At 38.8% G+C, this 576,716-nt stretch overlaps 2 protein-coding genes, 3 non-coding genes and 2 pseudogenes across 6 annotated transcripts in view; 3 read left to right on the forward strand and 4 right to left on the reverse strand.

The window, feature by feature from the left end:
• The window catches only part of MALRD1 (MAM and LDL receptor class A domain containing 1), a 597,781-nt gene extending 595,234 nt beyond the window's left edge, over positions 1-2,547 (forward strand). The window contains exon 41 of the mRNA XM_070426883.1: positions 2,297-2,547. Coding sequence (XP_070282984.1) covers positions 2,297-2,377 — 81 coding nt within the window. The 3' untranslated portion in view covers positions 2,378-2,547. The remainder of the gene's footprint in view (positions 1-2,296) is intronic.
• A 33,113-nt stretch (positions 2,548-35,660) lies between these two features.
• On the reverse strand, positions 35,661-35,763 carry LOC139000593 (U6 spliceosomal RNA). The gene has a single exon (XR_011469644.1). It is a non-coding gene; the product is annotated as a U6 spliceosomal RNA (small nuclear RNA).
• Positions 35,764-50,941: 15,178 nt separating this feature from the next.
• PLXDC2 (plexin domain containing 2) lies at positions 50,942-464,463 on the forward strand. Of its 2 annotated transcripts, XM_070432569.1 has the most exons (15): positions 50,942-51,008; positions 51,339-52,127; positions 225,344-225,555; positions 263,665-263,811; positions 282,602-282,671; positions 333,704-333,826; positions 344,700-344,818; positions 358,869-358,968; positions 373,390-373,485; positions 373,706-373,787; positions 409,315-409,375; positions 411,812-411,962; positions 413,374-413,412; positions 430,520-430,680; positions 454,513-464,463. In XM_070432569.1, exons 2-15 carry the CDS (start codon positions 52,016-52,018, stop codon positions 454,627-454,629), a joined length of 1,590 nt encoding a protein of 529 aa, XP_070288670.1. In that variant the 5' UTR covers positions 50,942-51,008; positions 51,339-52,015; the 3' UTR covers positions 454,630-464,463. The 2 variants fall into 2 exon arrangements, with proteins under 2 accessions (XP_070288670.1, XP_070288661.1); XM_070432560.1 differs by lacking the exon at positions 50,942-51,008 and having other exon boundaries at positions 51,138-52,127.
• Positions 60,426-91,984, reverse strand: LOC138998883 (phosphatidylinositol 3-kinase regulatory subunit beta-like; annotated as a pseudogene).
• Positions 464,464-529,055: 64,592 nt separating the features above from the next.
• On the reverse strand, positions 529,056-535,319 carry LOC139018294 (NEDD8-conjugating enzyme UBE2F-like; annotated as a pseudogene).
• Positions 535,320-542,074: 6,755 nt separating this feature from the next.
• Positions 542,075-542,238, forward strand: LOC139000347 (U1 spliceosomal RNA). The gene has a single exon (XR_011469561.1). It is a non-coding gene; the product is annotated as a U1 spliceosomal RNA (small nuclear RNA).
• Positions 542,239-544,425: 2,187 nt separating this feature from the next.
• On the reverse strand, positions 544,426-544,574 carry LOC139001307 (small nucleolar RNA SNORA57). The gene has a single exon (XR_011469944.1). It is a non-coding gene; the product is annotated as a small nucleolar RNA SNORA57 (small nucleolar RNA).
• Positions 544,575-576,716: the final 32,142 nt, after the last annotated feature.

Genomic DNA, 576,716 nt, shown 5'->3' on the forward strand with positions numbered 1-576,716 from the left:
TCACATCTGATTTTAGAGATGTTATATAAAATTTAATCTCCTGTCAAAGTGAGCATATAAAAGTTTTAATTTTCCTCCATTATTTTTTTTTATGAAAATAGGTCATGAACAGTTTGTTACTGTTCTTGAAAACAGTAGCAAAGGTATCAGGTCAGGTGGTTTCTGGTAATTTTGAGGCTTGGTTGGTGAGGCTAAAGTCAAACACAACCTGTGACTTTTTTTGTTTTCGTCAATGATGATGCCATCCACACTGTTAGTATTGTTTTGGAGGATTGAAAACAAGGAGTAAGACATTTCCCGGAGCACAGAGAGGATTAATTTGGGTGGTCTGTCAAGTCAATCAAGACATCAAGTAAACGTGAAATGTATTCCTACTTAATGGGTCATAAATAAATAAGTGCATGTTAAAGAAACCAAATGTATCTTTTTGACAAAGTAGGAAGTGTCCCCCAGAGTGTCAACCAAAAATGTATACACACTTTAACAGCTGGTAGCTCAATTTTGAAAATGAAATGGATTTTAATGAACACTGCCTTTATAATTATTCAAAGTGTGTGCATACATGTTTGGGAATATATATATATATATATATTTTTTTTTTTTCATTTTTACTAAAGAAAAGAAATTGTAATCTTTTAATCTTTAGCTTAGCTTTACTTTTAGTACCTGGAGGATAAAATTATATAAGAATTAAAATGTAGTGTTTTAAATATTAATATTTCATCAACTTAAAATAATTAACTGTATGCTGGGAAGGTGTTATGCGTCCTTTACTTCGTACTGAGAAGGTGGCTTCTCTGGTGCACAGGAGGAGGTCCATTTCAAAGACCCACCTTTCAACATGCTTTAAAGATGCTCTCTACTATGTGTACCTATGCAGGACGATTGATGACTCTAGCAAACCTCAGAAACAGTTCCTTTTTATTTTATTTTCTAATAAAAAACATTCCCCTTTCACATTCCTTTCTCCTTCCCTTACAAATGGCTAGAGAAAAAAATCCCATAATTGCTCTTGACCTCTATTGCTATTTTGATTTCTATTGTTTCAGAAACAAATGCCTTTGTATTAATTAAACTGTGTTTCTTCACTGACATTATAACAGAGAAATAGATTTCTCCAAAATACTCTTCCAAACACTCAGCGAAAATTCTCATATTCTGATAGAGAAATTGAGGTAATTGTATAATGAACCGGTATGTACCCTCCAGCCAAATTCAACAATTATCAACCCACTGTCATTCTTGATTCACTTCTACTGCCACCCATTTCCTCCACCCACCAGGGTGGTGGTGGCGTTTTTTAGATTTTATTTTCTTTGGAGCAGTTTTAGGTCCACAGCAAAATTGAGCATGCAGTACAGGGAGCTCCCATGTATTCCCTGCCCCCACACATGCATAGTCTCCTCCGTTGTCAACATCCCGCACCAGAGTGCTACATTGTTAACCTCTGATGAGCCTACTTATCATTAACTTATCATCATCACACAGAGTCCATAGTTTACAATAAGGTTCATTTTTGGTGTCAACCAGAATGTTTTTAAGCAAATTCCAATGTCATTTCATTTCACCTATAAAGACTCAGTTGCACATTTAAGGGATCTAACCACAGTATCTCACCTAAACATTTAACAATGTTCCTTGATACCATCAAATATTCATTCAGTGTTCAATCTCCCCCAATTGTCTCATAGATAATTAGGGGCATTTATATTTGTTATTGTTACTATATTTTTTTTAAAAAAAAAAGTCAGGATCAATATAAGATAATATGGATCCACATTGTTAGACATGTCTCTTAAGTCTCTTTTAATCTCTAGGTTCCATTTTCTCAGTCTTATATTTTTCTTGCAATTTATCTTTTAAAGAAATCAAGTTGTTTGTCCTATACAATGTCCCAAATTTTAGATTTTCTAATACGCTCTGCAAAATACAATTCACCCAAATAAAAGCTATTGGTGTTCCTTTTATTTAACATCTATAATAAAAACAGCAGACTTAGAAAACCAGCACCATAAAGAGTAGCAGTTAAGATACTGACAACTGCATACCCCCACCCCACCAGAGGTGAGGAAGCGGCAGTGGCTCCTATGCACAGAAGACAGGCGCACACACTGAGACTAGGCTGGTGCCAGAGGTACAGGCAGTGGAGCCGGGAGTGAGTGCTGGGGAATTGGGGATGTTCCACTTATTCCTCCAGGGGGAAATCATTAAAAACTTTCTGTATTCTTCATGATCTGGAAAGAAGTCTATTATTTTAATGCCTAAATCCTATTCTTTTCAATGTGTTTTTCTTTAGAGTTCTATATACTCCTTCTCAAATCCGTTATATGGCACAAATTCAGGAAGCCTGCAGGCCGTACCTCATCATCTCAAATAGTACCGTCAAGATCAAGTATCATCTAGTATGTGTAGTATATAGAAAATTCCAATCTGTCAAATGTGATAGAAACTCACGTTATGCAATAGTAAAAAATAAAAGGTATCCAGACTACTACTGTAATTATTACCTTTAAGAATAAATATTCTCACTGAATATATTAAATGGTTTCATGGAATTTGAATCAGAACCTTATCATCATTGTATATCTGAATATTTTAATAAAATGTTCTACTTAAGTTTCTTGTTTTTCTTTGATTTTATCACCATTATTTCTTAAAATAATGAATCAAATTGTTTCAGGTCCTGAATAATAGAAGTTTAAAAATGCTTGTTTATTTTCCATAGAGCTTAGAAACAAAAGTGAACTATCTCAGCATACAAACTAGCAGGAAGGGAAAATCATAGTAATCCTAATCAATGCAACTATGAGTAAAATTTATTTCTGACTTTGGGGAAACATGTTATAAAGTATTGTCCTAAACTTGACTTTATTTGAACACTCACTTAACACATCTTAATATATAGCAAATCATTATGTTATATATTTTAAACTGATACAATGTTATATGTTAATTACATCTCAGTAAGACTAGAAAAATATAATTCTTCACTATAAAATAATTTGTATTATTGAATGCTAAGAAATTTGAAAATCTGGATACAATTGAATAATTTTCTAGGGAAATGGCACTTATAAAAATTGATTTGAGATATGACAAAACATGGAGAAATCAAAAAGCATTGATGGCTTCAAAGGAAATGAGTTCAAATCTTATAGAAATAAATTTCTATGCTATTTAAACTGTTCTAAACCATCATGCCCTTTTCAATTATAATGCATGTATTGTACTGTTAATAAAACTAAAGTATGAATGTAACAAAGAAAAATATAATTTTGACTAATTTTTCTTATAAAAATTGATTCAAAAATCCCAGATTAAATTTTACTGACTCCCAGGTAGGCCAAGTTCTTTCTGATGGGAATTTACATCTTAAGCAAAGATACATGAGAATGGAAGATGGTTGGACTGAAGGCAAGAGAACCTGGAAATGCCTAGAAAGATAGCAACCCTACTCCTGTTACTACAATGTTCAAGGCAACTCTCCATTCAAAGTGTTCACACATTCTGGAGGTTCTGCTTTTTCTTTTCTTTCTTCTTTTTTTTTTAATGTTGTGAGCTCCCTAGTATCTTTCCAATATATTCTTTTGTTTTCCCTAAGTTGGTCAGGATCAATTTCTAGCAACCAAAGAAAGCCAACTGAAGCATAAATTGGGGTAAGCCTTAGTCAGCTGGTGCTGCAATAATAAAAATATTTTAGACTTGTGGCTTAAACAACAGAAATTTATTTCTTACAGTCTGGAGCTGTGAAGTCCAGGATCAAGATGCCAGCAATGTAAGTTCCAATTGGAAGCCTCGTCTCTTGGTGAATAGGCCAACTCACTGTGTGCTCACAGAACCTCTTCTTCCCTACATGAGGGGAAAGAGCTGGGGAAGGAAGCTCTTATCTGGTGTTTCTTTAGAGAAGGGCATTAATCCCATATTGTGCCTCCTCCCCCTTATGACCTCATCTAAACCAAATTACTTTCTAAATGCCCCATTTCCAAATACTATCACATTATGGTTAGGGCTTCAATATGTGAATTTTGAAGAATACAAACATTTCAGCCCTTAACAGTGTTATTCTACGGGACCTGCAATGGTTTCTTTTGACATTATTAATTCATAGATAACAATGGGTATGAGAATATATTAAGGCTGAGAATATAATAGAAAAAGAATGTAAACTTCAAGTCCTAATTTAGACAATGACCTGTGATTGTAGACCAAGAATGGATTAGGAAATTTATTCATTCAGGTGGTTAATAATTTCTTTACTCTTAACAGGTGCATTTTGCATATTTCTTACAGTCTGCACACCCCCTACTGGGAATTGAGCCTATAACCCAGGCATGTGCTTTTGACTAGAATTGAACACAGGAGCCTTTAGTAAGCAGGCTGATGCTCTATCCACTGACCCAAACTGGCTAGGGTGAAAGTTAAGTTCTTAAAAAATCATTAAATTAGTATAAAAATATCATTATTTTGAGAACCAAGATGGGGATGTAGGGAAATGCCTGTACTCGCCACCTGCCACAACCACATCAACATCACAACTAAAATATAGAACAACCATCATTCAGAACCACCTGAAAGCTAGGTGAATGGAAGACCTACAAGCAGAGAAGTAGTAAAGAAAGCACACAGAGACTGATAGGAGTGGTGGAGACACTGAATGGGCTTGACCTACACCCACATGTGCTGCTTTTTAATCTGGAGGGAGATCTTCTCTGTGGAGGCCACTCCTGAGGAGCAAAGGGTCCCAGCTATACACCAGACTTCCATCCCAGAGTTCCAGAGCTGGAAAGAGAAATTCCCCAAACTACCAGCTGTAAAAACCAGCAGGGATTGTGGCTGAGTGACACGGAGGCTGCTGGAGACTCAGGTGTTCCTCTTAAAGGGCCAACACACAAACTGTACTAACAAGGCCCCACTCCCTCTGAGCTCCAGTGCCAGGGTGAGGCTCTGGGGGACCTAGACACATATGAGGAGAAACTGGATTGTCTGACATTGGGGCAGGAACTTGGGGGCATCTTTCTCTCAGATGGAGGTGCTTGCAGGGGTCATTGTTCCTACGCTGGGACCTCCCTCATTAGTCATAGGACTGACTGGAAGCCATATCTGTTTGCTCTGCCCTAGTGATTCACTGAGACCTGGCCCCATCCAATTTGCAGCCCCACTTAATCTGTTTGCAGTGGCTATTGCATATGAATGGCCTGCCCTTGCTCAGGCTTCAGACTTTGCTAAAATCTCTCAAACAAGCTTCAGCTGGGTCAGCATGCTCCAAAACTATCAATAAAAAGCCTAAGACTCAAAACCCTGTACTAGCACAAGCCTGCCTTGCTTCAAAGCTGGGCCTCGACTGGGTGCCTCCAAGCCCAATATAAATAGCTCCTGCAGGGTGACCCCAGGTAGTGGTTGACTTTGCACTTCCCTGGAGGCACTAGAGCCACTGCACGCAGTGGACAGTTTCAGACCATAGCAGATTACAACTCTACACATTCATAAGCGACACACTCAAGGGGAAGACTCAGCAAGCACCAAAGCTCCACTGAAGCAAGTCCTGATCCATATGGGTGTTTCCTGCACATCAGCTCTCCCACTGTAGACACTGGTCCTCAAAGCCAATTGTCCTGGAGGTCAATTCCTCCCAGTGACACAAACAGCAATCAAGGCTCAACTATAAGACTATGTACAGTACACAGCCCACACTGGGATGCACCTAGAGTGCCCAGGTCAGGTGATTGTGGAGGCTGAGCCACTGGGCCCTATAGCACACTCTACCAATTCCAAGAGAAATAGCAGCTCTACCTAATACATAGAAACAAACACAAGGAAGCAACAAAAATGGAGAGACAAAGAAACATGTCATAAATGAAAGAAATGGAAGCAAGCGAAGTTTTGGAAACAGAGTTCAAAATCATGGTTATAAGGTTACTCAAGGATATTCATGAGACTTTCAAGGATCTTAGTGAGAAAATCAAAGACATGAAAAAGGACCAGTCAAAAATTAAGCATATACTAACTGAAATAAAGAATAATTTACAGGGATTCAACAGTAGAATAGAGGAGTCTGAGAATCAAATCAAGATGTGGAATATGAGGTAGCAAAAAACACCCAATCAGAAGACCAAAAAGAAAAAAGAATCCAAAAATATGAAGATAGTGTAAGGAGCCTCTGAGACAACTTCAAGCATACCAACAGTTGCCTTATCAGGGTGCCAGAGGAAAAGAGAGAGAGCAAGATATTGAAAACCTATTTGAAGAAATAATGACAGAAAACTTCCCTTACCTGGTAAAAGAAATAGACTTACATTTCCAGAAATCACAGAGAGTCTCAAACAAGAGGAACCCAAAGAGGACCACACCAAGACACATAATAATTAAAATGCTAAGGGCTAAAAACAAAAAGAGAATCTTAAAAGCAGCAAGAGAAAAGCAGTTAGTTACCTACAAGGGAGCACCCAAAGAACTGTTAGCTGATTTCTCAACGGAAACTTTGCAGGACAGAAGGGAGTGGCAAGAAATATTCAAAGTGAGGAATAGCAAGAACCTACTCTACCTAGCAAAGCTATCATTTAGATTTGAAAATCAGATAAGGAGTTTCACAAACAAGAGAAACCTAAAGGAGTTCATCACCACCAAACCAATATTATATGAAATGTTGAATGGTACTGAAAAAGAAGAAGAGGAAGAAAAAGAAGAAGGAAGAAGAAGAAGAAGGAGAAGGAGGAGGAGGAGGAGGAGGAGGAGGAGGAATTAAAAATATGAGCAATAAAATGGCAACCAATACATATCTATCAACAATTGAATCTAAAAATAAAAATAAACAAGAAATCTAATGAACAAAATAAACTGGTGAATAAAATAGAGTCAGAGGTATGGAAGCATGGAACAGACTGATGAATCTCAGAGGGAAGAGAGCAAGGGGTGGCAGGAAGATAGTAACCAAAGATCTTACCTATGGACACAGACAGTAGGGTGGTGAAGGCCTGGGGCAGTTTGGGAACCAGTTGGAAGGGGGCAATGAGGGAGAGAGGGGGACATTTGTAATATTCTCAATAAAGATTTTAATAATATATATCATTATTTTAATAGATTTTTATAAAGCATTCTGGCATGTATAAGAACAGACTGTTAGAGCAAGATGTATAAAAGCAACATTCATTAAAAACTTTTAATAATATAAACTCATAAAAGGTTAATTAACACTGAGTTTGTAAAGTTATTAAAAGTATTTTTTAAATGAAGCATGAAGAATCACAATAAATATTTATTTGCCAAAATTTCACAGATTTGATTTAATAGAATAAAATTTCACTTAACTTTGCCAAGTAGTGTTTGTTCCCTATAAACAATTCCACTTAATTTTGACTTGCCTAGTACACATTCTGTGATGAAGATTTGGAGATATGTTATTCCTCAGAAATCAATTTACAATGCTTTAGTTTTGTTTCAGGTGCAAATATGCAAGGTTTTGAACTATATTATAGACTTGGAAACTAAGTAAAATAAAAGTCTCAATATTATTCATTATTAATTTGCACAGTTTTCAAGAAATTAAGGTTATTTAATGCCAAATTAAAGCAGACTTTTAATAGGACTTGACATTATGATCATATTAATTTCAAGAATGATAATCATTTATGTCAGTATGCCATGAATTCATAGTAATTTTCCAGGTGCAGTTGCAGGAAATGTATCCTTTTAAATGACATTAATCCTGACTAGGTAGGTAAGTAGCACAATCAAGCCTATGAATAATTATATTCTATGTCTACACACAGGTATCACATTATAGGAGAGAAAGGAAATGTCTTTATGTCTAGACAATGTGCAATTCAATAGAGAGCTTTGTAGTGATGGTGCAAACAAACTATTAATACAAGTTGAGGATTCTCAAGAACAACATAGCAGTAGATACAGATGTAGATAAGATACGTATAGGTGTAGATGCAGATGTGGATATAGATGTATGTGTAGGTTGGTAAATAGATAGGTAGATGATAGGTTCAGAAAGAGGGAGAAAGATCATATCCTTCTGGTTTGGGTCAAATCTTGAGATTGAGGCCCAAATCCTTTCTTTGGATATCCTCTCTTCAGGCTTTCCAAATTGGATTAAGAGAGCTTCACCATGGCCACTTCTCCATACCTGCCCAGGTGAGCCAAGACAGGAAGTGATAAAATTCTTAGGTTGCCTCCTCTATGTCAGCACATTCTAGTGTGTAAGGAGCTCTGCTGCTCAAGAAGGACCCATTGTGACTGTCTAGTGATAGATCTTTTCCCTACAGGTAAAGAATATTAAGCATGGATGGAGAATCTTAAGAGCAATTTCTTGCAAGATTTTTTTCTTTTTAATCTAAAACTGGCTATTTTACATTCTTAATAATGTGCCTATTAGATAATCAAGCCCATTTTTAATAAACGTGTACCCATCTTCCTACAAAATGAATCCCCTGGAAATTTTTAATTAGAAAAAGACCTTGGGAATTCACTTTCTAAGGATATTTGATGAAATACACCATACTCATATTTTGTATTATAAAATGAAATATAATAAAAGACTTAACATTTTCATTTAAAATTATAAATGTTAGCAGAAGAAAGGCATGGAAAGTAGCCAGTGCCCTAAGTACGGAGACAAGGCAAACTAGGCATGTGTCACGTAGGGTTTTCATGATTTCTGAAAATGAACTTCAAGATTCTCAAGAGCTCTAGACATTTTGCTCTTAATGGACACCTCTTTGGCAGATAACCCGTTTGCAGTTCCCTGAAGCATTTGCATTTCTCCACACTTAAGGAGTTTGCCAGATATAAATATGAAAATAAGCAATCTCTAATTCCAAGGACTGCCAATTCAGCCCTTGGTATTATACATTTCAATGCTGGATCATTTACTATTGCCACAGAAACGAAAACCAATTCTTTGAAATTGAATTACTCATTTGCTGTGCCTTATGTTAACTGCAGAACCACCTACCACACTAAAAATGCATGTTCAAACAATAGAGCATATCTTTCCCAGGAAAGCCTTCCACAGCATGATTATGTCTATCTGCTATCACAGAAAAAGCTTCAACAATAGACACATATCACTTCTGTACAATCCAGCTCCAGTCCTTCTAGGATGGATGCATAATAGATACTATTGTGACTGTTCCAAACGTTCTTGTTCCTCTTCGTCACTTCGTATCACACCATGACAATGAGCACGTTGCTGCTTTTGAAAAGCTTTGATCTACTGCAGCATCTAGAGGCAGAACTGAAAATAAAGTAAGGGAGATGGAAAGAAATTTCAGAAAACCAGCTCAGTCACTGCTCATTCCCATGCAGAGCATAAAACCATCACCAAGCCAAAGATTAGACTGAATGTAGTTCAATTAATGCAGGAAAAATGGTCAGCATTTGATATGTTTCTATCAATTTTATTACAGCAACGATAATTTGGAAGTTAGAGGAAATCTTATATTAGGATTAAAAGCTCAACTTTTTAATGTTTTATTGGAACTGAATGTGTTTTATGACAACTAAATATAAACATTGTCTTTTCCCTATGTGTTTTGGATCCAAAATATCACTGTAAGAATTAAGTAAAAAGTATAAGAAACAAATAAACAGTATTCTTTCTTCCCCTTTAAAGTCCCTGTTATTGCCTGGGGTTCTTCATACTGTGTGTAGATTTTCAATGGTGTATTGGAAACATGATGCCCTGGAAGGTGATGGTATAATGCGAGATTGTCTTTGCTACCATAGTAAGGAATGGAAAGTAGAATACCTGAGCTATTGCTTGCTATTTAAAACAAAATGCTCTTAAGCTTTCACTTCTATGTTTGATAGTGCTAAGAGTATCTATAGTAGTAGAACAAAATATTGTCCACTAGATTCTTTACCATATTAATCATAGTTATTTTATATTTGAACTATAGGCCCATTTGCAGGAAGATTCCTGCAAGAATAGGGCTTCGCTTGAGTCTCTGCCATTCCTACCCCGCCCTTCTCTGCTGTTCCTACCCCACTGTCTCTGCCGCTACTACCCGCCCCCCTCTGCCGCTTCTCTCCCGCCCATCTCCGCTACTTCGGCTCCGTAGCTTGACTTCCTTCTATGGTGTCTTCAGTCTTCGCTCCCAGCCAATATATGCAAATTAGCCACCATCTTTGTTGGCTGTTAATTTGCATATCGCTCCGATTAGCCAATGGTGGTCATAGCGAAGGTACGGTCAATTTGCATCTTTGTCTATTATTAGATAAGATTTGTACAGAGACTACAGCATGAAAAAGATAAACTTTACTGGCTTTAAGATTAAAGATTTACATTTAAAATATTTTTGTATTTTCAATTTATAACAAATATTTTATAAGAAGAGAACATCATCTTCATTAATTAACAATATATTTTTAAAAGTATGGCACATTTGCCTGGCCAGCATTTCTCAGTGGTTGAGCATAGACCTACGAACCAGGAGGTCATGGTTCAATTCCTGATTCAATCCCAGGCATATGCCCGGGTTGCAGTGTGCAGGAGGCAGCCGATCAATAATTCTCTCTCATCATTGATGTTTCTATCTTTCTCTTCCTCTCTGAAATCAGTGTATATACATAAAATACATTTTTATTGATTTTTTTTACAGAGAGGAAGGGAAAGGGATAGAGAGTTAGAAACATCAACGAGAGAGAAACGCTGATCAGTGCCTCCTGCATGTCCCCGACTGGGGATTAAGCCCACAACCAAGATACATGCCCTTGACCAGAATTGAACCTGGGACCCTCCAGTCTGTGGGCTGACGCTCTAGCCACTGAGCCAAACCAGTCAGGGCTAAAAATATATTTTTTAAAAGTATGGCACATTTTATTCTAGAGATTTCCCATATTATATAGGTAAACTGTTATATTATTTTCAGTGCTTATTGTACAGTGTAGAGTATATATCAATTTATCAAAACATCAAATATCATTTCATACATAGTGTAAGAACCTTCCGTTTTCTCCCTCTTAATCCTACATGCTATTTTTGTCATGCTTTTTAACATCTATATATGTCAAAACTACAAAACACATTATCACTACTTCTGCATTATGTTTTAAAGCAACTAAAATTATGAAAACATCTACAATAATTTACCATTATTTTTATATTTAAAAATATAAATACACTACATTATTTATCTAGGTATGTCTCAATTTCTATCATATTTGTCTAACATTTTTTTGTAGCACAGGCCTTATGGTAATAAATTCTGTCAGCTTTTGTTTGCCTGAAAAAAAGTCTTTATTTTGCATTTATTTTTTAAGGATTTTTTTGCTAAGTATCAAAGTCTGTATTGAAAGATTTTTCTATAACTACTTTAAAGGAGCTCATTCCATTTTCTTCTGGGCTATATACTTTCTAATATGAAGTCTGGTGAAGTCATTGTCTTTGTTCCTCTCTATATAATTTTGCTTGTAATTTCTGGTTTCTTTCCATATTTTTCTTTTTATCATTAAATTTTAGTTTTGACTATATGTGTGTAGGTGTGATTTGGGGAATTAATCCTGCTTCATATTCTTTGGGATTCATGGATCTGTGGCTATTTTTTTTTCATAAATTTCAAAACATTTTCTGGCTACTACATCTTCATATTCTTATTGCCTTATGCTTTCTCTCTCCTTTTGAGATTAAAATTTCTTGTATGTTAGAACATTTGATAGAGTCCTGAAGGTCTTAGGTGCTCTTTTTTTGTTTCTTTTGGGTTATTTTTCCTCCAGGGTTTTTATCTTTTAGTCTGTTTGAATAATTTTCAAACATACTTACCCTCAAATTTTGTTATTTTTTTCTCAGCTGCATTTGTCTGCTGATGAGCCCATTGGAGGATATTTTTTTATTTTAGTGTTCTCACTTGACACTTAAAATATCATTTTTTTCCTGTCTGCTGGAATCCCACATCTGCTCATACATGTTGCTACTTTTTCTACAAGATCTTTATTGATTATAGCTATTATAATCAATTCTCTATCAGATCACTTCAACAATTGTGTCCCTTGAAAATGGGTCTTCTGATTAATGTGCCTCTTGATTAGGATTGTTTTTTCTTGCTTTTTTGTCTTATAATATTTTTTGAGTGCTGGATATCATATGTAGAAGAGTAGAAACTGAGGTAAATAGTGTTTGTTATGAAAATGAGCATACCCCTTTCTTTGTCATGCTTCTAGTCTAGTGTGTGTGTGGTGGTGGAGTTGGTGGTGGGGTGATTCCAATCAGGAGTTTGGCTTGTTGTAGGTTTTGTTGCTCCCCTCATAAGCTTCTGTTCCCCACTGACTTCAAATACCTATAGCAGTTGATTATTGTTACCTTATTCTTAGAGTGGGGCCTGGAGTTCACACAGGTTTGTTTGGTTTTTTTCCAGCCTCATGGTTTGTTCAGCAATATATGAATGATCTACAAATATTTCTGCCTTCTGGGGGTTGTCTTTTCACTTTCTAGATAGTTTCTTTAGAAGCATAAGTGTTTTTAAATTTGGTGAATTGAATTTAATTTTTTTGTTGTTGTTTCTGTTTTTGCTGACATACCTAAGAACCCATTGCCAAGTCCAAGGTAAAGAAGATTTACCTCTAAGTTTTCCTCTAAGAGTTTCATAGGTTTAGCTGTTACATTTGGGCATTTTTACTATTTTGTATAAATTATTGTATATAGATATCTAGTTGTCTCAGACATTTTTATTGAAAAAATGTTTGTTTTCCCATTGAATGGTTTTGTCACCCTCATTAAAAAGCAGTTGACCACAGATATGCAGATCTATATCTGGACTCTGAATCCTATTCCATTGAGCTATATGTCTGTCCTGTGCCAGTATTTTCTTGGTTGTTCAAGCTTTGTAGTATATTTTCAAATAAGGAAGTGTGAGTCTTCTAACTTTGTTTCTTTATTATTATTATTATTATTTAATTTTTTTGTCTATTCTGAATGCCTTGAAATTCTATATGAATTTTAGAATCAGCTTGTTAATTTCTATAAAGAGGTTGGATGGGCTTTTGATGGGCAGTGTGTTTCATCTGTATATCAGTTTGAAGAATATTGTCATTTTAAAAATATTAAGTATTTTGATCTATGAGCATGGAATTTTTTCCAATTATTAGACCTTCTTTAATTTCTTTAACCATTGCTCTGCTTTGTTGGTAATTATTTTTATTGCCTGCTTTTTCCCCACAAGTGTATGTCATACTTTCCTGTTGTTATTTTTTTGCATAGCTCAGAAATGCTTATTGTTGGAAACAGGACAGTTTATATAATATGTTGCAGTAACTTTGAGTACTTATTAATAATACAGCTTGTTAACAAGCACTCAGGGGCTTGCTATTATTATTTGCTTATTTACTTGTGCAGTGACCAACTGGATTACTTTAGTGAAGTCTATTCCCAACCCCCACCCGACTCTGATGCTCAGTGTCAGCCTCTGATGTTGTTCCTCAGGATGGTACAACTTTGGGTATATCCAGTCACTCTGGGATAACAGTAGTACTGGTACAAATTTTTAAATACCTTTTCCCTGACCACCCCCAGCTGTTAAAGTCTACCAATTACCAGCTAATTGCTCTATCATTTTTTAAATAATGCCTTGGTCATAAATTGTTCTGCAAGCTAATCCAATCAAATGTAATTTCCTTGAAGAGATTATTTCTCAGACAAGTGTTTGATTTTTGTTCTGATGTCAGGACTCCCCAGAGCTGTATTATTTCCTAGTTCTCCCCCTCAAAGCAGCTGACCTATAATTTATCCTATAACTTGAATCTCCTCCCAATCACCTTGATCGCAACCTCTATTCTATTATTCTTCAGAGTGCCTATAGACTGGGATTTGTAGTTATGTTTTTATTTTGTGCTCGTTTCTCTTCCCAGGCAAAATCTCTGAGCCAAGGTTCTGGAATTAGGGGTGCGGATAGTAGCAATCTTCTGTGAGTGGAACATTGGTCCAGGAACCCACTGCTGAAGGGGTAGGAGGCAGAAGCCTCTCCTAGCATGCCTCTTGGCTTGCCTCTTCTAGCATGGAAATTGGCTTCTCTCTCCTAGCATGGAACCACCACGTCACCAACTGGGGCAAGAGTGATCAGGCTGCCAGTATTTTCGCATGCTGCGGCCAAGGTAGAATCTCCTAAGTGAAGGCTGAGCACAAGAAGGAAATTCCAGTGTTTTAATTGTATTTACCCTGGACCTAAACTCAGTAATAGATGGGGGCAGAAATGAGACATGCAGGTGCCCTACTCCTCCTAGGCAGAAAGCCCTCCCTCCTCTAAGATCAGAGAGGCGAGGGACTCAGTGTTCTTGGAGGCAATAGTGTGGAATAGAGTTTCTGCCTCACTGAGCACATAGAGCAGGGGTCCTCAAACTTTTTAAACAGGGGGCCAGTTCACTGTCCCTCAGACCGTTGGAGGGCCGGACTATAGTTTAAAAAAAACTATGAGCAAATTCCTATGCACACTGCACATATCTTATTTTGAAGTAAAAGAACAAAACGGGAACAAATACAATATTTGTATTTGCATGTGGCCCGCGGGCCGTAGTTTGAGGACCCCTGGCATAGAGGATAGGAAGGGGCAGTCTTGGTTCAAATACTACAGACTCTCACCTTTATTACAAAACTAGTGACCCGGTGCACGGATTCGTGCACATTGAAAGGAAATTAATTAGAAGGTGGCCGGTGGGGCAGGACTGGGAGAGATAGGCCAGCCACACTCTGGAGCCAACATCCCGTGGTCCTTCCCCAGCAGCCACACCTGGGGTGATGTCGTGGCTTGAGGGGCACCTGTGGAGTGTGCGGGATCTTTCCATCAGGTGGGGTCCCTCAGCCTGGCCTGCAGGGATAGGGCCAAAACCAGCTCTCTAACATCCCCCGAGGTGTCCCGGAGTGCGAGAGGGCACTCTGCAAAGTTGCTGTTGTACAGGGTATGGAACACAAATGCAAGTGTGCAGTAAACCAGATTCAGGGCTGACAATGACCCAGCAACAACATAACCCACGGCCGAAGGTGGAAACAAGCTGCCCCGTGAGGAATCGGGCTCCCTCCCTTCTGGTCTCGGGTGTGCCACCCGAGAACCACCACTGCCAAGTCACTGCAAGCTCAGCAGCTCCTGCATTGAGTGTCTGCTCCCTGGTGGTCAGGACACTTAGCAATTAGCCTTTTATATATATTGACTAGAGGCCCAGTGTATGAAAATTCGTGCACTCAGGGGAGTCTCTTAGCCCAACCTGCATGCTCTCACAATCTGGGACCCCTCAGGTAGGATCCAGTCCCATCGCAGCATGGTTCTGGTTCTCCAGGCCTGCAGGCCAGGGGGTAGGGACCAAGAGGCCAGTCCGATCGCAGCATGGCTCCATTCCCACAGCTCCCTCCCACCACCTCACTGTGAGAGACCAAGGCCCACAACTCCCTCCTGCTGCCACGCTGCGGGCCGCCAGGACCCAGGACCAACTCCCACCTTGCAGCCAGGATCCAGGACCGACTTCCGCCGCTCCAGCCAGGACTGACTCCCACCATACCACCAGGACCCAGGACTGACTTCCGCCACGCCAGCCGGGACCCTAGCCTGGTGTTCAGTCATCCGTCTGGACGTTTCAGTTGTGACGGAACCTGGCTCTTTATATATTAGGATTTTCATAGAAGTTCTTGAATAGATTTTTTTTTTCATTTGTTATTTTCCCTTAGGATCATTTTCAGAGGTTTTAAATGTTTTATTTTGTTTTGTTTGTAATATAGTTTTCACCAGTTTTACTGGAGAACAAGGCAACATAGCGACTCATGTTGTCATTTGGAAGTCTACCACCTGATTTCCTCTTACCTGATTGCATAGTGGCTCTTTCTCCTGCATTTGGTCAAGTTGGAACAGTTGTTGTGTCCTCTTTGTCCTTTCAGAGACACCTAAGGAATTTAGTCAACTTACTTTATCTTACAGCCTCAGCTCTCCAATAGGCTCCAAAAAAAATCATAATTTTGTAGGTTGTCTGCTTTTTTTCATTGTTAGGTTGGGAGTGACCTATTCTTGATTTTCTACATCTTAAGCTATAATTTGTCTATTTTTTTCATATTAAATAGCAACTGTCTAAGTCTCCATCTACATTGTAGATGGTAAAACTACAATATGTGAAGTTCAGGAGACAGACTGTAAGAAAAGAAAATAACAAAATTGTCCTGAACTTTCTATATCTAAATAATATTATTGCATACAAATATACCCAGACTTTATTAAAATAGACAATTTTAGCTTTTGACCATCCTTTGAATTTCCAGTGTATTCAGAAATAGACTATTAATTCAATAATTTTTTTTTTAAATCTATTTTATTGATTTTTTTACAGAGAGGAAGGGAGAGAGATAGAGAGTTAGAAACATCGATGAGAGAGAAACATCGATCAGCTGCCTCCTGCACATCTCCTACTGGGGATGTGCCCGCAACCCAGGTACATGCCCTTGACCGGAATCGAACCTAGGACCTTTCAGTCCGCAGGCCAACGCTCTATCCACTGAGCCAAGCCGGTTTCGGCTAATTCAATAATTTATTTAGCAAAATTTACCAGACCCTTCTATATATGCTGCTCTACATTGTAGCTGGCAAGGAATAGGGGAATACATCTTCAGTGTTAGCTTCTAGGAGATTCTAGTCTACTAGAAGGAACACACATATAGACAGAGAACTAAAGAAAGACTTAATTAAAGAGATAGTATAATTACCAGTAAGTCTGAAGAACAAATGAGAGATTTTAAGGTAAGAATTTTGGGGAAAATCCAGTGAGGTAAAAGAACAAAAGCATAGATGTAGAGAAATGCTGGATAATTTCTGGAAGAGTTCAATTAAGGTGTGAGGCAGGAGATAGAAGATAATGGAGATAGGAAATAAGAATAGAAACATAAGTCAAGGCATATTAATAAAGGACAGTGGGTCATGATCAGAACTTTGGATTCTAGCCTGGGTTGACCAGAAAACACATGATTATTTTCGCAAGGAAGTGACAGGACCACACATTTTTATTATTAGTTTAGGAAAATAGCTATGCTTTCAATGTGATAGATTTGTTTCTGGATAAGGAATAAGTGATGGTAGTGAGGCCAATGTAAAGGCTTCCATAGGGACGAAACAGTTATTTGATTTGGACTAGAAATATGGCTGTGTGGGTAGAAAGACTTTGAGAACCACTTTTATGGTATAATTGGCAGTGTCTTGACTATTAGGCTACAGTGGGTTAGGGAAAAGGAGGAATCTAAAAAGATACTAGGTTTCTGGCTTAAGAAAATAAGCAGATATTGATAGAATTAACTAAAGTAGGGGTGCAAGACAGAGACACTGATCTGGGAAGAAAAATAATGAGTTTAGATTTAAACATGTTAAATTTAAGTAACCTAGTTATCCCAGTGAATATTCTAATAAATAGTAGGTAATACAGGTTTGCTGCTCCAGACCAATGTGAAGGGAAAAACTGAAAATTTACATCCTCGTTTTCTTTAATTTAATTTTTAATTGCAGATGATATTAACTACCTCACAGAGTTTTTAGTGGGCAAATATATGGGATGCACACAGCATCTCAATAAATGACAGCTCTGGGGCTATTTGTTTCTGAAGTTATTTGGATTAACAGAGATTAATTAAGTCAACCAAAGAGAGCATATAATATATTTGAAGTTAAATCCAAAGAAGTGCTTAGAGGTACATTTTTGTGGGTTAACAAAGTGCTTCAACGTTAGGGCAAGTGTGATACTTTGGATAGCAGAGCAGGACAAAATCCAGAGTTTGAGATTTGTGCAATTTGGCACTTTTCAGTGCCCTCCCAGGGATCGTTTTATCAAATTCATAAAGCCATCCTTTTAAGCAGCTATTACCATCAACTTTACAAGGTTCATGACTTGCCTGCCAATGGTCATTCTCAAAGTAGAGCGATGAAACTGACCTTGCAAGTCTGGCTTCTGACTCTCAGCATACAGCTCTGTCATATCAAATCTGCCACTCTGTGAGTTCAACATACACCCTTTTGCTGTGGAACTTACCTCAACAAAGCAGCTCCATGAAATACTGCATTTGAAAGGCAGCTATGGTGCACAATCTTTTTGACCTTGAAAGCACTTTAATAGTTTATCATCCCATTATAAACATGTCCAAGAGTAAGACAAAGGTTCAAACCCTATAATCAAATTAAGTTGTTAAGTGCAAAATTCAATGAAATAATTTAGAGATATAGGTATTATTGATTTTTTTTCAGAGTTCGTGTTGAAATTCTAACACTGTTATGGCATTAACCCAATAAAAATTTTAAAGTTCCTATTATCTCCAAAAGTTCAGCCACACATATTCAGTGCTGTCTTGATGAATAGTTACTGCTATAGAAAAATACATAGCATGTTAACTCTGTGCCAACAAGATCAAGTTTGAAATGAAGCAAAAAAAAATATGCGAAGCAAAATAAGCCAGTTGTAGAAGGATAAATATCACATAATCTCACTCATTTGTGGAATATAATAAACAACATAAACCGATGAACTAAAATAGATCCAGAGACAGAGAAGCATTGAATAGACCATCCAACCTCAGATGGAAGGCAGGGGAGGTGGGAGGAAGACGGGTGGAGAGATCAACCAAAGGACTTGTATGCATGCATATAAGCATAACACATAGATACAGACAGTAGAGGGGTAAGGGCATGTCCTGGGGCGAAATGACTATAGAAAGGTCAATGAGGGGAAAAGGACACGTTTATAATACTTTAAACAATAAAGAATTTATATATATACACACACACACACACACACACACACACACACACATATATACACTGAGTGGCCAGATTTTTATGACCACCTGATGTTTGTAGGCAAATTAGCTATAATTTTGCGCTGAAGTTGCTAGAGGGCCAGACCATTATAAATAGGGAAGCAGGTTGTTTACCACGACAGTAGAAGTGATTTTTTTCTGAAGATATGGGTAAAGAACGTGATTTAACAGCCTTTGAATGTGGGATATATATATATATATATATATATATATATACAGTATATACATACATATATATGTATATATGCTGTAATATTTTTTTAAAAAAATTTATCCCTTCAACACTAAAAGTTTTTTCTTGAGTTTAAAAGATGAGAATTTTTGCCATAGCCAGTTTGGCTCAGTGGATAGAGCATAGGCCTGTGGACTAAAGGGTCCCAGGTTTGATTCAGGTCAAGGGTATATGCCTGGGTTGCAGGCTCAATCCCCAATAGGGGGTGTGCAGGAGGCAGCCGATCAATGATTCTCTCTCATCATTGATGTTTATATCTCTCTTTCTCTCTGAAATCAATAAAAAATAAATAAAAAGAGATGAGAATTCTTTTTTTTTTAATGAAGAAAGTTGAAGTGTACGAATAGTGTTTTGTTATTAAGTCCATGATACAACATTTCTTGAAACCTACTCCTTTAGTGGCAGGTAGTATTCTCACTATCCTGTGAACAGTTTCACCATTTGTAAAATGGAGTTTACTTTTTACTACATAAGTTATTGTGGCATTTGGTAGTTTCCTGTCTTTCAGGAACTTCAAAGCATTCCCAAAGTGACACTTTTGTTATTATAGGAACAATTTCTCCACAAGCTAGGTTCTATTTCACTCTCATCTTCCATGAGATAATATTCCATGACACAGGATAATTGGAACTTAATTCTGTTCAGGCACATAACTGCTCCAGTCCATGGAAAATAACAGCAATAGATCTGGAATTCATCTAAAAGGTATAATTACACATTAAATGATCCAGTTTATTCTGGACATCTGCAGCATATCATTGTAATTAATCAAGAATGGGTAAGTGTAAAATATTAAGTATGAGAATAAGCATGCTCTGTCTCTATTTTTATTCCCTTCCACTAGAAGAAAAAACAAACATTCTGGAAGTATGAATACATTATGAAAAGATTTATAGGAAAGGAAATCTTAAATCTGAAGAGTTTTTTATATAAATAACTCTCAAGAAGTTTGATTCTTGGTAAAACCTTCATTGATAGGTCCAAAATAGGAGGGAAGAGAAAAAAAATACTTATGATGATCCAGAGAAGAAATAGAAAAAAGAGAATGAGGGGGAGAGGCGGGGGGGAGTCTTTAGCCATCATTCTTTGAGGAAAAGTTAAATGATCCAATGATTGTAATATTATGTAACTACTCAGTTTCAGGAAAAACTGTAAGAAATGCAAATATCCAAGGAAAACACTCCAATATAAGTCCCAAGATTATATACATTTTATGATGAGCACACACAGACCCCAAAACAAGTAGAATTTCTGATGCTCTCGCATCTGCACAGAAAATGAATTTAATTCAATAAACAGCTGTGAGGCACCTGCCATATTACCTGCAGTGTTATCAGTACTAGGAATACAGAGATGAGTAACTTGTGGTCCCTGCCTTTGATAAACTAAGAATCCAGACAGCATGTTAAAGCACACCAACTAACAAACCAACCAACACTCGAAAACTATAAAAAACTATCCCGATAGTAATACGAACAAGTTACCACAGAAAAATAAGAGCTTCCCTCTTTAACCTAGTGAAAGCAGAAGTGCAGAATACTAAACAGCCTTTCAGAGGAAGTGGCTCTTGAGCTGGCATGTGACAGATGAATAGCTGTTCCCAGTTAGACCAGGGGTGGAGGTCCTTCGTAAGCTCTAGACACTCTCTGAAGGGCTTAATATTGCATCAAACATGCTGAAAATGTGCCCATATCAGATATTAAATTATACTTTATAATTTATACACAATCATATAAGTTGGGATGCATTTGACAGGAAGCCATCATGCTAGTAGCTACATTGTGTAGACAATGAATTAAATGTTTATCAATTCCATTTTGTGATTTGTTTCATGAATTTAGTACAATATACTTAATAATCAGATCACCGGTTAGCCCTTTGGAGATGAACCCATGTCGGCATTTGCACACACCATTCTCTCTAGCCTGTGGTCAGGTGTCAGCAGCAAAGGGCCTGAGGGAGGGTCCACGCTGAGAAGTTATTTCCCTGTGACTCTGTGGTCATGGATGAGCCCGTTGGCCTCTCCAGCCTTGTTTCCCTATCCATTAAATAAGGCTGGCAGATAGCACTATAAATGTGATGTATGTGAGGCTTCATATGGAAGACTTTCTAGAGGTGGAAGGCATAATAGCAGCCAAAATAACTCAGTGCTTTTTATCGAGCACTTTTTTAAAAAAAAAATCAAGCACCAGAAATGACAAAAGTTCTTAAAATGTTTTCTTTACGTGAAAAGCAATATATAATATGAAGATGAGGACCCCCCCCCTTCTTTAAGGAAATATTGCAAGAGAGCTTTTGTTAAAAAGGAGGAAACTCCTTGAAAATGTTGATTTTCTTTGTGAATTAGCATATGTAAAATCACCGAGTGATGTATGGATCGTTTTGATTTTGAACACTTTATTTTTATGGTCCATCAAGGGCTCCTGTTTACTCATTTGGGTGGGTTTTTGAAACACAATGAAACTTTATAAAGTCCGGGGTGCCAGGAAAGCGAGCCTGCCCAGGGCAGAGAAGTGAAAGAAGCTTGAGAAACATTTGGCCTCGGGGTGCCCTCCATGCCCATTTGGCCCTGGCTGCTGGCCCAGAAGAGATGAGAACCTTGGAATGGGGCCAGGGTACTGCCCTGTCCTAAATTCTGGGCCATGTCCAGCTGTTTTCCACCTTTACAACATTGTGCAAAAATATCTGAGAATATCTCCACACGGGATCACGGAATAAGTTCTGCTTGGCAGTTTTGGGCCTAAGGAGCTTTGGGCGTAAGGAACTGGCCTGACCCTCCCTGCATGGCCTTCACTCAGTGTATCCTCCGCCACCCTCTTCAGGAAACAAAACCAGCTTTTCCTCCCTGCTGTGCAGTGTTTCCTTTGGCATCAGCTATTGAATTATGACTTCATGTAACAACATTGATAAACATCAGAAAAATACGATGAAGCCGAAAAAGTAAGATGCAAAAAAAACAACATAAAGATTAAGAATTTATTTAAATATAGATTACAACTTGCTGTGCTAATGGGAACCTTGTTTGGGGTGACCATTTTGATGAAACTGTAAAGAAAGTGAAGAGAGTAATAACATGTTCAGGATGGGGTTAACTCGGAGGGGTTAGGAAAGTGAAGTGGCCTGGAGGAGACTTTAAAAGTTCTTGTAAGTTCATTTTATCACGATTGTTTTCATACATTACTAGTCCTTAATAAACAGCAGTGTTGTTGAAGTGCCGACTCAGTGTTGAAGAAAAAATGTAAACAGTGATTGGCAAATTACCAGGAGCGGCTCTACACCTTTATTTTCAGTGAATCCTCATGGTTTCTAAACTCCTCTTTATCCTCTTCACTGTCTACCCCTTAGGATTCTCCTTAGTTCTTGTAGTTTCTTACATATTTAAGATGCTGTTTACTATACTTTGTCCAGCATTTTTAAGTTTTCTTTTGGGAGACTTTCCAAGATATGTTTTTGTCCACATTGCAGGAAACTAAAGCTTTCCATTCATGTCTTTTATTTCTCTCCAATCCAGGCTCCCTTCCCTCTTTCCCACCCCATTAAAACTGTTCTTGTCAGAGATAAAATGTTTTCCATGTTAGTCAACCTTAACAGACACTTTTCTTTTTGTACTCAATTCATTCAATTCAACGCTCTACTCAATTTCTTCAATATAATTGGCAGCTCCCTATGACTTCGTATATTTCCCTCTCCTTACTGCACTGAAACCATAATCTTTGAATTCTCGTACTACCTGCCTTTCTCAGCCTCACTTTCTGGGTCCTTCTCTTGTGCTGGTACCTAAATGTTGAGGTCCCCAGGGCTCAGTACTGGGCCCTTTTCTCTTTCCTACACACACTTCCTTCTTCCTACCTGATCTTATCAAATCTCATGGTTTAACTCTCTGAATATCTCCACATTTTCATCTTCAGGCCTGTTCTCCAATTCTAGACCCAGATTTGTATATCCAGTTGCTTACTTTACACTCCCATTTGCATGTTTAATAGGCATCTCAGAGTATCATTTCCAAATGTAGTTCTTGAAATTCAGTCCTCCTCCTCAAGCCAATGGTATCATTGCAGATTTAATGCAGCTGCAAGTAAAATAAAATATTAAAAAATAGTGGCTTGAAAATATAAATTTTATTTTTATCCTATATAAAGGAGGCCTGAATGTCAGCATTCATAGCTGCTATTTAAGCTCCTTGGCCATTCGGGATTTTTTTTTACATTTCTGATTTACCATCTTAGCAGTTGCTTCCATATTGAAAATCACTTCAGTATCCATGCTGGTCTTGGCACACCACCCATCGTATCCAGGGTTCACGAAGGAAGACAGAGGAAAGAAAAAAGTGTGAACAGGGCACGTCACTGTGCTTGAAATAACCTTCCCAGAAATGTCACAGAATATTTCCAATTACATGCTACTAGGGGCCCAGTGCACGAATTTGTGCACCTTGAAAGGAACTGTGGGCCGTGAGGCTGCAGTGGGCACAGGGGTAAGTCTCCACCCATCCTCCGTGCCCATGCCCGGCACCTCCTGCTATGGCCACCAGTTCCCTGTCTGCCTGCAGCCCGGCTCCCGTTGCCGCCACTCCCACATGCTGACTGTGCTAGGCCCACTCATACCTACTGATGGCGTGGAGCAATTGGGGCCAGTGCCAGCAGCAGGTATGAGCGTGTCTGGTGCCTGCAGTGGGTGTGAGAGGCAGTGCAGGCCTCGAGCACCCCTCAGGAGCAGGGGGAGCTGGAGAAGCCCTGAGGGTCGATCTGGGCCAGCAGCCACCGCTCGCACCAGCTGGCAGCGCCAAGCGATCAGGGCTGGCAGCAAGTGCAAGCAGCGACTCTGGTGCTGCCAGCAGGTGTGAGTGCCAGGCAAGACTGCGGCATGAGGGAGCAAAGAATTTTCAGTAACCACCAGAGACTCGCCTCTATGGCAGTGACTGGCACCCCACCTTGGTCTGGTGCCCCCACTCACCTGCTCCACCATCCCACCGCTGCTAACACCCACCATGTTCCATGCTCTGCAGCCTGCTGCTGACACCCGCCATGTTCCGGGTGCACCCCCTGGTGGTCAGCACACGTTGTTTGGTTGTTCTGCCGTTTGGTCTATTTGCATATTAAGGTTTTATATATACTAGAGGCCCAGTGCACAAATTTGTGCACGGGTGTGGTCCAGCGGGCCTGCCCCAATGAGGACCAATCAGTCTGGGTTGTCAGGAGGGAGGGGCTGCAGGAGGTGGGCCAGCCCTGCCCCCGATGGGGGGGTTGGAGGTGGGGCCAGGCAGGGGGAGGGGCCGCAGGAGGTTGGCTGGCTGGCCCCGCCCCTGATCAGACCAGTTGGCCTGTTGCAGTGAACATCAGAGCGACCAGTCATTCTGGTCATTCTGGTGTTCTGGTCACTGGCTTTTTATATGGATAGATATAAAAGGCTAATATGCTAAGTTTCCCTCCACCCATCCAACCAGTCACTATGATGCACACTGACCACCAGGGGGCAGATGCTCAACAGAGGAGTTGCCGAGCTACAGTGACTTGGCAGCGGCAGTTCTCAGGTGATGCACCCCGAATCCAGAGAGGAGGGAGCCCGATTCCTCACAAGGCCCGTGATTCCACCTTTGGCTGTGGGTTATGTTGTTGCTGGGGTACTGTCAGCCCTGAATCTGGCTTACTGCACACTTGCATTTGCGTTCCACACCTTGTATGACAGCAACTTTGCAGAGTGCCCTCTCGTACTCCGGGACCCCTCCGGGGATGTTGGAGAGCCGGTTTCAACCCAATCTCCCAGGCCAGGCAGAGGGACCTCGCTCACTCTGCAGGCACCATTTGAGCCATGGTGCTGCCCCAGGTATGGCTGCTGGGGAGGGACCATGGGAGGTTGGCTCCAGGGTGTGTCTGGCCTGTCTCACCCAGTCTCACCCCTCCAACCACCTTCTAATTAATTTCCTATCAATGTTCACAAATCCGTGCACTGGGTCACTAATAGTATATAAAGTGGAAATTCAGCTTCTTAACAGTGGCCTGCATGAGCATCTGCATATGCCGCTCTCACCCTCTGCTCACCTTTTCCAGCCTCAGAAGCTTCCTGCACATCATGTCCCTCCCCTTTAGGACGTTTGTGCCAGACCCCACTCCTCCCAGGTGTTTGAGTTGGTTTCTTTGAAGCATGTCTCCCACTGCAACCCAGGCTCTGTGAAGACAGGGGCTTATTGGAGTTCTTCACCTGGCCCTGGAGCAGTGGGCAGTGCTCAGTATTGGTGAATGAACACAGGCATCTCTTATTCATGAAGTTATGAGAAATGCTTATTTTTAATTATCACTTCCACTATATTCCATATATTCTATAACAGAAATGCATTGCTTTTTAATGTTAGAAAGGTTTATGTTAGTTAAATAATTTAGTCACTTTACTTAAATGAATTATAACATTCAATAATTTGTAGTGTATAATTATTGTCAGAAGTTAACTAATTACTAGTATTTTGTAGTAGCACTTATAATATGTAAGATGTGGGCTGGAATGTCAGGTAATGAACAAATGAAATACATTATCACCTCAAGGAGCTTACAATTCAGAAATGGGAGCTAAGAAATAAGTACATCTATCTATATTCTAACCCAGACTTGGGTAAGTACTAGAAAGATACATAAATTAGATGTGAGCACTGTTCTATAATCCCTTTGGTAAGTACTCAAAAGATACATAAGTTAGATGTGAGCACTGTTCTATAATCCCCTACCTCATGCAACTAGTACTATATTATATAAGCATGGCCTCCTGTGCAGCTGATATACAGACAAATTCAAGTTGCCTCTTGTTCCTACAGCAAAAACTTTCCTTTATCCTGACTTACATTTTTTTCATTATTAATTCCAAAAACAAATCTAAACAAAAATAATGAAAAACTAACAAAACAAGTAATTAAACAAAGAAATTCAGATTAATAAATTATAGAGTTGAGAATAATATTTTCATTTATAATTCTGAATACAGTGTTTTCTCAATATTATAGTAAAATAAATATGTATTAAAGACTTAAAATGTACCCAGCCAGAATTAGGTTTTATAAAGGATACTAGAGGCCCAGTGCATGAAAATTTGTGCACTCGGGGTGGGGGGAGGGGCCTTAGCCCGGCCTGCACCCTCTCGCAGTCTGGGACCCCTCAGGGGATGTCCACCTGCCAGCTTAGACCCACTCCCCAGAGGATAAGACCTAAGCTGGCAGACAGTCATCTCTCTGGCAGCCCGGGAGCCTAAGCCACAGTCAACAACCTTAGTGCTGCTGAGGAGTCGGAGAGGCCCCCGCCACCACCACTGCACTCGCAGCCATCAGCTCGGCTTGTGGCTAAGCAGACCTCCCCCTGTGGGAGCAACCTGACCACCAAGAGGAAGCTCCTGCGTTGAGCGTCTGCCTGGTTGTCAGTGCATGTCATAGCGTCTGGTCGTTCCCCATCATTCCTCCATTAGAGTCAATTTGCATATTATCTTTTTATTATATAAGACTAGGAGCACAAGGCGAGATTTGAAATCACGCGGTGCTGCCCACCCAACTGCAGCCCTGCCTTGACACCCAAACCTGTCCATGCAGAGCTCCAGCACACCTGGCCCAGCCCCCAAACCCTCTGGCCTTCTCTGGCTGCTTTAAGCCCTGCCCTCAATCCCTCGAGTCCTCTCGGGCTGGTCCCGCCTTCTCTGGGTGCCTCCTCACTTCTGCCCTGTCTCCAGAGCAATGCCCCAGCTAATATGCTAATGACCTGGTCGCTACTATTACAGAGTATTGACCATTAGCATATTAGCTCTTTATTAGTAAGATAGGAAAAATAAGATATTAAATATATTGTAATCTTTTCATAGCACTGTGTTTGCATAATAAATGATATCTATAATTATTATTAAGTACTTTATATCTAGAATTCTGAAGATGCCTTATACTGATGAAATTATAAGTAACTAGGTAAATAAAAGATGAATCATCAAAGTGAATTCAAAATAGCACTCTAACATTACTAAATTTTTCAGTGCTTAATATATATTAGTCTTGGTTCTTATAAATAAACAGCTTACTGAACATCTTTCAATAACATGAAGCATTTATACTTCAAGATAAACTAAGGTTATTAAATGTTTCCTCTTTTAATTCATTTATAGCTTATTTCCAGGGCACTTCAGTGACCTTAAAGTTTTTCTGCTTTGATTTTCTAATGGTGCCTTTCTTGCCCTGTGGCTGTTATTCAATAAAAAGGCAGATTAATCAGCATCTATCCAGCATGCTGCTCACTTTCTCTGAAGTAAGCTAAGTAGCATCCCTAAGTCAGGCCAAGTGCCGAAAAGGACTTTCCAAATACCTGGGCAGCATGCAGGTGCCCTGGAAACTTGAACCAAGGAGACAAGAGGTAGGTAATTATGGGTGGTTTCTGTTTTGGTTTTTATGTGTTTGTTTTCCATAGAAGTTTCATTTACAAATTACATATTGGTGTCCTCAAATAACCTTTATGGTTTTGAATTCAGATCTTTATAATTAGCTGACAATATTTCAAGCCGTCACAAAAAGGAACTCTTCCCAGGCTATATAGTTCAATTTAAGTAACACCATGTATGTACACCCGTTTTGTTAGTGCAGAGGGTCCCCGATTTGCCAGGGTTCAATTTAGAATTTTTTGACTTTGTGAGAGTATGAAAATGATAGGCATTCAGTAGAAATGAGCTAGGCTAAGCTAGGGTGTTTGGTGGTTAGGTGTATTAAATGCATTTCAACTTAATTTATTTTCAACTTACAATGGGTTTTTTCAGGATGTAACCCTGTGGTAAGTCAAAAAGCATCCGTATTTTAATTTCTTATTGTATTTTGTTCTTATCCCTTTCTGAAAATGTGAAAACTTGAAAACAAAATATGCTGAGTCAGCTGGCAAGAAGTTGGACTCATAAACCTAATACATAACAGTAGATAATAGTAGAAAATGTTTAAAGTTAAAAAAATTGTATCATCACCAGATTCTCATTAGATTTAAGGAAGTCAACTATGTATTTGATTGTCAAAGTAAAACAAATTTAGAAACATATGTATTTGGAATGTTGGAATTTTATCATTGAAGAGTAGGTTCAACAGAAAAAAGGTAGCTTATTTTTCCTTTTAAGTTCTCTGGGAAGAGAAACTCTTCCTATACAGTATTTGATATTATATGGCTACTGTATATGACTTTCACACACATTTCCAGAAACGCCTTAAATATGAAAGTAGACCCACAAATGGAGGTATCTGGTAGCCAGTTGATGGTGGTATTCTCACTCCTCATGGAAGGTATCTCTTTCCTTCATTTCTCTCTTTCTTTTGCTTTTCTTCTATCACCTTTCTTATTAGTCCATGCATTTTCTGCTCATACCTCAGGCCTGCTAGTGACACCTATAGGTACCCACAGGCATTGCACACCTTTAAATAGAGCTGGAGTGGGTTAACCTCTAGTGGGAATTTTAAATATTTGGAAGATTTGGAACCTATATATTTTTCTCTCCTATTTTAGAATGCTGCAGAGAATTTGAGGAGAATGTTAATCTTGACTAGCACATTATGGCAGAGTGGAAAATGTGTACGTGTGCTTGCACTGGATTTAAAATTTCGCTCTAATTGATCAGCTGCATAACCTTGAGTTCGTTACTTATCCTCTTAGAAAGTCAGTGTCCTCAGTAATAAATGTGTTTTAAAACACTGACAACTTGTTACTGTAAAGAGTATATATATATATATATATATATATATAAAACATCTGGCGTAGGGCAGGCATTCGATAAATGGTATTATTGCCATGATGCTAATTACATTGATTACTTTTTCTATTACATTGGAGTCAATTACTGTTATGTTTAAAACTTGGATACAGTTTAATTAAATTAAAGGTTCTCCCTTTAAAAAATCTTAAATATTGAAAGCAAAATTGACAGCCTCTTCATATTTTTATTTGATTTTTAAGGGCTAATCAATTTCTAAGTGTTTAATAATAGAGTCTTGAGAATCAGTGACAAATAATAAAATAATTAAGACGGTGAGTAAGTTCATTGTTAAAACAGACCTCGCTCTTAAAAATAAGGCAATGAACAAGATGTTAATTGATTTTCTTATAACACAGAAATGTCAAAATGGTACTGAATTTTGACCACCCTCATATCTTTACTTAGTAAAACAAGAAAATTTCCCAATAAGAGTGGAATTAAAAAAAATATATATATATATAAGGAAATGAAGCAAAAATCGGTATTGAATGTCTGCTTTTCCCACTTATCTCCACCTGTAAAGATCTTCAAATACTCCAGAGAGCACACAGGGTAGCCATTAAAACCGAGGAAAACCAACAGTCAAGGGAAGAATGTGAATCATTTTGTTTCTTTAATATACTAATTGCTTTCTTTAATATATTTCATTTTCTTCTTCCAAAATTATATTTTCCTCCTCAGTCCTAGATAGTGAGCTCTTTTCTCAACATCTCTAAGCTCTTTACTTTTCCTTTCTATTCCCCTCATGATTCTTTTCATTTGTAGTCTGCCTATTGATTCTACACTGTAAGGACTGTCTACACTACAAGGACAGTTTGAGAATGTGCTGAGCTCAGTAACAATATTAAGCAGATAAAATACGAGCTCTGCAAGTCATGGACATGAAAATTGTTGATCTTTTAAAAAACAGTGGGCATAAGGAGGAAAGATTACATTCTGTACTAGGGTTTCTTCCATATAGGTGATGGTTTAGATCTTCAATTTTGGATAGGATAAGAAGTGAGGATGTAATAAAGAGTTAGCTGTACAGGGTTAAGCAAGGGTAGGTTTACAGTTGTGAGTACACAAAGCACAGTTTATTCTTGTATTATTTATTTATTATTGTATTATATTATTTTCTATATGAATAACTATAAAACTACTTTTTCCCTACCCTGTACATTTTTGGTAAATGTAATGTCATGAGCAAATAAACAGAGACAGAAAAAAAAATACAGGTTTTGGTGCAAAGAACAAGCAATGGAGTTTCTGGGCCACTGAACAAAGAGCTGGAAAGATGGGCAATACTGAGGATAGCTTTGAAGGACACTGTGAGGAGCTGGACTCCAGTGAAGATTTCTGAGGAGGGCAAGAGCATAATCCAGGCTGAGGATTTTAGGCCCTGGTATATAAAATTTGTGAAGTAGAGAACAGTATTAGCGATAGATTGGAAAGAAGAGGAAATAAAAAATATTAGATCAGAAACACAAAAACTTCTCAAACTGGGGGCCTTGGAGAATGATATTGGCATTATTAGAAACTAGAGGCCCGGTGCACAAAATTTGTGCACTAGTCGGGGAGGTTTCCCTCAGCCCAGCCTGCACCCTCTCCAATCTGGGTCCCCTTAGGGGATGTCTGACTGCCGGTGTAGGCCCGATCCCACAGGGCAGTCGGACATCCCTCTCACAATCCGGGACTGCTGGTTCCTAACCACTCACCTGCCTGCCTGCCTGCCTGATTGCCCCTAACTGCTTTTGCCTGCCAGCCTGATCACTCCCTAACCGCTCCCCTGCCAGCCTGATTAACACTTAACTGCTCCCCTGCCGGCCTGTTCTCACCCCCAACTGCCCTCCCCTGCTGGCCTGATGGCCCCCAACTGTCCTCCCCTGCCAACCTGGTCACTCCCAACTGCCCTCCCCTGCTGGCCTAATCTCGCCCCCAATTACCCTCCCCTGCTGGCCTAATCTCGCCCCCAATTGCCCTCCCCTGCTGGCCTAATCTCGCCCCCAATTGCCCTCCCCTGCTGGCCTAATCTCGCCCCCAATTGCCCTCCTCTGCCCCTCCTCCTGGTCTTCACTACACTGTTGACTGTGTCCATGGGCTATTCATATATGTTCTTTAGCTAATCTCTTCACCTTCTTTCAGCCCCCATGGACCTCTGTTTTTTAAATAATTGTAGTAAAATATATATAAAATAAAAGTTACCATTTTCACCATTTTAGAATGTATAATTCAGTGGCATTAATTACAATAAAGACCATTATAAACTGATGAACAAAAATAGATGCAGAGGCAGAAGGCTGGGGGAGAATTGGGGGGGTTGGGCGGTAAGAGATCAACCAAAGGACTTGTACGCATGCATATAAGCATAACCAATGGACACAAGACACTGGGGGGTAGGGGAGGCCGGGGGAAGGTCAAGGGGAAAATAAAAGGAGACATATGTAATACTCTTTGTAATACTTTAAGCAATAAAACAAAATTAAAAAAATTACATTCGCAATGTTGTTTAGAACATTTTCACCACCCCAAGCAAAAATTCTTACACTGCCTCCTCCCTGATCCTGGTAACTAACCTCTAATCTACATTCTGTGTCTATAGAACTCAATAGGATCATACAATCACATAATAGAGTTGTTTTCTTTTACTTTATTGTGGTAAGAACATGTACCATGAGATCTGCCCTCTTAACAGATTTTAAGTGTGCAGTAGGATATTGTTGACTCTAGATATAATGCTGTACAACTGGTTCTGGAATGTATTCATCTTATGTAACTGAAACTATCCCGTAGATTAATAACTCCCCATTTGTTCCTTTAATCCTGGTTTTGATTTTATGAATTTGACTATTTTACATACATCATATAAGAGAAATCATGAAATACTTGTTATATGCGTCTCATGGCCCCGATTTTCTAAGGAAAGATAATATGGGAATAGGGGGAACATTTTAGTTACACCTAAGCTGAGGATACTTATTCAAGCACTTCCTATCTCCAATAGAAAATAATATTGTATCTCCAGTTGCTTTGGAGTTTACAACATGCTTCTATATTATTTCATTTTTTACAACCTCACTGTGAGGTAGGCCAAGAATTATTATCTACATAGCATAGACACAGTGAAGCTCATAGGTACTGGGTGGCTTGCTTCAGAACATATAACTAATAAGTCACACTTAGGTTTCAGGTTTTGTTGATTGAAGCTAGAAAAATAATACAACAATCAAACAATCACTAGTAGTTATTTAGAGGTATCAATCAGGCTAAAATATGTAAACTTTAACATTTCTGTCTTTAAATGCATGATAAAATTTCCAAGTAAAGCTATAAAATATTTCTAAGTAAAAAATAATTTATCTGATGTGTAGTTGAGTCATCAGAAAATGCCTAATAACACTCATGTTATTAACTTGGGAATATAATCAGAAATTATCTATATCTGAGTGTATTAAAACTGTCGTTGTTGGAATGAGCCAGAATTTACTGACATTTCCAAAATATAGATGCCATTCCAAATCTTTTACAATTTTTAAAAGTTCTCCAAATAATGGAAACTGGTTAATAGATTTTCACAGCACAAAAATACATAAAATAATGGATGCCCATTGAAATATTACATTGCTTTCAAGTTTTTGATGACTATTTGAGGAGAAATTGGGACTTATACATTTTCTATAAAATGTGAAGGGAAGAATCTTGGGTGAGTTTTAAATGAAGAGGACATGATTGGCTATAGTACTCATGTAGTTGGATTTCTTCAAATGCTGCTTTTTAATAAGTCTTTAAAACATAGTGTCTTTAATACTTACACTTGATGGTTTTGATAAAATGTGCATTGTGCCCTAACTCATTTGGCTCAGTGGATAGAGTGTTGGCCTGAGAACTAAAGGGTCATGGGTTCGATTCCACTCAAGGGCACATGCCTGGCCCTACCTGGTTTGGCTCAGTGGCTGGAGTATTGGCCTAGAGACTAAAGGATCCTCGGCTCCATTCTCGTCAGGGGTACATGCCTAGGTTGTGGTGTGCAGGAGGCAGCCGATCAATGATTCTCTCCCATCATTGATGTTTCTATCTCTCTCTCCCTTTCCTTCCTCTCTGACATCAGTAAAAATATATATTTAAAAATTTTTTTAAAAAGTGCATTGTAATAGAGGAAAGTAAAATTGGGTGGAATAGCACATTAAATTCTTTGGTCTTTGTTAAGCTCATCTGTGGGCAGCCTGAGGGTTGAGATCAGAAAGCTGAAATTGCATGTCAGCCATCTGCTGTGTTCTGGCCGTGTACTCTCCGGCTTTAGAAACAGTTCAAAAGGTGCAGCATCAGTGGTTTCTTTTCCAATTTAAGAGTACCTGGTATAAGAAAGGAAAAAGGAAGTATAAATCAGGAAGGTTAAAACTTTTGCTTATGAATAACTGATGTCCCTGCTTTGCTTAATTTTGTTTCCTCTGTTTTGTCCAGGAAAACAAGTGGAAAACTCCCAGCCCAACATCACCTGATAACTCTGTCAGGACTCCATGTAACATTCTGAAGGATGCATTTCAGACAGAGGTTTATACTTAAGCAGTTTTAAAATGATAGTCAATAAGCAAATAACTTTTGAAAAGGCTAATTGCTTTGTCGTCAATTCTACCCGAAGACGGGCATTTTCTTCTATGTGCGTGTGTAACGTGATTTAATGTTGAAAGGAACATTTTCATTCCCCACTGGTTTAGTCCCCGGCCCTTATTCAGATGGCCATGTTGTTTGTTGATGTTTCTCAGGGCACCCACAGTTAACAGCTACATGCATTTGAATTAATCTCCAAAACATCAGTAAAACAATTCCCTGTAATTGGGACAAGCGTATAGGAGTGGTGAGGGTGGGGATGGTTTGAAAGGAGAGCAAGGGTAATTAATAATTGCCAGTCTTTCTGCTTCTCATCTAGTGTTTTCTCTGTCAGCCAGCTGGGGACTTGGGTGGAGTAGATTTTGGCAGACAGGAGAACTTAAAATGAAGTTCCAACAAAGGAGAAACTATCAAGTTGACAGATGTGACGTCAGTGCCTAGGACAGAACCTGGCATGTAATGGGATCTCACTCACTTGTTCCTCAGCTACTTATTGAGCGCTTACAACATGCTATGACTATTCAAAGAAATGCAAATACATCGTTGGAACACAACATACAGCACTCATTGTCCACTGGGATTTATATTTCAGTGGGCGAGGGCAAATAACAAGCCTAATAAATAAAACTTTGGAATCATAAAAGGTGATGGGCTGTGGAAAAATAACAAAGCTGGGCAAGAGGGGATGGGAGCACAAAAATGATGGAACAGTTGAGATTTCAAAAGACGTGGCCAGGGTAGTGAGGTGAAATGTGAGCAAAGACGTAAAGAAATGGGGATTTGGCCCTAACAGGTTTGGCTCAGTGGATAGAGCATCGGCCTGCGGACTGAAGGGTCCCAGGTTCAATTCCGGTCAAGGGCATGTACCTTGGTTGAGGGCACATCCCCTGTAGGGGCTGTGCAGGAGGCAGCTGATTGATGTTTCTCTCTCATCAATGTTTCTAACTCTCCATCCCTCTCCCTTCCTCTCTGTAAAAAATCAATAAAATATATATTTTAAAATATTTTTAAAAAAGAAAGAAATGGGGATCTGAGGCACGTAAATATCTGGAAAAGAGTATTCCAGGCACAGGGAACAGCAAGTGAAGTGGGGAAAAGACTAAGCAGCAGTAAGGGGCCAGTGAAGCTTGTGCAGAATACAGGTGAAGGAGGTGGGTTTAAATAGGTCACGTTGGAGGGTGCACCTGGTTTAGGGCTGTGGAGGCCACCCATGGAGTTTGAGCTTTACTCTAGTGAATTTTTCATCAGCAGAAACACAAATATAATTTATGTTTTAAACAGATCACGCTTGCTGCTGTGCTGAACATGGAGGGTGGCAAGGAGAAAAGCAGGGAAGCCAGTGAGGAGACTATGGGAATTATTCAGGCAAAAGGTGATAGTGGCTTAGATCAGGCTGTGAAATGAGTTCACTTATTCACCTATTCATTTTACAGATCACAATTGAGGGTGTTTTTGTTTTTGTTTTTTTTTGTCAGGCAGGCACTGTTCTAAATACTTTAAATATTCACATACCCTTATTTGCATATATAACGTGGTAGACTGAGTAATGAGCCCCCTCCAAGATGTCCACATCCTAATCTCCAGACGCTGTGAATATGTTATTTACATGGTAGAAGGGACTTGGCAAATGTGATTAATCTAAGCATCTGGAAATGAGGAGATCCCACTGGGTTATTCTGGTAGGTATAGCGTAATCACAGGGTTCTTTATAAGAGGAAGGCAGGAGGGTCAGAGTCAGGTAGGAGATGTGAGGATGGAGGCAAAAGGTTGGAGTGATGTGAGGAAGAAAGGGTCAAGAGTCAGTCAATGAACGCAGTAGCCTCCAAAAGCTGAAGAAAGCAAGGAGAAGGTTTCTCCCCAAGTGAGACCCATTTAGATCTCCAGAACTTTAAGGTAATACATTTGTGTTGTTTTAAGCCACTAAGTTTGTGTTAATTTCTTACAGCAGCAACAGGAAACTAATTTGGAAATAAGATTTCCAAATAAATGCATAAGAATCATGATTATTCAAATTTTAGATTGTTTCCAATTTTTTTCTTGTTATAAATAATACTGGAGACTATCCTTATGAATAAATCTTGGCATGCACTTCTGATAATTTTTTTAGGTTTGGAAATGGGACAACTGTTATAGTAATTGATTTTTATACTTTAAAATACAGAGATATTACAGAGAATCATTCAACAAACACTATATTCACATAACAAGGTTAACTTTTACTAACACTAGATTTTGTATATAATAAATAAAATATAAATGGTAGAGGTTAAGTATCCTTTAATTTGCATTCCCGTTCTGCTTCCTTACCCCGTCTCTTCCAAGACATACACTATGACAAATATGGAAGGATTCACAAATGTGTGAGTCATCTTTGCACATTGGCTGTGTAATCTCTGTGTGGTTCCAATTTTAGTGTAACACATTGACAAGGCAAGTGCCAGGGTTATCTTTTTATCTTAAGAAAAACTTGAAGAAACATAGCCAACGTCATAAATTATAACTTCCTTATGACAATAATATGTTTAGACTCAAAAATATGAATCTTCATAGAAAGTAAAAAGCAAAAAAAAAAAACATTAAGAGAAAGAAGAGGAAAAAAGGTTAAAATAAATAATGAACTGATCATAACAACTTTTTTGTGAGTGTGCATTTGATCTCTGTTTATTTTATCTCACATTCAAAGTATTAATACAAGTTCAACTTATGAAATCTTTAAATTATGCACTTACAAGCCATTGCTAATTTTGTCACAGTTCCAAAGTTAGATCGGCCTGTGCTCTGAACTGGGAAGAAAAGAAGACTGTTTCCTTTACTGTAATCCTACTGTTCTATTAGGGTGTCATATAGGCTACTGTACAGTCTAGTTTGAGAATAGGTCCCTTTCACAAGCTTGGGCAAAATTTGAGCAAAACCTCTACTTAAGCAGAACACAACTCAGTTTTAAGGATGAAGATTCATTCCTATTACAAGATATCACAAAACTAGAATTTTGGCTTAATGAACTCACCAAATAAAAATGTCTAAAATATGAGGGTTTCTCAAGATATGTAACTTAAAATAGGATTTCAAGTTACATATATGACACTTTAAGTTTATATTGAAACAATGGAGTCATTTAGAAGAACACTTCTTTTACTCTGGTCAATCTAAATATTCCAACACAAATTTTTATATATTATACTTTATGTAAGAGCCACAAGATAGACATTATTACCATTGAAAAGGTACACTTTTTGAATTAACTCCTGTAAAATATCTTTAAAAAGCAAAAGCTTATAGGGCTAAAAACTAGTATTTGTGTAGTACTTAAAACACAAGGTATTTATTATATTTCTTAAATTTCACAAACAAACTATTATGTACTTTCTTCTCATATAAAGCTGTGAACAACAAGGTTTGTTTATTAGTTTGAATAAAAAAAATTAAAGAGTAGAAATGAATAATTAAATGATAGATGTCTGTCTGTATATTGCATTACACACACAATGAGAGACTGTATTTATATTAAAGGGCTAGTCTCTTTCCGAGATAGAAATTGTATCCCTTAAAAAACGTATGAATAATAAGCTGCTCCATATAAATTTTTTAAAATTATTTTGATTAATGAAACAAGAAGGGAGCAAAGTTCCCACAAACATTGTTAAAAAGACAAATAAGTTTCACTATTGTTTTAGAATCAAAAGGATTTGAGCTCTGACTGATAATAACTCGTAACCAAGGAGGAGCTATTTAATGAGATGGGCTTGTCCTCAACTTGGCTATTACTTTCTAAATTCTGAATGACAACACCTCATTATATAAATTGATTTAATCTTAGAGGAATGTGCTTTATATTCAGTTTTTAATTTATGCTTACTTTCTTTTCTGAGTAATAAGACTGAATACAGAAATTTAGATGCTAAAGAAGGTTATTTTTAAAATATCATGTATTATTTTATAGAGGCACCTTTTCTTTTCTTTTAAGCTTACTGTAATTTACCATGAAAAAATGAGGGATAGTAAAAAAAAATGCATTTATACACACATGTATAATGAATAGGATCTTTAATGTCATGCCTTTACACTAGGAAAGTGTTTTCCAAGTGTGGTGTTAGGATGACTTGCATCATGTAAGCACCCAAAGAACTGTTAAAAAATTAGTTTCCCACATTTCACCCCAACTTAGACTCATTGAATAGGAATCCTCAAGCAGGTGCATGAAGCAGAAGTATGCATACAAAGCAAGCATACTTGGGATATTGATGGAGACAGTTCAAGGAGTGAATTATCTTAAAGTTGTGCTTTGGGGGCTAATGTCACATTTTTCTAAGATTTGTTCTATAGGGCTCCATTAAAGCCACTTTAATATAATGCCAGACGTGTACCTATCATACATTTAGAAGGCTTATATTTGAACTGATGATTTATAACTGATTATGAATTTGGCAATAATTACATATTTTAAAATGTCACTAAATTAATCCAATTCCTGCTTTGATAGGAGGCCAGTCAAAACTACTCAGATGTTGCCCAGGATGGGTCCTTTGTTTGGTTGGGTTGGTGGCTAGTTTGATTCCTGGTCAGGACTCATACGTAGGTTGCAGGCTCCATCTCCAGGTGGGGTAAGTACAGCAGACAACTGATTCATGGTTCTCATGTTTCTCTCTCACATTGATGTTTCTCTCTCTCTCTCTCTCTTCTTTTCCTCTCTCTCCAAAACAATCAATAACCATATCCTCAGGTGAGCATTGGAAAAAAAACACCTATTCAGATGTTGACTGGTGCACACACTTGAGTGATAGCCTTGGATTAGGCATTATACCACAATGGCATTATTTTCTGTGTTATTTCATGTTGTCCTTTGATAAACATAAAAATCACAACCGTTTCTCATGAAGATTCTGATATGACCCCTGCCAGCACCTGCCAGCTGTGCCTCAGCCCCAGTTAAGGATCATAATATTTTTTTGCATTTCCATTAGTTCAGGTAGTATTTTTTTGTAGTTTGTACTTTATTTTTTTTTTATTTTTTATTTTTTTTGTATGTGTCCTCACTGGGAATCGAAACCACAACTTTGGCATATTGGGACAATGCTCTAACCAACTCAGCCAGGGCTAGAGTAATCCTATATAATAAAACCCTAATATGCAAATAGACCAAACGGCAGAACGACCAGCAGAATGACTGGTCTCTATGACATGCACTGACCACCAGGGGGCAGACAGGTGGTGCCAGGCCCCCAGCCAAGGCAGGTGCCAGGAGGGGCTCCTGATCGCCCCACCTGTCAGTCACCCCATAGATGGCCTTGATCACTGGCCAGGCCTAGGGACCTTGCCCTATATATTGGGAACAGTCTCTTAGTTTTAAAAATTAAAACCTGGCAAGGCTACTCTAACATGAAAAAACAGGATGATGCAGCAATGACATGCATGAACTCTGGCTTAAACATTTTGTGCTCAGCCCTGATTCTGACACTTACAACTGTGTGACAAAGCCAATTACTTAACTTCTCTCTGCTTCAGGTTTTCCACCCATAAGATGGAGAAGTGGTACTACTACCTGAGATGGATCATGTTATGTACTACTTTTTATAATCAGGGCAAAAAAATGTAGCTGCCCATACAACAGCAAGATGCCTTTCACCTGTATGAAAAGTATGGTCACTGGTGCATGCAGCGTCCCGGATTGTGAGAAGTATGTCCAACTGCTGGTTTAGGCCTAACTTCCCCCAAGGGGTCCCAGATTGCAAGAGGATGCAAGCCAGGCTGGGGGACACCTCATCCCCCCATCCTGCCCCCCACAAATTTCATGTACCAGGCCTCTAGTATCTTATAATCTCTCTGATTAGGTAAAGGAAAGCTTGATGTAGTATAACATTAGAGGCAGGCTTCATGAATTCCTTGTCATTTCTCAAGGGCTTGAGGATCCCTCCTTCTTAAGATAAAGTCTCTAATATCTATCAACATAAAAAATACCTCCACATTCTCAAATGAAAATCTTGAATACAAGAAAAATCTACTATGGATAAATGAATATTAAACTCAACAAGCTTTTTAAGTAGATAGTTATGGCTAATCATGAAATAGACACTGAGGACAGATTTAAAAACCCAGAAAATTATCCCCAAGTTGGTTTGAGATGCAACAGGTCATTCATAAAGGGAGAAGAAGAAGTGATTATAAAATATCGCAATCTGTTTCCAGTTCCCCTCAAAGATGAAAAAGTACAACCCGCAGATTGAGTCACTTGTTGTTCCAGGAAAAAGAAAACATTCTCCGTAGCTATACACAGAAAAATCAAGTTAAAGACCTCTTTGCTTCCTTGATCATCTCCAATATAGGCTCTCCTAATCACAGAATTGTCTTATCCTTTGGCAACCCTGTGTTCCATTATCTTTGCTTTTTTCCATTCCTCTGTTCCATATACATTTCGATATTGCTACTGGCAAACCTTTGAATGGTAGTAGCAAAGTCATAAAGGAGTAATACACCAAATAAAATAAAACAAAAATTGATAGGGAGAATGGCAAATTGGAGCAAAAGCTGAAATGTGGACAGGTTCAGGTCAAATGTGCAAAAAATTTTATAATATTTTAGTCTGGCCAGGGACTAATGCAAAACTAGCGATGGAGAAGATAATAACTAGAATTGATTGAATATCAAATCATATACTTTTAGACAAAGTGAATATTCTTCTGTTTTTGGCTTAAACTCTTTTTTAAAAGGCATGATTGGTGAACCAACAATTAGAACAAATCCCTTTCCAAGTAAGCAGCATTGGATTGCCCTTTTGAAAATTAGTGTTCATCCAAACAACTATATGCCAAAAAATTAGATAATAAGGAAGAAGTAAATTCCCAAAAACATACCATACAATCTTTCAAAACAGAATAAAAAAAGAAACAGAAAATATGAACAGACAAATTAAAACCAACAAAATTGAGCAGCAATTGCTTCACCTGGTTTGGCTCAATGGATAGAGTGTCAGCCTGTGAACTGAAGGGTCCCGGGTTCGATTCAAAGGACTTGTACCTCAGTTGCAGGCTGGGTTCCTGACCATGGTCAGAGCTCTTGTGGGAGGTAAAAAATTGATGTGTCTCTCACATAGATGTTTCCTTCTTTGTGTCTCTCCCCTCCCTTCTACTCTTTCTAAAAATCAATGGGAAAATATTCTCAGACGAGGATTTAAAACAACAACAAAAAATTGAAGCAAGAAACCAAGATGGCGGCATAGGTTAACGCCGAGCTTGCTGCCTCGAACAACCACTTCAAAAATACAACTAAAAGACGGAACGGACATCATCCAGAACCACAGGAAGGCAGGCTGAGTGGAAGTTCTACAACTAGGAGGAACCGAGAATCAGAGGAGGCGCAGTGCTGAAGTAAAATACTAAGGTGCGGAGTGCGCGCAGCGCGGGCTGGTGGCTGAGGGCGTCGTTGTCTGTTTCAATCCAGAGGGAGCCTCAGACTCTGAGCTCCAGATCCAGGCGAGTCTCTAGGGACCCAGACTCAAACGGGAGAAGCAGGACTGTCTGGCTACGGTCCCTCTGAGGTTTGCAGTGGTTGCTGGGACAGAGAGGCAGAGCCTGTAGTTTGTACTTTAAAATGTAGATTTTCTTTGTTTCTCAAATATCAAATTATAACATCATTTTTTGGGTCTACTCAGCCTGCTTTCCCCCCTAGCTCTGCAAGAAGTACCAACGTGCATCTTATTGAGAATCAAATTTATATATTGGGGTGGTGGAGGAAGGGATCAAAAAAAAAAAGAAAGAAAGAACTCACACAGACAACAGTGTGGCCATCGTGGGGGGAAGGAGGAGGTGGAAGAGGATATGTGGGTAAATGGTAATGAAAAAAAGTAAATAAAATAAAAAAAAATTTTCATGATTAAAGTGAAAATTTAGATATTGATTCAAGTTGCCATTATTAATCTTGGACCCAGTTTTACAGTTTACAAGATTGACTCCACAAGTCACATGGTTAGTGGATGAGGCTAGGACTCTGGGGTATCACCCGGGATGGAGAAAGAGATCATCCTTCGGTTATAACTGCTTGACTGTCCTTTGATGATGTTATCTCTGTATATCTCTCTGTCCTCTGTCTGAAATCATTCCTTGGTACTGTCTCCAGAAACTCACTCTGTATACTGCTTCATGTCAGTTATTCATGGCCATCATTTGCTAATAAACATCTCTATTTAGACCGTGCTCCATCCTCACAGCTTTTCAAAGATCTTTTGAGTCTTTAAAGTATAACCTCCTGAGTTTTATCTTTCAATACCATTTCCTCCACTCCAGTTTGGAGTTCCTTTGTTCTTCCTACCTACACACATTCTCTATCTCCATATTTAGACACCGCCAAGGAAACTATTGTATATGTCCTTCCTACTGTAATGCAAACATTTCTTGTATGGACCTTGATCTTGGTTGACCTTCACTAGGTAAATTCAAAAGTTAATCCTCGATCCTTAAATGTTTATCTCTTTCCTTTCCAGGCCTCACAAAAGAAAAAGTTTAAATAATCTTCTAAGGATGAATACAAAACACTTCATAGTTCATAAAACAAGGAAAATGTAAGTAGCTAATTATAATCTAAATCCAACACATCAGAACACTCTTTTCCCTGGATGTCACAGGATTTAGGGGTATAGAATATTTGCAAGCTATGTAATGACAATAGAGGGGTGAGGTTTCTATTTGGAGAGCTGCTTATTTATTGATGGGCCCAAATATGTATAGAAATCTAAATTTTCAAAGTTTAAGTTATATTTACTGATGGAAAGACTTAAAGCCTGAAGGAAAAGACATAGGAAAAGTTTTCATTTTCGCTAAAACTAAAGTGAAAATTAAAATGTTATTAGAAAATGTAATATAAGAAAGTCACTGAAATATTTTCAAAGTGACATATCAGCAAGAGAAAATAGCAAATAGCTCAAACTAGTAAGGCAGTACCAAAAACCAAGAAGGAGAAAAATCTTCCTAAAAATGATGGATGATTTAATCAGGACAACTAGAATCCAATCAGAAGAGAATACACACAGGTAGTAAAATATGTCAGACCAGATTTTGTAGAGCTAGAAAAAAATGGGTTATTGGATTCTTTAATAATAAATGGAATCCTCTAAGTATTAAAAGAAACTAGTCGACTTTTCCAGTTATGTGCAAATGGCATTCATTAACAGTAGCACATTAGAATTCATTAAATATTTTTGATGCTGTAAGAGATTCTAAAGCTTTCATGTGCCTTTGATTACACAAATTATACTGTTTTCTCTGTCATTTTAAGTAGGTCATAGAATATCCGAGTTTGAATATTCCTTTATTGTTAGCAGAATTTCAACAAATACTGCATATTTCAATGAGTTAATCACAATTAAATAATACTGATATTCTATCACAAAATACAATGGCAACAAAGTTCTATATATTTGAAAGCACTTACTCTGATAAAGTCAAGAGGAATCTGTAGGAAAGCACAAAGTAGATAATAGTATATTACTTGAAGGTCATTTTTGTTGCCCTCATGGTTTATAGTCATAGTATTACTTCTTAGATCGATATAATATTATCCCATGTATTCCATGAAATAGCCTTTACCCCCTTCTGTCTCTGGTTAATTAATAAGACATTTTTTAGATATGCACTCAATATATGATAGTATTGATTGTGTTTTTCTTTTGACAATCTGTTTTTTATTCTTAGAAATAAACACAATTTGAGTAGTGTTATGGATTAAAAAGGTATTTTAGACTGTCCTGGCAACTTATTATGGTATTAACATACCTCATAACATACATCACAATATATTTGCTATAGGAATATTGGTTCTAGATTAAAATTTTTAAATAGCAGATTTGGACCACTGAAACACAATGTCTTCTAACCAGGATTTTGCATCTTCCTCTTGAAAGATGCTGCTAGATCTGCCTGGTTTTTACACGTTTTGAAAGGAGTCATGTAGAACTTGACCACACAATCTCCATTAACCTTCTTTGAAAGCTATTTTAAACTTGTTTCTGGTTAAAATGGGGATTACTCATAGATTACTCTGAACTAATTTCCTACACATTTGTCTACTAATCTTCTTCTAGTATAATAGAACTTACCTACTATTTATTTAACAGAACAAGAAACAGAAATAGTTGTTAACTTTAGAAATATTAGTTCAGATATTCTGAGGATTACACGTGAAGAGAATATGATCTGCAAAATTTGGGGTTTATCTTTTCATTCTGCCAAAAAAGGAGGCATAGATAAGAATCTTCAAGATGGCTGTGGCTGACAGCCTGTTTATAGGGCTGTATAGAAACTTACTGGAGCCATCAGGTTTCAGCTGACTGAGTGTATAGCTGAAAGCGTCTCACCACACCCTTCTTGACTTCTCAAGCTTTTACACCACATTGCATGAGAAACCTTGCCTCTTGCATTTCTTGATTTTAATCATCCACAGCCCATGTGAGGTTTGGCCTTCACTCCTTAATAAAAGTTGCTGGAGTTTTGATAACCTATTACATTTCTCAAGTGTAAGTAGTGTATATTTGTGATTATTTTCATATTAATTTTCCTTCCTAGCAATAATAGATAATGTTTATAATAAATAAGCTCCATGGTATTTTTCTTATTGCAGAACAAAAGAAAAGACAAACTAGAGATAGAATTATGATCTCTAACAAGGAAAAAATTATAATATTTAAAGAAACAAAGGAGACTTTCAGGGAGGAACCAGATTGCCAGGGAAATTCAGAGACTAGTGACAAAAAAAGCCTTGGTTAGAATAAAGGATGAAACCAGACTAACTGGATACAAAACAAAACATGCTTATTGCAAAACTGGTGACATAAAGGTCATATTATCAAGTATTCATTAAGACTTTTGGTGTGTGTTATGCCTTATGATTCTCTTTTTAAAAAACATATTTTATTGTGTTTTTTTTTTTCAGAGAGGAAGGGAGAGGGATAGAGAGTTAGATACATCAATGAGAGAGAAACATCAATCAGCTGCCTCCTGCAGACTCCCTACTGGGGATGTGCCTGCAACCAAGGTACATGTCCTTGACTGGAATCAAAGCTGGGACCCTTCAGTCCGCAGGCCGACGCTCTATCCACTGAGCCAAACTGGTTAGGGCAAATGTTGAGAATAAATTAGAGATTTTTTACACAAAGTATATTAACATGAGACAAAAAAAAATCAGACAAAAGTTAAACATGAAACAAAATAAAACAGAAAAACATTAAATTATCAGCCAGCAATCCATACAGTATCCAGATCAACAGATGAAAAACTCAATTTTACCTACATGCTAGCCATGTAAATGTGGCACCATAATATATGCCACCATGTGTCTTGAAGGACTTTTATTTATTGTGGTTTCTTTTTCACTTGCTGAATCAAATCAAAACCACAAAATATCTCAAACATGTTAGAATGGCTATTATAAAAAGGTAAGTGAAAACAACAAATGGTAGTGAAGATGTGGAATAAATGGAGCCCTTGTTCATGGTTGACGGGAATGAAAATTGGTTCAGCCACTACAGAAAACAGTATGAGGGTCCTCAAAATGCTAAAAATGATCTGAAATCTCACTTATGAGTGATATCACTATCTCGAAGAGTTGTCTGTACCCCCACATTCATTGCAGCTATAGTCACAATAGCCAAGACATAGGCATAACTTAAATGTCCATGGATAAAACAAAATGTGATACAAATGAATTAATAAAGGAATGAATATTATTCATCCATATAAAAAGAAGCATTTGCAACAACATGGATGAAACTTGAGGACATTATGGTAAGTGAAACATCAAAGAATGACAATGTTTAAACCCACTTAGGTGTGTAATCTAAAATAAATGGAATTCATAGACCCTGAAAGTACATTGGGCATTGCCAGGGACTAAGGGATGGGGTGGGGGATAGGAAGAGATATTGGTCAATGGGCACAAACTCCCAGTTTAAAATAATACATTCTGGGGACCTGTGTGTGCGTTTGGACTATAGCTAACAATACTATATAGTATATTGAACGTCACTAATAGCTTAGATTTTAAATATTCCCACTATAACAATAACAACAAAATGATAAATATGGAAGGTGAAGGGTGCACTAATTAACCTTACTGTGGTAAACATTTCTTCTCAATATGTACTGTATCAAATTATCACATTGCACAGCTTAAACTTGCATGATGTTATAGGTCAATTATATATCAATAAAGTTGGAAAAAATATCTATAATCAATATCCTAACTTGTTTTAATCTTTCACTCTAAAAAATTAAAACAAGTTAAATCTAAAGCAAGCAGAATTAAGTAAATAACAAAGATTAGAGGGAAATACATGAAATAGAGAATTTAAAAAAGGGTAGAAAAAGTCAGCAAAACCAAAAGGTGGTTCTTTGAATAATCGAAATTGACACACCTTTAGCTCAATTGCTCAAGAATAAAAGAGAAAAGACTCAAGTTGGTAATATCAAGAATGAAAAAGTGATACTGCTATCACCCTCATTAACTAGTTAATATTACTAGTAAAGGAAAGAAAGCAAAGGGAAGCCGGACATTGTAAGCATGGCCACCTAGGAAGCTTCATCAGGAAGCTATGGCTTCACACAGCATATTCCTCCCAGGGGATTCACACCCCTCCCTTCTCCTACCTGGTGGTCCGGATTGTTGTGGGGAGAGTGGCACTTGCACAATAAAGTCAAAACGGTGCAGGGAAGGTGCTTGCCTGTCAGCCTAGCCTGGGAACAATGGGTTGGCTAGGGGTGGACGCCATCAGAAGCGTGGGGCATCTTGGAAAGTTAATTGGTTAGTCTGAATAAGGTCCTGGTGAAGATCCCCAGAGAGGTTTCCCTCTCTCTTGTTCTCTTGTTCTCAGTGGCTCCATGACCTGCATGTGTCCGTGTGTTCACTCATTCTCTCCCCACACCCACGTGGCCTATTGGCCATTCGGACTTTACACACAGGATGCTGGAGTGGACTTTAACATGGAACAGAAATTCTGGGCAGTGGCCTTTATTCTGGACCCGCCAAAGACAAGATTGTATTCTTCCATGCTGAGATGAACAGAGATGGGACCTTGGAGGGGGAATTCTTTAATTTTACATCATCAGTAAGCTTTCTACTAAACCCCATCCTCCCATGGGGCCTCAGGAAATTCATTTACTCCAGCCCCCCCACCCCCAAGAACTCCACTTCCACCCATAACATTACTACCAACCTTAAGGGAATATTATGGACAACAGTATGCCAACAAATTAGGTAAAAATGGACAAATTCTGAGAAAGATACAAAATGCCAAAACTGGCTCCAAAAGAAGTAGAACATCTGAATAGATTAATAACAAGTAAAAATATTGAGCATAATGAGTATCCGTTAGCCAAGTTTCAATTTAGGACAGATCTTTGGAAATACAGCAATGTGAATGTGGGCGGTGGGATGAAATGGGTAATTTCATAAGGATAAAACTGCATTTAGAATGTTTAAAAACCTCTCCGAAAGTTGGTGTAGATTGGGTTGCAAACAGGTTTCATATCTGCTAATGTCTGACTAACGTTCTACGTTGTTGAGAGTGATTCTGAAATACTATCTTAAGATCTTAAATGAGGGAATGTTCTGTGAATTCCACAACTTTGTCATACACAGAGAACTAAACTGGTACCGATACCACTGTAATTAGCTAGTTATTAGGAATAGGAAAAAAGCAAAGAGAAGGCCAGACATTATAAGATTGGTCATTTGGGCAGCTTCACCAGGAAGCTGCAACTTTACATTCCCCAGGGAACCACGGTCTATTCCCTGCAGATCACTGGGGAAAGGGCTGGACAAAGAGGAGGTGGGCACATGCACAGTGACGTTGGGGTGATGTAGAGAAAGTGTGTGCTGCCAGCCAAACCTCAGAACAGAAATCACTGGCCCGAGGGGGTGAGGGCCACTGCAAGCCATGAAAATTTGGGAATACATAATCCCCCAGACAAAGGAATTCTCTCTCTTGGTGCTCTTGGCTCTTATGTGGCTCTCTTGCACTGGCCTGTGTTCCCGCCATAGCCGTGCGGCCCTGAGGATCCCACAGGCCATGGACTGATAGACTGCACCTGGGAACACAAACGAAGCTCGCCTGATGCTGGACTGGACTGTGCCCAACATGGAGTGGAAACTCTGGACGCTGGCTTTGATCTTCGCCCTGCTGAAAATGAAATGGGACTTTTTCCTTGGTGGGACAAAGGGAAATGGGACCTTGGAAACTCAGGGGTTTGATCCCACAGAAATAGAGATTTCCGGGATATCTCATTGTCCCGCGTGGGTCTCCTAAAATTATTTTTTTCTTGTGATATCACAAGAAGCCCACTTCCACCTGCAACAGGTGGGGAAACAGAGAACTCCCCCACGGATAAACAGTACTCTTTTGTGAATTCTGATTTGTTTGTTCATTGAGAGGGTAACTAATATTAAACCACTGTGTGTTGGGAGGGAGTGGGGGGGGGGGGGGAAGAAAACAAAGAAAAACAAAACAGCAGTTTAGTTCTTATGACTACAGTAAGATGGAAGATTAAACCTTTTCCACAAAGAAATCCTAATTTCTCTCCATGAAATTGTAATAGACAATTCTGTGGTAAAATGTATATGGCAAACTTAAATCACTTAGGTCACAAGGAAGGTTTACCCTCTTTTAATTAGCCAGGATTATTTGAGTAATCAACTCAATTTCACTTTGAACATATTATCTTAAATATATTTTAATCATTGGCTGCTTGCTATAATGTAAAGAAAAAAATATATTTTTTACAAAAACGTATTGGTTGACATTTAAGGCAAAGCATCAAAGCCTAAGTTTATTATAATGACACTAGAGGCCCAGTGCACAAAATTTGTGCATGGTGGGGGGGGTCCCCTCAGCCCAGCCTGCATCCTCTCCAATCCGGGATCCCTCAGGGGATGTCCGACTGCTGGTTTAGGCCCAATCCCAGGGATCGGGCCTAAACCGGCAGTTGGACATCCCTCTCACAATCCAGGACGGCTGGCTCCTAACTGCTTCCCCTGCTGGCCAGGTCGACCCCAACTGCCCCCCCCCCCCCCCAGCCTGGTTGCCTCATGCAGCCTGCTGTTCAGTCTTTGGTTGTCCTTTACTAACCCCACTGCTGGCCTGGTCGCCCCATGCAGCCTGCTGTTCAGTCGTCCGTCCAGTTGTGTTGGTAGTGACGGCCCCTGGCTTTTTATATATTAGGATCTTTTTTCTTTCTTAGTCTGGGCACTAAATCATCATGCATGATTGACTTTTGCTTACCTTTATCTTCTCTCTATACTTACTTTCTATGAGGTCAGCTCTTCAGAGTAAGATTCAGATATGAGTAAAATGAAATAATGGAGCAGCACCAGTGAGATGGAGATGGATAAAATCCTCTCCGGACTCACTCTGAATTATTACTTGGTTCCCTTTCAATTTTGGGCATCAAATTTCCCCTGAAGGTATATAGTTTCATTCAGGAGGGCAAAGCATTGATGGCAACAAGTAAGGAAAATAAACACTGCTAATTTGCACATATAATAATAAAGGAAAAAAGAATACGATACCAGGGAGAGGTGGGGACTTGTTTCTTCTCAGAGAAACAGGAGACACCCATTTTTCTAATGTGAAAGTAAATGACTTCTAGGCTCCCCATAATTTTGTATATAATGAGAATTGGAGTTGCACAAAGTATCGCTTTAGGAAGGTTTCCACATAGATTCCTGACATAGTAACCTCACTAAGGATGCAGACAGAAAAAAATCAACATTAATTAATCAAATTTTGAAAATCAAATTTTGATAAGAATACTCAGTTGTCTAACTTAATGTTAGTGTCCCAGGTACACTAATTTATATGTAATGTTTCATAGAAGTTAAATATTCTTGGTGACCTACATATATTGAGAAGGAAGAAATGAACCTGCTGGGAGAGCAAGGATCTTGATCTCTATATATTTACATATAATTCTGAATATATATATATGTGTGTGTGTGTGGATATATATATATATTCTGAAAGAAAAAGCAAATTGAGTATTGACTTGGAGAAAACATGATTTCCTTCCTGATGTCCCTTTCACCAGCTAAGTGACGATGAGAGAGCCATTCATTTGGCATCAAATTAGCAGAGAAGTTTGTTTATTGGAATCCAATATTGTGACAAAATCAAAGTACTTATGGATGGCATCCATAAACACCTCAGAGCATGGAACAGAGTGGACAAGAAGAGACTAACGAGACCTTTTGCACTTAGAACACTGAACCAAAACCTTCATTTGATCTAGGACTCTCTCCTCCCCTCTCTTTCTTGCTCTTTTTTTTTTTTTTTTTTTAAATTAATGTTTGGGGAGTGACATTGGTAAACATGAACATATATTTCTTCTCTCTTAAAAAAATCCTTAGCCTAGGATGTGTTTTTATTGATTTTTTTTTCTAGAAAGAATAAGGGGGAGAAAGACAGAAACATCGATGTGAGAGCGAAATATGGATTGCTTGTCTCAGGTCCAGCCCCTGACTGGGGATCCAACCTGCAACCTAGGTATGTGTCCTCACTAAAACTGAACCCAAACCTTTTGATGTTTGGGAAGATGCTCCAACCAACTGAGACACCCCGCCAGAGTCTCTCTCTCTCTCTCTCTCTCTCTCTCTCATCTCTCGTAAAGTCATGTATTTTGAGCCAGGCACTGATCTCAGTTCTTTAAGTCTGCAGTATTAACTCATTTAATCCAATACAACACCTATAAGGGAGTCATTACAATTCTCTCCATTTGATGTCTGGCGAACTGAGGTACCAAGAGATTAAAGAAATTGCTGTCATATAACTGTTTAGTGGGGTAGGTGGCATTCCAGTCCAGTCTGGCGATAGAATCTGTACTTTTAACCAGTACGCTTTGCTTTCTTTCTTTGCATTTATCCCGTTAATAACATGATGTTAACTGCAAAATAAGATGTAAACTAATGAAAGGGGTGCGAAGGGTTAATGCTAAAGCACATCCGCAAGCAGGGAAAAAAGGACCCCCCCCCCCGCACCCCCGCACGCACACACACACACACACACACACACACACACACAAACCCGCAAACAAAAACAAACTAGCTAGCAAAGCCTGTTCCAGCCCCCGCAGGATCGTCAATGGGCCTCCTGTTTCTTTAAACTCTCGCTTTCGCCCTGGCTGACACTTTCCAAAGCAGCTGTGGCGGCTGGACCACGCGGCCCCGCGCCTCCTCCCTCCACCCGCCCCGGGGGGTCTGGGGTTTGAAGGGGCTTCTCGGGGTCACTAGGCATACCCGCTCTGGTTTGCTTTCCTCACACACCACCCCTGCCACACGAGCCCTCCCGGGACAGGGGAACTCTAATTAACCCTTTTGCGTCCAGAAAGAACCTCCTCCGCGGCCACGACCCCCCGCAGTCTGGCCCCCCGCCCTCTGGCGCGAAGGCGACCCGGGGGCCAGGCGGGTGCGGGCGCCACTGGCCCGAGGGCCAGCCAGGTGCAGGGATGGCGCCCCCGCGGCATGGAGGTGCCGCCCGCCCCTCCCCTCCTGGCTCGGCTTTCTCACCGCCTCTCCCAGCGCCCGGGGCCGCCAGCGGCGCGGGGCGAGCCGTGCCGGAGTTGCCCTCTGCCTCTCCCTTGCATGGCTCCCCGGGTTTAATCTCTCGGCGACTCTTCTGCCAGCTCCGAGGAAAGTGCAGCCATTGGACAGGTCGGTGCTAGCTGCCGGTTTCTCGGGGAGGAAGGTGGGAGAAGGCTGGAGGAGCGAGGGGGAGGGAAGTGGGAGGGGGGAGGAGGGTGCAGCGGCCGATCTGGCAAATTGCGAGCTGCCTTTCCTCCCCAAAGATTGGAGCCGGAGCGCTGGGGAGCGCGGCCACGGCGGCGTCTCCTCCGCCACCAAACTCCGGGGTTCGGTTGGGCTAGGGGCCACCTCCTCCTTAGACCGGAGGAACCCTCTCTCAATAGGTTCAGCCAGATTTTTTTTTTCCCCTACCTATTTCTTTGTTCTTCTTCCTTTTTTTTTTTTTTTTAAAAAAAACAGCATTTTCTCCCTGACTTTGGATCTAAGAGTGCTGCAGCCTGAGCCTTCCCAGGGCTCAGCTCTTTGGAGCTGCCCATCCCTCCGGCGGCGAGAAAGGACGCGCGCCCGGCGTCGGGCGAAGAAAAGAAGACAAACTTGTCGGAGGGGTTTCGCCAGTCCACAGTCACCCGCTCCCCGCAAACCCAAACCTCCCGCGGTGGCCAGCCCAAGATCGCGAAAAGTTCCTTCGGATCCGACTGCTCTCTGGTCTTTGGAGGAGGCACCCGCGCTGGCTGTGGAACTGGATCTGTTTTGAACCCAGTGGAGCGCATCACGGGGGCTCGGAAGGCACCCCGGTGGCGCTGCGGGTGCGGAAGCCGGAGTTGGCGAGCCCCGGCTGCGGCTGGTGGTCTTTCCTCCCCGCCGTTGCGGTTTGGTGTCTGGGGTGAGGGCGGCGAGCGTGGTGGCAAGTTGCGAAGAGAGACCGGAGGTCCGGAGAGGACTGCGCTCCCCCTGGTCCGCCCTTCCTCTTCCTGGCTCCGGGCTGTGAAATCCCAGCGAAATTTACAAAGGCCGCCCCGGACCGCGGAGAACCTTCCACGGCGTTAAGCTCCGACCTCCCCAGTCCCACCGAGAGCCCAGGGCGCCGGGGAAGGACTGGCGCGGAGGAAGAGGAGGAGGGGGGTCGCGGCGGCGGCATGGCGAGGTTCCCGAGGGCCGACCTGGCCGCTGCAGGAGTTGTGTTACTTTGCCACTTTCTAATGGACCGGTTTCAGTTCGCTGGAGGGGAGCCTGGGAACCAGATCAGCGGTAAGATCTGCTTTTCGAAAGCTTGTTGATTTTGTGTGCCGCTGAAGACCTCTCGGACACCCCCGTTCTCAACCCACCCCCACCTCATCTGTCTGCTCTTAGGAAAGTTATTGCAGTTGCTTTTGGGGTAAACTTGGGCTTCCCAAATGGGGAGAAGAGGGTTGGCTAGCGAAGGATGGAGGGGACTGTGGCTTTCGTGAGGGTTCGGGCTTGCTTCACCTGAGCGCCAGGGGGTGGCACTGACTCCCCCAAGTCGCTCCGAGAGGACTCTGGTGTGAGAGCCAACCTCCTTCTGTGGCTACCTCGCCCAGGAGCTGGCATCCCTGGGCTGTCTCTTCTCCGGCTCCCCCTCCTTCCCTGCTGCCCCGAGAAACTGAACGAACGCGTGATGGGGGCAGTGTGGGTGGAGGGCTTGATGGCAGCCGGGATTGCAAGGCTCCTGTCAGCTGGAGAAAATTACCAGTGGCTGCACCTTTCTACCTCCAGGCAATCTCCAGTTTAGCTCCCTTTCGCCGTCTGGGGCGCGGCGGGTGCCAGAAGTGGGCAGGGTAGGAGTGGCGGGGCGCCGAGGAGCGTGGGAGGTGGCAAATGTAGGGCGGGCACGCCTCTGGTGACCAACCCTTGGCCCCATTGTCCTCCGCCGGCTGGCTGTGCAGGCGGGCCTGAACGTGCGGGGTTCCTCCGAGCGCCGTGTCACTGCCCCCGCGCGCAGCCCCGGCCCCCGCAACTTCCCCGTGCAGCGCCTCCTGCTCCCTCCGCAGCTCCAACCAGGTGCGCGTCCAGCCGGGAGCCGCGCCCCGGGGCGGGTGCGGAGCCCGCGAAGCAGCCCAGTATCGGCTCCGCCGGCTCCTCCGGGCGAGGCGCTGAGCCTGGGGTCCGCCCGCCTCCTGGGACCCTGCCCGCTGCCCACCCGTGCTGTCCCCCGTTTCTGCCCCTCGGAAGGGAAGCGAGGAAACAGGCAGAGACAGACCTTGGCAGAAATTTGTGAACTCGGGGGGACTTCAAGAGTAGGTGAAATGAGAAAGAAAGAAAAAATAAATAAATAAAAACACCTGGAGAGGGAAAACAAGGAGACATTTCAGTTTACGATAATAAGATTTTGATTTGTTTTCATTCTGGGAGCGGAATTAAAGGGGACCGGGGAGAAGGATGGTAAGTGATTCCTCAGAAAGTACAAGAGTGTCCGAAAATGTCAGACATGAAAGTGGCAAAAGGAAGAAGGCCAGGGAGGGCACCTGGGGATTTCAGGTGAGTGAATCTTCAAGGAGGTACTTGAAGGAGATTTTATAAGCTGAAGCCTGGAAGACAGACAGCCAAAACACTGTGTCTGCCCCAGGTGCAAATTCTTAGAGAAAGTACAGATTCAGGATTGGAGGGTGTCTGTGCGTGTATAGAGAGGGCGGGGACAACATGATGATCACACTTTTAAAACTGAATAAAACGCAAATTTCCTGGAAGTTGACTTGTCTTTATCACATGCAGTTTCACTAGGTATTATTTAGATCACTATATCATGCCTTCTGTTTATTTTGATTAAAGAAGAAAAAAAAAAGACTTACCCTTCCAGGAATCAATACATTTATTTTAAAAGGTGCATCAGTAATTTTCATGGAATAAATAAATGCCTTTAAGCATATAAGCAATTTAATTCATCTCAAAGGAGGTCTCAGAGTGGTGTGTGTGCCAAAATGCATCTCAAGTTGTTTATTTGAAAACTTATTTGGCACTGGAAGTAAATAATGCATTTATAGTAAAAAATAAAAGAAAGCAAATGTTTATTTTTTTCTGAAAATTTTTCATTAAAAATATAATACTGAGAAAATAATATATACAATGAAGTTACTATTCTAAGTTGTTAAATTGAAGTTGAAATTCATTTCACTCTAAAATTGATCACATACTTAAAAGCCTTTGCTTTAAGAAATATAAAGTACTTAAATTGTTCAACATAAATGTGCAGGTGTGGTAAACCAGCCCAATATTTTCTGGTGGAAAACTACTCTGGAAACCCATATATTTATAGCTTGAGTAAAAAGGGAATAGTTTTAAATTTGATGACAAATTTATTTGGACACTTATTATAAACTGAAGTAGCTTATTTTCTGGATATCAATTTACATATAGTTTTATGAAATAATCCTGGAATAAAATAGCCTACCGAATATATAAAATACAGCAATGAAATGGGAGAAAAAAATACAGTTTCCTATTCCTATTAAAATACTCTAGCTAAACGTTCAACACAGTAAATAACAAAGAGTCCAACAGTCTTGAAATTTGGAATGTAGCAATCAGGATTTTTATTACAGACATTTTGGCATTGGGGTAAAATCTGATTTCATAACAGGGATATTTTATTATGCATTACTTGAGCAATGCTGTAGTTTATTTTATTGCCACCAGAGGGCAGAAAAACTGCTATTTTCTTATATCTCCATTCCCCAAATCTCTGATTAATGATCCTCAATATTTTGTTTTTCCTATGTGTAACATTTTTTGGTATTTCAGATTTTATAAATGAGTGACAATTTTCTATAATGAGAGCTTGTTATATTTTTTTGTTTTCATTGAAATTAACTAAATATAAATTCATTCAACCTCCTACATGTACAAAGACCTACACTTTGAATACATCCTTATGGTGTAATAAGTGTAGTGGGAAAAAAACAAATACCCTCTTTTGTTTTATTGCTGGAGATTGTTAAAAAATTACTGTAGAATTCCCAAGAATATAGTTTTAAAATACCTCTCATTAAAAGATCATTATTACATAATTAATTTAAGTTTAGGATTGAATATACTTTATGCTTATATGCACAGTCTTTGCTCATGCTAAGTAGTATATCTCAACACCAAGACTTAGAATAACTATTGGAATAATAAATCTCAAATCATCTTTATATGGTAATACATTCATTTTTGAAAAACAGTTTAGTAACAATGTCCAAGGAGAAAGATGTATTTCTATCTTGAAAATTTCTAAAATTTAAGTGAGAAAAAAGGCCTAAAATATGTAGTTAGATTTTTATTTGATTATTACTCTCAAATGTAACTTAATGCAGCAAGAAAGCTTATTATCACTATGCAGAGAGAGCAAAACTAGTTTAGGACCCAAGGGGATTTTAACTTTTTAAACTTTCTAATATTGTAATGTCCTAGGGACAAGTAGTTTATTTGTAGTAGAGTATTTACATTTATTTTCGTTGTTTCTCTAGTTGGGTATTTTATTTGTCTGTTTTCATTGGAATTACAAAACTTAGTGTGAAACATTACTGACTTGTGGAGTTTGTTATGGGAGTATCTCTGTTGAGACACGCTGTCACTAGTATACATTTTCCAACTGCAAAAGACATGGGTCAGGTAATCAGACAAATGACAGCCATTACGTGGGACTGCATACCAAAAAATTGTAAAATATGAAATGTGAGAGGCTTTGTCTTTAGAGAGTACATGCAAGTTGAAACCGGAGGTTGTACAAGTTTGGCCTGTGATGTCAGTGTGATCTAGAACATTTACGTCAGAGATAAGGTTTTAGTTCATGGATGTCTGCATAGAGATTTTGAGTTAGTATATTTATAAAGTTGAATGGATTGATCAACAACTGTGATCCTGAGACCCAAAGTCTTAGCCTTTTCCTTTAAATACAGTCTCTTCACTGTAGCTTTCAAGACCCTGTCATCTCAAACGACTTTTCCACCTTTTTCTTCTCTGTATGTTTTTTTAACACTCTAACCAAATGTGGCTTCTTGATGTTCCTTGAGCACATATCATGTGTTGCAATCTCTTTGCCATTCCTTCTGCTCTTCCTTCCCTATTCCACCTCCATCCATCCCTCTTCTACTTTTCCCGCTTCACAGAAGGATGTGATGTTTTAGATCCCACGGAGAACTCTATGCCTTGTCTAAGGCTCTTGTTTAACTCTGCTTGATATTGTAGGAGTATTTTTTCCTCCCTTTTCTGCATCTTTCATGCATTCTCAGAGAGCACATCACATGCTCTGAAAGTCACAGTCTACATTGTTCACTTCTGAATCCCCTGAGGCACCTGCCACCTAGACATGCAATAAGCAGTTGTTGAACTGAGTGGAATTATAGTTCAAGCTAGATGGACTGCTGACTTGAAGGTCACCTTGGAAGGCATTTTCTTACCTCTATCACTTTTTCCATCAATAAGATGGAAATGAATACATAGATGGGCTTTACAGAATAATAGTTTAAAATGAGAGAATAGGATGAAGAGGTCTGCTCAACTGTTATAATGCATCTAGCAGATGATATATATTTACACTAAACTTTCTATTAATATACAGAACTTTGAAAAAGTTTATTTTACCATCCTACTATACTTCTGGTTTCTGACTCAACTTTCTCTCATGTTCTTAATTTAATACCTTAAAGTATGGTGTGTACATGTGCGCATTTGTATATAAAATGTATATGTGTAAATGCATATATATATATATAATCAGTGATAGTCTAATTTCAGTGGAGATGAACACTATTAAATAATTGTAGTACCCAGTGAAATTACCTTTGAACGGAACTGGGCTTAGGCCTCATGCCATTAACATATACAGAAGGAGGCTTAAAAACATAGTTTCATAAACTTGTTACGGTAGTTGTTATGGGGGCATGGCGGGTGGTGTTTTGCAATGCTTAACGCAGGGTCTGCTTCCTGAGTGGCAGAGAGAGAGAGAGAGAGAGAGAGAGGGAGAAGGAGGGGCAGGGAGAGAGAGACAGGATCTTGTGTTTTACTAAGAGAAATAACAGATAATATACAGTTCTTCTGAACGGGTTTGTTTGTATTTGTTTGTGTCTTCTGGACATTATGAAGAGTGACCAGATGCGTTACTTTTTACATCTTGGTTTCTTGAAAGCTCAGAGCATAATTAGTGGCCCACCTCCAACAAGTATTTGAACCTTCTGGCCTACATTTTGTGTACTAGCTTCCCTGGGTTTTCATCTTATCTTTCTTTCTCTCATTTATCTTTATCCAGCTTTCCTCACTTAAAATCTTGTCTTGTATTTATACAAGAGATGGGAAAGAAGTAAGATGCCTTTAGGGTATTTAGGGATGAGAAATAAGTAAATAAAAGGTAATGGCTATAATACATGAAGTTATATATTACTAAATTGCTCCTCGGCTTTCCTTTACTCTAATTCCAGTCCTTGCCTTCCTTTCTGAGCACATGTTCTCAAAGTTTTAATGACCTCCTTGCAGTACTGCACTCCGAGAAGTCTTTTTTCTTCACTAAGGTTCACACAGGATGTTTTTCCTCACCATCCCAGACAATGATGCTGTTCATCTGAGGAAGTTTCGGCAGAATGACAGACTAAATGGTGATGCTTTTGTGAAGACAGTTTCTCTCACTATTTGCTGAGTCATATATTTCCTGGCCCAATTAACAGAATGAAATCTGAGGAAAGAATAGAATATATAATATTCTATGCTGTGTTGTAGCAAGACTTTGAACCCATTTCCTATTCTTTGGATTGTTTTTATTTTGCCCTCTTTAGTTAAAACGGTGGTGAGGTATGGACTGATGGTCCAGATTTGAGCATTTCAATAGAATTAGAAGTCTTGTCGGGCACCTGTTTGGAATTAGGTTAGCCTATTAAAGATTGCAGATCTGAACATGGGGTCAGAAACTGTGTGACCTTCCTTGAAATCCAGACTTTTAATCCCTTTCTCCAGAGGCCATCCAAAGGGATCTAAGCACCAGCAGCCCCTTTTCCCCTGAAAATTAGAATCAGCTGGCTTCATTGTTGCTGCTTCAGGCGTTGTGGTAGAGAGTGGCCTGTGATTTTGTCAAGGGAGGATCATAAAGGCCAGGATGCAGAATGACTTCCACTTGACTTTTCTGGACTCATTAATAAGTTCCTCCCTCTTCTCCACCTATTATTTTTTACTCCTTAATTGGAAATTTGTCCTAGAATCCATATTGCTTAAAATCTCATCCTGTAGATAAATTACCTAGCTCACAGAGGCTTGGAGAATAGAGAGAGAATATGAAGAATTTGTCCAGTAGATAAACTTCATAAGAATCAAATATTTAAAAGTGAATTTTCTACACATTCCTTGGAGTATTCAGTGATAGAAGTCTAAATAAAGGTGATATTTTTTACACATGATGTTTGGTAAGTAGCCCTGGTGTATTTAGATTAGGATAATGTATTCTTCGGTCCAGTTGGAATGTGGAATATTCAACATGCAATGATGGCTCTTCTTCTCACTGAAGCCATAATCTGACCTCCAATAAAATATTTATTCCCCTAAACCAGTGGTTCTCAACCTTCCTAATGCCTCGACCTTTTAATAGAGTTCCTCCTCATGTTGTGGTGACCCCCAACCATAAAATTATTTTCGTTGCTACTTCATAACTGTAATTTTGCTACTGTTATGAATCATAATGTAAATATCTGACATGCAGGATGTATTTTCATTGTTACAAATTGAACATAATTAAAGCATAGTGATTAATCACAAAAACAATATGTAATTATATATGTGTTTTCCGATGGTCTTAGGCAACCCCTGTGAAAGGGTCGTTCGACCCCCAAAGGGGCCGCGACCCACAGGTTGAGAACCGTTGCCTTAAACCCTAAAAAGGGAGTAAAGTAGGCAGGGTTTATAATTATAAGTGATGAGAGTCACAAATAATAATAATTTTCAAGATGTGAAGTAGTCTTGAAGGTCCATTTCAGGTATAGCTCATGCTGAATCTATTATATATGTTTGCTTAACTATCTCCAAGGTAAGAACTTAGACTGTAGCTACCACTGACCCAAGGAAACTGATGATTGAACTGGTGTATATTTTTTCATTTGTTTGGTCAAAAAAAGTCACTCATCCTTCTGTAGGCAGAGCTGGGAGCAAGTCCAATGTTGCATTGGACTTCTTTTAGCTGTCCCTCTCCTTTTTCTGCTGTTTACTTCAATGCATCGAGAAAGTCTATACACAAATTGCATTAATGTAATCTGCATTCTAAAATACTCATAAAAAGTGAGATGGTATTTAGTATACTGAATAACATTCCCAGTGACTATGGGATCTTGCATTTAAATCAATCCTGTCCTGAATTTTTGATTAAAAAATAATTAACCTCTTAATTATTTTGCTAGTCCATACTTGTGTTTAAAATTAGCTAAAATGTACAACATATGCATAATTGTTTCAAGAATTATATTATTTGATATTATCTATTTTAATTCTATTTAGTATTTGTATAGGTTATAGGAATATACACCTTTGAATATTTTTTTGGTAATTTAGCCATTTCAGTAGACAATCAACTTGTTATTAATCTTGTTACTAGTTGCTAATTTACATGATATTTTGGATCTATTTTTAGGATTTTGAATTGCAGTTATTTTCAGTGTGATAATATTCTAAGAAGCAAACACTGAACTAAAAGACATTATCGTTGTGTATTTGAATTTTTGTTCTTTGCTTCTTGTTTGGAGTGGGAATAGAAAGGGTCATTTGCTTTTTTTTGTCACACAACAAAAGTTCAAAGAATATTTAAACATCTATCTGAAAACTCTGGACACCCTGTAAAAGTAAAGTTGACTTGTAAGGGTAAAAACTGCCATTTTACATTTTAGTTTGATTGAAAGCATTCTTGCTATATTACAGGGATATCACTTGATGTTTTATATCATATGTTTAACATCATAGGATAGATAGTACATATCTTGCATAATGTACATGTCTGTGTTTTGATTCATAAGTTAGATTTTAGAATTTTACATCTTTTCAAAATGTTTTTCTTTTAATCAAATTAAATGAATTTTATGAAAACTTTTTATTTGACGTGAAGTATGTACAAAACTGTTTCCTGTGGCAGAATATTGTGGTAACATTTGTTAATATACCAAGAGTAGTAAAATACTGGTGAGTATGTTACAAAACAATTTTGATTGAGGCTGAGTTGTGTAATGTTCACATCCCTTGCTGTTTTGTACACATGTATTACATGTGCTTGTGTTGGCCCTACTTTTTTCACAGTTGGTTTATCCCACAATTGATTTATCCAACCTTCCATCAGTGAGCAATTAGTCCTGTTTTGCACACTGGTGCTATGCCTATTCTTGCATGTGTTTCTTCATATGCAGGGGTGACTCAGCTTCTATTTAGAGGTGGAATTCATAAGTTATTGGGCTTGTGGATGTTCTATAAAAGATAAATCCTGGGATAAGTCCTGCTAGATCTTCCAAGATTAACTACTTCAAAGATAAAGAGGGGGTGTTTAAAACCCTGATAATTATCATTATATGGATATCACAGTCTTACTTTGCTTCATGATAAGTCTTTATATCTGGTGGCAAACACTTCCTCCTTATTCTCGATCTTCAGAAGTGTCCTGGCTATTCTAGAAGGCTCTTTGCTTTTCTGTATCTCTTTTAGAATAAACTTTTCAGCTTTTGCTAAAAAATCTGTTGGACTTTCTATTGAAGTCACATTAAATCTCAGAGTCATTTGGTAAAGATTTCAATTTCCTAATGGAAACGATGTAGTTTTTTTCTACATTAGAACAAGTACCACAGTGCCTCTTAACAAATTGTCAATAGTGGCTATTTGGCAGTGACCTTTTTCAGTTGATACATGTTCCAAGATTGGGGGTTAGTGATGTTTTCCTGTTCATATCATGAAGCTAACCATACATCTAATTGTTTCTTATGAAATACAGGGAGAAATCATTGGTTAATTAAAAGGAACAACTCAGCTTCTTAGGAATTACCACAAATGAGGGGTGAGTCCCAGGCAAATACTACATGGAAACGATGACATTTTTTAGTTTCCCTTGACTAGCATTGCAGTTCGGAGCAAGACTAAGTTTGCTGCTTTATGAGAAATAGGCTGCTGAGAATGGCAAAATGCCCTGGATTTCGGATTCTTTCATGAGAGATTTACCTGAAAGAGCATACACTACATATTGTTACCATTTAGAGATAATAAATTCACAAATTTGTTTAGACTCCAGGCATTTATAAATTAGTGGTTTATAATTTGCTTGATTTGAAAATCCCGACTTCACACCCATCTCAGCACAGTTTATCACTGGCTGTTGCATGCTGATCTAGATATTTTTTTAATCGCGAGTAAATGGACAAGCCAGCCAGTCTGTTTTATTTCTTTATTATTTAGTCTTCATTATCTTTTAAACATCTGTTGTTCATTTCAGATATTTTTAAAAACAAGCACGATTCAAAGTCATTCTGCAGATGATAGTCTGGTCTGGACATTGCAAAACAGCTTTATGTGAGAAGCCAAATTTGTGCAATCTCCGTTTTGTCAAGCTGCTTTTAGAAGAGAGGTTTGTAAGACAGGCACAGCGAGTAAGAAGATGCTTTTCTAAAACCAAGCACTGATGTTTGACTTTAGACAGCTTTTCTCCATCCCCCAATTCCCCTCTCTCAGCTCTGGCAGGCCATCACCCTTTCTAACCTGGTTTACTCAGCAGCTTCTCACCTTGCCTCCAAAATTGTCCTGCTGGAATCCATTCTTCATTCCACTCCCTGAAAGATCTTTTGCAAATGCAAATAAGGCTGCTGTGTTATTCCAACTGCCCCTGCTTTACCTTTCTAGGTTTAAATTCCTCACATCATCCCTCTTACTCTCCCAAGTTTCCCACTCACTCTCTCCCGAAACTGCACAAGCCATTCGCTCTTCTTGGAGCACCCTTTCCTCTTTTTTTTTTTTTTTTTTTTTTTTTTTTTTGGCTATTTGCCCTTTAGGTCAAAGCTTCAACTAGATTTTTGGCACAATATGTCATTTCTTAGTGTTTCTCTGCCAGCTCCAAGTCTGAGATGAGTGCCTCACCAAAGCGCACGCTACACATCCGCATCGTATCACTTACCATCAATACTGTAATTAGTCATGTCTGTACTTGCAATTAGTCCTAATCTTCCCAGGGTTAGAGGCCATATGTGACTGATCATCATGTATCACTAGCTCCAAGTATAGGGTAACCCTTTTGAAAATTTGTTGAATGAAGAAGCAATATTGTTAGTGTTCGACTTGTATGATGCTGCTATATTTGCTCAGATTTGTTTGTACCTTATTTTTACGTATTTCGTAGTGTAAAATTCCAAATCATGATTTCTTTAACCTGACACCTCAGATTTTCACGTCAATGACAAGCAGGTTGACTTTCTGAGTAAGGGAATTTGTCATATGCATTTGTGAAGAATTCACTTTCAAATGATGGTTTAGAAATAATCAAGTCATTTATTAAGCTACCAAGAATAGAAAAAATGATACTTTAATGATTTATAATGCAGCAACTCAAATGGTCTGATAAAATATTAAAATTGCTTAATTTCTAGGGAGACTTCCATAGTTAATTTACCATTCATTTAATTAATGAATTAAGATTAATTTTCACTCTGGAGAGAATTCCATAATTTAAAAGGATATATGGATAAACAATCAACAAAATAGAAATTAGAGATAGAACCATAAAATTTGTGTAAACAGCTTTCTCAGTATCTCAAAGCTAAAGATGCAAACTTGGAAATATTCCTTAAGATTACATATTTAAAAGATTTCCAGACACAAATCATTGGGCAGCCTTTTAAGCCTACCCCCCCTCCACCCCCATAAGAGTCAAGAAGATCTCAATACTGCACTCAGTGATGTGCATTGACTCTTTTCAAGGTCTAAAATGTGATTCACTTGTTGAAGTTCACATCAGTTTTGGTCAGCCTCCTTTATGGACTCAACAACTTGTATTGGTAATTCTCCAAGCACATTTTCCTCACATTTGTTTTTCTTTATTGTTTTTCTGGAAACACTCTCCAAAGTTCTTCCTATATTCCATACTAATTGTATGGTGTGGACCTCTGATATTTTTCTGCCCAGTATCTCTGACCACCTTCTTCTGATAATAGCAATATTTTATCATTTTGGAATGCCCTCCCTCAGACTCTATGTTGTTCTCCTGGGCCTTTTATCACAGTGTTATGCTTCCCCAGACAGTTCAACTTGTGTCCCAAAGGGGGCTACTCATAATAACTCTTTGTCTCAGACCCCAGGCCAGTGAGTCCTTCCCCAAATGTTGCATATATATTCTAGAAGAGAAAGGGTGTTTGTTTTATTTTTTTAAGTTTTTCTAGGAGTTGCTGTATTAGGAAGATATAAATCTAAAGCCATCTATAGGCAGTCTTAGACTTCCTAATAGCATAAACCAGAAAATTCCAGTTTTGACTTGAGATTTATTACTTGCCACTGTAACACTCTTTTATACTTTGCCACTGTAAATACATCAACGTTTTAATTGTATTGCTATTTGAACAATTATTTGAGGATTATTTTCCCCAGGACATTGTAAACTCTGTGAGGGTAGGATTCATGTTTGTCTTATTTTCCTCTCTTTGTTTTTGTTTTGCACTTATCATAATGCTTGGTACATAGAAGACATTCAGTAAATAATTGTTAAGTGAATTTTCTGCATAAGTTCATTGATTGGTTGGAGTGTCATCTTAGTGACCAAAACATAACTCAAATTTCAGACATCAGGTGACATTCATCAATAGAGTCAAAAGTAATAGAATCTTCCCTGCTAAATGTGAAATGCTCAGGAGCCTCTGGATTTTTAAAGACTAATTTATTTCTTATTTTAACATTTCTTTCATTTACTGATGAAATCTTAGAACAGCTAGCTGGCTTGCTTTTACACATATACTGCTTATTTTTTCAGATAAGTTCACTAAAACACTTTATAAACAGAGCCCCATCCAAGAAAGTTAACTTGTCACCCAAGTGAATTGTGTAATCTCTTAAGGTAGTTTATTTACCCTCAGAAGCAAGTATGAATAAGGTCAAAGTATTATTTTCTTGCTTCAAAGCAGATGACTCAGCAGAATTTTGTTTCATGTCCTCAGCTCAGGCAGAGAAAAGAAAACTGTTTCTGGGAACTTAGTCTCATTTTACATAACATGGGTTCACTAATAAATAAGACCTTTGGGTGTCCTTTTAATGCATGTTTTATTGGAATAATGTTCTTCAAATCCAAGTCTTGCCCTAGGCCATGGCTGAGTGAGGGGGAGGATTCTGGAAAAGAGCGATGCTTCGCATTCCACAACCTAGTCATGCAAGTCAAAGCCTGTGGGAGGTGCAGTCTGCAAACCATGTGCCTGTTCACGTGACCATGGAAGCAGTAAGTCGTAATTTTCCCTAGACCTACAACAGTACTGCTGCACCTGATTACCGAACCAACCTGGAGGGAGGAAGGTCTGTAGGAGGAAAAGCAGATCATGAGAATTGATGAGGAGGGGTCACCTGGGAATTTAGTAAGCACGTTTTAGGTGGAGAAATGGTGGCCAGTTAGTACCAGATTTCAGTAAGATAGGCAATGACGGGGAGAGGAGAGAGTAGTGACATGAATGAAGCTACAGTCTTTTAGAAAGCATGGCTGAGAAAGAAATGGGAGAGGAAGTAACCAAAGGGGAGCATATGGTCAAGAGAGGGCGTTTCTAGAGTTGGAGATTTGAGCCTGCCTGTAGGAATGGGGGAAGCAGCCAGTAGATACATAGGCAGATTGAGAATATAAGTAGGATGTAAATGCGTTAAACTATTTTAGAATTGTCTTTGGGAAGATGATCTAAGCTCTCCCAAAATTCAACCTGATTTGAGGAACTCTTTATTATATCACATGTAAGAAAATTGCTGTGACATCTAATAAAAATTTAATTAAGGCTTAGATGAAATCACATTTATGAAATCACACTTATGAATCATTACATCCATGAAATCTCTCAAATAAAATAGTTTATTAGAAAGATAATTTTATCTTAAGAAGTAGCAGCAGGAAAAATGAATGTTTCATTTATTTTATCAGTTAAGTCTAGGTTATCAAATGAGTACAACATGATAAATAATAGCTGCATTAGAAAAAAGAGTATCTAGCCCTAACCGGTTTGGCTCAGTGGATGGAGCGTCAGCCTGCAGACTCAAGGGTCCCTGGTTCGATTCTGGTCAAGGGCATGTACCTTGGTTGGGGGCACATCCCCAGTAGGGGGTGTACAGGAGGCAGCTGATCGATGTTTCTCTCTCATCGATGTTTCTAACTCTCTGTCCCTCTCCCTTCCTCTCTGTAAAAAATCAATAAAATATATTTTTTTTAAAAAAGAAAAAAGAGTATCTAAATAATTTGCTATGTTTCAGGCATTTTTTTTATTTTATTTTAAGCCAACATCACACCTTGAAGAAGGGAGTAATGACTTCATTGCTTTTTTCTTCTTTCTTTCTTTTTTTTTTTACCAATAGGGAGACCAGGAATTAAAATAACAAACCGAGAAGAAGGTGTTGTTTTTATTCACTGTAATTAATTTTTATGACTGTTTTCAAGATGAGTTTTTATAGTGATTAAAACAGTGCCTAGCACTTAGTAGGTCTCAATAAATATTTGTGAACTATGAGTTTTTTTAAAGCATTTGTTTGTATTTAACTAATGAAAGTAAGGATCAAATATTTTTTCATAAAATTATTGGCACTCTCTTCTCACTGATAAAGTCTTATAAAAGAGGTATTTATTTTCTCCCAATATTGCCTTCAAGCTGATTTAGAGTTTTATAAACAGTTTCTTTATAAAATTGTTAAGTCTATAAAAGGGCTGATTGTTATAATCTGTAACATGCTACCCAGCAAGACATTCCTGACCAGCTTGAAGTTAAAAAAAATAAGGTATCAATCTTATGCAAGTTTGAAATTAAAAATGAGAACAAAAGTTAAAACTGACAAACCCTTCTTATCGGTACCTTATCTTTCAGGATAGATTACAAATTTGTTTCTCTTAGTAATTGAAAGATTGCTCCATGCTCCCAGTTTGTGTGTGTGTGTGTAGGAGGGAAGGTAATGAATGAGTAGGGAGGAAAAATGACATGGCTGAGGTCAAGTTCTGATGATTTAATGATGCTATGGATGTGCCATAAGGCAGTTACTTAGTTTGCGTTTTTGTAAATGATCTGTCCTATTTTAACTTTGTGATGCATTGCAGAGACTAAAACAACAAAGTGCAAAATTAATGAATTTGGTTTTATAAGACATGCAGAAATGCTAATATTGAATATAAATGTGCATCCGTGTACAGTGATCCTTCAGCTTGGAACTGAATTTGTTAGGGAATTTATCATTGTTTGTCTATGTAAATTGCTTTGTCATATGCTTTCCTGTAAATCAGAAACACAGGCCTCTCCTTCTTGTTTTTTATTTAGTTTATTTCTTATGTACTTAAGACACTTAATATTTAGCCTGACAATGTATTAACAAAACGCTACTATGATAAAGCCATTTAGCCTTTCAATTTCTTGCATTTTGATGAAACAAAAATAAAAAAATAGTTATAATTTGCTGAATGTATATAACTTTTTCTTAACAAAATTTCCAGGCTCTAAATGCTCAGATATCTAGAGTAGACTATGTAATGCTTTATTTATGTATAAAACATGAACACAACACAATTTTTTTATTGTTTAAAGTATTACATATGTCTTCTTTTTCCCGATTGACCCCTTCCCTGCCATTCCCACCCTTGAGGGCAGGCCCCCACCGCCCCAGTGTCTGTGTCTATTGCTTATGCTAGTATGCATGCATACAAGTCCTTTGGTTGATCTCTACCCTCCACCCACCCCTTGTCTCTGGATTTATTTTTGTTCATCAGTTTATGTTGATCATTATATCCCACATATGAGTGAGATCTTGTGATATTTATCTTTCTCTGACTGGCTTATTTTGCTTAGCATATGCTCTCCAGTTCCATCCATGCTGTTGCAAATGCTAAAAGTTCCTTCTTTTTTAGAGGCTGGTGCACAAAATTCATGCACGGGGGGCGGGGAGTTCCTCAGCCTGGCCTGCACCCTCTGGCAATCTGGGACCTTTCGGGGGATGTCCAACTACTGCAGTTGGGCATCCCTCTAGCAATCCGGGACCTCTGGCTCCTAACCACTCGCATGCCTGCCTGATCACCCCTAACTGCTCTGCCTGCCTGCCTGCCTGATCACCCCTAACTGCTCTGCCTGCCTGCCTGCCTGCCTGGTCACCCCTACCTGCTTGCCTGGCTGCCTGATTTTGCACCTAAAACTCAAGCTTCTTTTTTTTATTTTTAATATTTATATTTCTTCTTTATTTTTTATTTTAAAAGTCAAGCTTCTTGAGAACATGAGGCGTTTAACGTTATTCCATATTCCTTACAGAGAGCTAAGCATGGTAAACACAGCACATACTTAATACTTATGGGCTTCTATACAAACACTTTCCAACCAGGAATGTTTTAATAGGCAGTCTCCAAAAACTTGAACTGGAAAACCTAAAAGTAGAGTGCTCAGATTTCAGGCATCAGGTGTTATTAGCAGGATTTCTATTCCAATTAAACTCTAATTCTTGGCTCTCAACAGTCTGGACAAACTGCCCTTCACTGTCTCCAAAGTTTCTTATTTGTCACTATCCCATTTTCCTTTTTTTGAGTTCAATGTTTTATATCCACATCAGTATGAATGTACCATACAAAACCCACTTGCCAGCCTAGCTGGGCAGGCAGGAGGGGGGTCCATGGCAGCATAGAAAACCGGGTTCTTGTCTCAAAAGAGGAGAAAATGGGTTTACAGTCAAGGAAACAAAATCGGAACCCAACATGATCAAGGAGAAGCCTTGAAACTGCATTGAGCAGAGGTGCTATGGGCAGTGGTGCATCTTGGCTGGCCCAGCAGTGCCTGCAGCAGCCTCGGTTTCTGGGAGCCTGGGGTCAGATAGGGCCCAGCTCTTGAGGTTATTTTTAATAATTTTGCTTTTGGGGGAGGAGGGCTTCTGGGCAGAAGCTCCATGTGGGGGTAAAGGATGTGGGCTTCACTTCAGGGTTTGGAGGGGAAGTTGGGTCTGTGGGGCGGGACCTGTTGGGCCCCAAATGTTACAGCTGAGGTTTGGAAGTGGCCCAGTGAAGTTCCTTCCTGCCTTCTTCCTGCCTTGACCCCAGGTCTATGGCTTAAAAATCAGGGCACCAGGCTGGGGCTGAGTACCCCAGGGGCCTTTGTAAACATGGCAGGTCCAGGCAGGGGGAGCTTGGGGAACCTGTAGGCACTGGTAGGGGCAGCCAGAGCCAGGGGAGTGCAGCGCCCATGGGGCAAGGGGGCATGGGGTGGAGGAGGTATGCTCCTCCAACAGAGACTTAGAGGTCCAGAGACTAAGTCGGTGCTGGTAATGCAGCACCAGCTTCTTCAGAGACCCGTACAGGTTGTAGGGCTCTGCAAAACCCAAGCCATGCGGTAGATGACACAGTGCTTGGTATCGCCATCCACCACCACAGAGCAGGCATAGCAGCCCCGCTGGCTGCTCTCACGGATGGGGAAAGTACCATCTCGCTTGCCATTCAGCATTTCCTCAGCCTGCGTGCGGTGGATCTTGCTCACATACCAGGTCCGTTCCTCATGGTGGGGGAGGTCATCCTCATCCTCCATCCGTGCATTACTGGTCTTCAGTCTCATTTTTGATTCCCAACCACTCATTGATTTTCTTCTGCTGGGCACCTTTCTGGGTGACCATACCAGGTATTGGTCTCGGATCTTGTGCAGCTGCATGAGGTCTGGCTTCAGGCTGTTCATGTGCTTATCGATCTCCCGGTTGTCCAGGGCCTGTGTCTGCAGCTCCTGTTCCAGCTTCATGCCGCTCTTGTGGATCTCGGCTATGGGATACTTGAGCAGTTCTGAGTTCAGCAGGATCCTCTGTGTCTCTTTTTCAATGCCCTCACCTTGGTCTGGCCCTGTTCTTTGAAGATCTTGATGGTTTCATTGAAGGCTTCGATTGCGGTGCGCTTTATCCACAGTTCCTGGGAGGTGCGTGTGTGCTCCTCATAGAGCTGGTCGTACTCGCGGCTCTTGTCCTCCACTTCAAACCAAGGTAACAAACGAAACCTTTAATTCCGATCTTCCTCGCTGCAAGGGAACAGCAAATCTCAATAGAAATAATTTCCTGCCAGAAGTCACGTCCAAATACTGCCAGACTGAGGACTATAGGGCTGACTATGTACATGCGCAATAACAGGCTCACACTCTAGCCATAGGCGCCCAGGCGTCCTCCACTATTCCGCAATCCTCTGGTCGCATACTTCCGGTTTTTCTAGCTCCTCCTTAAATGGTGTTTCTCTCAATCGCATTGCAAGTCCAGGGCCTCTAGTTGGAGAGGATTTTTCTGCGACAGCTGTTTACTATTTGGAATCATTGAAGTTTCCGTGGTCCCAAGCTCACTCATGAAACAACCGCCCATTCAGTCCACAGCTGGTACCTTCCTGGTTCGCAATGAGAAAGGTACTGTGCTGAGCTGTTTTCCAATCGAATCTTCCTCTTCCTTTCCCAGCACACTCCAAACCTACTCTGGGCCCACCACCCCAACTCCGCAGACCGTTAAGACTTTCCCCTCTATTTCTTTGACTTTCCCCCATCAAACTCACACCATATTGCGTTACCTAGGGTCACCCCTAACCGCTCCTTGGGGGGTGGGGCCAGCCTGGGCAAGGGGCCCTGGTGTTCTGGTCTCTTGTTGTTCTGGTGTTTACGGTAGCTGGCTTTTTATATATATAGATAGTATTCCATTGACAACACAAATTTTTTACATTTTACATATTTGTAATATACATATTATCTTAGACTCTGTAGTGCTTTCCAACCTGTGGTAATAAATACAGCATTAGAAATTTGCAATCAAGTATATTTACATCCCAATAAAAAAGATAAATCAGTTTGTTCATCTTCTAAACTTAATGGGCATTTTGGAACAGTTTTAAAACGTGCAAAATAAAATGAATGTAAGTCAATTATTTAATCCTATAGAGCAAAGATTGAAATATTAGACTGATAAAGAACAACTCAATTTGTAGCTTCTGTACAATCAGAAAGTCTTCTGTGAAGTCTTCCCATATTTCTTTGTCTTTTTCTGCATTCCTGCATGTTTTGTGTGTAATCTGGCAGTCAGTTGTACATTTTATTGTGTAACTAGAGGCTCAGTGCATGAAAATTCATGCACTTGGGGGAATCCCTCAGCCTGGCCTGTGCCCTCTCACAGTCCAGGACCCCTTGGGGGATGTCCACCTGCCAGCTTAGGCCCACTCCCAGGGGTATTGGGCCTAAGCTGGCAGTCAGACATCCCTCTGGCAGCCCGGGAGCCCTTGGGGGAAGAGGCCTAAGCCACAGTGGGACATCCTTAGAGCTGCTGAGGAGGCGGGAAAGGCTCCCGCCATCGCCAACGCGCTCGCAGCCATCAGCCCGGCTTGTGGCTGAGTGGAGCTCCCCCTGTGGGAGCACACTGACCACCAGGGGGCAGCTTCTGCATTGAGTGTCTGACCCCTGATTGTCAGTGCACATCATAGTGACCGGTTTTTCCCTGTCATTCTGCCTTTAGGGCCAATTTGCATATTACCCTTTTTTATATAGAATTGCTGCATCAATAAGTCTTATCTCTTGGGCGATTGCACATTGTTTGCTGGAAAGGACTTGAGCAATACTCATGTACTGATTTGTCTGTTTTTAACCTGAAGGATAAAGGACTTGGTACTCTTCCCTTTTCAACAGTGGAATTTGTAGGGTAAGAGTTAACTGCACATCTGACATTTGATTTGGCTGCCTCTAGTTCCTTCTGATCTGCGTGTGGGCACTCCCATAGTAGGTGATGGGTCCCATTCTACAGGTGCCGGGCCTGGGGCATAGATGGAAGCTGTGAGTGGTGCTAGTTGGAGCAGACCTGAAAGTCAGAGAGATGTACACAGGAGTGAACTCAGCCTCATCACTTCTTTTTTGTTGTTGTTGTTTTTTAATCCTTACCTGAGAATATTTTTTCCATTGATTTTCTAGAGAGAGTGGAAGGGAGAGAGGGAGGAGGAGGAGAAGGAGGAGGAGGAGGAGGAGGAGGAGGAGGAGGAGGAGGAGGAGAAGAAGAAGAAGAGAGAGAAAGGAACATCAGTATGAGAGAGAGAGATGGACAATGGCCGGGGTTCAAACCTACAACCCAGGTACATGCCCTTGACCGGGAATCGAGCCCACTACTCTTATGTTAGCCAGCTGATGTTCCAACTACTGAGTAACACAGGCCAGGGTGCTACCACTTCTTTGGTTTGTTAGCTAAGAACCTGCTTCACTGTTCTTAGTTGCTTTCAATAATGCACTAAAGGGTTATCGGAAGATTTAAATAAATACTGTTTGCAGACCTCTAGCTTTTGATATATTCCACAACTACAATAAAATATCACCTAATTTAATAAAGTTAGGACTCTTTTGTCAGAAATGAGAGAAATCCAACTTGAATGTGGCGGGGGCTGCATAGAGGGAGGCCAAGGGGGAAGAAATGGGGCACATCTGTAATAGTGTCCACAATAAAAAACAAAAAGCATACAATCCTATCTGTTTTCCATGGCTTGAAGGCCCCTGTGAGCAGGTCCCTGCCTACCTGTTTGATCTCATCCCAAACCAGAAGTAATTATTGTTCACGTCCCCTCACACAGGATATGCTTCCACTCCTGTTTTGTTCTTGTTTCTCAGCTCTCAGTTTAAATGTCACCTTTTTATAACAGTCCTGCTGACTACTCAGTAGACAGTAGCCACTCTCTGAAATTACCTTTTCTTCTCTTACATTTGTTTCTTTATTTTCCCACATACTATTCTCTCTGTTGTCGGGTTAGGGACCTGGTCTACTGTTCATTGCTGGATGTTAACCCGAGGCATGGCACACTGCAGGTTCTCAACCACTGCGTGTTACAGGAATGATCTCTCTTCCAGAAAACATGCAGACGGAGCTAGGCTGGGATTAGGGTCAGCTCCATTTCCGGAAAGAAGAGGGGATGGGTAGGCAAAATGAAGAGGCTGCTACACACTCACTTGACACTTTAAACCACAAAGCATTTAACAATATAATATCTTATTTAAACTTCATACCAATCCATTAACTTTTCCCCCATTTTAAAATTGTGGTAAAAGATATACAATATAAAATATACCATCTTAACCATTTTATGTGTACAGTTCAGTGGTATCAAACACATTCATAATGTACAACCATCACCACCATTCGTCTGCTTCCATAACTCTTTTCATCTTGTTAAATTGAGACTCTGCACCCAATAAACAATGAATTCCCATTTCCCACTTCCCCCCGCCCCTGGCAAACACCATTCTACTTTCTGTCTCTATTGATTTTGACTACTCAAGTACCTCAGATAAGAAGAATTATACAGCATCTGTATTTGTCTTTTTGTGACTGGCTTATTTCATTTGTCACGATGTCCTCAATGTCCATTCATGTTGTAACATGTCAGAATTTCCTTTCTTAAGGCTGAATAATGTTCTGTTGCATGTATATACCACATTGTACTTATCATTCATGCATCGATGGACACTTGAGTGGCTTCCATGGCTTAGCTATTGTGAATAATGTTGCCATGAACATTGACTCTTACCAATAAGGGAAAAGAAACTCTAGGAGGTGAAGAGGCTTTTCTGAGATGATACCAATAGTGAGAATAGGTAATGAACCTATGGCTACAGAATTCATATTTGGTCTTCTTTCTGCCATGCCCCAGACAATTATGTAGTGAACTTTCTCTCTAACCTTTCCAGTTATTTGTATATATGTGTTTTGTTGATCATAGTCAAGAAATTAAAATTTTCTTGATTTCATGTATACTGAAGTGACCTTTAGCTAATTTGTACTTTATAAGTATCATAAAACCAATAGCTTGTACCATTTTCTTCAAAATCTCCTATTCAGGGCCATGGATATTTTTTTCTCCAAGAAAACTTTAAATAAAGAGGTTTACTTATGACACCAATTGAGATTATTATTCTTTAAGGATACTTACTGTCTTTGGGTTAGTATTCAATAAAAATCAACGGCCCCAGTGAGGCTGAAACGGCCCCGGTGAGGTTGGGACAGATAATGGGGACCAGTATAGACTGATGAACAGGGGTAGATGCAGAGGCAGAGCAACATTGAACAGACTGTCAAACTACAGTGGGAAGCCTGGGGAGGGTTTGGGGGGGATTAAGAGATCAACCGAAGGACTTATATGCATGCATATAAGATTAACCAATGGACACAAGACACCGGAGCGGGGAGGTAGGGGCCGGGGGAATGTCAAGGGGGGGGGGGGGGGGAAGGAGACATATGTAATACTCTTTTTAATACTTTAAGAAATAAAAATTATTTAAAAAAATCAATTGGTAAAAAGCATTTATTTTTCATGTGCATTTCTTAGTACTTTCTTTCAGCGATACTTCATATCTAGGATAGATAGCAAAAAGCAGATGGCTGTAGAAAATACAAAAAACTTCAATTACTCTAAGAGATATTTTACAGAGAGGAAGGGAGAGGGAACTCTAAGAGATATTTTAAGTATTAATTACATAATTCAGCTTTACATATGTTGTACTTAACACTGGTGACACTTTGGTTATCTTCATTGCAGTTCTGTTTTGGAATTTTAGTATAATTGTAGTCTGTTCAAACAGCTCCATTCAAATTATACATAATTGGAATTAATTTTCATGGTAATTCAATAATTGGAATATAAGAATAAATAAATATGATATCATTGCTGATTTTTGCAATCTGTTGGTCGATTAGAAAAGTGGTGACAAATGCACACTGGGTGGTGGAGATCAGGCATGAATTTTGATGTCTCCATGTTGAAAGTTTAAGCCACGCTCCTCAGAACCAATGCTGAAGATCACGGCTCCGCTGCCTTTAGCGCAGAAGCCCGGTAAAGAGGCCTAGACTCAGCTCACACTGAACTTACAGCTCTGGCCCGCACTTGATTCCTAGTCCCATGAATTATTAAGTCTGTGATTTGGGGAAGTTGCTTCATCCTCAGTTCCTTGGTTTTCTCATCTGTAAAATCACAATGATAATGCTCACCTCACAAGATATTTATGAGGATTAAAATGTAAAATATGGAAAACCCTTAGAAACCCATCTGGGGCATATTGAATAATCACTAATGATAGATATTACAGATATTCAATAAATATTCATGTATATTAGTGTACTCTTTTAAATGTAGTGTTTGAACATGAATCTGTTTACTTTCCTGTCACAAGTGAAGGTTAAAAATGGATTAGCATTTTATGATAACAAAGGTTGAATCTATTTTCATCTGCTTTCATTTACTGAAAATATCCTTTTAGATCATCTTAAAAAATACAATATTTCATAAAGTTTGAGTGAGCTAGGCAGTAGAGTTTTGTTTTTATAGAAAATGATTCTTGATATAGAGGAATAACGGAAAACAAAGGCAGGAATTTGGTATGACTTTGAGAGGTCACGATATTGGTTGTAGTGGCAGGCTCAGACCTGGAATGCTCCTTCCACTATAGAATTATTAAGTTAACTTTAGCATTACAGTTAAAGTTCACAGTTCCAAGACAGAGCTCCTTGAGTGGTTAGCTTTGATAATTGACATGTAAATAGAAACACACTTTATTAACAAATTGCACTTCATTATACCTTGAGCAACAAGTTATACATTTTATTCCTTGCTATTTCATAAAGGACCTTCACATTTCTTTGGCATCATAAAAATGTTGAAAACAAATTGCTGTGAGAGGAGAGTTAGAGCTGGCCTATCCTCATTACTGTAGCACACACACAAACACACACACACACACACACACGTATAATCTTACCTGGTGGAAGAGAATTTGGTAAGGCGTGTATATAATTGGTATATAATTCATTTTTATTTTGGAGAAACCTTAGACATTACTGATTAGATATATACTATTCATGTCATTGCTATTATCAAAGAACTGATTATAACAAAGAAACAGATGTCAGAAAGCAATTACACTAATAACAACATGATTACTGCCACCAATTTAATTCTAGAAACCTGCCTAGAATCCTTATGAAGCAAATAATTTTCCACAGCCATGAAGAATAGGCACTGATCTCTTCCCTTTCCCAACACAACTGAAAAGAAAATGTGCATGCAAACATTTTTTATTAAATCTACCGGATAACATCAGCTTTCGAAAACTCTGAAGTTTAGATCCCATTCAAATTAATTTAATTGCTTTTCAAAGCTTACTTTCCCAGATAGAGGCTTATTTTAGATGATTGTGTTTATATGACCATGAGCATTCTTGAAATGTTTGCATCATGATAGAAAATAAGTCCATGCTCATTCGTTTTATTTTTCAGGTAACCTAAGTTTCCACCTTGTTACTCCGTGTCTCTTTTGGTTTTCTACCTTTTCTCACTCAGTTACAGTGTTTAATCATAATATTTTATGCTCTGTCTTATTTTTCCAAGTTATAAATGCAATCCCTGTTAACTATAGATACTAGTGTATAGAAGAAGAATCTTGCCCATCACTCATTGGTCAGAAATTATTAGAATTTGTTGTGTTTCTTTCTCTTTTGTTTTTATGTCTATCTATCATCTCTCTAGCTATCTCTCTACCTATCTCTCTATCTATCTATCTATCATCTATCTATCTATCTATCTATCTATCTATCTATCTATCTATCATCTATCTACCTAAGTACCCATCTACCTATTATTTATCTATCATTCACTTTCTTCCATCTCTGCTGGCTCAACCACTTATTGTAACATCAGTCAGTTATACCTCTGTGCTTTACTTTTCTTATTTATAAAATGAAAATAATAACAACCCTACCTCACAGGGTAACTTTGAGTATTAAATGGGTTAATTCATGTAAAGCAATTAGCAGAGTGCCTGACACACAGAAAACTCAATAAATGCTAATGATCTGTATTCCACATTTTTTATTTATAACTTATCTGCTTGTACTACTATAGTAACATTTAAATTATAAAAGAGAAACAAGACAGAAATCAAAAGGAACAAAGCACCCAATGGATGGCGTGCCCTGCCCCATGTTGGACACCACTGGGGATAGGAAGTTGAAAATGTGCAAAGAGCATAAGTGATAGTATTTACAGATATATTCACAGAACTATATTTATTTTCACGGTTTGGAGTAGGACTCTGAAGTTAATTTGAAATCTTGTTACTCTCCGAATGTTATCTATGTCATTTTACTGAATGAAGATATAATTAAAGGGCATCTTCTGATGTTTGACTTTGAAGGCTCTAAAATAATCATAGGTTTATAGTAACAGGTTCAAAGGCTGGGATTAATTTTTACGGTTTGCCTCAAAACCCACTTCTCACTCCTGCCACTTCATAAAATGTTTCCTGACAATTGCAGCCCACAAAAACCCTCGCTTTCTGATTTCTCCCTGTTCTACTCACTCGAACTTTGACCATTTAACTGCCTATTTTGGCACATGTGTCTGTCAAGCATAATGGCCATCTTTAATAACACTCATGCCAGCTTCAGCTCAAAAGAACTGACTCAAAGCCTAGAAATAATCTGAAAGCTCAGCTTGTAAGAAGCTCATTTCCTGGTTGAGCACATTGAATTTGAAGGTCGATAAATACACTACAAATTTTAAAAAAGGACCATAGATGGAAAGTTGTGGATAGGCTTTTCCTCGTTTTTGGGTTAAGGAATAGCTTCCTCACAGTTCTACATTCTCCATAACATATACTATGAAGAGGACCCTTCTTTGCAGCATGAAGGTTTTTAATTCTCTGATAAGTTTCTATTATCTGACATAATATAAATGAATATAAAAGAAGTCATTATAAAAAATCAGGGCAGAATTGAGATATAAGTATATTGCATTTTTATTAGCAGAGAGAAAAAATAGCTTGACTTTAAAAAATATTTTTATTCTAAAATATATGTGCTCCCTCCCGTTTAGTAATGCTTTTTTTATGTCACTTTTTTAAAATAAAACTTACTAAACTCTTAATTCCTATGCAGTTATGTATTATTTCTACTATGGTTTTTGGGTTTTAATTTGCCACCAATGTTGTATTAAATAATATTTAACAAAATTAACTTATTTATGCATATTGTTTGATAAATAAAATGTTCATGGGTAAGCATAGTTTTCTTTGCTGCCTTTTAAAGGATAACAAGTACATTTAAATATTTTTTTCATGTTTTATGTTTTTATTTTTCACAACTTAAAGCTAATATACTAATTTGATAGTTATTCAATACTTTATTCTCATGTTCTGTATTTTTGATTTTTTTTTTTTTTGGATGTACAGAGTCAACCTCTGTTATGACTAGCATATCTCCATAATAACTTCATTCATGGGTGCCACCGGGAACTTTTAATTGAGATATTTTCTAGTGAAGATGATGATCAAGGAGATAAAATGTTAGAAAACCAAAGAGGTGGGAAACGTGGGCGGAATATAAATAAGAATCAAGAGTTGGAGAGACAGTAAACTTGTACATGTAGAAGCCAGTGGTCCCAACATCCATTGCCTCAGTTTCTCTCTAGTGTTTTATGACATGAATGTGAAGAACAAAAGCATGATTTGTTTAGCAATAAACCTGATTCTTAGTGGTGAAACTAGATGAACATCATAGCTTATTTTGTAAATTTGTCCTTGAACCATATTTTCTATGCCCATGGATAGAGAATTCCAGTCAAAATTACTAACAAAAAAAAAAATGCTGAATTCAACTGCATTTTCATGGGTGCTATCTGAAATCTGCATGACTGGTTAGAATTATAGCTATTAACTGGCTTTGACTCAGTCAAATATTAACCACTAACTATCAACACTCGTAACTAGAGGATGGTCTTGCTTCCCAAAAGGACGCAGGAACCTGGGAATTTGTACTGCTGTTTTGAGATCATATGCGGGGTCATTTATTATATCCAAAATGCATAGAGTTCTGGACATTAGAACTAGGGAGATAAGCCCAGTTTTGTTTTGTTTTTATAGTCACAATCTAAATGTGTGCTAGAAAATGTCTCACTTTGGTTTATTCTGGTTATTCATCCCTTATGAGTATAGGTACTTGCTGGGACATAATGCGAGTTCTTTCTCAGTAAGATGACTGGCCCTCACTGCGGTTCTCTTGGTGAGCCTTCCACTCTTGAGCTGTGGTGCAGGTCACTTAACTTCCTGTGCTTCGTGCCCTCTGTGTGTATCAGGTGGCCCTTGCACCAGTTCTGAATGTCTCCCCAGGTGTGCCATCACACAGAGCTTTCACAGGTGTGCTAACAGATTGTAATAACCCTGTGGGATTACTTTTTGCTACGCCTTTGGAGAGGCAGTTATGGTGAATTCTTGTCAGATGAAATGTTAAAACGAGCTGTGTAGAGCAAGGGCAATTTATTGTAAGCAGGAGGTAAAGTGTAATTTTAAGCCCGTGCCAAGAGAAGAACAGGTGTTTGTGGGAACCTGTGGGAACTCTTCTGCATGTCAATCATACAGCAAAACCCTGCATTAAATAGTTCTTAGTAAGCAACACCATCCATGTCAAGGGTGACTAAATCAATAGGTCTTTGTCTCTGGAGCCTATTTATTTAAATCCTTTAAGTCAATTATCTTATTACCAAAATATCCTGAATACACCAAAATTTTGCCAAGCTGCACTAAATTTTATGAATCAGACCTCTCAATTCTTGCTTGCTACCTCCATGTGTAGTCATGGCAACCAACCTCAGCAGTAAATATAAACCTAGTGCTTGGGCCAAAGGTGAGTAATTTGGATCTGGGTAGTGTCAGGAAAGCTATTTTTAGGGAAGGAGGAGGAGAAAAATGAAAGGGAAAAAAGCATTAATGATATTTATGCATTTCATTATGGCTCAATATCTTTATCATACAAAATTAGAGAGGAAAGGGGAAATGTGGGCTTTATGAAGTGATTGAATCTAGAGTGAGGGGAAAAAATTAAGTCTTACTGATGGGTTATGAATCAATTTCTTCTTGAGTCTTTTAGCTCAGTTTTAGTGATATGATATATTCTATTTATCTTTTCTTTATATATAATAGTTATCTTCTCTTTATAGAAATAAACCGTAACTACACACACATTTTTTTGTCCATTAAAATGTAATTGAGGTTTTTGGTTGGGTCCCTAATAAGCCCTGAGTGTCAGACTTTCTTTGTCTCCCCAAACTTTTTGGGAGGGTCTGACATCAGTTTCTCCTCAGGGAGCCAATGCCAGGCTGCACAATGTGGGGAAGGGGAAGTGGAGGGAAAAGTCTCAGAGGCCAAGACCCCCAGCACATAATTAACTTAATGACAGGTGGCCATTTGAGAAGTTTGACAAGCCTCCCCACAAAAAGAATTTATTGACCATTTTGATTGATCCTAGTTCAAGTCCTTAGTAAAAGTAATGTATTTTATAGCTTTGTACAACATATATTTGAATGGCTTTCTATATTTGGCCTGAATTAGAAAAATCCAGATTATTTCAAATAGTAGATTTTCATGTGTAGCAAAAAAATATTCTGAGTAAGCCACTGTACATAAGTGGAACACATATGCTGGAGATTCACAGGTACTCCCTTTGGTATCCCTGCAGGTCTATAGAATACATTTGGAGAATCCTATATAATAAAACCCTAATGTGCAAATCGATCAAACGGCAGAATGACCAGTCACTATAATGCACACTGACCACCAGGGGCCAGATGATTAATGCAGGAGCTGCCCCCTGGTGGTCAGTGCGCTCCCACAGGGGGAGCGCCGCTCAGCCAGAAGCCAGGCTCATGGCTGGCGAGCACAGTGGCAGTGGCAGGAGCCTTTCCCACCTCCGTGGCAGGCAGACATCCCCCGAGGGGTCCAAGACTGCGAGAGGGCGCAGGCTGGGCTGAAGGACCCCCTCCACCCCCAGTGCATGAATGTCATGCACCAGGACTCTAGTCACTAATAAAAGTCATTTTCTCTGATGGAAAGTGCTTGTCTGTATGTAAGTCTTAACTCAGTGGTTCTGTAAGTGAGGAGCATCAGAATGAGATGGGAATTTATTAGATGGGTATAGTTTAGTTCCACCTCAGGTCTGCTAAGTGTGAAACTTTGAGGTGGGATCCAGGAATCTGTGACTTAACAAGTACCCAAGGTAATTTGGACACTGAAGTTTGAGAATCATGTCCTAAACTGATCTTGTCCTTCAGATCTCTTACTCTCATTTCCTCATAGTCCCAAACTCTATTTATTTTAGCCCAACACGTACCATATATTGCACTCTAAATTGTATCACAGAGTGTGTCAAGTGATATCCACACATTAGTATGTTCTTGGAACAACCCGATAACATAGACTCTATAATTAGCTTCATTTTAAAGATGGAGTAATGGATGCTTATAGTGATAAGCTTTCTAAGATTATACAATTAGTAAATGGCAGGGACTGGGATCCAGACTGCTTACCTCCTAAATCTGTGCACCTATTCACAGAGCTGTGCCGCCGTTGTATGTGTTGAATGCAAGGCATTTGGAAACTTGGATTGGAATAATGTAGTCCCAGACCCAGTGGAATCCCATTTTATGGTGGAAAATGATCTGTCTTTGCTAACATCCCCTGTGCATGCTATTTCACCTAGAAAATATTGCTTTCCTTCCCCTTTAATCCAGTTCTGTGGCTGCTTTTAAAATCAAATTCGAGACGCACCTACTCCTGGAAACGTCCCCTGATGCAGCTTGGGGAATAAATGTATATGCTTTTCTTCACCTGTCTCCGTCAGTTTAATTTTCAGATCCAACCAGGAACCTGAGAGGGTCAAGGAAAACTTTTTCCTCTCTTCCTCCCGCTCCACAGTTTGTACCCATTTTCTATAGAACTTGTACTCTTTGTCAGCGTTGACTGTTACGGCAAAACTGTCAATTAAATCTTAACCTATTATACACACTGTTGTTAGTAGAAGTGCTTAATGAAAGTCATGAAAGTACAGACAATTGTTGTTTTTTAATTGAATAGACTATCTTGGGTGAAAAAATGTTAAGGGTATATAAACAAGTGTATGAAATATGTTGTATATGTTTTGGTAAATATTGATTCTAGTCTTATTTGAGGGTAGGTACTAATTTTAGAGATGTATCCTTAGAAGTATTGAAAACTTAATTTAAAATGTATATATATATATACACATACACACACACCAAGGTGTTCTGGTTTTATTTTATTTCTTTATTTTTATTTTTTATTTATTTTTAAATATATTTTATTGATTTTTTACAGAGAGGAAGGGAGAGGGATAGAGAGTTAGAAACATTGATGAGAGAGAAACATCGATGCCTCCTGTGCACCTCCTACTGGAGATGTGCTCACAACCAAGGTACACGCCCTTGACCGGAATTGAACCTGGGACTTTTCAGTCCGCAGGCCGACACTTTATCCATTGAGCCAAACCGGTTAGGCTATTTCTTTATTTTTATTTTTTCATTTTCAATTATATTTTACATTCAGTATTACTCTCTATTAGTTTCAGATGTATACCTTAGTAGTTAGAAAATCATGTACTTTACAGAGTAGTCTCCCTGATATTTCATGTACCCACCCGGCCCCATATATAGTTATTATGCTATTATTGACTGTATTCCCTATGCTGTCATTTACATCTCTGTCACCATTTTGTACTTCTGAATCCCTTCTTTTTTACCCATCCTCCCAAACTCCCTCCCCTCTGTCAACTGTCAATCTGTTCTCTGTATCTATGAGTCTGTTTCTCTGTTGTTTATTTTGTTTTTTAGATTCCACACATAATTAAATCGTATGTTATTTGTCTTTCCCTGTCTGACTTATTTCACTTAGCGTAATACCATCTAGGTTGATCCATGCTGTTGGAAAAGATAAGAGCTCATTCTTTCTTTTTATAGCCGAGTGCTATTCCATTGTTGTAAATCTACCACATCCTTTTTTATCCACTCTTTTATTACTGGGCACTTGGGTTGCTTCCATATCTTGGCTATTGTAAATAATGCTGCAATGAATATAAGATATGGGTGCATCTATTCTTTCGAATTCGTATTTTAGATAATTTCTTTAGGCATTTATTTGCCCACGGCTTTTATTGTTGGTTTTTATTCCTGCAGATGGGTGGTTTTGCATTGCTTGCATGCCTCCTACATGGAACCCTCCAAAGAAATTGCAAATTCTTCTTCCAAGAGAGGAACTCTATCTTTTATTGTTGACTTCTCTCAGTTTCCCAGCAGGGTTCTGTACATGGTTGGCATCCGTATAGGCTTGTTGAATAACAAGGATATGTATAAAATCTCTTTATAGTCCTTGAGTCAAGTGTTAGGTATCATGGGGAGGAGCCACCTTGGAGGGAAATGGCTATAATAAATCAGAAGTACTTAATGAAAGTAGTGAAAGTAGAGACAATTGTTGCTTTTAACTTGAATTTCCAAATGTCTTCAGGGCAGACTAAGAGGAATTTCAAATTTTTCCATGAAGTACATGCCAGGCTTGCTGTAGTTCTTCCTTTCACAATTGCACCCCCACACTGTTGTTTTTGGCTGCACTTGAATTTACTGAAATGATTCCGTTTGCCTCAAAGGGTTTTGAATTAAAGGTTGGCAGATTTTTTTATGAACTCATCATCTTCATCCCATGAAATGTTTTTAGAAAAGACAGTTTCGTTTTATTGCTGTAGTTTTAAACCATGCTACAAAACTTTAAGAGGGAATTAAGATTTTATCATATGAAGAAGGAATTCCTACTTGTGCCTATTAATCTCTCTCGTCACATATATTTATAAAGTGTTTCATTTTTTTTTTTTATATATGTGTTTTCTTTTTTTTTTTTTTAAATATATTTTATTGACTTTTTTACAGAGAGGAAGGGAGAGAGACAGAGAGTTAGAAACATCGATGAGAGAGAAACATCGATCAGCTGGCTCCTGCACATCTCCCACTGGGGATGTGCCCGCAACCCAGGTACATGCCCTTGACCGGAATCGAACCTGGGACCTTTCAGTCCTCAGGCCGACGCTCTATCCACTGAGCCAAACCGGTTCCGGCAAGTGTTTCATTCTTTTTTGATCCTTAGATGCCCATGCATTTATTTAAATAATGTGATTTGTGGAATTTTTAACCAATAGTTTTTTAACCCATGCACACATATCTGTAGTACTTTAAATGAAAAATAGCATATTTATTACAAAAAAAACATGTTTATCATAGATAAGGGAAATAAAATTACACAATAAAATAAACCAAATGCATTTTTCTTTCCCATGTGGTGAACTTTATATATAATTTACATGTATATAAACAGATATTCTCTCTCTCTCTCTCTCTCTCTCTCTCTCTCTCTCTCTCCCTACACACACACACACACACACACACAGGCGGGAAGCAAAAATCTCAATAGATTGAGAAAATGCTGCAGAGAATGGTAGTTTTGCAGCCTACTTTATACATTAGAATCAAAGAAGGAGACTTACGAGGGGTTACATGAAACCCACTGGTGGTAGGTTAGCAGGCAGGAGAAAGCAAAGGGGGGAAATCTCTGGGATTAGACAAAGCATAAAACAGAGGGACACATACTTCTTTTACTTTGGTGAGTTCCAGAGAATTAAAAATCAACATTGACAGCACATACAGGTGGTATTTAGGGAAAAAGATGACAATGAAAGATTCGGTGATCTGCTCTGATGGGAGATTGACCCTGATGAGTCTGGAAAGATTACTCTGACATTCTAAAGGTATGTTATCATAGGTGCAAAAAGACAACAGACAGCATCCTGTAAAGATTGAACTTTGTCAAAGAAGCTACAGTCCCCGGACAGGACTACCCACCATAACCCCTTTTGGTTAGGAATGTTTATGTTCAGACCGTCCTATGTGGTTACTTTCCGTCGCTGAGTCTGTGTGGCCTGCATGCAGGTCTCCCCTGAGCTTGTCAGGTTGAGTATGTGGCCCCTTTTTATGTCTGCACTAATCCAGAAGAAAACTGTACCTGCCTCGCTGACAGATATTTTTAGATACACATGCTTTTTGGATAAGGAAACATTATGTATTTCCCCCACAGTAATTTTGAGTACATAATACTAATCCTTCCTTTAGTAAAAGTTTCCCTACAAATGTTTCAATGACAGATCAGCTGAGTTGTTTATAGATGCTGTGTCCTAAAACTTTTTAATCTTTACTCTTTTATGGGTCTTATAATTAAAAGGCAAACTATAAAGCAAATTTGCTTAAAAGATTATTATCTCATGGATGTTTAATCATGAAAGACCTATCTAATCTGCTCCTACAGGACCACAATTTACACACCCCATGCTGAGAGATTGATTGTAAAGCAAGTGATCTGCTTTGGAATCACTATCTGTTAAATTCTTTATAAGAACCACCAAATATGCATTTTCAGTAAGATATCCTGCATACTGCTATTTAGGAAAGACATGAATTTTAATGCATTTTAAAGGAGGTGATAAGAAGCAAATCATGGCTTACTCAGAATCCTCAAAGGACAAATGAAGACCCTAGAGCTAAGTTAAAATGGATTCTGCCCTGGAATTCATGGAGCTTTGCCGTTGGATCTGGAAGAGGGGTACCTTATTCCAGGATATCAGACCCTCCTCCATAGCATTCAATTGGTTTAACAAACATTTGTTGAGTTCTTAGAATGTACCACACACTCAGATATGTAACCCCAGAAGAGTCAAACAATAAGCCCTACTTCTTACTTCTGCAAGTACTTGAAAATAGAGGATTTTATAATAAATGGACAAAGGTAGACATTTAAGCAAAATATTTTATGGCACCAGTAAGAGTTATAAATAATGATATTTTCACAGCGCTATGTTTGGGGACATGATGGGGAGCAATTACTCTTGCCAGTGATGGTTATATTCCAAGCAAATAACTGGTTTTCTCTCGCTTTCTTGTCATCATTCTTAAGAGTAATGTAGGGCCTTTCCCATAATAAAAGATGAACACATAGTTGCTTAATTGACCTGAATTAAAGCATTTGTAGTTCTAGGTCCTGGATTTTTTTTAAGGAGTGGTCACACAAAATTCGTACTTGTTGACAGAGGTTCCACCTCCTTCATCCCACCCTGCCTAACATGTTTTGGTGTCCTCATCATCTCTTTCTTTAGTTACCACTTATGTTTGTGAGAAGTAGTCTTTGATAGAGTGTATGAGCAAGAGAAAGAGCTAGAATATCTCATATGTTTATTCAGCTCTTTACCCTTATTTCTGAAGAAGCCCAGTTAGTCTTCTGGATGAAATCGCAGATGGTAAGTGGGAGCAATGAACTCGGGGGTGATTTTAGCGAAGAATGACACTGATATTTAAACTCAGGTAAAAGAGGAAGGATTAAGACAGGCTGTGAAAAGATAATCTAGAATCTTACTCCTTGAAGTGTGGTCCATGAACTAGCAGCATCTGCTTTACTTGGGAGCTTTTTAAAAAAGTGAAATCTCCCCAGACACATTAAATAAGAATCTGCATTGTAAAAAGATTCTCATGCCATTCCTTTGCACATTAAACCTGGAGAATGACTTGTTTAGATAAGTTAGAAAGAGGATAAATCATTGAGAAAAGAGAAATACCAGAGAATTCTAGAAGCGACAATTTTTTGCCTGCAGTGATACTGTTATATTTCACAGTCCATCTAAAGTTTACTGACTATAGAAAAGATAACATGCAGTGATGATGATCAAGGCATCAAAACACATACTTAGTAAAATGGACAATATTTTTTTCTCTTTGTAACCTCCAGGTAGTGAGAATCTGAGTTTTTATAAGGGAGTTTGTTATTTTGTCTAGTCTATAGAATAGGATGTCTACTCTATGGAATAGTATGTATTCCCTCCTGAGTTTAGAAAATTAACATGACTCAGTTATTAAGCAAAGAATCTGTTAAAAATATTTTTTGTCTCTTTATATTGTTGTGATTATTTCTAACTCAATCATATTCTCAGTCAGGCACAATAAGATAAGCAATATAATCATCACCAGGCTGAGGGTGAAAATACTTTTATTTAGTTTACAGATGTGAACTAATCAGAATAATTTGAATCTTGGATACCGTTCAGGAAAGCCATTTATTTAACTGCTCTGAGATGTGTTCTATTAATTTGCTGGATAAGAGCTGCAGATACAGAAAATACATAAAATAGAAACTATAGTTTTAAGGGCTAAAGAAATGGACCAAGGTATCCAATGTAGAGTCACTTGTTACCTGAACCTATAGAACTTAAAGTGAGCGACGCCTGGCTTCCATTCCTAGGTTATGTGTGACAATTCATTAGAAGCAATACCGCTTTCTACACCTACACTGTTTCATTAATAAGAACTGCAGAGTGTGGATGTTGTGTGATTAGATTTTACTACTTTACGCTCACAGTGTTACTCTCCTCCTGTTTTCCTTCGCCTTATTTTGCTTCTTTCTCCTTTAGTTTCTGTCTTAGCTCAGATCTCTAGAACACTGAACTTGAGGCAGTGTTTGGTTATTTCTTTCCTAGGAGTGTGCAATCCCTGAAACACAAGAGTGAGAGCAAAGGGTAAGTGAGGAATGAAGAAAGGCAGGCCAACAAAGGGTGATACCGAACTGGCCACCCTTTCACAAGAAAGCAGCTGGCTGTTTGGTCCCACAAGTTGTCTCCCAAAAAGTTGTATGAAGCTACTACATCTGGGACCAGATTTTTATTCGGATTAATTATTTTTTCAGGCTTCTCCCATCTTGTCTCTCTTTGGTCAAAATGTAACCCCAAAGGGCTTTAACTCCACTGTACTTTGTCCCCCTGACCAGCCTCTGCAGAATCCGGCACCTCCTTGGGTCTGGTTAGAGCAGACCGTGCACTGGAGGTATAGTGGCTCCTGCCATGGTAGGTGCAGTGGAATCCACGCAGGGTCCTGGCCCTAGGTCTCCGGGGAGGATGAGTCCATCCGTGACCATAGGAAACAGGACCACACAACAACAGCTGGGGGCTTGGCACCACGAGATGGGCAGGAATCACTGGGCTCTGCTCTGGCCTGAATCCGTACAAGCAGCTGAGGCCTTTGGGGCAAGTGCACTGAGCAGATCTGGGACATGATATAAACTGTGTCCAGTATAGTCTCTGCATGACTGGCTAGAATGACAGCAGCTTAAAAGAAAAGACCTATTTGTCCTTCCACAACAATGAAACTCACCTAAAACCAGTGGCCCAAAGACGTAGCTAGATTGTTTTTAACATAAATCGGTGGCTATCAACCCGGGATGATTGTGTTTCCTAAGACATTTATGCAATGTCGTAGAGACAATTGTGAGAAACCAAACTGGAAGGGTGCTATAGCCATCTAGCTGGTAGAAGCCAGGCATGTTGCAAAACATCCTAGAATACACAGAACCACACATCCACAAAACGTATGTGGCCCAAAATGTTTTGATTGAGAAATGTTAATATAGGCAAAGAACCTAGTATGTATATGTGTGTGTGTGTGTGTGTGTGTGTGTGTGTGTGTGTAATTGATTTCAGAGAGGAAGGGGAGAGAGATAGAGATAGAAACATCAATGATGGGAATAATTGATTAGCTACCTCCTACTAGGGATCGAGCCCACAACCTGGGCATGTGCCCTTGACTAGAATCGAACCCAGGACCTTTTAGTCAGCACTGAGTCAAACCAGCTAGGGCTGAAGAACCTAGTTTTTGATTATAGGGTTAATTTAATATTTTGTTAAGCAGTTGAAATGAACAACTCTCACTTTCTTTCCCTTGAACACTGATTGGGAATTCCAGCCTAGACTGACCTCCCAAGAGCTTCAGTGCCTTTAGGTACAATCTGTGCCCCAGACAAGAGGGGCACCATGGGCTCTAGAGGGTGCTGCTGGAGAATGCCAGGGACAAATTTCAGCTATTTGTAAATGTGCCCTTAGCCAATTCTGCACAGTGAACAGAGGTTAAACTTTGATGTTTACTTCTGCCTTCTCTGTTGTGCAATTTTATGACCACTCTGTTTAAGACGAAGAATTTGTACCGGAATCTTTAAGTTTATAGTTCTGATAGTTTTTGTAGTAAACATAAACCTGTGAGTCTATCCATTTATATCACTTTTCCCTCGAACAGTTTTTAACATGTGTACCATTGGAATACCACCCCTGACGCATAAATTGAGGCCTTTGGACATTAGTTCAAACCAGACTAGCATTCTTTTAAAATATTTTTATATATCAATATTTGAAGAAGTCTCCCATTTTAAAATCACTTTTGTTATTACTATTCAGAGCTGCAACTATAAGTGAGTTAAAATAGAAAATAAATAAGGGTAGGGATCTTTGTTTTATTTCAGGATGTGCCCAGTAAGCCACAATTGTGCCTGGTTCGTATAGTAAATATTTGTAGAATATAATTTCCATTTATAGTAGTAGAAATGACAATATTTACAGAAGAAATATACAAATACATAAGTAAAACTCAAATACCATTTTTCTGTTTTTGTTCAGGTTCATATAACAGACTCACCAGGCCCATTAAAATGTGGTGTCATTTCAAATCATTATCAAGTTCTTGCAATGAATGTTCTTTACTTTTTTCCCTTTAGAAACTTATATTTGTGGGATCAAACAGACCTGGGTCTGAATCCTGGTTCTTATCAGCTGTGTAACTTTAGGAAATTTACCTGCATTTGCTATGCCTTAATTTTTCTCTTTAGTAAAACGGACAATATTAAATAAGTTTATAAATTGGAATTAATTTAGTGCTTATTACAAAAAAAAGTGCTCAAAAATGTTAGCTACTATTAGTATTATGTGCTATTAGAAAACAGAGTATACCAGATTTTACTATTTGAAGATATTTTGTCATCTTACTATGCTACTGTAGCTCAGTCTTTCTTTGTGAACTGTTTTTCACAGGTGTTTCATGTACTTTGGTTGATTTTTTTTTCTTTAGTAGAAATATTTTAAACCACAACTTTGATTTTGACCCTTTAGACAATTTAGCATGAGAACATTATACTAAAAAAGGTATGGTTTTTATTAAAGATAACTAATAATTGAAGCTTTTCACACACACGCTCTCACACTAATGTGTCAGTATCTTCGTATAGTTAAGTGTTGTTTGACAAGCTTCATTATCTCTCAACTTGATGATTTGTGATGGGCATTGACCCAGAGTTGGTCACTGACACTTTGTCTCTGTAGGTCAATGGTGTGGGGGAGCTGTTAATCACTGTAAGCTCTGAGAGCTAGAGCTCTATGAGTTTGAATGATCATTTTATCTTTTTCCTGCTCATCTCTCCTGGCCCTGACAGCTCAACTTGGCCTTTTCACTTGCTTCATCTACTTTCTCATATGAAAAGTGAACTATATCCAGGCATAAATGATGAGGAAAAATCAAAGCAACTTGACTGAAATTTTGAAATTTTTTTATTTTCTGTTATGTCTTATCTCACTGTTAGTCTTAAATATATTGTTCAATTGCATCCTTCAAGATATATTACACCCTGTGAGGAAGGTAAAAAAAAACAATAATTGCTGAAATTACTTTCTTATTGAAAATCAGCTGGAAAAAGAGATGTACACAATAACAAGAACTGCAAACTGAATTTCTGCTATGGGTAACTTTTTTTTTACAAGAGACAAACAATAATATTCATAATTTATTAATCATTTTACTATGAATGAGATATCAGGGCGTGCATTTCACATGGATTCTTTCATTAAACTCACAACAAGCTCTTAAATAACTAATGTACAATTGAGGGCACTAAAGCATCCAAAAATTCAGTTATTGCCTAAAGTCCTACAACTAACAAGTTACAGAGCTGGACAGATCCTTAGTAGAATAGAGATTCATTTTATTTGCTGCTTCAGTTTTACAGTATAATTAAAATTTTATAGTTCTTATATTTTGATGATAGAAACAGATCTAAATCAATCTCTGTCTCTCTCCATTAGATCTATAATCTACCCAATTCTTAAAGTCTGTATTAGTATTAAAATTGCAGACTGCACAAAATCAATATAAGGGATAAGATAACTCATGTGTCTAATTATATACCTTGTTTGTGTACTTTTTCACTAAGAATAATTAATTTACTTAAATATTCTTCTTTGACACTTTTGAAGCTATCCAGAATTGATACAGAGGAACAATTCTTTTTTTTTTAAAGTGTTTAATAGAAAATTATTCCTTTCAGTAGTTGGGCAAACTTAAGTTCTAAAGTATTATTATGTAAGCCAAACAATACCCACAGGAATAGATGTACAGAAATAGTGCTTACGCAGTTTGTAATGGGTTAATGAATCTATTACATTCATGGCCAATGGGATCATTATGTAAAATAACCTTTTGTATTTTTTTTCTAGAATTCATGGTTGGAATATTTTAAATATATTTGTTGGAAGCGGTCAGCTGTTGGGTGCATTTCTCATCTGACTTGCCTGTTCTTTGACTTACCTAAACATGGCCTGGAAATTATAAGTTACTGTCCTTCCTTTGTTTGCCTTCACTGCTGTTGCCTTGGGAGCAACCTCCAGACAAGCCAATCAACCAACCACCTGGCCCCTTGGAAGAATAAATGCAGAAATAGAATAAGGCTGCAAGTAAGGATAGAAGCTGTGAATGACAAGAATAGCTTAGAGCTGCTCAGTTTGGGGGCAAACTTTCAAGCAGGAAGCTCCCTCATGGAGGACTCTGGTCTCTCAAATTGTCCTCCTTTGCCACTCACTTCCCATGGTACTTCACCTGGCAGGGACCTATACCATGCAGGTCATCTGCTATCTCCCACTCCTAAGGGTAGACCATGTACTCCTTTATCTAAGTGAAATCTATATTGTTTGATGTAGTTTCAACCACAAAATACATTCTAAATAGATACTTGTTGAATAGATTAAGGAGTGAGTTCTCCTAGTCACTCTCATTTTTATTTTAGGATTATAGTTACATTATACCAGATTTGACATTTATTTAAATTAGCAACCATTACTTAGTGCCATTATAAATGTCTTTGGTAAGGTTACATGCTCTCAGGTTAATGGGAATGAATTAATACAGATTTATGTCTTCTTATCATGTAATTGGAAGTACCTGCACTGAGGAAATGTGAGTTTAGTTTATTTTAAATTTTAATTTTTTTTATTAATCCTCACCTGATAATATTTTTCCATCGATTTTTTTTGAGCGAGAGAGAAAGAGAGGGATGAAAGGGGAGAGAGAGACAGGGAGATCAAGAAAGAGAGAGAGAGAGAGAGAGAGAGAAAGAGAGAGAGAGGAGAGAGATAGATCGATTGGTTGCCTTCTACCCAAGTCCTGATAGAGGCCAGGATTGAACCTGCAACCCAGGTACCTGCCCTTGACCAGGATTTGAACTCATGACCTTTCCATGTGTGGGCCAACACTAACCACTTAGAAACATTGGCCTGGACAGATATGTGAGTTTAAATGAAAGGTTGGGGTTACAGGGGAGCATTCGGGAAGAAGGGAAATGAGTAGCCTTGGAATAGAATGTATTTTGGATTGTAGAGTGGTCCACTGGGCTAGGGAGCAAAAAAGGCATCACCATGGCAATACAAGCTATTAGGAGGGAAGAGAGAATGGTAAAGGGAGTTCTGAAGGATGCCAAAGGGAAACTGCAGATATACCCAGGAGTTGGCATACAGTGCTCTGTATCTTTCTCTTTCTTTCATTCCTAAAATGCTTACTTATTCCTAGGACTCATATTTTAGATGGTACCATTAATATTATATTTCAGACATATTATGTGTCAAATAAGTTGTAGGGGGTTCACCCAGAGACCTATCACCATTTGTCATAGCATTCCTATGGGGAAAATGCAGAGGAAAACATTTCAGATGTTTAAGGAGTATTATAAATCTTCCAACGGAATGCATTTGTAACATATTTTAGATTTGCCCCCCCTCCCTTTTTTTACTGTGTCTTCTTGTTTCCTTACTCTTCTTGCCTGAATGGTCTTTCCAAAGGTGAAATCTGACTTTGCCACCTCCTTGCTTTACACTTGAATGTCTCCCTTGCTGCGCTGACATTGTGTAAGCCCTTTCGGTAGCACAGTCTTCAGGTAACCTTTTCAGCCTCATTTCTGCCACTTCATTCTCAGCTCCCCTTGAATTGCCTATCTCTGCTTAAGGCACTGTCCGCTCTCATATATTTCCCCCCTTCTTTTTGTCTATGGAGCCTTTTTGTCCCTCCCTCACTTCTGCTTTGCAATTTTTTGCCCATCCTTTAAGCCTCTGTTCAAGTCTCCATTGTTTTTAACCTGTCCTGCAGCTCTCCTTTAGCACATCTCTTAGAACCCTTTGGAATTCCGTGATAATTGGCTTCATGCTAATATCTCCATTGGACTATGAACTTGATGGCAGAGACTCTTTCTCACTTACCCAGAAGCCACATCAAGACTCTGGTCTTTCACACAGAGAAGGTTTCATTTGTGGTTTGCTCACATTTGATTAGTAAGTGGTATTTATTTAACACTCCTAGGAATTGCTAGCCCTCTTTCTTCAACTCTAAATATAGGAGATATACTAAATGTTGCTATTTAAAGATACTCAACTCTAAATATGGGAGATATTAAGTATGTTCCAAATATCTACTTATTTGTAGAACTTATAGTGGCAAGATGTTATTAATTATTGTAATAATTAACACATTGCATAGTCTGACAGGATTTCAATCTAAAGTATTTCAATTCAACTTGTTTTAAATAAATAGTTTAGTCATTTCTCTACAAAGCTAATGGGATATTCTTTTGATTAGTATTTGCATGGTATTTATCTAGTATCTAATTTATAGTAATTACTAGTAAACATCAATATATAGTATGCATAAATGAATATATTTATATATAATTATTTAGTATAGTAATATATAGTATTTATCTAGTGACCAACTCAGATTTAGTGCTTTTGTGTAAAATATGAGTATATGTTTTATTACACTTTTTACACACTTATTGCAGAAGTAATCTCATTTAATTCTGCAGAAAAGATTTTATGCAGCCAATATTTGTTGAGCCATATTATCTACTAAATGTTTACTATTTTCCAGACACTGGAAACTCAGTAGTTAACTAAAGAGTTGCAGTAAAGATAGCCAAGTTCTGCAATAAAGATAGTAATAGAATCATAGGAAACTGAAGAGGGTTCTTTCCTCTTTATGTTGTCTTCCTTAAGTTTAAAAACTTGAGTCAGCTCATTAGTCATGAATGAGATAGCTTTCTCGCTTTATGTATTGCGATTAAAGGCATTTATACTACCTATGCTACACGATATCTACCCTACAGCGACTCGTTTTTCTTTTCTTTTTAACATTGAACTTCCCAATCAGAGAAAATGGAAGCAAATGGTGCAGGCTCCATTTACATCCTGCCAAGAGTTAGCCAAGTTCCTTAGAGTTACTGTAGGTTTGTATCCATTTTCCGTTCATTGTCATTAGTCCTAGGGCCCTGATCTCTTATTCCTTTAGAGGCCTGAAGTGAAAAATGTGAGTTCCATGGAGCCCCAAGTCTATTTAAATCTGCTTTGAGAAACGGTAGAAATAGGTTGTGAAGAGCCTATAATCCACTGAACTGAAGCCTGTTTTATGTGAACTATCCTCTGATTTCAGGTGATGTGAACAATGTAACAAATGGGGGCCTTTCTTTCCATTTTTTGTTCTTAGAGGGAAAGAGGATGTGATTTTGATCTTTAAGATCTAAAAATGAACCCACCTTGCTCCTATTTGAGTCTTCATGTCAGAATTCTTCAATTTTTAATGGCATCTGAGCTACTAAGGATATGAATGTTGTGTTATTATGTTTTGGACGCTCTTTTCCCTCCAAGTTTTGTTTAGATGAGTCTTAGATCTTGGGTAGATGTTTGTGCAAAAGTTGTATTGACAGAGGCATCTGTGTAGATCCTAGTTCAAAACAATGTTTAGTTCTGGGAATGTTGTTCAGAAACAGCTGTCATTATAGAAGTCTTTGCAGGACCGGTATACTGCATGTAGTGTTTTGCATTTGCCCCTTACGAACTGACGGCTGGGCTGCTTAGAAAGTATATTGAATGTTGTCAGGAGCAGCATATCATGCAGGATATTCTGGGATACAGATGGGCATCACTGCTCCACCTAAAACAGCCCTGGCGGAGCGCTAGTGTATCCTGTAGCAATTCCTTGTTTGGAAGCTATATATTTTGTAGATAGATAACTCCAAGACTGGAATTTTTGTTCTTGCTTTTATTTTCAAAGTATGAATGAGTTAACGATTCAGTACCTGAATGGAGCAAGAAATATATCCCTAGGTCAGGGGTGGGCAACCCCTGGCATGCGTGCCAAACATGGCACGCCAGTAACTTCTGCTGGCACGCGAAACTCTCTCTTATAATCTTCCATTTACAATTTTTTTCTTAATATCGACTTTTTTATTTTTCAGATAAATTCAGTGCAGGTCATCTTAGATAAATAAATAATTTTACATAAGAAGTTATCTTAAAGACCATAGACATGGATTGACGAGAGAGGGGAAGAGCAATTTCTATGCCTCTGCCTTAACTCTCCCTGCCTTCCTAGATCCGACTAGTGTTTTGGTTTCAGCCTCAGATGCAATGGGTTTTCGTTGACAAGACAACCGCCTCACCTACTTATTCAAAATTTCACTCTATAAAAATGAAACCTTCTCTCTCGCTTTGCCCACTGGTACTAATGAAAGGGGAATAAATTTCTATGTTTCTCTCAGCAGCAAAAGTCCCACTGATAATATCAAACAGAGTCATAAAGTTTTCTGTCGGACTATCAGTGTACATGTATACATTAAAAAATAAATGTATTTTTCATCATCATATACTGTGTTTTTGTCGCTCAAATGAATTTTATTATTTCTTCAAGGTTCTTCACATACGTACACCTTAAGAGATATCAAGTAGGTGTAACATGTTCTCAAAAAATTAGGGTTGGCACGCAGAAGAATTTTGAGTCAGAGATTTTGCTGGTTTTGGCACACACTCACAAAAAGGTTGCCCATCCCTGCCCTAGGTTTAATTCGATATCTTTCTGCAAAGGATTGCTATTTCAACTTTTTTTTGAGAGTAGAATCCAAGGATTTTTAAAAGAATAAAATAAGATTCTACATTAATCATTAATAAACATTTTTAAATTTTGGTTCAAGATAATATGTCATATGTTAGATGAGAGAGAAAGCAAACACTGGTTTATGGAAGGTATAGACCAAGCATACTTTACAAAATATATTTTTTAATATCAGAGGATGACTGTTGGGCTTACTAAGTGTGTGATTTAAATATGGCAATTGATAAAATTTATGGTGGATCTCTGACCAATTCAAACTAATTATCCACAAATTATGTAATATGTTATTTTCTTAGGAGAGGCACCAACATGAATGAATTGAAGCAAAATGCCTTTTGTGATAAATTTGGACAGATTTTTAAATTTGAATATGAGAAAGAATGGTTTCATTCTGATTAATCATATTTTGCTTTCTTGGGCAAAGATAGATAACTATCTGGTACACCATCTTAGGTTAAATCTTCCAAGAGCACTTGCAAAACCTTCTTAGTATCCTCATTTTTATTTGATTTGATTTGAGCTATTGATTTAAATGTATCTTCTTTAAAAACATTTGAAGTAACTATCACCACATATATTTCACTTACTATAATTTAATCCAAAGTTTTATGAATACATTCATTCCTTGATTGATTTGATATGACATTTTTTTATCCCATATAATAAAAGGCTAATATGCAAACTGACCGAACAGCAGAATGACCAGTTGCTATGACGTGCACCTACCACCAAGGAGCAGACTTTCAATACAGGAGCTGCCCCCTGGTGGTCAGTTCACTCCCACAGGGGGACTGCGGCTCAGCCAGAAGCCAGGCTCATGAGCTGGTGAGTGCAGCAGCAGTGACTCCCACCTGGCACTAAGGATGTCCAACTGCAAGAGGGCGCAGGCCAAGCTGAGGGACTCCCTCCCCTACCCCCAGTGCATGAATTTTTAATTAATAATTGTAGATACTGTCATATGGCTTTGTGTTCAACATCATCTCGACTAGGCTGATGCTTAGGCTTACATGTCCTCAGAGGCTTCGCCTGACACTATAGCAGAAAATACAATATGACTAGATTCAGTAGGCCAGACCAATAGCAATTTCCCTAAAAGGCAAAGTTGTATTTTTGTTTTTATATTCTAATGCCAAGAGCCATTTTATCTTATGCCTCATATTCTTTGTGAATATATCCAAAGCATAAATAGTTAAAAATAAATAGAATAATTTTTATAAGTGCTTTTAATAAAAATACTACTGAAAAACTAAAAAGAGTGTCCAAATGAAGTTTGATTGATAATTGCCAATATCAGTAAGTAGAATTCTAATAAAAGTCTATAAACACCAATATTAAAAACTAATAGAAGGTCTCTACTATGTGTAATTTACCATCTCTAAATGTTCTATATTTAGAAATTAAACCTGTTATTTAGGGTCTTAGAACCTCTTCAAGTATATTTGGAGGTTTCATATGTAAATTTGAAAACCTCATTTAAATTGTCTTCATATGCATAAAACAAAGGGGATGCAGAGTACTGAGGATTTCCTCAAACTATTGAAAAGTTTTCAAAAATCAACACCAACTTCTTGCAGACACTGTACCTGATCTGAATTTAATGTAGTTGATCCATTTTTAATTATAATTTGTGTTTCAAAAGAAAGTTTAAAGTTACACTATTAAAAGAAAATATACAACCATTATTATTTTATTCATATTAACTTAAGTAATTGCCTAAGTTAAAAGGTGAAAGTCACTGCTAATACAAATTCTGTTGATTTATGGAAAAGAATCCCTTTTGTTTAATGAAACATCTTTGTTATCCTTGAAATAATTTTGCAGTGTTTTTATTTATTTTGTCAGCTTGCACTTTTTTACTTTGGCACTTTATTCTTCTTCTAATATTATTTTAAAACAAAGCATTTCATAGGAACCACCAGTATGAAGCATATTTGTGGTTAATTTAAAAAATTTGAGTGGGAAACTGCAACTCTTAGGTTAAAATAGGAAAGATATTTTTAAACAAATTTTTCCTGTCAACATTTGGTTATCCTTGTTACTTTTTAATGAAGTATATGCTAGCACCATCTGCCCTATCCTACAGATAATTAGAAATAGATCAGAATAGTTTCACATAGGTGTTTGAATGAAAGAACTCAGAGTTCAAGATTTGGCTATGCCCCTTTCTACCTTTAATAACTGTGGACGAGTTCATTTAAATTCTCTAAACCTACAATTCTCACATGTTCAAAATATTATATCAGAATTCTCTCCCCCCCATGATCCCCCCTCAGTACTTAGCACCACTTGACACACTGTATGTTTTCCTTGTTTGCTCGTTTGCCTCCTTCAGCTCCACCAGACGGGGCTATGTGATCTGGTCTTGACTTCCCTTGTCTCTTCCTCTTCCCTCCCTTTGTATTTAAGAAGCCCCTTCCTTAAAACCTAAAACCTTTTATTAGAAGTCTGCTCACTCCAGCATGTCTACCACCTAGATAGTGCCTGGCACATAGAAGATAACAAATACTTGTTGGATGAATAAATCTGAAAAATGGGATAAAAAAAAAATGCAAAATATTATATCATAGAACTATTAAAAGGATTATATAAGAGTAAATACAATATGCTAGTTATTATTGTATTACTTTTAAATTTTAATGTTAAGTTTAAATATTTAATTAATTGGTGTTTCATTAACATTATGTTGAGCAGCTTTTATTTATATTTAACTAGAGGCCTGATGCACAAAATTCGTGTAAGGGGCTCAGCCCTTGCAGCTGCGGCAGCTTGCCTCAGCAGCTTGCCTGGTCCTCACAGCCCCAACTTCATCCAGAAGGTCATCCAGAAGGACATCTGGAAGGTCGTTCGGCTGTCTGGTCTAATTAGCATATTATGCTTTTATTATTATAGATTATCTGTAATGTTTAATTTTTATTTTCTTTAATGTAATAGCAATGTATTGCTATATATTTCTGAACATACTGATTATGCTAGAAACATATCTAAGTTTTGTTCAGTAAAATATATTTTAAAATTCACTGTAGAGGAATATGCAATAGTTTAATAATCATTAAAATATTTAATAAGCCATCATGAGCATACCATTTAATATGGTAAGTTTTATAAATTTGATGATACTATGGAATATGACTAAAATGCAGAAAAATAGAGAGAAAGGAGTAGAAATGCACTTCATAAGGAAAAGATTGAAAGTACTAGGGTATTTCAGCAAAACTGAAAGCAGAAAACATGGGATCTGCTATTTATCTCTAATATGATTGAAGGTGATAAATTAACTGAAATATTGCACATTAGGTCATTTCCTGGAGTGAACAAGCACTAAATGAAGATTAGCTATAATTACTGTGACCACTACCACTATTTCAACTTCTGTATCTATTACTAGAGGCCCAGTGCACAGATTCATGCACTGCTGGGTCCCTCGGCATGGCCTGCGGGGATCGGGCTGAAACCGGCAGTACAACACCGCCTGCCCCTCCTGCCTGCCCCTCCTGCTCATCCCGGCCCTGCTGTGCCTGCTGCCCTGTGACTCGGTAGGCTCACTGGCACTAGTCTGGCGCCCGTCGGTCAGCTGAGTGGTGCTCCCACGTTGGGAGTGCAGTGACCACCAGGGGGCAGCTCCTGTGTTGAGCATCTGCCCTCTGGTGGTCAGTGTGCATCGTAGAGAGCGGTTGATTGGTCGCTTAGGCTTTTATATATAGACTAGAGGCCCAAAGCACGAAATTCGTGCAAGAGTAGGCCTTCACAACCCCAGCCGCCCTCACAGCCCCGGCTTCATCCAGAAGGTCATCTGGATGGTTGTTTTGCTGTTTGGCCGTTTGATCGATTTGTTTATTATGCTTTTGTTATTATAGATTGCTAAGCTGTTAGCTCACTAAACTGGTTTGGTGTTAGGCTCAGGTGAGGAGGGAAAAATCCGTCATGTATAATTTATTTACTGCTCACTGTGCACTAGATTCTGTGTTAAATATTTTTATGCATTATCTCATGTAATATACACAGCAACCCTGTGAGGTAGGAATGAAAAAAATCAGATTTAAGTTTGAATTGCCCAAGATGTGAGCTGAGATTTGAACTTAGGCAGCCTTGCTGCTAACCACCACTAGGATCTGATTTAATGCATTCTCACATTGAAAGATTTGAAATGAGACAGAAGGCAGGTGGAGATCCTCTTGGAAGCTGGAACGTTGTAGTATTTAATATCCTAAAGAAAGAAAGCAAGGGCAGCAAAGCAAGGAATCACAATGGCACCATTTTTCTTTTTTAAAGACTGCCCTAGCTGATTTGGTTCAGTGGCTAGAGTGTCAGCCTATAGCATGAAGGGTCCTGGGTTCAATTCCAGTTAAGAGGACATACCTTGGTTGGGGCTCTTGAAGGAAGCAATCAATCAATATGTCTCTTTCACATCAATGTTTTTCTCTCTCTGTCTCTCTTCCTCCCTTCCACTCTCTCTAAAAATCAATGGAAAAATATCTCTGGTGAAGAATGACAAAAAACAAAAACAAAACAAAACAAACCCAGAAATAGGACCTTATGAAGAAAATAATTCACATATATGGTAAAAGGATTCTTGAAGATGTCATTCTTTTAACCACATTTTGTTGACATATGGACATATCATAGTTTGAAACCCTCCATCATATGACAAATAAAAAGGTAATTAAAAGGCAGAAGACAGATAATAGCATTGTATCAATGTCAAATTGTATACCAGGTGACGAATTTTATTAAAATTTATCCTTTCTTAGATTATTCGAACTAAAATTCCTTGTTCAGGCATAATTTTATCTAAGAGGTTCATCTTGACATTTCCCATGTAATTGTGCATGCTGCATTCCCAGTGTCCATTTCTTGCTCTGTTTTCCTCCATAGCACTTGTGTTGTAGCATACCACATAACTGAATCATGTTTTGTTTATTACATGTCACCTCCCTTTAGTGTAAGCCCTGTGAGGGCCAGGATTTCTGTCTGCTTTATTCACTGCTGTATTGCCAGAGCCTGGATGCATGCCTGACACCTATGAGACGTTTAATAAATATTTGTTAGATGAATATTTGGGAAGAACTAAGCTGAAATGCTTGTCTAGAGCAATGGGTGAGTTATTTTTCTTCCGAAGGAACAGATGACTTATTTTTCTTCTGAAAACCCAATGAGTTTGAGAAGGAGTTTCTGGGACCACTAGCCATAAAATAGTCTAGAAAGTGAATGAAGACATCTGCGAAGGCAACTCAAAGCAAGTAGGCGGAAGACTGCAGCCTGTGGCCAAAGCAACTTCATCCCTGAGGCGAAGTTCAAGCCCACAATGGCAAGCGCCCAGATGTGAAGGAAACACTGAACGCAAGTTTGGGGAGGCCACAAGAAGATCATGGCCCCTCCAGCGATGGCAGCCCTGTTAGAGCACGTGATAGGCCAGAGGAACATGCTAACCTGGCAGGAATGGAAATCAAGACCTGGAATGTGTGGTCTCCTAAAGAGAACCAGCCCAGCAGGGCTTGTGTCGGTCTTCTGTCCTAAGGAAATCCTGTACCTATTTGTGTTTTTGCAGTTTTGCCTTAACTGTCTAGTAAAGTTCCCTGAAACATTTCGACATTTGCTTAGCTCAACTAGGAAAACGGTCTCAGCCGCACTTAGACAGATGTGGCTTGGAATGCTCCAGACTGAGGAAGGGGCGTGGCAGCTGTTGGGAAACAGGGTGGAGTGTGGGGATGCTGGGCAGTTAGAGTCAAGGTGGGGGTTGTAGGGTTGGTAAATGTGTGTTGTCTCTGTCCATGGTTTTCTCCAGCATTGAGGGTCCGTGGTCATGGGATGTAGATTTTCTCTGGGGTAAGTCAACCCAAGTGTAAAGAATTTCACTTTGTTGCTCCCTCAGAAATGCTGTTAAAGTTTCCCTGGGTCTGCTTGAAGGTCACCAGCATTGGGAAAGAGTCTGGGACTGTTTTGTTAACTCCCCTTTTCCACATGTCTAATCTGTATGCTGATGCAAATGATTGCACAAACTCCTCACAAAACATTTTGGCTGTTTATATGACACCAAAGACTTGTTTTGACTAAAAACCTCCTAATGTAGCAAAAAGGTCGGTACTGGTTCAAAACAAGGGTGTTCATGCAGTTCTTTTCTATCACGTGTGCCAAAGTCACCATATTTCAAGTGCTAATGTTTTTCCAGGAGTTACCAGAGTTCTTTGCTACAGTGATTCAGGATGGGGTGAGTCTAGAGACGTGTTGGGAACAAGGAAGGGCTGTTGTGTGGAAGGCTGCTGAGTCTGTGGTTATTGTATAGCGAGCACACCTAGCAGAGCAGTGGGACTTTGTTTTGTAGATCATTGTAGGCTCAGAGGTATGTGAACCTAACCCTGCTTCCACTAGTGGAGAAGCACTTATTTTATGTTTCCAAAGTATGACCTTTTGTACAATGGACCGGTGGGAGACTTGCAGTGGTTCTAGAATGAAACAAAAACATTTATTAAAAAAATCATAATATAAACAATGTATAAAATGTACTCACTTTTTAACATTACAAGAAATTCCATTTCATTTCTTTGGTATCACAAAGGCCTATTTCCATTGCAGAGTGCGAGTAGGTGGTTATATGGGAGCCATGGAGTATTGGGTACCACCTAAAATGGTCCAGAGTAAGAAAAGGTTGAGAGTTAATTCTTGGAAGGAATATTCAGTTCTTATGAGACATATTATAAGAGATATGTCAGGCTTTTAAAATTATGAACCCAGGTTTCCAAATTCATAAAATCGCAGACCGGCCTATGGGTGGTCAAGGAAAAGGTAGAGGAGAGAGCCATTCCAGCCAGTGGAGGACAATGTAGAAAACTTTACTTTCTTTACTGAAGGTAGCTCCCGTCAGCAGCTGAGCAGGGGAACTGAGCAGGCTGTGATTGCAGCTGATTAACTCTGCTTATTCCTGCCGGAGAAATCAGTAAAAAGAGCAATATCACTAAGGGATTTGAAGAATGAGGGCTGGGAAATGGCATCAAGTTGAAAGCATGGGGAGCATTTAAGATAAAGTTTTTATTCTATTTAGAAACAATTTATATGAAGGAAACGTGTGACAAGTTTATTTTAATTTTTAAATATGTTTTTATTGATTTTTAGGGAGAGAGCGGAAGGGAGAGGGAGAGAAATTGGCTGCTTCTTTCACACTCCCTTCTGGGAATTGAGCCCAGGCATGTGCCCTGACCAGAATAGAACCAGCAATCTCTTGGTGTATAGAACGACGCTCAACCAACTGAGCCACACTGGCCAGGGCAACAGGTTTCTTGGAAACCATTGAATCTTCTCTTATTAGCTGGTGTGGAGGAAGGCAACTCACATTTCCATAAAGGTAGGGCGTCTTAAGCATTCAACAGGGACATGTCAATCACACTCTCTTTTCTACCCAATTTGTTTCCTCGACCTCAGACAGTCATTGACTCTTCTTTAAAAAAGTTATTTATCAATTACAGTTGACATACCAATATTATGTTAGTTTCAGGTATATAACATAGCGATTAGACTTTTATATACTTTACAAAGTGCTCACTCCAATAAGTCTAGTACCCATCTGACACTGTATATATAACTACTAGAGACCCAGTGCATGAAATTCATGCATGTGTATGGTCCCTAGGCCTGGCCTGAGATCAGGGCCAACTTCCTCGGCTGCCCACAGCCAGCCCCACCCCCCCACCGCCACCCACCCCCAGTTCCCCATTTGCCATCGGGTGATTGGAGCCTGCTGGCCAGGGAAAGGGATGGAGAGGTGGTCAGTGCGCCTCATAGTGACTGGTCGAGCAGCCGTTCTGGTAGTTCACTGTTAGGGTCAATTTGCATATTACCCTTTTATTATATAGGATGTATGGTGGATTCATGACTCTTTTTAAAAATGTTATCTTTATTGTTAACAGTATTACAGATGGCCCCTTTCTTTCCCACTGACCCTCCCACCCTCCCTCTACTGACCCTCCCAGGCCTTCACCACACTACTGTCTGTGTCCATGGGTTATGCATAAGTGCATATAAGTTCTTAAGTTAATCTCTCCCCACCCTGATTCTTGAACATGTTAAAAAAATAAATAAATAAAACCTTGGTAGAAATTGCAGATGTAGACTCCCTGCCCTAAGATGACTGAGTAAAGCACAGCACTTAGAATGCAGGGTGCAAAGTGCTAGAAAACAGGTACGTATAGCTAAACTGGTCAGAAATTCAGATGCAGAAAAGGACTTTTGTTTTGGGGACCTGGGGAAAGACTAGACCAGGTCCCTTGAAAGACATGTCATTTGAATTGGGCCTGGAGGGATGGATGTGACCTTAGCAGGCAGAGTTGAAGGCAGAAAGGATTACAGGGCTAGAAAGGTAGAGTGCTTATCTAGGAGAACTGGGGGAAAGATGACCCAGGTTAAGGAATTTTCACTTTATATGATCAGGAAGAGCAGCTGTCAGAAGTTGGAGGAAATCTCCTCATGGGGTGGGTGATTAGTCTACATGATTTCTCTGCTGCCTTCTAATGGTGTCATCGAAGAGCCAACAATATTATTCTAATGAAACGTTCTAGACTGCAGGCCCGTGAATGAAATCACAAAGCCAGCTCCATACTATGCTCAGCCTTGTTGTACTTCTTTGGGGTTCAACATGGAAACTGGTGCAGAAGGCAGAATTGTATGCCATTTTAGTTTTCCCAGTCACTTTAGAAGATGTGGCAGTGATAGAAAATTAGCAGAAAAGAAATTCTGAATGTAGCCAGTGGCTCTTGCAGTTTTGCCCATTAGTTGTTTTATAAAAATAAATAACTGAAAATTGTATGTAACAACATGAAGGAAAAAGAATAATATGGTTGCTGTTTTCTATTTTCCAGAAAACGTTATCAGCAAGGCTAAAAAGATAAAAAGAGGTAATGTTAGTTTTTAGAAGTATTTTGAAATGCTAAATTTAAATAACCAAGTTTAACAGCTTTGGTAAGTAACAGTCAAAGGTAGTAAAATGCCCAAACTGTGTAAAGCAAATGAACATGTACATTAGAAATAAAGGTGCTGTGTGGTCCTTGTGTACATGCATGCGTGCATGCACAAACTAATCAATGTTCAGTTTCTTCCCAGAATGCTGAGCTGCGTGCAAACAGAATTTAGAGTTCTTTCAGTGTTCTATAGTGCAGCTGGAAATACAAGTTAAAGTAATTAGTTCAACTTTTTTAAAAATTTGGTTTTGACCAACATTCCTTGTTATGGAATAGAATGGGATAGGAGGGGGCAGGACAGGATGTGACTGGACAGGGCTGAACAGAATGTGACAGAACAGAATAGAATAGAACTGAACTGAATAAGTGTATTATATTTAATCACACACAGACACACACAATTGTGTCCTAGAGTATTGTTTAATATCGATTTCTGACTCTTGTCACAGTTGAAAAATGTCTGAAAGCCCCTCCACTAGTCCCATGGAAACACTAGCTCTTGGGATTCTGCAGTGTAGTAAACTTTCAGCTCCGGAGTGAGTAAGGTGCTGGTCTCCCCACTTTCAGGCAATCAGTATGAACTAGCTGTCTCAGGGCACTCCTCACTTGTGCTGAATGGCACCATTTTCCTCTCTCCCACTTGAAAGCACTTCTCCTCAAGAATTTGATGTAGTCCATTTTTCAGGGGCAAATATATATATATATTGTGTTTTTTTTTTCAATGTAAATTTAATCCTGAAATTTTTGTTAACTTTTGCCCTGGGGAAAAACAAACAAACAGACTTTAGCATTTGCCTGTAGCATTTTTTTTTTTCCAGACAAATTCCACAAAATTGGAACATAGTCCAATGGTGGCGATTATGAGTCCAAACACTGGTCCATAATTTATTCTTCCCAATTTCTTATTATCAAGTTCTATTTGCACCATGGATCTGGGAGAGTGGTAAAAAAACCAGAAGGGAAAATATACATATATAAGTTAGGAGGGAGAGATGTATGATTACAGACTAAGAGATGTTTTCTATTTGTAGCAAAAAGAGAGTTTTGCTAATTTTGGCAGATTATTTTAAAACCAGTAAAAAAACACATACAAAAAACAAAACTTTTGCATCAAGACTTATAAATCACTGTAGAAACTAACTATCTTTTCCAGCTTGAATGTTGTAAATGTACACAAAACTTTGATTTCTGGTTTCTCAACCAATATTGGGCTGTAGATATATTTTTTCTGTAAATGGAAAAGATTGTATGCCACCACCCAATGTCATACAGATCATGTGTCATAGACATGTACGCTTGAAACCACTATGGCCCTATCATCCTATTAACCAATGTCACCCCAATACATTTAATAAAAAATTAAAATTAAATAAAAGGAGACTATTTTTAAAACCAATTCTTTAAGAAGAGGCAAAGCATCACAAAATCTGAATAGTTATGATAGATTGTCACCATGTGTCTAGTTATAGCACATATGTATCAGGTTTTTTCCATTTCATTTCACAGTGTTTCTTAGATTCTTAATTGTGACAGAATTTCTTGGCAGATAAAAGCATTTCTGCTTCTAACAACTGTTAACTGTAGTTAGGTTAAATTCAGCTATTTCATCAGTGATATTACATTGAAGGTATTTTTTTAAATCGCATACAAAATCATATCTGATCTTTTGATAACAAATTAACATTAGTCATAGTTACCCAAATTGAAAGAAACCTAGAAAACAGGTGATCCTATATAAAATGCCAGTACAGTCAAATATGTAAAGACTAGAGGCCCAGTGCACGAAATTCGTGCACACTAGGGTCTCTAGGCCTGGCTGGCGATCAGGGCCGATTGGGGTCTTCCTTCCCATGTCTTGCCGGCTGCTGGGGCCTTCGTTCATTCCGCGCCACCCCCTGGTGGTCAGTCATAGCTAGTGGTCGAACTCCCGGTCAGTCAAACTCCCAAGGTGACAATTTGCATATTAGCCTTTTATTATATAGAATGAACTCAACAAGTTGTTTGCATCCCATTGAATGATCATTGAAATCTGTGGGGATAAAACAAATGACTTCTCCCATGCACGCACACAGTCAATAGCAGAACTGGGACTAGACCAACCTTTACTGAATCACCATTATTTCTATTACATTTAATCTATTCTCCATTTCTTCCAGTTACGTACGTTTTAGTTGGATATATGACTACCTAGCTAGTTATGATTTATTAATCACACCCATGCATTTAGGTATGGCCAGATGACTAGGTTTTTCCCAATCACTGAGGAGAAATGATGTTTGCAACATCTGAATAATTGCTTGGAGAATACTGCTTCCCCTCTGCGTGGGCTGGAATGGAGATCTGGTAAAGCAGCTTCTATTCTGAACTTAAGGTCTGCACCCTAGTGCAGTGGAAGGGAGCCAGGCCGCTGGATGAACTCATGGATCAAAGCCACTTACTTACCCTTGCCTGTTGCCTGCCCCTGGAGAGATATATAAACCTATAACTCAACCGAGTCACTGTACTTTTGGGCTATAGGAGCTTAGCCTACTCCCTAACTATGGTTACAGTGGTTAAAATATATTCTATAAACTTTTGATACGTTCCTCTTCCTTGGTCTTCGACATGGGTTAGTGTCAATGGAAGAATATGTCCTATTTAATACAATACCAGCAAATACTTTGGGGGGAAGAGCTTAAAGCACCTTCAGGTAGTATTGTTGCAACAGATACTTCCCAAACCCACCTTGCTTTTGGGGAAGATGCTTTGGAGAAAGGGATGACAAGGAAATTTAGAGTGGAATCAAGCAAGAAAATGCAGTTGGAACATTTAACTTTACAAATGCTCTTTCCTACCTGTTAGATTTTAAAAAGTTTATTTTTGTTGAAAGGGCATAAACATTGAAAGAACTTTGTGAATTGCACATTGTATTAATAAATACTGTCTGGAGCAGTGGTTCTCAACCTTCCTAATGCCTCGACCCTTTAATAATACAGTTCCTCATGTTGTGGTGACTCCCAACCATAAAATTATTTTTGTTGCTACTTCATAACTGTAATTTTGCTACTGTTATGAATCGTAATGTAAATATCTGATATGCTATATGTGTTTTCCGATGGTCGCGACCCACAGGTTGAGAACCGCTGACTTAGACTCATATAAGCATTGCTGACCTATCAAATGCTGTGTGAGCATCGTAGTGCTGGCTCCAATGCACTCACTCAAGGTTTGTTGATTGTTTGTCACATTCATACCCATCCAGAATATTTAGATGCTGTTTTGTATAATTTTCTGCAATCAATAAGTTTCATATATCCATGTCTGAATATATATATCAAATTATTCTAGTATTTACTTGTTAAATTGCACACCCATTATGTGTCAGGCATTTTGCCAGGTGCTTGCATTTTAACAAATATTGACGCTTAGGGATTTATAATTCAAAGCATTACTGTCTGAAACTTTCTTTTTGTCCATCTAGCTATTTTAGAATTGTGTAGGGTAAGTCTATTAGGTATAAAAACTGCTGCTACAATAAAAGCAGTTTAGATACCGTGTTATTCTCAGGGACTAAGGGACATTCACTCATTCCTTCAAGAGAATATAACCAACTTAGAGTTTTATTGAATTACTTATACTTATACCCTATCTACCTTACAAAAGATATTTAGGGCAGGCAGTCCTATTGGTGTTGGTTGCAGGTGAGGAGGAAGAGAGTAGACTATGACACTGTAAATAAGAAAATGCTGTAGGAGCTGCAGTGTGCTCCCAAAATGCCAAAGAGGGGGCCAGCACGTGTTGGAGAAATTACAGCATCTTTGAGGTTGAGATGCCAAGTGAAGGATCATCCTGGAACGCCGAGTGGGAACATGGGATCAGTAGAAGGGTAAAGAAAATGCTGATGCTAAGTGCAATCAGCATGCAGTGCCTACTTTGGAGATCAGGAGAACATTATCAAAGATATAGTCCTGGGAAAATATCAATGTATTTGACAAATAGCAATTAGTTCAGAATTTCTGGACCATAGTGTAGACATTGGGAGGTTGGAGGACTCTGGGGAGATGAACCCCTCCAGGGCCATGTTGTAGAAGGCCTTGCTTTTCAAGCTGAGGAGGTTATACTTAACTTCAGCAGGCAGTAGGGATTCATTGAAGGGCTAAGATCAGGAAGAAGAAGTAAAAGTGCATTTAAAAGGATTAATTTACTGAGTTTTATAGGATGAGTTGAGGTATGAAGGAAGTAAAGGTGGGACATCAGATTGAAACTTATTGTGGGTAATATACATTATAAGTAGATAATGCAAGACTGTGGTTGACCTAGCTCTGGTTTTTATTGCCAGTAAGTTGATTTAGTAAATCTACCATTCTGAATGTTTAGAAATGCCCTTTATCTAGGGGCTTTTTTTCCCCTTCTGTTGTGTTATCCTATCTATTAAAAGAGTAATATGCAAATTAACCATCACTCCATCACAAAGATGGCAGCGCCCATAGCCACAAGATGGTGGTGCCCAGTCCCCTCAGCCCTGCCACTGGAGTGTTTGGGCCTGTAGGCCTGGCCAGGGGTCATGGGGACCAAGCGGAGAGGTGGGACCCACCCACTTTGGTAGCAGATCAAGCCTTGCTGCTCTGCCACCTCTAGAGTGTCTGTGGCCAGCAGGGCCTGCTTGGCCATTGCCACGGCGACCCAGGAGCAGCCAAGCGTGGCCCAGGAGCACGCAAGCATGGCCTGCAGTCAGCACCCAGCAAGGCCTGCTTGCCTATTGCTGTGGTGTGGAGCAGGCAGGCCCCACAGAGAGCAGAGAACCATGGGGAGCAGGCCTAAGCCGTCAGTAGGCCATCCCATGGGGGCTCCCGGATTTGAGAGGGTGCAGGTCGGGCTGAGGGACCCCCGTACCCCTGTGCATGAATTTCATGCACTGGGCCTCTAGTTGAAAAATAAAAACCATATGGGGAGTTTTGAAACAAAATTCTAGTTGCTTTGACTCATGTGGACAGAAGTTATTCTGGAATAGCAGCACTCTTCTGCATAAGAAACCACAACATGCGTTAACACTTTAGACCAGGGGTCCTCAAACTTTTTAAACAGGAGGCCAGTTCACTGTCCCTCAGACTGTTGGAGAGCTGGACTATAGCTTAAAAAAACACTATGAACAAATTCCTATGCACACTGCACATATCTTATTTTGAAGTAAAAATACAAAACGGGAACAAATACAATATTTGTATTTGCATGTGGCCTGCGGGCCGTAGTTTGAGGACCCCTGCTTTAGACCATAACTTCAGGATAAAAATGTGTGGGAATAGTTTCAAAACACTAAAAGCACAATGTGATAATCAGTAACTTAAAGCTTGGGTGACCACTTTTTAAACTATGCTAATGAGTAATTCTTTGCTATTCTATGGAATCTATTACATGGCCAACTTGAATAGTGATTTGCTTTTTTTAAAAGTTTTCTATTTGGAATCAGTGAAAAGAGTATTTTCTATTTATTTCAACAAACACATTATTAATGTCAATAATGTTACATACAATGTGCTAGGCAGAGAGGCAATTTTGGAATTTTCTATAAAATAAAGCATCCAGGACTTACCTTATTTCAGCTTTTTCCTCCTCAACTCTCATTCTCTTTCTAGACTCAGTCAACATTAATTTTTTACTTTAATGTTTGTATCTTATTTGATGCTGTTGTTAATCCTGGAATATTCTTTTTTTTTTTTTTTCAATTTCTGCTTCTTTAAAAACTGCTTAAAATACTTTAGAAATCAGCAAAACTGATTTTTAAAAATAACCATATATTTATAGTTGTTAGTAGCCTGCAAAACATTGTCGTATCAATGATCTCATTTTAATTCTAGTAACACTATTATGAGATCCAGAACACTATATTTACACAAGAGTAATTAAAATGAAGTTGTGCTCAAATGAACCTTGAATTTGCCTAAGTGTTTGGATGAATTGGGTGTTCTTTTCCAGTATCCTAGATACTGCCCATTTACCTTCCTCTAAATTTATGTATAAGATGTCACTGTCTTTTAAGAATGGAGTCTTTCACTTTCTCCCCCAGTGTCTCCTTTATAATATGAGTGTTTTAACTATTGAGGCTGAAGCTCATTACAAAAATAACTATGAGGCAGCTTTACAATTTAGTGTGATATACCTATTAGATTTACTGAGTGACCTCAACTGTATGGTACTAAATCACGGAATTTTTAACAGAATATTTTTATTTTTGACAACTTGTTTTAACATCGCATTCATAAAATTTTATAAGGCTGCGCTGAATTGCTTGAAAAGGCAGATGTGACAAAAAAATCTTAATGATGTGTTACATTATGGATATAATAAAAAAATGGTTAAGAAACTTTGGTAGTTGATTACAGTGCTAAATAAAATTGTTTATAATTTTCTCTATTGTTGAAATTCCCAGAAAGTTCAGATAAGATAACTTTGCCAGTTTTGTGTTGTAAAAGGCATTGCAGTTATTAACAATTTTAAGTTATTGTGTCATTACATTTCATATATTTAATATATCTTATGCATAACCCATATTTAAATATTTGCAGTCTACAAAATCTCAATGTTGTCCTTCTCCTTGGACTGAAAGGATGTCTAGCCTAACTTAATATTTTAATCGCTTCTTCATGCAGTCATCTCAGGCTGACAGACATCTATTTTGGCAGGATTTCAGCTCAAGTTGATGTATTAAAATGTGATGTGTTTCAATCAAAATTGATATTTAGTGCCTACTAAGTGCCTAGGTAAGTGACAAGTGGATTTTTCTTTTGATGGATTTCTGATATGAAACTCTGGCTCATATTTTAGCAATACATGTTTATAAAAATCTTGGGAATAACACTAATTCAGAAGCACTTGTCTTTTCTCATAAGATTTTAAAACTTTCATGTACATTTATTTTGGAGTCACACAATAAATATTAATTCATTATTCTACAGAAGGAATGTTAACCTGAATGTAGCAATCAAGACTAAGGGATCATGGTTTGAGTCCACTAATTACGTACGGAAAGCACGAAGCCCAGAGATCAATATCAGGAGGCCAACAAAATGTTTAGGCTAATTAATAATGGCAAAACAGAGGACGAAGAGGTTAGTCAGGCTTTGGAGAAATTAGACGATCAACTAGCAGATCCAGGACTTAAACCTAGTGCCATTTGACTCTAAAGTCAGGCAGTTCTTTTTCAACACTGCTGTCCTGTTTCCATAAATAGATGTCATGAAGCAGTGTGGCAGAGCTAAATCAAGGAGTCAACTGTAATAGTGTGAAAGGTTTATAAGGACAAATAGTAAATTTTGCACTTGAATTCAAGAAACAACTGCAAACAAATGGATGAGATTTGTCATATGTCACAAAGATTTGTTCAATGTCAGTCAACGTTCTGAGAAGATCAGCCAAGATTGCACCTTGACCAGTGTTAAAAGAAGCACAACATAGAGAACAAATAAGATGAGAGCCTATGTTTGAGTCTTGGTTTCTTTTGTTCATCTACACTTCAAGGGAACTGAAATTCTGATATTTATTCAGAAAAAAAAGTTAATAGAAAGTAAGAATGCATGCTTATAAGGAATGATGAAAACAATGGAGGGTATTTAGGAGGCTGTGAGAAAACCTTGTTGGACATGATAAATGCCATCAAAACTTGACTTTATTTTTAATTGAATTTATTGGGGTAACATTGGTTAATAAGATTATATAGGTTTCAACTGTACATTTCTATGATACATGATCTGTATATTGCATTGTGGGCCCACCACCCAAAGTCAAATCATCTTCTATCATCATATATTTGGCCCCCTTTACATTTTACAACCCTTAACCCCCTTTCCTCTTGTAACCACCATACTGTTGTCTGTGTCTATTCGTTTCACTTTTTTTTTATTGTCTAAAGTTTTACATATGTCTCCTAGTTTCATTTTTATCTTCCACATTTGAGTGAAATCATATGGTTCTTGGCTTTTTCTGACTGACTTATTTCACTTAGCTTAATATTCTCAAGGTTCATCCATGTAGTCACAAGTGGCAGTATTTCATTTTTTTCTTATGACTGAGTAGTATTTTATAGTATATATGTACCACAATCATCTTTATCCAATCCTCTATGAAAGACACTTTGGTTGTCTCCATGTCTTGGTCACCGTGAATAATGCTGCAATGAACATAGAGGTTAAAAGTAAATGTTTTCGAGTTTTGTTCAGGTAGATACCCAGGAGAAGGATTGCTGGGTCATATGGTATTTATTGTTAATTTTTTGAGGAACTGCCATACTGTTTTCCATAGGGACTGTACCAGTTTACATTCCCACCAGCAGTGAATGAGGGTTCCTTTGTCTCCACAACCTCTCCAACCCTTGTCATTGCCTATCTTGTTGATAATGGCCATTCTAACAGGTGTGAGGTGGTATCTCATTGTAGTTTTGATTTGCATTTCCCTAATAGCTACTGAAGTTGAAACTTTTTCATATACCTTATTTTGATAGTCTTGTTAATATATTTGTGTATTTTATAAAACCAATAGCATTAAAAATCAAGATAGAAAATTATCATTATTCTTCCTATTTTACTTTTGTGTAATTTACATCTTGCAAGAATGTATAATGGTTGTCTTGAAGGAATGGTTGGCCACAGAAGGAAGAAAAAAATGCTGAGAACTCATTTAAGGCTCCTTTATTTCACTCTGGAGTATTGCAATAGTTTAAATAATGCATCCCAAGATCCATATTTTGGCTTCTCTTTTTCTGCAAATTAAAAAAAAAGTTACACTTGAAAACAATCATAGGGATCAAGAGAGGATAGTGAAAATTAAAATTTAGTTCAATCCTTTGGCCTCAAATTTGATATGCCTCTCAGTCATATAACCTCCCTGCCTCAGTATGTTCGTGTTGCAGAAGCTCATCTTTATTTAGGTTAGAGATGCTCAAATGTTTCTGTTTTCGGAGGTCTTGAAACTTAAAAAAATTGAAGACCCTAGTAATTTTTTGTTGTGAATTATATCTCTCAATATTTACTATATTAGAAATTAAAAGTGAATTTAAAATATTTAAATATTTACCTAATATTTTATTTTAAAATAAATAAAGTATGTACATATTTACATGTGATATTTTTATGAAAAAATACAGTATTAATGAAAAACACTATATTTGTGAAAACAGAATCTTAGAGGAATAACAACATGTTTTCCACTTTTGTAAATCCAGTATTCAGCTTAACAAAAGATGTTTAGCTTCACATATCTGGGAAATTCCACTGTAGACTCGTGAGAAAATGAGGGTGAAAAAGACAAATAATGTCTTAGTTTTATCATGAAAATAGTTTTGACCTCACACCCCCTTAAAAGGTTCTCAGAAACATCTATGGATCCCCAGAACACACTACTTGAAAAGCACTAGTTTAGAAACTAGGTGTGTGTTTTTTATTTTTTTTATTTATTCATTTTTAAATATATATTTTTTATTGATTTCGGAGAGGAAGGCAGAGGGGAGAGAGAGAGATAGAAACATAATGACGAGAGAGAGAGAATCATTGATTGGCTGCCTCCTGTATGCTCCCTACTGGGGATCAAGCCACAACCGGGCATGTGCCCTTGACCAGAATCGAACCCGGGACTCATCAGTCTGAAGGCTGATGCTCTATCCACCGAGCCAAACCAGCTAGGGCAAGATTTGTATTTTTAAATCTTTTTAATTATGTTCCTTTGGTAGTTACAGATAATATGTTCTATATGATCTGCATCATTGACATTCAGTGAAACTCTTTTCATCAGAGAAGGTAGTGATTGAAAACTATGAAAAAAACTATGTGAGTAAAAGATATGAGGATGAGGAGACTAAATAAAAAGTGTGAGTGTGTGTATGTGTGTACACATGTGCTCATACCTGTGCTCCATACATGTAAAATATAAATGTGTCCCCTGTCAGTCCATTAAGAATGTGGTAATAGAGAGCAATAAAAAATATCAATAGTATCAAAGATAGTATTTGTCTCTGTTTTGAATGTAGAAGTGTTAAAACCTATGGGGGTTATTTGACACAAAATAAAATAGATTATTGCTTGAAACAGGATGGAAAGCTTTTTATAATGACAAAGACAACAATGGCAGGATGTAAGTCATTAACGATGACATGAGTGCTGAGCCAGCCAAAAGAAGGAAGAAACTAAGATTTTGACTTAGTCCTGCACAGGCCACATTCTGTCATTGAGTACCTGTTTCATTGCAGTTTGCAGGTTAGTCTTGTGGGGAAACAACATGTATCTGTTTCTGACAGTGCAAGATTCTTTGGTGTCCCCTGAAGAAAGTATTAATGGATTTGCTCTAATTAAAGTGTTCATTTTTTTGAGCAGCTTTCCTTTCACATCTTTATTCTCCTTTAATATTTTAATAAACTAGCAGAATGAGTTGTCAGCTGTGCCAAGAGAATGGTAGGAAAGTATTGTTTAGTAAATATTAATTGAACTGAATTGACCAAAGGTGATATAAATTTTACTTCCTGAGAATTCTGAGGTACTAAAATTATTGAGGAACTCTTCAGCTGTATCTAGGATTTTGCACAAATTACAGATTTTATTTTCTAAACCAAGTCTTTTTTCTTCTGGTTATTGATCTCCCATAAATATTGGGCAGCCTTTAAAAGAATGATTAAAAGAATGACCAGAAGTAGATTACCTACATCAGGGAGCAATGAACAGGTGGGAGTTAGATCTATCATTAGATTAATATCTAAGGTACCACTGAGGCGGAGGTAGCCTGCGGAGACTGAGGGAAGAGCAGGCCAGGCGATACTATTGTAATTACAGCATGGCAGTCAGACACCCACACCGTCCCCATCAGAGGAGTTCAGTACAGATTGGGGCCCTGTCATAGGAGGCAGATAGAACAGGGGCACAGAGAGTGTTGGCGCTGACCATACTTGCACAGGTCCAGGGGATCAAGAGACTGGCATCTAAGAAGAGTGTCAGAAGACGGGGTTTGGGGAAGTACTGGCCATACCTTGGGGAGCTGGGGTAAGGGTAGTAAAAGCAATGGAAAACTCAGTTACTAAAAGTGCCATTAAAGAGGGAGACCTGCTGCAGACCAGGTAAGATGCTGCTTCACCTGAGAGTGTAGAACAAGAATGTAGTGGTTGGGCGATGCCAGCCAGCATTCTTTGCGGGCTATCTGCAAAGGAATTTCAGGCTTTATGAATGCTTTAATTAAATACTTTAGAGTCATGTGATATAACTCTTGTTTTCAAGCTTAGCCCGTGGCTTGACCTTACATGCTGCAGAGGTTAGTAGAAAAAAATACCATCTACCTCTGGGAAACATTTTTATAATGTGATAGGGCTCAGTGTTTGACTCATTGCTTCTTTTGAAAGATGGCTTAGTGCTAGGGTTCATCTTCCTACTCTATGACTTAAAACTCTATCAAATGCTTAAGGACCATTTGAACATTTTTGGAAGTAGTAACCCCTCCCATTTGGGGTATATTCTTTAAATTTAGATGGAGATGAGCTCTGTTGATTCTTTTCATTGCCAGTTATTTTTCTTTCTCTTAATGGCACTTCTGCTTTTAATCATGCTCATAGAGGCATGCGGTAACTCATTCAAGCCTCTTGGGTTCCTCCAAATATACAGATGTGTGATTCATTAAATGACTCATTAATTGTTTTCAAACCACAAGGGTCTCATTTAATTACTTGCTTGAACCTGCAATTAAATAGTGTCCTAGTGCCCTCAAAATGAAGCCTCATTTAATGACTCAGGCGCTCTTGAAAAGGGAAATTAAGTGACCACACTGTGCCCGGGTTATAGAGTAAACTGGGTTGCTTCTGTTGGTTGCTTTCTTTGTGGCCTTCCCAATATGTCTTGCTGAGGTACCAACTACAAATATATATTGTCACTAAAAGCTTCTAATCTTATCATTTCAATACTAATATGTTTATTGGACTTAATTTTAAACATCTACAGGCAGGAAAATCATGGACCAAGACAAATTTTATATCTTGTGCTCTGAGATGGCCTCCATAATAGTGTCAGCAGGTAACCCAGATAATTAAAACGAGTGCTGGCTGTGTATAGGCTCTGGCCTATGTCTTGATCTCAATTTTCTCAGTGAACTCTCACAAAAATACTATGGGTTGTAGTTTTTATATTAGATGATGCAGTTGAGGCTAAGAGTAGTCCCAGGGAGAGCAAGTGGTAGAATTGGGATCCTAACAGAACCTGTCATCATTCCGTTTCCACATTTCAGGGGCCGCTGTCATTCATTCATTGTTCCTTCATTCATTCCTCCCTTATTTATTATTGCCACTCTGTGAAAGTGAAGGGCAGGAGAGAGTAATACAGTTTCGTCCTCTTGTGCTTATAAAATATAATTATGTGCAGGTGTATATAACTAATGTAAGTATTTCTCTCATTTTTTAATTTCTCTTATTTTTGCTGATAATCCCCAACATATATATGTCCTTCTTATGGAAGTCTAAAATACTGGAAGCCACCTGGAAACATCTTGCTCTATGTAACTAATTCCTTTCTCTCTATTTTCTGCTTTACTTTGGAATTCCTGTCTTTCTGAGTTTCCCACTTGTTTGTTTTGTTTTTGGTTTTTTTTTCAGCTTTAGGGTCCAGCCTCTATTCTCATTTCTTTCTCAACATTCTGCCATACAGTCTCCTTTCTATGCCATTCTCTACACATCTTTAATTATTTCTCCCTTAAAACTTTATCTGTCTCCCAGACACCAGAAAATATAGCAACTTAGCTAAAGGACTTAAAATATAACATAGTATGCCCTATTCTCCTTTAAAAAATTGGATGTAAGTATTTCTGTTCTCTTTGTAGTAATTCGTAAATGCAATATTATAGTGTTTTGTGTGCCTTGGCTTTCAATTCTTCTTGTCTTGACTTAAGTTATTCTCACACTATTTTTAACCTCCTTTTCCTCTTTCTCTTTTCTTCTGTTTCCTTTTCACAATCTTCTGTAATTACCTTTCACATCTGTTAAATTGCCTTACAGGCTTGTGAATGCTTAGCCACAGAGTCTAACATGGGCATTATTATTTTCTGAGCTGTACTCCCTACTCCTCAAGTACCTACTGCAGGTGCTGTAAAATGAAAGCCACTGGGTCCCCACCTCTGCCTCTTTCTTAAAAGCTCCCTGCATCTTCCTTACAAATAAATTTGGCCTGATTTTAGACCTGCTGCCTTTGGGAGGTTAGTCACTGCTGCGGTGATTGTAAAGCTAGGCCTGATTAAGGAAACTTCTCTTTTGATTCTAGACTAATTCCAGTTAGCTATTATAACTTATTTTTAAGTAAAACTCAAAGTCTAATAATGAAAAGATTTGGTTTTACCTTTAAGGTCTGAACAAAGTAAACACCATATGATATTACATGTGAAATTGCTTCTTTGATTTAAAAAAATTGGATTTTCGTTTTCACAAAATAAGTTGAGATCCTTACGGAAACAAAAAGGGGGGCAGCTTCATTCTCATGTTAGATTGTTTTCTCTTAATGAATTTGCTGGTTTCTGGGATTTAGAAAAAGGACTCATGCAATGAGACACTTCCTTTTGTTAAAGAAAAGTTAGGAATTTTAGAAATATAGAATATTAATATAGTACAAAGAAATTTCAGGTTACATTAAAATTTACGACACATGAGTCGTATTAATCTCATACTTGTAGGTACTTCATAAGTATTTGTTAAATAATCATAGTAGCTATTACTTAAGTCTGTCTTTAACTGTGTCAGCCACTGTCTAAGAACTCTTAGTGAATCCTCACAACCACCTAAAGAGGTATGTGCTATTACTGTTTTTGAATTATGAATGAGGATTAGGAGGATGGTGAATTATATGTTATAGTTGTCCAAAGTCAAACAGGAAGAGTTGAGTTGGGACCAAACCCGGGCAGTCTGGCTCCCAGGTTTTGCTGTTACCCAACTATGTACACTGTCATCCCAGTGTAGGTAGAGAAAAGACTTGCTCTTGACATTGCATGCCAAAAGTACATACTTCTGAACATAATTCTGCTTAAGAAAATTTCTGATGTAAACTTACAACTATGACTCCAATCAAAATTACGTATGCCATATATAAATGATTCAGTATAACTATATATATATAGTCACTCACATATAGGAATATTGATTGCTGTGATTTCATAAATCAGGCTACTTCCATTACTTCATCTTTGGCCCTAAAAGCTCAATCCTCTGGTACAAATTTGATTTAAAAGAAGATAGTTTCTATACATAAGTGAGCCTTCTTATACTTTGAAATTCCTTTCCTTCTTTCCCCCAAATTGCCTCCACATTTGGTGGTCACTTCATACAGCAGTAAGTTTTGATGTTCTCTGATGTGTCTGCACAGCAATGAGTATCAATATGGATTTGTTTATCTCTAAATAAAGCCTTTGGGGCACAGAAAAAACTGAGAGCCAAGACAGACCGCCGGAGACATTCTTTCTTTCTGTTGCCTTAGTTGGAATGCGCTTGCCACTGTTATGCTTCACCATTGTCATCATGGGGAGCAGGTTCATCCAAGACAGGTCAGTGGTTGGACCTGCTGGGGTTCCATTCCTGAAAGTGGGAATAAGTCAAAGAAGCACTCTGGTCCCGAGATGCCAGAGGGAGTCAAAGCTCAATATCTATATCTCTATAGATATTTAGAGATCTAGGTTTATGTTATCTTATCTCTTCAGGGTTTGGCTCCAGCTTTCATCAAAGAAAGATAATAATCCTACTTTAAGGGGCTGACATATGTATTGATATATTACTAATCAGCTTATGGAGCCTAGCAGGGAACTCCTGGGGAATTGATTCAGTGCAGGGCCTACAATGGTTTCAGCTATGACAGGCACATACTTTGCTAAGAGTCCACTGTGTTTGTGATTGGAAATTCAACATATATATATATATATATATATATATATATATGCTGAATCTTAAATCCCACTGCATATTTTCAAAGCTGAAATGTCTAATATTTGCAATGTTGTTTGTTTATTGTAGGCAGTATTAGTTACCATTGGGAGGGGAAAAAGTGCCATATCCATTTGCATGAGTTGAAATAGTTGATGACTCATAATAAAGTTATCTGTGGGCTGCTTAATTTAATTTTTATGTAGTGAGTGCCACCTATACATGCATTTTTATATTGTTCACCCTCAAAGTCCTAAATGCCTTTAGAAGGCCATCCTATATAATAAAAGGCTAATATGCAAATTGTCCCCATGGGCGGAAGTTTGACTGACCGGGAGTTAGACGTGTGATGACTACCAGGGGGCAGTGCAGAACATGGCGGGCATCAGTGATGTGGCGCTGGCAGCTGGTGGCAGTGGAGGCACTGCTGGCCCCGATGGGCCCCGATGAGAGCGGGACCATGGCGGGATGGTGGAGCATGTTAGCAGGTGGTGCCAGGCCAAAGTGGGTGCCAGCAGGGGCCCTGATTACCCTGCTGGTGGCCCCACAGACGGTTACTGGTGGTGGTGGGGGGGTGGGGCCAGCTAGTGGACAGTGCCAGGCCAAGGTGGGTGCGAGTTGGGGCCCCAGTCACCCCACTGGTTGCCCCACAGATCGGCCCTGATCGCCAGTCAGGCCTAGGGACCCTACCCATGCATGAATTTCATGCACAAGACCTCTAGTCTAATATAAATGAATTGAGGGATGCATTTCTTATTTAAAAATTGCCATAAACTCCCCCGATGACTCTAAGGCTTTTTTAAGTTGTATGGGAATGCTGTGCAAACAGTGTCTGTGTTCACCATAATAATGACTTCCTTTGCAAAGAAGCAACCTTTCTGAAATTAAGGGCAATGCTTTAGCAGTTTATAAAATAAACAGTTGAAAATAATCTTACAGGAAAAAACAACAACACTGTAAGTGAAAGTTTATAGTTATTAAAACAATCCCCAAGTCACAAGGGCAAATGGCAGCTTAGTTCTGATCAACTAATTACACAGCCCTTCCCAGAAATGTTTTCTTCTTTGAAGCCTCTTAAGTGAACTTTGCAGAAGAAACCTGAATATTTATGAGTGGGATTTAGTATATGACGTGAATGGTCTGGTCCAAGGTCAACCATGCTAACAGCTCAATTCCTTTGAACCCACTCCAGTGCCCAGTGGTTGGACCTGGTGGGGTTTCATTCCTGAAAGTGGGATCAAGTCAGAAGAGCACCCTGGTCCTGAGATGCCAGAGTGAGTAAAAGCCCAGTCTTCAGAGGGAGAAACTAGCCTGGGCACAGCTCCACAGAGTGGAGATGCAGCAGGAAACAGACTGAAAAATCTGGGGGAAGAAAAAGGTATGTTTTAGTGAGAATTCTCAGCTGTCCTTCAGGTGTCCAAGATCTGAGGAATCCTGGCAAGCCAAAGGTCCAGTACTTTCCATTTTATAGCACAATCCTAAGAAGTTAATGTGTTCCTTAAACTCTCCCATAATATAGTGTGAAATTCTCCTATGTATAATAGTCCCATGAATCAGAGATGTATTTGAATTAACCACTTTCCAATTTCTACAATTCATATGTTCCTTAGAGGGCTGAGTGAGTGAGTGGGTAAGGCATTTATTCATCCCTATCTCCTCATAGATACTCTTTTTTTTTTAATTTCTTTATTGGTTAAGGTATTACAAATGTGTCCTCATTTCCCATTAACCCCCAACCTCCCCGCCCTCTCTCCTTGTAGATACTCTTAATTGGATTACTTAACAACGAGGGGAAGTCATGAGTCAGAGGAATCACTATTTGTTTTCAGGACAATGATATAGATGGGTATAAGACTTGTCCTGGTTACAGATCCTCTATATCCCAGGATGGCATGAGAATACTACTATTTCTTTATGTCATGTCTTTTCCATGACTCTCCCCCATAATGTCGACTCATTAAATTATTTTATCTTGACTATTGCAAACTCTGAAGTTCTACTTATGATTTTTCAGAAACAAAATTAAATAACATTGCTTTCATATAGACAGATGACTTAAATTTCAGCTTTGAATTATTCACTCAGTAAGTACAAAAAAATAGGAAAGATAACTCAAACTCAACATGAAGAAGTTTAGTTGTAAAAGTTACCAACTATGGTTCTGGATACGCATATGTGACTTTTCCTTGCTCACTTAAGAATTTTACTATTATATTATTGTGTATCTGGAAATATGAAAAAAGGTCTTAATTTATATGTCTTTCAAGCACAACTCGTAGAAAATTGACAACAAAAATTAACTTAATTAACCACAAAAACCCAAACTAACCAGTTCAGTCTTCCAAATACAACCAGTAGAAAACAGCAGCAACAAAACTGAACTTTAACAGTAGCAACAAAAACTGACTTTAACTTCGGGAGTAGTACATTTAGCTTGTAAACAATGGGTCCCCTTTATTTGCCTCTGTGTTCCTGACTCTTGCCAGGGAAAGCAGAGAATGAAGAAGTCTCTTTATCAGTCTAAACTGAGACCTGTCCCACAGTCAGACCACTGCAATTACCAGAGTATTTGTTCACTGCCCTCTGCCACCTTTGACCTAGAGCAGTTCCTTGCACACAGCAGGTATTCACTAGGTAGGTACTACATTAAGCGTGAATGCTTGAGATAAATATGTTTATCTGGTATGGCCACTGTGCTAGGTTCTGGGTACAAAGTTCTTGTCCTTAGGAGTTTTACTCTCTTTTTAGCACCTTGTCTGTGCTATAAAACAGAGAGAAAGAACCCTCAAAAGATGACCCATTAATCACCTGCAGAATTCACTCTGGCTTTGCAAAAAGGAAGCAAACTTTGATTATTCTCTTTGTCTCCTTCTCTGCTCCTTCCCTTGCTCATTTGCGTTTCCTTTCCCTCCCAAGCAATCAACCCAGTCTCCTCAGATGCCTCTCAGACTTGTCTTCCTGAAGTTTGCTCTTAAAGTTGTTTCTCATAATTTTTGCATTATGGTTGTGGAAAATTGGCACACTCCACTGATACATTAAATACTTGAGGGATAAGAATAAGTTAACAGAATGTCTAATTTCTTTTCTAGCCAGATAGTTTATAAAGATCAAACAGCCCACCTGTCCTCCATCTGCTGCTAAAGCTGGTAGAGCCCCGGTAGTTAAATATTCTGGCCTGTAAGTACCAACTGCTGCATAATTAAAACATTATTTTACAAAATTTAAATGCAGGAAATTTTGATTGCATATATTGTATGAGAATAAATACTCATGAGTCATATCAAGTAGCCTCAAAAGTACCCTGGAAGGCCGGGTCATTACAGTCAACATATACAACAGAGCAATACCTTGCTAGTAGTTGTGGATAATTAAAATATACTTGGTCTAAACGTATCATTAAACTCTTATTATTGGGGGGAAAAAGTCAAATTTTAAAAATTTGCCAAAAAGTAAATGAGAAAAGAAAGTAGGATAATGAGTTAGCATTATGTAAGCACACAATGTGTGTTCAGTATTTTAGATTTCTTCAAACACTGCATTCATGATATTAAATATTTTAATAAAATTACAGTATTTTTATTACAATCTGTGTCACCTGTTCTAATTTTATTTTATTGTGAAATATTTATATTTCTTGGGCCAAGAACTTCTAATTTTTCGACTTTTTGTCATATTCTCTTAGGTTAGAGCATGATTTTATTCAGTCCTCTAAATACATCATGATGGGGAAAAGTATATAGATATAAACATGAAATGTCACACTTCTTAGATTTTTCAATTGGCTACAATAAAATTGTTTTTCTGTGTCCCACTAAAAGGAACTTTAGTGATTGTTTCCAAGGGCATATAGAAATGAGAGTTCATTTGCCGACTTCTTTACTTAAATATGTCATTTCACAAAGGGCTTAAAAGGCATACAATGAAATTGAAGTATAGTAGATAGAAATGGAATTTGAGGAAATATGAAGAACAAAAGGTGAAGTTGGGACCAGGAGGTGTATGGTGGGAAGTGGTACTTTGGAATGACAATATATAAGCTACATATTTCTCAACAATCACTCATGGAGTTGAAATTTTGGTTCTGATATTCCTGATGACTAAAGCAAAAAGGGAAAGGCCTAGCCAGTTTGGCTCAGTAGATAAGAGCATCAGCGTGTGACTGAAGGTTCCAGGGTTCGATTCCAGTCAAGGGCACATGCCCAGGTTGTGGGCTCTATCCCCAGTAGGGGGTGTACAGGAGGCATCCAATCAATGATTCTCATCATTGATGTTTCTATCTCTCCTCCCTTTTTCTCTGAAATCATTAAAAAATATTTTTTTTTAAAAGGGAAAATAACAGTTACATGAATCACACTGTCCATTAGGAAAATGCATGCCATTTCTTTAAAAGAAAGAATAATTTTTCTTAATCTTAGGTAAGGAAAAATAAGTTACATGCTTTATTTTTAAGAAGAGCTGTAATGGATAAAATTCTCTACAACATACATATAGTTTAGGAATAATGAGTGCCCCAGGGCTTTCTATATTACAGTCTCTCAGTGTGTGCCAAGGATAAAGGATTTTAAAACTTAAGTAAGTAAGTAACAATTCTAGATTTGAAGTTACATCTTTGAAATCTATAAACTAACTCTTGGGAAAATAGGTACTCCCAAATCTCTGCTCTAGTTGGTGTCATGTAGAATAGAAACATCTTACTGTCAGGAATATTGTCCAATCTTCCTGTCTTCTTTTATTATTCCTTCTCAGATTATTGAGATATAATTGACAAGTAACATTGTGTAAGTTTAACATATACAACATGTTGGCTTGATCCACTTATATATTGCAAAATGATTACCACCACCACATTAGCTAACACCGCCATCAAGTCACATAATTATCATTTCTTCTGTGTGGTAAGAACATTTCATATTTACTCTTTCAGCACTTTCAACTATATAGTGCAGTATTATTAACAATACTGTATACTCCATGCTGTACATTAGATCCACAGAACTTATTAGTCTTCTAAACGGGAGCTTGACCAACATTCTCCCATTTGACCCATGCCCAGCTCCTGGGAACCACCATTCTACGCTATGTTTCTATGGGTTCAGCCTTTTTAGATTTGTAAGTAATATCAGTCAGTATCTGTCTTTCTCTATTTGACTTATTTCACTTAGCATAATGCCCTCAAGTTCCATCTATATTGTTAAAAATGTGAGGATTTAATTTTTTGCTCAGAGGTGAACAATATTTTATTATATAGCATATATCTCACATCTTTATTCTTCTATTTAGGTTGCTTTTATATCTTGGCTATTATCAACAATGCTGCAATGAACATGGGAGTGCAGATATGCCTTCAAAATCCTGATTTCAGTTCCTATGGCTATATTCCCAGAAGGAGGGCTGCTGGGTAATATGGTAGTTCTATTTCTAATTTTTAAAGGACCCTTCATACTGTATTTCATAGTGGCCGCACCAGTTTACATTCGCACCAAAAATGCACAACAGTTTTTCCTTCTCCACATTCTCTCCAGCACTTATCATCTCTTGTCTTTGTGATGATAGCCATTCTGACAGATAAGAAGCAAAATAAAGCAGGGATAGCGACTAATGTGTGTGTGTACGTGTACGTGTTCACATGTGTGCATATTTTAAAATGTAAGTTTTATTATTACCCAAGCACAGTGAGGCCAGCAGATTAAAATATGGTTTCAGTTGAAAAGAAGGGACATACTATGCCACACAGGGCTACCCAGGGAAGCACAAGGTTCAGCCAGGCGGCAGAGGAAGTGAAGGGAACATATGAGGAAGAGCTTTTATTGCAGTTTGCATGGGAAGGAAATGGCGAGTCAGGGAAAACAGGTTTTGATTGGCTAGTATGAAATAATTTTGAGGGCTATAGGGTATAGGGGCTGTCCTTAGTGGTCTAGCAGTACCAGCCAGTGGGCAAACTACGGCCCGCATAAAACTAAAAAAAAAAAAGACCGTACCCTTTTATGTAATGATGTTTACTTTGAATTTATATTAGTTCACACAAACACTCCATCCATGCTTTTGTTCCGGCCCTCCGTCCAGTTTAAGAACCCATTGTGGCTCTCGAGTCAAAAAGTTTGCCCACCCCTGCAGCCCCAGGTTGACTAAGGCAGGTGCACAGTGGCACTGAATGTGAGAGCCAGTGAGGGGAAGTGGTTGGGGTGTAAGCATTGTATTGATTGGATTACAGATGGAAAGTGCGCTCTTCGGATAGTGGTTTACTATTTCTGGGCTAACCATGAGGTCCCTCCAGTCTCAGCAAAGCTCCAGATGTCAAAGCATCGAAATACAGAAAATAAAAGACATGCTTAAGCAATGTGTGGATGTGTGTGCTGCTGCTCTTATACACAGGGCAATAAGATTCCACACATAAAATGACATTGGGCCAAGACTCAAAGTTGACTAGAGCATGAGCCGTGTAGTTGTCTGCGTTCCAGGGGGACAGATCAGTAAATGCAAATGTCCTGAGTGCTTTAAGGGAACAATCTGGAGACCTGTATGGCTGGAGCAGAATCAGTGAATGGAGAAGTCAGAGATGATGTCCCAGATCTCGGGCTTGGAGGGAGATCACATGGGCCTGGTGAGCATTGAACGGACTTTGGGTGGGGTGGGCCCACTGGGGTGTCTTGCATAGAGGAATGACATGATCTCTTACATTTGAGTGGGATTATGGCTGCTGTGCTGAGAACATACTACACTGGGGGAAAGTGGGCAGCAGTTTCTTGGGCCCAGCTGGTTGGTTCCAGGGAAGGTTGTGAAAATTGGTCGGCTTCTGGATCTGTTTTGAAGATAGAGCCAAAATTATTCTCTGAAGATAAGGAGGAGTGTGAGAGACAAGAGTCAGGGAAGAAACAGGCTATAATTAGCCTATTGTGCACTTTTATAAGACTAATTATCCCCAAAAATGTATCCCAACACAATGTTTTATGCTTAAAAATATTTTACTGATTAATTTTCATAATTCTGCAATAAAATATGTATATAAATTAAAATATAGCATTTTAAAAGATCTCTGTGACTGTAGTCCTAAATATAATTATCATTATAATTGTTAGAATTGCCTAATTTATCAAAATGTCATAACTATATTCACTCTGGACATTTGCCTTTACAGTTCTGTCTCCCTGAAGCCCAGGCAACTTACATGGCTCATGCTCTAGTCAACTTTTGAGTCTTGGCCCAAAGTCATTTTATGTGTGGAATCTTCTCTGACCACCCTACGTATGTAATTATGATAAACAGTTATTAAATGTAAAAAAGCAAAATACTATTGAAATTGTAACTAGAAAAGGTGTTAGGGGCCTTGACTAAAGAAGCTTTTCTGACACAGGTATTTTGAAATGTGCTTTGTTTCGTGCTTAGGAGGGTTTAACATGCCTAAGAAATACACCAGAGTAAAGGGTGTTCTTAAGGAAATCAGTTATAAGACATGGTGCATGTGGAAGTTTGGGATCAAGATGGCAAGCATTTGTGTTCCCTCAGAAGTACACTCTATACAGAGTAACTGCTAATTACCTGGCAATGCATCTTACATAGATTCTCTCATTTATTCCTCACAACAGTCTTGAAGTCTCCATTAGGACAATGACCATAGGTCTTTCCGCATTTCTACAGAGAAGACACTGTAAACTCTATTTCTATAATGGGCAAGATAACCTTACCCTTCTTTGCCGATCATTGCTGTAGTAAATCATTTAATCTTTTTTAGTTTTGATTACTAAGCAATCTTTAATAGTACTTTTTTACCACTATGTGAAGTTTTCTTCAAGGAGAGAATATACTAGGAAAGTGATCTTTATGACTGTTTGCTAGGTTTTGCAATGAAAATATTGGCATTCTGGTTTGTATGTCAATTTCTCATGAGCTTGCATAGTGTGAGTTACTGCTTGGTAACCCAGTTTGTATGGTTATGACCTGAAGCTCTGGATCAACGAATAAGGTGACTAGTCTCAACAAAGCTGAGAATTCCTGAATCAAAATCTCGGGAATGTCAGTACCTGTTGCATGGTAGATCTTTACAAACACACACACACACACACACACACACACACACACGATTATGAAGCAAATCACATTTCTTTGTTTAGATTCATGTTCATCTAGCTCAAATTAGTTATAGTTATGGTTCATGGAAAAACTAGAGTTTATCCCAGAATCTTACCACCTCAGCAATATATTACCCAAACACAACTTGTCAAGAAGAAAGAGATTAATAAAGCTTGTAGAAGCTGGCATATATTTTTACCAAAGTCACAAATCAAGCTTGACAACAACTTGGCAAAAGATTAAAGGAATGACCAGATGGCCACAGCAGGATAGAACATGACAAACAAATGTATTTACTGATTTACTCTCTCTTAATTATTTGATTACTCATTCATTCATTTCTGTATTCAGTTATTCATTCATAAATAAACACTTCTGGGGGATAGTAGTATTCAATGTAATAGAGATATCAAGAAGAATAAACCATGAGCTCTACTTTGTTGATCACTAATAGCTAGAGGGAATAGATATGTATAAGTCATTACCGAAATAATGATGTTGATGGTGATAATTACACCTCTTTCTATATGACTTACTATAAGCTAGGCACTGTTCTATGAGCTTCTAAAGCTCAAATGCTCTAAGTACTGTAAAATGCCTATGTTCAATGCATTGCTAGTGGACTCACTAGGATATTATATTATGATGCCATTGTAATTAAGACAATGGCATTCTAATCCTGTCTTTTTAAGGAAATATTTAGTGAAGGACATGAAATCAGTGTTTTTGATGTATGTTAATCATCCACACACACTCACAGGCCTGAGTGGCACAGAGTGAGGGTTCAGTTTTTATGGTCCCTATTGTGGATCGGCAACATCCTTGACAGCCAGCAACCCCAGAGATGAGGGCATCAAAGAATTAGTAAACTGTATGTTTATGTGTATATTTGACTTCAGGTTTGATGGATTTGTACTTGTAAACTTCTTTCATCTTTGGAATTTAATTATACATTGTCCAGGGAGTGAAGAGGATGATGATGTTGATGATGATGGCGATAAGAAAGCAACACTTATATGTCAGGTAGCATGTGTGCCCTGCATTTTTCTAAGCTCTTTAAATTGGTTATTTATTTAATTTTCACAGCACAGTGAAGTAGATGCTACTTTCTGTCCACTCTCCCAGAGGTGGAAAATGAATCTGAGCATCTATGTAAGATTATAAATCGAGGGCCTCTACTAACTGAAAAGAGCCAGATCTTCCCAGCAGAGCACCGATAATCACCCTTTCTCCTTCCGTCTCCTGAAAGGTTGAGAGTGGTCGCTTTTCAAATTGCCACTTGTTTGTTTCATTGGAAGGAGTGCTTGCTTCTGGGGGAGGTGCAGGCCAGTTGAGCTGCAATCAAAGGCAGAAAACAGCACATTCTAGTGTCTGTGCTTACACACTGCCATCATCTAATAACAGAATACATCCTACTTCACGCCTCATCTCCCCTCCAAAACTTGGCCCTTCCCTGGGGTGTGCGCTCCTCTCCAGCTGCAGGTATGGCCTGGTATTAATCTTCATCAAGCCAGGACCACATTTGGGACCATGTGTACAGAATATCTGGCATGCTTGCTTAAAAACAAAAACAAAAATGTGACTCAGTGAGCTTTTTGATCATTTTGAAATAGTAGTACAAATTTTAAATTGTGTCTGCTAAATGGAATAAAGATTTAAAGATTGCCTTTCTACCGATATTCTATCTGTACACATTTTAAGGCATTCTCACTATCATTTTTATTTACTTCAAATACTTGATGCCTCTTTCACTCTCAACATTTTTTAAATTGCTCTGGCATAATTTTAAACAAGATCTTTCAAATTCTCTAAGGTTATTTTTTTACCCTACAAAATTGTCCACATATCTTACTGTATGCTTGAGTCAATTCACTTTTGACAGTGAGATACTATAATATCAGTCTCAGTAAAGTCTTTAGTAAAGTTTATTAAAGAACAAAAGTATTTTATCAGTGAGATATATTATAATCTATTTTGGGTTACAGATCAGTGTTTAAAGTTAGTTCATGCACAAATAGATCCAGAGACATAGAAGCATGGAACATACCAATGAATTTCAGAGGGAAGCCTGGGTGGGGGTGTAGTAGGGGGGTAGAGATTAACTGAGGAACTTATATGCATACTAGAGACCCGGTGCATGAAATTCGTGCATGGGGGGTCCCCTCAGCCCAGCCTGCACCCTTTCCAATCCGGGACCATGTCCGACTGCCGGTTTAAGCCCGATCCCTGCGATCGGTCTTAAACCGGCAGTCGGACATCCCTCTAACAATCCAGGCCCGTTGGCTCCTAAATGCTTACCTGCCTGCCTGCCTGATCACCTGTAACTGCCCCCCTGCCAACCTGATCATCCCTAAGTGCCTCTGCCTGCCAGCCTGATCACCCCTAACAGCCTCCCCTGCCGGCCTGGTTACCCCCAACTGCTCCCCCTGCCGGTCTGGTTGCCCCACGCAGCCTGCTGTTCAGTCATTACTCTGATGGCATCCCAGACAATTTGCATATTCCTCTATTATTAATATAAATATGCATAACCCATGGACACAGACAATAGTCTGGTGAAGGCCTGGGAGTGATGAGTATGAGGTGGAAGGGGTCAATGGCGTGCGGGGGGGGAGGGGGGGGAAGCAAAGGGGACATCTGTAATACTTTCAACAATAAAGATAAATTTTTAAAAAAATAAACAAAGTCAGTTCATGCAAATATAGATAGTGAATAGATAGATATGTAATGTTCCAGAGTGCACGTTCTGTGTAAGCAAATTCTGTGTCTCTGGCTTTGAAATTTCTGTCTGGTGCATCTCAAAATACTTCCCTGAAGCTATTTCCTTTTTTAAAATTGTCTCCACTTTATCTTAGTTTATGACTTGCCTCATTTTCCCCCGACTTAGTTTATTTTGCTAAAACTGATTCCACATGTTACTTTCAATCACTGCATCTCAGGGCTTTGGATGAATGGCCCTGAAGCTTTTTCTGGTTCAGCATCTGCAGGGATTTCAGTCCGAGGCACAGAGATAGGAGAGCTGAGTTGGGGAGGCATTGTCTTGGTTTTGCCTGTTCTCCCATAAGCCAGCTGGGACTTAAAAATAAACAAACAAAATTTTGTTTTATTCTTTGTCTATAAATGTAGATTTTCACAAGCTCATCTTGAAATCAAGTTAACCAACTGGGAAGAAATCTATCCAGATTTTCCCCCTTTGAACATTCTGGAAAATTGTCTAACCTTATCACAGCTGGAATTTGGCTATAATATGAAGAGAATGGGAGTTTGGGAAGCGAATAAAGATGTATTTATCAAATATTTCTCATGTATGTGAACAAAGAGCTAATTATTAACTAATCACTTAGAAGACATATGACTTTGATATAACATTTCTTCAGAGTCAAATTCACTGGCCATGGCCAAAGGGAGTACTGATATTAGTAATATCTACTGTTAACAGAGATTGGTAACATCTATTTTCTTTGCTTCTCTAAAAGATCTATATTTTACTTACTTTTAGAGCATTCATATTTAACGATATGATTAATTTTGAAAACTATCACAAATATTTTAGAAGTTAGCAGTATGTAAAGTTTAAGGCTATAGCAATAGAGACATGATGGCATTAAATAGAAAACAACAACTGGAGCTTTGTTTACCTGGAGCGGTTCTCTAAGGCAGTTTAATTATCTAAAATAATTAATCTTAAAAACTGTTCTCTTAAGCTTTGCCCTTTAATAAGCTCTGATATCCAAGCTTGCACAACTTTTCAAAGTAGCTGAATATTTTTGAATAAAGTGACACACAGTGAATTGAGTTTCCAAAAAAAAAAAAAACTATGAACATCGGTTTTATTCCTATTAATAAATTCACAACTTTAAACTTAAAGTTAGGTTATTCGAGATTTTATATTTTGATTCACTTATTATTAATTATTATTAGGAACTTATTTGGTAACTAAGTTATCTCCTAAAATTAAGTTAAAATTTAATTAATATAAAATTTTATATTACTTTGTTTCACTCTATTATTCAGATCAATTATGATGGATGGAAATAACAGTACCTACTATTTGAGATGCTGTGCTATCATCAGTCAAGAGCAAGTGGTAGTATACCTTTTGGGGGAGGGGGTAACATTCTTTTTATTTTTCTCTTCTTTGTTTAAATCTTTTTTAGTGTCCTTTGGAATACTAAATTTTGTCTTCGACCATTTAGTCAGAAAATAGAAAAGTTAATTTCAAACTAAAATTTGTATTTTAATTCTACCCAAATCATATGAGTTACAGTAGTAACACACACACACACACACACACACACACACACACACACAAGAATTATGCTCAAAAGAAAAAGATAAGGTATTCCATTTGCCACCAAAAAGGAAGACCCAATGTACACATAAAAACTAGGAAGAAAAATAGAAAGTAAAGAAAAGAAAGGAAGGAAGGAAGAAAAGAACCAAAAGAAAAGAAAGAGAAAGAAGAAAAAACATCAAATGAAACTACTTGAATAGTCATTTTCTTTTTTTTTCTTTTGAAATTCTTGTCTTGTTAAATATTAAATAATAATTTCATGGGCCCAGCTAGGTGTGGCTCAGTAGTTGAACATCGATCTATGAACCAGGAGGTCACAGTTGGATTCCTGGTCAGGGCACATGCCCAAGTTGCAGGCTCAATCCTCAGTGTGGAGCTTGCAGGAGGCAGCCGATCAATGATTCTCTCTCATTATTGATGTTTCTACCTCTCTGAAGTCAATAAAAATATATTTTAGCATATATTTAACATGATAAAATAATTTCATGGCATAAGTGATTTCTCTCATTCCTTACTTTTCCTTCCTATTTTAAGTCTGAAATGAAGAAGCAGGTAAAAATATGTAAGAATCTAGATTCTACTCTATTACCATCTTTCATTGATCGATTCACCCATCATTACACAGTGGGCTGTAAAGTTAATTCGAATCTATTTTTCTAAGCTCTTTATTAATTTACCAGTATATTTTTTCCTTGAGATAACTCACAGCAAAATATTATAGTCTGCAAATAATGCTCATGATCATTCATGATATGTAAAGAATTGAAAAGTTAAGGTTACTCTGAGGATTTCTTGGTCCATTTTTAGCTTTTAGGCCAAAGTATTTATAGGGTTGTTAGAGGGACCAACAAATATAAAACAAGAGCTTGGCACTTTCATGTAATGACCTCATTTATGTCTTTGAACAACTTTATGCATAGACATTAGTTCTTTTTTTTTTGAGATGGGAACGTTGAAGCTTAGAGAAACAACAGAAAACTGAATGCCAAGGTCAACAGTATTAAGTGCAATAGTCAAAGTCTATCCCTTTGTCTTTGTGATTTGAAACCAACCATATACTCTTTTATATTTTGACACTTTTATTATTATTCAGTGATCTTTTTTGCTTCTGGTAATTTTTTTTACTCTGAACTCTACTTTAGATGGTATTACACCATGTATCAAAGTACACAAAATGTTGAGGGGGAAATTTTGTGGAGGAACTTTTTCTTTCGCTTTCTTTTTAGAATTCATATGGATGGGTGAGAAGTAAAAGTTGGGAAAATACTGAAACAGTAACAGAAGCTAACAATTATTTACACTGTGCTAAACTACTGTGATATTAAATCTTTGAAATGACTATTAGTATTACCTCCCTTTAATAGACTTGGAAATGGAGGCTCAGGGACAAGTCTCAGATCTACATGGTGGTTGTGGAACTGCAATGAGCTCAAACTTTTCCTCAAACATCAGTGAGTTAGAAATAAATATGTGGCTCGGTTGGTGGTTGAGCGTCAACCTATGAACCAGGAGGTCACAGTTCTATTCCTGGTCACGGCACATGCCAAGGTGGTGGGCTCGATCCCCAATAGGGGGCGTGTAGGAGGCAGCTGATCCATGAATCTCTCTCATCATTGATATTTCTATCTCTCCCTTTCCCTTCCTCTCTGAAATCAATAAAAAAAGAAAAATATGTGAAGTACCTGGCATAGGTTCGGTGCTCAAAAATGGGAGTTATAGTCACAATCATTCTTTTGTAGTGTAAATGATCATTTGATTTAAGTATTTCTCAGCAGTGAAGCTCAAGTACAAAATTCCATGTGTATGCAGAACACCAAGACATTTTTCTAGCAACAGGGGATAAATATAGACTTTCCGTCATTCAAAAACAGAGATTTAGCAATAATATAAGTACTGCCAAAGAGTCTGAAGACCTTTCCCTTTATAAAAGGCTTGCTGGCTGGAGTGGCTGTTGACTGAATTTCATCATGTAAGTTAGAAAGCTGTTCTCCATTCTTCTCAAAAAAGCGTGGAGTTTGTTCAGTCCGGGCTTGCCTTAATTCTGAGTCCTGCTTTGTGTTCCTCAGAGTAGCACAGGGCTTTGGTTCCAGCAGTTCCTGTGAGAAAGCCTTTCACAGACCAGCTGACCTGAGCTGGCCACAGAAGCAGCATGGAACTGGGTTTCAGGTGCCGCTGTAACAGATGAAGGATGTTTTGTGTGCTTGGTGGTCTGCAGTTGGGGCAGAGCTCTGGCAGGCCTCCTTACACACTAAAGTGTATTTGCCTGATACTTCAGATCCATCCTGAGGTTGATCGTCAGAAACATCACAGGAACTTAAGTCCTGCTTCATCCTCATCAGCTTCTGCGAATCTCCCGTGAATTTTGGACATGCATCCCCCCAAATGATTTTGCAGTTCTGTAAAATGCCCGATTCAGTTGATGAAACTTGAATGCGGTTTCTAGTTGTTAAGTGCACATGTTCAGTCTGAATTTCAATAACTGCCCTTTTAAGTTGAGGCTGTGTCTTGCTCACATCAGGAAGAAAGAGCTGCGGACACTTTGGGTCTCTTAGAGACCTTTCATTCTCCAAGGGCTCTGATGTGTATCAACAGCTGAGGAAACGTTTGAAGGGGTATTTAAAACCCAATCATCTGAATGCATCACAACAAAATAAATGGAACGCTTATATTCTGCTTCAACTTCCTCTGAATAGCCCATGAACTAGAGACCTGGATAACAACGAAAGCACACCGTTCTCATCAGTTTTCCCCTCACACTAAAGCAGTGAACCTAATTTGCAAAGTTCACAGCACACACTCTCCCGGTGGATGGTGCCAAGGGGAGCTCACCATATTTCTCTTCGGGTTTGAATGAGCTCGTGAAATATTTCCACCCTTTCTTTGCAGGTGCCCTATCGCTCATCAGCCCTTTTGCATTTCGATCTGTTTTTCTCACACTCCCTTTCAGCCCTTGGTTAATTTGTGTATGGTCACTACTTAGATACTATCTTTTTCCAGAAATGTTAATCAGGTAACTCTGAGTTTCCATGTGCTGCACCAGGCAATGCCACTTTCCTCAGCCCTTCATTTTGTAGGAGAAGAGATTAGGCTAAGAGATCAAGAAAGCTGTGGGTTGAGACATACAGCTGGTCTTGGAAGAGGCAGGAAGTCCCACCCTGGCCTTGTAGAATAAAATATAATTAACCTGATTCCTAGTAGTTGAGAAATAGCTTTGCAGAGGAGGTGGGCTTTCTAGTCAGCCTAAGTGATGAAAAACAATGAGTAGGTAGAGTTCAAGTCCCCGCAGTCTCTGTAATCACAATCTGTGAAAGGAAGGCTGTGGAAATAATGAGAAACATAGATGGACTTGGAGGACCGTGAGCATACTGGTATTTTCTAACATCAAGTATATTAAACACAAACTGAGCAATAAAATCAACTCTGACCTAATACATCTTTAAAAACAAAAATTAGAGGTTTGCCTTGGCCTGAGTAAGGCTAAAAAGGTTGAAAATTGTGGAGAAGGGCACATTAAAGAAAAGTAATAATTTAAGAGGCACTGCGCTTCTGTACTCTAATACTGACACTCCTGGTGGGTATTGTAAGTTTGGAGTCAATTGAGCATGATGAGCTTTTCTATCCTCAAACAGCAAATGTAGCTTTCTTAAAGGGCATCTGCAAGGATGAGTTTCTTTTCAGTGGCAGTTAACAGACTGCTAAGAGTTTCTAAATTGTGAAGTACTAGTAGTTATAGTATTATGTATGGGTGCATGTGGAGCTGCAGGACATATAAGCATCATTAAGTCAAACCTAACTGTGCATTACTGGATCTGAGTATCCTTGAGTATATCTCTCAGGAAACAATCTGGACAGTTACTTTTCATGTATTAGTACAGATTGTGTGAAGTGCAGTGATAATCATATAAACTTAAATTTAGTTCATTTGTAAATAGAGAGTATTTACTGCATTGCTTTGTGACTTTACATTTTGGAGAAATGTAATTAGTGGGTCTTTCTCTTTGTAAAAGACTTCTGAGTATCCCCAATGGTGTGTTGTTTGAACACTGCTTTTCAATCAATGCTATATACAAGATTCTTATAAAAAACTAGAGGTCCGATGCACGAATTCATGCACAGGTGGGGTCCCTCTGGGTGGCCTGCAGGGATGGGGCCGAAACCCACAGTCCAATGCCGCCTGCAGCTCCTACTTGCCGCTGCCGCTCATCCCAACCCCACTTGCCTGTCTCGGGCTCGCACCCAATCACTCCTGATTGGGAGAGGCTCGCGCTGCTGTAGCAGCACTTGCCAGTCATGAGCTCTGCATCTGGCACCCTCCCAAGGGGAGTGGCCTGTGGGATCAGGCTGCAACTGGCTCTCCAGCATCCCCCAAGGGGTCCCGGATTGCGAGAGGGTGCAGGCCAGACCGAGGGACCCCACCGATGCACCATCCAGCCAGGGAGGGACCGTGGGAGTGCTCCAGGGCATGTCCGGCCCATCTTGCTCAGTCCCTATCAGCCAGACCCCAGAAGCAAGCTAACCTACCAGTTGGAGCATCTGCTAACCTATCAGTGCACATCATAGTAAGCAGTTGAGCAGCCTTAGCATACCATTAGCATATTATGCTTTGATTGGTTGGCCGGTTGTTCTGCAGTTTGGTCTATTTGCATATTACCTTTCTATTAAATAGGATTATAAAAGGAAATTAATAGTTCTTAGTAGCCAAAGAATAGTTCCTCTGCTTACTCTGTTGATAGGTATCAGAAGGTTTGCCCTTAGGTTTCAAGCTAATGGAAGATTTTCTATTGGTGCTGGTATGTTTCTCATAACCTTTAGTAATTACAATTCCTCCTTAGAGAGCTTATAATTTTAAATTCAGTGTTAACTGTGGCAACTGCAACAAAGCAGTGGAGTTCAGTGGAAAGCAGCCAGGACTGAGAGTGTGAAGGACTGTGTTGTATTTTCAGTTCTGTCAACAATGTCATAGGTGATTCACTTAAAGATTCTGGGATTGAAATTATTTATTTAAAATGTTTTTCTGATTGTAAAATTAAGATAGTAAGTAGGCTAGATAAATTTAAAGCCCATTCTATTTTGTAATTTTCTGGTCTTATTGATAATAATATAGAATCAAATGTTGCTCAGTGTGAGCAGGTTAATAAGCCATTATTACAAAGCAAATGCAGTGTGGCTCTTTTGAATGAATATAAAATAACCACTTTATAGACACTTCAGTGTTAATTGCTATTGCATGTGCATTTACAGTGTCCTGCTGATTTTTATTTGCACAAAAACCTTTTTTAAAAGGGACATCATCTTGCATGTAGGCTCTTGCTTAAAAGGCATGCAGTTTGCTGGCAGAGAATATTCTAAGCTGCCAATCTCATTGGGAGCCTGCTGTAAAAACATCTGCAGGTTGGAAGAACTGGAGAAAGCTAATAACAATGACTATAATTAATAGTTAATTGTTTTAAGGAAAGAAATTAACAAATTGAGGTGATACTTAATTTACCCAATTAAAAAATAAGAAGCAAAAATAATTCAAAAAAATAAGCAATGTGTATTGCCTCCGTGGTAGTTTTTTATGGAGATGGTTGTTTTACATGTATTTTTACAAAATATACCTGTAGTTGAAAGTGATGATTCAGGCCCATAAGACCTGCTTTATTTTACCTTTCACTTCTGCCTTTTATTGCTACAACTTGCACTTAGGTATCATGTGATCATACAGGAGCCAGTAGTCCATTCTAGATTCCATATTTTTTAATACTGACATCAAACTACAGATGGGCAACTAGGGTGGTCCATGATCAGTGGATTGTAAAAAGTAGCAATGTTTAGTCTGCATAAGAAAAGAGTAGGCAAAGGCATGCTAACCATCTTCCAGTGTTTGAAGGCCTATGTTTTAGTCAACAAATTAAAAGGAGAAAGTAAATTGTCACTTTTACCCACCCTCCAATCACATACTCAAATAATTTATAACAGTGCCTTCCCACCTAGCAATAAGTAACTGGGAGTGAGAATTTCTCCCATTTACCATTTTTAGAGGCTTAGTCAGTTTGGACTACTTTAAGAAAAAAATAACCCAGCATAACAAAACCATATACTGGTGGCCTAAGTAACAAACATTTAGTTCTCACAGTTTGGGAGGCTGGGAGTACTCAAGGTGCTGGCAGATTCACTGTCTGGTGAGGGCCTGCTCCCTGGTTTTCAGAGATGGCCACCTTCTCTGTTCCCATCTGATGGAAAGAGCGCTCAGTAGCTCTCTTCTTATAAGGGCATTAATGCCATTCATAGGGACTCCACCCTCATGACTTAATTACCTCCCAAAAGCCACATTTCCAAATACTATCACATTAGGATTAGGGTTTCAACATATGCATTTTGGAGGAATACAAACATTCAGTCCATAATGGATAGGACAAGTATCTCTTGTTCTCTCCACTCTTTGTTGATCCCCGACATTGAGTCCCAGCACCTGTGGTTGCTCTTCATTGGTTTCTTTATATAGTATCTGCGTTTGTCAATGATACGTAAGTCCCTATAGGCATTCCCGTTTTGTCTCCTGACCTCTGAGGTTTCTTCTGGTACCCGGTATTATGAGGCTGTATTCTATTCAACTTTATTCTGTTTAAGTGAGCATTCTACTTCATTAACTTCAATTTGATTTAAAAAAAAAAAAACCCAACAGAACTTTTTGGTTTTATAATTTGAAAAGCATCATTTGGGATATAGCCTTTTAAGTATCATTGATTTTTATGAATTAAAATTGAGTTTTACTACATCAGTAAGATACAGTGAATCCAGTAAAAAGTGTTACTCTTTTGTAGATGCTTCAGAGGAGCAGTTTTATTTCTGTTGACCATCCTCCTCATAACTAAATGCTGAGAACATACTGGATAGTTATGACACTGATGTAGGGATTTGGAGAGTATCCCAAGAAGACAGGATCGCTGCTTTCATGAAGCATATATTCTGAGATGGTTACTTGACTTAGGCCATGGAACCAGACAAAAATAAAGCATAACATGTTAATTTTAGCTCCTCCACCCCAACCCCCCTCTGATGTCTCTATTGTGCTTATTATTTTCTTCTTTAAAGCTTCTGCTCTAGCTTAATGGGGTCAACAGGGCTAGATAGGGTTGCTGTACAACAGTTGTGTGGGCTGTGCTCTGCACAGTGGCACTGACCAAGGGAGGCGAGGGGCTGAAACCCAGCCTGCATTCCGCACACAAGGCCAAGTCAAGCCCACGCCAACCGCAGTGCCCAGGAGCCAGTCAGAACTACTGTGTCTGCCCCACCCGGAGGACACCTGATTCTAATTTACAGGAAGGCTCTCTCCAGGCTAGCAGAGGCCCTGGGACTCGACTTGTGCCTCTGCCCACCCACTGTGAATTGAGGGACTGTCTGCCAGTGTGGTTATGAGGCTGTTCCTTGAGGGGGAGGTTCCGTGCGTGTTGGGGTGGAGAGGTCATTAGACACACCGTAGTAACTGTGTGCTTGATGTTTTTTCAAGCCCTGGTCTTTGGGATCAGGAGGAAGGAGTTGTTGCTGGCGGTGAGGCTTCCCTCCGCAGTCACCATTCAGGGTGACTTAAGAATGTGTACCACTTTGAAAAGGTCCTACTGCATCGACTTTATGGCTTAGTTGTGTGGGCTGGGCCTTACTCAAGTGGTGGGAATAAACAGTTGACACTTCAGAGAGCACATCTGAGACTTAACTTAGTGATCTGAATGTCAAAATCTAGCTCAGTGATTCTAAAACTAAAACATGTTTTTAAAGCTCATGAAATTGGTCTAAAGTGCCAGGAATTCCCATTTTGGATTGGCTTCCAAGCAATGAAAGTTTAGACACTGACTCATCGAACTATTTCCTTATTAACAGATGTGGTACCAAACATTTTTAAGGGTTGAAAAAATAACTGAACTGTTCAAACACTTTGAGTCTCTCAAATTCAGAGTTCTCTCAACCTCTTCATTTTGAGACTTGGGAATTCAAAGGAAATTTGATCACGGTATCCATACATGTTTTTGTTGTTGCTTTTATTCAGAACTCACCCAAATGCTATTTGGCCAAGGATGCTTATATTTGAGAAATGTTTTGAGTCATTTTATAATCTGTTCAGTGCTTTACTTTTTTAGAGCAGGAAGTTGCAAATTGCCAGCATAAAGCAGAAAGTATGTACAAGCTTTATTTAGAAAGAATGTGGTTTTATGAATTATATGAACAGATTTATTTCACTGACAATCCACCCCCAAATATTACGTAACAGTTGAAAGTTCTCGTCTATAAGGTCAGAAAAAATCTCACCTAATTAGAACAATGTCTATCCAAATTAGTTTAACAAAATACAAATATATTTATATTGAACACAATAAAAGAGTTTAGAGTTCCATGAGAATGAAAGCCAGTTAAAAGATTTATATAATCTCTCTTTGTGTTATATGTTATTCAGAGCTTGGCACCATCATACATATTTACTAAACTGAATAATTTTCATTTGATAGTGGCAGAAAAAGTGTTTTACGCAAGTGTTACACTGAGGCAGGTAAAGATAATTTTAAAAAATGTTGACAGTCAATAGAAGATGAGGGTAAAAAGGATTGAACAAGCGTTATCTTTGCTCCCACTTGAAAAGGTTGATTGCATTTTTCCTTAGCAAAAGCTGATATATAAATGCTGCTCTATGATTGTATAAAGTTGATAATCTTCAACTCATCCCCACTACTATTAGTTGTCAATGTGTAATTTTTCTATTTCCCTCAAATTTTATGCATAGGCCAGCAATTATTTTTGACATTACTGGTAAGTGGGGGCCCCAAGTTCCTTAATAGGATTATATAATATTGGTCAATAATATAGGTATCTACTTATGGGAGAAAACATTGAAACAAAAATGGAAAATGATCTCTCAGAGCAGTAAAGTGATGAATGGGATTTCAAATAGAGCTTTTGGGAAAAGTGGCTACAATCTCTAGACCTTTATTTAAGCTTTAAGCAGTCTGTGCAAATCATCTGGAGGAGTACTGAAAAGGTGACAGAAACTTGCACCCACATTTCTTTTTCTCTACCAGGGAACACATTTTGGTGAAGACATTCCACGTCTTGACAGTTCGCTTTCGACGTGTAGAGCATAGATAGCGGTGGCCTGTGAGTCCGCTTGCAATCCAGGTGTGAAGAGGTAGTGCTGGTAAATGTTTTGCTTTTTCCAGATGGCGGAGGCAGCTTCCTCCTGCCCATTGACTACCACCTATAGATACCACCATGGCTTGTTCCATATGACAAGGAAGCTGTATTCCTTATCGATGACCTCTCTGTGCTTTTTGGGAAGTTGACCGGACATGGATTCAAAATCAGGGCAAAGTTAAAGGCCTGCAAACTGCTGCTGTATAGAATATAAATGTGTGGACCTGCTGCAGACACAGCACAGTTAACTCACTGAACTTCCAGCCATGACACCAGTGAGCCGTATGGAACAGCCAAGTGCCAGAGAAGGTCACCCAGGTCCTGCAGGAAAGTCTGTCAGACTTATTGCAGCTCAGCCGGAACCAGGAAGAAGCTAAAGGCCTGGAGGCCTCTGCATACCAGTGAATATATAACCTGGTGGCCCACGGCAGCATTCCAACAATTCTGTTCTGAGGGGACCCCATGAGGGCAGTCTGGTAAATGTGATATCAGACTGGCAAAATAGTAAGGAAGTTGTTGTTATTTATTTCCATATAGTCAATGAGAGAAGGGCATGCAGAGGCTTTGGTCTGTTTTATTGTTTGTAAATTTTTTTTTTCTCCCTTTTTTTTTTTAATTTTTTTTTAATTAAATCTTTATTGTTCAGATTATTACATTAGTTACTCTTTTTTCCCACCATAACTCCCCTCCACCCAGTTCCAACCCCACCCTCTGCCCTCACTCCCCACCCACTGTCCTCATCCATAGGTGCACGATTGTTGTCTAATCTCTTCACTCACCCCCACACCCCTTTCTCCCCCCCCGCAAGAATAGTCAGTCCATTCCCTTTCTATGTCCCTGATTCTATTACAATCACCAGTTCATCAGATTATTTATTCACTTGATTTTTAGATTCACTTGTAAATTTTTAAATATATTTTTATTGATTTTTTTAGAGAGATCAAGGAAGGGGGAGAGATAGATAGAAACATCAATGAGAGAGAAACATCATCAATCAGCTGCCTCCTGCACGCCCCCTATTGGGGATGGAGCCCACAACCCAGGCATGTGCCCTGACTGGGAATCAAACCAGCCACCTTTTGGTTCATGGGTCCACGCTCAACCACTGAACCACACCGGCCAGGCTGTGTACATCAGTATATTTGAAAATAAGGACAATACCTGAATACTTAATCATGGAGTTGTGTGCAAAATTTCATTTTACTGAACTAACCTGTGCTTTGCCGAGACTTTTTTCCCACTTGGGGCGAGAGACTGCAAGGCGTACTAGTTTTCATTCCAAAGTAGGTCTCCATCAGCCTCAGTGGGATGGCCCTTAGCTGAGGAATAACATTCATTAAACTAGAGTTGCCTGCTGTTTTCCACACAGGGCAGCGAGGGAGCACACAGCCTGCGGAGTTTCTCAGTGACTGTTTTGAGGTAGAGTTTATCAGCTACACAGTGAGCTCATTACACCTGATGGCTGAAATTAGCGAGTTCCCACATATAGACATTTAAGGCATCCACATGGCTGCGTTAAGCAGAACCAGTGATCTGTAATATCAGGGAGATAAAGTTGGCATTTCCCCTTATTTGTCAATATAGGGCGAATATGAGTAAAAATAGAAATTTTGGAGAGTAAAAGAGGTGACATAATGCAATTCTATCTGGCAGGTTTTTACCAGAAGTGAATTTAGGGAAGCAAAATTGCCAGTTACTCACATAACAGTCTCCATAGATTATATATCTGTGACTTTTTACCAACCAATCCCATGGTAGCAAAAAATAAAAGCAAGAGAAATAATGCTTTTTATTCATGCTCAGCCAAGAATCCAGATGAGGTTACATCCCCATGTGAATGGGCAGTGTCCCCATTCTAGTTTAGTGCGATAGGAGTGACAATTCTGCACTGAGGAGGTGGCAGTAAATGAAAAGAACAATTAATGGCTATATTTGCCTTTGTAACTCTCTATTTATTTTACAAAGGGGAAACCGCCCACATGCAGGTTTTTATTGTCTCCAGTATTGTGTTGCCAGAAAATTGCCTGGAGGAGTAGAAGAGAAGGGTGGTCTGCTGAAGAGAGGCATCAGCAGGCGGAAAACTACAGGACTGTGCTGCCCGGTGTTCATCTCAGGCTGGGGAATGTAATAGGCAATTACCGAAGGCTGATGGAATTACTTTCTCAGGCATCTGAGCTGGGGGCAAAACGGACAAATGCAGAATGTCTTCCATGTTCTCCTGTTGCTGTTATATAGCGGGAGAGGCATTAGCAGTGAGAGAGGAATCAGTCTTGCTTGAAGTATGTCCCACCCCATTCCCAACACTGCCTTCGAGCATTGTGGCCCCGGGAAGACCGTCCTCTGAAATGAGAGCCTGCAGTGTGTGGAGTTGCTCAGAGTTACTGAAATGAGACATGCCACTAGGCATGTCAGTGAGACAGGATGGTTATTTGAGGATCTGTCAACACCAATGAGGGCCCTTGACATGTTGATGGCTGCATCATCTGTTCAGAGACGGGGAAAGTGTGCAGAAAGCTCCTGATAGAGTTTCCTGCAATTTGGATAATGATTGTTGTCCCAACTCTTCCCATCTCTTTCTTAATCTTCCTTTCTACTGCTGGAACCCCAGGCACATCAGCTTTTTGTTTTTCTGCCATTAGGCGACTGCTCTCCAATTTACTCACATTCATTCACTCACTCACTCACTCACTCATTCATTCATTTATTCATTCATTCAATAGCCATTTAATCTGTTTTGAGTGCTTAACACTTCTCAGGAGCTGTGCTAGAATTCTGAGAATAAAATAGGTTAAAGCAAAGATAAAACACACCTTGGGAAACTAACATACTCCTTGAAACTAACATTAAACTGCAGTGAAACATGATTGGTATGAACCACATGCACTGGGAACACGTTGGGAGTGGGGGTGGGGTGACACCACCTACAAGTGCAGGGAAGGCTTCCCAGAGGGCACTGATATTTTTTCGATTGGGCTTTTGAAGAACAAGGTGGCTTTTTTTTTTTTTTTAATGAAGGAGGAATAAGGGCAATTCAGGTGAACAGACGAATTCACAACAGCAGAGAATCTGCTTAATAAGTCTTTTAAAGAAATAGCTTTTTATGATACAACTGAGTTTATTACAAAATTTAGAAAAACAGATAAGTAACCAGAAGAAAACAAAGAGCACTCATATTCCCTTATCAGTGTGGGGACCCGAGGGAGGTTTATGCTAGGACTAAGTGTGTGGGAACTCCAGGCCACACGTGGGTGAGGCTTGGTTCAGTTGCCCTTGCTTCCAGAGGGAGAGAGGACAGCAGTCTGTGGTTTGGTGGATTTCATTGTAAGGAAGACTCTTGGCCTGTCTCCCATCCTAGAGTGAGTCACCTTCGGGGTCAGAGGGGAAGACAAAGGCCTTTTATCCTTTAATCAATGACCTACCCTCTAGAGCAGTGGTTCTCAACTTTGGCTGCACATTAGAATCACCTGGGAATCTATTTAAAATCCTGATTGCTGGGCCTCATCCTCTGGAAATTCCGTTTCTTTGTTATGGGGTGAGGCCACAACATTAGTAACAAAGAAACAGAATTTCCAGAGGATGAGGCCCAGCAATCAGGATTTTAAATAGATTCCCAGGTGATTCTAATGTGCAGCCAAGGTTGAGAACCACTGCTCTAGAGGGTAACAGTTTTCTAACAGAAAACTCTATCAAGGAGCTAGAGCCCTTGATTTATATCCAACTCTGAGATTTCTACCTTGGAGATTTATCCTACGCCTGCACTGGTTCAAGGATTGCCTCTGTATGCAGAATACTTTGGTTTTGTTTCAGCCATGTGAAAAGTTAAGTAGACAGTCAAAGGAATTTATATTTTCTTGTGGAAATTTGTTCTCAACTTTTAACAACGGATTGATAATTTATAAATAGTAATCTTTATAAAAGCAGGTTCTCAAATTCCCCTATTTTTTTTTTTTCCTTCTCACTTGGAGACTGTACACAAATACAAAATCGGGAACCAGTTTTTCTTTTCTTGGGCAGAATCAGAGTATAAGCAATGGCTAACATAAGGCTATAGGTCAGGAATCCTATATAATAAAAGCCTAATATGCTAAGTGTCTGGTTGTCCGGTCGGCCAATCAACCAATCAAAGCATAATATGTTAATAATATGCTAAGGCCCCTCAACTGCTCACTATGACGTGCACTGACCACCAGGGGCAGACACTCTGACTGGTAGGTTAGCTTGCAGCTGGGGTCTGGCCGATTGGGACTGAGCAAGAAGGGCTGGACATGCCCTGGAGCCATCCTGCAATCCCTCCCCAGCTGGCCAACATCCGTGTCCCTCCCCAGTCCCGATCATACACCGGTAGGGTCCCTCAGCCTGGCCTGCGCCCTTTCAGGACCCTTTGAGGGATGACGGGAGAGCCTATTTTGACCCTACGGTGAAACAGCCGGTCACTATGATGCACACTGACCACCAGGGGGCAGACGTTCAATGCAGGAGCTGCCCCCTGGTGGTCAGTGCCTCTCACAGAGGGAGCGGCTCAGCCAGAAGCCAGGCTCATGGCTGGTGAGCACAGCTGCCCTACCAAGATGCAGTGGTGGCAGGTTCAGCAGGGATGGGATGAACGGGAGCGGCGCCCAGCTCCAGCCCAGCCCAGGCTCCTCTCCAGCCACCTGCTGCTTAGCGCACTGCTATATCCCTCCTATTCCATAAGCCTGCAGTTACAATCTCCTGAGAATGATTGAAGCAGGGACACTCAGAATAACCAGGATGAGCCTGATATCGCCACCTCCAGGCTCCTGGAACTATGCCTCGGGTGTCGAGATCAAATCTCATCCCTTACCGATTGCCCTAGAGCTACAGAGGAAGGCAGCAATATAACAGTGGCCACAAGGTGGCGACTGACAATCGGGGTAAAAGTCAAAGAGAGATGGATCTGAAGGGTGGGGCATGGGCAACAGAGAACCCCGGCTCCCCAAAGTCCCCAACTTTGTATTGTTCACCTCGGAGGGTCTCTTATCCGGCTCCGAGTGGTGGAAAGTGTCCAGCACAGCCCAGGCGCCCACCAGGGACCTCCCGGCCAGTAAGGCGCAACCTTGCTCACAGAAGGGACATTTGGAAATACTTTTTCAGGAAGCTGTGGGGAGGAGGGTAGAGTTTACATGCAACTTCCCAGAGGCTCACAGGGATGTCGAATCTCCCTGGGCATGGGCTCCCAATTTCCTTTCAATGTGCAGGAATCCATGCACTGGGTCACTAGTTTTAAATAAGACAAATCTGTTTTTCCATCCCAGCACTCTGAAACATAACCACTGATTACCTGAAACTGCCTGCTGGTTACATGTCCTGAGGAAAGGGAAGACAGACTCATTTCTTTTGTAATTTTGTGTTAGTGTCCCTCAGACTTAGTCCATTCTCTGGGCTTATTCATATCTAGTTGCTGAAAATCACTTTATAGATAGAACTGTCTTAGCAACTTGGTCGTCGTCTGCTTAGAAAATCCAGAAGAAAAATTTCTCCTGTGCCCTGGAGGATGGGTCCTTTGGACATCTGTTATTGGTCACAAAAGAAATTCTCATGTCTCCCCTCCCCCCCCCCCCCCCGCCCCAGGATATTTCACAGTACATTTTTTTATTCTTTTTTGTAAATTTTAATCTCCCCAGATTCCCTTAATGCTGTTTAAATATATGAGTTACTATACTCTTTTCTAGGCCCCAATTCTAAATTTTTATTTTGGGAGATTATCTCATTAAGAAGTTGACTGAAATCAGTTTTTATAATGAGGATGAAATATCTCAGTTGAAAATAGTAGAACTTCAGGAGCAAACATTCACTGATTTATAGGAGGATAGAAGCTCTGTATTTTTACAAAAAGCAGCTGGAATGTGTTTTCCACTTGAGCTCTCTGCAAACCAATAATAAGGTCTTTAGCTCTGTGATCTTAGCATAATTCATGGGTTGTCAAGGGAAATATTTGCAGACCTAGAAGATATGTTGACTCCCATCAATGAAATGCAATGAAGCTGATATTTGTACTCAGAAATGTTTTATTGGGCCTGTTCCAATTACACAATAAGCTCTATGGTAAGCAGAATTGTACAATGGTTAGGTAAAATGTGTCTACGACATTTGGGAAGATTGCTAAACAAGGGAAAACAGAGGTGCTCTAGAAAAAAAAAAGAAGAGGTGGTCCCTGTGTTTGCTGAAAATGGGATATGCAGTGGCTAGTGTTGTCTTCTGCATGTGGCGAAAACTGTGGGAAAGAAAGCTTGTCTGGGTCAGGTGACCTTGTTTGCATTGACTAAGAGAACACATGCAGTGAAGGAAGAGGGGCTTCAGAGAACTGATTTCTCTGTGAGTCGATCCCCTGCTCTTCAAAAGCCATAAGGATGAGCCAGCCTGGCACACACATTCCTTCCCTTTCACTCCCATCTCTGCATTGCTGAGACCCCGGCTGTGAGCCAGGCTGGTTTTAATGGCTGTCTCCAAGCTGCAGCCGAACAACTATTTTACAGGTGCACATTGTTCGACAATTCACAGTTAACATGCAATTTAAAAGGTGTTTGTGTAAATCATTTAAAAATGTGTTTTAAATGCTCTTTGGTGGCCTTACTCATTAAAGAAACCCACCGCAAAGACATTTTGAAAGGGGAAGCATGTCTGTATTATGTCAGTAACTATCAGCACACCTAGGCCTGGCTTTGGATATATTGAATAGGTCTGAAGTGGGGTGGGGTAAGCTGTATGTTCAGGCTGTTACCCTCTGCAGAGGCCATATTGAGTTTGACCAGTTCGCTTATCCATTGTGCTTCTGCCTGCCCCACAGGCCAGACACAGGACCTGACAGGCCGGACACAGGACCTTCCTTTTCCTGCCAGGCAGGGTCCTCGCTGGCTTCCCTGCAAACTCCCTAGTTGTGTGAATGAACATAAATAAAATTACTGGAGCTTTAAGAATGAAAGATTTGGGACTTGATTCAGTTAAATTTCAAAACAGGAAATGCCTCCTAATTTGGAAAATTTTGGTGCCTGTGTGTGCATTGAAGTTAAATAATGAAATCTACTAAAAAAATCTTTATGCCTGAAGAACTTACATGCCTGTGCAAACAGATTTTTTATTCTGTGCATCACAAGCTGTTAAATAAGCTATGAGTCCCATCAGATCTCAGGTCAAACCCCTTTCTGCTTCATTGCATCATGGTGACATAGTTTTTGCTATTTTAATAACATTTAAAAAAAGAATTGACAAAATAACAGACACCAGCTCAATTGCTGGTGTTGTTCTTTTGATTTATTTCTTTTCTAGGTACTTCCAACGGGTCTATTTTTTTTTTTAACCTGTCTTCTCTCCTCTTGTCTTTCTTCACACTCCTTTAATTTATTTTTTTATTTTTTGGTATATATGCATCTTTCCTGATCTTAAACTTGTCTTATCTTCCAGCTTTTTTTTTTCTATACCAATGACATGCAATCACCCAACTGGAGTTATTAGGGTGGCCCTTCTGGCAAGTTCCAAATCTCTTTCATCAAATATTAAAATAAACATGTGTTTTCAGATTTGTTTTCATCTTTATTTATGTTTGGCTTGGCAAACTAAATAGCATTTTGTATTTCCTTTTCTTTTTGATTTACTGCTTTAGGATTTTTTCCTTCTGCACAGAGAGACACCTACAACATGTGCTGTTAATTGAAAAGCAAAACATAGCTTTCTACATGAAATGACTAATAAGTAAATTATAATCTCTTGATAGATTACCCTCATATCTCATATTGAAGGTTTTAGTTGCAAAGTCCAAAGTCACAATGTTATGGGAATAAAAAATATATTCTTTTTGAGCATGTTTGAATACCAGTCTTTCCAAACCAAATATTCTTCTGAGCGTGTATATTTCTTATAGATAATCTACCACATTTGAGATATGCAGATTTAAGACCATGACTTTAGATAATATAGAAAGTGATAAGGGGAAGCACAAAAAGGGCTTTGATACCTTCAGTTACTTTTGGCATTTGTCTTTTCATCTAGGACATCCTTGCTGCCATATACATCAGCTTCCCTTAGCCAAAGAGGGGCTAGAGGATGTTTAGACAGCAGGTTAGAAGGAGAAAATTAGTGTAAACCTAACAATTGTGGTAACAAGCATGCAGGGTAGTTAGCTAAGCCACTTGGTATGCTTGGGGTGTTAGACAAATGATTTGCTCATGTCAGGGCCAAGTTCTTCAGCAAAAGGGAGTTGGTACCTTCTGCATGTGGTTGATATGACTATGGTTGATCTTACAGTTTCTGGCCCAAAGTAAGTGCTGACAAGTGTGAGCTTTCCTATTATGATAATGACTAGGGGCCCGGTGCACAAACTTTGTGCATGGGGGGTGGGTCCCTCAGCCCGACCTGAACCCTCTCCAATCTGGGAGCCCTCAGGGGAGCCCTCTCCTATCCAGGAGTTTCTGTCTGTCTTTGAAATCATATGAGCGAATTGTCTGAGACCCCAATCCAGTTTGGTTTGGTGCTCACAGAATAATAGAGGTCTTTTTTTTTCTTCTTTGCTCCATTGGTGGAGATTTCCTAGAAGTTGCAGGATGTCTTCCTTTTAATTTTTCCTCGACACTCTGACTTTACTTATGTCTCTCACATTTGCTTTCCTTCCATTCCCACCTGCAACAGTAGCTTGCTCCAGGCTCACTTTACTCTAGTGCAGTGGTTCTCAACCTTCCTAATGCTGCAACCCTTTAATACAGTTTCCTCATGTTGTGGTGACCCCCAACCATAAAATTATTTTCATTGCTACTTCATAACTGTAATTTTGCTACTGTTATGAATCGTAATGTAAATATCTGATATGCAGGATGTATTTTCACTGTTACAAATTGAACATAATTAAAGCATAGTGATTAATCACAAAAACAATATGTAATTATATATGTGTTTTCCGATGGTCGTAGGTGACCCCTTTGAAAAGGTCGTTTGACCCCCAAAGGGGTCGTGACCCACAAGTTGAGAACCGCTGCTCTAGTGTCTAGGAGATCCTGCAACGCATCTGCCACCAGAACTACAATTCCCAGCATTCCTGGTGCTCCCTGTGCTCTTGGTTTCTGCTTCCAGTCCAGGGGCTGCAGAAACCAAAAGGACTGGGAACTCCAGCCACCCCCAGGCCAGGCTGACAGGACCAGACACTCCAGTGGCATCCCTGGGACCCTGAAGCTTGGCACCAGCGCACGCGTGCATGCTCTCCACAGACCCGGAGCAGGCGGGGTACCAGGGATGCCTGCTGTGTCGCCCCGGCAATGCAGCAGGCGGATGGGCATCCCACCCCTCCTCCAGCCACTTGGCGCCTGCGCGCCTGCACACTGCCCACAGCCCGCCATATTTTTCAGGCTAATTTGCATACTCATTCCTGATTGGTTGTGGGCATTGCTTAGGGATGGGCAATTTACATATTTGTCTATTATTAGTATAGATGTTGATCACCTTGATGGAAAGAAAGATATACCTATACCTGTTTAGTCATGACCTGACAGTGCTTCGATCCCCTACTCAAATTCAGTTACAATTTGCTGATGTGTTTTGGTAGCAAAATAAGGATTATCATCACAACTTCTACTTCTCAGTTGGTAAAAATGAAAAATGCAGTTTACTAGTTTAAAAGTATTATTTATCCCAAGCAGTATATAACTAGTTTGGTTGCAACTGTTTTTTAGGGGATTCTGGAGTTTGTACAATAGTGTTAACCTTAAAGAAATGGACATCCAGAGATTTCTCCAACAACATGGGGTTATTCAGGTCCACATAGAATTACAATTTGAAACATGTGGTCTAATGGCATACCACTTGCAAGTCTAGGGAAATAAAGAAGAAAAAGACTTTAATAAACTTCAGAGGGGCTGTTGTAAAGGAAGAGTCCATTGGATGAAATAGTGACTTTTCATTGGCTGAGTTTTGGCAGTCTCCCACTGGCTGAACTGTTACTGGGCAAGGAGGCATCTGTTCTTCCTCCTGCTGAAGTAGTCAAATCTTATCACTTCCTGTCGGGAATACCAAGGATGTCTTTTCCTGTTGGGGTCAGTAGTGTGCATTGAGTAACACCTGTGTGACTTCTTTCCTAGCCTCCTGACTCCATTTTCAATGGGGTTTCTGTTTATTAATTCTTATAAGAACCACTTAACCATCTATCATTTTGGGGTCTTCATCCACACCAAAGAGAGTCTCTGCTCCTTTTGTGATTTATTTACTAAAGTGAAGCAGGCTCTTTCAATGGCTTCTTTATTTATCCAAAGAAAATGTCTTCCCATGTATGTGGAGGTTTGTTGACTCTTAGAGCCAATAGTATTTCAGCATCAGTGCTGGCCACACTCATGCCCTAGGGCTGTCCCTTTTCCAAAAAGGAGGAAATATATTTCCATTGAAGATTTAGTAGAAAAATAAAAAAGCCATGGCTATGTTCAACAAATTATTGACTGTTTGTATGTGAGGACTTTTAGCCTTTTCTCATCTTTTACACACATTGTGTGGCCTGGGTCTGTCTCAATGTTCATGGTTGGTAGAAGTTGACAGTGGGAACCTAATGCCCTCTGACAAGATTAATGGCCTCCTCACATGCTTCACCAGCACCCAGTGCTCCTGCATATTACCATTAGGGCACAGGCTGCCCAACTTGCTACAGTCAGAGGGTATACTGTCCTGACAGCTGACAGGTGGTGTGGGCCTGGAGCTAGAGGAATATCCTCTCCAATCTGGAAAATTGCGAGGCCGGGACCTGGCACGTGGAAGAGCCCAAGGCAGTATGAGCTCCCGCTCCTCTTATTTCATTTTAGAAATGTAAATTCTGATGAGAGTTTGTGGAAAGAGAAGCAAGTGTTTAGGCATCACACCTGGGAGCTCAGGTTTGGCAATGGCTGCCTCCTCTTTGGCTCCAGTGCACACACCTTGGCTGTTGCCAAGCATCTCTTTGTCTTAGCCCAGTCACCTCACAGAAGGTTGAAATTGATATGATTGACCTGCCTCCCCCCCTTTTTTTACTACTGTACGTGAGAATCACAGCATTGAAGAGTCACCGCCCCAAGGAAGTGCAGTGAGCTCATAAACAGCCTGATCATAAGTGATATTCAAAGGAGCTAATATTCTGAAAGCACATTTTAAAACAGCGGAGTTATAAGCATGGAAACTCTTCCAGGGTGGTAAAGATGGGAAAAGACTAGTACAATCCATCAGTAGGAAAATTTTGACAAGAATTGCAATCAATATACTAGACTTATTGGGAGGATGACTTTGTAATTTATTTAAACATCTAATCACTATGCTGTACACTTAAGTGAATATAATATTGAACGTCAACTGTAATTCAAAAATTAAAAAAAAATAAAAAATAGTCACACTCAATAGATAGATCCTGTTACTGCTATTATTGAAGTATATCTAAATAATTTATCAGTGTTTGTTGTAAATCAAAAAGGCAAATATGTCTTAGTTCTATTCTGATATAAACAAATAAAAAGTTTGTTACTGATGAACAGAATTTTTAAATATGTTCTTGAGACATCCTAATTTTTTAAGCAAAGTTTTATGTATTGAAATATAATTTGTATATAGAAAACTGCACAAGTCCTAATTGTAAACGTGACATGTTTCCATTGGGTAATCAGCATCCTGATAAAGAAACAATATTCTCAGTGCCCCAGAAGTCCCCTGTGCTCTTTTTTGGTTAGTCTTCCCCAGCTCACCTCTTGCCACTATCCTGACTTCTGATAGCATAGATTGGTTTTGTCTATTTTACATTTTAGATTGGGGTTGACACATTCTTTTAAAGACCAGATACTTCAGTCTCAGTGCATATTTTTGTCTTTGTGGGTATTAGAATCTCTGTTGCAACTATTTACGTCTGCTATTACAATTCAGAAGTAACTGCAGACAATACATACGCATAGGGCATTGTTGTTTTTTAATGAAGCTTTATTTATGCAAACAGATGCTGGCTGGATTTGCCCCATGGCCACAGTTTGCTAACCTTTGCTTTAAATAATGCTCAACAATGTTTGTGAGATCCATTCAGTAGTGCATGGGCTCACACTGGCTCCTGAGGACTGATTGTGCATATCTCTTCCCCAACTCTTGGTGTAATGACTTCTTGTTGGTAGCTTGAAGCTGTCCATGGTGAAGGATTTACACCATGGAAATTGGCAAATGCTACAAATCATGCTTCCTTCTCCCCTTGTTTCCTTTTGAATGTGACTGAATTGGGTCTCAGTGGCAATGCACTTGATGTATCCTTGCCTGTTTCTTCATTTGTAATGGGGACACGGGAACTATGATGAACTTAGCAGGGTGGCTGCTACTGAAGTATTCCATTCTAACACAGTGCTCATGTTCTAGAATATTCCACATATTAGCAGATATTGAGAGCTCATCTTAGCACTTTTTACCTTTTAATTTTGGATCTATGATTTCTTAGTGACTTTTCCACAGTGTAACATTTACCTGCTTTTGAGTCAAGTTATGGTTCTTAATGCCTAGAAATTAAATATCCTTTAGTAAGTCACATATGGTCCTGAAGCAGAATTTTTGGACTGAAACCCGGATTCTTTGTCCACTGGAGTTGAAGAATGAATCCACGGACAGAAGGTGGTATAGCAAAGGTAGAGATTTATTGAAGAACAAGTACAGACTCCTACATGGGGAGTGGGAAAAGGTCCCATTGAGTTCCTTTTTCCCTATGGCTTATAAAGGCTGCAGATCCTGGTGCCTTGATATCCCCTCTGATTGGTCACTATTCCTTGGACTGGTTACTATAGTAACTCCTGGGCTCAAAGGTCAAACCTCACATGGGACAGGAGAGGTTCTCCCCTCTCCTTCCTTTTTGTTTTCCTATTCCCTTTGGGCTTTCTTCCTCACCTTCTGGATGAAGGGCTTCCTTCTCTTTATTTTGTAAATATAGACCTTTTGCTGTTCCCAGCTCCCTCATCTATGGAAATGTACCTTCTGTTGCTCTGCAGCCCTGTGCTTCCTCCAAAATCCCCTTAATTTCCAAAATTTGTAAAATTTCCTAAAACCTGTCTTTTTCACCCCTAAAAATTCCTGTTTCAGTCCTAATCCCACATCTTCATTATCACCTCCAGACCTTCTGCCTGCTCTGCCCTACGCTCAGAACGCGCCAGGGCCTTTGGTCATGCTGATGCCTCTACACAGCACCTCCCCATGTCAGCTCCGCCTAAGCTATGAAGCCAGTTTTACATGGTAGCCCCTCACAGCTTCACCCACAGCAGAAGAAATTGTCCCCACACTTACTTAAGTTTAACATTTATTCTAAAACATATAGCATTAAAATCAGTTGTTTATATATCTGTCTCTCCTATTTAAGTCATGAGTCCCGTGAGGACAGAGACTGTATTTTTCATCCTAATATCATGCTGCCACAACTCTACTTGGAATACCAATAGATTGCTGGATTGCAAGTCAGAAAAACAGAGGGACAAAAAGAAGTTAATAATGAGAATTTATTGCCACAGCCCCCCAAAAAGGACCTGCCATCTCAGAACAAGCTCATCTAAATAGAATTTCTGTCTGGATAAGGAAGGGCTCCTGTTCAAAATGGCATATCGGAGGCAATAACCAGTCCTTGGTAGCTGTTGCGTCTCCAGAACACCTTTGGGAGAACTTTTAACCCACTTTTATGGTGTGGTGTTGGCCTTGTGGGCTACCACTTGTAATTGTGGCTTTTGGCACAGCATAACCAGTAGCTCACACATTTTCCTTCAGCCTTGGATGCCTTTGGCATTTGACTTCCCACTGGTTATAAAAACTCAAACATCCCTATTTGCATAATGCCATTGCTAGCCTTTCTGATTTGTAAATTCCATACCCATAACTATAACATCAAAATATATGATATATAGCACATGTTGCTTATCTTACATTGCCATATGTCAGTAGCACAGTGGGGAAGCTGGAGGCTCTACCTCAAGCAAAAGCATTAAATAGTTCCTAGGATAGGAATTTGATCTCTCACAAGGAAGACTTTCAGTTACCTGGTGCTATAGGAAGATAAAGTTGGAAAGATGGTGAGTCTAAGTTGTGAATGAGCTTGAAATGAATCTTCAGAGATGGGTGGCCACTGCTGGGTAGGCAATGAGAAGTAACTGAAAGTTGATTATCAAGGGAGTGTTGTAACAGAGTTGGCTTATGGGAAAATTAAACTGGCAATTGTATGTAGACTAAATTTGAGTAGGAAGATATAGAATCTAGACATTCTGGGAGAAACCTGTTGAAATAGTCCTGACAGGAAGTAAGATGTTCCTAACTATTGCAATGGCAGCATGGCTGGTGTATTAGTCAGAGTTCTCTAGAAAAACAGAACCAATAAGGGGGAAATACACACACACACACACACACACACACACACACACACACAGTGGCCATATTATTTTATGACCGGCCAGATTATTATGACCACCCCATCAGTACTTCATTGGGCCACCTTTTGCCTTCAATACTGCGGTGATTCTTCTTGGCATTGACTCCACAAGATGTTGAAAAGTGATGCGAGGAATCTGACACCATGCCTGATGAATAGCACTGTCCAGTTCTGAGATTTGATGGTTGTGGAACCAGCTGCCTGATGGCTCTTTTAACTTCGTCCCACAAATGCTCAATTGGATTGAGATCTGGTGATTGTGGGGGCCACCTAAGCAAGGTAAAGTCTCCCTCATGTTCTTGAAACCACTCCTGCACAATACGAGCACTGTGGCATGGTGCATTGTCTTGTTGGAAGAAGCCATCTCCTTTGGGATACGCCATCAACCTGATAGTATGAACCTGATCAGCAACGATACTTAGGTATGTTGTACTATTCAGATGTTTATAATGATCTGGCCCTCTAGCAACTTCAGCGTGAAATTATAAAGGTTGTTCCAAAATTTACGCAAGAAGTAGTTTTGATAGAAAACACAGGTTTATAATTAAAAATTGTAAATGTTTTCTTAATTCATAAAGCATACAGTATAGGGTTATGTATGGAATAGCATATTGGGTAAATGGCTTTGCTGGCACATACACACTTTTTTGTTGAAAATTTCCATGACCATTTTGCATAAATGTGGCTGAATTTCGATGAGGCTCATTTTCATCTTGATGGCTTGGTTAATTGACAAAATTGTCGCATTTGGGGTTTAGAAAATCCATGAATGATTGTTGAGAAACAAATGCATCCACAACATGTCACTGTTTGGTGCGGATTTTGGGATGGAGGCATAATTGGACCATTCTTCTTCGAAAATGCGGCTGCTCAGGCAATAACAGTTAATGGTGCTCGCTATCGTGATATGATAATCCAGTTTTTATGTGTGCTATTCCATACATAACCCTATACTGTATACTTTATGAATCAATAAAAAATTTACAATTTTTTTAAAATACATTTTATTAATTTTTTACAGAGAGGAAGGGAGAGGGATAGAGAGTTAGAAACATCGATGAGAGAGAAACATCGATCAGCCGCCTCCTGCACATCTCCTACTGGGGATGTGCCTGCAACCCAGGTACATGCCCTTGACCGGAATCGAACCCGGGACCCTTCAGTCCGCAGGCTGACGCTCTATCCACTGAGCCAAACCGGTTTCGGCAAATTTACAATTTTTAATTATAAACCTGTGTTTTCTATCAAAATTACTTCTTGCATGAATTTTGGGACACCTCAGCTAATTTGCCTACAAATGTCAGGTGGTCATAATAATCTGACCACTCAGTGTGTGTGTGTGTGTGTGTGTGTGTGTGTGTTTTCCCCTTATTGGTTCTGTTTCCTCAATGCATTTTCTCAATGACAGAATGATAGTTAAATTTCATTGAATTAGCATTTGGGGATATATATATATATATAAAGATTTACTATAGGAATTGGGTCACCTGGTCCTGGAGGGCCAGAGGTCCCACAAACTGCCCTCTGTAAGCTGGAGAACCAGGAAAGCAGGGATGTAAATCAGTCCAAGTCTGAAGGCTGGAGAACTAGGAGCTCTGATGTCCAGGGGCAGGAGGAGATAGACATCCAGCTCAGGAAGAGAGAGAGCGATTTCACCCTTCCTTTGCCTTTTTGTTATATTTGGTCCCTCAGTGGACTGGATGATGTCCACCTACACTGGGGAGGGCAATCTTCTTTCCTCAGTCCAGTGATTCAAATGCTAATCTCTTCCAGAAATACCCTCACACACAAACACATTAAGAAATATTGTTTTACCAGCTTTCTGGGAAACCTTTAGCCCAGTCAAATTGATACATATAATTAACCATCACAAATGGAAAACATGAGAATGAATATGAAAAACATAACTGAGATGGGTTTTCTGAACTCCACAGCTTGTTGCATGTAGGTGAAGGAAAAATACTCTTGGAATTAAAATGTGGAATCAGAAAAGATTTCAATTTTATGTACTAGTGGCTGAGAAGGTTCAAATGAACTAAAGATAAATACATGATTACAAAGTTGCAAATTGGTTTAATAATACAAATGAGCCAATTAGCACATTTGAGTGTCCCCTCTGGGATATCTGTGTTGGGAACTATAAATCAATGAGGTGAAACAGCCCTTTCTCAGTTGAGATGAAATAGGACTTAACAGTGTTAAGTGACATTGGCAATGACCTCAGTTGGGGAGAAAGATTACCTCCCTCCAGAAATGAAGAACCATCTAGAGAAAATGTTATCTTAAAATAAGAAATTCTAGAGAGTTATAAATGTCAGTAAAAGGAAACCCTGGGTCAGAGTTTTCTCAATGATAGTTAAATTTCATTGAATTAGCATTTGGGGACATTCCTTTCCCAGGTTGAAAAATATATACTACATATAAAATAGCTCCAGGAATCATCTGTGGACACTTTAAAATTTCCACCTCCTTCTTATGCTCCAGATTTTATAACCATGAAAACTCATGAAAAGTTAGGTTTAAAAGGGCTGAAATTGTTCTTCTGTCCATTTTTTTCCCTTTTAGAAAAATGTCACAAGATGATATGTGGGAAGGAAAGAGCAATACAGTAGCTGAAAAAAACTAATATTTATAGGGTTCTACTAAAACATTCTGTTGGGCAAAATGTGACAAATGTGGCATAAATGGCAGAAAATGTGGATGTTTTGAGCTATGAGAAGGAAATTTTTTTTCCAAGTACTAAAATTAGAAGTATACTTATTTGGATTTGGGGTGCCAAGGCAATGAGAATTATATTGGCATGGTTGACATTTTATGTAATATGTATATTTATACATATACTGGAGACTCGGTGCATGAAATATGTGCAGTCGGGGGTGAGGGGGGTCTTCCTCAGCCCAGCCTGCGCTTTCTCACAGTCTGGGAGCCCTTGGGGGATGTCCAACTGATGGCTTATACCTGCTCCCCATCCTTAGCACTGCTGCAGAGGTGGGAGAGGCTCCTACCACCTCCACTGCACTTGCCAGCGTGAGCCCAGCTTTGGCACACTGACCACCAGGGGGCAGCTCCTGCATTGAGCATCTGCACCCTGGTGGTCAGTGCGCATCATAGCGACTGGTCATTCTGCTATTTGGTTGATTTGCATATTAGCCTTTTATATATAGGATATTCAAGCTGGTTTCTTTAATAAATTAAAATTTTAAGAATTTGTCAGTAATTGAAAATAATTTATGTGATTTAATACAGTCATGTAAAAGTATTTCAGAGCAGAGGGTTTATCATTAAATTAATGAATAACCTGGAAACTGAAGGTTAAAAATAACATGGTTTAATGTCATACCAATACTACATTCTGGGAGGTTTTACTTAAATTAAAATAAAGTGAGGAACTTTGAATATTATTTGATAATTTGTACTAACATGCCTAGAGTTTGGAAATATATACTTTGCAAAATTTTTAAAAATGCTAGGAGATCATGAGTTTTAAATGGACACTAATGTTCAAAATGATAGAGAGAATTAAATAAATCATTTATATGACTTATCCCTTGAAAATAAATCTAAATTTTGGCCTTAATTAAGTGTATAGAAAGAGAATAAGTATTTTTTTTATTTGAATGCTTTAAGACAAGTAATTCCCTCATTGTATACTTTACTTGAGTAGAGGAAAATACATTTCTTTGCTTATAAAAGCTTATTTAATTGTGAAAAAAGAACCCAATGTTTTTTAAATTTTTAACCATTTCTAAAATAGCTGTCTGAAAATAATTGCATTTTCATAGGTTTTAAATTGTCTCCAGAGTTGAACTTTCTTTTAGGTCTTCCGAGTATTTAAACATGGATAGAAGAAGGGAAGAGGATTTGTATGGGTTGGGCCTCCTCCTTCATCCTGTTTCTCTTTTTAATAATTGCCCTCTTTAGTGGTGAGAAATTAAATTGGTTCTCAAGGTTATTTGACTTTTTTTTAATGATTAACTTTATTGTGTTTCATCATCTGCAGAGACAGGATAATAATATCTATCACCAAGATTTATGAAGTACCTTGAGGCTTTAGTTTGAAATATAGAAAAAATAAATAAATCATTGTTGCCCCCTTGAATAATAAGAAATAAAAAATATACATGTCAACCACTTATTACTCTTAAAGCTCAAGAAAAGAATTTTAGACATTTTGTTGCTTCTGAGATTTAACAAGAATTTATAACACAGAGAGATAAAATTAAATATTTTATAGGAAAGAATTCTGTCAAAGTTGTTAACAATTCTTCAAATTTTCATACTTGTGAATGTTGAATATTTCTAACCTGAGATATATCTGGGATGCAGGATATGTTTAACACAAAAAATTATCCTGTCATGGATTCAGGAGCTGGTATCACACTACAAAATAGAGGGTTAATATCACTTGTAGTCCTAAAGAATTACAGAGCAAGAAAAGGTCAATTCTCTAATTTTACAGGCAAATAGATCAATAGAAGCAAAAATCAAACAGGATTTATTTGGTCAAATTTATAGAGCTATGCAATGGTAGAACGGGCTTTTGTCCCATAGTAGAATCCCTCTGCCCCTGCTTAATTTTATTTCAAGAATAAATTCTCTTGATTCCTAGATAATTGGACTTCCAAAAAGACCTCCCAGAGAATATAAGTTTCAAAATTTCTACTGATTAACAAAATAGATCCAAAGACACAGAAGTACGGAACAGACTGTCAAACCTCAGAGGGAAGACAAGAGATGGTGGGTGGGTGGGAAGAGATTAACTAAAGCTGCAGGAGGCAACCAATCAATGTTTCTCTCTCTCCCTCTCCCTTCCTCTCTCTCTGAAATCAATAAAAACATATTTAAAAAAGTGTTTTCTTAAGCCTGCTCCAATGGGAGTCTTACTTGAAACTAAATGTAACCTAACCCATGTTTATCCTTTTAAACATCTTTATTGTAGAAAGAATGCCTTTTATGACTGAAAATTACAGAACTTTTTTTCACTCATGGAAATTTATGGGGCAACTTGGGGCTCATCTTCCTTAGATTCTCTTTTATCTTTCTTATTTTGTTTTTTCCCCTGACTGTATACCTTTAGATTCCACTAACATTTATTGAGTCCTTCTTGTGTGCCATGCATTATGCTCCACACAGATCCTCTTATTTCACTTCAACCAAATATATATTTTTTATCTTTTATAAGATGAGGTATACCTGCTCTTTAATCAGGCCTCTTTTCTGTGTGTGTTTATTTCCAGGCATTGAAATGTAGAAAAATAAGAACTAAGTTTTCTAAGTGATTGAAGAGTTGAACACAAAAAGCAGAGGTCCTGGTGTTATTTATCTTGAACTAAGGGGAATCCTATATAATAAAAGGATAATATGCAAATCAACCAAACAGCGGAATGACTGGTCGTTATGATGCGCACTGACCACCAGGGGGCAGACACTCAACACAGGAGCTGCTCCCTGGTGGTCAGTGTGCTCCCACAAGGGGAGCGCCTCTCAGCCACAAGCCCAGAAGCTGGGCTCAGAGCTGGCGAGCACAGTGGTGGTGGTGAAAGCCTCTCCTGCCTCTACGGCAGCGCTAAGGATGTCCGACTGACGGCTTAGGCCCACAGGGAGCGAGCCTAAGTCATCAGTCAGACATCCCCCAAAGGCTCCCAGACTGCGAGAGGGCGCACATGAGGCTGAGGGATGCCCCCCGAGTGCAGGAATCTCACGCACCAGGCCTCTAGTATTTAATAACTATCCCTAGTTGCTATTGTGTAAAGATGGTAGTAATTTTGCAACCATTCCCTATCTTTTCCAAGGCCAGAGATAGAATAAATGGACTTAAACTGAAACATTAAAAATGCTATTGTGAAGATATGCTGTTGAGAAGATTGTCCAGACGGTGAAAACTGTTGACTCTCCTGTTATGTGCCGAGTAGCCTTGCACGACACCTTCTTCCACTGTGGCTTAAAAAGCAGGATATTCCCCTGCCTGGCTGTTGTAGTTGTTTCCCCTAAGAGTTTTGAGTACTCTCTTATGGAGGTTGCATTAAATGATTCCATAAATTTCCCTTATGATTACCAAATTCTGTCATTTTTATGCACTGCTTTACATGACTCAAAATATTTCTCATTAAACCTAATTGGGTTCTCCAAAAATAGGAAGAAAGGTCTAATCCACTTGCTTTTCAGGTCCAGTTTAATGTACATAGTTTCATCCTCAGTTGACTAAATACTAATTTAAGTATTTATTGGGGGAAAGTCAAAGCAACCAGTGCTTATTTGTAATAATAAGGAGATGCATATTTTGAATAACTACATCTCCAGTTAACTCAAGATCAGTGTTTTAGCCATCAATCATAATCTCTCCACCTTTCCAAAGCCTCTTTTTCAGGCTATTACTTATAGAAGCTATAATGATTTTGAGTTTGGCTTCCCAGAAGAGTTGCTAAAAATCAGAGTATAGCTCAAGAACTCTCAGAAAGAGGAGGCAGCTGCCGCCAAAGTATGCAGTCCCTCCACAATTGTATATTTAGCCCCAGAATATCCCAGACTCAGCCTTGCTTTGCTGCTTGCTTAATTAATGGAGTCTTTTTTCTTGCTGACAGGTGTTTTGGGCAATAGGATCTTTCTCAATATAGGTGTGTGTATTTCACTAATGGCTTCTAAATTTAAGCATTTCTCTAATGTTCTGTACAATCTACTTTAGGTCTTAGATGAATATTCTAAGCTTCTCATGTTAATGAGTTGTCTACCTTTGCCATCTTTCTCTCATAAACAAGATGACAGAGAGCTCACTTCTTCCCTCTGGCACAGTGAACAGTTTTTAGTGGAGCATCCATTATACGAGCCCTCTTCTATAGAGTGGTTGAGTGAGTAAGCATTGCCATATGCTATTGGCATAGTTTTAGTTTCCTGGTCAAGATCTATTAAAGCACAAAATTGCTGTGCTTGGTAAAATACTAGACCAAACAAAGCTCCCGGTGTCACTGGGTTTTCTTACTGCTCTTTGCTGAATACTCCTCCGTCTTCCTGCTATAGTACCAGCCACTGAAGAAATTCTTAAAATAGGAAACATAGCATCTTGTCCTTTTAGAGCTATTAAATCCAATTGGCCCATCCTGAGAATATGAGTTATTTCAGTGACTTGGAAAAACAAGTAGTAATAAAGGTGATTTGTGTTTCTGTCGGAGATAGACTTTTGCTCTGCATTGTTCATTAGAATGATGATTTGCCACATTTAATAGAATTCAGCCTTTGTACCATTAAAATGACTGGATATTAACTCTTATCACTTTTCTTTAAAAACTTGTGAGCCATATTTACCTTTCTGATAGCTGTTTTGCAGAAGTAGGTATAAAGGAAATTTGATAGTAATTTGAAGGATTTTTGGTTATAATGATAAAAACAAATATATACAATGTTCTCATAAACCTGAAATCAGTTTGATATTCTTTCCAGTAGGAGTAGAATTTCTTTTATTTTTTTCCAGTTAGAATTACTTTTGAGGGATTTTCTTGTAGACTGCTGGTAATTAAATATTTTCTAGAAAAATAGAGGAATGATGCTATAATTCCACTGAGAAGTCATCACATCCAATAGGTTTATACATTTTGAGGAAATGGAAATAAATTCCAGATTAAGAATCTGTTTTTTTCCTACAACGTCCTGACATGAAAACCTTCAGAATCTATATTAATTCACATGGTTATGTGAGTTATTATAAATTTGAAATATGTATTCCTTTACTTGTTACCTTCTGTGGTTGGTAACTCTTGATTTAAAACAAATAAACAAACAAAAAAACAACAACACAAAACAAAACAAAACAAAACAAACATTTTGCCCTGGCTGATGTGGCTCAGATGGTTGGGTGTGCACCGAAAGGTTGCTGGTTCAGTTCCAGGTCAGGGTACATGTCTGGGTTATGGGCTTGATCCCAAGAAGGGGGCATGCAGGAAGCAGCTGATCAATGGTTTGCTCTCACATGGATGTTTTTCTCTCTCCCTTGCTCTCTTTAATATCAATTGAAAAATATTTAAAGTAAATAAATAAAATTAATTATATTCAGGTTGTTGGGTGTTGTAGTAAACTTCATATAAATATTGCTGTTCAGACACACGAATAATTGTGATCTTGTTCATCCTTTTAAAGCTTTTTCTGCTGACTCACCAACTGTACTGTGAGCCTCCCTATTGAGGAGCCTGTCATGTTGTCAGTGACCCATGTGGTTAACAAGAGAATCTGGTGAAACTTTGTATAAAGTCTTGCTGTGCTAGCAGCGGACTGAAGTTGTGCAGTCTTGCTGGTGATTAGGCATTTCCCCCATTCCGTAAACCTCCAATTTGTTGGGAAGTGGATGCCATGTTGGCAATGCTCACCGACCATCAGCCTTTCCAAGGCCATGCTGGCCTGGATTCAGCTCTCTTGGCCTTGGTCTTTTATTCTTCCCTATGCAGTACTGATGGAACTGGAGAATGGCTTTCAGCCTGTGACACTAGTGAAATCTTTGGCTATCAGCAGTTTGTTATGTGCCCTGAGTGGCCTTCAGGCTCATCTGACCTGTAAAGATCTCCACAGTGTTTCCCTGTCATCTTGCCCGGGCTTCAGAAGCACATTCATACACTTAGAGTGAGTTCAATTGGCCCTATTTATAGAGGTGAAGTAACTGTCTTGTGGAGTGAGAAAAGCCCGTCTCTAACCCCAACAAACTACGTTTAGTCAATCTGACAAAGCTTCCAGTTCATTCCAATCAGATATGAGAGATTTGAATTATGTTGTACCCTGTTGAGTTGAAAGAGGTTTCCAGAGGACTGGAAATGTATTTTCACACCAGTTTTCAAATCCCTTGTTATAATTTTGGACAAGACCATGTAAGAGAACAATCATTTAAATTGGAACTAATACTGTGTGCCCTCGAATTCACTCCACCCATTGATGAAGGATAAGAATGGCTCAGGCAGAATGCTTTCAATTTTGAAAAGACTGTGGGCATCATCACGAATTGATTGTGGCACGTTAGAGAATTTTCTCAAGGCAGCTCAGCTGAATCTGCTGATTCCTAACTGAATTCCCTGTCTCTAATCACCATGTCCTTCAATTCTATACACCACTGCCTGAGGAGTTAACTTCTAAAATGTAGCTCTAATAACGCAAGGGAAGGGGAGAAGCTAGTTGCTTACATAAAAATCGAAATTCATTGGTCGTCAATGGTCTCCATAATCCTCCTTTCTAGATACAGCTTCCACTCTGTCCCTTTGCTCCAGCCAAATTTAATATCCTGTTCGCAGTAGACAGAATAATGCCCCTCCGAAGAAGTCTACATCTTATTCCTGAGAACCTGTGATTATCTCACATTGTTAGGCAGAATTAAATTTGCAGAAGGCATTAAGTTTGCTAATCAGCAACCTTGAGATGGGAAGATTACCCTGGATTAATTGGCTGTGCTCACTGTAATCTCAAGGGCCTTCATAAGAGAGGGAGGCGGGAGAGTGAGAGTGAAAGGAGATTTGGAAATGCTAGCTAGACTGCTGGCTTTGAAGATGAAGAAGGGGGTCATGAGCCAAGGAATGCAAGTGACCTCTAGAATCTGGAAAGGGCAAAGAAAGGAATTATCTCCTAGCGTCTCCAGAAGGAATGCAGCCCCAAAGAAACCTAAAATTTACCCTTTTGGGGACCCCTTTTGAACTTCTGACCTCCAAAATGTACGATAATAAATTTGTGTTGTTTCAACCACTAAATTCATGGTAATTTGTTACAGCAGTAATAGGAAACTTGTTACGAAAACACTCAACTCAGGATACCAGGCTTGAATCTTGACTTGACACTTGCTGTGAGTCCCTGGGAAGTATCTTGAAGTTATCTAAGGCCTGCTTTTTTTTCCTGCTCACTAATGCTTCAGATAACTAGATACCTGCTTTCTCCAAAAACATCTTGGGCTTTACAACTGCCATGCTTTGCTAATGTTATGCCCATTATTTTTGGAAAAGATTTTACCTATACTGTTGAACCCTGCACTAATGTTTTCACTTCTTCAAAAATATCTCTGATCCCCTCAAGGTAATTTTGTCTCCCCCTTTTTTTTGGAGGGATGCAACTCTAATGTTTTGCTCTTATCAAGTTATAACTTTTGCTGTAGTTAGTTGCATTTGCTTTATGGTCACTATTAATATTAAAAACCCTTGAAAAGATGGGTACATTTTGTTTATATTTGCATCTCCCATCTCTTTGTACTCTAGAAAAGTACATTGTTTATCATAGATGTCCCTAAACTTTGTGGAATCATTGAATTTGACTGTTGACATGAGTCTTGTGAAATCAAGGGTCCAATAAGGTATTTTATGTCAGAGGTTATAGTGCCTATTTTGATAATTATAGGAGATCATGTCCCCATTAGGTACTTAAAAATGTTAAAGATAAAATGGTCAAATATGCTTATTTAAAGACTTTCACAGCTGATATTTCTTCATAAAATCAGTACCCACAGGTGTCCTTCACTATGTGTTAGGGAGTAAAGGGTTTAAATACTCAGTACATTATTATCAGGGCCTAGCGGGAGGGTAACATTAGCAGAGATATATTCTCTTTCTTATTGCCCCAGCCCTTTACTGATGCCATTTGTCCGATTCCAGTGAGGGGGAAATGGAAAAAACAAAGGTCTTAAAAGCAAGCAAGTAGGGGGCGACATTGCAGAATGATTGTCTCTGTCTGAGGAGTAATAGAATGCAATGCCCTCAATTACAAATAATTTTGATATTCCATTCTACTTCAGACTCTGTGACCGACCATTGTGAGCTCCACTTCCCCTAAGTTATGTTTGATCTTTTCAATAGAAAACTCTGGTTGGGATCAGGAGAATTCTGTCAGGGTGTGGTAGTTAAATTAATGCTCTGAGCTCTAGAGAAAGACAGATATGAATGTGGATTCCAGCTTTGTCACTTAGGACTTTTGTGGCTTTGAGCCATGCTTAACCTCACCAAGCTTCTGTTTTCATATATAATAATGTTAATAATAAAAATAATTTATCTTAAAAAATTATGGTTATTATTTCATAAATTCTGCTGCCTGTATCTTTTGTATTTTTAAAAGGATAAAGCATTGCATTTTTATTAATAAATTAGAATATACATACAATATATATTATGTTATAAAGCTGTAATGTACACAACATATGCTCTTATATTCATTGTTGAATCTGAATTTGTGCAGGAGCATTCTACATGTCAAAATACTAATTCTTTTAGTGTTTGAAGGCTAGCTGAAATGTGACCATAAATAATCAAGTGAGAAAAAATTCTGACATGCAGAAATAAAAAAATTAACAGCTCTTCTGACACCATTTTTCCAGTGCTTGTCAGAGCAGAGGTATCTGAATATCTTCTGGGAGTGTATGAGGTTAGAAGCAGGGAAAAACTAAAACAATTAAGAGGAACAGTAGGGTTTAGGTCGGAGATGAACCTTTCACCTCAATTGAACTGTGGTAAATGAGATGAACGTTTCAGAGTACTATTAGGGGGATAAAATAATGGGAATGCTGCTGATACTAGGATGTATTTGGTTTCTTTTATGGTTTTAAGTAAAACCAGCCTCAAAGTCACATTTCTGCCAAGTATTATAGCTCAGTTTGTTTGATATTCTCTTTACTTAAAATTATAGATTTTAATTCAAACAGAAGAATTTTTGAGTCACATATGTGCATATCTAAAATCCCGAGTGTCTGAATCTCTTGGCCTGTTTAGGTACTTAACAGCAGCTGTTGTTTGGACCATAAAGAGAATTATTTATTAAGTCAGCCTTTCCACCAGCTGAGTGGCTGCTAATTTTCCAGGAAATGACACTGATTTCTTATGACCATTATAAGTAATGATAATCAGCCACCTAAATTCATTCAACTTTAATTGAATAAATATAGCATGGATTCTCCCATGGGATCTCAAAACCAAACCAGAAGTTGTTCAGCTGAAAGTGAATGATCGTTGGCTGTATAAAACTAATAGGAGTTGAAATGCAGGAAGCCCTATTTATCAGTCAAAAGCTCTAGAGGATTCCAGACTTCATCAGAGAGTACCTCCAAGTTTGGTTCAGAGACTGTAGAGGAAAATGTTGAATATATGACTTTCTGCTGTGATTGCTGGGGCTGTAAGGAACTTCTCTGGTGTGGACATATTAGAAAAGCTGAAATCTTAGAAGTAGATTGAGCTGTAAGTAAATTCTGTAGAAGAATTGACTAGTTGTCACTTGCTTCAGATTTCCCAAGAGGGTAGTAAGAATGAGACATAAGGGCAAGTTGTAAACTGGTTAACTCATTCTTGTCTGGCCTGAGAGGAATGGGCCAAGGGAAATATATTTTAAAAATGTGCTTTACATATTTATACTTGATTTTATGTATGTATCTCAGAATTCTATAGATTTTGTACATTTCTTAGAATCAAGAATTCCAGATATTATAGCTGTCATTAGTTGACCTTATTTATACTACTAGTTAATTTTGCAGTATTGATTTCATACAGTATTTGGGTAGAAGCCGGTTGTTTTAATAGGAATTATTCATAAGAAGGTGATAATAAATCAATTTAGCTTATATTTATTGAGCATCTACTATATGTCAGGCACAAACTCCTAGGCATTTGAGCTGAGGAAAAGCCACACCAGAGCTTATTGAAGGAGGATGAGAGTAGGTGTTGTCAGAGAGTCCGTGACGTTGTGGGTAATGAGAAGCCACTGAGAGATGTCCAGGGTAAGAGGAAATGAGATACTAACAGTGTCAGATTTACTTTTTTTAAACATAAGACTGCTGTGTAGAAAACAAATTTTAAGGGTGATAGCCATGAGAACTGAGTAACCATTGAGACAGTGATTTGGGCAAGGGCTGTGGGTTCCAGAGGGAGAAAACTAGAGCCATTTGAGATTATATTTAGGACGTAGAACCAATAGAACTTGCTGAAACATTCAATGTGTGTGCAGTGAGTGCATGAGTCCATGCAGCCTGGGGTGTTAAGAGTGAAGAATATGTAGGGAAATAAAGGATGAGGCAGCAGAAAACATCAAGAATGACTTCTATCTTCTGGTTTGAAAAAGAGAAGAACAGGTCTATCAAAAATACCAGTCTTGTTTACAATTCAAACAAAAGTTCAAACTTATAGCAGGTCGAAAAATATTGCCATTAAAGTGGAAAGATTGAAAAGGAAAAGAAATTTCAAATTTCAGTTTCATACCTGTCAATCTTGAATCTTTCTTGAACATTAAAATTATTTTTCTGAAAGGAGTTTATAATTGTCACGCTTTCAGTGATCCCCAGGAATGATTTCAATTCTTTTATTATAATCATCTGTGATAGAGAAAGGAAGGAAAGCAGCCTGTTTTTTCTTTTAAATATGCCAATGAATGTACTGTCTTGTTGATGAAATAATGTTCTTCCAAGTGTTGGTGATTGCCTTTTAATTTCAAAGAGTCCAGAAAAGAAAATGACAGCTGATAGCTTTGAGAAGTGGGGGGAGAGGGGGTTGACAGAAACATGCATTTAAATCATATTAAAAGCTTGACTTGAGTCTTTAGAAGCTTAATAACTTATAGCAAGTGACATAAATCAAGCTGCATCTGATGAAAAACAGACAGGATAGGTAGGGATTGGATTAGGCAGAGATTATGCGAATAATGGTGTAAAAAAAAAAGCACGATGGATTTAGTTAAGCAAAATATATTGGCTTATCTTCCAGAGCATTTTCTTTGAAGGTAGTTAATAAAAGTATACCAAGCCTTGCATATTGACTGACTCTGTCAGCCTATTTAATGCTATTTCCTGAGGACAAAATTTGGTACATGTTTAGCCTTCATTTTCCTTAGTAACACTTTGAATGAAAATGTCCTCTAAACCAATCTTTAGCAATAGGCAGCTAAAGTAGTAGTACGTGCTCTTCGAGGAGAAAACCCAGAAAGGAGCATGTAGCCCACTACATCTATTCAGATGTTTCATATTGTCATTGATGGAAGTAGGGTGTCCACTGGTGGATGTGAGGGCTCCGTTTCCCAACTGGGTGCTGAGGGTCAGCTTCTTAGATATCGTGAGAAATAAGAATTTCCTAAGACTTGCCCAGGAGGATGAGTGATTTTTATTTGGGTGGAAATACATCCCTGCATTTCTAAAGTTCATTTCCCTTCAACCAGTCCTGGAAGAGGTGCAGCTGGGGACTCAGCAGAGCCAGAAGCAAAGCCAGTGTTCAGAGTTTCCTTCCAAGCCAAGGTGAAGTTGGGTCCGGCACAGCATCAGGCTAGTTCCCGTCCATCAGTCCGTTGTATGGGGTCAACCTGGCTGTGACCCAGGTGGGCAAATGCAGGGGAGCCGAGAGAGCATGCCCCCTGCAACATGACAGCCAGGAGCAGAGAGAGCAAGAGAGAGAACCAAGAGGGGAAACTCCTGTGTTTGAGAGCTTATGAATCTTAAATCTTCCCACCCTTGCAGTGGCCACGCCTACTCTGGCTAATGACCTAGTCCCAGGAGTAACTGAGACAAATATCCTCCCAATTTCATCCCAACTTTAAGGGGCATGTGTCTAAATTGCAGCTTTCTGGCAAAGCTGTGCAAATGGCATGCCTATAAAATTTGGCCTTCCCCCTTGCTCCTTTCCAGTTATTAATAACTGGGTTCCTTACAATGGTATCAATATTTGTATCTTGCAGAATGGAATAATTTATTATTTGTACCTGACATCTGATTTTTGACAATTCATTTGTATTCTGTATTGTCTATACAGGGCCTTGTTAGAGAGAACAAAAACATGGTGTGAGCTCTAATTAAATTTTCACAATAGAACTTCATTTACATGGATTTATTTTTAAATTAATTCAAATAAATTAATTAGGAATGACTAGAAAATTATTAACTGGGGATTCTATTAGAATTTTTGATTTCTATAACTTAACCTGCTACAGTATTTAATACTGAGATTGCTCTCAAAGAGAACAAATGGACATTATGAAGTTGTTTCAAACTATTTATATTAAATAGGATATACGGACCTAGCCAGTTTGGTTCAGTGGATAGAGCGTCGGCCTGTGGACTGAAGAGTCCCAGGTTCGATTCTGGTCAAGGGCACATGCTCAGGGTGTGGCTGGATCCCCAATAGAGGGCATGCAGGAGGCAGCCAATCAATGATTCTCTCTCATCACTGATATTTCTCTCTCTCTCTCTCTCTCTCTCTCTCTCTCTCGTCCTCTCTGAAATCAATACAAATATGTTAAAAAATAAATAATAATTAAAAAAATAAATAAGATATATGTTTGAAATACATGTTTCTGTCACAATTTAAGTGGTCAGACTATTCTCAGGATGCCCTGTGGTCTCCTTAAGGGGTAGGTCACTTAAGGTCATCCTTAGATGGCTTTCCTGCCCTTTCTGCCAACTCTGTCTCATATACTTCCTTCAGGACACTTTTTTCTAAAGTGAATGGGTGATTATGTTATTATTTAAAAATGTAGAACTCTTTGTTGCCAACTAAGTCAGGCCCAGATGGGGCTGCAGGTTGGGTTTCTCTGTGTTAATAATCTTTTATAGTTGCCTCTCATTCACCCTTTCTGGATTTTGTATCAAACTAAACTACTCTTCTATGAAATAAAAGCTCCCACCCTATCCCAGGAAATCAATAGATCCTACACATCCATGTCTAGTTCACAACTTGCTTCCTCCCGTCACTGGTATCCAGGGCTGTGGACAGAAAAAAATGTGGGATTTCAAGTCTGTGGTCTGAGGGTTGCCTTTAGGTGGAAACATTAAATTTTTCAGCTTTAGTTGTTTCACTTGTAAAATGAAGCACTACACTAATAATATATGATTATAATCTATAAAATACATAGACAACGCCTGGTATACAGTGGGCGCTTCTTAATGAAGATCAGTTAGCTTATTCTTTTAAAAGAATTGTCCCATCTGTTTTCTCTTACCATGCTGGCAATAATTTCTCTTCTTTTGAGCTGTCATAGCATCCATTTAAACTTTGTTTATATTCTTACATTTTTCAACTATTAGTCTAAATACTGGGCATGTCATCTATACTGCCTGTAAATTCCTGGAAACTATAAATGTCTTATTTGTGCCTGTAATCTTCACAGACCAAAAATAAATCTTTTTTACATGAAAATGAATGTTTATTGACTGGAAGGGTAAGGGAATGCCAACTGCTGTCCTCAGGAGGGTTCTGAGTACTTAAAGAAAAGTTTTTAAGAAGAATGCAAAGTATCTTATTAATCATTTTTATATCAATTACATGTTAAAATGATAACATTTTTGATATATACTGGGTCTAATAATTTTAATCTTATTAAAATTAATTTGTCCCATTTTAAAATATTTAAATGTACCTTTAAAAATTTTACAGGTACATATATGGCCACATTTTATTTCTGTTGTACCAACCTATTGACTTGAGAATTTTTTAACTGCTGATTGATAACAGACATAGCTAGTTTATTACTTAGATTAATAGGTAAATGGGTGCATGAACAAATGTACAAATAGAAGAAAAGAGAGTTGGTATAAAAGATCAATGAGGGCACTATTGTGTTATCTCATACACTTATGGATCCTCTGCATCTAGCACATTCTCTGCTACATACTAGAATTACCTAAAATTTTGTATTGGTTTAGTCCTAGTTATAAAACTATCGCAATTCTCTGGTGTCTGTGACTAAAGGCTACCTTACATTCTCATCCTGTTTTCATTTTCCCCCCAATTTAAGGGATTAAGAAAAAACAACAACACACACAACAAAATAGTGACCACCTTTTATTGGTGTACATTAAGCATGTGATTGAAGGATTTTGCTAATGGAACACTTATTTATATTTTAAGGTCTCATTTTAATGCCCTTACTCTGACAAATCTTTATTTTTTCATTCTTTCAAAGGACATACTCATATGAGTTGGAGCTTACTATGGTGGCAAAAGCATAGAATAAGTTCTTATTTTCATTTTATTAATCAGTTTGGTGACTAGAGCAGCACATTTAATAACTACATTACTGCTCACTCTGTCATGATAGTTTTTTTCTTTAGTAGCTTAGTTTTTTACAGGCAGGCTAAATATTTGTCATTCAAATCTATGTATAATTCCAGCATTTAATAGTCTTTTTTATTTTATTGAAAATATATTTTTATTGATTTCAGAGAGGAAGGAAGAGAGGGAGAGAGAGAGAGGGAGAGAGAGAGAGAGAGGATGAGAATCATCAATTGGCTCCTTCCTTCACACTTCCTACTGGGACTCAAGATTGTAACCCATGCAGGTGACCTGACTGGGAATCAGACCTTGACCTCATGGTTCATAGGCCAATGCTCAACTGACCACAATGGCTGGGCTGGTTATATTTAGAAGGTAGAAAAAGATTGCAAAATTATTTTCCAATTTGATATGTTTTTATTTGTTTATAATACTATTTCCATTCATATGTTTGTATAGCCCTAATTTTTTACTTGAACTCTAGTAATCCATTTAACTGTTTTATAAAAATTATACCTGCAAATTGGCAAATCTCAAATATGGCTCTTGAAATAAAAAGGTTTTCCATGAGTAGAGTTATTTTATTCCCATTTCGTTCCTTTTGTTTTAATTTGTTTCCTCCATTGTGGCTTCCTGAGATGTAAGCACAGATCACTGATTTCCCACTCTATATTTTTCTAAAATAAGTATTTAAGGCTATTAAACTTCCCTCCAAAGACTGTGTTAACTGCATTTCATCAATGTTGGCATTCTGTTTTCAGTATCATACAATTTAAAGCATTTCAGATTTCCCTTGTAATTTCCTCTTAGGCCTATAGTATACGTGATTTCTAAATTCCACTGTGGTCAAACAATATATACTGTATGATTATTTTTTTCTGAAAATATTACGACTGTGTTATACTAGCATATAGTATATCTTGTTGAATAGCCCATGAGTCCTTGAGTAGGACATATATTCTGCAGTTGGTCATTGTAGGCTCTTTAAATGTCAATTAAATTAAATTGTTTATAAAGGTTATCTTTAATAATATTGCTTGTGTCTACTTGTTCTAGGAAATACTAAAAGAAGAAAATATAAGTCCATCTTTAATTTTAGACTTTTTTTTTCTTCTAGTTCTGTCATATTTTACTTTACGTATTTTAAAGTATTTATATGGGGTATATACACATAGGATTGTTTTGTCTTCTTGATGAATTGGCCATATTATCATGAAGCAGAGACCCTTTTTATTTCTGATTATACCCCCAAGTCCTGAAATCAATTTTGACTGACAGTGAAATAGGTACACAAAATTAGTTTTTGTACAGTATATCTTTAGTCACCCTTTTACTTTTCAACCCTCTGTGTCTTTATATATATGGTGTGTCTCCTATGGACATCATATTATTTGACTCTTTAAAAAAAATCCAATTTAACAGTGTGCTTTTTAATTTGAAGTTAGTATATTTAAATGTAATGTAATTATTTATATGGTTGGCTTAAGTGAAATGTCTTGTTAGTTTTCTATTTGTCCTATCTGCTTTATATTCCCATTTATTTCATTTCTGCCTTCCTTTGTATTAACTGAGTATTTTAAAATATTTTTATATGCTCTATTGGCTTTTTAGCTATTCTTCTTTATTTATTCTTGTTCTATGGATTATAATATGCAGTTGAAGTTATCAAAGCCTAGTAGAATTATTTGAGTGAATATTATATCACTTTATGTATGAACTGGAGGCCCGTTACATGAAATCCATGCATGGGTGGTGTCCCTAGACTTGGCTGGCAATCAGGGCCGATCTGTGGTGCAACAGGTGGGGCAATCGCGGGGCCCCTGCTGGCATTCACCTTGGGCTGACCTGGGGCCTGTGGACTAGGGGCAGCTCCTGCATTGAGCATCTGCCTCATGGTGGTCAGTGCATGTCATAATAACTGGTTGTTCTGCCAGTCGTTCCGCCATTCAGTCGATTTGCATATTAGGCTTTTATTATATAGAATATCCTTCTTATTCCTCTTTCCTTCCTATAGATCTGAGTTTCTGTCTAGCATTATTTTGTAGATAAACTTCAGTTTTTCTCAGTTTTAATTTACTTGAAAATATCTTTATTTGACCTTCATTTTTTAAAGTTTTCTTTATATATAGTGCTTTTCAAAGTTTTCTTTATATATAGTGCTTTGATTGAGCATTTTCGTTGATATCCCCCCCCCTTCATCAAAGATGTTGCTTCATTATTTTCCAATTTTTGATGGTGTCAGCCATCATTCTTATCACTTTTCCCATGTAAGGTGCCTGTTTTTCTCCGTGGCTTTGAAGCTTTGATTTTAATATTTGGTATTCAACAATTTAACCATCATGTCTAGATGTGGTTTTCTTTAGATTTGGGGAAAGACAGTGATACACTTTTCTCACCTTCCCTCCTTCCAAACCTTAGAATGAGTAACTCCAGAAAAAGAATCAAGACAGAGGAAGAAACTCTTCCACCAACAATACGTTTTAGTTACACCTCCATTGACGAATAAGGCAATTATTTCCTGAGCACCCACTGCCCTCTCGGCCCTGCTCTTGGTGTCTGGAACACAACAGTGAATCAGAGACAAAAATCCCTGCTTTCTTAGAGTGTACATTCTTAGTGCAGAGGCCACAAATAACAAACACAAAAAATGAGTCTGTCTATAAATTGTAAATATATAAGGAAATACAGGCTTTGGAAAAACAGGTGAGAGATAGCAGGACATGGGGCCTGGGGAGGCCAGAGTGGAGTGAGGCCAGTCTGCAGTGTTATATACAAGGTCAGGCCTGACCTTATTGAAAGGTTGGCATTTAAGTTTAATCCTTAAGGAATGTGCAGAAGCTTGACCTGTGGTTATTCAGAAAATGAGCATTCCAAGCCAAAGGAACATCATTATTTCCCAAATCTATAGCACCCTCTATGTTTTTGCAATCTAGTTAACATTTCTTATTATTTATTTATTCACAAAATGTATTACAGTTTTGTTGTGAGTCAGTTACTATGCTGGGTGGTGAAAGTCAGTAGAAGGAAAACAGAGTCTTGCTTTCAAGTTCATGGTTACTTCAAGACCCTTTAGGTTCCAAAGTGGTAGTGATGGTGTGTAGTATCCTAGAATAAGACAATGGGGCATTAAAACAAGCCCTGTGTACCCTACACAAAGGCATTTAAACTCACTTTATTGAAACATTATCACTGACAAACAAAACATATCTGTAATTCTAATTCTTCCAGCTGGCTGCCAACTTGTAACCCATTTGAGAAATGGGCACATGAAAGCCTAGGTGCAGTAACACACAAGTGTGTGATAGAGAGGTCTGAAGGCAATGGAGGCAGTAGATTCTGATGACGGGAACCCGGACAGGCTTACTGGGGCGGGGGGCATTGTCCCAAATGCACAGAGATCACTTCCTGGCTATTCCTAACAGGGTTCACTACACTCATTTGTGCTTAAAATTGATGGATAGTTGGTTAAACTATTTTAAGGTCATTAGGTTAAATTAATTAATGACAGCTCTTAGGTTTCTTCTCTCTAACGAACATGCTATATTCTTTGTAAGTTATCAAATACTAAACAAACCAAAATAAAAATTCATTTTGCGTATTCCTTATTTCCTACGTTATATGCTATGAAGCCTTTCTATACTTTCCTTGAAGTATCCTTCGAACATTTTCCTTTTGACTTTTCTGTTTTCTCTCAACTGCAATGAACCCTTTTCTGCTGTGGAAATGCCCCCTCTCTAATGAAGCCAAGTCACATTGCTGGGGAAGAGTGAAGGAACACATGCCCCCTTCTCTCCATTACACTTGTCCAGAAGATAAATGGACTATGTAGGTCTCTCTGGCTCGTCTTTCAAACTCAGAATTTTATTCTGAACATATTTTAATAATATAACTCACAGTAGACACAAGGAGAACATGTACATTTTAAAAATGCTCCAAGTCCATGGACTCTACAGTCATGAATATAGTGAAAGAATTGTTATAGAATATATAATGACAGCAACTCTTAAAATGTGTGCATGCTACAAGTGGCAACACTTTATAGTAGTGGCAAAATTCTGTCTCATGGAGCACATTATGAGGCTATCTAGAGTGACATATTATTTTGTTACTGTTCATATTTTTGTCATAACTTTCCATAATGACCCCTATGTTATAGTGTAGGTAGTAAAACTTAAGAAATATTAGCAATTAAGATGTGCTACTGGGAATAATTCTTTTTAACTGAAGAACAATTTTAGATATCTAATCTATGGACATTTGCATAATTTGCTAAAATGTCAGCAAGAATGTCCCTTCTATTAGGCATACTTAGTTTATGAAATTCAACAGTTGGAAATGTCACCAATTATGTAAAAGATATACATGCTTTATTTAAAAAATGGAGCTTGAGTTTAAACGCATACTAGCACCAAGTTAGTTCTATCTCTAATCCTAGTCTTCCAACTAAGACCATGTGGAGATTAATCTTAGAGCCAATAGAATACACTACTGATGTGCACCACATTGTAAAAAGGATATTGATCGTCATTTGGGATCTGCTTTTGGATTGAGGAGATATAAAAACTGGAAGACATGGTGTGCCCATCTTTCTTCATATGGATTGAGAGTCAGGGAAAGCCAGGCTGCAGCGAAGGAGCAAAGGAAATAAAAAAACAAAGCAAACAAAACAGAGAGGAGAAAACCAAGATGGCGGCATAGGTAAACACCGGAGTTTGCTGCCTCGAACAACCACTTCAAAAATACAACTAAAAGACGGAACGGACATCATCCAGAACCACAGGAAGGCTGGCTGAGTGGAAATTCTACAACTAGAAGGAAAGAGAAAAGCATACCGAGACTCAGAGGAGGTGCAGTGTGGAAGTAAAATACTAGGGTACAGAGGCACACACAGAGCAGGCTGGCGGCTGAGGGCACGGTTGTCGTTTTCAATTGGGAGGGAGTCTCAGGCTCTGAGCTCTAGTTCCAGGAGAGTCTCTGGGGACCCAGACTCATACGGGAGAAGCGGGACTGTTTGGCACTGGTCGGAACTCCAGGGCAGCTTTCTCTCCGAGGGGCTTTCAGCAATTACCAGGATATTGAGAAGCGGAGCCTCTGAGAGCAGCCATAACTGCTAGCCCCACCCTGTTGATCCCGTGGGACCCGCCCCACCCAAGTCCTGCAGGGAGACTTTTGCTGGATAGCCGCAGGCAAAGGCTAGATTAGCACCTCCCTAGAGATCCAGGAGCCAATGTACCCAGAGGTCAGAGTGGGACCATCCAGTTTGCAGCTCTGTGGAACCATAAAGGACACGCTCAGGGGGCAGACTCAGTGAGCACCAAAGCCCCATTGAAGCAAGTCTTGCCCCGGAGGGTTGTCTCCAGCACAGAAGTTCTCCCACTGCAGACACAGCTGATTCTCACAGCCAATTGGCCTGGAGGTCAATTCCTCCCAGTGATACCTACAACAATCAAGGCTTAACTACAACAAGACTGTGCACAAAGACCACAAGAGGGTGCACCAAGAGTGTCCTCCTCAGGTAATTGGGGAGGCTGAACCACTGGGCCCTAGTGGACACTTAGCACAGAAAACCACTTTATCAACACAGGGAAGCATAAAAAATGCGGAGACAAGAAAAAGAACACAAATGACAGAAATGGAGGAAAGCAAACTACTGGATATAGAGTTCAAAACCATACTTCTAAGGTTTTTCAAGAATTTTCTAGAGACTGCCGATAAACTTACTGAGACCTACAAGAAATCTAATGAGACCCTCGAGGTTGTGATAAAGGACCAACTAGAAATTAAGCATACACTGACGGAAATAAAGAATATTATACAGACTCCCAACAGCAGACTAGAGGATCGCAAGAATCAAGTCAACGATTTGAAATATGAAGAAGCAAAAACACCCAACCGGAAAAGCAAAATGAAAAAAGAATCCAAAAATACGAAGATAGTGTAAGGAGCTCCTGGGACAACTTCAAGCGTACCAACATCCGAATTATAGGGGTGCCAGAAGAAGAGAGAGAGCAAGATATTGAAAACCTATTTGAAGAAATAATGACAGAAAACTTCCCCTACCTGGTGAAAGAAATAGACTTACAAGTCCAGGAAGCACAGAGAACCCCAAACAAAAGGAATCCAAAGAGGACCACACCAAGACACATCATAATTAAAATGCCAAGAGCAAAAGACAAAGAGAGAATCTTAAAAGCAGCAAGAGAAAGAAAGTCAGTTACCTACAAGGGAGTACCCATATGACTGTCAGCTGATTTCTCAACAGAAACTTTGCAGGCCAGAAGGGAGCAGCAAGAAATATTCAAAGTGATGAAGGCCAAGAACCTACAACCAAGATTACTTTATCCAGCAAAGCTATCGTTCAGAATTGAAGGTCAGATAAAGAGCTTCACAGATAAGAAAAAGCTAAAGGAGTTCATCACCACCAAACCAGTATTATATGAAATGCTGAAAGGTATCCTTTAAGAAGAGGAAGAAGAAGAAAAAGGTAAAGATACAAATTATGAACAACAAATACACATCTATCAACAAGTGAATCTGAAAATCAAGTGAATAAATAATCTGATGAACAGAATAAACTGGTGATTATAATAGGATCAGGGGCATAGAAAGGGAGTGGACTGACTATTCTTGGGGGGGAAAGGGGTGAGGGGGATGCGGAAGAGACTGGACAAAAATCGTGCACTTATGGATGAGGACAGTGGGTGGGGAGTGAGGGACGAGGGTGGGGTGGGAACTGGGTGGAGGGGAGTTATGGGGGGAAAAAGAGGAACAAATGTAATAATCTGAACAATAAAGATTTAACTAATCAAAAAAACCAATAAAATATATATTTTTTAAAAGATATTGATCTTATTATAGTTTTTGTTGACTCTACAAATGGTAAATGCTTGTAGTAAGAACATGTGAAATACAGGTTTAATACATACAAATAAAGACACTTGTTTTTTTATATTCAGATGTAACCACTTTTAATATTTTCATACTCATATTTCCAGACAGCTTTTCATTCCTATGGATCTTTAGATTATACGTATATAGTTTCACAAAATTGCATAAATTGTATAAGTTTTTTTGACTCAATAATAAGTTGAAAATACCTTCTTTCCATGTCACAACAAGGAATTATCCCTTTTATGGAAGTGTAGAGTTGCATGAACTTATTATATCATAATATGTAACCAGGCCCCTAGTAGGGACATGCTTATGGTCTTGATGGATCAAGGGTATGTGAATATTAATATCAAACTATTTTTAGAAAACTTGTATTAATTTATATTCTGTGTTCATATTCCTTAGCAATACAATATGGTTTCTGCAATGAAAGCTATTGGGGCAGTGAGATTTATTTTTTAGAATTTGAGTTCTGTGTAGTCTTGGTTCCTGTTCTGTATATTAGTTGATACTAGAAAGCCCAGCACATACACATATTCTTTTCTGATTTTCATCTCCTGGTGACTAAATACTTAGACCATTCCTTTGAGATTGACTGATTAACATCTGCATATCCTTGTAAGCTCACTTCTTAACTATAAGTCTAACTTGTTTCTCATTAAACCTGATTTCTTCTTGGGGTAACACATACTGAAAATTGTTGTTTCTATGCATATTTCTGGTATTTCATAAAGAAGAGTTGATGGGGTTAATCATCTATTTCTTTGTAATCTCAGGGTAAAATCAATTGTATAATGATGAGGCTCCTGTTAGACAGTTACTATTGTGGAGAGGTAACCTTTGACCTCCCTGAACCAAGGTAAAGTTCTTGATCACTCACTATGTGCTTGATCCAAAAAGTAATAAAGGCTAAAGACATAAAGTACATCATTATAACTTATTGACTATACTGTCCTTTGACACATAAATATTATGTAAATCAGAACTGGAAAACTGACATTTCTTCTTTGACTATTCAGTAGGGTGTCTGATAAAACCAAGTGTCTCTGTAACCAGATGTCCTCTCTTTCTAAATTTGATTGAAATTATATCTGAAGTAGTAGTGGCCAGGGCATTTAGGGTTTAGTACCTCTTCTCCAAGGCTGTGATATAGCCCGATACTTGAAGTTCATTCCACAATTGCCTTTTTGTTGTTCAGAATTAGTTTGCAGAAGGGAGTGGTTTTTTGTGTGTATGTTTTTTTAAATTCGATATAAAGAGAGAATAGATCATCTCAAAAAAAAAATGTGTTTAACCCTAGATCAGATAAGCATCATGTCAGGTTTTTTTTAATATTATTGTTTTTCAAATTAAGCTCCCACACTGGCCGAGACCTTGTTCTCAGGGAAGTAAGTGAAGCCATTTGCCAAGTTGTCAAGACCTCTCATCCTGTGTTCAGCAGGGGAAATTTTGAGTCCTAAGCAGCTGCTGTGCAGACCATGGATTCCATGTCTGTGGCCTATTGCAGACAGGCTTCTGTTCTGCTTCCCGAACAGAGGGAAGAAATGAACCTAAATTTGGACCTTAGCTGTCACTGAATGCTCATTTTACCAGTGGAGAAATTAATCCTAAAATGTGAAGCAATTTACCCAGGATTACCATTTCTTTCATAAAAATAATTCAACTATCTATACAATGAACCCTTCTTATCTTACAAAATTGTGGAATGATTTTAAGGGAGGGATAATAAAGATAACCTGGAATGATAATGTTGGTGTTTCTTAGAAACACATTTCTAATAAAAAAGGGAAATGAAATCAAATAATAAGCCTTTGCTTTTAGAAATAATTGAATGGAATGTTACCTTTTGATAAAAAGCTGCTAAAAGTGATTTATCTCTGAGAGAAAAACAACCAGCATTAAAGCAGTGAGTTTATTTGCATTTTAGCAAGAATCTTGTCCAAGTTTTCATTAAATTTATGGTTACTGTGAGTTGAGAGTTCATGTCTTAATTTAAAAGTCTTGAAATACCTTGTACCCTTAATATTTACTTAAATTAAATTGAGAAATATTCATATCTCAAATATACCTTAACGTAGAGTGAATCACAAAGATCTTTATTCTAAGCCTGGGACCTGATTCTCTTATAGAATCCCCTCAGAGGGGTGTCAGATTTCTTTAGAAGGTAGAACTATAAGTAAACCAAATAGAATCTTAGGGACCCAAATATCTTGAAGATCTAGGGTGAGTTTTTGTTCAACGCCCAGTTCTATGACCGATAGAAATGCAGAGCTATTGCCAGGATTTTTGAAAATTTCTAGGATATTTTTTGAACCTCTAGCTTTTTTAGTTTTATTTCCTGCGTATTTTCTCTATACTGTGCTATATGGCATAGATGTGAAAATCAGCACCATCTTTGAAACCCCACAAAGACCACTGACAAAAAACACAATGATTTTGTTAATACTTATGGAGGGTGAATTTTGGAGAAGGGGTTTATAAAGCAGAAACAACAACTAGCAAAATGGAACAGATATCATCTCTGTTGTAGTACCTTTTGGACACTTCATATTTGTGAGGATGGAGCCTCATGATCTTGCTAAATTCTCCCTTTTCCACCCTATTTTCTCCTCTATTCTCTTATATTCATCTCTTCACTGTGAAGGTAGAATGCTTCTCTTCTAATACTCCGAAGCGGCATGGATCCAACCCCTATTATCTTGCACTCATATTATCAAACATATAAGATATTTTCTAAGCAAAGATAGTCCCCTTCCACTCTGACTAGGGAATGGTGGTGACAGACTACACATTTCACCCCCAACCACATTACAATAAAATTTTTATATTCAACCATGTCAGCCACACAAAGTCTATTTGCAGGGGCCTTGAACAACTTATAACGCCTCAACTGCCATTTTGCATAATCACTTGGAACACAAATCATCAAGGTACATAGCTCACTGGCCCTTGAGACTAAAGAATGTACTAGTTATTTTAGTGCTCTAGCAAGCAGAGCATCAGTAAGTTACTTGTCTTGAGCTGCGATATCTCATCTTAAATTGTACATCTATATTGCCAGGCAGTTCTGGAAGCTGCTGGTTATGACTCTACAGCATGGCACTTTGTTTGAATTTACTTAGCTGTTGTTAGCAGGATGTTTCCTGTTTGGATTTACAACAAAATTCTGTAGTGTTTATGGATAGTACCTCTGAATTATCTTGCACACCAATGAGGAATCTCAAATTGAATGATTACGCAGATGTAACAATAGCAGCAATGTATACTGTGCAAACTCATTATTTTCAAGATCTAACTATAAGCTATTGATTCACTGAATGTATCAACAAGGATCATAGCAATGCAAACAAATGGGGTAGTGGGGCATCAATGTTCAATGTTAGTGCACATTTGGATTGTTATGGAGCTTTAAGCACATTTGAATATGTCTAACGTAAAAAAAACCTCTTGTTCTTAGCATTCTGTTAAGTTTCTGATGCATGTGCAATGTTAAAGAAACCTTGTGAGAAAAGAGATATTAGCAAAATCTCATACAAGTGACACACATTACACTAAACACAAAAGAAGGTTCAGCAGGATCAGTTCTAGAATTCATGATGTAAGCCAGGTTATGGAAGACCTCAAAGCCAGCTCTGTTAATGAAGGCGTCATCCAAATGAGTCACGTGGCACTGACGTGCAGTTAACACGCAGAGATATTTGGGTGGCACGTTAAACAGAGAGGTCTTGGAGCAGTGGTTCTCAACCTTCTGGCCCTTTAAATACAGTTCCTCATGTTGTGACCCAACCATAAAATTATTTTCGTTGCTACTTCATAACTGTAATGCTGCTACTGTTATGAATCGTAATGTAAATATCTGATATGCAGGATGGTCTTAGGTGACCCTGTGAAAGGGTCGCTCAACCGCTAAAGGGGTCACGACCCACAGGTTGAGAACCACTGTCTTGGAGGAATGTTTTCTCTGGGAAGCATTTCAGTGACCTATGAACGGAGTCAATTTGATAGGCCTCAGCAGGGTCTGTCTTGATTTCTGAATAAGAGCTGCATTGCATTGCACTGGTGATGTCTTTGCCAGGCCACAAAGCCCCCCAAAATGATATATCATGCACTTGCTGAGAAGCAGTTGCCTATAAAATTAAAGAATCCATTTCCTGGTGTGCCAATTGCTATAAACTTGAATAGAGAACTTGCTCTAATGATCATTTTTCCTATACCCTTTTTCAAAACAATTGATACGGACCACATTTTCCTTTTCCTTTGGATATGAGGTGACTTTTTTGTGATTAGACACCTATGTGTATGTTTAAATGTGGAAAGAAATGAATCACGGTGTTTATCGTACCATAAAGCTGAAGTTTACTAAGCTTTTTTTTTTTTAGGGGAAATACTTCTTTCAAGAAATAAGGGGATAAACCTTGCAAGTGAAATCGTGTTGAATTTAGTGCATGTAGGTGTTTTCATGTCTGACCATTTTCCCTGGAGAACTTACAGTGAAAAGAAATAGATTCTTGATCACTTGATTGAAATAGGACTCCATCTACAATAGTTATGGAGTGAATAGTGATCAAATGGATTTTAAAGCTGGACCCCAACTGAATTGCATTCAAGGCAATAAAGCCTGCGGATTTCTGATGTGCTCAGTTAGCACTATTTCTTTAACTGATAAAGACAGCAAATGGAGGCTGGTCATTCAGGAAATATTTACTGGCCCTGACCATGGGCCAGACACTGTGGAAGATACTAATGATACAGCCAGGACAGACATAATCTGTGCCCTCACATGTGCCATGTGTTACTCCATCTTTGTTTGAATTAGCATTTAGCCCAATTCATCTTTTTCATCTTAAATCAGTGATTCTCAAACTTTATGGAGATCAGAGTCACCTGCAGAGCTTTTCAAACTACAGGTCACTGGACTCCACAGCTAGTTTGTTTTTAAGTGTTCTTATTTAATTAATTTATTTTTCCAGCTTTATTGGGGATATAATTGACAAATAAGATTGTGAGATATTGTACAATGAGATGACTTGATATATGTATACATTAGAAAAGGAGTTAATTAACACATCCATCACCTTTACTTTATTTATTTATTTATTTATTTATTTATTGGTGAGAACATTTATGTTCTTCTCTCTTAGTAAATTTCAGTTATACAATACGGTGTTGTCCATGATAGGCTGGTTTACTAGTAGTAGTGCTAAGATGAGTCTCAGGAATTTGCATTTCAACAGGTGTCTAGGTGATGCTGCTAGTTTGAAACCACACTTCCAGAACTACAGGATTGGGCAAAAGTAGGTTTCCAGTTGTGATTTCCCAAAGTTTATTTTTGTGTTATTATTTATTAATTATTGTATTATCCTCCACATGAACAACTGTAAACCTACTTTTACTCACCCTGCACTGCTCTAAATAAAAATCAGAAACTGCTTAAATGCGAGTGATAATAGGTGTCAGTATTAAAGAACAGACCCCTTAATTCCGTGTTTGGCAAACTGTGGCTCGCGGACCACATGCAGCTCTTTGGCCCCTTGAGTGTGGCTCTTCCTAAGCCTTAGGAGTACCCTAATTAAGTTAATAACAATGTACCTACCTATATAGTTTAAGTTTAAAAAATTTGCCTCTCAAAAGAAATTTCAATCATTGTACTGTTGATATTTGGCTCTGTTAACTAATGAGTTTGCCGACCACTGCCTTAATTCACTGAATAAATGCCTTAGCAATGGTCACTTTTCCATTAAATTTTAAAAAGTGTGTAATATTTTTGTGTGCCCAAGTCACATTGAAAGTAAAATAAGACACTTCTAAATTTTTAATTGTTTTATATTATATTTTTAATTCTAATTTTATTTTTTAATTAAAGTTTACATTCAGTATTATAATATATCTAACTTTTAAAAAATTAACTAAATTGGGCAGGTTTTGATAGACATTAAAATATTTTTTGATAAATGAAAGCAGTACAAGCTATGGATTAAGAACTACAGGTTTAAATATTGAGAAGTGTAGCATTTACTCTCTCTATACTGGTCCTGGTCTGTTAATGTCATTTGATTATATGATTTATTCATATTTTAGGGCGCCTGTTTTGACTTTTTCTTGTCATTTTCACTGAAGTATCTGTGGCCATCTTTACCTATAAATTGTTTATAAATGTTTCTCTCCTGATTGCATAATAGGTTGGGGGCTCAGAGCTCTCCCCTCCCCCTTCTCTGGGAGACCCCTTTGTGCTCTGTACTCTCTGCCGGTAACTCATCTTCTATGGCAGGCTTACAGTATTTCAGAAATAAACTTTAGAGTATTCCGCAGCACATTCCTTTCCCTTGAAATCGGAAATAACACACTGTTAGATCCCATAAGGCAGGCTCTGACCACTTTTCATTACTGTTATTTTCTCCTGGCCTTTGGAGTACTTGAACCAAGGACACAGATCTTGGGGAAGTGAGGGAAATGTCTGAAGAGCCCTTTTGATTATCACTGATTAGAGCCACGCTTCTGTTTCTTTAGGTTTTAGATAATTTCTGAAAGTCAGAAAACGAGTTTGTCCTCTGGTTCTTTGGGAAGGTGGCAGTAGTTTTTTTTTTTTTTTTACCTTCTAGGTAAGTGCTTCTGAAAGCACTCCTGTGGAAGTGCAAACATTGTTAATTCATTATTGAGTGATATGCAGAGAATGCAGCAAATAGGGAAAAAATTTACTGCGAAAGTATTATCAGTTAAAAGCAATGTTGTGCCAGTAAATGTTTAGCAACTGGCTCTCGAAGGAAATAGTCTTGATTTGTAGCATTGGCCAGTTTCCTTGGTCCTAGTGCCCCTAACATGACCAATTTCAAGTGGCCACATAGACATCACTGAGAAATGGAGTTGGCTAGAGGTGCACACAGTTGATTTCTGAGAGCTGGCTTCAGTGCACCAGAGAGGCTTATAGTTTTATGTTTGTTTGCTTTCAGGTGAATGAGTATAGCAAGAAGGAAGAGAATCCTCAGATTCTCTATATGAGCAAAAAGAAGTGTCAGGATTGGGCCTTTTCCAAACAACTTAGCTTCCCACTTCTACGCAATGTATTAAATCCTTCTCCATTTTTCAATCCTATAGAAATAACTCAGAAATTCAACTGAAGCAATATACCAAAAGCAGTGAGAACTCATCGATCATCACTAAAGGAAACATAAATGCATAGCATCCTATCAGTGTCTTTGTAGGAATGCCTGTGAGCTGTGGGTTGTGTTCTTGGCGACTCCCCTAGCACAGGGTCCCTCCCCATCATTATAGCACTTGTCACCCGGCATGGTGTCATGATTGTTTGCATGTCTGTCTGTCCCACTAGACCATGACCTCCTTGAGGGCAAGCACTTTTTGTTGTTGTTGTTAATCCTCACCCTAGGATATTTTTCCATTGATTTTTAGAGAGAGTAGATGGGAGGGGAGATACAGAGAGAGAGAAACTTTGATGTGAGAGAGACACGTTGATTGGCTGCCTCCCGCACAGGCCCGGACCAGGGCCACATGCAAGGGATTGAGCCCGCAACCCAGGTATGTGCCCTTGACTGGAATTGAACCTATGATCCTCCAGTCCTTGGGCTGATGCTCTACCCACTGAGCCAAACCGGCTAGGGCTTCCTTCATTATCTTTAAACCTTAGCATAGTGTTTAGTTAACAATAGGAACTAGCATTGGTTTCTGTGCCTCCACAGGGGTCAACTCTGAGGGGCCATCCCAGCTCTGGCTCCGGGCTGCTGCTATAATCACCCCAGGCCTCTGTTGGAACTGCATCACAGTTGAATTTGTCCCTCTGCTTAATCTTCTTGCTTTCCTCACTCATTAACAAGTGCTGTTCCCAAGAGAATGCCACAGCACACTTCCTGGGCGCAGACCTCCAGTTCAGAGACAATACTTGATATGTGAGATTTTGGATATTGCATAATGAAAAATTGGGAAATTTGGCACTTTTCTACAATAGTGCATGCACTTCAGAGCAACATTAAATAATTGTTTTTTTTTCTGTTTGTTTTTTTTAAAGAGCATCATTTTGCTTGAGGTCTCTATTAAACTAGATTCTTTAACTTTCTAAACATTTCTCTGCACTCTGCATTAAGATAACCTAACTGCCCTGGCCCCATGGCTCAGTTGGTTTGAGCACCGTCCCATACACCAAAATGTTTTGGGTTCAATTCCAGGTCAAGCACATACCTAGGTTGCAGGTTCAACCCCTCATCAAGGTGCATACTGCTAACTAATTGATGTTTCTCTGTCATATGAATGTTTCTCTCTCTCTCTCTCTCTCTCTCTCTCTCTCTTCCTCTCTCTAAAAGCATATCCTCTGGTGAAGATTAACAATAATAATAATAAAATAGCCTGACTTAGCTGTGATCAGTGCAGCAGAGTTTCAAGAGTACAAGCTCTTTTAGGAAGGAGTCCTATCACAGTCATAGAGTCTCCAGACAATTCTGTGAGGTTGGTGTGGACTGTTGGCCAGTTTGTTTTTGTACTTTCCCTGGAAATGTAGGTATGTGCCTTTTGTCTTATGTCATAAGGCATATTGAACTTAACTTTTTCATCACCTTACTTTCTTAGTGCAAAATCTGGGATTCCTTAGGACAAGCAATTCCCACATGACCTGTGTTAGCTCATGGCCAAAATAACATGACATCTGTGTCTTAAATAAGAAAGTCATGTCTATGGTACCAGCAAATCCCCTGGCTTCAGTGAAGCAGAGACAATGAGGAAGCCTATCTCTGCATGTTCTTAGACTCCCCAGGTCCTCAAGAGCATAGAATTCTCTGCAAAATAATTTTTTGTTACAGGATTGAATGAAAGCACCTATATGTTGATTCTCAGGAATCAGGATGATCACCTTCAGATTCTACAGAGTGCCCCAGAACAGCTATTATTAACACTGTGCTGCATGCCCTAGTTTTGGAATGAAGCTCCTATTTCATTATCCCAGTAGTCCTCAAGTGGATTTACAATGCCGTTCTCACTAATAAGATTCCATTCTGAATTCTATCAAGTGCTTCTCGTAGATATCAGCTAAATGGGACAAGTAAACCTTGAATAACTTTTCTGAACTGGGTAAAACTAGTTTATGATTGCCATGATTACAAGTCAGAGAAACATATAACTATAGAACTGCAGGAACTAAAACACGACACAAACACCAAATCCAAGCTAAATAATCTCTCACTCTCTCTCTCTTTAAATAGATAAATATTAAAATTTGGTTTGCATTTTTAAATGGCTCCACTGTAAATCAGGAAGTGAAATGTCAGTAATATTCAGCACACTCATTTTTGCCTTTTTGGTAAAGGAACAGAAGAAAACATCAGAGTTGTTCTGTTTTATGCTTATATATTACGTCTACACTCAGATGGGAGAAATATGAGCTTATTTTATCCCATTCTCTTGTCTCATGAGCTTAGCATATACTAGTAGTCTTGCATCTTATTACTAGTTACTTCCCTACCTCCATCCCCTTGTCTTTTTTTAAGGCTTTAGCACCCAAGTTCAGCCACACTGGGCCAGAGCTTTTTCAATTGTGCTAAGGCCCATAATTAGAGAGCAGGCCTCTCAGAGAAGAGATCAATTGCATTAACATTTTCCCTAACACAGGCAGGTGGGGAATGCAGAGGCAAGGGTAACCATTGGGGGAAGGACTCTGAGGATGTAGCAATGCAACTGTGGCAGCCGGTCTTGGGGTAGCTATATCCATAGCCACATTTTGGATCTCTGAATGGCCTGTCACGACATAAATCCCAGACTGTCTTCATCAGTGCTAACAGATGGCAACCTCTGGCAAAACTTGTTTTATGCTGCATGTTTTATATGCCTTTGGGGCAGCTTACCTTGTGTAAAATGTGACCATAATGAAACCATCACATTCCTTACCTGTAAAGAGCAAAAACCCACTTCTTACATATGTGTTTTAGTACAATGCATAGGACACTACCTTTTTCTATTAACTGCTTCATTCTTAATTGTGTTGAGGTAACAAAATCACAAATGGGTTTGTTGAGCAAAAAGGGTATTCGGCAACTTTGGGACCAATATTAGTTCATCTAGACTCCCATGTTGGGCTAGATTTTCAAAACATATGTCCAGAAGATGGAAAGATGGAAATATTATCAAACACAAGTGAAAAGAAATGATATTAACTGAATTATGTCTGGATGCATTCAGAAAAGTATGGGCATTTGTAAAGGAAAATAAATAACCAAATGAACAAAATGGGCTCAGACCACTATTATTTAATTACTTGAGCTCAGACCCAGGAATACCACTTAATTTATTTCCTGCTTCATTCCTTATTGTAAGGAACACCATGTTCAGCCCCATTAGGTGGCTCAGTTGGATTGGAGTGTTGTCCTGTGCACCAAAAAAGTTGCAGGTTCAATTCTGGGTCAGGGCACATATCTAGGTTGCAGGTTCAATCCCCAGTGGGGGCCGGTATGGGAGGCAACAGATTGATGTTTCTCTCTCTTTCTCTCTTAATTTCCCTTCTTCTCTCTCTAAAATCAATAGAAAACATATCCTCAGATGAGAATTTAAAAACATACCATGTTCAAACTAGAAAAGGTAGAATAAGCATGTTAAGGAAAAACAACTGTCCTATATAATAAAAGGCTAATATGCAAATTGACCTAACGGTGGAATGACCGGTTGCTGTGACACACACTGATCACCAGGGGGCAGTGCTCAACACAGGAGCTGCCCCCTGGTGGTCAGCCAGAAGCGGTCTCATGGCTGGTGAGCACAGCGGCGGGAGCCTCTCCCTCCTCCGCCTCAGTCGGACATCCCCCAAGGGCTCCCAGACTGGGAGAGGGTGCAGGCCGGGCTGAGGGACTCCCCCCCCTCCATGCCACTAAGTGCACGATTTTTGTGCACAGGGCCTCTAGTAATGATAATAATAAACATATTAAGAAGAAATAAAACATGTGAAAAAATGTTAAAAACATACCTAACTGGTTAAAATTAGTTCAAGATTCGAGACATGTATGATTGACATTTTAGTGCACTGAAAATAATTGCAGATATCACCTCCCTCATGTGTGCATAAATCTTGAACTAATTTGAAGTTTGTTAAGTGGTACAACTTTGATAGTACATGTTAAAGAAAAGGAAGACCTTGCTTCCTTTCTTGTTTTAACGGGGGAAAACAAAAATCGCAGAATCAACAAATGGAGCATAATGCATTAAAAGTGAGTAGACTACGTATTAGGCTTTATTTACAATTTAGTTTCCAGGAAAAATTAAAGAATGCATCCCAGTTAGGAGTGTTATTTAGTCTTGTGTTTATTTTCAGAGAAAGATTTTACAGTGGCGTTGATGGAACACATTTGAGTTACATCAACTAAAACGATGAAGAAAATGGAACAAATATCATGTGAATTAACCAGAAGAACTTGGAATATTTAGCCTAGAAAAGAAGACTTGAGGGAAAAGGTGGCTATTTCAAATATTTGAAAGGCTGTCATATGTGTGATGATTTAGACTTTATTTATGTTGTCACTCCAGTGGGCAGAAGAACAATCAGCAATTTGAAGCTACAGGTAGACAGATCTCCAATCAATGTAAGGAAGGGTTCTACGTAAGATCGCTAGCTATTTAAGTTTAGAAATGGACTGCTCTTAAGATTGCAAGCAGGTTCAAATGGAAGGTGAAGTCAATCATTCAGGTTTATGGTAGAAGGAAATCCTGTATTACATGAGAGCTTAAATATGATGACATCACATCTCCTTTGCTTCAAAAGTTCTACGTTTGGTTTATAGGAGAGTGTCACTTCGACTTGATCAACCACTCGAGAATGTAGGGGTGTAACATTTGAAGAGTGCAGTTCATTGGGAGCATTTTTTTCATATATTACATATGGTGGCCGAATATAGGGGAAACGCTAAAATAAAACGTCTTTGAGTAACGTAGATGGTAACCTGTAAAAACTATTGATTAAATATCTACATCATTGCAACAGATGGCACAGCCCACTCTTAGACCAGTAAGGTTTGTAGGGGCGAGGCTACCAATCCAAAAATTGAAAACAGGTGGCAAAAGCTCCCCGGGGCACTTGGCATCTGTAAGTAATCAGTTACTGTAAAAGCCCTGGTCAGACACAAATTAGCTTCATTGCTGATGACATTTTTAATAGCTGAAGGACCTCCCAGCTTTATTTAATTCGAACTGTAATACTCTACATGCATGCAAGCTGATCACCTATGACAAGTGTTCGGTTCGCTTCTACTTTGTGAGCCTAAGTTGCAATATACCGAACATTTTATTTCTGTAATGCAAAGGGATTATAATCACAGGATGGAAGACAAGATGCACCCGTCTGCACTGTTCCAGGGTTTCTCTGATGCATTTTCTCCGGTTGTTCCATTCAGCCATAACCAACCCTTAAGGAGAAATCAGATACATCTGTACTTGGTTTCTGTTCAGTGGAAATTAAATCCCACAAAAACCAAACCGTGGTTTGAACTGAAAATGCTCATTTTAAAAGCATGTTACTAGCCTTTCTGACATCATACGCCACTGCCATCTTCCCCTCCCCAGTGGATATGGAAGTGAATTAAAGTTCATTCATAGGGACATTGATAGATAAGAGATGGATAAAGACTTAAATTGCTAATAATGTCCAAAAACATGACTTTCCAAGTCTGGTCTTGTACTCAAAGCTTCTTTGGAAAATGTGGTGGGGAGTGAGAATTATTTTGTGTAAAGGCCAGACTGTTCAGTTTGGAAAGAAACGAATAGCTCAGAGTCTTTAAACATGCGATGGGAACATTTCTGTAGATTCCTGTATGCCATTGGCCAACATTTCAGTTAATATGGTAAGATAATTTTTGTTCTGATTATACTCTGGGTTGTTTGTCATGAAAGCATTTGCTTTGTTGAAACAGTAGTTACTGTACTTATAACAATTGAGACTGGCTATAAAATGGGATACATATAAATATAAGAAAAACAGCAGCATGATTTAAAATACCCTGTTTCGGCTCTCACTGGCGTGTCTCAGTTAGTTGAGTGTCATCCCATGCACCTAAGAAGTCACCGGTTTGATTCCCAGTCAGAGCACATGCCCAGGTTGCAGACTTGGTCTCTGGTAAGGGGTGTGAGAAGGTAGCCAATTGATAATATCTCTCTCATCGATATTCATATCTCTTTCTCCCTTATTCTTTCTCAAAAATCAATAAAAGCATTTTGAAAATGAAAAAAATAAAATACCCAGTTGGGGAAAAATAAATACTACGTGAAGTCAAAGGACAATATACTGTGTGTGATTCAGAGTCTCTTTCTCTGTACTTTCTCTGTTTTCTCCATAGTCATATGGAGAACTAAAAGGCAGAAATCTGCTGCATATAGTGGGTAAATTTTTAATTATGAAAAGAAGTAGTAGCTGGAGTGGGTAGGATTCATATCTCATTCCCTGAAGTGTGCATCAGCCTGCCTCTTGCCTTCCTTCCTCCACTCCAGGAGAAATTGTATCTTCACATATTGCATTTTCATTACGAGGCATGTATCTGTTATCTAAAATGAAGAAAGCATCTTGTAACATTGGCTTTGGTCAAGTCCTTGTCATTTATTAACTTATTTAGTTAATGAATTGCTGATTTATTGTTAGGGACCAACTTTCTACTCATGCCGGTCCTCATACTTTTTATGCATCAACTGTCTACCTAATCAGAAGCCTGGTTCTTTTTTTTTTTTTTTTTAAATGTATTTTATTGATTTTTTACAGAGAGGAAGGGCGAGTGACAGAGAGTCAGAAATATCGATGTGAGAGAAACACTGATCAGCTGCCTCCTGCACACCCCCCACTGGGGATGTGCCCGCAACCAAGGCACATGCTCTTGACCGGAATCGAACCCGGGACCCTTCAGTCCACAGGCCAACGCTTTATCCACTGAGCCAAACTGGCTAGGGCCAGAAGCCTGGTTCTTGTTGAAATTTAGGAACGGTAAGTCACTTCACAGATGACAGTGGCATTTCCAAGAGTTCACATGAGGAAAACATAACCAAGGAATAAAAAATAGACAGTGAATGCCTTTGTGTTATGCATAACTGTAATGTGAACGTAAGCCTCCTATTTATAATAAAGGCTCTGTTGGATTACCTCACATAATCCTTCAGATTTCATAGCAGTGGCTAACCTCCTCCATATCTAATGAAGATACCTCCTTGGCTTATTCTTTTTATTTAGAAGACAGTTATGGCATTTCCCATTGGTTACATTGCACAGACATAAAGACATATTTTAAACCTTCTGGATTCCCAAATCCTGTTGTATGGCTCTGTGGCCCACAACCATGGTTCAGGAAGGGATTTCTGGGGAAGAAGAGGCAAACTCTAAGTACCTCCAAGTGAACAAGCCTGTAGTCCCACTGGTGGCCCCCTGAGTGGTGTTGAAGGAGCCTGGAGGAATCTAGAGTAAACATGTTCTATCATGGGAGTCTCCCTCTGAGCTTCATTCCGACATCACAGCAGGATTTGTCAGAAGTTGGCTTGGACCTGAAAAATATAAAATCCCTAGAATGTGTTGGATTTAAACCATGCAGCTGTTCCCTGGTTCTTCAAGTTCTGCACTACTCCTTTCTTCCTGCCTTAGTAAGATTTTTGAGCTAACATGATTAAAACAAAACAAAGCAGGTTAATTTATAGTGTAGTTAATTTATAATTGTTTGTAGATTTTAATGTTGTTAAATTATGCAGATTGTTCTTTTTTTGCATTCTGCTACTTGCCTTTTATTTCTATCTTGCAAAAAGCTATTAGTTTGCTAATAATTATGTGATGGATAGTTGTCTTAAGAGGTAAAATTCATTGGCTATAACCAATTTATAACTTATATATTTGGGTCCATCATTCAATCACAATTCTCTGTTATTATAAATAAGTGGAAAAGTTCTATAGGCTAACTGATGGTTCAACTTTGATAATCAAGGTTGCTATGCCTAAGTCAGAGATAAGGAATAAATAAAAGGGCTGAGATGAGGGATCTGTTTTCTCTGAGACTAGAGAGGCAAGTTGCATAGCCTAGTGACTCAGCAGCCTGCTTAAGGGGTTGAATGTGAAGGGAGATATTGGTTCACTCAAAATTCTAGGTTGAAGGAAAATAAACAGCCCCTGGGCAGAAGAAATACCTTTGGGATATTCACCAGTTTATGAGGTAACTGTGTGTCATCCCAGACTTCTGCTTGACATTTGTTTTTTTCATTCATCTCTCAGCAAACCTTTATTAAACTCCCTTTAATGCAGCAGTGTCTGATGTGGGATCCTAGGGAGGAAAGAGGGGATTACCTGTGATGTAAGTCAGCATATCTAATTGTCATGACAATGCAGACAAAGGTCTGGTGGATGTGAAATCAAGCAGAGGATCTTGATCTGGGGCTTAAAGAACAGGGCAGACATTCTAAGAATAGGGAGTGGCATAAGCCAGGCAGGTCCAAGGATCACTTGGGGAGTTGGGAGAGTAGTTCATTTTAGTATAAGGTTTAAAGGGTGGGTTGGGACATCATTTGGCCTGGTCTTGAGTATCAAGACTAATAGATCCAGTCTTTATCCTGTGGATAAATTAGAACCAGTGCAAGTTTTTTTTTTTTTTATCAGGTCCTCTGACTCTATCTCAAGATATATCTGGCAAAAGTGAGCAAGAGAGACTAGGATGAAAAGAGAATGGATACAGGGGAATGGTTAAGCTATTAGGATACAGAAAAGATACAACAAATGGATGCAAATTAACCCAACCAAGATGGCGGCCGGCAGCCATGGAGCTGGAGCGAGCAGGAGGCTTGGATTGCCCCTGGCGATGGAGGAAGCCAAGCTTACCGCCTGCCCTGGCCGGCTCTGAGCTCCACTCAAGGCTACAAAGTTTCGGAAGAACCAAGATGGCGGCGTAGGGAGCGGACCTGTGTGTGCTGCTCTCTCACAGCATCATTGAAACTATCAACTATGAAGTAAACAACCGCCACTCAGAACCATGGGGAAGTTGGCTCAGTGGGAGATCTACAACTGGAGGAAAAGAAAGAAGCGCAGTGAGACTGAGTGGGAGCTACGGAGGCACCAAAACCAGAGGTACGCAGTCACACGCCACGCGGGCTGCAAATGGATTCTCGGTTTTTTACGAACCCTCGAATCCTCTGGGCTTGCTCGGGGCGGGTCTCTGAGGCCCCAGATCCCACAGGGAGAAGCGGCCACGGCCTTGCAGTGGTTGGAGAGCGAGGGAAGCTCTGACACGCGGCTGCTCGCCGGCACTGAGGGACAAGAAGTCCTGGTGTCCCGGGGAGGAGAGGGGCGCGGAGACGCCGCCATCGCTATTTCCTCCACGCTGGCGACTCCCTGTGACCCTGCCCTACCCTCAGGGCTGTGCCAGAGGCACAAGAGGGAATGACTGTGCTTTTACAAACTCTCAAATCCACTGAGCTGGTTCGGGCGGGTCTCTGAGGCCCCAGGCCCCAAGGCGAGAGACGGCACGGCCTTCCAGCGGTCAGAAAGCGAGGGAGGCTCTGGCGCTCGGCTGCTCGCTGGCACTGGGGGACACAAAGTCCTGGAGTCCTGGATAGGCAAGGGGCCGCTGAGTCTCCGCCCCGGCGACTCCCTGTGACCCCGCCCTACGCAATTTACATTCCCATCTGGGCTGTGCCAGACTCACAAGTAGAAACGCCTTTGCTTCTGCAAACTTTCAAATCCACTGAGCTGGTTCAGGCGGGATCATGAGGCACCAGACCCTACGGGGAGAGGCAGCACGGCCTTGCAGCCATCAGAAAGCGAGGGAGACTCTGTTGCACAGCTGCTCGCCGGCACTGGGGGACACAAAGCCCTGGCAGATATTCAAGGGGCCGCGGAGACTCAGCCAGTGCTATTTGCTCCGCCATGGCGACTCCCTGAGTCTCAGCCCTAATCAATTTACATCCCCATCCAAGCTGTGCCAGGTGCACAAAAAAGACCCACCTGCGCTTTTGCAGCCTATCCCAACAAATTGCAGACTTCAACTGCTCGCAGCCATGGGAGACACACTCAAGAAGCAGACCCAGGAGAACCAGGATGGCGGCATAAGGAAGAGACCTGTGCGTGCTACCTCACACAACAACATCGAAACTACCAAATATCAGACAAACACCTATCATACAGAACCATGGGAAAGTTGGCCCAGTGGAAGCTCTACAACTGGAAGGAGAGAAAGAACATTGAGACTGAGTAGGATGTGACACCAAGTACAGAGCCCAACCCAACAAACTGCAGATTTCAACTCCTCGCATAGAAAGAAGCGCATTGAGACTGAGTAGGATGTGCAGAGGCACCAAGTACAGAGGCCATCCCAGCAGGCCGCAGATTTCAGCTCCTTGCATCTGGGAGGGACGCAATCCGGGGGCAGAGTCGGGTCCGGGGCCGGCCAGGGCTGGGCCTGACTCGGCCGGCACTGTGGAACTGCTGTACCAGCAAGCGCACAAACATGCCCACTGGTCCCAGTCTCTTGTGGGGCGCTGGGGGACAGCAGACAGGCAGTCTGTGCACTTGGTGGAGGGCAGGAGTGCTGGATGTTCAACCACCAGGAACGCCTGGAGATTTTGTCTGGTGGGGAGCCGCCGGCAGGGGACAGAGGGCCAAACTTCCTGTTTCCCCGGTAAGGCTGGGATGGCCCCGGTGAGGTCGGGATGGCCCCGGTGAGGTTGAAACGGCCCCGGTGTGGTAGGGACAACCCCGGTGAGGTTGAAACAGCCCCCGTGAGGTAGGGACGACCCCAGTCAGGCCAAACAGCCCCGGTGTGGTAGGGACGACCCGGGTGAGGTTGAAACGGCCCCCGTGAGGTAGGGACGACCCTGGTCAGGTTGAAACAGCCCCGGTGTGGTAGGGACAACCCCGGTCAGGTTGAAACAGCCCCGGTGTGGTAGGGACAACCCCGGTCAGGTTGAAACAGCCCCGGTGTGGTAGGGACAACCCCGGTGAGGTTGAAACGGCCCCCGTGAGGTAGAGATGACCCCGGTGAGGTTGAAACGGCCCCCGTGAGGTAGAGACGACCCTGGTCAGGTCGAAACGGCCCCGGTGTGGTAGGAACAACCCCGGTGAGGTTGAAACGGCCCCGGTGTGGTAGGGACAACCCCGGTGAGGTTGAAACGGCCCCTGTGAGGTAGGGACGACCCCGGTGAGGTTGAAATGGCCCCCGTGAGGTAGGGACGGCCCCGGTGAGGTTGAAACAGCCCCCGTGAGGTAGGGACGACCCCAGTCAGGTCGAAACAGCCCCGGTGTGGTAGGGACGACCCCGGTGAGGTTGAAACGGCCCCCGTGAGGTAGGGACGACCCCAGTCAGGTCGAAACAGCCCCGGTGTGGTAGGGACGACCCCGGTGAGGTTGAAACGGCCCCCGTGAGGTAGGGACGACCCTGGTCAGATCGAAACGGCCCCGGTGTGGTAGGGACAACCCCGGTCAGGTTGAAACAGCCCTGGTGTGGTAGGGACAACCCCAGTGAGGTTGAAACGGCCCCCGTGAGGTAGGGACGACCCCAGTCAGGCCAAACAGCCCCGGTGTGGTAGGGACGACCCGGGTGAGGTTGAAACGGCCCCCGTGAGGTAGGGACGACCCTGGTCAGGTCAAAACAGCCCCGGTGTGGTAGGGACAACCCCGGTGAGGTTGAAACGGCCCCCGTGAGGTAGAGATGACCCTGGTGAGGTTGAAACGGCCCCCGTGAGGTAGAGACGACCCTGGTCAGGTTGAAGCGGCCCCGGTGTGGTAGGAACAACCCCGGTGAGGTTGAAACGGCCCCGGTGTGGTAGGGACAACCCTGGTGAGGTTGAAACGGCCCCCGTGAGGTAGGGACGACCCCGGTGAGGTTGAAATGGCCCCCGTGAGGTAGGGACGGCCCCGGTGAGGTTGAAACGGCCCTGGTGAGGCTCAGACGGCCCTGGTGAGGTTGAGATTACTCCAGTGAGGTTGGGACAAATAAAGGGGACCAGTATGGACTGATGAACAGGGGTAGATACAGAAGCAGAGCAACATTGAACAGAATGTTAAACTACAGTGGGAAGCCTGGGGAGGGTTGGGGGGGGGCGGGATTAAGAGACCAACTGAAGGATTTATATGCATGCATATAAGATTAACCAATGGACACAAGACACGGGGCGGGGGGGGGCGGGGGGGTAGGGGCTGGGGGAATGTCAAGGGAGGGAAAAAAGGAGTCATATGTAATACTCTTTGTAATACTTTAAGAAATAAAAATTATGACAATATTAAAAAAAAAACAAAAAAAAACAAATGCCTGAATTCTTGGTGTTAAAGTTGAAATAAAAAGGAAACAGCACACTTACTTTATCAGTTGGAGGAATTAATGTCCTGATTTCATTTTAATGGTCAGCTAATTAATGTCCTCTAGTGCCTTTTTTCTGCACTGGTGAATCAAATTCATCCCTACTCCCTACCTACATGGAATAGATAGTCAGAATTAATGAAAATATTGAAAATGGTAGAGAAATTAGTTTTTTGATATAGGTAAAACCTGTGTAAGATTTTATTAACTTTTCTATGATCAGGGCAAAGCAAAAACTCTATCAATTCATAGGTAAAATTTGAGAATAAATTTAGAGTCATTAATTTTGAATTTTAACTATTATTTTTTCTAAAGAAACTGTGCCTATGGTTAATCTCTACATTTTTGTTGCAAATTTGATATACCACATTTGTTGCATCAGTGGCAAATTTTGTCACTTGCAATTGGTCCAGATATTTACACTGTCCAACATCCTTCAGAATTTGAGAACACAAATGATTCTTTCTCTCTTCAGGGAACTCAGACAATTTTTATTATATTGCCAATGCAATAATTACCTTAATATAAAGGGATTTAGTGGGCAAAGAAGAATATTGCTTAAGGATACTTGGACCTTTCATTTATAATTTTTCATTAGAATCTAAAATTAGTAAGTAGAAATATATGACAAAATTACTTTGGTGGATCCTGTGGAGTCAAAGGACATAGGTTTCAGGTTTACCTTTAGAGAAGCACCAGTTTTGCTGGTATAGAATAGAGTTATGATAATGGAATTTTCCTTCTGATGATGAATGACCAGTCTGTGAGGAAGTGGTTAGGCAATGGTAGCCCATCATCTAGAAAGCCCCAAGAACAACCATTAATAAGCACTCTTTGGTTAAATACCTATCATTATGGAGGCTGAGCTCCCCGGGAGAGTGCCATTCTGCTTCCATCAGACATGCAGAACAGTCAGGAAGAGAATGAATGAAAGTGTATAAAAAGAACTGTCAAAAACAGACTGAAGAAATTTTCATTTGGAATAAAGAAAAAATAACAAAAATGTGAACATTTTATTTTTAAGGGAGATTTATAGGTAAAACTACAAATTAATTATTTGTAGTTACTTTCATTAACTTGCCTAAGATATGTGACTGGCTATGTATAAAGTTTAAATATTTAAATGTATAAGATTTTAAGTGTTAAAATATGTACTCTTTTATAATACTTCATGTATAATATTTTCAAACTATTTTAATGTTTGAAAACCTAAAAAGGAAGAAAGCAAGATTGATAGAGAGCACCAATAGTTTGCCTTTTGAAATTATTTTTGAAAAGTCAGAGATTCATTCACAATGTCCAGATTATGAAACTGTTCCTTTAAGTAGAGTTTCTTCTGTCGCATCTCTATCAGGAAGTAGGTATGTAGCCAATTTCCCATGTAGTTCCACAATCCTCAACAAAATCAACTTATTGCTGGATCTTCATTACACCGCAAGATGTAAATTGTTAGTTACCCAACCAGCCAGTGGTTTCTGTGGCTCCTGGAGGGCTGTCAGCCAGTCTATGGGCGGAAAAGTTGGCGACAGAGCAACATTCACATAGAAGCATGAAGTCGCTTAAAGGCCATTGTTCACATGCTGATAGCGGTTGGACCCTTGGCGCTGAAGTAGAAAGGAAAAAACTTTCTTGATGCTCACTGAGTCAGTAAAAGAAGTCAAGCGTTAGAGTGCATGTGGGGAGACAAACTTTCACAAGGAATGTAGGAAAGAAACCAATGAGTATACAATTAGGAGACCTAATTTCCAAATATTATGGGCTTCTAGTTAGTTGTAAATGTCATATTAATGCCTCTTAGCAAATTGCAAACTCCATGGGGACAGACATCGGTCTGGTTTTGCTCATTATCACACCCTGGAGAACCTAGTTGGTACTCAATAGATTTTTGTTAAATGAATGAGTGAGCAATTATCTGAACTTTTATAACTGTGATTATGTTTAATAACATAATTATGCTAGCTTAAATAATGAAGCAGTGAAATGTTCTGATCCTGATTCTTAAAGGCTACTTGTTGAGAAATCTGGACAAGGTTGTAATTCCCAGTCTCTCAGTTTCTTCATACTCAAAAGGATTAAGTAGACTAATTCATTGTTATTCTTTATACTAGTATTTTCATAAAAAGTAGTATAAATAGCTTGTTAATGAGTTGAAAAACCATCATCATCCCACATCCACAGTACTGTCATTTCTCTTTCCAGAGGCAGCTGTTTTCAGTTTTTGTTTCTCTTGGTATTTATCTACTATACATATCTAAATAATACACTTATAGCACTAGGTCTGCTTTATCACTTTTAATAACTACCCCTCAAATACAATGGAAGATGAGATCTTAACCTTTTAAATTAACTTCAGTCCCCTATTATACACCATTCCTCCGACTTATTAATATTAGGACCATGAAAACACTTTTCAGAGCTATGTCATATATTACTATTCCCTTAACTCTCTTTTAAGTTGGAAGTCTTGTTTTATAAATTTTTCATCTTACTTTTCCTTGATTTACTATGTGATTTTGATATAGTCTATCCTCCAGTAGTTTCCTGGGAAAAATGTTTGGGGTGGGTAGCTTTTTGAGATTCTGCATATCTTAAATGTTGTGCTCTCATGCAAAATTGGCTGCATATAGACTTTTGTTGAAATTCAGTTCCCTTACAATTTTGAAGGCATTGTTTTTTGTTTTTTTTTCTGCCTTCTAGTTTCCTAATATCTTGTTGAGAAATTCTAACTTATTTTCACCTTTTGGTCTGTGATGTATTCTCTCTCAATCTCATCTTTTTTGGTTGCCATATCTACAGGTTCCAAAATTTCAAGGTGATGTGCTCCGATGTAGGTACATTCGCTACCATTGCAGGGCACCCAATAGGTTCTATGATCTAACAGTGATGGCGAGCCTTTTGAGCTCGGCGTGTCAGCATTTTGAAAAACCCTAACTTAACTCTGGTGCCATGTCACATATAGAAATTTTTTGATATTTGCAACAATAGTAAAACAAAGATGTATATTTTTTGATATTTATTTTATATATTTAAATGCCTTTTAACAAATAAATCAACCAAAAAAATGAGTTCATAGGTTCACCATCACTGATCTAGAAACTCCTCAGTTGTGGGAAATTTGCTTGGCTGATTTCTGTAATATTTTTCTCCTCTTCATTTTATCTTTTCTTTGTTCTAGAGTTTCTGTTATGTAAACGGTAAAATAATTGATTCTTTCAAATTAGTATGACATTGATTTTTAGGACCCACTGCAGAAGGAGAGCAAAGTTGCTCTTAAGGCCTTTCTGGAGATAAAATCCTAGCCTTGAGTCTCTATGTAGCCTTTCTATAATAATCCATTCATAAATTCCTGACTGTCCCTCTCTTTGAGCTGAGTCATGTAGGTGAGATAATGCATGTGAAAGCACCTTGTTCTTGATAAAGAGCAAAACAGAAGTCTCCAATGCTGTTATCATTAATTCAAAATACATGGTATTTTTGATTCCTGCCTCTGCAAAGTGTGCCACAATTCAACTTTTTGATAAAAATGACAATGACTTTTCCCCCACACAGTAAATGGACTCATTTTTCTAAAACTGGGAATCATCTGAAGTAGTATTTCAGAATCTCTTTCTTTGAGGAAGAAATAACAATACTTCAGATGACTAATTTTAATACTGGAGTCTCCAAATGGTCATTTGTAACTGATTTGTGATAAATTCAGAACCATCACTCCATTATTTTAGCCATTTGAAGTCTAATAGTGCAGGATTCTGACTCAATCGTCACCTTTACAATCATTTTCTTCTTGACTATGTTAGGCTCCGGTGCTTATTTTAGCTCTGAGACAGACAGCTCCTTGCAACACAATACAGTAATACAGCATAATACGCATAATACCTATCTGACTTTATTTCTTCAATCCCCATGTTAGGAGAGCAAACTTAATCTTTATATTTTTATACAGGATTGACAACACACTACTTATATCATTTAAAAATAGAAATCATGGTCACTAGCTAAATTATTTTTTATGGACAATAGCAAGACATTTTTAGTATACTTTAGTTTTGAGAGCATTTTTAGGATCACAGCAAAATTGATCGGAAGGCACAAAGATTTCCTATATACCCTTCCCCTACACATGCACAAGCTACTCCACCTTAATATCCCCCACCAGAGTGGTAGTCTTGTTACAATCCATGAACCTATATTGATACATCATTACCATCCACATTCCATAGTTTGTGTTAGAATTCACTCTTGCTGTTGTAGATTCTATGGCCTTTGACAAATGACACGTACCCATCCTTATAGTATCAAACAGCGTAGTTTCATTGCCCTAAAAATCCCCTGTGCTCCACCTGTGCATCCCTCCGGACCCTCTACCCCCCCATTACCACTGCTCTTTTTATTGTCTTCATAGTAGTGCCTTTTCTAGAATGTCAAATAATTGGACTCGTGTAGTATGTTGCCTTTTTCAGATTGCTTCTTTCACATAGTAAGTGCAAGTAAAGTTTTTCCATGTCTATTCAGGGCTTGATGGCTTATTTCTTTTAGCACTGAATAATATTCCATTGTCTGGACACACCACAATTTATGTATTCATTCACCTACTAAAGGACATCTTGGTTTTTGTTGCTGTTCAGCATCTAGTAGGCGTATTTTTTACATTAAAAAAAAAAAAACCCTGCAATAGAAATCAGCTTTTTAAAAATTAATTTTGGTAGATGCAAAAGAGAGGATTCAAGAAAATAAACTGTGTAACCTCTTTCTATTAGTACACTGATGTCCTTTATTTTGCTGGGGGGATATTGAATCATTATATAATATAATTATCAGTAATAGCATTATCAATATTATTGAACAAAGGACTGCAGATCTGCAAAGTTGATTTATCTCTATGAACAGTGACTCTGTTAAAATTTAAATGTATTACTATCAAAACTTTATATTAGCACATTCTTTTTTGTATTTATATGTGATGTAGTATTTTTTCATGGAGATCACTTTGTAATGTATACAAATATCAAATCACTAAGATGTGCACCTGAAACTAATAAGATATTGTATTTCAATTATATTCCAATAAAATAATTTTAAAGTAAAATTATTTAGATCATATTTAGTTATATAATCCTCTTATAAGTAGCATATCTCTTCACTGAGAGAATCACTTGGCACTTGTACCAGTAGTAGATTTGATAGGAATCTGGCCTGCAGTGGGTAATTGCTGAATTCTATTCCTTTTTCTAAATTAATCTACCAAATTGGTAAAGAAGACATGCTATTTATCTTGTGGGGGGAAAAAGAAGGGGAGAAACGGTTTTCGTCCCTTCTCTGTGTGTGCTTACATTGATATGTGTGGCTTTCTAATGTTGTTTTATTATTGTTCAGTTTTTGAGTACAAATGGCTATTTGACTTTTTTGTAGGTCAAAGTTGAGTAGAAAAATTGGCCCCTGGACTTGCACAATATCCTGCAGAGGAGACAAAGGAATTAGGTGCTTCTGGTGTAATAGCTGTCCTTACTCAATCATTTTAGGCCATCGCAAGTACTGTGGGTTAATAAATCAGTCCACATTTGTCATTATGTTGGGGTCCAGCAATTTGCCATAAAACTAGCTATTCCTATGGCTGTTCAAAGTGCCAGGCAGGGAAGAACAGACAGTACTACTTTGAAATGCATATATGCATCTCCAAATGGTTAAGATTCAAGTTCCAAAAAGCATCTAGGTCCCCATTATCCCTAATTTCCATTTTATAATACCCCTATCTCAGGGCTCCCCATTACTGGCTATTACATATATATTTTTCTTCTTTTTTTCCTTTGGCTGTTACATTTATGGACACCATAGTAAAAGGTCTGGTTTTGTGATGGGGATACTAGTGAAAGGAATGAATGTTGGCACAACAATGGATAAGAGAAAGACCCTGAACAGCCCAGTTAGCCTTAGTATGGGAGCATAAACTAAATCTGATTTCTTAAGACCCAGGTTCAGGTGTCAGCCAGCCAATGACTGGCAATGGAACTTCAGACAAGGCACCATACCCACTTGGAAATGAATTGCTTCACCTATAAAACTAGCACAATGGTGGCACCTTACATAACTCACAGGTCATTATGAAAAATAAAGTTACAGTAGTTTAGAAAGCGCTTTTCAACATGGTCTATGCAGATAAGGAGCAAAGATAAGGTTCCGAATATTTTTTTAAAGCAGTTATTTATTTATTTATTTATTTATTTATTTATTTATTCATTCATTCATTCATTAATTCATTCGTTTTTAATCCTCACCTGAGGATATTTTTCCATTGATTTTTTTTTTTTGAGAGAGAGAGAGAGTGGAAGAGAGAGGGAAAGACAGAGAGAAATATCAATGTGAGAGAAGCACATTGATTGGTTGCCTCCTGAACGTGCCCCGACCAGGGCCCAGGCCAGGGAAGAGCTTGTGACAGAGATATGTGTCCTTGACCGGAATCGAACCTGAGACCCTTCAGTCCGCAGGCCGACACTCTATCCACTGAGACAAACCTGCTAGGGCAGGTTCCGAATATTTGAACAAGTCTTTTCCATTTCAGAATAAAATCAGAACTCATATCCACAGACTATTTTATGGTTTCTTTTATATCCCCCATATAACTTTAAAAGCTGCCCCCAAAGTACAAACATATGACCTTTAATTCCAGAGACCAGAAGAAATATATTTCTTAAGTGTTTACTGACAGCAGTCTTTTCCCAAGTACAATTCTCTGCTTACCTGCTTCAGAATTCTCTGGTATCTTTATGAAGGGAGTGGGTTTGGGGAATCTTCTAGACCACTGTGTGACAGGGATGCATTCTAAAGTTTGAGAAACTAGCTGAGCTGATTTTTACTGTTAATTTTAGGGAAAAATGTAGAAATTTGATTGAAGTTCAACTTGTAGGTCTTTTGGTTTATAATTATAACAGCTTCTCTTCATTTATCCTTTTATATTTATTCTTATAAAAGGAGGTTGTACATCTGCCTTTTTTTCCCCCTGAGATGCTGTTCACTTATTCATTCCACAAAAATTTATTGAGCACCTACTAAAACTGTGAAGGTCCATTTTCTGTCCAGGAAACCAACTCTATTGCTGTTTACATTCCTATGTTAATTAGGTAATACATACTTTGAAAATGGTCTTTGGTTAGAGTCCTTGTCGAAATATGAATTTCTACACTTATGGACAATAAGCTGCCCTCAGTTTTGAAGTGTTTTCTCCCCTCCTCTTGTTTTTTGTTTTAATTTAAGCCAGAATTGTTTTGTTTTGTTTTTGTAACTGTTGGGACATTTTAAAAAATATGTTTTTATTAACTTCAGACAGGAAGGGAGAAGGAGAGAGAGATAGAAACATCAATGATGAGAGAATCATTGATTAGCTGCCTCCTACAGGCCCCACGCTAGGTATGGAGCCTGCAACCCAGGCGTGTGCCCTGACCAAAATGGAATTATCACCTCCTGGTTCCTTGGTCGTTGCTCAACCACTGAGTCACGCCGGCTGAGCTGGAATATTTTTTTAAATACATCTTCATTGATTTCAGTGAGGAAGGAAGAGGGAGAGAGATATAAAATATCAATGATGAGAGAGAATCATTGATCGGCTGCCTCCTGCCTGATCAGGGATCAAGCCCAAAACCCAGGCACATACCCCCACTGGGAGTCAAACTGTGACCTCCTGGTTCATAGGTTGATGCTCAACCACTGCGCCATTGCAGCTGGGCTAACTATTGGAATATTAAACGAGGAAAGATAAGGACAGAACAAATGAGTTTATTTTGCTTCTCCATGCCACATCTTGATGCATTGAATTTAAATGTATATTCTATTGTAGAGGAGATTATTGGAGTGGATTATAATGGATTTTTTTTTCCCATTTTCACTTAGAGAAGTTGCTAATGATGTTACATGTGTTAAATTCAGTCAAATATTTCATGTCTTATTAAACACATGACATGGAAAATTAACTATCCTAGACATTTAAATTGTTAGTCATCTGTCAGCCTGATTGCTTATTTTTCTTTTCACAGTCCACTCTTTATGCTAACAGTGCATGGTAATTGTTCAAACCCCTTATTGAGTGACCATGTTAGTCTTTCTGTATGGTAATTCAATGTCTTCAGAAAGAAAGGATTCATTTTTTTATACTTTTATCAGTTAAGCCTGGTGTAATGTAAACATGTTACACTCTTACAAACTATTCTGCAGAGAACTCTTTTGATGTCAGATCTTGCTCTTTCTAGCTTAAAACTTCCCAATAGCTTTTTTTCTTTATGTATTAAGGTATTACATATGTGTCCTTATCCCTCCATTGCCCCTTCACCACCCCCCCCCCCCACTCATGCCCTCACCCCCCTGGTGTCTGTGTCCATTGGTTAGGCTTATATGCATGCATACAAGTCCTTTGGTTGATCTCTCCCCCTTACTCCCACCCTCCCCTACCTTCCCTCTGAGGTTTGATAGTCTGATCAACGCTTCTCTGTCTCTGGATCTGTTTTTGTTCATCAGTTTATGTTGTTCATTATATCCCACAAATGAGTGAGATCATGTGATATTTATCTTTCTCTGACTGGCTTATTTGGCTTAGCATAATGTTCTCCAGTTCCATCCATGCAAATGGTAAGAATTCCTTTTTTACCGCAGCATAGTATTCCATTGTGTAGATGTACCACAGTTTTTTAATCCACTCATCTGCTGATGGGCACTTAGGCTGTCTCCAAATCTTAGCTATGGTGAATTGTGCTGCTGTGAACATAGGGGTGCATATATCCTTTCTGATTGATGTTTCTATAGCTTTTTAACTCTCTCAGAATAAAACCAACTTCCTTACACACTGTGAGGCCCTATGTTATATGCTTCCTGCTCAACCCCAGCCTCCTCTCAGTCCACCTGCCCAGGCTTCCTCTTTTCCAAAAGCACTGGTCCTCCTTCCACTTCTCCAATGGAATGCTCATCCTCGCCTGGGCCAGTGTTCTGGCTGCTTCTACCTACTCTTCTACACACTGACATTGTCAAGGAACATGATCTGATTTATGAATGAATGAATGAATGAATGAATGGATTTACAATTTGTTGAGTGGAAAGCATTTTATTTCCTTAAACAAGAACCTAGATTGGCATTTTGCAGACTCCTTTGAAATGTTTTATATGTCTGTTTTGGGGAAATATATTTTGGGCTGGTACAGGGTCTTTCTAATTGTACCCACTGTGAGTTTAAATTTGGTAGAGATAGATTAGCATTCTCTAAGCTTAGAATGTAAGCTTAGAATTGGAAATTTGCATATAAATAGAAAATTAAATCAGTTTTCTAAACAGGTATTTTTGAAAATCCAATAACAGGTTAACAAATTTAAGGTTTATGCAGAATTTTTTCCCTTAATTTTAATTAAATTTCATGAAGTATTTGATTAATAAGTGAGCAAGGAAGAAAGCATTCTCTTGGCATTCTAAACAGCATTGAAGGATATTGATGGCTTTAAAAAAATGATCCCAGACAGCCTGTCTGTAATCCAGCCCAGTGATTCATAAGGAAAGGCAGGTTAGAACACTTCGCTATAGAGCAGTGTGTTGTGAGATGCGTGACATTATGTAAAGTTAAAGGGAGGACAAGCTGATGTGTTTTCTTCTCTTTACTCACATGCCATTCTTTATTACAAGCAATATACTTGAAAGTTGGTCTCAGAGCATTTTGCTTTCCCTGTGGGGAAATGTGAAAGGAAATGATGCATGTAGAATAAAAACAGGTTAATGTGTAATAATTTACTCTAGAAGAGATGCAGGGGAGTTACCTTCTAATCAACTTATGTTTTCCGTACATGGACACAGAACTGCTCACGGCCAGCTATCACTAATTTTTGAAGTGGGAGGTTATTAAGGGTGAAAAGATCTCTCTACATAAAAGCCTAAGCAACTGTCCTACCATTTGACTGTCCGACCAGTAACTATGACAAGCACTGACCGCCACGGGACAAATGCTCAACACGGGAGCTACTGAGCTGCAGTGTCTTGGCAGCTGTAGTTCTCGGGTGACGCACCCAGAACTAGCCAGAAGGTAGCCTGGTTCCGGGGTGCATCACACAAGAACTGCCCTCTCGTAATCCAGGACCCCTCGGGGGATGTCGGAGAACCAGTTTGGCTTGATCCCCGCAGGCCTGGCCGAGGGACCCCACTGGTGCATGAATCCATGCACTGGGCCATTAGTATATCACTTTCTCAGTTTTCACTTTTCAATTGCCATAGTTAAGTCTATATTAGTGGAACTATAGATGGAGTAAAATCATTACTCAGGTTTCAGTATGGAGTAAAAGAACAATTAAGATGAATACCATTTGATTCGAGAGCATAGAAAGATGTCCTCAGACCCAGACATGAGGCAAGTCACAGCAGGTGACACCTTCATATAAAAACCACATCTCAGCCCTAGCTGGTTTGGCTCAGTGGATGGAGCATCAGCCTGAGGACTGAAGGGTCCCGGGTTCAATTCCGGTCAGGGGCACATGCCTGGGTTGTGGGCTCGATCCCCAGGAGAGGGTGTGCAGAGGGCAGCCAATCAATAATTCTCTCTCATCCTTGATGTTTCTTTCTCTCTCTCCCTCTCCCTTCCTCTCTGAAATCAATAAAAATATATTAAAAACAATACAAAACCACATCTCAGATCAGTTGCTTATCTCCTAAGGTGATCTCTGGACTTTAACCAGCTTCCAAAATTATTTTTATGCAATTTGCCATCACTCTTCTAGACACCTATAATTAAGCCTCTGAACTTCCCTCTTTCCTTTTCCTAGGTTGTCAAAAGGCTTGTCTGACTTTTCAGTGGAATAGGTATCCCACTACCGGTATCTTCTTCTTACTCCAGTTTAATGCCCTCAGTACCTTAGGTGTCCAGGGTGTCATGACTATACATTTGGTTTGAAATTGATTGAAATTAAACTATTAAAGTACATGTGCCATCTTTCTTTTGATTTTTTCTCTGAGTTTGGATGCTTTTGTTTTTATTTATTTTAATTTTTTGTTAACAGAAATTAGGTAGAAGAGTTCAGAATTGAAACTTTCATTTTATATCCTACTCCTTTTATCCTACTCTATTTTGTTGAAAATTTAGACTCGTATCATCAAACAATTACACTTTTTTTCCTTGTGGCCTTTATTAATGATGAATAAGTTTAGTGCTTTCGTCCTTGGTTTGGAACCAGATTTATCATTTATATAACTGCTCTTGTTGGGGTTATCTATCATATAAGCCCACCCTACTTCGTTGGAATTTTGAAGACTCAGTGTTTTTGAAAGCCTTTGAAAATCTAACCGATAAGTAGAGAAATACAGAATTTGAATATACGTGACATGTATAGCTTCCAGGAAAGATGAGGCCTTTCCAATGATTTATAAGAATTGGAACCCTCGCCTTGATTAAACAACTTCCTAATTTTGTTAATGAGTTCAGTTCATTCATTCATCAAATATTAAATACATGCTTACTGGAGCCTATTCTATGGAGTTAAAGTTTAAAGAGTATAAAGATATATAAAATATAGCCTTTTGGGGTACAAATATTATTATATGAAAAATAGGAATATAGAAAAACAAGCAAATGACCTATTTGGAGGGGAGAAGCTCAACTATTTATGTGGTAAGTATATTTTCAGATTTACCATTTAACCATACAATTCAGTGCAATTAAGTACATTCATAATGTTTTGCTTCACTCCATCTATCAGCAGACATTTTCATCACCCCAAATTGAGACTGTTCTCATTAAACAATAATTCCTCATTATTCTCTTCGTCCACTTTCTGGTAAGCTCTACTTCGCTTTCTGTCTCTATGAATTTGACTACTCAAGGTATCTCATTTAAGTGAAATCATACAATATGTTTCCTTTTGTGTCTGGTTTTTCTTTTTCACTTAACATACTGTCTTCAAAATTTACCCATGTTGTAGTATGTATCAGATTTTTATATGGATAAATAATATCCCATAAAAAAAAATATATATATATATACCACATTTTGTTTATTCATCTATTTATTTATTCAACAAATAGCCACTTGTGTATTCATCTGTTTATACACATTTGGATTGTTTCTGCCTTTTAGCTAGTGTGAATAATACCTATATGAACATTGGTGTTAAAGTATCTGAGTGGGGAATTACTTTTTATTTTAAAATAAATTTTAATTTAAGAAAAGATGCAAGACTAATACAAATAACTCTAAAGTTAACATTTTGTCTAATGTGTTTTATCATCTGTGCCATCATGCATACTTTTTTCTTGGGTGTTTGTAAGTTATAGAAATCATATCTAATGTTTTCTCTCAAAATCAAATAATCTTCACACTACTGTTACCTACAGGACTTGAGAATTAATTGAAGGTAATATTTAGAGTTAAGTCTGAAATATCAAAAGTGAATATTCATTGTGGATTTTTAGGACTAGTATAATTTAACTCATACCACATAGTTATTAAAAAATAAATATTTAATATATTACCTCATCTCCAAATTGTATAATTCGGCAAGAATAAAATATGTTAATATTCTTACTGTTCACTCTATAGTCAAATGTTGAATTGCTTTCATTGTTATTTTTTGAGTCAATATTTTTAACCCTTTTATAAGGACTAAAATGTTTATATTGGCACATTTTCACATTAGTTTTAGTTTAATAATGCCACATTTAGATGTCTGCCAACATATAACTAACTTACTATGCCTTACTTTGAGTAAGAATGACCAAACAACAATCAAATAACTAAACCCTAGAAGGTGCTTAACAGAAGTACAATTTTTAAAAAATATGCAAAAGTTTGTAGCGTATGTTTTGAAACTTAGCATACAAAAGACGGTATGCTATCATTTTACCTCATCAGCTAATGTAGATGATAATATGCATCAAAGAAAATATTTGTTTTATACATTAATAGGGACTTTGCTTGTTGAACAAAAATCTCTGAATTAGGGGCACATAAATGGGTATACTTCTTTCTGTAGGTAAGAAAATTTCTCCACAAGACCCAATACTCTACTCTGATATAACTGGCACAATCAGACTAAGGCGGTTGATTTTTTACTGCAGGATGAGAGACCATCAATAAAATATTTAGAAGGCTTCCTCTGATGAGGCAGAAGCAATTCCCCCACTTTTATGGAGTATGTTTCCCAATGACATATGCTGAAATAAAGATGTGGACAAGCATATTTGTTGAGTTTACATGCAAATTATTTCATCTTTCCTTAAAGCTCAGAACTGTGCAAAAGCAACTGAATAACATAATACTCTCATGTGTTAGGAAAAATTTTATCAATTTCAATAAAGTTGTTTCTGACAGATTTATATAAATGATTCTCTGAATATTGTTTATAAATTAGTTTTTACTAAACCAAACAATTCTTTAAATTAAGAAAAAACTGAGTACCTATCCCACACAAAGGATTTGAATAATATAACCAAAATGGAAATTGCATCAACATGTTGACTCATTAGCAATCAAAAATGTAAATTATAATAGTGAGATTTCACCTAACAAATAGGCAAAAATATTTTTCTGCAAGACACCAGTTTAAGGGATTGATGAAAATATTGGATACCCATGTTCAATGTTCTGGTGAGCGTGTGAACTGATACAATGTGTAATTGAGTACAGATTACTCTTTTATCTTTTTAAATTTACCCTTATTGTTGAAAGTATTATAGATGTCCCTTTTTTTTAACCTCATTGACTCCCTCTACCCCGTACCCACCCCCACCCCAGGTCTTCACCACACTGTCCTCTGTGTCATTGGATTATGCATATATGCGTGTAAATTCATCAGTTAATCTCTACCCACCTACCCATCCACCCACCTCTGCCTTCCCTCTGAGATTCCACAATCTGTTCCATGCTTCTATGTCTCTGGATCTATTCTGTCCATCAGTTTATTTTGTTTATTAGATTCTACGTATGAGTGAGGTCATGGGATACTTGTCTTTCTCTGACTCTTTTAGAACTTGTTTCTAAAAATAAATTAAGCTGTACACAAAAACTTAGCTTCTAGGATCAACTAAGAAGTTCAATAATTGAGACTTAATTAGATGTGGTAGACACTATTTATTTGTAAATATAGTATATAGTCAATAACATTTATATTGTAGTGCTGAAATAAACAGTTACATAGGTGCATGTGTGCACACATGCATACACATAAATATACTCTTTGTACACAGACATCTGCAGACAGGCAGAGAACTATACATGAAGGACATTCATTAAGGTGATAGCTCTGCCCCCTGCATCTGGGACAGAATAATAAGTATTTTACATGTTCTCGTATTTTTAAAAAATGGTTTAATTACTAGAGTTCTGGTATTCACTCGACAATATGAATAATGGTTTTTTAAAATGAAATGGGGAGATGCTTATTTATTTAAGGAAACTGTATAAAATTCATCACTTACGAACTAGAACAAGATTTTTAAATCCATGTCCCTTAGATATTGCTTATTTGTGAAATAGAGTAAAGAATTACTGTCTTAATATTATCCTGAGCACTAGTAAATATACAAAATAAAAAGTTTGGCAATACTCTGGCAAGCAATTTATGACCAAAAGTAAAATTCATAGGTTTTACCTTATTTTATGAATTTCAGATATTTTTCTTGGTCATGTACTAAAGTAGGCATACCCATAGAAGAGAAGTTTTTGATAAATGCATACTGTAATAAGTACTTAAAGCAGAGGCTTTTCCAGTCTATCTGAAATTTGTGTGAATGAAAAAACATTTACAAAAAAGTAATCTATAATAATAAATGACGACCTTCCCGACGAAGCCAGGGCTGCAAGGGAAGACCAGGTCCCGGGTGCCAGAGGGAAGCTGGTGCTGGCAGCTGTGGGAAGGAAGGCCTACTCTTGCAGGAATTTTGTGCATCGGGCCTCTAGTTTATGAATAAAGGGAGAAGGAAGGAATAACATGGAAATTGAAATCTAATTTTAGCACAATTTTTTTCTGTCTTCTTTTTTTAATGTAATTTTGTTGATTGTGGTTTATTTACAATGTTACTTAAATGTGTAATCAGTATAAATAAATGCAATCATGCAATTTAATTAGGAATGTTATTTAGGCAAGTAATGACAAAATTCAGACATTCATGACATTTTTAAATTTCTTTGGAACTTTATTTTAAAACTGTAATTTGAATGAAAGGTAGTTAATATTCAAATTTAAGTATTTCTTTTTTTCCAAAAAAGTGGAAAAAATCTTGTTAAATTCAGTGGATTAAAATATATTATTACAGTTTGTAAAAAAAACCCCAAAATTGTAACTACCCTTATATGATGTTTCACTTTCTATTTCTCATAATTTTCAAAGTTTGGGGCTTGAAGTTTCTTATTCTTGTGAAAGAATCTATTTAGAATATGATTTGCATTGTTGTTTTTTAACTCCAAATCATAGACTTACATCAAGAAATATATTTTTTCTATCTCAGGATATTTCACCTCTAATAATTGCTTGAGTTATTCATCAGGTGAACTGGGTAAGTGGGCAAATTATGCAAGTAATCAGCTAGAAAATACTCCAAAATACTTAATGGAGCAAAATACATCTTTTGTATAAATTATTCCATATTGAAGTATAAATAACAGTGTCGGTGTGAGTTAAAGAATTATATGCTTTCTGCTGTAACTAACATTATTTATGAATCCTTACTTCACAATGTTTTTGAAATTCAGAATCATAAATCTTTCCAGTAAATTTTTCCACATTATTTACTGCAAAGTTTCTTGAAACTATTAAGACTAAGGAATTTTGCCCATTGCTTTGTGGCCCTAAGGTTGTTTGAAGATATGTTTCATTAAATATTTGAATCAAATGTGAGAAGTAGAGTAACTTGTGGAGAATTATTTTCTCTTGCTCTGGCAATCTATATTAATATTTTTAAAGTCTTTAAAGTAATTGTGTTTTAACAGTGAACTTTTATTTCATGAAACTTATAAATAGAAAAAGAGGTGAGAAAAGTATTGGGCGTTGCACAGAAATTGGCAGGCCTGCTTCTAAATTTTCTGAAAAAATAAACCAGCACGTCTAAGTATTCAAGTCTAAGAATGAAGAACAGAGAAATAAAATTGTCGAAAGGAACAACTGCCTTGATGGGAAATGCCAGGTCACTATCCCAGCTTTGTCATGACATATCCCAGGGAAACAGACAGACTGGACAGTCTGGGCAGTTTTAGTGAACTTTTTATTAGAATCTATAATAATAAAAGTGTAATACGCTAATTAGGCCAGACGTCCTTCCTGATGACCTTCTGGACAAAGCCAGGGCTGCGAGGGCTGAGGCAGCAGCGGGTGGCGGCAGGTGCGGGGGCAAGCCCCTTGCACGGATTTTGTGCATCGGGCCTCTAGTAACAAATAAGAGCACAAAGATGAGTAAATGACACCTCCCCTGGCTAAGGTCATGGTAGTTTGTAGAAGGATGGCATTTAATCAATAATTACAATAATGAGAAGAACACGGCAGTAGGTTTAAGTAAAGTTCTATGAAATCACACTGAAACACTGTGCCTAGCCCTGGCTGTTGCGGTTCAGTTGGTTGAACATTGTCCCATGCACCAAGAGTTTGCCAGTTGGATTCCCGGTTAGGGCACATGCCCAGGTTGCAGGCTCAGTCCTAGTAGAGAGGTGTGCAGTAGGCAGCCGACCAGTGTTTCTCTCTTGTCTATGTTTCTCTCTCTCTCCTTCTCTCTTCCTCTAAAAAATCAATGAAAACATATTTAAAAAGAAAAAAAAAACTCTGCCTAGGAAGATGTATCTTGATGATCATGAAGGTTTCACCAAGTTTAAATATTAAATTTGACCATCAAAATATGGACACTTAGGGCTATTTATCTCTTACTATAGAAGCAGCACATTATAGAAAAGATATAAAATGAAGATATGCCAAAAAAAATAAGCCAAAAAAATAGCTCTGACATCTTGCATGATACAGAGAAAAGTACTATTAATACTACAATGTATTTCTTTCTGTCTTTTTTTTTTCTTTTGTGTTATAGGTACAAAATATATATGCATATATATTGTTACTGAATTCAAAGACTACAGACCATTTTTTTCTACTTTTTCATAAGTCTTTTTGCACATCTAAGGATGTTTACACAGTATCAAATCCTAAACAACTTTACTACAGATTGAAAATTTCCCCATAGAAAACTTTGATTAAATTATGATCCCACTACCAATATTAGGTAACACAACACTTGCTTCAGGAAAAACTCCTATCAAATACTGAACAATACAATTTTACTATAAATTTCTGTGAACATAGTAGAAAAAATAATTGTATTTTATTGCATTTCTTTGACTTCTTATAATGTTAAACATTTTATATATCTTTTAGTATTTATATTTTATTTGAATTATCTATTTATGCCCCTTGCTGTGAGTTATCTATTTATGGCACTTGCCCATTTTTACAATTGAGGACTAATTAAATTGTTAGTATACTTAGTGGGTATATAGTTATATATATTTAGATACATCATATGTGATTGCCATTTTGTAGGTAAAAATTAAATAGATATACATAGTATTAATCATGATCTGTGCTGCTACTGATGTTTTCCTGCTGGCCTTTTACACTTGTATGACACTGAATATAGGACCATTTTTTTTTTTTTTGGCTTAACATTCTTTAATGGTTTTATGTTGTTCTTGTGTGTTTTATGTAATGACCGAGTCTCCAATTAGAGCATTTTAAGATAATATTTTGTTTTTCTGTATTTTCAACAGTAGCACACTGAAGGAAGCTCATAAATGTAGATATTGTAGTGGTATTTTTCACTTTTATCCAGTTGATACTTAATATTTAACAACTAATAGTATATGGTCAGTCATAATGCTCACACACCAGACCATAGGGCTGAGCCCAGGTCTGGGGGCCTTGTCAAACCAGGTGTTTATTGCTTAGTTGTTGGGTTCTGTAGAGGGCATTGCTCATCTCTTTGCAGGGAAGTGAGGAGTTGGAGTGCAGTTAACCTGTTAATTTGTTCAGGTTGAACTTTAGAGTCACTTGGTTAAATTTCCAAAAAATATTGCTGGCTTTGAATCTAAGAATAGAATCAAATCTTCCACTTACTAAGGTTATCTTTTAAGAAAGAAACATAGGCCCAGAAGGACTTGCCTGAGGTTACAGTTATAACCCAAGGAACATAATTTGAAACATAAAACAATAGAGATAATTCTGTGATGAGCAAATTGAAGTTGATTTTGGCCTCTTGTCCAAGTCCCCACAAAGTCTCTAGAGGGCATTTAACCTATAGAAATGTGGGCTATTTTGATAATGGTATGATTTACATGATTTAAATCAGGCAAAATTTATAAAACATAATCTGATAGAAACACGTGTGTTGGTTGGCATCTGTGGCCATTGGCTAAGTCAGCCTATGCTTGACATTGGCCATTATAGATTCTGATTCCACAGACTGAATATGGTCTGATGACAATATGCAATGAGATGGCGTCTGTCAGACATCTGGCAGCCATAATTAAATTGAGGCCCCTCCGTGATTCGGGCCCTAGGCATTTGGACGTCATCTTTGACACTGGGCACCATTATAACAATTGATTCCATCTGGTCTGTTCTGGCTCAGAGGACTCGAATTTTTCTTAGAGAGGCTATTGACCATGGCTGGTCCTTGTTTATAGAATTTTTCATCTCCCCTGGTTGGGACTTAGTTTTTTTGTGCAAAGCCCTTATTCTAAAGTCAGCCATTCCCCAATACATGAAACAAGGGTAGTTTAGGATGACTAATGATAAATAGAAGTGTTAAAGTGTTTTGCCCTATAAGTTTTTGTTTTTTGTTGTGTTCTGGAGGCTCTAAACCAGTGGTTCTCAACCTTCTGGCCCTTTAAATACAGTTCCTCATGTTGTGACCCAACCATAAAATTATTTTCGTTGCTACTTCATAACTGTAATGTTGCTACTGTTATGAATCATAATGTAAATATCTGATATGCAGGATGGTCTTAGTCAACCCCCGTGAAACGGTTGTTCGACCCCCAAAGGGGTCGCGACCCATAGGTTGAGAACTGCTGCTATAAACTCTCACAGTACATAAATTTTCACAAGTTCAATAGAAAACCTGAAAACAAATATGTAATATATATGATCCAAAATAGCCCTAAATATGTTAAGATATTTAGCTAGCCAGTAGATGACAGGCTTTTATAGCTGGGAGGGATTGTAAAGGCTACAAAGCTGCCCCCTCTCATTTTATGGATAGTAGGCAGTCACATACCTAAAACTTCGATGTAGGTTCTAGGTTCATGATACAGCATTTTCTACAGAAAACCTAAAGTAGCTTATTAAAGACAGATTCTCAGGCTTAATTAAATGCTATTTTCTCTGTTTATAAATTATTTGTAGATATGGCTCATGTGAAAATGAGTTTATTCTTCAAATCTGACAGCTTTATTTGAAAACTCAGTGGATGGTCTGAGTTATTTGACAATCGTCCTTTTTATTATGAAACAGGAAGTTATATCACCATAAAACAAATGCTGAAATCTACTTGAAGTAATGTATTTATTTTTAAATTTCTACTTGGCAGTTAATAATAGAAATTTCTTAATTAACATTTAAAGTACTTAACAATCTTTCAAGATGTAATAAAAATATAATCAATATTAATGTGCTATTATGGCTATGTTTTTACATTAATTAATATTGTTCCATTTACTCTCATTGGTACAGTCAACTTGATGGATATTGTAGTTCTTATTGCTTTCAAATATTAGATTGTTTATATAGTTTTGCTCTTTTAAATAACCCATTTTGTCTAATTTACTTTTTTTAATTTTAGATTATTTCTTTTTGTCATGTCATTAGGCTTTGTAATAGATTGCTAAATTGGCCCCTGAAACACTAATGAGAGGCAGATTAGATAATAGTTAAGACTAAACCTCTGGATCAAGCTCTGGTTACCTTCCTAGTCTAGCACCTCTCATATGTATCAATGTCTTCATATGTAAAATGGGCTAATAATAATACATGCCAAATACACTAATGTATGCAAATTTTTAGAGCATTGCTTGGAATTTAACTAATCCTAAGTGAGGATTAGTTATTTTTATTAGTATTAACCCATATTAAAAGCAATACATTAAACTCCCATTAACTTAATACAGTTTTATTCTTTCTATTTTTATACTTTAGTAAATATATTGCAGTACTTTAAAATTGTCTTAAACTTTAAGCATTTTTCCATAGAATAATTTGTCATTCTTATTGGTAAAATTAAAATGTCTGCTTATTATCTTATTTAATATATTAAACTTTAGAATTATAAATTAATTCTATTTTGTAATGTTTGATTAGATTTTCCCATTCTGCTTATTTTTTGTATATTTTTTACACTGCCTAATATTCTTTTTTAAAAAATGTTTATTATTGTTTTCAGAGAGAGGGAGAGAGACATAGAAACATCAATGATGAAAGAGAATCATTGATCAACTGCCTGCTGCACACCCCCTATTGGGGATCAAGCCAGCAACCTGGGCATGTGTCCTGACCGGGGATTAAACCATGATCTTCTGATTCATAAGTTGATGCTCAACCACTTAGCTGAGCCACACTGGCCAGGCCTGCCTAATATTCTTTAGAAAAATACCCTATAGTAACCCAGAACCCTACAATGGCTCAGAAGTCAGAGAAGGAGACTCATGGCAAGGGGGTGTGCAGGTGCTTAAATGTTGGCCTAAGGCCTTTATGGTTCTAATGCTCTGCTGTCTCAGAAACTGAGCTCCTATGCTTCAAACTTCTTGAGTAATTCTCACTTATTTTCTACTTTTAACTTAAAATTGTTCTCGTTTCATCTACTCCAGATCTTCTCAATTTAGCTGGGCCATGTCCATTCTTCAAAGACATATGTTGCATTTCTTTCTGAGTCCATTAAAGGAAAAAGGGCTGAGATGATGAACTGCAACCTAAGTGTTGTTGAACATCACTCAACAGGCCAGCAACTATTTTAGAATCAAACTCAAATAAGATAAATAGGAGCTATTATAGATTTGTTTTCCCACAGTTTCCTCCTTCACCCACCCTGTTACCTGACTATTAAAAAACATGGCTAAAATCCTAAGAAGTCGGACAATAAATTGCATACATCACTTGTAAGACACTTCTCAAATAAGCAGCAAACTGACCAATCATTTACGCATTCATTCTTTCGTAATAAAAAAACCTTTAAATAGTTATTACATTTCAGTGTCTGTGCTTGTACTGATGGGACAAAAATATAAGGAAGATAGAGTCGCTCTTCTAAAACGTCTCTGCATCAGGCGTCTTTAAGGCAGGTTTGGGGATGTACTACGAGGACTCACATGACTCAGCATATAGCTGTGCCCATGGTTATGTTTTATTACAGAAAAGAGATATAACCAAAATCTGCAGAGGGAAAGGCACTTGTGTGGAACCAGGGCGAGTTTCCAAAAGCTCTCTTCAGCAGGAGCACACACTGGCACTCCACCAGCAAGCTGTGACAACACATGTGAAGTAGTATTGTCTACAGGGAAGGTCATTAGAAACACAATGCCCAAGGTTTTTAATGGGAGCTGTGCACATAACTGCCTTCTGTCCAGCATTTCCCAAAATTCCAGACTCCCAGAAGGAAGGCAGGTGTTCAGCATAAACCTTATTGTTTAGTCACAAGGCTTAGCCACAGTGAGCCACTCTTATCTGTTAGGGAAATGGGGGGAATCGCCATAAGTCTACTTTCTTCACCACCAGCCAAGGGCCTCGCAAACACAATTTTTTGTGGATAGCAGTCTCAGGCTGTGTTAACTCTTTTCTGCATAATCTCACATTCAAGTGACAGGCAGAAAAGTGTTTCAAAAGTTGGGTAAAAAAGAGTTATTGCATTATAGAAGAAAACTTAATTAGCTCTGCCTGGATGACTCAAGGGAAGCTTCATTTAACAAGACAATTATTGAGCTGAATCTTGAAGAAACTTGAAATTTTCTAAAATCCGGGGTGAGGAAAGGCTTGTCTCCATGCAAAAGTAACTATTCATTGTAGTAAAGAGATTACTGAGAATCCTGCGTGGTGGGAGCACAGGGCCTGAGGGGAGTCAGAGACAAGGGAGTGTTTGGAACAAGAGCATGAAGTGGCTTATAGTTTTGTGAGTGGTAAGGAACCATTAGAGGTTTTAATAGAAAAATAAATGAATACATTTGAAAAGTATATCAGGTAACAGTAGAAGGAAACAGGATTGGACAAGAAAGAGTTTGAAGACAGTAAGACCAGTTTGGAGGCAAAAGGTGGTGATGACGTGACGTAAGGCACCTATGGAGGGACCAGAACCAAAGCAGTAGTTCTTACCCGTGAAGGTACAAAGAATTACATCGGGAGCTTAAAAAGATTATGATGTCTAAGTCCCACTAAAGCCCTTTTATATCTCTCAACAAAACATTCTGTATGCTTTCACTTCTGTCGCTCTCTTACTCTATAATGCTATCAGCGAAACCTCAAAGCCCACTGGGTAGTCACTTCATTATAGGACATAACCGGGGACATATCATTTGCATAAAATTTCTTCCTCACTTTGACAATAAATTGAAATGCAAAGCCATATGGCAGTCTACCTTAGCCAAATAATTTTATCTTTTCTCAGATGAATCTAGCCAATAAATCTGTATGCAGTGAAGCATATCAGTGTTTCTGCAGAGGACACAGAGGGGTGATTTTGTTTTCTTGGTAAGCGCAGACCCAAAGTGCTTATCAAAAGGTGCGGATGGATCCTAATTACATAAGATTCATGTCAGTATATGTAGTTACTTCTTGGTGGTTCCATGTGTTTTGTGCATATGATTTGTATGCAAGCCTCAAGAAATGGGTTCCAAGATGTTTTCAACATATAACTATTATAATAATTAAATGTAAGGTATTTAAATAAAATCATTAGGATAGCACACAAATATAAACATATATAGCCCTGCACAGCTTTCTTCCCTATTGTTTTTATATTATTTTACATTATTTCGTTTTATAGTATATGATGGCACAAAAGAGACTTGCTAGGTTTGCAAATAATGATAGAAGGATATACATAAGTTTCTTTTATACTCATTAGCTAGGCATTATTGGATTTCATAGCGATGTTCTATTTGAAATATAATGAAATGACTTCTTCAGTAATAACTTATCAGCTATTTTAATTAAGTAAAATATTTCAAGAATGTGTTAAGATCAACTTATATATGTTATATACAAAAAATACATCCTTAAGTTTTCTCTCTTTATATTCAAATGGGAGTCATTAGATATGTTTAATGTTTTGTTGAGTTATATGATTAACAACTATAGCAAAATACGTTGGAGAACATTATCTTTGAAGGGTTTCAGCGGTAGTTTAATTAACATACGGTGGACAGAAAGCATACAATCTGTTCAAACAGATGATTCAAAGATCCCTCCTGTTGCTTTTGTTTTCACTGCAGCTGGGAAGGGAAAGGTTATATTACATATATCGTTCATCTTGCTTCTGAATGATTTGTTTTGGTGGTGATTTAAAATATTTTCATGAGTTTGAAAACTTGTGAAGTGTATAGGAATAATTCACAGTGTAGATAAGTAGGCTGTGGTTTTGTCAGTTTTTCTCCATCTTTATTTCTGTAAAACATCCATTTTTGACTTGTCTTATCTTCTTTAAAAATGATTCTGAAAAGGGACCAAAATCTAAGCCAATTTTATACTTCAGTCTACTGAATAATGAACATATAGGAATGCATCCTCTGTACATTATTGGGCAGTCTTGCTTATTCATCACATAACCAGAGAAAGAGAGTTATGTCTAAAATAGCAACCAAAGGAAAATTCATGGAGGCCAGGCTCTAAAAATTAAAAATTTTCTCATTAGAAAACCCTCAGGTCCTTCTTTAGATTATGTTTAGTCTTTGTAAATACAATTGGAGGCAGCAAGTGATCCATTTTTATCAGTTTATCCAGTTTAAGGTAGCAAATTTTAGAAGGAGCAAGCCCATCCATGATGGAGACAATCCAATCAATGATTGTATTAGCTGATGTTATGGTAAAGCAAGAGAGAAAAATTTAAAACACAGCTGAAAAACTAAAAAAAACACAACACCAAAACTGCACAGGTATCTGCAGACTTACCTTTGTAAGTGCTGGAGTAAACATTGATTCTTGCTTCATCTGGGAGGCCTACCTGTTGGTTAATTTCCCTTCCCCAGTAATCTTAATAATAAAATTTGAATAGTCACTACAAAAACAGGAGTTTGACACATTAATTAAACAACCCAAACTTCAGTGTAAGCCGTGTAAAAAGATAATGTTTGACATATTACAAAATTTAAGTTCACCTGAGCAAGAATCAGTTCCAAGGGACAGCACCAAATCAGAAGGGCTTAGGAGCACGCCAAGGACAGGAGCTAGGGGAGAGACTTTTCTGGAGAAAAGGTGGAAGCAAAGTAAGGAAACCATTTGATTGGCTACAGCTTCAGCATTTGCTGGATTCAGAAAAGCAGAGTTGGCTCTTTGTGACTGATGGCCCTTAGGTTTGCTTTCTTAACTCTGAGGCATTTACAGGCTCAGGTTGGGGTTTGCTTACTATGTAGGCTGCTAAGGTATTAGTACCACCTCATCCTAATGGCCTCCTTGTTTAATTAACTTAACAGTGGGGAATATGAACTTCATTGTTCCTGAGATTTGAAGAGCCCTTTTATTTCTTCTCTTGGGTAGGAAAGCAGGGAGAGAAAGAGAAAGGGGGCTCAGGGAAGTTGGGAAATGGATTCCTATGCACACAGCCCCTCCTGTGCTGCTTATCTCACCTACTGCCTGCCCTGGGCCAGAGCCGCAGGAGCTGGTGTGACTGACCGGCCTGACAGGCATCATGGAAAATACTATATTTTATCTTGTGCTATAAACATCTGAAAAGATAGTGGTAAAATCAATATCAGTTCATTAATATCCAGCAATAATACTAATTTAAAAGAAACCCAGAGTTGTTTTGAAATTCTGTTTTGAAGATTTTAATAAAATCTAAGTCTTTGAAGTTTTTGGTATATTTTCCCTAATTTACATTATACTAGAAGGAAAACAAAAACAAAAACCTCTGGTTGGACCCGTTCCTTTTGTGTGATTTAAAAAAAAATATTTCTTTGTTTCTAGGACTGTTGACTCCATAAAGTGCATTACATTTGCCACATTGCTTATCTAGGTTGACAATTGAGCCAGGACCCTGTGTAGATTTTCAGTTGTTCCTCCAGGACTGTTTGTATTCAGATGCCCACCCCCCTAGTGCAAGGCAATTGCACAGCCCTAAGGTTAACCTAAGCCTGGTGCTAGGAGGTCCTGATTTGGTTGTAGTAAAACTTATTGCTTACCTTTGTTGTAAGTTGCCTCATAAAATTTCAGTAATGAGGCAGGATATATAAATGAAGCAAATAAAACTGCTCTCTGTATCTTTGCCTAGAATCATAGGTCTTACACATCCTCAGGAAAAGCTGTCTACTTCAGGTAAAATAGTGTCATTCCCATTTAAAATATAGGGTAACTAAAGCACAGGGAGTTTTGTGAACTATTCTCAATCCCATATCCAGCAAACCTAACACTAAAATTTCCACTCAAAGTCTCCTGAATCCTTGTACAGTATTTCTTTTATTACACAATTCTGTCTAGTCCTGTCATTCTTGCTCCAAAGAGACTTTCAACAATTCATCGGCCTATTCACTCATTCAACAAAAATTTACAGAGCACTGTCCAATGGCTAGTGGGAACAACAATGTTAAAAAACAAACATTTCCCTCCCTGGTTAGGTGGCTCAGTTGGCTGGAGTGTTGTCCTATGCACCAAAGGGTTGAGGTTTCAATTCCTGATCAGAGTACATACCTAGCTTGCTGCAAATTCAATCCCCCGTAAGGGCACATACTGGAGGCAACCAGTGGATGTTTCTCTCTCATATCTATGTTTCTCTCCCCCCTTCCTTTCTCTCTAAAATCAATAAAATCATATCCTGAGATATTTTTTTTCAAGTGAGTATTAAAAAAAAGGAAACATTTCTTGTAGTGGAGGGTGGGAGGGACCATAATCAACCCTTTTCGTACATGAGCTTTTTGCGGTCTTACAACAGTTCTATGAATTGAACATAGTGCTACAGTTTTGTGGCATTTCTGGAGTTCTTGGTCCTTTTCATTCTCCATGGTTCTTTTAAATCCTATCATTCTATGAGCCCATAGAAAATTCTAGATTGCCGACCCTGTGGTAGTGTTTCTCTCTAAGCTGTAGCCACTAAAGCATCAGGCAGTAGGAGATCTTTTAAGTTCATGATGAAACCAAAGAATAGTCTCTCTGTCAAGAAGAATTATCACCTTTTTTTGAGTTGAAAGGGAGATATTTTAGACTATTTTCCTGTGATGAGTAGTGGTAGCCTTACCTTAGTTATTAGAGTTCTGAGTAACTGAGTCAATGGTATCATAAGCCACATTAAACACATTTTGGTTTCTTGGAATGTTCTTGTATTGAGAGGAACCTCACAGCTATGATTAAATCACTGCTCTCTTAAGCTCTTTTTGAAGTCATATCCTGCCAGTTATAAAGGCTGTCATTTCATATCTTTTGGTAATAGTTGTGTAGAAGAGGACTGTTCTTCCTAGTCAGAAACTGAATTTCTCAGACTTGTGGTATACCTTCCCCTGCTGACCCACAGAAATGAAAGACTAGGACTAATGATTAAATCTAATTTTCCCTCCTGTAGTGGCAGGATGAGCTGGGTCAGCAAGGACAGTCCCTGCAGATAGCTTTAAAATACCTTTGTGATTTGATCCCCTTGCCTTCCATTTCATTTCTCTAAGTGCCTATCACTGTCATTCTTTACCACCCCAGCAAGTTTCTAAGGTAAGAACAGCACAAGTGAACAAGAGCATTTGTGATGCCTCCTGAGAGCGTTGCTTATTAAATGAGTTAGGCAGTGAGCCAAGTCTGACTTGTGAGCTACAAAGCAGGGTAGCACATTTACACGAAGATCATTCTGTGTATTATTTAAACCATTCAAACACATTATTGCCCCTCTGCTGTTCAACATAACTCATGTGAAATGGATATTAGTTCACAAGTTAATAATGTCTGACTTTTATATTCAAATGGACTGAGAATCACTTGGTTTTCATTCCTTGGTCTAGATTGTAGCTTGTTTTCTCAGAACAACCGGGGAATATTTATGGAGTGTGTTGTGGAAGGTGGGGAGGGTAGGGAATAAAAATGCATTGCTTTAGGGCTGTACATCTGTTTTAGAGACTCTGCTGGGTCTTCACATTAACCACTGTCACGACTTATGATGTGTCCTAAAATTGCATTCTACTCAGAGACGTGCATACCAACTCAAAATATTACCATTAAACAGATTTCACTGGTATGAATTAGTTCTCTATTTTCATGACTAGCAGATATTTTTTCCTACTGAAGTTGATAGCATGTGTATGATTCATAGCAAGTAAGTAATTCGTTGTTTTATTTACTTTCAAACAGATTGGCAACACCAAGTTGCTCAGGCCTTACCCCAAGCAGAAGAGGAGATAGAAGTAGACACACATACATTCAGCCACAGGTGGAAAAGGAACACAGATCCCCTCAAGGCTGTGGACACGAACCGAGCGAGCGTGGGCCAAGACTCCCCAGAGCCCCGAGGCTTCACAGACCTGCTGTTGGATGATGGGCAGGACAACGCCACCCAGATTGAGGTAAACAGCCTGAATAATTGAAATGGATTAATGAGTACAGTTATGCTAAGGCACCCATATATATGTACTGTCATTTCAACTCAACCTAGGACTTTTGGACCATTTTTTTTTTTAAAGATCAATTTAATTCATTGATAAATAATTAATTTGTTAATATTCAGTAATCCAATAATAAACAATTCTATTAAATAAATAAATAAATAAATAGGTAAACCATTTCATCACCCACAAATTCATTTACTCATGAAACAGACAGGCATGGACTTGGTGTGGTGAAGGCAGTGAGGGGAACACAAAGATGAACACAATACAGCACCTGACTGCAGGGGATGTACCGTGTAAGAGGGTCTCCTCGCCATTATCAAATCATCCCTATACCATGCGATATGTACAGAAATATATACAGGCTGTAGCATGGCAGGCATCGAGGAGGGAGTGATCATCTGCTTGGGGCTAGGAGGTGGGCTGTTGTCAAAGAAGTTAACTCTAGGGGTGGGCATCTAGTCAGGGTCTTGGCGGGTTGAGAAGAATCCGCCAGGTTGACAACTTGGCAGTGGGGAGAGAGAAGAACCCTGGCAGAGAGAATTTCACCTGCAGAGGCCAAGTCGAACAACAGCATGGCATGCTGAGGGGTCCAGGGCTGGGGTCTTTCTGGCTTGTAGGGCTTTCCGTGCTAAAAATGGGACAGTGCTGGGCAAACTGGGACAATTGGCCACTCTGACTGTAAGTAATTCTTTGTTATGGGTGGAGCCGGGAGGTGGAAAGGGAAGGGAGGAAGGAGAAGCGGGTGGTGATGGGTTTGGTGAGTCTGGAAGTTTGCTGAGGGCATATTTTAGATAGATTTTAGGGTTACCCAGAGGCCTCAGTCCTGAACATTGCAAATCATAAAATATGATCTTGTTTGTACACTAGATATAACAAAAACAACACTTATGGAAATAAGCAAAAACCACCCACATGAGAAGAGAAGCTGTTTTACTCAGTTTGCAATAGCAAGGGAGCCAGCCTCCATCACTTGCCTTTGGTGGAGACTCATAAGTAGTCAAGGCATGGGAAAGGTTTTCAGTTAAAAAAAGAGAAATCTTTACGTAAGCTCTGATTGGTGATTGTTGGCCTGCAGAAGCTAGAGGTAGGCTATTTAAAAAGAGAACGCTTCCTGTGATTGGTTAGGGGGGCATCTACAGCTCTCTGTGGTTGGTCCTGAGTTGGACGCAGGGACAAAAAAATAGAGAAGTATTAATCAAGTCCTGCCCATCATGGGCCAGTTGCTGCCAAGCTTCTGTTCTGGCTCCCTGGACTCTAGAGCAGTGATTCTCAACCTTTGGGTCGCGACCCCTTTGGCCGTTGAGCGACCCTTTCACAGAGGTCGCCTAAGACCATCCTGCCTATCAGATATTTACATTACGATTCATAACAGTAGCAACATTACAGTTATGAAGTAGCAACGAAAATAATTTTATGGTTGGGTCACAACATGAGGAACTGTATTTAAAGGGCCAGAAGGTTGAGAACCACTGCTCTAGAGGATGGGGTCAGAGTTCTTTTGTCATCCATGATCTGACCATTGTCCATTTGTATATTCTCTTTCGATCTGAAGTTTTAGTTTCTACTTTCTCTCAGGTGACATGCTTAATACTTTTTAAGAACCAGACACCATTCTTTTTTTACTGCTGTGAACTGCTCATTCTTTAGGAAAAAACTCAAGTTCATGAAATAGATACAACATAGTTCTGCCAATTGTATCAAGGCATCACTTGCCGCCTCATTAGCGAGAGGACTTTTCAGAAGATCTGCAGCACAGGCCAGTGGCATTCTATGTATGTGGGAAGCCCAATGATTTCCAAAACCCCTCTCCATCTCCTTAACTAGTATGTGACTCTGATGGCCCCGGGCTGCCTCAGCCAGGACCCTTAACAGGCCACAGAGGGTGTGCCAGGAGCAGGAGTCGCACAATCTCTCTGAGAAGCTATTCGACTCCTGCCGTGTGCCTGCTATTTTGGCAACTATGTTGTTATAGCAACTCAGAGTAGGGAACATTATTCTTCCCTGAGAAGCTCTTCAGCTGGGGTGCAGCATAAAGAAAGGCGAGCTCAGCAGAGGTGTTTACTCTCTGCACACAGCTGCACCACTGAGATGGCAAGAGGGGGGCACACATTCCTAGAACTCTGTGATCTCTGTGCAGGATGCCGAATTCCCCCTAATCTCTTGTAGAATAGAAAAGCCCTTTGCTCAAGGATGTATGAGCCCTCCTCGAAATACAGCCCAGTAGCTATTATAGCTCTGATTTTGTAATTCAGCCAATTTTTTCTTTTTCTACTTTAACAGAGGGAGACCTCATAATGTCAGTGATTTTGAATCGGTGAAAAGAAAAAGGAAGGACGGTGCAGGGCGCTATTTGCTGGGTGCTGGAGCGGCGCTAAGATTGGCCAGGTGTTGCATGGATATTGTTTTTCTTAGTCCTTATATCAGCCTAGAGAGATCGGCATCCCCAGGTTCTCTGAGTAATCTCAGTGACTCACATGAGGGCGATATCAGGTTTAGTGTTTCAGATTCAGGTTTAGCATTTTTAATAAGGACTCCCATTAATGAGTAAAGAAGCTGAAGCTCGCATGTAAACTCAGGTTTAGCCTTCCTACTGGACTTGGCTTCCTCTAATATATAAGGAACAATAAATGGCACTTTGATTACGGGAGGATTTTGGACAGCGGCAGCACCCAGATAGCAATATGACAGCAGCATTAGAGTTTCAGTCTGGCTGGAAGGGGATTTACCTTGAAGTTAGATGTGCACATGAATAGGACTCCCACTATTTTGAGAGTTTATTTATTTTGATGGCATTCTGGGGACTGATGAAGATTATTGGGGATCTAAAGTCCCATAAGTCATCTCTTGGCACCACCGTAACTCTGGAAACAAAAGCCTACATCTGAAACTTTTCTGCGAAGTTTATTTATCCTGGCCCTTGCAATAGTATTTTTGAACATTGTTGCATCTCTTTTTGGGGAAAATACTTTTGTTGGATTGAGGTAAACAGGAATAAAAAGAGAAATGAACCACATGTTTATAGAGTGACCGTTCTGTGCTGGGCATGGAGGGCAAGATCTTTCTTGTCTTTTAGGAATAGGCATTTTGCTCTATATAGCTGATTATAAGCAATAGCATGAAAGCCAGTGTACTTTTTCCTTTAGAGCAGCGGTTCTCAACCTGTGGGTCGCGACCCCTTTGGCGGTCGAACAACCCTTTCACAGGGGTCACCTAAGACCATCCTGCATATCAGATATTTACATTACGATTCATAACAGTAACAACATTACAGTTATGAAGTAGCAATGAAAATAATTTTATGGTTGGGTCACAACATGAGGAATTGTATTTAAAGGGCCAGAAGGTTGAGAACCACTGCTTTAGATGCTTCCACAGTCGATGTCAGGAATCAGAGTTATTTTGCCCGAGATCCCGGGCTGTACTCAGAGTTCTTAAAGTAATTTGTATCCCACTGAGACTAAAACCACCCGTTAGGTATTCCTGTGCATGTCCTCACTTCTGCCATGTCTAGACTTTATATCCCACTTTCACTAAGCAAAAACAAAGGACAATAGCATATTTACTATTTTGGCACAAATTCATTATGAAACAAAGACTGTTATTCTCTTAAATTGGTGACAGTATTTTTTCTGGCTCTGCACAAGAACAGATAATGGTGGGATTGTAGAACCCAGTGTCCCAGCTAAAGAATTCTTCCAATTGAAGTTTTTTGTTGTTGCCGTTCTTTTTTGTTGTTTTCCTTTTTAAAATATTCTTCCGGTGAGGATATAAAGATGTCTTGAAATCATTTGTACTTCTTGTTGAGCCAGCATGGACTCAACAGTGAGCAAATGCCACTGTTGATCTGAATGTTGGTCCATGTGAGACTTCCTTTTTGTAATTTCTCTGATTGTGTGGACATGTAACCACTTAGCCAAGGAGAAGAACAGGGCCTTCTGATTTGTAGGTGTTGAGAGTGTGGTGTCGTAAGGCAATCATTCCTGTGCTATGTTTTGTGATTACTTTGGGAATATGAAGGCTTTCAGGACTTTCAGGTAAAGTAGAATTCCATCCACACTCAGCCTTGCTTGAGCAGCCTTCAGTGAAGCCCATGACCCCAGGGACTCACGCATGCGCAAGCAGTCTGGGTATCTTCACCTCGCCACTGGCTGCCCAGAGAACTCAGAGCATCAGAAGTGCCTTATAGAACCGAGAGGGCCTGAGGGGTCAGTGTTTGGTGAGAATTACTGAGTTTCATAAAGCTCACTTGCATTATCTTATTCCTGTGTGAAGGTGTTGGTAACTTAACTATTCTTCACTTGACATAAATCAACCCCGAATTCCTTCCTAACACACTAAACCAAATATGTGTTTTTTAACACTTATTCATATGGAGCTTTATATTCCCTCTCTTGGGACAATGGAAGTGTTCCTGAAAAGGATTTTTTTAAAACATTTATTTATTTGGTTTTAATTTATTTTTAAATTTATTTTATCTTTATTATTGAAGGTATTTTTCCCCCATTGACCCTTTCCACCCCACTCCAAACCCCCATCTGAGGCCTTCACCCCACTATTGTCTGTTAGCATGGGTTATGCATATATGCATATAAGTTCTTTGATTAATCATTGAAAAGGATAATTACATGTGATATTTTTTTCTTGATTGAAAAGCACCTGGATGACTTGAAGAAGGGAAGATTTAAAATAGGGCTTATGGATTGTATAAGTGTAGCTTTATGTTCCAAACTGACTCAGAAATTGTGAGCTTGACCAGTGCCTCTCAGGTGATGCAGATGTGTCTAGACCACAGGCTACACTTCGAGTTGCAAGGAGTTAGAGTACCAGGTAGATTTACCTAGTGGTTTTGAGGATAGAAAGGTTCCAAAAAACCTTAGATAGAGTTGCTTACTATCAACGTGTCTCATGGATTTCTCATTCTGGTACCAAATTAGAAACTGCAGGTATCTTCGGTAATTCTTGAATCATGCATGTTTCTCTTATCTGAGGAGGTGCTATGGAGAATGGTCACCAAATATGTGTGATAAGTGTAGCTAAACACTAGAGCTCAATCATTTTTCTCTTCACTGCCTATGGGAAAACTCTCTGATCTTCTGTTGGGGGGTCTACATTTGTCCAGTGTGTCTGCATCTTATTTTTACAACTTGCACAATATGTTTCTCTAAAAAGTTAGCAATTGCTAATTGGTGAACACATGGTTATCATGTATGTGCTAATATTTTATCACACTTTCTCACTAGGTAATGCATTTGAAAGGAAAGAAGTCACTGTCAAATGCTTAATCTAAAAAAAAAAAAAAAAGAGTATGGTTGCTTTGATGGTTATATTACAAAGAAAAAGGCAAATCCCATTATGTCCCATCTGGGCAGAATGTCCATGGTATATTTGCAGTATAGAGAATACATCAGAATATTCTCAGTAAATGAAAATCCTACCGCTCCTGTGTCTCAGAGGTCTAATGGCAACAATAATGAATAAAAATGTAAGGTGGTAATAAAACACATTATCCCATTTCACAGAAAGAGAGTAATGGAAACTGGCAGAATACTGCTGTCCTGATTCTTTCTAGGCCACTATTCTGTTTAGTGATCTCATGGAAGAGGAGACTTTCATCTGGGAAGAATGTGACCATTCACATTTGTGACATTTTTCCAAAAGGAAAAAGTACCACCTGATACTGAACAGCTCTGTTATTATATTTATTATGAATGTGAAAAGCTGGTGTTGGTTTTTCTTAATGAAACATTTCCATTTTAGGGGGTGTTAAACTCTCAGAGGCTTTAGTATGTGGTTGCAGAAGCAGAAAGCTGTGCAAGGGAATTCTAAGATTAGTCCTGAAGGAACACACTTATTTGACTCAAGAGTGAATTGAAATTTCCCAAATGCATGTTGGTGTCGGATTGGCTTCCACAAAAGATGAGAAAGATATGAGGGCATATGAACCAAGTCAGAAAGAAAGAGTTAGAAGGTAGCCATGTGTCAGATATTTCTAGACAGTGAGTTTCACACAGATTTGGCTTACACAACAAATACTTATTTCTCACACTTCTGCAGACAGAGAAGTCCAAGATCAGGGGTGCTGGAGGATCTGGTGTCTGGTGAGAGCCTGTTCCTGGTTGATAAATGGCCATTATTCTACCGAGTCCTCACATGGCTGAAAGGGCTAGAAAGCTCTCTGGGGCCTCTTTTAGAAAGGCACTAATTCCATTTATGGGGGCTCCACCCTCATGACCTAATCATCTCCCAAAGGTCCCACTTTCTAATATGATCACATTGGGGGGGTTAGGATTTCAACATATGAATTTTGGGGGTTGAGGGGAGGGACACAAAACTCAGTTCACAACACTGTGTTAAGGTGTTTTGGATTCATCAGAAAGGTACTTGGAAGCCACTAAAATATCTGAAATAGGATCAGGCAAGATTCCATTGATGTTCCTAAAATATTGCTATGGGGGTCTGAGTTGGGGTTGGAAGAGGCAGCTCACATCTAGGGATGGAAAGATAAATTAACTTTAGATGAGAATTGTGGAGTAACATGAGAAGGAAGTTAGGGAAAAGGCTGTGGATAAGCATAAAAATTTGAGAAAGACTTAGATTTCTAATTATTAACTTACATTAACTGCCGGGACCAAAGTATTGCCCAACCTTCTGGTGCTTGCTTGACTCTGAGGGTCAATTGCCTCCCCGGCTGTGTGGTCAGCCACAAGTGTGACAGCACCCACTTCACATGGGTTGGGAACTGGCCTTATGTCCTCAACTCTGCATTGCCAGAGATTGTATGTCAGCTGACAACAAAATCTATTTCATTTTCTTCTGTTTTGGTAATTGGCAAAAACATGTAGTTTTTTTAAACTTCTTATTTAATCCCATTCATTTTCTTACGGAATATTGATAAGGACTTTTAGTTTTCAAAGAAGAAAATGCTCTGAAAATAGCAGACAGACGTGATCTGCAATGATTGCTCATCCTCTGAAAAGATAATGAGGATTAAAATAGGGTATCATATATCTTGCTCAGTTATATATTATTCTTAGCTTGACATGTCAGGTCTTTATTGAAACAAAAATGGAAGAAGATTCATAACTGTCCTTCACAGAGTTACATAAAGAATAACTGCATTGTCTCACGATGCTTCCTCATGAGCTAATTAAGTTAACATAGTTTTGGCATGGAAATAGTCTTCAAAATGATGTATACAGGGTGTAAAATTATTAAGTGTGTTAGTCATATAAATTATTTGCAGAACCAGAATTATGTTCCAGAGTGAAAACTATATTTGAATTCTCCATGTATAGAGAGAAATATTATATTTAACCTCCCCCACCAGGACCCTGAGATTAATTCTGAGAATATTTGCACTCAGTTTTTCCAGCCTCAGTTTCTTAGCCACTCATGGGGACCCTGTTATATCCTCTGCCTCTCTTTGCACTAACTAGTGACAGTGATAGGAGACTTCTAATATAGGAAACACCAGGTAACTATTAATCAGTTGAATTTCTATTCTATCTAATTGCAATCTCATTTTTCTTCTTTGCCCAAACTAACTTTCAACGGGAAATTTAAAATACACTTTCATGAAAATTACTATTTTCAATTAAAAAATTATAGTACAGACCAGTGTCATAGGTCTAGATCTTTAATTGATTTTAAAAACTCATGCTGAAAAGCAGATTGATTGGTTTGATAATCCAGTTTTATATGCTGTGCAAAGGGTTCAGGGTGAAGGAGCAAGTGGCCACTAAGTGTGGGCTGGAACCCAGGAGCAGGAAAGCCAGCAGATGCTCACGGACCCTGTTCTGGCCACCATAGTGCTCCAGGGCGGGAGGTGTCCCCTTTGCTTTTCCTCTTTGTGGGACAAGCATGTGAAAGGCGTTGTGCAGGGGAAATAAACATTCAAGGATCAAGCTCCATGCAGCCCAGGCTTGCCTGCCAGCAGTTTCAGAAGTGCTAGAAAATGTCGTCTCCAAGAGCGGGGTTGGGGCTTTCAGGTCCCATGGAACAATGCGTTCAATATCAGCGCACAGAGCATAACCTTTTGTGGGGACAGAAAAATGATTGTCCTCCTGTGCTTAAAAGTTCTCCAGGCTGGACTAACAATCAATAATATGAAATAAATTAACAGAAAGAAACTGTCAAATGTGTTATTATATACAGGGGTTTCCTAAGAACATGAAACCCACAAACAGAGTGGGCATTTAAGGGCTTCTATGCCATCTCAAGCTAAGGAGGAGAGGAGATGGGTTGTGGTTTGGGACCTCAAAGAGCAGGAAGGCAATTCCCATGGAGATGAAAAAGCAAATGTTTGCTGGGCCATCTTTGACAATAGGACACAGGTAAGACTGATCAAAGGGACCTTGCTAGGTCCCTCCCTATCACACTTAGCTTATATTAAACTACTAGAGGCCCAGTGCATGAAAATTCCTGCACTGGAGGGGGGTGTCCCTCAGTCCAGCCTGCCCCCTCTCACAGTCCGGGAGCCCTCAGGGGCGGGAGGCGACTGGTGATCAGGAGAAGGCGACGCCCCCATCACACCTCTGCTGCTGCCACTGCCAGCAGCACAAGCCTCGGGCAGCCCTGGTTACCTGAGCCTCAGGCAGCCCTGGGAGGCTAGGCAGCCACCATCCAAGGCTTGCCTGCACCTCAGTCCGGCCCTGGGTGGCTGGGGGGCTGAGGGACCTGGGGGACTCCGAGGCAGGCATGCGGCAAGGCCCTGGCAGGGTTAAGGGGACTGGGCGCTGCCATCTTGTGGCTGTGGGTGCCACCATCTTTGAGGGTGGGGCAGTCAATTAGCATATTCCTTCTTAATTAGATAGGATAGGTATCTGTGATTAAATCTCACTTTCTGGAGCAGGTCCTCTATCTAAATTCCTTTTAGGCATTAAAGAGGAAGGACAGAGGTGTGTTTCTGAGTCTTTGGTTTCTTAAAAATAACCAGCTTAAAATAACTAGTATCCCAAAAGGCATATTTTGGGGTGGCAAACTCTACTTCCCTTCAACTATGTCCTTAGCTGTCTGGTTTCTGGAGAGCAAAGGGAGAGCTTCTGGGGTCATTGCACTAGACCAGTGATGGCGAACCGATGACACGTGTGTCAGAGGTGACACGCGAACTCATTTTTTTGGTTGATTTTTCTTTGTTAAATGGCATTTAAGTATATAAAATAAATATCAAAAATATAAATCTTTGTTTTAATATGGTTGCAAATATCAAAAAATTTCTATATGTGACACGGCACCAGAGTTAAGTTAGGGTTTTTCAAAATGCTGACACGCCGAGCTCAAAAGGTTCGCCATCACTGCAGTAGACAGTCCTATTCTATATTAATGCATCATGTTTTACCAACTAGTTTTTCTCTGTGATTTTTTCAGAATCATAAATAGAGTAATAAAAAGTAACTGTAGTTCAAAGACTAAAACAGATCTGAGTGGGTACAGGCATGTCAACAGCATGATTTTATTACTACATCTGGGGGAATATTAGGGCTACTACTTACTCCCGTGAAGATTTGTAGTATCTTGAATCTGCCAGCCCTTATGACATGAGCTTACTTAATTTTTAGAAATGCTAATACCAATTTGATACACTAAATCACATGAAGTCTTTGTCTTCCCTCAGAAATTAATGAGTGCTCTATAATTTAGCACCAATTCATTGAAAAAATAAGGAATATAGGCTTATGATAATCAATGATATTCTGTTATTTTATGTGATACACAGTAGCTTCTATGGACCTTTGTCCAAAGTGTCTCATGTGTCTTTGTCAAGTGTTGTGACTTAGATGGAAAGACTATTAGGTCTACCAGTACACCAAGCATGTCAAACTCAAAGGCTAACACGGGCCAAATAAGTAAGGTTTAAGTTTATGTGGGCTGCAAAAAAAACAAAAGCTTCAATTTTCATAGAAACGTAGATTTAGTTTGAAAAGTATGATACAAAAAAAAAAGAACAAGAGCAATGATAACATTAATGTTTTTTTTCCTGACACTTGGCATCTCTTCTCTGCTACTGTCTTTCCTCTTTCGGGGGAAATCTTGTTCGCAGTGATTACTTTCAAAACTGACCCAAGGTGAATGTCAGTAATTCTGGATCTGACAGGAGACTTATTTCCTTTCGTAACTGTAAATAACTGCTCACACCGTTATATTAGCTGGGCCACAGAAATATTCGTTTGGGCCGCATGCAGCCCGCAAGTTTGACATGCTTGGTCTACACAAAAGTGGGCCATTACAAATAGAGAAGACAGTTTACATTTTCTGATTATTTAAACTTAAGGGATGAAAAATTATATTTCTGTGTTAAGCAATGAGGAATAATATACTTTCCTGAGTGTGCACAGGATTTCTGCTACACCTTGTATTTCTGAAGCACTTTAAGGTAGATAAGGTTCTCTTTAAAACAAAGCATGCACGTGTATATTCATAGTCACTGCTTTTGCATTTGTCATAAACAAATTTGTAATATGCCATTCTATTAAGAAAGGCATCAAATGTCTGAAGGTCTTTTTAAGAATGGGTGGCAACATTCAGAATGAAAAGAGACTGCCTTAATTTTCTTTTTGTGTATCCCTAAAAGCAAACCATTTTGTTCATGACCCAGCAATGCATAGACCAGCAATGCATAGATGTCTGAATCTGTCTAGAGTCAAGAGAAGAATTGAACTTTGCAGCCCTTGGGAACAGTTGTTTTGAGCTATTTTCTACATAATGTTTCAAGCCTGAGCTATTAAATTGAAATAATAGTTTGGAATCCATGGTACTGAATTGAGTGAATGAATTAAACACTGCTGATACTATTCCTCTTTTACAAATAATATCTAGCTTTTTTTGTAAGCTTCATATATTTACAGTATCTCTAGTTTAAAGAACAAAACTATAGAACATATTATCATTCCTCTTTTAGACAATACCTATCAATCAGTCATGTATCTATCCATATTGTTTTTGGATTCACAATGTTGATCCCACTTGTGACCAAAGGAATATGTAAGAATAGCTTGCAGAGTGGATTTCTATCTGTTTAACTTAAAATTTTTATTTAGCTACAGCACCTTTTATTAAGAAAGTCTTTTAGGTACTTCCAAAACTAAAATTATTTCATCTTATGATAGGATTTCTAACAAAAAGATAATGCTGCCTAAACTGTTAGGGTTTCATGGATTCTAGTCTGGACAATTTTATCATTTTCAAAGATGAATTTAATGATTTATAATTCTCAGACTTCTTTCTGTAAGAAAATTCAGATTATAATATTCTTCAATTTTCTTTGTTTATCATGCTTTGCACAGTTTTCATATTTGTGTGTAATCTTTACTATTCTGTCATTTAAAACTAGTATTAAGTAAAAGATCATTTAAAATTTCATGTTTTGAAAATATTTACAGGAAACACTAACAAATCTTCAAAAGAAACTTAAAACAGTTAATTTGTCCATTGTAAATAGTATGATAGAAGGATCTGTTATCTTAACAACCTAGCATAAACAATCACTTTCTCTTGCTTGAATACCAATTGAACAACTAATTCTTTTTATCTTTCTCTATTCAATGAGTAATCAGATATTGCTTTCTTATTTTTACAACCCAAGGGGGTTAATTTTTACCAGAAAAGAAGAGTGTCGTATTCAAATGGTAAAAATGTAATTCAAAGAGTAAGAAGATAGCTCTATGAATAAATAGAAAAATATGCTAGACCAAAATAATAAGTATCCTTTAGAAATTTTTATCTTTTTACTATTTGGACCTCATGATAGTAAAATTATCTTTTAAAGGTAAACAAACTTTAGACAACTCTATATATTTGCTGTCCCTCAAAAACTCTATGCAAAGAAATATTTTTCATCATAAACCTAAACAAAAAAAATAATCAGTGCATTCAAAAGCCTCTCTTCTCTCTCCTGCAAACATCCCTTCCCCAACAGGAATCCGTTACAGCAGCAGACGTTAACAAACAGCTAAGGTTCGGTTACTTATTGGTCCACAAAGATCTTAAGTGTTAACCAAAATCACTTTTGTCGTGTTGGTCAAAACATTATTTTGCCTCATTGAATAGGTTTGCTATGGTCTGAGCAGATTTAGAATGTAGTTGACATGCTTTGTTTACGCATTGTGTTGTTGAACAATCATAACTGCCACTTCAAGGATTTTAAAACATTTTTGCTTTGTAAATGTGTATTTCTTGCCTTATGTTAAAAAGAGAATGCAATATATTCTGCATATGAAGTTACTTGCATAAAAGGGCAAAAGAAAAAAAAAATCTCTGCATTTTTATCTACTTAAGAAAAATGTTTAAACATTTTCAAAAGAAACTATAAACTTTTTTAGTTGCTGATCACTTGTGAATGCAAATTACAGTAAATGGTAAATGACTGTGAGACTGTTCTTCCTGATTTTCTACCGACTTTTCAAATGTCAGTGACAAAGGGGCTCTGAAGAGGAAGTGCTTTCCCACTTTGAAACAAAGCAAGGAGTGAGTCAGCGGGGAAGCAGAATCTGGGACCAGCAGTCATTTTCTACTTTGTTCCCTTCTCTTCCGGCACTAGCAGTGCCTTCTGCCCGTGATCCTCTGTCAGCTCAGGGCCACCATCCCAATGCATCACTGTCTTCCTTTGGGCTGCAGATGCAGAATTAAAATCGAAGAACTTGGCATTGTAGCCCGTGGTTTTAATAATCCTCCTGTGTAGGCAGGGCTGCTATATACTAGAGGGTTGTTGTTTTTTTGAGTCTGTAAATACAAGTTCTAGTAATTTGTAAATGTATATTTGTGTGTGTATCTATGTTTTATGTGTATGTATGTGCACGCACACACACCTGTGTGCATCATTCCTAATCATGGTAAATAAGAATTGCCTCTGTGGAGAAAATAAATGGTGGCTTGGACAGCCCCATCTACCAGACACCTAGTTACACTTGCATTGGGGGCCTTCTTTCCCTCAGTTAATTCAACCAACATGTTTTGCGTTTTTATTTCATGAGGACAACAGTCCTATATAATAAAAGCCTAATATGCTAAGTGTACAGTCATCTGGTCGGCTGTTCAACCAATCAAAGCATAATATGCTAATGATATGCTAAGGCCATTCAACCGCTTGCTGTGACATGCACTGACCACCAGGGGGCAGACGCTCCTACTGGTAGGTTAGCTTGCTGCTAGAGTTCAGCTGATCAGGACTGAGTGAGATGGGCTGGACATGCCCTGAGCCTTCCAGTGGTCCATCCCTAGCTGGCCAACCTCCCGCATCCCCTCTCCCGCCCTAACCCTCCCCCCTTCCCTACCCCGCTTGTGCACTGGTTGGGTCCCTTGGCCTGGCCTCCTCTCTCTCTCAATCCAGCACCCCTTGGGGGATGTCAGAGAGCCGGTTTTGGCCAATCCCGCAGGCCAGGCTGAGGGACCCCACTGGTGCACTAATTCATGCATGGGGCTTCTAATAAAAATTATAAAGCTACCTGGAAAACTGGCTAACACTCCCTTTTACTTCAGTGAGCAGTTTAAGCTTTAATTATACTTTTCAGATTATGGCTCTGGAAGATGAGGACACACTGTAAAAGGAATCAAAGCACAATAGATTTTTTAAATAATGGGAATCAGAAATTATGAAAACTGGACAGGAGATATGATGGTGGACTCGTGACAATGGGGCAGATCCAATGAGGTTCTCTTATTCTCTTCGCTTCGTGTACCCCTTTCCGCACAGGCACCCCCGCCATGAGGCTTGCTCCTTGTGTCTGTTCCAATCACTATGGTCCCTCATTTTTCTTTATAGCAAATGAAGAAATACTCTCAACCAAGTATTTCTCTTGACTAGAAACTCACAGCCTACTAACAGTGGGTGTACTCTGAAACCATTCGGCATGTTATCATTATTGCAACCCCACGGGAGAGGTATAAAGTAGATTCTTTCCTAGAATAAGTGAGAGGGCCTCTCTATTTGAATCATGGTTTGGCAATGAAACCCTGTGGATATCACTCCAAACCACATGGCCATGATATGACCAGACTATTTCAAAAGACCTGATCTAGGGAAATCTGACTCAGATGACAACCTCCTTGAAGGAGGAAACAAGGCCAGATATTTTACTGATGCTCATAAAATTTCCATCGATTCAAAGCAAAATTATTGGATGCAGGGAGGGTAGTATTTAATGGACAGTTTGACATAAAACCCAGAAAGGATAGAGAGACTTTACTTCCTTTATGACCAAGAAAACATGGACTCGTGGACTGGGTTAAAAGTAAAATAGAATGTGACAAGAACTAGGAGTAGATCACCAGCACAAGCCTGACATTGCTGTTGGCCATGTTCACATTAAAGTGAGTAGTAAAGTGGGGTGTGATTATAGTGTGTCCACTGGGATTCTCTGTACAGCAGTAATTTTGTTTTCATCCGCAAATGATCTGAATACCCTTTTCTTCTGCAAAAGAAGAGATGAAGGATGAGAGAAATTAGGTGAGTACAGAGGTGCAGTGTTTCTCCCGTGGCCACAGTGCAGAAGCCCTTTCCCTCGGACACAGGAACCGTGGCCCAGCCTCAGTGCCTGTCTGGAAACCGTGCTTGTGTCCCCTGGAGGGCCCCCCCACCCCAATCTACTGTGCTGATCCAAGCTCATGCTGCCTGCACACATTTTCTCTCCCCACTCCCCCTAAACTGTATTTTTGAAGAATTACACATTCAAGTCTGTCCACATACAAAATAATAGCAGGAGATGGTAGCCATATTAGCAACATCACTTCGTGTAGCTTTTCTGGGGCAGGGCAAAGCTGAGCCCCAGCAGTTTGCAAAGGCCAGGGTGCACTTGCAGGAAAGGTACCCTTTGGCTTAGCAAGCTGCTGCACCTTCTGCCCTTACTCCAGTCATTTTGCTTCTACTGTGGCAGTTTTTATCCACTTTGCTGCCTTTCTGTCTGCTTCTCGTGTCAGGCACCCCAGGTTGAAATGCTGCAAAAGCACATGTGTGAGGAGACAGAGAAAAGAATGCACCTTAATCATTTCTATTCATGCCAGTGATGACAGAAGGCCTGATGCCATAGCTGTGAACCTACCCACCCTGAGTGCCAACTGGGCTTTGTCAGTTGACAGCAGGCATCGTAATACTTCTAGATGGGCAGGGCCATTGGGGATATCAGAAGCAAACAAGGAATGAGGCTTAAGAAGGCACTGGGACCTTCAGGGTTTTGCACCCACTACTCAATGGCGAATTACCCATGGCCCCAGGCTTCCTTTAACAGGAAGGCCCTAACCTCCCTTTGGGGACCAGGAGAGACCTGGTTCCCAGCTCCCCTGCATGTGATCAATCTGGAATTTTCTCTTTTCATTCTTTTGATGGATTGTAGATCTGTCTACTTCTAGCATGAAGTAATTGAATTCCATTTTTTTTTTTGAACTTCAGATTGATTACCCCCTTTCATTTCAGAGAATCCCACATGGAGAGATTAGGTTTCCACTTCCTAAATTACTAGCACATTCCAAATTCGTTTTCCTGATATTTCACTAAAATTGCCTTGTTTGGACTCTGAGTGTTCTGAAACTCGTCTGCAAGTCTCATATTAAAGATGATCACTGGATCGATACTCAGATTTTGTTTTGTTGAGTCTTTGGGGTCAAGCTGGTGTTAAAAAGAGACAGAAGCATGTGTGACATGATTTATTGCAGGGAATTTCTTCCAGGATATAAGAAAGTCATGCACAGGGGACTGTGGCAGTCAGAGGAGAACGCCAAGCCTGATGAGGCCATGGGGGAATGTGGGCATAAGATCCTAAACCTTTTAGTTTCTCAAGAGATATCCAAACACTTAAGTGTTGGCTCTTTATTCATTTTATTTTTTTCTTAATCATATGTGGACCAACACAATGATGGCAAAATAAAATATGTCCACAGGCCCATGTATCCAATGGCTACCAGATGGTATTGCTGAAATGTACTAAACAGACGACTAATCACATTCTTAATTGATAGAAACTTACTAAGCTATCCTCACTGGGAGGCGCCTCACTGTTGCCTCCATGTATACCCCAGAGGCAGCATTCTATGTGTTAAGTTGAATTCAATCAAATACAATATGATTCTTGGATATATATTTCAGACTTCTCCTGTCCTGCTTTTCTCCTATACTTACAGTGGAGGTGGACTACTTCATAATGCTTCCCTTGAAAACAAGTAGTAGAAGATGGTATTAGCGGTCTCACCTTAACTGGTTATTTTAAAAGAAGCGTCCAGGATTATTTTTTTGTTCTTCTGACATAGTACAGTGCATGGAATTGCATTTAGGAGAAACCTACTGCTTGGATCTGATTGATTTAATATACCAAGTTTTCAAGAATATTTATCCATAATGAGAATAACTTTTGCATATTCTATTAATTACAAATAAATATTATAATTTAAACAATAACAATTCTTCAAGAAATCATCATTTTTTTGTTATTTTTCTTGGAAGACTGAAACATTCTAGACTTCTTTAGAAACATTTAGACAAAATTTAAAAAGTCAAAGAGATTTGAAACATTGGCAAAAGTTTGATCCTATATAATAAAAGGCTAATATGCGAATTGACCAAACAGCAGAATGACCGGTCGCTATGATGCACACTGACCATCAGGGGGCAGATGCTCAATGCAGGAGCTGCCCCCTGGTGGTCAGTGCACTCCCGCAAGGGGAGCTCCACTCAGCCAGAGCCGGGCTCACAGGCTGGCGAGCGCAGCAGAGGTGGCAGGAGCCTCTCCAGTCTCTGAGGCAGCGCTAGGATGTCTGACTGCCAGCTGAGCAGGCCTAAGTCATCAGTAGGACATCACCCAAGGGCTCTCGGACTGTGAGAGTGTTCAGGCCAGGCTAAGCCCCCCTGAATTTTTTGCACCGGGCCTCTAGTTTTTAATAAGACAGAGGTCTGGTCTATGCCTATAACCAGCTTACTAAAAATATAAATAACAAACAAGTAAAACTGTGTGATTACATGATCACCATGTATTCAATAGTATTCAATATAAATAAAATATCCATAAGCATTTCTAATTTGCACATCAATTTGGAGGAGAACAAGAATGAAACTGAATCAAATAACTGTTTTGGGGAAAAACTTTTAATCTGAGACTTTGCATTTCTTTTCAGTCTTATAGCAGTGTCTACAGTTATAAGCGATACCTTACACAGAACACTTCCTTAGAGGTCTGATGAAGTAACCAGGCTCAGCTTCGATTGCTGGCAGAGCGAGGATAAGGACCCACATCCGGTTTCTGGCTCCTGAAGCCTGCCAGCCATTTTCCATGCACCACCGAGCTGTAGCTCTTTCTCTTGACTCCTGGTAACTGACACCTGGTGCTCTGAACTGAACGGTGTCCTTCCCAAATTCATATGTTGAAGCCCTAACCCCCAATCTGATTGTATTTGAAGACAGGGCTTTTAGGAGTTAATTAAGGTTAAATGAGTTCATAAGGGTAAGGTCCTAATCTGATAGGCTCGGTGGCCTTATATAGTAAGAAGAGGAAGAGAGAGACCTTTTTCTCCATGTGAGCGATATTGAAGAAAGGCCATGTGGGGACACAATGAGAAGCTTCCTGTTTGCAACTCAGGAAGAGGGTCTCACCAGAACCTGATGGTTCTGGCACCCTACACTTATACTTCCAGTCTCCGGGACGGTGAGAAAATACATTTCTATTTCTGTGATATTTACGCCCAACTGGGGTAAGATACCTGCTATATGTAATGAGAGTCCATGGTAGATGTCATTTTCTGAAATGTGTCCTTACGAAGCTTCCAACACTTGAACACCTAACCTTCCAGTCTGAATTGAGCCACTCTTTTGTAAATAATGATCCTACTCCTATTCAATCCTGTGTGTGACTGGCTGCATGGATCGCCACAATCCAAGTCTCATGTTGTATCTTCTTTCTGCCCATTTCCTCATAGCACATTTCCCAGTGAACTCGTGGTAGTTTTTTCTTGAAGAAAAGTAGCCACTTCAATTGACCAGACTGTACGTTTTCTCTTTCTTCATTCATAGTTTGTGGCACTGGAGAGATTTCATACCTCTTTTATGTATGAATCTCTCTATTCAAGGCTGATTATTTGTAAACAATATTTCCTTAACAGTCTGAAAAATTTGGCTATAGATTTTTGGAATCAGAATTGTTTAGCTAAATCCTTCACATTTACCACATTTTGTGTGTGTTGACAGAACCTCTCACAGCTGCATACAGCCTTCAATAGACATGAATGCCTGGTGAGAAAATAAACATCAGTTAACCATCTTTTTCTTCTTGCACCCAGATAACTGTTTATCCTGAAATATTGTTGCATAAGATAAAATAGTGGCCCTAGAGCTCTGACCCAAATAAATGAGTACAAGCTAGAGATGGCGTGTAGAAAGGAAAGATGGTGGAGGAGACAAAAATTCAGATAGATCTCAGGTTATTTCCTATCTGGATGGCAAATTGTTTGTTTAATTACCAATTACCTTAGGGAGTTATTTTTAAATATAGCTAAACTGAGCATAATTTAAAGATAGTTAAAGAATCTGATACGTTATAAAGTGCTTTTTAAAAATTCAAATAAATTAATCTTATCTATAACATCCCCAACAGCCTTTGCTCAGAGTCTTCTACTGGGAATTTCAGCCAGTTCAAGAGAGAACATTTTTGTTTCTGACACCATCATTTTTTAAGTGTTTCTCATCCTTACTTAGCCAAGTATTTTATCCCCAAAACATGCACCCAAGAATCCTCATTCTGACCTCTGCACACAGCAAGGCTAGTTCCCCTCTGTCATTCAGTGGACTCTTCCCCATTCACTTCTCACATGATTTGAACAACAGACCTTAGATCTTTCTCCCCTAGCTACATTTTAATAATTCCATTTATTATTAAAATGCTGAGCTCACAATTGTACTCAGCAAGAATTCATCATGGAACCATTGGATCTATTAGCCAATAAGCAATTGTCCCTCAACTTACTATTGGGTAAATAGTATAAATTTATTTATAAACTGACATTTAGGAATTCAGAATACCTCCTCCTCCTCCTCCTCCTCTTCTTCTTCTTCTTCTTCTTCTTCTTCTTCTTCTTCTTCGTCTCCTTCTTCATTTTTATAAAATAAGACAATAAGTTCCCTCGGTTTCATTCATCTACTTATTTACTCATTCAACAGATATTTAAACAGTGTCCATTGCTAGTATTTTTAGTAAATAAAGCAGAAATGAAACATGCCTTCTTGGAGCTTTTACAGTCTAGCAGGGTGGATAGACATAGAGTAAATAAGTTAATCTAGAATCATAAATATGAAGGAATAAAGTGGGCGCAGAGATAAGGGTTAGGAGCTGGGATGAGAAGGACCTTCTATAGTAAGATCCTTCTCTAAAGAGGAGAAATTTACGTTGAAACATTAATGGTGGAGTGAGGGCGATGTAGCTTTCTGTGTAGGGAAAGCAGCATTATGAGAAGGTGGTGAGCGGGGAGGAGGTAGATTTGTTCCAGGACCTGAAGGAAGGCCAAGGTGGGTGAGAGAAGGGGGCACAGGAAGGGACTGCAGTGTGAGGCTGGAGTTGGAGCCTGAGGTCTTTGGAAGCCATGTGAGGGCATTTGCATTTCTTTGGGGCCTAATGTATTCCAAGGGCCTTGTTGGCCTGTGGACAGCCTGATCCCCAGAGGACCCTTGGAAGCTGCTCTCTGGATTAAGGAGTAAAAGACCAGAAACATGCACAAACACCACCGCTCCTCTGCTTTGAGGATTCACGGTGGCTCTCCATGCTGCACAATAGCCCATAAGCCACTCATAGGCCCCAGAATGGCCTTAGGAATTCTTTAGAGCAGTGGTTCTTAACCTTGGCTGCACATTAGAATCACCTGGGAATCTTTTTAAAATCCTGATTTCTGGGCCTCATCCTCCAGAAATTCTGTTTCTTTGTTACTAATGTTGTGGCCCCACCCCATACAAAGAAACCAAATTTCCGGAGGATGAGGCCCAGAAATCAGGATTTTAAAAAGATTCCCAGGTGATTCTAATGTGCAGCCAAGGTTGATACCACTGCTTTAGAGCCTTATACCATCAAGAAGAAATGTGAAGCACATGGAAATACTCCTTTTCTGGATTCACTATTATCATTTACAGGGGGAAGGAGAGTTTTTACTTTGACATGAAAACCTTGCAACTTTCCTAGAGTCCTTGGGAATAAAATATACTTTATCAGAATATGAGAAATTTTCTAGGCTCTAACTCCGCAGTTTTATGATCAATGCTTTTGATTCTTTAAAGGTGTTCTAAGCTACCTCAAAAGAAGAAGGCAAAAACACTATGGCAGCGACCTCTGCAGTTTGGATATTATCATATAACCAAAATGGAAAAAGAAAGACAATGTTTTCATTCAAAAAGATATGTCAGATATGTCATTTAAATCTATATTATCTATAATTGTTATTGTTTCAGAAAAAGAAAACAATAAAAAGAAATAGAATATGTATTAGAATAAATGATAGGTGAGTTACTAGATGTATCTTATTTAAAAACTCACCAAGTTATCTTTTTTTTTTCTTCACATTTTACTCTTTGGGAATCACTGTACTATGAATTCTTTACCATGGATCTAAAATATTATTCTACTAGAGGCCCGGTTCACAAAAATTTGTGCACTGGGGGAGGGGTGTTCCTCAGCCTGGCCTGTGCCCTCTCGCAGTCTGGGACCCCTAGGGGATGACCACCTGCTGGCTTAGGCCCGCTCCCCGGGGGATTGGGCCTAAGATGGCAATCAGACATCCTCTGGCAGCCCGGCAGCCCTCGGGGGGATGTCCACTTGCCAGCGGGGAGCAGGCCTAAACTGCAGTCGGACATCCTTAGCTCTGCTGAGGAGGCAGGAGAGGCTCCCACCACCACCGCTGTACTGGCAGCCATCAGCCTGGCTTGTGGCTGAGCAGAGCTCCTCCCATGTGAGAGCACCCTGACCACCAGAGGGCAGCTCCTGCATTGAGCGTCTGCCCCCTGGTGGTCAGTGTGTGTCATAGTGACCAGTCATTCCCAGTCCTTCTGCTGTTAGGGTCAGTTTGCATATTACCCTTTTACTATATAGGATAGAGGCCTGGTGCATGGGTGGGGGCTGGCTGGTTTGCCCTGAAGGGTGTTCTGGATCAGGGCGGGGGTCCCACTTGGGTGCCTGGCCAGCCTGGATGAGGGGCTGATGGCTGTTTGCAGCTGGTCACACCCCCTTCAGGGTGAGGGTCCCCACTGGGGTGCCTGGCCAGTCTGGGTGAGGGGCTGAAGGCCGTTTTCAGGCTGGCAAGTGACTGAAGCTCCCAACCTCTCCTTTTTTTCTTTTTTTTTTTTTTATTCTGGGATTTATTTACCTTCTATGGCTGTCACTGGAGCTGAGAGCCGGCTTTAGCTCTGAGGCTCGGCTCCAGTTCTGAGACCTCGGCTGCTGAAAGCAGGTATCTGGGCTTTGTTTAGCTTCTATAATTGAAACACTGTTGCAACTCCAGCTCTGAGGCCTGGCTGGCTGAAAGCAGGTTTCTGGGGTTTGTTTAGCTTCTATAATTGCAACATTGTTTCTTAGATTGCAGCTCAGAGGCCAGCAATGGCAGGCGGGGAACCTTGGCTTCCTCCATCACTGGAGCAAGCAAGCCTCCTCTTTGCTTCAGCTGCCTGGCTGCAGGCTGCCATCTTGATTGGCAGTTAATTTGCATATCGCCCTGATTAGCCCATGGGAAGTGTGTCGGAGGTATGGTTAATTACCATGTTTGTCTATTATTAGATAGGATATCATAAGTGCCTTGGTAAGTATGCTAACAACAAGTTAGTTTTAGGTAGCCACTTTCCAGAACACTTTCATTGAAAAGATTAACCTGAGAATGATTTCATTGCTTAATTAGCTATTCTGAGGGAAATGACCACTTTTAGTATTTAAGGCAATCTGTTTGTTTTGCTTCCTTGGCTTTGAAAATTATGTTTGTTACTCCTCTACATGTTTTGTGAACCACTGCTGGCATTATTTTTGCAATATAAACCTTTAGACCATGATGAGTTAGACTAGAGTGGGGCAAAAGTAGGTTGACAGTGCTGAGTATGTGAAACACAGGGTTTTTCTTATATTATTATTCACTAACTAGGGGGCCAGTGCACGAATTCATGCATCTTGAAAGGAACTGTGGGCCACGAGGCTGCAGTAGTCACAGGGGTGGGTCTCAGCCCATCCTCCGTGCCCCCGCCCGGCCCTACCTGCTGCGGCCCCTGGTCTCCTGTCTGCTGGCAGCCCCACTCCTGCCACCACCGCTTCCATGCCCTGACGGCGCTGGCCCCACTCCACCTGATGACAGCACAGAGTGATTGCGGCCGGCGCCTTCAATGGGTGTGAGTGGTGGCTGCTGCCCCGATTGCCTGTCAGGAGCAGGGGGAGGTGGAGAAGCCCTGAGGGGCAATCAGGGCCAGCAGCCGCCACTTGCACCCGCTGATGACGCCGAGTGATCGGGAACGGCTCCGGTACCGTCAGCAGGTGTGGGCGGTGGCATCACCTGCGGGTGCAAGCGGGGCCGGTGCTGGCAGCAGGTGCAAACGCCTGGTGGGACTGTGGCACGCAGGAGCAAGGAATTTTCAGTAACCACCAGAGACTCGCCCCAATGACAGCAACCAGCACCCTGCCTTGGTTTGTTGGTTTGGCACCCCTGCTCACCTGCTCCACCATCCTGCCTTGGCCAATGCCCGCCATGTTCCGCACATGCCCTCTGGTGGTCAGCACACATTATAGCAACTGGTTGTTCAGTTGTTCCGATTGTTCCACCATTCGGTCTATTTGCAGATTAGCCTTTTATTATATAGGATGATTGTATTATTTTTCCATACAAACAACTGTAAACCTACTTTGCTCCACCATGTATATAAAAAATCTCTGCTGCATCAGGGGACCAAATATGTATCTGATTTTGTGAACTCTGTCTTACATATTAGACTGATTACTTATAAATTAGCAAGTCAAAATCACATAGTGCAAAGACCCAGATGGACTTTGGATTTTACACTGGTTACAACAGAATGTTGATGCATGTGCCTACATGCCCGTTTTCACTCATCTGATTCCAATGAATATTTACTACACTCTTTGTTCTCTGAGTGTACGTTGGAATTTTATTCCTCATCCTCCTCCCCACTGTCTCTACCTTTATTCCCTGGGGTAGTAATGTTCCTTCCAAAGCAAAACCCAAAGATAACTTTGACATAAGCTTTCTTCATTTTCCCCCCAGATTGTTTTTAATGTTTCACTATTAAGTAATATTCTTAATTGTATCTATAACTAGCTGAATTCATTTTATCCATTAATGACTATTCTAAGCAACTTTTATTCACACTGTAGATTAGTGAAGAGAACTACTTCTATATCAAAGCCAAGACAGAGGAAATCCATGAGCAAATGGAAATTCTCTAGAATTCTAATGGGAGAACGATAAATGAAAAGTTTTAAACAGTAAATGAGAACTTTTCATTTGAAATATACATGTAAATCAAGTTAAATTTCCCAAAGCTAATCTTCAAAGTAATGTTTATAATTACTATTGTGTTTAGTATAGTCACATACAACTTACCACTGTTTAATTCTTTGCACTTTATGTTTATGCAAAGCCCGATGATTATACATGTAGACTGACTAATGATCTTTAAAATTGTGTTAATATATCAAATTAATTCAGCATATCCATTGCCTTTTAAAGTTGCTTTATCTTTAAACTTGTTTCAAAGCTAGTAAACCTGTGGGGAGGTAAGGTGGCACGTAAATGTTACGTCAAATTAATATAGCAAAAAATCATGACATGAGGATTCCAAATTTATACTATTTTGGAGATGTAAGATGCAACCTATGAAACATTCAGAAAATATCTCAGAAATTCTCCAGCTCTTATATCCATTAAGGAAAAGAAATGTGTATTCAGCCTCCTTTATTGAGATCAATGTCAACAAGGCTACAACTTTAAGAGTCACCATTTCAAAAACAAATGGATTTTTATTACTCCTACAGTTCTCTGTAATATAAATCTTGCTGTATGTAGTTTGGAGAATAGCAAGCGCAACATTTAAAAACATGAAATTCTTAAAATTTGATTATCTCTCTAAGGATAAGTTGATTTTTTAAATTTCTAACATCTTGCTTTGGACATGATAATGTAGATAGAGAACATGTTCAAGTTGCAAATTGGAACTTTCAGCTAATAGGTGATATATGCTCTTATTCAATGTTTTCCAGACTTTTCCGCACAATTGGGATGTCACACTATGCACCCAAAACCAGTTTCTGATTTAATTGGCCTGCATATTATTTGGGCTTTGAAATGTTTAAAAGATCTCCAAGTAATTTTAATGTGCAGACAAGAATTGGGAGGTTGAAAGGTTTTTCTTAGCTCATGGCATTGTCCCACCTTGAGTAATGTTTCGAATTCAGTGCGAGTAAGATAAATACATGTGTTATCTGAATACAGGAGGTCTTTCAGTTATATCTGGTTATTCTCAAGTCCCTGTTTCTGTGACCCTTGGTATGCATTGTATTTGAAAATCAATGCTATTATTTATCTCATATGTGTTTTCTAGAATTTAAAGTGACATGTAGATATTGTAAGTTCTGCTTTAAAATGTTAACTGACACCAATTACTTTGAACTGTCAGATTGTCCAGTTGTCCTGATTAAATGCCTCTGGGTCGTTTCTGAGTGAACTTCAGTCTTCTTCACAATAGCCTCTCTCCTTGCTGTTTTGCCTGTTTGTAAGCTATTTGGAGCTGTTATGAATTTTAAAAAATATATATTTTGTTGATTTTTTACAGAGAGGAAGGGAAATGGATAGAGAGTTAGAAACGTTGATGAGAGAGAAACATCAATCAGCTGCCTCCTGCACTCTCCCTACTGGGGATGTGCCCGCAACCAAGGTACATGCCCTTGACCGGAATCGAACCTGGGACCCTTGAGTCTGCAGGCCGACGCTCTATCCACTGAGCCAAACCGGTTAGGACAGAGCTGTTACGATTTTATTCTTGACTTTTGCAATAGCTCCCAAACCAATGTCTGATTCTAATCTTCCCCTTCTCTAGTCCATCCTATTGTCTAGATTGTTCCTTTTGATCCACACTTAATCCATTATTTCCAAGGCTCTCTCTTTACACAGAATCAAATTCAGACACCCAAGGGGTTGTGCAACCTAAACTCTGCACATCTCACTGTACTCACTTCACATTACTCCCCTGTATATGCCTGTTGTTCCTGTTATAGGCTGTGGACATGGGTTCCTGTGGTGTTTGGAGAACAGCATTTTGGGGCCCATGCATGGGAAGATGCGATGGAGTGCTAAGATTTATTGAAGCTGGAACAAACACCAAGGATTGTCCCCAGGTACCTGGGGTCTGTGTCTCATCGATGGCCATGGTTCAGCTCCATCCCACCGCGGAAGGCCAGCCTTGTTTGCATCAAGTGCAGAAGGAGGGCCCGGGCCCAGGAATTCTGTGCCAGTGGCCCAGCATTGGCAGGCATAGCTCGTTTCAGCCCAGGCCAAAGCTTTGTCCAGCTCAGTCTCTGTCCTCATCCAGCGAACTTAGTCTCTGTTCCCAGCTGCACTCGGGCCGGTGCTGTGCTGCGGTACCCAGGCTGGCCCTAGGAGCCACACTGGGACCTGCGCTTGCTACAGAAGGAGAGAACACGCTGGAGCTCGGGAACATGCCAGCACCTGTGTGCTATTGAGAGCGGCCTTTGTTAAGCTTTGACTCTATTATCTAGGTCGTGGGAAGGAGCTGGCTGTCTTTCAAATTAGCCAATTTCCTTCCTGATCCCTAGTGGCCTTGTGCTGGGCCCTCCCCCTCACCAATCAGATCCTTTTCCCAGACTAGATTCCTTCCCCTTTAGGTCACCATCTTGGCTCCTACTGTATATGCGCCCAGCAAAGGAGTTTTCCCTTTTTCTCTCCCTTGATAATCCCAGCTAATGGCTGGTAACCAATCTTTCCTTCCCACTTTGGGGATTAGGTCCCAAGGGTGGAGGATGCAGCTGTTCCATAGAGTGTGTGAGGCTGTAGCTCCCAACCCAGTTAGCTTAACCAGTTTTGCTCCCTAGTTTATTAGGCTTAATGTCTGATTCCCTTTGTTTTCTTCCTTTATTAATATCTAGCTACCTATGCTAGCAGAGTTTCTATAATCTTCCTAACTTTTCCTGCTTGTTCCCGTATGCCAGACCAGTCTTTCTCAGTAGTTCCAAATCATTCTTCAAGGTCCGCATTAAATATCATGACTCTGAACCCACCCTCCCTGATTTAAATCACTAAGACTGAATGAAATGTTTGCCTTCTTCCAAGTCTTATGGAACTGTCGGTGCCATTAGGACTTAGTTACCTCATACTGGGTTAGAATAGAGATATCTAGCACCTGCCTTAGCTCAATCTGTTGCATATTTCAGGAGAGCAAGGACTATATTTTTGGTCCTTCTCAACACTGAGCTCAAGGCCTTCTGCATATATAATCAATGCATCATAAATACTTGTTAGCTTAAGCGAGTGACACTTAAAAGAAATGGTTGTAAATAAACAGGCCATTTTATAGCATCTGACTGCATTAGACTGTGATCTCTTGAAAATTTGACCTGCATGCACTATTTTTCTTGAGGTCTTTTGAGCTAGTTCTTAGGAAAGGGAGAAGCTAATAACACTGATTTCCCCCTGTGTGATTCTGGTAAGACAGAAGCCAAAAAGGAAAACATGTTTCTCAGTCTGCACTGAAATAAAATCTTTTCTAGCTATCTTGTCATTTTAAGGTATAAACTCCGGCTTATAGATCTAAAAGAGACTCATTCTGCAAATCAGTAAAACTATATTATGAAAATATTTCTTTGAATCTAGCATCAATGTTTTTAAAACAATACTACTCTACAGATTGTGCTTTTCTTTTTGCTTCTTTACTTTTAATGATTTATGAAACTATGGCAGTCTCTCGCCCTTTGCTGTGCCCTTGTTTGACCTCTAAACAGCCACCTAAGGTTAAGAGAGCTGGCGACAAGATTTTCCTTTTTTTTTTAAGATGTGAACCTAGAATAATTTATCATCTGAAATGGGCATTTAATGTCTTGTTTAGGAAGCAGCACAAAGATTTATGTTGTCAAAAGTAACTCTGCCAAATGAAAGCACCTTTACAGATTTTTTTTTTTTTTAATTTAAGCTCCCCAGAGGGTATTATCAAAATGCTATCTGTATGAAGTGGAAATGGTACAGTATCTCTGGGGGAGGGGGGGAGGCAAAGTATATCTATGTTTAAACTTAGCAAAACAGCTCAACCACTAATGGACAGAAAATTTGGATGGCATGGTAGATTAAAAATGGCCAAAAATTCCTACAATTCCTCCCATAAAGAGGTAGAATCTACCTGCCCACCCCTTGAGTTCAGGGCATGCCTTGTGACTTATTCTGATCAAATGAATGGGACAGAAGTGAAGGTATGCAACTTATAAGCAATGCTCTGGAGGCCTTGCAGCTTCCACTCTTACTCTCTTGGATTCTATCACCTTTTGAATAAGCCCAATCTAGCTTCCCTGAGAAGGAGGTGGCACCTGGAGATAGAGATCCTGAACATGTGACCAACACCATGTGGAACCTACCATCCCCTGCTAACATGCTAACTGACTGCAAACCAGCAGTGACCCAGCTGACACTATCAGACAGTAGCAATGCCCAGCTGGGCCCAGCCCACCTCAACAGAATCCTGAATGATTCAAATGCAGAATCCTGACAGTTGTTTCAAGCCATCAAGATCTTCGGTTGTTTGTATATGATCTTCTATTTATTCCTTGGTGTAAAAGCCACCGTGCCCTGGCTCAGTTGATTGGAACATCCTCCTATACACCAAAAGGTCGTGTGTTTGATTTCCAGGCAGGTTGCATGCAGGAGGCAACTGATCAATGTTTCTCTCTCATCTCAATGTTTCTCTCTCTTTCTCTTCCTCTCCCTCCTCTTTCTCTAAAATAAATAAAACCTAAAAAAAAAAAAGAACCCACTATGGTGACATTTCTTCTAGGAGATAACGAAGGCAAAGAAACTAGCTTTGATAAATAGAAAGAAGCTTCAACATCAACAAATAATTATTGAATGTCTGTTAGGTAGCAGACACCATCTAATTCTTAGAATATAGCAGTGAACCCAAGAAAGAGAGGGAAAGATATTTTAAATGGAGTTAGGGGAGTGATAATATTTTTAAAAAGTCTGATGGTAAAAAATGTTATAAAGGAAATTAAAGCAGACTAAGAATTAAAGCACAATAGAAGAGGGGAGGACCATTCCAGATGCATAAAACAGCAGATGTGCAGTGTTGAGGGTGGGGCAGGTTGGTGCATCAATGGGACAACAAGAAAACCAATAGGGTTGGTGCAGACTGTGTGACGGAGAGGATGGAGTTGAAGAAATGGTTGTGTCAAGCACAGACTTTATGAGGACTCTGGGTTTTATTCTCAGTGTGTAGAGGAAGAGTGTTATATGATCAGATTCTTGTTTAGGATTACTCTTAAAAAGATGATGCTACTCTGAGGAAAATAAAGTGAAGAGAACCAAGAAAAGAAAAGCAGAGAGACCAGTGAGGGAGCTATTAGAAAAGGCCTGGTAAATAGCCTCATGAAACAATTTAACCAAATATAATATTTTTGAGGTCCTAAACAATTTAATACCTAAAAGATGTCATGTAAGTAGACAGAACACAGACTGAAATTATATACAACTGTTTTTATAACTCTGGGATTCAAGGGATTTCATGCAATATACTCAGTGTTTCTGAGCTTTAGATTATTTGTAATTCATTTAATTGTTGTTAGGATTAAATACATAAAGTATATTATGTGTCAAGATGAGAATTGGGAATATTATATGCACTCATAAGTTATAGTTAAACTTATATACCAGTTCTCATAAATAACTATTTACTTGATATAAAAATAAAGACCAACCAACCAACAAAAATCTGATGGTAGATGATAGGATAAAGCAAATGAATTTGATCTGGTGAGAATGTTGAACTTTCATTCTCTGATACTTGAGGATAATTCATAGATCAATAAATGTTAGTACCACAAAAATGTAAATTATCCTAAATTGTTTTTGTGTTATCTGCAATATTTATGTCAGCAAAACGAAAGTAGTTTCTAATAGCACTTCATATTTTCCAACATATATTCACATATTAATCTCAAGGACTTAACCCCAGTATTGTAATGTGACTATTTTTATTGTAACTTTCACTTTGTCGTCTTGAAAATAGAGGTTTAGAAAGTTAACTTTATTTACAGAATGTCATCTATAAATGTAAATTAGTATTAGATTCCTATTCTAAGTGAAAGTGATGCCAAACTTCCTTTGGCAAAATTTTATTTACAGCTTGTCTCTTGCTTATTAATCACTGACTGACTCAGGGGCTAAAATTTTGAGGACATGAGAAGTTATAAGAAAAGATGACAGGAGAAAAGTTTTATTCTTTGACATTAAAGGAGTGAAAACAATATGTAAAAAAAATGACTAATTAAAAGTATATTAGCCTGTCACTTGAAATACCAGACTGGATAATTTGGAGATAGTAACAGTTACCTTAGAAATGAGAATGTTGGCCAAGTGGTTACCAGTTGCTAGGAGGAAACCATCCAACTTTTTCACCATGTTGGTTATGTGAAAATTCTCAACTTTTTAATTTTTAAAAGCTGCTTCTGAATAAATATTTTCCATAATCTTTTGAAATTATAAATAGTAGCCATTTCTCTTTTTTTTTTTTTCTAAGAAATAGGGCAAGACAGAGAACTGTGTGGATTTTCCAAAAGTCCTCCTATATTAGAATGCTTGAGTGGCAGTTTTGATTGGTACTAGAAAATGTCATGAACTTTCAAAGCTAATAAATCTGGGACTTCTTTACAAATCCAAACTTAATAAAGAAACTATCTGCAAGTGCTGTGCACTGAATTGTGTTCTCCCAAAATTCACATGCTGAAGCCTCATGTGACTATATTTAGAGATAGAGCCTTTAGGCCAGTGGTTCTCAACCTTCTGGCCCTTTACAGTTCCTCATGTTGTGACCCAACCATAAAATGATTTTCGTTGCTACTTCATCACTGTAATGTTGCTACTGTTATGAATCGTAATGTAAATATCTGATATGCAGGATGGTCTTAGGCGACCCCTGTGAAAGGGTCGTTCAACCGCCAAAGGGGTCACGACCCACAGGTTGAGAACCGCTGCTTTAGGCAGTAATCAAGGTTAATTGTGGTCCTAAAGGCGGGGTTCTAATCTAATGGGGTTGGTGCCCTTATAAGAGGAAGGAGAGACACCAGAGACCTTGTTTCCACCATGTGAAGACACAGCACGAAGGAGGCCGGCCAGCCACAAGCCAGGAAGAGAGCTCTCACCCAAAACCAAATCAGCCAGGACCTTAATCTTGACCTTCCTAGCTTCCAGAACTGTGAGAAATAAAGTTTTGTTGTTTAAGACCCCCAGTCTATGTTATTTTGTTATGGCAGCCTGAGCCGACTAAGAGAGTATGTATATAGTTTGAAAACTTTAGCCCCATTATGGATGCTAAATCTAAATCAGAATATTTGAGGCCCTCCACACAATTGTTGTTTTTTCAGTTGATTGGAAAAATACACCATAATAAGAATTATAGAGAAGTTCAGTGACTCTGTAAAATTTTCACACATTTACCCATAACAATATGCATTTGAAAAATAGTGCACATGTATGCATAGTGTTCTCAAGGATTCTAGCACCCCCTGCAAAGAGTCCAATATTGAGGTCAATTTATAATCCTTCTATAATAAAGATGTAATATGCAAATGGTCGTTACACCGTGAAGCATAACGACCGACCACATAACGACGGGATCATGGATCAGCAGGAGGGTGGGGCAGCCAGCTACAAGTGGGCAGTGGAGAGCTATAGGAGGGGGCAGGGCAGCAAGCTATGGGGGGGCGGAGGGAGCTACAGGAGGGCACAGGGCAGCAAGCTATGAGGGGGTTGGGGGAGGAAGTGGGGGAAGCTACAGGAGGGCGGGGAAGCAGGTGGAGAGCTACTGGAGGGCTGCAGCAAGCTACTGGCGAGCTACTGGCACACAGATTCCTGTGCAGGGCTACTAGTTTGTCAATAAGGATGATTAATTACATATTGCAATGATACTGCAGTGTACAGGTACTGTAACTAGCTACCTATATTGGCTCTTCAAACTGCACACTTTTATTTCTTTTGGTGAGTATCACTTAAGTAAAGCAAAGAGTCTGCTATCCCATGCTTAGCAATTGCTTTCTCTTTGTGTTGTGGCTTTAGGATGTCAGAACCTTAGCTGAAAGGCAATTTAAGAGACAACCTAATTCAACCCCTTCCTATACAGAGTAAAGTTTAGAATGTACAGTGAGGCAGGAACTGTACTTAACTCCAGATCTTCTTTGAGCTACATTATTTTAATGCCAACTTTGTGTGTCTTAATAGAAACCTCACATATAGTTTAAAACTTTTTAATTGCACATGTTTTGCTAAATGTTTGGAGTCTTGGAAGATCCCTTGTGAGTTGGCAGTGAATCTCTTTAGTGGCCACTATTTGGGAATGACTTGCTTGTATTTATAAAAGATAAACTGAGATGTTAATAATTCGCTCAGAACTGCTGCAGAACTCCTTGGCCTCTTCTTTCTCACCACTCTGAGCCTGGGAATAGTCTCCTAGGCTCATTTTTGCAAAGGTTAAAGGTTTCATCCAGGGGCAGCTAAGCATACTTTATTCAGTTGGAAAATAAGTTCTGCTTCATTTACTAAATGAATCAACATAAGCACATACCAACACATCTCAAAATGCCTGGAGAGCTAGGCAGTCGTTTACCTGAATTATAGAGCTTTGGTTTTGTTATTTTGGAGGATCACAAATAAGTATGTTGTGCTTCTTTGGCCACACAGTTACCTCTCTGCACAGCACGAGGGACCATTTCCTCTGTGAGAAAGATTATTACTGAAAAAATGGAAACTATTTTATAATGGAAATATTGCTGGAATCCCAAATTTTTTGTGTTGCACAGTAATCTGACCTCACAAACTCTCTCTCTCTCTCTCTCTCTCTCTCTCTCATTCTCTTTCTCTCTCTCACTCAAGTAATCTTACATTTTTGGAGGCCACTTAATTAAACTCTTGTGAATGATTAATAAAATAAATCATGCCAATTAATAGCCATTGTCAACTATAGGGCATTAGATCAGTGGGCAAATAGATCAAGTAGGTAAAGAGAAATGGTGAAGGTGTGTGTAAAACATAAGCATAATGAGAACTGGTGCAATAATCTCATATAATCAACAAGACATAGAGAGGGAGAGAGAGAAAGAGAGAGAGAGAGAGAGAGAAACATCAATGATGAGAGAGAATCATTGACAGCTGCCTCCTGCACACCTCACATTGGGGATCAAGCCCGTAACCTGGGCATGTGCCCGGATGAGGAATCGAACTGTGGCCTCAAGGTTCATAGGTTGATGCTCAATCACAGAGTTATGTCAGCTGGGGCCTTCCTTCCCTTCCCCTTCCTTCCTTCCTTCCTTCCTTCCTTCCTTCCTTCCTTCCTTCCTTCCTTCCTTCCTTCCTTCCTTTCTTCCTTTGATTTTATCTATGTATGTATGTATATATGTATGTATGTATGTATCTATCTATCATCTATCTATCTACAAAATCAGAGAGATAGAGAAATAGATAAAAGACTAAAGGTATGTGTCTATATTTAGATTGATATAATTTTATAAATTGGGTTGCATTAAAAATACTGTATTTGAGGAAAATAATGAATGTAACTGTACCTTCTGGCCTTTGAAGGCATGCATGCCATCTGGTTTCAGAGTTTTTCCTTAAAGAGTTCTCTTAATATTAAAAATTTGGGTTTCTTACTTTTTAACACTAGATTTCTATAGCTCAGATTTCTACTGATTACTTTCTATGAAACATGATAATGGACTTAGACTATTTTTATTTATTTTCGCAGTTGATGTTTACATTGTGATTTATAACCATTATAACAAAAATGTCCTGTTTCTCTGAACATAATTGCTGTGGAGTCAGTGGTCACCATCTAAAGCTTACTACAGCTTCTTCGTTCCCGAGACCATGTTTGATTCACCTCCTGATTGCTTTGGTTGTATTATTAGTTATTACATTTTTAAGAAAGTCCCACTTATGGTCTGTTCCTTCTGCATTTGTATGTATTAGAAATATATTTGTTGCCTTTATACTTAAATTACAACTTTGCAGGGTAAAACATTCTTGAGTCACAACTTCTTTCTCTCACATTGTATGGGCATTGTTTCCACTGGATATTATGAGGGAGTATTAGACTATCTCATTTTTTTTTCCTCCTTATAGATAACTTGATTTGTTTTTCTAGATTTTTATAAGATTTTTTTAAAAATCCATGAATTTTTTGAGTAATAGGAAAATTCTTAGTACTCAAAATCCTATTGTAAATTTTCTTGGGACATGATGTACAGGTTCAAATCGTTATCTCAGAGAAATTGTTCTAATGTTTTTAAAAGCATTTATATATATATTTATGTTTAAGAAAAAATATAGATATTACTACTATGCATATATAATTTCTATTGTTGTCTATCTTAGACACTTATTTCATTATCTTTTCCATTTCATCTTGTATACACTTCTCATAACTGTTTTCTGTGTCCTAACTAGTAATTTCATCATGTTTATTCTCCTCTTGGTACTATTGAGTTTATCTCTGTAATTTTTTTCCTGAGTACTGCCAGATCATTCTTTCTCTCTCTCTCTTTTTACTTCATCATGTTCTTTGGTTTCTTATATTAACATGCTTTTATATCAAAGAGGACTATACTAACTCTTTGTTTTTGAAGAGTTTAATATATACAAGTAATGCACCATATAGTTATTGTGAAATGATTTGTATAAGAAATGATTTATATATTTGATATATATTAATACCTGACAGGAACAGTTGAAATTATAATCTTGTATTTATTATGGAACTATCTTTGTGAGGTAAAAAATTGATCCAATGCTAAATAACTTTACCTAAGAACTTTGATTATGTTTTTTGTATCCAGATATTTCAAATGACTAGCACAGTGAAATAAATTTGGAGTTCAAGTGCTATTACTGCATAAGGCAATGTGAGGTATTCATAAAAATTACCCACCATAAAATCAGCTTAACCCCCCTGATAAAAAACAAGACAATGAGTTAGGAATTGTGTAAATTGCATGTTGCCGAATGTTTAGGCTACAATTATGATGACTTTTCCTCTGTGTGTTTGCTGTCTATCCTCTTTTCATTTACAGCTGCTCATTTCCCAGCATGTTTGAGAAGAATGGATTCATAGGGTTTATAGCTACCTACTGTGCCATCTACTTTCAGTAACAGTTGGTTTCCTAAGTGAATTGGCAACTAGGCATATCTTAGTAGGGTTTTGTTTTATTTTCTATGATGTTAAAAATAGTTTGTGTTTGAGAAGAAAAGGAAAATCTTTGTGCCTGAATTGGCTATTGACAACTCTTTAAGTGCCATTACTCCTATACAGGACAGGATATGGTCCCTATCATTTAATGGTGCTGAAATGTCACATCTTAAGACAGCTATTTTATGGCTCCCCTGAATAACTGAGCCCAGTGCTTCGCCCTGGAACTCAATAACTTATGTTTCTAAATTCCTGGGTAAAAAATAGTCTTCCTCTTTGAATAAAAGTTGCCATGGCAATTGACAAACTTGTCAAACACCAAGGTCAATCTTTAGCTTTTCAATATTTTCAAAGATGTGAGTAAAAATAAAGGTGTATTATCACATACCCGTATCAGAGATTGTAATTAGGCAACATGTATATTTTTGCAGATAATCGTTATTTAAGCATAATGATATTATTCTTTATGTTAACTTTAAGACTATATCTTTTAAAAAAAATATTTTATTGATTGTTTTACAGAGAGGAAGGGAAAGGCATAGAGAGTTAGAAACATCGATCAACTGCCTCCTGCACACCCCCTACTGGGGATGTGCCTGCAACCAAAGTACATGCCCTTGACTGGAATCGAACCTGGGACCCTTCAGTTCACAGGCTGACGCTCTATCCACTGAGCCAAACCGGTTAGGGCTAAGACTATATCTTGATTAATTACAGAGATATAGGTGTTAAGGGAAATACCAAAGTCCTTTTAAATGTGTTGATTGCAATAATTATACTGAATTCTATAGTGAAAATCTGCAGTTTTAAAGAGAATACTATTTGGTATTTATGTGGAAATTTGGCAGCATCATAGAATCTGTTACATAATTCACCTAAAGATTACATCTCTGACTTTAGTGTTGCTGAACCGTTTATAATAATTCTAGCAATAGGGAAAGATTAAAATTCTTATTTAAACTCATAGACAGTTTTCTTCAAAACCACCCCTTTATATGATTCGTTGGGAAATTACATGAATCATTATCACTTATTATTCAGATCTGATGATTTCTGGCAAGTTAGATTTAAATTTTCATTTCTGCTATGTGATTAGCTAGAATAACAGAATTGAATGGGAGATGTTTATTATACAGATGTGTAAATCTCTAGATTAGTTTGCCTTCTTCAGTGTGTTGCTTAAGTTGAGTCTCTTTTGGTTGCAAGTTAGGGAAACTTGTTTGTCAGTTAGGATTCTTTTAGTTGACAATTACCCAACAAAAGGTGTTTTAACAATAAAAGAGATTTCATGGTTAACACACCCAAGTGTAGGTCACACTTATATGTACCCGATCAGGGATCTGGCTTTTTCTTTGCATTGATTGTTCTGTTCTCATCTATGTTTGCTGTGTCTTCAGGCCAGGTTTCCTCTTGGCAGCAACATGTGGGCAGTAGTTCAAGTCTCACACCTACATTTCTCAGCAATCAGAATAAGAGAAAGTATCTCCTTTAAGCTTCTAGATGTCTCACTAGTTGGTCTTTCTTACCATGCTTGTGTGCTCATGATCCCCACCAGCCCTTGTGGCCTTTGGAGTGACATGTGCAGAATGGCTTGTGCCCAAAGGCAAGGAGGGGACCCACCTCAGAAGTTCCCAGTAGTGAAGCGCCAGTCAACAGGGAAGACCCGCTGGCAACATAGTCATGATGCTTGTTACCCCCTCCCCCCAAACTCACATAATCAGTGTCTTAATCTTCTGGAAGGGAGTGCTGAAAGCCCTGTTAAATCTCTCTTGGGCTGCATGGAATCTTCTTCCTTCTTCCTTTGTAGCTCCTTTTTTCTCCTTTCTCTGCATAATTTTCTTATCGGTATACACACAATTAAATGTTATACCCAGAGTTTAATTGGAGGTTTACTTAGGAACTTTTAAAAAGATCTTAATGTTAACATATAATCACTGTTCTCAATATTTACATTTAGGGTCAATATTTTTTTTTAGTCAAGCAGCAAAATCTAGTACTAAAAATATTCCCTTCCTTTATGTAGTCAGTTTTCTATATATATATCTAGCCTGATGGCTTGTGAAAAGGTAGTTGGGATTCTTGTTTTCACAAAATTTCAAGAATAATTGTACTTTATTTAATTAGAACAACTAATAAATGCATTAGACAATATTCACATCTCAAACATTATTATTCAAATCACAGACCCTCTATTCAATAACCATTATTCTTACATATACCTGAATGTTTTAAAATATATTCTATCTAGTGGGCTCCACAAATGGATATGCACAATTACATGTTGTGGTAAAAAATATATATATTTGCAATTTGAATTAGTCAAGAATCATTTTATTTTCTGGGAGTTTCTCTTCAAAATTGCCGTTTAAAACATTTAAGTCTTTGCACTGATTGAGAGGCATGAAAAATAAAGGTTCTGTAGCAGGCACCATGGTGATACCAATAATGAGAATCACATAAAAGTAGAATTTAGTAACCCCAATTATAGAGAAAAAATATATTACCCATTTCTAAGATCTTTAACTTAAAGCAGGCCCTAATGTAACCCCAGCTTTAAAGAAGAGAAGTTTGAATTTGTTGTCACTCAGTGGTAATTATAGTTCAAGTTTTCATTAAATAGTTCCAAGAGTGGCATTTTCTTTGGTCAGCAATTAGAGAGATCCCTGTAATAGAAAGACTGCTGTTTATTTACAAATTTTTTCTCAAGGAACTTATTAATTTTTTATATCTTTTATCTAATTCACATCCATTAGAGGTTAACTCCTTTAGTTGTTTTGAAGAATACTAACATTTTTAATTTCATAGTATCATTATTTAGTTTGTATTTTAAGAATTTGGGGGATAATGTCTCTCTTCATTTCTTTTGAGAACTTTCCTTTCTTTTTCATGAAACTGTCTATAACTCAGTAAATTACATAAATTGGACTAAATGCTTCTTTTCTCTCCAGCCCTATTGAGGTAAAGTTGACATGTAACTTTGTGTAAGTTTATCTATAAAATATATTGATTTGGTACAATAATATATTACAAAATAATTTCCATGATAGCATTAGCTAACACTGACATCATATCACATAATTACCAGTTCTTTGCTGTGGGGAGAACATTTAAAATCTACTCTCTTAACAACTTTCAAGTACATAATACTGTACATTGCCCTGATCAGTGGTGTGGCTCAGTGGATAGAGTGTCTGCCTGCGGACTGAAGGGTCCCAGGTTCGATTCCGGTCAAGGGCATGTACCTTGGTTGCCGGCATATCCCCAGTGGGGGTGTGCAGGAAGCAGCTGATCGATGTTTCTCTCTCATTGATGTTTCTAACTCTCTATCCCTCTTCCTTCCTCTCTGTAAAAAATCAATAAAATATATTTAAAAAAAAACTGTACATGTATCACAGTATTAACTATAGTCACCATGCTGTACAGGAGATCCCCAGAACTTATTCATTTTATAACTGGCAGTTTGTACCCTTTGGCCAATATCTCCCCATTTCTCCAAAACCCCAGCCCCTGGTAACCACCATCCTACCCTGTTTCTATGAGTACAGCGTTTTTACATTGCACATATAAGAACATACAGTACTTATCTGTCTCTGACTTATTTCACTTAGCGTACTGCCCTCAAGGTCCATCCATGCTCTGTTCTTTATGTGCATTTTTCTCTATTATAACAGGAGGACACAGATCACAATTACTATATATCTCGGATATATGGTCCATCTGATTCGGCCAGCCGGGATTTGTGGGTGAACATAGACCAAATGGAAAAGGACAAAGTGAAGATTCATGGAATACTTTCCAATACGCACCGACAAGCTGCAGTAAGTGCTTTGACATTTCAATTTTATTTTTCCCTGCTGCGAAAAAAAATTTGTTTTAATGACATATCAGCATTTCTTGTTATGATCACTGTTCAAGTATATTTAGTTCTGCAACTGCAATTTAGATTAATAATTGCATATAAGATATTATTTAAAATGAAAAATAATTATTTTGAGAAGCCACCTTTAATTAAACTATTAATTAAATTAATTAAACTATTAATTAAATTAATTAACAATTTTCCTAATGAGAGGATGAGTTACGTATTCAATGTTGAGATAGATCTTGGATGATTTTCAGTTGTTTTTTTTTGTGATCCATGAATTTAGACAATATTTTTTAAAAATTACATTAATTTAATATCTTCCATTTTGGGTGGGTTTCTTACTCTTGGCCTGGGAAAGATGTAACCAGAAATATTTATGATTCCGATACACATATAGACCAAGATAGAAATCTAAGTGAAGAAGTTTGATATAAAGGAAAAAATTAAACCTAGAAGTCTCCAATTATATTTTAAGCCTGAGTTCATTATTTACCAGCTGTGGTTTCTTAAACAAATAATGAAACTATTCTGAGGCACAGTTTACACATCTGTATGGTAAGGATGACAGGGGAAGTTATATAGGATTCACCTCACATGGTCTTTGTTATCCTTTTCTACCTTATAGACTGAATGCTTATGCAGGTTAGCTTTTCAATGTTCACAACAATCCTACGATTTCAATATTATTACTGTCCAGATATTGCAGATGAGAGAATGGAGTCTTGGAAAAATAAGGAATCTACCTACAAGTCTCTAATTAGTAAGTGATGAAATTAGGATGCTAACGTAAGCAGTGAAGCCCACACTCAAAATGTGTGTGTAAAATTTATCTCAGTTGGTTTTCAGCAGATTTTGAGAATTGCTTCCTGATAAGTGCCTGATTTAACATTTTAGAAGTTATTTAGTTTTGCTATCATAGACAACAGTGGTGATCTTACTGTTAATGAGGTGATGTCTTGTTCAGTTTAGTATGACTTAAAGTGAAACAACTTTAAATTTTCAAGTATTCTGACATTATTGATATAAAGCAGGGGTCCTCAAACTTTTTAAACAGGGGGCCAGTTCACTGTCCCTTAGACCGTTGGAGGGCCGGACTATAGTTTTAAAAAAAACTATGAACAAATTCCTATGCACATTGCACATATCTTATTTTGAAGTAAAAAAACAAAACGGGAACAAATACAATATTTGTATTTGCATGTGGCCCGCGGGCCGTAGTTTGAGGACCCCTGATATAAAGACTCAATGGGTTAAGTGACTCAAAGAGGCATGGATTCAGTAAATGTAAAATATCAAAAATTTTGGCCACAGCCTTTATTGTATATATATGTACTAGACTTTCCTATTTCAGGAGGTCAACTTCTAACAGTTAAAACGGAAGTTAATTATAATCCACCATAATGATTTATTCAATTTTCAATGTAGAGCACATGTTTTCTGAGGCAGAGAAGCAAAGTAGCCAGCTTGCCCTGGCTGGGTGACTCTGTGGGTTAGAGTGTCCTCCCATACACTGAAAGGTTGTGGGTTGTATTCGTGTTCGGGGCATGTATGGAATGAAACCTATGGATGTTTCTCTCTCTGTCTCTCTCTCTCTCTCTCTCTCTCTCTCTCTCTCTCCCTTCCTCTCTCTCTCTCTCTGTCTCTCCCTCCCCTCTCCCCCTTATATCCCTTTCCTCTCTCTTTCAAATCAATAAAAAACATGTCCCAGGGTTAGGATTAAAAACAACAACAACAACATACACACAAAAACACTACAAAGTAGCCACCTTTCCTTGCTGAATTTCATCATCTGGCTTTTCCATATTCAAGCAACCCCAGGCAAGATGACAGATTCAGAAATAATTCACTGTTGGGTTTAGAATGGATCTGCAAAAGAAGACAAAATGATTATAGTAGGACAGTGTCTATTAGAAAGTTATTGCATCTTCAGTAAATTCCACTTTGCTTTACTAAAATATATACAGGACAGATGAGGTTTAAATGCCCTCTCAAGTTTAGGGGGAAGGGGGTTGGGAGTTATGGTTTGGGACTTTAAAGGGTAGTAAGGCAATTCACATGGAGATAAAAAAGCAAATGTTTGGTAAATAAATGCTTGCTGGGCCATAGTTAACAAAGGGACCCAGTGAGGACTTTGATCAAAAGGTTCTTACTAGCTTCCTCCCTGTCAATCGAACTTAATTCATGTTATCTAAGATGATAGTTCTCTTCCTGGAGCAGGTTTTCTATCTAAATTCCTTTAGGTGGGTAAGGGGCCAAAGGTTTTTCCTGAGTCTTCTTTCTTGAAAATATCCAGCTTTAAAAATAATATCCCCAAAAGCATATTTTAGAATGGAAAACTCTGCTTCCCTTCAATATTATTACTTTTTTTTTCTTTGTTTATTTTGTTTTCTAAATTCTACCTAAATATAAAATCATAAGGAATCTGTTTTTCTCTATCTGACTTATTTCACTTAGCATAATACCCTCCAGGTTCATCCATGTTGTTGCAAATAGTAAGATTTCATTTATTTTTTTATGGCTGAGTAATATTCCATTGTACATACGTACCACATCTTTTTTATTAATTTGTCTATTAATGGACATTTAGGTTGCTTCCATATATTGGCTATTGTAAATAATGCTACAATGAACATAGGGTTGCATCTTTTTGAATTAGTGTTATATATTTCTTCAGCTAAATACCCAGACATGGAATCGCTAGATCATATGGTAGTTCTACTTTTAATTTTTCAAAAAAATCTCCATATTATTTTCCATAGTGGCTGCACCAATTTACATCCCCACCAATAGTACACAAGGGTTTTCTTTTCTTCAGAAGAAAAATCTGCCAATTGGACTCCATTTAATTAAATTTTATATCTGGAAACTTATAAATTAATAGAACATTTAAAAATTTTTCTACAAACATTCTTTCTTTCATAAAAATTAGTATGAGATTTATAATTTATAAAGAGTGATGCATGGTTTAACATGTCCTCAATTGGCCTCCCCACATTTCCATTCCTTCCTGGATCTCTCTGCTCTGTTTCCATTATGCCTTCCTCTGAGTAGAATCAGGTTGTTAGAGATGAGGACAGATTTCTAATGTTAAGGCACTAGGGGACTCAGTAATATCTACAGAAACCCTCCCTTCAACCTTCACAGAACACACACACCATAACACAGCTGTCCTCCCTGTGATGTTACTGAGAGGTTTTAGCACAAGGGAAATGCCAAATGGGAAACAAGACATCCAGGTTGACTTGGTTTACTGATGTCATGATTATCATAATTCTTGATGCAATGCTCTCTGGTAATTTGGCTGCAAACATTTAAGCCCGAAAAGAAGAGGGAAGTTTCTATAATCTCATCACCAAAGGATATAATTTGCATGTCCAAGGTCAAAAAAAAAAAAAGAAGAAGAAGAAATTATATACCTAGGGGCAGACCCAGGAGCAGTTAGTTAAGTAATCCAGCCCTGAGTAAGCAGGAGGTAGAGTGAGAAAGCTGGAAAATTGATTTTTCTGAAGACAAAGCTACCTTCCTCTTTCCTGGCTTCCTCAGAATTGGTCAGAGGAAGGAGTGTCTGACTTGGTAGCATAATTTAAAAAAAAATATTTTTCCCTCTTCCACCATCACTCATGAATGTGGTCCAAAGCCATTTTGGGATCATAAATTAATATTCTAGAAAGAGGAGGAGAGTGGAAACAGTAAAAATTATCCCTGTTCTCCATTAACATAATCCTATATAATAGAAGGCTAATATGCAAATTGACCAAATGGTGGAACAACCGGTCGCTATAATGCACACTGACCACCAGGGGGAAGCCTCACAACACAGGAGCTCAGCCAGAAGCCAGGTTCATGGCTGGCAAGTGCAGCAGCGGTGGCGGGAGCCTCTCCTGCCTCCACAGCAGTGCTAAGGATGTCCGACTAACAGATGTCAGTCAGACATCCCCCAAGGGCTCCCGGACTGCGTGAGGGCGCAGGCTGGGCTGAGGGACCCCCGAATACACAAATTTCGTGCACCGGGCCTCTAGTATCTTAAAATTTCACAGCTGAGTATTTGTTTCTAAATCATTTAATTCACGTTTTACATGACAGAACACACTAACGTCTTTTTATATGTAAGTTATACTCAGTATTTACATTACATATGTATATTGCAATTTGATTACATGTTCTTTCAAACCTCCCCATTGTGCATTTTGGTTTAAATAACATTTCTTAAATTATTATTAAAAATAAATAAAGCAGATGTTAAAACCTACTTTTACCTTTGACAAATTAAAGGAAGGATCTTGTATTCCTAGATAAAGTTGAAAAAACTTGAAGTAAGTCCCTACCATATGGCAAGCAATGAACCAGCACTTTATATTCAATTACTGGTACTTATTTGTTTTAGGTGGTTGTGTTTTATTTGTTTTCCGTTATTGAAAGTCATACAGTTGTCAGGTTGTAGCTCTGGTAGTTTCTAACTACAAACCGAGGAACCTGTTTGTACCTGTTTCTTTCCCTCTGTGTGGAACTTCAAATTTCATAATTTTGAGATTATTTTCTATATTTCTAAATCATATACTTTCATCCATTGCTGGGCACAAAGTTTGATTCAGTAGCTAGTCAATTTAGAATTATTTTGCCTTCTGAAACTATGGTTTATCAAATTCTGCTTTCCAACTTGATACTACTCTCTGGTGGAAGGAGTCTGGGGTTATAGAAGTTATAAAACCTTGGCTCCAAAATTTTTTTTCTCAGGTTTTGGACTCTCTGCATTTTACTTTTACAACCTGCCCACCTTGACTACCCTTCAGTTCTCATTTGAGAATAAAAATGAAATAGCTATGAGAATATCAAAGAAAAATGAGATTGCAAATGCATTGTTATTAGAGAGTCCAAAAACATAATAAACCCCCAAAAAGCTAATTTCTAAGTATTCTCTAAGAATATAGGTAGATAGATATTAATATCAATATTATATCTCCATATACTTTATTTTGCCAAGAAATTGTCAATGTGCTCTTTGCCAGATATAAGCCCACGCTTAACTTATAAAATTGTATCTTTCTCTATATTAGTAAAAAAAAGATTGATTCTTTATATAAGAAACCTCAGCAAAATGAAATGAAGTGCTACTCTGTACCTCTCTGTCATATTGCAGGTAAGGTTTTTGATGAAACTTGTAGTTTTGATATGGTGATTGTTCTAAATTTTAATAACACTGTTCTTGGCAGAGATCCTCAGACTACTTGATTTATAAGCAGAAAGCTTCATTTAAAAAAATGAAGTTTTCTGCAGTTTATTTTCTCCCCCCCCCCCCCCGCCCCCTCCCGCCAGGAAAATAGCATCATTTCAACTAGCATTTCTGTCAGTCTTACATTTGCATAATGTTGATGTTGGGAGAGCTAAATTTGGATGCCAATTGTGATTATAGTCCATTGTTTGCTCATATTACGCAATTTCATTTTTTTCTGTGCATCAGAAAATCTACTGATAAATGCTAATTTCTCTAAATGATTAACGCTAAAGGCAATTTAAATTACTGTTTCTATTAGGCTATTATCTAGACCACACATTTCTGCCCGTGTCCTGTTCACAGTATCTAACAAGTTGCTTTTACTTATTTTTGTTTGGGTGAATAAACTTGCTGCTCTCTGTCTTTTGAATTGTTTCATTTCAAGTAAGACATCCACAGTCCATCCACCTGGCCTTACTTGGTTTTGCTCATGGGATTTTCCTCTAGTTTAATAACAAACTGAGATGAGTTGTGCCTGCACATGTCTTTCCAGCTTGATTTTGGTTTCATTCATTTTCCTCTTACTATTTCAAATAGTCACCTACCAATTTTGAGAATAATTCTCTCTCTACTGAAGAAGTGTTATTTGAGGGTCTGTGATCCATTCAGCATTATCACATGAGATTAGAGAAACTGACTTCTGTTCCTCTGGGTGCCAGGGAAACGGGCTGGTCCACCTGCCTCAGAGCCAGGAAGTAATGGAAAGAGCTAGTCTATTCCACTGGTGGCATTAAGAACACATTAAACACTTCTTGGCCCATTCAAGTTGCTGAGTTTAGTAAACTCCTTTTGCTGATCTAATTATATAAATTACTAATCATTTAAGATACCCTTGATACCCTTCCTGAATCTAAGAACCGAATTTTAGACATTGCAGGTCCTTTGGTGATTCTTGAAGATAGCAGCAGCCTTATGAAGCCCCCAGTGATCAATTCTTATGCATATAACAAGCCTTAGGTTTCCAAAGCAAGACATTCTTTTTTTAAAAATCATACTTGAGTTCATCATATTTCAGGTCAATGTCATCTTCATTCTCCATATCGTGTCTTTAGTGGGGGGTGGGCACCATTCTTTATGTAAAATTAATGTAGGAACAGTGAGAGGTAATTTTATATGTTCTCTGTTACCAGTGATGGCTGTAGAATAATTCTAGATAGGCAAATATCTACTCAGCTTTTTGAAGTCACAAGTGAGGTGAATACTTGAGGTTTCTATGAAACTCTCTTAGATTTCACATTAATCTTTCATAATCATAAAGCTGCTAAGATAGAACCCTCAGCCATGTCTCAGGTGGAATAAATAAGTCCATTTACTCCTGTCTTTCATCCTGGATTCTCTTCTCCAACCTATTTTTTATTATCTTTTCTGGGATCTCTCCATGAACCCATGAAGACATACCAGTGGTTAATTTTAGATAACATGAGTACAAAACATTCTCATCCTGAAGCTACTCAGTGATTAAGCTTACACATGACTATTTTGTACGAGAAAAGTTGGCAAAATGTAGATGAAATATAATATTTCTTAAGAGTGACTACAACTAAAAGCAAGCACATTTAATTCTTGTGAAATATCTTAAATTATAGGAGGTCAAAGACAAGACATTTTCAGATGAAGATTTCCTTGACAACTTAGTATTTTTATATCTTTTAAAAATATTTTATAGCTATTTTCAATATATTTTATTTTTGTCTGTTTCTACTTACCAGATTATAACCTATCTCTTAAGTTGTAGATGATTACCTGAGGCAGAGATTTTCAAAACCTTTTTCATCTCATGGCACACACAAACTAATTACTAAAATTCTTCGGCACACTGAAATAGATATTATAATTTTTGCCAATCTGACAAAAAAAATAGGCATAATTTTTATTCATTCACACCAGATGGCTATTGTTTTGTTGACTGTTATCATTGTTTTTTTTTAATTTGACAATCTAAGGGAAAAGAGGTCAGTGCTCCTGACTAAAGAGTCAGGTGCTGCATGTGTTAAAAATTCTTGCTGCACACCAGTGTGCCTCTTTGGACACACCGGTTGGAAATCGCTGCCCTTGGGAATAATCAACATGTCACATGGTTTATTTACACATTGGCTTACCACCAGAACTTTGCTGTGTGAGTCCAGCCCCAGAAAATGAGTGTCTCTTTCTTCACTAAGTTGCTCTGTTAAAATGCCAATGCGTCTGTAAGTGAGCCTCCTGTAAGCTACTCTCATCCTATATAATAAAAGCATAATATGCTAAGTGTCCGACCGATTGGTCGACCAGTCGCTATGACATGCACTGACCACCAGGGGGCAGATGCTCTGATGGGTAGATTAGCTTGCTACTGAGGTCTGGCTGATGGGGATTGGGCAAGAGGGCCTAGACACGCCCTGGAGCCTCCCACAGTCCTTCCCCAGCTGGCCAACCTCCCACAATCCCTCCGTGGCTGGCCGGCCCCCATCGGCCCGATAGGGACTGGGCGAGACAGCCCTGATCGTCCTTGATCGCAGGCCAGACTGAGGGACCCCACCCGTGCATGAATTCGTGCACTGGGCCTCTAGTTTAAGATGTAATGCCAGAAATTTCTTATCATGCAGCAGCTGAGAAGAAATGCCAAGAAAGATTCACTCTTGATAAATAGGCCAAGTTTAAGCATCTGGACCCTGCTCCCAGACAGGTTAACCTGTAGATATGTGCGAGTGTCAAAGGGAGCAGCTCTGAGAGACTGTATTGAGAGGCATCAATTTCCTTAACTTTTGAAAAATCCAGAAGTTGGCAAATGTGACTAAATGTTAATAAATATTGGTGATCTGCATAAATATATAGGGGACTCTTTCTATTATTTTTGTAACTTTTTAAAATTTGAAAATATTTCCAAATACAAAATTAAGAAAAAGAGAAGTTAGCAAAAGAGGAGTTAACTTTGAAGAGTTAACATTGAACTTGTCCCAATTTCAATTTCAACCTGTAATCAAGTTTTGAATTTTTGTCACTCTCCCTGCATTGAATTTCAAATCATAGCATGTCTGTTGAGGGGCAGCTTGCTAATTGTGTTTAAGGAGATGGACTTAGGCTGCCTGGATTTTGAGTCTGCCTTCCCCTCCCCGCAACCCCTACTTTTCCAACTACTAGCTGGGTGATTTTGAACATGTTATTTACTCTATTAATTCCTCATCTATAAAATGGAATGATAACAGTATCAACCTTTTAAGGTTGACATTAGAATGAAAAGATTTAACATTTGTACAGTGCTTAATTCAGTGGCTGGCACAGTGTTGTAGATGTTGGTTTCATTGATACTAATAATCATCATGCAAATATTTAACTTTAAAACAGTCACTTTCCACTGACAGGAAAGGGAGGACAGATTGTAATCAACGAAGGCAAGGGAGGGACTTTTTAAACTGCAAAGGATAAACTAATAAGAGTATTTTTCCTGCCTACCCTGTTTGAGGATCACTGGTCAAGGAAGTAACAGGAGTGTCATTGCCCTCAGGTGTAGGGCTGCAAAGAGCATTAGCAAATCATTGCTTTAAAGGGACTTGGCAAGCAGGTACTGCTATGCTTCAATTCCTCAAATGGAAAATTTCAGGACATGTAAGTGCTACCAGGCGAAGCAAGATGATGTTATCTAGAATCAAGTCTATTTATCCTTTTAATCCATTTCACGCCTGTCAAAGTCCTCATAGCAGTTGTTTTAGAGTTCCAAAGACCATTGATATGACATCAAGTCTTGCTATTCAAAGTGGACTCCCTGCGGAGAGCTTATTAGAAACACAGAATTTCAACCCATTCACCCCCAGACCTACCAATTCGGAATCTGCATTTTAACCAGAACCCTAAGTGTTTCCTAGGCACACTCTGTCTTGAGAAGCCTTTGGGGACCCACGGTGTTGCTTCTAGAGCAGGGTAAAAAACCCAGAATTGGCTTTTTCTGCTTCTCGTCCTCCCCACCTACCCTTCAGGGGTTTCTTTACAAATCCTGTTGTGCTTTCTCTGTGCCCTGGAACCTGCTGTTGTTCTGCACCCCGCCTGAAGGAGAGTTACCTAACTAATTTGAATAATTCTCAAAATGCCCAAGTATAGGCAAGCCCCTATAAGTCAGGTGTTTGCTGGCATCATGCACTGTGAGAGGCCAGAGATATGGCGCTAGTTCACTTACTCTGTTTCACATGAGCGAGCATCAGGTAACTGCAAAATGTTTACATGTTGTTTTCTAATTTATGAATAGACCGATGCACAGTGTCATTCAATATGCAGGGTTAATGAAGTTCTCAATTCTGTTATGAAAAAAAGCGCTGAAGCGGTTAGAATTCCTAACTCAAAAAATCAATTCAATTGATGGGCTTTTTTTTTCTAAAAGACTGAATAGCCAGTCTCTTGTCCTTACATTTGCATATTGATTAGCCAATTTCCCTGAACATTTTGATCTTTTAATTAGGTTTGCAGTGTTTTCAGTCACTGGATCAATGACCCATGTCCTGTTCTCTCCTCCCAGAGTGTGAGAGTTGGTTAAAATACCATTTTATAACAAATCCTTGATCGTAAAAGCATTATGAATTATTTTGCCCACTGCAGCTATTTTTTTTTTTTCTGGAATATACTCAGCTCATATTTGGACTAGAAGCAGAATCTTATTTTAGGGCCTATATCAGAAGTTTGCATTGCTATTCCACATGTATATGCCTCTCCACAGTCCATTTTCTCTCTTTAATAATTGCTTGTTGTGGAAATATGTCAATTAAAATGTTTCTATCTATAGCTATATCTACAAACATACATGTGCATATGCTTATATTTATATCCCTCCGCTATCTTTCAGTACTATTTATAGTACTGTTAGAAGTGACTTGATTTCCGTTACACAGGTGACTAAATCAGTGAAGGGCAATTACCATTAAGAATTGTAAAAAAGGAAAGAAATGTTCTGGAAGTTTAGAAAATAGGTCCCTGGATCTATCCTCAGAAGGTAAGAAATGGAAGCATCTGAACCCCAGTGTGAAAAATAGAAGTGGTTTAGGTTGTGCCCATCACCTGGTGAGAAGGGGCCTTCTGTGTTGCCATCAGACCTCCATGGGGTGTAGCACACTGTGGCTCCACCCAGCGCTCTGGCTCCACCCAGCGCTCTGGCTCCACCCAGCATGGTGCTCTGTTATTCTACCAGGGGTGAGCAAACTTTTTGACTCGAGGGCCACAATGGGTTCTTAAACTGGACCGGAGGGCCGGGACAAAAGCATGAACGGAGTGTTTGTGTGAACTAATATAAATTCAAAGTAAACATCCTTACATAAAAGGGTACGGTATCTTTTTTTTTTAGTTTTATTCATTTCAAATGGGCCGGATCCGGCCTGTGGGCCGTAGTTTGCCCACGGCTGGCTCTAGTCCCCATCATTCCATGCATTTCATCTGAGAAGACTGTTCTACACCTTTTTCAGATTTTGTCTTTTTTTTTTTTTTTTTTACTGTGGCCTCATGCATTGTTATTACATGTTAAAGAAAATTGTTACATCTAATAAGAGCAAAGCATGCGACTGCAATATTAAGGATTCCAGGTAGAAAACACAGTTATGGGAAGTCTGATGACATGTAGGAAAAGAATTACCTAGTATGAAAGAAGGGGGATAGAATGATGTAGGTTTTAAGACAGTGTTTTGGAGTCAAACCTATGTGGATTGAAATCCTGGCTCCACTACTTATTGTGGTGTGAATTTACTACTTGACCTTTTCTTGTTAAGTTTATAAAAAATAATTTCAGGCTGATAAAAAACTGTGCAGGGATTATTGAAAGCGTTCCCAGATATCGTTTACTACCCAGCTTTCCCAAATGTTAACACCTCACATACTCATGGTACAATTATCAATACCAAGCTATTAACATTGTTACTATACTCTTAACTAAGCTATAGGCCTTATTCATAATTTGTAAATTATCCTCTTTTTTCTTATCCAGAATCCAATCTAGGGCCCACACTGCATTTATTTATCCAATCTCCTAGTCTCCTCCAACAGTTCCTCATTTTTTCTTTGTCTCTCATGAAGTCTACTCTTTCAAAGAGTATTGGCCAGTTATTGTAGTTTCCCTGATTTGGCGTTTGTCTTAAAAACCTTTGTGTCTTCATGAGGAAACACAGGTCTCTGCTTTTGGCCAGAATAACACAGCAATGGTGTTTTGTCCTCCAGTGTGTAGCATATCAGGAGGTACATGATGCCACTATGTCTTGTCACTGGTGATGTTATCTTTGATCATCTGCTTAATGCGATGTCTGCCAGGTTTTGTTTCTTTGCTGTAAAGTCACTGTTGTTGTTTTTGTATTTATCAAGTATCTTTTTGCAAGATATTTTACAACTATACAAATATTCTGTTTTTCATCATACGTTCACCTTATTTTAGCATTTATATTTGCTAAGAACAGATAAAATACTTAGTATAATGTCTGATATATTAAATGTTAATTTCATTCTCCTAACATTAGTAAACACAGTAGTCATAATCACTTCAATATAATACAAATGAGGGCATCATAATATTGCTCAGAAACATAATATCTAATTGTGCTATGATTCTATTAGAGAAGTAATTTGCCTGCATTGTTATTAGAGACAACATATACTAAATCATTTCCAGCTATTTATTAGGAATCAAATAGGAGCCACTTTTTTGTTTAGGAAACTTGTTTTAAGGAACTACGCTAGATACCTTCACGTACATAATCTGATAGTAGCCACCATCCAGTCAGTGCTTATGAAGGGTCAAGTGTCATTTGATCATTTGATCCTTATAATAATCTTTAAAGAAGTGTCTGGACTTTACAGGTGAGCAAACTGTGGCTTAAAGGAGTTAAATGACTTATGAAATCACACAGCTTCTAAGAATCAAACTGGGATGTAATTTGAAGTCTCTATGACTTCAAAACATGTTAGATCATTCAAAATTAAGGAAAGAACCATTTAAAATTTAAAAATATTTCTCCATCTAGTTCCATTAAAAGAAGATTGTAAAATGTGTGTCGTATGGTTAGCAAAGGAGTGAGACTGCAGTAATCTATTTTAAGCACTAATAGGTGAATGTGTTTTATTTGGGCCTTATTCATTTCCAAGAAAGACAGTCAATTGTTACTTGCATTTTGGAAGAATATATTACATCCCAGTTAAAAAAATTAATTTATTCAGAGTTATCTATTAAAAAGTTATCTAATCAGTAATGATTATTTAATCATTTTTAGCTATTAGAGACATAAATCTTACTAGAAATAAGATCATTTATTTAGGTAGTTCAGATAAAAGCCAGTATCACTATAAAGTGCCATTTAGGTAAAACATAAGGTAATTTTTCTCAAGTTTTAAGTTTTGCAAGTCTTCTCAAAGTTAATACCTGGCATAAATAAATATACTGAAAATGGTTTGACTCAAGATTTATTTGACCTACTTTTTCAAAACAATAGCACAAATCTCACTTTACTACTATTACTACTTAAAATAATATCTCAGCTATTAGAAAGCTTCAAGATAAATAAAAACTTATTTGAATTATTAAAAATGGAATGTTAAGATATATGTATAGAAATTAGTGATTAATCCATGAATTTATTTTTCAATAAATAAATACTCCTATATTTTTAAGACCATTTGCTCTCATGGACTCAGGACATCATCAATTATTAAAAGTTTAGTTACCACCAATTTTTGCTCCACAAGCTGCTTTCAGCAGGATTATGCCTTATAAAGATGGCATAAAGACTTGGGAGAACCAGAAAATGTAGCTTTATTACTATGAAGAAGAAGCTGTCTTAAAACAAAAATCAGTTTTTATTAATGACATTAAAAATGGTTTTGAGAATTATAAAAGTTTCTTTTCCAGATTCTTAATTCTCCTTAAGCAGTTTCTGTCTTCAAGCTTTTACTGGCCCTAATTAATTTACCTTTGTAATACAACTGAGAAATAGGCAAACAGGGGAAACTGGAACAGTGTGTATGTAGGATTAAAATTCTTGTGTTATTAAAAAGAATTTAAAGAGATAATAATTAATGAGAAGACAAGTGGAAGGCATAAGAAAATTATGTTAAAGAGGCGATAAAAGGTGTGGATATACTTAGACATCTAGGAGTATGACCCTGATTAAGTCTAACAGTCAGTCCCCAACAGTAATTTCCCTTGTCTGACATTTGTTCCCGTCCAAAATGTCCCCAGAACATGCATTGAGATATTTGGTCCATGACAAAAGGTCCCTGATATTTGGTCCAAAACATCCATGGACATGTTTGGTCCACACTAACCCATTTACCTAACCTCTTGTGCCATTACTAGCTAGACTACTGAGGCAAGAAGGGCTGTTAGGGCCAATGCAATTATTGGGCCAATAAAACACGATAGTATGTTTTATGAATTAATCCCATAAACCAAAGGTATAAATACATATTGTGGACTATTTGAACCCAGAGTCGTATTCTTGGACATTTTAGACTGGACAGATATCAAGGACTTCTTGGCATGGACCAAATACCTCCATGGGCATTTTGGACAGGGACAAATGTCTGCTATTATAATGTCATGGACCATGTTGTGGGAGAGGATGATGTGTTTTTTGAGGTCACAGTCATTTATTGGCTATACCTGCCATACATTTATTCCAAATCACCTGGAATCTATGAATCTACTTCATCAAACTCTTCAAAGGAAATTTCATAAATTTATCCTTCCCCACATGAAGAAGGGATGCTTTATTTGCTTGTCTAAAAAGTTTTATACCTCATCTTTCAAATAGTAACTCCTTTCCACAGAGTGTAAGGAAGCAGTAAATTCAGTCAATTGCATGTATGTCACTCATGCTCTTGAAAGTTTCACTTCTGAATTTTTATTTGGTATTTTGCCCAGATTATCTATTAATTGATTGTGTCTTTACATGACAATTTTCCTAAATCATTTTCTCTTTTACATTAGGTATTTCTTAAGGGATGATATCCAAGATAGGATAATGTTCAGGGTATATTAATCTACATGTATAAAGGCCTAAGCGACCGTCGCAACCGAAACAACTGAACAGACAACCGAACAGGCTGCGTGAGGCGACCAGGCCGGCAGGGGGGTTAGTGAGGGCCGACCAAATGACTGAGCAGCAGGCTGCTTGGGGCGACCAGGCCGGCAGGGGAGTTAGTGAGGGATGACCAAATGACTGAGCAGTGGGTTGTGTGGGGTGACCAGGCCGGCAGGGGGGGGTAGTGAGGGATGACCAAACAACTGAGCAGTGGGTTGTGTGGGGTGACCAGGCTGGCAGGGGGGTGCAGTGAGGGGCAACCAGGCCGGCAGAGGGGGCAGTGAGGAGCAACCAGGCTAGCAAGGGGGCAGTTGGGGGCAACTAGGCCAGCAGGGGGGGCAGTAAGAGGTGGCCAGGCTGGCAGGGAGGCAGTTGGGGGTGACCAGTCCAGCAGGGGGGGGGGCAGTTAGGGGCGATCAGGCAGGCAGGCAAGTGAGCAGTTAGGATCCAGTGGTCCCGGATTGTGAGAGGGTGCAGGCTGGGCTGAGAGGACCCCTCCCCCTACAGTGCACAAATTTTGTTCACCAGGTCTCTAGTGATACCGTAATCTCAATATTATGTTTCTTTTTGTTGATAATGGCTTTTTTTGTGACAGTGTCCAGGATTCTGCTAGTCTTTCTGGTTACAGTTAATGGAACCCTCACTAATTAATGACACAGCAGGCTTTCTCACACCTAACCAAATTAACTCTTTTTCCTGTATTCACCTTCTCAATTGGTGTCACTGTGATCCACCAGTCACTCAGCTAGAAACCTGTCCTTTAGTCTAGACTGTCTTCTCTCACTCCCAACTGTTATGTCTAATTAATCATGGCATCCTTCTAATTTTATTTTCTACATATGTAGGGTGTCCCAAAAAATGAATACACAGACTTTGAATAATTATAAAGGCAGTGTTTACTAAAATGCATTTCATTTTCATAATTGAGCTATTAGCTGTAAAGTGTGTATACATGTTTTGGGGACATCCTGTAGTTTGATTCATACCTTTGGGTCTCATCTAGCTGTAGTTCCTTTTAAAGAGTCAGTCTCAGTGCCATCTCCTCTGGGTTAGGTGTCTCTCCTGGTCCTTACTCTGCCTGCTCCTATCCTTTATCCTTCTGTGATCTCCCTTATCCCTTGGTGAACTCCTTGAAGGAAGGAACTGGGTGGGACTTATTTACTGTTTATTCTTTAGTCCCTGACTTAGTGCCTGGTGTATATAAGGTGTTGAATAATTGATTGTTGACTGCATGATTGAATGAATAACACTTCCTTCAGCTCTCACAATGCCTGTTTTATATGCCATACACAGACAGAATAATTATCCAATTATCCAAAGGTAATTATGTTAAATATATCATCATTTCGCTTCAAAGTACTTCATGGAATTCTAGTGTTTGTTTTGTTTATGTTTTAGTGTTTTGTTGTTGTTGTTTGTTTGTTTTGTGTGTATATATGGGTGTATGTTTGTGTTTTAAAGAGGGATAATAATTTTCAAAAATTTGTCTTTAAGTGTGACTTTTTTTATCACTTTGTTTTAAGTATCTAAGTAATTAAGCACATTTCCTTCATTGTCAATCAAACCTGGATTTAGATTCAATTTTCCTACTTGGGCCATGCTTAACTACTCCTTGCTGAGTTAGTTTTACCTCAAAGCAGTTATAATATGAACCTTATGCAGTTGCTTTATGCATCCATGTATATGTAGAAAATGCTAGATGCGATATAGTAGAATGATCTAACATGAGCCAAGAAATGAAGGTATGACTCTCTGAGGATGCACTTAGCTGTCCCCTTTGATGCTTTGCCCATATCCCTCTGACTGCTGAGTTCACCTAAAACTGTGGGTACAGTTTCTAACCTACCAGTAACTTTCCAGCTCAAGTGCTATATCTCTTCTTTTGACTGGGAGTACAAATAAGCTTAGTCTGGGGAAGATGGGGAGTTTAAACACCCCCAGGAGCAACCTTCAATCGATAGGGAATGGGTGGTGATGGACAGTTTCCCCATCCTAACCTCCAATGAAATGATTCTAAGGCATGCTTTCCCTACAGTCTCTCAGAGTCTCCAAGGGGAGACCTGGCTGTAGTAGTAGCACTCCCAATAATGTACCATTACTGGTTTCTCTTATCTCATGTTTCCCACTTTCTTTAGAAAATGCTTCCAAAAAATGATCTGCCCCCAAGTCCTTCTGTCAGGGTTGGTATTTTGGGTAACCAAAGCTTAAAGAATATGGAAGCCATGATTGACTGAGAGATCATAATAGTCAGAAGAGGCATCATGTAAAAGTACCAGAGCCAAGAGTTAGGGGTGGAAATATCAAGGAACTAAAAGATGTTCTAGATGCCTGGCTGGAGCAATGAAGGGAAAATTGTGAGGTAGCAGGGCCCGATTAGTGGTGGGCTTTAGAACCATTGTCACTACTTTATCATTATTGCAGGGACTGGGATTCTAGACTGAAAGATATGAAGTAGGGGAGTGATATACTAGATATTATGGAGTATGGAGGATGAATTGTAGGAGAATTAGTCAAGACACCTGTGATGAAGTTGCTACAATAATAGTGACCAGCACTTGGGGAAGGAGTCAGTAGTATCTGGAGCGAAATGGGCAGATTTCACAGCTATTGAGAAGCTAGCATCTTTCTAAATTGTCATTGCTATTTCTTATCAGTGTGAAGCAGTCATGGTGATAACGAAGGTGAACTGACCATTAAACAGGGGAGCATTTCAGTCATTGATGTTGCTCTTCAAATTTTCTTTGAGAACGTATTTGCTTTTTTACAAAAATCTTTACCTTATGGATTTGTATATCTCAACCTTGTTCTAAAAGTATTGAAATATTTGTGGTGGTAGAGAAACTCATGTCACATTTCTCTGGTTCATCTTTGGTAGTAATTGGTAGAGATTATTACTGATTATATGTTTAAACCAAACTCTTGTTGTGGAAGTGAGAAGGACAAAGGGCTGTAATGTTACTAATTTGCTCATGATCAATGAAATACATTAGAATGATGGAAAACAAGATACTGTAGCAAGTGCCTTTATGAAGTTATTGCTGACATCTTCTTTGAGATATATGAGTTTGCTATTGAAGCTTTTATTTTAGAGTTATTAGTAACCATTCATTTCAGTTACTGCAGTGAAAATGAATTTTTTTGTTACGTTAGTCAGCAAAAAATAAAAATGATGATAAACCCGTTCTGAAGATGCAGCTTTCATTAAAAAGGAAAGAAAGCCTCATTGAAAGTCACTGTAAATTTTGAATGATTAATTTCATGCCAAATAAGTTATTAAAAATCTCTGATGGATATAAAAAAGCAATCATTTGCAAAATTGGAAAGAGCTAAATTAAATCTAGATATACTTCTCTATTTTTTTTTAATTTGTGCATTGGGAGAGATAATATAGAAACTGTTGAATTTTAACACAATAGCCTTTTGCTATAGATAGTTTTTAATGCTATTAGGCTCTAAACCAATAATTAATTTCCCTCTGGATTTTTTTATAACAGTGGATAATTTTTGTTCTAATTTACTGTTTTTCTTGTGTGTGTTTTTCTAATAATACATCTAGTTCATATTATTTCAAGCATTCAAATAATATAGGCTTTTTTGTTTCTTTGTTTTGCTGTGTTGTATTTTGTTTTTATTATTATATATGACATATGATATGTATTTATAATATATAAAGTATGTAATATATAAATAAAATATATAACATCAAATTATATATGTATGTATGTATGTTTGTATGTATATATAACTCAAGCTTCAGGCCCCTTTTTGGAAAACAGAGGGGCAAAATATATAAACCTTCTTCCTAAGTCTCCCCAAATTTTCTCTATACAAAGGAAAAGTACTTTTCCAAATAATCAGCATTTTTTATTCTTCGCTTTTAAAAATAGACATAATATGCTGAACCTGGAGAGTTCATTATATCTAAAAAATAAAAATGTCTGCAGGTCTCGGTCTATAGGTGCAGATGTCTTGTTCCATGAGACTGCCTTGCATTGCGAGATGAACAGAAAACAAATTTAATACATAATTATGTAAATGAAAATCTTTTGATTTTTTTCAATATAACTTGACAGATAAGGAGGACTCTTTTGGAGATGACCCCAGAATAAAATGTTCATCACGATGCCTGAACTGATTTGCAGTGGCCATGTGAAAGGCACTGGGGATGTTAGAGAGAATAGCTTGATTTGGAGTTGAAACTTTGAGGTTCCCTTTGTAAGCAAAGAACAGACCAACAGACTGTAACAGCCCAACTTTATTCTTTTCACACATTTCAAACATGTAATTACCAGGAAAAAAGTCCTTTTTTATCATTTGAAATTCTGGTTTTAAAAGTCAACTACAATAATAGCGGTGTAAAGTAGAAACATCAATTTTTTAAGTGGAAGGCTTTTCATATTGCATTTACTATTATGTGCATTATTGATTTTCTTTTCTGGTGTTGTTCCTTGCAGAGAGTGAATCTGTCTTTCGATTTTCCATTTTATGGCCATTTTCTACGTGAAATCACTGTGGCGACGGGGGGTAAGTGGTTTTCTACCCGTTCACCCTAAATAATCTACAGCCTTACTACCGTTATTATTTTTAATTCACTCCATATTTCAAGAGGGACATTTATTGGGAAAACCATTGTCTTCTATCATGAAGTCATGGGTATAAATAAAACCTAAGAAAGACTAGTATAGTTATTGGAAAAACTTTTCAGCAAGAAAAAAAAAGTCGTTATAATAACTTCAACTTAGATTCATCACCTTTGCTTTCCACCTGAGCTTTAATTTGTTTTTGATAGTATGGTGGGACTGCACTAACAGGACTAAAGTAGAAAGAAAAGGTGCTTAAAGAAACTGTTGAGGCATTTTTTTAAATTTTCTTTTAATGTATACAGCTGACATGTATATTAGCTCTATTTGTTTCTTTCCTTTAATGTCACTTGTGTTGAGAGGTTATTGTGTGTGTGTGTGTGTGTGTGTGTGTGTATGTGTGTGTGTTTAATCCTCACTGGATATTTTTATTGATTTTAGAGAGAGAGGAAGGGGGAGAGAGAAAGAGAGAAACATCGATGTGAGAGAGAAACATAGATAGGTTGCCTCCCTGACCAGGGATCAAATGCACAACCTAGGTATGTGCCCTGACAGGGAATTGAACAGCCCAACCAATTGAGCACCCAGCCTGGGCGACTGACAGCTCATGTGAGAGCTTTAAAAACAAACACTGACATTCAGTTTGAATTCTTTTAGTTTTATTTTTTTTTCCACAAACTTTGGAGAATTAGCAATACCCTAGAAAGGCAATTATCATTCTTTATAGTATAACACAGAAGTCAGACATATTTTAATCTTTGAGTATTACTGGCAAAGATAAGCAAAATGCCAAAGAATATCCCTGCAGGCCTAACACGGAGACGTAGAGAAAGTAGAAGACTGAGAGAAAAACATAAAAATGGGAGCATAAGCCAAGAAGCAGTGAAAAGAAATCAGGAGATGTGATGATAAGGCTGTAGAGCACCCGTGCCTAAAGCACCACAGGGCAGAGTCCTTCTCTGTCACAGCATTTCATTATTGCTCTTTTGGATGTGACCCATGTTGCTTACTCTTCCCATATTTTAATATAACGCTTAGGAGATAGATAGGGTTCTGAAAAAGATAAGTAATCAGAAATATTGATGATTAAATAAAAGTTTTTGAGCATCTACTCTGAGCAGTGGTAAATATAGCTACTCTGCCTTAGGAATGTACAGCTTAGTGCACTATTCGACAAGAAGAAGCTGACTATGGGGAGTTCCTTAGAAAATACACATGATGAAACAAAGATTTTCAGGAATGATAAAGCTCAAACATCTGTGAGAATTCTTTAAGGCTTAATAAAAAATATTGTTTAAGGTATATATTGAAGGCTATTGCAGTTGTTATGGTTGTGCAGGGAAATAGTGGATTCCCAAGAAGATTATCTCGAGTAAATATTCAGAAGAGGAAATAGATACGGTATTTTTTTTATTGTAAATAATTGAGTGTGAATAAAACTGGGGGTATGTTTACAAGAAGTGTAGCATATTAAGATGAAAAAAAGTTGGTTGGGACAGTTTTACATAATGTCTCAAGGGTCAATTTGAGTCATTAGTCCTTAATTAGGTAAGTAATCAACTTTAGATAAACATAGACATTTGTGTAGTGCCTTAAAGCAGCCTTTTTCAACATTTTTCATCTTATGGCACACATAATTACTAAAATTCTGCAGCACATCAGAAAAATATTAGATATTTTGCCAATCTGACCACAAAAAAGGTATAATTTTGATATTTTGATTCATTCACACCAGAAGGCTATTGCTGTGTTGATTGTTGTCTTTTTTTTATTATTATTTGACAATTTAAGGGAAAAGAGATCAATGCCCCTGACTGAATAGACAGGTATTGCATGTTTTAAAAATTCTTGTGGCACATCAGTTGAAAATAGCTGCCTTAAAGTATAAAATAATAACAGAGTTAGTACATATAATTGAAAAAACATTGCAGTGATTGTGTGACAAATATTGAGAGTTTTGGTGATTCTGTGGATTCAAACCAAGGGAGAGAAATGATGCCATGAACAAAAAATTGCAAACTCAAGCAGAAGAGCTAGTTTTAGGAGAAAACTAAAGGCTTCAGTTCTAAAACTATTAAATTTTGTGGGGGAAAAAAAGACTATGTATAAATAAAATTTACACAAAGACTGTCTTTTTTAGCTCAATTTCAACTTCTCAAATTGTTTTATTTTCAAAACTCATGAAGGGGATTCAGCCAATATACTATTAACGTAAGATTTTCCTTAACTGAGTTGGTAGGAAAAAAAACAAACAGATGGCTATACTATCTTTATTGCTCTAAGTCTCATTTTCCTTTGAAAAGATTCTCAAAATAAGTAAAAAATATGGTGTCTTGAATCATCTCTCACTTCGCTAAGGAAAATAACTAATGTAAAGAAACTCTTCTTTCTCTATTTAAAATGCGGTAGCATGGAAGTTGCCTGTATAAATCCGTGCCCTCTTTATAGAGGCACAGGCAAGATACTTAAGACATTGAGCTGGGTTTCTTAAGAATGAAACCAGAATCTCTTGCACTTTAATAATTATTCATTCAATCAATATTGATTGAGCTCCTACTATGTGAGAGGCACAGTATATTATATGACACATCAGTGTATGCAGTGAAGAATAAATTATGGTTTCTGTTCAGGAGCTTAGAATCTAAGAAGAGAAGGGGCACATGACTAATCGATAAGAGAAGGCCGACTTTCAGTGCTGAAGGAGCAGGAGGTTACCCATTCTTTTATTTTTATTTTTTATTGATTTCAGAGAGAGGAAGGGAGAGGGAGAGTTAGAAACATCAGTGAGAGAGAAACATTGATCGGCTGCCTCCTCCATGCCCTCTACTGGTGGTCGAGCCCCAACCGGAGCATTGCCCTGACCAGGAATTGCACTATGACCTCCTGGTGCATGGGACGATGCTTAACCGACTGAGCCACACCAGCTGGGCTGATGGTTGCTCATTCTTTGGACCAATCAAGTACAGGTTTGTGAAAAAAGCTAACATTAAATATTGGCCTTACTGGCATTTGAGTAGGCAAAGAGGCAGGTAGAAAAGAGATGGATAGAGAGGGACATTTCAGACAAGGGGATGCTGAGCTCTGTGACAGCACTGAGATCATAGTGAGCACATTTGGAGTTCCATCAAGTAAGTCTGCATGTTTTGAATGGAGAATTTGAGTAAGAGACTACTGAAGGGGAAGATGGGAAGAGGGATGTGAAGAACTTGAACGTTAGAAATTTGGGTAATAGCCAGCAAGCACTGGATTTCTGTGAGAAAAGAACAGATCCGGCCAGCTCTGGCAGTGGAGAGCAGGGTAGTGTGTGTGGGGTGAAGACAAAGAGAACATTAGCACCAGGTTTTTCAGTATTTCTGTATATCAAGTGCCGGAACTGGGATGTGTGCAATGGAGGAGGAAAAGGAACCGGTACAATACACATCATTTGAGTTGTTTAATCACTGCGGTTGCAAAGATTTCTAGCCAAAAAGATCCAGTGAATAAAAGCTTAGAATACTTAAAAGAGGACTTGTGAACCACAGACTTCTGATGGATCTCCTCTGTGATCGACTAGGTACTATCAGCAGACAGACCTGCCCAATAAAGGCTTATCACCTTACAAATCTTGAAAGTGTTGTTAACTGCGAAAGGCTTGGCAGAAAAATAGAAGCCACAGTCAGATTAATATAAAGTTTACTGCAGGCCATTCCAAATAGATTGTAGACTGAGATTTTTAAGTAGGAACACATAGGTTTCTATGAAACTAAAATGAATAGATACATTCTCCACTGTGTCTACAAATTCTTCTTGAGCTGGTTTTAACATTGGCTTTGGGGGAAAGAAAGTAAAATGTAAAAATGGATATTTTAAACTACAGTTTCCTTCCTTCCTACCTTACAGTTTCCCCTTTTCCCATGCCTCCCTTAAAATATTTCCTCCCCACCCTCTCTCTTTTTCTCTCTCCTTCTCTTACTCTCTGCTCCTTCATGGACACAAATTTATTTAAAAATGAAATGAATTTGAAGATAATGTCTTGTGTTATTGCTAGGATCAATAACATTTCAAAACAGAAAATAGTTTAAAAATACAGATATATACATAATTTACTATGACCCATCTTTTTTTTTATTATGAATGAACAAATTTTCAGTTAAATTGTAAATAAAAAGTAAGTACCTGGTCATTTATCTATAAACTACAAAAATGAATCTTTGCTTATTAAGCACTTTAATTTTGTTTCAAAAGCTTTAATCATCCACACAATAATGCACAAAATGAATTGGAAGTACCATCCTATTTTCTGGTTCACTGGTAGCACAATCTGAATGCATTAATTTATCTCTCTATTTAAAAAATGCTTTAGAATATAAATATTCCAAGCATTAAAAACGCTAGTCTGCTATGCATTTTATAAAAGTGTTTTCATTAATGGCATCAATAGTTTGTATTGTTTTCGTATCACATGGCCTTTTATTTTAATATACCAATACTTTAATTGGTTCTATTTTATTATTAGGCTGCTAAGGTTACCTTTTAATGCTTCAAAAAGTAGATTTGTTTGAAGATTTGATTTTGAATTCCTGCAACCATCACTAGTAATGATACTTTTCATTAGTCCATCATGGGTACACATAACTATGAGAAAAAAGGGTGGGGTGCAGTGGGTAAAGGCTGCTTTAGATAATGGGGAAGAGAAGAGGTGAAGTCATCCAGGTAATTCTGGCACAAAAATTTAAGTATGTAGATGGATGTTGATTCTTCATTAAAATAGCGTGTGGAATTGCAGGCAATTGTACAGGAAATTAGGAATAAAAAATTATATGAATTAAAAAGATAATAATGAACATGTTTTGCTCACATTGATTGTATAAAGGATTTGCCCTCCCTTTCTTCCTACACAAATTCCTAGTTGGAGGTTTAATAAGAAAAGCATTTAGAATTAAATCTATTTTATTTTGCCACATGGTAATTAATAAAATATAAGATATTCATTAAGTAATCAGTTTTTAATATCTGGAAAGTTAATACGTGAAATTAAAAAATAATAAACAGGCAAAAATAAAATAAAAATCTCCCTTTCTCCCCTGCCTACTAGTTCTCTAGCCCCCTCCCAAGAAAAAGCAACCATTACTCTTTGAGGTATGTGTGTTTCTTTTAATTCAAATTTGGACTAATTTTCTATAACTGGTCAAAATAATTAGTGGGTTTTTTTTTTCCCTTTAAATTCCCAATAAGAGAGGTTAAAATGTAGAACATATTATTTTGATTGTTTTTTTTAGGAAGTATATTATCAAATATTTCAGTTCTTTTTTGTTTAAACTATCAAATAGTAATATTTTAGTTCCAAATAATATTCCATACTTTTTAGAGAAACTTGATTATAAATAGTTATAAAGGTTTTTAAGAGCAGTGGAGAGTTATTACTCATATGATCAATTTATAAATATCAACCTCCATTGTCTTTCAAGTATGTAATCTCTATAACAGAACTTGATGTATGCATTAACTTTCTGAATGTAGTGAAAAAGTGAATGGAGTTATTTTGTCTTTTTTATTATTATCAACACAGAGCAGAGATTATGATTATCTGGTTATCTGATGCATGAAGGGAAGATACTGAAGGAATACATGCTGGACAAAAGTCAATCCATTCCAATTTGGTTCACTAATTTCAAGTAACAAACTCAGGTCTCAAGGACTCCTGGGCAGAGGGATAAATTGTGTGATGTCTGCTATGTGGTATCTAAATGATTCTCTGTGATTTACCTCTGAAAACCAGACAGTTCTTTTGAGCTTCCTCCTTGATCATTAACTCTAGTGTCTAGAATCCTGCAATATATTCAGCAGACTCAACAACATTACTGCATTTCTTTTCCTGGTGGCTTTATGAATTGCATAATTACCAGCCCCTTTTGTTTCTACTATGTATCAAGGAGGCGTTTTTCATTAGTGCTGGCTTTTGTGGATGGGGGTGAAGTGTCCTTCAAGATTAGAACAGCAGGAGACTCAGAGAGGGGCCACCCAAGAGCCAGACTTGAGTCAGTAGGCATAAACAAGAAAAATACCAGAGGTAGAAATGTGGGTAGAATGAAGGAGGACACTTAACAGAAAAGCAAATGACAGGACCTTTGGTACACGGTGCATAATTCTTGATTAGGGACAGGAGTAGGGGAAGGCTAATCAGCGGAGATGTGGGTCTGGGTAAAAAAGTAAAATTTTTCCCCCGAGGCTCATCCTATTCCATTGTCATAGCAGCTACAGAGGAATCTACTTATCAGTAGTGTTTGGACATTCACTTAGGAAAATTTGCCTCAGGAAAGCACCTTTTATACTCCTTGTGAATTCCAGTTTTATTTGAAACATTGGGAACAAGTGTTTTTGCTTGCATTCTTCCTTAGTCACTGCATCAATAAATCAGATAAATAACAATATTGCACAGATGCTCAAGTACATCACCCAAGTGAATATGAAGGGAGCCTCATTGACCGTTTAATTAAGAAAGTAACAACACACAGCAGATGCTCTAACACAATCCCATCCTGTAAAAGAAGGAAAAATGCAAAATAAATAAATAAATAAATAAAACACTAAACAATGCAGGTCTGACTCTAGTTCCTGCCATTTCAGGAATGAGTTCCAAAGAGCTCCCTCAATTCTTGCTGAAGCCAGCAACTGAAATTCATTTTCTTGGAGAAGCACTCTGGCGTCTAGGTTAAGATAACACAATTTTGATTCAGAATGTGTGGGCCCATAAGTCAAGCCAGTCATAACTGTGTGATTGTTAGAATATTACTTAAACTCTCTTGTTTCAGTTTCCCAATCTGTAATATAGCATAATAAAAGTACCTTGATCATAAGATTTTTGTTAAATAATACATGTTGTAAACTACTTCCTAGAAAATACTACAAAAATAGCATATATTATTATTACTATACTAGAGGCCCGGTGCACGGATTCGTGCACTTGTTGGGGGCATGGTCGGCAGGGATCAGCCCGCTCAGCTGAGCAGTGCTCCCACTGTGGGAGCACACTGACCACCAGGGGGAAGCTCTGGCATTGAGAGTCTGCCCCCTGGTGGTCAGTGCGCGTCATAGCGACTGGTTGACTGGTCATTCTGATTGTTCCGCTGTTCAGTCACTAGGCTTTTATATATAGAGATTTTTGTATGTAGGTGTTCTCCTTTCTTCCTTTTCAAGATACTTTCCCTGTAAAGGTGGGCTTGCTTGTTAGTTTGTCTATTATTTTCTTTGATGGCATTATGCACAGCACAGGGGGTGTTTAGGGACTTAACTCACCATCACTTCTAACTGCTCCTGTTAAAGGCTGACTCATCCATTCATGACTGGGAGGTATAGTAAGTAGTCTGCAGAGGGTCTGAGATGTCCTCTTGATCAGCATGGGTTATGTCTGTCATCTCTAAGTGCAGTGCAGAATCTCCACTAAAGGCCACACAATGTGACATTCTGTGAATCTATGACTACCCGAAAGTCTTAGAAAAGTCAGCAATTTTGTAACACATGGTAGAATAATTTTATAGTTTCTCTAATTGTGATATCTTTGGTCATAACTGGGTAACAGGCATTAGTATAATCATAAGGCCACATATATCACTTGCTTCTTATTCTATCCTTTGTATAGCAAGGACATTGAGAATAAGTCATCCAAAGCATAAAGTTAGTTACGAGTAAAATGATAGGGATAGAAGATGCACATTCTCCCAGTAGCATCAGGCTGCCTTTCATAAAATTGAGATTCACTTAACTACTAATAATCCAGTTTGAGAATATAGTAAAGACCCACTCTGAATGTAAATTAAATATTTGTTCAGTTATATTTATGTGTGATGTTTTGCCTTTGAATTAGGAGGCAGATATCCTTATGTGTACATATTAATTCAATTCTACCTTTATTTTCAGGATTTTTTCCCCATTAAAAAAAATGTCACAGAAAACCAGTAGGAACAATGTCAAAACAGCTTAAAATTATGTTCTCAGTTCAACTGATAAGCTCTGGAGCTGAGACACAATATAAAAAATTAACCCTAAACATTTTGTTGACTATTTCTAATGGGGTTATGACGGGTTTAGATGACCTTGTTGATCTGACTAGCCTGAAGACCACATTTATTTTGCTTGAATTATTGTTCAAGTGAGGATTTTTTCTGCTAAAGGCAAAAAAGAAGGGAAAAATGCCTTTAGTTGTTTTATTATCAATTTTCACAGCTTTAAAAAGAAAGCATCCGTTCAGTTAATAGCTTGCAGAAAAAATTCACAGCATTTATAGACTAATCCAGAAAAAAAGAAAATTAAGATCATTTAGAACAATTAAATTTTGCAAAACAAATGCAAGGTAGTGAAACTTTTCTTCTTTAATTGCAGTAAAATATGCATAGCATAAAATTTATGACTTACAGATTTACTGTTTATGATGTTTTAGTCATTGAGCTCAGCTCGGAATAAATTTTTCCTTTGACAAGTGGCAGTCTCTTTAGGTAATCTATAAATCAGTCTGAGTAACTGAGACACCCTGCAGAAGCTGGGTACATGGCTCTTCTCAGTGAAGGCACAGAGTCGGGGACTGAGAAGGTCAGATGCCATGAAGTCCAGACGGCAGGATTCCTCAAAATGGACAGCTGTATGGGACAACAGACAGCTGTTGGCCAGTTTCAGTAAATACACTATTAGACAGATCTGGTCTAAATAAAACTGGTCTAATGGGATAGCCCACAAATACCCCAATCTAGTATTTGGTCAAGACTATGGAGAATGAAGAACTCCAGGACCAGCTCCTGAAGTTGCTCTGCAGGCCATGGTAGAGATAAGGAACTACAGTAGCTCTGGGTCTGTGAAACTATCTCTTTTGAGAAATCTGTGACTTTTTAATATTGTCCAAGTGGCTTCCTTATTTCAGAGTCTTCCTTGTCCACTAAATAACTGTGTTCTATATACATACAGAATATACACATTTCTTGCTTTTTCTATACACGTAGAGATGACACACCTCTCTGTCAAGGACAGAAGCATGCATTTGTTTTTCCTCTGGAGGCAGTGGGTTGTTCACACAAGGGTCCTACAGCATTTCTACTATAGCTTGGCACCATTAGTGCCAGGTTCCCACCTATGGGGGAATAGGAGGAAGCTGCTATTCAATTCAGTTTTTAAAATCTTACTTTATAGACTAAACTGTAACTCTTTTTAACATTCCATGCTTAGCAGGTGGCTGCCACTGAACTGATAAAAGGTTAGAATGAATAACAGAATCTACCTCAGAATTACCTGGAGCGTTTTCTTTAAATGTGAAGATCTGGGCCCTGCATCAGACCTACTTACACTGGCTGATCTAGAATTTCTACTGGGGAGAGGGGCAAGGACTCAGTGATCTGGTTGAAAAATGAAGGGAAGGGAAGGATGAACCCACTTAAGGGTCCTTGTGGTGAGCTTGCATTAACATGCACACTGTTTTGGCCTAGGGTCTGTTTTATTTCAATAAAAATAACAACATATTCTAATGGTTCATATTTCAAAATGCATGTATGAGTTGTGATTTTACTTCTTCTTATTATTTTTTTTGGGGGAGACATGAGGAAAGTGATATGGATCGTGGAGACTAAAAGCCCCAGCCACCTCTAGGCACCACCACTCCCTATTCAATTAGAAATTCTGGCAACAAGATTTGAGAATCTGATTTTCAAAAATTCCTCGGGTTATGCTTGTTAAAGGGACAAAACACATTCTAAGAAAAAGAGTGCCTTTATGTAACATCTGGTCAGTGGAGGCTCTGTAGTAAAAACCAACTTATAAAAATCTTTCTACTTACACTTGTTACACATGGAGAAAGCAATTAGAGGTTTTAGGCAGAAGTTCAACTACAGCTGCCTATAAACCATAAAACAGCGGTTCTCAACCTGTGGGTCGCGACCCCTTTGGGGGTCGAATGACACTTTCACAGGGGTCGCCTAAGACCATCAGAAAACACATATATAATTACATATTGTTTTGTGATTAATCACTATGCTTTAATTATGTTCAATTTGTAACAATGAGATTGGGGGTCACCACAACATGAGGAACTGTATTAAAGGGTCGCGGCATTAGGAAGGTTGAGAACCACTGCCATAAAAGGAAAAACATCACTGCTCATCCCTAGACAGCTGACCTAATTACTTTCTTGTAATAGTCTGCTTGACAGGTCAAGATTTAGACGACATGTTCTTACAAGGCTCAGTGTCACCTCTGTTTTGTGTCTGTCTCCCAGAGTCTTTCACTGGGGACATGTATTTGTTTTCATTTTGTTGTGGTTTGGCAACATTTAAAGATAGTTTGTGCCTGATGTCTTTCATTAACTTTTCCCCAAATCTATGCTCTATGCTATATTATAGCTTATCCCTCCTACCCTGTTCCTTTTTATGTTTCCTTTAAAGATTACTCTTTTTTTAAAATTTTTATTAAATATATTGGAATGACATTGGTTAATAAACGTATATAGAATTCGAGTGTACAATTCTATGATACATCATCTGTATATTACATTGTGTGTTCACCTGCCGGGAGCCGGTCCATCCTTGCTGCTTGACACAATCGCTGCAGGAAAGAAACATCTGCACAGCATATGTTTCAATGGACCTGGCATATATAGCATACTGTTCTTAATATGTTTGCTCCCTTTAGCGCCATGTGTTTTAACCAAGGTCACCTCTCCGAGAAAGGTTGTTTCCCCAGGTGGGGATCTTTCCCTGAGGTTAGGGAGGGGATACAACCCCTTAATTAAGTGCCAGGCGGGTAGTTAAGCTACATAATCTTTACTCCCTGGAATGGAGATAAGAAACGCCCTAACCTTTGTAATAGAAATTGACAGGATTAAAATCGGCTGGTATAAATACGAATGTAACGAGACAATAAACATCAGATCCTCATCAGTTCCTAACCAGAGCTCCGACCAGAACTTTGGCTGGAGATCCTGGCTATAGGTCCTGACTAGGCTGCTGATCAACTGAAGGCTGTCTTCGTGTCATTCCTTCTTCGCCGACTCCGTCCACACCTTTGGGGACCTCTGGACCCGCTGGGATTGGACCCCAGCATTCACCACCTAAAATCAAATCTCCTTTCATCATCATACATATGCCCCTCTTTGCCCTTTAGTACCTCTCCCCCTAAACCCTCCCTTTCCTTCTGGTAATCACCATACTGTTATCTATGTCTATGAGTTTTTATTTGTTTGCTAGTCTTGTTTCATTTGTAGCTTTCAGTCTTATGTCCCACATATGAGTGTATCATACGGTTCTTGACTTTTCCATCTGACATTTCATTTAGAATAATTTCTCGAGATTCATCCATGTTGTTGCAAATGGCATTATTTCATCTTTTCTTATGGCTGAGTAGTATTCCATTATCTACACTAATAAAAGAGAAACATGGTAATTGGCGTACGACCGCTACCCTTCCCATTGGCTAATCAGCGTATCCTTATGCAAATTAACTGTCAGCCAAGATGGCGGCTGGCAGCCATGCACTGAAGCGAGCAGGGAGGCTTGCTTCCTCCAGGGACTGCAGACTCCAACGTTCCCCGCCTCACTTGCCGGGCCTCTCAACTGCAACTCTAAGCAACTATTACTATGTTGCAAATAAGAAGCTAAACAAAACCGGCTTTCAGTCAACCCCGGACTGCAACATTGTATCCATGTTTTCAGCAGCGAGGCCTCAGAGCTAAAGCTGGCCCAGAATAAAAAAAAAAAAAAAGAAAACAAGGAGCGGTTGGGAGCTTTTAGTCAACTGCCAGTGGGAAAACAGCCCTCAGCCCCTCAGCCAGCCTGGCCAGGCACCCCAGTGGGGACCCCCACCCTGATCCAGGACACCCTTCAGGGCAAACCAGCCGGCCCCCACCCATGCACCAGGCCTCTATCTTATATAGTAAAAGGGTAATATGCCTCCCGGCACCGGGATCAGCGGAGCAGCGAGGCCTCCTGGCACCGGGATCAGCGTGACAGGGGGCAGCGCCCAAACCCCCTGATCAGCCCTGCTCTGTGCCTGATAGGGGGGAGCTCCCCAACCCCCTGATTGCCCTGTGGCTCTGTGTTTGACAGGGTGTGGCGCACCAACCCCCTGATCGGCCCTGCTCTGTGTGTGACAGGGTAGAGCCATAACCTCCCCATTGGTCCTGCCCTGAGTGTGACAGGGTGCAGCGCCCCAACCCCCTGATCTTCCCTGCTCTGTGTGTGACAGGAGGCGGTGCCCCAGCTCCCCTATTGGCCCTACTCTGTGAGTGACAGGGGGGAGCTCCTCAACCCCCTGATGGGCCCTGCTCTGTGAGTGACGGGGGGCAGCGCCCCAACCCGCCTGATGGGCCCTGCTCTGTGAGTGACAGGGGGCAGTGCCCCAACCCCCTGATCGGCCCTGCTCTGTGAGTGACAGGGGGCAGCGCCCCAACCCCCTGATCGGCCCTGCTCTGTGAGTGACAGGGGCAGTGCCCCAACCCCCTGATCGGCCCTGCTCTGTGAGTGACAGGGGGCAGCGCCCCAACCCCCTGATCGGCCCTGCTCTGTGCGTGACAGGGGGTGGCGCCGCAACCTCCCCATCGACCCTGCCTTGAGTGTAACAGGGGGCGGTGCCCCAACCCCCCAATCAGTCTACCCTGAGCATGACTGAGGGTGGCATTGCAACCTCCCGATCCACCCTGCTCTGTGCATGACAGGGTGGTGCCCCAACTCCCCAATCGGCCCTGCTCTGAGCCTGACCAGGGGCTGCATTTAGGGATTGGGCCTGCCCTCTGCCACCCGGGAGCAGGCCTAAGCCAGCAGGTCGTTACCTCCCGAGGGGTCCCAGGCTGTGAGAGGGCACAGGCCGGGCTAGGGGACCCCTCCCCCCGAGTGCACAAATTTTTGTGCACCGGGCCTCTAGTCTATACTAATAAAAGGGTAATATGCTGATTAGACCGGGAGACCTTCCAGATGTCCTTCTGTACAATAAAGGCATGGTGGTGGGGCCAAGGCAGAGGCGGTTAGGGGCTATCAGGCCGGCAGGGGAGGGCAGTTGGGAGCAATCAGACCAGCAGGAGAGGGCAGTTGGGGGCAAGCAGGCCAGCAGGGAGGAGCAGTTGGGGACGAGCAGGCCAGCAGGGGGGAACAGTTGGGGACAACAGGCTGGCGGGGGGTGGCAGTTGGAGGCAAGCAGGCTGGCAAGACAGGGCAGTTGGGGGCAAGCAGGCCGGCAGGGGGGCCAGTTGGGGTTGAACAGGCTGGCAGGCAGAGTGGTTAGGGGTGATCAGGCAGGCAGGCAGATGAATGGTTAGGAGCCAGCGGTCCCAGATTGCAAGAGGGATATCAGATTGGAGAGGGTGCAGGCCAGGCTGAGGGACACTCCCACCCTCATGCATGAATTTCATGCACCGGGCTACCAGTTTATTCATAAAGGTATATATACCCTTATGTTCATTGCAGCATTATTCACGGTAGCCAAGACATGAAAACAATTAAATGGTGTTTTTTTAAGTGAGTCTGAATATACTTGCTAGTATTTCCCTAATGCTCACCATAGATTGACAGTCTCCTCCCAGCTTCTTTGAAATGTAAATTTTGGGGTAGCCTTTTCAAATGAACATTATAGGCATATGCTATGTGAATAAGATCTCAAAGGGGGCATAGAAAACTTTTTTAATTTTCCTCTTCATTAGTAAGATTTAATAAGACAGTATCTGTCACAACCATCTCATTCAAATAATCCATTCTTGGAATGAATAACATTTGTAGTAGCTCCTTCAAAAATCAAGCCTGCATCATACCACAACAGTTAACTTCAGAGAAGTGATGTAAATGGCAGCCTGAGGAACTGCTGTAACTTACACTTGGCTTATATTAAAATAAATGTCTTTTCTAAAATTAAAGTCTTCTGTGTGAGAGTCTTTTGTGTCTTAAATATAAGACAAAGGTTGTATAAAAATGATTTTTTTCAAATTTTAAAGGTTGAAGAATAAATTCATAAATAAGAAGGAGCTTTCATAAGTCCTGGAAAGGCAGTCTTGGAAAGGCAGAATTAAAAATAAAAATGTCAAAAACACCATTATGGAGGCCTTGATTTTGTGATATCAATCTAGTTTAGGTTGTTAGTTAAGGTGCACGTGGCCCATTATTTCCTATACGGGTAAAGTTTGCTTCCTCTAAGCCTACAAGGGCCTGCACAGACCCAGAATTTTAAATGGGAACCAAATTTATGTTTGTAGACTCCATCCAAATGCCCATGTTTTGGCTTGAAGAAGAGGTCTTCATATGTGCTGTCCAGCTTGAAGATATTAAGTATCTATCTGCAACTCAGAGAATATTGAAGATAATTCATTAACACTGAACACTTTGGATGAAAATGCATAGCTTACTGAACAGCTTAAAAATTTTTCAATTTGTGTTGGTCATTTTCATATAGCAAAGTACAATTCATTATGTTCATTCCATTTGCCTTGCACTGAGAGTATCTTCAAGCCAAAAAATACCAATGATGCTCAGTGAGATATTTGTTTGTTGAGCTACATACGCAAAATACTGAGTGATCTTACAGCCCCTGGGACCTGCTAACCTTAAGTGATTTTTCTTCCTCCACTAGATGAAGTTTAAGCATTTAGACCTTGACATTTGGCAGTTGGACACACTATTCTGATGAAGAGACACTTGGTAGTAATGAAAAAATAATTTCTTAATCTAATGAAGTAGATAATTTAAAACTAGGGGCAATTCATTTACAGTTTGTTCAAAAAGAAAAAAAAAATAGGCTGCATTTAGGAGTCATGTTTCTGTTAGTGGAGTATAGCTTCCATAGCCTGCATTTAATCATTAAAATCTTTTTGTTAATGATTTCCCTGCTACTTCCGACATCCTAGAAGTGTCCCAGTGTTTTAATCAAGCACATGCTGGTTCTGGTATTTGGTCACACCACCTGATAGTGCCTTAACTTGAATGCTAATGAAATACATTTTAGCCTGTATAGAATGAAATAAATACATATATAAATTCTCATAATATAGGCTTTAAAAATAACTATACCTTTTTTTCCATAAAATCAAAATTATCTAAACAGCATTGGGTCAAAAAGTGAAAATTTAAGTACTTTATGGTACTAGGGACTGAGGTGGCCTAGAGGTATTTCAAATATACTTTAACTCTGTTTCTCACAAGTGGTTCTAAGTGTAGATTAAGGATTTCCCCTAATGCTGCACTTTCTGTGCCAATGCTTACTTTTACATAGCTGAAGGAGCAAAATGATTGCAATATGTATTAAATTAATTTTTAGGGGGAACTCCAGAAGAAAATTAGGATTTATAGCCATGCATTTAAGAAGAAAGCAGAATTATGAGTGAATGAGATATTTTTCTGGGTTGAAGAGAAGTATTGAGGCTCAATGTTGTAGTGAACATATTGTTAGTGCTAGAGTACATTATTTACGAGGAACAATGCTGGGCACTATTGATGAGACATACCAAAAGGCATGGTCTCTGTTTCCAAGAGAGGTAGAGATATATAATATACCTGTACAGGTGTACTGTGGTATACCTACAGTAGTCCATTCATATCTGCCAGCAGATAGACAGCAGAGTGTATTGGTTAAAGGTGCAAACTGTAGAGTAATATGGCCTTGGTTCAAACGCTTTTTCTGCAATTAATAGTTTCATGCCATAGTTTTCTTATATATAAATCGGGTATTTCAGTAGCAGCTAACATACAAATTGTTGTGAGAATTAAATGCTACAATACATATGATGTGCATAGAATAGTCCTCAGCAAATGTTAAGTTCTCAATAAAGGTTAAATAACTTTTATATTTGCTAAATAATATATCTTTTTCACAATTTAAGGCTATTGCTACAGCATATAATTTCCCCCCAAAATTATATTTGATCTTGTTTAAAGAACATAGCTGCTGGATTTTGGGACACAAATGAAGTCATAACTAGTCCAGCATGTCTTTCCACAGTGGGCAATTCAGTACTTAGGCAAAACCACAAATAATACATGTCATGGACCTTCAGAATTACTCACAAATAGGCAAAAGAGGAAATGTTACATTAGTTAGGTTCAAAGGTTTGCTGCTAAATTCACACACACACACACACACACACACACACATGCCACACATTGTAAAGACATTACCAAAAGCTTTGGGAGCCCAGATTTTAAGAAACAAAAACAACAATTAATTTCTACTACATGCATCGTGAATGGGTTTATGGAATATCAGCATTTGATTTGAAGCCAGAATAGGGTTTGGGTAGGCTGAGAATCTGGGGAAGGGCATGTCAGGCAGAGGAAGTAGAAACACACGTAAACTGTTTACAGCCATGTGGAGAGTGGGGAGGGGTCCAGTGACTTGTGCATGAGGCAAATGGAGATATTTGCTAAGAGATTAGGTCAAGTAGATAGCTTAGAGGCATTATAAGTAAGTCCTTGAAGGAGAAGGTTGAACTTTAGTAACCAATAAGGTGGAGTCATTGAAGGTTGTATGGATAGAAAGGAGGATCCAGGCTGAGAAGCTGAGCTGCTGGAAAGCAACACTATTGTCTGGTTCCAAACCAATGGGACCAAAATTGGGCCAAGACAGAAGACTAGAAAGGAGGGGATGGAGAGGGGTGACAGTTAATTGACTGATCTCTTACACAGGGCAGTTCATTGAGAGTGAAAGAGAACCCACCAAGATCCTTAATTGATATAAGAACCACAGGATAAACAACACTCTGATGCATTTGGTTAGAGTCTCACCTTTATTTTCACATGGGCTCCATCTTGCCTTGGTAAAGATAAAAATCAGCAATGACTCCTCATTCCATTGTGTGTGTATTTTCAAGACCTTTTTGCAGTTGGGTAAAGAAGAAAGAAAAGCCCAAGTTCCCTTGACTGACACCCACTGGTAAACCATGGGGCTTGGGCAGTAGCATTGCCTTTGGCACAGTCGAGTGTCAGGGAGCCAACAAATGAAGCTGAGCCTTCACCACTGGGTAAGCCAGGCGACCTAAGTGCTGGGTGCCCGGTGCCCACAGATGGAAATGGTATACCAATCCTATACCACTTTTTTGGAAGAGAGCAGTAGAATGAAAGAGTCAGAAGAGAAAGAAAAAAAAGTCCAAGTGTTTTCTTGGGGAGTACCAGGTTATTTTTTAAAGATCAAGCATGATTGCCACCAAAATCAAGTAACAGGAACTATCTTCCACAGAAATAAAGGAAAAGGCAAAGCTGACATCATTCTTAGATTTACTAACAAGATCTGAAATGACAACAGAGGCTTAGGAGGCCATAAAATCTAAGCAAGAAGCAGCCCTGGTGATGAGCAGAATTAATGAGTCAAATGAAGGAAAACTATGGCGGGAGATGGGTTGTGTAGTTCTACTTCCATGCCCTGGAGACCTGCAGTTTATATATTTAACCTTGCTTTGCCACCTATATATGTTCTTGCTGGTTCGCCCTCCCTTATTTTGTGTTATGTGAATCTAATGTCTAAGCTACAATTAGTGCTTTAAACTGCGTCATTTATTGGGAAGTAAAATCAAAGTTAGAGAAAAATTCTAAAATTTTGAAATATAGAGTTTTCCTCTGTGTAATATATGAGAATATTCCATAAACATTGCATATATTTTGCACATAGAAGACAAAATGGCTTTGATATAAACTATTTTTACTTAGCTATTTTATTGAAATTCCCAGAAAATAATTACCCACAACACATATCCTAAAAGGTAATGCTTTGCCGCATCTTAATGTTAGTTAAAAACAACAACAACATTATTTTAAAGCATATTAAGAGTAGCATGAGTATGTTGTCCCATTTGTAAAATTTCTAATATTAAGGATTTTTTTTTAGAATATCCAATCAAATGTTGAATGAGTAAAAGTTCCGACATGGTATCCTGAAATAATAGATAATAAATCATTGTGCTACCTGGGTTGCACACAGGATGAATATAACTTTGTGAACTTGGCCGTTGCCAGATGCCCCATGAATTAAATCAATATGCAGATATATTCAGTCTAGAACTCTGGGGATCCAGATGTCAACCTCAATGGCAATGCTGACTTCAACACCCCATTCCTCCTCATCATGGTGTACTCCTTACACTGTGTTCCCAGCTCCACGAACTAAACCCCACCCACTACTTTATTCAGACCTGAAATCTTGCTGTCATTCTTGATTTCTCTCTTCTTATCAATTCTTATCACATCTAATAATTACCAAGTCTTGAAAAATTGCACTTTTGACTCGTTTCCACATACTGTCTTCATGTCTTCACCTTTACCCTCCCTCCTGGATAACTCTTGTAGTCTCCTAAGTTATTGTGATTCTTCTATCTTGGTCCTCCAAACTTTTCTCCATATGACAAAATAATTTTTTAAAGTGAGGTTTGTTTTTCTCCTTCAGAATTTATTCCATGAAATAACAACTATTCATTTCTCCAACTTTCTCTCTTACTAGTGGCCTGGTGCAGGGATTCGTGCACAGTGAAAGGAAATTAATTAGAAGAAAGATTTGTGTGGTAATTACGTTACTGCAAAAATTACATGTCAAAATAGTATATATAATATAGTATTATAAAATTAAAACACGTGTGTGATTGGCACCAGTGAGAGCTTTATATGTATTGTGCATGCGTGAGTCAATGTTTATTTTTTAAATTGCCAGTGCATGTCATATATACTGGCTGGTCAGACAGATGGACAGTTTGTCATTTAGCCATATATATACACACACATATATATATATATATATATATATAGAGAGAGAGAGAGAGAGAGAGAGAGATATTGAATATCCCTCCTGTACCGAGTTTAAGCAATTTAAAAACCTCTGGGTTCCAATTACCCAAACTCCTTTTCTCAGGCCTTTCTAACTGCTCCTCCTCAGATTCCTTATCTTTAGTATCCCTGCAGATTCTTCAGATCTTAGCTTGATGCATTTCTTCATAAAAAAAGATCCATAAGCCCAAGAGTCTGTCAGGTGTTGCTCCATTGTACTCTCTAGTACCTGTCCTTGCTTCCTGCTGTGGAGTATCTATTCCTCTGTGCTGCAGCCCCTGCCTTCTGTGTCCTACTCTTCCCTCTAAGCCGCTGAGAGTAAGGAATGTCAGCCCAGCACCTGGGCCAGTACCTGTCATAGTAAAGGCAGTTAATAAATATTTGTTGGCTAAATACATAGATGAATTTCATAGCTTCAACCACAGCGTTAGACAAATATTTTACTAATACAATGTCCATGTCATAATTTCTTCTATTCTCAGAATGTATAAACCTGAAATTATAACTGCATTACTGAAACAAATAAATCTAGGGATAGCATGGTTGCTTACTGCATTCAGCTGCCCTTGATAGAACAACTTCATGAATAAAAGGAAATTGCCATCATATTTATTTTGATTTTCTTCTTCCTTCCTATTTTTATATTACACTATAATTTAGGGATAGGTATGAAAATATCAATAAATTATAGGATGTGAGTCTGTACTGATTGTTTGAGTATATGTCTCTTTTCTAACCATTTGTGTAGGCAAATTTGATTTTCATTGAGGATTCATCACCCTCGCTAAGCTGCTTATGAGCTTTGGTCCCCTCACCACTGGTGCTCAAAGTCATGAAGGTGTCAGTCTGTGGCTGTCCACACGTGAACCACCAAGTTCAGGAGTGTTTATTGCTCAGTTAGGGAAATAAACCAGTATTAATTAAAAAAAAATACATTTATCTCATAAATGGGTTATTGCAAAACAAAATCTTTAAGACATATATGGGGAAATGGCTAAAAACAAACAAAAAACTTTGCTTTTAAATTCAGGTGAGCCCGGCTAGTGTGGCTCCATGGTTGAGTGTCAACCCAGGAACCATAGGTCACCAGTTTGATTCCTGTCAGGGCACATGCCTGGGTTGAGGACTCAGTCCCCAGCAGGGGCCATGCAGGAGGCAATTGATGGATGAAGTTTCTTTCTCATCAATATTTCTCTATATATAAACCTCTCCCATCCATTCTCTCTAAAAATCAATAGAAACATTTTAAATTCAGGTGAAACCATTTTGTAAGTAGTAGCTCATTCTGCTTGTTTTTCACATTATCTGGAAACAGTATAAGTGGCTAAACAGAAATTTATATTCTGTTCTATATGGAGAAAATGTGGCTATACATAGAGAATACATAGAGAAAACCCAGGAACAGAGCAAGTAATTACAGCATATTTTTCCAGCTATTAAATCTGTAAATGGCATCTACATCTGTTAATGAAATAGCCATTGGATTTTTAGCTGAAGAAAAGGAATATAATATGTGCCTTGATGAAAGCAATTTTGATATAGATTAAAATTTTGGAGATAATCATCCTTAGCATTAGGTTGTTCCAATTACAATACACAGAAATTTTCAGAATTATTTCTTTAATTCTGCCATATCCTAAGACACAGACAGTAAGCAGTTCTCTCAAGGTTACACAGAGAGGTTCAGCGAAGATAAAAAAAATCGCGTGGGTTTGATTTTCCATCCAGTCTTAGACCAGAGTCTTCACTTCATTTCTGTCAAGGCTTGTGCCCTCAAAATGATCCCTGGAAGAAATTCTCTGACTGAAAGTGATAGAAGGCTTGAGCAGCCTTACAACTGAGATTTCTTATCTGCCCCCGTCCAAGTACAGTAGCATGGATTCCATAGGAAGTTGTGGAGGCTGTGATGTTATTTATAGGGATCATTATCATCTCTAGCTTTTCATTCCCTTCCTCTCCCTTCTCTTTTCTTTCCATCTGAGAAAGGAATATTTTTGTTACTGTGATGCCAGGGTAACAATAGGATGTCTGAAGTTTTATTCATCAGACATTTGGATATTCTAGGGGGAAATACCTTAATATTAGAAATCTGTAAAAATGTGATATCATAATACTCATGATGGTGTGTTTTTTAGGTATGCTTTTTATTTATTTTTTTTTATTTTTATTTTTTTAAATATATTTTATTGATTTTTTTACAGAGAGGAAGGGAGAGGGATAGAGAGTTAGAAACATCGATGAGAGAGAGAAACATCGATCAGCCGCCTCCTGCACACTCCCCACTGGGTATGTGCCCACAACCAAGGTACATGCCCTTGACCGGAATCGAACCTGGGACCCTTGAGTCCGCAGGTCGATGCTCTATCCACTGAGCCAAACCGGTTAGGGCTTTAGGTATGCTTTTTAAACTAATATTAACATGTAGTGAACCTTTATCTTTTAAGTTATATTGTGTGGGGAAATTATTTTCTGGGGTCTTCAGTGAAATAGCAAGATAATGATACTTTAATACCAATGTGCAACATGTATACAATATTATGGAATAGTCACATATAATATGCACATAAAATATCTACAACTTCAGAATTTTGGGAACTTTTTCTAACTTTGTTTTTACTGTGCTAATAAATGACAGTTATTCAAGAAGCATATGCTGAGTATCAACTACAAGTAGCTGCTAGGTACTGTGCCGAAAAGAGAGGGTGCCATCCCTCTAGAACAACGCTGTGCAATATACAGCAATGTAGTCCATGAATGCAAGCATGTCTGTAATTGAAATTTTTCTAGTAATACCAAAAATGAAAAAACAAGCAAAATTAATTTAATAATATATTTACTTAGTCAAATATATCCAATATATTAGCATTTCAACATATAATTAAAGTTTAATTATATAAATATATTTACTTCAGTCTTCAGTATTCCATGTGTATTTTATGTATAAAGTGTATCTCAGTTCAGACTATCCACATTTCATGTGCTCAAATGTCACATTGTGGCTCATCCTACCACATTATACAGTGCAGTTATACAGGCTTAAAATTTACTAGATGCAATAAGTTCAGTGGGATTAATATGTTCCTAGAGGTATTTACAGAGTGTATGGAAATACAAAGGAACAATTAACTTAAATTGAATAAAGGGGAAAATAAAACCTGTTCTAATGGAGCAGATCTATGAACTATCCAGAAATATGAGAAAGCATACCAGGAATAGGGAGTGGAACAAACAGGGCTAAGTAGATATCTTCCAGATTTCAAGCAATTTGCTGATTATTAGAGTATTAAATGAAGAGGAGATAGTGACAAAAGATGTGAGCAGGAAGTAGGTTCAATATAGAATTACTAAAAATCCTTCTGTGTTCTACTCAGAGTGTGGATATTATCTGGCACACAATCTAATGTCACTGAATTGTTTTAAGCTAGAGGAGTTTTTGAGATGTGCTTTAAGTTTTGAATGGAAAATCCTGGTGAAACTCTAGAGTGGATTGAAGCTGGGTGATGCTTAAAGGAGAGGATAGTTAAGAGGCCCTGCTTTGGCCAAAGGGATGTTCATGAAGATTAGTTGACTTATAAAAAAAAAAGATTGTATGGTCAAATGAGTTTGTATAATACTGGGTTAAATACAAATACATTTATCTCCTCTAATATTTTTCAATATCTATGATGTTAATGTTTATTGAAATTCATTAGGGGTATATGGTATATAGCTTTTTCCAATTAACTTTTCAACTGGACTCTTGTCCAGGACTACCTTGCAGAACAAGTATTTTTTGGAGTACTTGGCAAATGCTGATTTAGGAAAAGTCTTAGCTGGAATAAAAGGAGGACACTGTGTGAAAATTCAAAGAACTTTCTACTCTGTTTCTTGTCCTAATTAGGATCTTAATTGTAGGCCAAAAAAACAAAATCATTTCATGTACATTTCAATTTGAATAAATGACTTTTGTATATGTCTCTTCCTCTTCTTTTTCTTTCTTTCTTTTTTGACCAGGACTGGAGAAATAAATTTGGAGACTTGTACATAAGAATCTCTCCATGGAAGGAAATAAAAGTATAGGGAAATATCAGGGTAAAAAGGAAGTCAAAAAAAGAAAAGAAAGGAGAGGGGAGGGGAAGGGATTCAAAAGAGGAAAGGGAAGGGAGAGAATGTGTTGGGAAAGTTTGGGGAAGGGACAAGAAAGGAGAGGGATATATATATATATATTAAAGGAAAAGGGAGAGAGTCACTTCATTTAAATGACTGGCAGAAGAAAAGAGCAAATGGAGTGAGGGGACAGGGAAGGAGAAGAGGGAGGTCAGTGCCCAATATTAAGGGAGCTGGCTAGTTTCATGACAAAGGGAGTAGCCAACAGAACCAGATGCAAAAGGGAATCAAGCAGGAGAAATCTTCATGCCTTGAGGGCTCCAGCTTACATCCTATAAGAATTATTTAACTAAAGGCTAATTATTTATTTTATATGTTTGATAATCGGGACTTTTGTCTAACCTTGAAACTTAAAAGTTCATGAGTATTTATAAATATACTAGAGGCCCAGTGCACAAAATTTGTGCACTCAGTGGGGGTCCCTCAGCCCGGCCTGCACCATCTTGCAGTCTGGGAGCCCTCAGGGCTGCCATGGAGGCAGGAGAGTCTCCTGCCACTACCGCTGTGCTCACCAGCTGTGAGCCCAACTTCTGGCTGAACTGCTGTCCTCCTGTGGGAGTGCACTGACCACCAGGGGGCAGCTCCTGCATTGAGGGTCTGCCCCCTGGTGGTCAGTGTGCATCATAGTGACCGATTGTTCCATCGTTTGGTCGATTTGCATATTAGCCTTTTATACCTGTGGAATCAGGCCGAAACTGGTTCTCTGACATTCGCCTAGGGTCCCTGGATTGCAAGAGGGCACAGGCCAGGCCGAGGGACCCCAGTGGTGCACAACTGGGGCCAGGGAGGGACGCAGGAGGTTGGCCAGCTGGGGAGGGATTGTGGGAGGGCTCCAGGGCATGTCTGGCCCATCTCTCTCAGTCCTGATTGGCTGGACCCCAGCAGCAAGCTAACCTACTGGTTGAAGTGTCTGCCCCCTCATGGTAAATATATGTATTGGAGAAGGGAATCAAGAAAAAGTGTTAATTGATGAATATGAAGTCATTACAGGTATTTGACAAACAATGTGCTCGCCTAATGGTAGAATCTGAATATTTGTTTTGTACCTGAAAAAAAGCAAAATGAATTCACTTTTTAGGTTTATCTGAATGAGATTTTTAGAAGTCTTCTTCAGGTTTTCCATTTGTCTGGTTTTCGGACCAGTATAGTCATTTCATTTCTATCTGTTAATCTGCAGATTGCTCTCTTGTTGAGCCTTAGGAATAGAATTCTGATGGGCCCATTGAGAGAGATCAGAGCTTCAGATTGATCCAGGAGCATTTGTCTGCTGTGAATCAGTAATTTAGAGTTGAGAGCATATTTCACAGCCAAAATTAAGTGACATCTTATTTCACCAAGAAATAGGTCATTTGAATCAGGAGACACTGAGAGTGTGCTTAAGGTAATTGCATGGAGCAGGTGGTCTGCACCACTAGTGCTAACTTGGATGAAAGAGAGATAATAGTCTGAAAACAGCCCATCGTGTTGAGTTCTGGAGGGGAAAAGGAAAAAATTGAATAATTGGTTTTGAAGTGAATACCAATATTCTGTCACCCCTCCGTTATTTTCCATGGCAGATTAAAGAAACAATTACTTCTTTAACCTCATTTCTGTAGGAAAATTGAGAGCAGTGCCCTTTTCTCACTTATTTAATTTACTAGAGGCCCTGTGCATGGATTCATGCACCAGTCCCTCAGCCTGGCCTATGCCTTATTGTGGCCGATCCTGTGCACCAGGCTTCTAGTATGCATATAAGATCTTTGGTTAATCTCTTCCCACCCTCCCCCCTTCCTCTTTCCCTCTGAGATTCATCAGTCTGTTCCATGTTTCCATGCCTGTGTTTTCCACTCTTGCATTGAGCGTCTGCCCCCTGGTGGTCAGTGCGTGTCATAGCTACCAGCTGGTCCGCTGGTTGGCGGGCAGCAGAGGCTTTTATATAGATTCTTTAAAAATCTTGTCCCAATGATATCTTTTGGATTTAGCATGATTCTATCTGTTTTTACTTATGAAATTATTTTTTTGAACTTAAATTCATGACTGAATAGAAAACAAAATGCCGACTCTAAAGCCAGCACCCAAAAATTATCATTGCTAATTTTTGTAGGATATTCTTCCAGCCACAGGAAAGGGATCTTGAAATACATTCTGTTTTAGAAATTGCTGTTTTTGATATAATTATGTTATGACCATTTTCTCATGTCATTAATATTAATTTGTAAAACTAATGCCAGCATGGTGGTCCATCATTTTGATGAACCATACTTAAATATTCTTTACTGAAATTTTATTTAAAATTAAGAATTAGAAATTTAAATGCTTTTATTTCCAATCTATTTTTTACAGACCATCAAAAGAATGTTTCAAGGTTTGTTTTTCATTATTGTTTTATTTAGTGTTCCTTTGTTTAGCAATAAGATGTAAAATGATAGTCTATGAATAGCAAAACAAGGGGGAAAAGTGGTAAGTTGTTTCAGAGAGGGCCTCAGAACCATAAAAATAAAAAAACATGCTTTTTTTCACAGACTTGCCTCTCACTTAAAGAGCTCTGATGGGAACGTTCTGGAAGGATAAAATCTAGTTACAGTTAATTGAGGGAGTGATTATGTTGCTAAGATGATTCTCTTAATTATGTTTGATAGGAATTATATAATTTGTCTTACTATTTTGTTTTACCTAACCTTTTCAATTATAATATTTTTAAATTAAAATAGTTTCTGTATAATAGGTAACACAGCATAACTGTGACAATAAGCCTTAAAATATAAAATCAACATGTAAATATTTCTCATATCACCTGTTCAGAAAATCACTTAATTGAAAACATGAGTCTGACAGGTTATCCTCTCATTTCTTGTCACTGGAAATAAATATATAATATGGGCACAATGAGTCAGAGAATCTCATGCTAGCAAATGCTGACTATCCATGGAAACATTCCCAGTTGTGGAAAGCCATAAGTAGCAGGGGAGGAAAGTGTTGAAGGATTTCTGGTTAAACCAGTGATTCACACAGAGAAAATCTGATACTTTTGTTTCTCACTGAGCAAGATACCGAATGCTTAGTCTGCATGTAGGAGTTTGTAATAAAGTTTTTTTTTTTTTTTTTTTTTTTTTTTTTTAAATATATTTTATTGATTTTTCACAGAGAAGAAGGGAGAGAGATAGAGAGAGTTAGAAACATCGATGAGAGAGAAACATCGATCAGCTGCCTCTTGCACATCCCCCACCGGGGATGTGCCCGCAACCCAGGTACATGCCCTTGACCGGAATTGAACCCGGGACCTCTCAGTCCGCAGGCCGACGCTCTATCCACTGAGCCAAACCGGTTTCGGCTATAATAAAGTTTTTTATAAATTGGAAAGTCCACTTGTGTTTACATTTGTAATTGCATATGCACATGGGGGCAGGTGTGTTAGTGAAAGGAATAGTAGGTTTCCATAGCAATGTTAACAAAAAAATCAGTAACATGGAGGTGATAGGATATGAACAATTTCTTCCTCCAAGGTAAAGGGCGGCCGTACAATAAACATTTTGTAGTTATCAGCCAAGTGCAGGCATGTCGTGTAATTCAGAAAACACTTACTTAATTCAGAGTTGACTGTAACTCATTTGCGCAGGATGTGTTATTCCTATTCTTCTCCCCTCCCCCTACTGTGTAATTTAAGGTGAAATTTCCTTGGCCTGCAAGTAATTCATAACCGCTTAGCGATACAGGTGACAGAAAAGGCGAGGGGAGTTTTTTCAGTTAAGTAACTTTGCCAGTAATTTGACGCATTTTATATTTTGATTTGTGGTTTAATCTATTGATTCCAAAAATATTCATCACCATGTAAAGTCCATCATAGGGAATACAGTCAACAATACTGTGATAACTCTTTGCAGTGTTACATGGCTACTAGACTTACTGGGGGACCACTTCATATATAAATGTCTAACCCCTATGCTGTACAACTGAAACTAATATAATATTGAGTGTCAACTGTAATTTAAAAAAATAAAAATTAAAAAATATATATTCATCACCAGAACACAGTTTTGCTGGGCCCTTTTCTAAACTGAGATAAAAATTGCATGTGAAGTATCAGCAGCCCAAATTACATCCACAAGAGCTAAAAGGAAAAGTACCTAAAGCAAGTTATTTGTGTTGGCAGTTACATGATGATCACCGTATTAACTTGCATGTTGCCCTCACTTGCTAGCGTAGTGATTTAGTTTGAACTTCAAGGCATTCATTTACCAGAAACTGCAAATTATTTATATCTTTTAGAAAAATTCTCTGCAGAGTGATGAAAATAAGTCACAAGGAAAAGTTGAGAGATAACATATTAATGGCATATAGTTTAGTGACACAGGGACTTCTAAAAATGGTGTGTGGGGATAACATAACCTGTTAAAGATTTGAAAGGATGGAGTAACGTTTGTCTACTCATCCACACTCTTCCCAAGCATGTGGTGGCTCTCAGTTTAGTGAAGACAGGTCAGAAATTTAGTGTTAATTTAGAGTCAAAAAAGGGAAAATGGAATTATAAGCCTAATTAAAACAAACCCCTGTCAACCTTTGCCAGTTGTTTTATTCCTTAGATCAACTGCCAGGATTAACCCTTTCCTCCCCAGCCTCTTGAGTTTCCCCACTCTCTTCTCTGCAGCTTTCATGCATTTCTTATCTCTCAAATTGTGAAAATGTTTGTTTCACTCAATTTCCTTCTTTAGTTACCATGCTATTTCTCTTTAATGTTCTCACTCTGCTTTGTAGGCTTGTCATTACTGAAACTGAACTGCTGAAGTGGTGCCCAACACCTTCACAAATCTAAGGGCCTGACCAACCTTCATTCTCCTTGACCTTTGTATAGCATTACTCTCTGCTGATTATCTCCTCCTCATGAAACTTTTACTTCTACTGAATTCTATTACATATATTTGTTTGTTTGTTTTACCAGCCTTTCTTAGAGAACCTTCTTTGTCTCATTGTAGTGACTGCTCATCTGTCACGCTGTGTACATAGCATGTCCCAAGATGTGACCCTGAGCTTCCCATCTTTCATTTGTATAGTTCAGAGGTTTTTGGTCCCTCCATGCCCAAATCCTCCTTCTACATTCCAAATGGTTATTTCACCTAAATATCATCCCAGATATAGTTATTATGGAGAATTCAGTGCTTCCTGAAGTGTAGTGCTTTTGGGTAATTATCATCACCTCTCTGAGAATGATTGAACTCTCTTTCCTACTTTCCTACTTCTCTTGGTAGCACAGCCCTTATCCCAAGATATGGTCATTATTCCGATGATCCTTTAACCCATAAATCTAATCATGTTTTTTTAGGTTAAGTGGGATATACATCTATGTTATTCCATTGCCATCAAGGAATGATTTCTGGACATATTTTGAAGATAACTTTTTATCTTTATTGATTAAGATATTACAAATGTGTCCTTATCCCCCCAGTGTCCCCTCATCCCCCTAATCCTGCCCTCACCCTCACCCCCTGTTGTCCACATCCATCGCTTATGCTTATATGCGTGCATACAAGTCCTTTGGTTGATCTTTCCCCCTCACCCCCACCCTCCCCTACCTTCCCTCTGAGTTTTGAGCATCTGATCGATGCTTCTCTGTCCCTACATCTGTTTTTGTTCATCGGTTTATGTTGTTCATTATATTCCACAAATGAATGAGAGCATGTGATATTTGATGAATTTGTAAAGGGTCTGAGAAAAGCAGAAAAGTCAAGGGTGGTTTTAAGGTTTTTGCTTTGTGCAACTGAGTGATTTCGGACACTGGGAAACAACAGGAATGGGGTTAGATTCTATCTTAAGTGTGTTAAGTTTGAGATTCCTGTAAAGCATTCAAATGAAGATACTAAATAAGCATTTAAGATTTTTGAGTTCAGAGTTCAGAGAAGTGGGTGTTGAAGATAAAAACTTAAGAGTGATTCATCTTTAAAGGCACAGGGCAGGTTGAGAGAGCCTAGGGACTGAGTGTAGGTAGCCAGAAAAGTGGGCTTAGACTCAGCCCTGGATCGTACCAATATGCAAGGCAAGATGGAAGGGGTATGCTTTGAAAGAGACTGAGAAACAGCAATTAACAAGATGGGAAGAAAACTGAGGGGGTATTTTCACCAAAGATCTTCAAGAAGAGGATAATCAACTATGTGGAAGGATCCTGAGGGTCTGAGTGTCAGGGCCAGCTCATCCCTTACCTATAGGTGGCACAGTGCCTGGGACCCATGAGACTTGTAGGGCCCCACAAAATGTTTTAATTTTCACTTATTTTAAAATCTGAAGAAAAAAATAATATAAGAACAACGACTATATAATAATGAATCCAGCCTAGATTATATTTATCTTTGTAACAATGCAATCATAAATGATAATTTTAAATATTTTCTATGAAAGAAAGGGCTGTGGGCGGTCTTAGCATCGCCCTGCTGAGCATCGGATAGGCCATGTGGGTGTCTCTGCTCATGTTGATAAGAACAGCTTTGGAGGAGACCTGGGAACAGACAGCTGATGGGTGTGGATTCAGGAAAGAGTGGGAGAGGAAATCGAATGTGGACACCAGAGACTGACAGCATTTTAAACAAACCTTTAAATGAATTTTGTTTATGGGTGCAGGGAAATAGGATCATAGTGGGAAGAGATGTGCAGCCAAAGAAAGTTTTTGTTTTATATTATATGATCTGAAGCCAAAATAAGAGAGAGAGAGAGAGAGAGAGAGAGAGAGAGCGAGCGACTGGGAAAACTAGGAACACATATGTTATAGGAGATATAATTGAAGGAGCAGAGCCCTTCAGGGTACAAGGGCATGGGATCGTCCCTGTGGGAAGAGTTGGCCTTTGATGGGAGGCATTTCTCCCTGATGCTTCTGCCTCCACAGTGAAATAGAAGGTCAAGTCATTGGCTGAGAGTGAGGAGGTCTGAGAGCGTGTGGGAAATTTTAGGAGAGGACAAAATAAGCAATGGTCACTTTTATATTGAGAGAATGGATTATCTAGGGAAATGTAATAAGATTAGTGAGGCAGAGAGAATGTAAGAAAATTAAATATGTTGACAGCAGTAGTTATCTCTGGATAGTAGAATCAATTTTTTAATTTTTGTTTTCAGAGTTTTACATTAAAGTACTTTTGCTGCTTTAAAAAGCTATTAAAAATAATAGTAGAAAAAAACCAACAGCCTTCCTACCCCTTATTTCTTGGCTTTGTTCCTGTTCTCTATAGGACTTTTTTCCTGGACCAACTCCAGTTCCTTGTTACAATTTTCCTAAAACTTAATCTCCAGGGTATGATGCTATCTTGTCATATAGAGTGTTATGTCATTTTAACTGCTTTCTGTATGAATATATTGTCTTCCTAATGAATTTACCAACTCTTTATTGCCAAAAACTAAGTTCCATGTAGGATTTATGCATCATTGTTCACAAATATCATAGATGTCCATCTTCTTTGCTGAGGCGTGGGTTTTCTCTCGCCTCTTTTTACTTTGGCAGAGCCTGCTCTGTTCTTGCAGGCCATGAAGTCCTCAAGCTGTTCTTAATCAGAAACTGCTTCATCCCCCTTCTTCCAAATGCATCTCAGTTCTGATGAAGCCGTAAGGTCTAAGGATGAACAAGGAGGAGGTGATAGAACTCTGCTCTCCTGTTCTCACTCTCCTTCCTCACCTTCTTTCCCACAGTACTCCTCAATGGGTCCCAGTGATATATGGATTATAGAAAAGATATGGGACTTAATCTTCTGTGTCAAAAATCAATTCTCAGTTCTGAACACAGTGGGTGATTAAGTTGCTTGAGAGTTCAAATAGAGAACCCAGACACACCTTCGGGGGAAACCAAACGATGGAAGAGGTTGTATAAGAAAGATGATAATTCATTAGAGAGAAAGGTCTAGTAGGAATTGATGAAAGTAAAAGCCTTGTGATGTTTTCCCTCCCTCCCCATGGACTCTCCCTGGAGAAGTCTGAGGGGAAAGGCTGTATAGTAGCCTGCAACCAAGGACAAAAGTCAGAAGTGATAGGTGGCAACAATGTGCATTGTTCCCATTGTTCAGATGCCAGGACAGCCCAGCCTGAGTTATCTCCTTAATGACCTCTCCTGCGGGGACAAGGTGAATCCGGCAGAAAATGTCTGTGTGCTTGCCGCGGAGGGTTATATGTGGGGAGATGGATAAGTGGCAGGGGGCGTCACCCTGAGAATACATCACTGGGGTCTGAAGGGCAGTGTTAGAGAGCCCCAGGGAAGGGGGTGGCAGTGTCTGAAGAACCCATAAATTCACCTCATGTATTTTGGTATCTGCCATGCCATCATGTTTGTCCAACACTTGGGGGAGAGAGAGAGAGAGAGAGAGAGAGAGAGAGAGAGAGAGAGAGAGAGAACGAACTAGCTAATTTTTAAAAGGCCTCTTCTTTCCTCTTGTTTCCTTCTGCTGACCATAAAGGAGTCAAAGAGCCAGAAAGAAGGTGGGGTAAAAGGACAGACCACCTCTGCTCCAGGTCCTTGAGCCCTAGATTCAGTCTAGGCCCATAGAGTGGGGATTACCTTTAAACAGGCTTTAAACCAGGAGAAGCAGAAATCTTCATTTCTTAATTCTGCACTCTAATACCTAAAAAAATAATACTACTCCTTAATACCTGAGATGAAATGGCATGTTCCTGAGATGTCATCAAGGGTAAGGGAAGAGATCCAATAGATTCTTTGAAGACTGTGGTGGGAAACATAATAAATCTGCATCCTCTGGGGTCAGCCTGTCTATTCAGTGAGTAGTGAAAACGACAGTGATGGTGAGAGTAACAGTAATCATCATAGTAACGGTGGTGATAGACACCATTCACAGGGTGCTGACTGGGTGTTAGTTATTATATCGGGCACTTCAGGTGTATTATCTCTACTCCTGACTGCAGACCAGCAATATGGTTGTCCTATGGCCAATATGCACAGAAGGAAACGGAGGCTCAGGAGGTAAATAAATAGGGTCACCACAGTCAGGCAATTAGAAAAACCGGAGGAAGGGAATGCATTTTCGGAAGTCTCCTCCCTGACTTTCTGCAACCTTGCCAACCTTCTCACTGTATAAGAGCTTCCAGTTCCTAATGACTCCTGGCTCAGGTGGCGCTCCAACCGCCTGGCCTTTGGGAATAAGGTAATCCTTCTGTTCTCTTCGGCCTCCAGTCAGCTTTCATAGGTATAAGGCGAGACAGTAGTTGTTTCCATATTGTTGCTGCTTCATCCTGTTCCAGAAATGTTACACATGCAATAAATATTTATGTCACATAAATCAACATCCTGTTTTGGACTATCCTGCAGACATAACAGGGTGGGGCAAACGGAGGTTTACAGTTTTTATGGAAAATAATAATACAGGAATAAATTCTGTGTTTCACGTACTCACAACTGTAGGCCTACTTTTGCTCAACCCTGTATAATGTAATTTCCATGGGGAAATCTATTCTGCATCTCAGGTAAACTGATTCACAAGTAGGTCTCAACACTGTCAAACTCAAATGAATATTAGGATTACCTACACGTGTGCTAGGAAGCAATGACATATTAAAAATCAAGTATTTGTTCTTCTTTAGCTTCAGAACACATTGTGAAATGTAGTTCATGTTTCTCCAAGCAGCAGGCAGGGAAGGATGAGGGGAATGAGAATGGTGCGAAGTGGCAGAGAAAAGCCAGTCTGTGATAATTCATAGGTTATTATGAACAAAGACACAACTGCCTTCTTTTTTCCCCGCTTTCTCTTTACGGCATGCCTGAGAAGGTCAGGAAATAAGGGACATGAGTGTGCACAGTCACCTGTAAAGTCGAACAACCGTTTCTCCCCATGGCCCATGCTTTATCTGCCCCGTTGGCCTGCTGTCACATGGCTGGGCTCTCACTAGTCCTGGTGAAGAATCTTCTGAGGATGAGCACCGTGCCCTGTGAGATCCTGGCACAGGGAGGCATCCCCAACCTGCTCTTTAGTAATATGACCTGGAGCATCATATACAGGATCGCCACAAATTGACTTGCTCATTTAAAAATGAAGCATTAAATTACACAATCTATAAACTAAACCCTGAAAATCATGATTATTTAAAATGTAGTGTTGGACTTCAGTAGTTTAAAATATTCCTTAATTCTACAAACATTTATTGAATGCTTATTTTATAGCAGGCATTCTACTCAACAGCAGGGGCACATTGCCCTGACCAGTTTGGCTCAGTGGATAGAGCGTCGGCCTGCAGACTCAAGGGTCCCATGTTCGATTCCAGTCAGGGGCATGTACCTTGGTTGCGGGCACATACCCAGTAGGGAGTGTGCAGGAGGAAGCTGATCGATGTTTCTCTCTCATCGATGTTTCTAACTCTCTATCCCTCCCCTTTCCTCTCTGTAAAAAATCAATAAAATATATTAAAACAAAAACAAACAAACAAACAAAAACAGCAGGGGCACAGAATAATTAAAGCATAATCCCAGCCTTTAAGGAGTCAGAAAGTCCATGTTCAAAAATTGAGTGAATTGCTTCCATGGTAGCAGGAACTTCCTTCAATTTTATCTTTTGACAATTCATCTGTCAGTTGAAGACTCCAATTACATACAAGCGTGACCTCTGGCCATGGAAGACAGAAGGTCGCTAAGTGGACAGGGTAATTGCCATCATGAAACTTGTTCATTTTCTTCCAATGTGAGGCAGAAGTCAGAGTGAGATCTTATTAGATGACCGTGTGAGTGACCCAAGCCAGGGGCCAGACCACACAGATTGGTCTAGGCCCTGATTCTGGACTCCATTCTAATAGCCATGGAGGCCCCGGAGAGGGCCAAGCATTGCAGTGACGGGATGTTTGGAAGGTAACTGGCTGACAGTGGTATTCAGAGGGCCTCCCTGCCCATGGCCACAGTGCTAGAATTTTCCCTGCAATGTTCTTCAACATGCTCCTTAGGAGCTAACCGTTCCTCTCTGCCCCTATTTACCAAGCCCCTGGTACCACAGAGATGGAGAGAAAACTTGGAAGATGCTATGCCTTGATCTCCTTTCAGTTTCTCAAAGAAACCATGCTCTTTACCATCTCGGTGTCATTCATAACCTGTTTCCTCTCTTTCTGGAACTCTCCCCCGTCAACCCATCCTTAATTCCTGAGCATCCTTCAATTCTTGGCCTTTCAGGGCACTCTCCTAGCCACCCTATGGTAAATATTATTTGCTTTAGGCTGTGTGCTGTATGCCATTTAGTATATTCTACATGTGTGTACTATATGCTATATACTATATACTATGAACTATACACTATATACTATATACTGTGTATTTTACTTATAGCATAGCATTTATCACTATTCTTTAGTATATATTAATGTTTTTGGTTATTTGTTTAAATATCTTTTTCTCTAATAAAAAGATTTACCAGGTTAGAAATTATGGCTGTGTTGTTTCCCATTATATAACCAGTGCCTCCGTAAATATCTCTCAAAGTTTGAATAATGAATGATGACCTTCAGGAAGAAATTAATTTTGAGATTTTTGAAGGTGTATAATTTGATGGAAAATGGGGGAAGGGAATAGCTTAGGCAAAACCATAAAGGGAGAAGTAAGCATCTAACAAGTGACATCTAAATCCCTATTTTGCTTTCCATTTTAATCAACTATAAGATTAAATCAACCTTTAGGAAACACTGTATTGAGGATAATGATTTCCAGTGGCCTTCCTTCACTGTCACAGGCAAGGTTCTTAACAGGCTGCCGGAGAGATATTATGCAAAGGTGACTTCCAAAATCTTGATGAGCAGATGACAATTAAGGGTTATTATGAACAGAAAAGGGTTACTCTGTTTATGGCATTTTGAATAGAGTGTATTAAGTTTGAAGTATTTTGGCTTTGGCTATTTGGATTCATAACCTCAAAATAAAAATTACTTCAAGGTATTTACCTCCTGGAAGTAGGAATGTATATATTTAATTGTTCACTTCAAGGACTAAGTTTGTGATAGATGCCAAGTTCAGATCACAGGTGGAATTTTTTTTAATTTGTTTTTTTTTAAATATTTTGTAATGCAATCAAGAGAAAGTAACATAGATTGAGGATTTCTTATTTCGTTTTTAATATGTTTTATCTATTTTAGACAGAGAGGAAGGGAAAGGGAGAGAGAGAGAAACAGATACAAGAGAGAGACATTGATCAGATGCCTCATGCACTCCCCAACTGGAGATAGTGCTCAAAACCAGGCATATGCCCTGAAATCAAACAGGGGACCTTTGGATGCATGGGGTGATACCCAGTCAATGGAAACCACACTGGCCAGGACAAGGATTTCTTGTGTTTGTCTACGTATTAAATAAGGGATGAAAAAAATGATCAGAAGTTAGATCAATAAATGTCTTGATCATTTTCTGAAGGAGAAAAAGAAAAAGTTGAACCTTTCCTAAACCTGGGCAATAAATTGCCTATTTTTTTTAAAAAATGAGAAGGAATACAATCTATTATGATTGGCAATGCTAACCCATACCTTAGGGAGGTTACAATATTTATATTTCTTTGTGAAGTAGGATATCACAGTTTCCCAAATTTCTGCTTATACCAGTTAAGATTAGGATGTGTTTTTATCCTTTTGTTTCCAGGAAGTATTTAGCAATAGTATTGAGTTTTGGGCATTGTCACAACAAAAAACATGTCATCATTTTTTATAATGCATTAGTTTTATGAAGTACCACATTGCAGCCACCACTGGGAATTACTGTCATGAAGTGGTTTTAAATGTTTCCACACAAATTGGCAACTTGAGCATATTAGATATTGTGATCCCTTGAGAAAAATAGCAGCTTCTTTCTGAGGCTGATAAATTATATTTCCAGTGATTCACTGAAAGCATTAAAAACTCATTATGCAAGAGTCTTTCTTCTTCTAGGATAGTCTGCCCAGTGTTTGTAAGCTTAGCTCAAAAGAATTAGATTAGTAAGATTATTTTGTCTGAGAACATATTTTTTTTGTCTACAGGTTTCTCTTCTTAGTGATTGTAATCAGTAATTTTCTATTTGAAAATAGTCTTTCTGATATCTTCTTTCAGATGGGAAATAATTACAAAGTCATTTAAGTGGAGGATATTTCAATGTATTTTAAAAATACTACATAATTATGAAAGATCAATAGAGTAATACATATTTAGAATTAGAGAACCTTAACTAGTCAATGTAATTCTAAAACATGGAAAGTACCCTCCAGGAAGGCCGGGTGCTCACCAACTTTTCAGTGCTGTAGCCAGCCTCCAAAACAACATTTGGTCTAAATCTGCTTTTTGTTTAATAAATGGAGGAATAATTGAAATATGAAAAGCACAGTTTTCTTTTCTAAGCATTTAGAGGAATACATGAATCTGACCCTTTCATTTAAGGAAGATGAATGTGTCTAGCAAAAGAAACACGATATGCCAATAACTATTGCCTATGCCACCGTGGCAAAGTTGAAAAATGATGTGAAAGTTCAAATGAATGCAACCTCTGCCTGGCAGGGATGGAGACTGCTCAGGAAGAAGTGTTGAAGATAAAGCTGGAGAAATAGGTGTGATTTTGACAGGTATAGTGTATGCAGAAGAAGGGCTCTCCAGAAAGGGGAAACAGAAAGGAGAGCATACAGCAAAGAACTGGAAAACATGAAAGAGTAGAAGACCTGACCTCGCCTACCCTGGGGAGAAAACGGGATAGACAAATTCGTGCTGGGTCACCAAGGCAGAAAATAACAGGCCATGCCACTTAGAACTCTTTTCTTATTACCTTGCATCAAAAATTAGTTCTTTCTCTCATGGTCTTTATCATAAGCAGTAACAAGGAATTGCCTGATCAGAAATGTTCTGTTCACTTACCTCAGTGGTAGCATCGGTAGTATAGACCCCACCCGTGTAGACTTCTGTGACACCATCTTTCCTGGCTCATTAACTCCCCTCCCCTTGGTCCTTATTTCATCAGTCTTTTCAGTTTTGCAGGATCTCCATGTTAAGGTTGTCTTTGTCTTTGTCTTGCTTTTCCTTTTTGATTAGCTATGTTCCTTTCCCCCACAGACTCCATTTGACCCATCCCTTTCTGTCCTTACTCACTGCCAACAGTTAGGCTTCATGTCACCTCACACCTGGATTATTCCAATCGCTTCAGGCTCCTCACTGGGCTCCTTGTCTACACTCACTCCCTCACCAGGGAGTATAATTGTACCGAATTAAACTAAAATGTGGTTTTATTACTCTTCTGCTTAGTTACACAATAGAACATTATAGAGAACCTGTGATGTGCTTCACAGAGCAATAGGCAGAGGGGGTTACAATGACAATGCGTTCCCTGCTCTGCGGGAATGTCCAGTTTAGTGTGGGTGACAGACTTGTAAACCTAAGTTCTGCACAATGGAAAAGGTAATAAAATGTCTTCTATTATTTTCTAATACTTTCACGTATGCTTATTTATTTTAACCTTGATGGTAAATTCCTCATGCCATTTAAAAATGAAGTTATTATTCTACTTACTTAAAACTAAATTATTTATTTTTACCTATACTAGCAACTAATATTATGATTTTTTATAATTTGAAAGATAAGTACATTTTTTATTCAATTTAGATTTTTGAAGACAATTGTGTTGGGAATCAGAGAAATATTTCACTTGAACCATAGATAGTCTCCAAGTAAAATATACATATTTATTAACTAACATTTGGTTAAGTTTAGTTCAAAGTCTGGACCAAAAATGTCAATGTGAAATGCTTGTTTTATCAATAAACATAAAGAATCACTCTGTAATCATTGCAGGAAAGACATATTCTTTTAAAACCAGTTAAGAATGACCAAACATTGCTGTTATCAGCTAAAATAGACTGCTAAACTATGATATGTTTATGTAAGCCCATGGTAACCGCAAATAAAATACCTATAGAAAACACATACAAGAAAAAGAGGAATTAAAGCATATTATTATTTTAAAAAATCAATGACATACAAAGGGAAGTGATAGGAGAGGAAAATAGGAATAAAGGAGCTATAAGACAGACAGAAAACAACCAACAAAATCTGGGGCAGAGATACATATCAAACAAAATCACAGTAGTAAGTCCTTCCTTCTCAATAATTACTTTAAATGTAAATGGATTATCCTTCCTAATCAGAAGAATTACTACTGAATGGATTAAAAAACACAAGAAAAATCAAGATTCAACTATATGCTGTCACGAGAAACTCACTTTGGATTTAAGGACACACATGGGGCCAAAAAGAAGGGATGGAAAAAGATATTTCATACAAATGGTAACCAAAAGAGAAAAGGGGTAGCTATACTTATGTCACACAAAGTAGACTTCTAATGTAAGTACAGCCTATCACAAGAGACAAATAATTTTATATAGTGATAAGAGAGTCAATTCATCAGGAAGACATAACAATTAAATATATGTGCACCCAACATTAAAGCTCATAAATATGTAAATCAAACAAAGACAAACTGAAGGGAGAAATAGACAGGAAGAAATCATCACAGGGAACTTCAATATTCCCCCTTCAATAATAGATACAACTTCCAGACAGAAAATCAATAAGGAAACAGTGGACTTGAATAACAATATAGATCAAAAGAACCTGACAGACATACGCAGAATATCCCACCCAACAGCCCAGAATATACTTTCTCCTCAAGTCCATATGGAACATTCTTCAGCATAGGTTATATGTTAGGCCACTAAACAAGTCTTAACAAATTTTAGAAGACTGAAATCGTATCAAGCACCTTTCTGGCCACAAACTAGAAAATTAATAGCTAAAGGAAAACTGGAAAAGTAACAGTATATGGGGATTAAACTACACACCCCTGCTCATGCAGTGGGTCAAAGAAGTGTTCTTACCACAATTAAAACAAACAAACAAAAAGGGTGAAGGACCACATTTGGGGTGAACTTTGCATAAGAACCAGAGAACCAATCTATGGTTGTCCTTTCTTATAACAAAATTAATTTTCCTGGAGCACAATTATTTTGAGAAGCATTTCATAGCCAGAAAGTTCACAGATCCTAATGTACCTCTTCAAATATTTTCTAATACTTCTTCACGACGTTTTGATTGTCATTTGGATTTTATTTCACAGTCCCTCACTGAGTCTTTCAGTTACTAAACAGAATGGAGATGAGCTTTAATTGTTCTCTTGTGAAAATAAAAAGGTTCCAGTTCCCTTTCAGGATTCGCTCTGTGCCCAGCCTCACTTTGGGTTTTAAATCGCTCCTCTCCTCATTGTATTGTCTTCATTACTCTTTTCCTGAAAAAGTCATCCTCTCCTGCATTTCAGCCCCATGTTTTTCTCCCCGTTACCCTCTGCTTCATCTGAATCAGGTTGGGAACCTCAGAAAAACACTTCTGTCAGAATATATTTATAATATGTCTACAGTTGGGTTTTATAGATTTTTAAGCATAATACACTTTTTTGCTTTCTATTTATTTAATGTTATGTCAATACTTATTCTCTCTTAGTTTATTCCAAAGAGAGGACCATATTTAAGTTGGAAAGAAAATCTTTACCATCAAACAAATTTGCTATATCCCCTTACAGTATTTATGCGCTACTAATATTGCAAATACATTGTCAGTGGGGAAATAAATGAATTTGTCATATAGAGGCTCTACTTATAAATTAAGTTTTACTCCACAGAAAATTACATCAAAATGGAATGCTACTCTTGAAGTGATTTTTTTCTTAGTTATTCCAAGTTTATCTATGTGTGTCCTTGCATCCTCATCTTATCTGGGGCATATATACATGCCCAGTTTTATGGTGAAATTAGCAGGTGACCCCTCCCTTTTGTAGGTCTTGAAATGGATAGAATATGATTATTGCCAGATCCCCGAGGTTCCCAAGGGCCTAATGCAAAGGCAACTGACTCAACAGGGAACTTTCAGTGATGGAAAAACCACCATGTGACCCCTTTTATTGTGGTACCTAAGCTTGCATATGAGTGACAGAAATTGGATTCTATTATTTACATTCTTTTATTCTGAAACTAGTCTATAAGCCTATATATAACTTTTTCTCCATGAGTTTCCTCATTTTAGTAAATGGCACCATCATCTTCCATTTAATTTCTTTCTCAGCACCCCACCCTTTATCTAATGAACCATCTGAATATTGATTCTACTTTTGAAAAACCCTTTGATGTATCTACTTCTGTCTACCTCACTCCCAGTTTTAAGCCCATTCCATCTTTCCATGGATTGTTGAAATAGTGAACTGTTCACCCTGTTTCAAGATTCCTCCTTACTCACTGTGTATACTCTGCCTGAATATAAACTTTAAATAATTTTAAATATATCAGCTGTATTAAAAAATCCATAATATGTAAACCACCTGTGTATCCAATACCCAGATTCAGGGGGTGAGGCAGAAACAGACCCAGTTTGCCGGGGCTGACCAGCAGCCCCTGAACGATGGATGAACAGATGCTCAGACACAGTTCCACTGTGAAATAGAGGGCTAAGGGGCTCCCGGCTCTAGCGGCCAGAGCAGTCTCCATTGCCTGCCTCCTTAGGCTTTTATTGCAGTTTTATCTTTAGATACAAGCAATAGGGTGAGTAATCTTAGGAGGTCACATGTGTTTACATTGTCCTCTAGGCAAGGGCATCCAGGGATTAAGCATAAGGATTCCAGTAAACACCCAGGGGTTTGCACATGCACAGGCTTGTTTGGAAAGGTCAAGGAATAATTAGGGGCGCCGCCTTTGACACTCCCCTAAGTCAGAATTCCGATAAACAGAGCAGGCAGCCTTCCACACACTTCCCTTTTCTCAGCATGTCCTCCTTACAACTTTCCAACCAAGTCTCCTGTGCTCCCCAACACCAGTTGAATTTTGCTTTGTACTCATTCTCCATTCGTCTACTCTAGAAATAAACACTTCCCTGAAGGTGGTGTTTATCAGAATGCGCTTCCAGTAAAGCAGATCTGGCCATATCAAGTCTCTGCTTCAGCACTTCAATGTGTTCCCGTCGTCTTTGAAAAAAATTCCCAAACCTTGGCTGTGGCTGCCATGGCCTCCCACAGGCTGACCCCTGACTCTTGCTCTCCAGCCTCATCACATGCCCTTCTCTGTGAAGCCCAGAGAACGTCCTCCTCCCTCCTCTAACCGTCATGCCTAGTGCAATCCCCCAAACATACTGAGCACTCCATGATTGCTTGCAGATTGGGTGAGTACACGAATAACGGTCAGGCACTATGTTGAGACACAAACATTAAAAAGTTATAATCACTGTCCTCTATAGTCAGTAACTGGTGCTAAGAGACAGGTAAAAGTGGGCCAGGGGATGGATGTGAAACGAAAGCACCGTAACTCAGTGTGATCAAGTTTATAATAGAAGCCTGGGTGAGTATAGGGATGGAATGCTGACGGGTGTCATCAGATCTTCGGAGTTGGAGTGGATAAAAGAAGGCTTCACTGAAGAGATATTTCAGTTGAAGCTTGAAAGATGAATAGGATTTTTCAGGGCACAGAAGGAGGAAATAATATTTCAGGCAGAAAAAGCAGCATGTGTAAGTTCACAAAGCCCATGGGCCCGGGGAGAGCAGAGAGGAGCTGAAATGCAGGGTGCGTGTGGAGGGCTAGGAGACAGCTGTGAAGAGCCGGGCAGTGACCAGACCGGGGGGAGGGGCGGGAGTGGGGGGGGAGGCAGCAGCATTTGGAAATTCAGCATTCTCATTCTTGAAACCCAATTTATTCCTTATATGCCAGACACTGTGCCAAGCCCAGTAGCATATAGTACAAAGATAAATAAATTGACACACTCTTAAAAGCTTATCTGATGAGATAGAAGAAATCCACAATGCAATTTTGCTGTTGTTAATCCTCACATGAGGATATTCTTTCCATTGCTTTCCAGAGAGAATGGAAGGGAGGGGGCAAAAGACAGAGAGAAACATCAAGGTAAAAGAGACACCTCCACTGGTTGCCTCCCTCATGTGCCCTGACTGGGAGTGGGGAGAAATCCTGCAACCCAGCTCTGTGCCCTTGACCGGCGACCCCTCGGGTGGGCGGGCTGACGCTTTAATCACCGAGCAACACTTGCCAGGGCTGCAATTTTTATTTTATGTTTTTAGCACTTTCTCCTCAGCTATTGTTGTCCCTGGAGTGGCTAGATTGTCATGAAATCTTAGTTTTGTATAATGTTTTGTACATTATAAAGTCATTGGGCAGCAAGCAACCATAAACCAGAGGGACTCCCATGTCACTCCCACACCCTTAACCGCACCATAGCGCCCAGTCTTCAGAAACCTCCAGCATTGCAGAGCCGGCAGAAGGTGGTGACAGCCCCCTGAGGGGCTGCAGTGAGCCGCACACACAGTATTTCAGCCTCCACTCTTTGCAGGATAGTAGGGGTTGGTGGGGGATCTGCGCTGACCCTCTATTCAAGGTCAGCCGTGAGTAGAGGCTCATCTGGGAGATTTCAGTCTCTTGTTTGAAATGACTGGGGAGAACCTTTCCTTTAGTGTAAGGAGGATTAGGAGGGTCATCTTCCTCAGCAACACGTAAATACTCCTGAGGGGATAGCATGGCGAACACTATATACCACTCACACCATAGTACATGATATCCTTCCATTCCCCCCCCCACCCCCTCCCCCACCCCCATTTAGAGATGTTTTAAACAGGAAGGAGAGAGCTAGGGGTCATTAACTACCTGAGATGGGTTTCCTTTAAAAATATATACATATAGTTTATGGATTTCAGAGAGGAAGGGAGAAGGAGAGAAAGATAGAAACATCAGTGATGAGAGAGAATCGTTGATTGGCTCCTTCCCTCACTCCCCACACTGGGGGTTGGGCCCACAACCTGGCCATGTGCCCTGACTTGGGATAGAACCGTGACCTCTTGGTTCATAGGTCTACTTTCCACTGAGCCACGCTGGCAGGGCTGAGCAGGATTTCTCATCATGGCAATGTCTAAAAAAGAAAATGTTGAAGTCTGAGCAATGAACTATTAATTTCGTCTCTCCCATGCCTCCTATATCTCCAATTTCTGGAAAGGTTAAAACTTTATTAAATTTTATTTGAAGGGGTATTACTGTAGCACTGGTGTCTGATTCAGTACAGGCCTGACCTAGTTTCACTGAGCTTTGGGAACATATACCAGGTGCACTGTTAAGGCTGGGTTATGTCACTGAGGCCGAACTACTGCAGCACCTGGACTGCTCCGCTCAGGCACTGAGCAGGAGGTGCAGGCGACTGTCCGGGGCACGCATTCCTCCCAGAACCTTTTCATGCTCTGCCTTAGCAGACATGAAGTGAAATACAATTTAAAAATGTGTGCCTTCGGTTCTGATCAGTCTGAACCAGTTCCACAGAAGTGCATGTGAGACACGGGCTTTTGCTGCTCTTCCACAAAAGCTAACCTATTAGAAAAGCAGGTTGTTAATTACAGCGTAGCTTCCATGCCTTTTCCCAGTCCCCTCGGATGAGGGCCTCTTTTCAACCTAAGAAGATGATAGCTTTGCCCTCAGAGACTTTTGACAAATATAAAGGTAAAGGTGTTGAAAAAATAAATGTAAGAATTTCTTATTTTCCCTGGGAAGCATCAAAAAAAGTTGCAGCAGCACTTGGAAGGTCTTTTTCTACTGATGATAGCAGTTAACCTAAGAGAAGTGTAGCATTCTCCTTTACTTTTTGGGATTGTCTCAGGATGGTGGTTCTGTTGCTTGCCTTTTTTAAAAAAAAATAACCGAAGGAACACATTTTTAAATTGTATTTCACTTTATGTCTGCTAAGGCAGAGCATGAAAAGGTTCTGGGAGGAATGCGTGCCCCGGACAGTCGCCTGCACCTCCTGCTCAGTGCCTGAGTGGAGCAGTCCAGGTGCTGCAGTAGTTCAGCCTCAGTGACATAACCCAGAGGACGGCTGGGGCAGGGGGTGCACCTTGAGGTTCCCCGTCAAGCCCCATGGGCAGGGGGCACAGCCTGAGGTCCCCCATCAAGCCCTGCTGGGCAGGGGGCACAGCCTGAGGATCCCCAGCCTGGCACTGGGGTGCGGGGCATGGTCTGAGGTCCTCTGTCAAGCCCCACCAGGTGGGGGGCATAGCTTCAGGTCCCCTGCCCTGGCCAGCACCATGCAGCCTCGGGTCCCTGCTGATTGCTCATAAAGGTTCCTATGGGAACTTGACCTCTGCTGTGGGCGCAGCCATCTTGTGTTACGGAATCCCTGCCTCCACTGTGGGCACAGCCATATTCCCTCTTTATTAGATAAGATATATAGACAGTCCTAGAGTTATGTCGGTTTCGATGTACGTCATTTTGTGGTTAATTGCCATCTCCCATATATTTATAAAAAAAAAAGTTCTATCATTTCGACGTATGTACATATGTGCTTTATGTTTTTTATTATTTATTTACAACAAGTAAAGGTCTTACAGATTATTCTATAAATACAATGAGGTCTGATAATGTAGAGGCTACCTGAAGGTGGTCTCTCTTTACATTCGGCCATCCTCCTTCCAGGGCTGTTTCTAGACATTTGAAAAATGGATTTCAATGATAGATTTTAACTCCTTAAAAAAGGAAGGGACAGTTTTCATATTTCTCCCTGGTACACCTGGGCCAGGGCAGAGGAACCGGGGAGGAGTGCGGGGTGGGGAGAGGGGGGTTTGGACGGGGCAGACAGGCATGGAATGAAAGACAGAGCAAGGAATGAGCTCCCCTCTCTAGAGAAGGACAGAACCTGGATGTGAGCCCAGCTGGTCATTTTGCACTGTCCTAGGTAGTTCCCTGAGAGATTATTTGGGTCCTAGTAAATGGAGGAATTCCACAGGAGCGGATAGTCATAAGCCGGGAAGCCAAGTAGTTGCCTTCTAGAAAGTCTGCTCAGAGGAATCAGGGTCCAACATGGAATTCAAAATAGAGTCTTTGCAAACATGGGACAGCATATCTGAAAATCAAGACCTCAGTACTGGGGCTGCCCATGTGAGTCTAGAATTTGACAACAGGATCCCTGAATCCTCAGTCTAGGAGCATAAATAATTTAAAACAACACTCCTTGTCTCTCCCGTGTAGGAGTAAAGTTTTTGAAAAATTAGTGGGATCTGCCTGAATAGAGGGGATGAACTTGATTTTCAAGTGAAAAGGAGCAGGCCAATGCCTCCTTGAAAAGCAGTACAAAATGAAAATCAAAGAAGTTACAGATTTTTGTCTCTCTTTCCTCGCGTACACATTCTGGCTCCTGCTTTTTCTCTCTAGGGCTGGAGAGAGGCGCTTTATAGAGCCACCATAAAATTTTACATTGGTAATTTCATAGATAAAATTTGCAGCCAATAACCAAGTGTAACTTGTTGCTTTTTCCCCCAGAGGATGACTTTGCTGTAATTTGTAATCCCCAATGATGCCAATTAAGGCAATAGAATAAAGGAGTATTAATATATATATTTACAATGTTTCATTATATAAAATAGATTTGGTATATTTTAGCTTGACAGCTGGTTGGAATTATGAAGGGGAAATCTTGGGTGATTGACAATACTATAGGTTGCTTCCAAGGAGCCCGTGGTTAGTGAGCTCACATGAACTTCTGAAATTGTTCTTTTTCTTCTCTAACCATCTACAAATCCGTGTCCTCACAGTGAACTGTGCGGTCTACTAGCAATAGTTGTACCCACAGGAAGCCTGTTAGGTGAACCCTGTCATTGTACTGTTGCTGCTGGCAGACAGTTGCATTACCAGATAACTAACCACAACTTTTAATTTCCAAGTTAGCAATTGCTGCCACATATGGCTTTGTTTAAAATGCTGACTGAGTTACAAACAAGTGTTTGTCTGGAAGGGGGTAGTATATAGCATGTGAGAATATATTGTGATTCATAAAATGGCATTTCTGTAAAATGCAAGTTGAATAACTCAAATCTTCATGAATAGAAATGAAACAGATCATATATAAGGTTAATTAAGGATCAGTATGAAAACTCTATTTTGTAAATCCTTATGGATGAACGGCCATAAATTTCAGATCTATTCGATTAATGTGTAAGGGTCACAGTACACGTGTCCTGAAGGTGGCACCGGTGACATACACCACTGTCATTTGCACTCTAAAAATAGCACTTAACTATAAATGCTCAGTGCCCTACAGGCACACCCATCAGCTCCAACCTTTCCTCTAGGATCAAAAATATCAACTGAACGATGATGAAGTAGAATATTTTATGTAGCTCTTTATATGTTAAAGTTTCACAGGCAATTATAGACGCTTCATGCTTTCTTTATTATTATGACACTTCCAATTAAATGAAACAACCATTTACAACTAGTAGGAGGTTAATATTTTTACAAGGTGCTTTTCCATCAGAATGTAAGGAAAGGCATAGCAAACGAAGAACATGGGCATTAAGGCGTTCTATTACCTGTTGGCTTGCAGTTAGGTCAGTGGTGTGCCTTAACCCGAACTGCAGTAATGCAAAGAAACGTATATCGTACCATTTGGGTCTGAAACATGACTTTGAAGTCATATAGACATCCTAGTGCAAGTCAATCAACTGGTATACATTAGACAGAGAAGACCTCCAGGTAAAAATTGGAGATGATTTAATGGATTGGTTATTTTCAGCAAATTTTATTTTAAGCCCTGTTTGAAAGTGCTTTTAATATATCAACTTGTTCAACCATCACAACTCAATGATATTCGTGCCATTACTACTCTATTTTAACAGATTAGGGAACTGAGGCACAGAGAGGTCAAGAACTTACTAGTAGTCACATGTCTAAGAAATAATGTGCCTAGACCATTAAATAAAGTCAATAATTATGTGTCATTCACCTACCAGTTTGAGTCATTTGGTAGACTGCAAAAAAGAAAGCTAATTTCAACCTATTTATACAGTTTGCCAATTAAAAAAACAGAGGATGAAGTAATATAATAAAAGTAGCAGGATTTGAGGTGACTACAACTTTGCTCTGCAGTGTAGGTGCTGGAATTTTGACAGAGAACAGATCTTTTCCTCCTCCTACTCCTTGTTTAAATGTGAAATCCAGTGAGGAGAGCATACAGTTCTGGAAACATAATGAATTCTAAAATATATTGTAAAGAGGTCATAAAATTTGGAATTATAAACCAATTCTAGCCATTTGGCTTTGAGCAAATTAGCCAAATTTATTATATGCCTCATTTAATAAAGGGAAATAATAATAATAATATTGTTTCCAAAGTTGTTATAAGGATACAGTGAAGAGAATACATGAAATATAATTGGTAAAGGCCAACATAGAGAAGATAATTGTTAATTTCACTCTTATCACAATAGTACTTGTGGTTAATAAATACATAATTGAAGTTGATAAATACATAATTACTGGGGAGGGTTTATTCATGTCAGAACTTACAATGACAGAATCCTCAATTGACTTGATAAGGCTTGCAGATTTAAAGCTAGATTATTCAAGTGACTGAAGAGCTTCTACAGAAAGCAGCCCATGGAGAGCCTTCCAGGTACAAGAGCAAAGCTGTGATTACAGCTGAACTTAATATTTGACCCTAGGTTTACTAGTAAAGACAAATGGAAATTCAGTGTGTTAGCTATCATTTGAAATTCAAAAATGCAAAACAAATTTGCTTCTCTTATTTGGATCTTTCAAATGGAGGTATCTTCTGGGTACCATGTTATCTGGATAATAACCATTTTTCTGCAAAACTTATGACTGGATAAACGAGTACTATTTAAACTAGAAGCATATAGTGAGCAAAGAAGATGTGTGATTAGCCCTTCAAATGACTACAACCAAGTCTGAAAAACACACACCTAAAATAAAAATAGTTTGCCTAAATTACCTCAAAATGTGAAAGACCAAAATGAAATATTTTTTTTCTGTACTACGAGGTTCATGCCCAGGACAGCTAAAGAAAAAAAAAAGAAAAAGAGAAAAAAAAAAAAAGAGGTAAATGTAAATAATACTGCAATGAGCATAGGGGTGCATATATTCTTTCAAATTAGTGTTTTGGGTTTTTTCGAATATATATACCCAAAAGTGGACTCACAGGGTCATAGGAAGTTCCATTTTTAATTTTTTGAGGACACTCCCAGGTGGGTACCTGAAATTCCAGGGTGGGTGGAGGGCATCTTGTAAGATAGATGATTATCTAACTACCAGGTTGTCTAAATGAGTGCTGTGGGGCCTTTGAAGCTTTAGAACAGATTTATTGCATTAAAGGTCTTAATTTGTGTAGCTGGTTCTTATTCAACACCTAGTTACATTTCCCTGCTCTCAGTGCCTGTAAGGCAGCGGTTCCCAACCTTGGCTGCACATTAGAATCACCTGGGAATCTTTTTAAAATCCTGATTTCTGGGCCTCATCCTTCAGAAATTCTGTTTCCTTGTAACTAATGTTGTGGCCCCACCCCATAACAAAGAAACAGAATTTCCGGAAGATGAGGCCTAGAAATCAGGATTTTAAAAAGATTCCCAGGTGATTCTAATGTGCAGCCAAGGTTGAGAACCACTGCTAAGGTTTCTGCCCACTCAGTTATAACCACTGCTGAAATGACATTTTAAAACCTGGGGATATAAGTACTGAGCCCATCAGTGCAGTCAAGCATCTTACCTCTTGGTCAGTAAGAAGTAACCTAACATATTAAAAGAAGTAGATTTCAATACGTCTGAGGAACACGAATTAGCAGAATTAAATTCGTTTTGTGGAGTGGTGGAGTACTTGCCTCCTTGGATTGTTGCTCACATTACTCTTGGTGGTGGTGGCAGTAATGGTGGTAGCAAATTAGTAGTGGTGGCAGATGTGCTAGTAGTTATAGCAGTTGTTTCTTGTCAATAGCTGCACCACCTGATTATTATTTATTTTAATTTTACATAATAGAAGAATCAAGGATTATAATTATTGCTTTTACATACTAACAAAATATTTTATATTTTTACTTTGTTCTTTGGGAATAATTTAAGACTTCATCTTTGAAATTTAGGAAATTTTCATTCTGGAAAACTTTTTCCTGATGAAAGAAGCAACAGTTAATGATTCCCATGATTTGAAACTGGGTGTATAGAAACTGGGAGAATAACTTTTTGCCAAGTCTGTGTAGGAACATTCAGTGACAAATAGATATATGATTTTAGAAACTAACAGTAAGAATGGAGCATCTGAAATCATCGATGGTTGTGCATTTTGCAACCCTTTTTTTAAGGAATTGCGTATGCTTTTCTTAGAGTTGTTTTGGAGAATGAATTTTGTATTGATTTAAAATCACCTTACTCCTTGAGTTACTGCATTCTTTACTCTTCAAACCAAGCAAAGTTTCTTCTAATAGTACCTGGAGAACATAGAGTAGAGAAATAACTATCCAGAGCTACTGTCCCTGAAAGAACATTTGCAGAGTATAATTTAATTTTTTCCATAAACTATCAGACTTTTAGAATTTTTCTATCCATTTTAATGGTGAAATTACAAAGGCATGTTGGTGAGGATCAGAGAAAAAATAAATCATAGACCTTGAAAAAATAGTTACTCTTCATCTTTATAATGTTAAGGATGTGATATTGGGCTTTGAACTTCAAGTGTGTCTCTGAAAATCTACAGGGAAATAAAGTAAAAGTAATGGCTGCATCACTTTATGTAACATCTTTAGTACATTTGAGCTGTGTAAATTGCAAATGGACAAAATTCTCCTCAAGGCATAGGAAATTTATTTTGAGAGCTATTACTTATCAAATAAGAAACAAGATGTAATCAACAATTAAAATACATGTTAAGACTTTCCTAATTAAAATATGTGTTTAAGGTAAATAGTCAGAATTAAAATATGCCTTTAATAAAAATTTAAAAAGAAGTAAAGGAGACACTGCTAGAAAGACAAATGAATTTCAAAGTCAGTAACTACAGATTTAATTCTCCAATAATTCCATTTTATAATTTGAAACAATAAAATCACAATATACAATGAAAGCTTTATTTGGATCATGAAGTGAGATGACAAAAGTTTGAACACTTCTAGAAGTTTAAATCCTACCCAATTTTATGTGTTTTAAATCTTGCTTGTTTTATCAATTATTGTGAAAATTAAAACATGATCTGCAGTAGCCCCAGATATCTAGTTAGCTTATGATTGCCTAAACACTACAACTGCATTTTCACAAATAACTTGCTCTGGATTTTATTTTGTAATAGTGTGTGTGTGTGTGTGTGTGTGTTCGCACATGTGTGTGCCCATTTGCATATATGTTCTTAATTGTGCATTCCTTAGCTTAATGTCAAAATGAGTTATCATTTTGAGGAGCTGACTCTCCTTTTAGACCTAAGACTTGGAGGCAAGAAACTAGTATAGGATTAACAATTTGTCATGGATAATCCACAAAGTAAATAAACCAAGTGTGAATAATTGAAAGTGGGTAAGGTTGTAACATCAGAGCTATTGAAATTTAATTCAAGAGGAAGTTCTCCATAGTAAATTTCCTCTCATTATCCAACTGCTAGCATAGGCCGCCACTGATAAGCAAAGAGGCCTTGTGCAATATCAGTGTTTTCACCATCTTATCTGCAAACATACAATCTTTATCTTTTTGATGAGGTGCTAGAATTACAAAGACTTGAGTAACCTGAGAAATGTGCCAGTTTTTTCATGGGTGTTTAGCTTCCCTTCAACTTTGAAAAAGAGGTCTGACACATTTTCTCCATTTTAGTAATGGAGAAAGATATAAAAATATATATGAAGACATGTATGTATAGCTTCTGAAATGTCCTTAGCTGAAATTGCAGTTTAAAAAAATAAAATTAAACATCATGAAAGTACATTCACTTGTAAAAATGATTCACATGTTTGGCTAGTGCTAAAATAACAAGGGATTAATAACGGCAGATTGAATGCTGGAATTACTGATAGTACTATACTAATCTTTTCAGCATGATAATCTCTTCCAGATAATAGTCATTTTGTCCACAATTACAGTTGTTCATAATATAGATGTTTGGTTTGATGGTCTGCAGGGTGCTACCAAATCCTACCCAAATGTGTTGCTTAATCCAGACCCAACTATTGTTGAGCAGACATTAATTTTATTCCTTTTTTTTTTTTAGCTGCTATGATATTTTATTTTCAAAATAATACTGCAACTGAGTTGGAGCTATTTTAATTAAAATTGTATCTGGACTTTTTCTTAAGATGTTTCCTACTTTTCTAATTATAGGTTTCATATACACTGGAGAAGTTGTACATCGAATGCTGACAGCCACACAGTACATAGCACCTTTAATGGCAAATTTTGATCCCAGTGTCTCCAGAAATTCAACAGTCAGATATTTTGATAATGGTATGTATTGATTAGCCTATTTTTTTTTACTGAATGCATACTTTTATTTATTTTTGGGGGGGGCTCTTCTTTTTTTAATTAAATCTTTATTGTTGACAGTATTACATATGTTCTCTTTCTCCCCTTCCCCAAATTGGTCCCTTCTAGCCTGCCCCCCACCCCCACCCCAAGCCTTCATCATGAATGCATACTTTTAAATGGTGATCATCAACTTTATATTAATGTTTATGTAACCAGGAGTATTTTGCTTAGTTTTTGATAGATTGATTCATAAACTGCTCTGTGTAAATACCCTAAGATGGCAAAGTTATACCATGACATTTAATATGCAGAGTAAATATATAGTTAAATTCCACTCATTTTATTCATTCATTCGATTGTTCCACAAATGTTTAGTAAGACATAATAGACACTATAATAAATGAGTTGTTAAACCAAGCAAGTACATTTGATGCTATTTTCAGTAAGCCCCTGCTATTAGAAAAACTAAATAAGGATAATTTGTTCTGATCCTCAAGTAGAGGCAAGTGTCATAATACATTGATATTAAATTTTCAAAACTTAAGAACTTTATATACCATAAGATGAACACACCTTTAAAAAAAACATAGGGTAGTGGGTAGTTAAAATACATGTAAGAAAATCTAGTTTTCCTGCCCAGGCCAATGTGGCTGCATTGGTTGAGCATTGTCCCATGCCAGTTCATTCCCAGTCAGGGCACATGCCCAGGTAATAGAAGGCATGAAAGAGGCAGCAGATTAATGTTTCTCTCTCACATTGACATTTCTTTCTCTCTCCCTCTCTCTTCCTCTCTGTCTAAAATCAATAAAGAAACATTAAAAGAAAAAGAAAGAAAATCCACTTTTCCTAACTTTAAAATAAGAAATAGAGCCTTTTAAGGTTTATAATGTACTAGAGGCCCAGTGCATGACATTTGTGCACTTGGGAGGCAGAGGTGGGCGGGGGGGTCCCTCAGCCTGGCCTGTGCCCTTTTGCAGTCCGGGAGCTTTCAGGGGATGTTCAACTGATGGTTTAGCACTGCCACGGAGGCAGGAGAGGCTCCTGCCACTGCCTTTGCACTTGTGAGCCCAGCTTCTGGCTGAGCGGCACTCCCCCTGTGGGAGCACACTGACCACCAGGGGGCAGCTCCTACATTGAGCATCTGCCCAGTGGTGGTCAGTGCACGTCATAGCAACTGGTTGTTCTGCTGTTTGGTCAATTTGAATATTAGTCTTTTATTATATAGGATATTGACAATAATTTTTCTGTAATATTTATCTTGGGAATATAGCCTAATATGCAAATTTTCCCCATGGAAGTTTGACTGGGAGACAGATCGCTAGCTATGACGTGCGCTGACCACCAGGGGGCAGTGCAGAATGAAGGAAGGCTCTGGCTGGCAGCAGGCAGCCGAGGAAGGGAGGTCCCTACCAGCAGCTAGCAGCTGGAGAAGGGAGGTCCCAGCTGGCAGCCAGGGAAGGGAGGCCCTGGCTGGCAGCCAGAAGTCCCCAATTGGCCCTGATTGCCAGCCAGGCCTAGGGACCCTACCCTTGCACAAATTTCATGGACCAGGCCTCTAGTATAAAATAGTCAAATAAAATCTATACTATGTCACAAAATTCAAATCTAAGTAAAAATTTAAGATCCTGAAGACAGAAATGAATTTTCATCTCTATATCTTATTGAAGGCTCTAACTTTAGTAGAGAAAATAGGAAAACAACAGTCTGCTTGGAAAGTTAATAAAAGATGGAAGTACACACTTCCAGTTTTAGTATGTCATCGGCATGTAAATTATAGCATAGGGTATAGAGTCAGTAATATTGTACAACGAGGGATGATTACTGGACTAATTGTAGTAATCACTTTGTAAAGTATATAAGTGTTGAATCACTTTGTTGTATACCTGAAACTAACATAATATAGTATGTTAACTATAAAAATAAATTCAAGGGGAGAATCGAAGATGGCAGCATAGGTAAAACACCAGAGACTGCCGCCGTGGACAACCACTTCAAAAATACAACTAAAAGTCGGAGCGGACATCAACCAGAACCACGGGAAGGCTGGCTGAGGAGAGTCTCTTCAACTAGAAGCAAGAACAACAGCATTCCGACGCTCAGCGGAGGCGCAGTGTGGAAAATTTAAAGGTGCGGCGGTGCGGTGGTGAGGGTGCGCGCGCAAAGCGGGCTGGCGGCTGAGGGCGCGATTGTCGTTTTCAATGAGGAGCGAATCTCAGACTCTGGGCTACAGATCCGGGCGAGTCTCTAGGGACCCAGACTCAAACGGGAGAAGCGGGACTGTCTGGCTACGGCCCCTCCGAGGTTTGCAGCGATTGCTGGGACAGAGAGGCAGAGCCCCTGGGGACGGACTGAGAGCGGCCATAGCTGCTCCCTCCCCCCCGCCCTGTTGAGCCCGCCCCGCCCAAACCCCTCGCACAACCATTTGCCGACCGCCTCAGGCAAGGGCTGGACTAGCACCTCCCCTGAGGACTGAAGTTTTCCCACAGCTGATTTCCACCGCCAGTCGGCCTGATGGTCAAATCCCTCTAGTGTTAACTACAACAATTAAGGCTTCGCTAGAACAAGACTGCGCACAGAGACCACAAGGGGGTGCACCAAGAAAGCATAAAAGATGCGGAGACAAAAAAACATGACAGAAATGGAGGATATGGAGCTAAGAATCGCAATTTTGAGGGCTTGCCATAAATTTGTGCAGAGCCTCACGAAAACTAATGAGACCCTCGATGCTACGATAAAGAAATTAGAAAGTAAGCATACACGGACTGAAATAAAGAATATTATACCCAATAGCAGACCAGAGGAGTGCAAGAATCAAACCAAAGATTCGACAAAAAACACCCAATTGGAAAAGCATAATGAAAAAAGAATCCAAAAGTGTGAAGACAGCGTAAGGAGCCTCTGGGACAGCTTTAAGCGGACTAATATCAGAGTCATTGGAGTCCCAGAAGATGAGAGACAGCAAGATATTGAAAACCTATTTCAAGAAATAATGGCAGAAAACTTCCCCCACCTAGTGAAAGAAATGGACTTACAGGTCCAAGAAGCGCAGAGAACCCCAAACAAAAGGAATCCAAAGAGGACCACACCAAAACACATCATCATTAAAATGCCAAGAGCAAAAGACAAAGAGAAAATCTTAAAAGCAGCAAGAGAAAGAGGCTCAATTACCTACAAGGGAATACCCATACGACTGTCAGCTGATTTCTCAACAGAAACTTTGCAGGCCAGAAGGGAATGGCAAGAAATATTCAAAGTGCTGAATACCAAGAACCTACAACCAAGATTACTTTATCCAGCAAAGCTATCATTCAGAATTGAAGGTCAGATAAAGAGCTTCACAGATAAGGAAAAACTAAAGGAGTTCATCACCGCCAAACCAGTATTATATGAAATGCTGAAAGGTATCCTTTAAGAAGAGGAAGAAGAAAAAGGTAAAGATACAAATTATGAACAACAAATATGCATCTATCAACAAATGAATCTAAGAATCAAGTGAATAAATAACCTGATGTACAGAATGAACTGGTGACTATAATGAATCAGGGACATAGAAAGGGAATGGACTGACTATTCTTGTGGGGGAAAGGGGAATGGGAGATTCGGGAAGAGACTGGACAAAAATCATGCACCTATGGATGAACTCAGTGGGTGGGGAGTGAGGGTGGAGGGTGGGGTGGGAGCTGGAAGGAGGGGAGTTATGGGGGGAAAAAAGAGGAACAAATGTAATAATCTGAACAATAAAGATTTAAAAAAAAAATAAAAAAATAAATTCAAATTAATTAATTGTGTAAAAGATATACATTTCCAGCCACTCTATAATATAAAGATAGTATTTATTTGTTCAAATAAAAATATTATCTTTTAAAATAATGGAAATATTTGGTGTGAACAAAGCTATTTTTACACTGTCTTAATGATCAAGGAAGAAATTCACTATTGGTAGTACACACAAAATGGTGCAGTTGTTTGGGGGAAATGTGATCATTGTGCTAAAAGCCAAATGATGATGAAGCCTTTTATAGGTCGAAATATCAAAAGAAGAAGGAAACTAAACATAGTTAGAAATATATTTTGAGAACTGCATTTCAAACAATTTGAATAACAACAACATGTGTTATAATATTAATAACTCTGAATGTTAGCCATAATAATAATTTCCCCTTATTATTTTGATAATTGTTATATACTTTATTTTTCCTCTTTGAAAAATTTTATGAGGTGCTAAAGCTCAAGAATGTCCAAGTAGATTGTAAGTATACGTGAGGCAAAACTATCACCAGAAACTTACCTGAAGCTTATTGCATGACCTACTGAAGAGAATCACCTTAGTAATCAGGAAATAATCGATGAAAGTTGATTATTTTCCAAGCTCTGTCACTTACTAGGTACAGCTGAGGATATTCACTCATGGCCATAGGATTCTGATGACCAAGTTTTTATTTCATTAGCATCAAAGTAATAAATTAACTCTCTCTACCCAGATTCTCTCTCATACACCATGCACCTACACAGCTCTTAATGTTTTAATTTTACTGTTATTTCAGTGATTTTTACAAATTAATATATGGTACTCCAACTGAACACTAAATTATTTGAAACAAGGACTGTGACTATAAAAAGTCATTTTATCTTAAATACATGGCACAAGAAATCAGTAAGTCTTTCATAATTATTATTCAATGGATAAATAAATGAAAAAATTAAATATGTAAGATGAGTTTTCAATTCTGAGAATAGTAAAAGTAGTAATACTAAAGAATTAATGTATTTTACTTTATTGAAATATCTTCTGTGTAATGGCCAGTGGAGAGATTGAGTTCCTACATTATGACAATGGAAGCTGAGTAATTGATTTTGTTTCAATAAATGAATGAACCACATTTTAATATTGTAGACTCTTCACAAAGTCCTTTTGTACAATAGCAACTTACTGAAATATTTCCAACTTTAATTGGTCAGGATCATTGAAAGAATGCTTAAGGATGGAAAACTCAACATTTTAAGAAAGCAAAAATTCTCTAGAGGAGACAGCAGCAATTTAGAAAACTTCTAAGTTAGTATTTCTGTAAGTTTTAAATGACTAGATTTTAAAAATGAGAACCTGGAGAACATTATGCTAAATGAAATAAGCCAGTCAGAGAAAGACAAGTACCATAGGATTTCACTCAAATGTGAAATTTAATGAACAAACTGAACCACCAAGTAAAATAGAGACAGACTAATAGAGAGATCAGGACAAACTCATGGGTAGAGAGAGAAGGCAGACAGCTCTGTTGCGGGAGGAGAAGGAGGAAGGACTGTTGGGGGAGGTATTGAGCAAAAAAAGGAATAAAAAAAGAGAGAGAACTAACTCATTGACATGGGCAACAGCTTGGTGATTGTAGTGGGGTGGAGTTGGAAGAGAGCATGATGGGGGGGTGGGATAAATGGTGATGGAAAAAATAAAATAAATATATAAATAAGTAAATAAATAAAAATGAGACAATGTTTCTAAATGTTACAGGTAGCCTAGATGAATACAAAAGTCTGAGTCACAGGATATTAATGCAGAAAAATTAGAAAGGTTATAAAAATAAACCCTTTACTAGAAAAATAATTGAATAGCAAATTATAAAGCACAATTCTTGCTAATGATCAGAAGCTTGATACATTTAAAAGCTCTACATTTTTATATCCTCCACTACATTTTGTTTCCAATATGACAATTTACACATTTTTATATTGTATATCCATTAACAAATTAATTTAGTTATGGTTATTTTTAATACTTTTGCCTTTTAACCTTTACACTAGAGTTATATGTGCTTTACTTGCCATCATCACAATATTGGAGTATTCTGAGTTTAACTACATATTTACCATTACCATTGAGTTTTATGGTTTCATATAATTCCTTTTACTAATCAGCATGATTTTATTTCAACTCAAAGGACTCCCTTTAACGTTTCCTATGAGTCTGGTCTAGTGGTGATGAACTCCTTCAGCTTTTCTTTGTCTGGCAAACTCTTTATCTCTCCTTTAATTCCGAAGGTCAGCTTTGCCTGATAGAATGCTCTTGGTTTACCCTTTGACTATCTCATCCCACTCCCTCTGGCCTGCAAGGTTTCTACTGAAAAATCCAATGATAGCCTCATGCAGATTCCCTTCTAAGAAACAGATTGCTTTCCTTTGCTGCTTTTAAGTTTCTTTCTTTGTCTTTAAACTCTGATAATTTAATTATAATGTTTCCATGTGAGTCTCTTTTGATTCATCTTGTTTGGTATTTGGGGGCCCCCTAGATCTGGATGTCTGTTTTTGTTCCCAGGAAGGGAAAATTTTCAGCCACTATTTCTTTGAGTAAGATTTCTGCCCCTTTCTCTCTCCTTTATCTTTCTGAGATCCCTAGAATGTAAATATTGGTCCACTTGATAATGTCCTATATGTCCCTTAGCCTATCATCACTCCTTTCATTCGTTTTCCTTTTTGCTCCTCTGATTGGATGAATTCCACTGCCCTGTCTTCAAGAGCATCGGTCCTGTATTCTACTTAATGTCGCCTACTGCTGAACCCCTCTATTAAAATTTTCAGATCAGTTATATACTTCAGATATATGATTTCTCTTTAATAGTTCTTAATACTTTTTCTGTCTTTGGCTGAAATTCTCACTGTGCTCATGCATTGCTCTTCTGACCTCAGTGTTCATCTTTATGACTTATTTTGAACTCATTTGGGTAAATCATTTACCTCCATTTCATTAATATCTGTCTCTGGAGATCTTGTTCTTTTATTTGAAACATATTTCCTTGTTTACTCATATTTCTTGGCTCTGTGTTGGTTTCTGCACATTAGATAAAATAGCCACCTCTTCCATTCTTGTCAGAGGGGTCTTGTGTAGGAGATGACCCTCATCAATCAGGCAGGCTGAAGCTCCTGGTTGCCTCTCAAACCCTTGTGGTTGTCTAAAGACATCATCTTTGTTCTCAGTAGCTGAGAGTGTTCTAAGACCCATCAGTGTCCTAAAGGGGAGATCAGTCAGCACCTAGATGCAAGCTGAGTTGTTGCTACCCTCAGGCAGCAGCTGGGGAAGTCTGCAGTCAAACCCCTTCCAGGGAGAAACTGGGGGACAGGCATTTTTGCCTGCTCTCTCTGCACTGTGTCTGGAAGTTTAATCCTGGGAGTGCCTCTGCACCATTTTGAAACTTCTTTGTTTGCTCTAATCCAGTGATGGAGAACCTTTCGAGCTCGGCGTGTCAGCATTTTGAAAAACCCTAACTTAACTCTGGTGCTGTGTCACATATAGAAATGTTTTGATATTTGCAACCATAGTAAAACAAAGACTTATATTTTTGATATTTATTTTATATATTTAAATGCCATTTAACAAAGAAAAATCAACCAAAAAAATGAGTTCGTGTGTCACCTCTGACACGCGTGTCATAGGTTCTCCATCACTGCAGTCTAATCTCTGACTTGTAGATGCAAGCCCTGTTGGCTATCAGAGCAAGGCGGTTTATTTTGGGTGCCCAAACCTCGATGGCAGCCATAAAATTTGGGGCACTCCACATAGACAGAGCTCCTTTGAGATAAATACTGGCAACTTGGTTTTACTGTTGGAGTGAGCTGCAGGGAGAAGGTGGAGCATTAGATGAATGCTACTTAGATGCTGGACTCTCATGCAACAACTTATAAAATATGTCCTCACATCTCTTAAATGAAAATACTGGGGGATGGGCATTTTTGCCTGCTCCCCCTCTGCTGAATCCTCGGGAGTGGAGGGGGATAGCCATGGCAAGTGCACAAAGACAAGCCTGTCTGCTACAAGCCTGTGGAACTCAGGAATGCACAGCCCATTGTCTATCACAGCTAGCAGTCTGGGGGCCTGTCCCGCAGGTGATTCCACAGAACTGGGTGCCAGACTTGTGTGTAAGCTCCTCCAGGGAGGTGCTGGTGACCTTGTTTTATGATTGTATGAGCCAAAGGGGGAAGGCAGGGGAACTGCCTCCTGGCTCTGTTGGGTTCTAGAGAGGATCATAGTCGACACCTACATATGTGCAGTTTCTTTTTAAAATTTTTTTTGTATAATTTTTTCTTTATTGATTAAGGTATTACATATGTTTCCTTATCCCCCCAAATTATGCCCCCCCCCCACTCATGCCCTCACCCCCCTGGTGTCTGTGTCCATTGGTTAGGCTTATATGCATGCATACAAGTCCTTTGGTTGATCCTTCCCCCTTACCCCCTTTTTTCCTTCCCTTCCCTCTGAGGTTTGACGGTCTGATCGATGTGCAGTTTCAATGTAGATATTTTTTCGGTCACTCGATGCATAGCAGTCACTCAGCTAGTTTCTGGATTTCTCTCAGAGGAAGTTGCTTTGCGTGTAGCTATGTAACGTCAATGTAAGAAACATTCAAGCCTATGAAGAATTTTTTTGAGTTTATTTCTGCTAAGTTGTTGGCAAATGCCGAGAGGCAGAATCTCAACAGATTGAGATAATGCTCTGGAGAATGGCAGTTTTCACCTTGTTTTATACATTACAATCAAAAGAGGTGACATAACCTGGGTGATGTGGCTCAGTGATTGAGCGTCGGCCCATGAACCAGGAGGTCACAGTTCAATTCCCTGTTAGGGCACATGCCCAATTTGGGCTCAATCCCCAGTGGCGGGTATGCAGGAGGCAGCTAAATGATGTTTCTCTCATTGATATTTCTATCTCTCAGTCCTTCTCCCATCTTCTCTCTAAAATCAATGAAATATATATTTTTTTAAAAAAAAGAGGAGATGTAAGTGGGTTACATGAAATCCATTAGTAATAGATTAGGGCGTTAGGAGAAAGCAAAGTGGGGAGATTCTGGGATTGATAAAAAGTAAAATGATAGACACATACATCTTTTACTTCGGTGGGTGCAGGACAGTTAACAGTCAACAATCAACTCAATAATAATGAGGGGATTTGTGCTCTCTGCAGAGTGGTGCCTGTGCTTTGAGGGGAAAAAGGAAAATGACTTTGACATTCCAACAATATATGTTATCATAGATGCAAAAAGACAATGGACAGGCTCAGTTAAGGTAAAGGTTGACCTTTGTCAGGGAAGATACTGGCCTAGGACATGACTACCCACCATAAACTACTTTTAGTTTTAATTTTTTCATTTCAGACCATCCTTTGTGGTTGCTTTAGGTCTCTGAACTTGCCAGGCTGCCACCCAGCCCTAGTCAGTCAGGTTGGCATGTGGCCCCTTTTCATCCACAGCAGTTAGTGTGTCAATTGGAGGAAGGAAATTCAGGAGCCTCTTATGTTGCCATCTTGGTCAAAAGCTCTCCGGTTAAGTTATACTCAAAAGCAAGTAAAGACAGTGTTCTGTTCTGCATGGGTCATCTGGTGCAGCAATTAGTCAGAGGGAAGAAATGCATGGGGTAAGGTATGTGGGAAGGGGTGTGGAGCTTCCATGCCCTCTCTGGGCATGACTCTCCCAGCACCTCCACATCCTCACCAACCCAGAAGCTCTCTGTCATACAATCTTGACTTTTTCTTTTTTTAATCAGATATTTATGGACCTGGAAGACTGGTTTTGCTCTTTTAGTTCTGTGAGTTTCATTTTCTGTAAAACATTTTTTGACAAAATGATTTTTTAACCAAACAGAAAATCCAATACTTGGAGCTAAGCAAAAATATTAGCTGCTCATTTTTTTTCTTAAAAAAAAAAAATATGGAAAAAACAATGTCTGTTAAAACAAATATATGAATTCTCATTGGTGCCTTTTAAACCGTGTTCCAATTTATATTCCATGTTAATAGTTTTATCGTAAACACTGGTAGATTAACTCATTAGAACATGATATATAGCACTAAAGATTTTTCCCAGTGTACTTCATGGAGGCTTCAGAAATCTGAGCCTGGGGACCTTTAGTCTACCTTGCAGCCTTCTCAAGGCAATACAACAAAGACAGACCTGCAGGCATTATGAATCAAAGAAGAATATTTCCATTCAGGTTAAAGGAATTTCTTCAGCATGGAAGAGTATAATTCTAAGTCTGGAAGAGCCATTTTCGGGTCTTTTATAATAAGCAATTCTAGCTTTCCTGAATGTGTTCCTTTCTCTCTCAGCATTTGTCAATGTATTTGAAATTCATTCAAATCACTTGGGCTGCATTTTGAAAGTGGCTCATGGAAATTTAAGCAGATAATACCCATTAACACTAATGAACTTCCTAAGGCAAAATCCCCTCATACTGGGCTCAATATTAACCTCAGTATGAGGTTAGATTTTACCAAATATTTAGAGAATACCCAATTCTTTAAAAATATTTCAAATGCTAATTTTTTAAAACTAGAAAACATTTCTCTTATCCATTCTCTCTTTTTGTTTTAACAGCAGATATTGTGGTTTTTTATCCTTAAGTTCCATTAAAGCAAAATAATGAAGTGTTAACATTTTACTTAAAGGGATATAATGAATACTTTAAAAATAATGAAAATAAATCAGTATGCCTTAGCAAATTGCATTCATGCTGAAGTTTTAGTCTTCTTAACAGGTGATGGCCAAAATCCAAACTGTAGAATAATACTCAGAAATTTTGAATTCAATTTAGATATCATCAGTGTCTTTATCGTCATCTCTAATATCATCAAACTGGTTTTAATAACCATCTTCAGGACCAAATGTATCTATGTCATGATTTTAGCATGTTCCGAAAGCTCACCGTATGCCAAATGCTATTTCAATTATAGAATTCCATTAACCATATAAAACTTAAGTAGCACAACTACTAGATTTGAAGGCTAGATCCATATTTTTTTTTTGTGAAGGCTCCACCCAGAATTGATTGATATGTTTTTCTCATTGTGTTTCTTCTGTTCCGATGGGTTTTCCAGGCACAGCACTTGTTGTCCAGTGGGACCACGTACATCTCCAGGATAATTACAACCTGGGAAGCTTCACATTCCAGGCAACCCTCCTCATAGATGGACGCATCATCTTTGGCTACAAAGAAGTAAGTAATGTATTGAAAATTTATTTCACCCTTGACTTTGACCTCTATCTATTCTTTCCTTCAAATGTCAAGAAAGAGACACTTTATAGTAATGAAACTCAAATAATTTTCTCACCTCTTGGTTTCTTTACCTTGACTTAAAAAAAGTTTTTAATCTACTGGGTAGTACTGATTGTTAATTCTTTGTTGTTTTTTAAAATATTCTTATATCACTGGCATTATAATCCATTAATCTTATAAATTTATTGAATAATTATATTCTAGTAATGTTATAATAAAATAACTCTAAGAACAAATATTTTCAATTTAGAATGCAATTGGATATATATATATATATATTTTTTTTTTTTTTTGCCTTGTAAATTTCTGTGACATTGTTTGATTCTACCTCCAAAAGTAATAGTAAACGTGAAAACTTGTATGACTCAATAACCCAATACTGAAAGTGTTCCAGGATAGCCTCTCATCAATGGTTATTGCAAGCAGATAGGAAAGATTAATTAGAGGTCTAAGTGAAGGAAAAACAGGGAATTTAAACTTATGACTTGTTTCATTTTACCAAATTGACAAAGTAAACAATGGAAACTTACTAAATTGTAGCTTAAATTTAAGGAATGTCTAAATTAGAATAATAGCATGTTCGGTTTAAAACTCTATTGACAATGTAATTAAGGTGTATTAGACAACCTAAACTTTGGGGAAAGAAAACAGTCTATAAGAATAAAGTTCCAGGAACACCAGATGGGTGTTTTAGGCAGTCATTAGGCAGGCGAGACTCTGACAGTGTGGATTGACAGTGGGCACTCTCGACACATGGACTGATGGGTATTGATAATGGTGCAGGCTCAATATCTTATTTTAGTTGAAGAGTTACTTTCCCTTAGGAAAGGAATCCCTGGCTATTAAGAGGATTTTGACAGTTTAAAAAGGATTCACTTTGATCAGTCTTCTGAAATTTATCTTTTCTATAAAGTGAAGGGTAGTTATATTTCAATTAAATACAAGCCAACTTTTGGAAATTTCATAACCAGGCTAGATGTTTCTACTCCTTTGAAGAATTCTTGCATGTGGAATTAATCATTTGCTTGGGGAAATAATAACAATAGATTATATAGTATAGGATCTGTTCTGCTCAGTGCTTCTTTATCCAGAGCTATGTTTTGATATCCTAGCCACCATATTCTTATCCCACTCCCTGGAAGCTGAGAAAATATCACTCAAAGGGACTTATTCAAGTTGTTTTACAATCTAGAATACTGCTGGGACTGCAGAGCGATGTAATGGAATGTGAGTTTTCAACAGTTTAGCCAAGAGTGGTAAAGTTTCTAGAAAGATGCAGGGTCAGTAAGTCTAGAGTCTTAAACCTCAATAGCTGTAGCCTTTGGCAAAACAGAGGTCTGTGTTCTTACTGTGGTCTCTCTCTCTAGTCTTTATTATCAAAACTGCCATCTCCGTTTACACTGTTCTCAATGGTGTCTTGCATTGAAGAATAACGGTTTATTTTTCCTTTTCTCTTTTTACCATGAGTTTAGTATTTTTAAATGTTTTTCTTTATTTTAATCAAAGAAAAAAATTATTATGGTTTTTCTGTTTTGGAATGGGGAATATTAGACTGGTAGGCAATTATAACACTGTTTTGCTGAACGTCAGAGTTCTAAACTCAGAGTTCTAAAGAAGTCATTACATTATTATTTGTCTTGCTGTCCTTTCTCTCCTGGTTAAAAAGCAGTTTCTTACTTCCTACTCTACCTTTTATTTCCTGATAATTATCATGAATTTTATTTTGTAGAGGCAAGTTCCTCTTTGTAAAATTTGCCACAATGAATGTACCTGTGCATTTGGGATGAGATCCAGGTGCTCCTGCCACTTCTAAAAAATAATATTTATAATCATGATAGCATAAACTGGTTGCTTACATACTGTACTTGACAGAATGCTATAACATACATTATAGTTTTCAATTCTTCAACAATATTCTATATTCATTTTTTAAATTAAATCTTTATTGTTCAGATTATTACAGTTGTTCCTCTTTTTTCCCCCCATAGCTCCCCTCCACCCAGTTCCCACCCCACCCTCTGTCCTTACCCCCCCTCCACTGTCCTCATCCATAGGTGTACGATTTTTGTCCAGTTTCTTCCCGCATCTCCCACAAACCTTTCCCCCCCAAGAATAATCAGTCCATTCCCTTTCTATGTCCCTGATTCTATTATATTCACCAGTTTATTCTGTTCATCAGATTATTTATTCACTTGATTTTTAGATTCACTTGTTGATAGATATGTATTTGTTGTTCATAATTTGTATCTTTACCTTTTTCTTCTTCTTCCTCTTCTTAAAGGATACCTTTCAGCATTTCATATAATACTGGTTTGGTGGTGATGAACTCCTTTAGCTTTTTCTTATCTGTGAAGCTCTTTATCTGACCTTCAATTCTGAATGATAGCTTTGCTGGGTAAAGTAATCTAGGTTGTACGTTCTTGGTATTCATCACTTTGAATACTTCTTGCCACTCCCTTCTGGCCTGCATAGTTTCTGTTGACAAATCAGCTGACAGTCGTATGGGTACTCCCTTGTAGGTAACTGACTGTTTTTCTCTTGCTGCTTTTAAGATTCTCTCTTTTTCTTTTGCTCTTGGCATTTTAATGATGATGTGTCTTGGTGTGGTTCTCTTTGGATTCCTTTTGTTTGGGGTTCTCTGCGCTTCCTGGACTTGTAAGTCTATTTCTTTCACCAGGTAGAGGAAGGTTTTTGTCATTATTTCTTCAAGTAGGTTTTCAATATATTGCTCTCTCTCTTCTTCTGGCACCCACATAATTCGGATGTTGGTACACTTGAAGTTGTCCCAGAGGCTCCTTACACTATCTTCATATTTTTGGATTCTTTTTTTCTTTTTGTTTTTCCGGTTGGGTGTTTTTTGCTTCTTTGTATTTCAAATCTTTGACTTGATTCTTGCAATCCTCTAGTCTGCTGTTGGAACTCTGTATAATATTCTTTATTTCAGTCAGTGTATGCTTAATTTCTAGTAGGTCCTTTTTCATAACCTCGAGGGTCTCACTAGATTTCTTGAGGGTCTCACTAAATTTATCGGCGGTTTCTAGAAAATTCTTGAAAAACCTTATAAGTGTGGTTTTGAACTCTATATCCAGTAGTTTGCTGTCCTCCATTTCTGTCATTTGTGACCTGTTTCTTTGTCTCCACATTTTTTATGCTTCCCTGTGTTGATAGAGTGGCTTTCTGTGCTAGGTGTCCTATAGGGCCCAGTGGCTCAGCCTCCCCAATTACCTGAGGTGGACACTCTTGATGCATCCCTTTGTGGACTTTGTGTATAGTCTTGTTGTAGTTAAGCCGTGATTGTTGTAGGTATCACTGGGTGGAATTGACCTCCAGGCCAATTGGCTGTGAGAATTAGCTGTGTCTGCAGTGGGAGAACTTCTGTGCTGGAGACACCTTTCTGGGGCAAGACTTGCTTCAGTGGGGCTTTGGTGCTCACTAAGTCTGCCCCCTGAGTGTGTCCCTTATGGATCTGAGGAGTTGGAATCTGGATGGTCCCACTCTGACCACTGGGTACACGGACTCTTGGATCTCTAAGGAGATGCTAATTTAGCCTCTGCCTGAGGCTACCCAGCAGGAGCTATGGAGAGATCTGCAGATTCCTCTTCTTTGTTTGGGGTTTGGAGGTGCCCAGATGAGACCCAGCTATGAAGCAATGCAAGCTGCTGTGGGGCCTTGGGCCTTCTTTTGGAAGTTCTGGGTCTCTGTGACCCAGCTGCAGTTTGTTAGGTAATTTTAGATTGCAAAGGGCCAGGCCTTTCATATGCAAAAGCCTCTGTGCACAGCTTGGATGGGGCGGGGTCTCAAGGAATCAATAGGGCAGAGCAAGCAGCTATGGCTGCTCCTCAGTCCTACCCTAAGAGACCCCATATCTCAGTGTCCCGGTAATCGCTACAAGCACCTCTGAGAGAAAGCCGCCCTTGAGTTCCGACCGATGCCAGACAGTCCAGTTTCTCTCCGTATGAGTCTGGGTTCCCAGAGACTTGCTCGGAACTGGAGTTCAGAGCAGTCGGGAGCTTGAGACTCCCTCCCAATTGAAAAAGACAACCACGTCCCCAGTTGCCAGCCCTTTCCACGTATGTCTCTGTACCTCTGCACTTTACTTCCACACCTTCTCTGAGTCTTGGTGTGCTTTTCTCTTTCCTTCTAGTTGTAGAATTTCCACTCAGCTAGCCTTCCTGTGGTTCTGGATGATATCCATTTTGTCTTTTAGTTGTATTTTTGAAGTGGTTGTGTGAGACAGCAATTTCCGGTGTTTACCTATGCCGCCATCTTGGTTTCCCTCAATATCCTATATTCTTAATATTTTTAGTCCTCACAAAGGTGCTGGCACATGGAAGGTGTTTAATAAATGTGCCTGACTTAATTATGGAATTAGATCATGCACAATTAGCTATATTTTACAGCTAAACAGACTGAGTCAGAAAGGTTGAATGACATGCTTGAAGTTGCAGAGTTAATTAAGGGCAAATCCAAGGCTAAAAACCTTAATTTTGGTGACTCCAAGTGACCTCAACATTTTCCCCCAAGGTGGTTATGTGTAATGATTCACAAATGTATCTCTCATTTGTTTTTTTAATAAATATTTGTTAATACTTAGTGTTTAATAATCCTTTTATCTGATTCCAATATATTATGCAATTTTAATCCCACAAAATCAGGAGAGTATTTCTATTTAAGTTACAGAGCTAATAAAATCATGAGAATATATAAATTTAAGGAGTATAATTTTGTGTTCCTATCCAAGTTAAACTTACAGAACCAAAATTATAGATAGGAAGTAAGTACAATTTTTTGTGCAATACGTTGCTTCTAGCTGGTAATGCCAGCTTTGTTTTATTTTAGCATATTTTATATAAGAATAAAATCATTTGATTTATGCAGAAACTACCAATATTAATAACTTGGTTAAACTGCAGAGTAAAATTATTATGTATTAAAAAATTATTAATTAATGATGCGTTAAATAAATTTATTGGAACAAATTTTATTTTATTACCCTCAAGTAATTTATTCCAGTAGCTAATTATGTTTCTCTTAGTAACTCTGGATGTGCCCATAGTAACCACTCCAATGACCTCCAATTCTGTCATGTTCTATATACTGTCATTTCTCTAACAACGTAAGTTTTAGAGTGCAAAGTAGATAATGATCAATAAATTAGAAAATACATTTGCTCTTCTCATAACAACCCTGCTTGTAATGGGATTGAGATAGGACAGTACTAGTGCTGTCTAAAATGAGTGATTGCAGATTTGCTCCTAGCACTCAGTGTTCCTTCACCAAAGTCGCAGTGTTCTAACCACACTGGTGAGGGAAACGGTGGCGGCACCGGTTCCTTTACATAACTCTCTCCTGAGGTTATAGCTCTGTATTATTCAACCAAAGACTTGAACTTCTCTTTTTAAGTTATAGACCTTTTTTGTTACACAGCTGTTAATTTTCATTAACTTCAGAAACATAGTTTACTTAGGATGAACCCAAAGCCCCAAAAATGTGTCTTCGTTTTAAAAATGTCCTCTCAAATTATCAAGTCTTCACTTTAATGCGCTTTTCAATTTCAGGATAGCCATATGTTTCTTTTTCATAAATTTAATTATCTCATGAAATTAACCATTTTATTTATTTTCTTAAATCTATTACTAACAGTTCTTTTAAAGTTTGTGGCAGATAACTCTGTCTAGATTTCTTATGTGTCTGTTTCAGTCATCTGTCTTTTTCCCCTTTGTGGGCTTTTATTCATGGCTCATGGCTCCCCAGGTAATTTTCTATCAAATGCACTGTTTATAAAATACTAAAGATACACTGTGAGGCTGTAGTTGCTGTTTTCTTCCCCCAGAGAGGGTCTACTATTTTTGGTTTGGATGGAAAGAGTAATGCTGTGCAGTGCTAAGCTCATTCTAAATTGAACACCAGTGCTTGTAAAGGCTGTGTACTAGTAGTTCTGATTAGCCTTTACCCTTTGAGTCTAGTCCTGCAGGAATTTCCACTTAATGCCTGGGTACTTGCTATGGACTTTTGGCCTTAGTGGCCCTGAACGCATGTATTTTCTTCAACTCCATGAGACTGACTACAATCCCCGTCAGCTTCTCCGTCTTTGAACCTGGCTTAGGAATTGCCAAATGTCTTGTTGGGAAGGTGGTGTTGGGTTTACTTCGTGATTTCCTTTCTCTGGAATCATGGCTTTTCAAGTCCTAGCTCTCTGATAGCCACCGGATATACCTTCAACAGATGCTTTCCACGTCGTATTCATCTTTCCTGCTGGATCTCAATAATAGGAATCATCTTATACAAGTTTGTCTGCCATAACCAGAAGTCCTGTTCACTTTAATAACAACATCCAAATTTGATAAATCTAGCACTTATTGAGCTCTTCATAAAAACCAGGCAGTTATTTAATGCTTAAAATTTCTCTCATAGAATTCTCATAAAAACCAAGGGTAGTTACTTTTATAATTTAAAGAGCAGGAACCTGAAATGCCCAGAGAGGTTAAGTAACTTTCCCAAAATTATGAAACAAAGATTTATTTGAGGGAGTATGACTCCAGAGCTTATAGGCCTAACCACTGTACCATACACACTGCCTCCCTGCAAACTTCCTTGTACAGAAATGACTGGACTGCTTCATTGATGTCATTGACAGTCTTTCCTGGCTAGTGATTAAAATACTGTAACTCAGCTACTGAGAACAGGGGTGAGAATGGTTTGCCTTCCACAGCATTTATCTTATTTTGTCAAATTTATAAAGGAAAAGAAGTTGTACATAGATTAAAAAAATAAAGACATGCATTCTTTCTTAGATAAATGGAATTTGGAAAACTGAATTCCCATTTCCTGTTTTGTTAATAACTCTATGTCTCTGGGACCCAGATTCTTTCTGTTACTTTAAATTGTCATTGAATAGTGATGATTGATTACAACAAATGTAGACTTGAAAATTTTCATCCATTCATAATTTAACAAGGACACTGCATATCCATAAATTGTTTACAAAAACATTAGAGATTTGAAATCAGATTTTTTACAGTCCTTGATGCTATCTATCCTAGAATTCTATCATATTTTAGAAGTTGTACTTTCTGTGAGTTGCTTCATCTCCTATTATATTTTGAATGCATTGTTATTTTAGATACAAACTAGGGAAGGATGTGATTCTTTTTGTGTCTTTTGCAAATTTGGTAATTTTTTTTTACCACCTCATAGTGGTCATCAGTTTTGGACAATTCAATTAAAAAAAAATGTTATGTAATCTTTCTATCTGGTGAAGTGGGAAATCAGACAATACAGTCCCCAACTGAGGGCCTAATTCTATGCGTTTTCTTGGTTGAATAGCTTCTTGTCTCCTCCAGCAACAAATTTTAGAGGAGGTTGGTTTAGTGGAACTTTATTGTTTATTAGGTAAAATCACTTTTTAATCCATTCTACCATTTAAGTATTTAAACCTAATGTTCCTTAGTGTAACAGTTACTGCTTCTATGGAAGAATGCATAGTTAATAAATGATCAGTGCCAAAGGTTGTAGGTTTAAATGGCACCCCTAATGTTTTTTTAGGACTATTTCTTTTTTTTTTTAACTGTAATGACCCTTCACTCATGGTAAACATCCTGAAAGTATTAAAAGATGAACCCTTGCTAGCTTGTAGAATTTATGGGGAGATGTAATCCAAGAGAGTAAGAGAAAGCCAAAAGATCTGAACAGTGAAACAATTGCCATTAGATAATAAGTAATTTAATGTTTATATCTATTACTGCACGTCTGAGAATGTTTGCATGTGGTAATATAATAGATATGGATCCAAGAAACTTTATAGTTATGTGAGTAGAAATATTCATATTTACATGTATATTTTATTTAAATAACATTTATTTTAAAATTTATTTAATGAATGTATGATATCAGATTGAAAAAAACCCAGATGGCCTAAAATGCTGATTATTAACTCTCAAGAAGGAATTTTAAGGAAAATGTAGACACAGATGATTTTACAATATCCTGTATTTTAAATACAGGATACACTTCCCTGTATTTTAAATATAAAGTATAAAATGTTATCTACCTGGCTTTATTTAGGATCTAATTCATGCAGATATATTTTTTATTTTAGTTATTTCATACATACTAATAAAGTTCCAGATGTTTTCATTTCTTTTTACTTTCCATCTTGTAAGAAAATGACAAATTTAGCCTTTTTATCTTTTCAATGACAAATCCCGTGGGTAAAAATAAATAAATAGAGTAATTAGGTAGAAGAATCAATAACCTAGAAAAAATAATTCTAGAAATAGAATATTTGTTGTAATGCAGGCCCTGCCACTAGCAGTTATATTGTCCTTGAGCAATGCACTGGGTCTTTCTGGGTGCACTTTCTCCTCCCAGCCTCACTGTTTTACCCTGAGGTGTCACTGAGAGGTCTGCCTTAGGAGGTGCTCTCACTCACATCAGGCCACGAGCTTCCTGTTCTGATGTTTCCTGACCAAAGAGCTGCTTCCTTGCTGAGGTGCAGACCTTGACATTCCTATCTCCCCAAACCCAGGGTGCAGAGATTCCTAATCCCCTTCCTTTTCCCTTAGTGTTTTATTCCCCAGCCATGTTTAGACCAGCTCCCTTTTCTAGCGATCATTCCCGATAAAGTTCACACCATAGTTCTGACTCTCTTGAGCCGAGTTGCACAGGCTTCCTAAGACGCGGGCACCTACCTCATTGTCATCTGTGTATGAAGCTCCAACTCAAGTTTGCCAGTCCCATGGTAGGCAACCTTTAAATCAGAGGTCACACTGGTGAGTGTGTGTGTGTGTGTGTGTGTGTGTGTGTAAAATGGATGTGTTGCCAACATTTAAATATTTGAAAGTTTAAATAAAAATATAGATTTGCATTTTCTCCTGAGAAATCAGAAGCCTTGATCACTTGTTGCTCCCAATTCCTCCCTCACCAACTTCCTTCTTACTCCAGACTAGCATGAGTTTCTGTAGAGATTCAGTTTGAAACGCCTCTCTGAATATAGGGAGTGTCCTTACTTACCGGCTTTATGCTGTTATTTCTCTCCTTCCAGATGTTCTGCAGGGCATGATTGTGGGGATGGGGCAGGAGGGGTGCTAACAATGTATCCTCAGCATGGGGCTCTCTTCTGCTTTCCTGCCAGCAAGTGCATTATTCGATACCTGGCCTCTGAGAGGTCAGTTACTGTAAAATAAAAGGGGATTCAATTAATTGTGTGAAATGTTGGCGACATACAGTAAAGCAAACGGATTTGTATATTGTCAAATTTAACTGAAAGCCTTTCTAGTCAAATGTAGTTTTTAGACAACTAAGAACTAACAATCTGCACTTGATGTGTTGTTTTGATAACAATAAAAGAGAGTGTGGCTTTGTAAAATTGGATGCCCTACTTAGTAATGGTGAAGCCAGAGCAGATATTTAAGGAAGATGAGGTAGAAAGTTAAGGGTCGGATGCAGGTGAGAATGGGCAAAATAGTAAGCTTTGGTTTAAAACACATATACAATATATATAGAGAGAGACAGCATATTGCTGATTAGCGAGTGAAGAAAAAGAGTGAACAAAAATGAGCTTAGAGTAATTCTTTTCTGGTTACGTTCCGATAGGCATATGATTCATTCTTTGGCGCACATGCTATACAATCAAGCCCTTGCTGAGATGCTGAGCCGCTGACCAGATAGCTAGCTGGGTCCATAATGGAAACAAATGAATGTTTTGGCGAGGATTGCAGGACACAACAGACAGGAAAATAAAATCCCATTACCTCTAATCCAAGCAGCATGCTGTTGCCTCCCTGTTTAGAGACGGATGTAAAAGTTCACATTTCAGGTCTTGTGTTGGGCCTTGTGTCCCGGTGAATGATGCCACAGTGCAGAACAGGGAGCAGCTCCTGACTTTGAACTTGCCTCCCAAGGCCAATGGGCTGTGCCCTGCCTTGGCTCACTCCTAATAGCCTCCCTGCCTTAATGTTGTCTAGTGACTGCAGCTCTTTCCTGCATCTGGCTTAATGTGCTTCACTGTGTCATTTATGGGAGAAATGTGCTTATTTAAATAATAAACATATCTATCTCCTATTAAATGGGATAAAAATTAAAAGACTTAAGAAAGAATGTATAAGTGGTAGGATAAGCCAAAGTGAAGCCATATTTTAACTGGCACTAATGGCTCTTTTCTATCTCTATCCTGTGGAGGAATGTAATTGTAAAACAGCCTCAGAAATTTATGATTCAGTACAAATCATACAAAGGCCAAGTAAAAATTGAGTTTCGCTTTAATCATAAAAAGCAACTATTATAGGTACATGAAAATAATGAAGCTATATTTCTTTTTTTAAAAAAAGCTGACATAGTTAAGAGTATATAATTTCATGTTTCCTAACATCCCTATGAACTAACGTAAGAGACATTTTCCAGATTAATATGAATTTGCAGAAAGGATAACAAATAGCTTCTCATAGCAAAGTTTTTAGAATTTTTGAACTTGGACATCATCCTTGGCCATGGCTTCTCTGGCTGTGGACTTCAAATCCTTGTAAATGCAGAGTTCTCCAAAGAATAGATGATTGCGACAATATGACAAACATGTTCTAGTGCTCATTTTGTTCAATATCTGATCGTTTATTCACTCATATACATGCAGTTGCTTTGCTGATATTAATAAAAAAAGCAACACATTTTAAATGCAGTTTCACAGTACTCCTGGTTCATCTGAACGGTCTCTAATCATTGACGTGGAAACCTGCAAATGGTCTGACTGGCTCCAAGTGCTGGCACAGCTCAGTTCGTTGGCTGCAGTGAGTGAATGAGTGATCCTTTCTCAGAACAACCCCACGCCTTTGATATCTAGAAGTAAAAAGATTACAGTCCAATAAGGCAGAGTGGAAACGATAATGACAATATCAGGTGGAGACAGGCAGACATGTTTCTGAAAGAAATCTATGAGAAAGCCTGGAGTTGTTTATCTTTCCCTCATTAATCTTTTGCAACATTAGTCATTGAATTCAATTGACGGAAGCGGTTTTTGCAAAACCTGATATGTAATTATTTTGTAAAAGATCTAGGTAGCTTCTAGGAAGATGTGGGGAATCAAAAGCTTCTTATTCATTTTAATATTTAATCAGGATAAAATACCACAGTTTTAGAAAGGCTAGGCTCTTATTCATGAACTCTATAAAATTTTAAAGAGAAGCATTTGAATCCATTGATCTTGCCATAAAGCGATCATCGTTTTCCAACCCTTCTTCTGCTAGTCTCCATCTCAGAACGTGGCAGTGCCCGTCAGAGCTGCCCAGGCCTCCTCTGCACACCCAGGGCACGCCACTCAGGGCCTGCAGCGGGAATAAACCCAGTGCACTCGTGGCAGCCCTGGTGAAAAGCATGACTTCATTTTTCCTGCTAGTTAGATCCAAAGTCTTGGTGGCATGGTTGACCTTACTCTTTGTCTCACTCTCCTCACTAAATCTGTGGCATGTCTTGATAGCAATTCCTTCATAGTTCATCCAAAATGTATCCTCCTGTTCTATTTTCACCTCCTACACTTGCCACTCTAGTGTAGTCCCAGCAACCCGTCTCTTACCTGGACACACGAGATGCTGTCTTAACTCCTTTCTCTTGCCTCTTGGCCCTGCAGTCTCGATCACACAGCAGCCTGTGGGGTCTTTTTCACATGTGAGGGCACTTCTTTCCTCTGTTCAAAACCCTCTCAAATCTTCCCCATATGACGTGGAATAAAATGTAAAGTCATCGCCATAGCTTTCAGGCAACAGGGAACGCGTGCTCCCTGGGACCTGCCGCCACCACTCCCATCTCCTCTGACACCTTTATTTACTCCTGCTCCAGCCTTTTAATTCTGAAAAACAACAAAAGGCAATTCAGTCAAGGCTGCATGACAAATCACCTCAAAATGTAGTGGTTTAAAACAACTACCTTTCTTATGTCTCACAAGATGCCTATGGATCAACTCAGTGGTTCCACTAATCTGGGTGGTACTCTTCTGATCTGAATGGGGCTCACTCATGTGCCAGGTGGGGTGGGTAAGGGCTAGCGGGTCCAGGATGATCTCTGTTGGAAGGAGAGTAACTCTCCACATCTCTCATATCTGCAGCAGACCAGCAGGGTACATTCTCATGGCAGGGGCAGGGGGCCCTGCAAGGAGGTGGAAATGTGCAAGCACTTTTTGAGGCTCCTTTTTCCTTCATGTTTGTTGTTATCTTCTTTTGCAATATTACTGAGCCACGAGTTAAAGTAGAATAGGATGGCCAAGTGAAGAAGTAAAAAGTGTGGATACAGGAGGACATTGATTGGAGGCCATGACTGCAATTGATCCTCCACAGATAAAAAGCACCAGGGGAGCGAGTTTGACTTCAAGACAAAGTATAAAGGAAGGCAGTGCAAGGAAGGAAATCGGTGAAGAAACAAATCAAATGAAGGATGGTAGGAAAGAGAAAAGATAAGGAAAAGTGATAGGAAAGGTGGAATGGAAAATCTGAACATAAGCGGAAGAGATACTATACTAGGAGGTGTGCAGCAACCAAGCCATGTGCGCTGGAAAACAAACTCTGGGGAAAAAATAATATTCATAACATCAGTAATATTTTTTAATTGCTAGCAATAAAAACTCAAGGACTGCTTTGAGTTTGGGTCGGGGGGAAGACTTGACTTGGGGTGGTGAACCCATAATACAATATACAGATGATGTATTATAGAATTGTATACCTGAAGCTATATAATTTTATTAACCAATGTCACCCCAATAAATTCAATACAAATTAAATAATAAAAAGAAAATGATTTGCAATAAAAAAGAAGGAATGAAGTACACTAATTATCACAGAATTATCTGGGAAAATACTTCACACCTAGCAGAAGAAAGCTGCACTCATAGATGTTGCGGGATGAAGGCAAGTGGCAAACGCCAGTAGCGAAGCTTGAATACTTATCCTAGGCAGGCATCTGTTAATAATGCTGCTTAAAAATTATGACTTTGTCCTATTAGGATGTACAAAGTATAACCTGAATTTGTATTTTTTCTATGCTTATCCATCCTTTTGTCTTTTCGTCTTTAACTGTAATCTGTCTTAAATGTAAATTACATTGATAGCAGTACTCCTCCACATGGAGTATAAAACTGAGTAAACTGAGTATAATGCCCATTAAGAAAAGGGATTCATATGTTGATATTGAATATAGGTTGGTAAATAACTAAATAAAGTATACCAAAGTTTAATTTAGTAAATGCACTCTTAGAAACAGAAATTGTGGTTGTCCAAATATCAGAATAATTTTTAATGCTGGACATACTGACATAAAATTGGAATATACCATTGTTTGAGAAAGGATTGATTTGGTAGATAAAGGGAAAATCTCATCTTCCATTTACATGTTTGAAAATAATTTCAGAAACATTAAAATTTTCTCTTAATTGGTCAATTTTAACTAAATAGTCCTTTTAAATATTATGATTCCAGGGGCAAAAATGAGCAGGACAGCTCTTATGATACCATCTTCTCTTTAGTTTATTTTTTCTCTTCTTATTGCTGTACCATTTGTTAAGGTTTATATAACAATGTCTGATCTAATATTTTCTTTAATGAATTATTTACAGATGACCCACAACCTATTTATTCTACTAAAAGATTTTTGGGGTGCATTTATTTTTCTCTTTTTGTTTCTAGTCCTTTTATTTCTTGAATATGGTTTCATTCCCATTTTTATTCCTATAAAAATGATAATAAAGTTAGTAATCATTATTATCTAGACTCTTCTCTAAGTGTAGTAAAAAATAGAGTTCAATAGTCTGTCTCATTTATAATGCTGTATTTTATTTAGTATATTCTCAATGTGTCTTTATTTTTTAAACTGTAAATATTAGGAATGTTTGTCATATTCAGATTTGTGTTCCAGTTGTTCTCTCTTTAGTTCTTCATCTCCATCACCTGATTTTATTTATTAAGCAAGATGTAATTAAATTCTAACACATAGCAATCTGCTTTTGCTTTTTCAGATTCCTGTTTTGGTCACGCAGATAAGTTCAACCAATCACCCAGTGAAAGTGGGGCTGTCTGATGCATTTGTCGTTGTCCACAGGATCCAACAAATTCCCAGTATGTAGAAGAAGGGTAATTGCAAAGTCAGAAACTGCTGTGGGGGTAAATGTAAAAGAAATTGATTTGGGCAGATGTTAACTCTTTGAACAATAGAATTACTTAGATAAGTGCTGCTTGTTAATTATATTGTTTGGTTTATAACTTTTACTGAGGTTCTCTCTCTCTCTCTCTCACTAATAATTTAGGTAAAGTAAAATTAAATAGTCAGGGCAAGCCTGCATATTTTGAATTCTTTGGGATGGTTAGCTTGGTTGTGCAGATATATTTCTTTTATTAATAATAAGAAAAACATTAAAGAAAGACATTATTTGACTAAAAGGTGTATGATAGGTGTACATTTATCAGCAAAAGAGGAGCTCTGTGTCATTTTATGTTTAACATAAATATAAATTTAGGTAAATAAAAATTTTGATGGAATTATATCTATTAGAGAAGATACATATTTTCTCTTCTAAATTAGTTTTGCCTACCTAGTCAACTTTGCATTTTGTAGAATAAAAACATATGTGCTATTTTGGGCAGCTATTCATCATATTAGAAGTTCAAACTATAAGTGCTATTTGTAGTAGTCTGATGCTGTAACTAGCCATCATCTGAAAACTTCTGTTTTTTAAAACTCCTCTATTTTAAGAACAGTCCTCAGGAATGCTTGGGTATGTTCATACTAAATGTGTCTGCTTGTTCATTTGTGTCCTAGATGCACTTATATAAAGCAAGAGATGATAATAAAATACATCTCAAGATTAGGTCATTTCTTTTCCTTTTATTTAAAGTTCTTTTTTTTCTTTTATTTTATGACTAGAGGCCTGGCACATGAAATTCGTGTACAGGTATGGTCCTTAGGCCTGGCGCAATCAGGGCCATCTTCCCCGGCTGCCTGCAGTCAGCCCTGTCCCCAGCCACCGCCCACCCCGGTTCCCCATTCGCCATTGGGCGATACGAGCCTGCTGGCCTGGGGGACAGACTGAGAGGTTGGCTGTTCCTGCCCACTTGACGGCCCCACCCCCTCCACAGGTCACCCTCTGTTTGTGGGGTGACCAGCAAGGCGGGGGCCTTGGCCTGGCACTGTGTGCATCCCCCACTACTACCCTTGGTTCCCCATTTGCCATCAGGCGATGGGAGCCTGCCGGCCGGGGAAAGGGACTGAGAGGTGGTCAGTGCACCTCATAGTGACTGGCCGTGTGATCGTCCTAGTCATTCCACTGTTAGAGTCAATTTGCATATTATCCTTTCATTATATAGGACAAGAGGCCCAATGCACAAATTTGTGCAAGAGTAGGCCTTCCTCTCCCCAGTTGCTGGCACCAGCTTCCCTCTGGCCACCAGCAGGCACCCAGGACCCAGGCTTCCCTCGAAGGCCCAGCTTCATCCAGAGGCTGTCCAGAGGGATGTCCAGAATGATGTCTGGTCTAATTAGCATATTATGCTTTTATTATTATAGAGTGTGGTAGACTTAAATTATCACATGCATCTATGCTGTTTGGTCTTAACGTGAGCTGATTCTCTTTAATTATGCTATCTCTCACTAATATAAAGTAAATGGAGTGGAAATTAGATTTTTCAGAGCAGTGGGTTAGCTAAAAACATCATAGGGTTTATTTTACAAATAGAGTTTAGAATGACATTCATATATGGCAGTTCTTCGTGGGAAAGAGCATGAATTGTGGCAGTTTCTCCATGTTAGCTCAGAACTTGTGGGAGGTGGTATTCAAGGAAACTGTCAAATCAAGGCATATTTTCCAGAAACAAAACTGTACTGTGAACAAAGCAAGGATGTATTAGCACATGTAGGCAACAGGGAGACCTTCTGACTGAACTCTTAAGTCAGAAGCTGAGTCCGGGAACGCCAACCTGACTCCTGTTGGAGGAGGATTGTTCTCTCATTCTTTCTTTCAGAAGGGTTAAATAAAGCATGACTCCAGTCAATTATTGCACGAGTAAAAGGAAACACTAGTTTTAGTTTATTTGTGGTTTCTTTTCACCCCAGAAAGAATTTTATTTGAAGCTTCTTTAGAAGCCATCTTAGATCACACATGTTCTGATATAGTGTAGAGAAAAATACCCTTCAAAGTGAAAAAGGAATATCTTACAATTTTAATAATGTAGTACTCAAGTTTGTGTGAGAACCTAGACATGATAAAATTGTACTTAAATAAATGATTAATTTGTCCCCAAATGCAAATTTGCATACCTTGTCCTATATAATAAAGAGGTAATATGCAAATTGACTGTCACATCCTCGCACAAGATGGCAACCCCCATGTGGTCACAAGATAGCCATCAGGGGAGGGCAGTTGTGGGTAATCAGGCCAGCAGAGGAGGGCAGTTGGGGGCAACCAGGCCTGCAAGGGAGGGCAGTTGTGGAGGGACCAGGCCTGCAGAGGAGGGCAGTTTGGGGCGACCAGGCCTGCAGGGGAGGGCAGTTGGGGGCAATTGGGCCAACAGGGGAGCAGTTAGGAGTGATTGGGCTGGCAGGGGAGTGGTTAGGGGCAATCAGGCAGGCAGGCTGGCAAGTGGTTGGGAGCCAGCAGTCCTGGATTGTGAGAGGGATGTCCGACTGCCAGTTTAGGCCCGATCTCTGTGGGATTGGGCCTAAACTGGCAGTCAGACATCTCCCAAGGGGTCCCAGATTGGAGAGAGTACAGGTTGTGCTGAGGGAAAACCCCCCTCCAGTGCACAAATTTTGTGCACTGGGCCTCTAGTTATAATATAATATGTTAATTATTATGTTTTTTGGGATAAAAATATTCTTCCCAAATATAAATTTTATTGAACAAATTAGCAAAACTCATGAATTTTTAGAGCATATTATGTCTCAAGTTTGGGACTCTGCATTCATCTAAAAAAATTACTCAAGCTTTGCTTTCAAAGAAAAGCTTCCCTCAGGCAAGCTGATGCTAGAGCAACATTCACATTTTTGTTGACTTCACTGAGAAAATTAGCCAAAAAAGGGATGAAAGTTCCGAGTTTCTAATCCACTTATACCTGCCTTTAGATGGGACCATATTTCAGCAAACATACTGGAATAAATGTGTCCTACTTTAAAATCTTTTCGGGAATATAAAACTGTTAAATCTCCTCTGAAATCTGTTCCCACATTGATAAAGTGTAACAGTGTCTGTTACATGAACTTCTGTATAAGGAGAGAGATATGATTGCATTGTAGTCTCAGCTTAAAAAAAACAACATAGTGTACTTATTTACAGCAGAGATTAGGCTAACCCAAGATTAGCGTAATACAAGTTATGCAGGTATTATTTTTCCTGAGAAAATAAGATGATTCCTAGAGATCTGTTTGTCACTTATTTGTGCAATCAGAATTTAGATAAATATTTAAGTCAATTTCAAAATTATGTCCCCTTATTTAACAGCCTAGTTATTAAGAGTTTTCCTCATAGGGAATTTAAAATATCCATCTCTGTTACCTCTTTTCTTCTCCTGAGTGAATTTAGGGAAAAACTGATCATTATCCTCAGTAATAGGCGGTTTCATTTCTTCTGCATTTCATGGTCCATTACGTAAGACTTGGTTCTCATAAGATCAATTTTCTGTTCTTTTACTCACTTTGGTTACATAGGATATAGAATCTAGATCCTTGGCTTAATCTAGCCATGGCAACATGGGAATATGAGTTACAATTTTGAGAACAATTTTCCCAGAGGGACCATAGTTGCTATATCTTTTTAATTAGATTTGGTGAATGTTTGGTAAAGCATTCAAAAATCTATAAGGTAAGCTTAATTTATTCATTATAAAGATTCCCCCCACCCCTTCCTCATAACATCATCAACAACAAAAAGGTGTTTTTCCATTTTTAAAAGCTTCCTAATGGTAAATGATTTTAATGTAACTTCCAAGTATAATTAATTAAGGTAGCCTTTATCTTTCCAAGAAGGTCAGGTGGTCTGATAGTTTAAAATATCAAAGGGATTCAGGCATTGTTAGTAAATGAGTAAGGAGTTCTGAGGTTACAAGGGAAATTCCTTGGCTCCTTCAAAAAAATGAAAAAAGTGGATGGTGAAATTAACCCTTATATTTTAAAAAATAAAATTTAATTAAAAGTCCAGAAAGCATAAGGAACATTGTAAGTGTGATTACTGGTCATGAGACCTTAGGCATTTTATTTAATTTCTATAATTTCTTTTAATACAAAATGAAATGTGTCTATATCATGCAGTACCTGGCACAATGTAAGCAGTATACATATTTGTACTAATACCTATCCATCATCATCTAAATTATTAAGTTAAAAAGACAGTGATGCTAAGATGACCACACCTAGGCCAGGGACTCCTTGAGTGGGTCCACAGGGGATTTCCACTAAAAAACTCCTTGACTTCCTCTCAATGAAGCTCATTATTTCTGATTTTAACCTCTTTTATTTGTTTTCTTGTTGTCTGTGTGTACCCATCTCTGCATTACCTTTTGATTTACATAAACTATTTTATAGAAATTTAGAGACAGAAAGAACCACAAAGATCAGTGGATTCATTCTCCACAGGTACAGGGATGAAAAACAGGTCTGCATGCAATGACTTTGGTAACTTATTACAAAACTATGAGTATAAAAATATATTTATGATTTTAAGCATAGTGCACATTAATTCAGAGGAATTTGTAAAGTAACAGAAAATGCAAAGAAGAAAATTTAAATTGCTTATAAATCTATTACTGCAAAAAGATAACAATGTTTCAATGTATCTGCACCTAATATTTTGTTTACAGTATACAAACACACACACACACACACACATACACTAATTAAATTAGCATTATGCTATAAACACCTATGTTTCCCATAATTTATACAACACATTATTTTATTTATACATTGCCAAGTTCCTGTCTAAAATGTGGTCATTAATAGCTGCAACAAATTCCTTTGTTTCATAATTTATGTGACCTGTCTCAACACTGGCTTGCCATGTAGGTTGCTTTTTGTGTTAATCTACACTAATAAAAGAGAAACATGCAAATTGGTGTCACTCTGCCACACCGACAAGTCATGCCCACCAGCCAACCAGGAGTGAGTACGCAAATTAACCCAACCAAGATGGTGGCTGCCAAGGAACTGGAGCAAGCAGGAGGCTTGGGTTGCCCCCGGCGATGGAGGAAGCCAAGCTTCCCACCTGCGCTTCCTAGCTCTTGCCTCTGCTCATGGCTACAAAGTTTCAATTATAGAAGATAAATAAATCCCAGATACCTGCTTCCCTCTGCTCAAGAAAGAGTTGGGAGAAAAAAAAAAGGTGCTGGGAGCTTGAGTCTCCAGGGGCCATGGCTAGCCTGCAAACAGCCATCAGCTCCTCACCCAGGCTGGCCAGGCACTCCAGCAGGGACCCCCACCCTGAATGGGATATGACCAGCTTGAAAACAGCCCTCAGCCCCTCACCCAGGCTGGCCACACACCCCCAGAGGCGACCCTCATCCCATGGGGGTGTGGCTGGCCTGAAAACCACCACAGGCTCCTCACCCAGGCTGCCCCATGCCCTAAGGGAACCCCCACCCTGATCCAGGACACCCTTCAGAGCAAACTAGCCAACCCCCCACCCATACACCAGGTCTCTATACTAAGAAAAGGGTAATATGCTAATTAGACTAGGAGAACTTCCAAGAGACCTTCCGGACATTCTTCTGGACAAAGCCATGGTGGCGGGGCTGAGGTAGAGGTAGTTAGAGGCCAAAAGGGGAGAGCATTTGTGGGTGATCAGGCTGGTGGGGGGCGGGGCTGTTGGGGGAAGCAGAACAGCAGGGGGGCCCGTTGGGGGCAAGCAGGCCATCAGTGGGGGTTAGTTGGAGGTGATCAGGACAGTGGGGGGGCAGTTTGGAGTCAGCAGGCCAGCAGGGGGACAGTTGGAGGTGAATAGGCCAGTAGGGAGGGAAGGTGGAGGTGAGCAGGGTAGCAGGGGGGGGCAGTTGGGGGTGAGAAGGCTCACAGGGGAGGCAGTTGGGGGTGAGCACACTGGCACGAGGAGCAGTTGGGGGTGATCAGGCTGGCGGGGCTCAGTGGTTGAACGTTGACCTATGAACCAGTAGGTCATGGTTCGATTCCTGGACAGGGCACATGCCCTGGTTGCAGGCTCAGTCCCCAGTGTGGGGTGTGCTGGAGGTACCTGATCAATGATTCTCTCTCATTGATTCTCTAGCTCTCTCTCTCTCTTCCTTCCTCTATGAAATCAATAAAAATACATATTAAAAACAAACAAAACAAAACAGAAAAATAGCATGGCTTTGGCAGAAAAACAGACACACAAATCAATGGAAAGAATTGAGAGCACAAAAATAAAACCACGTGTATATGGGCAAATAATTTTCAACAAAGGAGTCAAAAACACACAATGGAGAAAAGAAAGCCTTTTCAATAAATTGTACTGAGATCATTGGAAAGCCACATGCAAGAGAATGAAACTAGATTACATTTTGTCCTTAATTCAAAATGTATCAAAAACCTAAATATAAGACCTGAAACAATAAATTGGTGGGAATGTAGACTGGTACAGCCACTATAGAAAACAGTATGGTGGTTCCTCAAAAAATTAAAAATAGAGTTACCATATGACCCAGCAATCTCTCCTCTGGGTATCTACTCAAAATACCAAAAAATATATACTCACAAAGACATATGCACCCCTATGTTCAATTCAGCATTATTCACAGTGGCCAAGACATGGAAACAACCAAAGTGTCCTGTGATAGAGGACTGGATAAAGAAGATGTGATACATATACACAATGGAGTACTACTCGGCCATAAGAAAATACTAAATACTGCCATTTGTGAAAACTTGGGTGGATCTTGAGAATATTATGCTAAGTGAAATAAGTCAGAAAAAGCTGAGAACCATATGATTTCACTTATATGTAGGATATAAAACTGAAACTCATGGACATAGACAACAAAGTGGTGGTTACCAGAAAGGTGGGGGATGATGGGGGGCTGAGAGGGCATAATATATGGTGACAGTAGATGATTTGACTTTGGGTGGTGGGCATGCAGTGCAATCAATATGCAGATTCTGTATCATAAAAATGTACACTTGAAGCTTATATGATCTTATTAACCAATGTCACTGCAACAAATTTAATTTAAAGAAGAGTATAAAGCCATTGAATGCCAATGGCTTTTTATGTACTCTGCCACATTGCTTTCTATAAAGGCTGTATTAATTTACTCCCTGACCAGCATTATACTATAGCCCATTTCCTCAAATGCTATCAGATGCGATTATAAATTTTAAACTTTTCAAATTTGTTAAGCAGAACATGATATCTCATTGTTTCTCTAATATTCTTTTGATTACCGGAAAGTTTTGACATTGGCATATTTTCAGAGGCCGTGTGTACTTTCCATCATTTTTGTTAAACAGCTCCATTAAGTAATTCTTTCTCAGCCTTGGCTTATGTCCTCTCAGATCCTTTTACACAGTGTGCAGAGGTCTTGGATAAATACACAATTCTCGCTAGTACTATTCATACTTGTTTGTTTCTCTCTCCTCCGATGTAACGTTTTGAATTTCGATCTTAATCTCTCAGGAGCTGACCTTCTCCATCAGGCCTCACCTTTTCTCCACCCTCTGAGTTAAATGAGCATAACATTTTCAGCAAGAAAATCCACTTGCACCTTTACAGTTCTTTTACTTGGAAACCTAAGGCTATATCATCTATTTTTTTTCATTATTTTAAATTTATTGGGGTGACATTAGTCTACATGAACATATAGGTTCCATGTGTGGATTACTAATTTACAAAATCTGTATATAGGACCATGTGCCCACCACCCAAAGTCAAATCTTCTCCTGTCACCTCATATTAGGAACCCTTTCTTCCCTCACCCCCTGCCTCTGGCAACCACCAACACTGCTGCTTGTGTACATAAGTTTCAGTTTTATATTCCACATATGAGTTAAGTTATATAGTTCTTAGCTTTCTCTGTTTGACTTATTTCACTTCGCATAATGTTCTCAAGGTCCATCCATGTTGTTATAAATGACACTCTTTCATCCTTTGTTATGGCCGTGTAGTACTCCATCGTGGCCAAGAGTTGGAAACAGCCAAAGTGCCCTACGATAGAGGACTGGATAAGGAAGATGTAGTATACATACACAAAGGCTATATCATTTTACTAGTGTGAAAGTTACTTTAGCACATGCCCAATTCTTATACTAGGAACCAACCTGGAAAGCAACTGACCTAATTTGAAATGGTTCTACTACAAGTTATACCATTTCTGAATCCCTTATACTACTCCGCTTGATTCTTCTCACCAGCAGTATGTTATCTGGCTCTTTCTTAAACATCAATACCTTTCTCATCAGCATCAGCTATTCTTAAATGTTTGACTGTGTTCAGGCTACAATGTGCCTCTGTTTGTTGGTTATTATTATTATTCACAGCTCAATAAGAACATTGGCATTTTTAAAAATGAAACTGACAACTAATTTGGAAAGCAAATACATATTTTTGAACATTTAGAGGTGCAGTGGACTCTTTGAATAATAATATATATACGTAGTTTGCCATATATGGACACTATATAAGGTTACAAACCAGGCAGCAGTTTTCCAAAGAACTTGACCAAGATTACATTTACAGACTGGAAAAAAAAACTCAACAAACAAAAACATAGATTTGCTTTTTACCATGAAAAATGTCTTAAGCTTTAATGATCAAAAATTAAAATTAAAATAATAACAACAGTAATAATAATAGCACAGACTAGTACTTTGTTCATTAGAAATTTCTGTACTGATGAAATCATCTAAATCTGAACTGTCCAGTGTGGTCTCACTTTGTAGCTACTGTGTTCTTGAAATGTGGCCAGTGAGACAGGGGAATTAAATATTTAATTGGGTTTAATTAATTTAAAGAGATACATGTAACTAGTAGTTTTATTGGACAGGGTATCAATAAATCATAGACACATAAAATATTCAATTTCAAGTATAATATTTACATAAACATATTTAACATCTTTGCCTTTTAAAAGGCCTTTGAATTTAAATATCCTATATAGTAAAGAGCTAATATGCTAATTAGACTGAACAGCAGAACGAAGCTGGGGCTGCGAGGGCTGGCCGGGGCTGGAGGACCAGCCGGGGCTGCAAGGGTCGAGCCCCTTGCACGAATTTCATGCATCGGGCCTCTAGTGATTAAATAATACCACTTTAAATATAAGCATTATATTATAACAGATTTTCTCCATAGAAAATAATTTGTAGTTTTGATTTGGTGGTAGAACACATGCATTGTAATTACTTAGCAATTAATAACATTTTTAAGAAGTTGCCAAACTATGGAAGAAATAAATAATCTTGAAAAAATCTGAAAAATATTTTCTTTCATAGTATTTTATATAGCCCAATAAAAACTCTTTCAGAAGAACTGAGCTCAACTTTGCCAAACTATACTTTGTGGTAGCCTATGGAAGGCATAGGAAAGTAGTCAAGACAATTCTCAAAAATAATTTAAGCTGAATTTTTCTCTCAAGTTGTTATTTGCCATTTTTGTTTTAAATTATGACCTTGGAGATTTTCCACTTTTCCCTTTTTATATGCCTTCAAATTTATTTCTTACTTTTTCCCTATTACATGATTATTTCTATTTTAACTTAAACTTCCCTACAACACAGGATATTTCTATTTTTAACTAATATGGCTGCCTACATTTATAAACATGTCCACATGCTTATTTTTCCAATTTTATTGTGCTATAGGAAATTAAGTTTCTTAAAAATATAGGGTTATTTTCTTATCTAAGTGCCAAACTTCTGAGTGATTTAACACTAAAAGGTTTTCAAAACCTTGATTTTAAAATAAATTGTACTGTGTTTCACCCAATTTTATTTAATAAAGTCTCAATTTTTGTTTCTCTTAGAAAAAAAAAAGTTAATAACATTGCAAATGTGCATTACACAGTCTCCCCATGTCTCAGAGCAGAGGGATGTGTCCCCCTGGTGGAAGCTCCATGTTCAGAGCAAGAGCCCCTGAGCCAATGGGAGCCATGACGCCAGGCAGGCCTGCAGCCCACAGTCCACCGACCCACTGTGACAACACATGGACCGCTTACTTTCCTGACACTTGGGCAAAGTGATTTCTGAAGGAGTTCAAGAAATGCATCTTGTTTAAGCCATTAGTAAATACATGTGGAAGGAGAACAAAAGCGAGGATTGTTTTTAAAGTTTCTGATTTTTTGTACGCATGCTCAAGTAACTAATGAAATCTGGCCATTAGGTTTTAGCAGTGCCCTGAAACTCTGCAAGCAGGGGGGAAATGATGAGAGGGCCATCTGAGAGGTTGAGATGAGCACTTCATAGTCACCTAAATTTTATGTTGCCTTATCCGATGCTGCATTATACGGCTATCTGATAGAATTAGAACTATAGAGGAAATATTTTTTAAAAGTTTGGGGCAAAAGCATCTTCTATTTGTAGGTGCTTTATTTAACACCCACAACTAGCTAATTTTGTTAATGCACTGCATTTTTATGTGGAAAGCTTATAATTGCTGCAGCAGTGAACTTCTTTTCTCAAGAGTCTGTGTTGGGTTTTTTCCCCGCTGAGACTTTATGCTGGGGATGAAATTGTAATTGTGGGATGTATGCTATTTACATTAAAGTGTTCAGTAAATTATATTGTGTGGAAGACTCAATTGGAACTAGAATGGAAAATAAGAAATAATCATTTGGGCCAGTCATTAAGCATTGGCAACACGTAAACAAGGAAATGTTAGCAAATAATTTACATGATAATGCAAAGTATTATAATATTTATATAAATATAAGAATCAGCCAGTTTTGGAAATAACTCATACATTTTCTATGTGAATGTTAGCTTTCAAGGCAAGTTAGTAAACTGATCATAGCTAACCATGCCACAGTGTACTCATTAAACGTGTTTATTTTGGCTAAAGTGACTATTGATTGGAAAGGATTCCTGATGTTTCCATATGATCAGTGTTTCTCCCGCAGATATTGCTCAGAATTTCTAAAAATGTCGTTCAGCAGTTACACCCTGAATCATATCCCCTGAAGATTTTTATTGCTGAACTTGAACTTTATTCTGTTAGTCTGCTCTGAGATCTATTTTCTTTTTTCAACTTTAAAAGCTCCTAATGGACATTACAGTGGATCTTGATTTTGTAAAGTTGTACGAAAGAGTAGAAGCTGTGACTGAATGTTTGGTACAACATTATTTTGTCTGACTTTCTAAACAAGACACATGGGCTAAATACATTCCTGGAATCAAATGAAAGCTCCTAGCATTGGCAGGAGCTACGAGTAAATAGATTCCTAATTACTTGTCCTTGACAGTGGTATCTCTGAAATGCAACAGAAATGACCATTTGGAAGCTGTCATTAATTGGCAGGTCATCAAATATAAGTTATTCTCAATTTTGGTTTTGGTAAGTTAATCTCCTCCCCATAGTTGGAGGTGTCTGAGCAGGCGATAGAACTCTTTCCCTTCACCCATATGCATGATCAATAATTAACTCCCTGAGGCTTCCCAGTCATTATGTTAGTTGTTTGAGCTCTTCAAAGTATAATATGAAATGAAAAGACAACTAGTATTTTAAACATCTACTAATATGGCAGATACTGTGCAAACTTTAGTATGAAGACTCAAAACCTCCATCCCAGTGGCAAAGCTATGTCATTTATTTATTTCTGAGGAGTAAATTGTTTAGCACAATACAGGGCAAAGCAGTATATAGGAAAACATCCTCTTTAGACAAAGGCAGAAGCTGAGTAATGTTTTATATGCCTTAAAAGTAAAAAAAAAAAAAAAAAGCAAGCCCTACCCGGTTTGGCTCAGTGGATATAGTGTCGGCCTGTGGACTGAAGGGTCCTTGGTTGGATTCTGGTCAAGGGCACATATCTCAGTTTCAGGCTCCTCCCTGGCCTGGGCCCTCGTCAGGGTGCATGCAGGAGGCAACCAATTGAAGTGTTTCTCTCACATCGGTATTTCTCTCTCTTTCCCTCTCTCTTCCATTCTCTCTAAAAATCAATGGAACTCTGGCCGGTTTGGCTCAGTGGATAGAGCATCGGCCTGTGGACTGAAGGGTCCTGGGTTTGATTCCGGCCAAGGGCACATGCCTGGGTTGCGGGCTTGATCCCTGGTGGGGAGTGTGCAGGAGGCAGCTGATCGATGGTTCTCTCTCATCATCAATGTTTCTATCTCTCTCTCCCTCTTCCTTCCTCTCTGAAATCAATAAATAAATATATTTTATAAAAATAAAATAAAAATCAGTGGAAAAATATCCTTGGGTAAGAATTTTTTTTAAAAAAGTAAAAAAGAAAAAAAACATGACTCATGCGCCTTGAAACCTTACTAAATACCATGAAGTCAGCATTTTCTCTAATGTTCAATATATTTTACACTTTGAAAAGTATATATGCATCTTTTATTTACACCAAAAAGAAATTAATTGGATTAGGGTTCTAAAAAGTGTTTTCCAATCTGATAAACCTGAAGATATATTCAGTGAGTGGCTCTAGAATCACTCCTAGCCCCAAAAGAGTTCATTTGGGGGCCACACCCACCCCCTTCCTCTTCTGGAACAGAATTTCATGGTGAATAACCAGAAATGGGTGGAAGGATATGAGTGGAGAGAAGTACAGATACCTGAAGGGTGTAAGTAGATGTTTGACTTCCCTCCTGGATGTGTATGCATCCACATTTCCTAAACACTCTCACTAAAAGCCAGCTGGCTCTCCTGAGTCACCACACTATTTCTGCGTTACGTCCTAAAGGAGACCATTGTTGGGTCTGTTGACTTTAATCAAAATTGAACACTCTCTAAGGTAAGAGGGCAGACAATTCTTAGAAGCCTGATTTCAAGGCCTTAGTGTGGTTTCAGTGAGGTTACAGCTACAGAATTTAGACCATTATATGCAGCGTGTAACCAATGCAGGTTGCCATACTGAAGACGGACAAAAATTATATCGGACACTGTAGAGCACTTTCCATGTGAAAGGGATTGTTTTGTTTGTTTGTGTATGTGTTAATCCTCGCGCAAGGATATTTTCCCATTGATTTTTAGAGAGAGTGGAAGGGAGGGGAAGAGACAGAGGGAGAGTAACATCCATGTGAGAGAGACGTACTAATTAGTTGCTTGGAGATCTAGCCTGCAACCGAGGTACATGCCCTTGATGGGAATCGAACCTGGGACCCTTCAGTCCACAGGCGGACACTCTATTCACTGAGCCAAACTGGCTAGGGCATGAGAGGGATTGTTTTAAGTTTTTTCATTTATTATCTCATTTTAATTCTCAAAGCGACTCAATAATGTAGGTACTATTATTGCTATTTTATAGATGGAGAAACTGAGGCACAAAGAGGCTCACAAAGGATCCCAACATCACACAGATACCAAGTAGAAACACAGAGATGGAAGTGAACACACTGTTTAACAGTCTCATGTGCTATTAACCACTATGACATATTACTTCCCCAAGATTGGATATTGTGATACTTAAAAAAATAACTTAAATCATCCCAAATAATCCCTGACAGATAAGACAGCATTCAGGAAATGCATTTCAGTCATTACAAGTATATCAAAAGCTAAATAAAATGCTGATGACATTACTTTTCTGTTGAAATTTACCTGACTCGGGCAGGCTTACCAGTATAAGGCTCAGCTCTTCTATTAAAAATGTATTTTAAATATATTTTATAAACAGTTTTATTGTTTTATAAAATATGTTTGCTTATATTTATCTGATTTTTAATTATTAAAGTTCTTGTCAAATCTCCTCAGGGACACTTCTGGATATGCTGATCAATATTATAAATTTCCTGCATGCAATATAAGTATTAATAATTAACCTTCCTTAGATGTGATACTGTATATTTAATAAAGAGCAATACTGATTTTATAATGATTTAAGTTCAATTTTTCCTTTCATTAAAGGAATTTATTCTAAATCCTTAAAGCACTAAAGACTCTTATTTTGGCAAAAAACAACTTCATTTAGGGTGTGAAAAAAATTTTAAGTTCTATCTATTCCTAAAGGACTTACTTTAGCATTAGTTTCAGTCAAATGGTGTCTGTTTTCTTACCTCCTTGACTGCATATGTTAAAATATTTCAAAATAAATAAATCTATCAAGAAATTGTCTTAGGTAAGCTCTGGGTGACAACGAGTTGGAACCCAGCTATCAACATGAGATATCTGAGACCCTAATCATCATTTTTAACTTTACTGATAAAAAGACTTCTGAATACATGGGGACATATTTTTTAGGGTTTTTTTGTTTGTTTTGTTTTTTAATAATCAATCTCTTCAGAGGGGTTGCTATTTTAAATCTTTATTTTTAAAACTGCACCAGGTAAAAGTGTATAATTCTACATTCACTATTAAAACACTTGTTTTACAGGTAAAGAAATGTGGAAAGTTGATCTCCCCCATTTTTGTTTTTATAGATGTTCGAAGAAGAACAATTTATGAATACCACCGAGTGGAGTTACAAATGTCAAAAATTACCAACATTTCAGCTGTGGAGATGACCCCATTACCTAGTAAGTTGACATCTGAACACACCTAGGTGGGAAAATGATTTGCAAGTTTGACGATCTGGTCTGTTCGCCAATAATAATAACATGGTGCTTTGGCATGGACAGGCATCTTGCATGAATGCAGGATGGGTGGTTTGTTTTTACTTTGACTGAGCCGTCATTGTTGTTGACTTCTCCATCCTCCCAACTAGCCTGGATGACTGCATTCTCTCCTGTTTCCTAGCGTGCCTCCAGTTCAATGGTTGTGGCCCCTGTGTATCCTCCCAGATTGGCTTCAACTGCAGTTGGTGTAGTAAACTTCAAAGGTAAACAAGAAGAATACCAAAAAATTTTGAATTTTAAAAAGACTTGCTGCTTCTGCTCTTTCATTAAATTTTAAATGTGCCAGGTGTGTTGATTATCAAGTGTGTGTGTATATTTTAAAAATGCCATGACCAAAAAGCATTAAAAAATGCTTACACATGGAAATTTTTGTTTTTTCCTTTACCTGGTTGCTCAAAATTATCAAGAATCATCATGTCAATAAGGTTGTTATCTGACATAAATTTGTAATCTCTATGGGGCTGAAGATAGGTGATGGTTGCAATTGAAAAGTCTTTAAATGGATGCTTTTGGTCCATTTTCTACAGAAGGCATGGTATTAGATATCTTTACTATGACAAGGAGAATTTATTCTCAAGCACATGAATATTTTTTGGAAAATACTGTAAATATCTCAAAGGTTACTAGCCAGGATGAGACATGTAGTCTGAGGGTGAGGAAGAGAGTGACACCAACTGGCCTTCCCAATAGAATGGGCGGCTTTGGTCTGTGCTGTAACTGATTGACTTTGAAACTTAAGCTGCCTCACTTGTCAAAGAGGGTTATGATTGTCATGCATGGTAAAGAGGATTTCTCAGTCCTTAGAGCTTAGAAGATTCTGAATGATCATTTGTTAGAAATACAGAGTGAAGACCTTTACACCTGTTTTGGTATTTACTCAACCATTTGTGCATGAATTTTGTCCCCAGCACTGGGAAAGCATCAGTGAATAACATAGACGTGGTCCCTTGCCCCCCACGGAGCGTAAGGTCTAGTCTGTGTGAGAGTAAGTCCCCCTCTCACCTTCAGAGTCTGTGTTAAATCTGCTTCTCCCTCCAGGTGGAGAACCGAATCCTCAAGCTGTTAGTCAGTGCCTGTGGCCTCAGAGTGTTCTGCTGTAAGCTGTCTCTGTCTTGTCATCTTGCTGCAGCATTTGCTGTAATGATAGAGGCATGTTCAGGAATATTTTAAAAGTTATCGGAGTATAAAGAGTAGAATGCCAGTTCCTTGATAACAAGCTTTAGGAAACATGTTTAACTTGCTAACTTTGGGGCAACCACGACATTATTCTGGATAGAACCATATTATTTATTATAATTTATGTTTTGTTTTCAATTTAACATGTTGTTCCAATAATTTCCTTTGGGCAATGGATTTCAAATAATGAAAAAGCAAGCAGGCAATTAGCGTCCTTAAGAGTAGATTTTAACTAGCTGCATCTCCAGAGTGTGAAGAACTGCTATAAAATCAAGGGTGTGTGGCTATTTATATTCCTATTTTGATAACATTTCACAAAAATTATATGCATGTTAGAAATTATTCGAAATATGTTTAGATCATGACCAAAGTGAATCTAAAGAGATGGCATTTTAATATGCATACTTAAGTAATGCTGAGCTCAGACATAAAAAAATGTTTAAAAGAATGAAGTAGAAATCTCTGGTTTGGGGGTGTGTATCTAATTCAAATTCCAGTTTAGTGACCAGCTCCTCTGAGAAGTCTCCCTAAACCACAAGTTTGTGTGAAATGGGCAGCCCCTGTGTCTCCCTGGCGTCCTGGACACACTTTCATCATTAGCATTTAGCTGTTCATTCGTCAGTCTCCTTCATGGGCTCTGGGTTTATTAAGCATGTTTTGCCCTTTTACCTACAGCACCTAAGAATGTACCTGGTGCTGCAGAAAAATAGATGAATGAGTCAGTGAATGAATGAATGGTGATTCGGTCCCAAGTGAAGAAATCATGATTAAATTTGTCTGGGATTAAAGGGCTTCCCAGGATGAGGGGCTTGCAATGCGGAAACCAGGAAAGTCAAGTAAAAACCAGGTCAAGGTTGCCACCCAGCCAGAGTCCTATTAGGACAATTCTGGACTGAAATAATGTTTTGGTAATTGAAGGGTTGGGACATTCGTCTATAAACCTACATTCTGCTAACCATTTCATTATGGTTTTAAAACATCCTGTTGGTGGAAATATATGTTTAAAGTTCCAAACAAGCAATTTTGGCAATAAGATGACATCCACAAATTGGAAACTGCTCTGTACTATTAATATTTTCATTGAATTGAGAGATTTCTCTGCCAGTCATTGTGCCAAGGAATTTGCAAATGTATTTAACTTGTACAACATTTTTACAGTAGAGGAAACTGAAGCTAAGTTATCTGTGCAGGATCTCATTGCTCTTAAGTGTTAAGTTCAGAACTGGAGCTTAATCGGTGTGACGCCCCTGTCTGTGGTTTTGACATCTGACCAGTTCTGCTCACACCTGTGAAGCGTCAGGTACAAGTTAATCTTCTTCACAGCCTGAGAAATGGTAGACATACTGCTGAAAAATCAATATTTTTATAATTGATATTGCACAAAAGTGATAAAGTTTTTATAGGCATAAAAGAATGCAGAAGAGACTCAAGCAAAACATAAGACTATTGTATGTTATTGAAAGCATAGTTTTTTTCACAAATAATAGAAAAAAACAAAGGTCCCTGGTGAAGCATATGAATGAGGAAGGAACTCATCAAATAACACTACTAAAAAAAGGTATGAGTTTTCTGCATGTTACCACTTAATGTTTTGTTGAATACCAAACTCTGGTTTAAAATCTAGGATTTATTTTTAGTTCTTCAGCAACCCAGTTATATACAAAATAAAACGTGCCTAATTAATTGGTTTAACTATGGCTCATTGCACCTTTGTTTAACTTAATTTCCCCACTGCCTTTTATTAATTTCTCCTTTGACCTGTGAGCTTCAAAACTTGGCTTTTCCTGCCTGGAAGCATTTCCCCAGTCTTTAGAGCTTTTATTAACAAATTCATATAAACAAGAGAGGTCTTATCCTTAACAGCACAAAAGATGCCTCACAGATTTTCCTTTCATCCTTCTTATATTCTCCTTTGTTCTCATTTATCCCTGAATAATCATCAGTTGATAGTGATTACTGAAACTCTCAAGATGGGCTTGCTTTAAGAAGATAAGTTCAATTGGTTTGTTTATTTCCTTTAATTCTTATTCTTCAGGGAGCAAAAAACTAAGGTAGAATGTTTGCAATGGCTTACCCAAAGAACGAAAGGAAACTGGGTCATAGGGACATATACAGAACACCATCAAAAGTGTTTACCTAGAATAGATGGCCCACTACTTCTAGGTAAGGATACTTTTATTTATTCCCTGCAAATTGAGAGGACCTGAATCAACCACTTTCAATTACACCTTATATCTTCACTCATTTAACAAAACAATTTTATCGTCTCTATGTTGGAGTTACAATCCTAGATTGTAGATTCAGTGATGAGCAAACAAGAAAAAAATCACTTCCCTCAAAGCTTACATTTGTGGTATTGGGAGATTTTAAGCAAATAGATATGCAGAAAATATACTTAGTAAGGATGAGTATTATGGCAAAAAAGTAAGCAGGGGCAATGTAATGGACAATATAGCAAAATTGATAAGAATAACAGTTTACTTGTTGGTATCATGCTAAGCAACCTTGACTTTTTTGAGAGACCTTGGTTTCATCAGCCATCATCCTCCAAAAGTTTATTATTAAATTGAAAATGTATTTTGGTTCTTAAAATAGTCATTCACTCATTCACTTACTTAAAAAGTTACTGAATGCTTTCCACACTAGTCTAAACATCGAGGTAGTTATAACAATAACCAGATATTAATCAGAGCCAAAGCTCTCATAGGGCCTTAGAGTTTAGCTTATTAAGCTGGAAAACAAATGAATTAATAATTAAACAAAAATGTCAATTGATGATGAGTGAGCTATTGAATGTAAAAGAGCCAGTAGTTGCTTTCAACTGAGTGGCTAGGAAAGGCTTCTTGGAGGAAATGAAAATTAAACTTAGATCTGAATGATAGGGAACTAGCTACACTAAGTTGAAGGCAGAGTGTTTCAAAGGGACTGCCAAGTGCAATGGTCCTACAATGAGATCAGGCTTGATCTGGAAGAAAAGAAAAAGGTGCAGTGAGTTAGGAGCATTGAGGGTTGAGCATGAATGGTATCAGATGAGATCAGAAAATAGCAAAGTATCCTATATAATAAAAGGCTAATATGCAAATAGACCGAACAGCAGAACAACTGAACAATCGGTCACTATGATGTGCGTTAACACCAGGGGGCATGTGCGGAACATGGCGGGCGTCGGCAACAGACGGCAGAGCACGGAACATGGTGGGTGTTGGCTGTGGTGGGATGGTGGAGCAGGTGAGCGGGGGCGCCAGACCAAGGCTGGGCACTGGTCGCTGTCATCGGGGCGAGCCTCTGGTGGTTACTGAAAATTCTTTGCTCCCTCATGCTGCAGTCCTTCCCACCTCTCGCACCTGCTGCCTACACCAAGTGCCGGTCCCAATTGCTCTGCTATCAGCGGGTGTGAGCGGCGGCTGCTGGTCCCGATAGCTCCTGAGGGCTTCCCCACCTCTCCCAGCTCCTGAGGGGCAATCGGGGCAGCAGCCACCGCTCGCACCCACTGACAGCACCAGCCCTGCTCTCATCCACTGTTGGCACTGGCCCCAATAGCTCTGTGCCATCAGTGGGTGCAGGCGGGGCCAGGTGCCCTCATCATGTGGGAGCTGCAGTGGCAGGAGTGGGGCTGCCAGCAGACAGGGGACCAGGGGCCATGCAGGGACACAGAGGATGAGCCGAGACCCTCCCCTGTGCTCACCACAGCCTCATGGCCTACAGTTCCTTTCAAAGTGCACAAATTTGTGCACTGGGCCCCTAATCAGATATAAACAGCTTTGAAGTCAGCAAAGGTTTTATTATCAGGGTGATAGGAACACTTTAGATTATAAAAGAACCTAAGCAGAGGCATGATGTGATTTCATTATATTTTTAAAATGCAACTCTGGCTGCTCCAAGGAAAATTGTGTCTGTGTTTTTGTTGTTTGCTTGGTTTTGTGTGTGTGTGTGCACGCACATGCATGCACTCAAGGTTTGTTTGTTTGTTTGTTTTGTTAATCCTCACCCAAAGATATTTTTTCATTGACTATTTTTTTGAGAGAGAGTGAAAGGGAGGGGGAGAGACAAGAAAGAAACATCGTTCTGATAGAGATACATCCACTGGTTGCCTCCAGCACGCACCCTAACTAGGACCAGGGATCAGATCGAGCCTGCAATCGAAGTACATGCCCTTGACTGGAATCACACCTTCAGTCCTCAGGTCTACTCTGTCCACTGAGCCAAACTGGCCAGGGCTTTTTATTTTTTTTTCTGGGTTTGGGTTTTTTGGAGGTTTTCTGTGTTTTTTTTTAGGGGGTTAAGAATTAAAAGGAAAAGAATAAAAAGTGTGTGCAATAGTCTACAGGAGGTATGATTGAACAAGGATGATACTTATGGGGAATCAGAAGAAATGAATTAATATGAGGTGTCTTTTGAAAGGAGACACGTTACTTACTAATGGATTGGAAGTGAATGGAGAGGAAAAGATAAGAATCAAGGATACTCCCTAGTTTTTGGTTTGAGCAATTTGGTAGATGCTGACACTTGTTTTTTGAGCCTAGGTAAGATGACACAAGAAATAGAGACTAGGGCAGGGAGAAATAGAGTTTGGTTAGGGACATGTTCAGTTTGAGATACCTAGCAGGTTTTAAGTGGAAATGTTGAGTAGATGGGGATAGATAAGTCGAAAATTCCAGGAACAGTTATGTATAGAGGTTCAGATATATAAACTATATTTAAATTCTTGGAACTAAATGAGATCATCCATGAGAGGAGTGTAAATTGAAAATAAGAGAGAATCCAGCAACTAGCTCATGGCATGGCATACTGTGGGTGGTGCTGATTTTCCATTACATGCATGATGTTTCTATCAACAGAGAAAAGATACATATGAGAATGACAGTGTTTGTCGTTGGGGAAACTATAGTGAGCTGGAACAGGCATGAGAATGAGTATTACTTTTCAGTAAGTCTCGTTCGTATGACTTGAATTTTTGCCACATGGATTTGAAGACAAAAGGAGGCATCAAGAAGAAATAACAGAACATAAATTCTTCAAAGGGTAGAAATGCAGTCTTACTTATTTTAGTGTCCTCCACAGCACCCAACACAGTGTCTGGGCTAATATAGGAATCCAGCATATACAAGTTGGACTGAATTATGCAGATAACTGAGGCCAGAAGTTTCTATTTTCCTGAGAATTGTAATTACTGACATTGGCTTTGTCAATGTCAACCAAATGACTATAGAAAGAACCAAGCTGATGCCTGGTATAAAAGGTCAACATTTATAATTAGGCACATTGAACACTGGGGAGTTAGACTCTTGGTGCCTTTTCCACCTTATATTTACCTAGATCCAATCAAAGTAATAAGACTGGTATGAGTAAAAATTTGGGAATAAATACATTCTATTTTTCTTCCCATTAAAAGAATAAATACAATTGTAAAACCTCTACTAATGGTAAATACCTCTATTTACAGAGTAGTCTATGACATATTTACTTTAGAAGGTATATGGGAGGAGGGAAAGATGTTTCCAAACAACTGCTGTACATTTTTTTCAACCTGTTATTTCAATTGCATTTCACTGAGCCACCATGGCACAGACTGTTGTTTTCCAGTGAATGAATCGGATTTCTTTGCTGTAGCAACAAGAGAAATAGAAAGTATCACATGTGACATATTTTTAAATTTTTGAAAATGTGTAAGTCAAATACTGGCTAATAATAATTCATTAATAATAATAGGAAACGTATCATAAACCTAAATTAATTAACATAGAAATCCTTTTTATATAATCACTGCTAGATTTTAAAATTAGAATATATGCATATCATTGTATGTGTATTTAGCTTACAGAAATTAAGCTATGTAAGTTTTGGAGGAGAGAGAAATGGGGAGAGAAAATTTAAATAGTGCAGCTGATCCCCAATCAGTAATCTTTTGCTCCTGAAAAACAACAATGAGACTTAAATATACTTTCCTCCTTTGGTCTTGTTCATGTGTACTCCTTAATAGTGGCACATCTTACAGCATTCCGTTTGACGCTAGTGTTTAAAGACACAGTGGGTATTTTTCATACCAACAACTTCATGGAGGGTCAACCCCATACCCCACAGTCCATTCTGACATTGCAGAAGGAACTCGTTTTATCAAAAGACAGGGTGTCATGTTCCTGAGAGGGCTGTACTAAGGGAATTCCAAGCATATTTTGTCACAGTATGATTTTCATCTACTTACCTCAATATCTAGCCCTCAACTAAGGTGCACCTCCACTGTCATCCTTAAAGGGTCGTAGAAAGCATTCTGTTGGTCTGATTTAGATGTAAGTCTTAGTTTAGTCTCAAGATTCTGAGATTGAAAGGTGATGATCAGAAACCCACAACTATTGAATGACAAATCATATGTTCTTGGAATATATGCCCAAGGCTGTAATTTTTTTTAATTAAGGTAAGTCAATAGTTAGAGTCAGTATAATTGCAATTGCTTAAATATACCTTTTATATCCCAGACAAAGCCATAGCCTGTAACCCTTTTGACATCATATTTGAAGTTATTTGTACTTCATTAACATGATCTTTTCATATAAGGAAATCTATTGGCTTTGGTAATAAGATCTGAAGTCCAGGCTTAATAATCAAATAGAAGCCATTTAAGAAATCTAGTAGGAGCCCTGATCCAAAACTAATTATAACCTTAGGCTAATTTCAATGGTTTGGGCTAACATAAAGTTCTGCTTGAAAATCACCTACTTTCAGATAGACATTGAGAACTCATCACATTTAAAATTTTAGAATAAACTTTTATTGATTGATGTTCTAATATGCCGACCTTTTTTCAAGTTGAAATTACTTCCATTTATTTATCAGAATTACTGATTAGTAATATTTTGATAGGAAAAATATTCATATATTAATTGAATGTCAGGTTTAAGTGCAACATATGAAGCTACTTATAAGTCCAACAAAATCTATTTTTGTGTCTTTGATAGAAAGTATGTCCTTGATAAAATATTAGATACAATACATTTATTTATTTATTTGTTTGTTTGTTTGTTTGTTGTTGTTAAACCAGGTTGCTGGTTTGATCCCAAGTGGGGGTGCATATGGGACACAACTAGAGAGGAGGTCATGTTTTGCTGTCTGAGATGGAATAGACTGGATGTCTAAAAACTAGTTGCACAGCCAACAATTTACTGACTAATCTTGAACAAAAAAATTAAAGCTCTTTGACTCTATATTCTGAAATGTGACATACATGTCTCTAAATATAGTTGATTTTTATTTTCTTGAAATCTGAGTGGCCCCAACTTTTAGAGTCCTCAAATATTAACAGTTAAGAATTGCCACAGGAGCTTATTAAAATGCAGATTTCTCTGCAGATCACCAAGGGAGTCAGATTCAGGAGGTCCCAAGTGGAGCCCAGGAATTTAACTTTTTAATAAACCTCTTCAGGGGATCCTGTGTCCTGAGAAGAGCACAATGGAAATAAGTGCAAAGTTTGCACATACGGGCTAAGCATCCTACCAGCTTGCAGTAATCCTCCCAACGTTAGTGGAAACACTTATTGGTACTTTGGGATAGAGAAATACTATAGAAAAAAACATCTAAAGAAAAAGAAAATTGTTGTTAAAAATCTATTTGACGCTAATGAAATAGGACTTCATAAAAGAAAGCAAGAAGTCTTTGTATATATAATAAATAAATCAGAAGATTTTAGAACATTGTTTGGTAATTAAAGTTTTTCGAATGTCTTTGATTTATGAATTTTTATTAAATGACTGCTACCAAAGTGGAAATTCATTCTTTTAAAGGGACCAAGTTATTTCTAGAAATACCATACAGCCTTGTTTTTGACATGCTATGCTTATGAGGTGAATTGAAGTTGAAATTTTTTAGTGCAAGACCCTTTATAATCCTTTCAAATTTAAATAATCTTATTTTTAGCTTGTCCTGAAATATAGCATACGCAAATGGTCTTTTAAGGATACAAAATTAAAGGTAATTTTTTCTTCCTTTTGAGTATTCCAAGCCTAGCTTTAACAAAAATATAATGATTTTTTTTGTGTTAATAAATTATAACAGTAAAACGAAGTATGATATTATTTTATTCATTACATGGAAGCATTATGAAGTATATTTCAACATTGAGAATACTTTTGAAAAGATACATAGGTAACTAGTAACAAGGGCTCACCTTTGGGGAACTGCGGTGAGTTAGAAATTGGCATAGAGAGGTAATATTACCATTTCTTTATATTCCCTTTTGTAGAGTTTGTACCATTTTTACCACATGGCCACAGAACCTACACTTAATCAGTCAATAAACAACCAGATATTTTTAAGAGAAAGAAATAAGTATATATGTTACTGTATATTAGGGAAATATAAGTAACTCTTTTAGAAAATTCTACTGTTAAAGAACTTTAGAAAATGATCAATGCTGAAAATATAGGCGACATCTCTTTCCTCTGGAAAGCTGGCACTTGATTTATTAGCATTTTGAATATAAAACACATGTAATTCTTTTCTTTTTCAAAAATGATATCGAGCCCTGGCCAGTGTGCTCAGTTGGTTGAGCATCATCCCATGCATCTAAAGGGCCATTTCTATTTGCAGTCAGGGCACATGCCCAGGTTTCAGGTTAGGTCCTCTGTTGGGTGGGTGCGGGAGGAGACAGCTGGTTAATGTTTCTTCCCCTCCTTTTCTCTTTCTCTCTCTCTCTCAAGTCACTAAAAACATATTTTTAAAAATAATTTAATTATAAATTGTATTGAACTGTGTGTTTTTATCTATCTGCCTGTCAGTCTTTCTCTCTATCTGCTTTACATTTTTATCTGTTTCCTTGTGGCCACTGGCCATCAGTCAGGACAGCTGTGAATTTAGAATAGGAACCAGCTTTCTTTTTTTCAAACTCTACAGCCACAGATGCTTGAACCAAGTGTCCTGATAACAAAGTACCACCTGAAACCCCAAGGCATTCTTTTAAGTAGTCTGATGTTCCCAGTCTCGGAATGCTTTCCTTTGAGTAAAGATAAAATCTGTAGAATTATTTAGCATCACCACTTTTTATAGCTGCTATTTCAAGATTATCCAAATGATTGTAAAATTTTGCTTAAGTGTTAACCAACTGTGGTAGTCACATTTAATATAGTTATAATTTACAAAACCAAAATTTTCAATAAATGCAATCCAACAAACATATATAAGTCCCTAAAAATGAAGCATTTTAGTGCTATGTTCCATATTCCATTCACTTAGCTTGCTTATACTAATAGTAGATTCCCTTGGAAATAATTAAAAGTTAATTGCCCAAGAATGAAATTGAATTTTTTTCCATTTAAAAACAGTAGGTGCTAAATTATTATGAAAAAAATGTGGTACTTAAAGAACACGGAAATAAAAATTTAGTTGGATCCTATAAAAAAAATATGAGTAGTAAGTATTTGAAGAACCTCAGGTTAACTGTCTTATTTGGAAAAAGACTAACATTGTAATAAATAAAAGAGAACATTTAATAAAAGTATTTATGGTTTAATTATTTGTTTTGCTGGAATTCTAATGTCAAAAATATAGAAAGACATTCAAAAAACAATATGTTCATAATCAAGCGATCTTGATTAATACTTATGTAAGAAAATAAAAATGTCATTGGGATAGCTTCTGATTCTTTTGCTTTCTGCTAAAATCTATCTCTAAGAAAAGTTGAAATATGACTATTGCATATTTATTTTTTTTAATATATTTTTATTGATTTCAGAGAGGAAGGGAGAGGGAGAGGAAGAGATGGAAACATCAATGATGAGAGAGAATCTTTGATCGGCTGCCTCCTGCACGCCCCCTACTGGAGATTGAGCCCACAACGCTGTCTTGTACCCTTGACCAAAATTGAACCCGGGACCCTTCAGTCTGCAGGCTGATGCTCTATCCACTAAGCCAAACCAGCTAGGGCAACTATTGCATATTTCTTAATATGAACATACTCCTTAAGATTTTTATGAAATTTATAAATGCTAAAGAATTTATTTTCTGACAAGTCCTAAGTCAGAGTTACAGCCACTAAAAAGCCTGCCCAGAGTTTTAAATAAAACTTATGATAGGAATTGTCATTCATGAAAAAGTTCAAGAAACCCAGTAATTTAACAATGTATAAAATAATCCTGTGATTTCTTTAGTTCTAAGAACACCTAGCTGTCTTTTTATATAACGTAAGGGCCATCTAACCAAGCTGGTATATGTTACTAGGGGAAACAAAGAAGGTATTCCAGGATAAAAATAAAGATTTTCTGTTTGGATGAAGATTAGCATCCAGTTTTTCCTTTTCTGGGTTATAAAAGGGGTTGGCAGAATTGAAATTAGTGAAACATTTATTTCTCCTTCCTAGAGAGACACTTTTTCTTTCACCTCAGCTCTTGAATTTGCCCTTCAATGATAATTCATAGTCAAGGGGGCGCTGTTCTCTCCAAGAACATGACCTTGGCTCCAGCCGTTTCTAATGATAGGCTCTCCTAATCATACACAGATTTTATATTCCTAAATAATGTCTTTCGACCACCAGAGAAGACCTCTATATTGATCTGTGTCCTGACCAGAGTTAATCTCTCTCTCCTCTGCACTCCGTTAGCACACAGGTGTATTTTTGCTTGTCCAAATTTCCGGTTGCTGCTGCTAAATTGCATGAGCTTTGAAAGAAAGGATATGAGAGTTGTTTTAAGGGAAGGATGCCTTGCATATGGAGATACTGAAATAATTATAATAGCTACCTTTTATGCACTAGGCATCGCACAAAATACTTTACTCCCACTGAAGTCTTTTAATTCTATTATCTCATTCAGTCCTTGCAATTGCATTAAGAGGCAAGTGTTAGGATCCTGTTTTATAGATTAAGTAAATGAGAATTAGGAAGGTTGGGAAGCTTAGCCAAGGTCATGAAACTAGTAACTGGTGGAGCCAGGATTTAAAATAAAAAGATTTTGAACTATGGATGATTGGAGAGATGAAAAACAAAATAAATGCTAGGGTTGAAAATTCTCCATTAGTCTTCTATGCCTCGTCTTATAACACTTACAGCTTAACAAGTGTGCACATATATGCTGGTCAGCAATCCATCAAGAAAAGAAAGAGGCCACTCCCTTGCCTACTAAAAGAGTTTTATTGGTTTATTTACATTAACATCCATTCAAAACTTATTTGAATTATTTGTTACAATTAAGGTTATATTCATGCAAAGTGCATGGCTGGCAAGATAGAATCTTCTTGAAAAAAGAAAAACCATGAATTGGATAAACTAATAAAAGTAGCACATAAATAGGATTCTCATGGCGGGGGCAGGGGGTTAAATGACATGCAGCAAAAATGGTGTACAAAGAAATTTTTATTTTGTATAGGTGCTGTATCAATCACTCACCTCTGTGTTGTTTTCTACTCCTATGTCAAAAGATGGATCATAAACAGACATCTGAGAGAATCCCCCTCAGACCCATGCACTCAGCTTATGAGAAATAGAACAATTCTTGAGGACTAGGCATAAGATACTTCAGAATACACTGAAATTTTAGTGTGCAAGCTTAAACCTAGATTGTCTAAAAGAACAAAGTGAACAAGAATACATACGTGGTAGGTGATAAATACACAGGGACACTTGACTAGAAAGCTTACTGACATCAAGCACAGAATTTGTGAATAGAAATGTCTGTGTAGTGTGAGAATTAGATTCATCCCCTCAAGGCCATGCTTAGTTTTCTCAGGACAGACTAGGATCCCATTTTTTCTCTCTCAAAAGTGTAGTGATCTCCCTCCCCGACATCATTCTGGGAAACCCAACTATTGCCTAAGTTTTAACCGCTTTTGTGGTTAAAACTTCAGGCAGTGCTAGAATTTCTAGATTAGTTCAATTATTCTCTATAATGGAATTCCTGTGACAGACACCATATGGCCCACAACCTGACATATTTACTATCTGGTCTTTTACAGGAAATGTTTTCCAGATAAATGAAAACATATAACAAATATGTTGAGTAGTGAAAAAAAATATGTTTTCATAAAAAATGCTTTTGGCAGAAAATATTGACTATTTTTAGAGGTTTCATGAAGTAAACAGTGACATTGGAATAAATGAGACAATTTTAATGAACATCACCTAAGGAAACATTAGACAATAAGTGAATGATCAGGTCATACTGATAAAATAGTGTTTGTAAAGAATAGTAAAAAAAAAAAATGAGGGTGTTGAATTGGGTCTTGTGAGCTGAAAGAAAGAGTAACGTGAAAATTCAGGTCTACATATCCATTCTACATATGCTTATATTGCTTTTGCTATAAATATTTTTCTCTCTGGGTTAAAGGGATATGCTCTGAAATACTGTCAGTTTCATTAAAAGCAAATCTGAAGAAAAATACTACATAACCAAGAATGTTTCTGTTAACATAAGTTGACACTAACTGCATTTTATGAAGCAGAAAATTGCTTCGTACCCAAATTCTTAAAATCTTTCTTTTATGCTGCCTTTAATAAGACATAGAACATTTGTACACATGAGCTGCATAACACTCTAATAGAATTAGCATTTAGTAATTTGATATTTTATATGCCTGACAAATCTGATATAGACTAAAGCAAGGAAATAAGGAGGCAGAGCACTGTTTTATGTCTAGAATCATTCCTTCAGTGGAATGAATGTACTAAAACATTGTTAGTAATCTCCATCAGGACCTCAGTCCGCTGCAGATTAGAAACAGACCTTCCAGGTGAGCTCACAGGTTTGTAATGTAGAAAGAATAACAAAAATTTTAAAATAAAACAAAGCTTTCTATACATTAAACGTATACATATTATTTTTTAAGCATGGATATTACAGCTTAGTATTCAAAAGGCTAATTTAACTAATATATGTTTATTTCAAAATTTCCATAATGTATTTTTTAAATAATAAGGAAATCATTTCGTATAACATTGCAACAAACTCTGTAAGTCTTGGAATTATTTCTACCAAAATCAATTTGCTTATCCTTAGACATTAAAAGATAAAGCTGAACTTACCATGAGCTGATGCTATGAATGCAGAAACATCAGTTCTTTGATCAAAATAAATTGATAAGATGAAATGATGATTTTCAAGTTTGAATGATTAAGTTAAGCAAATACAGACCACCACATCTGCACAGAAAGATACTCTAATTTAGCCTGGATCTTAGAGAAGCTATATCACAAACGTAATATCTTTTGAAAAATACAGAAATGCATTCTCAAAAAATCATTGCAAATATCTTTTAAGAGACAGTGTTCTGCCCTAGCTGATTTGGCTCAGTGGAGAGAGCATCAGCCTGCAGACTGAAAGGCCCCAGGTTCGATTCCGGTCAAGGGCACATACTTGGGTTGCGGACTTGATCCCCAATGGAGGGTGTGCAGGAGGCAATGATTCTCTCTTATCGTTGCTGTTTCTATCTCTCTTTCCCTCTCCCTTCCTCTCTGAAATCAATAAAGATATATAATAAAAAAAGAGAGAGAGAGACAGTGTTCTGCTGGTCATTGTAAGAGTCACTCAGGCACTATTATCTGGCATTATGAGGCCTTAAATTGCATCTTCTAGGCACAAGCAGAGAGGAGGAAAGATGTTGGTCTTCTTAGAGGGCCCTGCCAATGTCATTACATTTCAAGTGAGCTCATACTACTTGTCTGAAGGACGTAATCACATTGTAAAATATAACGATAACAAGCCTAGATGAATTAATCAGATGAGGTGCACAAATGATTTAATAAAATGGTTTACAGATTTTTTTCTTCCTAAACTGGGGAGACATTTTTGTTACATGAAACTGCAAATGTAAAGCAGATAGAACTAGATCTCCTTGGGTACAGTCCGGGGGAGGGACAGGCGGGGGGATTCACAGCCACGTTCTCACTCCCACTCCCTCTTCACCCACTACAACAGCAGCCACTGAGGCCTCTGCAGAACTAAACCCTGAACTCTGGATTGAGCTGTAAAACATGGGATTAACGCAGGTTTTCCCAGTTAACAAATACTAAGCTTCTTAATCCACCCATTTTTGTCTGCAGATCATTTGCAAGAACCCAAATGCACTGTGATTGGAAGCACTTTGTCGCTTAAGCAATGAGAGACAGACCTTTATTTGTCTGGAACATTCTGTCAGTCACTCCTCCTGAAGAGATGGGGTCAAATATAATGGTGTTTTGTATTCCCTTATAGTCCTTTCCTAAATGTTCCTGAATCAAAATAGGAATAAGAAAATTTCATGGTAGGGGTTCTCTGAGATACTAGAAACACCATCTTTGTTCATTTCTCTGTAAATCTCAATATTCCAAGTAAAATTCTGAAACTTTTATAGTAAATAAATTAGAATAAAGAACTGTTTTTTGAAGAGACAATCCTCCATTAACGGGATTTCTTGTTCCTGCCAGAGCCCAGCTTTACTATCTTGGCAGAACAGAGGTGAGTTGACTCATGCATTGTTGATCCTGGGGAAGACAGACAACGCTGAAAGTCCCGGCGCCATGAATCTGAGCACCATGGAATAAAAATTTATTCATAAAAGGGTAGCATTTTACAGAGGCATGGCACACCTCAACCCCTAAGACTTTATGTTCTATTTTCTAAGCCAACAATAAAGAGCTACTGCTCTTTCCACTTTTAAGCATTTAAAGGTGCCATTTAAGCATTACAATTAATGAAGAAATTTAAGAGAGGGTGTCAAAATACGGAATTCTGAAATTTCCAGTAGTTTTATCTGTGACTATTTCAATGGGTCACAAGCATAAGGAAAAATCTTTTCCTTTCCCTTTTTTTTTTCTTTTCCCAGAAGACTCAACTCCTACTTCTGTTCTACCAAGACGGTAAAGTTAAATGCTTGGCAAGGAATTTTTAGATTCTGAAATAATTCATTTATCAGAAAGAGAAAATTTCTCCACTTCATTTTATAATTCTAACTTTTGTGGTTGAAGAAGCTTGGTCAGGACTGGGAGGATATTATACAGATTTCCAGTTATATACTAGGTCTTGTTTTCAATGAGCACTTTTCAACCTGTGATAGACATTATGGATGGTAAAATATATAACATAGCTTACATTTATTGAGCACTTAGTATGTCAATCACCTATATTATCTCGTTTAATCTCATTAAAGCTCAGCAAAGATAGATTTTACAATCTCCGTTGTACTGAATCTGCAATATAACTTGCCTTAGATCCCACCCACTAATCTCCAATAAAAACTTGCCATGGATCACAATTGATAACAGAATCAAGAATTGAACCCCATTTTACATGTGCAATTTTAAAGCTCATGCTCTTTCCACCGAATAATATGGCCTTAAGTTTTTGCAGTAGTATCAAATGAGGATAATTGGGAGGAATATTTCCTGGTTGTGGTGAGAATTATATCATTGATGGTTATTGGACACATGTCAGTTACTACAAATGAGCACTATCAATAGCCTCCACTTCCTTATCTTTCTTTTTCCCATTATACCTATATTCAATGACACAAATTTTGGGATGGTGGGGCAGTGCCCCAGTAACATGTTGAAAATTATTAATCAAGTTATTAATTAATAAGTCAAGGCTAGAGACTCCATTGCTCTTAGTGCTTGAATTCGGAGAGCGAGTCAAGTGTGGCAAAGTGGAGTTCTCTCTTCTAAGATACTACAGTGTACTGTGTTCCCAAATTCTTAAGAGTGTGCTACTCAGAGACAGGACTCCAAAAATTACATGTATAATTAGGTAGAAACTGGCATTGTTTTTAAATGGAATACTCATTTTATAAATATACTAGAGGCCGGTGCCTGAAATTTATGCATGAGGTGGGGGGGGAGGGGCGTTCCTCAGCCCAGCCTGCACCCTCTTGCAATCCAGGACCCCTCAAGGGATGTCTGACTACAGGTTTAGGCCCGATCCCTGGAGGGTAGCAGTGCACCAAGTGGCAGGTGGCCAGGGAGGAGCTTGAACTGGGGCCGGGCGCCGTGCATATCACGCTCATCCCAGCCACTGTTCCTGCTCTCACTGCTCGGTAGTGCTGCTGCAGAGTAGGAAGAGGCTCCAGCCGCTGCAGCTGCGCTCGCTAGCCATGAGCCTGGCTTCTGGCTGAGCAGAGCTCCCCCAGTGGAAGTGCTCTGACCACCAGGGGGCAGCCCCTGTGTTGAGCGTCTGCCCCCTGGTGGTCAGTGCACATCGTAGTGATTGGTTGATCAGTCATTCTGGTCATTCTGCTGTTATGGTCACTGGGCTTGTACATATATAGATATCCTAAAAGCTACAAAAGTAATTAATTTTCCTCTTAGAAATAGTTAGAAATAAATATAATCTTCCTTTTCTAAGATAAAAAATATGCAACTTCTTATTCTTGTATATAGAATTTGAAGAAACAAAAGAAAACTATTTAATTGTAATCAAAATCTTCCTCAGTTACCATGCCTCAGCCTCAGGTTATCATTTATCATCTTTGAAGAATCATGATATTTCTAAAGGAGTTGAAAATCTTTCATAAACAAGGAGCCAAATCATCAAAACATGTTTTCAGCCAGATTCTGGGTAGTTGACAAAGCCAAGTTTGAGATCAATCAGTGAAGAAATATTTTCTTCATAATATTAAGACAGCAGTTTTATTTTAAATGTGAATAGCCCTTGGTAAACTGAAGATTTCGTATTTTTTGACCATGTAACTTTTATTAGTTATTAAATATTCTGTTCTCAAATTGGAAACAGTAACATTCCCTGAAGCTTCACTTGGAGAAAGGTTGGGTTAAGTCTCACTGAAGATGTGAGTGAGATGGAACGGTTGGTAATAGGAACTTCAAAACAAATGGAAGGCACGCAAATTAAGTATATTATAAACTAGAGAGAAAGGGTTTGAAAAGGAGTTCGTAGAAAGCAAAGTGTCAATGAAATGTTAAGTCTTTGACTACCTTCCTCAGGAAATCCTAGAGCTGATCATTTCTTAAGCTGACTCTATTGACCAATTGCTCTGTGACCAGAGATGTCTGGTTTCCTTAGGACATCTATACTAATCCCAGTGTCTTAGCAAGAGGAATACCTGCAACTTTATCTTATCAGTCATTTACAATTTCTACCCTATTTACGGAGTTTATCTATTTGCTCTGAACATTTAACTCTAAGGTATCCTTTGGGTTATAGCTGACTTTATTATTGTAGTAATGAGATTGTTAGCTTTTCAACTTCTCAAAATCGTAACAAGCATTACTCTATATCTCTAATGAGGGTTGTTCTGAGTCTCAGCTGCTCAGTAATTCTATAATCTGCTGTGGCTGCCTGGTTTTGGCCGCTTAATTGAGCTATGAGTTGACTTCTCATTTACTCCGATATGACACAGGCAGGAAGCAATAATGATCTGACTACTCTCCCAAGGCTTCCCTTTTTTCGGCTTTAATTTCTCTCTGCCTCTTCAGACCGAATAACACAATGCTGATTAGAAATAGTGAGGGTAGCTATTTTGTCTTCTTTCTGATCTTGGAGGTGTTAGGTCTGATCAATGAATTGAATTGATACCCCCTCCCCGGGAACTGTCCGTTAGGCCACTTCACAATGGACACTCCGCTTGCTTAGCCCACATTCCACTTGCTAAGACCATTCTCTCTCCCCTCGGGGCTTTCCCAGAATCCGGACCTGCACAGAGAATTCTCCGCCCAGAAAAAGCCCGCCTAGAGTCCTTTAAAAACCTCTGACTCCCCTTCTTTGGGTGCTGGAGCCATTTGGGGGCTCAGCCCATCTGGTATCCAACGGACCTAATAAATTCATAATTCCTACCCCTTCTGGCCTTGTGCGTTCTTCCTTCAGCAACCCTAACATTTGGTGCCGAAATCCAGGACCCCCGCCTGGGCCCTGCCCAAGGTGCGGAAGGGAAGGCCACTGGAAATCAGACTGTCATCTGGCCCCTCCAAATGCTAGGTCTCTGAAGGAGGAATGCATGAGGCCAGAGTGGTGAGGGATTACAAAGTTATCCGATCATCCGCACACCAGGTTGGCTGAGCCTGGATGGCTCCGGCACCCCAGTGACAGGAGTGGCGGATTTTAAAGGACTTTGGCGGCTTTTTGTGGGCGGGGAATTCTCTGTGCAGGTCCAGTGGGGAGAGATAATGGAATGTGATCTCAGCAAGTAAAGTGTGGTCACAGCAAAAGGGAATGTCCATAATGAAATGGCCTGAAAAGGGCTATAGATTCAATTGCTCCATCAAACCTAACAGGAGGAAGGCAGTCTTCCATAATTATATATGATGTTAGCTGTAGATTATTTGTAGATATCCTATATTATTTATGAGTATAGAATTTTAAAATGCCCCCAATTTAAGAATAAAATCCAACAAAGTTAAAATAATTTAAAATGGCCAAATAATAAATTAATTCCATGAATGCAAACATGGCTTAGTTTAAAGGACTCTACTAATAGAATTAATATTAATATTGAAGATTATTTAGTCATCTTGAAAGATGAAAAAAATATTTGATAAAACCCAACATTTTTTTCTAAGTAAAAATGTTAACAGACCAAGGTAGAAGGACAGTAATAAATATTAGTTCATAACAATGGAGGAAATTACTAATCATTGAAGTCCAGAGATATTCCCAGTAAAATAAGGAAGAATACAAGGATGTGATTACCACTGTTATGTAACAGAAGTCTATGATACTAGTTAATGCAAAGAGAAAAAAAACAAACAAGAAACATTACTATTGGGAAGAGAAGCAACATTGTTATGTGTAAATAAAGGGGCCAGTTATAAAATAACGGCACAGAAATCAATAGCTTCCCAATAGTCAGAAATAACTATTTATAAAATGAAATTTTTAAAGCTCCTTTACAACTGCAAAAGTAGACAAAATTGTTACTAATAAACAATAATGTATATGCCCTAATATAAGGAAAACATTAAAAATTTGATGAGAAAATTAAAAGAACACCTGAAAAATATTTTTAATGGATAGAAAGCTACCATGTATCAAATATCAATTATTTCTGCATCAATTCTGTCAAATTCATAATATATCGGTGTGATTATAAAAAACCCCAGAAAACGAATAAATGAGACTACTCAAGAAATATTTAAAAATAGGTTCAATAATGGAAGACAAACTACTTGGTGTTAAATTATGATATAAAGCTATAATAATGAAATCATTATTAGAATTGTACAAGAAGGAACAAAGCAATCACTGGGAGAGTATACAATTTCAGAAATAGATCTTAGCATATGAGTTTATTATTAAAACATGCAGTTCTCCCAAAAATGAGTAAAAATCTATTATTTGATAAATGATTCTGGGAATCTTAGCCATTTATTTTAATACAAATTTTTATTTAGATTTGGTTCTTACTTTACACCATATACCAAAATAAGTTTAGAATAGATTAGAGAATGAAAAGTAAAAAATGAAATAATGGGCTAACTATGGGAGACTATGGCAAATATTTACTTAACACCAAAGTAATAGAGGCCTTTTTTGAGCAAAAAAGCAAAGAAAGACAAATTGAAAGAAAAGGTTGAAAAACTTCACAATATAAAAATACAAACAGCTACATGGCAAAAATATTCCTGTTTAGAATTGAATGACAGCTGACAGACAAATGATCTATTCAGTAGAGATGTAATGCCTTTAAATAGTTCATAGAAAACCTAATTTATAAAAAGGTAACTCATTCAAATAAACTGGAGAAAATAAATGAGTATGCAATTAAAAATGTAGAAATATAAATAGTCAAAAGCATGTATTAAAAATGTAACCTTACATGTAATAGAAGAAAAGCTCATTAAAACATGGCACATCATTTTATTCCAATAAATTGCAAAAGGGATGATAATATATAGTTTATAAGTGTTAAAATGACATTTATATGTTAATATATAGGTTGAATAAATCTTTTATAAAGATACATAATGAAAATTATGTTGGCATTAAAATAAACTCTCAAGAGATATTTATGGACATGGAAAAATATAACCTAGATTATAATATTAACTGTGAAAAAAACAAGTTATCCCATGTTATAATTCAATTAATACAGCTGTATAAGTCAATATGCATTAAACAAAGACTGGATGGGAAATAAACCTAATAATATCTTAGCATTGGGATAATACTTTAATTTCTGTCATTATACATTTCTGTAATTTTCTTTTCTTAAATGTATTTTTATTGATTTCACAGAGGAAGGGAGAGGGAGAGGGAGATAGAAACATCAGTGATGAGGGAGAATCATTGATTGGCTGCCTCCTGCATGCCCCACACTGGGGATCAAGCCCAAAACCCGGGCATGTGCCCTGACCAGGTTCATAAGATGATGCTCAACCACTGAGCCACACTGGCTGGGCAACTTTTCTATAATTTTCTATTAAAATGAGTACTTGAAAACACAGACAATGCTATCTAAAGCACAATTGTGATTAAAATTATATAAACTATTTATTGGGATAGCATTATACACTCAGGCTTACAATTCAGAAGAGTTAGGATATCAATTGCACAGTGGGTTGCAACCAACATTGTTTTAATGAAACAAAATATATCTGTGCTTTATGTGGATTTTTTTTTTTTAAAAAAAGAATGAAGGAAGAAAGAAAAGAAGAAAGAAGCATCACAACAAATATTTACTTTCAGTACACAAACACACACCCCTCTTATCCAGATATTTATATGTCTAAATACTTGATGTTACCTATATTTCTTACTACGGTTTATTCCAAAAAGTTTGAAAGACTTTACATCGGAGTAATTTTTAAATAGAATTGAAGCTTTCTGAAAGGGCATACTTTACATTGCTAACACATTCTATTCATGAAATAGCACAAAGGTGGAAATCATTGAGGAACCCAGATTTCACTATTTCAGCTACTGCTGGTTAAAAAAAAAACACAAATACAATGCTCAGATTTGTGAAAATATAGAACAATATAATGATCTGTAATAAAGGATTATTACAGTCAATACACAACCAAACTTGCATCATTTAAAATTCCCTTAGTCAGCATATTTCCATGTGCAATAATAGCACTTAAAAGTTAGATGGGGAGCAAAGATAAAAATTGAATTTTGCTATGAGATTAGTTTTTCAAGCAAATCAATTTAAATCTTTGGAGTCAAATAGTTTTATTATTTCCATGTGGGTGAATATTTCATTCTCTTGCCCCTTCTAAGTAATATTATGAGAAACTTTTTAATGTAGGTATAAAATAAGTACTCAGGTATCTAATAATCTTGGTAGACTTGACATCAGGAGGTAACACCCTACAAAGAAAGAACTCTAGCATGAAAAGCCAATTACAAAAATCATTTTCCTTATTGAAAATATTTTTTAGTGAAATATAGGAATAAAAATCTAAAAGTAACAAAAATGGCTTTTTGGGGGGAAGAAAGATGAATAAGATGTGAATTTTTTAAATTAGATAAACAAACTGCTATTGTTATGCTTCTAGATTCTAGAAATCTAGAGGAAAGATTAAGCCTTTATTTTATAAAACCTGCCATTCTTCAAGATATCACATATGGAAGTTACAAGGTTCTGGATATCAGATATCAGATGATTTGACCCCAATTTTCCATCTGAAACTCATCTCCAAAACAGACTTTTCCCATTCTGCAGATAACTATTCTTTTGTCACTGGATTATGATTCTGAGCTACAAGTAACATCAAGAGCTTTCATGAAAATAAACCATATTATGCAAGCATACTTTGCATATATTTGCATATTATAATGATGTAAAATATAATGATTTATCTTACATTATTGTGTATGTAATAGGTTGTATAATTAGATTTACCTAATACTCCCAGAGTGGTTCAGGCATAAAGATTCTGAAAAACTTTAAGCTCAAATTTCTTCTTTTTAGAAATGAAATCACTTATCTCATTCCTAAGGCTAATTAGAAATAATAAGTATGTTCCATATAGGAAATGAGATAGAATTTTTTACTAACTTTTATTGAGATTAATGATTATAATCAAAATTTTTAATATGACTTACCTTTCCTATTAAAAATGTTTAGTATTTCAAAACAAAATAAAATCCCCATATCTTACAGCTTCATATTATTGGTTTTACCTTATAATAAAATGTTATTAGTTACTAGTGCCCTGTGCACAGATTTGTGCATATCTAAAGGAAATTAATTAGAAGGTGGCTGGTGGGGTCGGACTGGACGAGATGGTCAGACATGCCCTGGAGCCAACCTTTCAGGGTCCCTCCTGGCTGGCTGCATCTGGGGTGGCACTGCGGGTCAAAGGGTGTCTGCGGAGTGAGCGGGGTCCCTCCAACAGGTGGGGACCCTCAGCCTTGCCTGCAGAGATGGGGCCGAGGGCAGTTCTCGGGTGATGCACCCTAGAATCAAGCTCCCTCCTCTCAAGTTCCAGGGTGCATCACCCAAGAACCGCCAGTGCCAAGTCACCACAGCTCGGCAGCTCCTGTGTTCAGCATCTGCCCCCTGGTGGTCATTGCACATCATAGCTACTGGTCTGATGGTCGCTTAGCCTTTTATATCTATACTAGAGGCCCCGTGCACAGATTCATGCACCAATGGGGTCCCTCCGCCTGGCCTGTGACCTCTTGTAATCTAGTACCCCGAGGGATGTAGTAGTGTGCAAAGTGGCAGGTGGCTGGGGAGGAGCCCGAGCCTGGACTGGCCATGTCGTTCCCACTCATCCTGACCCCGCTGCACCTGCCACCGCTGCCTGGTAGCCACCACTCAATAGCCCTGCCACAGAGGCAGGAGAAGCTTGCACCACCACAGCTGCACTTGCCAGCCGTGAGCCCGGTGTCTGGTACCCATAGGTCAGCTGAGCGGCACTCCCACTGGGGGACAGCTCCTGCGTTGAGCATCTGCCCCCTGGTGGTCAGTGTGCATCATAGTGACAGGTCATTGGGTCGCTTAGGCCTTTATTATATAGGATATTATATAATATGCAAATTGTCCCCTCAACCGGGAGTTCGACCAGGAGTTTGACCAGGTGTTTGCTCACTATGACGTGTGCTGACTACCAGGGGCAGACGCTCAGTGCAGGAGCTGCCCCCAGCCTGCAGGCCCCAGGCCAGCCAGGGCAGGTGCCAGCTGGGGCCCCCTAATCTCCCCGCCGGTCATCCCACAGAGGGAGGCGAGTGGCGGTGGCGGCGTGGGGCAGGGCCGGTGAGCAGGCGGCGCCAGGCCAGCCAAGGCGGGTGCCAGCAGGGGACCCCTATCACCCCACCAGTCACCCCACAGATCGGCCCTGATCGCTGGCCAGGCTTAGAGACCCTTCCCATGCAAGAATTTTGTGCACCTGGCCTCTAGTAGATAATAAAAGCCTAAGCAACCGTTACGTGGAATGACCAGAACGACAGGTTGCTATGATGTGCACTGACCACCAGGGGCAGATGCTCAATGCAGGGGCAGATGCTCAATATGCTCAGCCAGAAGCCAGGCTCATGGCTGGTGAGTGCAATGGCGGTGGAAGGAGCCTCTCCTGCCTCCACGGCAGTGCTAAGGAACAGCGAGCAGGCGGGCGGTAAGGAGTGAGGGGTCCGGACTGCGAGGGGGCACAGGCTGGAATGAGAGACACCCCAGTTCATGAATTTCATGCACCGGGACTCTAGTATATAGATAATCACAGCTGTTTTTCATTATGCTTACTTCTCATATAACATACTTTTGCATTTTTAAAAGCCTCTTTCCATTTTTTGTTTGATGTCTGAGGATCATTTCTCACACTTTTGCAGACTGTGACAAAAATGTACAATAGATTTTTCCATTAAGTTGCACACTATGATAAATACACCAAAGGCTGCAAGGACCATTTAAATCAACAGACTACTCTATGAGGTATTTGTCCTAAAATTTTCAGAATTTTACAGATCTTTATTTTTAGATAACAGTTCAGCAAACCATAGCAAAAGGGGCAAATCTGACCTACTTCCTGGTTTTTCTAAATACAATTTTGTTGGAACATAGCCACACCCATGTCTTTCTGCCTCTGTTTATGGCTGCTTTTGAGCTACAGTGGCAGAAGTGACTATTAAGATAGAAACCATGCAGCCTGCAAAGCCTACATTACTTAATCTGGTCCTTTGCAAAAAAAACATTTTCTGACTCCTGATCTAGAAACTAACTGCTCTTTGGGACTTCAAATTTTGTGAATTTTCTTTCCTAACTTCTCTTTTGTAGGTGCTTCTTTTCAGTGGTGAAATGATACATGCTCAACTGTGCAGTCAGACACATTTCATTTTTAATCTTTATGTAGCCGGGGCTGCCAGGGTCAAGGCAAGCCCCTGCAGGGCAGAGGCAAGCCGCCATGGCTGCAAGAACCGATTGATCGATTGATCGCAGAGCCCTGGAAGGGTGGGCAGGGCCTCCCTGTGGGTGGGGATAAATGGTGGAGCCCAGGCCAGTTGTGCAGGGCCTTCCTGTGGGCAGTGATGAATGACAGAGCCCAGCTGGGTTGGAAGGGCCTCCCTCTGCTCTGCGATTGATTGCAGAGCTCCAGCTGGGTGGGCAGGGCTCCCTCTGTGCAGCATGGATCACAGAGCTCCAGCTGGGTGGGCAGGGCTCCCTCTGTGCAGCATGGATCACAGAGCTCCAGCTGGGTGGGCAGGGCTCCCTCTGTGCAGCATGGATCACAGAGCCTCAGCAGGGTGGGCAGGGCCTCCCTGTGTGCTGATTGTCTCAAAGAGGGAGGCCCAGGCTACCTGACCTGCAGTGCTGCGGTGGGGGGTGGGGCTTCCCTCTGCAGGGCATAAATCTGGGGACCTGGAATCCATTGCCCCACAGAGGGAGGCCCAGGCCACTGGTTAGCAACACTGTGTTGGGTTGGTGGGGCCAGCCGGCTATCTCCTCCCAGAGGGAGGCCCAGGCCAGCCAAGTAATGGCACCCCACGCCTTTTGCCCGCAGAGGGAGGTGACCTGTGGTGGAGTGGGGGCGGCACCACACAGATGGCAAGCAGTGGCAGCCTCAGGGGTGGGGCCAGCTGCCAGCAGCCAGGGGAAAGAAAGCCTGGATAGGCCCCTTCTCCCGCCAGCCCCACCCCCAATCAGCCACCCCCACTCCTGACCCTGACAAGAGGGAGGAAGGAGCCCGATTCCACCTGTCCCTCCCCCAGCTGGTGTGGACAGAATGTCTGAAGACCAACTATTGGCACAATATACCTCTGCAGCTGAAAGAAAGTGGCGTCATTGACAGAATATGTCTGAAGACCAACTATTGGCACAATGTACCTCTGCAGCCAAAAGAAAGTGGCGCCATTACAGAAAATGTCTGAAGACTAACTATTGGCACAACGTACCTCCGAAGCTGAAAGAAGCCAGCATTGTCAACAGAATATGCCTGAAGAGCAGCCATTGACAAGTACTACCAATACTGGTAGGAACTGCCTTCACAGCGAAAATGAAGTAAATGAGCATGCAATTATCGAACATAGTTGTGGAGGAATGACTGTTACATGTCAATTTTGCCTATCACTAAAAAACCATCAGATGGAAAATTTGTCGATGTTGTAACAAAGGTAAAGTTTGTTCAAATGATATACATTTTCCAGAATACCCGGCATATTTAAAAAAAATTAATGATAAATGAAGATTCTGACAGTAAAAATTTCATGGAAAATTTTCATTCCATAAATAGTTCTTTTGCTTTTGCTTCCGTGGGTGCAAATATTGCATCTCCATCAGGATATGGGCCATACTGTTTTAGAATACACGGACAAGTTTATCACCGTACTGGAACTTTACATCCTCCCGATGGTGTTTCTCAGAAGTTTGCCCAACTCTATATTTTAGATACAACCGAAGCGACAATTAAAAGATTAGCAATGCCAGAAAACCAGGGCTGCTCAGAAAGACTCATGATCAACATCAACAACCTCATGCATGAAATAAATGAATTAACAAAATCATACAAGATGCTACATGAGGTAGAATAGGAAGCCCAATCTGAAGCAGTAGTGAAAGGTATTGCTCCCACGGAAGTAACAATGGTGTTTAAATATGATCGTAACAGTGATCTGGGTAAATATAATTCTCCCTGTGTAACCGACGTTGCTGCCATATTCAGAAACAAAGATGGAGAACCTCCTTTTGAGAGGGGCTTGCTCATTCATTGTAAACCAGATCCCAATAATCTGAACGCCACTAAAATGAAACAAATCAATATCATGTTTCCTATATTAGATGAAATTACATATCCTATTCTCTTTCCACATGGTGAAAAAGCCTGGTGAATGGATATTGCATTAAGACTCAGAGATGACAGTGTAATTGACAATGATACTAGATGAAATATAAGGATTCGAGTCACACAAATGCAGTATTATGGATTTCATCTCTCCGTCTGTGACACGTTCAATCGTATTTTAAATGCAGGAAAATTAACTCAACAGTATATTGTCGATTCATATTAAAAAATGGAAGCCAATCAGATACATTTCATTAAAGCAAACCAATCTAAGTTGAGAGTTGAAAAATATAGTGGTTTGTTGGATTATCTCACATCTAAATCTGAAAATGACAATGTGCTGATTGGTAAAATGATAATACTTCCATCATCTTCTGAGTAGTCCCAGAAATATGCATCAGCGATATCAGGATGCTATGGCAATTGTAATGAAGTATGGCAAGCCCAATTTATTCATAATCATAACATGAAACCCAAAATGGGCAGATATTACAATTTACAACATTGGCAAAAAGTTGAAAACAGACCTAACTTGGTAGCCAGACTTTTTAATATTAAGCTGAATGCTCTTTTAACTATGGGTAAATTCCATTTATTTGGCAAAGTAGTAGCTAAAATTCATGTCATTGAATTTCAGAAACGCGACCTGCCTCACGCTCACATATTATTGATATTAGATAGTGAATCCAAATTTTGAACAGAATATGACATTGGCCGTATAGTTAAGGCAGAAATTCCGGATGAAGACCAGTGTCCTCAATTTTTTCAAATTGTAAAATCAAATATGGTACATGGACCATGTGTAATGCAAAATCCAAATAGTCCATGTGGAAAATAAAAAAATGTTCAAAGGGATATCCAAAAGAATTTCAAAATGCAACTATTGAAAATGTTGTTGGATATCCCAAATAAATACAAAAGAAGATCTGGTAGCACCATGTCTATTGGAAATAAAATTGTCTTTAACACTTGGATTGTCCCTTATAACTCGTATTTGTGCCTTAAGTATAACTGTCATATAAACATTGAAGTCTGTGCATCGATTAAAAGTGTCAAATATTTATTTAAATACATCTATAAAGGGCACAATTGTGCAAATATTCAAATTTCTGAAAAAAATATTATCAATCATGATGAAGTACAGGACTTCATTGACTCCAGGTATATGAGCGCTCCTGAGGCTGTTTGGAGACTTTTTGCAATGCGAATGCATGACCAATCTCATGCAATCACAAGATTGGCTATTCATTTGCCAAATGAAAATAATTTGTGTTTTCATACTGATGATTTTACTGAAGTTATAGATAGGGCTAAAAGACATAACTCAACTTTAATGGCATGGTTCTTATTGAATAGAGAAGATTCTGATGTGCGTAATTATTATTATTGGGAGATCCCACAACATTATGTGTTTAATAATGCTTTGTGGACAAAACACCAAAAGGGTGGGAATAAAGTATTAGGTAGACTGTTCACTGTGGGCTTTAGAGAACCAGAACGATATTACCTTAGACTTTTGCTTCTGCATGTAAAAAGTGCAATAAGTTTTGATGATCTGCGAACTGTAGGAGGTGTAATTTATGATACATTTCGTGAAGCTGCTAAACATGGAGGATTATTAATCAACACTATCTGGAAAGATACGATTGATGATGCAATCATCCTTAATATGCCCAAACAACTACGGCAACTTTTTGCATACATGTGTGTGTTTGGATGTCCTTCTGGTGCAGACAAATTATGGGATGAGAATAAATCTCATTTTATTGAAGATTTTTGTTGGAAATACACTGAAGAGAAGGTGCCTGTGTAAACTGTGAAATGCATGCCCTTAACAAAATTCAAGAGGTATTCACATTGCATGGAATGAAATGTTCACATTTCAAACTTCCGGACTATCCTTTACTAACGAATACAAATACATGTGAGGAATCGTAAGGACGACAACAGGCAAAGGCTTTGATAAATTCTCTGAATGATGAACACTTGGCAGCCTTTCAGACTATAAGTTCAGCCATTGAAGATCAAACTGTAACCCCAAATGCTTTTTTTTGGATGGTCCAGGCGGTAGTGGAAAAACATATTTTTATAAAGTTTTAACACATTATATTAGAGGTCGTGGTGGTACTGTTTTATCCACAGCGTTTACCGGAATTGTTGCAAATTTACTTCTTGGTGGAAGAACCTTTCATTCCCAATATAAATTACCAATTCCATTAAATGAAACTTCAATTTCTACACTCGATATAAAGAGCGAAGTTGCATTAAAAAGGCCCAACTTCTCATTATTGATGAATGCACCATGGCATCCAGTCATGCTATAAATGCCATAGACAGATTACTAAGAGAAATTATGTATTTGAATGTTGCAATTGGTGGGAAAGTTCTCCTTTTCAGAGGGGATTTTTGACAATGTCTCAGTATTGTGCCGCATGCTATGCGATCAGCCATAGTACAAATGAGTTTAAAGTACTGTAATGTTTTGGGGATGTTTCAGAAAGTTATCTTTTAAAACAAATATGAGATCAGAGGATTCTGCTTATAGTGAATGGTTAGAAAACTTGGAGATGGCAAAGTTTTCCTTTAGATGATAGCAGTTTTCATTTAGGAATGGATATTATTGAAATCCCCTGTAAAATGATTTGTAATGGATCTATTATTGAAGCTACCTTTGAAAATACTATCTTTATAGCTAATATTAAAAATATATCTAAACGTGCAATTCTGTGTCCAAATAAATGAGCATGCTCAAAAATTAAATGATGAAATTTTGGATATACTTGATGGAGATTTTCACATATTTGAGTGATGATTCCATTGATCCAACAGGTGATGCTGAAAAGGGAAATTTTCCCATGGAATTTATTAATAGTATTACTCCTTCGGGAATGCCATGACATAAATTAAAATTGAAAGTGGGTGCAATCATCATGCTACTGAGAAATCTCAATAGTAAATGGGGTCTTTGTAATGGTACTAGATTTAGTATCAAAAGATTGTGACCTAACATTATCAAAGCTGAAGTATTAACAAGATCTGCGGAAGGAGAGGTTGTTCTGATTCCAAGAATTGATTTGTCCCCATCTGAGACTGGCCTCCCATTTAAATTAATTTAAAGACAGTTTCCTGTGATGCCTGCATTTGCAATGACTATTAATAAATCACAAGGACAAACTCTAGACAGAGTAGGAATATTTCTACCTGAACCCGTTTTCGGACATGATCAGTTATATGTTGCTTTCTCTCGAGTTCGAAAAGTGTGTGAAGTTAAAGTTGTAAATACTTCATCACAAGGGAAATTGGTCAAGTACTCTGAAAGTATTTTCACTCTTAATGTGGTGTACAGGGAAATATGAGAATAAGTTTAATCAATTTATCAGTCATTGTTTGTATCAATGTTTTTATTTCATGTCTTTGTTTTTGTTATATCATGTTGTTAATGTTTATTTATTAATACATTTATATATTATTTTCATATAAATTTTACTAATTTTCTTTCATTTCTGACACTTCTATTATAGAGAAAGGGCAAATAGCAGTATTAAAATATTTCCTCTAATTAATTCCATTTCAATGTGCATGAATTCATGTACCGGGCTACTAAAATATATATATATATATATATATATATATATATATATATATATATATATTTCACTCTATTTCCTTCGCCTGAATATATTACCCTTATAAAATAAGTCATTTCTGAAATTCTTTCTACAAAACAGATATGTTAGAAATTTGAAGAGATTTACACTTTAATCTCTTGACTGGATAGATACTTCAAGCTATTGTTTGTTTTCTAGGCTGCCTAATTTAATACGGTTCGCTTAACATGGTCCCTGGGGGCTTTGAAATCAACATCCCATTGAAAGTGAGAGGAGAATAGTACAATTAATTTGAAGTATATCTCTCTATCCATTTATTTTGGAATTAGGTAAGAGTGAGAAGAAGGAAATGACTTCTTCCAAAAAACATTAGAAACATCAAAGTTAGGATACATATTAAATAGATGTGTAAAGTTAAATATGTATTAAATAAACATATTTAAGTCAGTTTTTGAGAAATATTTGCAAAACCATGTAATCTCTGCCTTATTTATAAATATTGAATAAAGATTTGTCCCATATTTGAGAGCAACTTTGATATTCTCTCATAAGATTTTATAATACTAACTAGAGGCTCGATGCATGAAATTCATGCAAGAGAGTAGGCCTTCCTTCCCCCGGCTGCCGGCACCGGCTTCCCTCTGGCACCCGGGACCCGGGCTTCCCTCTGGCCCCGGCTTCATCAGGAATGATGTCCGGTCTAATTAGCATATTACCCTTTTATTATTATAGATTCCCAGATATGATGATAAAGTATATTTCACACTAATATGGTACACAATTAATTCCTAAACATTTTCCAAAATACTGCTCATATCATGAAAATCTCACTGACTCATTTTCAACAATTGTCAACCTTACCACATGTATACTACAAAGTCATGACCTAGGTATGAAAAACAGCTGCTATTGACTAAATGTTGAGTATGTAGCAAGCTCTAACTTTAATCTGTACATAACCTCTCCTACCTCATTTTGCAGATGAGGAAACAAGATTAGATAGGAAAAATAACTTCCTAAGATTACATACCTGTTTTGTGCCCAAGCCAAAATTCTAGCTCAAGCAATTGAACTCCAAATCCTCCCTTTGAACCATGTTCTCCTCGAAGTCTTGTTAAGATAAGCTCTAGCACAACCAATTATAGTGTAATAGATACTAGCACTTGACATTGGGTTGATATTGAGGGCACTGAGAAAGGGTTGCTAACCCTTCTGGATGGGAAGAAAGTAGATGCTTCTTGGAGTAGATAAGCTTCAGTTCAATTGGGTTTACTGATTAGAAACAAGGAAGGTATTCTAGACACAAGTAACAGCAGGTTCAAAGGCAGAGACCTCAAAGAGCACAGCACATTCAGGGAGGGGCACTAAGGGGCATAAGAAGAGGTTGCAGTGATGGGCGGAGGAGTGGGAAGGGCCTGCCATGGGGACATATACAGGATGTCAGTGGTTTTCAGATTTCAGTGTGGTAAGGATCACGTGGGATGACTATTTACAATGAAAATTGCTGAACCCAAATTCATCAGAGAATCTTTCTTATACAGATATATCCAGGAATTCAGTTTAACCGGAATACTAGATGATTACAATGTAGAAGAGTCTGTTTGCTAACAGTGTTAAAAATGTCTGGAAATTGCCTTGCTGGTGTGGCTCAGTGGTCGAGTATCAACCTATGAAACAGAAGGTCATGGTTCGATTCCTGGTCAGGACACATGCTCTGGTTGTGAGCTCAAACCCCATTTGGGGGCATGTGGGAGGTAGCTGATTAGTGATACTCTTTCATCATTGATGTTTCTACCTCTCTCTCCTTTTCCTTTCCTCTCTGAAATCAATAAAAAAAATTTTTTTTAATTTCTGGAAATCAATATGCCGGAGCATGGCATTGTTAATGTCTCTGTGTTTTAGAAAAAAACAACACAGCAGCTCAGTGGAGAGAGGAAGTTGATCTCAAAAGTGATTTTTGGTTTATTTTGAATTCAGAAATAACATATAGGTGGTTTTTTAAAATAATTTATAGCATACACACACTCTTTTGTTTATAATTGCTTTTGGGTGCTATTTAGATTATATTAGGTTATAAAAAAATGCTAAAAAAGCAGCATTCAGTTGTGTTAATTTTTGTTATTGTTGTTAATCTTTACCTCAGGAAGATTTTTAGAGAGTGTGAAAGGAAGGGGAGAGAGAGAGAGAGAGAGAGAGAGAGAGAGAGAGTAAGAGAGAGAGAGAGAGGGAGACCCATTGGTTATGTGACCTTGACCGAATCAAACCCGAGACCTTTTAGTGCATGGGCCAAAGCTCTATTCACGGAGCCAAATCAGCTGTGGCAGTTGTGTTAATTTGTAAGGCACTGTAAGCTACAGAATGCATGAGCATTTCAAACCAAATCTTATTGGTGTTTGCCATTGTCAATCCTTCCTACCCTGGCAATTAGTAAACTGCAGATCAATTAATAGAGAATCAATTGTGAATAAATGAATAAATTGCTTAATTGAATCACATATTTCCAGTAGAACCTAATTTCACATATATAACTGGGGACCATCTAATAAATCAAGCAAAAATGCAGTGCTTCTGTACTTTTCCCTGGGATTGATTTAACCATTTAAAAAACTAATTACTTAAGATAAAATTTCAGTTGACTTATAAATTTAAGATTTACTACAATCTTGTAATAAAATAAGGTAAAAGTTGTTATTTGCCATTGTCTTTGAATACATTTGCCATACAGTATGTAAAAACAAACTTAATTTTAAAATGATCTATTCCATTTTATTATTTGTAGTCAGGTGGCTCCCCAAAATCTTGTTATTGTAGAAAATCGATATATCCCCATCTTGCAAAACACAATGTCAGTATGTATATTTTTCCATACTTAAACAAACTTGAAAGGCAAAAGGAACAGGAGGGAACAACCATCTAACTCAAGTGGAATTAAATAGACTCTAAATGTTAGATTTTCTTTGCATAACCAGAGATGGCCTTGACCAATTGGGGATTCTCAAAGTTAGCGTGCCAGGTCACACACTGATATTTATTCCACACTTATGCTCATTCAACACAGATGGTAGGCATAAAATAGCTGAGCTCCAATGAATCATGTCTGGGCAGAATGATAGATATGGTGTGTGTGTTTTTTTTATGTTGACAGTAGAGTTGTTTTCACATTCCACTTGAATTAAATTATGCTCATTCATGCCATAGTGCATAATCTCTGGCAAAGATTCTTAGAAAAAGTCATCATGTGGACCCACTGCAAAAAAAGTGGGAAAGAATAGTAGCACTATAAGCCCTATAAGGAAATTTAAGACAAAAGTTGAATAGTCTTCATTTATTTTTTAAAAATATTTAAATATCTTTAGGTTCACATTTATTAGTATGGATTCACATATATTGTATGCAAATGACTATATAGATATTAAATTCAGGAGCACTTTAAGTCTTTAATTTTAATAAGCTGACAAAAATACTTTGAATTTCTAATAAAATAAAATCATGTGTCAGCCATACTAGGTATGATCATATATGACACTGGCCATAACTTTAAAATGTTAACAATCAAGTTTGGTAAATAAGGACATGACATTTTGTATAAAGAAGAAAAGTTACATAGTAAAGTAAGACGTGATCAATAGCAATTATGAAACTTTATCAGAATGGGCTCTGGAGAGTAATTTTTGTGTTTCTTTAAAAAAAAGTCAATGGACTGTAGCCAGAGGGAAGAAAATTATTCCAGTCGAGGAAGAAAGAGTGAACAAAATCTTACTAGCCCAGTGCTTGCTCAAGGGGCCATTTTAAATATGACCTAATCATAGTGTTGTTAGGGATTCCCAAGAACACACTCAGATTGAATGACTCAGTAGAAGGACTCACAGAACTCAGAAAAGCTGTTATACCCCAGGCTGCCATTTTCTATAGCAAAATGTTTGAGATGAAAATCAGCAAAGGCGAAAGGCACTGAGGGCAGAGTCCAGAAGAGAAGCTTCCGGTGGTCCTCTTCCAGTGCAGCCGTACAGACAGCACTTCTTCCCCAGCAGCAATTTGTGAACACACAGCATGTTCTGCCAACTGAGGAAACTCATACAAGTCTTGGTGCCCGGGGTTTTTATGGAGGGTCAGTCACGTAGGTATGAAATTCTCCACGACTGACCTTATCTCTAGTCTCCAGCCCCCACAGAGTTCAAACTGATAGAGCATGGCCCAGCGCTCCAGGTGAATAAAACAGACATTCACCATAAATCATATTGTTAGCATAAACTATCTTGCATTTATCCAACAGGATAGTCCACAGGCGTTATCTCCCAAGGGCTGGTTATTTCTTTGGAATGTGTGGGTGGAACACCCTGGACCTGCTGAGTTAACCCTTTACAATACAGTAGAGTTTCTATGACTATGAGTCTCACATTTTAAAACTTAAGAAAAACAAATAAAAAGATCTGATATTCTGAAAAAATGACAGCTGCAAAATATTTTTCTATATCCACTTGTTTGGATGATGAGAACAGAAATGAGGAAAACCAACTTCTCAGAATAGCAACTGGTCTTACCTTTGGGTTGGGAGCCCAGTGTACTGCACAGAGGAGTGGGCCTCAGAGGAGTCATTTGTAGCCATGTTTGACCCAATCAGATGACCACCTGGGAGTGAGTTGTTCCCCAGAACACTGTTAGTACTTTATGGCTGCTCCAATCAACAGGTCTGCAGAAGAGAGCTTGTTGTGCTAAACTGAAAATTTGAGAATTACCTACTTACCGATTTTTTTCTTTTCATTTTTGCTCCTCACTCTGCACCCTTACTTCTTTTTCTGAACTGCAATGTGGTCTTCTCTGAAGATGTTCCAGTGGCTTTGATCGTCATCGCCAGGACTGGGTGGACAGTGGATGCCCTGAAGAGGTACACATGTTCTTTATTATGACAAGATTCGGGGACACACGCTGTCATATATAGATGCTATAACTTAATGACAATGCTATCTCATTTGGTAAAAGTAGACAGCAGTTACCGAGTCCCTTATATGTGTCAGACTTGGGGTTTACTTGTAAATCTTTGCATGTATTTTCTCAATTTATTCTTATACCCATTCTGTGAGGTAGGAGCTATTATTGCCCCCATATTACCAAGAGGAGAAGAGGGAGGGGTGAGGGGGAATGGTGGGGAGGGATGTAGTGAGGGTATCCAGAGTTGGGTATGTGGATAGGGAATAATAGAACCAGGATTTGAATTTCTATGAGCAAAGGATAGTTTTCTTAAACACTTGCTTGCTGCTTTTCTAAGATCTAGGAAGTCATTTTTCATATTTTCCACTCAAATTATAAAGCCAGTAGTTTTAAGGAAAAGATTGATTGCAACAAATTGGACTGATAGAAGTTAAAAATGATATAACATAGAAACAGTAACTCCCAGGCGAACGTGATGGAGACAATGATGCAACGAAGCAATTCATATAAACGTGTACAGTTGCAGAGGCAATTTGAACCTGTTCAACAGTTTTCTAGTGAATTGCATTTACATTGTCATTTCAGGGTCACATAAATATATTCTGTAAAAGAAATCTGTGTACAAAGAAAATTATGTTTCTTCACCCTTTAAGTTTTAGGGTATGAATTTTGGATAAAAACAATGAACAGTTACACCATTTTTTCTTATCAGTTAAGCAAATCCTGTCAAAGAGCTACTTCAAGGAAGAATGCTGATTTGTAAAGAAAAATAATTCTTGCTGATGGCTCTTTTATTTAAGAAATAAAAGATGAGCCCATGAGATAAAAATGGGAGAAGCATAATGGGACTGGAGTTTTTAAGTAGATTGAAGCGGGTTTGAAATTTATACTTAGGGTAATGGGAGAAGAGGTTAGCAAAGCAGGCCACTGTTGCCAAGCAGCCTAAAAGACACTGTTGAGGATACAGGAGGTAAGTTTTCAGACCTCCCTGTGGGGGGCTGTGTGGTTTTTCTCCAGCTGTGCCTGAGCAGTCAAGGAAAAGATAGATTTCTTTAAAAACAATAACAACAACTATTGATGATTTTCTGTAAAGGTGATGTGGAAAGAAGAATAAGGTAAAGATGCATGATATTATTGAAAAAGAAGTTGATGTGATAGAAAAAAAGAATACATAAAGGAAGACAATAATCCTATGTAATCACAGGATAAGAAGAATCTGAGTGAACAGGTACATAGATTAGCTGAAAATAGAGTAACTGGAGTTATTATTCCAGAAGTAAAGTATTTTCAACCTCAGATAAGGTCCAGGGTATGGAGATGATAACTAAAGTAGAATCAAGAGATGATCATGAGATCTTTGGGGCTGAGAAGATATAGGAACTAAAATTAGGGGAATTGAATGGGTCCCAGGGATGATAAAGTATAGAATAAACCTGTGTCGTATCCAATTAGTGAAAAGGAAGCCATCTCAGGAACTCATTCTAAGCAGTAGTAAAGTGCATTTACTTCACTAGTGACAAGAGAAGTTTAAGAAAAGTATTTATTTAGTAATAAATTCAAATGTGGGAGGAGTGCCTTCCATGTCAGAATAATTATCATCTGTTTCCTCAAGGCCCATCTGAGGGATGGAGTTCTTTGAAGCACAAAGAGGTGGGGAGAAATACCAACTTCCAAATCATAAAAGTTTGAATGTTGAATATTGCTACTGGTGAAGGGTATAGGATTTATTTGCATAGACTATAGGTGAAAAATACAACATGTGCCTTTCCCTGGTGTCCCCAGTAAAGCTCTGCTAGGGAAATGATAGGTTAAGTAATAAAGGAGGGTTGCTCAATCCTTCACTTGGGTGGTTTCAATATTTCACAAAGGGAAACACATTTTAAATACCCATTCAATCTGTGGGGGATTCTTATTAAAATAGTAGTAGTATGGAGCAGTCACCAAATTTTTAGAATTTGTCATTATCAGTTTGATATGGAGAGAATGCATTTTTTTCTTCACATACCTAAGTATGTTTTAAACCTTATCTTCATGGACATGTTTTTCTTCTTGTATAACCTTTTCCTTTTTGACATCATGTCTTTTACACATATACTGACATAAAATTTAGAGCAAGATTAACAGCAGTATTATGTAAACAGAAAGGTTATCAGCAGAAAATGATGAAATTCAAATTTCCAAAGATGGAAGTGCTTTTTTACATCCAATTTATTCTCTCATCTATTTTACATACTTTGTAAATTAACAAATCCCTAAATATAGTCCTGTACAAAAGTGTAGCCCTCATGTTGATTCGAGAGTCTTTTGTGATTTACAGACCAATTTCTTAGATGTAATTTTAAATAACATATGATCACTCTTAAATTGCTTTCCCATTTGTTTCTCTTATTAGTCAAAAGAGAAGATGTGTGAGACTGTGGAGCCAGTGGAAAGTTCTTCTCAGACCACCACAACCATGCAAGCAACTACTGTACTATTTAGGTTCTTAACAACCACCAGAAGAGCAGCAACATCCCAGCTGCCCACCAGCCTGCCCACAGAAGGTGCAAACTCAGGGTGTTGACATGGACTGGAGTTGTTCTTTAGAGGGAATTTTTATTTTATTTTTATTTTTTTAGCAAATTGGATTTCTAAAGGGGAAAAGACAAAATTATTTGAGATAAAAATATGTGCTAGGATTCTTTTAATGTACTTTGCCTTTCAACTGTGGCTTACTTGTCCTCCCTAGAAAAGAAGTATAGACTTCCTCTCGTATTGCTAAACTTTGAAGTAACTGAATTCCACATTTTAGACACAGGATATGAAGGCAAATTTATATAAAATATTCATTGATTTTTGGATTCTGAACAATACATAATTCTACTCATTTGCAATTCTAATATTTGCCTGAATACAATCAATGAAATATGTTGGTCCATAACCTGTAGAGGGTACTATAAATGTCACAGAAATTATCCGTGGGAAACATCACCTCTGCCAGGGAAGAGAAACATGCCAGAGTCCATTAGTGCACGGATACAATTCCCTGGGGGAAGAGGAATATTAGTCAAAGTTTGTGAATATTCTGGATGGTACCACTAAAGAGAAATGTGAGACTAGTTCGCCAAAAGTAAGCTTTGAGGGGAGAAAAATGGTCTCTCTTCTTTACTGTACTAAACCTTGCTTTCACTTGAATAAGGAATTAAACTTGAAGCCTTTGCTTTTCATTGAAATTTACTTGGATATCAAAAATTAACTGGAATAAAGTAATAGTGAGGAAGAGGACAACTATTAAATACATGTATTTAGATATTTAACACCAATGTTATATTTATTTTAATCCAAATTATTTAGGTTGAATATAGCCTGTGAAAATATTTTTGCAATTTGAATCCTTCCCCTGTGAAATATTCCTACAATTTGAATCCTACCCTATAAAATAAAACATAACCACTGAAATAAAAAAGTATGATCTACATTTTGTCCTTTAAAGTCAAGATATTTTTCATGTGAAGTTGGATATATTGATTAGCAATGAATAAGCATTTAACTTTTGAAGTTAAATTTGTAAATATTGGCAAATCATTACTACAATTAATTTGAAATTTTCTTGATCTTAATTTTTAATGAATAAAAAAGGCCATACTATAAAGTCTAATTACAATTACTCATTTTTGAAAATTAAAAATACATGTATTTTAAGTTACAGTTATAACAATGTACTTTTCTCACAGATCTTAAGAATTATATAATACTCTGTTAAGTCTTGATTTCATGAAGAAATTTTAGTACTACATCGTGTAAGCTAGCACTTGCTCTCATTGAACAAGAAATTAACTCACTAAAGTGTTAAAATCTATTCACATTATCATTAAAACATTAGTATCATTAAAACATTAGTGTACAATTATTGCTCCTGAGATTTATGTACTTGTAATTTTTTTCTGTTGTAATAACTTGGAGTTTCTCTTTCAGATGATACCAAGATAGCACTGCATCTAAAAGATAATGGAGGTAGGAATTAACACTTTTTTCTTTTATAAATATTTTTGGATACTAATCCATTTCATTCATTTTAATCCAAGAAAGGACTTTGGAGCTTCTAAATAAAGAGTGAGGTTACATTTCACTTTCTGTTGGTATTTTACAAGAGAAGAATTCAGTGTGTTGGCTTGAAAAGTAAAATGGTTTCAAGAGTAGAAAGAAATTCCAGTCCTTCTACTATGAAAACGACAAGGCACAAATGACCAATGAAAGCTGTGTATGCTGTGCTTCATGTTTCAGTGTGTGTAGTATTGGGATAATAGCGAGGATTAAGATGGAGAGGATTAAGGCTAATACACCCTGCACATCTCCTATTCCTTGTTGCTCAGTTCAGGGGTGGGGAACCTTTTTTTCTGCCAAGGGCCATTTGGATATTTATAACATCATTCTCAGGCCATTCAAAATTGTCAACTTAAAAATTAGCCTGCTCTATTTGGCCAAATATTTAATTAACTCACCCCTAATGCCATGGTAGGGCCAGACCAAATGATTTTGAGGGCCTTATAAAGTCTGCGGGCTGGCCGTTCTCCACCCCTGCTCCGATTCTTGATTTAATTGTGTATGTGATTTTCTACCCAGGGCAGGTATTAAGTTCAATTGTGTGTGTTTTTCTTTCACTAAATTGAATATTTAATATCTTTTATAAATAAAATTAAGAAATAAACCAATGTGGAAATAAATTGTGTTAGGCCTTTTTATCTTTTATCTGAAGCAAGACACAAAAATTAAATATGCAAGAGAACATTTAGCGAGAGCATACTTAAAGTGTGTCTAAGCCAATTTAGAAATATCTATAATGGTACTTTAAAATTTGAGGAAGAAAGGTTTTACCAAAACAAGGCTGTAAAACATATTGACTAAAATTTTAAAAATAGTTTTTTCCTTATTAAACTTTGTTAGCTCATTGTGTTTCTTTACCATAGTATGCTGGATCTTAAAAGAGATTCTTCATTAGTAACTGTTTATTCAGCTCAGGAAAAGGGTCTCCTCCTCTTCTTAGCAGCATCTATTATGTAAATGTGGCCTGCTGTAATATTGATCTAGACACAGTTTTACTTGTGTGGCCCCAGGTGATTTTGTGAGTATGTCAAAATTGTTAGGATATTTTTCTCTATAACTGTACAGATGGCTCCTAAATTACTTAGTCTAGGTTAAGTTGCAAACATATCTATGTTTTTTTAAGTATGTGTACAGTGACCTAATATATAAATATATTTACTAAAGGCCTGGTGCATGGCATCTGTGCACTCGGGTGATCCCTCTGCCCAGCCTGCACCCTCTCGCAGTCCAGGAGCCCTCTGGGGATGTCTGACTGATGGCTTAGTGCTGCCCCAGAAGCAGGAGAGACTCCCACCATAGCTGCTGCACAGAGCCCTCCTTCTGGCTGAGCAGCGCTCCCCCTGTAGGAGCGCACTGACCACCAGGGGGCAGCTCCTGCATTGAGCGTCTGCCCCCTGGTGGTCAGTGCACGTCATAGTGACCAGTCGTTCCACTGTTTGGTTGATTTGCATATTAGCCTTTTATTATATAGGATATTTCATATCAGTTTATTTACATACAAAGTAAGCTACTTATCCTCTTTATAATTATCATTATTACATCAGTTGTCCATTGTCTTGCTTTTATATCAGTGTTATTTCATTTATTTTTTACTCATTGTTGTATTAACGGAGTAAATAGATAGCTTTACAGCTGACCATTTGCAAACTATATACTATTGAGAAATAAATTTAAATCTTAGTGTTTAAAGGGACTCTAGCATTCTCTCAGTTCAGGATTTTTCAAAGTGGGATGTTAGTAAATCCCATGTGAGTATAAATCCTAATGTTGGGAGTACCTCATTTGAGGGAGATGTGTAGCATGAGATGACTGATATCGAGGAGGGCTCCCAAGGGGCTTCTGTTGTATTTGTAACATTTAATTCGTCATAGGGGTAGTGGTGACGTTTGTGTATTATAATACTCTCTATGCTCTCTTTTCTCTTCTTTTTTTAATAAAATATTCTATAATGCTATCAGAATAAACAAAAGATTCCTATGTTTAAATAGGTGTGAGGTACTCTGGGTGAGAGAAAAATGAAAGTGGTTTTGGCTGGAGAATCGTTCAGGGCTTTTAATGTTCATTTGCTCATTCATTTTCATGTATTCCTGCTGAACACTGCTCATGGGGAGGCATTGTTGCAGGCTTGGGGCTATGGCAGAGACCAAAACTTAGACAAGTTCCTTGCTTTCAGAGAGCATGTATTCTAAGGAAACTGAGATGGTAATAAAGATGGAGCAGCTAGCATTTCTCATTTGGTCATAAAATCTTTTTATAAGTAGCATCTCATAGGCTCCATTTTTTGTCAAGCACACATTGGGAAATGGGTTCCTAGAATATTGCCAATTATTCCAAAGACATTCCTTAGTGTTGTTTAAAGCAGCAAGGAATCATAAAACTGGAGATGTTTTTAATTCAGGACATTAGAACTACCTTATGACGCTGAGAAACCAAATTAAGTAAGTTTGAACATTTAAATGGAGGCCTTTTTCACTTTTTGTTCTGCTAGAACAGTGTACTTGGATTTCCAGGTGATACTGAGATCATTGATATGCAGCAGGTGTCCATCAGAATTTTAAAATATCACAATGAGAGTTCAAATATGTCTGTTTACTGTAACTCTCTTCATCTCTAGGGTTGTTTATAAAATAGTTTTCCTAAAAATACAGTTTGAGCAGACTAGCCTGATCAGTATTAAGATAAATTTTCTTTCAAAACAGTGTTTAATAAAAATCACATATTATGTTTTATAGCATCTTCATCAGGATAGCATGCTAGCATTGCTTTTTATTTTATGGAATATGGAGATGCAGGAAGAGTTGCCAATTTAAATCTAACTTCATTAGTTAATTAAATGTGTTGAAAAAAAGAGCTCAGAATTGTTTTCTCCGTCGTCCTCCAGCTTAACATTTTGCAAAATTGAGCTAATAATAAATAAATAATAAATGTTTTCTCACATTTATTGAGAATTTTTTAATGCAAGCTAATATATTTTTGTAAATTGCTATATATTGTTGCAAAGACATTTAGCACCTTTTATTTCTTGATTGAACTTTCTAGTTTAGCCAAAGAACATATATAGGCATAACCCATAGATACAGATAGCACTGTGGTAATGGCCAGAGGGAAGGGAGAGTGAGGGCTGGGTGGAGGAGAATAAGGGAGTGTGGGGGAGGGGGGGGGGAGAGACATCTGTAAGAATATCAACAATTAAAATAAAGAAAAAAAGTCTTTTAATTTAGAGGTCTGTACTTTTCTGGAAAAGTAGTCAATATGTAGCTAGAAACCAGTGACTGTCTTTACATATCTCATCTTTTAGTGTGAGATTACCTTGGCTCTGAGTCTTTCTAGGTCATGTCTGTGGTTAAAGTATTTGATTTTCTTCGTGGAATCCACAGCTGACATGATTATACATTCACTTTCCAGGAGTTTTCTTTCATCTTTGATATCAAAGCATAAAATACCTCTGAGCAGCTAGACCCCGAAAGCACACAACAGAGTTTCTCATTGACAGGGCCCACACTGAGTTACAGGCGGCTAAATCGCTCCTGGTGAATTTTCCATTGTGCATCGAGTTTCCTGCTACCTTTAGAATAGGTCTAGGTAGAGCCTCTGGAAGTTTCAGACTAGTGCTTTGATTGAAAAGTTTTTATCATCCTTCAGGGTTGAGTGGGCGTTCTAAGCTCTGTAGGTAACTTGAGGAAAAGAACATGAAAAAAATGTGAATAAAAAGAATGATATCTAATGAGCACAGGTCCCTTAATAAGATACAGTATTAATTGACTATTGTAAGTGGCTGAATACAAAAACTCAGAAGAACCATTCTAAATATTACATATCTCCAACTGAAATATTACCGGTTGCATATTTATAGTATTCAGTTTAGAGTAATACATAAGTCAAGTCAATTAGTATACCTGTCCCTTATTCATGTGAAAAACAGAAGAGGAAGAGAAAGTAAAAAAATTAGAGGAGGGGATGAGGAGGGGGAGGAGGCGAAAAAGAAGAGAAAAAAATATTTATTGTTTACTATGTTCTAGGCACCATTCTAAATACTGTGCATATATACCTCACTTAATTTATCTAATGCCTCTATGGGTTGGTCCTGTTGTTCATTTCCATTTTATAACCGAGGAAATGAAGGCACAGGAAGGCTGCGTTACCTGGCTGGTATGTAGCAGAGCTGGGATGTGAATCTATTTAACCTTGGTGCACGTTTCAAGTCCTTAACAACCTCACAGTATTGCTGGTCCCTTATCATTCAGGTCTCTTACAATAAATTTCACATGGGAAATGTCAGTATAAGGTGTTTTATGAGCACCTATTATATTCTGTTTCCTTTTTGGTAACAACGGATCATACTTATAAGTGCTTGAAAATGAAATTTCCTTTTCACATGTAAGTGTGCATTCGTTTCCGCTTTATCCTTTCTGTGAACATCACAATCGGTTGATTCTCCTGTGTAATTGAATAGTGGCTGTATCACTGGCATGTGGCCTCCAAACTACAGGGCTGCTCTGTAGTTCATGTTGAAAACCTTATTTAAAGTCCTTTCAGCCTATTTGGTTCCTCTAGAAATTCAAACTTAATTCACCATTAAGAGGTATCTATAATGTATTCTTTGAATATATGTAAGCATTGAAAATCACATCTTCTTGTTATATAAATGTGCATAATAGTTATAAGCATTTAAAACCACATGTTGAGCCCTAGCTGGTTTGGCTCAGTGCATAGAGCATCAGAAGGGTCCCAGGTTCGATTCCGGCCAAGGGCTCATGCCCAAGTTTCGGGCTCAATCTCCAGTGGCGGGTGTACAGGAGGCAGCCGATTGATGATTCTCTCTTATTGATGTTTCTATCTCTCCCTCCCCCTTCCTTTCTTTCTGAAATCAATAAAGAAATATATTTAAAAATAAAAAATAAATAAATAAAACCACATCTTGGTATTTAAATGTCTAAACACTAAGCTGTACACCTGAAACTAATACCATATTGAAGGTCAACGGTATTTGGGGTGGGGGTGGGGTTAAAAAACACATCTTTGTATTTCTAGTTCTGAGCAAAACCTTATTAGAAGAGTTCCATTTGAAAGGAATGACCTATGCAAAGTGCACAAAATGATATCCAGGATTAAAGATTTTTGAAAACTAAATCAATGGCAAGTTCTTTTAATTGAAAAGTAACATCTTCAACCCATTTCAATTCAATTTAGCAAATTGAATTGTGCCATTCCTCTGTACTGCAGATGTTAAAATGATTTCTGGCTCTAAAATGCGGTGATTTTATTTTACTTAAAATTCATTGGTTGAGATTTATCCAAGTACCAAAAGCTGCATTCTCTCTTGGTTCCTCTAATGGTTCTTCCCTTTGCTAAAGTTGAGTTAAAAATAAGTTTTGACTCTACGTTCTTCATTGCTACTAATATTTAAATAGTGTCAGCACTCCCGGCAGCTGTATTATGCAGGTGGTGCTGCATTTGTCATCTCTTCTTATTTCTAGGAATTTTACTAAACCTGGATTCTAAAAGACTGCATTCTTTAGACAGAATGTGGTATCTCTATCAAAGAGATGCTGAAATAGCTACATTGAGGCAGTTTGCAGAACACAATTAAATTAATTTTAGGTACAAGCCTGCAAAGTGATTTCAAAGAGCTAATACAGATATACTTTGATGAGCTACTATGGAATGGCTGGTCTAATTTTTCTTACTGTTGTTTAGTTTTTCATTTCTGAATATATCATAAGACTTTTTATTCAAAGAGAAAATGTTAGAACATTATTCTGACTTTTTCACTGGAACATTTCTGAGTATTTTTTTATGACCTCATCTGTAGTGACAGACCAGGTGTCTAGTGTTTCATTTATCATTCAGTCGAATTATTTTTTTATTTTAATACATAAATAATAAAAGAAAGCTATTTTTCATTTCTTCTACCTGCCTTCCCTTGTTGTTGTGTGTGTGTGTTTTCATCTACTTCTTCAGCACAGGTCACAGTCTTGTAAGCAAAGGGAAACTGTTCTTTCCTTTTGACAGGCTATTGAATATCTATTGCTTTCCATTTCTAAAAAACGTAATCATCTTGTCATTTGGTTTTATCTCTGCTTTGTTTGACTACTTTTCATGACAGCACTGACTCTGTTCTAAGTATGTATATGCCATACTTCAGAATGTTATTTTTAATATCCCCAAGGATTAAAGATTTCTCTAAAAAAAAATGGTATCCAGAGTAGTGGTTCTCCAGTTTCTCTGTACATTGAAATCACCTGCTTATTCTCATCTAATTTTATTATTCCAGCTTATAACACCCCCAGTGCTCAGACCGTCCTCTAGTCCAGTTAAACTGGATCCCTGGAGCTGGGATCCAGGAAGCAATATCTTAAGCCCCCAGGGGACTCCCGTGGGAAGTCAGTTGTGAGCTAGTGGTGTGATGCAATGCCTCCGAAATAGTATGAGCATCGGAATCATTGGGGGAAGACGGGGTCTTGTTGAAATGCAGTGTCTGCTGTAGGTGTTCTAGGGTAGAGCCCAATCTTTGCACTGCATCTCTCAAATGCTCTCAGGTAATGCAGGTACCACCAGTTCACAGACCACACTTAGCATATCAAGAATTGAATGAACTCTTGATTTCTTTCTGCCAGAGTCCCATAAAAATGACATACCTTACTCTGAGTGCATCCATTGGTCTTTACCTATACCTCATGACTCCCCTCAAACAAAATTTGAATTAGTAGCAACAAGAAATTACCTCTGTCTACATGTAAAGAACACAGCTTACCCAGCAGAGGCAGGGGCCCCAAAAGCATGATGTCTGTTATATCTTGCAAATCATTTCAATATATGTGAAAATTTGTATAGTTTATCTGTTGCAATCATTTATTTTGATAAAGATAGTTACACTTTCTGTATTTTGCTGCACCATGTGGAATTGCTAATTTCCTTTTTATCATTTTTTTACCTGCAAAAATTGCAGTTTCATTGTCCAATGTAAAGTTTAAAAAATTGTTATCGGACATAGACAAAGATAAAGAAAAATCACATTGGAATCCACTGTGTCCCTTCATGTTGATTTATAGCGTTTATGTTGCTGATAGAACATAGAACATAGAAAATTATTTAGCAGAAGTTCTTAAGAAATACACATGTGGTTCCAAGAAGTAGCTCTCAATACCAATACACTTTCCATTTGTCATCAGCTAAATAGTTTACTACATCCCTCTCTCATCAATACCTTCTTTCCTTTCTGTGCTCATCCCCTCTATAATTTTAACATATGTTAACATAATGCTCAGCAGCCATTAAAGAAAAAATACAAAAATGCAGAGCTAAGTGTAAATGGAATTCTAAGAAATATTTGTTTAACCTAAAGAAGGCAAGAGTGGAATAAAAATGGGCCACATATTGGATGGACACAAAGAAAACAAATAGTAAATGGTAGATCCAAATCCAGTTATATCAATAATTATATTAACTGTAAAAATAATAAACACTCCAGTTAAAAGCATAGATTATCAGATTGACTTTTTCAAAAGCAAGACCCAGTTATCTACTGTATAAGAGATGAATATGAAGCATAAAGACATAAAATACTTTAAGGTAAAATGATGAAAAAATATATGAAAACCTAATAATAGAGTGGCAATATAAATACAGATTACATAAACTTAAGGTCAAAGAGTATCAACAGAAGAAAAGAGAAGAAAGTATTAAAATGATAGCAAGGTCAGTTCATCAGGAAGATATTACAACATTAAAAAATTGGGCCAACAAATAATAAAATCAGAAAGTATATAGATTTAAACAACACTGTCAACCACCTTATTCTGGTTGATATTTCAGAGCTCTGTTCCTTACAACTACAGAATATAGATTTTTTTTCAAGTATACATTACATGATCACCAAAATAGACCACATACTAAACCATAAATATATCTTAAATTTCAAAATATTAGTTTTATAGACTATATTCTTTATAAAAAGAATCAAACAAGTATTGGCAACTATATGATACTGGAAAAATCTCAAATTTGTGACAGGTAAAACCACTTCTAAATAATATAGGGATCAAAGAAGAAATTGTAAGGAAAATTAGCAAACATTGCAGCTGAATGATAATGGATAAAACAAACCAAAGATTGTGGGATGCTGTTAGAAAGTACTAAGAAAGAAATGTATAGTTCTAAACACTTACATGGGAAAAAAGAAGATTTAAAATAATGACCCATGCCTGCATTTAAGAAGTCTAAGAAAATGAGCATTAAGCCCAAAATAAGTACAAGGAAGGAAACAAGATGAGTAGAAAAAAAAAAGAAAAAGAAATACAAAATAAGCAAATGATAGAGAATATTAACAGTCAAAAGTTGGTTCTTTGAAAGTTTTAATAAATTTAATAGCCCCTAAAAAGCCTGTTTTAAAAATTGATAAATTTATCAAAATTGAAAACTTTTGTTCATCAAACTTCTGTTAATAAAGTGAAGAGAAAAATACTTACAATATACATATTGCAAATACAAAAGACTTCTATCCAGAAAATATCAGAACTCTTGAAAATCCTATATAATAAAACCCTAATATGCAAATTGACTGAACACAGAATGACAGGTCGCTATGATGCACACTGACCACCAGGGGGCAGACGTTCAATGCAGGAGCTGCCCACTGGTGGTCAGTGCGCTCCTACCGTGGGGAAGCGCTGCTCAGCCAGAAGGAGGGCTCACAGCTGGCGAGTGCAGTGGTGGTAGTGGGAGTCTCTCCCACCTCTGCTGCAGGCAGGCGGTAAGGAGCAAGGAGTCCTGGACTGTGAGAGCCCGGACTATGAGAGGGATGTCTGCGAGAGGTCAGAGGCCAGGCTAAGGTACACACACACACACACACACACACCCTCCCCCCAGTGCATGAATTTTGTGCACTGGGCCTCTAGTTAGTAATAAAAAGGCACCCAACCAAAACCTCAATGAAATACAAATTCATGTGGCTAAAACTAAATAGACATGACACTGATATTGAAGATACAGTAACTAGAAAGTGGCAGTTTCTTACAAATTTAAACATATCTTCCTTTTCAGCCATAAATTCTACCTCTAAAAATTCATCCAAGAGAAACACATCCACAAAAATATTGTACAAGAATAGTCATAGCAACTGTATTCATATTACCAATACCGGAAAAGAATCCAAATGTTCAGTGGTGAAATAATAAATAAATTGAGTATATGCACACAATGGACTTTCTATTCATCAGAAATAAAATAAAACTAGTGGTACATGCAGTGACACAGATACATTTTTTAAAATACGCATGACAGAGTGCATAGAGTAGTTAATTTATATGAAATTCCATGCAGGTGAAATTAACCTACAGTAGTAGAAATCAGCACAGTGGTTGCCCATTGTGGGGTGTGGTAGGGCTTGGTAAACATTGACCGGAAATGGGAAAAGGGAACTTTCTGAGGCCACGGAAGTGTTCTATATATTGATTTGGCTAATGATTACTTTGGTATTTACTGTTATAAAAATTTGTTTAATTATTCACTTAAGATCTATGTATTTCAAGGATCCAAAATTTACCTCAGGAAAAAGAAAAAGAAAGAGAGAAAGTGACAGTTTGATGTGCCTCTCATAAACTAGATATAGGTTTTTAAAATCTGTATCTCATATGTAAATCTTTTCAAGCTTTTTGAAATTCTCAACTAAAGAAAGGAAAAAGTCATGTCCTTAGCAAAGCACCTTCTCTAAAGAGTATGCACAAAACTTAACACTTCTGATTATTTGATTCATGTTTTAACTACACCCTGCGTAGTTACAAATAATGATAAAATTATTTAGCAATTATTGGGCTGTTACTATATGCCACCAGGCACTCTTCTAAGGGCTTTGCCTACTTATATAATGTAATCCTTAAAGCACCCTGTAACGAAAGAACGATTATAATCCCATTTTACACATGAAGTACTAGAAGCACAGACTTAACTCATTTGTCTGGGGTCACATAGTTCATACGGGGCATACAGGGCTGCACCATCAAATGCTCTGGTGTCAGAGCAGGCGCTGTGCTCCCCTGGCCATCCTGGCCTGCAGGGAGGGTTGCTCCAGAGGTTGCTCAGGCAACTATGCAGCCATTTGTCTGCCATCTCCCCCGCCCCTATTAAAGCCAGGCAGGATCTCAGGGAACACAGCAGCACCAATTGCCAAATCAAGGAGTCCAATGAGCCTGTGGCTCCTCCTATTCCATCCCCCAAGACTTTGAGAGCAAAGCCCTTCCAAATGTAAAGCTTAGGGGAGCTCTGCATACCTGTGAGTGGGGCCATGTACACAGCTGATTTGATGGGAAGGTTAGGCTGAGACTAGTGCTCACTCCTAATCATAGTCTATTCCACGTTCAACGTATGGCACTTCATGTTTCAGGAAACTTGATATTCCAGGACCCGCGAGGCAGGCAGTTGTGTCAAATAGAATTTTATAGCATCTTTCTTCCCAGTCAGGCTAGTGTATTCTGTCCCTGTTAGGGTCATTATCTGAGCCACATTTTGCCAGTATTGATACTAGGCTGTGAAATATAAATAGCCTGCAAAACTGGTTCTCAGCGGTTTCAGTATTTTCTTTCTGCCCTTGATATATTTTATTAGTTCTGGTAACACAAAATAAAATGAAATTCCAGGCTCTGCTCAATTTTTTTTTCCAGTTTCTGATTGTCTCCTTGAGATACAGAGCACATTCATGTGGCCCTGCCCATTTACCCTCCTGGGGATTGTATACATCAAACCACAGCAAGTAACAAAAGCATTTTATGGGGGTTAAAGACATCAAGAACTAAAGTTTCAACCCTGAGGCACACACTGGCCAGATTGGTATCTACAGCAACTAAATTAGCCCAGGCTTTCTTAGGAAGCCCAAAGGTTTTCATTAATTTCTAACATAAACTCAGGTACCAGAGCAATTGGTTTAATATTCAGCAGTTTTCAAAAGAAGCTGCTTATGGACAATCACCATAAGGTCAATTTTATTTACATAGCCTACTGACACCGTGAGCCCTGGCCCCTGGGCTTCTGTTTTTCACATTTTGGCTGCAGGTTCATATCCAACTTCCCAGTTACTGTTGGGCTCTGGGATAGTTGACCCCATAGGGACCTCGGTGGCCTGTTTTCCTAGGGGTAGGTATTCGGAGCAGGTGCAAGTGGGATAGATCTTGATCTTTCCAATAGAAAAACTATTCATTGAGATGATGTCCTTGCTTCCAACCAACATGCACTTAAACTCCAGCAGGAAAATGAATCCCATTTCCATGAATAATTTCAAAAAAGCCTCATATTGACCGAGGTACGAAGGTTGCATATTAGCTGAGCAGACTGGACACACATCTATCTTTCCATTGATAGGAGGTGTGTAAAGAGGATTCTTTCTCCCTGTTCAGAAAACCTGGTGGATTTGATAAGAAAGTAAGCATTCATTGTTATAATCAAAAGTTTGTCTATAAATGGACTCTTAACATAAGTGACTTGGTGGCTTAGAGTCACTCTGTTCTGTATCCTTGCATATTGAAAGTATTTTTCCAACCATATTTCTGGTATTCCAAAAGCACTGTGAATACGCTCATTAGGAAACTCTCTAAGATTTTTCTGTAATTTAAAACCCTAATTTCTTAACCACTGCAAGGGTTTGGCATAAAATTAAAAGGGAAACTATTTCCACAAAATTCTTTAGTTTAATTTTTTTTTTCTGGAGAATTAGGTACTAGGATTTCTTTTCTGTGGATTGTTATACATAAAGATTTATTTTTTCAAAAATAATTTTAATGTATTTTTTTTTTAATATTTTTTTTTATTGATTTTTTTTACAGAGAGGAAGGGAGAAAGATAGAGAGTTAGAAACATCGATCAGCTGCCTCCTGCACATCTCCCACTGGGGATGTGCCCGCAACCCAGGTACATGCCCTTGACCGGAATCGAACCTGGGACCTTTCAGTCCGCAGGCCGACGCTCTATCCACTGAGCCAAACCGGTTTCGGCAATTTTAATGTATTTTTAAACATAGAAACAAAACAACTTTATATAGAATGCTGATGTTAGGAAAACTTTAAAAAGTAGGTCTTATAAAGAGCTTGGTTGCAGAAAATATTGGAGGCATAGGTATATTACTTTTTAAAAGTAGTGCATACACATAAGAAATGAAAAATGATAATGTATTACTCCAAAGGCTTATTTTTGGTTTTGTGTAGCCATCATACTGTGAACCCTTTGCTCTTAGGTGCTCAGATATACGCTGCATGAGAGCTCTGATCGCATAATGAGGCCAGGGGCACGCTGGGCTGTGGTTAGTCTCCAAAATCCCTCATTTTGATGGAATCAAGCATTTCTTTTAATATGATTTCATGGCAATTTTATTTAGCATCATTTTTCTAAGATAAAAAGCAATGGATTATTGTTTTAAAAGATTGTCATACCTTAAGCTCCTTTAGCCCAGAAGTTTCCATGAATGAAATTTCACAGTTGCCATGTAGGAGCACAGGCTGCAAAAGAGAATCTGGGCCGGCTGCTCCTGCGAGCTATTGTTCTCGCCATACATAATGCACTTAGCTCTTTCTTTTGCACTCATTTTAACATCTTTTCACAGTACTTACCCAAATCTCTCCTATGGAGATGTCATAATGTGAATTATGAATGTGTTGTCACACTGAAACATATTGTGGATTAGGTATAGCTTGTATAATATTTCAAGATACCCTACTGCCTACATAATATTGACAGATTGGTAAGCACCCAAAAAAGTAATTAGACCATGATTAAGAAGCTGAAAGAACTAAGAGAATTATGAAAAATAAGAGAATAGCCCTGGCCAGTGGCTCAATTGACTAGAGTGTCATCCTGTGCCCTAAAGTGTCCCAGATTTGACTCCCAGTCAGGGCATGTACAAGAGGCAACTGATTGTTTCTCTTTCACATCAGTGTTTCTCTCTCTCTCTCTCTCTCTCTCTCTCTCTCATCAATAAAAACCTTATCCTGGGGTGAGGATTTAAACAAATAAGAGAATGCATAAAACATCAGGAGAAACAATAAATTATCATGGCTGTAGAAAAGCTAAAAGAGCTAATAGGAAAAATATATGAGCTACAAAATGAGATCAGTTACAAGGGAAACTTTAAAAGGAAAGTTAATTTATTGAAAAATTGTATCACTTGATTTTCTTCCATTACATGCTTTAGCTTATAAATGGGTTAGGTAATATTCCATAGGGAATGTCCTGTGTCTGTGTGTGTGTGTGTGTGTTTAAGCCAAAAATGGAACACTAACATTTTGAGCATTTATAGTTTAACTTTACTTATCTTTTAAAAAGAACATTTTGACATTATCTGCATAAGATTTATGAATTTTGAACAAGTTTGTGCAAGACTTTGTCCAAAGCCTCTTGGTCCCCCAAAGGACATTAATACAAAGCAGAATTTATGGGCTGTGGTGTTTCTTTCTAAAGCCAAGGAGAGAGTTAGTTCTAAAGTGAATAAAATTTCAGACAAGGAGCATTTGTATTTTAGTTTTACTTTATTTCTGGACTTAGTTATTGGCAAGATTTAATAGTGGGCACAGATCACTTTAGCAATGTATAAAAATCTTTTTATCATACTGAAGAATTGTACTTTTAACAGAATATCAATGCTATGTGCTGTAAACCTTGAAAAATGTCAGTCATAGAAAAAAACAAGAAGACATAGAGGTTTAAAAGTAATTGTTACACTTTGAAGAAACATATCAAACTTTCTTCTCTTTCCTCCTATCTTCTTTCTTCTTTTTTTTTAAATCTTTCCTCTTATCAACAAGTCATAAACTTTTCTTGGAATGCAGCAAATTAAACAAATTTACGTAAGATCTTAAATATTATCTAATCTGTACTTAATGCCTTTTAAAGCTGTTGTTTTTGCTATCATCATAACTAAAACTATCCCCACATCGCAGATTGCTTTGATACATTTGATAATTCTCACAGTCCTCTTTGTGTCTAAATATTGATCTACATCTTATAAAGTGGTAAAATCTAGAAACTTGAAAGTCTCATCAGATGAGAGCATATTATATTTGATACTATTCCATTTCTGTACATGATTTATGTTTTAAAATGTCTTCAACGTAGTACAAAGAAGACCTCGATTTGATAGACTTTTCAAATATATGTATATACTTGTTTTTGTGGCTTTGAGGCTCTACTTTATGGTGTCTTGTCCGTTATCATTAATTCCTCTTATTTGAATACACAATATAAAGCTGAAAAGGCTAAATATTTTAATTGTCCTGTGTGTAGGTGAGGATGTTGTTTGGCTTTTGGGTATAAGTGAAAGAGCATTAAGATAATCCTCGGTGTGGAATAAAAGTCTGGGTCTCTCCTGAACTTTCTGAATATTCTCCCAGCTTCTAATAGATTCTATTTCAGAGACCATTTCTATTGATTGTTTTCTCTTTGAATAAACCACACCTTTCTGTGAATTTTTGTTTGAAACTGGACATTTGAACCTAATAATGTGGTAACTCTGGGAATCAAATTATTTTCCTACCTCAGGGTTTGCTAGGTTTTGTTTTTTGTTTTGTTGTGTTGTGTTGTGTTTTTATTGCTGCAGGCTGTCTCTGTATTGAGGTTCAGCTTGAAGTGTAAACTAAAGGTCTTCTCAAGTCTATCCTGAGCCTTTCTCTGGGTGCGCACTGTCACTTTTAAATTTTCCCCTTATACATAGTTGTTTTTGAGTGTTCTACTTGTTCATATCTGGCTCCGAAAAGGGGAAAATGACAAAAGTAAAAGGGGAAGCAATAAGAAGCGTGATGCCTCTTTTTATCTTTTTTAATGGTTTTTTTATTGACTTTAGAGAGAGAGAGAGGAAATATATAGAGAGAAACATCAACTGGCTGCCTCCTGCACACCCCGTCCTGGGGATCAAGCCTGCAACCTGGGCATGTGCCCTGACCTGCAATCGAACCAGCAACCTTTCAGTGCACAGTATGATGCCCAGCCAACTCAGCCACACTTGCCAGGGCAGAAGAACGCTGGCTCTTTAAATCCCTTGGAATTCAGTCAACCAAAGGGGAAGAGGCTTGCAATCATGGGGGAGGTGCAACAACAATGACTGCCTGTCTTTCTGTGTGCACCTCTGTGATCAGAAGCACCAATCAGTGATCAACACACATGCACAGCTGCCTGTCACATGGTTCAGGGGTGAAGAATAGGTGGCTACTACTGTGCTAAGAGCTGAAATTGACTGAAATTAACCACAATTTATGGTCTAAGCCTTACCTGGTAAGTTGAAGGCCTTCAATATAGTCCAGAGTTCCAAAATAGCTATGGGAGACCAGCGATTTCCAACCTTCTTCATCTCATGGTACACATAAACTAATTACTAAAATGCCATGGCACACCAAAAAATATATTTTTGCCACTCTGAAAAAGTATATATATATATATATATATATATATATATATATATATAGTTTTGATTCATTCACACCAGATGACTGTTGTTTTATTGACTGTTGTCATTATTTTTAATTTAACAATCTAAGGGAAAAGAAGTCAAGTGTCCCTGACTAAATAGTCAGGTATTGAATGTTTTAAAAATTCTTGTGGCACATCAGTGTGCGTGCCCCAGCACACTGCTTGAAAATCACTGCCTTAGACAGATTCTGCCAGTGCAATTGTTATCTAGGTGGGGAGACAGAGTCCTGATACTTTACTGCCGTCTTCCCAGAATTCTCCCAGTAAATGACTTTTTATAGAATGAATTACTCTTTACATTTTACATTCTTTCACTAATGTATTTCTGCTAGCTAAGGGAAAGCTTTAGGGTTTTAATCTTTATTTGATTTGGAGAAACATTACTGAATAACAATAAGGATCTCAAGCAGAGAAAACAAACAATAGCAACATCAAAGGAAGGGTGGGAAAATTGGGGAGGTCAAGTTCCTTTGATTTATCTAGAATTCTGTTATTTAGCATTCACCACACATTCTGATAGGCAGTCATATTTTTTGTATTAAAATTTTTTAAAAAAGAAATTGGTGCTTATTAAATGAGATTTAATAGACAAAAAATCATTAAAACATAGAGGCAAATGGTGAAAATAACAAAGACATAAATTGGTAATGAAATGATTAGGAATCACTGTTCTAAAGCTTCTATGACTCTTAATGAATTTTCTCACTCAAAAATACCAGTTTTATTTTGCACTAAGACACGGTTACCTGCTGCACATAATTTAAAAAGATCTCTAGATGCCCGTGTAGTCATCAAAGATTACAGACTTTTAGAACAAGATAATACTTTATAGATTACTTTTATTTGGTTGATTGACTTTAACTTGGAAAGTTATTACTTTAGAAATTCAGAAATACCTCTCTGAAAATGAGTGTTATGGTGGAAAGCATCTCAGTAAGAGAGAAATTTGTATTGGTCTGTGGCATAGTAGGATATTTTTATATGCTGTGCGTTCCCTTTAGATAGCGATAAAACTATTTGAGGGTCATTTAGCTTCCATCTGTTATACTTTTAAAGAGCATTGCAGTTTAAGACAGATTTTGAAAATTATCCTTTGAACTTATGCAGACTTTCTGAAAATGCCTGTATAGTCACAAAAAAAACATGTCTAATACTCTTCAATTTAAAATTTCCACAAGAAAATGAAAGAGGAGGTTTCGAAAAGTAATCAGTTTTCCCGTAGGTAAAAGGGCCAGTGGTTTAATGAGAAAATTCAAAGTTAAGGTTATTATATAGTTAGAGTTTTAGATTTTCTGGAGTACTTTTAGAACAAAGGCTATTGATCTTGCTTATTGAACTATAAATTATAACACAATTATAAATATAACTTTAATCACTAATAGTATGGATTTTTTTTATTGCCCAAATAAAGAGCATCTAACTTCTAAAATGGGTGTTATGGAAAAGAAAAGTTGCACAGGAAGTAAAATAAAAATACCCAACAGTACTTTACTTAAAATCTAAATATTCCTTCTAATGAAAATTCACACTTAAGAGTACACACCTGAATGTCCTGACAGCTGTGTTGTTCTCTCAGCCTCCACAGATGACAGTGCAGCCGAGAAGAAAGGGGGAACCCTGCATGCTGGCCTCATTGTTGGAATCCTCATCCTGGTCCTCATTATAGCAGCAGCCATTCTTGTGACAGTCTACATGTATCACCATCCAACATCAGCAGCCAGCATCTTCTTTATTGAGGTAAGTTGCAAGTATTACACATACGACCATACTAATTTACAAACTCTCTCCATTTGCTAACATCACCTGTATTTAATATTTTGCACATTATTTCTCCACTTTGCAGTTGGGAGCTGGCTGATTTCTCTCTCTCTCTCTTTCTCTCTCTCTCTCTCTCTCTCTCTCTCTCACACACACACACACACACACATATTGGTAGATTGCTTTCATGTGATGGGTTCAGTTATCTCATCTCAGGAGTTTTTAAAGAAATAACCTATCTTGCTTTTCACAGATCTAAAGGAAAATGGAAATCATACTTTTTTGTCCTTTTATGCCCAATATATTAACCAGCTGTTCTCCTGATTCTAGAAGGAAATGCAGCATGTGCTGGAGGCTAAAGAGCTTTTCTTAAATCAGTTAATCAATAAATGCTAATTAAGTTCTGGCAGCATGCAAGTTACTATAGGGTGGGCCTGCTCTCAAAATGCTCATGAACTATTCAGGAAAAATAATAGCTTTATATTATAACAGATATAACAATAATATAATGGTATGGGCCATCACAACTTTGTGTAATGATGTGTATTTTTATATTTATACTAGTGGCCCAGTGCACGAATTTGTGCACATTGAAAGGAAATTAATTAGAAGAAATATTTTAATATTGCTATTCGCCCTTTCTCCATAATAGAAGTGTCAACCAAATTCACGATTGACAATGACAGATCGAAACACACACATGCGAATGGTGCCAGCGAGAGTTTTATATGTATCGCACATGCATGAGTCAACTTAGCTTTTTATAGATATAGAACAAACTTGCTTAATTAGACCTGCTTTCTGATTTAGCTAAACTTTTTCCAGCCCAGTGAAGCACCCCAACTTCTCTTTCGTATAATTGTCGGCAACACAGCAGTAAATATCAACACAAAGCAGATTATTATTGTGGAACACACAGGGAGAACAAAGGGTAAAATAATTAGCTGCAGCAGTGTTTGACTATATTCTGCACAGTGAGAAAACCTAAAGTCATTTTCAAATTCCACCATTTCTTACTTCTTTTCAGTCAGGTCAAGTTTCTAAGCTTTCTAAATCTACGTTTTCTGGCTAATGAAAAGAAAATAGGATTCCACCGAGTCTCTTATCTACCTTCTCCAGGACTTCTGTGAGGATCAAATGAGATGAGGCACGGGAAAACGCTTCAGACATTTGTTTAAAGTGTAAAATGTTTCCACCTGGCTATAAAGCAAGTCGTGTTATTGGACTGAAGAAACTGCAAGGAAGCTAGTCGCTAGGGAGAGGAAGCTGGGCACTGCTATATGATGTCATTACCTGGGCAGACACTTAGCATATTAGCCTTTTATATACATAGACTAGAGGCCTGGTGCATGAAATTCATGCACAGGTGCAGTCCCTAGGCCTGGCTGGCGATTGAAGCATGAGCATCTGGTGTGGAAGGGCAAGTCCCAGATAAGCTCTGGGCCCTGGGCAGCACCTGGCCCCCCAAGCCCTACATGCCCTTGCCACCTGAGTCACAGTGCCAGAGTCCCCACACGGAGATGTGGTGAGCATGGCTGGATGCCATGGTCCGGGGCACAGCATGGGCCTCTTGGCTACCCAGTGCCACAGCACGGAAGTTGGGCAGGCAGCGCGCTCTCTCCTGGTCGGCCTCGCAGACTGGCTCCTGTGCGAACCCACGGGGATCCCGACCTGCTCCTGAGGCCCCAGCAGTTGTGACCCAGCTCACCCAGAAGAGGCCACGCTGGTACCGGGCAGGCTCCTCATTGGTGCCTGGCACCTGAGCATAGGACCTTCCCTGGAACGTAAGCCCTGACATCCTGGGGGAGGGTAGCAGGGGGAGTGAGAGTGAGATCAGTGGACACCCCACATTCTCACCACACCTCTGTCCCTATCACCCCCGCCCCCAGGTAGCCAATGAGAGGTCACAGCATGTCGCCAATGCCCACCATGTTCCGTGCTGCCCCCTGGTGGTCAGCACACATCATAGCTAGCAGTCAAACTCCTGGTCAAAGGGACAATTTGCATATTAGGCTTTTATTATATAGGATATAGATGTGTATGTGTGTGTGTGCGTGCACGTACACACGCACACACACACACACACATACACTCATACAATCACAAAAAATAGCACCATGGTGAATCAGTGTTGTGTTCCTATGCATAGAATATAGATTTGGAGCCAGTGCCCTGGATCATTCAGGTGAAGGACCGTGGTCTGAGTATAAAGGGCTACAACCAAATCCTGTTGGCCAGAGGCCTGAACTGGGAAGGCTGGAGCCCATAGGATAAAGTTGAGGTGACCAAGTCACCTTCTACCCTCCAAATGAGTGAGCTTCCCGAGCCCCCTCTATGTGCAGCTTTCATTCCACATCTTAATAGGCTCACTGCTCTTCCAACACCAAATAAATACTAGAGCAATAAAGGAAATCTTTCCCTTCAGAGTTTCAAACATGTAAAGTTTAAATATTTTCTAATTCATAGATTGATAAACAGAAAGGTTCCCTAGAATTTTGTTCACTTGTTGAATAAGAAATTATAATTCCTTTTAAAGTACAGAGTCAAAATTACCTTTGTTTCCTTTAAAAAAGAGAGGTGAATGAAAAGACGATTAAATAATTGCTCAGAAGCCCTATATGGCTCTCTACTGTCTGTAGAACCAAGTGCAGCTTCTTTAGGTCGGCATTTAAGGCCTTGGAGAACTGGATCTTGCCCATCTTTTCAGTCTGTAACCCATGGTTCCCCAACTTGAAATTGAGAGTGACATCAGATTTCACTCTTTGCTCTTCTCCTTGCACACCCCAAATTTTCCCTGCCACCAAGGCATTGCTTATTCTGTTTCCTCTACCAAGAAAGCCCCCCCACTTCCACCTCAGTTCTTGAATTTAAGATCCAAACAGTCTCCAATGCCATGTACCCTGTATGCTTCCCTGAACCATCTCTTTCTGGACAGCTGGGCATAATCTATTTCTCCTCTGAGATTCTGTTCATTGTAATATAATTGTATCTTTCTCCTGCATTTTCTTTTCTGTTCTGTATTAAAGTAAAGTATGCACATGATTTATTGCACCCTACAGATTTCTAAGTTCTGTAAGATTTGGAGTAAATCACTTAAGTTTCTTTCAAATAAGAGGTATCCCATTAATATTCCTGGGGAAAAAGTATACTAGGGCATTTCAAGATTCCACTAAAAATTTACATATGACATATTCTAGAAATAGCATCTTGTTTAAAATCATAAGAATGGAGAAATTATCAGGCACTGCACTTAGTTGGAAAGCTGTTAAGTGTTGTTAATGTACTGGATTTTCACAGAAGGAAGCAGAAAGCTTCCCTGAGGTCATGAATGCATGCCTCAGAGAGCTGACAAGTGACAAGCTGTAAAGCTTCAGCAACTAACCAGACAACAGGCTGCTGCTGTAACCCCTCAGATGTTAAAGCCTTTTAATACACTGTGCAGGGTATTTTCTGACATCGTAAAAAGGAAGATACTGTGAAATATCTGATGGTGATGGTACGAGCGGAAAATTGCACAGTGCAAAAGACCTGCTTTACACAGCAGCCCTGTATGAATAAAAAATGAGACCATAGAATAGTGAAAGTATTTTTCTGGCATTTGCCTTTTTTAATCAGTCTCATTGTTTTATAATCAGAGCCTAGATGTCCATGTGTTTGTGTGAATACTTACACATGCGTGTATTTATAGAATGTTTAGAAGGACAAAGAGAGATAATTTGGTCCTCTTCCCTCATAACACAAAAGAAGAGACCACGGCTCTGAGTGGCAGAAGACTTCCCCAACGTCAACGAGCCCTAGCCCTGGGAAGAACTGTCTTGTCTTTCTACACTCAAGTGAAGCTGAATCATTCTGCAGGTTCCCAGCTTTTCCCTCTTGGCCTTTTTTCCTTCCAACTGAGTCAACTATCAGTGTCTACTTAAATCATTACCTCTCTGACACCCTGCTGTCCTCATGCAGCTCCCAGGGGCTGCTCAGTGGATGATTTTTGAAGGTGATAATTATAACTTTACTATTATTCAAGCTGACCCATGTTTGCAAAACAAAATACAGGTTCATGATGACTGCATAGTTAGTGAAATAACAGATCTATGAATTTGAAGGCTTTGAATAACCAATTATTTCTTAATATATTTTTATTGATTTCAGAGAAGAAGGGAGAGGGAGAGAGAGATAGGAACATCAATGAGGAGAGAGAATAATTAATCAGATGCCTCCTGCATGCCCTACACTGGGGATCAAGCCCACAACCCATGACCTTCTGGTTCATGGCTCAATGCTCAACCACTGAGCAACACTGGCCGGGCTGAATTACCAATTAAATGAGATTTATTTGTGTACAAAGAGATGGAATGCACCAATATTGTATAAATTGCTTTTTTATCCCATATTATATATCTAAATTTTAAATAAAATTGATGTACTTTTTTGCATTATGAAAACAATACCTGTTCATTATAGAAAATTTGCAGAAATGCAAAAAGAAGATAAAAAGAGTCATTTACAGTCCCAACATGCAGGAACAATCACTCTTACTATTTTAATTTATTTTCTTTTGGAGTTCTTATATGCATAATTTGATATTTGCCTATTTAATATAACTGTGATGTCACTGAAATGCAAATTGACATTCTTTTCTTATCAAATAACATTTTCCTGTTTTACTAACTCTTTGTAAACATCTTTATAATGGCTGTATACTATTTCATTCAGTATTCATTCCATAGCTCTTCATTGATGTCCTTTTATGCTAAGTGGCAATTCAGAAAGCACTGAGGGCGTAACATTGCCTATTAAGTAAAAGAGAAGCTTGTTTCGTCCACTTTAAGATTGTGTATTAGTTTCCTGTTGCTGCTAGTAGCTTAAAGCAGGACACAATTATTATCTTACAGCTCTGGAAGTTAGAGTCTACAACAAGTCTCACTGAGACAAAGTCAGAGGTGTCAGCAGGGCTGGTTTCTTCCAGAGGCTTCAGGCTTCAGCTGCTAGAGGCTGCACACATCTCTTGGCCCCTGGCCCCTTTGCATCATTCCAACTTCTGCTCTGTCATCACATTTTTTACTGCTAACTCTGAACCCCTGCCTTCTTCTTATAAAGCCCCGTGTGATTGCCTTGGGCCCAAATGGGTAATCTCGGATAATCTCCCTATCCCAAGGTCCTTAATGTAAACACAGCTACAAAGTCTTCTTTTTGCCATATGAGGTACCACTGGCAGATCTGGGCAATTATGACATGCACATTTTGGAGAAGCCATTATTTTGCCTACCACAGATACATCAAATGCAACATGCATCACACAGTATCCATTACACCATGACCATAAGAGACACCCCAATTTCAGTGATATTAAATGTGATCCAATGTGTATCTTGTGTACATCACAATGAAATACAAACTGCACTGAACACTTGCAGGAATTAGTTCTTGTGCTAAACACTGTGTATACTGTGATACAATTTAATGACTTTATCTTCCAATGCATGTAGCAGAGTTCATGCAACCAATTTAGTACTGTGGAGCATTGGAGATCTTCTCACTCTTTGCTATCATAAGCCCCATTATGAACATAATAATGGTAACTGTAATTTTATTAAATGCACTAGTGGGAGTGATTTATGCGTATCACCACAGTTAATCATCGCAAAGACTTTGAGGCACTAAGATTATCTCCTGTCATATATGAGGAAACTGAGGCACAGAATTTAAGTAACTTGCTCCACATCATGCAGTTAGTTAGTGGGGGAGTCAGAATTTGAGGCAAGGCTCTCAGGAGACCATATCCTTAACCACTGGGCCATGTTGCCTCACTGTATGTAGAAATGTAGGAAGATGTATACCTATGGGCATACATTGTGTACTTAGAATAGATTCCCAAAAATAGAATAAAAGGAAATAAATAAAGAGTTTAAAGGTACTTAATTAATGTTGCCAAAATGTGTACACTAATTTGCATAGCTACTGTCGTTAGTGTTTATTTATAGTGATGCTAAAGACAGTGGCTGTTATTTATGTTTTGTTCTTGCAGAAAATTTGGACCAATTATTATATATTTTGTGGATACAATACTTTTCCTCAGGTGAAGTGTTTACATGGCCTTCAGCTTTTAAACTTCTTGTTTGTAGATAGGCAATGGAATAAAGTGAGAATTAAAAATCTAATCTAGAAATACATTCTTATATTGAGTTCTAAGTAAACATGACTAAATCCAATGAAGTAAATAAAACCAAGAGAAAAGTAGATGAGGATGAGGAAGCCTTGATAATAAAGCAAATCATCACCCGATATATTGTATATTAAACAATAACTGAATTAATTATTTATATGCCGTGCATTTATGTACATGACAAGGTACAAGAGCTCCATTTTCCTAAGACATTCAGTCTTTATCTGGCATAACAGTCTATTTTCATGAACTTATCTTCTGTATTCCTCCATCATCCTCTTCAGATCTTACATTGAGCATTTTTTTGACATTTTACTAAATGGCTTTCTTTTCATGTTTATCTGTCTGGCTTTTCTCAGTAATTTTTTAAAAACACATTTGATTTTGACCCAAATTTATTCTATTATGCAAAAGCAACTAACATGCTTTAAAATCTTTTTTAAGTTTATTATCTTGAAACAAAATAGAAAACATTCAAATAAGCATGTATCCTTTAATTTTTAATAAATTTTTATGACACTCTGTCTTTAATTTTTTAGAAGAATTAAATATGTCTTAGGTTCTACATTATGTTTGATGAACGTTCTATGATTTATAATAAATTTTAATGTCACATAACACTAAGATTTTTAAATAATATACATAAAATGTAATCTAAATGAAGGTAAAGAAAATAATATTAAAAAGCAATAATCATATAAAAAATCCCATGGAAGTATTCTATATGAACTATAAACAAAATAATTTAGACAAGCAAAATTAGCAAAAGAATTTATTTTCAACACTGCCCTTGACTTTTCTTAGTATTTTAAATAATAATTGGTCTTTAAACATTTATGTACATATTTGATTGTTCTAACCTATATAATAAAAGGCTAATATGCAAATTGTCTCCTTGGGTGTTTGACCAACTGGGAGTTTGACCACTCATTATGACGTGCGCTGACCACCAGGGGACGGCACAGAATGAAGGAAGGCCCTGGCCAGAAGCCAGCAGCCAGTAGCCAGCAGCCAGCAGCTGCGGGGAGGAAAGCCCTAGTTGACAGCCAGGGGAAGGAAGGCCCCAATCAGCCCTGATCGCCAGCCAGGCCTAGGGACCCTACCCATGCATGAATTTCATGCACCAGGCTCTAGTCTACACTAATAAAAGAGAAAGATGCAAATTGACGATACTTTCTCGACGCCCACCAGCCAATCAGGAATGAGTATGCTATTAACCCAACAAAGATGGTGGGTTAATTTGCATATGCAGGTGCTGAGTGGCCAATGGCAGGGCGGGATGCTTGCATCATCGCCATGGAGACGACACAGGCATTCTGCACCGCCCCAGCTGCTCCAGGCCTCTGGGTAGCATAGGAAGGCAGAAAGGCAGCTCCATGCTGGAGCGAAGGCAGAAAGGTGGCTTCGGCTGTAGCAAAGGCAGTGCTGGCAGCCAGGGGAAGGAAGGCCCATTCTTGCACAAATCTTTGTGCATCGGGCCTCTAGTATTAATATAAAAGAAGAGAAATGTCCATGACCCTAATGATCAAGATGATCAATACCTTAAAAAAATAGATGCTATGAGTAAAATATTGGCGGGTTTTGTTGTTGTTTTGAATAATATGAAAGTAAAAATTAAGAATTCTCATCTTGCTGCAGTGGCTGCAAAATAGTACTGGAAGCACCCTCAGAGAGAAAGGAATCAGTTCTAAGAACTTGTTTAAAGATAGTAGAGAGGAAAGCAAACATGATAGAAACAGTGCCTCTGAGATTTCAATGGCAATGGAGCTTGCCTTTACATAGATTATAATTCTTACCCTCAGGATTGGAGAAAATACAGGCTATAGAGCTCTGCTGTCAATGTGGTAGCCACTACCCCTATGTAGTTATTTAGTACTTGAAATGTAGCTAGTCTTGAATGAGACCCGTGTAAAATACATGCAAGAATTCAAAGTTTGAATAAAAAAGAATATATAATATCCCACTAATTTTTATAGTAATTGCATGTTTAAATGAAAATAACTTGGGTACATTGGGTTAAGTAAAATATATTACTAAAATTAATTTCACTTTTATATCTGGAAACTAGACACATAAAATTATGTATGAGGTTCACACTATATTTCTATTGGACAATGATGGTTTATAAAGGAAACCTTGAAGAGAAGAGAGGATTAGAAATTCTTATTTACTCCATATTTTTTTTTTGTTTTAAATTTTGTTTTATTGTTTAAAGTATTACAAGGGTATTACTCCATGTATTTTTTAAAATACATTTTTATTATTGATAGTAGTACTGATATCTCCTATTTACCTTCTCCTTCATCTTCCAATTTCCAGCTCCTACCCAACCCCCTAGGTCTTCACAATCTATTGCCCATGTCCATAGGCTATGAATATCCTATATAATAAAAGCCTAATATGCAAATCAACCGAAAGGCAGAACAACTGGTGAAATGACCGGTTGCTATGTTGTACACTGACCACCAAGGGGCAGGTGCTCAATGCACGAGCTGCCCCCAGCTTGCAGGCCCCAGGCCAGCCAAGGCGGGTGCCAGCGGGGGCCCCCCTCATTGCCCCACGTCACCCTTCAGAGGGAGGCCAACCGGCAATGGTTGTGGGGGTGGCGGGCAGCAGGGGGCAGGGCCAGCAAGTGGGCAGCACCAGGCTGGCCAAGGCAGGTGTCAGCGGGCACCCCCCAATCACCCCACCAGTCACCCCACAAATTGGCCCTGATCACCAGCCAGGCCTAGGGACCCTACCTGTACACAAATTCCATGCAGTGGGTCTCTAGTAAGTATATAAGTTCTTTGGTTTATCTCTTCTCAACCCCCCCCGCCCCACATAAAGGTATGTCAATCTATTATAGACACTTTAATCATGTTAATTTTTCCAATCCATGAACATTTGTATTTTCCTCTATTACTTTTTGCAATGCCCTATAGTTTTCCAAGTACAGATATTTTACCTCCTTGGTTAAACCTTGCCAAATTCATTTAAAAGTGGAAAACCAAGTGATTTTCAGCATGGGGAAGAGGCGATTAGAAGCGTGAGGAAGGAGATGGCTGACAAAGCTATCTTATATATTGACCAATTAAGTATTCATTCAAGTATTCAAATTTGTTGAATTCCTATTATGTAGCAAGTTACCCAAGGTACAGAGGCCAATAAAAATAGAAAGGAGGCAATCCTTGGCCTCATGGAGCTTACATTCTAGTAGGTGAAGACAGATGATAATCATATTAATCTAGGTATGCATTTCTAGTTGAATGTTTAGTTTTATAAAAGAAGCAGTCTTCATAAAATGCTTGAAGAAAAACAGTTATCTTTTTTGAGCAATAAGATATTATTACTCTAATAACCAAGAATATAAGAGTCTGTGATGACATTTGTGCCTAAACTTGGTAATATGCTAATTAGATTGGGAGACCTTCTGGACATCCTTCCGGACAAAGACATGGTGGCAGGGCTGAGGCAGAGGCAGTTAGGGGTGATCAGGCCAGGAGGAAGGGCAGTTGGGGGTGATCAGGTTGGTGGGGGGGCAGTTAGGGGCAAGCAGGCTAGCGGGGGGGGGGGGTGCCAGTTGAGGGCTAGCAGGCTGGCAGGGGGGGCAGTTGGGGGCAAGCAGGCCAGCAGTGGGAAGCAGTTGGGGGCGATCAGGTGAGCAAGGGGGGGCAATTGGGGGTGATCAGGCCAGCAAGGAGGGCAGTTGGAGGCAAAAAGGCTGGCGGAGAGGGCAGTTGGGGGTGAGCAGGCTGACAGGCATAGGGGTTAGCGGCGATCAGGCAGGCAGGCAGGTGAGCAGGTAGGAGCCAGAGGTCCCAGATTGCAAGAGGGATGTCCGACTGCCGGTTTAGGCCCAGGGATCAGCCTAAACTTGCAGTCGGACATCTCCCAATGGGTCCCAGATTGGAGAGGGTGCAAGCCGGGCTGAGGGACAACCCCCGCCCCAGTGCACAAATTTCATGCACCAGGCCACTAGTTTGGTAATAAGAGAGATTACAATTATTGCTGTTATTATTATCATTTCATCTTTAGGATTTTTTATAGAGTTCTGAATATATATTTATTTAAAAAGTAAATAAAATAGAAATGACCATTCTCCAAAACAGTTGCTTTTCCTGAAGGACAAAACAGTTTTACTATTCTTAAATTGTGTGTGCTGATTTGAATTAAAAATTGCACAATAGTTTTAACAATAAAACCTGAACATAAATGTCTAAATACCAGTCATTGTTTATATTATGCTTTAAAATTCTTGCTATTGCCAGGGGACAAAAATATCTGCCTTTGGTGCAATTGCCCAGTATTTTCTATCAGCAAAATCATAAGCTATTAAGTAAAACAAAAAGAAAGCTCAGCATCCATGCAACCCAGGGATTCTGTGACTTTTCTTCAATAAAGTTTATGAATTCCCCAAGTTTCTACCACAGATACATTTCCTTGGAATTTTATATTTTATCTTAAAAACTTGTGTGACTTTTGCATTACTCTATAATATAGACACATTTATTTGATATTTTAAAAAATCCCTCCCAGTCTTCTACCAAAGTCAATATTCGGAAAGACAATTCTTATCTCTTCTGTAACTTTAGTGCATTCCAAGCACCCCACTTATTGTATAGTTCTAGATGCTATAAAATCCAGATAAATTCAAATGAGCAGAGCCCTCCATTCCTGGAACCTAAGTGGGAAGTGTTCTTTCTATACCTTTGTTGGAGTCGATTCCAATAAAGAATTAGAAACCCAGGAAGGCTAAAAATCTGCTTGGGTCATGTGACACCCAGTTTCAGAGATGAGACCTGAACTCAGAATTGCTTATTCTGGGCCTGCAAGCTATGTTGCTACAGCAATAGCATAACAACAGTCTTTTGAGCAGTTTACCACTCAAGGGATTCCCCATCCCAATAAATATTTGTGGAGAACAAGAGCCCATGGAGAATATGATTAAAGAAAGACAGATAGCCGAAACCGGTTTGGCTCAGTGGATGGAGCGTAGGCCTGTGGACTGAGGGGTCCCAGGTTCGATTCCGGTCGGGGGCATGTGCCTGGGTTGCGGGCATATCCCCAGGGGGGATGTGCAGGAGGCAGCTGATCGATGTTTCTCTCTCATCGATGTTTCTGGCTCTCTGTCTCTCTCCCTTCCTCTCTGTAAAGGATCAATAAAATATATTTTTTAAAAAAAAGAAAAAAAGAAAGACAGATAGCTGTGGCCTCCGCTTTTCCTGGCAATCAGTAGTTCTGCCAGGAGAGAAGCCAGAAAGGAGCCAGGCAAAGATTTCAAGGTTCCTGATGGGAGGGGAAAAAGTGTTTACTGTAAGTCTGGCATTTTGCTTTGCAGCTGCTACATGAATAGCACTTGGGAGTCAAGAAGATCTGTTGCCTAACCTATAGTAAATACAGAAGTAGTTTCCTAGATCTACGAATCCTTATTTTTTTCTTGAAGTCACGTGTTTTTATATAAGAGTTTTTCCCTGCCCTAACCGGTTTGGCTCAGTGGATAGAGCGTCGGCCTGTGGACTGAAGGGTCCCAGGTTCGATTCCGGTCAAGGGCATGTACCTCAGTTGTGGGCACATTCCCAGGAGGGGGTGTGCAGGCGGCAGCTGATCGATGTTTCTCTCTCATCATCGATGTTTCTAACTCTCCCTCTCCCTTCCTCTTTGAAATCAATAAAGATATATTTTTTTTTTAAAAAAAGAGTTTTTCCCTTAAGGTATTCCTTAGTCTTATTTCAGTCTTAAAGAAAACTCAAGGAAAAATTTATTGGTTGAAACGTAATATTTTTATTTTTTAAAGGAGGCAAAAGATGGCGTTCACTTTTGATGAACTGCTACAAGGAAGGAAAGATTATGCTAAACCTTACGCTGTAATAGTTTGACACTCTCCTTAAAGAAGCTGTTTAATTAGATGGCATTTTTCCAGAAACCTAGTAAAATATAAGGGAAAATAGGGGAAACTGCTTTGCTCTTCTTTTTTAAGACACTGGATTTCTGTGGTTTTCTTTTCTCACTTTCTTTCTAAGATGTTAAATCTTGTAGGTAACATATTTTAATTTAAATTCCTAAAACTAAAATATTGTTTTTAATTTATTGAAATGTTTTCTTCCCTTCATTGGGAACAACTATTAAAACTACTAAATAAAATATTTAAAACCTCACTGAGTTCTCTGCTCTAATTCCTCCTTAATTACTATTCCCTAACTTATTATTTTTAATGGTGCATAAAGCCATGAAATAAATTATACATATAATTTATTCATATATATATAATAATTTCATATATATATAATATAATATGAAATATCTGCAGGGAAGGTAGTAGATGAAAGAACCAAATGAATAAATACATAAAAACTTGCAGAGCTATAATCCACATGAGCATCTGTAAGTACATGTTATATGTTTTAAGTGTTCAGATCCTTTCCTCTGTTACCTCTTTAAAAGGAGATTATTCCACTTACAGTATCAACTGTTGAGTAACTTCTTCCTTGTGACTTTGGTAACTGTTCTTTGTTAAAATAAATACTTAAGTAATCTCCTTTGTGGAAACAGGAATAGAACTTTAATTTTAGCAGTAATTATTGCTTCACAATAATAATGAATTTATTCAATTATAAGATTATTTTTCCCACTAATTCCACATACAATAATTTTTTTTTTCTGGCAGAAATACAAAACAACTAAAAATAAGTTGATTATTATGACATGCTTTGTTATATAAATAATAGTAAAGTGATTTGTGATTGGTAGAGGATTAAAATTTTGGATTTTAGTTCCAGGTGTTAAAAAAATTCAGAATCTAGGGGATTAAAAATATAAGAAAATGTATTTTAAATGACAGAAATAATCACACTAATGGTAATTCTATTAGAAGAGATTAGCCAAAAGTACTTTTAATTTGCAAATAGAGTAAGATTAGTTTGCTCTATTTTCTTGAGGTGATGACTCTATAAAATCTTTCTTATATAAACAAAATCATTTTGATTCAAAGTTAAAACCCCTTTTTATGTTAGTCAGAATTATTAGTTATATTACTACCTTCTCTACTTTCAGCTATTTATATTTTAATGAAAAAGCCATTCATCTGTTCAAAAGAAGCTTTTTATGAACACTGACTCTGTGCCAAGTGTTGTCTTTGCCAAAGACTTTGAAGGAGAAATGATACTTGTTAAAAGAAGAAAACTTTTTCCTTTATTAAAAGAAAAATATATGATAGTTTTTCAAAATCTTAGTGCAATGTAAAGTTCTATGGTTCTAATAAGGAGTGATCCTCTTTTAATTTTATATATTTTGTTTTACATCTCAATTTATGTCACACATATTTTTCCTTAGTTTTTCTAATTTCCCTTGATGTTGACTTTGAAATATATTTGATTCAGTAGCTTATAATTGTACTTGAATCTCGAATATATACAAGTTTGATATGGAGGAAATTTGATGTAGAGGAGGATAAGTAAAGAAGATTGAATTTTAGTGAGAAAAGTAATATCAAAATGTATAATTTAGCATGTGACTGTCAAGTTAAAGATGTAACATGTTTCCTAAAAGACAGGAAGGCATCTCACCAAAGTGTAGGGTGCATTCTGCACCCCATGCTTATAGGGGAACATGGCCAGCCTAAAATGTGTTCAGAGGGGAGAGATTAAGAATATTAGGGACCTCTGATCCATGCAGGAAATGGATGAAGGAAAAGGAAATTTCTAGCACAGATAAGTATAAAAGGAGGAGCAATATAGCTCCTCACCAGTTGTTAACTGGCTGTCACATGATTGAGTATTTGACTTGATCTGGATGGATCTGAGGGATGGACACGAGGTTCTCTGGGGAGAAGCTATGAAGATATGAATATGGGCTCAATAAAAAGACTTTCTAATAATCAGAGGCACTCAGAAGTGGCACTCAGGCCAGTACACAGGGTATATTTATATATTATATAGCAGGTTGAGCTGTAATTAATGAATTTAAGGTTCATTCTGTCCCTGTAAGTGTAGCATGTTCTTGTGCCCTCTCCCAAAGTTGAAAGATACAAAACAAAAGCAAAGTAAAATAGAAGTCATGACTGTACATGCTTGCAGTTTTTGAAGACATCTCTTTTTTGAGTAACACAAAGTGAAAAAATAAACGCATACCCACCCAGCGAGGAAGATACCATTCTCCTATCCAGAGAGTACAAGTATTTATGCAGCAATAACCTGAGATTGGGAAGGAGCACCAACTTTGCAACTTTTAAGGAAATTCATATTATTGGCTAATGCCTTAGATTTCATGTTCATGTCTCAGAATGGCAAGCGAGACTCCAGTTTGTCTTTTGTAAAAAGTCTGCATAAAAACAAAGGCTTTTATCAGGAAAGGAACTGATTGTAAAGTGCTTTAAACAAGCCTGTCCCAATGAGGGGATACATGAAACAGAAGAAAGTAACATAGAACCAGATACCAAGTGCTGTTTGTTCCTTTCTTCCACAGTCCTCTCCACAAATGAACTTTTTAAATGTTACTAAGAGGAGAAGTTGACAGTCAAATACACATGCTTTCTTTATATCGGTAGGAGAAGCAAAGCATACTTGGCATTTTCCACTTAGAAATAAAGTCCTCTGCGTTTTGCGTTCTGTCTTCATGCTTTTTCTTTCTTTCTCCTAAGATTGAAACTGTTTTGATCATTCAAAATCACTTTTGTGACTCTGTTTCCTTCTTTCACACTCTGCCAAGGAGCCTTAGGGAATTTTTAAATAATGTGTATTCAAACATATTTTCTGAAATTTAAGTTGGCATTTACCACATTTCTATGTTATTTAACTCTGTGGTCCTTTGTGTCTTTATATTATAATCACTACTGATGGACAAAGTGCTTTTTTTCTTCTCATTTGAAACTCTCTTGTGCTGGTAAATTATGCAGTTGAGTCACATTCCAAAGAGGTGCAAATTTGTTTTCCAGACAGGACAGGGTGTAGATCCCCAATCTTTATCAGGAGGAGCTAAGAGGAGAGATTCAACCAGTTAGCTTTCTTCTATGAATCTCCTCTTAAAGGAATAAATCATTATCTCTGACTGACTTCCAAATTATAAAGAGACGATAAATATGCCTTGCCTTGCTGCTTTTATAAGCCTACGATAAATATTCATTCATCTCAGCAGATAGGATAACAATTGCCTATAATGTTTTTCAATGAAAAGTGGGTATAATAGTAAAGTATTCTAAGTAAAAGGTTTTATAGTTAATAAATGATATAGGGTCCAATGCTATAGTCTTCAAATGATTAGTGTCTACTCTTAAATTTGATGACATAAATGATTTTATTGGGTTGTGTTATAATCTTGTGATTAAATATGGATTAAAGCACACAACATTTTAGGACAGAAAACAGTTGACTACCATTGTTAAGTCATGGGTAAATAGAGCTTAATTTGCCAGCTTTTGTTTGACCTCACAATGTGAGAAACACATTGATGCTCAGATACAAGGAACTTTATGAGAACAACCTCTTAAGGAATACAGCCAGTCGTGCCGAGTCACACTAACTCACATTAGACTTTTATTAGAACATTTATGGCCAGAGCAACATTATCTTGTCTTTTAACCAAGCCACTGTGCAACAACAAACTGGCCTGTAAATTCATTGCAAATTACTTTTCCTCAGATTAAATTGCCTATCTAATAGCAAATTATTATTCTAGTTTAGTAGAAAACAACCACTGTGGCAATGTGGTTCAAAAAATCAAGAGGTACTGCCAAATGCAGTATCAACATAATCTTATGAGCTAACGCTAAAGAAGACTGGAAATTTCTCAGCTTGTATCACGGGAAATCAATCACAACGAAAGCTCCTATTTATGCAGTGCAATTTGGTAGATGTGATTAATATCACAGAGGTGTAACTAGAGTAAATCTAATCCCAGTTTGCCTAGACTGTCCCAGTTTATATCCGCTGTCTGATATAATTGTTAATAGTTCTCCCACTCTAAAACAATGTCATATGGTCACCCTGTGTGTAATCATATTTCCCAGTCTATTATATATGTGGACATATAGAACATACAAACTGTAAAGCCAAATAGCCACATATGAATTCAATAATAATAAAACAAACATCAAAAGTATAAGCCATGCTGAATAAAGAGGTCAGTTAAATACCATAAAATTCTTAAGAAAGATAGAGAGATTAATCAGGGGGGATTTCATTTAAGAGGTAGTATTTGAACAGTCTTGAAAAGTGTTGTGCTCTGCCTAAGCAAAGAGGAGAAGATGACATTTTACATGGAAGAGAAGTACATGATTTCAGAACAGCATTAAGTTGAGAAAGGACAAGAGGAATCAACTTATTCAGCTATATCTTAATATCTATTGACAGGTATATTTTCAAATATAATTTGAAAATAGAAAGGGGGTGGAGAAAGCTAGTAGAGTAAAAGAATACTTGAGCAGAATTAGAAGGCTGTATCAATAATCCATGTATGACTTGATAGTTGAGAGCTGAATTAGGGTATCCATTGAATGGGCCTAATTCAAGAGCCACATGAATGAAAAAGATAGAACTTAGCAATTTTCACTTGCATGAAGTTTGTGTCTGAAAGTGCTTACAACCAATCATCTTTTATTCTCATCTACTTCCCAACGAGGTTTGTAAATGTAGACATTTTATCGCTGTTCTACAGATCAGTAACTGAGATTCCAAGAAATTAAACAGTTTCCAACAATTTTGTAGCTAATTGGTGGTCAAGGTGTGGAGGGTGTCCTGATTCTCTGCAATGAATGCATGAGGTGAAGAAGAAAGAAGGAAGGAAAAATACAAAATCTGAGCAACTGGGAAATTTGTTTCCAGGAACAGAATTAGAAATGTCAGAAGACAGAGTTCGTTTAGGAATGAACATGAGGGGTGGATTTTAAGCAGATTTGGTTTGAGCTGATGGTCAAATCACATTTGTGCCTTAAAAAAAAAGCATGGGGGAAAAGGAATGGATGAAGGTGAGAATATAATCAAATTGAAACCCAATAAAATAAAAAAGAATGCTAGGGACAGAGAGAGTTTAGTGTTTGTAGCTAAACCTTAGGACATGTTAACATTTAGTGTTGATAAACCAGGAAAGAAGGCAAATTGAAGAGGGAAAAAGAAATAGAAAAGGTCCAAGGGAATAGACCATCATAGCAAGCCAGCAAGTAGGGATTGAGTCAAGAATGAAGGGTAAGCCGCATAGTGGAGTGCTCTAAGAGGGAAAAGGTACCACGAAATGTCTGAGACAATGCAGGAGAATGAAAGGTGACTTCTAATCTATATGTGAAGATCCAGGAAGCTTTCTTGTAAATAATGTGAAATGGATAGTGTTTGGATAGGCAAACATAATGAAGTAAATTATGGGACAGATGAGTGGGAATGTCACAGGCAAAAGCTCAGAGCGGGACACTCTGGGATATGGACATGGGACCAAGAGAAATATGGTTTGACAGTGGTTCTGAACCCTCACTGTGCATCTGACTGACCTGAAGAAATTTTTAAAATACACCTGCATAGTCCACAATCAGAGATCCTGAATCAGTTAGCTGAGATGGGCCTCAACCTAAGTACTTTTATTTTCATTTTTAAACCTCCCCCAGTGATGTTATTTCTAGTGAGGCCTGTGAAGCACTCTGAAAGAAAGGCTCTGAAAAAAACTAATGGACACTAAATGTTTGAAATGTATGATTAAAAGATGTTTCTTCCCATATGGAAAAAAAAAATGTACTTAATTTAACAGCTAATGGTAAAGCACTTAATTTTTGTTTTAAGAATATTTTAGCTTTAGAAAATCCCTTAAGTAATATGATGGCTCTTTTATCCCAGTGTGTAGCTGTTCTCTACATGCTCTGGGACGATTCTCAACTCAGACATGTGCCAGCCCTGGGTTATGTTGACTAATTCTTCAGGATCATACCCAGGGCAGTTCGAGAATGAAGGCAACATACTAATGGCAAGTAATTGCAAGCTGAGGAAGAGGACGACAAAACAGCTTCCACCTGAAGAAGAGCAACCAATTTCAGATGAGCAGAAAATGTGTGAAAGGACACTAGGGCTTTCTTCACACGTTAGTTATTTTTGGAATTCTTGGCCAGCCCCGAAGACAGACAAGTCCATCTGAGGATTCTTTTTAAGGAAAAAGTGACCCACGATCCATGACGCAAAGAGGCACAACCACAAACAGGAGTAGTTTCTTTTAATTAGATTGCAAGTTTGCCTGGCCAGGGCCCAAAAACATTGTGTTTCCGCATGGAGAGGGTTGCCAAATAAAATAGAGGACTCCAGACAAATTGGAATTTCAAATTTAAAAATGAGTAGTTTTTTTTTAGTATAAGTGTGTCCTATGAACTATAGTTTTTAAAAATTACTCACTGTCGCCAAAACCGGTTTGGCTCAGTGGATAGAGCGTCAGCCTGCGGACTGAAGGGTCCCGGGTTCGATTCCGGTCAAGGGCATGTACCTGGGTTGCGGGCACATCCCCAGTGGGAGATGTGCAGGAGGCAGCTGATCGATGTCTCTCTCCCATCGATGTTTCTAACTATCTATCTCTCTTCCTTCCTCTCTGTAAAAAATCAATAAAATATTTAAAAAATAAAAAAATAAAAAATAAATAAAATTATCCTTAGAAGAGTTAACTTGTAAAAAAAAAAATTACTCACTGTTTACCTGAAATTCAAATTTAACTGGTGTTCTCTATTTTGCTAAATCTGGCAACCCAGACATGTAATTTGTTAAAACTGAAATAATAGTCAACACAAAATAAGGAGAATAGAGAATATTTGGAATCTAGAGTTATATAAAAGAAAAAAGAATCTCTTTTCATGAACAAACTTTATCAAAGCTAATCACGGAAAGGTTAATCCAGCTGTACAAGGAGGGTTCAGTTCCCATGAAGCCCATGGGAGACACAGGAAGGTCAGGGTTCAATACCGTTTCTTCCACTCACTTTTAAAGATGTTCCTCTTTGAAGAGACCTTAGACAGTCACCACCCTTGCTATTCAAAGTGTGTGTGTAGTGTGGACCAGCAGCAGCACTGGGGCCCTGTTGGAAATGCAGAGTCCCAACCTTCCCCCAGACCTAATGAATCAGCACGTGCATTTTAACAGGATCCCTTGTGACTTGTGTGCACAGTCAAGCCTGAGAAATGCAGATTTAGTTCTGTAGTTTCCGAAAACATGCTCTGAGAAGGTGTAAGGTCCACAGGCTCCCTCATGGCTCAGGAAGAGCATGTCAGCAGGGGCTCCTCCCTCCCAGTGAAGGGAGACCTACTCTGCACAACCTGGTTTGGGTTACAAGGTAAGATTTCAGTGGAACAAAGGGTCTGTGACAAACACTTTTTCAATTTAAAAAGGAAAGAAGTTGAAAAACAATAATCTAGTTTATTTCATTTTCCAAATGGGGAAACTGAGTAACAAAGACATCATGTGACTACCTAAGTCCTCTGATGGGAACTAACAGATGCTGTTTCAGTCTGATCCCAGCTTCTTTCTACGACCCCCTGTTGACTGAAGAAGGCAGCACAAAACACCAGAAGTTTCCAGCCAGCTGCCTGTCAAGTGTCTTCCAACTGAGCCTTGAATTTTAAATCTGGTCCGTTTTCTTTTACACTCATGCCTAGTAACTTCCTTTCAAAGCTCATCTAACCCAACTCAAAGGACTATTTGCTTTGCTGACTGAGCTTGAAGAGAAGTCTCCAGCTGCAGTTGTGTGTACACTGCTAACTGAGGGTACCCTGCAGGTTTGTTTATGTATATTTCAGCTAATTATCTTGCCACAGACCATTGAGACAGATCTGGATGACTGTTAAATTAATAGTACTGAAGGAGTAATTAGGGAGAATACCTGATTGCACAGCCCACCCAAGCCGGCATATCAATGTGAACATTGACTTCTGAATGTAATTAATCACATAAATAATTCTCCAGCATGAAATTAGAGATCACCCACGCATTATGCCCGCTAATGTTTTAAGGCATTACTTCCCGAATTTCTGTAATGGATTCCACTACCTTCTGATTTGAATTTTTCAATTTCAGCATATATCCTGCCCTGCTAGCAGGTGATCCTGTTTCCCCTATCAGTTTCTGCAGGAATGTGAATTCACTGTTTTAAAAAGAAGTCAGATTTAGACATGTCTAAGCCTTGAGAAAGACATAAAAATGCAGACTTGTGACCACAACACTTTGTGGCAGTGCTAGACATCAGGTGTCTACACCCCCTTGTCCACTGGATAGATGCCTCATGTTATAGGATCAACTTTAAAGATTTTCCTATAAGAACCAACTATTCAGACATTCCCTCACAGAGACCTGCCCCCATTATTTTCTTTTACAAGGAAACTTTTGAAGGACTGAAGATCGACATAGAAAAGCATTTCAATTAGGACTAATTTATATAGATTTCCCTTAAATTTAGAAATCCTAAAAGTTCGTGGAGAGAGGCAGGAGGGACAATGATCAGAAGAACCACCATACAGAGGAATTTTTAAATCACTCTTTTTTTCCCCACAACGTTAAAAGCAATTATCTCAGGCAAGCCGATATAAGGATCCTAAGAGTTTAGAAGACAAACCCTTAGATAATATTTTACAAGTGAAGGAACAAAGGCCCAGAGAAATCAGATGATTTAAGATCATATAATTAATTTGTGTTATATGTGAAAGAATTCTAGAAAGAAAGCAGAATTTTTGGTAAAGTTATTACTCTTTGGTATCTTATGGCTAAGCTAGAGATATCAAGAAAATGTAAAAGAATGTAAAATCAGACCAAATTTTTAAAACCCCAGTTGTATGATATTTGTTAGAGTTCAATTATGAATTTTAAGATATCATTATCAACCAAAGGACTTGTGTGCATGCATATGAGCATAACCCATGGACACAGACAGTAGGAGGGTGAGGGCATGTGCTGGGGGGTGGGAGTGACTGGGGAGAGGTCAATGGGGGAAAAAGGAGACTCATGTAATACTTTAAACAATAAAAAAATTTTTTAAAAGTTATTTAACAAAAAGAAAAAAGCTTTATTAAGATATCATTATCGAAAAAGGCATTTTATTTTAATCTAGACAAAAATAGCAAGAGTACATGTACATACTCCCAAAGGGACCAGAAACTACTAGTATGTTCCAAACCTTTCTTTGGTCATATGTCCTTCAACACAGCACCTAGCACCATACTAGACATTTCTGATTTTGTAAATATTTTGTGCATTTGCTTTGGCCCAATAATCCCACTTCTGAGAGTTTATTAAAGGAACTAGTAAGAGATATATTCATCAGATGAGCAGCAAAGTTAGTCAATGTAATGTTATTTATATTGTCAAAAAATTTGGAAAACTACCTCAAATATCAAGTGGATTATATAAAACATTTAGTTATAAATAATATACACTACAAACATTTAAAATAATTTTGTAGAGGCATAGTTCTTTTTTTTCAGTGTTTACTTATGGGGGGAAAAAGAGCTCTTAAAAACAGTATGTACAATGATCCATTGTTCCTAGAAATGCATATAAGCGGTGGACATGGAAAGTTGAAGCAAATTATGTGTGAGTGGCGGGATCTCTGGTGATTTTAAATGTTGATGGGGCAAGTCTGTGTGTGTGTTTTTATAACAAATAGTAGGAAAAATCAAGAGAAAATTTTAAGATAATTAATTCAGAAAATAAGTTACGATTATGTTAACAGAGGAAGCTTCACTGTCCAAAATTTTTGTACTTTATTTGGAGGACTTATGTGATGAGCTCACAAAGTACATGATGAGCATTATTAATCCTGCATTCTTTTCAGCTATTAAAGAGAATAATTAACTTAATGTTTCTGACTAACAGAATACTGAAGTTGTTGATAAGGGTATATTTTTAAGACTGAAATAAAAATAGAACCATGTTCACAAATTTCAGATAAGCTATACACAAGCCACTGAATTTTAAGAATTAAGTTCTACAATGGGGAGAATAAACTTTGGAAGTAGATAGATCTCATTTTAAATCTTGGCTCTGCCAGTTACTAACTTTACAAGTGTGAACAAAATATAAATGATTGAGTTCTGCATATCAAATGAGATCATATATATAAGTCACCTAGTACAAAGCATGAACTACTGTTAGGAGCTTAACAAAGTATAACTTTCACAGGCATCATTATCAACATTCTCATTATCTGGCTTGTACATTAGCGCTAGTTCACGGGCCATACTTGCCAGCTGGACCCATAGGCCAGGTAGGTCTTAGAAACGTGGTGATTCAGAACAAAGACTTAGTTGTGCTGCTTGACTCAAAGAAGGACTAGGGCAGTTGTGGCTTCAGAAGTCCATTTGTGAAGTTACTGAAACCAGAGTAGGGGTCATAAATAGTGAGTACAGTGGCATATTGGCATTTTCCCACAGACAGGAGTAACCATGAGTTATAAGGCCATCTGCCTAGATACGCTTTGTATATTTCTAACAATGATGATTTTTAGTTCCAACAGAGACACACTATTTTTTTACCTACCTCTCTCTTAGTTTTGACTTGTTCTTTTGAAAAATATGAATAATTCAGTTCCACTTACATCATGGACTTAATCAGCTAACACATATAAAGCATTCTGACCACATAATGTTACATAGACAGTACATAATATTATTAGAAGGCAAAATGCAATTACCTTGATTGGTATTTTCCCAGAAAGTAGAACTAATACTCATTCATACCTGGTATGAAAATTCTTCTGCAGCCATTAATCACTGACATTGGAATATAATTGGTAAATCTAGAAAGCTGCCAAATGCCAGGGTATCAACACTAATATTTAACATTTTTTTTCACATTGAAATTCTTTAGGTAGAAATAAACTTCCTTCAATATTTATTATATTATTTACTCTAAAATTGTAGATATAAGAAGAAGACTAATAGTTTCTAGTGTCATTGTGACCATAAAATGAATTTTAGTGTTTGTTTGATGGATGGAGTACTGGGGAGACATGCAGTCCTTTGTCTATAGAAATAACCTGCATTTTAGGACTAGTGACCATATGGGCAATTATTGAGCTCATAAGGTCAGGATGGTTCATGCCCTCCGAAGCTGGATTCAGTTTTCAGGGCATGACATTTGTTCATGTTCAAGCACAAAAAGTAATATATATGAAGTCTCAGCTTAATAAATATTTTTTTAAGATATTAAGTGGTTTTCCTTTTAGTTTATTTGCCAGAAAATCTGGCACCTAATTTGAGGTACACTTCTAAGTACCCTGCAGAATTTTATGGCCTTGAGTTTTGAGTAAGTTAATTAATAAAATGAAATGATGTCATTATTGACTTCTAGAGAAGAGAAAGTGTCAGTGGCTACATAGTAAGAAGACATTTTTTCTACTACAGTTCATTTTTGCCTAGTTATATTTGGGCACTTGTAGGATCTTTTAGACGTAAATATGCATAAGACATAAAGCTTACCTTTGAGAAGCTCTACATCCGATGGGGGTAGGTATGGCAAATATCTGTCACCTAAGAGGGGCTGATGGTACCATAATGGAAATTCAGTCATGGGGCTTTGTGGGTATATAATTCCAGCTGTGGTGGTAATAAGAGAGAATTTCACATATCACTAAATTTAATTGAGAAGTTAATCTAAACTACTTGGCAAATATATTTTCTTCTGATGTGATCACCACCCTGGTGTTCATTGTGTTTTCATTTTCTCTTTTAGAGGCGCCCAAGCAGATGGCCTGCGATGAAGTTTCGAAGAGGTTCTGGCCACCCAGCCTATGCTGAAGTTGAACCAGTGGGAGAGAAGGAAGGTTTTATTGTATCAGAGCAGTGCTAAGATTTCTAGGACAGAACAGCACCAGTGCTGGCTTACAGGTGTTAAGACTAAAACTTTTCCTATACCATTAAGACAAAAAAAAAACAAACACACACATACACACACACAGGGAGCCCTAAGCTGCTGTAGCCTGAAGGAAACAAGATTTTTGGACAAGCCCAGCCCAGGAAGGGTAAGAGAAAAACTAAAACGTATACAAGCCACCATTTACCACTGAACATAGAATTCCTTTGAGGATGGCAACTATAGTTCACCCAGAACATCTCGTGTGGACGTCCCAGAATTATGACAAGATTACAGTGCCATCGGCTTAGGTGCAGGGTTGCAAAGGGATCGAGAACAAAAACACTAATAACAAAGCTTTAGTTCACAAAGGATCTACACCTTTGGTTCATATACTCTTCTCTGATGTCTCAAAGATAACTGTGTTCCAAAGCCGGAACCCTTCCACCCAAAAGAGCAATGATGAATGTCAAGATTGCTGAGAAAAATAGCTCACGCAGGAACAAACACAAACACAAAATAAGAAATTTTCTATCTTTTCATCAGACATGTGGCCAAAGGATTGTGTTTTTTCTGGTCTACATCCACCTGTTCCAACAGGTTCATTACTTTATAGGATGAACCTTTTATCTGCACAGGAGGTTTAAACTATGCTTCCCTCTTCCTTGTTAATGAATGCCCTTTTATGAGCTGTGATAGAATTTCCAACCTGTTAGCTAAGGATTAGGGAAGAGGGAGTAGCAAATGAGGCTTTCTATTCTCGCTCCTCAGAATAAAACTTGATTTGCTTTACGAAGCATTGCCTCCATTTCCCAACTGTGAAGTCCTATGAAGCCACAGTTGCTCTTGGCTGAAGGAAACAAAAGGATGAGTAGTTCCTTAATCACTTTTTAAACAAAAATGTTAAGGGATTCTTAGTATATGGGTATTTTTTACTTTTTGCCGTTTCAGTACTAAAGGCCCATTTCATTGTCGATTCCCTTCTAAGAAGCCATTCAAGTCAGCATATCCCTGGTGATAAAAGAATGAAAGAACCCTGCTGAATCATACAGTAATTTTCTTTAAAGCACATAGTAGTTACATAAATATATATAAATATATTTTTCTTTATAACTAACACAAGGCAGGCTCTTGTGACTCTAAGAGTGCATTTTTGTCATCAAGACAAAACAAATGCAAGGTGCATTACTGCATACTTCCATAGAGTTGTAAAATAATCCTTAATATTAGAATATTTTTATGTCACTTAGCAAAAGTGGTTCAATTGGTTGCAATGCCAATCATTGTCCTGCCTATTTGAGCCACCCTTTCATTCATATCGACTCCTTCCCTCCCTGGCTAAATAAACCAGATGCCCAACACTCCTTAAATGGAGCTGTCATTTGCCCTGTAAAGAAAATCCAGATCTTGCAATTTCCCCCTGAATGAAAGGCATCCTTTTGAGGAGAAAAGTGGCTAATATCTAAATACTGAGCTCCTAAAGTTTAAATTAAGGTACTGTGTGTACAACTTCATCACATCTTGACCCATGAAACTTATATCCTGTGCCAAGAAGCTGTTGGTTTTGATAGGGTACAATGTCTACCATTTGCAGATTCTGGTATCAAGAAGCAGAGATCTCTTAAACAGCACTTCACTAACAGTTTGACGTCTTGTACACAGTGTCGACATTGAATGACAGCAGCTCACTAACAGTATCATATTTATGTACACAACTGTCTCATGTAAACTAGTGTCATTTTCCATCCCATGCAGTTTGTTTTATATTTTTAAGTACCTGTTGAGGGTGGTAATTTTTTCCTAAGTACTTAGTTAATAATTGCAAAAAAAATTGACAGACAAGGTGACTGAAGGATGTGATGACAATCTCTCTGCGTAGCTTCGTTCAGTTTATATGAACTATCCCAACTTATTTTTTTGTGGAGTAGGTTTGATCAGATAGCGATAACCAAATGACTTGCCAATGTAACTGGTGCAACTGGTATTCTACAAAGACATAAGGGACACTTAGACGATTCCTTTTAGGATAAGATGATGCTTCTTTCACTAGCTTTTGTGGTAGGCGTGGCTTCTCACAGCAGTTGATTGACAGTTATATAAACCCTGCCTATATATCCAACTTCTTACACAACTCTTTGAAATAGTAATGTTATCTTTATATGCTCCCATCTTCCTTTTTTAAAAAAAATATATTTTATTGATTTTTTACAGAGAGCAAGGGAGAAGGATAGAGAGAAACATCGATGAGAGAGAAACATCAATCAGCTGCCTCCTTCACACCCCCAACTGGGGATGTGCCTGCAACCAAGGTACATGCCCTTGACCTGAATCGAACCTGGGACCTTTCAGTCCGCAGGCCGATGCTCTATCCACTGAGCCAAACCGGTTAGGGCTCTTCCATTTTTTATTCAAGACAATCGGCCATTCTGTAGAAAAACATAAAACCCTCTGAATTGTTCAGTGAACTAAAGCACCAAGTGATAGATACAATTTTTGGAAGGAAAAAGGCTGCTGAAGTATGGGAAAGCTTCCTTACAGAACAGAGACTTAAAGGTGGTGAGATGTTTCTGTTGTGCATGAATCCTTTAGCGGTAAGGGGAAAGGCTGGCTGAATCCCTTTTTTTCATGAAATTTTCAATCTATTTTATATGTCTCTGTTTCCTTCTTGGTGACCATTTATTGAAACAGAAGAGCAGACATACACAAAGTTTCGGGAAATTCAGAATAGATGCTGATACTTTGAACTGTACATATATAATATATTAAAAAGGACACATCTGTACACTGCTTAATAAACTATGAGCGTAGAGAGAGAATCACAATTTTAAAAATTAAAAGTAGCAAAGGAAAACATGCAAACTTCTGCAGAAATCAAGTGAATGGTACTATACAGGGAGTTAGTTATTCATCTTCATTATTTGCAAAAATAATATTCAATGATTAGATAAAAGTACTAAAAGTCAAGAAAAATACTTTAAGTCAACCAGATAGCTGTGACCACAATGTTGGTTTGTTTATAAAGGGTATAGACTTCCAGATATATTAACAAATGGAAAACTAAAGATACATGATAACCTACAATTTGCCCCAGTTATTATTTTAGTTCAAGATACCTAGGGCATTTGTTAATCTGTCACATGTAGCTTCTAGAGCTGGCTGTCCAATCTTATATTCCCTAGACAAATGTGGTGATTTGAATGTAAATTAATTAACATTAAATAAAAATTCATTTCTTCACTCACACTAGTCACATTCAAGTGCTCAATAGCCACATGTGGCTTGTGGCTGCCATGTTGGACAATACAGAATCTCCCTGTCGTCACAGAAATTCTATTATGTGGTGCTATAGGGATCTTTCCTTCCAGCCCCCTCCCTTGAGGAAAAAGGAGGAGGATAAAGAAGATTTGGTAGTTCTTAGCTAAACTAAGCATTTTTATTTCAGAGAGGCATGATGGAAAAATGAAAAAAAAAAATACCAGCTGATACAACTCTGAGTGTCCACTATGTTATTTTGGCAAAATCACTTTAATCTCCATGAGTAGAGTTTGCAATTTGGGAAAATAAAAATATATGCATCCTATCTTTCCTGCAAGATGATTATTATGCAGATTGACTAAATGTACAGACTTTTAAAACCATATGTCAATGCCACCCAAATAAAGCACAGCTCTTGGTTCAGTACCAGCACACATTTGCATTGAGGAAAAAATGTTCATCAATACACAAAGCATTCAAAGACAATCAGATCAATACATTTCTTGAAAAACTGCCAAAGGGGAATACTTTCAAAGCAGACACAAATTACTTAAGTTTCTCTTTGCCCATCTTAATATTTTCTCTTACTAATTCCTCTACGTGACTTCTCTCCCAACCATCTGTCCTCTCCCACACCAAAGGCCTCTATGTTCATACTTCAACTGGCTCACTTCTTTATTAAGTAGAGTCATTAGCATCTCTAGCTTCTTCTAATTTCCCAGTTTATTCTTCACAGCAAAGGGAGGCTTAGGAGCCGATCAGCAGGCTTCCCTTTAGAAGGAAATACCTCAAACGCAAATAACTTTAAATATTTTTTATCCCTGTAACACAAATGTAAGGAAGGGGCTGTCACATTAAAATATAAATATGTGGAACTTAATTTTAATTGTAAAAATTTGCAAATGAAGACTATATATTGCATAAAAGGAATAAAATTAATTTAAATTATGCTAATATGCAGATAATACATTTTCTCAGATGAGTATAATTTATTAAACTGTTGGCAAAAAAAAAATTCTTCTTATTTCCTCGTTTTGAAGAAGCATAAATTTGGTGATGCTCCTAGGACTTATTGCATATTTGAGAAAAAGTTTTGCTATAAGCTATGTTATGGTTCAAGACACATCCATTCCACGATAAGAAATGAATATTTAAATAAGATTAACTGAAAAATATATCCTGTGGTTATGATTTCTTGCTCCTGTAAAATGTTATTTTGCTTTGTATTTCTTCAGACATTTTTCAGATATTTTATTACTTTGTGTGCTTTACTAATTTCAAATGATTGCTCTTGCTTTTTCTTTCTCATCCCTGCCCCCACTCTTGGCATCAGCATCTGTATGCCAGAATCATGGGAGGTCATCTAATTCAACTTTTTCATTTCACAGATAAGAAAATTGAGTCCAAGAGAGAAAAGTAATTTTCACATTGTCATAACTAGGTCTTGAACTTGAAACTCCTGTCAGGTTATTTTTGTTCAAGTTCTCCTTGTCCATACTCCTTTGTCAGCATGTAAGGTCAACCAAGCAGTTAAGAAGGCACAGTCCTTCTAAATTCTAGCTTTATGTGCTGTATGACTGTCTACTATGTCCTGTAGAACAGTGGACCAATCTTCCTCTATCATGTTGCTGCTTTAAGAATGGCGCCATTTTAATAACAACCTGTGGTTTCAAGTTCTAGCTTTTACAGGATCTTTGTTTGGGTTTTCAGGTTCCTCCCCCCTCCCGACTCCTACCTGTTACTATCTAAGTTAACAATACTATTTCTCTATTGCCATTTAAATTTTTTCTTCCTTTGTTTCATTTCTTCCCCAATGTACCTGAAAATGAATGATATTCATAGCAGGTTTTCTTATCATTTATATAATCACAATTTTTATTTGCTTTCTAAACTGTCTGAACTTTTTTTTTGTCCTGAGAAGGTTTTTTGTTTTTTTTGTTGTTGTTTTTTTGAGCAAATATTAAGAGGTCTGCAGCATTACCTATTACATATATACTCATACTACATTGTGTTTGTAAAGCACTTTACATTTTAAAGAGCACTTTCATTCATTCCTTTATTTGTTTATTCATCTAACCACTCAATCAACTTAAATATTTATTGAAGATCTTGTGGCATATAGTAATAAATACAAATAGTGATAATTGTTTGTAGTATGGTAAAATCCTCAAACACAATTTGGCAAGAAGGTACGATCAATATTATTTCCCTATCCAATTCCAATTTTCTATCCTACTTAGATAAGGAACTATCAAGTATTTGCCTGAAGAATGTTTATGAAAAATGGGACATCATTGCATGCACATCTGTGCTGTTTGCTCTATTTTAAATAATGTGTTAATTTCATTAATGAGAAGAAAATTATATATTCAAAGTTGTGCTGGACACAGGAGAACTTTCCAGGACACTTGAATTCTTTCTGACTAAGCATAATAGTTCACCTTCTTGCACCAACATCAGTTGCATTTTTTAAAATTATCAACATCGTATTTTTTAAGATATTCCAGAAACACCAGTGTATCAAAGAAGCATTTGCACTTTAGAGGTGTGTGGCTCTTTGTCATTTATTAGACCATCTCAAGTGTCCTCAACTTCAGCACTGTTGACACTTTGGGGCTCATTAGTCTTTGTTGGGGAGTAGGGGTGGAAGTCCTCCTGAGCATTGTAGGTTGTTGTGTCAGTTTCCAGAGCTTCTATAGACAATATGCCAGGAGTGCGCTCTCTCTCTCTCTCTCTCTCTCTCTCTCTCTCTCTCTCTCTCCTCTCTCTCTCTCTCACACGCACACAACAATGCAGTTGTGACAACTAATGTCCCCTGGAGGGATTGGGAAATCTACTGAATTAGCTAGTGAGCAAAATATATCAGGATAAAAAAAGGAAATTTTCGGTTTCCCTTATCACTTAATGTTTATCATAGATAGGTTTCCATTTACAATAAGGCTTGGAATCATAAACTCTTTGCATTAGACGGGACTGTAAAAAGTCACTATTTCAGCCACAACCCAGCATCATATCCTTATCTATTTCTTCATCTCTTGACTTTACAAATGTTTTGGGAGATTAGTTATCTCTGGAAACTTGGTACCTAGAGATTAGGCTGTTTGGCAGTTATGTTTGCTGCTATAACAGCTACTGTGGAAATATTTGCTTCAGTTTGTGGACTTACTGTAGTATCTCAGAGACTGTAGTATCTCAGAGACTTTGCTTTGAGGTGTTTTCTCTTGGTCACTTCACACATCTACAAATCTTGTTCCTTTATCTTTGCCTTCCAAATATGCAGAGAAGTTGAAGTTTGGCGTTTCTAATTTTAAGTATATCTGGATGAGCTTTCTATTTCTGATGCTGATTTTTTTTTTTTTTTGGAGGGGGGCCCTCTGTGGGGACAAAAACAAAAACAAAACATTTGACTGTCCCAAGTAACTGAAAATTGGGAGTTTCAAGTCAGGCCAAAGTTTTTACTAATTTGATGTGCCTTATGTCAGTTTTCCTGTAGGGTCATTCATTTCCTATGTATAAATCCGAATCCCATCCATTTGTACTTGTGTCTCTTCTGCACCAATTAAGATACCTGGAGAAGTTATACAAAGTCAGCCTCTTGATATTCCCACAAATAACAACAAACACCCAACTGGAATATCATGTCTCCCTTTATTCCTTTGCTAAAAGCCTAACCAGACGTTGAAAGCATTCATAATTATTGACTACAAGTTGCTGGTATGGACACACAATTGAAAGCCTTCATTGCAAAGTAAGTCTAAGGGTATAGAATACGGACAAGTGAGCTCTCATAAGACAATCACGGAAATCAGAAAAGCATAACTGAGGAGAGCCTCAAGTGTCTATATAATTTTCTACTCTAGTACTGTTCTATCAGACAGTATGGTGTTACTTAACATTTTGGTTAAGTGGATATTCAATTTCAAATTAAATTGTAATATTGCCTTGTTATTGCCTCACATAACTTTTAAACCATTTAGTGCCCACTGTTCTCACAATGATTATTGCCAAGAAGTAAGGTGGTAATTATGAGAGTAAAGTTACCTAATTTTTTGAATCAATTCTCCCTAGAAGTTTGTGAATTACATCATCATTGGCTTCTCAATGTTAATTCTTGTTAATTTCCAGATCACTGTCTACACTGAAAGATTTATGTTCCTTTAAATCCAGAACAAAAGGCTGGAAAAAATAATGCAAACCATGTGCTAGTACTCATCTTTTTCTAATTTCTAAGATTTATTAGCATTTGAGAATTACTAAAAGAAATTCTCTCCTAAGGAAATACAGTAAAAAATTTTGACGTGCCATGTTGATTTTTAAACATAGTCTCTCAGTCCCCAAGCATTATAAAACTATGTATTTATATCTCTTATTCATCACCCAGCTAAAAACCTGTTGTGCCTATGGAATAGACACATAGCATGAAACTAATTTTAGAAGTTTGCTATGTGGGGAGAGATATAAACATAGGAGTGGGTGGATGGGGGATAATTCAGAGAAAAAATAAATATCAAAATATGCTACCAAGCAGAGTTTTCAACTTCTTCAGAGCAACGTGCAAATAAATATTCAATTAGGTTCAGCTCAAATTTAGGTCATTCAGATACTGGAGCACAGATCCTGCCAATTATGCTAGAAACACATGGCATACAGAAAGCAAAGGATGCCCCTAGCTCCTCTAAAACTCAGCCATCACCTGCCTGTACTTCTATGGCACTCATTATAAATCGCCGAGGCCTTTGCTGTAGGGAATTGGGTTACTTACGGTCAGGGAATAACCAAAAAGAGACTTGTATCTTCCTGTGAAGATACAAGGAATTATCTTCCTGTGACTTACAAGGAATGTTCTTTGGTTCCCTTATCCCAGGGACCACGAGGGAGCCAACCATACACAGGCAATAAGATACAATGAAAACAGAAGTAACTTTTCTGAGGAAAAGATAAGAAAGGGAACTTTCAACTATGACTCCTAGCTAGATCTCTATGAAGTTTGACCATCGCAGGACCCAGACTCAAGGAATATTGTCTAGACATTATAGTTGAGTCTAAGTCATCATTTTCAAGGTGTTTGAACAAAAATACACTCAGTTTGTCATATTAGTGGCTGGGCAATAAATTCTCAAATTAAGTGTCCTCCACCAGGCGACTCTGAAAATACCATTATGTGAAATCAGAGCTTCTCTTGCTAAGAAATGTTAAAATCATTTTAGGGCAATGAATTAAGTTTCTTTAGACGCAGACATTTTGTATATATTATCACTAAATCCTGGGGCCCTGTCTGACAGGGTTCAGTTTTTTCAGAGGTTGGTCAAAACAAATCTTTCATTTGCCTCATTTGAGGTATTTGGACAGTGCCTGGGAAGTACATTATTTTCAGGGGGGGAAAAAGACAGCCTTTTTTGCATGCCAGCTGGGATCATGGGAACTCCCAATGCCAGGAATTTACTGCTGTTTCTGGTAATTCTGCTTGTAGTAATTTGAAATGTTGAAGTGTGAAAGGAAAAGTTGGACACCCAGGGGGCTGTCTGCGTTTTATGCCAGTTGCACCAGCACACAGAATATTTGTAAATGCCTTTCGAAGTGGGTATAATTGTCCCCTTTGTCAGGATCACAAAGCCCACTGTGGTGCTGCTGAGAGAGAACACTGCGGGGGAAATCTGACCTTCTAAACTCAGTCAGCCTCAAACAAGAGGAGAGACTGTGTGGGTGAGCACAGCACATTGCAAGCCAGTTTCTCACTGTTTTCCAGCAAATCAAGGACAAGCTTTTCAGGTGAAGGTTAATTTTGCAGAGGTTTTCCAAAACTTAATTTAATACAGTGCTTGAAAAACTGAGCATTTTGAAGTTACTCCAGTCCTCTGGGCATCATTTTTGTTTCCTTTTCTATGTTAATAAGACATTCCAAGGCTGAATTCTTCATGAAAAAATAACGTACGCATATTCCACAATGACCTCATGCTTGATGTACCTGAACCTGCAAATGTAAAAATGATTGTATCTAAATTTGCACTAATGGTGTCTGATAGCAGAAGAGGTGTGATCTCTACTGAAATCCACTGTTTAAATTCCGTAATTCAGATGCTACATACTTCTGCAAGCTTCTTGATTATTTTCACTGTAAGAAAAATTATCTAAGTTTGAATGTATTTCCTTATAGTTCATTGATTTGCTATCTGAAGATCCCTATGATTGCAATAATTCATTAAGTGTTCTTCACACAGCTTCTTAAGTCAAGTTTTTCTATAATTCTTCTGGTTCTACTTACACTACATGGCAAATCTTTTTCTTTCCCTAGTAATAATTTTGTAAGAAAGCCAGTGTATCGACCACCATCGTGACAGAATTCATCTTTAAAGGTCTGGAAGCAGGTGGTGACCAATTGTTACCTGTGTTTTCTCTGTTGAATGCTATCTTCAGAATTAAATCATGTTTTGTTCTATTTTTTTTTTTCACTTTCAGTTGAAGTCAACAAATTTGGGATTTTAGAAAGGGGAGAAGGGAACAATTTGTGTAATACTGCTGTCATATTTAACTACATATTAAAAACAATAAATGATCATTTTGTTTTAATTTCTTAAATATGTTTACCCTTGTCTTTCAACATATTTTTGTTTCATTTCCACCTTTGGTTTTAGAAACATTTTACCTATTGCAGAAGACAATCAGTGAAGTGTCCAGAGCTACAGGATAAGGACACAACAGGAAATCCTTTTTCTTCTGAGCCTGTCCTAGTGAGGGTACCAATACCAACTAGAATACTGTAGAAAATGAAGGACCTAGAATGGCATAGATGCAAATGTGTGGAGACTTGATCCCTGTCCACAACCCACAGAGCTCAAATGCTGAGTTCTTCTGGATCAGAGAGTTTTTAGCTGCCAGTTTAAATCCTAATACTGGAATAAGTCAGGGTGTTTCAGTTCAGCTTTTGTCTCTGTCACTCGTCTTGGTTTATGAGCTCCAATGAGTTTTCAAATGAATTATTGAAGTTGCTCAATTATTCTATCCCCTTTCCCAAAATGGAAATGATTGTATGTATTTCTCAGGGGCTTTTGGATGTGTGCCTCAGCTAATTTACATAGAATGTCTGGAGTGAGATGTTATGAATTCCAAATATTGTTTCCCTGTTTCCTCATCCATTACTATTGAACTATCTTTGTAACAACACCAAGTACGTACAGTCCTGAACCCAGGGCCAGGAAGTAGGTGCCAAAAGCTGGAAAGAATTCCAGTCAAAGATTGAGCAATTGCTCTGTGCAACTCAATTCTGATTTTTTAAATCTTACGTCTGTGTGGATCTTTTAGACTATATTCATTATTCTTTGATATCATGGAGTAAATTCAGAACTGCAATTGTAAATGGTGTGAATTGTCTTTATGATGCCAAAAGTGAAAAATTGCTGATGCAAGTCATGCAACTTTCCCTAGTAATAGAAAAAGAGTAATGCCAGAGCTTTTAAAAACCATTAACGTGTACCATTTCATTAAATAATGCAGGGCAAATAAAAGTGCTAATGGCAATCATACGACTTTTAAATTAGCTGTAGGTGTATCTCCAATGAATCTGGAGACCACGTCTTCTCCTCACTGGTCCTTTATTTCAGAATCAGAACCCTCTGAAAGGTACTTGGGAGTGTTTCCCCCTTGTTTTAGCAAGCATTTATTACATGTCTAGCCTGTGCTATGCAATCTGCTTGACTACAAAGCTAAAAAAAAAAACAAACAAACAAACCAAGGTCCCTGCTTTTAGTTAGCCTACAGTATAGAGGGAGAGACAAACATTTAAACCAATATGCTAAATAATGTAGTATAAGTCCCAGAATAGAAATATTTACACAGTAAATTTAAGTCACAGAGAAGGGAAGAGTTTATTCAGTATGGAATGGGTCAGGAGAGTTCCCACAGAACAACTTGGTCTGACAAGTGAGAACAATTTGATATTTGAACTTGGTCTTGACAAGGGAGAACAATTTCACCAGGGACAGCACAGACATATTAGAACAGGGTGGTAGTGAGCAAATAGACTGACTGTGAAAGGGGAGCAAGGAGCAGATAGCTGATGAGTAAGCTGAAACCAGAGGGTTAAAATCCTGATGACATTCATAGGACTTCAGAGTCTCTCCTCAAAGCAACTTTCTCTCCTGAAAGTTTCTAAGCAGAGGTGCCATATAATCCAAGCTACTTTAGAAGGATATCCAGGTGATGTTACAGGAACGGTGGTGTGAGAGATCCCCTTGGTCTCTCTCCTTAAAGTTTCAACAATTTGAACAGCTATTACTCAGGATTCCTTGCCCAATGCATGAGCAAGGCTGAGAGATCTGCTCATTGAAATACCTAAAGGTGGGCAAATGGGAGCAAAAGGGGGAAGTTGGAAGGAATAAGGGCTCAGATGAGCCATAGACACAGCCCTGCCGCCAGGAACACATGGTGGGGCTCAGCCCGGAGAGGGGAGGGAGCCAGTTGTGGCTGGTGCTCCCTTCAGTTGGAAAGAGCAAAGAGATTCAATGGGCATTCCTGCAAAAGTGAGTAGGATGAACTGCAGCTGAACCCAGAGACCTGGGAAGGACACAACATGGGTGTGTGGCTATGGTTGTCAAGTGGTTGTCATTCCAGGCAGAGAAACAAAGCCAAAAAACCCTGCCACCCTGTAGCCTCCCAGAGCTCACCGTCCTTCACTCTCTGTGTGAGGTTGTGGAGCACATTACTGTATCTGCAAACCCCAAAACTGGTACTGCAGAATCTCTTCCTTTCCTGAGCAAAGAGTGCACTCTGTGAGCAGTCCCAGGTCAGGCCACAGGGGAGACACTCCAGCAAGGTCGCCATGACAGGAAGGGAAAAACAACAAAGAAGCAAGTTGGTTCCTCCAGCCTATTCTTCCCCCATGCATTGCAGCTGCATTGACAGTGTGTGGCTACAAGGGCAGCACTTGGATTTCACGAAGGTAAACAAAAATGTGATTCAGTGCCACCTACTAGAAAATAAGAGATCTCTTTGTGTTAGTCTGCTAGAGAAATGCAACTCATACATAGATGCCTAGACAGAGAAGGAATGCATTGAATACCATGAATAACTAACATAATGAGACAGCTCAGAAAGAAAATGAAAAAATCTCCAGAAAATAAACTCAAGGACATGGGAATAGGTAATGTAAATGAGAGAGAATTCAAGATTGCAGTTCTACAAAATACTTGACAAGATATGAGAAAATACAAACAGGCAATTTAATGCATGCAGAAAACAAATTAATGAACAAAATGAATACTTTACCAAAGAAATTAAAACTTTAGAAAAGAACCAAACAGAAATTCTGGGGATGAGGAACTCAATAAAAGAAATCAAGAATGAACTAGCAGCATAGAAAATGGAGTGGACCAGGTGGAGAAAAGGAGATAGAAATCTAAAACTTATACAGAGGGAATAAAAGAGAGACTTGAGCATAAAAAAAAAAAATAAAGAACTCTGCAAGGACTGTCTGACTCTATCAGAAAGAGCAATATAAGAATAATAGGCACACCAGGAGAAGAGAAGGAGAAGGAAATGGAGAGTTCATTTAAACAAATAGTGGCTGAGAATTTCCAAAACCTGTGGAAAGAAGTAGATCCTCAAATCCAAGAAGCAAACAGAACATCTAGTTTCCTCAATCCAAAGAGACCTTCTCCAAGGCACATTGTATTGAACCTGTCAAAAATTAATGACAAATAATGAATTTTCAAGGTAGCCAGGGAAAAGAAGAAAGGAACCTATAAAGGGGAGCCAATTTGTTTATCATGGGACTTCTCAGCAGAAATTCTACAAGCCATAAAAGAGTAGAACCAGGGAGAATCGAAGATGGCAGCATAGGTAAACACCGGAGACTGCTGCTGCAAACAACCACTTCAAAAATACAACTAAAAGACGGAATGGACATCAACCAGAACCACAGGAAGGCTGGCTGAGGAGAGACTCTTCAACTAGAAGGAAAAACAACAGCATTACGAGGCTCAGAAGAGGCGCAGTGTGGAAAATTTAAAGGTACAGTGGTGCGTGCGCAAAGCGGGCTGGTGGCTGAGGGCGCGGTTGTCGTTTTCAATCAGGAGGGAGTCTCAGACTCTGGGCTACAGATCCGGGCGAGTCTCTAGGGACCCAGACTCAAACGGGAGAAGCGGGACTGTCTGGCTACGGTCCCTCCGAGGTTTGCAGTGGTTGCTGGGACAGAGAGGCGGAGCCCCTGGGGACAGACTGAGAGCAGCCATAGCTGCTCCCTCCACCCGCCCTGTTGAGCCCGCCCCGCCCAAGCCCTGTGCAGAGCCATTTGCCGGATCGCCTCAGGCAAAGGCTAGATTAGCACCTCCCCAGAGGACTGAAGTTTTCCCACAGCTGATTCTCACAGCCAGTTGGCCTCATGGTCAAATCCCTCTAGTATTAACTACAACAATTAAGGCTTAACTAGAACAAGACTGTGCACAAAGACCACAAGGGGGTGCACCAAGAAAGCATAAAAGATGCGGAGACAAAAAAACATGACAGAAATGGAGGATATGGAGCTAAAAATCGCAATTTTGAGGGCTTGCAATAAACTTGAGCAGAGCCTCACGAAAACTAATGTGACCCTCAATGCTACGATAAAGAAATTAGAAAGTAAGCATACACGGACTGAAATAAAGAATATTATACCCAATAGCAGACCAGAGGAGCACAAGAATCAAACCAAAGATTTGAAAGCAAAAAACACCCAACTGGAAAAGCAAAATGAAAAAAGAATCCGAAAGTGTGAAGATAGTGTAAGGAGCCTCTGGGACAGCTTCAAGCGGACTAATATCAGAATAATAGGAGTGCCAGAAGATGAGAGACAGCAAGATATTGAAAACCTATTTGAAGAAATAATGGCAGAAAACTTCCCCCACCTGGTGAAAGAAATGGACTTACAGGTCCAAGAAACGCAGAGAACCCCAAACAAAAGGAATCCAAAGAGGACCACACCAAGACACATCATCATTAAAATGCCAAGAGCAAAAGACAAAGAGAGAATCTTAAAAACAGCAAGAGAAAGAGACTCAATTACTTACAAGGGAATACCCATACGACTGTCAGCTGATTTCTCAACAGAAACTTTGCAGGCCAGAAGGGAATGGCAAGAAATATTCAAAGTGATGAATACCAAGAACCTACAACCAAGATTACTTTATCCAGCAAAGCTATCATTCAGAATTGAAGGTCAGATAAAGAGCTTCACAGATAAGGAAAAGCTAAAGGAGTTCATCACCACTAAACCAGTATTATACGAAATTCTGAACGGTATCCTTTAAGAAGAGGAAGAAGAAAAAGGCAAAGATACAAATTGTGAACAACAAACATGCATCTATCAACAAGTGAATCTAAAAATCAAGTGAATAAATAATCTGTTGTACAGAATGAACTGGTGATTATAATGAATCAGGGACATAGAAAGGGAATGGACAGACTATTCTTGGGGGGGAAAGGGGAATGGGAGATGCGGGAAGAGACTGGACAAAAATCGTGCACCTATGGATGAGGACAGTGGGTGGGGAGTGAGGGCGGAGGGTGGGGCGGGAACTGGGAGGAGGGGAGTTTTTTTTGGGGGGGGGGAAGAGGAACAAATGTAATCTGAACAATAAAGATTTAATTAAAAAAAAAAAGTAGAACCAAATATTTAAACTACTGAACAAGAGACATTACCAGCAAAGAATACTATATCCAACAAAGTTATCCTTTAAATATGAAGGATAAATAAAGACTTTTCCAGGCATATAGAAGCTGAGGGAATTTATCACCAGAAACCTCCATTGCAGGAAATCCTGAAGGGGTTTTTCTTCCTGAAACAAAGAACAAAAGGTCACAAAACTATGCTTAAGATCACCATCAAATTTACAGCATAAACAGAGATAATTTGAGACAACAAAAACATGAAAGTGGAGGAGGTGAAAGTCTGAATTTGCCAAGGAAGATGGAGATCAGATGCATTCAAAAGAAAGAGGACTACTGAATATATAAATCTTTCTTTTTCATAAACCTAATGGTAACCACACACATAAAACCCAAACTAAGACATGTAGCTTAAGAAAAGAGGAAACAGAGGAAAGAAATATGGAATCCCTCCAAGAAAAACAACAGACAGAAACACAAAGGGAAATAACCAATGGAGGCACAGAGATACCATAAAACAAAAGATAAAAATGATCATAGAAAATCTTCATACATCAATAATTACCCTAAATGTAAATGGACAGAATTCACCAATAAAGAGGCACAGAGTAGCAGGTTGGATTTTAAAAAACAACAACCATATACTGCCTTCAGAATATATAACTAAGCTGCAAAGACAAAGTTAGACTCAAAGTAAGAGGATGGAATGATTCTTCAAGCACATAACATCCACAGATGTAAAGGTGTAGCCATACTTATATCTGACAAAACAGATTTCAAGATAACAAAGGTAACAAGAGACAAAAATGAACATTTTATAATGATAAAGGGACACTACACCAACAAGACCTAACACTTCTTAATATACATGCACCCAATCAGGGAGCCCTGAAATATATAAAGAAGCTACTAATAGAACCAAAGGGAGGAACAGACAAAAACAATCATAGTTGGGGATCTTAAAACTCCATTGATAGCACTAAATAGATCATCCAAACAGAAAATCAATAAAGAAATATTGGCATGGAGGGGTAATACGTGGAGGGTGGAGGGGGATCAATGAGGGGGGGGGAAAGGGACATCTGTAATACTTTCAACAAAAATAAATAAATTTTAAAAAAAGGAATATTGGCCTTAAAGGACACATTAAACCAAGTGGACATAATTGGCATTTACAGAGCCTTTCATCCCACAACATCTGATTATACATTCTTTTCCAGTGCACATAGAACATTCTCAAAGATATGTCAGGTCACAAAACTATCTTCAACAAATTCAAGAAGAGTGATATAATACCAAACATATTCTCTGACCACAATGCTTTATAATTAGAAATCAATAGCAAAAAAGGAAGTAAAGAAACCCACAAATATGTTGAGATTAAACAGCATACTACTAAAAATGACTGGGTCAAAGAAGAAATAAAAAGTGAGATCAAAAGATATAGAGAGACAAACAAGAATGGCAATATGATGTATCAAAACTTCTGGGATGCAGCAAAAGCAGTAATAAGAGGGAAGTTTATATCATTACAAACCAATCTCAACAAACAAGATAAAACCCAAGTAAACAACCTAATGTCACATCTTAAAGAATGAGAAAAAGAAGAACAAAAGCAACCCAAAGTAAGCAGAAGAAATGAAATAATGAAAATTAGAGCACAATTTAGTGAATTAGAGAACAAAAAGACTATACAAAAAATTAATAAAACAAAGAGCTGATTCTTTAAAAAAAAAATAATAAAATTGATAAACTCCTGGCTAGATTCACTAAGGAAAAAGAGAAAAGACCCATATAAACAAAATCATAGATGAGAGAGGAGAAGTCATCACTGGATATACTAAGGACTATACTATAATACTATGAAAGACTAGATGCCACCAAATTTCATAGCCTTGAGGAAACGGATAAGTTCCTAGAAATATATAACCTTCCTAGACTGAATCATGATGAATTGGAAAATCTAAACAGACCAATTAACATTGATGAAATTGAAACAACCATCAAAAACCTCTAAAAAATAGAAGTCCAGGACCAGATGTCTTCACTAGTGAATTCTACCAAACATTCAAAGATGATTTGCTGCTTATTTTTCTCAAACTCTCCAAAATATTGAAGAAAAGACAATACTTCCTAACACATTTTATGAGGCCAACATAGTCCTGATACCAAAAAGTGGCAAAGATAACACTAAAAAAGAAAACTACAGACTGATATCTCTAATGAATATAGATGCAAAAATCCCAAACAAAATACCAGCAAATCAAATACAATACATTAAAAATAATAATAATAAATGACTGCCCAGGTGGCATGGCTCAGTTGTTGAGCTTCAACCTATGAACCAGAAGGTCAGTTTACAGTAATTCCTAGTCAGGGAACATGTCCGGGTTGTAGGCTCCAGCCCCATTGGGGAGTGTGCAGGAAGCAGCCAATCAATGATTTTTCTCTCATCATTGATGTTTCTATCTCTCTCTCTCCTCCTCCCTTCTACTCTGAAATCAATAAAAATATATTTTAAAAAATAACATGATCAAGAGGGGTTCATTCCAAGGCACAAGGATGATACAAAATATGCAAATCAACCAATGTAATACACCATATTAACAAAACAAAGAATAAAAATCTATATGATCTTGTCAATAGATGAAGAAAGAGCATTTTAAGATATAACATATATTCAGAAATAAAACACTCAATGAAATGTGTATACAAGGAAAGGACAACAACATAATAAAAGCCATACAAGACAAACCTCAGCCAATGTCATACACGATGGTGAAAAACTGAAAGCTTTTCCTCTAAAATCCGGAGCAAGACCAGATGCCTACTCGCATGGACATGGTTCTGGAAGTCCTGGCCAGAGCAATCAGGCAAGAGAAAGAAATAAAAGACATCCAAATTGTGAAGAAAGAGTAAAAGTGTAACATTTTGCAAATGACATAACTTTGTATATAGAAACCCTAAAGACTCCACCAAAAAACTATTAGAAAGAAGAAACAAATATAGTAAAGTTGCAGGTACAAAATCAATGTGCAAAAATCCACTGCTTTCCTATATATACTAACAATGAAACCAGAAATAGAGAGGAAAAAATTCCCTTTGCAATTGCAACCAAAAGAATAAAATACCTAGTAATGAACTTGGAACTTAACAAAGGATATACTAAAAACTACAAAACATTATTAAAAGAGATTGAAAAACAACAATGAAATGAAAAGATATTCTGTGTTCATGGTTTGGAAGACTCAAGATAGTTAAAATGCCCATATTACCCAAAGCAATATACAGATTTAATACAATCCCCATCAAAATCCAAATGTCATTATTTTAAGAAACAGAACAAAAAATATCAGATTTGTATGGAACCAGAGAAGACCCTGAATAGCCAAAACAATCCTGAGAAAAAAGAATGAAGCCAGAACTATCACATTACCTAACTCCAAATTATCTACAGTGCTATGATAATCAAAACATCATGGCATTGGCAGAAAAACAAATGGAAGAACATACCATGTTCATGGAAGAAAACTCAAGCCCATCAGCATGTGCGTAATGCCCACTCCCTTTTAGCAAATTATACATTTATTTTCCCCAAAAGTAACAGCACAGCACAATTTGACAAATTTCCATGTGAAGTCAGATAGACCTGCCAAGGTATACCCATCTATACAAGAACTCTCTTTTGCATTGTCTAAAAATCCTAGGGCAACCCAGACAATCAAGACTGCCTGAAGAAGAGGTTAACTTTCCTCCTCAAGGAGAACGAAACAGGATAATGACACATATCATTTCTCTTCTAGTCAATATAAATTTATTAATTAAGTTATTTTAGGTTTGAATTTAAGTGCTGTCCCCGAAGTAACGGAATCAAATTTATTTATTTATTTATTTATTTATTTATTTATTTATTTATTTATTTATATTCATTTATCCATTTATTTTATCATGTAGGCCCTTGCGGGCATCTCTCTCTCTCTCTTTAGTTTTTATTTATCTCTATTGTTGAAAGTATTACAGATGTTCCCCTTTCTTTCCCCATTGACCTCCTTCACTTGGACACCGCCCCCAGGCCTTCACCACACTATTGTGTCCATGGGTTATGCACATATGCATATAAGTTCTATTGTGTTGTTGTCTGTTGGTTTGTATAAGGTTAATACTTTACCTGCTGACTTGTCCTCAGAATTAATGGTTAGTAAGGGTTTTGTGGTTATCACAAAGTTCAGCAAACCTGAGTTCAAGAAAGGAATTGGAAAATCAAGTGGTTTCACTTCCAGAGACAGATGAAGCCTGCACCAAACCTACAGTCAAATGTTATTAAAGAGCAGATCCAGATTTCAGATCCAGTGTGGAGACAAAGACTGTAAAAAATTAGAGATAAAGCCTCAGAGATGTGAACAGGCCACAGTGAGAAGATTTCACTGCAAACTACCTTTGGATAACTTGAGAATAGACTGAAATTTTCCAGAGCTCTCCAAGGAACAAGTTACACATGTAGTCAACAGGGAAGCTATTAAGATGTCAGTCGTGAAGCCAATTGGTTCCCATAAGCCTGACTCTGCTTTTAAATATCATGACCATGAGTTCAAGTGCATTTTCATTACGAGGGCGTGCTCTGGAGATGTAAGGAGCTTGTAGGAACAGAACCAAACATTTGCCTCCTGCATGCCTCCCATTTACAGGCAGCCAGATTCCATGCCTGCACCCCACTACCGTGGGCTGTAGCATCAACAGAGGCAGGGTAGACGAGACTGCAAAAGTAGAGAAAAGACAGGATTGCCAACAGGAAACTACTTCCTTAGCTGATGCTGATTTCCCTGATGCACCCAGTGGCCACTTTAAGAAACATCTCCTACACATGTGCCTCTTCAATGCTAAATGTAGGGCATTTATAGTTTTTGAACATTTCAAAAGTATGTCCAAAAGAGAAAACCAATGAAAGTCCCTTAGAGTCTGCAACTCTAGGCCATGTAGGAGCCTCAACCTCCAACTCGTGACTGTCTCATTATTTTCTGATTCCCATCACGTTGAAGATACACAGAATGTACTTGGCTGCCCAGAGTAAATACACTTCATTCACGACAGCATCTCATGATAAATGTTAATTGACCCTTTTTTAATGTATATTCCTCTTACCAACTGCAACAAACTTTACTTGGAATGTTTGAACTTCTACCAGATATTCTCCTGACAATTTTATTTTCAGTGAACTTTACAAACATTTGGGGGGCACAGAATAACACTGGCCTATTTTTCTCCCCAGATTTCTCTGTACAATTGCAATTTAGATTTCATTCCGAAAGGATTTATTGTGGCGTGAACCTTAATAGAATGTGAAGGAAATTTCTCCAACTACACTTTGGCTGTTAGCCTAGAGGATGAGATGCATAAATTATTCTAAATGCCATAGGACCTTGCATTTTATTTCCTTCTAGAATGTTTGAAATCTGCGTCAGAATGCCTTGAAGTGAGAGACTGAACAAGCAAGAGCACATCAGAAGGAACAGAATTAGTGACTTGCAAAAAAAATAAAACATCCTTTTTGTAAAATGCTGTCATTTGGAATTTAATTAGATGTCATTCTTTTGAGGAAATGTTTGTTACTTGAATAAGACGAGAGATCTCAGCGGGGTAAGCAGTAGTCCAGCAAATAAGAAAGGTGCACTGCTGTTAGAGAGAAAAGTGAGAAGGAGGGCTTCAACATCACAGGAGACTCCCCAGGCGCCAGAACACAATAAAGTGGCAGCTGGGGGTGTCCATGGAGGGAGGGCAATCATGTGGCTTTTCTATTGTTCTACGCTGTGCCCTGATAAGATTTATTGAGGCTCTGGGGTGGGAGTCCCTTTCCTTCACACAGATTGCTGCAGTCAGTTTGATTTCTTTGACATAAAATCAAAACCAAGAGCTGACCCGGCTGGCAGTCAGGGCTCAGAGAAAGTCAGGGGAACATTCCATTCCCCCTAAACAGGACAGAAGGTCCAGTGGTGATTGCTTTTGCCCTTCTGATAAATGTCCAACCAGGATCCCCTTATCATCAAGAGCTTCCTCAGGGGCATCTGCTCTCAAGTTTACACATGTCAGTTCCTGAGATAAGTTTTCTCTCTCTGCCAATAACACGAAATATTAGGCCATCTGACAACTACCCATGTAGCAAGGAGATGAACTCTGTCGCAACTGACCTCTCAAAGCCTGGATTTTTTAATTGATAAAATGAGGATTGAAATAGTAGACTTTTTAGGGTTATTGTGGCATATAAATGAACTAAAATATGTGTTGCGTTATACCAGAACACTCAATAAAAGTTAGTTATGCCATCATTATTGTTCATGAAAGATGCATTGATTTGGGTAGAAAAATATTCTGTCTTGGTCCTTAAGATAAATGTAAAACAAAAAAGCAGAGGGGAGCAATGCACTGAAAGAGCAGATTGAGACATAAGTAGTTCAAACTAGAATTTCACAGGAGGAAAGCTACTTTCCTTAGCATCATCTATCTTACTCATTCTCCCTGCAAGTCCATTTCTCCCCACTATCTTTGTCAGCCTATTCTTTATCCATTCTGAGAGATTTAACAGAATGAAAAGGAGGTTTACACCTTAGCAATAAATAATAAAAAATTAGCTCTGGCCGGGTGGCTCAGTTGGTTGGAGTGTTATCCTTATACCAAAAGGTTGTATACAGGTGGGGTCTTATATCTGGGTTTCGGGTTTGATCCCTGGTCAGTGTGTTATGGAAGACAGCCTATTGAAGTTTCTCTCTTTCCCTTCCTCTCTCTTTCTAAAATCAATAAAAAACATATCCTCAGGTGAGGATTAAATAATAAATAAACACCAAAACACAACAAGAAATCTGTATTAAGAACATTTGGTTATAGAATTTAAAGAGGTGCCTACACACACACACACACACACTTGACCCTGAACAATGCAGGTCAGTCAAAAATTCACATGTAACTTTTGACTCCCCCAAAACATAACTGCTAATAGTCTACTGTGGACCAGAAGCCTTATCAATAAAATAAACAGTTGATTAACACATATTTTGTATGTAAAATGTAATATATACTGTATCCTTTCAATAAGGTAAGCTAGAAAAAATGCTATTAAGAAAAACATAGGGGAGAAAAAGTACATTTATAGTACTGGCTTTATTTACTGAAAAAAAGTTTGTGTATAAGAGGACCCATGCCATTCAAACCCATTTTGTTCAAGGGTTGACATTACTTTATTCATTTATTTCTGGTTTTGCAGAAAAATCAAGTAAGCCTTCTGAGTTTTATTTAAAAATTATTTTAACCTGTTTGTATTTCATTTCTTTGTTTGAGGGGAGGTCGGTTAGGTTTCCATGGAGGCCCCTGTGGATTGGATAACGTAAATAATTTCGCAGACTCCAGAGCATTGAAGCGGTTGCTACCTGTCTGGTACCTGGCTGAGAGGTGATTCGGGTGGGCCTCTAGTGATCATGGGTTCGAGAGGCCAAAAAGGGAAGTGGTTAAAGTGTGGACTTAATCCTTAATTGGCTGCTTCAGAAGGGAAACACACTTGCCTTGAGCTAGTCTGTCTCAAAACTGGGTCAAGATGGCATTAAAAAGAAAACCACATTACAGTGAAACAGTGAAGATATTGAGAATTGTTCAGATTATAGCTATATTTGAAGGAGGAGCCAATAGGGCTTGCTAATGGGTTAGATATGGGATGTGACAGTAAGAGGGCTGAAGTCCAGGGTTTGGGGCCAGAAGTCTGGAAGAATGGAGTTGTCATTAACAAAGATTAGCAAAACTGAAAAAGAACAGGTTTGTAGGAAAACATTAGAAGCTCAGTATAGAATAGCTTGTGTTTGAAATGTCATTTTACTTCTTTTTACAAGACATCTAAGTTAAGATGTTTAACAGAAAATGGATTTATGGGTCTGAAGTTCAAGAGAGATGTCTGGATTAGAGATATAAATGTTGGAGTGTCTGACGTAAATGTGTTATTTAAGGCCATGAGACCAGTGAGATCATCCAAGAAGTGAATGTAGAAAAAAATGTAGCCCAATGACTGACAGGAAGCAGTTGGGTTGCTGAGGAGCAAACAGCAGAGGAGACTGAGAAGTCAGCTGAATAGAAGGAAAAGCAGTGAAATGGAGTCTAAGGGGCTAGTGAACCAAGTATTTCGAGGACATAGAAATGTTCAAAATCACTGGCAATCAAAGTCAAATATTAAAATAACAATAAGATACCATTTTGACTATTAGATTAAGAAGTAAACACTTGATGTGGTCAAGAATACAGTGAAGTGGTTTACCAATTTATACCATAATTGGAAAAATAACTGGGTTGAACTTTCTGGAAAGCTATTTAATAGCTTATCTATACTAATTATAGCCTAGGTGGCGTCATGCCCTCATGTCATCACAAGATGGCTGTCGCCCTGACCGGTTTGGCTCAGTGGATAGAGCCTGCGGACTGAAGGGTCCCGGGTTTGATTCCGGTCAAGGGCATGTACCTTGGTTGCGGGCACATCCCCAGTAGGGGGTGTGCAGGAGGCAGCTGATCGATGTTTCTCTCTCATCGATGTTTCTAGCTCTCTAGCCTTCTCCCTTCTTCTCTGTAAAAAAATCAATAAAATATTTAAAAACAAAAAAAAAAAAGATGGCTGTCACAAGATGGCTGCGCACACAGTGGAGGCAGGGCCCAGTGGCCACTCCACACGGTGAGGCCTGGTGGTCCTGCAGCTCTGTGTGGTGTGGAGGAGGCCAGTCCCGATGTCTCTGCTGCCTTGTGTGGAGAAAGCGGGTCCCAGCAGAGGAGGCAGGTCCCAGCAGAGGAGGCAGGTCATAGCAGGAAGGGCAGTTGTGGGCAATCAGACTAACAGGGGAGGATAGTTGTGGGTGATCGGGCAGGCAGGGGAGGATAATTAGGGGCAACCGGGCCAGCAGGGGAGGGCAATTGGGGGTGATAAGGCCAGCAGGGAGGGCAGTTGGGGGTGATAAGGCCAGAAGGGAGGGCAGTTGGGGGAGATTAGGCTGGCAGTGGAGCAGTTAGGTGTTGATCAGGCTGGCAGGGGAGTAGTTAGGGGGTGATAGGCAAAAGTAGTTAGGGACAAGCAGGCAGGCAGGCAGATGAGCTGTTGAGAGCCAGCAGTCCCAGATTATGAGAGGGATCCCAGATTGGAGAGGGCACAGGCTGGTCTGAGGGACACCCCCCCCTCCTCAGTGCACAAATTTCATGCACTGGGCCTCTAGTATTATATAAAAGAGATTTCTATACAAAGTCTATATACTGAAAACCAGCCTTTCTTCTTCTAGGAATCCACCCTAAAGAAATAAGCAGAAATTGTATACACACAGATATTTATTACAGGGTTATTTATATTAGTGAACAACTGGAGAAAATTGCATTTTACAGGAGGAAAATTATTCAAAATATTAAGAGTCTAATAAAAAGTGGATATTTTAGCCCAGGAAAATAATGATGCCAAAGTATATTTAATGACACATGAAAGTCCTCATAATACTTCATTAATTGAGGAAAACAAGAAAAAGTCCTTTAATAACAATAAAACTAGTAATTACCATTTATTGAGTACCTACTGTGTGCAAGGCATTGTGCTAATAATTTATATACATTGTCTCTAATTCTGTAAAGTAGGTATCAGGAGAAAGCAAAGGTTCAAGAAGTTAATAGACTGGGCCATATTTTATTTGATTATACTACTACATTTCAGAACTGATGACAGCATATGGATAAAATGGTAATCAAGATAGGACCAGTTCCTACTCTGGTGCAATATATTGTCAAAAAGCAGGGGCAGCTATTAAACAAATTATTTTTTTTTTAAAAACCATCATATACATAAATATATGAACAAAACTATGATAAGAGCTATGAAGTAAAAGTAAGAGGTTCTAAACCAGCATTTAATGGGATTACATCCAAATCTAAAACTTAGAAAGGAATTGAGCCCCTAACTGAGAATTTATCAAGTCGTCTCGTCTCAAACATTAGGTATGCGCACACTGATACTGAATTTTCTATGTCAGAAATTAACTAATGCTAGCCCTAGTCAATTTGGCTCAATTGATAGAGTATTAGCCCGTGGACTGGAGGGTCCTGGGTTCTATTCTGGTCAAGGGCATGTACTTCGGTTGCAGGTTGGATCCTTGGGAGGCAACCAATTGACGTGTCTCTCTCACATGGATTTTTTTTTTCTGTCCCTCCCCGTCTTTTCCACTCTCTCTAAAAACCAATGGAAAAAAAATCCTCAGGTGAGAATTAATTTTTTAAAAAAAGAAATTAACCATTGCTAAATGGCCTTGAAAAAGATTGAGATTATTGATTCTACTAGTGCCCCAGTGCACAGATTTGTGTACATTGAAAGGAAATTAATTAGAATAAATATTTTAATATCACTATTCACATCTTGCTAATGAAAAGAAAGTAGGATTCTATCAAGTCTCCTACTATGTACTCCAGGACTTCTATGAGGATCAAATGAGATGAGGCATGGGAAAATGCTTCACAAACATTTGGTTAAACTGTAAAATGTTTGCACCTGGCTATAAAGCAAGTTGGATTCCTGGGCTGAAGAAACTCCAAGGAGGCTAGTCGCTAGGGAGAAGAAGCCAGGCGCTGCTATGTGATGTCATTACCTGGTGCCCACAGCCACAGTTTCCAGTCTGAGCTGGGCTGTGGGCTGCATTTTGCACCATGGGGTCTTGGCAGCATTTGCTGCAATTTGGTGGGGTGTTGCTCCAGGGTGGTGGCGGGGCTTGTGTTCCATTTGGGGGAAGCTGAGTGTTGGTTTGTTGGCACCCGGTCCCTGGTGCTGTTTATTTTTAAATGGCCAGTGTGCATCATTGCAGCTCCTGTGTTGAGTGTCTGCCCCCTGGTGACACTCATAGCTACTGGTGTGATGGAAGGACACTTAGCCTTTTATATATATTGATTATGCGATTCAAGCAACAGCTGAAGGGAATAAAAAAAAAAAAAAAGGGGGTAACTATGACTCTTATCGTCTACAAAGGCCTGGAAGATTTATCTAGGTGAAAAGTCAGGCTGGGACTCCTTCCTTCCAAAATTTTGGGTCTCCCAATTTAGAGACTTTAAAAAATACCAGTAGTGGGTTTTGTTTACACTTTACCACATAGGCTTCCCAATAATTTGTACCATATAGCTACCCATTAAAATATCTCACTGAAATATTAGTTGACCATAAAAAAGAAAGAAATCTTACCATTCATGACAGCATGGATGGACCTAAACAGTACAATGCTAAGTGAAATAAGTCAGACAAAAACAAATACCATATAATTAAACTTATATGTGGAATCTAAAGGACAAAATAAATGAATAAAGAAAAGTGAAACAGAGTCAAAGATACAGAGAGAAAATTGATGGATGCCAGAGGAGAGAGGGGTTGGGACACTGGGTGAAATAGGTAAAGAGACTAAGAAACACAATTTGCTTTTTACAAAATAGTCACGAAGGAATAAGCAAGTGTATGAAATGCTAACAATAATATGGTGATAACTATTTGTGGTGCCTAATGGGGTGCTAGAAATGTCAAAAGGAAGACTATGTAAAGTATATGTTTGTCTAATCATTAAGTTGTACATCCAAAACCAACACATAAAAAAATAATTCGCCCTGGCCAGTTTGGCTCACTGGATAGAATGTCGGCCTGGGGACTGGAGGGTCCCAGGTTCGATTCCAGTCAAGGGCATGTACTTTGTTTGCAGGCACATCCCCAGTAGGAGGTGTGCAGGAGGCAGCTGATCGATGCTTCTCTTTCATCAATGTTTCTAACTCTCTATCCCTCTCCCTTCCTTTCTGTAAAAAATTAATAAAATATTTAAAAATAATAGTAATAATTCTGACAGTATTTTAAATTCTTGTTAAAATGATAATAAATAACATTAACTTTGCTTGCATTCTGAAATTATATAAAATGGTCTTCATTTGTGAAATGTGTATTTTTAGAGACTTGTAATTTTTTAAATCAATTCTGTACACTTTGTTAATGTATGCTATTAACATATTTATAATGTTACTAGAGGCCTGGAGCACAAAAATTTGTGCACTGGGGGGGGGGGGGGGTCCTTCAGCCTGACCTGTGCCCTCTCCCAGTCTGGGACCCCTCAGGGGATGTCCACCTGCTGGCTTAGGCCCACTCCCTGGGGGATCGGACCTAAGCTGGCAGTCAGACATCCCTCTGGCAGCCTGGGAGCCCTCGGGGGATGTCCACTTGCCAGCAGGGAGCAGGCCTAAGCTTCAGTCAGACATCCTTAGCACTGCTGTGCTGGCAGCTGGCAGCCTGGCTTGTGAATGAGCAGAGCTCCCCCTGTGGGAGCACACTGACCACCAAGGGGAAGCTCCTGCATTGAGCATCTGCCCCCTGCTGGTCAGTGTGTGTCATACTGACCAGTCATTCCCAGTCATTCTGCTGTTAGGGTCAATTTGCATATTCCCTTTTATTATATAGGATAGAGGCCTGGTGCACGGGTGGGGGCCAGCTGGGGTTCCTGGCCAGCCTGGGTGAGGGGCTGAGGGCTGTTTTCAGGATAGCCACGCCCCCCGGCAACCCAAGCTCCCAGCCCCTCCTTGAGCAGTGGCCACAGCCAGTTGGAAGCAGGTATCTGGGATTTATTTATCTTTTATAATTGAAACTGTAGCCTTGAGTGGAGCCAAGTGCCTGCCAGGGCAGGCAGGAAGCTTGGCTTCCTCCATTGCTAGGGGCAACCCAAGACTCCTGCTCGCTCCAGATCTGTGGCCTCTGCCATCTTAGTTGGGTTAATTTGCATACTCGCTCTTGATTGGCTGGTGGGCGTGGGTTGTGGACGTGGCTTGAGCATAGTGGAGGGATGATTAATTTGCATGTTTCTCTTTTATTATATAGGATACTATAAAATTCTGGATAATTACACCAGCTAATGTCTAGCATATAAGTATCATATGTGCTTCTTTATTTTATTTATTTATTTATTTTAAATATATTTTTATTGATTTCAGAGAGGAAGGGTGAGGGAGAGAAAGATAGAAACATCAATGATGAGAAAGAATCACTGATCAGCTGCCTCCTTCACACCACACACTGGGGATGGAGCCCCCAACCCAGTCATGTGCCATGACAGGGAAACAAACTGTGACTTCCTGGTTCTTAGGTAGATGCTCAACCACTGAGCTAAGCCAGCAGAGTCAAATGTGCTTTTTGAGTGATCTTACATATAGTATCTTTTTAATTTTCCGTGCTACATCTTGTTATTAAAATGAAATGCATTCTAAAACACACATACACAAATCTCACTTTGAGACTCCCAGGCAAGAACTTACACTACGTGCCTTCAAGCAGCAAGCCCAACTCAGCATGCCTCAACTTGAGCTCAGTAGGACTCAAGAGCTACTTTGTGCTTCTTACCTGGTCACTTAAGTGTACTGTAAACATTGCCTGTGACATTCTTGTCCTGGAGATTCACAGTCCGAAGTGGCCTATTAAATGTCACCTCTGTGTTCTCCACCCTCCAATGAGTTCTCTTCACAATCTAGCCACTGCCTGACCCTCTTTCTCCAGCACACTGCTCTCTTCACTGTCCCTCCCACAGGCCCACCGTGCTCAGGCTCAGCCTTTACACAGCACTCACTGTCCCATCTGCCCTGAACACTCTTTCTCCTCCTCCAGACCCCCCTCCTCTCTTTGTCCCTCTCTGCAATCAGGTCTCTACTCAAAAGTCATTTCCTCACAGCCACCTTCCCTGACTAGGCCATATTTACAATCTTCTCCCTTCTCGCTCTAATCCCCAACACCTGTTATCCTTCATAGCAACACTTATGGCTACCTGACATGTTTTATATTATTTGTTTATTGTTGGTCTCCCAGGAGAATGGAAAAGCCATAAGAGGAGGCATTCATTTTTATCTCTGCTCAGTGCCTACAAGAATGTCCAGCAATAGGAGGTGTTCAATATATAGCTGTTGACTTGATTAAAATGGATGAATGAATGAATGTACTGTTTGGCTTTCCCTGGGCAAGCTGCTGTCTGCTATTGGTTCTGACAGGAAGGGCACTTGGCATCCCCTGGGCAGAGCCAAAGGTAGGGTTGCTCAAGAGAAGGGTGGGGTCAGTAGAGGGGGCATTTCTGTGGACCAAGAACTCATAGCCTGGGCACTCCCCAGTGTCTCTCATGATGGTCTTTTCTTTAGATTTTTTCCAGGCTGCTAATGGCTCCCAGACTGGTGTGCTTGGGGGATGGTTGGCTTTTTCTGGGATGTAGCATGCAGTCATTTACCCTGGTCTCCTGACTCTGACAAGCTCTGAATCACCACTCTCTTATCCACTACCCAGCCAAGGGAAATCTCTTTCTAGACTGGTGAAGTTTCCTAGTGTTTCTGGCCAAATTCAGTGGCTATCCGCTATGAGGAATTCTGTCCTTTTTATCTCACTGTGAAAATCACCTAAATGACCCTGGTGCTCAGGCTCTGGAAGACAAAATTGGAAAGGGAAGTGTTTTACTTCTTAACTTTTTTTTTCTGCTCTGCCACACTCATGATGTAAAGCTATGAGCGTAGGGCAGAACCATTGTTGAACAGGGGACAGGCAAAGATGCAGGACAGCAAGATGAAAAAAGAAAAAAAGAAAATTTTGAAAAACATGCATACATTTATTACTAGCTTGGTAATAAGATATAGCCAGAAAAAAATTACTCGGTCCACGGCCATGAGTTTCCAAAGAGAAGGAGGAAAGAGTTTCTTTTAACTAAATAAGTGTATGAACACCAAGTTTGGTATCAAATATCAAAGCCCGGTGGTTCTGTATAACCATTTTTTTCCTTATAAAAACATTTTCCTTGAGTTATATAGCTTTATGGAAAATTTGCCTCTATTAATTCTTGACATATTAGCATTGGAAAGTATTTCTCAAAGGCAACCTTTTTCCAAAAAATTGAACTATCTGGGGTTTTTTTGGTTTTGTTTTGTTTTTACTATTCTCTTAGGAATGCCTTAAAAGCTGGTACGGTAGCTTCAGCTGTAGTTGGATAAAAATTACAATTCAATTCAATCACATTTAGAGAACATCCTGCTTTGTTTTATGTAAAAAAGAACAAAAGAAACTCTGAATTATTTTTAGTTTTAAAGAGATAAATGATGCATAGTGAATCATATATTTAGCTTATGTATTTCAGAATATTTGAAGATTTATTTGCTCAATCATCACTAGCAACCATATTTAAATAAAGTAGAAGACACAAAACACAAGTTAGTTATAAAAAATAATTTATTTGCTTAGAGATGAATGATGGCTTTGTCTGAAGGATTAATAACGATGAGAGTCCTGATGATTTTTCCATTTTCCCACCTCTGTGTTCAGCTAGGTTATCTTAAATCAGTCAAATGCTGTGCTTCAGAGATGCCTTCATATTTTACAGCTGTCCAGGTGGCTATAAAAGAACACAGTTCAGTAAATTTAAATTGTATGTGCATTTTATTTAACTTTCTGATTTTGACTTTATTCTGTCCTATGCTTCAGCATAAAATTCCCAGCTCCAAGATAGAAAGGTCTCTTGACAAAGACGGGCGGCTTCTAGAACAATCAGCCTTGCTTTGTCAGGTGGTGGGAGGGCTTTGGAGGAGAAACATCTGATGTGATTGAGTAGGTAGGGCCTGAGCAGGGAGATGAATCATCTCTGGAGAAGGTCGAACACTGGGCTCTATTAATGCAAACCCCTCAGTTCAATGGTGGGCTCTGCTCTTTTAGAAATGATCTGTGATCTAATGTGAGATTGTTGTTTATGATCCTAACACCTAGTTTACTTCATTCTGGCTGATAGCATAAATAGTTGTGTCTGATGGATGGGAAAATCCAGCAGCTAGGATGAGCTACCTAGCGAGTTCATATCATACAGACTTTATTAATCAAATACAAGGACAGTCCAGCTTTTCCAGGTCAAAGCTTTGCTGGTGTCCTGATGACCTATCACTGTTGAGAGCAAAGCGTCAGCACTAATACTTGGCATAGAGCAGCTGTTCAAAAAATATCAATTTCTTCCCTCCATTGAGATCCATGAATTGGTGAATTAAGGAGAAAATTAGACCCATAGATGTTCTGCAAAAATGTGGGTTCTACGGCCAAATAAGTAGGGAATTACAGAATCAGAAAGTACACAGGTGAGTCAGGCTCCTATTTGGAGCTTCAAACTGCCATTAGTTCAAAGCAGAGTCTGGGAACCAGAGTGTCAGCTCTCCCTTTCTTAGCTGGGAGACCTTAGGCCATGTACTTAACCTCTCTGTTTTGTTATTGCTAAAATGAGGATATCTTCTACCTCATAGGATTAGTTACGTTAGTATTTATAAAGCACTTACAACAGTGCCTGGCACAGAATAAACACTAAATAGGTATTTATTAATACCTATTAACTAATTATTTACCATAATTAATTAAAAAGTAATAAATCAATAAGATTTTTGAATGTCTTCAAAAATAATTTAATCTAGAGTTTCCCAAGCTTTCTTTGACTATTGAAACCCCTGCCCCCCACCTAACTCCATACCACTCCCCCCCCCCCCCCCCCCCCCGCCACCCCCAATAGTTTTCTCTGGGAAAACTATGCTTCAAAATATTCTTTAAAAAATCTGCTGGAGAGAGAAGTTAATTGAATCTACTCTCTTAACAAAGGATTAAAGAGAAAAGGCTTAAAAGGGGTCACTAGTGGGCATTTTGATCATAATTATAAAAGCCTCAGAAATCGAAAGAGAAAATTTCAGAGTACGTTCCGTGAAAAGAGTTCTTAGTTAATGAAGTGCACGCACTGCTGTTGATTGTCATCTTGTGTTCTGCCCGGAGAATTACATTAACAACATTCAGCAGGTGCTGAGTGCTGCAAACACCAGGCCCTTGTCTAGCCTGTTTAGATGCTACTTCTTCATCCTAATAACACTGCTGAGAAGTAAATATTTTGACTCACCCCCACTTCATAGATATGAAGTTTAGAAAATCAAAGAGTTTTCAAATTTCTTGCCTACAGTCACCCAGCTAGAGACAGTGGGGCCAGGAATACAGGTCCAAGATTTCAGACCCTGAGACCTGGACTCGGGAGGCTGTTCAGCACCTTCCACATGCAGATTGCTGCTCCCTCAGCTCTCTCCTTCCTCCCCCGTGGGGGAATCAGGAATTCCAACCCCAAAGTTTTGTGCTAGAATCAGCTGCTTTTATAAATAGTCCCCCATGCGGTTGAGCTTGCTCCTCTGGGACAAGAATATAGGGGAACTCACATTTGAGATAGGCTCCAGCAGCAAAGGCATCTGGGAAATGGTGGACTCTGTTTAATTCTCTGTGACCGTTTAACTCTCTGTAGCCTCAGGCTTGGCTGACTACCCAGAAAGCCGAATGCTGCCCAACGATAAATGTCATGCCCCCAGGAAGGAGGCTAATGAATACACAGAGTGTGATAACTGCCTGATGTTACCTGTTAATTGAGGAATGCGTTGTTCTTCCTGGTGGTCTGCATGAATACCCACCATATGGTTTTACTATTAACCTACTAGAGGCCTGATGCACGAAATTCGTGCAAGACTAGGCCTTCCTTCCCCCGACTGCCGGCTTCTCTCTGGCCACTGGAAGGCACCCAGGACTCAGGCTTCCCTCGCAGCCCCGGCTTCATCCGGAAGGTCGTCCTGAAGGATGTCCAGTCTATAATAATAATAACTTTCATTATTATAGATAGTAAAACCTGTAAAAAGGAATCCTGTCCTGGGAGGAGTGTAGATTCCTCCCGGCCAGCCACCACTGGCAGCAGCTGCTTTGCCGTGCATGTAAGTTTCTCCTATTAAAGCTCTTATGAATTTGAATAAGGCTATGAATGTCAGTTCTTCAGAATCAATCCTGAATTTAGACTTTTGGGACTTTCCTCCAACAACCGTATGTAGCCACCATCATCCCCAATCATGGACAAAGCTCTGAAACATTACACAATTAAGCACAAAACACATAATTTTACTCATCTTTCCTCCTCCAAGATGTGATGTCTTCACACACCCAGTAAATGGAGGAGAGAGGACCCCCCTCAGTGCTCTCCTTTCTGCAGTCTCACTGCTACTTCCAGAACTTTTAAAATTTCACTTACACCTGCTTTTGTTGTTCTTTTCAAATGCTGACATTTAACAAATATCACTGGCCAGGTTAGCTTTCTTTTTCTATTAATGTAGAAACACTTTGCAGGCATGTGGGGTCACTGAGTGACGCTCAACTCCAGGGGCAGCATCTTGCTTCAGTTTGCACCATCCGGGCACTCAACAGTCAAGGGATATTCTAAACGGGCCCTTTGGAAAAAGAAAAAAATATTCCTGTAGCTGTTATGGTTGAAAAATATTTAGCACAATGTCTTTAAACTAATGAAAATCAACCCAACTAGGAATATTTTCTCTTGTGCATGGCAGATGGTTTGATTTTTTTTTTTTGGTTTGTTTTGTTTTTTAAACAAATAAACAAACAAAAAAAAACCAAGATGTTCTCAGATCTCAGAGAAATATGTCCTTCCTAAATCAAAATCTATATTGTGTATTTATGTAAATTCACAATCAGGTTTTTAATTTCCAATCTGTTGACATTAAATGAAAGTATATAATAGACATTTATGTATTTAAATACACAATGAAGTTTTATATTTCCAACCTGTTGAGATTAAATAAATATTTGGCTCACCCCGGAATAAGAGATCAACCGAAGGACTTGTATGCATCTATATAAGCATAACTAATGGACATAAGACACTGGGGGGTAAGGGAGGGCAGGGGTTTGTCAAGGGTCGGGGGGATAAAAAGGGCACTTATGTAATACCCTTTGTAATACTTTTAGCAAAAATAAAAAAAAATAAAAAAAAAATAAATAAATAAAACACACACACACACAAAAAAATATTGCCCATATTATCTCAATGTAAATAACAGAATTATCAAAGAAAAACTAGACCTGAAAAAAAGTTAAAGCAGCAAAAGCAGATTTTATTCAGGACTATTGCAATAGGGGAGAAGATCCTCAGTACAGAACCAGGCACAATTCTGAAAATCACAGAAGTAAGGGGGAATTTATAGCCAAGGTGCAAGGTCGGGGGTCAAGGCATAGAGAATTAAGAGGAAACATCAAGATTAGAGCTATTCTGGCTACACTGAGGTAAAAGAATCTTTAGATAAAACAATCAGGGGTATGGTGGAGGATGAGGAACTGGATTAGATATGGAAGGCAGTAAGAAATGCAGGATGGCCTGGCCAGCATGGCTCAGTGGTTGAGCATCAACCTATGAACCAGGGAGTCACCATTTGATTCCCGGTCAGGGCACATGCCTGGGTTGCGGGCTTGATCCCCAATGTGGGGCATGCAGGAAGCAGCTGATCAATGATTCTCTCTCACCATTGATGTCTCTCTCTCTCTCTCTCTCTCTCTCTCTCTCTCTCTCTCTCCTTTACCCTCTGAAATCTATAAAAATATTTTTAAAAAGAAAGAAATGCAGATAAATGACTCTTACAAAAACTGACTTAGCAGGGTTCTTGAGAAAACTAGAATTTACAAGGAAGTGGACATATCTGGAGTTTAAGAAAGGTATGGAGCCTAACTCAAGTTTAGTCCAGCAAAGAATATTTTTCAGTATCATTTCTGGATTTTTTGGAAATATACTCTTCAACTGCCATCGCATATGTATGTGCTGTTTTATAGATGCCACACACAAACATCATACCTACACAGCACACTTCTACTCTTAAATGGGATTTAGTTTGGCAGCTTTAGAGAGACACACAATGGCTTGAAGAAAGTACCACTGTCTACCTACAGTCAATGACAGAAGTATAGCAGACTAGATCTCAGGTCCTCATATCATCCTGACCTGAACTTCAGGAAGAAATGCCACCTGATGTGTTTGCTATTGGGCGTGTAGTTGATATTTAGAGGCATTTGGTAATAAGTAAGGTAACATGTATGCCACACATCAGATCAATGGTATCTATCCTATTCAGAGGCCTTGCAAACCCAAGGCAGGGATTAACAGGAGTTTGAGCAGCTGGTTCCGGCTCCATCCTTTTTAGGTTTACATTTTTCCTCTTCCTCACGTACTTGGACCCTCACTCAGGTCCAGGATTCTTGCTGCCGCTACACCCAGCCTTTGGGGACGCCCTGCCCCTCTGTGGCAAGCCATGCTCTCCTCCAAGGGTGTTCTGTGAAACTCTTGGGTCAGAACCCTGGAGTAAACATGTTGAAATGCAGATTCCTGGATCCTACTTCAGACCTATTGAATCTCAATATCTATAGTGAGTTCTGGGATCTAGATGTTCAACAGAACATTTATAAACAATCACAGAACCACAAGTACTTACCGAAAATACAATGAGAAAATGAAATTAAAAATAGAAAAGAATGAGGTTTCTGGATAAGATATCCATATAATTTATACTTTAAGAATGAAAGGAGGCACTAATTCACACCCCCCTAACCTTCAATTTTTCTCTTATCCTCCAATTCCCCAATTGCAGCTACAACTTGGCACATGTTGAAGCAAATGGTAGGGTCTATGGCACATTTGGCTGGCACACCAAGTGTGGTCATTGTGGGTGGCAGCACCGAGAGATTCTCCCACGACCCCCTGAGACTATGCCATTCCTGAGCACAGTTGGTGTTATCAGGAAGCCCTGGGCATGCTACCTGTTGGGTCTGATCAAATAATTGAATCAACACCCCCTCCCCTGGGAACTGACCTTTAGACCACTTCACAACTGACATTCCCTTTGGCTTAGACCACATTCCACTTGCTAAGATGATTATTATTCCCCTCTGGACCTTCTTAGGATCAGGATCTGCCCAGAGAATGCTCCGCTTAGAGTTCTTTAAAAATCTGACTCCCTGTCCCTGGGTTCTGGTGCCATTTTGGGGCTCTGCCCCTTTGGTATCCAGATGACCTAATAAATTTATAATCCTTTACCACTTTGGCCTCATGTGTTCCTCCTTTGGCAACCATAACGCTATCTTTGAAAGTGACCTTATGTCTGGAAGGAGTCAGGGAAATGGGAGATAAGTCATCAATGATTGTCTTTTAGATTATATCACACTAGAGGCCCTGTGCATGAAATTCGTGCATGGGTACAGTGCCTAGGCCTGGTCTGCGATCAGGGTCATCTTCCCTGGCTGCCTCCAGTTTCCACCTCCCCCCCCCCACTCCCCACCTCCAGTTCCCCATTCACCATTGGGATATTGGAGCCTGCTGGCCCAGGGAAGAATGAGGGGTTGGCCATTCCTGCCCACTTGCCAGCCCATCCCTCTGTGTGTGGGGTGACCGGCGGGGCAGGGGACTTGGCCTGGTGCTGCCTGCATCCTCCGCCACCCACCCGCAGTTCCCCATTCCCCATCAGGTCATCAGGTGATTGGAGTCTACCAGCTGGGGGAAGGGACCAAGAGGTTGGCCAGTAGGCCCCAATCAGGTGATCAGCTATAGACAATGCCTAGTACAGAGTAGGTGCTCAGTAAATAATTTTAAAAGTATGTAATATATATATATATATATATATATATATATATACACATAATATGCAAAGTGTCCCCTCCAGAGTTCGACTGGGAGACCTGGAGTTCAATAGCTCGCTATGACGTGTGCTGACCACCGGGGGCAGCAAGGAACAAAGGAAGGCCCTGGCTGGCAGCTGGAAGGCCTGGATGGGCCATGATCACTGGCCAGTCCTAGGGACCCTACCCGTGCATGAATTTCATGCACTAGGTCAGAATTGAAGGGGTTCAGAACATGCTCCTCCAAAGCAGTGCCACTTAGGCATATTGCTTATTTTGAGTGGAAGGTATCTGAGAAACTGCAGAGGCAGGAAGGGCTCTCTGACCTCCTTTCTCAGAATAGAAAACCATTCTTATCCTGAGTCAACACTTAAATGTACCTGTCGGAACAAACTTACGAAAATAATTCTTACCTTCCATTAGTTTCCCCACATATTTCCTAGTCACTGTCTCACAATTACTTCCCCAAGCCCAAGCCCATTGTCACATCCTTACAACTTGTTGTTCCTCATTTAAAAAGATATGAAACTTTGGGGCCTAAAGGGCTTCTTTGGATCTTCCTTTTCATTATAGATGCTCCTGTGTGAATGTAAAAATATTAAATAGAACATATGCTTTTCTCCTATTAATTTGTCTTATGTTGGCTTAATTCTCAGGCCCTGCCACAGAACCTCAGAAGGTATAAGTTTTTCTTCCCCTATAAAGGAAAACATTTTAAAAAAATCTTTGTACCCTCTGTACTGGGTAGGAAAATTCAATCAGATGTCCTTACTTAATTATGTTGAATATGAGAAAAGCATAGCAAGACCCAGACAGTAGAGTAGCACAGAAGCTAACACACACACACACACACACACACACACACACACAGAACAGTAATTCAGAGCCATGAGTAAGCAGAAACCTTAGGCGTGGAAGAGGAGAGTACGCTCTCAATAATGGCAGCAGAGGCTGATACAATACAAACCTAGGAACCAGATTAGTAGATCTGTGGGAGCATACTACTGTTACTGCTTTATTCTGAAAGGTGTTTCAGTTTTTCATGATAACTTATATTACTGGATCCCCATGTGCTGACAACATGCTCAGTCACCCCTCATGATGACAAAGGTGCTCTTAACAGTTCTAGACTTGCATTGGACACCTTCCAAGAACATAGAAAAAAGGTCTGTGGCTCTAAAAGGGACCTGTGCCCTTCCCTGAACTAATACTTGTACTGGGAGTATTCTGCTGAGCCAGGCATGAGTCATTTGCACATCTCTGCCACTAAGGCTGATAGCAAGAATTCTTTAACCACATGGACTGAGATTGATGGTAGAATGTTTCACAAAGGAAAACAGGGTAACAGTGTATACTGACAACGAGAACAATCATCGCTACCACAGTTGGTAGGTGTCAAGAATACCTTCCAGGGTTGCTTTTCTGGAAATAAACGGAGAGACCAATGGAATAGCTGAGCTCCTGCATAGCCTCTCGGAGACGTGTAATTCAGGGGAGAAGCTGGGCCATTTTCTCTGCAGATCCCCTCCCCTTACTCCTACCACCAATACAAACCACTCTTTATCTAGGATGCTGCTGGCCTTCATTGTAAAGGTTTACTTTAGAGGCTTCTGTCAAAGTCCTTTGGTAAAGTACTATGTAGGAATAGCGTGACACTATACACTTATATGTATAGTTCATGATGGAAATACCTGGTCCAATATTAATGTCCATCATTTCTGAAAGTCCTGGTAAGGTTATTTACTCAGGGAACTTACTTCATCATTTCAAAAACCCTTCTCAAAGTTAAAGAGCTTTAACCTTTCTGGCGTCAAAGAGCATGACTTTTACTCTATGGCTCAAGGCTCTGAGTAGAAGCACAGTATAAGGTCCCTCAGAAAAATCTTTCCTGTTTTATGAGTCATCTCTTTGCTATTTAGGGGCAAATGCAGACAGAATTCAAATATTCAGAATCAGAAAATTAGAGTATAGAATACCCAGTAGAAATGCTTTTAAAAATAAATTAAATAAAGATATGTTGTAAAATACTTTTACACAATACTTCAGTGTGCTTTCTCATTCTCCATTAGCCTCAGCATTATGAGGAAGCAAAAATCCATATTATCTTGATTTCAGAGTCAATGGAGAATCCATCCTTTCCAACTTTTCCACCCATTCTAAGTTTTGGAAGGATAGGAAGTAGCCATATTCATTTATATACCTACATCCAAACACCCAAATATTGTACTTTAGAACCTGCATCTCTTGTTTTAAAACATAATAAGATGTCTACCAAGATTTAGGAATCTACTCACTCAATTAACAATGCAAGCTGAGCTCTTCATTTCATTAGTATCACTAAAGCAGGAACCATGACAGTAGACTTTCTGTGTTTTTCATCCTTTAGATAGCACAGGCTGAGATGCAGTACAGATTGTTATTTCTGAAACAAGAATCATTCTGCACTCCCAACTAAGAAAGGATCTTTAAATACTAAGACGAGGAAAAAGAAAAATTCCACCCACCCACCTCCAGGTCTTTCTTCTATTCCCCTGCTGGGTCTATTCTTTCTGCACACTTTTTGCAAGGTGCCAAATTCTTCAATTTCAGCATTTACTATTCATTATCTACCAGTTTCTTCTTAATATCTATTAATTTTAGAATCCCATTTTCTTTTCCTTTCTCTAACTGAAATGCCACTCGAACTGCCTTTTCAACTTTAGGCTGCATCTGTCACATGTGTCTAGTCACAGGGTTTATTTTATCCTGTGTCTCATCAACTTGCTCTTCACTTTCTGTTTTCTGAGAAGCAGCACATCAGTCTTGGTGTCTGCCCTTTCAGCTTTGCCTGCAGGCCCAGAAAGTAGCCTTGGGAGCACATGACTACTGTAATAAAAATCTTAGTGTTGTTATGTTGGCAAAAAGCTTTCTTAGGAAGAAATAAACATTTTTCTTTTTCTAATTTCAAAACTTTAAATCTAAAAGGCCTATATATCCTAAGAAACTCGAAACACCAATCAGAAAGAAAATATGCACCCCTATGTTCATAGCAGTGCTATTTACAATAGCTAAGATCTGGAAACAACCCAAGTGCCCATCAGTAGATGAGTGGATAAAAAGTCGTGGTACATATTCACAGTGGAATACTATGCAGCTGTAATAAAGAAGGATCTCTTATCCTTTGAGACAACATGGAGGGATCTGGAGAGTATTATGCCAAGCTAAATAAGCCAGTCAGAGAAAGACAAATATCACATAATCTCAATTATATGTGGAATCTAATGAACAAAAGATACTGATGAACAAAATAGATCCAGAGACATGGAAGCACGCAACAGACTGATGTTTCTCAGAGGGAAGGGGGCAGGGGGAAGATGGAAAGAGAATAACCAAAGAGCTTATATGCATAACCCATGGACACAATAGTGTGGTAAAGGCCTGGGGAGGGGCAGGCATGGGGAGAAGGGGGTCCATGACGGGGAAAAGTGGGTATCTGTAATATGTTCAACAATAAAGATAACTATTTTAAAAAAACAAGGAGTATTAAATGCTAAGAATTGCCTCAAGAGGTTTTGCTAAAAATTCCTTCCCTAAAAAGGTAACCACACTGCATAGTGCATGGTGTAGATAGGTTTCCCCACTAAAGAGATCAAAAGATGGACACACTGAATGCAGAATGGCGAAGACAACATGATAAAGCAACGCTTAAGTATGCTGGAGTTAATTATGAAAATAATAACATCTTATACAAATATGTGCTGCCATTGATCACCTCCATCTGTTAACCAAGGTCAGTGGGACAAGTACTGTAAGACAAATTGCAAATTTAAAAGTGTAAAAAAGAAAGATCTCTTACCCTTTGAGACAACATGTATGACCCTGAAGAGGATTATGCTGAGTGAAATAAGTCAGTCAGAGAAAGACCAGTACCATAGATCTCAGTCATATTTGGAATCTAATGCACAAACTTTACTCACAAACAAAATAGAAAAAGACTCAGTTAGAGAATAGACTGTCAGCTGTCAGAGGGGAGGTAGATTGCAGGCTGTGTGAAAAAAGTGAAAGGATCAAGCAACAAAAATAAAAAAAAATAAAAACACCTGTAGACACTGACAATAGTATGGTGATTACCAGAGGGACAACGGGGTGAGGGAAGATGGAAGGGGGTAGACAGGGGGATGAATGGTGATGGAAGCTCACTTGGGGTGGTGAACGCACCATGCAGATGATGTGTTATAGAATTGTACACCTGAAACCTACACAATTTTATTAACCAATGTCACCCCAATCAATTCAATAAAAAAGTTTTTTTTAAATTTACAAAAGACATGGAGACTAGAGTAAATCATGCCCACTTAAATCTACCCATGGCCACTTACTCTTAATTAGAGTCAATGAAAGTTATCTAGTTGTACCCTCTCCCAGGTATTCTAAGCGTAGACAGCAGGTATGAATGAAAAACCTGTCTCCTTCATTTCCACAAATGAAGAAATCTAAGTAAACTTTCCTCATTTTTTCTATATATTCAAAAGCTTCCTTCCTCCTCACTTCTCAGTATTGCCCCCTCAGAATTTTTCAGTATGTCCTTCTGCATTTCCTTTCCCATTCCTTCCTCAATACCCTTGGTCTGACATCTGCCTCGAAGATACTCAGTGGGTTCCCAGCCCCAATCCTGCCACCCTTTCTCACTGGATCATTTTGTCTGGACATCCTCTTCCTGGAGGTGCCTCCTGTCATTTCTGGGGTGCACTGAGAGAGGGTGCTCTCCCTGCCCCCCTCTCCTTCCTTCACTGGCTCTGCTTCCTCGGCTCCTTCCCTACATCCCATGTCTCACACAACTCGCACCAGATTCCTTTCCTCTGAAATCTCAGCCAATCTATGAGCTTCCATAGAAAAAGAAAAAGATCCCCTATTTCTATCCACGCTTATTCTCTCTCAGGGTCCAGTGCACCCCTCCATCTGTCCCTGGAAGACGCCTTTATCGTCCTCTCCCTCCTAAGCCATTCTCCTCTGTGCACATCTTCACTTCCGGCAGGGGCACCCAAATCCACAGTTCACACTAACCGTTCAGGATTCTTGCCTTCTCCCTTGTCTTATTTGTTTTCACCAACATCTTTTTTACTTTTTTCTATGGTCAACCTACCGCAATGATCTCTGCTTGGCTCTGGTGCTTACAATCTCTCTGAAGTGATCTGAGCCAACAGTCTTATTCTAGGAGATGGAGACTCAAAGAAGCCTGAGTCCGGAGGAAGCTTTCGGGAGCAGGTGGCAGGGTGGGGGTAGGGGAATAAGTAACCTCAACATGTTCTAAACAATTTTAAAACATAACAACAGGGTGAAAAAATGCATCGAGTCTAGAGATCTAAGTCACATTCAGGCTCTAGCAAGGTCTCCAGGGAAGGTGAACTAGGAAGGGAGTTTTAAATGCCAAATATAAGATGAATATAAAGAGAAATGAGAAGAAGTGGTATAGGTGAAGCGTAGAGCTGTGAGTATCGTTAGGTGGTCCATATGGCTAGAACATGAGGGGAGAGGAGGCTAGAGAGTGGGCTGTACCAGTGAGAGTTTCAGGAGGAAGAGTTGCATATTCAAAAGGTTAAGTGTGCAGAATTTCACAGGGGACTATACAAGTGTTAAAGGGATGGTGCTGCAAATTAGAGTTGGGCTTCTTTGGGCATTGTGATTTGTAATGATCTCTGCTTAAAAATATTTATAGGACCCTTTTTTATGTTTTGACATCTTTATCCTATTTAAGATTAATAGCTAAACCAAACCATGTACACTATCATGCATTTCACTTTAAGAACATGTTTGAAATTATGAGACAACTCAAAACTAACATATCTATTTTTTTATGATGATATGAATTTTTCCAGCAATACCTTCTAACTTTTCATTACATTATTAGGCTTAAACAAATTTTATATTTTGGTGTATTACAACAGAAATCCGCACTAAAAACTTTCTTTTTTTGGCACCCACCCCAAGCCATCTACTTTCCTCTATGGCATGAAGTAAATGCAAGTGGGGAGCAAAATCACACCTAAGTGAGAAGAGTAGTCTCATTTGATAAATGGAGTCAATGTGAACTGAATTCAACCTATTTGACAAATGGGCCTAATTTAACTAGTGCCCTGTGTCTGGTGGATTTCACCACTTAGTAAGAACATTAATGTTGCAGGGGTTTTTGCCTCAGTATGTAGAAAAGAATCCAGAAAGTGACTCCTGGCCTTTCATTTGAAATTTCCCCAAGATTTCAATGAATGATGAAATACCACATTTTGTCCAACAACTTGGCAGACATATTCAATATATTTATTGTGACATTTTAGGAATTTGTAGGAATAAGGAGAAGGAAGAGAGGATTGTGGGATGGATTATATACTGAAGGGATCAAAATGGCATCAAGTTTCTCAACAACTACCCTGAAAGATAGAAGACAATGGAAAATTACCTTAAAATGAATAAATGATTTACAATCTAGAATTTTATTTCTAGTCAAATAATAAGTCAAGCATAAGTATAGACTAGAATTTTTCAGACATGTTAGTTCTCTAAACAATGTATTCCTATGGACCTTTTGAGGTTCCACAAAAATGAGGAAGTGAAAAAGGTGGGGGAGGGGGAAGAGAGGAGAGAGAGAGAGAGAGAGAGAGAGAGAGAGAGAGAGAGAGAGGGAGATGAGGAAAAGAATTCCCCTGGGAATGTTGAAGAAAAACTGTGCAGAGGCTAATGGCACACTCCATGAAGATTGGAAAAAGAGGACCATTACATACTGATATATTTGTATTGCTTTAAAGTGGCCCGTTCCACTTTATCTTGATATACTGAGCACAAACACTTTTCTGAGGTTCGTAGATTCATATCGATGACATTTCATCTGTTTCCAGTACAACATGTGGATAAGTAAGATGTAATGGTTGTCGAAACCAATCTGTTTATTTTGTGCTAAAATGCATAATTTAATAAGTTTCCTTATTAAGGGTGACTTATAAAGCAGACATTTATTCAGGGACGTACCGTTTCTGTGTTCTCTTCATCATTTAAAGTCATTGGATGTGCTACGCTTGTACTTTGTAGAGAAGCTTAAAAGTTTGTCAGAAATTAGAGATGGAGGGAAGTTGAGGCTTTATTAACACCCTGGCAGATTGGACACAGGCTGAAATACAAAAGGCAACGGGGTCTGTATGAACTGAGAACTGGCTTCGAAATCAGCCAAAGAAACCTTCTACCTGGTGACTCGTGCACTTGCAGTCTTTGCATCTCAGTGTCCTATCCTGTGAAACGGGATCCCCTCGGTAGGTTGTTTTTAGTCTTGAATAAAAAAATAAAAATGAAAGCCTTTTTTTTTGTAAATAGTGCTATGCTACGGAAAGGTGAGGTCATGCCATGGTGGGACTCAGTATTACACTTCAGTTCTGTTACCCATGAATATACAAGTAGGCAAGGATCTCTGGGTCCCTGATTGATAACAATGCCAAAAAGGCATGTCATGATATAGAGCTTCAACTGTTTTGCAATAATCCTTGGAATTAAAAAGAAATAGCACTGGGTGAGGTGCCACCCAGATCGTGCCTCTGGGACCCAGGCACTCACTCCCCCAGCTACTGCACATGTGGGCTGCCGGTAGCTCACAGCTGAGCTCCTCTCTGGGAATGGCCACATCAGCAGGAGACGGCCTTCCCTGGAGCAGCCTGCTTGCAAAGACTAAACAAAAGTACAACCAACGTACACCAGGCACAAGAATAAACTCAAAATGGATGAAAGACTCAACTGTAAGTCGTGAAACCATAAAAATTCTAGAAGAAAACATAGGCACTAAAATCTCAGACATCTCAAGGAGCAGTATTTTCTTCAATATATCTCATAGGGCAAAAGAAACAAAGGAAAAAATAAACAAATGGGGCTGCATCAAACTACAAAGCATCTGCACAGCAAAAGAAACCATCACCAAAATGAAAAGGGTGCCCACTGTGTGGGAGAACATATTTGATAAGGGCTTAATTTCCAAAATATATAAAGAATTCATACAACTCAACAAAAGGAAGACAGCCAAATTTAAAAATAGGCCCAGGACCTGCATAGGCTCTTCTCAAGAGGACACACAGATGGCTAAGAGACATGAAAAACCACTCAAGGTCACTAACATCAGAGAAATGCAAATTAAAACAACAATGAGATATCCCTCAGACCTGCCAGAATGGCAACTATCAATAAGTCAACAAACAACAAATGCTGTCGAGAATGTAGAGAAAAGGAAACCCTGGTGCACTGCTGGTGGGAATGCAGACTGGTGCAGCCACTGTGGAAAACAGTATGGAATTTACTCAAAAAATAAAAAATGAAACTACTGTTTGATCCAGTGATCCTACTTCTAAGAAATTGCCTAAGAAGTTGGAAATACCAATCAGAAAGAATATATGCACCCCTACGCTCATAGCAGCATTATTTATAATAGCTAAGATCTGGAAGCAGCCCAAGTGCCCATCAGTAGATGAGAGAATAAAAAAAAAACATAAAAAAGGATTTCTTAACCTTTGTGATAGCATAGAAGGACCTGGAGAGTATTATGCTGAGTAAAATAAGCCAGTCAGAGAAAGATAAATATCACATGGTCTCACTTATAAGTGGAATCTAATGAACATAATAAACTGACAAACAAGAGGCCCAGAGGCATGGAGGCATGGAAAAGACTGACATATCTCAGAGGGGAGGAGGAGGGAAGGCCAGAAGAGATGAACCAAAGAACTTACATGCACATATACATAACCAATGGACACAGACAGTAGTGTAGTGTAGGCTTGGGGCAGGGCAGGCACTGATAGGAAGGGGGTAAAGATTAGGGGACATTTATAATATTGTCAACAATGAAATAAAATAAAAATTATAAAAAATAAAATCTACAGTAGCCATTTATTTATGGGCCATAACAACTCACATTTGCAGATTGAACCTTACCTAATAAAGTATCTGTTCCTTTCTAAAAAAAATAAATAAATAAAAACAAAAGTAGATATGAACAAAATGATGGATTTTCCTTGTGTGAAAAAACAACAAATTCTTACTTGTGCTTTATAAAAAAAAAAAAAAAAAAAAAAAGAAAAGAAAAAAGAATGGTGCAATAGCTGGCCCTACACCTCCATTGGCTATACCTTTGAAGAGTCTTCCAAGTTGAACAATCTGTGGAATTGCGCAATGGCATCACAGCTCTCCCCTCGTTCCATCCTGCTTCCCACAGCTCCTTCCGGCTTGTTACCAGGTGCACGGCCTAAAGAGTTCTCCTGCCTGCAAATCTCCATTTCAGGAATGGATGTGTTTTAAAAGCTCTCCAAGTAATTCAGATATCGATTAGTGCTGCAAATAGAGGTTAAACCTCTTCACGCCTAAGTTTGTTCATCTGGCAAATTGGAATAATAACTCCCTTAGAGAGTTTTTGTTATAAGATATATGATGAGACAATGTCTGCAACATTGTACATGCTCAATAAGTTGGTGGTAAAAAAGGTTACAATTCAGTGTGATTGCGCCTTGGTAGATGTACTCTAATTAGATCTTCAGGCAAATCAATCATAAAAGTAATAATAACATTTAATTCTAGGAAGATGTAAGAGTAATTTGTTTGGGTATCTTACATAGCAAACCAGACATCTTGGGAAGGCTATTACAAACACTATAGGATTTATATGATACCTACTGTGGATATATTTTTCTAGGAAAAGAACACAAACACCCACCAAATTCACTGTTGAATGTTGGAAAAATGCTGGCTGAAGTCTAATGCTAGCTAATATGATACCATAATCTATTTTTTGTTCATTGGTTCAAGTCATAAGTATAATTAAGAGATCAAAAATAATAACTAGGGTAAAGTGGAGCTTTTGGGGAGAATTGGCCATGTTATTTATGTAGGATATCTTAAATTGCTATTATTTTATAGGGAATGGAGACCAACTTTCTCACCTCAAGGAGGAGAAAACGTGGATTTCAATTGGGAAATGAGAGTTGTGTGAGGAGGTACACAACTATTATAATTTTTCATTTTCCTGTGCATGCATTTTTTAAAAAATGGATTATGGTAATCTTGCCTTTTATATATAAAAATTTAATCAAAGGAAGCTGTTTAATTACACACGCACGTGTGCGCGCGCGCGCGCGCGCGCGCACACACACACACACACACAAATCCTGAATCTTAAGTAGGATCAGATGGGGCAGGATACTGTCAGGATTAATAGAACCCTCTTATCCACCTTGTCACCCAGTAATCCAGATTAGTTTAAGAGCTTTTAAATTGCTTAATTCAGATGTTTTTCCCTAGGGCAGCGGTTCTCAACCTTCCTAATGCCTCGACCCTTTAATACAGTTCCTCATATTGTGGTGACTCCCAACCATAAAATTATTTTTGTTGCTACCTCATAACTGTAATTTTGCTACTGTTATGAATTGTAATGTAAATATCTGATATGCAGGATGTATTTTCATTGTTACAAATTGAACATAATTAAAGCATAGTGATTAATCACAAAAACAACATGTAATTATATATGTGTTTTCTGATGGTCTGAGGCGACCCCTGTGAAAGGGTCGTTCGACCCCCAAAGGGGTTGCGACCCACAGGTTGAGAACTGCTGCCCTAGGGCTTTGATAAATGGTCACCTTCCATTGAAGAGAGAAGAGCTCAAGAATCAGAGCTAGAATGTTTGCACTAAGGTTTGTCACAAATTTACATAGAAAATCAGATAAACTAGGTAATTGTTCTATTACTTCCAAATTGTATTTACTAAATTGTATTTAGTTGCAAATCAGCACCCCAAATCTTTACAATTCATAGCTGCAAAATAAGATCACAGCTATTTCTTTCATAACTAAAAATGTAAAATATTTCAGGCATTTAGGCCAGTAATATAGAGGCTAAATAAAGGCTCTTCTACATCACACTTTATTTTATAAATTCTTTTTATTTTATTACATCTATCTCAGATTATTTTTAGCAATGAAACATTATGAGGTATTTTAAACCCCTCTCTCTATCTCACTATAATTCCATTCTCCATCTTCCCTATCTCGAGGAAACTGCTATCCTGGATTCATATTTATCATTACAGGAAGTATTTTTACAATTTTAAGATATGTAGGTAACCACTAACAAAGTATAGTATTATTTTCATATAAATGATATAGTATTTCAACTTGTTTTGTTCTGGCTAAATATAAAGTTTTTAAGATTTATCTAACTTTATATGTAAACTTCATTCATTCATTCACCTGCTAAACAGTGTTCCATGATATGATAGACAACAATATAAAAGGTGTGCCAATGCCCTAGCAGGTTTGGTTCAGCAGATAGAGCGCTGGCCTGCGGGTCCCAGATTCAATTCTGATCAAGGGCATATGCCTGGGTTGCGAGCTCTATCCCCAGCAGGGGCATGCAGGAGGCAGCCGATCAATGATTCTCTCACCATTGATGTTTCTAGCTCTCTCTCCCTCTCCCTTCCTCTATGAAAAAAAAAACACACAAAACAACAACACACACACACACAAAAAAACACATTAAAAAAACTAAAGGGTGTGCCAAAAAAGGATACACACTCTGTTTATAAAGTTAATCTTTATTAACATACAGTTCATTTTTAATATTTAAAAGAATCTACAGAAGCGAATAATTTTTTGTCAATGCCTGTGTGCAAACTGATGACCATTCTGGTCCAGGCACTGCTGATAACTTGAAGCAATGGAATCAATAATAATTTCATTCAGTATTTGTGTGCCCTCAATTCATTGACTATTGCCAGTTTTGTACCCATATACTTTATATTTGATGTATCCCCATAAAAAAAGTCTAGTGAATAAATTGTCTTTGTTTGGAGCTTAGTCTGGCTTCACCCATTATTTTAAATCAGTTAAACTTGAAAAGGAGTGAAAATTGTGAGTTTTATCAGGTGCTAAACTTGCATAACTTTAATAGCTGATAAACTCTGTATCTCAAAAATAACGTATGCACACTGAATAATTATAAAGGCAGTGTTTATTATTCAACTGCATTTTCAAACTTTCAGTAGCATTTTAGGATGAATCTCCTTTGTTCAAAGCTTAGTCTGGCTGAAAAGAAAGAAACATCAATTGAGCTATCAGCTGTTAAAGTGTATATACATGTCTTTGGCCATCTAGCCTATTTCTAATTTGTCAATATTAAAAATATCCACAATGCCATGCATGAGGGATTCTTGTTTATAATACAAATGGAACGGCTGGGTTCCAGGGCCCAGATACCTTCAAATTTACTCAGTCTTTCCAACTTGCTCTTAACAGTTGTTTAACAATGTTGACATTTTCTAGCACTGTGTAAGAATTTCTAATCCCCCATAATGTAATTCTCATTTGGTCCTGATTTTTAAAATTGGCCAATCTGATAATTATAAAACCTTCCTTCCCTTCTGAGGATCAGTGCTAAAGGTCCCTTTTTTTGCATGCTTTGTAGGATTTTGAAAATTTCACATTTCTGGTGTGTGTCACATAAACTGAAGTAAAAGTCATGTCCCCTTTTCAATTTCATCATGAACTCCATAACATTTTTTCTTTTTTTCTATTTATTTGTTTATTTGGACAACTCTAGCTTAATTTCTAACTAGTATCAGATTCAAATCTTGGTTCCATCAATTATTAGCTGTGTTGCCTTGGGCAAGTACTCAATTTCTCTTTTCCACATTTTCTTTGATTATAAAATGTGATTTTTATAATCTTTGGGGTCCCTCCTCTATAGCATTCTACCTGTCCTGATTTTCCACAGTGGGTCTATTTGTGATGATATTCTCTTAGACTTTTTTAAAAATATTATTGCAGTATAATTGACATATAACATATTCATTGAACACGTACAATATAATGATTTATGTCTATCTTGCAAAATGACCACCACGCTAAGTTTAGTTAACATTCATCACCTCACAGTGACATATTTTTCTTGTGATGAGAACTTTCATGATCTATACCCTTAGCAACTTCGTAATTAATGTAAATGGGCCAGTGGCTTGAATTACAGGTTTACAAAAGTAGATACTCAAGTCCCAGTGCCTCAGCCTGAAAGGCTTCCTCTCCTCACAGATGCAGGGGCTCCCAGAAAAGAAACAGGGGGCTGGGCCATCTGAGCTGAGTAATAGCTGGGAAATGCTCAGAATTCCAAAATAAAAGACAAAACCACTATCCCAGGGGCATGTGATCTGAAGGAGGAGCTTGGAATCTTAGCTCACATCCTTAGATGTCCAATGGTTATAATCTCAGAGACCTTCCGTGGAGAAAGAGGGGCACTTTCTGAGTGAGAAGCTGGAAAGCATTGACGTTCTAGCAACTTACTTGATCATTCCAGTGACTTAGGGTCACAATTTAGTTTTGCCATGTACTTGCTTTTACTGAAGCCTTTTGAGGTTTAGTTTCCTTGTCTGGACAGTAATATATTTACTATGAAAATGTTTTATTTCAGTCTGATAATAAGATATGCTTGATAGGCTTATTGAAAAGTTTAAGTAAAATAATGTGCTTAAGCCCCTTGGTATAGATCCAAAAATTTCACAGAACCTATTATTGCCTCTGTTGATAATATTTTCTTGTAATTATTGTTGGTGCATTTCTCTTACCCAGAATGGTTGTTTTGCTCTTACTTTCTCTTCAGTGTCAAGTTTAAGGCCATAAACAGGCACTCATAAATGTTGGTATTAATAATCAAGGTAGTACTTTAGAAATATTAATCTAGTGGAGTCACACATGAGGAATTAGAACAAAGAAGGATGAGGCACAGAGATCAGCTAAAAATCATTGCAATAGGAGGAAATTTGATGGAAATGTGTGACTAGGAATGCCGGTAAAGGATAGGTGGATCCTGAGCATCAACCTATGAACCAGGAGGTAATGGCTCAATGGTCAGGACACATGCCTGGGTTGTGGGCTCGATCCCTAGTAGGGTGTATGTAGGAGGCAGGTGATCAATGATTCTCTCTCATTGATGTTTCTATCTCTCTCCCTCTCCCTTCCTCTCTGAAATCAATAAAAATACATATTTTTTAAAAAGGATAAGTAGAGATCAAAGACTTTTAACCTTGATCTCAGAGGAGTCCTTATAGAATGGAATCTTAAGTTTAATTAAGTTTAATTTTTGATATTTTGTCCCCTTTATAGCCTTTGTTCAATTTTCATCATCTCAGGTCACCGGAGGTGTGTCTGACCTTTGAAGTCCAAGGACCCTAAGTAATACAGGCGCTTTGGAGTGTGTGTGTGTGTGTGTGTGTGTGTGTGTGTGTATGTGTGTACCTGAGGCCAAGTCATTAACTTGCAGAGGATTTGGGCAGAAACCACTCAAACCCAATTGCTTTTTCTGAAGATAATGGTTTTAAGTCTTTTTCTTTGGGTATATTTACTTCAAGGATATTTGAACTTACTCTGCTCTTGCCAACAGAACAGTGTGGGGCAACACATCACTTAAGTCAGCAACTAAATGGCACTCTCTCTCTCTCTTTCTTTCTTTGTTTTGCTGGTTATATTTCATTCCCTTACACGCCCATTTGAAAAGCTGCTAATGGGATTGGTGTTATTCTGGAGTATTTTGTTTTTCAGGGTTGTCTTTTCTAAATTTTTTTTCAATGACTTGAGTCTGAGATAAAACCTTAACCATCCCAGAGAGTCACAGAGATTGTGGTGCTGCAGTGTGACCGCCACCCTAGACAAGCACATGGGAGCACACACATCCAAGGACATGTGGGGATATGGGACTTTACTTCGTGCACCAACATCTAACGTTTGTCACTTATGTTGCCTTTGCATTTTGTTCCCAAGTCTCCTCAGAGATGACAGGCTTGTGCAGTTGGTGGCCAGGAAAACCCAAAGTCCCATGAAGCTGGGAAGCTTTTAATACAGCCCGAGCTGTGCGCTCCTGAGTGCTACTCTGGGCCCAAGGAGAAGGAGAGGAAAGGCTGGATTAGCTTTGCCTTTAAGTGTAATAATTACTGCCCAGACTCTGCCTCACATCTATTACTACTGTTAATCCCACTCTTTATTCTTGAAAATAGTTTCTATTCATACTACCTACTATTCACAATTAAGCGCAAATTCTATTTTCTACTCATGCTCACTACTGACATTCAAATCCTAAAATAGAATCACTACAATTTAAAAGAACCCTCATTCCCAATGTATCCCTCGATGTTACCAGGTGAAGGTTTATAGAGTGTGTCACTCAATGTCAGTCATATTTTATTGAACAAAGTTATACAGCACTATTATCTTCAGTGTATCAAGCCCTGTAGGTCACCAAAAGATGCATAAGATTTAGCACCACCCTTACGGACCTTGCAAAACATAGCTTCCATGAAATAGAGGATACTAATAATCTGTGTGCAGTAACTGTAAGCTCAAAATGTATTTTGAGAAAAAAAACTCTATGTTGACGTGAAAGAGTCTCAGAGGCTTCATCAAATAGAAGCAGCTTAATATCTCTCTGTAATACCTAAAAATAAAATTATTTTAAAGCAAAATGAAACAAAAAAGAAGAAACAGCTTACAGATGGGTCATCATTGAATAGCTTGAAAGAAAAAAGGAAGGACAAATGGATAGAAATGAAAATAAGAATTTATTCTAAAGAATAGTCAAAAAAAGTAATCTGGCTGGTATGTAGGTTGCATATTAGACCAATGAGGATGCAGGAGAGCCTTCTACCTACTACAGAACCAGCAATACAATTATAAAACTCTTAATGCAATAATAACACTGTTAATCCAACTATGAAGTTAGTAACCTTAAATTATCACCAGTGGTGAAGCCACCAAAAATAAAGGTGGGGCTCAAAATAAAGCTCATTAAATTTTTAAAGCCATCAAAATAAGCTAACTGCTATAAGAGAAATTGCAGAGGGCACTGAGTACTATCACAGAATTTCTTTTGCATTGGCCCAGGGTACCAAACCAAGAAAATAAAGTGATTAAGTTATGTTTCTAAAACATTGTTACCATCAAACCATGTTTCTCTCATTAGATTAGGAGTTTCTTAAGGTCAGAGACCATTTATATATGTAAAACCCTAAGTGGCCGTTTGACCATTTGATCATTCAACTGTTCGACCATTCGACTGGTAGCTATGATGCGCACTGACCAACAGGGGGCAGATGCTCAATACACAGGCATGAAAACATGGAACAGACTAATGAATCTCAGAGGGAAGGGGGAGGAGGGAGGGCGGGAAGAGATTAACCAAAGATCTTATATGTATATACTAGAGGCCCGGTGCACTAATTCATGCACTGGTGAGGTCCCTCAGCCTGGCCAGAAGGAATCGGGCCGAAACCAGCAGTCCAACATCCCTCAAGGGGTCCCGGATTGTGAGAGGGTGCAGGCCAGGCTGAGGGACCCCACTGGTGCACGAATCCATGCACCAAGCCTCTAATATCTTATCAATTTTCCATTTTCTGGTCAAACACAAAAAGTGGTGAGAGGCAATTTGTTGATGATGGTGACTGAAGATGATAAATTGATAAATGGCCAAGACTGCTGACTGCTGTCTCCTCCCTTGCTGCCCGCTGTCATTTCTTACCATATGAACAGTTAGCAGCCTCCTCCCCACATTCCTTTTCAGAGTGAAATCAAGAAGAGCAAGATGTGTGGATATTACTCTTTTGTTGTTTTTTGTTTGTTTGTTTGTTTGTTTGTTTTTAGGTATGGTTTTTTATAACCTGTTACTGTTTCTGTTTAACCTTGTAGGATGCTTTTTTACAGCAAGAAGACACCCTCTCCTCTTCTGACATCAACTTTCTTAGAATGGCTCCTGACAACACTTGACCAAATGAATCTTCCCAAATGGTTCCTGAATCTATCTCCATTTATTCATTCCTTCATTTGTGTTATCTTTTGAACATCTACCACAAGCCAGATACTGTTCTTAAAACTGGGGTACAACATGGAATAAAGCCCAAGTACTTATTATCATGGAGTTTCCACTGAAAACAATAAATAGATAAACAATAAATAGGTATTATGGCAGGTAATAGTGTTATTGATTAAAATAAAACAGGGAAAAGGAGTTTGTGAGCTCAGAATGAAAGTGAGGTATTTTATTGTGCATGGTAAGCAAAGGTCTTACTACTATGGTGATATTTAAGCAGAAACTTAAATAAACTGAGGGAGGGGCCGTGTTAACAACCTAGAAAAATGACATTCTAGGAAGATAGGAAAGTAAGTGCAAAGGCCCTGAGGAAGAAGTATGCTTGGCTTGTTTGAAGAACAGCAAAGAGGCCAGTGTGCCCAGATGGTAAACGTGAATGACAGTAGAAGCAAATGAAACCAAAGGAAGACACTAGAGTCTAATGATTAGACTATGGTAAGAAGGGCAGAAGTAGATAGTTGTCAAGCTATTGCATTAAGTCAGGCAAAAGATGTTAATGGCTCATTCCAGTGGTAGAACTGGAGTTGAGAATTGGTCATATTCCACATTTATTGTAAAGATAGATCCAATACAATTAGCTGGTAGTTTGGAGATGGGATGAAGGAGGAGAAATAAGCCGTCAAAGATTCCTCCAAGATCATTGTCTTGAGCAGCTGGAATAATGAAGCTGCTCTTTGCAGAGATGGGAAAGATGAAGAAAACCAGGTTTAAAAGGTTAAAGTAGGACAAGTTCAGAAGGTTGATTTTGGACTTGTAAAGTGTTTGATGCCTATTAGATATCCAGCAGAGTCATCAAGTCAGCGAGAGGCTAACTCAGTCGGCAGCTCAGGAAAGAGTTTTGGCCTGGAGATAAAAATGTGGGATTATCAGCATGTGAATGTCATTTAAAGACATTTGGTGGGCTGAGATTCCTGAGAGAGCGATTACAAGTAGAGAAAGAAGAGCAGATCGAGCTTGGGAAACTGATGTTTACAGATTGTGGAGAGGAGGAGAAACCAGGAAAAGAGAGCAACAGTCTCACCCAAAAGCAGCAGAACACAGTCGCATAGCCGGCACTGATCCTTTGCAAGTTTGCAAACGGCACCAGCACACACCGCCAGTTTCTTGATCAGGGTGATTCCTGCTAGCTGAGAATGATCTTGCAGAGCTCTTGGCTCTGCTCCGTAAGCAATTAGTTCTCCCCTCTGCGCCCTGCTCCTTCTTCTATTAGAAATAACCCATAGTGCAGCTGAGTAGTTTTCTAAATCTGCTTTCTTCTATGGAAGGTTGGTGGTCCAGACACCTCTTTTTATTTTTGGTACTATTTGTCCCTTTCATTCTCAGCTGATAGCAATTTCTTCTTTAAAACTATAGGTTTTGCCTGGTCGTGGTGGCTCAGTGGTTGAGTATCAATCTATGAACCAGGAGGTCACAGTTCAATTCCCTGTCAGGGCACACGCCCGGGTTGCAGGCTCCATCCCCGATCCTGCAGGATACAGCCGATCAATGGTTTTCTCTCATCATTGATGTTTCGATCTCTCTCCCCCTCTCTCTTCCTCGCTGAAATTAATAAAAGTGTATTTAAAATTGTAGGTTTCTGATTTATCAATTTATAATCAATTCCATTATATGATTCTTTCCAGGGTAGACCCTTCAGTGCCCTGGGTAATTGGTGGGGTTGTCGTGGAACATTACCCCAAAACCTAAAAGCTCTGTTATTTAACCTACAGTATCTATGGTTCTTAAGCACAGGTCTCTGATTCTCAGAAATGCTACTACACATACCCTTAAAGCTTTCTGTGGTCTCAACAACGGATATTAAAGCTACATTCTTTTTTTAAAATATATTTTATTGATATTTTACAGAGAGGAAGGGAGTGGTATAGAGAGTTAGAAACATCGATGAGAGAGAAACATTGATCAGCTGCCTCCTGCAAACTCCCCACTGGGGATGTGCCCGCAACCAAGGTACATGCCCTTGACCAGAATCGAACCCGGGACCCTTGAGTCCGCAGGCTGACACTCCATCCACTGAGCCAAACCGGTCAGGGCAAAGCTACATTCTTGAGACCTTTGCCCTGAGACCATATTTTCCTGGTGGAGCTTTGGATTTGGTCTTGGCCTTAAAGCCATTTCTTACTTTGGGAATTTTTTGCCTGGATGAAAATGGGAATGAGAGACTGTTTATGTTCTTCTAAACTCAGGTTGAAATTTAACAAGATATTTTAAAAGCTCATGTCTCTCTTCTCATATTTTATCATATGTGGAATAAAAAATTAGTTGGCCCTTCTGACATTCTATTTGAAAATCTTCTTATCCAGATCCCCAAGTTTATAATACACCTGCTCTGCCTCCCACATTCTGCAGGTGAGGGTTTTGCTATACTTCCCACCACTACATAACACAGGTCATCTTTTCTCCAGCTGTTTCCTCACTGTCCTACGAGTCTTCACCAACTGCCTCCCTACAGCACTCGGAGCTCCCACATGCTACCTGGTCCCAAAGCTGGTGCTACATGTTTTGGTATTTGGTTATGGCAGCATCCTACATCCAGGTAACAAATTCTGTTCCAGCTACATTGCAAGTATTCCAGGAAAGAGAATATGGGAGCTGCCAGAAACTTCTCAACTTCATTCTGATCAAGCTGGCCCAGACTCAAGGGCAGAGCACATAGACCTGCCCCTCGATGGAAGTAGCCCTTGCATTTAAAGTTGTCAAGGAAAGTAAGCAGTTGCCCATGGGGTAAACACGTTTACAAAATTAAACTGTGATTCATGGAAGGAAAATCATCCTGTCTCTTCTTAGAAGCTGTCCATCTTTGACTGTTAGAGTTATGAAAAGGTAAAGCAATATCAAGTAATCGGAGGCATCTTTAATCTATTACAGATGGGGAAGCACAGAGGGGTAGCAAGTTGAAGATGACAATTTAATTCAGCACATTGAATTGGAGACAGACAAGTTAATATTTCAAACAGGCATGTGAATAGGACTCTGGACTCCCGAAGAGAAACCTGAGCTCAGGGGATAAATCTGAGTGCTAAGAACATGAATACTATTACCCCAAAGAGAGTGTGGAGCAAGAAGAAAAGAAGCTTGAGACTAATGCTTAAGAGGTTCCTATTCAAGTAATAGAGCAGCTGGCAGTGTAGACAGAAGAGTGTTCAGAAAGGCAGGAAGAAGACCAGGCCAGTGCAGTGCTAGGAAAGTCATAGATGAGAACCAGGGAAGAAGGAAAGAGTGCGCAGATGACAGGCATGCTCTTCCCCATCGGGCTTTCTGCCAGCTTCACTGGATGGAGCACATTCTCGAACAAATAAAAACAACAGACTTTTCTACCAGGTTAAAATTACCAGCAGGGTTTTGGCCAGACTGTAAAATTTGTTTTTCTAAAAGTAAGGAAATATTTAAATAATGTGATGTTTTAGGGAAAAAAAATTACAGGTTGAGCAGAATATATTCCTAATAGGAACAATATGCAAGAATGAAGAACAGGAGCCTAAAACCAATAGCATGCCTGCGAACTGCCCTTGTACACACGCATCTGACATTTTGACATTTTATCTGTTTGTTTTTAAAGATAAGGACAGTCTCCCGGGAAAATTAATAACCAAGATATGATAGATCTTGACACTACATATAAATCAAATAAGAATGCTGTTAGCAAGTAGAAATTTCCATTTCAAACTCTGTTCATGAAACTGAGTTTTGTGAGGGATGCCTTCCTGGGTGGTATTCCAGGACAAGTACAAGCTGGCTTGCATTGATTGGAAGTGAACACTGCAATTTGCTTAAACTATTTTTCCATCCAAGCATGCCACATTCCCCGTCAGGCCAGCTCCTGCCCACTCCGATGTCAGGAGTTACCTCCTTCCTGGCCTTCTGTCTCCTTCAATGGACAACACACATGGGACCTAAAACAAGAACACCTAGAGTCTTTGTTCTTTGACAGGCCCCGGATCCCTCTCTATGAATGATTGCCCAGCTGTGGAAACAAATTATAACGCATGGTATGCGCGGCTGCATCAGCATCCTTGGGCTGGTGGGTTTCATCTCTTGTGGGGGGATTACTGTCAAACCACTTTGCATACATGTTTCCAAATTCCTGAAGCTCTAGAGCAGTGGTTCTCAACCTTCCTAATGCTGCGATCCTTTGATACAGTTCCTCATGTTGTGGTGACCCCCAATTTCATTGTTACAAATTGAACATAATTAAAGCATAGTGATTAATCACAAAAACAATATGTAATTATATATGTGTTTTCCGATGGTCTTAGGTGGCCCCTGTGAAAGGGTCATTCAAACCCCAAAAGGGTCTCGACCCACAGGTTGAGAACCGCTGCTCTAGATGAAATGGTATCAAAGTCCTCCATGTTTAATTGAAAAAGCCAACTCAGTGTTTTGCTGGCATATCTATCAGTGCAGGCTTCATCTCCTCCAGGTTGGTCCTCTCTGAAATAGCCCAAGGAGAATCATGAAGTCCTGCCAGCGATTAAGTATAAAAATGCAGAGAAGCAGGCTGAAAGGAAAAATATTCAGAAAGAGGTAAAATGTAAAAGATTTCAGCAAGGCACTGGGAAGTAGTACAAGTTTTTCCAGAAGATTGATTTGAATTTTGGAAAAGTCTTCTAACTGCCCAGAGTTCATGCAAATCCAAATTCTGAATGTTTTTGAGGTCTGCCCTATCCATCGTAATATGTAATAGAAAGAACTAATTATCTTAGAACTGTGCAGCTGCATGCAAACTTCAGATTAATATCAGAGTTCAAAGACAGAAGCAGATGTGTAAAGCAGAAACAATGCCAGATACATACTTTGGAGCATTAAGAAATATTTGGTTTGATGAAAGGGTCTTGTTCAATAATAATTTTCCATCTCTCAACCATGGCAATGGGATTAATATACATGAGTCTGTCAACTAGGTTGCTGTTTTTCATTGTATTTGTTATTTTCCATTTGGGGCTTAATAGACAGGAAATTGACTTTTTTTTTTCAGAGCCTGTGTCGATTTTGGAAATTTCAAGTGGAAGACACTCAGAAAAACAAATCAAAAAAAGGTGGGTCTGCTATTGTCAATTGCAATTTGTTATTTTCCTTTAAGCAAGACTAAGAATAATACCACACAATTCAATTTGCTGAAACTTGTCCCTTAATTTTTTAGTTAAATGATTGAGGTTTGGACATAAACTTTGAAGACAGCAGTGTTTGTTGACATGATGATTTAAACAATCTTTCTGGATGGCCAGTCCAGATACTGGGGATTTGGAAAAGCCCAAAGACAAAGATGCCAAATACCCAGTGTGGGTCTGGAAGAGGCCTAGCCTTGTGACATCAGCATGTCTTTAGTGACACCCAGCCTTTTATCAGAAGAGTGTTGAAAGTTTTCACTTGGAAATGGTCTAGTAAAAACTGTCCACAGCAAAAATGACTGAGAGAAAATACATCAAAATGTAAACGGTCATCACTGGTAGGTGGGAGGGCTATGTGTGACTTTTGATCCTTCTCCAAATTCTCTTTCTTTTTCTAAATTTTCTTCACTGGGGATGGAATGGTGATGAACTGAGATGAAACTAAATATTTTTAAATGTTCTAATTAGATGTTCCTGGCACGGAGGTAGCTACAGGTAATTCATATCAGGGAAAACAAGTCACTGACCCTGGACCCTATTTTCAATTTATAAGATAAAGAAAAAAAATCTATTGTAGATGGGTATGTGAAAATAAAGAAAGCTCAGACCCCCACAAATGTTGGCGATCAGGGAACCTTAGGTTTCCTGAATACGAATTACCTGTAGCTTCCTCCTGGCATGTTCTAGTTGCCACATGGAGACATACCAAATCGTACAGTAATGAATGATGTAGGTGGACACCCAGGACAGTCATCAGGGTGAGGCAAGGCTGATCCTCCTGGACTCAGCCTAACCCAGATGTTATCCTGTAGAGTGAGCCCTGGAGAGTCAAACTAGTCAAGGAAATATGGAGAAGGGCAATTGGTAAAAACTCTAGCCTGGAAAATAGCGTCCATACTGAATAACAAAAGTGATGGAAGAGGACAGGTCTTCAGCAACTCTGCAACCAAAGGCCAGAAAGATTGGCAAATTTTTAGACCATCTCCCCAGTGAAAGAGATGGTATGACAACAGAGGTTCAATGCCTGTATGCACTGCCTCTGCATGAGCAAGGCTGAGAAAACAAGGCATGGCATCAAGCCATCTGCCATACCTTGAGCCCTTACTCTATGCCAGGTGTTGTCCTAAAAGCTTCACATTCTTTAGCTCATTTAGTACCCACACTCTGCAGCGGGTGCTATTACCAATTTATTCAGGGGAACCTGAGGCTCAGGGTGGTAAGGTAACTTGCTCAAGATCACATGTTCAGGGAATGACAGAGTTGGAATTCAACCCAGGTCTGTATGACATCAAAGCCATTAGTCTTCAGGGTGATGATACGGTGCCTCTTAACAGAGTAACATACATCTAGTTCTTTGCAGTTTCTTGGCATCCTCAGTGGATCCTCACACCAGCACTTTGATGTAGACATCACTTCTATGTATGAGCACAAAGAGCAGAAAGATCCAGTGCCTCTCCTAAGGTCACAGACCTAGAAAACTGGAGATGGGAACCTAGGATTCCTGCCTTTCCTTTTTTCCTTTTAATCCATAGCACATTGCCTGCAATTTCTCATTTCATCAGCAAAACGTCTTTGTGTGATTGTGAAAGTTATGTATTTTCTACCAGCTGAACAAAACAATAATGGCCCATGCACAACACACTCAGCCTATTAACACTCCTGTCAGGACATGGGATTAACCTTTCCCTCCAAAGGGACAAAATATGCAAACTCTGAGCCCCTATAGGAGTTAGAATTGCACCATATCCTATATATACATTTCATTAGTTACTTCTCCTATGGATTTTCTGTGAAAAACCTGAACCTATATTTTATGCATCAAAGGCACATTACATGCCTATGATGAATTCCTTTTCAGCTTTAAGTTCAACCATCAAGATGACAGAAGCACTCTTCAATGATGTCACTGCAACCTATTTTCCTACATATTCGAACAACGTGCTTTTTGACTGAATGTTCTCTCCTTCAGACCTGCTTGGAGGGAAGACGTGGAGTAGGAAGGGTTAAAGTTCTATGTTGATAAGTGATTGCCACAATAATGCTGGAAACCACCCTCTCTAAAACCAAGTGGCTTAGAGCAACACACTCCTATTTCCATGCTTATATGTCTGCAAGTTGGCTATGCTTCTGATGATTCAGACTGAGCTCGGCTGGCTGCTCTGGTTCAGGGGATAAAGTATTATATACATGGTTACCCAGAGCTGAACCTGGGCCTACAAGAAATACCAAAACAGTGAGCTATGTATAACAGGTAGAAAAAAATGAATAAAATATTGTCAACTTGGAAACCTATTTATTTTCAAACTGATCAGAATGACAGAGACAAAAATGATTGTTAGTGATTTTTTTCCACACTGAGGCACTGTACTGTGAGGTTCCTTTGTTTTGCATAATGAAAGGATAGTGACTACTCTAATGGTCTAAGTGTATACATGCATATTTCAAATATCAGCATTCATAATTTATGATCAACTGATTTACAGTACCAGTACTTGATTTAAGTAGACAGAAAATGCTCTTCATTAAAAATAAATTTCTAACACATGAAAGTTTTATCTTCCCTATTTCCATGTTCAGTGCTTAATAGTCATTGGCTAAGTATTGTTGCAATGTCAATTTTGAATCCTGATACATTTTTATGTCTTTTCACTAAACTCTGAACACATATCCTATATCTGGGAATATTATGAAATGAATAAAACACTGAAATACAAATGAAACTATTTCAGATGTCTAATAATAAAATATGAAAATCCAAACACCCTGGAATATCTCAATAGCCTATAATTCACATTTGCTCCAAGTTCAAAAACGTTGCTTGCTGGTTTGAGCTGAAGTTACACCCAGTCCCACTTTGGACTATCTACCATCTACGTATCAGTCTGGATGAGTGTCTATTTTGAACCTTTTGGATCCACAGTTGTGGTAGCAGCACTATTCCTATTTTACCCTCTGAGACAATGTTTCCTTCTTTACTTTCTTATTTTATCCATCACAGACCATGGGCATGCATTGCCAGACCTTGCCATGTAGCTTGGCTTAAGGAAGATATTGGCTGACCTGGGTTTAGCCATCCCAGGAAGGTCTGTGTTATCTGGGAGAGGGCCTCTAGGAGCAGTGACATCATCACAGAGACTGGCCAAGAAGGGCGTCCATTATTGGCTTTAATCTCCAGCTTCATTCAGAGAATCTTTATTTTTATCAGTGTGTATATGAAAGTTACATATACTATCTTATTTGAAAATGGAGTTCTTGCATTCTTGAAATCCTTTTGAAAAGTACTGCTTTATATCCAGCACAGAAAATGAGAGGCAACGACAATATTCCCTGACATGCTACTCATTGAGTCCTAGGAAAGCTCACTTCCCAGGTCTATGTGTATATCCACTCACAACCTCCCGTTGTTAACGCTGGCTGCACATATCAAAGAAGAGTGCTCAGTGGTGCGTCTGCAGTCACTAAAGTTATGTCTCCCACGAGTCAAACTAACTAATTGCAGAAATTTTGTAAGAGGCAAACTGGTTATTGGGGAAATCTCAGCATTTCGTCTTGTATCTGATCTTCCCATAGGCTCTCCCCTCAGTCCTCTGTGCACTTTTCTTACGCATCACGGGAACAGCCTGGCCTCCAGAGGTCACAGGGGTCTCACATAGCTATAGGAAAAGAGTCTACAGATGTATTTTCTTTCTATTATTTACACCATTATGAGTCTCCATATGATTCTGGTGCAGTAGTGGCCCCCTTATCTGCAGTTCTGCAATCCATTGTTTGAGTTACCCATAGTGAATTGTGATCCAAAAAATTGATGGAAAATCCAGAAAAAAATAATTCCTAAGTTTTAAATCTTGTGCTGTATTGAGTAGTGATGAAACCTCTTGCTACCCTGTGCTGTCCCGTGCAGTCCCGCACCACCCAGTGTACCTTTGTCCAGTATACTCATATATACATTACCCGCCTGTTAGTCTTTCAGTAGCTGACTTGGTTATCAGATTGACTACCACTATATCACAGTGCTTATATTTAGTCACCCTTATTTTACTTAAAAATGGCCCCAAAACACAAGAGTGGTAATGCTAAAAGTGCTCAATAGAAGCCATAAATTGCTTCCTTTAAGTGAAAATGTGAAAGTTCTTGATTTAATAAGCAAATTTAAAGAATTGTGTGCCAAGATTGTTGAAATCTATCATAACAATTAATCTTCTATCCATGAAATTGCCTAATTTGTAAATTCAAGATTATACAAGTATGTGTGTATAGAAAAAGCATAGTATATATAGAATTCAGGGTTTGGTACTATCCTTAGTTTCAGGGATCCATTGGGGGTCTTGCATAAGGGGAGGTCTGCTGTAGTTATTTATTTGTACACATTTATGTTATTTGAGAACATGCTTAATCATTGCTCTTTAGTATACTCTGTAAAGAAAAAAACAAAACACACTTCTATTGTAGCACACAAAGGAAGGTGATAAGTAAAAGTATGGCGACCTGGCCAGTTTTGCTCAGTAGTTAAAGCATTGGCTCCAGGATTGAAGGGTCTCAGATTCAAATTCCAGTCAAAGGCACCTACCTTAATTGCAGTTTCAATCCCCACCCTCCTCCGGGGCTTGAGCAGGAGGCAACCAATCAATGTTTCTCTCCAACATCAATGTTTCTCTCTCTCTCCCTCCTCCCTCTCTCCCTTCCACTGTCTAAAAATCAATGGAAAAAATATCCTTGGATGAGGATTAAAAAAAAAAGTGCTGGAGATCTTCAATTCTCAAGGAGCTTTTATGTTGATTAATTCATGTAATATTCACAAACACTTAGGTATGAAAGTAAATGCTACTAAAGCAACTGAAATTATTAAATTTTTTTAACACAGATGACTCTAAGAACCATGCAACCTGTATTTTAACCATCAGTTGGGTAGTTATCTGCATCATGGGCCAGCCTGGGTCTAACTGCCCCGACTGTTAGCTTAGCCATGGAATTCTCCTACTTTTGTCTGTTACTCTGATTTCTCTTCCCTTGGTCTTATCTTGGCTTTCTGCTTTAGCATCCTCAACCAGTTACTTCAAGACTTCTTTCTTTGTCTACTTTACTCAGGAAAGTCTGTCCACTAAACTGAATTAAAACTGTTCATCTCAGTGTAGAGAAGAATTTATTTTTTAAAAGCTAAACTGATAAAACAACATACAATTTTTCTTCTTGAGGAAGATTTTAGAGAAATTGGAAATGAAATAAAATGCCATTTTACAAACTATCCTTCACTTACATGAAGTTGCCACAATAACCTTTTGTCTACTCTTTAAAGTTGGTTCTACTAGAGAATTATTAACAGTTATTAAGCTCTGACTGCTCACTCTTTAGGTCTCAACTCAAATATCAATTTCCCTTAAGATTTCTCTGGACTCACCTAGTAATGTACACATGCATAGCAATATAAGCATTCCTTAATCCATATACTGTAGCTTTAATGACCCTATTTTATTCTTCTTCAATAAAGTAACTTTGAGGAGGGTAGACAACTTGAAAGGCACCAGATATACACAGAGAGAAACTGAACAGTCCATAATCAGGCAAGAGCTGGGTAGTAGGTTTTTCCCAGACAGAAATGCTGGCAGAAGCCTTTGTTCCTTTGACAAACCCTCCTCTGACAGAACTGGAAGGTGGGTGCCATATCTGAGACTCAACCTGGCTCACACTGGTTGCCCCACCCTGGTGATTCCCTGAGGCCCTACCCACTCAACTTTTGGACCCACCCAACTGTTTCTAGTGTTTTTTCCATAAGAATGGCCTGTCTTGGCTCCAACTTCAGATTTTCCTAAAATCTCTCAAACAAGCAGCATCTGACTTCAGTGAGTCCCATACCTTTTGTTAAGTGGCCCCAGGTCCAGCACTGGCAGCAGCCAGCTATGGTTTACAGCTTGGCCTTGCCTGGGCACCTTGAAGTCTAGCACATATAACAGCCATCTGCAGAGTGCTTTGTAGCTCAAGCTGGGTGGCTCTGGACAGAACACAAGTGGTGGCTGACCTTGACCTGCACCTCACAAGAGGCCCCAGAGCCAGTACACCAAGTGGACAGCTTCAGACCATGTTGGAGCACCACCACCCAACCACCTCCACAAATTTCAGACTCAAGGGGTGGGCTGAGTGGGCAGTCCTGCTCTATGCAGTGGGCCCCTGCATAGCTGATCCGCCATGGTGGTTAGAGGTCGGTGGTCAGTGATTGCAACTAGTTCTTATAGCTGATCAGCCTGGAGTAAATCCATCCCATTAACATGCCAACAGCAATCAAGGCTCAAATATAAGATTAGGATGTACACAGCTCACATGGGGGATCACACCTTGAATTCACAGCTTGGGTGATCTGGAAGGTTGTGCCACTGGACCTACAGGACACCTATTACATTAGGCCACTCTTCCAAGCATGGGAGACATAGCAGCTCTACCTAATATACAGAAACAAACACAAGGAGACAGCCAAAAGGAGGAAACAAAGAAGCATATCCCAAATGAAAGAACAGAACAAAACTTCAGAAAAAGAACTAAACAAAATGGAGACAAGCAATCTACTGGATGCTGAGTTCAAAACACTAATTATAAGGATGCTTAATGAACTTAGAACTTCATCAGCATAAAGGACATGAAAACCCTACAAAATAAATAAAGGATACACTAACTGAAAGTAAGAATAATTTACATGGAATTAACAGTAAGTAGATGAAGCCAAGACTCAATCATTGACTTGGAATATCAGCAAGCAAAAATACACACAACCAGAACAGGAAAAATAAATAAATAAATAAATAAATAAATAAATAAATAAATAAAAATAAAAATAAGACAGTGTAAGAAACCTTTGGGACAACTTCAAGCATACCAACATCTGCATCATAGGGATGCAGGAAAGAGAAGAGAGAGAGAGAAAAAAATGGAAAACCAATTTGAAAAAATAATGACAGAAAACTTTCCTAACTTGGTGAAGGAAATATACATGCAAATCCAGGAAGCACAGAAAGTCCCAAACAAGAGGAACCCAAAGAAAACCACACCAAATTAAAATGCAAAAGGTTAATGATAAATAGAGAATCTTAAAAGCAATAAGAGAAAAGAAGTTAGTTACCTACAAAAGAGCTCCTATAGACTATCAGCTTATTTTTCAACAGTAATTTTGCAGGTCAGAAGGGATTGGCAAGAAATACTCAAAGTGAGGAAAAGTAAGGACCTACAACCCAGATTACTCTACCAAGCAAAGCTATCATTTAAAATCAAAGGACAGATAAAGAGCTTACCAGATAAGAAAAAGCTAAAGGAGTTCATCAACACCAAAACAATATAATGAAATGTTAAAGGTTCTTCTTTAAGAAGAAGAAGGAAAAAAAATTATGAACAATAAAATAGCAATAAATGCATATCTATCAACAATTGAATCTAAAAGACAAAATAAATGAACGAGCAGAACAGAAACAGACTCATAGATGCAGAGAATGCTTTGACAGTTGCCAGATAGGAGAGGGGCTGCGGGGAGCACAAATTGGTTGTTACAGAATGGCCATGGGGGTGTAAAGTACAGCATAAAGAATATAGTTAGTAATATTCTAATAACTATGTATGGTGTCAAATGGGTGTGATATTTGTCAAGATAATCACTTACTAAGTTATGTAATTAATGTCTAATCACTGGGGTGTACACCTGAAACTAATGTAATTATATATTCCAACTGTAATTGAAAATTTAAAAAAAGATTAAATAAATTTTTATATATATAATGAACTCATTTTCCATATTAAATGATGTCATATTTTTTATAAGAAAATAATTATATTCTTCCTGCTGGCAGGTGACAGTGGAGTATTTGTGTGTTTTTTCAATTACAGTTTATATTCAATATTATTTTGTATTAGTTTCAAGTGTACAGCACTGTGGTTAGACAATAATATACTTTACAAAGTGTTCCCCCTGATATTTCCAGTACTCACTTGGTACCATACGTAGTTATTGTAATATTATTGACTATATTCCCTATGGTGTACTTTACACCCCATGATTATTTTGTGACTGCCAATTGTACTTCTTAATCCCTTGACCTTTTTCACCTCTCATGGGAAATTTTACGATCTGCTTTTAGGTAGAAAAGAACTTTTCCTGCATCTGCAGTTTCTCAAGTGCCTTCCATTCGAAATAATCTATGCCAAAGCAGCATGTTGTGGGGTGGCATTTTCCGCATCCCTTCAGGGGAAAGGAAGGGACAGGGGCATGACCAATAGGACCTGATGCCTGACTAGATAGAGAGATGAAGGAGAGGGGAATTCCTTTGGGGGTTCCCAGTGTGAAGGGTTGTGAAGAACAGCAGGGATGTGTGTGTGTGTGTGTGTGTGAGAGAGAGAGAGAGAGAGAGAGAGAGAGAGAGAATGGAGAGAATGCATGCCTGAGGAAAACTGGATACATTGAGTTGAAGTGACAACAGCACAACACAGCTAGGAGAAACAAACTTGCATATGATGTGATCTTGAGGCTCAGTTTGTGCTGAAGAGTTTGGTTCAGAGGACAACTGCATACAGATGTTTCACTAGACTGGAGAATTTATAGAAGAGAGTTTTTGGTTAAAGAAGAAAAATATTAATGTATAACCTTTACTAATAATAAATTTAAAATAAAGTAATAAAAATAATTCAATTCTCTCATAGTCTCAAATTGATACTGATCTTTCTGATTCAAAGTCTGCACACCTACCAATGACTTCTAATCTTGCTAAAAATCTGAAATATGAACATATAGATCAAAATGTTGACCTTATTATTTATTACCATCTTCAGATATTAAAAGCAAAGTTTCTATGAAAAAACATGATTAATGTTTAAGCCAAGCAGATCACCAAGGTCAATGTAGCTACATAATAAGTGCACAGGTTTCATACTATGATCTACTGTGAAAGAAGGGTTCTTGTAAGATGTGAACCTTCATAGCAAAAGAAACATTGGTTTTGGCTTTTAGGACTGAATATCAAAGTGTGCAGAAATGGGGCCAAATAGCTGCAAAGTGTCAGCACTGTGAAAACAGTTCTGAAGCTTTTTCCAGCAGTGTTGCCTTCGAGTCATCTGGGATGCACAGTGTTGTAGCAGTTGGGTAAGTTTTGACTTGGATATGTTGTGGTTTCTTCAAAAAAATTAACAGATAGTCAGCAACTACGGAGCCAGCTATTAAATTGCTCCAATTTTTATTGCTGAAATGTTGACCCTTCTGTGAATGTGCCAGAAGCAATGATGAGACTGCAGGTTGAAATCAATCTGCCAAGTCCCACCTCATTAGGCTCCCATCTGATTTTAGCATATTGGCCCTGCACTCCGCAGCCCGCCTCCGTCCAACACAGGAAGCCCTCCTGACACTTGGCGATAGACGGTGGGAGCCATATTGAGAAAGCCAGGAGTCTGACCAGATGGTAGCTCTCTCTTGGACTTCTTCAGAGATTTATTTTCTCTATGAAGCAGACAAAATTGGGCAAGTCCTCTAAGCACATGGCCTTTTTTGTACTTTCATTATACGAGGAAGCCTGGGCTAGTCTTTTGGCAGCTGATATTTGGCAGGCTGGCAATCTTGGCAAAGCCAGGCAGCTCACAGACTCAGGGAGCCCTTCAGACTACAAAGCAATTCTCTTCAGTTTGCAAAGTTCCTAGGTGGAGGGGGGAGCGTAGGGAAGTGGGGGGGAGGGGTAGTGAGGGAACAAAATAACAAAATGATCCATCGCAGGCACCTAAAGACATTCTGGAAATATGACCAGCTCTGCCAAAAGAGGGAGTGAGACAGAATGTATTTAATAAGACTTTCCAATAGAAACCTTATTTTGAAACTTTTAAAGTACATTAATGATGATTGTACATTATAGAATACCATTCGTGTGTTGATTTCCACACATTTCCCAGAATCAGCCTAGACTCCTGGGTTTCTTTCATGGTGAGAGTAGAAAATTTTCTTGTCACTTTAGAGTTATTATTATGTCTATATTTTATTCCAAGGAAAGGATAACAAAGGCACTAAAGGGGTATATGCTTCAACCCTCCACTCATTAATTGACTTTTTAAAGCAGCTTTTTGAGATATTACTCATATACCGTACAATTTTCCCAGTTAGAGTGTACAATCATTGTTTTTATTATATTAAATTATTAATTTCTTTAAACTATGGTAACATATATAAAACATAATTTGCCATTTTGAACTATGGTAACATATATAAAACATAATTTGCCATTTTGACTATTTTAAAATTTACAGTCCAGTGGCATTAATTATGTTCACAATGTTGTGCAACCATCACCACTATTTTAAAATCATTGCATCACCCTTAACAGAAACTCTATAACCACTAAGCACCAACTCCCCATTTCCTCTTCCTATAAGCCCCTGATAGCTTCTCATCTATTTTCTATCTCTATGAATTCACCTACTCTATATATTTCATATAAGTGGAATCATGCAATATTTTCCCTTTTGTGTGTGGCATATTTCACTTAGCATAATGTTTTCCAAGTCCATCCATTTTATGGAATATGCTAAGATTTCACTTCTTTTTTTTAAAATATATATTTTATTGATTTTTTTTTTTTTACTGAGAGGAAGGGAGAGGAACAGTGAGCCAGAAACATTGATGAGAGAGAAAGATCGATCAGCTGCCTCCTGCACACCCCCTACTGGGGACGTGCCTGCAACCAAGGTACATGCCCTTGACCGGAATCGAACCAGGGACCCTTCAGTCCGCAGGTCGACGCTCTATCCATTGAGCCAAACCAATTAGGGCAACACATGAATTCTTTTTTTAACCTTTATTGATTAAGATATTACAAATGAGTCCTTATCCCCCCAATGTCCCCTCAACCCCTGTTGTCCACATCCATCGCTTATGCTTATATGAATGCATACAAGTCTTTTGGTTGATCTTTCCCCCTCACCCCCACTCTTTTTCATGGATGAAATATATATATATATATATATATATGCCACATTTGTTTTTTCATTCATCTGGTGATGGACACATGGGTTTTTCCTACCTTTTGACTATTGTGTTCATTTTACTTTTGTCAATAGAATGACAATTCAAAGGGGAGAATGTGTGCCCAGATGCACGTTGCATTTGGCAGCACATACATTATGAATACCTTGCACTTGTAAATGCTCTATGGAAAGGCATCCCAAGACAGGCTTCCCAATTCCCAGCATCAATAAAAATTGGTTAGAATGAATTGCATATATATAAAATAAAGAGCAGGACCATGGAACACTTTCTCACACATAATCTTTTGGGAAAGGTAATGTAGTTTCCCTAAGCATAAATCATGCCTGACTAATCGAATAGACTTCTGTGAGGTGATAAATATTAACGTAGAAAAACAGACACTGAGTATATGGCTTGTTTAAACTTTCAAAATGTCTTGGATAAAGTTTTATACCAAGGCTATATGTTTTAATTAAATCACCATGGATCTGGAAATAGGAGCAAACTGTTTCATCATTATAAAAATACTAGAGACCCAGTGCACGAAATTTGTGTATGTGTGGGGTCCCTAGGCCTGGCCGGCGATCAGGGCCAATCGGGGCCAGGCTAATTGGGGCCAGGCTGATTGGGGCCCCAAGGCCCCAGCAGGATCGGGAGAGGAGGCAATGGTCACCAGGCCAGGCGTGGAAGGAACAAATGCCAGATGCAGACGCCATCATCATCAGCGCCCCACCACCGCAGTTCCCTGCTTTCCTCCTCCTCCTTCCCTGGCTGCAGCGCCGCCACTGTGGCAGGTGGGCAGTAGGCTGATCAGGGCCTGCTGGCAAGGGAAAAGAATGGGGTACAGGAGGTTTGCCACTGGCCCCAGGGAGGGAACCAGCCCTCGGCTCCCCCTGGGAAAGGGGCTCATCCACTGCCACCCACCCTCAGTTCCCTGTCCCAGCCCAGGGCCTGGCCCCAATCAGGCAATCGGGGCCTGCTGGCCAGGGGGTGGGACCGTGAGAGGTTGGCTGGCTGGGGGAGGTTGGCTGTGGGAGTGCATTGACCACCAGGGGGCAGCACATGTGTTGAGTGTCTGCCCCCTGGTAGTCAGTGCATGTCATAGTGACCAGTCATTCTGGTCATTCCAGTCATTCAGTTGTAAAGGTCGCTTAGGCATATATATATATATATATATATATATCCTATCTAATAAAAGAGAAAAGTGGTAATTAGCCGTACGGCCGCTACCCGTCCCATTGGCTAATCAGGGAGATATGCAAATTAACTGCCAGCCAAGATGGTGGCCGGCAGCAAGGCAACTTGAAGCAGAACATGAGGCTTGCTTGCCTCAGTGATGGAGGAAGCCAAGTTTCCCCGCCTGCCTTGCCGGACTCTGAGCAGCTCTCTAAGAAACATTGTAACAAATATAGAAGCTAAACAAATCCCCAGAAACCTGCTTTAGTCAGCCAGGCTTCAGCCAGCAGGACCGCAACATTGTTTCAAATACAGAAGGTAAACAAAGGCCAGAAACCTGCTTTCAGCATCAGGCGAGCCTCAGAGCTAAAGCTGGCCCAGAATAAAAAAAAAAAAAAAAAAAAACAGGAAAAAAGCACAGGTTGGGAGCTTCAGTCACCCGCCAGCCTGAAAACAGCCCTCAGTCCCTCACCCAGACTGGCCATGCACCCCAGTGGGGACCTCCACCCTGAAGGGGGTGTGAACAGATGCAAACAGCCATCATCCCCTCATCCAGGCTGGCCAGGCACCCCAGTGGGGACCCCCACCCTGATCCAGGACACCCTTCAGGGAAAACCAGCCAGCCCCCAACCGTGCACCAGACCTCTATCCTATATAGTAAAAGGTTAATATGCCTCCCAGCACCGGGATCAGTGGAGCCGCGAGGCCTCCCGGCACCGGGATCAGTGTGACAGGGGGCAGCGACAAAACCCCCTGATCACCCTGCGGCTCTGTGTGTGACAGGGGGCGGGTCCACAACCTCCCTATCCGCCCTGCTCTGTTTCGTGACAGGGAAAGGCACCCCAACCCCCTGATCAGCCCTGCTCTGTGCCTGATAGGGGGGAGCTCCCCAACCCACTAATCGCCCTGCGGCTCTGTGTGTGACAGGGTGGGGCCCCCCAACCCCCTGATCAGCCCTGCTCTGTGTGTGACAGGGTAGAGCCATAACCTCCCCATTGGCCCTACCCTGAGTGTGACAGTGGCGGTGCCCCAACACCCTGATCAGCCCTGCTCTGTGGGTGATAGAGGGTGGTGCCTCAACCCCCTGATCTGCCCTGCTCTGTGTGTGACAGGGGGGAGCTCCCCAACCCCCCTGATCGTCCTGCGGCTCTGTGACAGGGTGCAGCACCCCAACCCCCCCCCATCAGCCCTGCCCTGAGTGTGACAGTGGCGGTGCCCCAACCCCCTGATCCGCCCTGCTCTGTGGGTGATAGAGGGTGGTGCCCCAACTCCCCTATCGGCCCTGCTCTGTGAGTGACAGGGGGGAGCTCCTCAACCCCCTGATCGGCCCTGCTCTGTGCATGACAGAGTGGAGCGCCTCAACCCCCTGATGGGCCCTGCTCTGTGTGTGACAGGGGGGAGCTCCCCAACCCCCTGATTGCCCTGCGGCTCTGTGTATGACAGGGTACGGAGCCCCAATCCCCCTGATCGGCCCTGCTCTGTGCGTGACAGGGGGTGGTGCTGCAACCTCCCTATAGACCCTGCCTTGAGTATGACAGGGGGCGGTGCCCCAACCCCCCAATCGGCCCTACCCTGAGCGTTACTAGGGGTGGCATCGCAACCTCCCGATCTGCCCTGCTCTGTGCATGACAGATGGTGGCACCCCAACTCCCCAATCGGCCCTGCCCTGAGCCCAACCAGGGGCTGCACCTAGGAATTAGGCCTGCCCTCTGCCACCCGGGAGCAGGCCTAAGCCAGCAGGTCATTATCTCCTGAGGGGTCCCAGACTGCGAGAGTGGACAGGCCAGGCTGAGGGACCCCCTCTCTCCCCTGAGTGCACAAATTTTTGTGCACCGGGCCTCTAGTCTATATATATATATATATATAGAGAGAGAGAGAGAGAGAGAGAGAGAGAGAGAGAGAGAGAGAGAGACTAGAGCCCCTTTGCATGAAAATCCATGCACTTGGGGAGCAGGCCTAAGCAGCAGTCTGGCCTCCCTCTGCAGAGGCAACTGGCAGCTGGCAGGCTGATCAGGGGATGGCGCCAGCCGGTGAGTGGCCGGCCCCACCCCCCATTACCCCTCTGCCTCCGCTGGTTGCCCCTGCCCTCCTCCGATTGCCATCCCCTCCCTCTGCCGGCTGGTGCCTGCCTTGGCTGGCCTGGCACTGCCAGTTCACCAACCCCATGCCCCACCAACTGGTCGTTACGCCGTTCAGTCAATTTGCTTATTAGGCTTTTATTATATAGGATGACATTGAGTTCAATGAATATTTGTGCTTAGTGAAGAACTATGGGAAATACAAAGTAAGGCATATTCTCCCAAATTCTCAACCCAATGAGAAAGGAAGCACAAAAAGTAATATAAAATTTGTAGGTCATAAAGGATCACATTTTTGCAAGAAAAAAATATAAACAATGGAATTCTTTAGAGAATTAGATCTAAAATCAGTCTTATTTTAATATATATTTTAAGTGTTGAAGAACATATAAGAGGAAATCGTCAAGTTTATATACACTAATAAATTCTTCCAGAAAGAAAAACCACAGATGAGTTCATACTTTATTATTAAACAACTCCAAAAATGCTAATACATTCTAAGAGAGCATTTTAAAAGCTAATGAACTAATAATTTAATGCAAATACATCCATAAGAATAGATTTTAATTTATCAATTATGCTCCATTACATATACCTATAAGTGACGAAGTATGTTTTTCCCACACCAAAATTATATTAGACACACATGATTAAGGAAAAAAAGACAATGGTGCAAGAGAATAATAGAATGACTATTTGGGAATAAGCCAGAAAATATCTCCTACCTTAGTCATATTAATCTTGGAATGATCATAATTATTTTTAGAATTAGTTGTCTAAAATGATGAAATGAGAAGATTTACAGAATACTACAGTCTCATAAGGACCATTTTATTGAAAACATCAACTTTATAAGATAATAAATATCTCACTACTAAAAGCACCAGAAAAAAAAAAAAACCCTCTAGATTCATTTTTTATGAAAGATGTGAAGAATTCTTTGGTATGACTGTTAAAACATTTTTATTAAAATATGCTTTAAAACTCTCATGTGAAAAATCAGTAAACCACATTAACAAATGATCAGAAATAATTGTTTAGCTTTTTAGCAAATGTTATCTTCAGTCTCAACAATTTATCTGAGTAAACTCTGAGATACCAAGTCATAGAAATAATAGCATAAAATAATGTGAAAACATCAATAAACTAAAAGAGAACTTAATATGTGTCAGAATACTCAAAAACAAGTCAAATGTTTAAAGTTACTACACATCCTAAACACTGATCTAAATTTACCATGGAGCTTATTACACACTACGCTCTCCCTCTTTTTCCTACTCGCTAATGAAAATTTAACAAATCTATTTGTGATGAATAAAATATCATTGACCTGGAAAGGTCCAGAGAAGACAGGTAAAATGAGGAGAGTTGTGGAGGGCATGTCGATGAAGACACTTGAAAATATTTAGAACCATAGTTGGAAAGGTAAAGACTGAGTAAGGCTACTTTTATTTGTTAAAAAAATGTAAAAGGTGAAGATAAAGGAGAGAAACAGTTCATCAAATCCTGGGATACTAGAGCAAGGAGAAAATATTTCAATTTTTAGTTAGGAAAGTTGAAAATTAATATTAGGGATATCACTTTTTATAGGGCAATGTGAACTACTGTTCTAGAGTCTAAACTTGAAGAGGAAAATAAGCAATCTAAAAAAAACTAAAAAAATAACCAGTTCATAATATAAAAGGACAATTAGTAGATGGTTAAATTTTCCTTACTTTATAGTGGATGCCCATGTGGTCAAACAGGTATCTTCCAGAAATGCATTTCCTGGCACCCATATTTTAGAGTGTCAAGCTGAATATGGACAACAAGCCGGATTCTTTCCTCTGATTCTGTGCTCTTACCTTTACGGCAAGCTCCAGAGGTGAGACTTCAGTGCAGTCTAATGAGAAATTAAGCAGAATGTAGACTCTTAAAGGTCAAGGACTGCTTTCTCCCTGAGAGATCCTAGCACCATGACAGAAAGCTATTAAACTATTTTCTCCTTAATCATGAACTCTAAGAGAAGAAATAAAGAAACCTAGGCATTTTAGAGAAACAATGAGGAGAAACTGATACTATTGTAATTCACCTAGTTATCAATAACAGGAAGGGAACAGAGGAAAGAGAGACACATGCCCAATAAAGTTGGAGTGATGTCGAGAGGGTTCTTGCTTGTCAGTCACACCTAGGATCAGATTATTGCACAGAATGGGTGTGGATACTGCAAGTGCATGGAAATTTAAGATATTTAATCCCCTAAAAAAAGAAATTTGCTCTTGATTGACTCCTAGCTTATGGGGCTCTCACTCACTCTCCTGTTTCCTGACCGCCCCCCCCCTCCACCCGCCCCCCCTCCCCGCCCCACACACACACACACACACTTCTTCCAGGACTGGATCAAAGGAAATAGGACTTTAGAAACACAGAGATGCAATCCCATGCAAATAAAAATCACTCGTCCTCCCATGTGAGTCTCAGAAAATACTTTTTCTGGAGCTATTGTAAAGACTTCAGCCCCGGCACTCAGTGAGGAAAGGGAAACCTCACCTTCCCCAATAACAAAGCCATCCAGATTCTGAAGATATGTAGGTATAGTTATCACAGTCTTAAAGTTGCTAGAAAAGGAAGTCAATTTTTCAAGAGTTTCTTTTTGTTTGGAAAATACATTAAATAAATCTTATAATTTATATTTATTATTAAAGTATCATTATCATGGTAATTATATAATTCTTTCATAACTTTATTTGCATGTGAAATGAATCAGATGGTAGATCTCACTATTTCTAAGTCTTTCTTTTTTCAAAAATTTCAGCTGGATCCAAGTTGAAGAAATGTGGTCTCAGTAAAAATAGGCTAATTTGTAGTGATTGTTGTCTTTGGCAAAAACATATCAGTTCATACATAGTTTGGATCAGGAGTTGCCTGATTTCATGAAATTTATAATAACTGCGTCTAAAACAGGAGAAATAAGCCAGGATTTCATCAGGACAATAAACAAATTAGATCAGTAAAATGAAGATAATTCCTTACTTTATTAGGAAGTCACCTTTAATCCTAAAATGTTACGGCTGGAGTTACAAGAATAAACAGCCGACTCCAGTAATTTAGCGATAAAATCATGGCTGACTCAATTCAGAAACTACTGCCCTTTATCTGCCCAGGAACAGATGCACTAGGCCCTGCCAATTATGTAACTAGGATCAGGACTCATTCTTTCCTCCAGTGAAAACAAGAATTTTAAAGTAAAATAAATGTCTCTTCTCTAGGTGCCACTTTCAACTTCTCCTGGAAATAATGCCTCAGTGAAAAATGCTAAATAGGCTTTAGTTGAAGTGCTTTATCAGAAAGCACCACCGTAGCTTAACACCTGGATCACACAACAGCAGTGTCTGCTCACAGGCCAAATGCCCAAAGGTTAGGAGCCCTGTGACACAGGAAAGCAGCCCCATTTCCCTTGTACCTGCCACATACAGTCACTGACATGTAAACGCTATGCCCTCTGGAGAGTTCTGTAAGGAAGCTGTGGGCCTAGTTTAGGCTGCATCAGCAGCTGACCAAAATCTTGATGAAATGCATTATTTTAAAATAATGCCCCCGGGGTTTTTTTAAGTGGACAAATGTCTGGTATTGAGCACCTCTGCCTGACATCAGAAATTGGGCAGACCAACATATGTCTTAAATTGCACTTACTTCTGAGAATGCTTCTTACATAAATCAAACCTTCCTATTTTCTTCTACAAATGGGTTCAGGTAAACTGGTTTGACTTCATTAAAAAATTGTGACTTTCATTATTCTTTAAACTGCCTATTTTTAGTGCTAAACAAAACCCATGATTTGATTTGTCTAAATTGTCATCGTTTTTTGTTGTTGTTAACCCTCACCCGAGGATAGTTTTTCCATTGATTTTTAGAGAGAGTGTAAGGGAGGGAGAGAGAGAGAGAGAGAAACATTGATGTGAGAGGGACACATCGATTGGTTATCTCCCAAATGTGCCCTGACTGGGACTGGGGATTAAAAACTGCAATCCAGGTACATGCCCTTGACTAGGAATCAAACCCAAAACCCTTCAATGTAGGGGCCTATGTTCTAACAACTTAGCAACACTGCCCAGGGCCTGAATTTTCATCATTTGAGTCAGGAAGTTGATTAAGCCAGTGCTTCTGAAAATGTATGTGCATACAAACAACCTGAAGATGGTGGGAAAAGTCAATTATCATTCAGTAGCTCTGGTGTGGGCTTCAAGATTCTATATTTCTGACAAACTCCCAGGATATGCTGACGCTGGTAGTCTGAGGACTACACTTTGCATAGCAGTTAAGCAACTATTATTTAACCCATCAATCATAAGGCTTGGGTCTACTCTAAGATATTAAGAGAGAGCCATTGAAAATTCTACATTTTTATGCTCTGAAAATGTCCATATTTTTACTATAAAACTGCTTATAACGCTGCCTGGGTCATTCAGGATGCTGTCCCCATCTTGAACTCACAAAATCAGACCACACTTTTTCAGGACCAAAAATAAACCAAATAAGATCAACCAAATATAGAGAAATATCTTTGAGTAAACAAAAACCTCCTTTTTTTTGTTTGTTTCAATAGGTTTTATATATAAAGAGTAAAAGTTGTTTTCTGCTTTCTAGAACTTCTTATCAAAAGGAAGGACAGTGATTGCATTTTTAAAAGGTTAAGAGATTTGCCTTGGGTTTCTACAGCTGAAGCGTTTCATCACTATTTCTGTGGAGTGTTGAGCAGCTTGGACTCTGAAATGAAATAGTCACTGTTGCAAAAATTTATCTCAAGCATTGCAGTTTTCCGCAGGGAAGTTTCTAGCTAGAAAAGGTTGTGAAATGCTGGCTGGCTAGTTAAGAACATTGCCAGTCTACAGAGGGTTCAGACAAACTTGCAAGAAAAATAATGACACATAATACATAGGAGAAGGTATTAACAGAGTAAATTGAAAATATAAATAATTTAATAAATTATGATGCTATCCTAAAGTTAATAATACATTTCTCAAAAATTACATATCAATTTAAATTATAATCAAATAACAGATTTTAAGTAGAAAACACACTGGAAATAGGAATTGGTAAGAAAGGATTGAAGAAGTAAAAGTGAGCATCGCCAGGCATAACATGCGAAGATTCAAGTGGAGTAAATGTGGAAACCTCATCTCTGTTCTCAGTCAAATCGCAAAATTTCATGGATATGATTTCTATTATGTTAAAATTCCAAAGTTCAGATTGGGCAGTAAATGTACAAAGAAAATATCCTTAACACAATGAATCTTTAAAAGAGTCTCATCCACTGTAAAAACCGAAATGACAATGATCCTATATAATAAAAGCCTAATATGCAAATTGTCCCCTGGGGCGGTCATTCACCAGGAGTTCGACCAGACCTGGAGTTTGACTGCTTGCTATGACGTGTGCTGACCACCAGGGGGTGGCGTGGACCATGGCGGGCTTTGGTGACTCAGCTCTGGCAGCAGGCGGCAGTGGAGGCGCTGCGGGCCCTGATAAGCCAAGGCAGGATGGTGGAAGCTGGTGAGCAGGCGGCCCAATCACCCTGCAGATTGCCCTGCAGATGGCAACCAGTGGCAGCAGCCCCCCTGCTGCCCAGCTCCCATGATCTGAGGGAGCCAGGTGGGGGGCCTGACCCTGACTGATCACTCTGGAAGTGGGATGGTGGAACAGGTGAAGGGGCAGTGCCAGGCCAAGGCAGGGTGCCAGGTGGGGCTGCAGGACTGAGAGGCTGGGGCGCAAGCTGGGGCTGCAAGGCTAAGGGTGCAAGCTGGGCCCAATCTCTGCAGGCAACCCCAAGGGACTCCACCCGTGCATGAATTCATGCACCAGGCCTCTAGTCTTCCATATCATGAAAGGCCTGTGGCTGTGATGCCATAATAGTGTCACGACCAAACAACCAGTCACCAGGAGGTGCATGGAGCACCTCTTGTGGGCCGGGACTCGTGGCTTGCGCAGTGAGGCGGGGCTCGCCTGGGGCTGGTGGCAGAGGCTGTGCAGTAAAGAGGAAACAGCAAGGCAGGTAGTGGGCAGGTGGGACTGCGTGTGAAGAGGGCGCTGGGGATGGGCGCTGGGCAAGTGGTGAGCATGGCTTGGGTTCCCAGGTGGCAAGCAGAGGTGCTCCTGTTGTGGGGGGAGGAGCGGGGGCACATGCAGCTGCAGGGGGAGACGGCCTGCGGGAAAAGGGCGCGAGCTGGGAGCATTGCAGAGCACTGGCCAGCGTCCACGGAGCATGTGAGGCATTGTGGGGCGGCGGACATGGCCCTGATGGCAGGCTAGGCCTAGGGGACCCTACATGGGCATGATTTAATCGTGCACTGGGCCTCTAGTATTAGTAATAGGATACCGACATATTGTGCTTTATTCTTTAAGATATATTTTTCCAAGTGTTCACAGAACTTACTTTTGGTTGTTTTGTCCTTGGCCTATGGTTTAACTCAGCAGAGGATTTCCTTTGTTGTGCCAAGATTCCATTTAGTGAAAATTTAGGATTATTCTTATTGCTATGGCTCTTGGGAGGAAGCAGGTTTGATTAGCTAATAATGATGTTACCAAAGTTAAAAACAGTTTTCAAAGCTCTACTATGAAATTCAGTGGAACACTGGAAATACTAGTATATGCAGAGGTCTCTGATTTAATTAATCAAGTTAGAAGAAATTTTAAATCTTTTCAACCAGTTGGTATTAACAGCTATTGCTGCTCTCTTCTTCATGGCCACTGACCTTGGTAGGCATGTATAACCTGATTTAGGTTTGCTGGGTTACCTGGGTAATGACTGCTGAATCTTTTGTGGCACCTTTTCCAGACTCACATCTCTCTCTCTCTCTTTTTTTTTTCATATTTTCTGTGTATTTCTCTTCAATAATTGCATGACCCAACACCTTTCTGTCTGCTCTATACAATGAAAATACAAACTAAAGGAGAATAGAAAAAAAAAATAATGCATTAAATTGTACAAATTACAAATCTTCCAAATTATACTTACATTAAATAAAATACCCAAATAAGAGACCTACAGTCAATGACTGCATTCCGGGAAGCCTCAGACACTGAGGCAGAGCCGACATTCCTGGGAGGAGATAAGAGACTGGCATCCAATCAGTTTGCAGTGGGCTCGGGACGCCCGCCTGCCAGCTCCTGGCAGGCCATCGGCATTGCTGTGCAAGGACGTGATCTGGGGGAAGGTAAGAAGCAAGCTCCGATTCTGAGTTCATTACAACTTCTCAAGCATTTCCTCAGCCTACACAGTACAGGTTCACAAAGTAAACATGTTAAGGTAAGCAGACAACGCACTTTCTTGCTGTATTTATGTGGGATTCTGTCTACAATGGGCAGTCGCGAAGAGGTTTCTCCGCAGGACATGTCACAGGACCCAGCAGAGTCAGTGGGTCTGCAGGAAAGAGGACTGGGACAGAGGCCCCCTCGAGAGCTGGAGAAGACCCTCAGAATCCGCCTGCAGGCGCCCCTTCCCCCCCAACACCCGACATACCCTTAATGTAGCCTTCCGCTTTGTTCCGGAAGTCCTCCTTGTCCCTCAGGTGATGCTCTGCGGCCTCGATGTTCAGTGGCTCATCGGAGTTCAGAAGATCCGTAAACGAAGAGTTTAATCCCCAAACAACACCCTTTAATGTTCTCGTGGGAGCCCAGCCAGTGCCGTGGATGGAATGCTCTCTCAGTACCAGTGCACTCAGACAGATCATGCCCTTCTCTGTGATGTCGGGGTGCCAGTTCCTGGTCAAGCATCTCACTTTGGGCAGCACCACGTTGTCTGCATCAGGAACTTCTGTTTCAAACCGAAATTTTCCACCCTGGTAGCAGCCCTCATCTGGGTTACAGTTAGCTGAAAGCAATGAAGCTTGTTTGGGTCAGGAACATGCGCTTTGCATGTACAAGGTACCTTAGCTTCAAGTTCTGCAGCCTTTTTAATGAGCAGTCTGTGCCTCACAGACACCCTCTGAGTGGAGTCAGAGGCTGTGGCTGACGTCCGGACCTTTGAGACCATCATCCCGCTTCAGTGTGCTCCCCAGCGTCGGCATTACTGTTACCTTTTCCCTGGGCACCTAGAGAAGGCGAGGCGGGCCTGGCACCCAACACCATGCCCGGCAGGCAGTGACTAGGCGCGGGCCCTCACAGCCGCACCCACTCCTGGCAGCGGGACTAGAAGTGGTGGGGCCCTCACATGTCTTTTAAATAAAACATGGCTTTACTGTGGTACAATTTCAATATTCATATATTCATTTAGTAAGCCACCTTCTTGTTCATTCCATTCTCTTTTCTATCTTACATCCTTTACTTTATTCCTCCACTGGCCTCCTATGTACCCCAAATATCTTTCTGCCTTTGCTTCTCAGTATCATAAAATATAAAATTGAACAGAAAGCATTCCCCAATTTTCATCCACGTTGAGAATAGGTGAAGCAAGACAGGCACATACACAGAGAGATTTGCATGTGACTCTTTAGGACATGTCTTTGTTCCTGTTCTCCTTTAGGCTTTCAATTTTTAGCTGCTAATTAGTTTTAAGTAGTTAGAGACAAATACAATTTCCTTTGAAGTCAGCCTCCAGTTTATTAAATTTATAAAAGAATTTATTGGGTGCTAAGTTCCAGGCACTGTGCTAGGAATTGGAAGTATAGAGATTGGACTAGCATAATTCCTCACCCTCAGAGACTCACAGAATAGAAGAGAAAACCAAAATTTTACCAAGCACCTGACTTATTTAAAATAGAAAATTGTATAAAACCCTTCATTTATATAATTGTTCATTCATATATAAGCTATTCATTCATTTATTCACTCATTCATTCATCTATATGCAGTGTACAGGGAAAATAAAGTCTCTGCCTTCAGGAGTTGGGAACTGAGCAAAGACTGCCCACATAAGACTGCATCGCTGAGTGTATGCAGCCCACAACGGATATTTTTACGGCCCAGCCAATATAACGGTATATAAGAAACATTTTAATAAAAATTTCATAATTTAATTTTTACAATATCCTGTTATACATAACTAGAGGCCCAGTGCACAAAAATTTGTGCACTCAGAGAGGTCCCTCAGCCCAGCATGTGCCCTCTCGCAGTCTGGGATCCCTCAGGGGATGTCCACCTCCTGGCTTAGGCCTGCTCCCTCGAGGATTGGGCCTAAGCTGGCAGTCAAATATCCCTCTGGCAGCCCGGGAGCCCTCGGGGGATGTCCACTAGCCAGTGGGGAGCAGGCCTAAGCTGCAGTCGGACATCCTTAGTGCTGCTAAGGAGGCAGGAGAGGTTCCCGCCACCACCTCTGTGCTGACAGCCGTCAGCCTGGCTTGAGGCTGAGCAGAGCTCCCCCTGCGGGAGTGCACTGACCACCAGGGGGCAGCTCCTTCATTGAGCATCTGGCCCTAGTGTTCTGTGTGTCATAGTGACCAGTCATTCCCAGTCATTGTGCTGTTAGGGTCAATTTGCATATTACCCTTTTATTATATAGGATGGGATTTATTTATCTTCTATAATTGAAACTTTGTATCCTTGAGCGGAGCCCAGGTCCAGCTGGAAGCCTGGGTTGGCCCTGGCAACCCATCCTCCCAGCCCCTCCTTGAGTGGAGGCCACTGCCCACTGGAAGCAGGTATCTGGGATTTATTTATCTTCTATAATTGAAACTTTGTAGCCTTGAGCGAAGCCCAGGGCCGGCAAGGGCAGGTGGGAAACTTGGCTTCCTCCATCGCCGGGGGCAACCCAAGCCTCCTGCTCACTCCAGCTCTGTGGCCGCCACCATCTTAGTTGGGTTAATTTGCATACTCACTCCTGATTGGCCAGTGGGTGTGGCTTGAGTGTAGCAGAGGAATGGTTAATTTGCATGTTTATCTTTTATTACAATAGGATTATTAATAATGAACTACAATGTTCATTAATGACTAATTACTATAATCGTGTTGCATTCATTTTTCTTATGCACCCTATGTGCAGGTGCACCATTTCTCTCCACTAATACTAGCAGCAAATATTTTAGCAGCTGATTGTCATGTCATTAGTCTTGGACTGACTTGTTTGGTGTGCGCAACAGGAAATATTTCACTTTCAGAGAGCAAGAAAAATAGGTTTACGAGTATTTGCATTATGCTTATTAATTTGTGCAGTTATTCAGTGCCTGGTAAGTTAATGTTCAAGAAAAAATATTAATTTTTATTAAAATGTTCCATTATTTTATGTTAACAATTACTCATTTATTTCAGCCCTTTGTATTCGGCACATCTCTATTGAAATAAACTTACATTTCTAGGAAAATTGAAGCTTTTGTTTTTTTGCAGCCCACATAAACTTAAACCTTGTTTATTTAGCCTGTGTTAGCCTTTGAGTTTCACATGCTTGTTCTATAGGTACTGACTCAACAAGAGTTTTATTTTTTAAAAACACCTTGGATTTTGCCATCACACACACACCTGTGACAAGATTTGTGAATGCTGCCTTGTGCTTTGTTGTGAATATGCCCCTGACATCAGGCTCAACATAAGCCCTGTATTTTCAATTTAAAATACTTTCCTGGTGAATATTTTACTGACTACCACTTTACCTGCATTTGGTTATTCAAGCAAGCAGGAAACTCTCTGAAAAAAAAAAGTGTCCTGTGGTGTCAACTATGCCTGGAAGTACCCCAAACCCCCACATGTAGCTATGCTTAAAATGCCTATTATCAAGTTCAATAGAGCAACATAGACACAATACAGGCAAAGAAAAGCTCTGTGTGTGAGAGTTTGCAACAAAAATGGCCTGAAGAGATAACATTGTAAAGGAAAGTTGTCGATATTTTCTCACATTGATAAGGAGCTACTTTTGACTCCCTTCAAGTAGACAGATTCCTTAGCTGTTTGGATAAATGAATCATTGATAAAAAATGAAGAGTGAGCCTGAAAGAGTTCATGGTCTGATTGAACAAGATAAAAAGAATCTCACAAAACGCATTTGCAGAACTATGAAAAGCTCAAGTCACTTCAAAATAGCCGTAAATTTCTCAGAAAAAGAAAAGAGTGTGTGCTTAATTTCCTGTTTCAATGTAGGAACAAAAGTTAGAGAAAAAAGTTGGGAACTTATGACTATAGGAATGAAAGGAATAAATTTGAATAAAAAGGACTAGAAAATAAAAAGAAAGTACCCAATCAAAATTCTGGCAAGTGATTTTTTGGACAGCAATAAACAAATTCTACAGTTTATATGGAAATCAAAAGACAGAATAGCCAACACAATACTTATGAAAAAGAATGAAATCAGAGGACAGACACTACCCAATCTCAAGATTTACTTTAGAAGCTAGAGTAATCAAGGCAGTGTGCTATTGACAAAAGAATAGACAAATAGATCAATGAAACAGTTAGAGAGGCCAGAAATTGACTCATACAAACATAGTCAAGTGAGCTTTGACAAAAGAGCAAAGATAGTTCAATGGAGAAAGGGTAGTCTTTTCAACAAATGGGGCTGGAACAACTGTATATCCAGACACTATGACTTCATAAAAATTAACTCACAATGGATCTGACACATAAATATTTATTCAACACTATAAAACTCCTGGAAGAAGGCAACTGAGAAATTCTAGGTAACTTTGGGTTTAGTGATAACTTTTTAGATAAAACACCAAAAGTAAGAACTGTGAAAGAAAAACTGGTAAGTAGGATTTCATTAGCGTTAAACACTTATGCTCTGTGAAAGACGCTGCTCAGAGAATGAGAAGACAGGTTACAGAGTTGGAGAAAATATTTGCAAAACACATCAATAAAGGTCTCGTATCCAACCAAAATATACAAAGAACTCTCAAAAGTCAACAATAACAAAACAAATAACTCAATTTAAAGTGGACTAAAAATTGAAGAGACACCTAACCACCAGGAGCAAATATGTATATGAAAGGATGCTCAACATCACATTTCTTTAGGGAATTTTGAATTAAAACAACATTGAAAGACCAACACACGCCTATTAAAATTGTCATAAATTCAAAACACTGACAACATCAAGTACTGTGATAACAGTGAGCAACAAGAACTCTCCTTCATTGAGGACAGGAGTGCAAAATAGTACGGCTATCTTGGAAGACAATTTGGCAAGAGGGAGATGGTATATTGGGAACACTCTGTAATTTCTACTCAATTTTTCTGTAAATCTAACACTGCTCTAAAAAAAATAAAGTGTATTAATTTTTAAAAAAGAGCAAAATTTTTCCTGAAACAAAAAATCAAATAAAAGCACAAAAAAAGTGAAAAGCAAAATAGAAGCTTAAGCCTGCTCTTGAGAAGAAATCGTAGGACAGGAAACTAAAAGTGAAATGAGATTGTCAATAGGATGTAAATGTTTTTGAATAGAACCATGATTTTTAAATGTAGAAACAGAAACAGCAAACCCAAGATTAAAAGTTCAGGGGGATTCAATCCCATATTACTTTCATAGCCAAGCACTAAAGGGACCTCAAAAAAATGGTTATGCTCTATATTATAAAAATTGGTTTGTCTATTTTGGCATATGCAGTATTTGTATTCAACTCTGGTTGATGTTATAGTAACTAACAGTCCAGGGCCTGGGCCAATCTATTTTAACTAAAGTTTCTCAGGGAATCATCATTATGAATTAATATTTAATGTGTCACATGTTACAAAAGTAAAAAATAAAAATCATAGTTCCATGTTGAAATGATTCCCAATATTTGTAAAATTTAAAGAAATGTTATTTTCCTGCTACATTGAATATTGGGAAATGAAAGGGGAAATGATGTAGAATTGCATTTGACGAGTGAAGACTCAATAATAAACAGCTATTTGTAGATATTGGCAAATAGCACAGCATGTAAGCAGCCATTTGAATGGCACACCTCTTATGAATGACTATAACATCACAGAGAAATATTGAGTTGACCCTGAATTGCCAGAAATATAATAGCTCCTGTTTTGTTTTTGTTGCTATGATTTACAGTGCTATTAGTTATTGGCAGTTAAAATCTCTTTTTAAAGACCTAATTGTTACTTGATTATTATTTATTATGAGATCTTTTCTGTCTTTTCTAAGTTAAACTGTGGATGGTGCAAATTGACTCGCAAGTAAAATGGTGGTATTAAATTCATACCCCCATCTTTGGAACCAGGATACTCTGCTGCAAAAGATAGCAGCAGAAGCAAACACAGGTATGTGATGTCAACCTCTTTTTACTTCCTGGGTTTCACATACCTCACCGAGAAACTTTCTCTCTATCATGATGGAGACAAAATAAAATGTCACTATGTTTCGGAGTCTGGAGTACACAGGCGTGCCGTCATAGCTTCACTGAGTAATCAAGGTCATTTGATGTGGCCCTCATCTGTTTATCACATGGCAGAAAGACAGGTAGCTCTCTGGCCTCTTTTAAAAGGGCACTAATCCCATTCATGAGTGCTCCACCCACCCCCAAAAGCCCCATTTCCTAGTACAATCACTTGGAGATTACATTTTAACATATGAACTTAGACATTAAGCTCTTCACATTATTTTTACCTGTTCTCTTTCTCTTTCAGTTTTTGAGGGGGCAGGGAAGTCTTCCTCAACTCAGTAAAAATCAGGGAAATACAAAAGAAAACACCAATGAGATGCTATAGTTTACCTATAGGATTGGCAAAAAAAATTATACTCTGCCGATATGTTGATGAGAATATTGATGGAATTAAGAGTTCATATGAAGCCCTGTGGATATAGCTAGCTGTTGATCAAACCCCTTTGCTCCTTCCAAGAACACAGGTTTTGGCTGAGAAGTGGTTGTCAAACTATTTCCAGCCTTTCTTGTAGCTGAGTGTGGCCTTGAAAGTAGTTCTCACCAGTTGAAATCAGAATACAACTTCTGAGACAAAATCTTTAAGAAGTGAGTGTGCCTCCTGCACACTCCAGTTCCCCTTCCATTAGTTGGATACAGTGAGTAGCAGAACCACAAGAATCTAAGATTTCTGATTTACTGCATGGAGGAGAGTGAATCACAGACTAGGAATAATTGTAATGGACTGTAGTCTTTGGGGCTAGTCATCGTAGCTTACCAAACTAATATATACTTCAGAGAATAATTTGACCAGATCTAGAAAAACTGAATGTACACATACTGTACCATCTAGCAATTTCACTACTTGTTATGTTTCCTTGAGAAACATTTGTACCATGTCAAGCGGTTACCCATTGCAGTGTTGTTTATAACAGCAAAATAATAGAACCACCTAAATACTGGGATGGATAAAGAAAACACAGTATTTTCACATGATGGAAGAGCAGACGACAGTTGAAAGAGGTGAACTATACATGTTGCACTTTGAAAGAATTATGTGCATAACTAGAGCTCCAATCCCTAAGCTTTTGTGGGGAAAATAGAAATTTGCAAAAAAGAATACCACCCAGCTGCATGGTTTAGTGGTTGAGCATAGACCTATGAACCAGGAGGTCATGGTTTGATTCCCTGTCAGGGCACGTGCCTGGGTTGCGGACTCTATCCCCAGAAGGAGGCAGCTGATCAATGATTCTCTCACATCATTGATGTTTCTATTTCTCCCTCTCCCTTCTTCTCTGAAATCAATAAAAATATATATTTTTTAAAAATACCTAATCATGATTCTATTTACTAAAAACACAAACACACAGAGGAAAATGTTTATAGCACACTAACTGTGAATGTAAAATTATAAAAGATATATTAAAAGTATAACACTAAGCCCATTATCTCAAAAATGGAAGTTAATAAAATGGGACCAGGTTTGTGGTCAAGAAGGACTTTATTTGGCTATAATACATTGTATCTAAAAAAAAAAAAAATAATGTATACTTACCTGGCAGGGGAGATACCATGATCACGAAGGTGGTTTTCCCAGGGTGAGGCTTATCCATTGCACTCCGAATGTGCTGACCCCTGCAATTTCCCCAAATGTGGGCAACTCGACTGCATAATTTGTGGTAGTGGGGGACTGCATTCGCGCTCTCCCCTGAAAAAAAAAAACAACAAGAAAAATAATGTTAGTATATATTATTTGTATAATGATTTTGAAAAATGGAGAACAAAGAAAGAAAGCAAATGTGACCAAATACTGACAGGGTTAAATAATGGGTGGTGGAAATCATGGTCTAGTATAGGAAACCAGATACTACTGGTTCTCATGAAGTGAGATACCATGTGTGCACAACAAACTCTCCCAAGACTCAGCTAAATATCTGTCTTGTTTTACATTATCCCAGGACCTAGGAGCCCTGGCTTTGAAAGAGAATAGGTACAGGTGTGGTAGCTCACGGCCCCCTCTCAGTTTATTTTAACAGCATTATAAGTTACAAGTCATAACATTACCCATTGCAAAGACACAGTTCAGTGAGTTTTAGTAATTTATAAGAGCTGCATAGCAATCCCTGCCATTCAATATTACAGCACTTCCATCACCCCCAAAACTGCTTTTGTACCATTTTGCAGTCAATCTCTACTTTCACCACTAGCTCCAAGAAAACCATCAATATGTTTCTGTCTCCATAGTTTTGGCTCTTGCAGAGATTTCCTATAAATGGAATCACATAATATGCATTTTTTTGTCATTTAACAGAATGTTTTGAGATTCACCCATGGCTTTGTGTATATCAATAGTTTATTTCTTCTTAATGTGGGTATATTATATGAATGTGCCACCTTTTGTTTATCTATTCACCTGTAAATGGATATATGGGTTGTTTCCATTTGGAGATATTATGATTAATGAAGCAGACGAGTCTTTGTGGAGAATTATGTTTTCAATTCTGTTGGCTAGTGTAGTGTGTTGAATGGTGGCCCCCAAAAGATATAACCACTTAGAACTTTGTGAGTGTGACCTTGTTGGGGAAAAGGCTACTTGCAGATGTGATTAAGTTAAAAATCTTGATGTGGAAACATCTTGTATTAGCAGGGGCCCCAAAATCTGATGGCTGTGTCTTTATAAGTGACAGAAGAGAAGACATAGGCAAAAATAGGAAGGCCATGTGAAGATAGGCAGAAATTGGAGTTATACCAAGGAACATTTGAAGACACCAGAAGCTGGAAGAGGCAAAGAAGGATGATCTTTTAGACCAGTGGTTCTCAACGTTCCTAATGCCGCTACCCTTTAATACAGTTCCTCATGTTGTGGTGACCCCCAATTTCATTGTTACAAATTGGACATAATTAAAGCATAGTGATTAATCACAACAATATGTAATTATATATGTGTTTTCCAATGGTCTTAGGCTGTCCCTGTGAAAGGGTCGTTCGACCCCCAAAAGGGGTCTCGACCCACAGGTTGACAACCGCTGTTCTAGACCATTCACTGCTGAATCTTGATTTTGGACTTTGGATTCCAGAATTGTAAAAGAATAAATTGCTGTTGTTTTAAGCTACCATGTTTGTGGTAATTTGTTATGGCAGCCTTAAAAAATATGTAAGAGGATATCTAAGAATATTGCTGGCCCATATGATAAGTGATTATTTAACTTAAAATAAAAACACAAAACACAGACAGTACAAGAGGCTGGTGGCTCAGTCTAGGGCTTTTCCTTGAAGGCTGCATGCTTACGTGAGAGGCCTCTGTCAGCAATGGCTGCTAGACTCTGGTTATGGATTTGGGCTCAGTTAACCACAAGGAGCCCTTTGTGGCAGACTGGGCACTCGTTGAAGTCAAGGACACAGTCTGACTAAGTGCTGTGTACCTGGCACATGGTATTTTTTGCAACATAACAAACCTGAAATCCCTCCTAAGAGGCTTAAAACAATAATATTATTAATTCATCTGCTTCATGTGACTGGGGCAATGAGACAACTAAAGTGTTTTTAAAAGTCTCACTAATGTGACTGGCAGTTTGTGCTGGCCACTAGCTGGGAACTTAGTTAGGGCTGTTGGTTGGGGGACTTGTTTCTTCTCTATTGAGCCTTTCCACATTGCTGCTTGAACTTCCTTACAGCATGGCAGCTGGATTTCAAGAAGGAATGTTCTCATAGCTGTAGATATATCTTAAGGCCCACCCTTGATAGTTACACAGCTCCACTTCTGCATTCTTTTGAACAAAACAGATCATCAGACCAGACCAAAGTCAAAGGATGGAAAGACTCCATCAAATAATGAGAGGAATGATCAAGAATTTGTGGCCATCTTTAATTTTTAATCAGCTTAAACTTTATTTTTTACCAGTGTCCCAGTGCTTGAGGATAGAACTGGTAGACTAGAAACCATCAATACCAAAGACATGATATTGAGGGGGCCAGAGACCTTTCACTCTGCTTCTTTGCATTATGGGGAACAAGGTCACAGTCTGGCCTCCTGCCAAGAAGAAGAATATAAACTTGTTATTTTAGGGGCTACACTTGAATTTCATACTTGTTTAACTTTATAGATTTTTAACAAAATCTATAGCCAATTAAAAATTACCTCAGAATGCATTGCTTTTCTTCTGAACGTCCTTGTCCCAGCTCCTTTATTGTTTAGTATTTTAGTTTCATCTTATTTATAAAACTTGTGCCCAGCCAGTGTGGCTCAGTTATTGAGCATCGACCCATGATCCAAGAGGTCACTGGTTCAAATCCCAGTAAGAGCACATGCCTGGGTTGTGAGCTCAATCCCCAGTAGGGGGTGTACAAGAGGCAGCTGATCAATGATGTTTCTCTCTCATCGAAGTTTCTCTGTATCCCTCTCCCTCTCTCTCTAAAAATCAATAAAAACATATTTTAAAAAAACAGAAACAAACAAAAAGCACAAGACAAAAAAACAAAAACATTCCAAACTGTTTGCCAAAATGACTCTACCATTTTACATTTTCAAATAGCAATGTATATGAACTGCAATTTCTCCACATCACTGCCAACACTTAGTATTGCTAATATTTTTTATTTTAAGACATTCTGATAGGTGTGTAAGAGTGTCTCATTCCTCTAAGGATTAATGATGTTGAATATTTTTTTCATGTGCTTATTTTATATATTTTCTCATTTTCTTATTGAAAAGTGGGTCTTCTTCTTGAGTGTGAGTCTTTACACATTTTAAATGCAAGTCCTTTATCAGAAATATTTACAAATATTTTCTTCCAGTCAATGGGTGTCTATTAAAAGGCAGATTTTAAAAAATATATAATGTCCAATTTGCCACTTTTTTCTTTGATGTAGTATACTTTTGAAGTCATAGTATGGAATTTCTGCCTAATTCAAAGTCACAGATATCTTCTTTTATGTTTCCTTCAGATATGTTATACATTAACATTTAGATTTATGATCCATTTTGAGTTGTTTTGTTTATGGTATAACATAAGGGAAAACGTTCATCTTTTTACATAAGGATAACCAATTGTCACAGCACAATTTTTTGCAAACAATATTTCCAAATTGAATTACTTCAATGCCTTCATAAAAAATCAATTCACTATACATGTGTGGGTTTATTTCAGCATTTTCTAGTTGATGCCATTGATCTGTATTTCTATTTTTATATACCAACTAGTAGCCCGGTGCACGAAATTTGTGCACAGGGGAGGGTGTGTTCCTCAGCCTGGCCTGCACCCTCTCCAATTTGGGACCCCTCGAAGGATGTCCTACTGCCAGTTTACAGGGATCAGGCCTAAACCAGCAGTCGGACATCCCTCTCGCAATCCGGGACTGCTGGCTCCTAACCGCTCACCTGCCTGCCTGCCTGCCTGCCTGATTGCCTCTAATCACTCTGCCTGCCAGCCTGCTTGCCCCAAACTGCCCCCCTTCTGGCCTGCTCACCCCTACTTTCCCTCCCCACTGGCCTGCTCATCCCCAACTGTCCCCCTGCTGGCCTGCTCACTCCAAACTGCCCCCCCCCCACTGTCCTGATAACCTCCAACTGACCCCCACTGATGGCCTGCTTGCTTCCAACTGGTCCCCCTGCTGGTCTGCTTACCCCCAATGGCCCCGCACCTCACCAGCCTGATCACCCACAACTTCCCTCCCCTCTTGGCCTCTAACCGCCTCTACCTCGGCCCCGCCACCATGGCTTTGTCCAGAAGAACATCTGGAACACCTCCTGGAATGTCTCCCAGTCTAATTAGCACATTACTCTTTTATTAGTATAGATATATTTGTCTGTAAATATGATTATGATTGCAGGTATGAGTAGGACCAGGTAAAATTTTATAGAATGGGCCTTTTATTACAGATGGTGTGCCTTGTATGCATTTTTTCTAAAGAAGTAAAAATTGCTTTAAAAAATGTTTCAGGAAGACTTTGAGAAATTTACAGTATGCTTTTCTTCCAAGAAACTTGTCACTTTTATGCCAGAGTGAGAATTATTTGTATGCTTTGTATGTCAGCATAGGGCCACTGTGACTGGGGGGCACTTAGCTTGACTTGAGAGTAATTATCTTGCTCACTGGCTGGGAGGGAGGGTGTGTGGCAGAGGAGATAAATACTCGGTTCTGGATTATTCATAGATTGCTGACTTTCTGGATTGATTGTGCAAGCCCCTCCTTTTATTGATGTCTACCTTCTGTTGACAGACATCTACCCTGGGAGAGAAATGAGATGAAACTCTCTTTTCATTGTAAAAAGCATTTGAATTCCTAAGGTGTGATAAGGCCACCCAGCCATCCACATCAAGGTACACATTTTCATGGTGGATGTTCCCACTCTTGAATAAATTAAAACAATTTTTTTCTTTTAATTTAAACTTTCTTCTATAACTGTTTCCTTGTTACTTAAAAGCTAGTTTTTTTGAAACTACTTCCAAAACTTTTCAAACTGTATATGTCCTTGGAATGAATTTATAAATAAGAATTGAGCCCGGCCTGTGTGACTCAGTGGTTTAGCATCGACCTATGAACCAGGAAGTCACAGTTTGATTCCAGGTCAGGCCACATGCCCGGGTTGTGGGCTTGATCCCCAGTACAGGGCGTGTAGGAGGCAGCCGATCAATGATTCTCTCTCATCATTAATCTATATCTCTCTCCCTCTCCCTTCCTCTCTGAATCAGTAGGAATAAATTTTAAAGAGAGAGAGAGACAGAGAGAAGAATATATATGTTTGTAAATAAAAAAACATGTATTTGATGCTCTTAGAAAGTCTTATTGCTGAAACCGGTTTGGCTCAGTGGATAGAGCGTCGACCTGTGGACTGAAGGGTCCTGGGTTCGATTCCAGTCAAGGGCATGTACCTGGGTTGCAGGCTCATCCCCAGTGGGAGATGTGCAGGAGGCAGCTGATCGATGTTTCTAACTCTCTATCTCTCTCCCTTCCTCTCTGTAAAAAATCAATAAAATATATTTTTTTAAAAAAAGAAAGTCTTATTTTCTTTCATTAAAACTTGTGCAGTTGGAGGAGGAAAAATGGCGGAGGCTTAGACGGACGTGTTGGTGCTTCGTCCCGGAGCAGATAGGGGCGAGCAGCTGAAACGGGTAACAATCAGCCCGATCAAGCTGGGGAGGTTCAGCTGAGAGACAGTCTGCAGCCAGGAAAGACAGAGAACTCCTAAAAAATGCGGATGGTTAGAGATTGAGGCTGAAACTTCCCCCTGGGCGCCAGCGCAGCGGCGAGACCGCGCCATCCTGGGAAGTGGTTACCGGCATCCAGAGATCGGCTACTAACCCGGCGGCTACTAACCCGGCGGCTACTAACCCGGAGGCAACGACTCGCAAGCAGCGCGACTGCAAGAGCCAGAGGAGACCTGCACCTCTCCACGGAAAGGTTAGACTTACCCCAAAGGTGCGGTTTGCAGTTCAGGTTGGAGCGAGGAACGCGCACGCCGGCGCAGGGGGAAATTTCCGCCCTCCAAAACCCGCGCCCATAGAGGCCAGCGTGACTCGCAAGAGGGGAGGGCTCCCGCAGGGCTGCTGCCAGAAGGTAACACTATAAATGAGCCCATAGTTGGACTGGATGCAAAAGGGCTGCCTCAGAGTTTCCCTGATAGCCGCCTACTTGTTGCCAGGGGCTTGAGCGCGCACAGACACTCCGCGCAGACACTCCGCGCAGCTCTGGAGGGTGGAACCCTGCGAGTTCGAACAGCTTCCCAGGCTCTTGTTTGCACACTTCCTCTTACTTCTGTGAGTTTGATTGTTGACCGCAGTACATGTGATTGCCCAGTTGGGGTCACTAGCAGAGCTTGTAGGGGAAGATTGTTTTTGGGGAGCCTGGGAAACAGAGCTGGGAGTGGCACCTGGGGAACCAACTCTGGGCGGAGCTGGTTCAGGTACAATAGAGAACTGGTCAGAGAACTGGTCAGAGAGAACTTATAGCCTCGGAGGTCAATCCAGACACACTGCCACCCAGAGGCAGAGCCACGAACTGACTCTTCTGTAAATACAGATAAGGCAATAAGGGGATTTTACGGCCGACTTTAAAATCAGGACTGTGGCTTACAACACGGAGGAACAGTGTATCAGAGGGAAACTCAACATTCTCCTGAATTCCGGGCGTGCCAATAAGAAGAGTAGAAGATCTGAAGCACCTGCATTACTCCACATTTTTATTTTTATTTTTTAAATTACTTTTTCTCCTTTTAACTAAGAAAATATTTTTTTTTTCTTTTTTTTCTTTTTTCTTTTTCTCCATCACCTGATTTTGCCCCTTCAGCTAGTACATTTTTATTTTTAACTAGTATTATTACCGCTACCATTTTACCATTTTTTAAAGTGTCATTTTATTTTGTCTTTATTTTATTTTGGGACTAATGTTCTCCATTCTATTTTCATCGTTCCTTTAGCAACATCTTTCTCTACCTCAATTTGCCTCTGTGCTAAACAATCTTCCCCACTTTTTCCCTTTTGCTGTCCTGTTTCTCTTACCCTACTCCAGCTTTTGATTTTCCCTATTCTTTTTACCCCCTGTCAAAATTTAACCCTGCTTATATATCCTACGTCCAATCCCCTGTTCTAAATCCTTATACACCTTTCCCTAATCTTCCTTCACTATCCAATTTTTTTTTCTCTTCTTCTTCTTTTCTCTCTCTAGTGTTTTATTGTTGTTTGCTTGATTGATGAGTATATTGGTTTTTTTTTGTTTTTTTGGATTTTTTGAGAGGTTAGACTGCTTATTCTTTTTATTTTCCTGCCCCTTCCTCTCTCCCCTCCCCCCCCCCCCCCGGTTATTTCTGTGCTTCTGTTTCCCCTTGCGTCGCTTGATATTATTGGTTGTTTGTAGTTTGTATTCATCTCCAGGAATCTGTTGCTGTAATTTGTTGGTATTAGTGGCGGACTTATAGGAGTTTTCTCCGCATATAAATAGTCTCTTCCCCTTTTATACTTCATTCTCTTTTCTCTCTTACTTTTTTTTTTCTTTTTTTTCCTCCTCTTTTTCCCCTCCCTTTTTCCAATTTCATTTTTGCACTCCTTTTTTTTCTTTCTTTCTTTTTTCTCTTCTACATTTTGCTCTTCTTTCCCCCTTATTTCCCAACTCTCTTAGCTCGGGTGGCCACCTTTATTTGGGGTTAGTAATATCATAAATACAATAGTGTTCAGTGCCTGGTACGTTGTGCCTTGTTGTGTTGTATTTTGTGCCTTTAAATCAACGCAGCAGATTCAAGCAACAGTGGCCTCCTGATCACCACACGCTCTGCCTGGGGAACAGTTACTGTGTGTGAAGCCTCCCTCCACCAGCCAGAAGAGCCACCACAACTGTGAACAGCACCCACCAGAGGCTCTGCTATCAACAGAGGAGCCGCTGCTACCACAACCGCCCAAGGAGCAACCACAGCCCGAGGAGCCACTGCCACCCAGGGAGAGGCCACTGCCACCCAGGGTCCAGCCACTGAACGACTCAACAACTAGTCATGTCAGTGAGATCAAACATGGGTAGACAAAGAAACCCCCAAAGGAAAGAAAAGGAGGACTTGCCAGAAAAGCAGCTAAGTGAGACAGAGATATGCAACATGACGGAAAAAGAATTCAGAATAAGGTTTCTAGAGTACATGCACCAGATGTTCAAGAAGCAAGAAGAAACAGATGAAAAACTCAACTACTTATGCAAGAAGCTAGAAGAAACAGATGAAAAAATCAACAACTTAAGTAAGTCCCAAGAAGAAATGAAGAGCGACATAGCTGCAATAAAAAACACCATTGAAAGTATCAACAGTAGACTGGGAGAAGCGGAGGACCGAATTAGTGAATTAGAAGACAAGGAAGCAAAACACACTCAAACTGTACTGCAAATGGAGAAAAAAATTAAAAGACAGGAGGAGAGCCTAAGGGAACTTTGGGACAACATAAAACGAAACAACATACGAATAATAGGGGTGCCAGAACAACAGAAAGATGAACATGGATTAGAAAACCTATTCGAAGAAATAATATCAGAAAACTTCCCTGAGGTGGGGAAGAAAAAAGTCACACAAGCCCAGAGAGTCCCAAACAAGGTGAACCCGAAAAGACCCACACCAAGACACATCATAATTACCATGGCAAATGTCCAGGATAAAGAGAGAATCTTACAGGCTGCAAGAGAGAGACGGAAAGTAACATACAAGGGAGCTCCCATTAGATTATCAAATGATTTCTCAACAGAAACTCATCAGGCCAGAAAAGAATGGACGGAAATCTACAAAGTGATGCAAAGCAAAGGACTGAATCCAAGAATACTCTATCCAGCAAGGCTATCATTCAAAATTGAAGGGGAAATAAGAAGCTTCACAGACAAAAAAGGGCTAAGGGAGTTTATCACCACCAAGCCAGCCATGCAAGAAATGCTAAAGGGACTGGTGTAAAAAGAAGAAATATCAAGCTCAGAAAGAAAACAGCCACACACACACACACAAAGAAATGGCTACAAACAAGTACCTTTCAATAATAACTTTAAATGTAAATGGACTAAATGCTCCAACCAAAAGACATCGAGTGGCTGAATGGATAAAAAAACATGACCCATACATTTGCTGTCTACAAGAGACCCACCTCATTAGAAGGGACTCACACAGACTGAAAGTGAAGGGATGGAAAAATATCTTTCACGCAAATGGAAAGGAAAAGAAAGCTGGGGTAGCAATACTTATATCTGACAAAATACATCTCAAAGTGAAGGCCATAACCAGAGATAAGGAAGGCCACTTCATAATACTAAAGGGATCAATACAACAAGAAGATATAACCCTGGTAAACATATATGCACCCAATGCAGGAGCACCCACATACATAAGAAAACTTCTGGAAGATATCAGGGGTGAGATCGACAATAATACAATCATAGTAGGGGACTTTAATACACCACTGACATCACTGGATAAATCCGCTAGACAAACAATCAGCAAAGAAACAGCAATCCTAAATGACTCACTAGATCAGATGGACTTAATTGACATCTTCAGAACACTTCACCCCACAGCTGCGGAATATACATTCCTCTCAGGTGCTCATGGGACATATTCAAAAATAGACCACATATTGGGTCACAAGCAAAGTCTCCACAAATTCAAGAAGATTGAAATCATAAAAAGCATCTTCTCAGACCACGATGGCATAATGTTAGAAATAAACCACAATAAAAACAACCCAAAATACTCAAACACTTGGAAGCTGAATAGCATGTTATTAAATATTGATTGGGTTACCGATGACATCAAAGAAGAAATTAAAAACATCCTGGACACTAATGACAATGAAAACACAACAATCCAAAACCTCTGGGACACAATGAAAGCAGTCCTGAGAGGGAAGTTTATAGCTCTACAGGCCTATCTCAAAAAACAAGAAAAAATGGTAGTTAACCATCTAACTCTACAACTCAAAGAATTAGAAAGAGAGCAATAAGAAAACCCCAGAATGAGCAGAAGGAAGGAGATAATAAAGATTAGAGCAGAAATCAATGAAATAGAGACCAAAAAAACAATACAGAAAATCAATGAAACCAAGAGCTGGTTCTTTGAAAGGATAAACAAGATTGACAAACCTCTAGCCAGGCTCACCAAGAAGCAAAGAGAGAGGTCCCAAATAAACCAAATCAGAAATGATAGAGGCGAAATAACAACAGACCCCACAGAAATACAAATGATTGTTAAACAATACTACGGGCAACTCTACTCCAACAAACTAGACAACCTGGAGGAAATGGACAAATTCCTAGAAAAATACAACATTCCAAAACTCAATCAGGAAGAATCTAAAAACCTCAATAGGCCAATAACTATGGAAGAAATTGAAGCAGTCATCAGAAAGCTTCCAGCAAACAAAAGCCCAGGGCCAGACGGCTTCACAGGGGAGTTCTACCAAACATTCAAGGAAGAACTAAAACCTACCCTCCTCAGACTACTACAAAAAATTCAAGAGGAAGGAACACTTCCAAGCTCATTCTATGAAGCCAGCATCACCCTAATACCAAAACCAGGTAAAGACATCACAATGAAAGAGAATTACAGGCCAATATCCCTCATGAACATAGACGCAAAAATCCTCAACAAAATCTTAGCAAATCGGATCCAGCAGTACATCAGAAGGATCCTACACCATGACCAAGTAGGATTTATCCCAGAGATGCAAGGATGGTACAACATCCGTAAATCAATAAATGTGATACATCACATAAACAAATTGAAAGAAAAAAACCACATGGTCATATCAATTGATGCAGAAAAGGCATTTGACAAAATCCAACACCCATTTTTGATAAAAACTCTCAGAAAGGTGGGAATAGAAGGATCATACCTCAACATAATAAAAGCCATATATGACAGGCCCACAGCCAACATCATACTCAATGGTCAAAAACTAACACCATTTCCCCTAAGAACAGGAACAAGACAGGGATGCCCACTTTCACCACTCCTGTTCAACATAGTACTGGAAGTATTAGCCATTGCAATTAGGCAAGAAGAAGAAATAAAAGGCATCCAAATTGGAAAAGAGGAAGTAAAACTGTCCTTATTTGCAGATGACATGATATTATACATACAAAACCCAAGAGACTCCATCCAAAAGCTACTAGACTTAATACATGAATTTGGCAATGTAGCAGGATACAAAATTAACCCCAAGAAATCTGAGGCATTTCTATACACCAATAGGGAACTTTCAGAAAGAGAGATTAGAAAAACAATCCCATTTACCATAGCACCAAAAAAATTAAGATACCTAGGAATAAACTTAACTAAAGAGGTTAAAGACCTCTACTCAGAAAACTACAGGGCGTTGAAAAAAGAGATAGAGGAAGACATAAACAGATGGAAGAACATACCATGTTCTTGGATTGGTAGAATCAACATCATTAAAATGTCCATACTACCCAAAGCAATCTATACATTCAACGCACTTCCCATTAAAATACCAATGGCCTTCCTCAAAGATCTTGAACGAACTCTCCAAAAATTCATCTGGAATAAAAAAAGACCCCGAATAGCTGCAACGATCCTGAGAAAGAACAAAGTAGCTGGGATCTCAATGCCAGATATCAAGCTGTATTACAAAGCCACTGTTCTCAAAACTGCCTGGTACTGGGACAAGAACAGACATATAGATCAGTGGAATAGAATAGAGAGTCCAGAAATTAGCCCGAACCAATATGCTCAATTAATTTTTGACAAAGGAGGCATGAACATACAATGGAGCCAAGATAGTCTCTTCAATAAATGGTGTTGGGAAAATTGGACAGATATATGCAAGAAAATGAAACTAGACCACCAACTTACACCATACACAAGAATAAACTCAAAATGGATAAAGGACTTAAATGTACGACAGGAAACCATAAAAATTCTAGAAGAATACAAAGGCAACAAAATCTCAGACATATGCCAAAACAATTTCTTCACTGATACAGCTCCTAGGGCACTTGAAACTAAAGAGAAACTGAACAAATGGGACTATATCAAAATAAAAAGCTTCTGCACAGCAAAAGAAACCATCAACAAACAACAAGAAAACCCACCTCGTGGGAAAACATATTTGCCAACGTCATATCTGATAAGGGCTTAATCTCCAAAATTTATAGGGAACTCATACAACTTAACAAAAAGAAGATAAACAATCCAATCAAAAAATGGGCAAAGGATCTAAATAGACACCTTTCAAAAGAGGACATTCAGAAAGCCAAGAGACATATGAAAACATGCTCAAAGTCACTAATCATCCGAGAGATGCAAATCAAAACAACAATGAGGTACCATCTCACACCTGTCAGAATGGCCATCATCAACAAATCAACAAACGACAAGTGCTGGAGAGGATGTGGAGAAAAAGGAACACTTGTGCACTGCTGGTGGGAATGCAGACTGGTGCAGCCACTATGGAAGGCAGTATGGAGGTTCCTCAAAAAATTGGAAATGGAACTCCCATTTGACCCTGTGATCCCACTTCTAGGAATATATCCCAAGAAACCAGAAACACCAATCAGAAAGGATATATGCACCCAGATGTTCATAGCAGCACAATTCACCATAGCTAAGATCTGGAAACAGCCTAAGTGCCCATCAGTAGATGATTGGATTAGAAAACTGTGGTACGTCTACACGATGGAATACTATGTTGCTGTTAAAAAGAAGGAACTCCTACCATTTGCAACAGCATGGATGGAACTGGAGAGCATTATGCTAAGTGAAACAAGCCAGTCAATGAAGGAAAAATACCACATGATCTCACTCATTCATGGATAATAAAGACCATTACAAACTTTTGAACAATAATAGATACAGAGGCAGAGCTGCCTCAAACTGATTGTCAAACTGCAGTGGGAAGGCCAGGGAGGGTTGGGGGGGAGGAGAGGGGGGATTAAGAGATCAACGGAAGGACTTGTATGCACCCATATAACCATAACTAATGGACATAAGACACTGGGGGGTAAGGGAGGGCAGGGGCTTGTCAAGGGGGGGAAAAAAGGACACTTTATGTAATACCCTTTGTAATACTTTAAGCGAAAAAAAAAAAAAAAAAAAACTTGTGCAGTTTAGGGAACTCCATAGATTCTCTTAATTTGAAGAAAGTTAGAGGGAAAGGTAATAATTCAGAGTTCCTTGGGAAAATATGTCACATTTTTTTTTATGTTTATTTTTTTATATCAAAAACTGAAATATTTTCTATTCAGAAAATATATTTGGATCTAAATATCTTCTATAATTTTAACACTAAAATATCAATTTAAATATTTTAAAAATGTTTGGGATGTTTGTTTGTTTTTTTTAAATAAGTTAGGTTACTGGAGTTCTACATGTTACTGGATCACCTGGGGTAATTTTCTGATTGGAAAATTAAGAATTATAGTCAGAGGGGAGGACATGAGAATTTTTAAAGAACATATTCAATTTACTTTAGAAGCCGAACCTCTCTTATCATGTGACTTGTTTTGTATGTTTGTTAAACTATATTATCACATAAGCATTGCTGCTATTGGCACAAACAGTGACAGTTGATTCGGGTCATTTGAATGTCCACTGTCTGTTTTAATTTGTCTGTTTGTTTTGACACTGTCATATGCTCAATCTTCAGTGGAAGTCATGAGAACATATTATTTTTGCCTGCTCCCTATTTTACATTGGAAATATTCTTTTTTACTCAGACGGACCTTAAGTTTGATGTAAGGGATTGTTTCCGTTGCCAACTGTTTTCTTCCTTGCCAAGTAAGAGAGTTGTGGACTCTTCAGTGATGCCTTCCCCAGGATATTTGCAGATGTGGTTGGGAAAAGTCATTTCATCCCTGACCTTTGCATGTCAGGTGCTGGGGTGCCCGGGTGCCGCCTTGCCTGCGCCCCAGCTCTCCGATCGTGATGGCAGATCACGGGGCCACAGGCAAGGTGGCACCTCCGATCGCTATCACCGGCTGGGGGGCGGGCAAAGGCGGCCCCGGTTCTCTGACCCAGCGCCTTTGCCCTGCCACCTGTCTCTTGCCTGCCGCCTGGGTTTCCAATCACCGCTCTTCCCTCTTTCCCCTTTCGCCTCCCATCATTGCGCCTATGTATGCAAATTAACCACCATCTTTGTTGGCAGTTAATTTGCATATCACCCTGATTAGCCAATTGGAAGCATAGCGAAGGTATGGTCAATTACCCTTTTTGTCTTTTATTAGATAGGATATCGCACTCTCTTGATTCTTTAGCTTTATGGTAAATTTTGAAATCAGGTTGCATAAGTCCTACACTTTGATTTTGGTCTTACAAAGTTATTTTGACTGTTCCCTTTTATGTCACTCCTATCTGGCTGTGTCCCACAGTTTGTGGGATCCTTAATATGTTGATGCAAATCAGTTCATATGTACCAACCTGATATTCAATGAAATGAAGTGAAAATTTTGAAAAAAGAAGGGACCATCTTGAAAGAAATGTGCTCTTCACAATCCAAGTACTGAAATCCAGGAATGGCCACAGTTGTCCATCTTTTAACATCTTAGTTATTTTATTTTATTTTTAAAAATGTTTTTATTAAATTTTTTAGAGAGAGAGAGGATGAGAGAAAGGCATCAATGAGAGAGAAACATAGATCAGCTGCCTCCCACCAGCGCCCCCACTGGGGATCAAGCCCCAAACCAGAGCATGTGTCCTGGCAGAGAATCTATAGAGGGAGATAAACAAAATGAAAGTAAAATAATAGATTATTGTAGACAGTGTTAATTGTTATGAAGCAAATCAAACAGGATATGGAGGACACTGCCATAAAAGGTGATAAGGACTGTGAAGAAAGTCCTCTTTGTGGAGGTGACAATTGAGCTGAGACCATCAGTGGGAAAATCATTTTAAGCAGAATAAATGGAAAATTCACAGATGGATTAACGAACTTATTAAACACAAGTTCTAGGAGCAGAAGGGACACTGAAGAGGCTGGAGGTTAAGATAAATTATTGTAAACACAGAGAGGGGGGAAAGGAGAGATCAAAGCCATTAAAGAAATGAAGCATGAGTTGTCTATTACTGCTTCAAACCAATCGCTCACAGTTTACTGCCTTAAAACAACCACAATTCTTTGTGAGTGTGTGTGTGTGTGTGTGTGTGTGTATGTCTGTGTGTGTGTGTGTGATTCTGTGGGTTGATTGGGTGGATTTTCTACTAGTCTTGTCTGAGCTAATGTGGCTGCATTGAACTGGCAGGATGACCAGGACAACTCTCAACTGGGGTGGCTGGGGTAATGGGACCCCTCTCTCTACTCTGCCTTTCATCCTAGGGTCCTTAATGGCATGGCACCATCAGGACAGTGTTCCAGCTGCATTAAGGCCACGTAAGGTCTAGGGTCCAGAACTCACACATATTTCTTTTATCACCCAGGGAAAACATCTCTTCTTGATAGAAGGAGCTGCAAAATATTGCTGCTATGTTTTTCAGTCATTACTCTTTGTCCTCTGGTTATAACTACTTACATTTTCCCAACATGCAAAATATACTCACTGTCTCCCTCAAAAATGACATCCCATTATAGTATCAGACCCAGTATCAGAGTCCAGAATCTCATTACTTAATAATTCAGATCCAGAAGTGAATAAGGTCCCCTAGGTACAGATTGGTCAACAAAACTTAGTTTTCTCATATCACTCCTCTCCTTCAAATCCTTCAATGTTTTCCATTGCCTTGGAAATGAAATCCAAGCTTCCTACAATGTCCTATGTGACGCCCAACTCTCATCTGATCTCTCTGCCTTACACTCATGCTGCAGACATGCTTCCAGAGTCTCCTCACACAGGATCTTTGCCACGCCCTGCTCTCTGGCTGGGCTGTGTCTCCCAGTTCTTCCCGTGACTTCTCAGCATCCGTCTCAGCTCAAATGTCAGACAGACCAAGCCCAGTCCTCCTTTCTCCACTCTCAGTCTTACTGTATTCAATTTTTTCTTTACAATATTTATGACTACCTGAAATTAGTATTTCTGCGTTTTTTATTGTCTGTTTTTCCTCCCGCTACCACAAGAATACAAACTTGAGAAACACATATGCCTTATCTCTTTTATTAACCACTGTCTACCCCACACTAAAAGCACATCTGGATACAGGATAAGTATTCCACAATGCACTATGGAAGCAACATTGCTATGTTATTAATGGAATTAAATTTTAGATTGGCCTGACCTTTTCCATAATAATTACCTGAAAAGGTTTTCTCAACACAACCCTGCATGCATATACACTTAGTTTCTCAACTTTCCTGAGATGCAATTCACATATTACACAATTGACATATTTAAACTGTACAATGCAGTGTTTTTCAGTCTATTTACAGAATTATGCAACCATTACCACATTTTCATCACACACACATGAATATCCTCAACCCATTAACAGTCTCTAGTTAGTCTTCCTCCTCCTTCCCTATGCGACTACTAATCAACTGTCGGTTTCTATAGATTTGCCTTTTCTGGGCATTTCATACAAATGGGTTTATACATAAGTTTTTTTGTGACTGGCTTCTTCCATAGCATAATGTCTTCAAGTTCATCTATGCCTTGGCTTGTATCAGTACTTTATTTATTTTAATTGCTGCATAATATTGCATTTTGTGTTTATACCATATTTTGGTAATCCAATAATCAGTTGATGAACATTTGGGTTGTTTCCAATGTTGGTTATTATGAATAGTACTACTATATGTATTTATAAGTTTCATGTGGATATGTTTTCATTTCCCTTGTGCATATACCTAAGAGTAACTCTATGTGTAACATTTTGAAGAAATGCCATTCAAATTTTCTAAAGTTCCTGATCATTTTACATACCCACAGCAATGTATGAGCATTTCAATTTCTCCATGTTCTCTGTGTGTGTGTGTTTTTAATATTGCCACCGAAGTCCATGTGAAGTGGTAGTTTATTATGTCTTTGATTTGCATTTTCTTAATGACTAATGGTGTTGAGTATCTTTCCATAATTTTATTAGCTATTTTTATATCTTCTTGGAGCAATGTCTATTCAGATTCTCTGCCCATTTTAATTGGGTTATTTATCTTTTTAAGTATTGAGATGCATAACTTCCTATATATTAAAAATATAAGTTCCATATCAGATATATAATTTGCAAATACTTTCTCCCATTCTGTTGGTTGTCCTTTTTTATTGATTTCAGACAGAGGAAGGGAGAAGGAGAGATAGAAACATCAATGATCAGAGAGAATCATCGATCAGCTGCCACCTGCACTCCCCCTACTAAGGATCGAGTCCACAACCTGGGCATGTGCCCAGGCTGGGAATCAAACCTGCAACCTTGTGGTGGACACTTGATGCCCAACTAACTGAACCACACTGGCCAGGACCTTTTATATTCTTGCTGGTATAATTTGAAGCTCAAAATTGTTTAATTTTAATGAAGTTCAGACACATTTTTATTATGAGAATTTATATTTATCACTAAAGATACACAAATAGCATTTGAATAGTCATCAGGTTTGTATCTTATAATCAACAATAAATAGTTGAATTTACTTAGAATGACAATTTTTATTAACAGTGAAAAAATGTTTCAGGATAAATTTACTATTGAAAAAACACTTTTGAAACAGGTCTTATGTAACTATCTGGTATAGTCATTTTTCGGTTACCCTTCTGAGAATTCACTGAATCAATAAAATATCTCAGGTACATTATAGCTACTGAAGCACTACTGAATTTTTCTGTACAGAATTAACTTAACTTTTGGTGTTACATTTATTCCTCAATTGAATATATTGGGGTGACATTGGTTAATAAAATTATATAGGTTTCAGGACCACAATTCTATAACACATCATCTGCATATTGTATTGTGTGTTTACCACTCCAAATCAAATCTCCTTCCACCACCATTTATCCTCCTTCTACCCTCTCTTACCTCCCCTCACCCCTTCCCTTTGGCAATCACCATACTGTTGTCTCTGTCCACGAGTCTTCACAAAAGGGAACTTTCAGGTTGGTTAAAATTTTCTGTTCATTAAAGAGGTTATAGGATTGTGATGTCCAATGGTGCAGCGGCTCCTGTCTTGTATTCTGTTCCTTCTAAAAATTTGCAGATAGAAAAGAAAGAATGCTAAGATTTACTCAGTTCATAATATGTGTCAGGTACTTTATAAGGCATTTTACTACATAGTAAAATCATTCATAATACAGTGATTCAAGAGAAGATTGGCAGCCACAAAATATGGCCTCCTTTATTCTCTAATTCCTACAATATAAAAGTGAATAATTCATTCACTTTGTTAAAGAAAATTGTACTAAACGTTTCCTATGTGCCTAGTATTATACTAGACTTTACAATTACAAATCTGATCACTTTATCCTCTTGCGGGAGCGGGGGGTCATAGTTTGGGAGGAACAAAGAGAAAGATGTAAACAAATAGATATAATGAAGTGTTACTGGAAAACAGTATTTACAGGACACAGAGAGGGGAACAAAAGGCAATATCAGCAAATATTTAATTTCATTTTAATACAACAGCCTTGTAAATCATATATTTCCTCTCTACAAATGAGAAATATAGGGCTCAGGAAAGTTAAGGAACGTTTACAATTTCTGTAATACAATAGAAATGCAAAACAAGGTCCTCCTGATAATAAAATTGTGTTTCTTCCAGTCTGTCAAGTAGATTCCCACAGACTTGTTCTGCTTGCCCTGTCAGTCGGGCTGATTACACAGTGGTAAGCAAAGGACAGACCTAGAAGCACATTATTCTGTTAGCACGTTAGCACGTCAGCCAAAGAATGATATTTGATATACGGTCAATATCATTCTTTGGCTTCTTCACATCTAGATTTACCCTAATATACTGCCAGACTACAATAGGTGTTAGAAAGATTTACCAGCTCTAGAAAATCTTTTTTAAACAAAGCATTTTAGGGCCCTTATTTTTATTTTACAATGATAAGCCTTGTGGTAAATAGAATCATTGTCTCCCAATCTTTATTTACTTCTCCTTGATGCCTCATGCATCTACAACCTTTGCCATTTGTCTCTTCAATGCCAATTACTAAAGTGGGCAGGGCTCAATGCCCCACCCACTGGCCATGGGCTTGCTTTGAATGATGGAATGTGGGCAGAAGCAGCTGTGTGCCAATTCCAAATGAGGCTGACGAGGCCATGCATGTTTTGACATGAGTGTGCATTTATGACGACTGTATGAAGAGGTTCCTCTGTAGCTGCTGCACTTTCAGCCTGAACCCGGCAATAAGCACACAAAGAACAGACCAGAGCCCAACCTGCACTGAGAAGCCACACCCAGCCCTGTCCGGCTGCACCGCAAACATCCCACAAATGCATGAGAAATAAATGCTTAGGATGACATGCCATGGAGGCTTGTCTGGTTGTTATTTACACCTCGATAGCTGAAGGAGGCAAGCTTCATTCTCTTGTTCATGGGGAATTTACAATATGAGCACTCCAGATTTATTTAACCAATTTGTAACTCTACTGTGATGCATCAAATTTCACAGGTCAAAACTCAAACACTTTGATTTCCCCTCTAAACCTATTTTTCCCTCAGTCTCCCCATCACAGTAAATGACACCATGATCCAGCTAGAAATCCAGGAAGTCATCCTTGACAATTCCATGTCATTGCTCACCACATCCTATCCATCAGATTTTTTCCAAAGATTTTCTGGGACTCATTTACTGCTCTCCTTGGTCCCTACAGTCTGTACTCTGCAACCAGAACCATCTCTTTTCCTCATTAAAACAGAGTGAAAAGCAAACTACACACACACACAGATTTGCTACCAATCAAAGACCAGTACAAGGCTAGAATAGTGATGTCAAAGAGAAATATAATTCAAACCACATATGTTATTTTAAATTTTCTAATAGTCACATTTAAAAAGATCAAAAAAGAAATAAAATAATTTAATATATTTTATTTACCACAATATATCAAAGATATTATCATTTAAACAGGTAATAAATATAAAAATTAGTAATGGGATAGTATACATTTTTTCATACTATCTTCAAAACTCAGTTTTTATGTCACACAAAACATCTCAGTTCACACAAGCTACATTTCAAATGCTCAATCGTCACATTGCTAAAGCGGATAGCACAGATCTAGAATATATGAACACTTATGAAGCAATAAGAAAAAGACAAACAGACCAAAGGAAAAATGAGAAAAAGACATGAACATAAAAGTGAGTACATTCAGCTCTGACTGGTGTGGCTCAGTTAGTTGGAACATCATCCCGTACACTGAAAGGTGTTGGGTTTGATTCCAGGTTAGGGCACATACCCAGGTTTGGGGCTCAATCCCCAGTTGGGGCACATACAAGAAGCACTAATCAATGTTTCTTTCCTCCAACCATTCCTCTCTCTAAAAAATAACGTGAATGCATTCAGCCTTCTTTTTTGCTTAGTGTTCATGAGCATAGTACATTTAAATTATTTGTATTGAGACCAGACTGAGACACTGTGTGGGGCAGTTGTCTTCTAAAATGGCTGCAAATCTTAATTATCTACAATAATGATTTTATTTGTTATTTAGAGATTAAATAAGCTGACCCCATTAGTATCAAAGCTCTATTTTTATTTCTATCATATTTTAATGGTTTTTAATGTTCTTAAAATTCTTATTATTCAAGGTAATTTTTATTCTGATATCCAATTTATTCCTTTTCTAATAACAGAATATTCATTATCAGCATGATACTTACCCAAATATTGATGGGTGAAAGGCAAGAAAACTCATGGAGATACACAAATTTACATATTTTCCTAAAGTCAGAAAAGAAAAACTAAGCAGCCAAGTTTAACTTTTAGTTCATTACAGACAGTATCTCTAACAAAAGAAATTTTTTTATCTCTTAAAAACATTCACCTTAAATTCATTATACTTGCACATACCTGAAAGTTCTGTCCCTTCAAAAGAACAATTAATGAAGCAATTCTACTAGACTGCCCATGAGAGTTCTAAAAAAGTTATCTGTTTCGTAAATGCAACTATTAGACTGGCTGGAGCCCTTTGGTCAGAGAATGCCTAACACATCTCTTTAGAGAAATAAGAGAAGAGGGAAATATTATTGAGCCCCATGAGTAAAAGTTTTAAAACTCTGTAGTAAGAAAGTTACTCATTCTGAGGAAAGAGTAAGTGACATTTGAGCCATCCTAGGCTGCAGGCTCATTATTGCCCGCAGAGAGGAAGTTCTTTGAGAGATCATGCTGAGCCCTGCCTCTCAAGTGTCCTATGACCCTGACTGTAAGATCTGGCCTGGCTTTTATCAAGACACGGAGTAAAATAAATAAAAGTCAAACCTGAGGATGTGGTAAAACAATAAAAACTATAGCAACATATTTAAAAAACTAGCAGAGTAGGCCACCACGTTGGGAAATTCAATAAACAGTTTATAGCACTAGGGGTGGAGGCCCAAATTCAACAACAGAAACAGCCAAGGAAAGAGAAATGATACCAGAGACGAATCATGATGACCACACAACAAGCCTGTGAGTGATGGTGAAAGAGAGTAAGCCTCTGGGTCCAAGCCACCCACAGTCCCCAGTATGAGCATTGGAATGGATGCTGCAATGAAAACCAAGAGGGGGCTCCATCAGCCACTCCAAGGGTATAATGAAGTGCGACACCAGAAACGGGAGAACTTTGGGTGAACCGCTCGGATTTTCTTGCCAAGGTAAGGGAAGACGTGTGATTTGCGGGAAGACAGGGAGACAGAGTTTGTTTTCCTTTTCTGGAGTCCCCATCTCATCCTGTAGTAGCCTGTAAGGCTGCTATTCACTCTGCACTTACTTGTTCTGAGGGTTGCAAAAGTTTTCAAGGTTTCAAAAGGTTACTTTTCCATCAGCATGTTTTAAAACCTACTGACCAATTTTGTGGACTACTTATTTCAAGTGGTATGCGATTTATAATGTAAACAATCCCAACCAGCCTAGTTTATGACCAGGAAGATGGTCCTACTGAGCTTTGGAATTGCTCTGTGTATTCTTTGAGCCATGGGCTATGATATATAGCTTAGGTGGCGTTAAGATATTGTATCAGAATTCAAAATTTGAACGGAAAGAAAAAAACCCAAGCATATTACTTTAAATGGGATCTTTTAAAACAATATGTCCACATTTTCATTTTTTATTTTTTAATCTTCCTCTAGGCAGTTAAAAAGTAAAATACTACCTCAGAAGATATATTTAAACTACACTGTAGGGGCATGTAATTTGAATATAAAGCACCTTAAATTACCTGTCAATTAGCAAAAATCTGATCTTTCACTCCCAAACCTATTTTGTTTAATTGAAAATACTCAAAGAGCAATTCTTCATTAATATTTAAATTCAGTGACTTGAACTAATATAGCTCTATTTGACTTTTCTATCCTGGGATGAAATTGAAAGTAATAAAGCTAATAAATAAGTAAAGATAATGAACTACCTCTGTTAGAGTAAGCAGTTTGACAGACATGAGCAGAGTAGGGAGGATAGGCCAGGTATGGAAGCTCACCAGGGCAGAAAGCCCTGGGTGCCTAGTAATGGGAAAAAAGGCATCGTAGGTGAGACCTCACCCCCAGGGTGACTTTTCCTCCCCTAGCTTATCACTGGTCATGTGGCTCAGACCCGCCCTTGACCTTTCCTCCCTGGCATGTTGCTAGTCATGTGGTATGCCTGCCTAGAGGAGGAACAAGGGGCCAGAGAACAGCCTCATATGATTCCCATATAAGCCTTCACATGCACAACCACTACCTTAAGCATTAAGCCCTCAGGACAACAAAGCTCTGATCCACATCAAATAATCTTAGGAAAGTTGATCAAAATGACAGAGTTTTGGTCAAACTAGAGATAACATTTAAGCCTCAGTTGTGTTCCAGCTCCAGGCCCAGAAAAGCAGCAAAACCAGAGAAAGCAATGCCATGGCTGACATCTCCTGATGTCACGCCCACTGCAATGACTAAAGAACCCCTGCCCTAGGGTCCATGAGCCTAAATGATCACACAAGAAAAGCTGATGAGTATTCTATTGAGACCCTCCACTGAGACTTCCCCTAAAATCCTGCCTGTGGAGCTGAAACACCAGTTAAGCCTAGGTGTTATCTCTAGGGAAGAGAGGTCATGGGATTGGGGTCTAAACCAGCAATATGCGAGGGGAGGAAAGGTCTCCCTGGGAACCAGATCCCACCCTACAATTGTCATTTGCTAGACAGCTGGGGCTTTCCACCCTGGTGACTTCTGTACCTGGCCCATTGCCCTTGCTTTGTGCATGTCTGTCTAACTGCCTACCATATATATATATATATATTCTAATAATAGACAAACATGGTAATTGACTGTACCTTTGCTACGCCTCCCATTGCCTAATCAGCGTGATATGGCAGATAATTTGCATACTGCAGGCACGACAGGACAGTGTCATCCCGCCTGCCCCGCCACCATCCAGGTCTGCTATCTGAGGCCCTGGGTGGTAGGCCTCCTGTGTGCGACCCGACCTGTGGCTGGTGGGCGGAACCGCGGCGATCAGGCACCTGCCCCGCCCTCATCTGGCCCTCCTGCGGGGGACCCGGGGCTGGCGGGCTGGAAGGCAGCTCCAGCCAGAGCGAAGGCCTAGGTCCCAGGTGCCAGAGGAAAACCTGTGCAAGCAGCCAGGGGGAGGGAAGGCGTATTGCATGAATCTTTTCGTGCAACAGGCCTCTAGTCCTATCTAATAAAAGAGAAACATGGTAATTAGCCGTACCTCCGCTACCCTTCCCATTGGCTAATCAGGGAGATATGCAAATTAACTGCCAGCCAAGATGGCGGCCGACAGCCATGCACTGAAGCGAACAGGGAGGCTTGCTTGCTCCAGTGACGGTGAACTCCAACATTCCCCGCCTGACTTGCCAACCTCTCAGCTGCAACTCAAAGCAACTATGTTGCAAATATAGAAGCTAAACAAAACCCCAGAAACCTGCTTTATTCAGCCAGGCTTCAGCCAGCCGGACCGCAACATTGTATCAAAAACAGAAGGTAAACAAAGGCCAGAAACCTGCTTTCAACAGCCGAGACCTCAGAGCTAAAGCTGGCCCAGAATAAAAAAAAAAAGAAAAAAAGGAGCGGTTGGGAGCTTCAGTCACCCGCCAGCCTGAAAACAGCCCTCAGCCCCTCACCCAGACTGGCCAGGCACCCCAGTGGGGACCCCCACCCTGATCCAGGACACCCTTCAGGGCAAACCAGCCAGCCCCCAACCGTGCACCAGGCCTCTATTCTATATAGTAAAAGGGTAATATGCCTCCCAACACCGGGATCAGCGTGACAGGGGGCAGCGCCCAAACCCCCTGATCACCCTGCAGCTCTCTGTGTGACAGGGGGTGGGGCCACAACCTCCCTATCCACCCTGCTTTGTTCCTGACAGGGGAAGGCACCCCAACCCCCTGATTAGCCCTGCTCTGTGCCTGATAGGGGAGAGCTCCCCAACCCCCTGATTGCCCTGCGACTCTGTGTGTGACAGGGTGCAGCACCCTAACCCCCTGATCAGCCCTGCTCTGTGGGTGATAGAGGGCGGAGCCCCAACGCCCTCCCCCCCATGGGCCCTGCTCTGTGTGTGACAGGGTAGAGCCATAAACTCCCCATCAGCCCTGCCCTAAGTGTGACAGTGGCAGCGCCCCAACCCCCTGATCGGCCCTGCTCTGTGTGTGAAAGGGGGTGGTGCCCCAACTCCCCTATTGGCCCTACTCTGTGAGTGATAGGGGGGAGCTCCTCAACCCCCTGATCGGCCCTGCTCTGTGCATGACAGGGCGGAGCTCCTCAACCCTCTGATCGCCCTGCAGCTCTGTGTATGACAGGATACGGAACCCACCCACCCCCAATGGGCCCTGCTCTGTGCATGACAGGGGGTGGAGCCGCAACTTCCCTATCGATCCTGCCTTGAGTGTGACAGGGGGCGGTGCCCCAACCCCCAATCGGCTGTACCCTGAGCGTGACTAGGGGTGGCATCGCAACCTCCCGATCCGCCCTGCTCTGTGCATGACAGGGGGCAGCGCCCCAACTCCCCAATCGGCCCTGCTCTGAGCCCCACCAGGGGCTGCACCTAGGGATTGGGCCTGCCCTCTGCCACCCGGGAGCAGGCCTAAGCCAGCAGGTCATTATCTCCTAAGGGGTCCCAGACTGCGAGAGGGCACAGGATGGGCTGAGGGGCCCCCTCTCCCCCCCGAGTGCACAAATTTTTGTGCACCGGGCCTCTAGTATATATATAAAAGGCTAATATACTAAGTGTCCCCTCGGGAGTTTGACCGGGATACCAGAAGTTCAATTGCTGGCTATGACCACCAAGGGGCAGCTCGGAACATGACAGGCAACCAGCAGCAGCGGGGCACTGAGGGAGCGAGGGATGGATGTGGGGAGGCGGGGAATCTGATCAGCCCTGGTCGCTGGCCAGGCCTAAGGACCCTACCTGTGCAGAAATTTCATGCATTGGGCCTCTAGTTGACATATAAGAAGCCTGAACTCCGTACTTTGTTAAGATGGATTTGAGAATTAGGGCTCCCATCTTCCCCGTTGGTTCCTTCTCTGTCAATAAGTCTTTCCTTATTCCAAACTCTAATGTTTTGAGTTTCAACCTTTTGAGGCATCAGGTACGTGAACTTTGGACTGGTAACAATTTTTAAATCATTAGATGGGAGGAATATCACAATTGAGAAATGTAAGCAATATAGTTTAACTTCCACTTAACAGTACCTCTAAAGCCAGAATAACACCAACCCAAACAAAGCTAGAGCAATGACATCAAAAGATTAAGGTTGAGAATCACAGAAACCAAAGTCAAAGATCTTCTGGATGCCAAAGCACTATGTAGAATTGTGGCAGCAAACTGATACATGACATCTTTACATTGTATTGTTTCTTAGAGTTTCAAGGCAATTTGTAACCAATAAAATTGCAAGTTCAGCCAGGCTAATCTGAATTCCAGAATTTTCTAAGGTGACATCTAATTGAAAAACTTGAAATGGATGAGAGAGCATATGATGGGTTGAGAGTAGAATTCTCTTTATTGCATTATTGCTGATTACCCCAAGGCCTCTTTAAAAACTGCCTGGAGGGCATTACCAAGATAAAAGTATAGTTTTTAAATGAATTTGAGGACAACAAAGGGCATCAAACGTGATAAAATTTGAGTTGATACAGTTTTGTAACAAATTCAAAGCCTTCATCATTTCACTAGGTTTCCCTCCCCGCCCCCCTCCCCACCTTATCATGAATGTGTTTTATATTTCCTAAAGGGACAGTGTCCTTAGAACCATTCAGAGCACATTTCAAAGGAAATGGGGATATAATGCATATTGACCTGAAGAGGCACTGCAGAGACTGAGAGACTGGTGGTACCACCTGATTAAATGAAGCACCTAAGGGTTTCTGAGGTGTGTGCGGGTGTATGCACTTGTGTGTTTGTGTATTTGTTTCAGCCAAAATCCTATGGGAAGTCAACACAGACAACTGAGATTAGAATACTGCTTCAAGCATATAGAGTTACTACCAACTTGTAAGAGTTTTATATACATGGTTGATGAAAGTATGACAAATTAAATGGCTGAACTTTTCTGTAAGAAAAGAGCAAGCAAGAAAAAAAAATTAAGAGTCCTTATGGTCTCTTAAGAGCCATGAAGACATAAATGTAAAATGAATGCAATTTATTAACTTAGAGCAGCAATTTTCCACTGGTGCCACAAGAATTTTTAAAACATGCAATACCTGATTATTTAGCCAGGGGCAACTCACCGTTTTTGCCTTAGATTGTCAAATGAAAAAATCATAACAGCCAACAGAACAGTAGCTGTCTGGTGTGAATGAATCAAAACTATAACTTTTTTTTAAAATCAGATTAGCAAAGATATATGTTTTTGGTGTTCTGCAGAATTTAGTAATTAGTTTATGTGCCATGAGATGAAAAAGTTTGAAATCACTGACTTGGAGTCATCATTCCAAACTGCATTGATGAAACTGCATTGTGCTTTGAAATTTTCTAGAATAATTTTAAATTCCAGGACTACTTAAAGAAATAAATCATCATTTTATGCCTATCGAATAGAAAAGATTAATTGTTAAGAGCTGTTAGTAAACACTCGGCTTAATGACGTCAGCTGGGATTCAGAGCGAGGGCAAAGCCACGCCCTGAAGGCGAAACCAGTCAAGAGGTTGGATGCCACTCAGTCTGACTCTCCCACACAATGTTAAGGGGATGGATGTCCGTGATGTTGAGCTCAAGGCCCATCCAGATGTGATGTAACTTCCTGTAATTCGAGTATATAATAAACAGCTTTTGGTGCTGGTGCTCTCTCTGTGTCTGTCCCTCCATCAGAGGGCAGGCTCTCTCTGTCTGTCCCTGGAGTCAGAGGGCAGACACCACACCCAGCCCAAGCTTTTAATCTATTTTGTGTCTGTCTTTCATTATTCTTTAATCCCCAAAGTGCCTCCTAACTTGTAGGAACCGGTTCATGTCTCCCTTTCCATGTGGGATGCAGAGAAGGGAGACCCCAGCTCCAGCCGCCGGCATAATTAATTGAAGTAACAAATTTAAATAAGAGTGGTTTGGTTTTTGGAAAAGTTGCGTTTCTCTTTTTGTAGATATTGCAGCTCAAAGAAAGTTTATGCTTTTATGATACCATTAAAGGTAATTAAAAGTCTTGATTTCCCCCCTCATGTTTTATTCTTTAAAGGAAGTGGCCATTTATTAATATTAACAAGTGTATATAGTTCTAATAGCCCATATGAAAATTAGATACCATGCATTTTATATTGTTCTACTCAGAAAAATCCATTTGTAGCATAATAGTTGAATTATATAATTTTAAATGTAAATGTAGCTATTATTTGTTACTATAAGCTAGAATAAAAGCCAGAGAACATTTCAGGACATAAAGTAACTTTATTTTATTTTTTAAATATATGTTTATTGATATCAGAGAGGAAGGGAGAGGGAGAGAGAGATAGAAACATCAATGATGAGAATCATTGATTGCATTGATTGGGTGCCTCCTGCACTCCCCCTACTGGGGATCGAGCCTGCAACCCAGGCATGTGCCCTGACTGGGAATTGAATTGTGACCTCCTGGTTCATAGGTTGACACTCAACACTGAGCCACACTGGCCGGGCATTAAAGTAACTTTAAAACTCTAAGACCATAAAACTCTTCCATATGAAGATAATAAAATCAGAAATTAAATTTGTATAAAGATAAGTTATCTGTATGTGTGTATATATCTATAAACACATGAAGTGCAAATTCTGTAAGTCTTATCTGATTGTTAACCTGTCAATGTCAGGAAACAATAAAGTAAGAAATATATTCTTAACATGAATCATTATCTCCACCTACATGAGTGTGTACACGTACATATGCACACACATACACTAATGCCAGAAAACTACCAATCAGCTGTGTGAGTAAAGATAGAACATTAGTGCCTGTGTGCCACCTTTTCTAGTAAGACACTTCATTCAGTTTGCATAAGGGTTTTCTAAGGCTATTTTTAAATTACTTCCAATAAAACAATAAAGTGTTCACAGAGAGATGATCATTCTCTCTGCTGTGTGATGACACAGAGAGAAGTTTGTTATCTACAAACCAGAAAGAGGGTTCTCACCAGGAGCCTGCCCCTGCTGGCATTCTAATCCCAGACTTCCAGCCCAGAGGAGAAAAGTAAATGTGACAAATGTGTGTCAGCCACCAAGTCTACGGTATCTAGTGAAGGCAGCCCAAACGCCTCAATTCTCAAATCCTGTAATTTTGATGACAAATTTGATTCTTAAATGTGGCAAATGGTCTATTTGTATGCACTTGCTTCTATTTTCTTTCACTTTTGATACTTTTCCTCCCTTCCTGCCTTACTCCCTACCCTACTTGATTCTTAATTCTCTATATGCCCACACCCTCAAAAATTATTGCAGGTCCTTTGGTAAATGCTTGACTTGTTTCAGCAAAACCCAACCTAGGACCCCACATTCTAATACTGGTTGGAAATTTTGAAAACTTGTGTTTTAACTTTTCCCCCCTTCATTACTGGTATGGACGAAAAGGGGCCACATGCTACCCTGACAAGCTCAGGGAAGGCCTGCATGGTGGCCTTGCCAGCTCAGAGACCTAAAGTTACCACATAGGATGGTCTGAAATTAAAACTTTAACTAAAAGCTGTTTGTGGTGAGTAGTCATGTCCTAGGCCAGTATCTTCCCTGACAATGCTCAATCTTTACCTTAACTGACCATGTCTATTATCTTTTTGCATCTATGATAACATACCATTGGCCTCTTAAATGCACAGGTACGGCTCTGTGGAGACCACAAATCTCCTTACTGATATTGAGTTAATTACTGACTGTTAACTATCCTGCACCCACCTAAGTGAAGGAAGTATGTGTCTTTTATTTTACTTTGTACCCAATCCCACAGGTTTCCCTGCTTTGCTATCTTCTCCCACCTCCCTAGTCAATCAGCAATAGATTTCATGTAACCCACTCATGTCTCCTCTTTTGATTGTAATGTATAAAACAGGGTGCAAAACTGCCATTCTTCAGAGCATTATCTCGTTCCTTTCAGATTATGCTTCCCGACGTTTGTCAGCAGTTTGGCTCAAATAAACTCACAAAAATTCTTCACAGGTTTGAATGTTTCTTATGTTGACACTGGGATTCAGCTCTCATTTTTTCTCATTTCATCTTTACCAGCATGTTAAAAGCCAACGTCTCTACTCAGTTAGCATTTTGCACCATCAGCATTAATTCTTTCAGACACGAGGAACTTTTCCTTCGGACCTCCACTTCCTTTGGGGCAACCAACATGCTTGATACTCAGAAGGGAGAATTATATACTTGTAAGTATGAAGAATTTATATTCCCTTCAAAGAGTTCCTTAAGAGATCTGACCAAATCTTTATTTCATTATTCAAGCTCACTGAAAACTGGAGCCTGCTGTGAAAATTTTAGATATCCTATATAATAAAAAGGTAATATGCAAATCGACTAAATGGTGGAACAGCTGGTCTCTATGACGTGCACTGACCACCAGGGGGCAGGCACTCAGCCCAGGAGCTGCCCCCGGTGGCCAGTGAACAGCGGGGAATGTGCCTAAGCCATTAGTCAGACATCCCCAGAGGGCTCCTGGACTGCGAAAAAGGGCGAAGGCCAGACTGAGGGACTCCCCTCCCCCGAATGCACGAATGTCGTGCACCAGGCCTCTAGCAATTGAATAATTTCCCTTCTTTTAATAAGAATGAATTCAGTTACTCATTTACAGAATTTTTAAATTTTATTTCTGAATGTGCTTCAGTGGAATTCCAAATGAATTCAACCAGAATCCATAAATTAATTTAGATCTTCCTTCTCCTACAGTGGGGGGAAAAAAAAACTGAGGGGAGAAGATATATCATTCAACCTTAAGTATTTCCCACCCCTGACCCCACAAGAATACTGTAAGTATTCCCTTACATAAAGGAATATTACAAGTGGCCTATAATAATGCCACTGCTTCAAGTGTTATTTGCATACTGGTTGGTTGATTTGTTCTTTTGCTAAGCAAACATATTTTGATCTCTCTCTATTTGCCAGGTACCATGCTAATCACATTCATAGACATTACCTTTTTTAATATTTGCAGTGATTTGTTGAGGCAAACGTTATTCCTTCCATTTTTACAGGTGCAGCCTGAGAGTAAAATCATTACAGAAAGTTTCAAAACTATTACATTGCATAACTGGACTTGAACCCAGGTTATCTGACTTCTGAGTCTGTCAACATTCTCTCATCATCTCCACACCCTATCCCTTCATTTCTTCAAATACCACTGTTTGTATAGTGACTTCCTCATATCTCAGCCATCCATCCCTGCTTTTTGCCTGGACCACCAGGAGGGGCTGAGAGTGACTGCAGATGATGTGAGGGAGAAGGAAGTTGGGCAGATTCGGGTGGGGGAAGACATGGTAGGAAAGGTGAGAATTTTGGATTTTATTCTGACTGAGGATAAGAAGCCATTGGAGGGTGGATCCCTCTGGTTGCCATGGAGAACTGTGAAGAGCAGGAGTGATGGCAGCTTGGATTGAAGCAGGGAACTTTGGGAAGAGTCCAAAGGGGCAGCAGCTTTGACAATGAGTAAGATTTGGTGGTGGAGGTGGTGAGAAGTGTTCTGGTGTTTGGACCTGGGACTATTTCTATTTGAGCCAGGACAAGGATTGAATCAGACATTTTGTCTACTTATTAGTTCAGAAAGCAGAAATTATTCCTTAGGGGATATAGAAAGGCTTGCTCATCTTGGGGGTGTTCTATGGACACAATAGGTCAAAAGAAGGAATTTCCTGGCACCTACAGCATCAGTGCAGCCTAGGGAGAGCTCTGTGTCAAATACATATAAGATTGGGCTTAAGAGGGTTGGTAAGGAAAGCTTAATGAAAATCTACTTGATTTATGGTATAATTTAATTAAAAATTGGATTCCTGCTTAAAAGTTGCTGGCTTTTCCATAATATCATCTTGGTGGGAGGAGTGTGAAGGGTTCACCAAATCCTTCCACTTTAAAATTCCTTTGACAAAAAAAAAAAAAAGAAGAAGCTTCATCACTGTGAGACTGCCAACCAGCGCCAATAACTTTATCTTTAATGCAGAGCATTGGTGCCTCTCTTCGGAACAATTATCTATGCAGATATAAATGTGCTTTAAATTGTCTCATTTTCCAGACACCATTACTGTGAGTTTGCTTCTGCCATCCTGAAGACCAGAGTGCAATCATTTTTGACAGTGAGAACAGATTTTTAGGTAGATTTCTTTTGAAAAAGACAAGGAGTTTCCCCTAGATTTCCATTTCAAGAAAATTAAATTGAATTGGATTTTCAGGTACCATTAGTTGATGTAACAGAGAGGATACAAACCTGATGATTTGGCTCAGGGCCCTTTTTTAAAAAAGAGAAAGACATCCGTGTGTAAAGCTTCCAAGTCTAAAATGTCAGGCTTCTTGCAGCTCCCATAGCAATACCTGCAGTAAAAGCAGAAGCGATGTGGCCCATCATTTCCCTGGAGACGCTAGGAGCTGCAGGCACATTTTTAGCTGTCATTTCTTCAGTCCATCTTTCAGAAGTTCCAGAGATAGTTTATTCATTGCAAAAGTGGTCTTAAGAGACAGAAACACTGAACAATCTAGAAAATCCTTTTCAGTATAACTTCTTCCCACTCTGAATTTTGGTTTCTAGTATTTCTAATGAGGACTTAGATAAATCTTTATTTGACACTATTATGTGCCTCATAGGCTAAGTGGTTAAATTAAAAACTCGTGATATGGGTAATGATGGGTTAGGTCAATGGCAAGTTTTTCTATATTAAAAAAATAAATGATTGCTGAGGCTGAGCGACAGACCCTGAGAGACAAATGAATGATTACTCTGACACATGTTTCTGTGAAAAAGAGGGCTAGGGGACTGCTTGGCTATAGGAACCAAACAGCCCTGTTCCCCTGCCTCCTTAGGCTTTTATTACAACAACAGCTTGAAATAAAAGTAACTATTAGATACTATCAGCAGAGTAAGCATCCTTGAGAAGACACATGCATCTGTAGTGTCCTTTAAGCAAGGATGTCTTGAAGTCTAAACATAAAGATTCTAATAAGACACCTGGGGGCTCAGGCTTGTTTGGAAAAGTCAAGGTAGGGTATGCCGCCTTCAGCAAGATCCCTCTAGAGGCCCCTGATCTTTTGGAGATTCCTTTTTACAGACTTTCCAACCAAGTCCCATGCTTCCCCACAAATTTTAAGTTTTATTTTGAAAAAATGTTTGTGCATTAAGATGCATATGTGTATCTAGAAAAGTGTTTATAAGCTACGAAGACATTCTTATCTGGAGGTTTATTGACCACTGGCCAAAAGCCCAAAGATGAGGAGAAAGGTGATAAGGGAAGCACTGATGTCCTAGAATTTGTGCTTAATGGGTGGATTACTGCCCCAAGGGGTAAAAATTGGTCTTTGGTGGCAAGACATTTTTAGATGTTACAGTGTTTTTGTGACCTTCTCTGGTAGGTACCCCCTGCCCTGCCCCATTAAAGAAGTCAATTTCCTAATCCCCAGAACCTATAAACAGTATATTACATGGCAAAGAAAAATTAAAGTTGTAGATGGCATTAAGGTTGCTGATTAGAGACCTAAAAATGGAGAGGTTGTCCTGGATTATCTATGGGGGTCCAATGCAGTCACAAAGGTCTTTAAAAGCAGGAGAGAGAAGATTAAAAATGGCGGCAGAGTAAGTAGATGCTGCATGGACATGACCCAGAACCAAATTAGAATTACAACTAAAATAGAGAAAAACTTTCTAAATAATCAACAGACAGGCTAGAGAGAACCCTGATACCCAAGGACCAAAAGTGGAGACCACATAGAGACTGGTAAGAGGGGTGGAGGCATGAAAGGGCTGGCCAGGCTAACACAAACGTCTGAAGTTCTGGAGAGATAGCTCAGCTGTAGAGGGTTGCCACTGAGAACTCTGGTATCTAATCCCAGAGCTGGGCACCCCCAGCAGAGAGCACCAGAACTGAGAAGGGTAACCACATAACATCTGGCTGTGAAAAGCATCAGGTTGCTGTCTGTCAGGGAGAGAGGGATGAAAATTCAGGCACCATCTGAAAGGGCCAATGCACAAAATTCTCTGTGAGACACCACCCTGTGCTCCAGCAGAGGGAGGGCAGAGTGGACTGGAGCTGTGTAAGCAGAAGCCACGATCAGAGCTCAGGAGTTAGAACTAAGAAGGCAGACACCCCAGTTTCCTGTGCTGTGTCATTCTCTCATGTTGCAGAGGACGTATTTCTCATGCAGGCATTAGCTGTACAAGCAACCCTGCCTGTGGGGGAGTCAGCTGATCCATTCTATTGGTAAACACCTTGCCTGATTGTGTGGAATTGCTGGGGCCGGCCCATGAAAGACTGAGAATAACAATTAGCCTCCAGGCATAAGCAACAGCCCCGCCCTGTGGAAAAAAAAACTCTTGTCACACCTGAGGGCAATAGCCTGAGGGCAATTTAAGAGACTCTTGTCAGTCTGTAGGCAGAGGCAGTCTATGGAGGCTTTGAGTCTTTGCCTGATCTAATCAGTCAGAAACAGTATTTGATACTGTCCTCCACTAGAGATTGAGAGGCATACCAGATCTACCTAATATATCATCACAAACCCAAACAGGCAACCAAAATGAGGAGACAAAAAAACAACCCCAAAACAAAAGAACAAGAGAATTATCCAGAAGGAGAAATAATGAAAATAGAGATAAGAAATTTATCTGATAAAGAGTTCAGAGCAATGATGGTAAAGATCCTCAACAGCAGTGGTTCTCATCCTTCCTAATGCCATGACCCTTTAATACAGTTCCTCATGTTGTGGTGACCCCCAATCATAAAATTATTTTTGTTGCTACTTCATTACTGTAATTTTGCTACTGCTATGAATCATAATGTAAATATCTGATATGCAGGATGTATTTTCATTGTTACAAATTGAAGATAATTAAAGCATAGTGATTAAAAACAATATGTAATTATATATGTGTTTTCCGCTGGTCTTAGGGACCCCTGTGAAAGGGTCATTCGACCTCCAAAGGGGTTGCGACCCACAGGTTGAGAACCGCTGCTCAACAGCATGAGAAAAGAGCATATAGTAACTATGAAAACAAAAATAAACAATGGTATAGCACAGATAAAGAACACATTGGAAG

This window comes from Myotis yumanensis, unplaced genomic scaffold, assembly GCF_028538775.1.
Source record: "Myotis yumanensis isolate MYYU_CA2020_CCGP unplaced genomic scaffold, mMyoYum1.0.hap1 SCAF_1, whole genome shotgun sequence".
Lineage (NCBI taxonomy): Eukaryota > Metazoa > Chordata > Mammalia > Chiroptera > Vespertilionidae > Myotis > Myotis yumanensis.

Excerpts from the sequence above, each read along its gene's own strand:
- PLXDC2 (XM_070432569.1), top strand. The coding sequence starts at position 52,016 with ATGGCGAGGTTCCCGAGGGCCGACCTGGCCGCTGCAGGAGTTGTGTTA. Across the intron at positions 373,486-373,705 it reads GGAGATGACCCCATTACCTA|CGTGCCTCCAGTTCAATGGT; the intron begins GTAAGTTGACAT and ends CCTGTTTCCTAG. Across the intron at positions 411,963-413,373 it reads CACCAGCCTGCCCACAGAAG|ATGATACCAAGATAGCACTG; the intron begins GTGCAAACTCAG and ends TTTCTCTTTCAG.